The sequence below is a fragment of the Zootoca vivipara genome, chromosome 5, assembly GCF_965207765.1.
Source record: "Zootoca vivipara chromosome 5, rZooViv2.hap1.1, whole genome shotgun sequence".
Taxonomy (NCBI): Eukaryota; Metazoa; Chordata; class Lepidosauria; order Squamata; family Lacertidae; genus Zootoca; species Zootoca vivipara.
The window spans coordinates 48506071-49082786 of NC_142588.1; the positions used below are offsets into that span (position 1 = coordinate 48506071).

General features: G+C 41.1%; 6 protein-coding genes and 1 pseudogene across 18 annotated transcripts; 3 read left to right on the plus strand and 4 right to left on the minus strand.

The window, feature by feature from the left end:
* Positions 1-73436: 73436 nt before the first annotated feature.
* On the minus strand, positions 73437-297301 carry VTI1A (vesicle transport through interaction with t-SNAREs 1A). 5 transcript variants are annotated; one of them, XM_035132410.3, is made up of 9 exons: positions 297035-297301; positions 294954-295012; positions 288436-288546; positions 252961-253038; positions 247019-247039; positions 242111-242195; positions 158380-158450; positions 156973-157034; positions 73437-76782 (listed from the first exon to the last, which is right to left on the minus strand). In XM_035132410.3, the coding sequence occupies exons 1-9, from the start codon at positions 297126-297128 to the stop codon at positions 76689-76691; spliced, it is 675 nt and encodes a 224-aa protein (XP_034988301.1). In that variant the 5' UTR covers positions 297129-297301; the 3' UTR covers positions 73437-76688. The 5 variants fall into 5 exon arrangements, with proteins under 5 accessions (XP_034988301.1, XP_034988303.1, XP_034988302.1 ...); XM_035132412.3 differs by having other exon boundaries at positions 156962-157034; XM_088670585.1 differs by lacking the exon at positions 73437-76782 and adding an exon at positions 109861-109987.
* LOC148685667 (uncharacterized) lies at positions 208645-209833 on the minus strand (annotated as a pseudogene).
* A 411-nt stretch (positions 297302-297712) lies between the features above and the next one.
* ZDHHC6 (zDHHC palmitoyltransferase 6) lies at positions 297713-308296 on the plus strand. Of its 2 annotated transcripts, none has more exons than XM_088670584.1 (11): positions 297713-297840; positions 300132-300898; positions 301389-301480; positions 301660-301819; positions 302516-302677; positions 304112-304165; positions 305477-305644; positions 305934-305975; positions 306705-306850; positions 306940-306980; positions 307590-308296. In XM_088670584.1, exons 2-11 carry the CDS (start codon positions 300830-300832, stop codon positions 307691-307693), a joined length of 1038 nt encoding a protein of 345 aa, XP_088526710.1. In that variant the 5' UTR covers positions 297713-297840; positions 300132-300829; the 3' UTR covers positions 307694-308296. The 2 variants fall into 2 exon arrangements, with proteins under 2 accessions (XP_088526710.1, XP_034988300.1); XM_035132409.3 differs by having other exon boundaries at positions 300132-300610.
* Positions 308297-310403: 2107 nt separating this feature from the next.
* ACSL5 (acyl-CoA synthetase long chain family member 5) lies at positions 310404-343137 on the minus strand. Of its 5 annotated transcripts, none has more exons than XM_035132407.3 (21): positions 343039-343137; positions 330586-330774; positions 328618-328726; positions 327234-327298; positions 327050-327151; positions 326213-326312; positions 322888-323066; positions 321275-321307; positions 321120-321171; positions 320146-320219; positions 319938-320015; positions 319463-319597; positions 318965-319099; positions 318776-318871; positions 317803-317875; positions 316938-317026; positions 316733-316849; positions 314557-314700; positions 313811-313912; positions 312364-312435; positions 310404-311224 (listed from the first exon to the last, which is right to left on the minus strand). In XM_035132407.3, the coding sequence occupies exons 2-21, from the start codon at positions 330739-330741 to the stop codon at positions 311087-311089; spliced, it is 2049 nt and encodes a 682-aa protein (XP_034988298.1). In that variant the 5' UTR covers positions 330742-330774; positions 343039-343137; the 3' UTR covers positions 310404-311086. The 5 variants fall into 5 exon arrangements, with proteins under 5 accessions (XP_034988298.1, XP_034988295.1, XP_034988296.1 ...); XM_035132404.3 differs by having other exon boundaries at positions 342955-343092; XM_035132405.3 differs by lacking the exon at positions 343039-343137 and adding an exon at positions 338406-338530.
* Positions 343138-347343: 4206 nt separating this feature from the next.
* LOC118093896 (guanylate cyclase 2G) lies at positions 347344-382212 on the plus strand. The gene is given in 23 exon segments (XM_088669873.1): positions 347344-347712; positions 351939-352287; positions 355720-355829; positions 356266-356481; positions 357874-358018; positions 359091-359226; positions 361986-362087; positions 362907-363066; positions 364327-364476; positions 364587-364646; positions 366013-366096; positions 366704-366808; positions 367431-367502; positions 369057-369222; positions 372751-372906; positions 376101-376278; positions 376752-376892; positions 377767-377959; positions 378550-378724; positions 379711-379809; positions 380566-380657; positions 381684-381791; positions 382099-382212. Coding segments are annotated over 23 exon segments (3480 nt in total).
* Positions 382213-388549: 6337 nt separating this feature from the next.
* TECTB (tectorin beta) lies at positions 388550-400112 on the minus strand. The gene is made up of 9 exons (XM_088669875.1): positions 400037-400112; positions 398577-398767; positions 397582-397724; positions 397406-397478; positions 394047-394150; positions 393877-393960; positions 392144-392306; positions 389872-389941; positions 388550-388692 (listed from the first exon to the last, which is right to left on the minus strand). The coding sequence occupies exons 1-9, from the start codon at positions 400110-400112 to the stop codon at positions 388550-388552; spliced, it is 1047 nt and encodes a 348-aa protein (XP_088526001.1).
* A 16808-nt stretch (positions 400113-416920) lies between these two features.
* GPAM (glycerol-3-phosphate acyltransferase, mitochondrial) lies at positions 416921-453006 on the plus strand. 4 transcript variants are annotated; one of them, XM_035133272.3, is made up of 21 exons: positions 416921-417249; positions 419933-420063; positions 421646-421768; positions 422666-422739; positions 425962-426075; positions 427165-427314; positions 427878-427974; positions 428593-428729; positions 431115-431214; positions 432709-432921; positions 433329-433442; positions 437334-437425; positions 439196-439311; positions 440418-440488; positions 442743-443007; positions 443351-443493; positions 444612-444689; positions 447371-447511; positions 448452-448641; positions 448760-448818; positions 450094-453006. In XM_035133272.3, exons 2-21 carry the CDS (start codon positions 419962-419964, stop codon positions 450208-450210), a joined length of 2496 nt encoding a protein of 831 aa, XP_034989163.1. In that variant the 5' UTR covers positions 416921-417249; positions 419933-419961; the 3' UTR covers positions 450211-453006. The 4 variants fall into 4 exon arrangements, with proteins under 4 accessions (XP_034989163.1, XP_034989164.1, XP_034989166.1 ...); XM_035133273.3 differs by having other exon boundaries at positions 447374-447511; XM_035133275.3 differs by lacking the exon at positions 448760-448818.
* The last annotated feature ends 123710 nt before the right edge of the window (positions 453007-576716 follow it).

Here is a 576716-nt window from a genome sequence, read left to right on the forward strand (position 1 = left end):
TCCAAATGCACACTGCATTCTCCAAAGGCTACTAACAAAAGATCAGAATTGTCGGTGCATATACACACATTGCACTATGCTCATTGGGTGTGCCTAACCTAATAGAAGGGGAAGAGTAGTAAAAGCATACACAAGCAGTTTGTGATGTCAGGGTCACTACAGGACAGAAGGAAACTTGGGAAAGACCAACCCATGTGTTTTTGAAAAATGTATTCCACCAAGTGAATTGGTTTTCAGTATTCTTCAGACATGTTTACATTGTGGTTGTGACTAGCACTGTGGGATAAGAATGACTTTTGTAAACATATTTTGAAAATAACCCTAAGGAAATAATCCGTACATATTAACGTCTGCAATGGGGACAAGTTTATAGAAGCAACCAAATCTTTAGTATTATATAAAACTATGTACATATGCTACGTATCTGACGGTTTCACAACTCTTATCTAACCACATTTACTTGGAAGCAAATGCCACTGGTTTCAGTAGGACTTACTTCCAAATAAATGCACTTAGGTTTGCAGCACTTTTTTAATACAAGGAAACAAAAACTTACCAAGATCAGAAACACCTGTTTGCTCAAAGTTCTCAGGTTGTATCCTAGATGAAAACAAATGCATAACTTGCTATAGCCAAAGTAATACAATATTCCAGGGGAAATTCAGACTAATCCATTTTGTGAGCAATGTGATATATGATTTGAAAAGCACATTCTAACCAGCAGCTGCTATGTCAAGCCCAAGTGCTTGGGGCCTGGACTTCAACAACTTCTTCCTATATATGGTAGACTGCTGCCTTTTAAAACTGATGAAGTGACCCTGTCTGGACCACCAAAGTGCTTTCGTAGTCAATTAATATAGCAGCCTGAAGTCCAGGTGGCATGATTGTTGCACCTTTGTGTAGCTCAGTAGTAGATGGGTAGCCAAGGCAGCTGTATTAACAATCGTGTCACATGTTGTTGGCCAGGCAGTTCCATCAACAGTCTGGCTTCTGCCTTCTGCATCAGCTGGAACTTCTGTTCCAGGCCCAAACATAGACATATTGAAGCATTGCATCTGTGATTATGAATGAACTGATTGATTTAAAGCATTAATATCTTGCTTTCCTTGCAATGCTTGAAGCAGCTTACAGTCTTCAAATAGATCATAAAACCAAGATTTAAAAAACAATAAAATATTGAACAACACATACTAAAAGGTAGAAGCAAAACAGCTATTTACAAACATTAACAAAAAGCACATGAGAGAATGAAATAGCATTCAGCAGGCACCTTAAATACAGCAAGTAGAGTGCCAATCAAATATCTCTGGGAAGGATTTCCCAAAGGTACGGTGCCAGCCCCCCCCAAAAAACCCCGCATGACACAAACTGATATGCAGTGTGCTGTTTAATTGCACAAATTCTGAGACAGGAAGTCTTAGGAGCAAATTGTGGTTCAGGGGCTAAACATAAGCCAAACGTGGCCCTCCTGGACTCTCCCCTCCCGCTTTGAGACTTCCCTTCTCATTGGTCCTTTTCCACATCCTTTGCCTGGCTGGACTACGTTATTCAACTGTGATAATGCTTCTTGCCATGGTCACTTCAGCAGCACATATACTATGCTTCTTGCCTGCCTGGATGGAGGATGAAGAGAGAGGGCATCCAGAGAGTGTCGAGAGCGTCATCTAGAGAGCGTCTAGAAAGCCTCCATACAAAGGAATGTGACATCACACATTAATGCTTTTGCTCACCCACACCCCTCGTTTTTGCCTCTAACCCAGTGTCATGCTCAGAAGGGAACATGGCTGTCAGGCTGAAAAGGACTCACCATACACCCAGCAAATCTGTAACCAGTGGAGCCACGAATGATGTTTGCATTATAGGGCTATCTTAAGGCTTACTAAGCGCTAATTTTCCCACAGAAAGCACAATTACTGAAGTTTTAAATGATGTCTGGCAGTGCAATGATGACACAAGCAGCACAACCAAGAGGCAAAGTCCTCATAGAGGACTGTACCTATTAAATTACTGCTGGAGGAATGCCATTTTTAAATGCTCTTCCCTGTAAAAACATACTTCCTGGCAGAAGGAAGCTAGCACTTTTCATTTATTTATTTGTGCATTTGTTTAGTTCTTTGTAAACTTCTGCAACTCACAGTCTGCCACTTGAAGTCGCAGCTGAAGCAACATGCGACATAATACATAATACATAAAAGTGGTGAAGCTATAAAAACTCCTAGCACATTTGCAAAGCTACCTAAGCAGGGTCCAGTATAGTTTTACATTGGATGGGGAACCACATGTTAAGATTCCTGCAGGGGGTTGGACTAGATGACCCTTGGGGACACTTCCAACTCTACAATTCTATGATTCTATGAAAATACAAACAATTACAATTTCATGACAGGGAGAAATGTTTTACGCTAACCTCCTTCCTGCAATGCTATTTTTCAAAAAGTCTTTTTATAAAAGGCAACTTTAAAAAGTATCTACTATCTACAGCTTCATCCAGGTATTATGAAATGCTAAAAAAAAAAAAATCAAGTGATGTGAATACTTTCCATAAGGCAGTGGTTTCCAAACTTCCCCCTCATGGACCACTTAAAAATCCTGTTGCATCAATTGTACTATGTGCTGTATGATTTTTATTTTTGTGGCTTCTTTTATTTCTAATATTGTGTTGCAATTTGACTCCTCCACAGAATTCAGACTGTGATGCTATAAAATACAAGAAACTAAAACAGCAATTAAAAATCAATATGATTATTTAATGCAGATTTACCATGGCTCACCTAAATCAAGTTTGTGAAACTGACTTAGGCTGCAATCCTTAACCCACTTACTTGGGAGTAAGCCACACTGAATTCATCAGGACTTACTTCTGAGTAGACATGGGTAGGATTTCAGCCTGTGACCTTTGACCACTCAGCCTAACCTACCTTACAAGTTACTGAGAGGTTTAAAAGGTGGATTCAATATTTGTGTCCCCGAGCTCCTTGCAGGAAAGGTGGCTATGCAGATAATAATAACTGATCTGAGATAAATGTATTTTGTATTAAAGCATCTACACCTATAATTTAGATTGGACTTCATTATAAGAAGGAGCCAAGCAAGGACGTTTGAACAATGGTACCAGTTTAAGCTCCCTCCAAATCCTATGAAAAGTAATATTGCTGGTAAATCTTGTCTCCTTTCAAATAGCTTGGAGTTTTGCCACTGACCTCAAGATAACTGGGATTTCTGCCAGAATTCTTTATGTATGCTTAAAATGGTCTGCTAAATTTGCTTTGGATCCCCTAGCATACCTGACCTTTGCTTTTTGCAGAACTGCTTGGGAAAATGCACACAAGCTAACTATCTCAGCAAGATAAGGAGCCTTGAGCTGATCCTGTAACTTGTTGTAAGGTGTTTTGTAAACCCATGATCAGTCACTTACTATTTTACATGGAAATAAGCCATATTTTCTGTCAACCCACTTTTGCATAAATGAGTTTAAGGTCATACCCTCACTGAGCTAGACAACATATGCTTTAGACTTCAAGCCATCTTATCCAAAGTAAGGTGGCTGAAGTCAATAGAACTTCTTTAGCTGTCTGAATCATTCATTCAAGAGTAGCCCCATTGTCTGTAGTGGGATTTTAGCGAGTGCATTCCAATTATGAGCCCTGTGTCTTGAAGATAAAGGTAAAGGTAAAGGGACCCCTTACCATTAGGTCCAGTCGTGACCGACTCTGGGGTTGCGCGCTCATCTCGCATTATTGGCCGAGGGAGCCGGCGTACAGCTTCCAGGTCATGTGGCCAGCATGACAAAGCCGCTTCTGGCAAACCAGAGCAGCACATGGAAACGCCGTTTACCTTCCCGCTGTAGCGGTTCCTATTTATCTACTTGCATTTTGACGTGCTTTCGAACTGCTAGGTTGGCAGGAGCTGGGACCGAGCAACGGGAGCTCACCCCGTCACAGGGATTCGAACCGCCGACCTTCTGATCAGCAAGCCCTAGGCTCAGTGGTTTAACCACAGCGCCACCTGGGTCTTGAAGATACCAGTCTTCAAAAATATATGATCAATGAGTAATATGTTTTCAGAAATAAGTCCATTTAGGTATGCCACTGAACAAACCAAAGCACCACCCCAATACAACAGAGTTCCTATCAAATGCTGCTGTTCCAATTTCCAAATGTTCCCATTTCTGTTCGCCAGACTGATGTCACGTTTTCAGTTAATCTCATATTAAGATAGCCAGTTGGTTCTTGACTAGAGCAACCAGTTTTGGGGACCCTTCAACAGATTTGTTTTATTTATGTCACCTTCATTTGAATTATTATTATTATTTAAAATGCTTTCATACAGGCACATATGAGCAATACAACTGACATGGAAAGGGTTTGGCTACTGTGCAAATGCAATCCCTCACACCATTAGCACAGTCTTCATAACAGCTGCTGGTGTTTGAGTGTCCTACCTCCAATTTCGGCATTATTTAGGCTAGGTTCCTATCTCCTGGCCTCTCAGCTTCACTTGGCCTGGCTTGGTGAAGCTGCATTGCCCGTTAACTGTGGTACCTCGGGCGTCTTGGCAGTGGGAGAATTCACAGTAGCATCAGGGAATGAAAGGAAGAAAATCCACGCTGTCCCCTCCCCAGAAACTGGACTTGTTCTCCCATCTTAGCCCACTCAAGATGACACCATTTTCAGGATGTGCGGCAGCACATCCAATAACAAGCCTTGTTGGGGCCTCAGGCCTTCCCTCAGAAAAAGGAGGGATGCTAGGAGAAGAGCTTCTGTTGACAACCCAGTTCTAAGTCCTCACCTTATCCACTATGCTACAGTGTCTATCTGCAACCCTGTTAGTTTAAACCTGTGTGCATTTCTGTGTCCCTATCTGAGCAAACAGAAATTACATTGCAATCGTGTTTCCCTACATTTTATGCATTTTTAAATTTTTGTGTGAAATCTGAGAATTGGGGATGGATGGATAAATACTCCCAAGAGTGTGCATCAAAAGTATTCTTTGTTTTTCTTTTATAAGCTTGAACACTGGAGTGTTTCTGTAAGAACGTTATTAAAAGGAATCCATTTTAAAAACAAAAACAAATCCCAGCCTTTTTGGTACTTAACTTCTTAAAAGCCAAGCTTCTTTTTACTAGCCATGCCTATGTAGACTACTAAATTCTTTGAACCTATTTTCTGCTATAATTCCAAGGTTTATTAATAAGTTTCACCAGACAACAAAAATATAATTAGTCTGAAAGAAAGGGGCAAGGATCGAAATGTAATCTCACACTATCACGAGGAAATATCAAGCTTTATACATGTATGTAACAAGGACCGAGGCTCTGAAAAGCCAAACCATCCATAAATTTACCATTTTTATTGACAGTGTGTCTTTTAACCCTAAACAGCAATGGAAGAAGACCAATAAGTGAAACATTTACTGAATAACTTGCCTTATTTTCAAGTGGTGTGTGATTCTTTTCTAGCTGTCTCCAGAAGATGTTTTTAGCCTAATTTGCTCCCTAGAAATTTCACTCACTAGAGTTCTACATCTATGACGTTTCATTGCCTGAAGCCAAGTCTGAATAAGAACTTTCTTAAGATATACTTATCCTAATGCCCGTCTATAAGCATTGGGCTCCTTTAGTTTGATTTATTTGTACTATACTGATATATAGTTTGCATGCATTCTGACATCCAGTTTCACAGGACAACTCTACGGGCTTCCATATATTTATCTTATTTAGATACAGTTCTTGAATTTATGTGCCACATTCCCTACCAATGAAAATGGTGCCTGAAGCAGTGCATAACCACGACGAAACAATAAAAAAATGTGACAAAACACAAATCTAAAAAAACAAAAACCTTACTGAAAACCCAGTAACATCTAAGAGAGTAATAACAGAGCCAGGTAAAATTCCCCATAGATAAACAAAAGGAGTTACTATTATCAGCAAGCAGGAGATACTTAGAAAAGAGCCAGAGAGAAAACATGCAAAGATGAGGTGCCATGTGTCTCACTTGGCAGCAAAGTGTTCCAGTTCATTTAAAACAGTTATACAGTAGGTGCTTTCAATCTCATGTTTATCACCACAATGGATAAGAGGAGAAGAAAGGGGATGTCAAGGATTTCTTTCTGCTGGATGCAATGTAGCAAATGTTAGCATCCTATCAGCTGAATTAGTGTGCAGCTAAATGTTTCAATGGGTCTTAAACATGAGCGACTTCCATTGGATTATGTCCTTTGCATTCAAAGACTGGGACACTTGCCAGACCGAAAATGGTAACCACACTTAGCTACGCCCAGTGAGCTTTCTTTCCTTCAAAAAATGTTTAGGGGTTACTCTCATTTTCCTACTCATATTGAAATACTGCCCCTCAATGAGTCCAAACTTAGATTCACAAAATGTTTAGATTCGCAAAATGCACCCCTCCGCCCCAGAAAAAAGCATTAACTACACCTGCAATAATAAAAATGCAATATAATAAAGGGAGGTATGTCTAGTAGGGGTGCAGCACATTGAAACGAACGGAACAAGTGAGCCACTACTATAGTTAAGTCCCATTATGTTGGATTCACCTATAGCACCCTGCCAGCGGCAGCCCTACACAAGGACTTCCACTTGTGGAACAGTGCTTTCCTCCTCTCCTCCTCCTCCTGTGCACCCACTGAAATTGGCCCCTTAGAGCCAGGAACCGCATGCAGCAGGAAGAGAGTGGGGGTGATTCCATATGAGAAGCTGAAATGCTTGCAACAAATGGACTGTTGGGAAGAAGATAAAGTTGAACTCCACCCGTTGTTTTTGGTGGGACTCATTCACAACTTACTATACTTGGACAAAGGCATAAGGATGAGATACAGTGCAGTCGCAGCAGATGTTCACCAGTGCCACAGAGCTGGTCTACCCTCCTTTTACCCACTCCACAACATTCCCCGCAAAAATCTTCTCTAGAGAGTTTGGGAACCACGAGGTGTCCTACTGTGCTAGGCAAAGATCCTTTTGCACAACTGAATCTCTCTCTCTCTAAATGTTTAATGTCTGACCAGATCCTTTATCATGAAAGTGATTAATGCCCTAAGCTACCCACCCTTTCCCCCTACACTGCTTAAAAATAAAATAAAATATAATATAAAAATAAAAGATAATATGTGTGTGTGCACGTGCGCACATTATCTGCTCTTTAGTGCATCCACGAACACAAGTCAAATGAGCAGCTTCTTGCTTTTTTTAAAGCAGACTGTCACTAGTATGCTCAGATACATGATTCTCTTTGCAGCTGAGAAATGAAGCTCCTGCATACAAAAAAGAAGTGGCAAGGGAGACGTTTCTGGTTTCGGCTGTTGTCTCAGGCACATTCAGTATGTGTGTAGCCTAAGGGCATAAGTAAGCAGAGGAGATAGAATGGACAGGCCTTCCTGTAGTACAGTTAAGTGTCAATCTGCTATCCAAGTAATATGTACAGTAACAACATCTAGAGTATTCCCAGAGAGATCAATATCAAGAGTACCTTTGAGAATTTCTATTATTTTATATTTATCTATCTTGGGAGAATACAGAAGCCTGAATCAGAAGCAGTGCTCTGGTTGTCATTCGTTAGGCTATATAGATAGACCCTACCATAAAGAAAACAAAGTCCTTGTGTCAGAAAAGCTGCAAACTATATAAATTTAGGCTGCAATTCTAAACCCACTTACCTGTGAATAAGGTCCATTGAATTCAATAGGATTTACTTCTAAGCAGTCATGGCTAGGATTGGGCTGCTGTCCGTCCAGCTTGAATCGGAAGAAAATGATGACCCCAGAGCACCAATCTGTAAACACTCTTGTAATTTTAATATTTGAAGTTTTATTGCATCTAATATTTTGTCAAGAGCCGCTCAGAGTGGCTGGGGCAGTCAGATGGATGGCATATAATAAAGGTAAAGGTAAAGGACCCCTGACAGCTAAGTCCAGTCGTGAACAGCTCAGGGGTTGCGGCACTCATCTCGCTTTACTGGCCAAGGGAGCCGACGTACAGCTTCCAGGTCATGTGACCAGCATGACAAAGCCACTTCTGGCAAACCAGAGCAGTGCACGGAAACGCCGTTTACCTTCCCGCTGTAGTGGTACCTATTTATCTACTTGCACTTTGACATGCTTTCAAACTGCTAGGTGGGCAGGAGCAGGGACAGAGCAACAGGAACTCACCCTGTCGCAGGGATTCGAACCGCCGACTTTCTGATCAGCAAGTCCTAGGCTCAGTGGTTTAGACCACAGCACTACCTGCACTCCTGGCATATAATAATAATAATAATAATAATAATAATAATAATAATAATAATCATCATCATCATCATCATCATCATCATTATACAGCAGAACTTTGGTTTTCGACCATCTCGGAGGCTCAACGATTCAGAACCCAAATCTCTGCAGTTTTCTTGGCTAGTAAAGCAAGGATGAGACACTCTCCAGACAATAGCAATTTGAAATTTATGAAGTATAATGACTCCATGAAATGTAAGCTTTTCCAGTCCATGACTGTATTTATATGAAATGTGTTGTAGAACACATTGCACAAAATGTGATGCACAAAAACCCATTGTTCTTCTGCAATTTGTGGAATTGCAGACCAAGACACATAAACCACCGACACCCTCAGAAATTATTTGCTGGCTCAGTCTGTTAAAGGTGCACCACATAAGGAAAAAATATATAAATAAAACAATCAGGTTTTGCATTGTTGCCTTGCAGTGAAGGTTAAAAAGAAACACTGTGCTTTTAGAAAACATTTGATTTTGAGGCCTGGTATATGTTTATTAGAATATTTTAAGTAATATGCTTTAAGTGGGGGAGGGAGTCTTGTCTAGACATATTACTAAACGTGCACAGTAAATTAAAGGCGAGGCTCTTAAAACTTATACAAAGATCTCATTTGCAACTGAGCATGACTAAAATGGTACAGTATTTTAATAGGTGTGATGATTCCATTAGGACAATGGCAGACTAACAGTGCAAGACAGGTCTACTCAGAAGTCAATCCAATTGAGTTTAACAGGGCATACTCCCAAGTAAGTGTACTTTAGGCTAAGCAACAGAATGCTAAAACTCTTGATCTACAATATTTAAAAATACAAAATATTTCTCATTTAATACTTCTCAGAATTGCTTGAAACACTTTCTGAATTTGGGATACAAATATATTCATATATGTCTGAAGTTCCCATCATCTTCTCTTGCCTATATTTATGCTAGTAAAAGCTGCGGCCAGAGCTTCTGCAGATCTCAAGGCACTCATGATTGTGCAATGTCACTTCTCTATATAGTTGTGGCAAAAGCTCACAATGACTACTGTATTTTAAATTGTATGAAGTTCCACTCAAAGCACATGTTTGCACTAGAAGGGGAACTTCAGAATATGGAACATCACAAATTAAAAAAAAAGCTGTTGTGGTACAGAATTTGTTTGGATTTCATAGGTTCTCAGATATTATTCTAGATTCCATAAAGACTAAATAGTGGGCAGAATTTGACTTTTATACGGGGTCCTGTGTAGTGGGGTTAAATTGTGGTGCAACTTGTGCAGATAAGTGGGAAGAAGAAGAGGATTGCAGTTCGTTGCTTCATACTTTTTAGTGTTCTGATCAATAGCAAAGAAGACAAAACCCCTCCTTTTTTTTTTTTAAAAAAAAAGGTTGCTGTGTTACCCTGTTTCTCATATTTTAAGACATACCCATAAAATAAGCCATAGCAGGATTTTTAAGCATTCAAGGAATATAAGCCATACCCCGAAAATAAGACATAGTGATAGGCGCAGCAGCAATGCCGGCCGCGGCAGGAGGAGGAGGAAAAAATAAGACATCCCTTGAAAATAAGCCATAGTGTGTTTTTTTGAGGAAAAAATAAATATAAGACATGTCTTATAATATGAGAAACACGGTATTGGCCCATACAGTGGAGCATTAGGCAATGGGATAGGCAATCCTCCCTGTGCAAACATTGTTTGTATATGAAGTGAGAAGTGGTTAGTCAACTTTGTCCCACTGACATTCCCATTGTTGTGCTATGAATTGTTCTCTTCTCTAGGCTTTCAGCTAGCAAGGAGTATTTTATGGTCTTTGCAGCATATTCCTGTGAACTTCTTTTATTAATTGTGCCCACGATACCCAAATTCAAAACTGAAAGCCTGTTTTACACAATATGCTGAACCTGGAGAAGTAGCTCCAGTTGTCACGGAGGCCCCACTATAGACATGTACAGTATAGCTCATCTGAATACATGTATTAAAAGATATTGCACTGATGTAATTTAGCCCCAAGTGTAAACTTTCTCTCACTGACTGTAAATTTGATAAAACTAAAAATAAATCACTTCGTTGCTTGTCCTGTGCAAAGGCAGAAATAATCTTATCGTAGGGCCTGAGGGCTTGGGTGTGTGAATGTTTTTTTGTGAGTGTGTTCATTGGGAAAGTGGGGGAGGGAGGGGAATAACAGTGTTCTCATATATCAGCAAAATACTGGAGATAGAAATCTCTGCTGTTGCTGAGCTTTTCTGTTCCGGGCCTAGGAGACCTGAATATTATTAAGGGATCTGTCGCAAAGAGCATCAATCTGGCATGTAGTTGAGCCAGATATCTCTTTGCCAGGAACTGGGAAGGGGAGGGGAGAAAAGCTATAACAGCAGGCTTGCAGTCAAGGAATGGCAGGCTTTGCTTTGATTCAAGAAAGTCTGGGCACAAATATCTTCCTGGACAAGGATAACATCATGGTCTTTAGGGAGCATATTAAGTCACCCCCTGCCTGAGCCTTGGTAGCAAACCTACTTGTGAAAGATCCAGTTTTGGATTCATTTGTTAAGGGCTTGAATGATGACTCTCTTTACTTTTCGGCATCCAGATAATGTGGTTATGATAGCAGGTTTTGCTGCGATACTTAGGGAAAATATCTAATTAATTTCAAATAAAGCAATAAGGCACAAATATACAGAAACACAAAGTGAATACCAGGCAGGATGGCTTAGATTTTTGTGCCTTTCCTCAATAATACTTTAATTCCTAGATTATTCTTGCTTATTTGTAAAAACCTACCTTCATTTATTGATGTAGCAGGGTTGACAGTGGTCTTTAAACTGTGTGCTAAAAGAGAAATAAATAAGAGTTGAATTAACTCCTAGGAAGCTTTCCTGTTTACATAACTTCCAACAATGGCTTCAGCTAATATGGTAGGTCAATCATTTACGGTTGTCAATGTGGTACCCTCAAGATGTTTTGGGCTACAACTTCCATAATTCCTAGTCTAGGTTTTGTACTTAGACTGGTGATACCCAGGCTTTTGACATCAATTTGTTTTCAAGGAAACCCCAAACTATCTACTATGTATCCCCTAGACCAGGGGTTCCCAACAAAATTTTCTCGAGGACCCCTCATCGAGCCACTATTGTGACAAGGACCCCCATTAATTCCTAATCCTAAATCTAATTCCTAATTCCTAATCTAATTTTTCCAGTAAGCTTAACACTGATCTTGGAAGGGTTAGGTTCAAGGGACGCCGACGATTTAGGTTCAATGGACACTGACAAAATCGGTTTGAGAGTCACTGACTTACTTGCTTGAACATCAAATGCATTATCTTCCTCTTCATCTGTAGGCCTTTGTCGTTTTAACGAACCACTTTTTAACCAACAGTCCATTTTTAACTACGCGAACTGTAGCTTTCGCGAAAAACAACGCTTTGTTTACAAACACTACTGTTTTGCAAAGAGGCAGCGCGCGCCAGGGAGGAGGGAGGGGAATGGAGAAGACAGGGTACCTGTGCAGTAGCGCACAAATGAAGCCGACGCACGCAAAGCATCTTGGGGAGGTGAGCGTTAGTAGAATGCGCGCGCTGCCTCTTTGCAAAACAGTAGTGTTTGTAAAGCGCCACCTAACGGCATACAGCAGAACTACTGCCTCTATCTAATTCTAGTTTTGCGCTAGACTCTGCTCATGCAGGAAGCGGCCAAAACAAAAAATCTGTTATCATACGAAATATATTTAATATATTTTTTATTCTAATAGCATCTTGCGGACCCCTCTGGCATAGCTCGCGGACCCCTGGGGGTCCCCGGACCACCTGTTGGGAACCACTGCCCTAGACACTACAAATAAATTATTATGAAACAGCTGGTAGAATCCACACTTCGTTCACTGTTCAGGTGTTCTGAAACTCATTGTGGCTCTATGTAATCTGAGAATGCACCCTAAAATGTACTCAACACTCCCCTGAAGCGTCACACTGTAGCTGTAGCTTCCCCTGAAGCTTCACACTTGCTTTCTTTTACAGTGGAACCTCTGTTTATGAACACCTCGGTTTACGAATTTTCGGTTTACGAACACCGCAGACCCATCTGGAACGGATTAATTCACTTGCCATTACTTTCAATGGGAAAGTTCACTTCAGTTTATGAACGCTTCAGTTTAAGTACTCTGCAGACCATCTGGAACAGATTAATCCACTTTCCATTACTTTCAATGGGAAAGTTCGCTTCAGTTTATGAATGCTTCAGTTTATGAACAGACTTCCGGAACCAATTACACCCATGCTTCGGGTTAAGTACGCTTCAAGTTGAGTACTCCGCGGACCCGTCTGGAATGGATTAATCCACTTTCCATTACTTTCAATGGGAAAGTTCACTTCAGTTTATGAACGCTTCAGTTTAAGTACTCCGCGGACCGTCTGGAACAGATTAATCCACTTTCCATTTCTTTCAATGGGAAAGTTCGCTTCAGTTTATGAACGCTTCAGTTTATGAACAGACTTCTGGAACCAATTGTGTTCACAAACCGAGGTACCACTGTACGTATCCTCCCCACTGATAAATTCCAGTGACCACAGCGCTCAGCAGAATAGTTTGAAGGCCACTAACCTAGGGTGAAAGCAGGGAGGGAAATATTAAGGTGTCATATAATACAAGTGTTGCTATCACACCTTCTTTAAAAGGCAAATTCTCTATATTAACTTATATAGGCCTTTAATCCTATGGTGTAACTTGATGTAACTTTAAGTATATACAGTATATTCCTTTGCTGATAAATTTTATATTTTCAGAAAGAGCAGATATCCCTGTGCAGTATCCCAGTCCTAGCTAAAGATGTCTTGGTGGAATAGCAAGGCTGGCCCCCCTGGTCTTTACAGTTATGCTCTGATGTGTGAATTCAAAATTATCTATCTTTCTTAGTTGGGAGGTGGTGGAGGAGGAGGAGGAGGAGGAGGAGGAGAAGAAGAAGAAGAAGAAGAAGAAGAAGAAGAAGAAGAAGAAGAAGAAGAAGAAGAAGAAGAAGAAGAATCCACGTTTTGACCTGCTTTCAGTCTGGCTATATGGAAAGGAAGAAACACATAATTATATTATCAGTCCATGGATAGATCTTTCACATGAAGTGTAGGATTTATATCCAGATAGCAAAGCTCTTTCCTGTAGCATGATATGCATAGCAGGAAAAAATATTAGCAAAGAATATGCTAATGGATGGTAATTCGTACACTATGATCAGTGTAGAATACTGTTTACAAGTTCTTTTGTTCGGTATTTTATTCTTGGCAAAGGGGAAAAAATAACAGATCAAGAGAATCACTGCAACCTAATTTCATATTTTGCTGATTTTTGGAACAAAGGAAGAGGAACTGAATCTATGTAACTCCAGCACAATGGATGTACTTCTGACAGAAAATACTTGTTTTGTAAAGCTTTTTCCCTCAGATAATTTTTCATGTCCCCTCCTCAGCATTTGTTAATTTCTCCACTCTAGCCAGACTGTCAGCTCCTTGGGAAACAGGAGCCAATCGTTGGAGATTACCATTCTGAAATCTCTTTGTTGGCACTGTTTGCGAAGTGTTATTCCTTTAAATGAATATGACCTGAAAATTAGATGCATAAATAGAGATGTCGATCTTCAGCTATCAGACCAATTCCTTTAAAGGAGTAAAAGAATGTGACTAAGAACTAGCTGAAGCTCAACAGCAGCATTGAAGATAGAGCATTTATTTGAGTGCTTAAATAGATACTTAAGAGCCTAGCTTTGCACAATTATTAATAGACTAGAATGTAATCAAGTTAACACAAGGGATTTTAGAGCTGTTCTGCACTTTTCCTATCAAAGTGTACAGAAGCAACCTAACTGATGAATTTTATTCTGGTCCATAATATATTGGTTATCTACCAATGCTTGAAGCAGTAATAAAACAATTACACTAACATTAACACCTTTTGATAAATACTTCTCACGTCTCTCAACACTCAGCTCATAGCTGATATATGGCTCCTTGTGCTGAGGAATATTAATCTATGAAATCTATCTTATCAAGTGGATTTGGCCATATTTGAAAGAAACATTTAACAACAAAGGCTTGTGAGGATGAGTTTTCTGACCACAGCTGCTAACACTACATCAGAGAGTTGACTCCTGATTATCCTCCCTTATCGTTTTGGACACAGGTTGTTGGGCAGCGGTGGCAATTAGAAGGAATAGAATCTCCACCACCCAGTTAGGTTGCTGCATAAAACTTTGAATACTAGCCATAAACTGGGAAGGAAGGGGAAAGTGGCATGGAACAGGAATGGCACTACACATCTGGGGTCATCAGGCTCCACAAGTCTGAGGACGACAGCTGTAGCAATCAGCTGTAAAGTGTTTGGAGAAGGGGATTATTAAAAGCTAAGGAAAACCTGCCAGATCATAAAAAAGGCTAAAGAAGACATGTTGTCTTTTCCTGCCCTGGGAATAAGGAAGTTTGTGAAGAACAGCTGAGAATACAGAAGAATCAATTTTTGTGCTGAGTTCCTTTGATTAACAAACTGCCTGGTGGATATGAATGGCGGGAACAGGGAAAATGAGATCAGGAGCCAGGGGGAAGAAATATCAGTATTATTTCCATCCTGTTATGACAATGTAGTAAATGAAATGGAACCAAATGGTTTGAATCCAACATCTGGAGAGACACAGATTTCCCACCCACTTGGGCACTGCCCTCAGTCTGCCCCAAACTGCCTGCCTTCTTATTTACAATGTCCAGAGGCAAGAGGCAGTACTGCCTGTCAAGTTATTCTTCCATAGTCTCAATGTTGCCTTCATAGAACCCATAAAGGAAGAAGATGGGGACAAAAGTAGAATTAGTTGGTCCTGCCTGTCATTGGCTATGCCTTTACCTACTGCTGGGCTCCCTGCATTTCCGCTTACCAATCCAAATGGGCAGCTGCCACTACTGTTCCCCACCATTGCCCAATTGCAACCAGTTGTGCCACGGCTTCCAACATTTTGGTCCATCCTCCCTCTCAAACTACCATTTTGTTTCACTTTGCCTCCAAATTGCTGCCGCCAATTACTGCTGTTGTCTTAACTTTTTCTTCTCCAACTCCAAGGTCTTTACAACAATGTCAATAAAAGTTTCGATATTTTAGCTCATCAAAGCCCTTTACTCAGAAATGACAAGGATACATTCTGCAGAATCTTTTAGTCAGAAGAAATGATGATTGAAATTTATTTGTATTCCATGGTTGTTTTGCATGTTTTGGCTAACACCAAATATATGGACCAAACAGTTGAGATGGGACTTCTGGAAACTGCAATTATATGAACATCTGTAGTAGGAAAATGTTAATAAAGGGCTGTGCATGGAACTGAGGTTAAGTATTTTCATACTTCTCAGCTAACCCAGGAATGTCCCTGAATTCTCATTAAAAATGATCTCCATAATCTTGCTTTACCTCATTAAGAAAAGTGCAACTTGAGGAACAAGAAATAGAACTTCAGCAGAGAGAAAAGGTCTGCAATTTCATTTCCAAATCTTCAGTCTTAGCTTTCTGAAAGTAGTATCCGTGAAACCCAAGTACAAATTTTATTTGTAAAGTTTGTAAACAATGACATGTTCAAAAAAGATTGGATCTTTATTTTTATTAAATTTTCCTCTACTAATGCTTCCTTATTTTTATATAGGATGATCTATGTGTACATTACCTAACAGGGTTGGTGTGGTGTAATGGTTAGAGCATTGGACTAGGACCTGGGAGACCAGGGTTCAAATCCCCACTGAGCCATCAAGCTCACTGGGTGACCTTGGGCTAGTTGCCATCTCTCAATCTAACCTACCTCACAGGGTTGTTCTGATGAGAACATGGGGAAAAGAGGAGCTCCTCAGAGGCAAGTAGTATACAGTGGTACCTCGGTTTAAGTACACAATTGGTTCCGGAAGTCTGTACTTAACCTGAAGCGTACTTAACCTGAAGCAAACTTTCCCATTGAAAGTAATGGAAAGTGGATTAATCCGTTCCAGACGGGTCCGCGGAGTACTTAAACTGAAAGTACTCAAACCGAGGCGCACTTAAACAGAGGTATGACTGTATAAGGATAATAAATGAATGAATAAATACAGAATCACACGCATACCCCACACCCCTTATAATCCAATATACAACATAGGTGGAATACCCTCAAATACTACTAGACTACGACTCCAATCATCCCTTTCCATTGGACATAGTTGTTGGGACTGATGGTACTTGGAGTCCAATAACATCTAGAAGGCCACAGGTTCAGCACCCCTGCCACATAGGAAGAACAACGCAAGAGGTAGGACTAAGGAATAAGCAACAAATCAGAATGAAATGAAAAGTCAGGACTGGAGAACAAACCAGATAGCATAAAGAACATACTAGGATACAGTAACACACCAGAGCTAAAGAAGACCTTGTTGCTCAAGCAAAGCTCATCAAGAAAAAGGAAGCCCCTTATACTCCTCCTTTCTTAGAAAGATTCAGCCAGGGTGTGTGGAATCAGTTCAGAAGGGTCTTCACTAAAAAAAGGGGGGGGAAGAGGATCTTCCAAATGAGGACAGCCATCGCCTGTTCTACTAACCCTGATAACTATGTTCTAATGCCACTGTCAGGGGCAGAATAATAATAATAATAATAATAATAATAATAATAATAATAATAATAATATTCTTTGTACCCCGCCCATCCACTCTGGGCGGTTTCCAGCAAAGATTAAAATACAATAAAATGTCACAGATTAAAAACTTCCCTAAACAGGGCTGCCTTCAGATGTTTTCTAAATGTCAGGTAGTTGTTTATCTCTTTGACCTCTGATGGGAGGGCATTCCACAGGGCGGGCGCCACTACAGAGAAGGCCCTCTGCCTGGTTCCCTGTAGCTTTGCTTCTCGCAGTGAGGGAACCGGCAGAAGGCCCTCGGCGCTGGACCTCAGTGTCCGGGCACTGGGGGGGTGTGTGGAGATGCTCCTTCAGGTATACTGGGCCGAGGTCCTTTAGGGCTTTAAAGGTCAGCACCAACACTGATGATTCTGAACACCAATTGCTGAAACCCACAGGAGGGGAGACTGCTGCTGCACTCAATTCCTGCTTACATCCTTTCCACCTTCAACTGGTTGACCACTGTGGCAACAGGATGGGCCACTGGCCTGATCCACCAGACTCTTCCTGTGTTTTCAATGGTTCGCCACAGACAGATTCCAACAGCTCTGATACATGGATGGTCCTAACACAGTGGTTTTTGATACCATGGACTATATCCTCCTTCTGGACTGCCTGTAAGGGTTGGAGTTTGGTGGTATCTGAAAGGCACCTCACTCCATCTTGTAGATGTTTCACATACAACCTGGAACAGATAGATACTATGATTGTGAGCACCCTGTCTAAACCATACTACATCTACAAGGCAGGATGCACAAAGGAAACTTTAAAAACCCCAAATCCCCTTTGAATAGACTCTTTCACTGCTGTTTCACTACATCTGCTCTGATGCTGGCATCTATTAACATTCCACTGAAGCAATTGGACGGGCTGTACCTGGTACACTCGAAAGAACAAGAGGTGCTTTCTACATGGTCTCATCAGGACCATTCAAGCAAAAGACAAGCAGTCAAGAAAGACAGAATGCCCATTAAGAGGGAACAATTTGTGGAATACAAATTCTCATATAGTCACATGATATTTTCAGGAGCAACAATATATTTAGAACTAGATCCAGTCACAGTTAAGCACTTTTAAGTCCCATTGATTCCAGTAGAAGGGAGTTAAACTCATAGAAGGGTTAATCATGAGCTGAACTCTTTTTCCAACAAAATAATTTGATGAAAGTTAAGTATATATGCAATGAAACCACTGAAATAAATTGGACTTAAAATGTCTCAATTTTGACTGGAGCAGATCCAATAATTATTCCTTAACTGTCTTATATAGTGCCTTTATTAAGCAAGATCTTAGAATTTTGAATAAACACTCATAAACTAATAGGACATTTTGCACTGCTGTATTTTGCTGTGCAGATTTAAATATTTCTCTTCCCTCTGTATAATCAAAGCATAAACATATGGGAATTCTAAGAAACCTAGAAATCAATTTTGAAATCAGTACACTTTTGAAAGATTCAGCCCACCATCTTGGTTCATAATGGCATACAACTATATTCAAACAGAGAAAAACTTGTTCCTTGATCTCAGGAACCACCATGTAAAATGTGGTTAAAATACACTCGTATTGGAGTGCTCTGTAGACTGATAGCTGTGGTCTTATATATACAAGCCTTTTTTGCTCTTTCACTCTTGTCTTCTTTTAGACTTTTTAAAAAGACATTATATCTGTTTCAACACCTTTTAGTTTTAGTTTTTTTTTAAGTGGGTTGTTTTTAGATTTTTAAAGATTTTAAATTATTGTACCCCTCCCTCCTTGTGCTGGTCTACGACTGTAATAAAGTGTTGTTGTTGTTGTTGTTTGTTGTTGTTCACACACACCACACACGAATGGATAACGTGATTTGTTGGCTTTAGGGCTCTGCACAGTCCCTCCCACTCAGGTTCCTAACCTGACCTGATTCTGGCCCAGTTTGCGGGAGGTACTGTAGGGCTGCTGTACATGCCTGGCTGCCGTGTCAGACCAGCTTAGCCTCCTCATTCTGCACACCACCACCACCCCCGATCAAGTAAAACAATAGAAATACTTAACTAACTGACCAATCACGTCAGTTCATGCCCCCCTCCCGCATTTCCTGGCTCAGCATGGTTCAGGCCCCACTTGTTGCCACCCGCAAACATTCCCAAGCATAGACCAAAACCTGCGCCTCAGTCTCAGGAACGGTCATGTCAAATTGGGCAATGTTCTCTTCAGAGGCATCCATGTTGGTGCACTTTAAGAACTGAGCCAGTTGGGCAATGCCATACCAAACTGGGTGATGATATCTTCAGAGGCATCCAAATCAGTGGTTTGTTTGTCTCCATGTTTTGCATCTTCATTGCAGTTTGCTGCCACTATCATGGCTTTGTTTACTGCTGCTGCTGCACCCACGCCCTTCTGCTATCTGATCTTGCAGCCAAAATCAAAGGGGAGTAAAGCAACCCAACCAATAGGATTGTGAATATTCATTCATCATGACCGCCATTGTTTATAGGTATCTTTTGAAAAGGGGATTATTTTCCCACTGTGGAGAAACTAATTCAAAATCCCAGCAAGATGAGCTTGCCCCAGACATAAGGCAGAGGAACAGCAGCTGCTAGGAGCCCGCTCCCCTTTGCTTCCAGAATGAACTTGGCTGCGCTAGTTGATCAGTTGTCCTGTGATTGTAAAGGTGAGGGGATGGGCATTTGGCCATTAGCCAAAAATGGAGGGCTACAGACAGGTTGTGTCTGTCTTTCATAAATAGAAATTAAGAACGCAAGAAGAGCTCTTTTGTTGATCAGAACAAAAGCCATCTACTTAGGGCCCTCTCGTCCAGGAAGGAGATCGAGGCAGTTGCATCAGGTGATGGAATCCAATGTACAGCGGCACAGGTGCGGCTTCCTGCTGCTGCCAAAAAAGTGTGGAGAAGCGGCTGCAGCATCTTTCAGGCTCCAGCAAGATCCCTACGAGATTTGCTCGAAGCCTCAACCATGTGCAGGGGTGGCAAGGGAACCTGGGTGGTGAGCAACAGGTGGCGCATGTGCAGTGCAGGGCAGCACCTTCCCGTTTCACCTCAGGTGGCAAAACAGGACAGGCCGCCCCTCTACTACCCCAGCAACTTATTCTTACAGTGGTCAACCTATGGGAATCCTGTGAACAGGACCTGAGTGCAAAAGCACTGCCCCCATCTGTGAGTCTCAGCAACTGGTATATGTGGTTGTCTCTTTTCATTGCAGTACTTTAAAATATTAACAGATATTATTGTGGGATACTTGAAGCAGGGAATAAAATATAGTCTACCACAGGGGTCAGCAAGCTTTTTCAGCAGAGGGCCAGTTCAATAGTCCCTCAGACCTTGTGGGGGGGGGCAGACTATATTGGGTGTGTGTGAACGAATTCCTATGCCCCACAAATAACCCAGAGATGCATTTTAGATAAAAACACACATTCTACTCATGTATAAACACCAGGCAGGCCCCACAAATAACCCAGAGATGCATTTTAAATAAAGGGACACATTCTACTCATGTAAAAACACGCTGATTCCCGGACCATCCGCGGGCCAGATTTAGAAACCGATTGGGCCGTATCTGGCCCCCAGGCCTTAGTTTGCCTACCCATGGTCTACCACTTTGAAACCTTACTTCTTGAGCCAGTGGCAGCAGACAAACTTTGGGGGGAAGCAAGGCAATGGGGCCAGAGCTCCATGGCAGATTAGCTGCTATGCACACAAATCGTGTCCTCCCTTAAAGAGGGCATGTGTTGCGGGTGGGTACAATTGGATAGCCACAACACCCTATTGGTAGGTCTCTTGATGGTGGGTTTAATCAGGCCAATGGGATGCTAGCCAAACCAATCAAGGGACCTATATATACCCATGCACATGACCCAGAGCTTCCTCTTTTGGTCAGTGCATTGGAACACCTGCCCACCTCTCCCTATTTTTAGGGCTTGTGCGTTTGACCTTGTTATGCCGTCGTGTGTTGTCTGTCGTTGGGACAGGGGCACGGCAGGAATTTTCCCCACTTGGCTGATTGGCTAGTGCCACTTGGGTTCCGCCTGCCGCATAGCAAATTGTCACAACTTGTAAGGTTGCGGATAGGCTCTGGGTCAGGTGATAGGGATGGGGGTGTTCACCCTTGGCTGACCTGTGCTGGTGCCCTGGGTCAGTGCTACCTGCAACAGCGCAGAGAGCTAGTTGAACCGGAGCCTATACAACCACTCACTTGCTGTAATCAATAAAGTTGTGGCCTAAATTCTGCCAAAAAAGCAAACCAAAATTTGAGTCTTGTCTGAATTTATTTAAGGGGGGAGGTTTAAAGGTCTAAACACGCAAAAGATCCCAGTCCAATCATCGGCTTCTCCACATAGGTCTTGGAGAAACCCCCAGGCTGAAATCTTGGACAGACACTGCAATTCAGTGTGGGCAATACTGTGCTGGTCTGATTCACAGCAGCTTCCTGTGTTCCTATGATCTATCTGTGCACACACACCTTTTAAAACCATAGTTAACTAAAGCAAAGAAATTTGTCCCACTCCAGGCAAGCATAATTTCCAGCAAGGAAACTCTGAACCAAAAGAGTCTTCAGACGTTTACAGGGCACACAAGTGTTTGTGGGTTGTCAATCAGGCTTGCCTCAAATAGGCACTTTGCGTAGGGCAAAGGCCACAAAACAGAGCCCACTGTGAGCCAGATATTTTAGGTACAGTTCTCCTAGCACTTGGGACTCAGTCTTTTCCTGGTTCTAAATAGCAAGAAGGAAGTTCCAATTATGCATACAGATTTGATCTGCAGGATTGTGCCTGAGGTATAAACGGCTTTTGCTATTCAAATATAAATGCAACTATGCTAGCCTGAGAAAGTTTGCTCTAGTTGTCCATTAGTCCAGTGCAAGTGGTGTGTGTGTGTGTGTGTGTGTGTAGTTAATTCTAGCTTTTGTTAATTGCTGGATTCAGATCTGACTAGACTCCCTACCTCAACCCCAAAGCACAGTATGTTGAAGTTAACCCAGGCACTGGACAACAAATACAGCTGCCTCTTTGCTTCTCCTATTGTCTGAACTTATCTTCAGACAGCTATTAAAACACAACATGACCTTCCTTTCAAGGCCTCTCCCAATACCAAGAACTCTCCCAATACCAATATCAGCGTGAACTTTTACCTAGACAGTTGGGAGTGGTTGGGAACAGAGATTCTGCTGAACTTCTCTAGAGAATATAAGAGATATGATATTAATACAGAGAAAAAATTGTACAGGGAAAAAATTGTTTGATGCATTACTAGAACTTCCTCCCCACTTAAATTGTTATTTTTGTTTATTATATGTCTTAATAAAAGATGTACAGCTTATTTAGCCCTCTTAAAAGTTACCTGTGCATGATTGTGGTTGTTTTCTAAAGCACATTCTGTACTTGCATTGCAAGATTTTGTGTGTGCGCATGTCCCCCACCCTTCCCTCGATGGTGGATTATAAACCTCAATCTTAGAAGCAGCTGAGTCTGAGCACTCTTGCTGAATCAGCAGAGCTGTAAGAGAACACAAACACCCTAATGGAGTTACTGAGATAACTAATTTGCTCAACTGAGTCCACAATAATTGGTAGTTTGCAAGATTGTGCCTATAGAGAATGCAATACCTGAAGGAATACATAGTATTTCTGTTGTGACATAGACCCAAATGGACATTTTTCTCCACTAATGGTAAAATCATAAATGGGTCAACACCAATAAGCTAGTGTCTAAAAAAAACTTTTCTCAAATGTTAGGACTAAAAAAAACCCCAGCATTACCAACAAAGGGATATTACTGCTCTTCAACTAATACTTTGAGGGCATCTCATGCAATAACTACAGTAGTTATAATCCAGGCATCCCCAAACTGCAGCCCTCCAGATGTTCTGGCCTACAACTCCCATGATCCCTAGCTAACAGGACCAGTGGTCGGGGAAGATGGGAATTGTAGTCCAAAACATATGGAGGGCCAAAGTTTGGGGATGCCTGTTATAATCCTTCCAACAACCCTGTAAGGCAGGGATGGAGAATGCTAACCCTCTGGATATTGTTGGACTCCACCTCCCATCAGCCCCAGGCAGCACAGTCAATGGTCAGTGATGATGGGAACTGTAGTGTAACAACATTTGGAGGGCTGTAGATTCCCCCTCCCTGCTGTAAGGACAGTCTTTTTTATTATCCCCCACCCAGACTCTTGAAGAAAATAAAAATCAGTTCAATATCTGTTTTAAGTCCAGTTGGTGTCACTGGCCTTTGCTATTAGACTAGGGTGGACTATGAATCTCAATAAAAGGAACCGTGCATCATCATAGAACCAGCTGAAAAGAATAAAAGGGCTATCTAACCTAGTACAGTAGACTAGAAAATCCTTATAGTCTGTGATGTGGACCAAGCAGGGAGAGAAAGCATTGCAGGAAGGCTCTTGCAGAGCAAATAGCTGAGAATGAGTTCTGTGAAGGAGCCAAGCTACCCACTAAAAGTTGTTCCAGTTAAAGATGCCACAACACCAGCCTCAATAATTTAGAAGATGTGATTGCCTGTGACAGGAACATTTTCCTCCCAGATGAGTGCATAGTGGTTTAAATAAATTTAGATGAGGGGAAATGTTCTATCATGTCTCTCCTTCACCCAAACCTCAAACTAGTTTGGAGACAGGAGAGGAAGAAGCCGCTTTACACCAGATCAGACTCCCCTCTCCCCCACCTGATCCACTATTGTCTGCTTTGTGTTTCCCTGCTTCTTCAGAGCCTTGTAGTCTCCAGAGACTTTCCCACAATCTGCTACCAGTTCCATTTTACCTGGAGATACCATGGAGTGGGACTGGGACCTTTTGCAAGCATTTATGTGCTCTGCTGCTGAGCTTTGATCCATCCCTAAAAGGACCGACTTTTAGATGTAGCTTCATTTTGGCTCAGTTAGCTTGGGTAGCCCTACACAATGCAGAGGGGTCATCTCAAGAACAAATACAGACTCAATACAGATGTCAGGATAATCTAAATCTCACATATTTCAGTGGGAAAATTAAAGATGTGCTTAACTCTCCCCCACTGAAATTGAAGGGTTCCTGTAGATGAGGCCAAGGCTTCTTATTGCAGACGTGGAAGTCCGTTCCTCATCTAACTAACATTACTTTTGAATACTTTTAGTGTTTGCATTAAGCAAGCAAGTAGACAGTATGGAAGGAAACTTATTCAAAAGCACTCAGAAGATGATAGATAAGTGGACTGGCTGGTGTATGAATCAAAGGTGAATAAACTGTTGGACTGCAGTGCCTCCAAAACTGTACTACTAATTATAATTTAGCAATCATGCCTCAACAACAACATCTCCAGCAAACACAGTTCTGAAATTATTACATGCAAGTACAGTATCCCTGCCGAAATCAAATGAATCACACAATGAGTTGATTCAAAATTGCAGCTACAAATATCAGGTGCATACAGATAGATATACCTTATCAAGTGTGGGAACAACTAATATTTTTGCCACATGACTAGATGGAGCACCACAATGATGAGCAATTTAGTTCTGTGGTATTAGAATATCTATAACATTCTTTGAATAATGGTGCTGGAGGAGAGTCTTGAGAGTCCCATGGACTGCAAGAAGATCAAACCTATCCGTTCTGAAGGAAATCAGCCCTGAGTGCTCACTGGAAGGACAGATCCTGAAGCTGAGGCTCCAATACTTTGGCCACCTCATGAGAAGAGAAGACTCCCTGGAAAAGGCCCTGATGTTGGGAAAGATGCAGGGCACAAGGAGAAGGGGACGACAGAGGACAAGATGGTTGGACAGTGTTCTCGGAGCCACCAACATGAGTCTGACCAAACTGCGGGAGTGCAAGACAGGAGTGCATGGCATGCTCTGGTCCATAGGATCACGAAGAGTCAGACACGACTAAATGACTAAACAACAAACATTCTTTTGTGCAATATGTGTGTGTGTGTGTGTGTGTGTGTTTACTTGTTAAGGTTTCAGTTTGTTTTAAGAGTATTTGTTGCTTTTATGTTTTAAACTGTTTTTTAATTATTTTCTGTATCACCTTGATACAGTGCATTAGAAAGTGATTTAGTAAGTCAGAAGGTAAACGGCGTTTCTGTGTGCTGCTCTGGTTCGCCAGAAGCGGCTTTGTCATGTTGGCCACATGACCTGGAAGCTGTACGCCAGCTCCCTCGGCCAATAACACGAGATGAGTGCCGCAACCCCAGAGTCGGTCAGAGCTGGACCTAATGGTCAGGGGTCCCTTTACTGTTAATACAAATAATAATATACTACTTTGCATCACAAAAGCTCACAAAGGGGTTTACAGAGTGAAAGCAAAAATAAAATAAAATATGCAAAACAATGCCAAAAAATTACCTGCAGTATGGAAAACATCAAAACAATATACATCAAACTCCATGGCATAGAATTGCACTCAATGCACTGATACTCAGAGCTCACCCATATTTCCGTTTGCCCCTCCCCTTTCCTCTGGCAGGTTCCTAGAGCCCTCCCACCTCCTCCCCAAAGCTGGGAAAATGCTAACTAGGCTTTGGGAAGGAGGCGGGAGGACTCTGGGAAGTAAAACACCTTTCTTGCCAGGCTTTGGGAAGACAGTTGTAAAGGCTGAGGGATGCATTAAATGTTGCCAGGGGACACACAAAAAAGGCCTTGAGGGCTACATGTGGCCCTCGGGCCATGTGTTGAACCACCCTGTTCTAGGAACCACCAGTGAGAGGTGATTGCAGGGTAGGGACTAAAGATGGACAAACAACCTGAGAAGGAGCATCATGTATCAGAGCTACCACTCCACCCCTAACACCTCATACACCCCATAATATGATCTAGAAATGGATATGGTTGTGATATATAGCAATACAGTCATACCTCGGGTTAAGTACACCTCGGTTTGAGTATTTTCAGTTTAAGTACTCTGCGGACCCGTCTGGAACGGATTAATCCACGTTGCATTACTTTCAATGGGAAAGTTCGCTTCAGGTTAAGTACGCTTCAGGTTAAGTACAGACTTCCGGAACCAATTGCACTCATACCTCGGGTTAAGTACGCTTCAGGTTGAGTACTTTCAATTTAAGTACTCCGCGGACCCGTCTGGAACGGATTAATCCACTTTCCATTACTTTCAATAGGAAAGTTCGCTTCAGGTTAAGTACGCTTCAGGTTAAGTACGGACTTCCGGAACCAATTGTGCTTGTAAACCGAGGTACCACTGTACATCCCATTCCCACTCAGAAATAAGTCCCATTGAGTTCAATGAGGTTTGTTGTTGTTTAGTCGTGTCCGACTCTTCGTGACCCCATGGACCAGAGCACGCCAGGCACTCCTGTCTTGCACCGCCTCCCGCAGTTTGGTCAGACTCATGTTGGTAGCTTCGAGAACACTGTCCAACCATCTCGTCCTCTGTCGTCCCCTTCTCCTTGTGCCCTCAATCTTTCCCAACATCAGGGTCTTTTCCAGGGAGACTTCTCTTCTCATGATGTGGCCAGAGTATTGGAGCCTCAGCTTCACGATCTGGTTTACCAAGAGGTAAATGGGTATAGGATCACTATAATATTTTACTATGCCTACCAAGCACAACTATTAGTAGGTATTCATCAGTAGCCAAGAAATACATTTCCAAGGGAGTTTTTTTAACGATAACATTTCCCCTCCTAATCTAGCAATGGTAATTGAATTGTGAACTGCATATTTAAACGGGTGCTGCACATGTGATGTTGATTCACAACTAGATGTGCAGACTCACTTCATGCTATCAGCTCTTCATAGCTGGTAGGGCTAATGAAGAATAAATATTCCCCTGTGCAATGCTCATTGCTAACCTAAATTGATTCAAATTAAATAAGCATGTCTAAGCTTGATGACATTGAGTTGTTTAATATATATTTTAATATATTTTACAAAAAGATTTTTAAAACTCAGGATCATGAACGTGGTCACGGAGATAAATCCTGCCAACATTAGCAAATTGTCTTGATTTGATGTTTGAAAGCAGTCCTTTGCAGATTTTGATTTTAATTCCCGCTATTCCATGCTTGGCTCTGCTTAGCTGTCATTCAGTGCCCCAGTTCATTCAGACACTTTCAACCCTTTGCAATGAATTCTGGTAGCCACAGGATAGACCTCACCTGCCTCCTCCCACCTATAGAATGGGGTTTGGTTTGCCTTATCCTACATTTCAGCAATGTCTGATCAAGCTGTTACAGAAAGGACAGAATTGATTCTATGGGGTATATGATACATGGACCATATCTTGGGTCTGATGTGCAACAGCAAAGGAAATCTGAGGCATCTCTTACTCTTTGGTGAAACTTCACATCCTTGAAGTGTTATTAACACATTGGGTCATATCCCTTAGGTAAATTATTAATAGTAATAATGTTATTTTTGTTAAAATTGACATTTCCTTTCATCTCAGCCCATTTACCTTAGTAGCAACCACCACACACACTCACACAAAGGGAAGTTGCATCCCCCCATTTCCCCTCTCATCACTCCACATGTGCGCTTTGGGGAATGTACAGTAATCTGCAAAAAAGCTTTCATGCTCTCAGACTTACCAAAGCATGCAATATTAATTGGGATTATTAATTGTATTTACTGCGCTGGCAAAGTCTAACCTCGTTAAAGGCCAGTGGAAAGACATGGGATGAGATCTGTCATTTGGAACATCCCGCCTGCTGCCTCTTCTCTTAAATCAAAGAGGGAGAGGGAGAGAAATCCCCTCAATTTCATTAATCAGCCGTTTTCTTACAAGGTTTTGCCTTTTGTTTTGCTGCACTTCACAAGGAGAAGGTGTGTTTTCCGGGCTGCTTTGAGATCTTGGCAGTTAATGGAGCTCTTTTGATTTTTAAATAAGACTTATTCCTCCGAGTGTACAGTATAAACCTAGCAGGCAAGGGATTGCGCCTTTAAGTTCATCACTTTCCCCCCAGTGCTCTAAGTGGAAGGATTGGACTGAAACTTTAAACATTTCTAGCCATACCTAGGATATGTATAATTTATAAGCCACACACCGTTTGCTGTCAAATAGGCGATTGATCTGACTCGGATCTCGTTAATTATCCTCCACATACATTATACGTTAACAGATCTTCAGTATACTGTGTATCAATATTAATAAGATTATAAAACACTATTGATAATTAGGAAGAGAAATAGACCAGGCCTTTGATTCACTCTGTTACTAACGCCCCTGCATCTCTAGATTAAAAAGGGACCACTTTTCATTTAATAATATCAGATCAGTACATCCATCTTCTAAAATGCTTTATTAAGAGAAAGCCAAGATTTGCATCCTTGTGCAAAGGGCTATTTGAAATTGATTACGGAGGTATCATTGATGTGTGAGAAATTTGTTTCTGAGCCTCATCTAAAGGGGGGTCTTAATAGGGTGGGAGGGATTTAAGGTGGAGCACTATACACTTTGATCTTTGATCTGCAAATTTCTATCCCCCCCCCTCTCTGTCAAGCTGTATTTGGAGAGTCATATTGTCTTGTTTGGGAGGAAATTAAATAGGACATCATCTTCCACACTTTAAAAATAAAACAACATCTGTTTTATTGCATCTCAAAGGAGGAGAATGGCAAATGAAAAAGCAGAAATAAATAAAAATATTAATATATGTTATCTACATATTTGGTAGCATTTAATAAGATTTTTTTCTTATTCCCTGGCCTTTTCTGCATGTCGCCTGGAATCTGTAGTTAATATGACCTGGCATTCCTATTTTCAAAAGACATCAATTTATTAACTTCAAACAGAAATCTTGCCACTAACTAGAACCCTTGCAAATGTTTCGCATATAAATTAAAACATGTGCATGTTGCTATTCCTAAAATTTCATTATAAAGGGGAAAACATACTCTAACAGACTTCAGGGGAACTTAAAATTTGGGATTTTAATTTCAGTTTTTGCAGTCTATATGCAAACAAAATCAGGTGTGCAGATAATAAAATCAATACTGATAAGACTAATTGTTTAGGAAACAGATGCTACATATTGAGAGCTATCAGTACTGTGGCTTGGATCATCTTGGGAGCTGGGTATGTTTAGCCTGGAGAAGAGAAGTTTAAGGGGTGATAAGATAGCCATGTTCAAATATATGAAAGGATGTCATATGGAGGAGGGAGAAAGATTGTTTTCTGCTGCTCCAGAGAAGCGGACATGGAGCAATGGATTCAAACTTCAAGAAAGAAGATTCCACCTAAACATTAGGAAGAACTTCCTGACAGTAAGAGCTGTTCAACAGTGGAATTTGCTACCAAGGAGTGTGGTGGAGTCTCCTCCTTTGGAGGTCTTTAAGCAGAGGCTTGACAGCCACATGTCAAGAATGCTTTGATGGTGTTTCCTGCTTGGCAGGGGGTTGGACTGGATGGCCCTTGTGGTCTCTTCCAACTCTATGATTCTATGATCTTCCTGGCAGTATATTCTCAGGCTCTGAAGAGGTTCTGCCCATCCAGACTAGCTATTGGGAACTCCTAGATCAAAACAGCTATGATTGGCTTCCTGTTTGGGCTGGGTCTTTACTCCTAGCTTGTTCTGTGGCACTGACTCTATGTCTCCTCACATCCCTGATTCCTGGCACACACCTGAGACTGCTTTTGAAGGGCAGGAGACTGCTATGCAGGGTTTAAAAAAAACCATAGACGGGCATAGCCTTTGCCAACCTCATGCCATCCAGATTCTATGGGCAATTACTGGACCATTGGTTCCACTGCCTGGAGCTGATGAGAGTTGCTGTGCAAAGCATATGGAGGGCAGGAGACTGGCAAATTCTGGACTAACTGAACCAGTGTGAGGAGCAGGTTTGATTCTTGATAGTTGGGATTACCAGAGGCAGAGGGTCCCCACCCAAAAAGATGCCTGGCTGTCAGTCAGTCCTAAGAAGAAAAGGAAAGCATGGAACCTGGAGACGATTCAGAGATACCAGTAAAGCTTGCTGGACTTGAACCTAGGGTTGCCAGACTCAATAGTGGACAGGACTTCTGTGCCTTTAATTGCCCTGCTCTCTTTTGAGTCTGGAAACCTTAAAGAGAAACCAGCAGACCCTTTGTTTAATTTCCAAGCAAAGGCACAGAAGTCCTGTCCACTATTGAGTCTGGCACCCCTACTCATAGCTGCCAAGTTTTCCCTTTTCTCGCGAGGAAGCCTATTCAGCAGAAGGGAAAATCCCTTAAAAAAGGGGATAACTTGGGAGCTATGCCCCTACTTGAACCTAGATATGAACAACCTAGATACTGTATGAACATCGGGTGGCTCTTAATGTTCACCTTAAAGAAAAGGCAAGCATTGCCGATTCCAAACTGCTCCAGAACAGATTAAAAAGTTGTATTTGAAGCGTAAATGAAATAAACACACCCTGATTATTTTTCATGAAGAGAAAACAAGAAGACACTTTAAAAACCGTTATTCCCCAAAGGTTTTCCAGGTTATGGTTTAATGCAGTAGGTTGACACGCAAACTCGATCTCACCCTTGATATATTCTGCCCAACATTGCTCTCTGTAGAATGGCAACTGGCAGAAATTGTAATGGTTAAAAGAGAGACAATTTGTATCACAACCAGGGCTGTAGCCCTCATTTCCCCAGAGTTCCACTTGCTTTGATCCCCTGGTGCTCTGGAGAGCATTGTGAGAGAAATTGTGAACCTCCTGTTTCTGCCTGTCTTCTTTTTACACCACACTGGTTTCACAAGGAAATAAAGGGTTTTAACATTTTGCCAAGCCTTCACCAGGAATTAAACCTTCTTCATTAATCCAGTCTTCGATAACTGCTGGTTAAAAGCTGTAATAAATATTTCATACTTGATTGTGTTGCGTTCCTTGCTGTGTTTATTAAATGGAGGTTTCTCATAATTCCAGTTATTCATTTTAATAGGTCAGGACTTGGCTGTGATTTAAACAGACCACTGAGGAAATAGCCGTGGTTAAACATTGTAACAATATGGATTATTAATTTAATTGGCTAGCTATTACTTGTTTTGACTCTGTGCTAACATATTTAGCTCAGTCTCTAGTGGCCTATAAACCACAAAGGTCATGACTCCAACATTCACAAGAACGGGAAAAAGAGAATCAGGACTGAGATTATGAGGGAAAATAGAGGAACTGTGTGGGGAAGCAAGAGTGGGAAAGGCTAAGGGCTTGCTGGAGGCAGTGCAGGGCAAAAGGGGATTTATTTAGTAGCTTAGCAATAGAATATCCCTCTAAACCATCGTCCGAACTGGCAGCTGCTTTCAGCCAGTATCTCTCAAAGGTGATTTCAGGCAGGGTTTTTTTTTAAAAATCTTTAGATATAATGATGTTAACCCCACACATTTAATAACACATTTTCTTTATTTCTAGCTTTCCTCTCTGATGATGCTAAAAGATAATATGCCATGCTAAATATCCCTTTAATCAAGTGCATTATTTGTAGGTGAACAAAGAAGTCGGTCCTCATTCTATTCCCCACCTCCTTGCAGCACCTTTGTTGAAACCACTTCGGGATGCTAGTTAGATGCAGTGGGGTGAAAAGGGTACCTTCCAAAGGGCATGCTGGCGGAAGCAATCAAAATAAGAGGTACAGCATGGAAAATGGTAAGGTTTTTTTTAAAAATAAAAATAAAAATCTCCTGAGCACAACAGAAGCAAGCCAGACTGCTCTGCATGAAAGAAGCCAGGGTTTTGTTGTCAATGCTGCTGCTGTTGGTTTTCTTTAATGCAAAACCCACCCGTTGCCACTAGGTGAAATTGCCACACCAAACAGAAGCAAAATATGACCTTGGCAGCTGTGGAGCCACATTTAGATGATGGGAAGAAAAGCCCTGTTGGATCATACCGGGGGCTCACGTAGTTCTGTTTCTCACAACGGCCCACCAGACACTTCTGGGAAGCCCACAAGCAGCACAATAGTACTCACTCCTTCACGATCTCCAGCAAACAGTCCTCAAAGGTATGCCATCAAGACCGCGCAGTTCAAATGGGTTTGGTACTCTTGCGCAACAAAGCTGCTTCCAGAAAACAAACAGACATCTAGGACTTTTTGCAGTTAGTAAAGTAATGGGGAAATGAAGTGGAAATTGTGGAATAACACTTGCTTGACAGAACGTTTTATGCTTTTCCCGCAAACAAATCAGGACAAATACTCAATAAGCAGCAAACACTGTACAGCGGAACCTCGGTTTATGAACACCTCGGTTTATGAATTTTCGGTTTATGAACGCCGCGGACCCATCTGGAACGGATTAATTCCTTTTCCATTACTTTCAATGGGAAAGTTCGCTTCAGTTTATGAACGCTTCAGTTTATGAACAGACTTCCGGAACCAATTACACCCATGCTTCAGTTTATGAACGCTTCAGTTTAAGTACTCCGCGAACCCGCCTGGAACGGATTAATCCACCTTCCATTACTTTCAATGGGAAAGTTCGCTTCAGTTTATGAACGCTTCAGTTTATGAACAGACTTCTGGAACCAATTGTGTTCATAAACCGAGGTACCACTGTATAACCTCAACATAAACATTTGTGCAAACAAATCAGGTTGCACACCCCCCCCCCCAAAAAAAAATTGGGTCATGTGGAAAAGGCCTCTGTGGAACTTTGCCATCTGAAATGGGGCATGAACACTGGAATCTTTAGACCTGGAGATGAAAACCTCAAACAGTTCCAGTCATAAGCAGTCAACAGCAAAATGAGAATTCCTTGCCTCTTTCTACCTACCAGATTCTCTTCCATAGCCCTCAACTGCTGTCCCTCATAACTGTGCCTTGTGCTAGCACAAAACTCATTCTCCAGATATTAGCTTCTGCTTACCTTTAACTGACCACAGTACTTACACTATCCTTGAATGTCAGCGTTAGGACCAAAACAGATGCTATGTTTGTTGCTGAAAACAAGCCATCCCTTTGGGGGACAACTATACCCATTTGATTTTATGAGATATTTGATAATGTGACCTCCACACTCTCCAACAGGGATCCTACAGCAACGCTTGAAGATGCAAACCTGGAATCTCCTCACTTTCTGAACCAAGCAGTGGTAGATCAGATAAGTAATGGATCATAAAAATTCCACACAATCTTCCCTGTTTACAACATTGGAAAGTATCACAGCCGTTATATTACACTGTGTTACATTATATTACGAGTGTTCAAATTCTCAGTTCACATTCCAGGTAGCTGCAGATGGGTTTGTGAAGACTCTCGATGGGATCCTGATCCACACAATAAGCATTTTCATACAGTATGACAGTAATCAATAACCAGAAAGGTTGTCCCTATGCTCTTCAGTTTGATGCCTAGAAAATAGGATGAGATGTCACAAGATAACATCACACAATCATTCCCACTAATTGGATCCTCCATTTCAGTATATTCTGCTTATAAGGATTTTGCCTGTGAGGTTTTATATCCAAATTTAAACTGGTTTGATGCTGCTTCTGGGTGAAACACATTACAGCAAGGTTGAGATTCTACGCCCCTTATAATATGCTGTTTGATATTAAAGGTAAAGGGACCCCTGACCATTAGGTCCAGTCGTGACCGACTCTGGGGTTGCGCGCTCATCTCACGTTATTGGCCGAGGGAGCCGGGGTACAGCTTCCAGGTCATGTGGCCAGCATGACAAACCCGCTTCTGGCGAACCAGAGCAGCGCATGGAAATGCCGTTTACCTTCCCGTTGTAGCAGTACCTATTTATCTACCTGCACTTTGACGTGCTTTCGAACTGCTAGGTTGGCAGGAGCTGGTACTGAGCAACAGAAGCTCACCCTTTCGCGGGGATTCAAACTGCCGACCTTCTGATCGGCAAGCCCAAGAGGCTCTGTAGTTTTACCCACAGCGCCACCCGTGTCCCCTTGATAGTAGAATGCATCATATTAGGCCTAACCTATATCTATTCAATAATAAAAACATTACTCTACTGATGTGTTGCAAATCCTGGAAACTCTAACCTAAATCAACATCTGTCTGCACTCAGCCATTTTTTATATATGTAAACAAGCATTTATCCACTTTCCACAATATGAAAAAATATATAAGCAAATCTTATTCCAAATTCTCCAGTCTCATGAGATGCTTGTTTTAACTATTTAACCAATCCTATTTATAGGTCTCCTATTTCCCCTCTTCTCTGAAGATACAAAATACCAGTGAAAGGACCATGAAATTTCAGCACATAGAAGAAGAAGAAGAAGATAAAAGAATATAAAAATACAGAATACATGAAGAATGAGAGGGAGAAAATTGAGATCTAGGCATATATCACCAAGTTTAATTGAACACAGAGAAGTATCTTGCAACTTGGAGGCTGGCAATGGTGATCTTAAATCTGGATAAGAACACCTAACAGATGTGCATGAAGGCACTCACTGCTCATTAGTGTGTTATGAAACCCCATCATAGATCTTATGTAAGTGCTGCTGGGACAGAATCCAGCAGAATATGACATGATTTACATCATCCACTCCCAGGAAGATTGGCCATGTTATATGGCTGTGGTGGGCTATTTTGAAAGCCAAGCAGTAAAAACAACAACACTGGTGGACAATGTGGGTGATAGGCACTTGTGGAAAGATGATTCAGTGTACATAAATGTAAGCAGTTCAGTTTAGATAAGGAGTGGAGGACCTGTGGCCCACTAGAGATGCTGCTGGACTCCAATTCCCAGCAGACCCTGCCAGCATGGCCAGCAGTCAGGCTGGATGGGAGCTGTAGTCCAACAACATGGAGGACCACAAGTCTTCCACCTGCTGATTTAGTACTTCCTTCATTCCTGATAATGTACAGTAAACAGTGGGACCTGCTAAAAAAATGTTGCTGTTTGGTGTGTTTGTGTTTAGGGCACCCGCAAACCATCCATGCTCTCTTCTAGAACGTTCAATTCCATACTCTTCCCCTATTTTTCCACACCCACAACAATCAACTTGTGGTTCTGAGCATGCCCAGTCTTTATTGTGATGTTTATTTTTCTGAAGTTTGTTCTTCTGCAAACCTTGGGGCTTCCTCAAGCCTCACAAAATTTCTCTCTTGTGCATATTGGCTACATAAGGACAGGCACTTGGAGAATTGAATTTGCTATTAGTATATGATGATATTGATGAATTCTGTAGCAACAATAGGTACTACAGATATACAAGTTTGAATACTGGAAATTTAAAAAACAACAACCTGGCATTTCCATAATTATTTCTGGTAAAATGGCTGACTAGCATGAAAAATATGTATTGGTGCTGGTATGCTGAAAATCAGTTTTCCTTCAGAGTTATTACCTTGTTTAAATCTCAGTAATCTTTCCTGTTCTACATTTTCTACAAATCTGTTAATAAAATACTAGTTTCTTTGTTGCTCTTAAGTTTTTTAATTGATTTCTGGAAATTCTTCTTGGACTGCATATACGTAGTCAATAATTAAATACACACACACACACACACACGTATACACTCCAGTGCAAAAAATGTTATCCAGATTCACACACATAAGTCACTCTTACCTGCCCTTCATTTCTGAAAGTACATTTAACATTCACAGTCTTTTATATTACTAAGTGAAATCAGAACAAAATATGGTAATTAATCCATTGTGCATTCAAGGATTCAGGTTTGAGCAGCAGATGGGAAAAGTTGTGGATCATAACCCCATGCAATATTTGACAGAATATCAGTCAAATATAGTTCACACATCTTCATGTTTCTGTCAGTCCCTCTTATCTAAAGTTAATTTAAAGTGACAAGAACTACATTAGCACTTTTCAAAGGCTAATGCAAAACTTTAGAATATTCACTTAGAATCAATACCTATTCAGGCTCACACAGTGGTCAGAGTAGTACTATTCTGAGAGTAATTTATCCCCACTCCCCTTCATGCTAAATTGCTTGTATATTCAAATAATTCAATGCATTCAAAGTTCAGATTAAATTAACAACAACAACATCAAATCAAGTGTGGTCTAAATGAGAATGTGCAAATTTACTTTTCAGATTATTTACACAAATACAAAAAAGAGGAAAGGCGAGGCTTTTTCAAAGGCATAGTCAGCATTATGATGAAAGTAAAAATAGCACCTCTAGAGTGTTCTGAGGTTCCTTAGCAACTTCACAAGCTAAGGGCCAATTGCAGGCAGGGAGAGTCTGCTTTCCAGGATTGGATTGGTGATGGCTGCCTGAGTAATTGGACTGTATGTATTTCTTGGGTCTGTTGTTCTTTTTAAAGCTTGAAACCGATCATTATCATAAAAAAGCCTGCTGGGTCAGACCAAAGGCCTATCTAGTCCAGGATCCTGTTCTCATTGTGGCCCACTAGAAGCCCCCGAGAAGCTCATGTTCCCCAACTACTGGTATTCGGAAACATACTGCCTGCAACGCTGGAAGCACGGCATAGTATGTACCCTGCCACAGTTGCAGTGACAATCCTTCTCAGGGTGAGAGAAACAACTATGTTCAGCCATTTGGATGCATGTGCTTGGGTGAGGAACCAATGGGATGAAGTTACCACCTGCATGATCATTGGCATTGCCACCCACCGTGATTCTGTAAAGAGGATTTCAAAATCCCCATGTGTGGGTGTCTATTTGCAAGTTGTCCATCCTCAGCATCCACAGACAATATATGAACAGATACCCTCCAACATTTCCCCAATAAAAATAGGCATGTCCCATTCCATAATGATAATTTTACAATTTATACCCCACACATCTTATTGGGTTGCCCCCGCACTCTGGGCAGCTTCCAACATATATACAAACATAATAAAATATTAAACATATTTAAAAACTTCCTTATACAGCACTGGTTTTCAACCAGTATGCCATGGCATCCTGGGATGCCTTGAATGATGGTCAGGGGTGCTGCGGGCAACATTGGCCTCTGTCCCTATTTCCTTCCCTACCTCCTCTGATGCCCTCCGAAGTCTCTGCTTCCCAAAGGCTTGCACAGCTGTTTGTTGCAGCAGCCTTGCCTACAAGCTCCCCAGGAAAATGGTGCCTCTGGGGTTGGCCAGGGGATGCTGGTTGCCAGGAATTGACGTGGCTTAGAGACCGCGGGGAGACCCTGTGGCAGTTTCCTGGAGGACTCCCAAGGAGAGGGGAGAGGAGAGGAGGCTGAGGGAACACTCCACCAGGGAGGGTGTTTGAAAAAGGGTGAGAGGCTGCCAGCTCAGCAGGCAAGGGGTGACATAACTGGGCTCCTGAGCCCCACAGGGGTGCTGCAGAAATAATGTAGTTGGTCAAGGGAGGCGTGGACTCAAAATGGTTGAAAACCTCTGCTATACAGGATTACCTTCATACGGCTCGGGAGTTGGATAACCCCATACCCGCCAACATTTCGCCAATGAAAATAGGGGCATTCTAAGGAAAAGGGGGACATTCCAGGTTCAAATCAGAAATGGGGACAGCTTCTCTAAATCAGGGATGTCCCTGGAAAATAGGGACACTTGGAGGGTCTGGACTCAGCATCATCAGAGACCAAGCATGTTTCTTGGTCAGCAAGAGAGTTCCTTTCTACTACTACAAGTGGTCTCAAAGAGTGACTATGGCCATGAAACTTTGGTGTGAGGCAAGCTTAAAATAACATATCTTGATATTTCATGGGTGGGGGGTTAAAAATAGTTTATTATCATTATTTGTTTTATCATCATCACCACTGCCATAATCATAATCATTTGTAACATTTGTATGCCACCCTATACCCCTAGAGTGGTTCACAACATAAGATTACAATTGAAGACACAAAATAAGTAATAAAAACAAAAACAAAAACAAACTATCAACCCCCACTCCAACAACACATTTAAAAGAGCATCGGATGCCAATTAGCCAAAGGCCTTGTTTAAGAGAAACATCTTTACCTGGTGCCTAAAGATGTGGCACTGTGGGTTAAACCACAGAGCCCAGGGCTTGCCGATCAGAAGGTCGGCAGTTCGAATCCCCGTGACGGGGTGAGCTTCCGTTGCTCAGTCCCAGCTCCTGCCAATGTAGCAGTTCGAAAGCACGTCAAAGTGCAAGTAAATAAATAGGTACCGCTACAGCGGAAAGGTAAATGGCGTTTCTGTGTGCTGCTCTGGTTCGCCAGAAGCGACTTAGTCATGCTGGCCACATGACCCGGAAGCTGTACGCCGGCTCCCTTGGCCAATAATGCAAGATGAGCGCTGCAACCCCAGAGTCGGTCATGACTGGACCTAATGGTCAGGGGTCCCTTTACCTTTAAAGGTGTATAATGAAAGCGCCGGCTAAACCTCCCTGATCAAGCCTGATCAAGTAAATTCTATCTAACTTAGAAAATCCAGTTCTCCCTTTTCCATTTAGCAGCTTGATCCAATGAATCCTCTGGTCCACTTGTTCAGTGGGACTAGCTTCCAACTAAGCGTGCATAAAAATGCAGCCTTAAAAATATTACTAACCTTTACTGATTGAGGATCAAGCTTGTTAAACCACCATTAAAGCTTTCCTAAAATTTCAGCTCTAGTTACCTTTCAGTGCTGTCCATAAATTATGCTGCACTTTTAAAGGCCTTTCCCACCCTCCCCTCTCTCCCTGTCACACTCTGTCCCTATTTCTTTTATATATAAAAAACTTACCATCCCTCCTTTGACCCAATTCTGCATATCCTTGATGTGTGACATATTTTATGGAATATCCCGAGAGGAAAGTGAAAAAACAGGGAAAGGGACAAAATCTCTTCATTCTCCCAAGTTTTATCTGGGAATATTGGGGTTCTGCAGAAGTGTTGCAACCACTCTAGACATCAGTATATTCCTGGATCCCAAAACCTGATGGTTTAAGACATACACACAATACTGGCAAACAGGAACCTAGTAGTCCTGTATTGCAGCTGCTGTTGGAATCAAGTCCATCACAGAAGCCTGTCAATATGCTTGGTACTGGCTGATGCTGAAGTGGGGCCCGAGCCCCTCCATCCCAAGTTTATGCCTATGATTAAAGCCTCTCCTTGTGGGGGACATAAACTAAATAAGAACTAATCAAAGATGTTCTGTAATGCTGTGTCAAATGGGAAGATGAGAGGCAGGAGGAAGGGCTGAAGCTCAGTGGTAGGGCATCTGCTTGCAGAAGTCCTAGGTTCAATCTTCAGCATCTCCAGGTGCTTGCCTGAAACCCTAGAGAGCCGCTGCCAGTCAGTGTAGACAACACTCAGCTACATGGACCAATGGCTCTGCCTCCGTAAAAGGCAGTTCCCTGTGTTTCTATAAGCAACACAGAGAAAACTTCTAATTAAAGGCACAGGAGCCTTCAAAAGCATTTGCCAGTCCATACTTGGCTGGCTGTCACTGTAATTGTGTTTCAAGGTGGGGGGGGGGACCACATATAGGCACAAAAGGAAGGGCAACATAGTAAACACTAGGAGGGTGTTAAAAAGGTAATTCCAACCTTTGGTTTCAGATTTGACTTGTGTTGTGTCTATTTAGGCTAGGCACAGGAACAGTTTTTCCCCTTGTGCCATCAAATTGTTAAATTCACAGTTGTGTAGCGGAAGGGGAGGCCAGTTATGGGTGGGGTTCCTTTGCTGTGCTATTGTATTGTGAGTGGAACAGTGTTTGTATAAGATACGTTTACATTGCAATGTAGCCGAAGCAAAATTCCAAGTATGTTGGTACTTGGCCAATAAATTATTCCAATTCCAATTCTAAATTATTCCAATTTAATAATAATAATAATGCCTTTATTGTCAATGTACAACCTGTGTACAATGAAATTAACCCAATGCAACTTGCATTTTATTCATTGATTCTGTTACTAATTAATTTTATGAAACTGTGCATATGGTAGTAACATTTCAGCAGAAAAAAGAAACCCCCCGTGTATCAGGATGCAGTGTGCCGAAACTGCTTAGAGATTCTTTACGTCACTTCTAGATCTTCCTGCTGGTGATGCCTTGAAGACTCATCACATGATAGGAGGGGTTCATTATAGCAAGCCACTTTACAATGTTCCAGGTAATGTCCATGGAAAGTCATAATGTGCAGAGTGGCCTTGAGTCTAAAACGAGCTATTTAAAATACTGCATTAGAATGAAATCCTATTTTTCATAATTATGTAATATATTTATATAACCGAAGTACAAAGCCCTTGAATAAATTGCTGCTGCATTACAGCGGAGAGGGGGCAGAGCAGGAAGGAGTCACATTAATTATCAGAAAGAAGGATGAATATGAACATGCAAGGTTTGTGGTATCTCTTGGAGCCAAGTTGTGGCATATGAGTAAACTGTAACTGCCCAGTGGAACTTAGTAACCTTATTTCAGAAAAAGGTGCCGAATGAAAGATAATTTCTGACAGCCAACAACAAAGCTGCAAAAATGTGATAGGTGAAGGAGGCTTCTGTGAGGTCCAATGACTGGCTGACTGACTGACAAAAGAGAGATGATACACTCCAGGATCTAAGATGGGCATTTCTACGACATCACTTAATGCTGAACCAAAATTCTTACAGTGTATCTTGTTCAGAGACATTGCACTGCTGGTTTTTCAGACTAGGCCACATCTGGACTGTGGGTCCTGGAAGACCTGCTCCCTGCTTTGTGGGCCTTTCCCCACCTGGCCTGGGAGTTTGTGGCAGTCACTGACTCCAACTGCAAAAGCTGAAGCTGCTGAACCTGGCCTGGGAGTTTGTGGCAGTCACTGACTCCAACTGCAAAAGCTGAAGCTGCTGAACAGACTCTTTGGCTGAGGGCTGTTTTTGTTTATGGTTTTTGTATCTTTATTTTAGATTTTTTTGCAATTTATGTGGAAATTGTTCAGTTTGGTTTCGTACTTTTTGTTTTATTCATGGTTTTCGGCTACTTTTTAATGTTGTAGTTACGTATTTTTTCCACATGTTGCAAGCCTCCCTGAACATGGTTTGAACTGCGGCAGATCCTGTAAGACTCATTCTTTTTAAATATATTCAAGATTCTGACATTGTACTCATCTTTTATCATTATCCCCCTCCCAGTGTGTGTTAATATGAATTTCTGAAGGGGCAGAGAAATACACTAATCATGGTCCCTGTGGAACCATCAAGTGATGCTTGATCCACAACCTCTTTTGTAAATTTAAAACCAAAATTATCAACTGTAAAAAATAAATAAAAAATGGGGGTGGGGTGTTAAGAGCTAGGAAAAAAGTGGTCCATCTATTTTAAAAAAGTTAAGCTTTGTATGTCCAAGGGGCAGCGCTTCAAATATAATTCAGGGACTTCCAGCTCTAGCTTCTGGGTTTCATTCATGTAGTGTATAATTTTGAACATGTGTTTTCAAAAACATTTATTTGTAATATTTAAAGTTATACTTATATTCTCTTAATTATTTGTTATCATATGCCACTTTAAATGGTTTTTAGATGATGACATAAAAACTTCTCATTTCACCTTTGTATTTGTTTATTAAAAACAACTTTAAAGAAGTAAAAGATCAGAGGATTAAGTAAATTAATGAGCAGGAGATGGAGACATAAAAGGCTTTCAAAGTGTTTTCATCGCAACACTAACATGCAGATATTTTAGCAACATCTATTCAGAACTCAAATTAGTCCTATCACGTATGTGGAGGCACACACCTCAAAGCTTCATATAAGCAGCCATTTCTACAGTATCCATGCCACCACTAGAATACTACCAGCTTTACAGTGCAACTATCATTAACCATAACAGCTATTCTTAAGGTGGAAGGAAAAGCACACTCATTGCCAAAGATAGTAGTAGTAGCAACAGCAGCAGTAGTTGTAGTAGTAGTAGCAGTAGTAATAATACTTTGATTTGAACCAAGAGCATTTGCACAATCAAAAAAAACCCAATTCCACTGGTAAATATTGATCTTAAAGCAGAGCGTAGATTTTGTGGATACAAGAGAAGCCCAGTGGAATGGGAAAAACCAGGGGCACATGGTTATTGCTGCATACAAACTCTACAGCAAGGTCAGGGAATTCTGTATTGAGTGCGGTGTCATTATGTACATTGAGGTAGATATAGGTGCAATAAGTTAGAAATCACAAAAAAGGGCTAACTTGTCCACATGATTTCTGTGAGTATTAATACTAGGCCCCCAAAGTAATTTAGTACTGAGGACGTATTACCATCTCCCCATTCAAAATTCCCAGGGTGATCTTGAGCTAGAGAATGCGATCAATGAAACATTCACAGAGACTGGGTGAAAATTGACGAAAAACATAGTTAGGGTTAGAATTACCAAGCACAGAAGAACAAGCCTTGTTGAAGCATGTTTTCTGCAATGGCCAATCCCATCTCACCACTCTTTTACAGTTCCTTGAGAGTGTCAACAAACCTATTGATAAGAGTGATCCACTTTGACAGTGTGCACTTCGAATTTCAAAAGTATTTGATAAGGTCTTTCACCAAAGACTCCTGATTAAGCTTTAGCAGTCATGGGATAAAAGAGCATATTCTCTAATAGATCAGCAGTATCAATATATGGGCGGTTCACTTAATGCAGTGACGTAGAAGGTAGAGCTCCCCAAGGATCAGCATCAGGACCTGTCATTTTTAACTTGTCCACTAATGATTTAGAGTTAGGAATGAGAAGGGAGGTAGCTAAGTTTGCTGGGGATACAGAATTGTTTCAGATGGTTAAAACAAAAAAGGGATTGTGAGGAGCTACGAAAGGATCTCTCCAAACTAGATAAATGGGAACACAAATGGCAAATGTAAGCAAGTGTAAAGTGATGTACAAGGGGAGAGCGATTCAAATTTCACATACTGTATACGCTTTTGGGGGCCTGAACTGTCAGAGACTGACCAGGGACAATACACCGAGGTAATAATGGATAGCTCTGTGATGATGTCGCCCCAGTGTGTGGCAGCTGTGAAAATGGCAAATTCCCTGCTAGGGATCATTGTTGTTGTTTAGTCGTTTAGTCGTGTTTGACTCTTCGTGACCCCATGGGCCAGAGCACGCCAGACACTCATGCCTTCCACTGCCTCCTGCAGTTTGGTCAGACTCATGTTCGTAGCTTCGAGAACACTGTACAACCATCTTGTCCTCTGTCGTCCCCTTCTCCTTGTGCCCTCAATCTTTCCCAACATCAGGGTCTTTTCCAAGGAGTCTTCTCTTCTCATGAGATAGTGATCAGCCTTCTTTATGGTCCACCAGCTCTCACTTCCATACACCACTACTGGGAAAACCATAACTTAACTATACAGACCTTTGTCGGCAAGGTGATGTCTCTGCTTTTTAAGATGCTAAAAAAAATTCTGTCCAGTAGCACCTTAGAGACCAACTAAGTTTGTCATTGGTATGAGTTTTCGTGTGCATGTACACTTCTTCAAATACACTGAAACAGAAGTCACCAGGCCCTTATATATAGTAAGAGGGGTATTACTCAGAAGGGTGGTGGAATTCATCGAATCCAGCCTTTCGCATGATAAATTCTGCATATAAGCAGGGAGAGAATATGCAGCCTTGTTGTACTCCTTTCCTGATTTTGAACCAATCAGTTGTTCCATATCCAGCTCTAATTGTAGCTTCTTGTCCCACATAGAGATTTCTCTGTCGCATTCCCTAAGCTGTGGAACAATAGTTTTCACTACAGTTTTCTCTGGATGCTGAAGATGCACCTCTTTACCCTGGCCTTTGATACCCGAGATGTGTTTTTAGGACTCACCCTATTTTTGTGATCATAATTTGCTTTAAATAGCTTTTATCGGGTATTTTTAATTGTTGTAACCCACCCTGGGACCTCAGGGTGAAGGTCAGGTAATTATAAAATTATAATTATTATTGATGTTTGTGGGCTTCCCATAGACCAGGCATGTCAAACCTGCGGCCCTCCAGATGTTTTGGCCTACAACTCCCATGATCCCTAGCTAGCAGGACCAGTGGTTGGGGATGATGGGAATTGTAGTCCAAAACATCTGGAGGGCCGCAGGTTTGACATGCCTGCCATAGACAGCTGGGTTGGCCACTGTGTAAATGGATGCTAGGCTAGATGATTCAGCAGGGTTCTTAGTCTCGTCTTAACCAACAACTATGGCTTGCCCTTATCCTCCAAGACTGTAGCAAACCTTTGTTTACAGTACTGGCAAGCACAAACCACAGCTTGCCACTCTGGATAGAATGATAAACTATGGCTTGCTGAAAACCAGAAAGGAATGGTGATCATAGCAGCATTTGAGGTGAAGAGGGAGAAAGCAGAATGAGCATGTGAGCCAAATTTTCATTTCAGGCATGCTTACAAAGCTCCAAACCATGGTTATCCACATTATTGAATATGACAAGCAAGAAACAGTCAAGTCAAATGGCCGCTATGCTTGAGTACAATTTATACAACTTGAGACCTGGCAAAATCTGATGTCAATTTCGCCCGCCCAACGTTAATACCAGATTTTTATAATACTGATATTCTCTTACCCTTCCTGCTGAAGGGTCAATATTAATTTTTTAAGGCATGCTATTGAACTCAGTCTCTGAATCCAAAGTGGTGCTCTACAGGGTTTTAATCTGGATGAAAAAAGTGAAGTGAAAGCCAATTTTCAAAAGCAAGTTTAGACACAGGGCATTGCTATTCCCTGAAACCTTTTAACCAATTTCAAATGAAGTACAAGCATGTACGTATGTCCCCCATTAATATTACAGGAACAACAACAGCAAAAAAAAGATCTTAACTAAAGCTTGAAAGATATAAAAGACTATAGAACACGTTTGTCTCATTGAAGACATTTGATACTTATTAAAATAATATTGCTTTCAGGCATATTTTGATTTGCTGTCTAAGAGAGTATGGAGAGCCTTGCTACTGAGATAATAACAAAGGAGCGTTAAACATAAAAAAAATACACAAAAGATAGTATGTTCACCATCAGTACCATTTTCCCAGGGATTACGTCTTTCTAAAATAGAGCAGGTTTGAAAATGAAAGCCTGTTTTGGCAAAAGGAGACCCTGAGAAGTACTTTGAACATTTGCACATTAAATACTGCTGGTATGATGCTTCATTAAGCACTTATCAAATAGGCTGCTTACTTCAAAAATAAAAAGTGTTTGCAACTCCAAGATCTCTACAACAGATAAAACAAGCAACCAAGCCACATGTACCAAACCATAGTGTTGCACGAAATCTATTAGCCATGCCCTAACAGGGCTTTTAAAATTTGAGGAAGCCACATATTTTCCCCAGCATAGATGAAAGCATTTGGGGGAGCCATAATGCAATCTTGTGCAATTTTAGAATGATTGAAACCTTTTAGAAACTTGTATATGCATTTGATGCATGTTCTTGCTCTCCCTTTCCTCTTCCCTCCACCCTCTTTTAAACATTTGATGTGGTGGTTTTTGTAGGGTTTTTTCTTTTTCTTTTGCATTGCTGTTTCTCCTTTCAGTTTACACTCCCCTATTTTATTCATACTGATCTTCCTGCAAGAGAAAGATTGAAACATTACCTTGGGCAGAATTTTCTTTTTTTTAAGAAGAAAAGAAAAGAAAGAGAAATGGAGGAGAAAACTTTAATCAATAGCACTGTGCGGCTGTAAATTTAAGCTCCTTTTATTTGCCAAACCATTAGTTGAGATGAGTAATTTATTTTTTATTGAAGATAATTAAAGTCCATTTTGAATTGATCTTCTTTGCATGAGATAACACTCTTTAGTCAAGGGAAAAGGAAAACAATTACTGTACATACAATGAATAAATAGCATGAAAGGAGGAGACAATTGCAGATTTACCGACCTACCTATTGGACTAGACTTTAAAACCATCTTAGCGGCCCCTGGAGAAGGGAGAAGATTATTGAAACATTTATGCACTATTTATTTTCCTCTGGATTGTTTGGCTATACCACACAGGCATCACTTAGGCTTAAAAACATGTTAATTGTCATTCACATATCTAACCCATCATTGTGGTATTGGGATAGGCAATTATACACAAAATAAATAATACACTGATTGTTTCCAATGCTGACAATGGACAGAAATTGTCTGACACAATGTTGAGAGGATTTATTTATTTTTTAATACTGATCAAGAAAAATTGTGTGGCGACAGATATAATCGCTCATACATTCAGTTATTCCTTTGTTTCACCCAGGACACAACACGTTAGAAAAGAGATACAGCCCTAGGACCAGAGTAACCCAAACCCCATTAAACATGCATGGGGAAGATTTCCCAGCCTGCGGTGCTGGGAGTTACATGCCAAGGCTCTGTTAACAACAGTAATTGTGCATATAATTTCCTTTGTGTCACACAGAAAACTCCCCCACCGCACAATTAAGTAACAACATTATTTCACTCACCATCCGTTATTATTTTATCTTAAAACCGGGAAAGGAAGATATCAGCGGACCAATCCTGCTTCCTTCCTATCTCAGTTATGTGGAATCATCATTGCAAGGTATTGGCACACTGCAAGGGAAATGGATGAAACCCAAAGGTCATTCAACATTCTGCAGGAGAGAGGCTATAGTGTGATTGACTCTCCTGGCACATGAGCCCAAGTATAACAGGCTCACAATCAGGAATCAAGCAGGTGTGACACAAGGCTCTTACACGACAAGAAAGCATTGTTGCTGGCAACTAACTTTCTTTGGGTGGGGTGTGCATGACTTTGGGCTCATCCAGACTTCCTTTTGCCCAGTGCTTTGCAGGGCACAAGTTCATGGCCTAAAGCTCCATGTCTGAATACTATTTGCTGAGATTCAGCACTAAAATATCCGTTTTTCTGGAGAAAGTGCCAGAACAAAAAGAAAGAAAGAAGAAGAAGCCTGGATGAGCCCTGAGTTGGATTGTCCCATTTACTCTTAAACTGTTTTCAAATGTCAATTTTCAAAGGATAAATGGACATAAATCTGACATCAGGAACCACAAGACAGAGAAACCAGTAGGAGAACACTTCAATCTCCCAGGACATTCTGTACAAGATCTCAAAGCAGCTGTTTTATTACAGAAAAATTTCAGGAACAGACTGGAAAGAGAAGTTGCTGAATTGGAACTCATTATCAAGCTTAAAACCATGGGCCCACCTGGGATGAACAAAGACATTGGATTCTTATCTCATTATGCATGATCAAGCTTTCTTTAGCGCCTCAGCCCTTGCTTTCCCCCCCGCAGGACCAATTGCAGTCATCAGCAGTCGTTAACAGCCATCTACAGGTTTACCACTCCCATCAGCCCATCACCCATTCCCACCCACCACCCTCTGTATATACATAAGGGTCTGACTTCTGTTCCAAGTGTATCTGAAGAAATGTGCATGCACACGAAAGCTCATACCAAAATAAAAACTTAGTTGGTCTTTAAGGTGCTACTGAAGGAATTTTTTTATTTTGTTTTCAAATGGTAAGTTGTCTTGAAAGGTCTTTTTCTACTCCAAATGGGGAATCTCTTTGGTTTTTTTAAGATAGTACAAGAGGGTTGTAGTCAACTAAGTCTTTCTCAGAGTAGACCAATTAAAATTAATGGTGCTAAGTTAGTCAGGTTTATTAACTTCTATGGGTCTACTCTGAGTGGAATTAACATTGACTACCACCCATAGCCTTGAATTGTTTCAGATCTAGGATCTGCTTTTAACAACCACCTAGCGTGGAACTGCAACACCTAAGAGAAGGGCAAAATATTGTTCAAATCTGCACATATGCTAACTTATACCTGTAGGTGCAAATTTAGAAATAATCACCATGAATTTAAATACGATATTTCTCACCATAGTGAGGAAGACTGTGACCAGTTCAACCTGCTTTGCACATCCTAACTCTTGATGGGTTACTTCAAAGATTTTGTTCTCCCTTCTTAGGCTATGTACACACAATAACTTTAAACCACATTTGAAGCACATTCTTCCCCTCAAAGAATTCTGGGCACTGTCACTTGCAAAGGGTTGCTGAATATTGTAACCCTGTGAGGTGTAGACTACAGTGCAAAGAATTATTTGAGAGAAAGAAGGTTGCGTCGAATGCAGTTTAAGGGGATAGATTAGGATTGGGCAAGGCAGCCCTTAAATTAGAGGACTGCCCTCTGTAAAGTAAGTCATATAGCTGCCCTACACCAACCTGCTGCTCAGTGGAAAAACATCTGTGTTGCATGCAGAAGGTCCCAGGTTCAGTCCCTTGCATCTTCAAACAGGACTGGAAGGAACCTGTTTGAAATCCTGGAGAGCCATTCCAAGCCAGTGTAGACAATACAGAGCTAAATGAACCAAAGTTCTGACTTGGTATGAGTCAGTTCCATATGCTCCTAACCCAGAATACACTTAACTGTTCCCCAATATGTCCCAAATCTCTCTCTCCTCTCTCTGTTTTCATCAGTCTTTTCATCCTCACATTTTCCTTTCTTGTCTTTGTATTTAGAATCATAGAATGGTATTGCTGGAAGGGACCTCCCGAGTCAAAGGAAGGAATCTTTTGCCTAATGTGGGGCTCAAACCAACGACCCGGAGATTAAGAGTCTTATGCTGTACCAAGTCGGCAAACAAATGTGCACAACAGAAGTGGGAAACCTGTGTCCCTCCAGATGCTCTAGGACTCAACCTCCCACCAGCATGGCCACTGGTCATGACTGGATGATGTAAGTTACAGTCCAACAACATCTGGAGGGACTCAGGCTCCCCAGTCCTGTTCCACAATGGTGGAGATGGTCCTAATACAACCAGGCTGGGTGGAGAATTGCTGCTGCTTACTGAGAAAGGTGAAGTGGCAGGGCAGTGAAGTTGTGGCTGGGCAGATCCAGTGGCAGGACAACAGCTCTTGAACAAGGCCAAGGGCCACCTGATGCCCTCAGGCCCAGCCCTGCTGTAAGGTAAGCAGTGTTTTTGTGTGCTCTGGCACTTGTCATGATGTCCCATTGCACTGGTAGCAGTTTAGTCATGCTGGCCACATTACCTGGAAGCTGTCCGTGAACAAATGCTGGCTCCCTCAGCCTGAAACGAGATGAGCACCCTATAGTCCAGCCTTTGACTGGACTATAGGGTGCTCATCTCTTTACCTTTTACCTTTTTACCTTGCAGCACTGAAGCCTAGCAACAATGTTCAGCAGTAGGAGGGCCAGATACAAAATAGGACAGTTTTAATAGCTGAATATTACAGGGTATTTCAGGAGATACAGCTGAGAGAGTGATTCATCCAAAGTAAGTTTCATGGCTGACCAGGGATTTGAACTTTTGCTTCCCATCGCCAAACTCAATACTCTAGAACAGAGTTTCCCAAACTTGGGTCTCCATCTGTTTTTGGACTACAGTTCCCATCATCCCTGACCGCTGGTCCTTCTAGCTAGGGATGATGGGAGTTGTAATCCTTGCTTTGGGAAACCCATTCTAGACTAGTCTTCTGCAACCCGACACCCTACAGATGTTGTTGGACTATGACCCCCATTACCCTTGACCTACTGATTGTGGCAGATGGAGATGGAGGCTAACAATTTCTGGAAGGCGCCAGTCCAGCCACTGCCTGGTTCTCGGTCTCAGTCGCCTGGAGTCTCTGGAGCTCCCCAAGTACATTCAGTGTAATAGTGCAAAGACCTTTTTGATCTTTCCCATCTCTGATGTCTCATGGTAGCTGAAAGTACTTGTAAGCGGGACAAGGGAGTGCACACTTTCCCTGACTACTTACTTGTTAGACACCAGATTTCTAAGCTCATAAAACTATGGTTCACATAAACCAATATAACTTTAAAAAAAATGCAAAATAACCTTGCGAAAAAGAATAACTGAAATCTAACAGTCACAGAGGTTTAAGATCTACAGGTATTTGGAAAGAGGCAGGTATGGGAGGGTAACAGTGCAATCAGAAGTAAGCCCCAATCATTGGAAGTTACTCCTAGGTAAGAATGATAGGATTTCAGTCTAGGCGGGCCCAGCAGTGACCTGAAATCCCACAATATGGTTTTACTAGATCCAGAAGAAGAAACCTTAGTCAAATTGGGAATGACAGAGTAAGGGAATAAAGGAAACAGGAAGCACAAATGACCCACTGTTTCCTCATGCTTCTCTGTGACTTTGGAATTGAAGGCATTTTACAACCCCCTCCCCAGCAAAAAAGAAACCATGAGATGGACAAGTTCTTGGTGAGACACATGTTGTATCCAAGTGTGAGGGAGGAAGAGAGTAACACAAAAGCTCATTTTTGAGGGTGCCAAACAAAGAAGCACAAGGCAAAAAACCACGCAGGTGCACTTTCTGTCCTCCCAATCCCCAAACACACTTCCAAAGCCACTTTGGTTTTCCTGTGTGATTGTGTTCTATGTGCATATTTTACCAACAGATGTATGAGCCTCTTTTTGATATCAAAACTGATACATATCAAATGTACGCATCCCAAATCTCTGTGTGTGTCACGCACACATACACCATAAACCCCGAATACAGTCACTGTGCTCAGCATTTTATTATATAAAATGCATCAAAAGGATTTCAGTTTCTTGGAAAGGTTTGAGAGGAGGATCACCGAAGAGCTGCATGACAATTTCCCCCCCTTAAAATTCAAAACTAGAACCCACATTCTGGATTCTCCCTCTTTGGTGTGGACTTTGAATAAGTGCTGTGCTTTTTTCCTGTGTAGTGCAGCATAAAAATACCGACCCAGTATAATTAGAATTTCAGTCATGGCCTGTGGGATCTAGTGATTTGGACATATTTTATTTAACCAGCTTAGTAAAAGGTAATATTCAGCAGCTGTGATCTATAGCAGAATTACAATTTTCAGGGTCAAGGAGGGATTTTGATATTAGGAGGTTGGGCAGAATTGCTGTAAAATCTCATGAGCTGTCGTTAAAAATAAATGAGAAAATAGGTTATCCAAGAGTCATTGTAAGGGAAAAATCAATAGGCAGTGTCTATTCACTTGGGCTATCAAAATCCTTGAAATTTGAACAAAAGTTTCACGTTTAGTGTGCTGTAGGTTTTGAAATGTAAGTGCCGAATGCTCAGCGGATACAAATTCATTGTGCTCTGCATTCAAACAAGATGGAGCAAACCTTCTGAAGTTTCTATGTTTCCTTCCTCTTGGCACTGGCTATTAGCCACCAAATTAGATATGTAAAATCGTTTCTAGTGAAGCTTCAGAAGCAATTTCAGTTCACGGATAACAATTTTTCTCTTGAAAATATTATTTTCTTTAGATCATCCTTGTCCTCAGGGATCTTCTCACTTGAAGATCTATCATCTATCTATCTATATCATCTCCATATATATATGGAACTGTCCTGTACACCATATGAAAACAGTAAATTTGTACATTTCCCTCTACTGAGAACCAATGAGACAGAAAGACAGGAAATGAAACACGCTTATAAAACTGGGGTTTGGAAAGCAAGTACAACAACACAGACGTACAAAGTAATAACTTTTTTTATAGAAAACAATGCAGATGAGTGTAAATGCACCTTCTACAAGTTTTAACTTTCACAACTTACAAAAAAAAAGGGGGAACAGGAATTATTTCTGAAGTGCTTACAGATTACCAATTTTTATGCATTGCAAAACAGCATATAATGGCCTGGTTTGCATGACGTGCTACAACTGTGGCTTACCACGACTGTGGAGGTTTCCAGAGCGGAGCTCACAGCTCCTTTGCTCCTTCCCATGCCTTTTTACTGCCATGCCATGCCGAACTAAACCAAAGTTTGGCTTAACATGCTGTTTGAAGCAGATTGGTGTTAATCTCTTTCCTCAGAGTTTGTACTAGGTTACAGTACAAACTGTAATGGTTTGATGGTTACCAAAGGGAGAGCTTAATCATGGCAGCACACACTAAACCAGACCTTGGCTTAGCTCAGTGTGGTATGGAAGTAAAAAGAACTAGTAACTGCAAGCTACTCTTCCGGAACCTGTACTGTCTCACATTCCTGGTAATCCATAGTTTGAATCCCTGGATCTGGTTATATGAAATGCCTTGGTATCTAAGGTCACACCCACACCATACATTGGAAATGCTCTTCCACCACTTTAAGAAGGATTTAAATGTATGGTGTTGATGTGACTTGAGTTCTGTGAGCTAGTTCCCACATTCTCATCCCCTCCCCCTTTAAAGCAGAGTTTGGACTTTTCTTGGTCAATGAACATTGAGGTTTTGCAAGCCACTTCCAATAGCCCCATAAAGAAGGGCTGGGACCACATCTGGAGAAGCAGAGCTCTGCTCATTGGGTAGTCCGCATCTGCAGTCTATGATGGATCAGGAGATAGGAATGCCTGAAGACACTGACTGTAGCATTTACATAGCCGCCAACATTGCTAGATGTGGGAAAACCTGGTTTTTAGGTCCATCACTCCACTAAAAATTCTGTGTAGGCATTAGGGCAGGCATAGGCAAACTTGGCCCTCCATATGTTTTGGGACTACAACTCCCATGATCCCTAGCTAAGAGGACCAGTGGTCAGGGATGATGGGAAACATAGTCCCAAAACATCTGGAGGGCTGAGTTTGCCTATGCCTGCATTTGGGAGCTGTGGTGAGGTGGGGCAGGAGACGCCTCTGTGCGCATACCCTGTGCGCAGGGTACTTCTTTAGCAACTGGCCATATGAAAATGTTTTTTAAATGCCCCAGGGACATTTGCATAAGTAATAATACACTAAGCTGTTTTCAATAGAACACATTTTATACAGATAAATAAAAATGAAAGGCAGTAGTTTATTTGATCCACTTAAAACAAAAAAAAACCCCACAGACTCTCTATCAATCCCATTTATTTCAAAGAGACTTCTAAAATTCATCACCTGTAGACATGGTATGAACAAGCAGATGTACGATATAATCTGACATTTGAAAAGAAATTCCTCTACCCAAGCCAAGCAGCAAAGCCTAGCAAGGAAAGCCATGGTGGCAACTGGGTAAATTATATAACCAATGGACACCCAGTTACAGGTAGGTAGCCGTGTTGGTCTGACGTAGTCGAAACAAACAAACAAAAATTCCTTCCAGTAGCACCTTAGAGACCAACTAAGTTTGTCATAGGTATGAGCTTTCGTGTGCATGCACACGAAAGCTCATACCTATGACAAACTTAAAGGTAAAGGCCCCTGACCATCAGGTCTAGTCGTGTCCAGCTCTGGGGTTGTGGCGCTCATCTCGCTCTATAGGCCGAGGGAGCCAGCGTTTGTCCGCAGCATGACAAAGCTGCTTCTGGCGCACCAGAGCAGCGCTCGGAAACGCCATTTACCTTCCCGCTGGAGTGGTCCCTATTTATCTACTTGCACTTTGATGTGCTTTTGAACTGCTAGGTGGGCAGGAGCTGGGACCGAGCAACGGGACCTCACCCCAATGCAGGGATTCGAACCGCCGACCGTCTGATCAGCAAGCCCTAGACTCTGTGGTTTAACCCACAGCAACACCTGGGTCCCTTTAGTTGATCTCTAAGGTGCTACTGGAAGCAATGGACACCCAGTTCTCCCAACTTCTCATTCTTATGCAAGTTCTGTCTCAGTTCCTCCTTTTTCATTTATTCCAACTCAATTTAATCTTGATACTGTTTGCTTTGTTCGTTTTTATTGTTTTAGACAACCAATGTGGTACCCTTCAGAGGTTTCTGGACTCCAGCTCCTATCAAGCCCCAGCCAAAATTGTCAATGATCAGGGATGATGTTAGGTTAGGGAGCCACGGCTTAGTGTACTGTCTCAACGTGCAGGAAAGGCCCAGATTCAATGCCCAGCATTTCCTTGTAGAGCTGGGAGGAACCTCTGCCTGAAGCCCTGGAGGGCCACTGCCAGTCAGTGTGAAATCCAAACTGAAGTATATGAACCGATGGCTTGCCTTGGTACAAGGCAGCTTCCTATGTTCCCATGAATTGTAGTCCATAAACATTTGGAGGATGCCGTGATGGCTACCCTTGTCTGTGTGCATGTGGCTGTTTCTGCACACACGGTTACTGGACAATAGGGTAGTAGTAATGCTCATTATTGCAAGCAGCAAAGGCACACACAATGCCATTTTCATTTATCACCATTATTGTTATTTTTACAATATTATTTTACTGTAAAATTATATTTTTATTAAATCCAGTGTGTACTGTGCTGAATCTTGACTAGTCTGTTTTAACTTTAATCAGTCTCAAGTGATTTGTTTTACTTATCATTCCTGGTATTCTGTCTCCTTTTGTCTGTCTTTGCATGTATGTAGTTGTTTCCACACTCAAACTGGGAAAATTGTGTTATCATTGAATGAAATTAAGGCAGGGAAGATTTTAAATGGGGTCTAAATGCCTTTTACTATTATACTTACAACACCCTCCCCCTTCTGTCCCTGCATTTATCCAGATAAATGTAATCTGCCCATCATTAGAAACCATGAAATTATAATTCCTCTGGGATGGATATTTATCTCTCTCTTACATCCAGAAAGGTGATTAATTAGTAGCTTTTTCAGCAGTTAAAATTACTGCGTACGAGAGCTGATTAAAATCTAACCACCGCACAGCTGATTTAGATCAGCCAATAATCCAAAGAAAGTGTAACTGGGGCCAAAAGAAGCAACTCCAAGGAAATCTATTGCTAAGTGGATTCTTTTATTTGCTGTGAACACAGATTTGCTCCAACCTCACATTCCAACACCCAAATTATAAGAATAACAGCTTTACGAGAACTGTGAGCAAAAGGAATTTTGGGAGAAACTCCAATCAAATACATAGTGGTTGATTTTGAGGCCAGTGAAGGCAAGATTTCATCAAATATCAGTATCTTCAGCAAGCTATTTTAATAGGGTCCGGGGTGCCACTGGGTTCCCCAAAGATTGTTGTACACCCCCCCACGACAACACATGCACACTTCCTGGTCAAATTCTTAACTCTTCAGTGTGGAATTATACTGGGAATGTTAATCCAGCAGCCTTTGCATGTATAGATGTATAGTTTACAGTATGATCAATTCACAACTTGAGCCCAGGATCCCACCAGGGGAAAAAGTGGGGGTATTGATAAATAAATATATAATAACAACATCAATAGTAACCATAATTATTGTGCTGAATGTGGGGTTTGTATTTTTTATATAATATATATTGATTTCAGTTCAGATGTAACCCCTTTGCAATTTCTTGAATTACAAATGCAAAATAACTCAATGATGCACGAATCATGTAATTTGCTCCTTTGGTTTGCAATGGAACCTGCAAGCACCAGGGCTCCTTGTTCAGTGCTGTATCAGAGGCAAATTCACTTTCTGCAGAAGGGAGGAATTCACAGAGCTATGCAGAAGTCTCATTGTATACATTAGAGCTCTTGCATCTGCAGTAGGCTTGATCCAGAGTCTAATGCTTCAAGCAAACATTATTATTTTTTTTAAAAAATTATCTGCCTAATTATTCTTGCAGCTTCCACAAAAGATACAAAGTAACTTGATTTGATTATGATCACGGAGCATCTCTCTCTCTCTGTCTTATGAATAAAACCTTTGTTGAATATTAGATTGGATTTAGCTAATTGTCAAGCAAATAAATATGAATGTTGCAGTTAAATGTGTGTATATGAAGAAAAGCAATGGCAATGCAAGAGAGACTCGGAACAATGGGCTATCATTTAATCATTCAACTCTTTTAACTCTCAAGTAAGTTGTATAATTCCCTCCCTACAGAGGTGCATATGGTACCTCCATCATGTTGCTTCCCTTGATTGCTGAAAAAATGCCTCTTTTTGATGGCATTTGATACCTGACACCATATTTTAGGACCCTGCGTATTTTCTTGTTTTTAACCCGTTTGGAACCGGGTAAGAAATGGGATAATAATAAAAGTAACAGCAATGGTAATAATACCTAACCAAATACTTGGAGAAGTGCTACTTTAGCCAACTAATACATTTACAAATTGATGTTGGATTTAGGGCCACTGAAAGCAGCAGTCAGATTCTTGCAGCACCATCCTAGAATCATAGAGTTGGAAGAGACCACAAGGGCCATCCAGTCCAACCCCCTGCCAAGCAGGAAACACCATCAAAGCATTCTTGACATATGGCTGTCAAGCCTCTGCTTAAAGACCTCCAAAGAAGGAGACTCCACCACACTCCTTGGTAGCAAATTCCACTGCCGAACAGCTCTTACTGTCAGGAAGTTCTTCCTAATGTTTAAGTGGAATCTTCTTTCTTGTAGTTTGAATCCATTGCTCCATGTCCGCTTCTCTGGAGCAGCAGAAAACAACCTTTCTCCCTCCTCTATATGACATCCTTTTATATATTTGAACATGGCTATCATATCACCCCTTAACCTTCTCTTCTCCAGGCTAAACATACCCAGCTCCCTAAGCCGTTCCTCATAAGGCATTGTTTCCAGGCCTTTGACCATTTTGGTTGCCCTCCTCTGGACACGTTCCAGCTTGTCAGTATCCTTCTTGAACTGGACACAGTACTCCAGGTGAGGTCTGACCAGAGCAGCATACAGTGCTACTATTACTTCCCTTGATCTAGATGCTATACTCCTATTGATGCAGCCCAGAATTGCATTGGCTTTTTTAGCTGCTGCATCACACTGTTGACTCATGTCAAGTTTGTGGTCTACCAGGACTCCTAGATCCTTTTCACATGTACTGCTCTCAAGCCAGGTGTCTCCCATCCTGTATTTGTGCCTTTCATTTTTTTTTTTTTTGCCCAAGTGTAGTACTTTACATTTCTCCTTGTTAAAATTCATCTTGTTTGCTTTGGCCCAGTTGTCTAATCTGTTAAGGTCATTTAGAAGTGTGATCCTGTCCTCTGGGATATTAGCCACCCCTCCCAATTTGGTGTTGTCTGCAAACTTGCTCAGGATGCCCTCAAGCCCATCATCCAAGTCATTGATAAAGATGTTGAATAAGACTGGGCCCAAGACAGAACCCTGTGGCACCCCACTAGTCACTACTCTCCAGGATGAGGAGGAGCCATTGATGAGGAGGACCCTTTGGGTTCGGTCAGTCAGCCAGTTACAAACCCTAGGCATGCCTACTCAGAAGGTGTGCTCAGTACAGCTTAAACCCAGGTAAATGGTTATAGGACAGGAGCCTTAAAGTAATGCATTTTAAAACGGAGTACAGTTTCTTTACAGTTTTTTACAGTTTTCCAAACCAAGATTTTGCTCCGACTGATCATACCAAGAACCCAACTTGAGACTGTGCCCAGCTCCAAAAAGTATCCCCAACCCTTTCAGTAATCTCTGCTTTCAAGGGGGTCAATTTTCTTCCCTGCGCAAATCCCTCAGAAAGAAAACATCAGAAGAAATTAAAAGTGAAGTTCTGCCAAAATGTCAGAACAGCTGGCTAACTGATCAAGCAGATATAATTTTTGGGAGCTTCCCATCCATCATGGCAGATATTTTAATCCAGCAGTGGACATATTTATTTAACGAGATTGCTGAACAGATCTCAGGCAGCCGCTCTACAGCGCTATACAAAATAGAGCGATAAAACATCTTCAGACCTAAAATTAATATAAAAACTAAAACAATAAAAAAGAAGAGCAAACTATCCAAACTGGGGAGTGGAAAAGCAGGAAGTCACATAAGCAGGGCTCATTCCCAGAAGCAGAATCCTCCATAACAGAGAAGCCAAAGCTCACAGAAGAGTTCAGACTTTTATGTATACCCCACAACTGCAGTCTCAAAGGAGCTTACATCAATTGAAAAAACGATTAATCTGATAATTTAAAAATTAAAGTGGGGGGGGGAGCCACACAGGTACAGCAGGTACAACCCCAACACACTTGGAGAGCATAGAAACAGAGAGGGAACCTCTCATTCTGAGGAATGCCAGGAATTCCATTCACAGGGTGTCTCCAAATTGCTCACCAAATTGATCTCAACAGGTTATTTTGATTCCATTCAGTGGCATCAATTTGCTACAGCTGAAGAGATCTTTGCCCCACATAAGATTGGTGGAAAGATTAAAAAACCATAGGTCACCACACATTTAAAGCACTCATATCATTTTAACAGTCACATACCACCCTTCCCCCCCCCAAAGAACCTGGAAATTGTGGTATGTTAAGGCTGCCGAATGTTATTAGGACACCCCTCAAAGAGTTACCGCTCCTGGCTTCCTTAATAAACTACAGGAGTGCTTTAAATACATGGTGTGGGTGTAAACTTAATAATAGGGAATTTTGGCCACCCACTATAAAGTCTAAGTTTGTGAATTAGACAGACTCCACTTAATGTGCACAATACTCCAAATTTTGCTTATGCCTTTTAGTAATTTCCTTTTATCTTTGTTTTTTTTTTAATACGACTCTTGCACCCAAGCAGGTGCTCAAAGAGATGTACGGCATAACCAACATAAAATAAATAACTAAACCAGCAACATACAATTAAAACCAGAACAGCGATCCGGTTAAATTCACAATACCATTTAAAATCGAGAAAAAACCTACTAGTGCTGCAATTCCACTGAATGTCAGATGCACTGCAATGCTTCACAGCACAAAGGAGAAGAAGAGGCTTAACGCTGGGTGGATGGAGAACAGCAGAAGTGGGGTAACATAGACAGTGTGCTGAAAAGCAGGAAGTGTGTATGTGTGGCATAGACAGAAAGGATAATGGAGGCAGGAACATGCAAGAGCTAGCAAGAAAATAGAACTAGAAGAGAATCAGAAGGGAAAACTGGCTACATTGCTGAAAGGAAGTGGGAAGGCAAAGGGAGAAGCAGCAGCTGGGGAATGGGTTCATTTGTCCCATGAAGCCACAAGGCTCAGCTAATTCCACTTAATTGGGCAACGGGCCTGCTTAAACCACACTTGTGAAATGGTGTTGCTTATTTCACAATAAAGGAACCGAGGACAGTGCTAGTGTCTGGTATCTTTGGGAAGCTGCCAGGACTGCAACACTAGCAACTACTATCCCTTAAAAAAATGTTCTCTCAGTCACAGTGGGACACTCAATCTAGCTGCCATTTTCAATCCCCTGTGGGAATGTCAACGGCTGCCTCCCTAGTCATGCAGCGCTGCTACCTACTGCTTCTGCTAGGCAAGCTCACCAGGGTCAACCTGACAGTGCTTTGCCAAGCCCCCATACCAGCCCCTGCCAGCCAAAAGTCATACTCCGCCTGTTTCATAAACCAACAAACTGCAGTTGCATCTCACAAAAAGTTACGTACGTTTTCTATAAAGAACCTCCAACTTTCAAGAAAACCTTGCAGGGGAGTGGGCTGGGGTTTTTTTTTTGTGTGTGTGTGTATAGGGGTGGGGGTTGTTGCAAAAGCAAGACGAATGTTTATTCACAGACTTTGGGCCCCTGTTCAGCAAATGTTTCAGACAGATTCCACCTCAACTATTTAGGAGGCATAAGCTGCTCTGAGCAGGTTGCCTGTGTGTGTTTAGGCCGAGTAGCTATTGCCCTAGACTAGGGAACCTTAAAACTAAATAATAAGGACAGAGCAAGAGAAAGGCTTCTTACCTGATTTTCTAATTTGAAAACAACTAACTCATTGATTTTTTAATCCTTTCTAGAGATGTATTGTGTATATGCTGCTCTCTTCTGGCTGCCTCTACAATCTTTAGTATGCAAAGTCTTGGTTTTTAAAGGTGGAAAGACAAGCTGTGTGGAATAAAGAAGAGACTCTAAAAAAACCCCTTGGCAATAGCAAGTCCATCTCTTGTGGTCACAATGTCCAGAATTGGACTTTGCTCTAGAGTTCTGCATCTCATTCTTGTATTTCGGCTGACATTTCAGGATGTTATGGAAGATGAACTAGAGAAAATTGCCTTTTTTTAAGACTATTTTTATGCACAAAACTCTCATCCAAACATATGAAGCAAAGAAAAGGGCTCTTTATATAATGTTTAACCAGAGATACCAGATAAGCAAAGCGGGGAAGCAGGCACAAGGCATCCCATGGGATCTGGGGGAGTGTACAACTGCCTCCTTTGAATCTCTGGCGTGCTCCCAAAGAATGTATTTAGGGATGGCCACAAAACATCTTCAGAGATGCTCCTGTAATCTTAGCATGGAAATGCTTGTGAAGGAAGAAAGGGGTGTATTTACCTGGGATCATGAAAGCCATGTTGGGTCAGTCCAAAAATCCACCAAGTCTCAGGGAGCTCAGAGACAGGGTAGGAAGCAGACAAACTTGTCCTATTGTTACACCCCTACCCTGCTTCCCAAGTAACTGGTGTTCAGTAACTACTGTAGCTAGCATTTCTAATATCCACTGAATGAATCGTTCTCTGTGAATTTGTCTTATCCCCTTTTAAAGCCATCTGAGCTGCGGCCCGTAACCACATCTTTTGGCTTTGAATTCCATACGCCTATTATATGTAAAGGCGTACTTGCTTTTGCCTATCTGCTTCCAATGAATCCATTTTTATTGGGTGCAGATTGGTCTACTAACAGCTTAAACACAGGCATTCCTTAACTTGCTCAAAGTTTGAAGCTTCTCTTTCCTCCCAATAAGGTTGGACTTCCAAAGGGCTCACTGCTGAACCAAAGGAGTGGGAGAATCTCTGCACTTGAAATGTCCTCAGGTGAGGATTCACCTCATCTCCATTGAAGCTGGAATGGGGATGCATGTTATCATTCCCCTGTCATGTGGAGCCCATTGGCCAATTGGCTTGGTTGCAGCACTCAACTATATAAGGCTGCCCGAGATGGTTAGAGTGTTCTCGAAGCCACCAACATGAGTCTGACCAAACTGCGGGAGGCAGTGGAAGACAGGAGTGCCTGGCGTGCTCTGGTCCATGGGGGTCACGAAGAGCCGGACACGACTGAACGACTAAACAACAACACCCAGCCTCTGCGGAGCTTCATACGGCTGCCAGGTGACCTGTCCTGCATTTACAGTTTAGGGTTAGCTATGAGTTGCTATGTTTATTTGGCTAATTGGGCTTGTTTTGCTTGGCAGCAAGTTCTGGCAGGAATTATGGATCAAGGGTGCCCCTGGCAAGCATCCTGAGGCACCTTGTATGGTGAAGGACCAGTCTCCAGCCTTCCCTTCATTGCCAACTGGCTTGAGGGGATGGCAAGGAGGCATGGCTCTTGGGAGACTATAAGCTCCCCCCCCCCAATGAGTACTGATCAATACTGGAGGGATTGGAGTATGTTGGCATGTTTTACCTCATGCAGGTGATGACAGGCATGAATCAAAGTTATGTCTGATCTAGAGCCAGGAGAGCAGGGTAGATTTGCCTATTAACATGGTAGGGGAAATTTCCTATCTCATAGGCTTGCTCAGGGGTCAGCAAACTTTTTCAGCAGGGGGGCAGTCCACTGTCCCTCAGACCTTGTGGGGGGCCAGACTATATTTTGAAAAAAAATAATGAACGAATTCCTATGCCCCACAAATAACCCAGAGATGCATTTTAAATAAAACGACACATTCTACTCATGTAAAAACACCAGGCAGGCCCCACAAATAACCCAGAGATGCACTTTAAATAAAAGGACACATTCTACTCATGTAAAAACATGTTGATTTCCAGACCGTCCACTGGCCGGATTTAGAAGGTGATTGGGCCGCATCCAGCCCCCGGGCCTTAGTTTGGGAACCCCTGGGCTTGCTTGTACTTAATTCCAATTGGTGTTGCTCACTGTTTGTTGCAGAGTGTTATAATTTAGTACTGGATTAAAGCTAACTTTATTATGTTTGTGTGTGAGGGGTGTATGTCTTCCTCACATTAAACTATTGATTCTGCTTGCAAAAGTAAGGGTGAGATATGAACACAGTTTTCAACAGCATGGTGGTGGTGTTTTAGTACAAGCCAACCCTGAAGGTGTAGAAAAGGCGAGTTAAAGAAATAATATGAAGAAAATCTGCACCCCAATATTACATATGTAGCACAATTACGTTGACAACAATCCAGGATTCAAGAAAGTTTCAAACATGCTTGCTTCCAATTATAGCAGTAGCAGAATAAAGGGAAATTTAAACCATTGGTTAAACAGGAGTTGTCTATGAGTATCCTTGGTAATTTCCAAGGCTGTTGATTTCAGTGAGAATTGTGCTGGGATAACACTAAAAAAGGACGCCTGGATTTGAGCTTGTGAAAATGGGAGCCATCTAGTGACATTTTCTTTGTAGCGGGGTCTCTTTTTATGTAGAGGAAAAAATAATTCTATGTGCAGAGAAGCAGCCTTAACAACATACTCTCCCAGTGTACTGTACCTATTTTGTGGGCATGGTACCTATTTTTAAGTGGTGTTTACAAATTGCTGATATATACTGAATTTGTACCTAAGATTGTAGGTTTACCTGCCAGATGCACCTATTTTGACTGGCACAATGCTGACATGTTTGAGAACAGAATGTCACAACTTGCTAATCGGAACTGATTTTTGAAATTCACAAAACCTATTTGAGAGCAAAATGTGTTGTGACAATTAAAATGCTCTAATGTCATATCTAAATGTGAAAATGAGGCTTGTTTATTATATTTATACCTTGTTTTTCAACCAAAATTGGCTCCCAAGGCACCTTCGAAATATTTGAAAACAGATTTAAACAGAACACTAAAACTTCATTAAAAAACAGACTATCTGCAGCAACTGAACGAGTGAAAAACAAACCAGTTCCAATAGGCGCCATCATCAGCAGTGCCAGATTAATCACCAAAAGCCTTTTTGGAGGAGTTTTTGAAGCCTTCTCCTAAAACCTTGAGGCTAGGCAGCTTCCTAGGATCAGAGCTTCAGAGGAGCTCTGAAATACTCACTTGCCAAATTTCAGATGCCAGGGACTTGCAACAGGGCAACTCCTGATGATCTCATGGTGTGGAGGCACATTTGATAAGATGTAGACAACCCACACAACTGGACGGCAGTTGGCGCTGCGTGATCCCCGAGGCCTAGGTCTGTCAACAAACCTCGCTGCTACATTCTGCACAAAAGGCAATTTCTGCATGCTCTTCAGAGGCAGTCCTTACATAAATGCATTACAGTAGTCCAGCCTAGAGGTTCCCAAAGCAAGTATCACAGTGGCACAGGAGCTCATATGTAAACATTTATGTAGGATGAACAACCAGATACGAAAGAGGTGGTTCACCAGGCTGGTTTCTTTACTATCACACTGTGATTAATCCAGGTCATTAACCCAGAATAAGTGCGCTTATTTTCCTATTTCAAATAGTGGTTATTTACTGTTTAATCCTTACGTTGAAGCATTTAAAAGTGATGCAGGTTATATTTTATTCTAGCCAAAGTGTGAGAGTCCACAGTGTTTTTTGATGTTGCATATCAGTTCAATGGGGTTCAGCCAGACTCCCACTAGGACCATGCATCTAAAAGAACTCCCTGAATGCAACATATTTTTGGGTCAAGAAATAGGATGCTGTTTAGTTTTCCAGAACTAAAATAAAACAAAACACCTGTGTTAGCCTTTCTGTAAATATATAGGATTGTGAGAAGGTCATGTTCATATGGCAGTGCTATGCTTCATGTCTGGTTATTAACTCTGTGTTACCTTGCTACCAAACCACATGGCCACCTCAGTCATCTTTCAGCATTTGGGGATAAGGGCTGTTTCATCCATGGTCATTTCTCCTGCAACATTGCCTTGCTGGTAACAGCTCTCTTCGCTGAAATGTACTGACCCTTACCAAACACACCCATACTTTATTCAGCTAAACAATTGCACTAGCTAGAATTGGAGCTACCAGAATGGGACTTCCCTCCTCTCCTCCTGTCCTGTCCCCAAATCTGCTCCAGCGGGTTGGGGAAAATCCCAGGATAGATTTAGGGGGCATGCAGGGGGAGGAGAGGAAGATAGCATGCTATCATGTGAGGAGAAATCCTTGTGCTAATGGAATGGCTTGCTTCACGCTATGCTCAATTTAGACAGTCTACATATATTACACATACATTAATACCCAAATAAACCACTCCATGTATTCTCTCTCCATGCATGCACTTGATTAAACATATCAAATCAAAATAGACATGATATGGGAGATTCAAGAAGAAAGGAGGAGGAGGAAGGTCCAGGTTCAAAGGTCATATGTCACTAAATACCAGTTGCTAAGGAGCAAGGAAGGAGAATTATTACCCTCACGTTCTCCTTCTGGGCTTTTCCGGAGGGTTGGCCGCTGCGGGAGACAGGTTGCTAGACTAGATAGGCCTGTGGTCAGATGCAGCAGAACTCTTCTTAGATTTGTAATCTCCCATGGTTTGTTTTTTAAAGTTCAAAGTAGCTATGGTGTGGCCTTTGGATTAGGAATGCTAAATTACTGTTTGCCCTGTGGGCACAAAACACACAGGTACTCACATTTACCAGCTCTTCCTTCTCCTTCTTCTCTCTCTTTTGCTTCTTCCTCCTCTTCTCCCTTGGCACTAGAAAATATGTGGAAATGGATGGTCACAGAACATGGCTGAGACAAGGTATCCAGAGGATATATGTCTGTATACCTTGGGTTACCTGTTAAAGAATAGTTATGGGGCACAAAAAATAACACAGGATCAACACAATTTATTATTTATCAAGCACCTAATATGCACTAGGGGCTGTCCAGAAATAAAAAGCAAGTCCCTGCCCACAGGCTCACAATCTGAAAAGAGCAAAACCAAATTCCGCTGCTCTTAAGTGTTGGACTCAAAGTTGACAGTTGAAAGGGCACAGGGAGTAACCTGAATCGAAGTGGCAAAATCAATTGGAGAGACTTTCCCCTTGCCCACTTTAAACAGCTCTGTGTAGTTTCCCATTTGATGGCCCCACACTTATTCTGCCATTTACGTCTCGGTACTTCTATGGGTTTGAAGTTTAAAATTTGAAGTGTAAATCGGCCTTAAGTAACAGAAAGAGAGAAATGTAGGGAGAAAGTTTGCTTGTTTGTGTGTGTGTGTGTGTGTGTGTGTGTGTGTGTGTTTAAGTGAGACTGAACAGTACAGATTGAGAGCAGACTGCCCTCTCTGGATCGGCTTCCTATTCAATTCATTTGGGATGAGCTAGAGATAGAAGCAGCAGATCCCTCTCGTGCTCAGCTGTTACAGCCATACCTCAGGAAAAGTCCAAAGAACTATCAATGGACTTTCTTGAGCAACAGATCAATACTGTGCTTCATATCAGCCAAGCTGTTATTCACGCCAAAGGCAGTTGTTTGGATGAAGGGAATGACTGAGTGCACAAGTTCACTGTATCATAGTCTACAGGTTTTTTAACTCCTCTAGATGCCTTCATTATTTATATGCAACAAATACAACAGCTTCAGCTACTGTAGTGGTTTTCTCTCAGCATTCGCGGTAAGAGATATACTTTGTTTAGCTCTGTAGGGCCTGGACACATTTAATCTGCTTGCACCTGTAAGTTAATATGCCATACATGTGTACAGAAATTACTTAACAAAAACATCAGCCAATTTAATCTCTCGGCATACAATGCAGTTTTATTATTTCTAGAGCTCCGAGAAGTTTCTGTATGTTTGCATGTACAGAGTGCATATGTGAATTCAACTTGGCAACACATGGATACAGATATCGCTTAGAAGAAACAGCTAACAGGGATATTAATGAGTGTTATATTTATTTGTTCATATATTTATAGGGCTTATTACAATCCCTTCATCAAAAAAATCCCAGGCTGGGTCAGATAAAAATTATATATAGCTTTGTAACCACAATGTTACAAAAAGCACAGTGGGATATCAAAGCAGCAGATACGACTAAGTCATCATCTCACCTGACCCTTCCAAAAATCTGGAGGAATAGATGCATCTTGACTGGCTGTATAATGTCAGTACAATAGGCACCTTGGAGGGGTGTTTGACAGGCTCGGGGCTACCATCGAAAAGGCCCTCCCACAGTGCAAAACATCTCCATTGCTGATCAAGAACAATAGTTGCGCAGTGACCATATCCTGCTTGACTGTGTGAGCCTTCCATTCACAAGAGAGCAGAACTGACAAGGTCATGATCCACATTAGCAAGAAATACAAACTAGTGCATGAGAGAAATTGGCTGGGGGGGGCAGGGGGCACAGGAAAGCTGTCTTTCTCCATATTCTGGTGCTCACCCTTTCGGCATGGCCGCTACCAACTTCCATGGGTGTGTCTGCAGGAAGAGCAATGGTGACAGTTCCCACCCCGGGGTGACCCCCAGATTCCCAGCGTGTTCATTTTCAAAAAGCCCATTTTTAGCATTTGTAGAACCCAAGATATGAGGCAAAACATGCTGTTAAGTAGTGCATGACAACTTTTGAGCCCAGTGTAGTCTAGTGTAGCGGCCTGTTGGCGAGCATGTTTTAGGGAACTGCAATATGGGAACTGTGAAGTTGTTTGCAGCACCACTGCAATTAATTAAAGATTGCAGGGGGTCAAGGGAAACACAGTCAGGACTGAGGGTTTCAGCAGCAGCAATAATAATAATAATAATAATAATAATAATAATAATAATAAATAAATAAATAAAATTTATACCCCGCCCATCTGGCTGGGTTTCCCCAGTCACTCTGGGCGGCTCCCAACAGAATATTAAAAACACATCGAACATTAAAAACTTCCCTAAACAGGGCTGCCTTCAGATGTCTTCTAAAAGTCAGGTAGTTGTTTATTTCTTTGACATCTGATGGGAGGGTGTTCCACAGAGCGGGCACCACTACCGAGAAGGCCCTCTGCTTGGTTCCCTGTAACTGCCAGAAGGCCTTGGTACCAGACTTAACAGCACGTGGGCAGCAGTCCTTGCCATTGAGAAACTATGAAGGCATAAGACTTGGAACACAACTTTCTCAGAAGATCTGCCTAGTGTTCTGAACCCCCAATGTACCTGGCAGCAAGTCTCCACTGGTGTATAAAGGGAAAGGGAAAGGGACCCCTGACCATTAGGTCCAGTCGTGACCGACTCTGGGGTTGCGCGCTCATCTCGCATTATTGGCCGAGGGAGCCGGCATATAGCATCCAGGTCATGTGGCCAGCATGACAAAGCCGCTTCTGGCAAACCAGAGCAGCACATGGAAACGCCGTTTACCTTCCCGCTGTAGCGGTTCCTAACCCACAGCGCCACCTGGGTCCTGGCAGCAAGTCTCCACTGGTGTATACTGTCCCGAAAAAGAACAGTCCCATAGAGCTCCTGGAGTAGTCAAGGCCCATCAAGGGAAGTTGAGCAGTCCCAGCACCTCAGCTCTGCTTCCCGTTTATGCCTTGCATGTTGATTGCAGCTTCTGGGCTTGACGAGGCAGGTAACCCTCACCAGCTGTGAGCTTACTGCAGCTGAGGAATCTCACGCCTTTTCCCAGAGCTAATGAGCCACAGCTGGTCATCTAGGTTGTGGGCCCTCGCCTGCCTCCTAAAGTGCCCTTCCCACTGCTCCCCATGCATCAGAGCCTGCCATGTTCAAGTACTGTAGTCTCAAAACATCTGGAGGGCTGAGGTTGAGGAAGCCTGTTCAAGTAGATGGAGGCCCCTCTGGCTCTGGGTCCTGCTCCTCTGCTCCTGTGCACTGACCCCCATCCTCTCGCTGCCCTCTGTCGCCCCATGAGTACTTTCTATGCTCCTAACCTCCCCTTCTCCATCACCAGCTTCCCTTGGTGTGTACCAGTTGTGGCTACATTCTTCACTTGGATCCTCTCCCCCCCAATTGTCCTGCCAGTTCATGACACCTAGATCTGCTACGATTCAGTCATGAGATCAACCAAAGTGGTAGAGCTGTCTTCCAATGCCAGGTATGTTTGTTTATTTAGAAAGCCCCTTTTTCCTAGACTACAGTATTTTATTTTATTTATTGCAGGGACCCATCTCTCCTCCTGACTCAATGTGTAGTAGTAAAACAAAATGTGTGATGCAACGTATTTGTATCCTGCCCCAATCCATGTAGCAGGCATCCCATTAAATGAAGGAAGGATGTGAAATGCTGAGCATACTGATGCCCTGTCATTTATTTATTACTTGTTGCTAAGGAAAGAGGAGGAAAAAGTTATTTTTCATGACACCCATGTATCTCCAGCAAAGTCTGTTTCCAGCCTGAAAGTTCACCAATGCAGAGGACAGATATGGCCTGGCCACTGTTATCAACGCACTGTCAACCTCTAGGTCAGGGGTATGGCCTCATGGGTAACATTTTAGGGGGCGCATGATGCGCAAGACCAAGAGTGAAGTGGGTGGAGCAACATTTGCAACTCTTCACCTTTATACATTTGGCGGAAGTCAGAGGTAGTTCTACATGCACACCTCTTCCTACAGGCAAGTGAGAGGTAGTTTTGCAGTTCAAGAATACATTTCAGAAGGCAAAACCACTCGAAGATTGTGTGGAGTGAGGCTGGTAAGGTATGGGGAGAGTACCAATGTCCAGACTGAGAAGCCAGAAGCATTCGGGCCCCAGGCCTGGGGTTCCCCACTAACACTGTAGGTCAAACTACTGCAATGTGTTGCATGTGCTGTTGCCTCTGGAGACTTCTTGGAAACTATACAACATAGTTTGCCAGTTCTTTGTTCCATAAATGACTTTGGGGGCTAGGTTACGAAACAACAGCTACTTGGCTCATGAGCCTGCCTGGACATTGGAATTCATCATTTGAGGTCTTCTTCTGGGTTCCTCCATCATCTCACTAGGTGGTCAGGGAAATACCCTTTTTATTCCGGCATCCCATGCTCCCCTGATAAAATAAATAAATAAATCCTGAAGCGGCAAGTATACATTTTGGCCCATAGAGCTGTGAAAAGCCACCATGACTTTGGGTCACTACACTCCATATGGCTGAACGGGGTGTGTGGTGGGTGGGGCGCTGTCCCGGGTGGTGGTGGTGAGATGTGGGACAGTTGGGGATTGGAAGACTAACCACTTCTCTGCTGCAGCGTAGGATTTGGTGGCTGATGACTAGGGTGAGAGGTTGATACCTTGGCCATAGTTAGTAACCCTATGGAATGAGTGTTTGGTTGAATAGCATGAGGTTTTTATTGGGGTTGATGGAGCCTAGATTAAATTTGGTCTCAGACTCCCAGTGTTGTAGTATATGGACCAAGAGAATTTTGGGAATTGGCAATTGTTGTTGTGTGTATAAGGGTAGGGGAATGTGTGTAGATGTAGGTTGATTGAGGTACATGTGTACATTGAGGTACCTGAAGGAGCGTCTCCACCCCATTGTTCTGCCTGGACACTGAGGTCCAGTGCCGAGGGCCTTCTGGCGGTTCCCTCACTGCGAGAAGCAAAGCTACAGGGAACCAGGCAGAGGGCCTTCTCGGTAGTGGCACCCGCCCTGTGGAACACCCTCCCATCAGAGGTCAGAGAGATAAACAACTACCTGACATTTAGAAAACATCTGAAGGCAGCCCTGTTTAGGGAAGTTTTTAATCTGTGACATTTTATTGTATTTTAATCTTTGCTGGAAGCCTCCCAGAGTGGCTGGGGAGACCCGGCTGGATGGGCAGGGTACAAATAATAAATTATTATTATTATTATTATTGGTGGATATGCCTTTTTGTGGATATTGAGTGAGCAGAACTCTGTTTTAGGGATTTTGATTTCTTTATGTTTTATATATGTTATTTAATCCTTATATCTCATATGTAATTTCATTGGTTTTATTTTGTAAACAGCTTTGAATTTTTTTTCTAATGAAAGGTAGAACATAGCTAACTAATTTCAACCAGATTTGTTCTCTTGTCTCCTCTGGGCACCTTTTAAAAATTCCTATGCCTTTTTAAAAGCCATAGGTGGAGGGGGTGTAAGATGGGGTCTGGTGTAAGATGCACCATAAGGGAAAAGAACCACGTACCCCCACTGTCCTATGCTAGAAGAATCCTGGCAAACACAGAAACTACTCCGTGTAAGCATTTAAAAACCATTTGAGGTTGGGCAAGGAGAGTGATGAAAGAGAAGACTTCATAGAAAGAAAAGGGTATGCGCAATGCAAAGTCTCATGGATTGCATCTCCCGGCCAAATCTAAAAAGTCATTCAATCGGCTGTACATGTCCAGGATGTTTTAGACTAGCGTTTCAGGAAGCACAACCTCCAAAGCTGCATGGCCAAACACTTTAAAAGTTCCACTGGGCAAGCAAGCCTCGGGTAGCTTGTTCGATTGGAGCCCCTAACTCCAAATATACTTTGAACTGAAATGGGTTTCCAAAGAGAATAGCCAAATTATTATGTGTGGAAGGGCTGTTTTTTTTACCATTAAACAGCTGAGTGGGACGGCACATTTTTGCCCCTTGCTCTCCCCTCATCACTGTGTTCCCTTCACCACAGCATCTTTTCCCAAATGCTTTCTACCGAAGCCTTGAAAAAGCTGTCTCAAACAGGGACAATCTTCACAGTTCTAGAGCATCTCAGCCGCCTCCCATGAAGAGCTGTGGAACTGGTGTGGTTGAATAGCTGGAGGGCACACGAGAGAGAGAGAAAAAACAGCAGTGTGTCACGAGGTACACATGACATATTTGCTAATTCCAGAAGGATGAAGGCTGATAATTATGAGTGATTCCCATGTCACCCACTGGTATATCTGCTGAAAGAACTGGGATTGGACCACTGGCACGTTCTACTGAAGTTTGGGAGACTTAGACCACAGAGAGCAATCTGCACAATGTCCTTCCTTCTCAAAGAATGTGAACAGAATTTTAGCTAGACCTGTCAAGTCATCCAGCTTAGATTGTTGTATCAAAATAGGATTAGAGTTCTACCATCAGCAGGCAATGCAAGAAGATACACAATTAAAAATAAATGTTTCCCTGCAACCCCCCCCCAAAAAGAGGCACTTATTTGCAGCTGCTTGAAACAAAACTCTCCTTGTTCAAAAACACATGCCGAGCAGTTAACAGGCCGTCGTGAATAACAGGATTTTATTACCGCAGCCACAAAGTTCTCAGGGATTCACATGTAACTCTTTCCATCATCAGAGTGCTCTCCAGATTTTTACTGGGTGGGTTTAAAAGAAAAGGGAGGGAAAGACAAGGTAGTTTATATTTCGGACGTGGTCCAAAGTGGGTAATTCAAGGGTAAGGACAAAAAGGTATAAATATTTATACTTCAAATTTTTTATTACAAAAAAAAATATTCTTTTTTTTTGCTCAAGTCTAGGATGAATGCCTACTGTACAGGTTGCAAATTAAGTACAATTATTTTTCTCTTCTGCACTTGAATATAACTCACAGCTAAAGTCATTTAAAGGGGTTAACATCAACCTTAATTAAATATTAAAGTGTGCCTGTACCTGCTGCTATTGTTGCCCTTAGAATAAGATATAACCTATTTTTGACAAGTTTTCATCTTTCTCTGTGGAAGACGCTACATGAAACCAAATCAGTGGCAAAGAGGAGGGTAATGAATAATCTATTTCATATTCCAACAGTACCCAGAGCTCTGAGTGGAAAAATATTCAGTCAGATGATAGCATGAAGCTGCTGAGGTACCACATGACGCAGCTAATGTTTAAATAATAATAATAATAATAAAAACCGCGATAAACAAATCATTAGCCCTTAACATTTGTTTAATGCAATTTGTTAATGAACGTAATGGTGGGGACTAATAATGAAAGAAAATAAAAACGTCTAAACAGGCGCCAAGCTGCCAGTGATGCTCAATTATTTCCTTGTCAAGTTTTTATGATTTAATGAGCTCCTCTGGGACTGACGGCTGTCAGTCAGTCGTGACTTTTTGACACCATTACAACTTCAAATACAGCAGCAGGCAGGCTGTTTTCCTCGGATTTGAAATACTGAAATGATCTGACAGGTTTAAAGAAAAGATGTGCAAAAGGGGGGGAAGAGAAAGAGAGGGGAGACACACACAGTTGCTTTTTTTTTGTGGGGCAGACAATCTCGGGATGCTGTTTGGTAATGAAAACCCAATCATTGAGGTCATTATCTGATGAGGTGTTTTTTTTTAGGAACTGGCAGGGTTTTTTCTTTCTTTATTTCTTTACTTAATGATAACCCTCAATGGGTTTGCCCCGCATGGGATGGTCAGAGCCGCACAATTTTGTTCACCATTAATTTCAGCCTTTGAAGCTCTGTGCTCTGAAGCAGCAGCAAAGAAAACCCCCCACCAAGCTGGCTGCAAAATAAGACAATCCAGCCTGCCTTAAACAGAATACCAAATGGCCTTCTATCCCAGAGATGGGAACTGACGTCAGTCAGGCTACATTTTTCTGATATTTTTCCCCAAAACGTAGAGCATTTAAAAACTCTTTAAAACTTAAGCGTCTTTAATTAAACTGTGTTTGATTCTGCATCAGTGCAGAATTAGTCTGGTGCTTCTGCATAGTGGAACTGTTTAGCAAATATGAATTTTACACACTGTAGAAGAGCATGTTAATGTGCGTGCCTTTAATTCGTCGTCATTCAATAAAGGCTTCTCAGCGTTAGAACATTTTGTTTTTTTGATGGTTACATTTGGATGCATTTGATTCATTCACCGACTTGCTACAGATGTGACAAATGAGTTCAGTGGCAGTCAGAACCTGTGTTGTGATGGGGATGGCAGTGGTAATTCGCCTACCTGTAGGCATCTAATTGTTCAGGTACTGCATTGTTGATTTGGCTGGTGTAAGCCTCATGCTAAGACTAAGGACTCCTTTGAGGTAGGTGGGTGGGAGAAGGAGCAGCATTCCATGTCAACAAATGGAAAACTACCACAGCCACCACGTGGTCATCTCAGCACCACAAGTCAACTAAACTGAGTCTTATTCTGAACATTGGAGTTCTTTTCCTGCTGCAAGATGGTTCCTATGGTTATTGCATGTCAAAGCAGCTAAATTCAGTGCCTAGCCAAACTATCTACTAGGTAAAGGTAAAGGGACCCCTGACCATTAGGTCCAGTTGTGACCGACTCTGGGTTTGCGGTGCTCATCTTGCGTTATTGGCCGAGGGAGCCGGCGTACAGCTTCCAGGTCATGTGGCCAGCATGACAAAGCCGCTTCTGGTGAACCAGAGCAGTGCACGGAAACGCCGTTTACCTTCCTACTGTACCACTTCCCGCTGTAGCGGTACCTATTCATCTACTTTCACTTTGATGTGCTTTCAAACTGCTAGGTTGGCAGGAGCTGGGACCAAGCAACGGGGGCTCAGCCCGTCGTGGGGATTCGAACCGCCTACCTTCTGATCGGCAAGCCCTAGGCTTTGTGGTTTAACCCACAGCGCCACCCGCATCCCCTGCTATCTACTACTAAGTCCATAGAAAGCAACCTAGGAGCTAGACCCTTCATGACTAAATAGGTTGCCACTAGTCTCGCCTCTGGCAGCTAGAGATAGGTCATGCAGAAACCCTGATGGCAGTGAGAATTTCTAAATGGACACTTTAGTGGGGAAATAGATACCCATGCATACACCAGTCCATCATCTATAAACCAGGTTGTGTGAACCACTGCCTGCATACATACTTGGACACATTACAAGCCTGGTAGAAACCCTACGTATTCTTCAGAATTGTTCCTGGAGTTGCTGTTTGTAAGAACTTCAGGAAAAGGACAGAGCATCGACTAAGTATTCTAAAGCATATGCAAAATACAGCAGCCCTATGAAGCTACACGCTGCATCATCAGATCATCAAAGTATGTGGATGTCATTGTGACAGACCCCTTTTATGTAGCCAGAAAGAAGAAACTGCAGTGTAGGAAAGAATGTGATATGGAAATCATTGTGGATTTTAGAATTAAGGCATACAGTGGTTCATCTGGCATCTTTCAGCAGGGCTTGCTGAGGTGAGACATTGTATTTCATAGTTGGATTTTTTGAATATTGGGGAAGAGAATCTCAGTATTACGGTGGCTAGGGAGGCTGGAACAGAAGGCAAGTTGGCATTATGCAGATTTTTACCATTGGCATTAACGGCAAATAAATGAAAAACAACAACAAAGAACCAGTAAACTAACAGAATTTAATTAATTTTTCCTTTGAGGTTTATATTTACAGTAGTTGTTAGAAGAAACAAAGTATTTATGAAAATGCACATCTTCTGACCTGCTTTGATACATACTTTTAACACTGGCAGTCTTCTCCCTCATCCCCATTTGCCCAGATCCCATGAACTCAGTCTCTCCGTATTATTATGATGGTAAAGGCTATAGTTCTGTTTACACAACTTAAATGATTTATCTGAAGACATGCATGCCTTAACCTTTTTCAATAAACAGCATTTCTCTTGTGAATCTCCTCATCATGAATTTCTTTACTACGCTATACAGGTCTGATTTGAGTCGGCTACATCAACTTGGATTTCATGCAGTTCTTTGTGTCTGGACAGTAAACAGGTCTAGGGCCAAATTCCATCCCTGGGTGTTTGAACAGGGATACCATGGAAGTCAATAAAGACTCAGTATCCAGGTAGGATAAAGCTACAAAATTCTTACAACCTTCAAGAGATTGCTTGTGCCCCTCAACTATTTTATGGTTTAGTCTATTCCCTAAGGGTTCAGAATTTCTGGTTTCATAATCTGTGCAAGTGACTCCAATTAACGCACTTCAAAAGGTCTTATGAAAATCTTTTGCTCTCATCTCCGGGCAAATGGATGATAAAATTGTAATAATTGTTATTATTAAGCAACTGCATCCTCCTCCTTTAGCATACACAGGTAATAGAAGGAGCCTGTTAGACACAATGTTTTACAGCTAAAAGTGGCTATGCTGTGGTTTCTAAGTGGCAAGCATTTAGTTATTGGTCTAGTGAAAGGGAATACCAGAAAATGGAATGGCATGGACATCAGATTTGACAGGCCTACCCCCAGATGCATTTAAGGATAGACCCAGACACCTCAAAGTCTAGGATTAGCTCCACTACCTAAGTCCAGCCTTCCTTGTCTCCCCACCCTTTCCTTTCTTTACCTAGATGCAATGGTGCAGAGACAGCTCACAGTGCGCTGCAGTATGGTCCTAGGAGATTCTGCAAGCTCATGGGTAGTTTTTAAGGGATTATAGGAACTATGGGAACTGTAATTTACAAGTTTCCCAACATTCAGGGACATTGGCAGGGCTCCTCCCCCCCCCCAGCCAGAGCTCAGCTCCGGCACCTCTCAAGTGGGCACCATTGCCATTCTAAGACAAGGGAGAAGTTCATGGTGAGCTCCAGCACCTATTTTCCCAGAAAAATAGCACTGGACATTGGGAACCATAATTCCTGTTGACTCTGGATGCTGCAATACAGCAGTTAGGGCCTAAGGGATGCTCTATGCAGCAGAGGCGGTTTCAGGGTGACAGGACTGGTGCAGCAGCACTGGGCACCACTCTGCAGGAGGCGCCACAACAATGCTGCAGAACGGAACCTGAGAGGCAGGGAGGCACCAAATTTTAGCGTCACACAGGGCACCCATGAAATTTGAGAGCCCAAAGTCTGCCACTGACTGCAGAGCCCACTTTAAGTCCTGCCACAGTCTACATGTGCAGGTAAAAAGGGACAGTGGTGGGGAAGTGTTTGTGTTGGGGTCCCACAATGAGGGTCAAACATACACCAGATCCAATTTGGGGCCCATATTATTTTGGCAAAAAGGTGGAGACAATTCCAATTGCGTCCAGTATGGACACGTGTCTACTCATCATGGAAGACTGCGTCATAAATTAAATTTTGAAGGGATAACCGTAAAAACCTTTCACGTAATGACACAGGAATGTGGGATTTGAGAGAAATACGTGTTTTCAAGTACAGTCATACCTCGGTTTAAGTATGCTTCGGTTTGAGTACTTTCAGTTTAAGTACTCCGCGGACCCATCTGGAATGGATTAATCCATTTTCTATTACTTTCAATGGGAAAGTTCGCTTCAGGTTAAGTACGCTTCAGGTTAAGTACAGACTTCCGGAACTAATTGAGTACTTAAACTGAGGTACCACTGTACCGGTAATTGTCTTAATACACATCTCAGGAGACCAAAATTGGGTAGAACTTTCTATAACCTGTTTACTATGCCATCAACCTCTATTTGCTGCACAAAGGAAGATGGTAGGAGGGATGACAAGAACTTGATTCATGGTGTCTAAATATATTACTATTACTATTATTATTATTAATGTGTGGTAAGCTGGGCCAGAGAAGAGAGAGCACAAGCAATAGCTGCTGAAACAACATCAAATTGAAGTGCATCCTTCTTCTCTTGGACATACAGAAAAAGGTCAACTGGCTGCTTTCTTGCCACTGTTTCAGCATTCCAGCTAAGACCAAATTTGTTTAAATGAAATGGAAGTATGTATGCAATTTGTTCTAGATATTTATTGCATACAGAATTCATTCAAAATATTACTTGCACACAATCTCATCATATTTATTCTTGCATGATACTTCAGATTTCAAATCTCATTATTGTGTTGAATCTAAATCCAGAAAACAGAGAAGTGACTCAGAAAGGATCTCTATGAATCTGCTAGCCAGTCTTTTCTTGCTTTGGAATCTGCATTCATTAAAAGCACAATATTGGAAAGCAACATTATCAGCATGACAACAACACAGTTATAGGACAACACTGCAAAATAAATTTATCTGACAATCCAGGACTTGGTGGAGATGTACATATATACATGGTCTGTAAATAAATTTTGAAAGAAATAAGAAAACCTATCACATTTGAATACTAGGTTCACAGTGGACATTACGCCATCCTGTCAAAAGGACAATATGTTTATTAGAAGCAATGACTCCTCTGGCTTTGTTGGGTTACATTTGTGATTGTTATTCAAGCCTGAGTATGTCACACTATGTTTTTTTAAAAAATTCTGTTTGCTCCCATTCCAAGATCCTAAGAGGGAATTTCTTGCCATAGATCTAATACCAACTCAAGCCAAGTCGAGTGTTTAAATGCTTGCAAGTGTCAGCATTAAAAATCTGGCATGGAATTTAATAAGTTGCTAACACATGTGGTCTTGTATACTAATAACAATATGTTCATTGCATATGCTAATATGGGAAAACCAGAAGAGTCATACTATGACATACCCCCTAAAACAAAGAAAAATATCAAATGCACATGCAGCCAGTAAGACAAAATATGCTTATGCTACTTGCACCAGAGTTGAACCGCAGGCTTTGAGAGGGAGAACCATTTCAGTGCAAGAGAATGATTCATGTGACCACTTTGTCTTAATTACTCTGAAGCAGTTTGTTGCTGGTCAGTGAAGAACAAAGATATCAGTGTTTCCTGACAGAGAAAAAAATAATCATCAGGACTGCAAAGATGACGATGATCCCCAAGATAACTAACAAAATCCGGTTTTGAATGATCCTAGGGGAATAAAAAGAAAAGAAAGCGGTGAAAGAGAATAAGACAATAAAAGCGTAATGTAAAGCACCTAACTTTTCTTTTCCATGTGAGTAACCCATGGAGTACAGCTACCTAGATTCTAAAACTATTGTCTGTACTGGTCTTGATTGTTATTTGTGTCACTGAGAGCCAAACTAGATGTGACTTTAGCATTGTGTGGCTGTTGTTTTTAAAGGTAGGTATGGGGGAAGCTTTAACCCTCTCACAGCATAGCTGCCAAGTTTTCCCTTTTCTCGCGAGGAAGCCTATTCAGCATAAGGGAAAATACCTTAAAATAAGGGATAACTTGGCAGCTATGTCACAGTCCAAATCTGAGATGTCCATATCTGCTTTTTTAAAAAGCTATGCAATGGCTGAACACATGAAATGATGTAATGTTTAGTTTGTCCCGCACTTCCTGTAGTTGAAAGCATTTGTTAAGGGGCTGGGCCTTCTAATATTTAAATTAATACCTGAATGTTTGTTTTTATTTTATAATTTAACGAAATGTCTAAAACCTGCTAAACGAAACATGTAAAACAAGCCTGATGGCGATTCATACTGGAAAGGGGCTCACCACATCAAGTTTTAACCAACTAAGTCATACTCAGAGTAGACTCCCTGGAACGAATGGATTTCATTTTCATTGCATCTACCCTGAGCATATTTTAGGCGGATACAACCCACAGTAACCCAAGCAAGCCACTATGGAGATTTTCAAATAATTTTATTTTGGTTTCTTAATTCCAGAGAGAAAGCAGTCTCTAATTTGTGCATTAAAGTAAAAGATTTCAAGGGTAGGGAACATGTTGGCAAGGTACTTACTTGAACCAAATACCAAGGGAGAAGTATAAAAGATAGTGATGAAGAAAAAGGATGCTATATAGAAGGACGTGTCAAACTATGACTCTTATGTTCTAAAACCTTTCTTTGCCTCACTTGCATAGATTCATTTATGGTAATCAGGCAAATGCTATGTTCCTGTGTACTGAACAGATAGAAATGAGTAATGGTAACACAACACTTGTGGAAATGAACCTCCTGTTTCATCAGCATACAAACGATCAGTCGTCAGAGTATGAATGACACCCATCTGTACAGAACTATTAAAAATGAGTATATTATTTTTTTTAAAGAAAACGCCTGAGCTTCATTCCAGGGAAGTATTTAACCAGGCTCTTGTGGAATATTGACCTTTACATGGTGGGAACATATTTGCAGAATAGCATCATTAAAATCAGATTGACAGCGCCCTCTCCACCAAAAAAACCCCAACAACGCCACCCCAAAAAACCAATTGAAATTTCAATCTTGTTTGTAGACAAAAGATGGAAAATAAAACCATAAACACTATTCAAACAATGCATGGCAGAAGGAAAAACAATAGGCTGAGCTCATAGTAAGGTGGGATGCTTGTTTGTCTTTGTACATATGAGAATTTCCTGGTTAAATAAATGATATCATACTAGATGTGTCTGGTTGCATAGGCAAGTGTAAGTGTGGAAGGATGCAGTTTTGAACCAACTTCAGATCCCTCCCTCCTTTTTTCACAATGCCAGCCACTGCTACAACATTCACCTTTAAAAAAAAAGAAAAGTAAATGGATGGATGAAAACTGTCACATCAGACAAACACACTCCCCTGTGACACTTTAAAAGGACTAGCTCTCTATCCTCCTGACAGGTTACAAAATGATCACATTTGCTGACACGTCTTCCGCAAAACTGCTTTAGTGCTTGTGTCCACTTTGCTAGCAGGAGATGAATGGCCTGCTTTGTCCTCATTTATCACTTAAAGCTGAACTAAGATCTGTCTCGTTTATTTTTCCCTTCCTCACTAGAAAGGATAAAGCGCAGCATTAATTCTCCCACGATGACAGCTAATTCAAACTTAACAGGCAATATTTACTCTGCCAAAGGGAGCGGACTACTCTGTCTCTCTTGGAGAGGAAAAATGTTTAATGGTCTAACAAACTAAAGCTAATTAAAGAGGCTTCTGCTTCTTATTAGTTTGCAGTGCAGATTAACACCTGAACTTTCAACCACTCTTTCTTTCTTTCTTTCTTTCTTTCTTTCTTTCTTTCTTTCTTTCTTTCTTTCTTTCTTTCTTTCTTTCTTTCCCTCTTCTTTTGGGGCATTTTCTAGCAAAACAACACCTGATAGCAAACTGTTTGCCCAAATGAATGCATGAAAAGGAGAGTGCATATTTATTCAGTCACCCTCATTGATCCTGAAAAGAAACTCAGGAAAATTGAAATTCAGCAGAGAAACAGATTAAAAAGCATGAAAACTCTTTAAAAATTCAGCCTTAAGTAACATACAGTAATATTCCTCTAATATGACTGTGCTGACAACCATTTTATTTGTGGGATGAAGGCCCCAAGGCATCCATGATGCTAATTTACAAAGGATTAACTGTGGATGGAACTTGCTCAGTCGAACACATAGTTAGGCAAATGCATACATCTAACACACTGAATCGTTAAGCCATCGCCTCGTATCTGACCTAGTTAGTGTCTCATCACACCCAAATTACAGTAAGAAAAAAAGAATAAATAAAACGAGTCCTCCAAATGTTTCATTTCTAATTCTCTGGCTGCACACTTGATTGGATGATTACTTAATCTGCAAACTCGTCTCTAAAATCCTCATCAGGAAAAGAGGGCGCAGTACAGACCCCCACCTGTATCTGCTAATTAAATGTTCCATTAAAGTGCGAATGTAGGCTATGCATATCAAAGTTCAAACTTCTAGGAATCTGAATTAGCTTGCCCACTGCAGCAAAAGAATACAATATTGAACAGAACAAATTAATCATGAAATAGGAAGGATGTTATCAACATGCTCCTCCGCAGAATTATTACCCTGTTTCATATTTAACCCTAAAACAAACATGCTCTTTAAATCTCAGCAAAAGTTATGTTGAGTCTACAGCTTTTCAAGCAGGGGAGCAGAGCAAGGGAAACTTCAGAATGAGTTTCTGAAGCAGCAGAGCTCCACTTTGAAGGGTGATAGGATGGAATGGTACATAAAGAACTTGGATTCTGGTGTCAGCACATTTCAGATCTCAAGTCAACAATCCAGGGCACTAAAAGAAAGAATGGAGAAAGAGGGCTGGGGGCTGGGGGGGATTTCAGCAATATTCTGTAATCAAACCAGCTCACAGTGGCAGAACAATGGTTGGCATTGGCAGGACCCATCTGTAAAGAGGCCTCTAGTACTGTCACAGCCAGACACTGCCAGTGGGTATTGCTCCAGGCAAAGCAGCAAGGAATTTCAAGCGGTGGGAGGGAAAGGAGGAAAGTGGGGTTCAGCATCTTCTGCAAAAAAGCCACATGGCTAACTCACCAACAAAAACACAAATGGTATTTGTAACTTTGGATTCTTTTTACCTAAAAAATTCAGTTAAATCTCCCAGAGAGGCAACCCAGAGCCTCCTTTGAAAATGCAAAGCATGTTTACAGGGTAAATAATTTAAGAAATAATATATACTTGAAAGGAGACACCCACTGAAACATCCATGGCTAAAGTGCCTGAAGGCAAAAACTTGTGCATTTGCATGCTGCATTTTATTAAGTTAGCACACTGTAGCTTTAAAAGAATGCATGGCCAAATTAAAAGGAATGTGTGACTAAAACATCAAGGATGCTTCCAGTTTGCATTATGAATCACAGAGTTGCTGATATTAAGACGAATTAACTGTTTATTCGATGCAGTCTGTGTACCGAATTTACAGAAGTTTTTGCCCACAAATCTATATGTTGTTGTAAAAATAAGATGGGGCTGGATGAGGCATTTAGAATCTCCCCTTCTCATTTTTCAGTGACTGTGGTAACAACTCTCTGTCCATGGAGGGCTGGAGATCATACATTAAGTTCTATGTGCAAATGTGTCACGAGAGATGGATGGAACACCTTGCACAGGGGGAAAAAGTGAGCTTCTGAACCAGCTCTTCTTTGTGAAAGTCTATTGTAAATAAATGCTGGATTTCTACCCTTCATCTAAAGAGGGATTCTCTAATGGACATCTTGATTTAAAGGATTCTGTGAATCTCTGAATCAACCACAGATCCACAGCCAGAATTACATGCAGTTCCATAAGGTTTATAAGTTCCACAGTACTACACATGATTGCACCACACAACATGAATAGTTATGGCTGAGCTATTACTCCTGAAAAAAATGTCTGCATAGAATCATATTCAAATTTGGTATTTACACAGGACTTTAATGCACAAAGGATTTTCCACTACATGTATTTAACGGATTGGAAAAGCTTAGACAGTAGTCTGCTCAAGATGACTTACTGGGGTGAAGTGAATGCTGAGATTTTACGTGTGGCCTCTTAGATACAGTTTCAACCCTCCATCCATTTCAACACACCAGTTCTCACTAATAACTCATACTTCTGTTCAGAAGCCTTGTAGGCTTACGTTCTGTTTGCTCTTAAAATACTAAAACCACCATATGAAGAAAGGCATACCAGGCTAGAAAAGTTTTGACCTGAAATTAGGTGGGGATTGCTGTTGGTGCACCGTATGAAATAGAAATGAAGGAAATGCAATTTACTGTATTAGCACACAGGATTCCAGGTGGTGCAAGCGGTTTCCCTGCACAGGGTGCTGATCCAAGGGGGCACAAAGTTGAGTACATAATTTGGGTGTGCCAAGTTTTGGCCTCACACAGGGCGCCATATTATGAAAGATTACCAAAGTCCGCCCCGATATAAAGCATCAGGTCTTGCGGTCAAGATTTGCTTTTCCTGTGTATTGCCATAGTGCCTCACTTTTCCTTAATAAACCTCCTAGTAGCTCCTCTCCAAAGTCAATGCCAATTTCATTCAGCGAGACAAGGAATGACAGGACCAGTTTTCCATCTTAGAGGTCAAGCAGATCATCTCTGCAATGATCTCAAGGCCAGCAGAAATCAAGCCTGCCCTTCAGAGCCATTCCCAAAACCATTGTTTGCATGACCTTGCTGCGTTAGAGCTACCTCTCCCGAAATCTGCGCGTACAATGGCTCTGATGAGATTTGTAGCATAGTTACAGAAGGTGTTTCAGAAGAGACGACTACTTACATTATAGCATGTTAGCTACTCTTGCACTAAGATTGCCAACTGCGTTAAAATTCTTTAGAAAACACCCCCCTCCCTAGCTGCATTCATTAGTGAGGAAAGTGAACGTTTAGAGTCCATCTTAATGTCTTGTACAAGCTTTAGCGCCTGACTGACCAGCGCTGGATAATGATTCCTTGACATTAAGCACTAATGGCTGCAATGACAATTGCCAAGAAAATTAGGAATTGAAGTAACATCATATAAATTAAGGTATCTGACGAAGTGTGCATGCACACGAAAGCTCATACCAAAATAAAAACTTAGTTGGTCTTTAAGGTGCTACTGAAGGATTTTGTTTATATAAATTAAGTGATTACCAATCCTCAACAAACTTGTTTTGTAAGTTTTTGCTTACAATAATGAAGAAAGTTCTAAGAAGCATTCTGCTCTGACACCAGTACAAATACAAGAAAAATAAGTGGCTATCATGAATCAGTTAACATGCTTTTATTACAACACAGGGCTTTATTTTCAAAGAACTGTACAGGGGGAAAGCAGTCTTCTCAAGAATACAGACAGATTAATGAAAAAATATTTCAAGTTTAATGATACACAATACAAAATGGCTTTCTGTAAACTTATGCATTCAGCATTAAACTAATTGAAGTTTTGGACGAAAGAATTGCAGCCCCGTAAGCAACACTAAATATTATCTTTGCAGATAGTCAAAGCCTAGAAGTTTTATATGTATGCACCCATACAAAATAAAACAAATGGTACATGCAAATGAAGCAGAAAAATGGCCGGACACAATAAGCACAGGAATATCAGACTCTTGAATATCCAGGGCAACGGCAAGGATTGAATTTGTGAGCCACACAATCCAAGCATCAAAAATTGGGATTCTGCTCTCCATTGTGGTGTACCTGAATGCCCATTCTGACATAGCTGCCAAGTCTCTCGTTTTTTGCAGGAAACCCCCGTATTTTAAACCGTTTCCCGCTGGCAGCCCGGATTGGAAAAAATCCTGTAAATCCCCCGGATTTCATACCTGCCAGGGGGGCTCCATTTTGGGTGCTGGTACCATGCCTGGGCACCAAAAATCAAGCAGAGCGGCACCGGAAGTTGTTTCTATGCATGTCCGGACATGCATAGAAGCGATTTCCAGTGCCGCGTTACCCATGTATGGGAACCGGAAATAGGGCGCCGCCGGCACTGGAGGTTGCTTCTACGCATGTCCAGACATGTGTAGAAGTGACTTCCGGTGCAGCGCCACTGCTGATCCCGCATTTTTCAGCGGGAGACTTGGCAGCTATGCATTCTGAACACACTAATTCTGTTGGAAATACAGTGTAAGTTGGGACTTACACCTGTGAGGCTCTGGAAAAGACAAAGTGCAGCCCTAATTCTGCCACAATGGCAGCTAATTCAGATGTAATAATAGTTAAAGGGGCAGTGTTCTCTGCCTCCCTTAGGAAAAAAGGCTATTTAGGCCTTTATACTACGCAAGTATACTGGCGCAAAGCATAGTCCTCAGGTAAAGGTTAGCTGGAGCACAACAGAAAACAGGATGACATGATTCAAGTATAAATGTAAATGTTGGCCTTGGGATAGAACATTGAAAGGTAAAGCTGGGGAGGGGGTATACAAGTAGCTTCTCTATGGCAAAAAGAGATCTAATACAGGTGCTTCATCTTGTCCAAAAGAACCACATGACAACTAGGATAAGCTAAACAGATAGCAAGGACCAATAGTTCTTTTTACATTACAGGTACTCACCTTCTCTTTTGGATATTGAGCATTTATGCTAGTCCAGTGATGGGCAACCTTTTGAGCTTGGTGTGTTAAAATTCGCCAAAAAACCGAGCATAACTCGGGTGGTGTGTCACTTCGAGGAAAACCCCATAATTTCACGATATTTATAGTTTAAATAACAAAAATGTATAATTGTAATATATAACTGTAATAAACCAAAAACTAATTATTTAACCAAACCAAACCCTCCCAAAAACCATTTTTTATGACAACGTGCCCAGAGTTGTTGAGCTTTTTTGGGGGAGCTGCTGACCAAAGTTTTGGAGGTTTTTTTGGGGGGGTGCAAAAGTTGCTTTGCTTTTTTTGGGGGGGCGCCCCAAAGCTGCTGCGCTTTTGGGGGGGGGAAGAGAACAGAAATAAATGACGAATAATACCTTCGCTGGAACTAACACGCAGCACCGACATAGTCTGCCAAAGCGCTAAAAAACCCAGCACAGAACGGGTTAAAAAACGACCACTGTTACACCCAATCATTGTCTGCCAAAGTGCCAGAAAAAACAGCACAAACCAGAGACAAGCTGTAATGTGAGGAGGAGCAGGAGAACAAATGGGGGAAAAAACAACAGCACGAATGGGCGTGCCAGCAGTGAGGGCTCTGCGTGTCACGTCTGACACGCGTGTCATAGGTTCACCATCACTGTGCTAGTCTGTCATTGTCTCCTATAAAAAGTACTTAAGAGTTCATTTGAATTACAAATATCACACACACACACACACACACAAAAGCAACCACAGTGGTACCTCCGGTTACAGACACTTCAGGTTACAGACTCCGCTAACCCAGAAATAGTACCTCGGGTTAAGAACTTTACTTCAGGATGAGAACAGAAATCGTGCGGCGGCAAGAGGCCCCATTAGCTAAAGAGGTGCTTCAGGTTAAGAACAGTTTCAGGTTAAGAAAGGACCTCCAGAACAAATTAAGTTCTTAACCCGAGGTACCACTGTATAGCTAAATGCAACATTGCTTAAATGACTAGTAGCCCAATATCTCCTAAGGAAATCATAGGTAGTCAAGTATTTTAAATACAGCTAATTTCACAATAATGGTGCATTAAAAATTGTTCTCTCCCTCCTTTCATTTGTCTTTTCAGAGACCAGGACAAACTTTGTAAATGGGCTACTGCTTGACAGACCTTCTGAAGCTCTGGGTCTTGTGCTGTAACTATGAGGATGCCTCCTGAGGTGTTTAGAACACAACACTTGTGTTCTATGTGAGCACAGATATTCAGAACCACTTGGCATCTCACTTAAATCACATATTGAACTTCAAGTCAACCTACCTAGTGAAGTGTCAAGAAGGACCAGCACAGGTAGGCTTGAAAGATGACCCCCTTAACAATATGCTAAAGAGTTGCTCCTTAGAAATAAGGAAGCTGATGGGCGGCTTTCCTTTATTTTCCTTTAGTCAACTCTGTAGAAAGTGTCTGGTTCTGGGATGTGTGTAAACACACGGGTTTCTGAACAAGTGATAAAGAAAAGCATTCATCTAGATAAAACAATTATTTCACTGGCAGTAGCATGTGCAGAAACAGCCAACAAGAAGAAACACGACGGAGGCTTAGCTACTGTAGTAACTATGGTTTCATTTACATTCCACAAATTTTAAGGAAACAAAAGGAACAGTTTCAGAGAAGCTTGATCTAAGCCAGAAGGGCAATCTTCCTCTATTAGCACAAATCCAAGAACTCCAATACAAAACCAAACTACTTCTGCTTTAATTGTGATTTCAAACTACGTGTGAACACCACTTTTAGGCTTATTTTCCCTTCTGTGTTTGCGTGTCTTCTTCCATAGGAGGCTACAATTGTCTTAAGTGTGTGGACCCTCTTATGAGCAAAAGAGAGGGGGGTGGAAATACCCCACTCCCTTTGCAGAGGTATCTGCAGCAACTGTTCCTGAAAATGTGCTATCCAAAATGTTAGTACTCAATGGCACTTTTTGAGTGATAGAAAAGCATTTTAGTATGTATCGTATATATTCATCCTCCACCCCCCTCCAATGAATGCTCTGAAGAAAAAGAAAACAATCATGGCTAAGGCCATTTGTGAAGATGGCATTAAAGGAGCCTACTCTGAGACAGATAAAAATAATGAGAATCTTTCTGTCAAGAAGGATTTAGAAAATATCACTAGCATTATTAAAATTTAATTTTTTTACTGTGCTTTTTGGTTCCCCCATTTTTCCAGGGATAATGAGCAGGACTGCACACCTCCACATTGCTAGGACTTGTTTTGTGCAATAAATTCAGCCTTCCCGTCTGAAGACATTTCAGACAACAATTTTGACTGCTATAGGCTCCCCCCCCCCAACCTGTGCTGTGTGCTTTGAGCCTCCCTGTAAAAAAAAAAAACAGTTCACAAGCTAATATTGCAGAAGGCCAGCGGAACAAATAAAAATCATTTTTTTTGACCAACTGATTCAGAGAAATCATGGGAATAGCAAATATGGGATTGGCACAAAAGAAATGAATAAAAAAGATCGATGTATTCACAAATGGTTTACGTGGCAGAATTAGCTGACAGGAGATACTTGCTACTATTAAAGTCATTCTCTCACTGCATATTGCTGTTAAAGAGACAGAAATACTAGAAATGTTCACTATAAACGCAGTGCTTTAATAAAATAACTAGCCTTCTGTATACATAGGGAAAAGTCACAGGGTGGGGAGTTGGAATTCAGGGGTAGTATAAGGAAGTTTCTGAATTATAGACCCCATGTCTCTGAGGGGCAGTGAGATCAGAGTCGAGAATTTGAGGAAGAAGTGATGGCTTATTCTTTCACTGTTTGCAGGAAACACTTAGTGTTAGTCCAATACACTCTGAAGGTACTTGGTTCCTCAAGAAAGGAATAAAATGTGAGGTATCTGCTCAATTAAATATTTTCCCACTGGAAAAGAAGTTCGGGGCTATACTGAAGATACTACACACACACACACACACACACACACACACACACACTTCTAAAAATTGAATAATCCATTAATATATGCGCAGGTTTCAACTGCTGAAATGCAAACCTGTGATTCCTTTGTGCTCATATCCAGGATTCTATCCAACACTGTTCATGAGAAGCTCACAAGCAGCACATGAAGCATTAGCCCTCTCCTGCTGTTGCTTCCCAGTAATTCCTATGTAGAGTCATAGTGCCTGCCTCTGATCCTGGATGTAGCAGTAGCCATCATAACTGGTAGTCATTGATAGTTGTATCCTCCATGAATTTGCCCAATCCTCTCTTAAAATCTGCTACGTCAGCGGTCCCCACCACAACTTGTAGTAGTGTATTCCAGAGTTTAACTATGCACAAGGTGAATAAATACAGTGGTACCTCAGGTTAAGTACTTAATTGGTTCGGGAAGTCCGTACTTAACCTGAAGCGTACTTAACCTGAAGCAAACTTTCCCATTGAAAGTAATGGAAAGTGGATTAATCCGTTCCAGACGGGTCCGCAGAGTACTTAACTTGAAAGTACTCAACCTGAAGTGTACTTAACCCGAGGTATGACTATACCTCTAAGAGCAGCCAGGACCAACGGTGGAGTCCCTGTTGCTTACTGGCAGTGCTTTTCCCCTAGAAAAAAACCCAGTGCTGGTACTCACCATGAACCTCTTACCCCATTTCTCCCTCTCTTCCCCCCAATCTCTCCTGTCCCCCCTCAATTAAAACCCCACCTTGTGCGCCCCTCTGCCTTCTTCAACCTCTCCCCCTACCTTGCCCCGCCTGCTCGTCACATGAACTTTGGAAGTGAGAAATGAAAAACAGGCTGCATTAATAGTTTTAGATGCGGAGAAAGCCTTTGATAATATTTCTTGGTCATTTTTGATTAAGGTATGAGAGAAAATGGAAATAGGTCATTCCCACAAAACCCCTTCTCCTTCATCTCTTTCCAGCCACCAGCTGCATAGTCTGTGCTCGCCTCTATGGTTTGCCCCAGCCACAAAATGGAGGGCGGTGGCACTGACAGCAGAAGCTTCCGCCTCCTTCCCCTTCTCTCTCCCTCCCCACCCCCTGCAGACATGGAAGCAGAGACAAAAGAGAAATGGCACTCATGCTCGCCCTGCTGCTCATGGCGCAGTGAGGCAGCGGTATAGCAGAGACCGAGTCCAGGGGGAGAGCATGCATTGCAGGGTGCCACCTGTTGACTGACAGCAGCAATTGCAGCCCCCAACAAAGACTTCCCTTTCCTTGCCGCCTCAGCCTCCTGCTTTTCACAATCCCCCTTTTAGCCATGGTTGCTTGCTTGCTCTCCCCACCCTCCATTTACCTTATCATAAGATTTGAGGTGGGGGGAAGGTGCTGGTACTGCATTCTGCTGAGTACGCTCAGGAAAAAAAGCACTGCGCCTTAGTGCAATGCTGAAGGGTGGGGCAAGGGAATTTCCCCCCCTACTAGTAGGGAGCTAAGCTTGGGCTATGTATATACGAGTAAGCTTTCTGCATCCCAAGGGACACACTGCATCAGAAATGGAAAACAATTTTTAGGCTCCAGGGTTTTTCTACCAAAGTCCAGGGCCTGAGGATTGCTATGAAACTCTGCTTTAGTGTCAAGCAAGATGAAGTTTATCATGAACATAACTAATAATCAATTTGAACCTCAGTCTGATTGCTGTTCAGTAGAGAGATAATCTGATAGCTTCAGATGGGCACAGTAACTTCTAAAAGGGTGTTAACGTGATCGTTAGACAGCTTAATTAGTACCATCAATATGCTATCTTTGTATTACAAATATGCCATCTTCCCAACTCAATACACACAAAAATATTTTTCCTTCCACACCGTTAATTGAATGGCATAGACCAAAAGTGTAATAGATATCGGTGAGCCACACAATTGCAGCCTATTATTTCTCTTGCTTTTCAACTATAAATACCATGCAAAAGTAGTTGTGAATGAGCCCCCTTATATTTCCCAACAGGCAGTTTACTGACCCAGACATAAATGTATAACAAGTAAAAATGCTATAGCAATACATTTTTAATTGATGATTTCATGTATGTTTACTGCAAGACTTGACTCACCCCACAAGGATGCCTGTCAGGTGTTTTATATAACAGATATACAAGGAATGTTGGAGAGAAAAAAAATATTTTCTTACCACGGCAAATACTTATAGGCAGTTATTAAATAATAAAAAAGTTATATTGTTTAATCCTTCTTTGGGTTTACTTTTTACCATTAGAGAACACAATGATCAGTGAACTGTGTATGTTTTTTTATATAAAAATAAAATAAAAAAGCCTTTCAATAGCCTTGTGGAAATATATAAAACAAGCAGCGATACAGTCCTTTGCCAAACACTGTCATAAATTTTTTATTTGGCAGCTAACATTCTCACTAGTTTTCTTGGCAGCAATTGGGACCTTTAGCAAGAAAGGTGCAGGAGAAAAATACCTTGTTTAGGGATGTTTTCAACACTTTCTGGGATTTTTCAGAACTTCTGCCTGCAGCACATTTTTACAACCTCAGTCTCCAACCACATGATGAGTAGGTGGTGGTTTTTAACTTCTTTTTTTAGAAAATATAGACAGCTTACTACTCCCACTCCCCTCTGGCCTCCAGCCTAGAATCCATCTCCCCCTCCTCTCTCATATGTGTGTTCCAGAGATACAAGTGGATGCTCTTCAATGTCTAGACAAAAAGAAAGAACCAAAAAAACCCACAGCCACAATATCAGGATGTGTCTTTCGTTGCTCCTGATGTTATCAGAATCAGATTCCCAGATGACAGAGATAAATGAAAGGCAAAAATGTACTGATTACTTTTGTATTTTTTCCCCCTTCTTCAGATATTGCTACAAAAACTGGTCACAGGTGCAGCTACCTGGGTCAGTCCGTGGACGGATGATAAACAGAATAGCAAAATAGATTTCTGCAACAAGATCAACTACTGAATCTATTGTTAAAAATACATAAAAACATCACATCTTGGAAAATCTGAAACCCCAAAAGCTTTAATCAAGGTTCTGATAACAAACTGTTTGGCTAAACAGAAAAGCTATTTACAAAGATATGAATTATCCATACGGTTGAAATTCTTTCTCCACAGCCTATTTCCCCTTCTCAGTAGCCAATCATCATTCCATAGCATTTCCCTACTGAATAATTTTTGGGCTCTTCTGCTCCTTATTTTCTGCCCTATAAGGGAGTTTGTACTTCTACAAACCTTGGGGTTTCCCCCGAGTCTGCAAATACCTTTGTTTTGTGCATGGATGAGGCTGTTTTGTTACAGAAGGTTCTGCTCTTGTACAATAAGTTCTTTATTAGTACTGTATATAGAGTGTTGCGAACACCTTCAGACATGTTTTCCATTGCTTCAGAGATAAACTAAACTCAGATAAGGGAAATTTGACACAAAGTAAAAATAGATACAGTATCTGGTCTCCTCCTATGGATACTGTGTATCTGTATCTGATACTATGTATGTATCTGATACACTATGTAGAGGCTTCATGAGATCAAACAAAATACAGAACTAAATATATATTTGTAGCTATATTAGATGAACTTAATGTAGCTTCAATGTAGCATACCTGTTCCCAAAGAGACATGGAGTTTTTTTAATACAGCTGGAAGCACAAAGGGTACGTTTTCACCAGGACAGAGATAAAAGCAGCTGGTGAACCCTGTTTTTTCATTCTAGGTGGTTTATAAGATGAGATCCCTAAAATGGATCTTACTCACACTTTTCTGAGAGGAAGCATTTCTGTACAATGTCGGCATGCCTTGGAGCTGCAACAAAATGTCATAGTTTGCAGTGGTCAGTGTGATCCCTACCCACCACCCCATTGAGTCAGCCTTTTATTACACTGTCAGTCCTCAATGGGCCGTTTGGGAGGTTTTTCTGACCATTCTTTTTCCTCCCTGATTTTTGTTTTGTTCTGAGTCTGCTGATACCTTTCTTTTGTGTGTGAGTGATGCTGTTTTGGCTACATAAGGAGCCATATTTATAGAATAAACTCTTTATCAGTATGTAGAATACTGTGAGCAGCCATGTTTTCAAGCCTTTTCACGTAGCTAAAGGGCCATGAGATTTTCGTGATATAAGCTTTAGCCACCCAAAAGCCATAAACAGCAAGACTTACTAAAATGTTCCTACTTGCAAAAGAGAGATCAGTGTGGCAATAGGGATGCTACTGTGGTATTGCAGTGGTCAGGAAATGAAAACAGGAATGGCGGACCTGTTTTCCATCTCTCTGACCTTCGTAAGGAATTTGGCGGTTGCTAGGGGAGTAAATGGCAACCCCCTACCCTCTCCGGGGGTTACGGAGAGGGGCCGCTGGCCCGCGATGCCCCCAGACCCACTCCGACTGTTTTTGGAGTGGGGGGAGCTTGGGCTGAGCACTTACGAGGGCCAGGACTCCCGGACGCTAATCTGCATGGCGGGGATTTCCATGGTTAAAGAAGATAATTAGGCTTAAATCTATGGACATACTTCAGAAGGAGGGGAAGAAGCGCTGTTTACTGCTGAGAAATTTATGCTGCTGAAAGGAGAGGAGTCAAAGATTGTACTGCATCTGGAAGAAGGATTGATGGGGACGGAGCGATAAGGGAAGTGAGTTTTTATTTTATTTTTCCTTCATATTGCTGCATCGTACCTTCCCGGACGCGATGTCCTGGCTTGTTTGGAGTGAAAGAGAAGCAAAAGACTGTGTGAGTTGAACTATTTAACTGTTGTTACTGAGCATATTTTTTTAAAGATGTGGAGTTGCCGATGAGAAAAGCCTCCCCCTAGTCGGGCGGAAGGAGTTCTGGACGCGCTCGGAGGATTTATGAGTTGTGACGCACTTTAAATTGGAGCAGCGACCTGAAGCTAAGTTCAGCTATAGGGCAAGGAGATCCATTAATTTACCAAGAGTTTATGGTTTGATGTTTGGGTCTCCTGCCTGAAAAAGCTGTAAATTCTATAATGATCGTGAATCTTCATGGCTATGAGAGAAAGCGAAAGTGATTTGAGCTTTTTGAGATGGCGCTGCTTCGGGCTGCTTCGACGCAACAAGGAGCTCTATTAAGAAGATTTATGGGGAGACTGGACTGATTAACTCACACAGGAGAAAGAACATCTGTGAAACTTTGTTTGATATTTATCTCAGCGGCTGGGAAACAATCGGATGAAAGTGGAAAACATCTATGTGACTGTAAGGGGAAGATCTGGATTATTATGAACTTGGAGGACGATTTGAACTTTAGAAAAAAGACGGCAGTGGACAGTTGCGAGGAATTCCCAATTTCTTGAAGCATGGGAACCCAAATAAAAAATTCTTTAGATGATTTGGCATAACATTCGGTTTGATTGATATATATATGTGTATAATTTGAAATATTGAATGTGATATAATTGGTTTTAATTGGAAAATTAATAAAAAAAATATTTTTTTTTTAAAAAAAGAAAACAGGGGGAAGGAGTAGCCCTGGGCTGTCTGCAAAAGGGGAACAGCTTCCCTCTCTTTTCCCCCCCTTCCCCCCCTTTTTAAAAACATAATCTTTATTAACTTTATGAAATAAACACTATTACAATCCATTCATAGCAGCTTCCCTCTCCTAGAGTAAGAACACCTGGCTCCAGCAAAAGAACAACCAGGAGCTCACTTTAAACTTCTGTTGGTTTCTTTGCAGTATCTATGGTTTTGGGGGAACATCCTTGCAGGCTAAATTGGGACTCCTGGTGGGATGAGTTTGGCCTGAGGACCAGAGGTTCCCTACCCCTTTTATATAGCGAAGTGGGGTGGCTCATATGTCAGCACAATGGAGATGCTTGCAAGCCACACAGAAACATGGCACATACAAAGGCCTCGCTGTCTCCCCTGTGCCCAATTTGCTGCCTTCTAGGCTAGGCAGCTGCAAAAAGGCTGAGCTTCACTCCGAGGTTCAGAGACGCCCACAGTTAGATCCCTACTCAGCCATGAAACTTACTGGGTAACTTCTCTAGACCAATAATGCCTTCCAACTAGCTGTCCTAACATGACTGTGTGATGGACCATCTGAGCACTAGAGCAATACTTAGATAATCTTCTCTCTCTCTCTCTCTCTCTCTCTCTCTCTCTCTCTCTCTCTCTCTCTCTCCCAGTTACTGTCATCTGGTTTATTGTATTCTAAATATATTACAGTCATACCTTGGATCCTGAACACCCTAGAACTCGGACGTTTTGGCTCCCGAATGCCGCAAGCCCGAAAATGATTGTTCTGGTTTGCAAACGTTCATTCGGAACCTGAACATCCGGTGGGGCTTGCACAGCTTCTGATTGGCTGCAAGAGTTTGCTGCAGCCAATCAGAAGCCGCAATTTGGTTTTTGAACATTTTGGAAGTCAAACATACTTCCAGAACGGATTCTGTTCAACTTTCAAGGTACGACTGTATAAGCCATCTTGAAAATGTCAGTTATTAGGTGGAGTGCAAACAGTTCAAATGGGAGACAGCCAATCATGTATGGTGCCTTCAGCTCCCTGGCAGAAGGGTAGGGTCAAAATTAACAAAGAAAGGCACCTAGGCTCTGCTCACACTGACCCGGGGGGAGGGTAGGTTTTTCTATCATAAAATACACTTGTTTTGGGTCTTACTATGACCACAACAGAGGAAGGAAAATAAAAAATCAAGCCAGAATACTTGAATAGTACTTTTCTAGTTACTTTTAAGGAAAATATAAAGTCTCTTTAGTATAAGGTGCCTCATTATTTTGTGCATCATCAGTTAAGGAAATAAAAGTGAAGATAATTTGTTTTAAATGATCTGAGGTAAGTGTGGATAATTTAGGATTTGAAGTCAGCTCTCCCTGATCTTGTTCCAACAGTCTTCACTGGAATCATGAACATAACATACTATTCATATATTAGTAGCAGGTGAAAAACGTATCTGCCTGTAGATACCTATAGACAAAGTTTATGCTGAATAATTATGCTATAAAAAGTCATTATTTTCACAAAGTCATCAAATTAATTTCCATCAATTCAACCCAGTACTAAAATTCACCTTGTCTCTAAAGCCTGCTGGATATAATATTACCAAAGCTGTTGAAAGGGTGTAACACTAACCATGAAACCAAAGCCCAATAAAAGTATGCAATGCATACATTTTTATTGTTTGCTCAGTATTGAAATCTCATTAGAACTCATAAGTCAAACTTTTACATCTGCTGATCATGAGAACAAAACATGGTATGTTTCAGATGAGAATGGGATTTGCTTTTTATTTTTCATTTTTAAACAAAACCCTTATACAGCTGTTACTTAAATGTCCACTTATGAAACAAAATACCTAAAACATTAATTTAAAATAACTTTCTCAAGGTTGTTCTATTTCTAACAATGTCTATGATCATTATGTACAAAAGCATTACTTGACAGTATTCAGAATAATAATTGTTTGAAATTCTTTGCCCCATAGAGCATTTTCCTTCATTTATCCTTCACATTTTATACAGTCACATTTTAATTAGACTAGAATTTGTCCTCCAATTAGCTTTCATTAAACTCTACAGATTATAGCAAAATATCTACTTCAAAACTGTACCTTAAGTTTAAAATAAAAAGTAACTATGCAGCTGAAGTGATTATGGAAATTATTACAATGTTAAAATGCTCACTCATTTCCTGGTTTACCTCTACATTGTATTCTGCAATTTAACGTTTTGCTGACTTCAATCCCTTTGGTTGCTCTAGACAGATAATCATAATCATACCTTACAGTAAAATCATTCCTTTTATTCTCAAGGATCCCTTTAGAGATTGATTCAGATTGGCTTCAGATGATGCATCCTGTCCCTGAACTTGTTCCTTTTACTATAATGTCAAATTTGATGGCAGCCCGCGGGGAAGGTAGAGAGAGACAATGCAAACAGGGACAAATTGTTTGCCTCATTCACTGCAACTGCAAACTTACCATCCACTGCTGGTGGACACCATTTAAAGCATTTTTACTCACAAGATGCCAGAGTGAGAAGCCCAAGTTGGCTTCAGATACCGTGTTTCTCATATTATAAGACATGTCTTATATTTATTTTTTCCTCAAAAAAACACACTATGGCTTATTTTCAAGGGATGTCTTATTTTTTTCCTCCTCCTCCTGCTGCGGCCGGCATTGCTGCTGTGCCTATCACTATGTCTTATTTTCGGGGTATGGCTTATATTCCTTGAATGCTTAAAAATCCTGCTATGGCTTATTTTATGGGTATGTCTTAAAATATGAGAAACAGGGTACCACATAGGCATATTTCATCAGTTAATCAAAGTGAGGGCAGTTCTTCTGGTCCTCATTCTGATTTAGCTTGATGACAGTGCCGCACAGCCCATGAAATTTGGTTTCATGATGACAAGAGAAGCCAAATCAAAATGAAGGAACAGTTCCTGTCCTGGTTTTGTTTTTGTTTTTAAAAAATAATATTTTAAAAATGGTACCCACAGTAGGGAGTATGAATTCTGCGACCACAAAAGGCCATAAACTGGTGGCAGAAAAGTTGAAGGGGGACTTTCATGAAAATGTTGGTCTCTCCCCAATCCACCTTCTGAGTCAAAAAAGTTTCCAAGCAAAGTTTTTGCTCGGCCTTAGCTAACTCAGGGTCTGGGAAGGATAAGAGCTGGTTGATGTAAATGCACATTGAAGATGGGAAAGAGCAACTGACTTGCACTTTTCTTTCTTTCCTCATTTCTTTTGTAATGTGCAATGTGGTGATGAAAAGGTGACAAGCTCTCTTCACCCATTATAGATGAATGATACATGCTTCTTCCTTCCCTGCTTCCATCTGAGTGCTATAGAAGAACATTGTTGCTGCTTAACACTTTCACTGATACCAGCAACTCCTTGGGAAGTTGGGAAGTGAGAAATAAATTCCTTTTCAAAATGAATAAATGACAAATGCAGATCTATATTCAGCACATAGTATTGCTTTCAGTAGATTTTTTTTAAAAAGGGCATAACCATGTTTTTGCTTTTTAATAGCAGCAAGTCCACTCCCCTTTCCTGGGGAGCAGCATTGTGGGAGGGCATCCAGGACCTCCCAGTGACCCGGCTGTGGGCAGAGGGATGCAGCCCGCATCATAGGGACTCCCGGCAGCATCATGTCCCCCGGCTGACCAATCGGGATCGCTGGAGTGTGTGGCTGCTAGTTTTTAAACTGTGGTGTGCCCGGGGGACTGACCTCCTTTTGCCTCCTTGCTTTTTAATAGCAGCAATTGAAACCTTAATGCATGCCAGCTTTCAACTGCCATTCTGAAGATGTGATGATGCTTCACAACCACAATTGCAACTAGACAGTTCCAGGTTAATGAGAACGAGAACTCATTTGGCTTAATTATGCCCCCCCCCGGCCTGTGTAGTCTGTGCTGCTCTCATGTGTTAGCACCTTAGTACCTGGGGACCTCGGGGACAGCCTCTTTCCACATTAATGTGCCTATAAAGTTCTGCCTTGGAGTGCCTTCAACCAGCTTCTACTGCCTTCAGAGGTGAGGTGGGTTGTGGATAAAGGCAGGGCCTTATAGGTAATGGTGCCTCACCTTTAGAACCCTTCCCAGAGGTTTGCCTGGCATTGTGATTTCTTTACAGTGTCAGGTAATTTTTTTCATTTATTTTGACATGAATTTTTGCACTTTGTCTTTAAATGAGTATTTCCCCTGGTCAGGCTATTACTGCTTTGTTATATAATTTCCTGCCATAATTATCTGATTTATTGCAATGCACTCTGTGGGGGTTGCCTTTGCAAACAGTAGGGGAAGCTGTAGTGTGTGTGGAATGCTGCTGCCCAGCTACTAAACTGGGTGGCAAAATGGGAGCATATGTCTGCAATCTTAAAAGCACTGCACTGGCTGCCAGTGAGCTTCTGGGCCCAATTCAAGGTTTTGGCATTGAAACTGAAAATGGCTTGGGGCCCTAGAACCTCCAGATAATGCCTTGAGTATCTCCTGGGGAAGCCCTGTTCATGGTGCTTCCTAAGATTCATTGTTAAATGGATGAGAAGTAGGGCCTTCTTGGCTATGGTGTCTAGACTGTGGAACTCTCTCCCCTTGGAATGTTAAGAGTTATATCCAAGGGATAAGTAAGCCTTCTGTCAGCACAAGGATTTCCACTAGCACAATGGGAATCCCCTGTCCCTGTCCTAAATCTGTTCTGAAGTTTCCTCATCCTCTGGAGCAGATATGGGTAGGCCATGGGGTGCACCTGGGCAGAGGAGAGGGAGGAAAATCCTGTTGCAGAAGTGAAAATCCTTGTGCCGATAGAAGACGTTAGTTGGATACTATGCCTAGATTGTATATACACTATTGAGTTGGCTAAACATATTATTGTTTCTTCAGGTTAGAGAGGTAGAGCGTGGGATGAGAGATGTTGCTTCAGCAATAAAGCACTTCAGACTGGCAGCTTATATAGGAGCTGGAGAGCTCCAACCCCTTACTAGCTCTCCATCAGGCCCTGATCTGAGCTATTGCTTTCAGGCACTTCCTCTCCCTCCAATATAACCTCATGTGCAGCTAGCTGGGCACTTTGGTGATGCTCTCAAGTTCCTGCATGGCTCACTGCTTCCTTTGAGAGAGCGCTAAGAACCCAGACAGCTAGTCCTCTGGAAGGTTTAAGTAAAAAAAAAGTTATTTTGTGTAACTAAATGCTTTTATAAGAGAAATAAACTTTTGGGACAACTCCAAAATGTAGCCCTCCAATCAAATAATTTACAAAACTAATGACTTTTATGATAATAGTGGTATCTTCGAAAAAGACAATTCATTGGCATTTCTCTCTCACAGCCAACTCCTCCACAGAAAAAAACATGTAGGGAAGCAGTGGGGAAAAATACGAATCAATGTGCATGAAAAAATGCAATACTGTCTAACATTTTAAGTAATATGCTTCCAACTGTAGTAAGTGCTAATATTCTGATTCAATGTTAACATGAAGGCATATACGTATTATAGAAACACTCAAAGCATGATTTTGGACACTGATATCCCCAATCTAAATCAAATTTGTGTATCATTTAAATATGTTTAATATGGGTGGAAACATTACAAAAAGCAGCAGGGTTCCTGCACTGCAGCTGTGTAGATGATGTTTCAGCAGGTGTAGATCTGAGGCCAAGTTTCATCTGCGAAATCACCTCTTCTGCACAACCATAAATGCTGCAGTAGCTATGCATAGCTGCCAAGTTCTCCCTTTTTTAAGGGAAATTCCCTTATGCTGAATAGGCTTCCTCGTGAGAAAAGGGAAAACTTGGCAGCTATGTAGCTATGTCTGCTTTTGCATCTAGCCATCCTCTTCCTCACAACCAGTTCCTGATTCTATTTCAGCCCTCCTCCTCTTCCTAAGGCTGCAATCCAGTAAATGCTCACATGGGAGTATTTGTTAAATTCTCAAAAGTAACACCTCTGTAATTATCAATAATTTCACAATTAAAAAAGATTGCTAATTATTCAGCACAAAACAATCCTAGTTTATATTGGATGTTCAAGGAACCTTGCTATATAATTAAAAGAAGGCCACACACAGGCCAGCAAAGTCAACTTACAAGGCATTTGCCTTTTAAAAAAATGTTGACAAGAAGAACATAAAAGATCACAAAGGTCAAAATGCATTCTTGTATGCATTGTTCAGTTCCCACAGCAAACATCGGGAGAAAGAGGAGGAGGAATAGCAGGGAGGAGAGAAAGGAAAATACTCATAAAAGCAGGGGAGAAACATGGCAGGGAGAAGTAAGGAGAGAACGAGAACGAGAACGAGAACGAGAACGAGACTGTAATTCAATCATTACATTTTATCAGCTACTGTACTCTGAGGGCAATACTTAGTTTAGCAGGTTGCACAGGTGTGCATGTGCACACACACACACACACACACACACACACACACACACACCACTCCTTCCACTTGCTTCCCTTCAATACTTGCCCCGAAGCACCTGCTTCACTCTGCTTCATGGTAGGGCCAGCCCTGCTTATGCCACACCAGGCTATTGTTTTCAGTGAAAATTGCTTCCTTCGTTTAAATGGGATTCTCTCCCCCAAGTAATAAAGATCAGCCATTATGCTATATTCACATCCAAAACAGACTTCAAACTAAGAAAGGGAGAGCATATAGCATGGAAATAGGCTGGGTTGTGGGTAGAGTGAACTTGGACTTTTGGTGGATGGTATCCCATTGGCTCCTAATGAACTGCCCTCCACATGTTGTTGGACTCCAACTCCCAGCCAGCTTGGCCAATAGCTGGGGGCAGGGGCGAAGCTAGTTGCTCCGGCACCCGGAGCAGTGGGGGCAGGGTGATCTGGCCAGGGGGAGCCGCGGCGAGTTTCCCACGGAGTCCGCCACCCCCACACTGCTGTTTTGGGCAGTGCGGGGCCCCGAGCCACTGCGTCACTCCCAGGAGAGACACGTGGTTCGGGTGCGCTGCAGGCCAGGCCCCGCTGTAAGTACCGCCCCCCGCAATGTGCCATTTTGTCACCCCCCTCAAGGATGACACCCAAGGATGGCACCCCCCCCTTCCTATGCCCTTAGCTAGGGGTAGTTAAGGGGGCACAGGTTGTTTTAAGGCAAGGCGAGGAGTAACTTGGTGAAAATTACTCCTTCTGAATTGTAAGCTGCTCTACAAAAAAAAAAACACAATACAACAACAACAACAACAACAACAACAACAACAACAACATGAAATTGACTGCTTTATTTGCTGGTGACAAAATTGGGAGGATAATGTTAGAGCTTATTTCAAAACATGACATTGGGCCTCCAAGAAAGTCTTAGGGCAGAACGGTGGCAATTCCAGGAGCCAAAACTACTTTCCCCAGACATGTCAGTGCAGGATGCAAGCATTCTAAGAAGCCTTTTCTGTGGAATAAGGAACTGCTTAGAACAATCACTGGAAAGTAGTTTTTTTTGGGGGGGAAATCATCCTTGTTAACGAATCAGGAAGAATAAAACTATGCAGCCTCAAATTTAGTTGAGCGATGTGCAAAATGTCTGGAATATGCCCTCTGCTTTAGCTTTCCCCTCCTGCACACCATTGTACAGGCAAAGGTGGGCAGGAAACTGGCAGAGAGGACTGGCACTGAACAAGCTGAGACACCATTTAGAGGAGGATTGGGTTTGGCTTACAAGGGCTGCAGGATCTCTGGACGGGGGAGTTTGTTTATAAATGCAGCCTCCCATTTCTAAAAGCATTCTCCCTTCCTACATTGTACATTGGAAAGTAAAGCTTAAACGTAAGTCTTTATATGGTTTCCAACTCACCTAATTCTAAGGGAGGAAGGTGCTCAAAACAAATGCTGATTTGCATATTTTGAAAGTGTCTTTCTCTCCCCCCCCCCAGCTGAGTTTTTAAAACGGGCTCCAATATAATAATCATTTGCATACATTAAAATTATCCCCAAAATCAACTTTAAAAAATGAAAACATGTCAGACTGCAGAAGAATCTCTCCTACATATTTGCATCTTATGTCAGAGCTAATTAAGCTGTAGGTTGGTTTGATATGTCAAAGTTTGCTTGGATCACAAAAACGAACCTATGTAGATTAGACAGAATACCTTCATTCAAACTACATTAACCTGACAGAAAATTGCTCCTGTGACTGTGTGCCAAGTAGGAGTGGGCACAGTTTCTCTTCATATTTATTTCTATATAAATTTACTATTTATTAAAATTTTCTAATGCGATGTAAAGTATTTCTTTTCCTTTCCTTGCTCTGATATAGATAATTAGTGTTGCTCAATTACTATTAAATAAATGTAAAGGCAAATAAAACTTCCTACAGCCATCTAAATATTTTTGGAGCTCAAAAGTGAGGCAGGTCACTTTGACGTGCTTTCGAACTGCTAGGTTGGCAGGAGCTGGGACCGAGCAACAGGAGCTCACCCTGTCGCAGGGATTCGAAGCGCTGACCTTCTGATCGGCAAGCCCTAGGCTCAGTGGTTTAACCCACAGCGCCACCCGCGTCCCTTGATTTACTCCTACAGTACTTGGTTTTTAATACTGCTGTGCCACACTGACCTAAGCCAAAGCTAGACTTTGTGTGTCATCTGAACCAGGATGTATGGTTAAGCTCTCTCCTCACTAACCATGAGCTGTAGTCAAGGTTTGTTCTTCTTTGGGCATAATGAATAATGCCAAAAACATGCAAGTAGCCAACATGCTGTACCCTTCTCAGACACATGTTTAACAACTGCACTCTTACAGCAGAACTTATTTATACTTTTTTGCATCTCTCTCTCTTTTTTTTGTACAACAGGGAAGATTTTTGTGATATTCCAGTTGGAACTAAGTATTAATAAAATTAGTTAGAAATCAGCACTCCCATCCCCTGTTTTGTGTTTCCTCTTTCCCTTTTCTGTTGTATGGTCAACAGGTTAAAGAAAACACAAAACCATAAGCAGAGTGCATATTACTACACTGTGCAATCACAGTAACTTGAGGGGGTGAGGGAGAGCCGTTCCATTGTAGATTTGATCATCAAATGCGTTTAGCATGGCTTACACTGCAACAGCATGGTATTTTCTTTAGTTGTTCACTGTTAAAAGCAAAGCTGAAACCTTTTAGCTGTAATGAAGGATTTTACAAGGTTCCTAATCCCTGTACCCCACCCTGATTCTCCAGTGATCCTGCTGAAAGCTTTAAAACAAGCCACAGCACTAACATGGTGCAGAGCCTGTCGAACATGCTGATCTGCTTATGATTACTCTTGGCCACTGTAAAACAATCACACTCCTCAAGTGAATCGAGTCTGTAGCAACAATGGTGTTATTGACTTGTTGCTCCAGCTCTATTTAGTTATTACCCTTGAGGCCACAATCAATAGACTTTGCACCAAGTCAGCTTAATAAGTCCCAGGCTTTCACTGGAGCTTTGCCAGAAAGGGGAAGAAAATCTATGGCAGTCAAACACTTCAAGTATGAATAACAGAGGAGTTGTAACGACAGCTGTATAAATTAATTAACAACAAATGTTCTGATTCTTAAGATGATGATAATGATCATTTAGCTTTATTAAGGAAACCGCAGCCAGAACAAAAACTTAAGCTTTGTATTTTAATTTTAAAATATTATTGGCCTGATGTAAAGCAAAATGAACAAGTTCCCTTTGCCATAGAATGCTTTGTTGAAATGTTTCAATGGCTGGATTTCTTTCTTTTTTTAAAAAACCAACCCCCACACAGTTATTCTTTAATTGTGATTATTTATTATGATTTCAGGCTTGGATTTTGAAAGCAGACAACTTGTAAACATCTGGGACTATTTTGGGGACTGATAAATGTTTCAATTTACGTAGTTTATGTTTATCCTTATATATTTGCTTTCCAAATTTTCCAGGACCGAATCTTGCATGTCTTATAATAATTAAAACAAAAACTAAAGAGGTTAAAAACTCGTGTCTTGTAGAATTAAAGAAACACTACTGGCTAGTGTTTTGTAGACACTTCTTTGTGTACTAACTAAGTCTGCAGATTCATCTCTATGAGGTATGAATGTTCTGAGTTAAAATGCCCAGCAAACTCTTCTTACTGTGTTACTGTACCTCAGCTCATAAATGTGGGCTGCATTATGGCTATCAAACAATGAAATCCTATAACCATAGGAAGTGACCTGCTGGATCAGATCAAGTTCCATTTACTTCATTGTCCTGTTTCCAACACTTAGTTACTCAGATATTGCTAGGAAGCTCGAAAGCATGGCAGGATGCAATGGCCCTCCAGCAACTGGCATCCTGAGGCATAATGCCTGTGAAGCTTCCATTTATATAATGGCTTTAATAAGTGCACCTCCTGCTTATGATCATTGGAAATAGTAGTTGAATGCTCAGCACACATTTGGTGCTTAATTAATATAAAATAGTAGCAGTTGTAGCTGTGAAAAGAAATTGATGGAGAGTAATATTATTAACAGTGGTTGGGCATTATTTTTTTTGTTATTGTTAATTTTAGTTTGCTACTATTTGGGGGAACTACAAAATTTCTGATTGCTATCAAGTTACAATGCTTCTCAATAATTTTAATTCATTGGGTCTTCCATTTGTTTTTCTTAATGAGACAATGATGATAACCTAAATGCTATATTTTCTGCTGCCATGATGGTTTGTTAGATGGGGCAGAGTGAGGGGTCTAATCCAGGATGTTCTTTTTTGGTAAGTATTTCTATACAGCCAGGGACATGTATCTATGCCTACGTAATACTAGAACGTAACATTGGTATTACAATACAATGGCAGGGAAATGCCAAATTATTAATCTCTTCTGCGTCTGCTGGCCAAAGACAGGAGTGAACAGCTGTGATGGTTCCTGAAGCCCAACCCACTGACCACTGAAAATCTCTCTCAGAACACCCACTCCATGGGCATTACCATTTTATCAGGCATTGATCACGCACAATTTCAAGTTTACCTTACCAGCCCTAGAGCTAAACAATTATTTTATTTAACGTGTAGAGATGCACATTTACACAGCCTTAATTTTCATTTCCATTGGGGAAGTTTTATTCTGAAAAATCCTCATCAAAGAGTGCTTCTTGTTTCAGCACCAGCATCCTATCCGGGTATTAGGAAGTATTAGAGATACTAGAGTTCTTGGTGCCCCTATTTAAGTATCTGGCTGTTTGCTCTCCAACTGTGGTAGGGCTAGATACTACATAATCCAGAGGGGGAAAAACTACCCTCTAGCACTATTGGGACATTCATGAAGTGGATATACTTAGAATGCCCTGTTTAACAATAAGCAGTCTCAGAACTCTATTATGCAAAAGGTGAATGGACAAATCAAAGGTGACAGAAGACACGTACCGTACTAATAGGTTATAATTTAGAGACATTCCTTGATTTCAGGGATGTCCAACCGGTTGACCATGATCAATAGGTCGACCCCTGGTTGATATAAGTCGATCACGGGCACATTTTCCTCGCTATTTCCTGTATTCACGCATTATTTGAAGAACGGAAAATGGAGTTACCACTGTTGGGATTTCCTCGTTATTTGATTAAAAGCTGTCTCCCCTAAAAAAAAGCCCAACAACTTTGCCTCCCCCCCCCCAAAATGGGTAGATCACTGCTAGTCCCCCCCCCCCCCGGAGTAGATCACAGTCTCTTGGGAGTTGGACGTCCCTGCTTTATTTGGTTAACCTTTTCATAAAAGTTGGTATTTTGCAGACTTGCCCTAAGATCACACTGGGATGCTAAAACAGAGAAAAGCCAGAGGCTGCTGTACAAAATGTTGGTGGACTCTATGTTTGTTTCCGAATCTCATTACAGTTACGTACTCTACTACGGGCTTTTTGGAGACAAAGGAAATGTTACTTGCACTTCTCAGGTAGCAACACAACTTTCAGTGCAGGAACACTATTAGCTGCTGAAGGTCCAAATGAATAGGTAAACCATGATACAAACACTATACTAACAACCCTCATTACTTGAGGGTTTATATTTTTCAGCATATATTGGATGAAACATAGTAAGTTACAGAAATGTTGTCAGGAGAAGGTGAGGGTGCAGATGCCAGTGAAGTCTATCACTCTTTAAGATCACCAATGTATTTTTCTCCTGTACTATTCCTGGAAATGTTGGCTTTTGTAACGGAGCTTTGGAACACTGAAATAATGGTACTAGCTGCAGGGGACATGCAATGGGAGCCAACTATCCAGAAAGCCCAGGTTTGCCAAAACTTTATAATCAACGTCATATGAATTTGTTGGATTTCACCTCTTCATCATTTCTCAGATGAAAATAGGGACTATCTATTCTACTTTGGGAAGCTTCTCCCATGTTTGATCTCCTGCACACGTGTATCTCATATACATTCATACTCCTGTCACCTTGAGCCAATTACAACATCTCAGCCTAACCTCCCTCACAGGATTGTTGTAAAGAAAAAATGTGCAAGGGATTGTTACATTTTCCTTCAAAATTATAGAAAAATGTCAGCAGCATCATGTACTTCATTTGGTGCTGGCATTTTATTTTCAGTACAAACAGGATTCCATTTCCTTCCTTTTCCTTCTCCTCCCCTCAAAGTTTTGCTTCTTACCTTTTCTTCGCTGGCTTTGTCATCTTAAATCAAAAGGAGGCTGGCTTGAGAGAGGGAGGAGGGAAGCAACAAAATAACAATAACAGCAATAATAATGAACTTGGCCTCAGCCAGTGCAAAATTCCAGTCAAACAGAAGGAACGACCCAGCAACAGGCTCGCACCATCCTGCCTCCTAAGAAGACAGTGGCCTGACCAATCAACGCACTGTTTCAGGGGCCGTAGGCATAGCAACACAGTAGAGAAGAAGCCAATGAGGAAGAAGGATGTTTCATTTGCTCCCTGATAAAAACTCTTCTGTACACCCCTTGTAGCTCATGGAGGAAGGATGGCTGTGCGAGCAAAGCACTGATTGACTCTATGTCCAACGTCATCCTAAAAGTGAATCAGCGTCATCCTAAAAGCGTCATCTTTAAAGTGTCATCCTAAAAGCGAAGGGGAAGCTGCTGTTAATGCTGCGTAGCTGAAGATGGCGACATAAAGAGACACAGAAACCTGATTGGTGGAAGGTGATGCCACTCATGTTTCCTTGGGTAAACATGAGTCACCTCTTCCTCCTCCCTCTGCCTCCCCACTGGTGTAGCCCGTGATGCAACAGCTGCTACTCCTTGGTGTCCCAAGAGCTCACGGCTGGCGAAGGACCGAGGAGAGGAGCCCACTAATGTGGAGTGGCAGCTGCTTTGGCTGCTGCTGCTGCTACACCCAGGCACATAAACAACAAATCTATCACATATATTGAATCCATTGGCAAGAACCCATTTCATGTGGCTACCCTATGTGTTATGATTGGGGAAAGTCACATTGCAGCGGGGGGAAATTGTGAGGTCATTCTACTCAGAGACTTCACTGAAGCATTAATCTCCATCAAGCATTTCTGCGGCTAATTAATTTTTACAAACTTCCATTGAAAAGTCATGTGCCTTGCTCGCTTGATTAGAGTGATGGTAGATGTGGTACCTATCAACAAGTCTTTGGATTCTTTGAGAAGTCATCTATTCTCCCGCTATGTCAGCTCTTTACGTAGTTTGCTCCAAACCTCCTTCATCATGATAGAGTGGCTCAACCTAATCTAAATGTTTTGATCTATTACAAATGTGGAAAATTAGATACTGGCACAAAAAGGCAGCTGCTTTCAAGCACTGTGTTTAAATGACCTCTGTTGCACAGCATGGGGGCAAATGAATCAGACTCTTCCAATGGAAATTGCTTTACCTTCGGGTCTTTGGGTAATATGGGATGAGAAACTCAAAGCTTGCTTTAAATGACAGAATTAAGCTAGATGTTACTTGCAAATTGATTAATTTCCTCAACAGTAGTGTTATCTAATGAGTCCCCCCCCCTTTTCTACAATGTATATGCCACATGAAAACCCTTTACTAAAATAAACATGACAGTATCAGGAATATAGTATAAGGGACACTGATAAATTTTATTCAAAAGACAGAGTTGTGTTTTATTATTTAATGAAGATATCCAAACATGTTAGATATACGGTTTTTAAAAGCTACTGTTTCTTGGTTATACCACTTGAACTAAAGTTCCATCCAGAATCCAAACAATATATTTGTTTGTTTTTTTGATAAATGTTAAGCTGTTCTTTACGTTTACATTGACGGAAGTGTTGTGAGTGTGAAATGTTAATGAAAACTAGATGGAATGCGTTTTTTGTAGCATTCTATCAACCAGCTAGCTAATAACTAAATATAATCATAACAATGTTTGTGCTGCTCAGGCAGGATGTAAAAAGGCAGAGCTGGATGTGCTGCCTGTCATCACCACCACGTTGAGCAACAATTCTGCAAACAACGTAAAAACGTGTGATGCTGAAACTGCTGTTGTCCTGGACTAGGATATAGTATTTTTGGAATATAAAAAAAAGAGAGGCCTCAACCAGCCAGCCAACTTGCAAGGCCTGGAAAGTATGAATATCTTCTCTCTCTCTCTCATTTTTAAATCTTGCCATTGCTACAGTTTATAACGTGCAATGCAAAACATTTGTGAATTAAGATTGCATCTTAAACCATGAAAAAGGAAAATGAGGATGGCTTTATCCATCTTCTGAGAGCACCCTTTTTACATGTCTTAAGCTATGTGCAGAATGAAGTGCTGGAGGGGAATTTGTGTGCTGAAGAGTTGCTTGGGCAGTTCACATGGGCATGAATGAATGAATGAATATCTCATTAAAAAGAAGATTTGTATTAACTGTTTAGAAGAAACTATTCAAACAGAATGGTGTGTGTGTGTGTTAGTGACACATCACATCAAGACCTCAAAATTTTGGCTACATCAACATGCTTCCCAGGATATGAATGTAACTCACTGATTTTCTGTAGCAACATACCAGGAAGGTTTGATGGAATGGAAAGGGAGTGCTGTTAAGGAAGGCTACCATTGTCTCCAAACCATATAGACATCAGGATAAAACAGCACTGTATGATGACACACACACACCTTTCACTGTAGTATTCAGAACACACGTTTAAACAAGTCTGCTGTATTCAATGTGAACATTTCTAGAACAATGCGAGTTAAATAAGGCTTGAGAGCTTTAGATGGGTATTATGGGATTTTTGAGGAAGGCAATATCTAAAGATGAATTGTGGCAAGAAAGCCTCAAAGGTTGGCGGATAATACATGTATGCAACTACTCAGAAATATCAGTAGTTTGACACACCCTTCCTCACACCCCAGTTTAAGTGTTTCTAATTTGGCACCAAGTAGACTCCCTTCTCTCTCCCCCCCCAAGCCCTACATACTCTCACCTTTCTCTAATTTGCTGCTAATCTGTAACTCCTGTGGACTGCTGTATGTCTCATTCATAAAATGAGGTACAATGCTGTTTTTCCTGGACTGGAGCTGATTTCTTCTACAACATCACTGCTTAGCTACAACTTAGAGCAGCCGTAAACAACAGCTTTTGTTGGGTTACAAGACCCACCACCCCTGACCACTGGTCATCCAGGAATCAGGCTTTCTTGGTTGTGGATCCACTATTGTGGAACACAACTAGGTAAGTACTATCCTTCAGGCATTTTAAACAGGCATTAAAAGTCTCATCTTTTTACAGTGACTTTCAGTGACTAAAATGTGTTGTAGAAACAGTGCTGTGTTTTTGTAGGGTTATATTATGTTGTGAGTTTTGCACTTTTTAGTTTTGTTCTGAAATGAAATGGTTGTTTTTTGCAGGTTATTATATTATATTACTTTTTTGCTTTTAATTTGGGTGTATATATATTTTTCATAAACAGCTTTGAGAAGAGGTCCCCCCCCTGGAACAGCATTTAAATTTAAATTTGAACCATCCTGAGACCTCCGGGTATAGGGCAGTATATAATTTCAAATAAATAAATAAATAAGTCAAAACAATAATATGGGAGGCACTACATTATCTCATTGATCAAAAGAAACCTACAATACAGGTGGGTACCCATGATAGGGAAAGCAACAAAGTCATCATTTACTTCAGGCCTGCACAATCTGCAACATGCCATGCTGAATGCTGTCTACCAGCCACATATGATTAGGGTTTAATAAAACATTTCTTCCTTCTGCCTGCCTGGGAATGCCAAGGCCACAAAAGGTCACAGGTTGTCAATAATTCGGCCGTCCCGGGGGCCAGCTGTTAGACTAGTCCCACAGGCCAAATATGCGATTGCTCTCACAAACGTGATGAACAACACACAAGTCAGTAAGTAAGGCTTAACTGCTTTATTTACATATATACAAACTGGGAGCTCTACATCATGGCTCCCTTTCTCTGGCATCACAGCCAGTAAAGAGAAAGAAAAAAGGAAAACAACAGTCCCATGTAGGAACACAGTAAGACAAACATCCTGTCTACGTCACTTCCACTCTGTGGGAATGAAAACACATACAAGTCATATGATACACAATAACCCTATGACTGCAGATGGGGAATGAATCCCAACACAGGTTTCCCACCTGATCTAGTAATATGCATGTTAGCCTACATGGGTTGTGCTCACACTCAGCACAATATTTGTAAGATATATGTAATCAAAACAAGAATTTTAGTGAAAAAAGCTTCTGACAATGGATATACTTTTTAAATCAGGTTCACACACTAACGAACTGATTTACAGTCTTGCAGTAACAGCCTATATGCTTTGCTAATGGCCCTGCAACAAGCACTCCTTACTGATAGTTCATCCAATATTCCTTTCCTTTCTTTGAATTGCAACTTAAAATTATTTTTTTAACAAGAAAGAGAGAGAATGCATTATTAATTAAATGTAGAGAAGGAATAATTGAGTATGTGCTAAAGCAAAAATTATTCAAAAACAAACAAGTACGCAACCACACACCAATAGGCAAATATTGACAACAGAGTAAAACAAAGGGGAGAAACTAAGATCCATTGCTAATTAATTCTAGAAACTTCTGAAGGTAAAAATGCATTTTATAACTATAAGGCAGGGGTGAGAAACCTTTTTCAGATTTGGACCATGTTTTCCCATGGGTAACCCTCTGCGGGCCCCTTGCCACTGGTGGGTGGGGCTGGAAGAAAAAAAGTAGGTTTGACTTTTATCTTGCACAGTTTGCTACATTCCAGCCATGCAAAAGGCAGAAGTTAACAACTCTGCTATAAAGGTATAAATACAGACCTTAGGATTTATGTAGAGAGGGAGGCTAACATGGAGTGTGGAATCTTGGAAATTCCAAGACATGAAAACCATTTTATGTCATGTTTAGATATACCCCCCCCCCAAAAAAAACACATTTTGATGAACCACACATTTGATAGACATTATGTAAAGCGGTGATGGGAACCCCAGGCCCAGAGGCCAAATGCAGCCTTCTGGGCCTCTCTATTTGGCCCTTTGGACTCTCACCAGGCTATGCCCCTCAGAAGCCTTGCCCCATGCCCTCTTCAAATGCCCTTGCTGGGCAGCACTGGGCCCTAGAATTGTGATAATGCCATTTGCCTGCCTAGACAGAGAGTTGGGTGTGGTGTCAGAAAGTTCCCACAGAAGTCAGAAATGTTTGACTTTTGCGTAAGTTGACTATTGTCTACTGTGAATGGTAAGGTTTGCAGTTCTTGCTCTATCCACCTTTGCCTCTGGTAAATACTGAGCCAATCATAGCCTAGCCTACCTCTGGTCCTTCCCACCCATCACTGGCAAGTGGACCCCTGAAAGTTGCCCATGAAAAACTGCTGTCCTCAGGCTGAAAAGGTTTCCTCACCCCTGTGGCAAAGACTGCAGCCCGCATGTATACAGAACTCCATCCGCCATAACTAGCAATAGGTCATTGTTTACTTTGCTCCTCTTGCTATTAAGCTCCAAAAGGACTCTGATGTGAACTGTCTTCTGCCAAGTTATGAATGGTAAAACCTTGGGCTAGAGAGAAAGGGAGAGTGGTAAATGTGGGTGAGTTTGAATGTCTCAGGTACACAAGTTATTATGTCATGTATTACTACTCCTCAAGCAAACCCACCCCACCCCCCATTTCTAGTAAGCTGAGGAGGCAGCCTAGTTGCTTTCCTAAATCACTGATACCAATGAAGATCATAATTCATGCAGATGTTGAGGAAAGAGGAAACTCTAACAATCTATGCCACCTTGCCCACAGGTTGGGAAAGCCTTAGAAGTCTTGACCTGATAGACATCTGTGGTGAGAACAAAAACGGGAGATTGCAAAGAGGTGCAAGCTCGAGAAAGGCAGGAAGATATCAGCAGATGTAAAGCAAAACCATACTGACCACGGTTTGCTCTATCTACTACTTTCCTTTCATAGAAACAGTAATGAGCTACCACTAACACGTTCTCCAGTGCAGAAGGCAGTTAAGTCAAATAATCAAGTGTGCTGTTGCTAGTTTGGGTGTATCATTCTGCGGTGCAAAAAAAAAGGAGGCCAAATAGATAGTTATGCCTCCTTATCTCTAATAGCTGCTGAGCTTGAGCATACTCTCACTCTACCTTCTTTGATAAGCAAAATGATGATGCTTTAATGAGCTTAATTGTACATTCCTGATGTTCATGCTTTGTTGCCAGCCAGCTTCTTCAACATTCAGCAGTTTACTTCCCCTTCCCTCTCTCTCCCAATCTTTAACTTGAGCAGCATAATTATTCTCTTGTAAATCTCCCCCACCTCCTTTCTGTATTACTGTAAATGGGCATCTTTGAAAAGGGGGTGGTAGGCAGCTTTTGGTACAGTGGTTACCAAGGATCCCTTCATCAAAGGAGCCTTTGTGAGCATGCTCTGGAATGAAGCCAATCAGATCATCTTGCTGTCTGTCTGAGGAAAATTCGCCCCTGGTATGCAAGCCAAGTCAAGCTCTGTAGACAGGGTGACTGCACTCCTAGTTTAACCTGTCTTAGCTGAATGAGAAAAAAGAAGGGGGAAAATGCTACTAAGAAAATTACCTGTTTGGCTCCAGACTGAATTAACTTGTTAATATATAAGTATGTTTATTATTTCCCTCTACAAATGCCCCCATCTACATCCTATTCATTAATGTTATCTGGTCAGCTTGCTTGAAATATGAAAAAATGTGGAAATGTAATAAGGCTAAACAGCCAGCAGGCAGGCCATAATGTATTTTCTAATTGTATGACAGAAAAATACAGTGTTATTAAGAAATGACAGGGCAGCACATCATTTTCTTCTGCTGAGTTAGATGATGCGGAGAAGAGGTTCATCTTTGGTACAGAATTTGGTGGTACAGGACTTGGCCATTCAGAGGAAAATCCCTGAATTCAGATCAAGCCTTGATATCCTCTTAGAAAGAGCTATGTGTACTTCATATATTCAGGTATCAAATGTGGAAAGGCTTGTCTAATTAAGCTGAAAAGTTCACATATAATTGGCTTTAAGAAGCAAATTGCTAATCTATGTGGCTGTGTAGAACAGTTGGGAAGTGTGTGAATGGTATAGCTTTTGAAGGCGGACAAGCTAAAGGGAAGGTTTTCAGTAATCTGGGGGAGGGTGGGGTTACTGTTTCTCACCCAGCAATCCCTTCTATCTTCAGTTCATTCTTCATTGATTGACATCTCTTTTTTGTCTCTTTGCCTTTTGCAAGTCAGTTCTTAAACTTTATAAACATTATACTGAGAACAGTGTAAACTGCCTGCTTGGCATATTGCATTATGAGTAATTAATGTCAGCTGCAATCCTAAAAATAGGCAATTGATTCCCGAAGTTTTAGGATTAGTTCCAATTATCTAATGCAGAATGTTTCATATCAAATAATATTATTAAGTCCAAGGCATTGCTTTCATCTGAATTTGGCATTCATTACATTAGAGCGGTGGAGATACAGCACTGCAATATGTCCTGGATGGGAACAAAATTCCATTTGCTTTTCTCATCCCAGTGGAATAAATCACTTTTGACAGTTGTAAGTTCTATGAGAGTCATTCCTCTAACCTGCTAATTTGAGTTTAGAACGTGAGATGGTACACAGCTGACTGCTTTTGTTCCAAAACTTGTTTTCTTCTTTATCCAACGCTAGCAGTAATCCCTTTTGCCAGCCCACCCTATCTCTGCAACTTTCTCAAGTTTCTCTTAAATACTTCTCCCCCTTCGTGGTTTCCTTCTGCTCTCTGCATCCTCTTGACTTTTGCTTTTCTCTTTTTAAAAACACCTTGTAAGTGCCAGACAGGAATTTCCCAACACTTTGTCTTGCATTAGGCAAGTGATAATAGGAACAATAGAGAATTATGTTGGGGAAGCTTTGACAAAATGGTAGAATTTAAATGAGTATGTGGCTTTTGCTGTTTGGAATGTGTCCACTATATATGTTTCCAATTATTCCTCTTCTTCTCATTTTAGACAACCAAGTAGGTGAGACTGTAGTTTAAAATTAATAATGATAAGGGATAGCCTTATCATGTAACAAATTGGCACCAGGTGCACAAGCAGCTATAGTATTTACTGTCTGGAACTACTGTTTTGATGGGAAATATTAAAGAAGAGTAAGAATACTCTCATGTGTACCATGTTGGATGGCCGATGCAAGCATGTGAAGTGTTGTTCAGGTCAAGAGTTCCCTGAGACCACTATTATTGCTGTTGTGGTTAAGAGTGTTCCACTGGGACTTGAGGAACCAGATTTTACTGGGTGACCTTGGGCCAGTTACTGTCTCTCAGTCTAACCCACATCACATAATTGTTGTGATGATAAAGTAGAACACGGGGATCCATGTACGTCACCTTGAGCTATTTGGGAAAAATGGTGGGATACAAATGTAATCATCAGCATCATAATAAATAAATACATCAGTGCAGCTAGCTGACATGCATCTACTGCAGACTGGATGGAAACTTTTGTCTCTGGCCAGCAAACTCTTGGCTGCATATGCAAGGGCTGCATATTTACATCAATCTACAAAAAGGTAGCTTTGGCATTGCAAAAAGATGTGTGTAGGAAACTCCCACTCTTTGCCACTAGGCTGAAAGCAGGAGAACTGAACATTCAGGAGATCCAGATACATAGCATAGTATTTTCAGGGTGCTGCAATAGATATCTAGAGTAGGGGAGGATGGATTTTTGCACGTGGCCTTAAATATTTGGATAAGCTAACAGAGTGAGCAAGCCAAACTAAAATCAAGAGCTACTTGGGCATCTGCAAAGCTTGCCCCCCTTTACTTAACAGCGGAATCAGTAGACTCCTTAGTGTGCTGCACTGGGATAGCACAGCAGGCAAAGCTCTTCTTGTGTCCACTATCCAAATTGAGAAGAAAAAGTGAGGAATTAAACAGGGTTACATGTAACTGCTGTGGTTGGCACAGAGCTGGTGTGGAGTTATGGAAATCAGATATACTGTCTAGAAACACCATTTTAGGAAACAAAGATGTGCTTTGTGTGTTCACCAGAACATATTTTTTTCCCCAAGGCCCTTATTCAGTGAAGTAACTGTAGCTGTGTTTTGCTACTGTCCCACAGAAAGATGAAAACAGGGACAGGCAAGCAGCTTTGCATTAGACACACATGTTCCAGATGTCAAAGTATTATGCTTTTTTTCCTCACAGGTACAGATATTCATCTTTTATTGCCTGATTATATATATCTTAAAGTAAAAACATCAGGAGATTCGAAAAGAGATAGTAGAAACATACTACTTCAGGGGAAAATTATAAAGGGATATGTTTTTCTTTAATAGCCTGTATAAAAGCACAATCTGATGTGCTAGTCTCTAAAAAAACAAAGGAGTTCTTTCTCCACAGCTTAGTTTATACTCACTATACTGCCATTACCATGCTATATACAGTATTTACTTTTTACCAAGTTACGCTGCCCAAGCACCTGAATAAAATTAGACTTGACAAAACAGAATTTCTGGCTGCCCCACACAAATCCTAATTTAACCAACTAAAAGTAAAATACTATGCAGCTCTACTTGGACATGAAATCCACTGAATTCAATAAGGCTTACTTTCTGATAAGTAGGTAGACTGCAGCCTTAATAACATACACACTTTCTTACAACCTGTTCCTTTAATTCCATGATAATAATCTGACTGAAAGGGGAAGGAGAATTTCCTAATTTGGTCCTTGCCAATCAATATTTTAGCATTTAGGCTGCACTGGCCCTGAAAATCAAGCTTAAAGTTTGTTTCTGGAAAGGTCCACACTAGGGTGATTACTTTTTAATTTTTTTTCTCAAAAAATATTTCCTGTAGCACAAATGGATGAACATTTGCCTATTAATGACTAAAATGAGGTATATTCCATTGAAATATTTAAAAAGGTTACGCACAAACCATTTTTAATTATTTTGTATGCCGTTTTACCATTTCATAAAATTGTATTAACAATTCTATATATATTTTGTATCAAATTTGGACACAACACCACATTCCACAATGGAGAGTGTTCTTAGAAACATAGGGTATACAAATGTCACACCTGCACAAGGTAAAAGCCCCTTTTTAGATCCTCAAAACTCAGCCAGCAGACCCTGCCAGACATGTTGGGAAAAGAACCTACAGGAGAGGTAGCAAAACATCGTCCTCTAGCGGAGTCTATACTGTTACTGCAGCTAAAAAAAGCTTCCTTGTGTGTTTGATGACCCTATATAATGTTGTATATATGTGACTCTAAAGCTTGGGTTCAATTTTATATCTGCTTACAGTGACTTCAAAAATGGTCAAAAAACTGATGAATAATTTTTTTAAAATCATTTTGTGCGTGAGGTTTTTTTAAATCAAAAGTAAGATTTTATCTAATCTTTAATGAAAGCTCATCAAATTATGATACAGGGAAATGAGGTTGTAAAAAAGTCATCACCCTAGTGCACACTTCTACTTTGGCTTTTCACCGAACAATGAAGTTGTTTGTGCCAAAAGTTATGAGGAATGCTTGTTCTGTCCTTCTGCCCCTATGCACCACTTTGGTTACTTTTGTTGTTTGGTTGAATGAAGTGGCACCGAAATACAGACAGCTTACCATTTCAACCTAGCTTCAGTATGTTTCAGGGACTTATGCCTGTTTGTGAAGAAGGCTCTGAAATATATTCTTATCAAAACCAAGAAGGAAAAGAAAGCCTTCTGACCACAAAAGGAATGCCAAGCATCCCAAAGTCAATACAGGAGGGGCTTCTCTTTCCTTCAGTCATACAAACAGCATTTTCATCTAGTCTCAAGCCCAGTTCCCTTCATGGTATCAGTCCTCGTCCTCCAAGTGAGGCTCTGCCTCTCAGCCCCCCAAAGGAGGGCAACAGTCTTTATGATAGAAGCATTCCAAACAGAGTAGGGCATCTGCAGGCAATTCTAGCAGCATGGAAAACTTCCACATACACTGAAACATATTCCACTGACTTCCACTCTCAGCCAAGCTGCCTCTAAGTCTCCTCTCCAAACAACTGCTCGTCTGATTGTGATCAGAGTGATAGAGAACATACTGACTCACAGCACACCCCTTGGAACCTTCCCTATCTTCATCGCCATCCTCAAAATGTAGGAGCTTTGAGATCTAGTTGGAACATGTATCACAGGTTTAAGGTGGAAACCTTGGTGCCAACTGGGGAAGCAGTATGCCCCAGTGACTTCCTTACAGTCTTCCCCACAGGAGGTATTTGAGATTGGCTTACAAAGGACATTATTATCAGTTTCAGTGTGCCCTTCTGCCTCACCTCAACACCCAGGATCTCCTTTATATATAAAAGAACACTCTATTTTCCCAGGCCTCTGTCTTCCATGCCACTTAACTGTGTATTTCACTAACCCTTTAGGATATTGTCAAAGTGCAAGTTCATGGTTTTTTTTTTTAATGAGTGTTCTGCATTCCCCCCTTTTTTGCTCATCATATACTTTAAAAAACCAAAACCAAAACCAATTGTGCTGCAGTATAAATGAACATTCAGTTATTCCTGTTTCCACATTCTGCATGATGCAGGGATAAGGGTACACAGTAAGAATCTGCCTTGGTGTACAAGACCAGTTCGCCCACTGAGTAACCTCTGTACAACTCTGTAAAATGTGGTTGTACAACACAGCTTATTGGTTCTACTCAGCTGTATTAGAAAATGTACTCACTCGAAATTAAGCTCTCAGAGTACGAGAGGCTATTCAGGTAGCTATTTTCTTCTTGGAAAAGGAAGGTAAATAAGGTTTCTTCCCCCACTATTCCTACCCTACCTCTCTAGATAGCACAATTAAATCTGACCTGATAAATGCACTTAGGGCTCAAACATCTCTGATACCAGTCCAGCATATCAGCTTGCACTTGTTAATACCAAAACCTCTTTTTCTATTTTTCCTTCTGCCATTTTCATTGTCCTGCCTCTCGGCTGAAAAAAAAAGAAGGGATTTGCTGGGCACTTCACTAGTCATTTTAGCAAAAACATTTATTCGGCTGAAGATAGTTATTCACAGGTACTGTACATACAAACAACGGAAGATTCCAGTGTCATGCTTAGCAATAAGGAAAGGACAAATCATCCTGCTGTACTGAGTGTTGTATCACACAAGAATCTCTGCTCAGCTGCTTCCCTTCTGGAGGTAATAGGCAGCGTTTAAACTGCATTCTTTACAGAAATGTTTTGTTCAAGCTAACGTTCACTGGAAAATAAAACCACTCGCCTTTGATCTTGGAAAACTTAGCAACAGTAATTTTGGCTCACTGGTAGATGCTCCTCAGAGCTGACACAAAGTGGAATGACCTGAATAGCAAAGTTCGTGGTAGCCACAATGACTACCTTGCTCACAACCCCCAGGGCAGAACACACTAAACAAGGAAATTCTTTCAGAGAGGGACTTTGGAAATAAAGTGGTACCTCGAGTTACAAATGCCTCAGGTTACAAACGCTTCAGGTTACAAACTCCGCTAACTTGAAAGAGTTACCTCGAGTTGAGAACTTTGTCCCAGGATGAGAACGGAAATCGTTTGCCGGCGGCACAGCGGCAGCAAGAGGCCCCATTAGCGAAAGCACCCCTCCAGCTGAGAACAGTTTCAGGTTAAGAACAGACCTCCGGAACGAATTAAGTGCTAACTAGAGGTACCACTGTAAATCCACCAGATGGATTGAAAGTTTCACTTTCATTCCTGGACAATTTTTTCCACCGTGAAGTAGCTCCCAGGTATGAGGAAGGGGTGTATACTTTCCAAGAGTTCATAGCCACTAAATCAGTGGTAGCTAATGTGGCACTGTCCAGATGTTGTTGGGCTACAAGTCTCAGCAGCTCCACCCAGCATGGCCAAAGGCCAGGGACAATGGGAGTTGTTGTCCAACAACATATGGAGGATACCACACTGGCTACTAAAGGAGTTAGGGCAACTTGAAAAAGAATAATGTCAGATTTGCTTGATAACTCGAGACTAGTAAAGTACTTTTTCCAAGTTAATAGATGTAGAAAGAAACCCTGAGTGTAAGATCAACACAAGAAACTAATCTCACAAGGTTGTGGTGTGGGAACAGTGAGGTTGTACTCCTTTACATAACTCTGAATAACTTGGATGGATGGAATAAAAATAGGGTATGTATGTCAAGGTTTTCACAGAAAACACTGAAGATAACATGGAAAAGATAGGTAGAAGTCATAGCAAAAAACAACAACACTGTGCACTTTACCAGATTCTCCTTTGTCAATATTAAAATATATTGAACTCCACAGAGTAGAAAGTCAGATGTGGTTCCCAATGAAACTAACAGCTTTGACAAAGGCAAGGTGGGACTTTATGTGAGCCCATCCTTCCAACAAATCTTTAGGCTTGAATTATTTCCTTTCATCAGTCAGCCACATTTTAATCACTATGCAAACAAATGTCACATTCTCTTGCAGTCCTTTATGTGTTTACTTGATGAACCAGCAAGGATGAAAAAGATCTAGAAAGTGTTTTATCTGAAACTGACACCAGTTCAGGGATCTAGAGCCCTGAATTTTGTTATTGACTAGTTTGCAATAAGGGATATTCTCCCACACAACTTTTCCTCACCCCTGTGGTGCGGCCATATTTATGAAATGTGATGCCTGTAGGAAATTTGTGGCCATTTTTTACTTGTAGTTGTAAAGGATTTTTTTTTAAATAGAAAAATAGTTTACATTGCCTGTTTGTGCAGCATGTCTAGAATTTGTTTCTGTGGTCTTTTCCTCATATACCTGTTTTTAAAAAGTAGTAGATCTCAACAGGGGATAAAAATACCCCATCTCAGGTTAGAGGAAAGCTTTTTTTCTCTACTCCTGAATGTGTATCATAAGGCCAAATTGATTAAGTTGAATGTAAAGGCTCATTGCTTACCCAGCAAGACACCTCTTGTTTTCCAAATAAAGGAACACCAGCCATTACACACTGTTGTAGACTTCCGGGGGATGACGGTGCCGGGTCAAGTCTCTACTGAGTTTCTGCTGCATGAGTAGGAGCTCTAACTGATAAAAAGGCTCAACCTATGAAAATAACTACCAACTCTTATCAGTAAAAGACTCTGGGAGCTGTCAGGTGGTCTTTCAAATCTCCCCTCCCTTTTGAAGCTACTTAAATCAACTTTGAACTCTCCCCCTGACAACCCTTGCAAAGCCCTTAATATTGTGGGCCTTATTTTCGAGTCTGAGCATGGTACTTACAAGACAATGCTGCAAAGAACAGGGAATTTCACTAACACAACCTGTAACAACTCCCCCAAAGAAAAAAACAGGCCAAAATTTCAACCTACTTTCAGCCCAAGGCTGATGAAGCAAATAATCCAGGAAACCTCCATTCTCATGAGTGGTCCGTTGACCACACCTGGACTAGAAGGGAGGAAAAAACTATCCATGGAGGAGAAGGAGTGGACCTGGCAACTGAATTAAAACAAGCTGAGCTAGCCAAAGAGGTCCCTGAGGCAAGTTTGGAACAGGAGTTATTCCTGTAAAACCTAGAAACCAGGTTAAACGAGCTTCCCCTACCCTCCCTATCAGGAGCATAGCTGTCAAGTTTTCCCTTTTCTCGCAAGGAAGCCTATTCAGCATAAGGGAATTTCCCTTTTAAAAAGGGAGAACTTGACAGCTATGATCAGGAGAGAAATTAAGGCGCTCTCCCCCGACTGAGCCAACTGAGACAGAGGAATGGCCAAAGAGCCCAAGGTTACAGCACCTGACAGCTTTATCTTCTACCTGTCAGGGATGTATGAAGAGTTACTCAAAAGCCATTATCTACACAGATAAGCAAAGAACTCGGCTTCTACAACCCAAAAGAAAATCACAAACTCATGTGCACCAATGAAGCACTCTGAGGAAAAGCCCCACGCCCTAGTAGAACACACACCGCCCTCTAGTGGGGTAACGGGAAAGCTGAAGGAAATCTCGGCTCCCAAGCAATCAACCCTTCTCACAGCGCCACAAGGAAATCCTGATTATCCTAACTCAACAAAAAAGGTTCAAGACAAAACAACACAGATTTGCTGGAAGCTAACGTTAAATAATCACAAACTTGCCTTCTCAATTCTACCCACAAATAGAGGTCACCCATCATATGCTCAAAGAAAAGTAAATTTTCCCGAACAATATCATGAATGTAAAATTCCTCCCACATGAAACGGCCAAAATAGGTCTGTAGTGACTTTTAAGGATGTGCTCTCAACTAAACGGACCCTTTCAAATAAAGACAATTTCCCGAAGGCTGGTTTGCTTGTGCACCGTTTCTTCGAAAATATCGAAGACCCTTTAGTGCTTCTAGGAGCACATAGGTCAGCCAGACAAGGCCAAAACTTTGGTACAGCTCCTTTTTGGATCCTTTCCAAATGCATGGGTCAGACTAGAAACGGGGATGATGAGAGTGGAGGCTTATATCTGCCTAACATCGATCTACAAATGGCTGACATTGAATATGCTCTCCCGAGGAATAGCCCCACCCTTCAGAAACTGGGTTTTGCCCCTCAAGCCCTTCTAAGTCTGGCGTTGGGCCAAGTAAAAGTTACGGTTAGGCAAAGAATCAGAGACACCGAGAGACAACAAGACTGCTCAAGGTGCCCCAACTACAAAATTGGAGAAATCGAAAGAGATATAGTCGCACCGGCAGCTTATCTCCTCTTTCTTGTATCCAAAAATGCAAGAAGGGCTTTTACTCTTGCCAGAAGCTCGGCTCTGCCCTCGCCGGTCCTGGAAGGATCCTTTAAAAAAGTCCCATACGCTCAGAGAATTTGCGGCTGTTCATTGGGGGAGATAGGAAGCCCAGAGCACTTATTTTTTAGATGTCCTTCTTATGAAGAGGCATGTAGAGAGACCATTGATCCCCTGCTGGTGAGGCTCACTAACCTCCTGGAAAAGCAAAAATTCGATCTTCTCCTGTTCAAAAGATGACCTGGATGGTCGCCAGATTCTGTGTACAGATCTGTAGGTGCAGACCACCCCCCGAGCCAAACTAGTTTGTTAAGAAAATCCCCAAACTCGGTTCCTTGGGTGATTCTGGGGATTTCTCTGCGGTAGCTTATCTCAAAGTTTTTTAAGTGTCTATATGCTTATCACATTTATAAATTTAAAATTTACTGTTGTACAATGTTTTAAATGTTTGTTTTTCTTCTGGGATTGTACCCCCAAGTGTGTTTTATAAGCTGGTCTCTGACCGTAATAAATTACCTATCTATCTATCTATCTATCTATCTATCTATCTATCTATCTATCTACCACTGTTGTATACTTTGAAAACTGATAAAGAAAAGAATTGTAAGAGGACCCAAATCTAACTACCTGGGGCTATTAGAAGCTGTTCAAATTTCCTTACAAACATCTATGAATACTTTATGCGGAGAAGCTTTAATGTCTTCTTTCACACCTCCTTGGCATCCTCAAGCTGAGCAAGAAACAACATTTGCTCCATGGTTTGTGTGCACTAACAGCAAAGAAAAGTGCTCTTAGCTTTTCCTTGTAGGACTACAAGAAATTCTGGGAAGGTGGATTTATAAAAAGGTTGCATTAGCATGTGGAATATTTTATGATTTTTGATCATCTGGCAGATCAGAAATTTGATCAGGCTTTTACTTCATAAATTCCCCAACCACCAGTTGGCTATTTGGACCATAACACATGCTACGTTTAAGTCAAACTTCTTTTAGGTAAACAGGCAAATAATTTGCAAGTACGCATTTAAGAGGGCAGAAGTCACAGAAAATGTGTATGTTGCTTGTCAGTTTATTTGAAGGAAATTGTGTAATCACCTTTAACATCGCTGTTAGCCTTTACCTTGAAGGTTAAGCTCACAGTTCCTGTATTTTGCCTCACTTAACTATTAATCACTCAAGAGAAAATTCAACATTTTTCCTCCTTAAATTAAATTGTTCACAGTAGAGTTAAAGCTGAATCTGAATACCATTAAAATTGCAGTTGCCAGTTTTAGCTCAATTTAAAATTTTCTACAAGCATTTTCTAATAAAGAACAGGTAGTTCCTGGATTAAAAAAAAATGGTATTACACAATATAATTCAGCAAGAAACAGCGAGCAAGAAAAATAAATAAAAATAAAGCAAAATAAAATATGTAACTAGCGCTTTCAACTTATTGCCATAGTACAGTACTCTGTATTTTGAAAAAAAACTGGTCAGAACAGATAGCTCTCTCTATAGGAAATTAGCAGCCACCACCTATCTTTTTCCATATAAAATACATGTACATTGTATCTGAACTATATAGACGACTTAACCAAACTGGGCAATTAATGGTCACTTTGCTGATAAAAATAAGAGAAAATAAATCACACCACTCTTAAGAAACTGTATGTGAAAGCTATCTTACACTTCATTGTTATCAAGAAACATATTCTTCAAAATCATGTCATAAAATCATGTATTTGGGGAGGAGACATATACCATCCTAAAATTGCAAGCAACAATTTGCAAACAATTGTTTATAAACTCTATCTTCTTCTTAAGAAGCACCAGGCTTCTTAAGGACAAATCTAAGCTTTACAAGGCACTCAAAACTCTGATCTCCACCTGGGATCAACCTGTATATACCAAAATGGTAAAATATAAATACCCTAAATTATAGTCATTATTGATTACATTTATATACTATCATTTCTTTGGGGAGCTCAAGACAGTGTATGTGGTTCTCCCCTCACAACAAATGTTTAAGAAAAACTAGGCTAAAAGATGGGTTCCTGGCTAGGTTTGTGGTGTCCATCCAGTCTTTGTTGAAAATTGGTTGGACTACTGCACGACAAACTACTCCACAAGGTATCTGAAGAAGTGTGCATGCACACGAAAGCTCATACCTATGACAAACTTAGTTGGTCTCTAAGGTGCTACTGGAAGGAATTTTTTTTAATTTTTTGTTTCGACTACGTCAGACCAACACAGCTACCTGCCTGTAACTACTCCACAAGGGAATGACGAGAGTATGCTAATTCAGTCAGAAAACGGGTCCATGTAGAAAAGACAGCACTATCCAAATCCTCACCAACAAGGGGTAAGACTTTTTCAAGCATTCTCTGTTTTGGCACTTTGGAAACCTTCAATAAAGAGGTCCATCTGAACTCTTTACCCATTTTTAGACATCAAGTATGAACAGTTGTTGTTGTTGTTGTTGTTGTTGTTGTTGTTTACTTGGTTTAACAGGCTTCTTCAATTTTTTATGCTCTGGTTTGTTTTAATCGAAGAAGGCATAATTTAGTATTAACAGTTATAGTTGTTGTTGTTGTTTATTGTGAACTCTTTATTTGAAAGGTAGTCAATGAACTTTAAAATAAAATGAACCAGCAAAACAAAACCCATCTAATTGAACAGTAGTATTTATTTGTACCCACATTATGCCAGAGTTCAATGGGAAAATAAAAGTTTTGCTGCAGAAAGCTAGTAGCGAATGTTCCTGGACTACTGAGCATTATGCCTGCTGTGGAGGGCTTATCAACTGTGATGGTTTTGCTAGAGATTTTGCACTTCATGCCTTTAGTACTTAGTGATGTCAGCAAGAATATCCATATGTTTGTACCATGCCCTCTTTTTGTGGGGGAAAAGGTATCATTATTTTATTGGATCTTTTTCAACCTACTTTTGTGAAATTATCAAATTGATCAAATGCAAACTAAACAAAATTTCTTCCCCATCTCTTTTTATAGTGATGCTAAAAGATATTCCAATATGTAATACTAAATTGGTGCTAGCTTTTTGGATACTAAGTTTTGCTTGGTGCTTTGCAAATGCTCAGCAAAGTCAAGTCTGGAATAAGGTATTCATGAGTTTGTGAAATGGTATAGCAATCTGGCCCCTTTGGGCTTTCTTGGTCTGCCTTAAACTGTGCCTATTTAGCCTTTAGAAGTGAAATCTTGCAGGGTTATAAGATTGCTGGGAGTTCATTATGAAAACTCTTCAATTCCAGCACACCCACCTCCTCGGCATTGGTTGCCTCAATGGCTTTCACTTTTCCACTTTTTAAAAGGGCTTGGAAATGGCAACAAAAGAGATAATCCTTCTTTGTGGGTATTCCCACAGTTAGCAACACACACATCTGGATGGATTTTCAATAGGCCACTGTTATTCAAACAATCTGTAATCACACAGACTGTGTAGTGAACCAGCAGACCAGAGCATATAGCTTTTCATTATTATGTAGCCTACAGTACACATAATGTACAAATAAACTCAAAACCTGCAACAGCAACAATGGCACATTCTGTTTGGCTTCATTCATTGAGTAGCTCTCTAAAGAAGTCTTTATCGAAGGATACCACACATCAACTGCTTTTTTTTTTAATAAATGGGAAAGTAATGTAGGAAAATTTTGCTGCATCTGTTCAATATTCTGAAAAGAACCAAGTGGTACAGCATTTAATAGTTATTTATTTATTTATTTAAAAACACACACCCAGACTATAAAAGAAAAACAGAACAGTTCTGAGCTAAGAGGGTGAACCAGTGTCACATGACTTGTAACAGTAGCTGATTTTATGAGATATGTAACAATATGTACCAGCACACCCCAAGGCAGGATCAAGCCCTTAAAATTTTATATTGTGATTCGTACTAAAAGATCTTTTTCAGTCTGAAAAAAATGACTCATACTCTCCATTCCCTCAGTGCTTTAACCCCTATACTCGACCTCCCTGGTGATCCATATTAACTTTTTATGAAAATACCCTGGATGCATTTTTTTAGTTCAATATTTATAGATCTCATCTTGTAACTCTTATACACAGGAGCACTCTCAGATGCATGAAAGACAAACTTCCTATGCAAGATGTTATGATGCATTAGTTTGCTGATTTACTGTTTTTTCCTGGCACTGTTTTCACAATACTGTATCAATGTATTAAGCATCTTCCTCTACCATCCCTACTGTATACAGAATACACTCTCTTTTGTGTGCATTTCAGATAACTTCATAATGTGTACATAACTACGGTCATCGCTGGTCAAACGTCAAACAGCCAGAGCATTCATACTACCCTCCATCAAACAAGGACATCCTGAGAAAAAACATGGACAATTATCCATCACTACGCTCTAGGACTTCCTAGTCAAGGAGAAAAAATTAAACCAGTTTCAACAATGCCCACAAAGTCCAACAGATACCACAACCCCACAATGCTTCCAGAGGATCTGCCAGAACAAGAAATTGCAAGTGATCCTTTTGTTTTCTAAGAGAAGAAATTGAAATGGAATTAAATGTACAGTTGTAACCAAGGCTAAAAACCAATGTGGTAGGGATCCTAAATTCTAGCGCTATCCAAGTGTACCTGAAGCTGCAGAGCAATGACTTTCTTAGAAAGATTTCCTACAAAAAAATTGGAGAGAACTATTAACTATTTTGGAAGGTAGCACCACTATATATATATGTATTGAGCAGAGGCCAAACAGGACCTTCTATCACATTGCTATCCCTTTACACCAATTAACTCCACTTTTCTCAGTTGATCCTCAAGAGTCAGGATATCTGCAGATTAAATTCATACGCACTTGCCCGAACACACCCTCAGCCTCCTGAGGATGAAGCTGAAATTGAACTAGATTTCCAAACTGAACTCTCATCCTCCGTGACCATCGGGCATGCTGGCTAAGGTAGATTGAACTGGAGTCTAACAACAGCTGGAGGGTTCCTCAGTCCTGTCACCAGTTAAGCCACAATTTTGCATCATATATTAGCTTTATTAGATACTTTTGTACAGAGATCTTCCTAAATGCTGATGATTTCTTACTTTGCTTTTGTACCGTCCTGAACTGTACACACAAACTCTCCACAGACCAAGAGTTTAATTGAGAAACAAATTTTAGCATTGTGAGGCAATATTTTCCCCCAAATCTATTTACTTTCACAAAAAGCCAGATCAATATGCATGTTCACTACTCATGGAACAAAGCACGTTGTGGTGATTTTCATAGTGACTCAGACATTGCAGATTAATTACCAGAAGTCGCATCTCCTCTAATGTCAGTTCAAAAAATACTTTCTTCTTGAACTGAGTGTGGTTGAGTGTTAACAAGTGCTGACCATAAATATGTGAATCAGTGCAAGATCTCAAATCTACATTTAACTAGAGGTTACATCAACAGCACTTAAGCAATGTGGCTAATCCCTTAATTGTTTTCTAACTATTACAAATTTAATAAGTTGGTCACACACACACACACACACACACACACACACACACACACACACACCCCACCACCAGCACCACCACCAGCAGCAGCAGCACCCATCTTCCAAAGATCACAGGATGGTTCACAAGATAAAAATACAAAATAACACAAAATACATAATAAAACAAGATAAAAAAACCAGTAACTCCCTCTGACAAACACATTTAGAAGGACATAGAATGTTAATCAGCCAAAGGCCTGAAGAGGAAGGTTTTTGCCTGACACATATATGTACAGTAGTGAAGACACCAGATGAACCTCCCTGGGGAGAGCATTCCACAAATGGGGAGCCACCACAGAAAAGGCCAGTTCTTGGGTTGACAACCTTCAGAATTCTTGTAGAGGAGGCACACAAAGAAGGGCCTCAGATGTTGATTTCATGGTTCAGGTTGGTTCATGTAGGGAGAAACGATTCTTGAGGTATTGCAGCCCTGAGCTGTTTAAAGCTTTATAAGTCAAAACCAACATTTTGAATTGTGCCTGGAAACTAATTGTCAGCCAATAAAGTTGGGCCAGGATTAGTGTAATATGCTCAAACTGCCTTGTCCCAGTGAGCAACCTCGTCACTAAATTCCGCATCAGCTGAACTCCGAACCATCTTCAGAGGCAGCCCTAGGTATAATACATTGCAGTAATCTAACCTAGAGGTTACCATAGCAGAGACAACAGAAATTAGGATATCCCTGTCCAGATAGTTATGTAGTGGGGCCACCAGCTGAAGCTGATCAAAGGCACTCTGCACCACGGAAGCCATGTGAGCTTCAAGTGACAGTAAAGGAGATAAAATAGAACCCTGAGGAATCTCACACTGAAGGCTGCACAGGGCTGAAGAACACCACCTTCTGGAAATGTCCATCCATCCCCAACTTGGCCAGCCTTTCCAGAATGACACCATGGTTGATGGTCCTGAAAGCCGCTGAGATGTTGAGGAGAATTAATTAGGACACATTTCCTCTGTGTCTCTCCCAACATAGGGCAACCAAAGCAGTTTCTGTGCCAAAACTGGGCTTAAACCCGAAGTGAAATGGATCTAGAAAATTGAGATAATCAGTTTCCCTCCAAGAGTGCCTAGATCTCACCCACAACCAGCTGCTCCAGAACCTTGCCCCAGAAGGGGAGATCGGCAATGGGCCAGTAGGTACTTAGATTTTCCAAATTAAGGGAGGGTTTCTTGATGAGTGTTTTTTCCATCAACATACTGCACAAGTCATCATAAAGTTCAGTATATTTACATAAAGGTAAAAGTAAAAGGTAAAGAACCCCTGGACAGTTAAGTCCAGTCAAAGGCGACTATGGGGTTGTGGAGCTCATCTCGCTTTCAGGCTAAAGGAGCTGGCGTTTGTCCACAGACAGCTTTCCGGGACATGTGGCCAGCATGACTAAACCACTTCTGGCACAACAGAACACTGAGACGGAAACCAGAGTGCACAGAAATGCCGTTTCTGCTGGAGCAGTACCTATTTATCTACTCGCACTGGTGTGCTTTTGAACTGCTAGGTTAGCAGGAGCTGGGACAGAGCAATGGGAGCTCACCCCATCACAGGGATTCAAACCGCCAACCTACTGATCAGCCATCCAAGAGGCCCAGTAGTTTAGACTACAGCGCCACCCGTCTCCCTTTTTGTACAAAATATATTGATTTTATTGCAACCACTAAACAAGCTCAGAGTTGATGTTATTTTAATTACCTTGAAAAAAATAATTTGGAAGACACTGTTCATTATTACTGTTACTTCTGTCAAATAATTTTTAATTGTGTGACAAGGTGCCTGAGTAAGGCATTGTTTTTTGTCTTTTTAAAACAGCTTATGCCACTCGAAAAGGATTACAGTCTTTGTGAGTTGCCGTTTCAACTGAAGGGTACCAATTAATTAAGTCATTTACATAAAACTACCTTGGATCAACTCCCTACAGAGATAAAAACTGAAATCTAACTTCTAAATAGAATAAAAATATAGTTTTAAGAAAAATATATATATTGGTAATTATCTATAATAATACACATTAGAATATTTAGCAGATAGCTTGATAATGCAATAAATTAATACTTTGTTATTACTCAAGATGGACGTGAAACAATATACAAAGAAGGCATAGTCTTTTAATTTATATTTAATTTTTCATGCACGATTCTATCATTGATGTCTGCCTTTGGCACCTGATATGATAGAATAAGTTTCTATATTTCATAAAAGCATGATTACTGCAGATTGGACTTACTTTTCTTCACTCTGGAAATAATTCCAATATGTATTGCAGGAGTAACTGGCATGCAATGAGAACTGGATGTATATGAAGAAAAAAGTTGGTGTATTTTCCTTAACTGTAATATTAACTTTGATTGATTACTTGGAATTAGTTAAAAAGTGAATTCTATGTATTCTCACTTTAGACAAGTGTAGCACCTTCTACCACAAGGATGTGTGGTTATCTTGGTTGGCATACACATACATGCTCACATCCGCTATATATTTTGGAAAGTTGCTTGTCTGTTTGTTATGCCTTGGACACCTCTTAAGATATAATCAAATTTTGCATGATAGTTCCCAAGATCAAGAAGCAGCTTTTCTAATATTCAATATAGGCTTTGCAAGGGAGTAAAGAACAAAACTTCACCCTACAAATGCAACATGGGACCATGGAAACCCATTATAATATCTTTCCCCCTTGTTGAACTGCTGCAGACCCAAGTCTGCCACAACACCCAAGTAATTCATGACAAGTGGAGACACTCCTGAACTGTAGTTAGGATTGTCTAGTAAACTTGCAGCTCACTTCTGCTGAAATAAACCTCAGCGTTGGAAGCTTGCATAAGAACGAACGCCTAGAACAAGTGCTCCAAGTTCAAATACGAAACAGTATCTGGTTGCTGTGAATGATAACATGTTTAGTGTAATGGCAGTGAATTCAGTGCAACAGCATTCCCTCTATCTATCATTTCCCACTGCCATTCCCCCCCTCATAGTAAATTAGTATCCCATGTTTAATTTTTATTAGGTTGTTTGGCAAATCTCTCCCCTCCCCAGCATTTTTTTAAAGCAAACTGTACTTCAAACCTTGGGGCTTTCTAAGTCTGATGATACAAATACTTCTTGTGTTTGTATGGATGGTACTGTTTTGGCCAAATAAAGAAGGCAGATCCCCAGAGTTTTCTCTGGTAGATAGGACAGGTAGTTTGGAGCAGCAGCAAATAGCAGACTTGTAGCAGATCCACCTCATGAGAAGAGAAGACTCCCTGGAAAAGACCCTGATGTTGGGAAAGATTGAGGGCACAAGGAATCATAGAATCATAGAGTTGGAAGAGACCACAAGGGCCATCCAGTCCAATCCCCTGCCAAGCAGGAAACACCATCAAAGCATTATTGACATATGGCTGTCAAGCCTCTGCTTAAAGACCTCCTTCTCATTAGTCAAGGAGAAGGGATGACAGAGGATGAGATGGTTGGACAGGGGTCTTGAAGCTACAAACATGAGTTTGACCAAACTGCGGGAGGCAGTGGAAGACAGGAGTGCCTGGCGTGCTCTGGTCCATGGGGTCACGAAGAGTCGGACACGACTAAACGACTAAACATCATCATCATCAACAACAACAACAACAACAACAAGAACAACGCAGATACTAAACCACAATGTCAAGTGATTATTTCCCCTGTCCTCTCAGCACTTTTCTACATGGGCAACTGCCTCTTGTTCATGCAAACTTGGAAGGACAATGAACATTAGAGCGTCGCTACCTAGATTTAGATTCCACAAACAATATGGACTCTCTCGTTAGATGAATATACATTAACATATCTACAGAGAGAAAAAGCCAGCTCTGTGCAGGAAAAACTGGTATTTGTGTAAGGTGGAGGCTGTTATAATTAGGGAGCAAACACAGTTGATATAATTGAGTGTGAAGAAATGAGCCGCCAAAGGCAACAGATCACATATCAAAACAGCTCAATGTATTAGTCAATTAGCAAGCAATGATAATACTGTGAAATCTACTGATTTTATGTCAATCTGAAGACTACATCTTCTTCAGTAATATCCGGTTACTTAATATAATGGCACATGTTTCCAAGTGTGCAAGTATGATCATACACACTTTTTTACATGCATTAACCAGATCAGATATTCAGTAGTAAGATCAGCAGTAAAATATTATGTAGAGATTGGTATACGCAAACTTTTTTGTTAAACACCAGGTCCCATGCTAAATTCTTTAAACATTCCCACCATGCGCGCGCGCGCGCGCGCACACACACACACACACAAAATACACATGCACAATACAAATGTTATGGGTTTGTGGGTGCAAGACATCCTAAATTCAGAATCAAGCTAGTGTTGGAATTTAATTAAGGCTTGTGTGATAAAACCAGACATAGGCAAACTCAGCCCTCCAGATGTTTTGGGACTACAACTCCCACCATCCTTAGCTAACAGGACCAGTGGTTTAGGATGATGGGAGTTGTAGTCACAAAACATCTGGAGAGCCGAGTTTGCCTATGATTGGTTAAAACTGTGTGTCAGACTCCCATGTTAGAATCTAATCAAGACCTGTGTGCATTAAGCTGTGTGTCAGACACTTCTTTAATCCCAGAGAATCACCAAGTGTTAAAAGCTAATTAAGTCTGGCTAATTTCCTTTTGAGGTGATAACCTGGGGATAAGCCATTAAGAAAACACAAAGGATCAATGGCAAATCTCATTTGCAAATGATTGGACTGGTTCCCCCTCAACTGAGAGTTAGTTTTAAAGACAAAGGCAGCATTTCAGGGGAGAGAGTTTAGGGAATGCAGCTAGGAGTTATGCAACAGAGTTAGTAAGCAACAGGCTGGAGAGAGAGTCAGGGACCAACATTTGAGAGTAGTGGTTGAGGTCTGCTTAAATCCAAGGCTGGTGTGGCCATGGGACAAGTTAAAATCTCTTGAGGGTGTGTGAATGCTGTCATGGGCTCAGGTTGCATATAAACCATATATCATAAAGACACAGTGGTCTCCTCCCCCCCCCCCAAAAGGTCTCCACCGTGCCTTATTTTCCAAAAGGAAACACAGTCCCTGGTCTGGAGCCCATATAATCTTTCACCCCAAAAAGCACGCCCCTCCATTGTTTCCCAGACAGACAGATGCTAAGCAACCAAAAGATATACCACCAAATACAGGAAAATTGCTACCCTCCAATTCACAGAGATAACGAAATTCCCTTGACCAAATTCTACAGGTATTGATGTATTTTCTAGGTAACAAGCTTAAAGGTCTAACTTAAGATATAACTTATGATCAATTTCAATTTTTAAAGGTACTTTAAAAGTAAGGAGGCAGCCATTCTGTTTCTACAACTTGAATACAGTATGCTAAATTTGAGGTGTGTGTGTCTGTGTATTCTCTACTAAAGGTGGATAGGAAGTTATTACAAGTAGTTAGAGAAGCATCTTTTTCATCACTTCTGGACTTGCAATAAGCAATAGTATTTAATAAAGTTTAATTTTTCACAGTATGTGCCCATGTTTCTTTTAGAGTAAACATGTTCTGCAGGTTTTTGAATGGCAAAAATAGGACTCATATTCACAACATACTGGTAAGTGGCGATCTGGCAAGCATCATTCTTCTTTCCCAAGTCTTACCAGCAATCATTTAGAATTCTAAATTATTGTGCAAAAAGAATTATTTTGAAGTTTTTTTAAAATTAAGCAAACTCATTTTCTATTGATGCACATTTTGGAATTCTGCAATTTGAGAACACACTCAGCAGTGAATATATTCGAATCCCCACGATGGGATGAGCTCCCGTTGCTCGGTCCCAGCTCCTGCCAACCTAGCAGTTCGAAAGCACGTCAAAGTGCAAGTAGAATAGTAGATAAATAGGGACTGCTCCGGCGGGAAGGTAAATGGTGTTTCCGTGCGCTGCTCTGGTTCGCCAGAAGCGGCTTAGTCATGCTGGCCACATGACCCGGAAGCTGTCTGCAGACAAACACCTGTTCCCTTGGCCTATAGTGCGAGATGAGCACCGCAACCCCAGAATCGTTCGCGACTGGACTTAACAGTCAGGGGTCCCTTTACCTTTACCACAATTATTTATACCTCACCTTTCAGGATACAAAATGTTTTGTCCGAAGCCCTCAAAGACAAAATGCGGTTTCCTCTCTGTGAACCTGTGTGTTCATGCTAAGACGTGGTTTGGTTTAGGGTGATATGTGAGCCATGCCTTACACCAAATCTCGGAAACCCTGAAATAGTGCTTGGCATGATGATGCTGTGCCACTCACCTGATCTTCATCCACCTGAATTGCTGCAGCATACAGGTACAGTGGTGGGAGGGGTAGGGTGGCAGTAAGATAGGCACAGTGCCAAAGTGCCAGCCAAACCGCCAATCCTGCCAGCCTGTTTGCAGAGCCCCAACCTCACAACTGTTGCACATCTCCACCTCTTCATCCTGGTATGTTGCAGTGGGTCAGCCAGGTGGAGGTCACGTGAGCAGCAAAACCCCACCATGCTGCCCGCTGCTGCCAATACAACTCTCATCTCCTTTAGAACTACGCCATGGCTTATTTATGATTTCTTTACAATCTTTCAAGCCCAGAAGGGATAGCTCCAATCAGCAATTACATAGGTAAGAAACCAGTAAATTTTGTGCATTCCTTTCTCAAACTATGCTTAAGGAAGAGATTAAACTGCTTTGTTTGTTTACAAATTCGCAATACAGAGAAAGCTGCATTCCCAGTGAATATATATTGTAGATTTTCTTATCAGATACAGATTTCCTATGGATGCTAAACTGTAAAACATTCTGTTTGCCCCTTGGTAGTTTTTAACTTCATGAAAATAAAAACTGCAAGAGACACTTAGCCCATCCCAGGATTCTGTTAGTTTTAAAGTCTACACTGATTCTATGTTTATTTCCCCCTTTCTCTATTTCACACAAGCATTGAACAAAAACAATCTTGAGCTCCTGGGTTCTCTCTTAAAAAAATAATTACTCCCTCTAGTGTAAAGGTTTTATACATTCCACATGTTGTTGACTTAATATATCCCAATATTTTGCATGAAATATCAGCTCATCATTGCCTATATATAAAGCCTAACCCCAACATACTACCCAACACACTTTGAAAAGCAGTTTGCCCCATCTGAGGATACCAAAAAACAGTACCAATGAAGGAGAGCTATTCAGTTAGCACCATGGCTGGGATCATGAAGGGCAGGGAGCAGATTGAGCACTCTCCTTGGTGGTGTACCTGAGTGAATCCCTTTAGTCTTTCCTGCAAAGTAAATGGTTTCCATTTACTCCTATGGGGGAAAGTAAAGTGCCACACTTTCAGTGAAGGCAAATCTTGCCTTCCAGCTCTGACAGCTAGCTTTGATGAAAACCACCTTGAGTATAATACATATAGAAAGGCAGTATATAAATAAAATTGACATTGACATCAACACTGGCTGGCCTAGCTCTAACAGAGACCTTGCAGGGTTAGGTCTCCGTACACAGCACACACCGATGTGCTCCTCCTGATGTAGCTGTAATATGAAAGCTGTTGTTTTTTAATCACGGCGACACACACTTTGCTGTTAATAAACTCCCAAAATGTAGCAGTGTGCATTCCATCCGGGATCAAAATGTGCAATTGGGGGGGGGGCATCATTGATGTTTGAACTTTCATTTCCTGAAAAATGTCTCTTATGTCTCCTCCCCCAGCTTAGTTTCATTTGCTCCAAAGAAATCTAAATGATGGGAAACACCATCCATTGTAGAGCACCTCCAGAAGGATAATGTGGTCTACAGTACTGAAAGCCACCAAGAGGTCAATGAGACTCAACAAGGAAGCACTCTCCTGATTCTCTCCTGATAAAGTAATCAATCAGCGCAACCAAGTTGAGCATGGGCTGAGAAGGCAAGTGGTTGACTGAGCACCTGCAAATGTTCTGTCCACATCCTCAGGCTGCAGCAACTCGAATGGATCCTACAAAGTCCAACTAGAGTGTTCTGAGGATCTCACAGGGATTTGCTTCAACTGTGGCCTCAAGTTCAGGGTGAATTGGAATTTTTTTTGTTCCTGTAGGCCACAGAGTTAACAATGTTTTCAATTTGTAAGTTGGACTTAACCAGCCCATTCACCACCTGAAACACTTTGGCTGGGCAATTCATGAAGTTCTGCAATCCATTTTAGCATTCCCAACAAATCAAAAGTGGTGGATTCCAAACTGGGTAGTCACTTTGTTGCACTATGGGAGTAATATAGCTTTCTACACGGAAGAAGCATTGAACAGCTCATGTAAAATAGTATCAGCATGTGTCACAAGGGAAAACTTAAAACTGAAAAAAATAATTCTACAATTACAATATTCTATGTACAGCATTTCAAATGCTATTATAAACGAAAATGTTCTAATGAACTCTGTCACAAGAGGGGATTGGGGCTGAAGCAACAATACTATATTTGATATGAGAATAAATCTGTGGGGACCTTTAGCAGCCATGCGTCAGGTTTTTTCAATTAGCTGACCACAGTTAGCAAACAATGAACATGGTGACTGCCTTAGATTTAGAGCTATGCAGAGTCTGCAATGGTGAACCACAAATATTTTAAAAGAAAAATGACATTGAGGGGTGATGGTGGGATATTTTTCACCCTAAATTGGTTCCTCAGACAATGAACTTATTCAGCCCGTACAATCTTTTGTACTGCTTTACAGGAATATTCCACCTTGTAAAATTAAAACTCATGGTTACTTAATAGAATGTTTGTGTTAAGTGGACTAAAATGGGCCAATTTAATAAGAATCATAGCCCCCTATTTATATCATATTTCAGCCATATCCAAAAATTCTAAAGCAATCTTTCCACTAAATATTGTAACAAGGTCATTTTGCCACCTGACCATTCCTTTTACAACACATTTCTTACTAGCAGGTCTAAGGTGTGTGAACCTGATTCATTCTCTCAACCAATGGCAAGGATTTTCATCTGAAACGTGCCACTTCTAATGTGGAACAAAATAGATACATATACTTTAAGTATCTTCTAGTCAATCTAGCCTTTTATTCATTTTATTTATGTGAAAAAATGTAGGAAAAAATACATGAGTATTACAAATTGAGGCTATTATGGACTTGCTCTGGTTTGATTTTGTAATTTCTAAAAGCATATGATAATGGATTAAAAGTGGATCTGGATAATGTAACTAGAACATTTTCTCTCAATGGAATAGCTACTAATCACCTTAGAAAAAATGTACTTTTTTTAATAACATTTGTTTCATAAATGTATCTAAGATTATAGGTACTGTATAACCAAACAGCCGATGATTAGAAACACTATGCTTAATTTATTAGTTAATAGAAGAGATTTTGTCTTAATTCATGATTCTCCGAGTCTGCAGTACACCTGTCTGTGCAATATGACAAGATTTGTCACACTAATATATTTCTTTGTTTATTACTTTTATTTTAAACATTCAAGCATGCCTTCAAATGTCTTCTATATTGTCTCATTTCATGGGCTATGTCTGTATATAGGAATGTTCTGGGGGCGGGGGAATATGGTAAAGACTTTTAAAATGTCAATTTCAAGGTCAAAAGTTATGCAAGCTAATACTCTTGACCAAGATGTTAAATGCAAAGCCAGACATTCCATGAAGCTAAATAAATTGAAATAATGCCACACACAAAAAGGTATTCATTTATTTACCCCATTTTCTATTGTCAACGCTAATAATACATTTCTACATATTGAAATTGTTAGATAATTCTTTTGTGACTTTTATGCCAGATATTGTTATTTAAATGAACCCACAGGCAGTGTAATGAAGAAATGCATGTTTTGCTTAACTCACTTATCAACTCACATTCTAGCAAAATGAGAATTTGTGCCTACATTCATTCACAGAGAAAACTGGAGGTCACTGTATTCATTGTAGACCGTTTAAAGGCTTTTCAACAGTGAATAATTATGAGCTGCTGGCTTCTGAAATTACCTGTATTCATTGTGAGAAAGGAGAAACTTTTATCTTTTGTAATGAAGTACACTTACTTCAACAAACTTTATAAGACTTGCTTAAAATGGTAGTTTTATTATGACATCTTGCTATTTGCTAAAGAAAGAAAAAGGACCCCCATTTAAAAATAAACAGATATCCTTTATTTAATTTTACTTTTACTGAATTTGAGTTCCATCTGCAAGCATAATACAGATGCAAGTATTCTGTGGATACTCTCTGTATATGTTCTGCTTGCTAAGGGGAAAAATGAATTTCTTTTCTTGCAGTTTCAAATTTATTTTGTACTTCGTTTGGAGGATAAGGTTTGACAGAGTCTGGACATGCTATGGTTCTACATTTCTGCTTTAAAACAACCTTTAAAATTACAACCCAAAACTGTAAAAACAACAACTTGGCAGTTAAATATACAGTATAGTTTTACTTTATTTTATTTGCAATATTTATAGACTTCTTTTCAGCGAAGATGATCACAAAGTGATTTACACAACAATCAACAAAACAATGTATCCATCAAATAATATGGCATATTCAAAGGAAAACCAGATAAGAAACGGTAGGGGAAAGAGGAGAGTTCATTCCTGCACTACCAGATCTAATCTACAGGGATATTTATAAAACACACATCATCCACAAAATGTGTTCCTTTGTCTCACCAAGTCTCTGAGAGTTGTGTGTGTGTGTGTGTGTGTGTGTGTGTGTGTGTGTGTGTGTGTATGTCTTTCAGTGCAAAGCAGCATAGACTTAGGACAGGGGTAGGCAACATAAGGCCCAGGGGCCGGATGCAGCCCAATCGCCTTCTCAATCTGGCCTGCAGATGGTCCGGGAATCAGCGTGTTTTTACATGAGTAGAATGTGCGCTTTTATTTAAAATGCATCTCTGGGTTATTTGTGGGGCATAGGAATTTGTTCACCCCCCCCCCCCAAATATAGTCCGGCCCACCACATGGTCTGAGGGACAGTGGACCAGCCCATGGCTGAAAAAGGTTGCTGACCCCTTACTTAGAAGGAACTCAATGGATCTGGTCCCACTACGTACCTATCCATCAATGCCAGGCTGTTATGTTTAGACAAGTCGCTTGGCATTTCACAACAGCAAAGCATTATCTGTAGGAACAGGATGAATGAGCTACATTATACATTGGTTGTAAATAGTATGGGAGATTCCGGTGATATTGTTTGTATAAATTTACTGCCTCTCAAGCCAGACAGATGTCAACAAATGACAATGAATATCGTTGAGAGAGAAAACACAGGAAAGGAGCCTCTTACACAGGTCCCTTCTACTTTTGTAACACTGGGGGAAACACCAATTCAGGCCTCGGTTGCCTGGTTGCATAGAAGAGACAGGGAAAATCACATAACTTCTAGGAAAATTGGATATACTTGCCGTAAAATATTAATCTGTGGCACAAAAATGTAATGAAACACACAGGGACTTTTCCTAGACTGGAACATGTGGCTGCTAAATGGGGTTGCTTTATCTGTTAATCCAGCTTCAAGGGGGTTAGCTATGAATCTTTTTGTGCTCAATAAACTCTACAATCTCTAAGTAGGCCTGAATAAAATTGTAGTCAGATCAAAACAAGGAACAAGTGCTATAGTTTAACTATCTTTGCTTTTCTAATTGGCTAATTTTGAATGACTAACAGACAAGGTAGTAATTTAAAACTGCTAAAAAAAATTACTATGCTGTTGTAATTTTATAATCAGCCAGAGGCTAAAAGGTTATATTTGACCAAAAGTAATTGTGGAACTTCTTGCAAATATCAATCCACAACCGCAAGGAGAAATGACATAGTATGCCATGCCTTTCTTCCTGTACCTTATTAGCAAACAAATGTAATGTGGTATGTGATTCCAAACACCAACTAAAATACAGTGCATTAAGGTGTTCCTGTAGCACAAAGTGGAAGTCAAATGACATTCTTCAGGTTGGTTCAATCCATCATCCCCTAAATATTAACCTTTTCAGTCCAGACCACAGTATAAAGAGAGGATCTCTATGAAGAAATGTTGCATCAGAATTGAAACTGGTATACTTAAAATTTGAGCTAAGGTGTTTTCACATATAGCACTGAAATATCTGATTGCCTAATAATGCCCCAAAGTAAAGAAATGGACTTGGATCCTAATGTGCTCCTACACAAGAGGAATGTTCATACGGGGTGGTAGTGGTTTTCTGTTTAATGCAAAACCAATCCTGCAGCACATGGCATCCTCTTCAGATGCAAATTTTGGGGATGTTCAGTGAGCTGCCGAAGGAAAAGGAAGGAAGGCTGGGAAGTCCCACTTTGTGATTGGAACTCTCCTCTCTGCACATCGTTCAGCAAACAATCATATTACTGAACTCTGTATGGTGTGTCCATGCTTGGGGGGGGGATGCGCCCTATCCACTATCATGGCAGCAGATGTGGCAGGACTCTCCTTCCCACTCTCTGACCCATTGCAGCCTGATACCCCCTCCCAAATCTGCTCCAAAGGGTGCTCCAACCATCTAGTACAGATTTTGAGCGCTGCAGGGGAAGTCAAGGAAAGGGAAGTCCTGCTATGAAAGCAGAAGTCTGTTGGGCAAGCACAACGACACTGCTGGCTATCAGTTGCATATATGTAATTATTATTATTATTATTATTATTATTATTATTATTATTATTATATTTGTACCCCGCCCAGCTGGCTGGGTTTCCCCAGCCACTTTGGGCTGCTTCCAACAAAGATTTAAAATACATTAAAATGTCACACCTTAAAAACTTCCCTGAACAGGGCTGCCTTCAGGATGTCTTCTAAATGCCAAGTAGTTATTTATCTCTTGGACATCTGATGGAAGGGCGTTCCACAGGGCGGGTGCAACTACCGAGAAGGCCCTCTGCCTGGTTCCCTGTAGCTTTGCTTCTCGCAGTGAGGGAACCGCCAGATGGCCCTCAGCACTGGACCTCAGTGTCCGGGCAGAACGATGGGGGTGGAGATGCTCCTTCAGGTATACTGGGCCGAGGCCGTTTAGGGATTTAAAGGTCAACACCAACACTTTTAATTGTGCTCGGAAACGTACTGTAGGTATGTATTTCTCTTCTTCAATTGTTCTCAGCATTGCTTAGTGACATTGCTTTGCTGCAACGCCCCACTGTTCCCTTAGTCCGTGCCTGGGCTTATTTGCTTGAGCTATTCAAAATGCAGTAAATGAAAGAGGAGAAACCTTGCTTTTATCCCTTCTCTTTGTAGCACACACTGGAGTAAATTATGAGGGAGAAGGAAATTTGGGATTGGTATGGATTGAGTGAGAAGAATTTAGATCCCTTCCAGCCCTAGCCTAGGAGTTGAATTTTTGGGGGGAGGTGTGTGTGCATGGGCCTTAATGAAATCCATAAGCCCCACCATCTGATATACCAGTTTTCACTAAGACTTTGCCCAGTGTTAGCCAAACCATGCCTATGTTAGTCTTCTAAGATAGCAGCTAAGGGGGCTATCACAAAAAGGGGGCACCCCCTCTACCCTTTTATAACTGGAGAACTGCCCCAGACTCTAATAAACTAATGTGCATTTCCAGGACCAGACTTCAAACCCAAGTTAAAATAATTTGGAAGATCAGCGCCCTCTGGTGATGCTAAATAACTTGAGAACTCATAGTGTTGTATACAGTACAGCACAAGTTTTATAATGGGAAAAAAAACCATGGCCTGAATTCAGCTTTCACAACTGAATTGTACGTACACCATGTCCTAAAATCTTTCAAATACACTTGGTGGACATTAGCCATTTGGCTTACGTTTGACATCATTAGTACAAGGAGCATAACTAGTTATTTCAATCCAAAACTTGGGACAGAGGAAGGGAGGGAGCAAGCAAGCAAGCAAGTCTTCAGCAACCTGTGAATTATGCCTTCTTTACTGCCGTTTGAGAGCAGCTGAGATAGCAAGCCAAGGGGCAACTAAAAAAACCAAACTCACAAATGTCACCAAAGACATAAATATGTGTTACTTGCATTTTAGATCTGATCTAGGCGTCACAAGCTTTCTGCTATGTGGCACAAGCGATGCCACTAGCCACAGATATTTTCATGAAATTAGTTAGGGCTCTACTGCTATTGCCTGTTAGAGAACAGAAAAGTATATGCAAGGTTTGATGGACATTAATCCCTGAGCTAATCCTGTCACACACTGTATTAATTAAATTAAAAAAAAACACTTAGACTTGTGCAAGAGGGATCATCCCAACTTCCTGCTCCCATACCTCTTGAGCCAGTTTTCACTGGATTTTTTTGGGGTGGGGAGGGGCTGTTTTACAGACAAGGTAAAAATTAGATTCACTCACACAGCAGGAATCTTTGTCTACAAGCCTGTGCTAGACACATGCAGCAAACAGAGCAAAGAAAGAAAAATACTCATATACGGTACATAAAGTTATGTACATATGTACAGATGCAAAGGTATTAATTGTACATACTGTAATTATGTAAGCAAAACTATTTTATAAATAAATGTATATCTTAAATTATTAAAATGTTAAAGTAATATAATGGTGTGCTTACATAGGATGAAGATGGCACATTTATGTATCTAAAACTACACAGTTAAATGTTAAGTTATTTACAATGGGCCTCTGTAGTATTCCTGTCTTGTCTGAAACCTAAAGAGGTGGATATTATCCTGCAAACGAAATACCCAGTGAACAGAATAGAATAGAAACTGAGGCTGGCGACAGAAGATCTGGATTCTAGCACTTATCTCTGACTCTCTAGTTGACCGCAAGCTGCTTGTTCAAAGAGGTTTCACCTTAGTAACATTAGAGGAATAATAATTGATGTCCTTTGAGCATTGTGGATAAAAGTAATAAGACAAGGACTATCACCTAAGTTACCAAGAAGTAAATAAAGGCTAGGATGTATATTTTTATAACGCAATTTAAGAGAAAATGATAAAAATGCTTTAACATCTGAGTTATCTTTTGAGAAGAAATTGTTTTGAAAAAGAATTGATAGCATTATACCATTCTATTGTTTCAAGAAGGGAATTTTAAATATTACAAATTGGACAGAAAATATTAATTCACACTTTTAATTTTTTTTTATTGTTGATTTTTGTGTGTCCTGTTGACTGTTTCGGTCTCTTCCCTCGGCTCAAAACACCATTTATCTGAAAAATAAGCTACAATCTGGATTCAGCAGTATTTTGGAAAGCTGGTGGTGTGCAGGCATGCAACCCGTCAGCCATTTTGTGCACCTTTTTGGGAAATTCAACATAAAGTTAGTGCAAAAAGTGCTAGCAGCAAAAAGGCAGTAGAAGATCTGAGTGGGAAACTTATTTACACCATGGCCCTATCCCGGCAACTCTTGTCTGTCTTGGTGTATTTTAAACACTCTGTAAGCTGTCTCGAGAACTTTGGTTAGCAGGTAGGGTATAAATACTGCACACACAAACAAAACAAAGAAACAAATTTAGAATAGATGAACCCTCAGACTGATCCACGGGGCTCTCCTTATGTTCGTATGTAACTGAAGAAGTTGAGAAAAAAACCATTTAAAGCCGAACACACTAACTTGGGTACACAAAGGGTTTAGTGAAACTTATACGGAGGGAATGAAGAGGTCCTAAAGCTTTCCTTGGAGGTATCTCATATTTCACTATTGTAAGAGTGTGCAAATGCATACCATAACTAGGCCTCTAATAGCCCTTCAAGATGCATTCTGATCCTGATTATATGCGACATATAACCCTTTGCAAAAGAAATGATAGTATCTGAAACAAATATTCAAGAGCAGCTGTAAGCATTTCAACTACCAAGGGCTCTAAGACTGTAAGTGGTTTCACAGCTTCCTCTCTGGAGCATTCATGTTACATCCTCTCCAAAGGCCATAGATGGGAAGAGAAAGACTATAATATTTCAGCAAACTTTTCATTTCTTTTCTTTGCATTCAGCATTAACAGGAATATAATGATGCTTCTGATTTTGGAAGAGAAGTAACAGCAAAGAAAGTGATAGGAATGGCTCGATTAAAAGTACACCCTTTCACTGTAAGGGAGGTTTTTTTTACAGAGAAGGCAGAAGAAAAGAAAAGTATCTGAATTTAAGAACTGAATAAAGAAAAAGAATGAATCTTATGGTACCTTGAATACTAAACAACTATAATCACTATCTGCTGATTTGCAAGTTTGTTCTTCTGCACCTTAAAGAAAATGAGATACAGGCCATTATAAATTAAAAACCATTAATATTGTGAAAGGAAAATACCTCTCTAACACAATAGTATTTAAGCAGACTTAACATTCTTGTCACTTCCTTATGGGCAAAAGGTTCACACACTGCTCATTTCCGCTGTACACCAAATCTTCTTGGCAAGGGCACTACTGACCTGAACTTCGTAGTCCTTGGATACTTTCTACAGTATGAAACTAAGCATCTTTCAGAAATCTTGTAAATTTGCTTTGGTTGGCTAATGTTCAGCTTCCAATAATCCAAATGTCTAAATCAAGTTTCTAAAACTTTCGGGTAAGTATTTTTGAACTCTACCAGAACTTGTCCATCAAGGTCCATTTGTATGGAAACCTCACTGATAGTGGTGCCACCACTTGACCCAGTTAATGGGAAGATTGCAATACAAGCACACCCAATAGAGGTTCTCAAAGCTGATTGGAAAATGGCTTGGATCAATGGAGAAGTTGAGGAAGAGGTAAAATAAATCAGATATAAAGTAGAAGGAAAGTTGGCTTTAGCTAATTATGAAATTAAAGTCATTCAATTATTTAAGTTTATAATTAGGGCACTGTAGTTCTACACTATGTTATTAATCCACAAAAGAAATTTAAATTGTAGGCTATTTAAAAATTAAAACTTGATTTAAAAGGTATTTCATTTCTCTATGCACTCATTTCAATTTCTATACATGGTTAAAATGTAGACAAAGGGGTCAAATTAAAAGCTTAAATATTTAAACTGGTCAATGACAGTCAAATAGTCAAGGAATTATCTCAAGTTTATTGTTAAATATGGATAGCCTTTGAGATAACCTCAAGTACATGCCATGGCTTTCTAATGAGTTATTCTGTTATTAACCTGTGAAATATTTCTGAATTTTAAGCAACAAAAGCAGGCCTGCTTTAAGCAAATTAAAAGGACTGTAATTATGTTACATCATGAGATGTACCAGGCAGTCACATTCTGCATATATCAAAAATACATTAATAAACTGAACATATTAATAAAAAGCCAAGACTGGACCTTCAAGACCTCAGCACTAATTGGAAATGATCTAGACTGCACATCTTGAATAACTTTTGCCTGCATCTGTACTGGAATTATTTTAAATATGCTTTTTATTTTTTTATCACTTGTTGGCTTGCTGGGCTTCTTTGGGAGGAAGGGTGAGATATAAATGTAACATATAGATAGATAGATAGATAGATAATATTTCATTGACAAATTTAGTATGTTTTGCCCCAGCCCAATTAAGTAAAAATCCAGTAAATTATTCCCAAGTAGGCGACTCTACTATCTTTTTGTCAAATGTAAGTGAAACATCATTAGGCAGGATTAGTAGCAATGTCAACTTGAATATAATTTTTGATTAACTTAAATGATTAATGCTGAGATGGTGTCCAGTATCATAGTTCAATTAAAGGCCATTGATAAATATCATTACTGGGATCATTTATCTGAACTCTGAAAAACTCTTTTGGGAAGGGTGATGCCTTGTTTTATTTTATTTTAAATTAACACAGTCTGTAGAACCAAGAGATGACTCGCATGTAATACTAACTACTTTGTTAAACAGCCCATATAATCTATCAACAGCCTAGTGAACTGGAATCATAGACCAGTGGTAACTAGTGAAATGCTATCATGTCCCACAGAAAAAGCATATGAGAGATAGTATTTAATCAGCAAAACAACCTCTAAATGTTATTTGCTACAATTCCTATTTTCACCATGGCTGATAGTGGTTGTAGTCCAACATATCTGGAAGACACCATGTTGGCTATCCCTGATCTACATGTTTAACTCAAAGCCAATGTTTAAAACTAATTGAAGACAATGGATCTTCCCTTGTAACTGCAGCTAAGCAAAGTGATCTGCTTGAACAATGGCCAACTTTCTTTCCATACTGGGACAGCTATTATTTTAACTCTATAAAACTGTTGGAGCGATAGTACACTGCCATAGTTCATGCACTGCAGTTGTACTTTGTTGACTAGAGGAGCATGACTTTTCGGGTTAAGTCAAACCATTGGAAGGCTGCAGTGCCTGCAGTGGCTGCAGAGGCTGATATTGGAGAGACATGTTTTGTTGCAGCTGGGGCAGATGAAGGCATCTGGCTGTGCCACAGTGCCTCGAGGCAGACAGTAAGATTATGCATCCTTTGGATTAAGCACTATTAAACTCAGTAGGATTTGCTTCTCAGTAAACCTACATAGGATTATACTCCACTGTTGCAATCCTGTGAATGCTGACTTGGGACTTACATCCAAGAAAGCTTGCAGTTCTGTCAGGGCTGCTATACTGTTTCCCCATAATAACTCAAAATAAGATTTAAAAATTGAAAATTAGCTCCTCATGCTTTTTAATTAGAGGCATATTTTAAATTGTGTAACTTAAACAAGCATACTTTTCCAACTCAGAGAGAATTCACTGAGTATTTGTCAGCAATACGATCAGTTCATGAAGAAGACATTTCTATAACATCTATAAGAAGCTCATGTAAACAAGGCATTAACATACCATGACCACTATGTTATTTTTACTTCTGACCCATGATATTTTTGAGTAGTTATCTCTAGAGAGTAACCAGGGGGAAAATAAGGTCCAATGTCCTAATGTTGGCTAGTTTTAAAAACAATATTTTTTCCTGCTAATCAGGTTTTTTTTTGAGATTTCCCATGATGGCTTTTTTAAAAAATTAAAAAAACCAACAGAATAATATAATAGGAACAGGTAGGAGGAGGAATGAAACACACCTAGTAAAATGACCTGTACTAAGGCATGATCTTCCATAAATATCCCACCAGATCTGCCCATACAAGAAAAGAGAAGAAAACTCAAATGGTTAACAGAAAAGAGGAAAGAACAAAATGCACCTGGCCGCAACAGAACAAGCAATATGCCATGCTCAGGTTTGATCATGAAAAGCATGCTACAACTTGTAGAAAAAGGTCTAAATTTGCCAAAGTCACATGCCAGTTTAGAAGGTGAAAATATATGCCCAGAGGTTCCTTCCTTCTCTCAAATATGGTGACAAACCATTACTGTGGAGCTGATATCTACAAAGAAAACTTGTTCCTTTTGAAGTGATTATTGAGAAATCATGGCTTGAGAGTTACAGCCCTGGTTCAAACCTAGTGGTATGCATAGTCGGGGAGAGTGAGAAGGAAAGGTAACTAAATAGAAGAATTCTCAGACTTCTACGTGAGACCAGACCAGAAAATGTAATATAGCTTTAAATAAAAACTATGAAACATGACTGAACTCACAATGGTAGGAGAAAAGTTAAATGGATTACAGCACTAAATGAACTTATCTTCTAATTTCTGGAGCAGAGGACCGGGAAAGAAGAAGCTAGAATGCTCAGTGCCTCTCTACTATCCCTGTTGCTGAAAGCCTTTTAAATATGTCAGTTGCCTGATCCAGACCCAACACTCACAATGCCACTTTTCTGGGTTAAAGCACAGCAGGAGATGAGACACATGTTCAGAGCATGCATCCTTGTTTACAACACTCAGCAATGGATTGACAATGACAAAATTATTCTGCTTCTATAAGGCAAGGCAAGAATATTCCTCTGTCAAACTTGCACAACTTCAGCGATGATTCAGGCTGAACAGCCTTGTATCTAAGATTATCCATGGATTCCTATTAATTTTCAGTGAACTAATCCTTTGGTTATGGACTCTCTTATATATCACTTCATGGAATGAATGGCCTAACTCCTTCAGCTTGAAGACTTCAAGTTTTGGTCTCAATAGGAATCCTTGTCTTCTCACACGGCTCACAGATTTTACCTCATGAAAAGGAATATTTAAGCATACCATTTGCTTGAGCTATTTCAATTACATTTTTTCTGCACTTCTACAATAGGGCAACATACTGCAGTAGATCGGCCCCTTCTGCTCTTTCAGGATATAGTGATCCCCCCAAATGTAAACCCAAGTTGTGCAAGCTCCGAATGTTCACTCTGAATGTTCATTCAGACTAGGGCTCTTAAGATTGCCAATTGTGTCAAATGACGGAAGAGACAGCAAACATTAAAAGAAGAAAAGAAAAACAGTTCTGAAGTACCAAGCTAGGCCTTTCCTCCTTTTCTTTAAATGAACATGAGAACTTTCACAATATCTTGAAACTGTACTGAGCAATTACCTCTTCAAATGGCATCGCTTCTAACTTTATGAGCAAAACAACCCCAGCTATTACAGGGGTGAAAAAACAAAGTGACACCACTAACTGAACGAAGCTTTTTATCACTCGACAAGGGTTTTCCTACAGGCTTGGGTGGGTGGGGAAGCATTAGGCATCATTTAAAGGCAGGAATGTCTGTGGCCTCATTCAACTTGTTTGTGGCCTTGTTCAATGAATTTCTTACTAGTTATTCTAGTATTAATGGAATCAACCCAAGAATTTCCAATACTGGACCTTTTAATTGCTTCAACAGCTATACACTAATGCATCAACCATTCATAACAACACTGAGTGCCTCACACATAGATAATGCAAGCAGTGTATCAAAACAAATGCTCTTTGCAGGTTCCAACCTTTTCAGCCTCCAAAAGCAGACACACAGAATTCTAGTAAATGTTGCCTTGATTGTGCAGTTCAGTCACTAAAAATACAATAAGGATGAGCAAGCCAACAATTCCACCCTTTTAACCTATTTGCCTTCAATATAGCTTTTGCCTCCTGTCTTATTCAAAGTGTTTGCTCAAAACAGAACAGCTTATCTCAGCGGAGGGCTTTCTTAGAAACTTCTACTTTGAGAAACTGCTTTTCTCCCTTTTCATAAAGCTCGAACAGAAAGTAAATATTGATAGCAGGTATGGGATCTGATGCACAGATTTACCGGGGAATAGAAAGTTACTGGAGTCTCAGCTACGCTCTATTAAAATAAGTGGAGGGTGCCCTTTAAGGGCTGTGGACTGCAGCTGAGTGGCAAAAGTGCCCTTGCTCCTTCCCTAACAGGACCCAGGTAAGGCAGTTTAGGGGAGAAGGTAGGGAGGCCTCCTGGTCACTCTCAAGGACCAGCCAATGTGGCTTTCCAGACCTTCAAACTCAGGCCCACTGGGTTCCTGCCAGGTTGAGAGGAAACATGCATGTGCGCACAAGTTGTGCATCAATCAGATGTGTGTAAATTGGTCATCACCTGTACAGCAAATTAAAACTAACTAAAGTAGCAATAGCCTAATCAAATATGGTAAAATCAAAGTGTTTTAAATGTTAAAAATGTTCACAGTTAAAAATGCTCACAGTCCTTGAAAGCCTAGGAAAACATAAATGTTTTAGCATGGCACCTAAATGATTGTAAAGAGGAGAACATCCTCAGGTAGGTTATCCCTAAATCAAGCAGCCATCTCTTATAATATGTGTCATGCAAACATTATGATCATGATAACAGTATTATTTATTATTATTATTATTATCATCATCATCATCATTATTTAGCAGTAGCAGCAGCACAGCAGCAGCAGGTACACCCCCACCCCTAACACTTACTGTACATTCCTGGCCTTGCATAACTAATGACCATTTCCAACCTCTAGCAACCTCATTTTAAAATAAGTAGAAAAAATTATTTTGTTGCTGGCACATGGTTAAGTGGGTTGCAGTCATAGCTGCCAAGTTATCCCTTTTTTTAAGGGATTTCCCCTTATGCTGAATAGGCTTCCTCGCGAGAAAAGGGAAAACTTGGCAGCTATGGTTGCAGTTAGCTGGCTAGTGGACCATATGCAGTGAAAGCAAGGCATGTTGACACTTGGTCATGTTGCCTCCATCCTTTACAAACCTGTTTCTGGGCAAGGGTACTGTCAGGGGGACTCCCTACAGGGAGCCTCCCCCCATCATCCTGACCAGCACTTCGCCCAGCGACAGCGCTAGTAGTGGGTCAGGGGGAAGCGGAATGGAGGAGGGAAGGCTCAGTGAGGCATCAGAGCCCTGGCAACGCTCTGGGGAACAGACAGTGGAGGAAGGGCTCAGCAAGGCATCAGAGCCCCTGGCACCACTCAGACCAACAAGTGGAGGAGGGATGGCTCAGGGAGGCGTCGGAGCCCAGGCACTGCCCCAGCTAGCAAGGGGAAGATGGGGCACAGCTCCTTCCGGCGTCCGAATTGAGGCACGCGCCCAAACGCAGGGCTAGGGGGTGGCATTTCGGGGTGCCCAGGTGATTATGCTGCCCCCAAAGCAGAAGGGCGCCATTGCTGGATTCTGAAAGTGACTAGGAGGCCATGTTTTCTGCTGTCTCTGCACTGTAAATAGTACGCACAAGAAAACCTTTAAAGACACAATGGACTGGAGCGTCTTTACTTGGGAGTAGCTGCAACAACTCCCTGACAGGTACTAATACCAGCTTCAGGAAGAAAAAGGTTTACCAGTTCAGCCCTTCCACATTACGAAGTCATATAACTCACAGTGTCAGATAATGGGGCTACAGTACAATTTAGAGTGGTCGTCCCCTCTTTCTGCCCAGTGACTTCACTATGAAGAGAAACAACTTCCTGTCTAATCAAGGACTTTATATCACTGATTCTTTCAGTGATAGAGATGCTATCTCATATGTAATAACTAAAATATTTATTTAGCTCTACCCCATGTAATAGGACAGTGTGCATATTCCGAGGATGTGTTCAGAAATTCCAGCAGTACTGATGCTGTACGATTATGAAATAGCCCTTTGTTCCCAGAAATTCATGATGGATATCTATAACTCTTTTTGTTGTGGAGATAAGATCAGCCTTGTCTCACTAACTGCCATTTCAAAGGAAGATTCACAGTAGTTTGACTTTTGATCTGTGAGGCAACTAGCTCGACCACCTGCATGAGATACGAGCTGTTACTGAGCTTGCTTTGTACCATCTTATGAACACAGCAGGCATTTTAAACAAGAAACAAGTTGATATGTGAATGCACCAATTTACAGAGCAAATGTTCAATCAAAAATATAGGCTCCTTTAATAGTCAAGCATGTAACATGTATATTTTGTTTACTGATTATATCATTAAACAGAAAAGATGGCCAAAGGTCTTCACCCTCCTGCATAAAGTGTAATAGTTTGTGCTAAAAAGGATTGATGTGAATAATCATGTGGTACAATGGCAGGATTGGTATTTTAAATTGTTCATCAAGTATTTACTCTGAAAGGCCACTTATTGCAGGACTCGTTTGCTTAAGGCTAACGTACAAATGATCTAATGTTATAAATACCCAAACACATATGACATTTCGTCTTTAAAGCTATAATGAAAAAAAAATCAGTAAGGAAAAGTAAAGTATAATTGCATACAGAAAGTATAATGCATTAAGAAATAGATGGGATTCTCTCAGGATCAGAATGCCAGTACAGTGGTGCCTCGCTAGACGAATTTAATTCGTTCCACAGGTCTTTTCTTATAACGAAAAATTCGTCTAGCGAATCCCATAGGAATGCATTGAATTTTTTTTGAATTTTTTTTTTGCCCATAGGAACACATTAATTGAATTTCAATGCATTCCTATGGGAAACTGCGATTCGCCAGACGAATTTTTCGTAAAACAAATTCGTCTAGCGAGGCAACCTCCGCTCAAAACATCCTTTCGTTAAGCGGAAATTTCGTTAAGCAGGGCATTCGTTAAGCGAGGCACCACTGTACTCATGTTTTGATAAAAATTGTGAATGATAGCACATATGGGTAAGTACTTTCACAAAAAACTTGCTTTGTATGGATGAGTACTGTGTTCTAGGGGTTTTTCTGACACTCCAGAGTGAATTTGGTGATGACATGGGGGGCATATGGGGGCAGGAGAGGGGGAAAGCTCTGTTGTAGTAGTGAGACACCTTGCCCAGGTTTCTACTAGAGTGGCAGGTTAGTTGAATCTGGTTCTTAACGTTTAAATCAGGGATGGGGAACCTCAAGCCTGGGAGCCACATGTAGTCTTCCAGGTCCATCTATCTGGCCCTCAAATCTCTCCCCCCCCCAGGTCAGGCTCTCTCTACCAAGGCCGTACTCCTTGCCTGGCATAGCAGCAAAAAAAGAAAAGAAAAAAGAGAGTGTTCATTTTGCCTTTCATCCTTGAAGCCTTCTTTCAGTCCAGTGCTTGATTAGTCTTAAATTAGTCATCTGTCCACATGCATCCTTATCCAGACCAAAATGCAAGTTCTGAAATGGTAGACTATGTCTACAGAGACATAGATTACTGTTCTAATCGTAGCCAGCTAAAGTTAGATATATTGCAGCCCTTCTTCCAAGACATTTAGCAAGACATTACATATAATTCATGGTTGATTTGGCTTGGCAAAACTTAATGAAGACACTGCAATTGATTGCTCTTCAGCTCAGTTTAGTATCACCATGTAAAGCACTAACTATTGGACAAATCCTGCTATGCTGAAATTCCTTCTTCAAATTGCAAACCATTTTTAGCACCTATTTCCACATTGTTATGAAGCATGCAGATGTGCATTAGGATGTTCATTTCTACTTTGGCATATTGCTGTGCATTTTGACATGTTGAGGCTGCAAACTGCAATCTTCTTGAAGGCTCTAACCTTTTAATGATACTAAGCATGTCTCAATGAACAGTGCAACCACAGGGGTTAGAGGATATTTAACCCAGTGTGATGTATCACATTCTTTCTACATGTTGTCTGAATGAACTAGCACAGGAAAGTATCCACTGGGACCCTACTCTTTTTGTAGGAGCATAACTGTGATTTGGATAATGGTATTTCCAGCTGTACAGATGGTCAAGGTTGATGGAGGAGGGCAAATAATTCCAGACGATATAGAAAGGAAAAATAATGAAAACAAGTATATTGTACACTCTTAGAACAAGGTAAAAACAGATGAAGAGATGTACTTAGATCATAAACATGTGTGCACACAAAAACAAAACTTCAGGAATAAACCAAGCATGCGGTCCAAACAAACATCAGGTTTCACACCTTGTTATGAATGTAATATGAATTCAGCAGAATCACTAAATAGCTATTTACATACCTTATTTTTTTTAAAAAAAAATATAACACTACAGGTTTATTTATTTGAAAGCACTTATAAGGTTTGAATCAAAAGAAGTGTGACTGAATGTTATGGGGCATTCCTTCTTCTTCCCTCTCTGTCAGAAATATACAGTTGAGAGCAGCAAATGATAGGATGCAAGGGGCACAACAGAGGGAAGAGGAATCAGCAGAATTCACAGGGGCCATGACCATAAGTTCCTTTTTATTCCTGCAAGGAAGGCACCTTTAGAACTACAGTATCCCTCAAGTTGCAATTATTACTGTATGAACATGACAGCCTAACACAGTCCAGTGCTAAGATCCTACCTGAGGTCCACTATCAATACCCAGAAATGTGCAGATAAAGCTAGCACTGCTATTTCACACATATTTGTCTTGCTGTTTTTAAAGCCTGCACCTAAGTGTTTTGAAGTATGCACCAAAAATTGTAATTGATGAATGAACGCTATTTGGAACAAACATACAGACACCTGGCACCTTCACTATGTCAAGGCTCCCATCCCAAATGGCTCTTATGTGTAAGAAATAAAGCTTTATTCAAGGATTACAATGGTACGGTCAGGCTATGGGTACAGATCGCCAAAGGCATAGCTAGAGAATCTGAGAACATCATTGGGCGTCTGAGACCTGATGAAAACTACTAAATATGTCTCAGCAAACAATCATGCCCCTCATACCAGTTTTTAAAGGCAAGACTTTGCCTGTTCACTCGTAAGACTCTTTTGCCCTGCAAGATAGGTGCCCCTGGAGGTGAATGTTTCTCTGAGGGGTATGAATGTGTTACCAACAGTGGAAGTGGTGCTGAGTTCTTGGCCAAGGGGTGGGGGGCTCAGCTCTTCTGGATCCTTCTCTTCTAGATGTCCAGCCTTCCCTCCTGGTTGGTCAATGCCCTCCCCATGAATGGAGCAGGATAGGGAGTCAGACAGGCCTTCTTCCCTCCCTCTGGGGTTTCTCCCCACTGATGGTGGTCTCTGTGTGCTCCTCCTCTTCCTCATCCTCCAGCAACTGCCACCCCAGACCCAATCCAGTCATAACACACAATGCAGTTCACCTGGCACCTTCACTATACACTTTCATCATATGCTGAAGATGCACACCTTTTCTCTGGCCTTTGCCACCTGAAATGTATGTTTTCAGGACCCACCCCATCCCCGTGACTGTAATTTGTCTTAAGCGATTTTTAAAATTAAATCTTTAGTTGTCGTAATCTGCCCTGATGGTGAAAGCCAGTTAAGTGTTTAAAAACAGTCTCAAACCTGGATGTGCAACCATAAAATGTAAGGAACTGTGCTCAATTACATTAAAACAATATTGTCTGTTCTGCATATATAAAGGAGGCAAAGTTATTTGTTCCACTTTACAAAACTACTTTATGTTTTACAAAATAGAATTTTTAAAAATATTTTAAAAATAATTTTATGTCTTTAAAGAGGAAATCTGAGATCCAGTATATGAGATCCATTTTTAAAGAAATTCATCCTCTTAAATGCAATTGATATATTCCTTTATCCCCAAGATAACTATATTCTTTTATTTGAACTTTATCAAAGGTTTACTTGTTGGAATGACAAATAATGAAATATGTTTACCCTTAGGAATGGTACTGAGATTGCATTTAAGTTTTCCAGATGTTTTGTCCATCACTTCAGAAAAAGGAAATAAAATATTTTTCCAAACTGCAGCATAAATTTTCTATTTTTCCTAATTATAGCACAAATATTCAGCTTTTTATGCTGAAAAACTTCTGATCTTTTAGATAATTAATGTATTGTTTTTGATGCCTCTTCCTAAATAATTTTCCAACATAAATGTTCCTGTTTTGTCAAAACTTTTTATAGAATATCATGTTTTCTGTGTTTATTTGTAACCCCAATCATACTGTCTCTGCCGTGTGTGTTTGTGTGTGTGTGTGAATAAAAATAAAAATAAAAATAACAGTGACGGAGAAAAGCTAAGTATATGTAAAAAAAATAAAATGGTTGGAAGCCTAGACAGGAATGGAACTCATTCCAATCACTGGCAATAAGGATTTTAACCAGCTAGACTGCTGGATAAAGCAGGCTTTATTCTTACATATATTAGTGGTTGTTATGAAGGTGTTGGCAAATCACCCAATTTATCACCAGCGTGTTGAATGTACATTGCCCTATTTTCATCAGCCAGAGCTCTAAGCCCTATCCTGTTTAAAATTAAATTTGAAAAGGGGTCTTTTTATACAGGCAAATGCATTCATCAGTCTCCTAACACCTCATGTGTAACAATTTTCAAGATTATTTTTTTCAAAAGCTAGGGGTATTTCCAAAGTGGGATGCTCTGCTATGGGGAAACATCATTTAGCTGAGATGTAGTTGTTTTTCATCTTGCTTCTTGGACTTTGCAAATTCTCCCAAATAAAGTTAGTTGAGATCATAAGCCATTGGGCATATTAGGGTGTGTGATGATATACACCTAACAAACATAAAGCTTTGTTTTCTTTTATTATCTATTCCTTGGAAACTCACTGAACATATTAAGTTCTTTTCATGATTACTGAATGGAAATTTGATGGGTTCCCTCAAAACATGGATTTAATCCGATATTGTATTTTCTGATGGTCTTTCATAACTGTAAATGGGGGTTGGAGAGTGAGGAAATAAATTTAAATGTGATGTTTCAGAATTTCTTACCAGGTAGAATTTTATTATCTTGAGTGGGAGACATTTGTAAATGTCGCTGAGCCTTACATTAACTACTTTGTATTTTATTGTATTACATTTTGGAAAGATGTCAAAATTCTCATTATGTAACAGTAACAGTAACGGTGGGTGAAAAAAAAATTATTGCTCCCAAAGCCCTGAAGAGTTGACTTTATTCTACCAATTGGCCTTGGTAGGAAGCTATGACAACAAAAATTACAATGAAAATGGTCATATAGTAATAATTGATAGGTCTTGTAACCCATGCAGTATAGAGATCCTTATGTTATATGGCAGCACACTTCCCTCCCATGTAACTACACAAACAAGATCAAGACTCTCTAGACCACATTTTGATCTTAAGAAATAGGAATGGGGGGGGGGAATGATATTGTTTTAAATGATGCAGTGCCAAATATGTATAGGCACATAATATATTATTGCTCAAACTCAACGGGATAGACTTAGCCTTTCTCCAAATACCTAAATGATTACCAAACGATGTGTTGTGACTTCAGCAGAGGGTCACAAGGAGACTGAGGATGTGTCATAAACTGGATGGCTACATTAGTAACTAGCATGCACAGATTAGGTGATGATTGCACACAACTGATCTAGTGCATATTGATGCATCACACACATAAACATGGAAAAAATAATAATGCAAAGTTATAATATGAAGCTCTGTAACACCACCTTCCCCAAAAACCCAAGCCTGTTTTCAAGCAAGCTCCTTTAAAAAACTTATTCTTGTCAGTTTCACAGCGGGTTTTGCGGACAGAGGGAAAGAAGTAATTGCTGAGATATGGAATTTCAGGACAGAAGGTAAACCCCAAACAAAGGCACCATGCTTTTGATAAATATTTTCAGTAATTAGAATGGAAAATCACTGCAGAATATCATGCCTTAACCAAGATGGTAAATACTGCATATGCCTTTTTTTAAAAAAAAATTCAGCAGATTCAATATGCGGCAAGGAAGTGTTCTCCACTTTAACCTAGTGACATTATTTTCACATAGTAATTAGATGGAATAAAGCCACTCTATTCAGCAATTAAATGCTTATTTGCATGGTATCTGGAAATGAGCAATATCAGGAAACCAAACTCACTGATAATTATTGTTTTGCAGAAATTGTACTTGATCTAGATCTTTGCTGAAAGTTATTTTTATCCCTTCTGGCTTGCTTTCTGAACAATTCTCATTTGAAACTGCTGACTCTTGAAAATTGCTACTCAACTTTTTCCTTACATATGTAAAACAAATGTAAATTACTCCTTGTATTTACCTGTCCAGGAGAGGGAATTATTTTTCTGGAATGTGACCAAGCACTCCACTTTTAATATAAAACATGTGAACCCAAGGACAGAAACATGCAAATCTATAGGACTCCGCACCAATCAATCATTTGCTGAATTGAAACGTTAATTTCTCTATATCCTGATGGGTAAATCTTCCTAAGTGTGTGTTTGAGGGAAGGGTGTATAAGAAAAAGAAAAGCAATGCCCTTCTCAAATACAAAAGCACACACACAATACATGTCCTTTTAAACATATGACTACATAATTCATTTGTCTGAGAATAAATGATTATTTCACAAAGGTCACTTTTTTATTTGGCTTACAGAACACTTATAAACTAGGAAGTCTAACTGCTACTCCAAAGCACACAGCAATGTCAAAGGTTATAATGTGTTTCTGTTTCACCCTCAGTAAATTACTTGCAAATGTATTCAAACACAATATGATATTTTATTTTACTGAAAATAACAGACTGCACTCGCCTGAAATAAAAACTGAGGTACATCAAGCATAAACATGGGGAAGAAATACATTGGTTTAGAAACCCATAAATCCTTATTTGAATCTGCCAACCTGAAAGCGAAGTAAAGCCTGAAAAAACTATTTTTCTTAAATGCTATGTCTGATTAAGCCATACTATTAAATGACAGCTGAACTTTAACATTAATATGATATTATTTAAATAACTGCATGACTTTTTTTACACTAAAAATGATGAATGATTTTTGGACAGCTCAATTGACATAAAGCAAGGAAACCCTTTAATGAGATTTGACAAAACGGAGACATATGCAGAATATTCGTTACAGCTCATGTCGCAGGGCCCTTCCTGGGGAGGATATAGGTTTGGTCATGGAGTTTTTATTATTATTATTTTGATTGTCTACAGGCGCTGAACCATCTCTTTCAATTGCTGCCTCCTTTCTCTATGGATTTTGAATTTAGCTGGTGTCATTTACATATTACTCTTAATCAGAAAATTTTGTATGCTACGGTTCAGAGTCTGAATTGTGAGAAGTTTGTGAAATGGAAGCAAGAGGTGCCGTTATCTTACCCTTTGTCAGCTGGATATACAAGGAAGGGGGGGGGGGGAAAGCAAAACAAACCCAAGCTATTTTCATGAGGAGATTAAGGACTGGTGTATAGTTTAAATCACTTCACGTGCAGCCGTTTCCACATGGGAAGTTGCTCATGTGCAGTAATTTGCCATATGGCTCAGGCAATTTTTCTCCATGTCACAGCAGACCTTTGCCCATTTGTGGGAGCATGAAAACGACCGTCTGATCTGCATGGCAAGCGGCTGCACGCAAATAACTTTAAGCAGCCTTCCCCAACCTGGTGCCCTCCACTTGTTGTGGACTACAGTTCCCTTAAGCTTTGACCACTGGCCATCTTTCATGGTCCAAAAAGTTTGCACATACGACGCCAACAGTTTCTCAGTGTCAAGCATGTTGTCCATCCAGCCTCTCCTTCATAAAAGCTTGACTAATGTCAAAAAAATAGAACTTGAAAATGCTTCCTCTTGTGTGGTTTTTCATGTAATCATACTAAATAAAGATCTGACAGACCCAAATGATAAGAATCCTGCTAAAAGTTATCCTTGGAATTGGATGAAATAATTATTTAGGTCCCTGCGTTTCGGAGGGGTGGGTGGTTCTAGCTAATGGAAGAAACGTGCGTATTTGATTTTCCTCACACATGTCATACACAGATATGGTAGGATCTCCTTATCACATAACAGAGCTCTGCACGTGTATATATGTGAAGAATTGCAGGCAGTATCTCAGGTCATTAAGGTGAATAGGAAATCTCCCGATCAAGTCTGCCATTCCTTGCTCAGTCAGGGCACGGGAGCTTGAAGCCTGTTTCCCTGATCAGAGAGGGGAAAGACAGTGGGTGATCGTTCATGTACAGGTGGCTGTTGTGTTGCAAAGAAGGTTGGCCATCCATATAAACAAGCAGCAGTAAAAAAAAAAGTTTCAACTATAGGCCTATATCTCAGGCTGGAGGTGGGGGGATAAAGAAATCTACAGCAACCAAAATAATTTTAATTGTCAGAGGAACTGCCCTTAGCAAAACTACACCAAGCTGGCTGATTTCCAAATGATTCAAAATTATGACAAACGTCAATAGATTTTATCTAACTTACAATTTATATGAAGCAAGGAAAAGAGAGAGGGTCCCTACCTTGCCCTTACCTTCGTAACATTCCTGTAAGGATCCTTGAACTCTTGCCCAGGTTTGCATCTGTTTCTCTGAGCTGTGAGGGGAAATGTTGTAAAATTGTATATAATCCAATAGGTAGAGAGACCTTTGTGGGTTTTTTTAAAAAAAGAAAGCAATCTATTTACATGTTAATGAAATATGCTGGTGCTTCAAACTTCACATTTTTCAAAAACAATTGAGTTTCAAGAGAGTAGTGTGTGTGTGTGTGGGGGGGGTTATTCTTTTTGCTTCTTACTGTGGTTTGCATTTTTGTGTATCTCAAAGAACAGAACATGGGAAAGGGCCACAAAATTGTGCCAGCATGCTTTCCCTATCAACGGGGGAAAGGGAACAGGGCCGTCTTGAGTCTTGAGCAGATCACGCGCCCTGGTGCTGAGGGGCGGAGATCGCTCCGCCGCCCGCCCCGCCCGGCGCAATTGGTTTCCGCGCGGCGCGCCCTCCTTGCCAGGCCGGTGCCCAGCTTACCAGCCCCGCGCCATGGTGCACTGCGCCACCGGGGGTCTATGAAGAGCCGGCTCTGAAAGGGAACTACAGTAACAGCTATGCTTGCTTGCTTGCTTACTGAGAGAAGTTATTTCCACCTCTTCTCTGTTCAGAACAGAAGGATGGGAGGCTGCCTGATTGTAGCATCCAATCAAATATGGTCATGTTTAAGGGAACATGTTCAAAGAAGCACAGGCTGAGATAATAGGAACTGAGCAGGGAGAGTAAGCAGTCTCTCATCCATTGTGGATGATGAAGGAATATTTACTGAGACTTTTCACAAATAACATATGAGTATTGGTGGGCACAGTGGTGCCCACAGTCTCTGCATTGGGAACCCCTAATTCTTACTGGTTTGCCTTTAATATGGTGAAACTATAAAATGACTTGGTAGACTTTTAGGTAAATGTAGGAATCTGTTTTATATCTAGTCAGGGCATCTGCTCAGTATTGTGAACAGTGGCTGGCAGTAGATCTCTGGGGCTTCACACCTGAATCCTTCTCACGCCTGTCTGGTGATTCTGTCTGGTGAACCAGGAACCTACAGTGGGCTTTATCAATAAATAATTTTAAAAAAATGTAAGAAGAGAAGCTACAGCAGAACAAACACTGTGGATTCAGAAGACCCCAGGTGAACCAGAGCTTCTCGAGTTGAAAGGATCTCAGGTAGCATGGCTGGGAAAGAATACTACCTGAAAACTTGGATTTAAATAGTTGAACGCAGCATGGTCTGATAAGGGAGGCATGAAACATTTGAGAACTTCCATCTTTATCCAGCTTTGTAGAAAGAGCAGTAACACTCACTCCCTTCCTCAAAATATCCATAATAAACTTATTCTGGTGATGATCCTAAATACATCTGGAGCAGCAAATTTGTTTGTCATTATCAAACTTACTCTTTCTCGAGCACGCTGAATCTTCTCTCTGTCATGGCTGAGGTTTTCCAATATGTCCTGGCCAATCTGTTCTGCATGGAGAAAATAAAAAAGGAGGGTGGGAACGTCACAAACCATGAAAAATAGAGAATATCACTTTAAACGGCAAGGGAAGGATAAAATCTAGCAAATACTTTATGAAACTTAAGTCTCCAAATGTGATAATCAGGGTTGTATTCAACCACCTTTTACTCAGAGTAGACTCATTAACATTAGTCAGTGTTAGTCAGTGTTGAATTTCAATGGGTCTTCTCTGGGTATGTTAGTTGAATAAAATCCTAAGAACAATCTTAAGCCACAGAAATGAAAAACATGCAGTCCATATACCACTGAAAACCGATGCAGAACTGATATACTGTATTGGGCAAAACACATACCACAGTAGTCAGGATCCCAAGTATCATGGATGGAATTCTGCATAAACATAGGCATTTTTGTTTTGTTTTGTTTTTAAGCTCCCTCTTCTGGCAACAGGCCATACACATGGAAAGCATCCATGAAGCTGGAGCTTCCCCACAGGAGTAGGCCCCTCCAAGGTGTGAGAGCTGATATCCAGTAAAAAACAAAATATCCATTGTCTCACATGATCACTTACGGGCCACTATGGACCACACCCATTTGATGGGAGACGGGATTATTCCAGTAACAGCATACTACAGTGATTTATATCTACTGAATTTATACATCAAAACTGATGAGGTGTGCATAGATGCATATTACCCAGATAGTTCTTTTAGCTATTATTAGTTAAATTGACATATTTCACCTTAATATGGTATACATTTTATAAGTTACTGGAGTTTATATTTTGGTAGCAGTCCCTGATAGAATAATATAAACATGAATACTTCCTCAGAGAGCTAACCATGAATTTATACAGCCATAGTGTTCTCAGTTTCTTTCTGGCTTGACTTAATTTTTAGCTGCATATATAATGCCTCCCAGAGGTGAAAGGTGGTACAATATATGCTACAAGGACAGATTATAGTATATAGATGGAAGAACAGTATAAGTATTTCTGAAACTCTTTAATCTTTTGTACCATTATTGTGTTAGTCTATTGTTTGTGGAAATGAGCATTAATATTTGAAGACATATCTATTCCTCATCCTCTTTCAACGTCTTATATGACATAAACCAATACTGAATCATTTGAAGCTCATGATTAAGCTGAAAAAGGAGAGAAAATTCAGTGAATATGAGTCAATTCAATTTCCTTCTAGTTTTGTTGCTGTTTGTACTTGCCATAAGCTTTCAAGGCTATACATCTAATAAATATTATTCTTCAACCTACCCAGGTTCAAAGGAATGGGTGGTATTCAACTAAGGTTTACTCATAGTAGATTCACTGAAATGAACGAACATGGCTAAATTAGGTCTATTGCTTTCAATAGGTCTTCTCTGAGTAAAACTCAGTTGAGTACCACACTATGAAATCTCACTTGTATACAATGCAAACCAATCCTTAAAACAGGGGGGAACGGGACCCTTTCCTTTAAAAAACTAAATAAAGATGCTGAAGTATGATGTTTTGCAAACAGAGCTAAAAAAAATCACTTTTTATCACATTTTTGAAAAGAAATATACTTTGCCAATGGTCATCAAGTTTATTGTCCACTGATCAAGACAACAGTGTCATCAACCAAGAGTAGAACGCTGTCAGCTTTGACAAATAGTGTATTTTCCTCTCATTGCCAATGACTGAAGATATCAATAAATAAAGGATGGAGACCATGTCAGTTGGAATACCAGAAAATGAATTGCTGATACGTCACTTAGGGCCAATACTTTCAGCCATGAATTTCAACCTGGCAGAAAACTCAAAGAACTGAAATAGCTGCATTGCCTCCTAGCAAACATATACAACTAAAGAGAAGGCTCAGTATTTTATGAAGAGAATATAGCTAGTAGTAACCATTTTAGCCCAAAGGTGTTAAGAGCTTCAAACACCTTTGGGCTGAAATGGTTACTACTAGCTATATTCTCATCCAAAAACAATTTCAGAGATGCCACCAAAGTAAACCAAAGTTAAATTAACAGTGTTAATTATGCAGCACTTGAAACACAGGCTTAAATCCAAAGAGTTTGGGCAATAGAGGTTTGGAGGTCTCCTTCCTTCTGCAGTTCTTTGAAAAGCCACTCCTGAGGGTCATGCTGATATAGTAGCACTATGGTGCAGGAGGCTGCAGCCAAAGATGGAGGGTGGATGGGATTCAGCAGAAATTAACGACTCTCTTCTCATAGCAAATTCCTTTCAATCACAGTTTTATGGAATTTCATTTTAGAAAAAAGAAATCTACAAAAAGCAACACTCATAAAATACTAAAACACCATTAAAGGAATAAAGAAACTCACTGATTACAATCCTTAGACTATCCTGTACATGCCTATAGGGCAACTACAGTAAAACAGCCTAAGGAGAAGCTCACTAACTATTGAAAGATGGGATCTATGTTTCATATAAACGAGAAAGAGAGATTATAGTCAGGGAAAAAATATATAGACATCTGTCCTTGATTGGAATTTGATGAGAAGCCTCAAGAGCTTTCCCACAGGAAATAAAAGGAAACTAGGATGCCATAACATCATTTGCTTGCTGTACTTGCTGAATTAGTTTGTACATAATCATAATCTCTCAAATTTGATCAATCAACCACTGTTTACATGGTTGCTTACATTGAGACTTCGAGTTTTGTAGTATGTACGATAATGTATACAACTGCTTAAAAATATATTTATGCAGGATTCCACGGTCATCAGGTCCAAAATGATGAAGTAGCACAGGAATCACCAACATGATGCCCTCCAAACGTTGGACTGAGATTCTTATAATTCCTGATCATTGGCTATTTTGGCAGGAACTGATGGGAATTTATTTCCTTACATTTATATTCCACCTTTCTTCTATCATGGAACCCGAGGAAACATACGCTTGGTCCCTAATCAGTCATCCATCCAGGCACTGAACAGATGTAGACCTGCTTAGCTTTAGCAGATGGCTAAAGCTCCTATGCCTTCAGAGCATCCTATGAGAGCTGTAATCCAACAGCATCTGGAGGGCATCATGTTGGCTAACCCTGATTTGCTACCTGCAGTCGAATTTGAATAAATTCCTGGCAGTAAACGGCCATCTTCCAGAACTCCAGCAATGATCCTTCTAATCATTCAAACAGCATTTGGGAGATAAACTGTAATGTTCACCCCAGCAAACAATTCACCCCAGCAAACAATATTGGTGGTTGGGAACTTTGGAGCAGGTTTACAAAATGTATGGTGAACTTCACAATTAGAGTTCAGGGCAAAATTCAGAGAGCTGAAGAATAGAATTATGCTTATGATTAAAGTAGCTGAACAGCTACATCCTCCCCCTACCACTAGATCATACACCGTTTTCCATGCAGCATGGTGACCTGCTGTAAAAAGAAAAAGAAAAGAAAAACAAAGACACACTGGGCATACCAAACCCTTTACAAAATCCAGACATATTCTAAACTCTAGGGGCATTTAGAAACAAATGAAAGCATTTGTTTATCATAATGAGCCCTAATACACAAAGGCTCCATCCATCTATTTCTTCACTACAATTAAACAATGATATAATTAAACATTGCTGTGTAGAATTCCAAAAAGGGACTAAGATTTTATTGTAATAAGATACATAAAATATCCAGAATTGCAAAGTTCAAATACTTTCACAGCCACCAGTATAATTTATGTGCTGCCTGAAAAAAGCATGAACATTCAACAGACAAATTATCTCATTCTTGAGTTACGCTGCAATGAAATGATAACACATCAGCAAGTGTAAATTTATCATCTAGTACAAGCCTTAGAGGGACAATGAATCAAGCTTCTTAAAATCCAGAATTGTCTTGTCCTCACATTGTTAGATAACTTGGGAAGTTGAACAGCTAAGCAAAGAAGAGTGTCATACTAAATGTAATACTTAAACCACAGTTTAGGGTTATAAGAATGAGCCCCAGCAAGATATAGGCTCACATGCCTTCCCCTTCCCATTTCTTTTCTGTTGTGGATATAGGAAACTTTCACATTAGATTAACTAGCTGGAGGCCTTTCTACATTTACCATTTATAGTGGCATAGTTGCTGTCCAATCCTAAAAATTTAAGAGTGAATTTGTAGCTGGCTGACTGCACCTTTGGTACATCCCCACTATAGATAATTTACTGAGGTAGAGACTGAGTATCCTTTCCACAATTCACAATCCTACATTGCACAATTTACTACATTTATACTCTGAGTTGCATACTTCTCCTGGATTAAATGATTTTATTTTCAAAGAATGGTCAGGTGGATGAGAAACAAATTCTTAGAATTATTCTATATAATTTCTGACATGAAAGCAATGGACTGGATCCAGAGGTTGCCTTCAGGACCGTCTCGAGCAGGTCGGGCACCCTGGTGCTGAGGCGCGGAGATCCTAGCACCCCCGCACTACCGGGACTACACCTAGAGCCGGGCCTGGTTGCCTTTGTTCAGCAGCAGGAGTTCTGACATAAGTGGACACCCCTTCTCCTCTGTCAGAGTAACGGAAGCTTTGTTACTAAACCAGTGTCCCAAAACATGGCAGAGTAAGGTTTTATAGCTATGCTACATCAACACCACAAGCAAATGAAATGCCTGCTCAAATGTATAGAATCAGGATTTAAGAGTCTCAGGGATAGCTCAATTGGTAGAGCATGAGACTCTTAATCTCAGTCATGGTTCAAGTTCCACATTAGGCAAAAGATTCCTGCATTGCAGGAAGTTGGACTAGATGACCCTCATGGCCCCTTCCAACTCAACAATTCAAAGATTCGAAGAAGTAATGCAACATGGTTAAGCTTTGAGGGGTTTTTAAAATAAAAAAATAAGTGGTATATGCATTTTATGAAATAAATAAAAGTCAGTCTCACAGTAGGTCTTTTTCTCTCTAGCAACTTTCTTTAGTCTGATTGAATCTTTGTCACTGGGTATTATAATGTTTTTATTTGCAATGAGAATAAGACAGCAAAGGATAGAAACAGATGTTTTTATAAGATCTATCTATTCAGCTGACAAATTAATAAGAAATGAGTTAAAACATTTGAGCGACTTATGCTTGAAAGTTAAGTAAAGGATCTTTTTTGTCAATGAGATTTTGTCTTTCAGCTGAAGTTAAACTACTCTATTGTAAGAGGCTAAATTTGGTAACAGATGAATTTTTTAAAAAGCTGATCACATCAGTGAGAGATTAGAAAGGTGGGGGTAAAAGAGGGAGTGGTGCTTTTAGGAAAGGACTGAATGTAAAGTATTACTGAAGTGACAACTTGGATTTATAGACTTGGGAATACACAGTTTGAAGCAAAAAAGTTCAGGTTTGAGCCAAATTATTAGGTTTCTGACAACAGCATGTTAATTAAAGGAAGTGCTGACATATCTTAAGTGTTGGGGCACAAGTGAAACTGCTGTAATTTATAGCTTTTCAGTTGACATATTTAGATATGGAAACTAGTGCTAACAGATAGAAGTATTTAGATCATGAGGTTCTTAGATGACAAGGGGTGGTTATATGGCTAAAAAGAATAATAGTTAATGACTACATGCCAATACACAGCAAACTTTAGAATGTTGAGTAAAATAGTTGTTATCATAACTCACTAAACTTTACTATCGAGCTTGTGCAATAAATAAGCAGTTGAGAAATTGCACAAAATAAAACAGATATGTAGTGGGTTTCCAAAACGGAGCATATTATCCACCATTCATTGCACAGAAAATGACAGCTTAACAACATTCAACACAAAATGAATTACATGGCTGTGCTAAAAGCTTCAATTAAAGAATAGGTTAAAATGTAGGATTGAAAGCAGCTAATGCTTTTATCTTAAATTACAAAAATGAAGAAATCCAGTGTTGTGCTGGACTAGGATTTCAGAAACCAGGAATCAAATTCTCACTCAACCATGAAGCCCAGTGGGTGATCTTGGGCCAGTCACAGATTTTAAGCCTAGGTTATTGTGAGGATAAACTGGGGAATTGGAAAGCCGTGTGTCACCTTGAGCTCTTTGGAGGAAAGGTGGGATAGAAATGCATCAATCAATCAATCAATCAATCATAGAATTGTAGAGTTGGAAGGGACTCCAAGGATCACTTAGTCCAACCCCTGAAATTCAGAAATCTTTTGCCAAACAATCCTGAGATTAAGAGTCTCAGGATCTACCGACTGAGCAATACATACTGAGCGATACACCTGTGTCCCCCCCCCACACCCACATTATTTAGTAACCATTGTCATGCTCCAGTCTGGACCACAGCCAATCATGTGGATACTTCAAACTATATGGACACTCAGCACCAGCTACCAACAGGAATGTTCAAATTAGAGCTACACAGTACAACACATGTGCTGACCATTATAGCTGCTACATTGAAAAACCATCATGCATATATGATTTGCAATAACCTACCCTGGAAACTGCAAGTTGTAGATAATCCCAAGGCTATGTCCAAAGTTCATGGTGGGACAAGTGTGGTGAATCTATTAACCCAGAGGTAGGGAACTTGTGGCTCTCCAGATGTTACTGGACTACAACTCCCATTATCCCCGGCTATTTGCCACGCTTACTGTGTAGAGGATCAACTGTTCCCCACCCCTGATTTAACCAGGCAGAAGAATCAGAAACTGTTGCTCTCAGTCTAAAACCAGTGCAGGAAGATGAAGATTAAAGTATTCAGTTGATGTCCTTCAACTGTTCACTCCTGGAGTAGTCTGTCCCACTGACAACAATTTAAGGAAAGCCATTTCAGAGGCTTAGAGGAAACAAGTTAAGTGAGGTAGTTTGAACAATATGTAAACTTATTTGGATGTTCATTAGTAGGCTATCAGTCACTAAAATTGGCTAAAATCTGCACAGTATGCATTTCATGTCAGTCACACATGAACTATTCATTCATTTTCAATCTCAATTTCCTCTATACAAATATAAATATGGTAACAGTGATTATGTCTTTCCCACATGTTTTTCTGCTCCAGATGATGCCAACACATTTGCGTTAGGGTAGTTTGGCTATGCATCTCTCCCTCTCCCCCCCCCCCTCTCTCTCTCTGAGAGAACTAGCTTGGGCAGACAATTGGACTAATAAAATTTGTAAATAAATACATAAGGCTGACCATCTTGAGAAACCTTTACAATTCTGCAGTTATCATCTCTCTGCTCTCTATTCAGAGGCTCTAAAAGAGTGGGAATTTGAAAAGGAGTAGCAGCAGTTGACAATAATGGCTCAGTGAAAAGAGAGGACTCACTAAGAGCCAGTGGGAAGCTCCTGGAGGTGATCTTGCCCAAGGACCTACAAAACCTGGAGCTCCTTTGTGCCCTACTCCAAGCTGCACTAACCCCCAAGATCCACATACTTCCAAAGGGACTTGACCACCAAGTACCCAACAATCCAAACTGCACAAAGTTTTAACTTTAGGTAACTACACTTAGGCATCTGATTAGATATTCAAAAATGTGGGGAAAGATAGGTAACTACTTTTTCTGTTTTATTCTACATTCTTTCAAGGTAGTAAAGAGAACTTTGTAACAAAACATCCAGGCTTTAGAAATACATGCAAAATGGGAAAGGGCAGCACATTCCCTGTTGCACCAATACTCATACTAAATAACAATATACAGAAGTTATTGAAATTGAGAGCAATAAAGAGGGGGGGGGATATAATAATTGAGGCTTCAAATCAGCAACCACAAACGACATTAATCCAATACAATGAGAGCTGCATCGAACATGATACTTATAGAAAATATGCTAAAGTTTTCATAAGACCAGAGGACCCGGGGGAAAAACACACCACAGCACAGGTTAACTGCTCAGAAACCTAGGAGCTGGCTTCAATGCCACTCATTCTTTGAATATGAATTAGCACTGGGTAATCACAGCATATTTATGAAGCCTTTTGCCTGGTCCTTCTCTCCTGTGAATGCTGTATTATTCATTGCATGTGCCCTGACCTCAACGCGCTCCTGTTCTGACAAATCATACTTGATTAAGACAAATCTTTATTAGTTAGCTAGTCAACTTCCCCATTTATCATTTACAAATCCCATTCTCCTTTTCGGATACAGTAGAAGTGACTGAGACCATTTTTCTCCTGTATAAAAACAAAATGCTTGTTACAACCAATAAGTGCAAACAGAAGCCTAGGAATCAGTAATAGATGATAAAACATCAATTTAATGGGTATAAATTACAAACACTGCAAGTCAACAGAACAGCATGTTTCTGTTGTCCTGAGAAAAATGATAATTAGCCAATCCTTTCACTAGCTTCGATTTCTTCCTTCCAGAATGAACTCTTGCTTGAAAACAAAATGTCACGTATAAAAAATGTATTGCAAAGTTGGAGACACAGAGTTCTAAGGTTAAAAAAAGAGAGAAAACAAAATGTGGAAGACTGCTGAGTAAAGAGATTGTTCAAGGTTCTTAGCACACATAAAAAAGATGTCTTAAAAGTGGAAACATAAAAGAATGAAAATGAATTCAAAATTATTCATGAGCCTTCAGCACTGTATGAAAATGTAATACTTCTTCCTAAAAAAGTACTTTGTGTCAAAAAAAAATCAACAGGATGTTGTTTATTTCAGAAGTAAATTTACAGTAAAACAGGGGAAAGTTTTTTTTTTTATAATCAGAATTAATATTTAGGCCTGATCATGATTTTTAATTATGCTTATACCTGAATTATGCAGTATTATGAAGAATTATGCAGGGAGTGGAGCGTCTCCACCCCCAACGCTTAGCATGGACACTGAGGTCCTCCTCCAAGGGTCTTCTGCTGGTTCCCTCACTGCAAGAAGCAAAGTTACAGGGAACTAGGCAGATGGCCTTCTTAGTAGTGGAACATCCTCCCTTCAGATGTCAAGGAGATAAAGAACTACATAACATTTAGAAGACATCTGAAGGCTGCCCTGTATTGGGAGGTTTTTTAATGCTTGATGTTTTTATTATGGTTTTAGATATACAGTACTGTAAGGGCTGGGGAAACCCAGCCAGATGGGTGGGGTATAAAAATACAATTATTATTATTATTATTATGATTCTTCCATTCATATTTTGACTACCTTTGACAAATATTTGTATATTTATCACTTCAGCAACAATACCAGAACTACAGTTTAATTATGCAGCATTGAAAATGATCAGACTCATTGATATTCAGAAGCCTTTGACCACAGAGGCAAAGAATAGCCATTGTGGATAGTAAGCATTGATAACCTCATCCTCCATGTATTTGTTCAATCCTCTTTTAGTGCTTTCCAAGATGGTGGCGACCACTGCCTCATGTGAGAGCAAATTTCATACTTTAACCATGAGCCACATTTAAAAAGCATTTTCTTTTATCTAGGGTTGCCATATTCTCCAAAGTGAAAATCCAGACAAAGTTGCAGAGCTTTCTTCTTCTTCTTCTTCTTCTTCTTCTTCTTCTTCTTCTTCTTCTTCTTCTTCTTCTTCTTCTTCTTCTTCTTCTTCTTCCCCAAAAATGTATTTTGTTTCTGCTAATCCTCAGGCAAAGAACTTTACAAATAATTGAAGTAGTACTATTATACTATTATATGCCCTGATCACTTCATTTCCCATCCATTCTTCCATCTGCACCCTCAAGGTCCAGATATTTCTCTAGATCATTCACATATTTCCAAGCCTGAAGCTTATTTTCTTAAACAGAAAAGAAAATCAAAGTTCTCAGCATACTTAATTTCTGTACCCAGTACCAACTGCACCTATGGTGCATAATGACAGAATCTATACAGCCAGTCTTCAAGAAAACATAGCCTGTATTGTAACAGTTCTTACACTAACAATCTGTTCTTCGTTTTTCCTTCATTTTTCCTTATGAAGGGGTGATTCAAAATGTAAGATTTCACCCTGTACTTCCACATACAAAACCTTGCACATGGCTGTGCTTCACACACACAAACAGTAGAATCAGCAAGCCTTTATATATAGTCCAACTGCAAATCTTACAAAATTTAGTGAATGATATTCTCATCAAATACAATGAACCTTCCTTTATTGTTTAGATGTATTTTTAAAACACAAAATTATTTGTTCATCATATTATAATTATGCACGTACACTATACATTGGAAAATCACAACACTCTGACACTGGGGGCCACTCAGCAGACATATTAATATAAACCAAGAGTTTACCAACACAACTTTGCTGCAAATGTTCAAAATGTGTTAAACTGATGTCAGCATCTCAGTAATTTCACAGTTTTAAAACAGTTAGAAATGTAATGACTACACTGCACTTGATTAAAGCATTTACAGCTCTAATCAAAACCTGACAGCAAGATCAAAGATGTTAACTTAAAACTCTCTTCTAATTATGTTTAAAATGCCACACCTCAGGCCTGTCTCTCCTCTTCTTTTTCAAACCAAATTCTGCTTAAGAAAGATCTAACACTTCTTAACAGTTCATTATCCAATAAAACTATTCAAAGCTTAAAAGCAATCTACACAATTAGTCAGGACCTCAGGGAGTCCACCGGTAGTCTTTATTACAGGCCTTCATATTAAAACACCTTAATTATATTTGTCAAATGGATTTCATTAAAACCCATCGTCATTTTAATTTTCATATTTTGACAGCGCTGGCATAGACATTATTACCACCTGCCATGCAATGAACTACAACAAAATTATCAAATTCCTTCAAATATAATGGCTTTTTCTTCCCCCCCACCTTAAGATGGATTTTTTTTTTACATCTGCAGAACAAATGGTAGAAATTAAGAACAGTTTACAACCATAACATTTGAACAAAAAACATAGGCGCTACGTGCCTATAGCAAGCATGTAGATAAGAAGAGAAATTAAGACTTGATTGCCAGAAACACTTTATAGAAAGGTGAGACATATACAACGAAGCCCCTCTGAATTATAAAAAGACAAGATCAAACGGAATTCACATATATTTAATCAAATGACAACCATCAAGACTCTAGACATTCTTACTTGTATTTTATATTACTGCCACATTCAGTTGCTGGCATGGCTCCTGCGGGCAGTAACAATAGCTTAAGTCATGATTACAATGCCAGGCTAGATTTTTTTAAAAAAAGTTTACACAAATACATATGCATCTATGTTCATAATTGCAGACACATAATGAGCAGCAGATAAAGACTGTACATCCCAGGTTTCAGGTTTTCTTTAGCAATTAGCAAAATTAATGACTATCAGTAGTGAAAATAGTGCTTTGTAAAATGTTTTCATAGGAGTTACCAAACACTTCATAAAAGGATGAATAACCAAAGTAGTATTTAGTCAGGTTTATGGCAACATTTTTGCCACATTAAGGTGTAAAACACAAATTCTTAAAATTAACTGGAAGGCAAAGAGGAATTTCCAGTAAATTATGATAATAACATAAAATAGAAATGTACTAGTGTGATTCATACACACATAAACAAAATGCAATATTTATGCACTATTCAACTCATTTCGTATTACACACCATCAGGGATCAGATTAGTCCATGATACATAGTAAGACAGTTTGGACTGCAATTGGCACAACAACAGTTACTTGCTTTCATTCACTCATTTAAAAAAAAAGAAATGAAGAGGTTTCTGTCATTTGTCTAACACATATTACTGCTTTGTATAACAGTCTCAGGAGTAACAATCTCCTTGTGTTATGAATATTTTACATCTCATTAAATAATCTTTGATTATTCCAGAAAAGTGGGGAAGAATTTCATGCATCAGTTTAAAATAACGAGTCTTCTTCCCTTTAGCAAAACAAAATGCACATATTTACAAGACTGATCCTGTAAGCTGCTGAGTAAGCATAGGCCATAATTAGAGTTTCTGTTCTAGTGCTCAGACAGACTGGACCTCAGCCCAGATGCTAGTGGCGAGAAGACAAGCTCAGTCTTCCTGCTCAGTTCATGTTTGCATTGGCTCAGAGCTTCCTATACTAAGCATGCTCACATTTCATTGTATGCCAAGACTGGACAGCCTCCCTCCCTCTTGTTCTAAAAAGAGGAGAGGTGCAAAGAGCCTTTCTCCATGAACAAGTGCAGTGGCAGCTGATAAAGGAATACGCCCACAACATTTGTTTTGTTTTGTTTTCTGTTTATTTATATGTTGCAGCCATTTTGCATTAGTCACCCCCTATAGTCATTTTGTGATAGGACCCCACAGAACTTTCTCAAAAATTCACATGTCCCCAAGTCTATTCTAGAAAAAAGGCAGACTGGCAAATAACTGGTCAAACTTGCAGGCTGCTGCCTGTACCAGAATGTTTGAGCAAACCGTAATAGGCACTGGTCATTAGGAATCTTTTGACTCAGCAACCCAGAAGCTCTTGATATGTCTCCAGATAATCTCAATTCATGCCACACTCAGCATACGGATGCTACCAAAATCCAATATTCACACAACCCCCATTATGTTGGAATTCTGACAGATCCCTGTCAGAGGTTGCCATAATTTCCAGAGAGACAGAAGAATTTTAATACGTAGCTGGAGTCAGTCAGGGCCATGCCCTCCCAGGCCATGTGGAAAAAGGTCTGCAAGGCAGGAAGCAGGACTCACAGCCAATGTTTTTTGTCCAAAGAATAAAGAATGTTTTTTTTAAAAAAAATTGCCTTTATTTGTTATTAGATCTCAATCAGACACAAATTCTTGGTCATAATTTGTTATCATCTATTGATTTACTTTTGGATGAATGATGGGAGCAGAAATTCTTCTGAGAATATTGAATATATCTCAGAATTAGGCATGATTTGAAAAAAACAATTGTGCTGTTGTTTAAAAATTTATGCATGAAATAAATGATGATGATGATGATAAGCTATTCTTAGGCAAATAGGAGCAAGAGTACTTCTATATTAGTTTTGAAACAGTGATAAGATGTCATAAGAAACACAAATTACTTAACGTTGCTATGCTTATTAACACAGCATACGTGCAGTATGTATATAATCATACATATTCACTGTACGATTGTATTAGTGTCACATTTTTGCCTTTTTATGAGCAAGTACTATCCCCTGGAAGCTCATCAACAAATAATAAATCCTGCTGTCACAGGTAAATAATTTATTAAGTTTTATTACTAATAATGATGGGAAATGAAATTGTTTGCCATTTTTGTCAAACAAAGTCAACCATGGTTTCCATCCTAGGAAGGAGATACAAAACCAATTCACATATCAGTTCTGTACTTTGCTGACACCTATTCTTTACCATCTGAAGTCTACCTGATACAAATGAGAGCCTACAGAATCCCCGCTGACAGTAGATGCACATAGATACATTGATTAATGCCACAGCCTGTATGCCGCTTTTTCAGGTTCTGATGTCGCAGCTGGGTGGGACAGCCTGATCCTACGAATGCATACAGCCATTTTTCATCAGAATTATTTTTATTTATAAATTGCCATCAATGTACACCATCAGTGGTGCTTTATATAAGCATACAAGAGAGGCCACTGTCCTAGCCTCAAACTTGACCTGCAACACCTACAGTTGAGTCCTATGTGGGACAGGTTAGTCAGTGCTGGCAGGTTAGACACTTGCCTCTCAAAGTCCCTTTTCTGCATACCCTCTTGAAGATATACGGTAGCTATGCACCAGGAAAGGGCCACTCTCCCAGAAGGCTCTTCAGTTGTCTGCCTGATTTTCTGGACGCCTGCCACCAGCAGTGCACCAAACTACGGTAGCTACTATTTCTTCTACACCACAGAGAAGATGGCTGGCATTGGACCAAGGAAACAAGAAATCACCTTGTGCTACACCAGAGACATGAATTCAGTTGTATGCTCTGATGGCACTATAGGATTGAACTCTGCGCCATTAAGGATATGTTCTGAACTATCTTTAAACAATTTAATAAGGAAACAACTTGTATTTAAAACATGCCCTGGAAAGGGCTTTCCAAGAGTAAATAATATCTGGTACAGTATTTGATACCTGTATGCGATCCATATCATCAGACTAGATCACAGATCATCAGAGACTGAGCTTTCAGAGGTTCCTCATGTCTCAGAAATCAAACGTCTCTACACTCAGAAGAGAGAAATCAGTGCAGTAGTCCTGTATTGTGGAACACATCCAAGTAGAGATGAGGCAGATGCCAGCATTGCATGGTGTTGACATGAAAACACTTTCTCCCCCCAGCAAGCATTTCCAAAATATTAATTTCATCTGATCACTCTTAAGGATGCATGCTAATCCATATTTCATTCCATTGTAAATTGTTTAGAGATCTGTGATTTTAGGCAATATTTTAAGCAACGCCAACAACAATAAAGAAAGTGAGAATTGCAGTGGTTGACCTCAAACTATGTAAGCGAAGGAAATGTTTCCCTGCAGGGTTTATTGTAAGTGCTAATTGCTTGCCAAGGAACAATCAGGAGTGCACGTTAAGGATCCTGAGAGTTCCACTGCAGTTCCACTGCCCTACACCTGATGTCACACACAATGTCAGGTGTAGGCTACATGGACAGGGTTTGGGGAAAACGGCCTCATGGGCTAAATTAGGGATGTGTTGGGCCTAATTTGGCCCATGGGCTGGTGGTTACCCACTGATGGTTAACAATGCCTTTACAGATTGTGTAACAATGCCTTTACTGAGAGCCAGTGTGGTGTAGTGGTTAAGAGCGGTAGACTCGTAATCTGGGGAACCGGGTTCCTGTCTCTGCTTCTCCACATGCAGCTGCTGGGTGACCTTGGGCTAGTCACACTTCTTTGAAGTCTCTCAGCCCCACCCACTTCACAGGGTGTTTGTTGTGGGGGAGGAAGGGAAAGGAGAATGTTAGCCGCTTTGAGACTCCTTCGGGTAGTGATAAAGCAGGATATCAAATCCAAACTCTTCTTCTTCTTCTTCTTTACAGATTATGTAACAATCAGTCAACCCTTGTGGCAATTCAGTTGTTCCTGAGGCAATGCTAAAAATGTGATCTTCTTAGCAGTAGCTGTCAACATTAAGGATGTGGAAGGAAAGTACCGAGATATAGCTGTGCTATGGGTCTGAAGCCATGTGAGACCTCCACCTTGGAGAAGCTAAGCAAGTTGGGAGTCTGATCAGTGCCTTGATCGGAGGCCTCCTGGGAACCACGTTGGGTTCCATGGTGGAAGAAATAAAATATGTGAAAGAAAATAAATAAGCCAAAAGGAAAAAATTTAATCCACTATAAAACAACATATTTCAAAAGGTATTCTTAATACTTAAGCAAACTATGATATCAATATAATAAGCAGATACTGACTCCTGCCTTTTTCTAAACTTAATCAAGCACTGCAGTTAGAGAGATCAGCTTGCCCCAGACAAACAGAAAGAATGCATCAATTCCAATTCTTCCTTCATTAAAATATCATCTGTTGATTTAGTCAGAAATTCTCTGTCGTACAATGTACTGATTTGATAGTCACAATTAGACCAGGAGAGTTCCTAGAAACAGAAGAGCAGCAGCTGGAGTTCTACAGGTCATTTAAAAAAATGGATATAAAGAGATGCTTATTTGTTAATTCTAGATACATTATATGTACTGTATAGTACATTATATGGGAAGAAATATGGGTCAGATTTCAAAGCAATCACCTCACTTTTGAGAACTACAGAATGACAATGATATTACACTTTTTTCCAGAAGTAGCTGAAGCTAGACCATGAAATTTAACAATTCTCATGAAAAGATTTTGTTCAGTATCTATAGTTTTAAATTTGAAGTATGAAACCACCCATCCTTTCAAAATCTCATAAATACAGGGTTGTTATCTAATCACCAAACACATTACTGTAAAGGACTGATGTTCAAAGCAGTTTGAATTCACCCCCAGAGGCACACTCCATTGGCTCTGCAGTCAGATGGATGCCAACGACTATGGATTTTGAGCAACTCCGTGTGGAACAGAGCACAGCCTATCCTCTCTGTCCACTTTTGATCCCTGATGTCCACTCTGAGTCACGTCTCAGGCTCATCTGCCCCTGAAATTCCCCCTCATTTCACAAGTATGTTTTTGCTTCAATTCCCCAGAGGGAGTGGTCTGTGAGAAACATTGCCACAGGAATGCCTGTGACGCATTTGGCTGTGCCCATTGTCAAACAGCTTCGTGACAATAGATGCTGACGCTGCCAGCCCCAATTGCCTAGTTATTCACTTATGTTTGAAATCCACCGTAATTAACATTAAAGCTGCATGAAAATAAATCTGGGTGGCAGAGAAAATATTTGATTTGAATAGTTTAAAACATACCAAGTAGAATTCTCACACCATCATGGCACCTCTAAATTAACTGAGAGGTGTATACTGATTCTGAGGGTAACTTGAAAGTGGTATAAATTGCAGCCCATGTAAGAAGTTTCAAGCACTGGAAGGGAGAGAAGCTAGGCCTTAGGGAAAAAATCTCTCTCCATTCTATGCCTATCTGATTGACAATATACAGTGAAGAAAGATCTGCCCCATTTTGAAGACATAGAATCACAGAATCATATACACTAGTCTCCTCAAATACTATTAATGAAGTGTGAAGACCAACATTAGCTTAGCAGCAACACATGACATTGGTATCAGTGGGGAAGTTTAAGAAAGTACAAAGAGCTAACTATAAAAACTTTAAAATATTCAAAATCAGTGGCCCAACCAGAGCCAGCATGGTCTCAGTCCCACTTCTTCTTGGGTGAGATGATGGATGGGTTACAGTAATTTCAAAGTGAAAATATTGGTGAAATTATTTAGAAATGGTGCCATTGTGGAAACAGTGTCTAAGATCCAACCAATAATATAGCATATCATTTATATCATGCAGTTTAATTCTATGTGACAATTTAAACCTTAAATCTATATTGTTATGTTATACTATACACAGGGTGGGGGAAACTTTTGGGTCTTCAGAGGTTGCTGAACTACAACTCCCATCAACCCTGGCCATTTGCCATGCTTGTTGGTGCTGATGTGAGTTATAGTTCAGCAACCCCACACCTGCTCTCCACAGTTTATGAACAGATGCTTGCTAGGACCTGCGAACAGTTTTGGTGAAAAAGAGAAGATGTAACTGAAATTTCTTTCAATTCTTCTTGCCTTAGAAATTAATGGGAGATGCTTTAATTAACAGAATCTTTCACTGTGTTCATATCGATCAACCATGTACTCAATAGCTTGCATGCCCACAGAGGATTTACGGTTTGAATATCTGAATTAGCAGCATTCTGGGTACAAAAAGACTGCTGTGAGTATACCAGAATGTTACCTGTAGGTTATGTATTATCTAAAAACAACAAAATGCCCACAATTAATTAAACATTTCTGTAGTCTACTTGCTTCAGAGTAGTCTTGCATAAAAGTGCAAATCAGAGCCATAGAAAACAATTACATCATACTTAATTCATAAGATTGGGATATTTACAAAAATCTTGTAGTGTTTCAGCTAATAATAATAAGAATAATAATAATAATAACTATACTACCCCTCACCTGTAGATCTCAGGGCAGTTCACAACATAAAAATACAAGATAATAACACAAAATACATAATAAAAACAACAAGAAGAACAACAAAAACACAAGCACACCATGAAGAACACGAGAAGGGCCTTCCTATAATATATGACTGAAGAACGAAAATGCAACAAATCAGAATAGAAAACTGTTAAGCAGTATACATTGGGATAAATCATTTTACATATACTGAGATGTTTCAAAAGGGCTGAATCCCTTCATACACACTGCTTAATGTGGTGACTGATTCCATGTGGTGGGATGCTAACAATGCTGAACCATCATATAAAGCATCATTTTAAACCAAAAATCAGGAGCTTCAAATGCCAACATATCTAACCAGTTTATAATACAATCTAAGAGGGAAATTGTTTTTCCAGACAAAGAGGCAAATTAAAACCTTAGGGTTCACAATGGTATTTCAAAAAAATGAAGTCAAAGGAGTTAAATACTATGGGCGGTATCCAGCTAAATGGGAATTAAATCTTGGTGCAACTCTACACATTTTTGTTTCACATAGCATGGTGTATGACAAGGTTTTAAAATGCACACGCAACTCCTCATTTACGCAGAAGCACCACGTTTAAGTGAAATCATGTATATTGGGCGCACCATTGAAACAGTTGGGAAATACCTGCTAAACCTCCGGAAACCCCTGAAAAACCCTTTAAAAACCAAAAATCCACCAAACTCCACCACAATCACTCCCTCCAATTCTCCTTGCTCAAATGCCAAGTTTCCACAGGCCTCAAAGGTCAGGGCAAGAGCTCGTGGGTTTGCACTTGCAAAGGCTTGTGGGATTGCTAGGCACTGTTTTTGCTCTTTCGGTGCTATTTTAGGACTGTTTTTGCCCTTCTACTATTAACATCATGGTTTGTGGCAATGCATGCATGTGCAATCATACACATATTGAGCACACGTAAAATGGTCATTGCCTGTATACACTGCTTTTTTTTTCTTAAAAAATGTTTAGGGGCACTCTCATTTTGACTCAAAAAAATTACTGGGAAAGGAAATGGAGCCGCCATTGGAGGTAGTAACAACGAAACTGACCAATCGCTGTCCTTGATTCCAACTCCTACTTCACACATTAAACGCTCGCTTCCGTCAGAGACTCAGGAAACACCGTGACAGGAAATGAGGCTGCCAATCGGTGGTAGCAGCGGAACTGACGATTCACCATGCTAGAGAAGAAGCTAAAAATGAATATATATTTTTAGTTTCTTCTTCCGTTCGATTCACAAAATGTATGCCTCCCTGTGCCTCCCCCGAGAAAAAAGCACTGCCTGTAATACAATGCTCTTCATTTCAGAGTCATCGTTACAGGTATGTAGAGTTTTGACAGGCACACCTGAGAAGTGAAGCATAAGTACTGACTGAAGAGCCATTTATAACAAGAGCAAACACATCCAAGAGGTAGAGTAGTGTAAGTAGAGTAGTGTTAAGAGAGCAGGGTTCTATGCAAAATTTCTGCCAAAGACTTTGGGTTGTCTTAGGCAAGTTTCTATCTTCAAGCCCCATCCAACTCCCAATACTTAAGAGGGATGTTGTAAGGATGGGTAGATCATACCAGTCATAGTATGTCGAACACTATGTTTATATTCAGGGGTGATGCGTCCCATTTCGCTGCTTGCGGTGAAACAGGAAGCGCTGCCCCACTCTGCTGCTGCACCGTCTTCCTCAGCCACCGTGCCACCTTGTATGGCCACTTGTGCCACCTCTGTTGTTGCCAGAGAAGCAGCGCCAGTACTGATTTTCACCAAGTCCTTGCTAAAAAATCTCACAAAGATTCCATGAGACTTCATGAGATTTTGGCGAGATCTTGCAAGATCCTGCCGGAAATCAACACCAGTTCTGGAGGCAGCGGGTCAGGCGTCATCTTGAGGGCTTCCACCTCAAGGCAGCTGCCTCACCCTGCTTTATAGATGGGACAGCCCTGCATATACTCAACAATGCAATAACAATTCAGATGGTGTCAAATAAATCACCAAAGTGAATTTGCGACCAAAGGCTTCATACTGCTTTCTTTCAGAGATACTATGTTTCTGAATACCATTTGCTGCAGATCATAATAAGTGTGGAGTCATGTCCCACAAGCAGGACCCAGGCATGATTTCCATAGGCATCTCGTTGGCCACTGTGAAAACAGGATGCTGGATTAGACATGCCTTTGGTACATATGCTTAAGTTGGAAATACATGCCCACTCTGTATTAGTTTTGCAACTGAAGATTTGCACATTTGGGAAAAAAATATCTATACAGTATAAGTATCTGAAGTGCCTTAGAGTTTAACAACTCCGCTCCCCCAGACACATACAGAAAAAAAAGATATTCTTCCGCTCTTTTGAACCCTTCAACATATTTGTTCTGCATTATTTTTTCATTCCCTGTTATCCTGGGGGCACTCAGTGTTTAAATAACTCTCTCACATGTAAAGCTTTGCACTAAGTATCGATCAACTTTGGCTGGAAGTTACTATGAGGCATTTTTAATAATCAGCCCAGCTGTTCTGAGAGCATCTGGAATATAACCTCAGGTAAACAGCACAGAACACAGAGAACTGTCCCTCCAGTAGCAACATCTCTTGCAACCTCAATACTACTGCTAATTCTTCTTCAAAGAGAAAACTCAATTCTTATTTCAACAAGGAAGATTAGAAGGCAATTTTATACCATCCATACATCTTCTGCATGAAAGAACATAACAATTGTATAGTTTAATATCTTACAAACTATGGGTATTTTAGAAGAGATTAAAGAGTTTCCCTGTTTGTTTATGAAGCTAGTGATTTTTTTTTAACAAAAAACAAGGTGAAATACAGTGTACTATGGGTTTGAGTCATACCTGTACATTCATCACACACAAACCTCAGAATGAGCCAACACAGATCAAATGTCACATCAACTCAAACGCAAATGTTTCCCCTGGATTCTGTTCTCATATAAAGCGGAGCACCATCAAGTGTAATCAAGTGATGTACATGATGTACATACCAGACTAAAAAAGCTGTGCGTACAATTCACCAGGACGTTCCCAAGCGAAAGTGTCTTTATGACCAGATAACTTATGACCAGATTCTGCTCCCCCACTACTGAAGAAGCATCATCTTCACAATGGCACTCAATGTTGCCAGTGAGAAATTAGCTATACATACTATTCTAAGAGATCCGTTAGTCATCTGAGAATTTCCTGTTATGCAAGGAAAAAACCTTCCACCAATGGAAGATTCCCCCTGAGTTGAATACAATCCCTGGAGACCTAGATATCAAAAATTGACCTCCTCTCATCCCAACTTTCTTATTTTTTTCCCCAGGAAGCAATAATGTGTGTGTGTGTGTGTCAAAGTGGTGTCTACTTGGAGACCTTGGTCATTACACACAATGTGGAACCATAAACATATGATGCAAAGCACCAACACATGAGTCCTTGTGATTAAATACAAATTGATCAAAAGGTTGGTCTGAGAAACAGGGATAAAGTGTGTGTGTGTGTGTGTGTGTGTGTGTGTGTGTGTGTGTGTGTGTGTGTGTGTTAACCAGAAGACTGGTGGACATGGCTCTGACTTCCACCAGCAAATGCAAGCTACAGGTCTTGTTTAATTTTTTCCAGATTTTACTGTAAGGGATAGCCAATGTTCTGCCTTCCTGATGCTGTTGAGACTCCAACTTCCATCAGCCCCAGCCAACATTGTCAATGAATGCAGTGTGTGAATTGCAAAGTGCAGAAAAAATGTACCAAGACTAAGGACTACATTTGCTAAGTACTGGTGCAAATGAAAGGAGGGAAAAAAGATGCTTAGTGTATTGAAAGATCCAAAAATACATTAACTAGGGCACAAAGCAAGTAGTAAGAATGAAGACCACTAGCCTATCCAAAGGTACAGTACTGAATTACATCTGATCAGTACTGGAATTTGATTCCCTGTTATAAGGCAGCTAAAAGCAGCTGTCTGTGATGAGCACATATGTCATATGTATGTAAAACCTTTCATTTACCCACACTTTCTCTCTAATACTATAGACTGTGGTCTTGGTTAATGTTTAATTCCAAGATGGTTGCTATAGATATATAATTCTGGGTAGCACTGAGTTGAGCTTCATTGTTTGTATGTTTTTTGGGATTACTTAAAGGAAAGCTTTGTGTAGTCTGAAAAAGAAATGCTCAACATAAAAATAGGTAACTGCTTTGGGGAGTGTAAAACCAGTAAGGTTCACACCCCTCAGTGGGCGATGGATAAACATCATAAAAGTAAATAGAGTTCCGAAATAAATGTCTCCTGCAAAATCTTGTGAACAGCCCACTCTTGTGTTGTCTTCTTTTGGAAAGTCATTCAGAAGAAATTGCATGTGGTGTTAATGATGATTTCAGAAAATAGCTACACATTAGCATTTATGCTAAATGTTTTAAACCAAACTGACTGGGTGTAGCCATTGAAGGATGTTGACTTGCCTCCCCTAGGATGTAGGATTATCTTAATTTCCTATTACATTTTATCCTTAATATAAATTGAATCGCAAGATTTCCCCCCACTTGTGAAGAAATGCAGTGAGTGGTGGCATCCTGCTACAAGGAAACTAATGCTATTCTTAGCATGCTATGGGGGGGGGAGAGAGAATATAGAAGTATGAAGAAATTAAGATGATTTTGAGGTTCTAAACACACACACACACACACACACACACACACACACACACACACAACTTGCTATATTTTCTAAATGCTCCTTTTTTGTTGTATTTTCTGCATTCTGAAATATGGAGCAAAAATGTAAGGACAAATCTTTTAGTTGTGGTTTTACCTTCACCATTAATTGAGATAACTGGCTGTTGAAAAGTTATTCAGTGCAGGTAGGCATAGGATAAGAAAATATACGAGGAAAGAATCAGTAAAAAGAAACAGACATTATGTAGAAGCATGCCATAGCATAATGATTGAAAAGAGATTTGACAGTCCTGCTTCAAAAAAGGCTCAAGCTAATGGATGAGAGGAGTTAGGAAGACAAACAGGAAGCTGTATTGGACACCTGCAGAACAAGTGGGGCAGATTTCAGACTAAATTATGCTATACAGGCTCCCTTCTTGCGTACTTCTGAACAGCAGAGCATCTGCTTTCATATGTGGGTGGGTGGGTCATTCTTCAATGCACGTGTGTGAGTGTGGTTGCAATTTAGAATATCATATGCATGGGTGAGGTCAAATTGCAAGGGCCTTTACTGCCGAATGGCACGCTCCCAAGTTCAAGGAAAACAATTGGATGGAAAATATTCATGTGGTCAGCCACATGGTTGGAATATTGAGCATGTGGCAAAGTGCTTCCACTAGCACAATGACTTCCAACTGTGTAATTGTACTTTCCTTCCCTGTCCTCTCCCTGGGGACCCCTTGTATCTGCTCTGGGTTTCCCCCTAACCCTCCAGAGCGGATTTGGGAAGGGCATGGGAGGCACTGGGGAGAGGAGAGAAGCAGAAGTTCTATTGCACAAGTGAAACTCCTTGTGGTAGTTGGAAACCGCCCAATGTCTCCAGAGCTTTACTCTGCAGAAATAGCTCTCACATTGTTTGGTGTGTGTACATGCATGCATGTGTGTGCGAGAGAGGCCTTACTCTCATGACATACCAAGATTGTAAGAATGTTTTCAAAGAACCACAATAAATTTAGTGCAACTGTTTTTGGAGGGTGGACCTTGTTAATATAAACCCTTATTGCAGCTGCTGAGAGCAGTTCTTTGCATAGTTCAGCAGAAACAGTCACAGCACAGTTTTGTGTTTGGTCTGGTGCATTTCATAATGCTTTTAAAATGGAGACAATACACACATGGTGGCATCAGGAGTTGCTGCAGCTCGTGTATATACAAAAGTCAAAGCCAAGCATTATTGAATGCAAGTGGCTACAACCCAAAAACAGCACCTTCCTCCTCTGAGCACCCCCCTCCTTTGAAAAGTGCGTTAAAGTTGTAATCATTGTGCTCGGAGTTTTACCATATCCATTCCACTTCATTGGCTGCTATTGCCTTGCATGCAGTGATATCACACGATATCTTTTTGTTTTATTACATGTTACAGGGAAAAAGAGAAAGAGAGGCTTATTTAACAGCCCAGCTTTCAGGAAGGAGGCAAACTAATGTAGAAGGTAATGACACCCAGTGGACTGGGCATAGAGGAGACATGGATGTAAGGCAAAGGAACTCACATAGTGGGTTCAAAAATAAAATATGGAACAAGTGTAGCAAATACTGTGATGGGAGCCAATGTGCTGCAGTTGTTACGGTGCTAAAGGGGAGCCGAAGGAAATTTACGTACTAAAGCATACCATAGAGAAGATAGAGACATCAAGATCCTGTTTTTCTGCTATACTACTAAATCTTAGAAACAAAAGTGTCATACTGGATAAAATATAAATATCACATCCTCTTGTTAGATGAAGTGAAGTTGCGTCCATGTTATGTATATGATAAATATCAGTAGCCAATGAATTTCTTATTCCAAGGGTATTTCATTCTCTCCTGTCACCCTAAATGTATCTGTTAATAAAGTTCTTATGAGGCATGGGCCTCCATAATTTCCATTTTCAAGCCAATATTCAATGGCCAGAAGCTCCCTGGAAATAGTTTAGCAGAAAGCTTTACAGAAATATTTGGAGGCCAAGAGGCAGAGATGAATCAGGCTGGTGAAGAAGCAAGGGCATCTTTCCCCTCATACTGCGACAAGCTCACCCCCACTGGTCTCCCAGGACCAGGAGAGGCATGAAGCAGGAGGAGCAAAGGCAAGCACACCAGCATAGTCTCAGGTTGCTTGGGAAAGACCTGGGCAGGGACTGCCTCATAGGGGCAAGACCTACTGAAAAAGAGTGGCTGTGGATCTGGTACTCCTGAGCAGATCCTGTTTCTTCTTTGTAAGAGTTAACTTCACTTACTCTGTGTGATTTATTGCTGGCTCACTCCTGACAGTTGTTCACACCCACAACAGAGTCAAATGTTTTCATTACATATTCAAAAAGTATGTGGCTGTTGGTCAATACTGAGGCGTATGCACTGATAAATACATGCAAAAGTTTCCCCCAAAACTGTCCTCCCTGCTCAGTTTTGTATCTCTCTAAAACTGTATTCTTTGCTATCACTTCTCACAAATTATATATCTAAAAATAAAGTTTTAAAAAATCACTAGAAGGAATCCCCCACAGCCTATGCAGTAAAAGCAGTAAGAAGCAAGATTCTATCTCACCGTTTTAAGATCTTATCCCTCTAAGCCATCATGCTGACTAAACCTCTATCCTTTGATCAATAGGGAGCTAAGTGGGAATTTTTTTTAAAAAAACAACAACCTGAAACACCCTTTAAGCAAAAAAAAATAAAATAAAGTTGCTTCTTTATTACACAGAGGCCTCTCTCACTGGTACGTGAATAAAATAGATTCTTTTTTTACAGTTTTAACCTCACATGGCTCAGAATGGAAGATACAACAGATTCAGCAGGGACAAATAGTATCTCAGAATGGGAAAGTTCAGAACACAAATCTTGAGTCTAAGATTAAATGAAGTATCTGATTCCAATTGCTAATTGGGCATTGAAAATGTACATATCATCACCTGACCCAGCAGCATAATAAAAGGTGAATATGTTCAAAATATGTGGCTCAGAAGATAAGCCCTTAATACATTTGTCATCCTTACCTGTTATTGTAAACTTCGTTCATGATTGTAATGCGATTTATTATTCCTTTCTGATGCATCCTCACAACCACTCTGTAAGGATGATCAGCATTGGTCCATTTTATAGAAAGGATTCAGACAGAGTACTCTGGACAAAATGCCTTGGTGAGGCAAGAACTGAGCTGGTCTGAAGTCTGAGACAAGCGCATACTTTCGCTTATAGAGTGAATACAATTCCTGCTTCTTACACATTGGCTTCTGGAGATAACCAAAGGCACAGAATCCTACATAAGAGGCTTCATATTAAATTCTGAATGGAGTGGAAAGTATTGAGGGCACACAAGTCTCCCCCAATACCACAATTGTTCAATTGATGGAAAGGTGGCTTGCCAAAAGTACGGTACAGTATTTATCAGTTCTTCCAAAGCAAACTATGACTGAGCTGCACCCATAACACCTGCTTAAACAGAAAATGATCCTTGGTGTGAGAATAGAACATGCTTTGTATCCAAAGTACTGAATGGATTGTCTTAAGAACCAGTTAGCAAGCATGTTTATTTTGGAAAATGTATGAATTACAAAATAAGGAATCCATCTTTGACACAAACATAGGGTAGGAACTCATTTTTAATGTTGGTATAGTGGCAGAACTGTTGCAACAATCCACCTTAGGCAAGGCTGAACTTTCTACCTTCAAAAACATGGGAAACATTAAAAAGAAATGAAAAGGAATAATTGGGCAGTTTAGCATTTTACACACTTATATATATATATGGCTGTCCAGGTCATGCTAGTAAGGTGTTATTTATAATTGACTATATAAAATATAGAGAAATATATAGATTTTGCAATGAGGCAAAGGGCCAGATCCTTAATACTTTGAGAACCTTAGTCACAGTACACATTTCATATGTTTAAAATTGGCTGGTGGACTATTTGTGAAATACCACTGAAGATGTAGTGTGTGAACAAAGATTAAGCCTGTCCAAGGACTAAACAGTACATGTTTATTACAAGTGCTTAAAAAAAAACACTTGACACTCTCTCCTGAAAGTGTACTGGATTTACACAGTTAATAGGCAAACCCCCGGAACTATGAGTGTGTTTACTTGAGAAGGATAAACAGTGACCCCCAAACACAAAGATCTTTTTACACAAACTGGGAAGCAAATGGTTTAAAAGCATTAAGACCTCAATGTGTTCCATACCACTGTGTTTCAAGTCATCAATCTTATATAATCTTATATACATATGAAGCAAAGAAGTGCTAAAAAAGGTCCATTTAAAATGCAAGTCTTTCCAGGTGTACCACCCATTTGCTAGACCTAAATGAAGTGAAGAAACAGCCTCTGTGTATATACATAATGCCATTAGTAGCAATTTATCATCTCTTTTTAAAGAGCTATACAGCTCTTTATTAAATTGCCTATAAACTCTAAGAGCTATTAGCTCAGCATCACTATATACATTCAATTGTTACAACCGGCTTTTTAAGAGATCTTAGTTATAATTCTCACTTATTCCTTTGCTCATAACCAGCTTCTAATAACAGCATTTACTTAGTACTTTTAATCACTTTTGCTTTTCATGCTAGAAAACAATGATTTACTCCAACCAAAAATAGATCTAATGTTTGAACAACATTTTTATATAGCCTCCCAAAAGTGTTTCAAAACAGTTGATATCCTAACTTGCTGCTAAGAGCACAGAGATGAAAGGCAAAAGATGGAATTAGCTGTAAAGGTAACAATCAAACCAAATACTTTATCATTATCCCATCAACTTAAGCTAGTGATTATGTTTCTTCTTCCCCTAGATAACCAGCCATTCCAGCCTGAAATCTTATGTGATCTTTCTTCATCTCTGTTTCATAAATATTCCCTAATTTGTCCCATTTGCTTTTTTAAAAAAATGTTGTCTGGTGTGTTTATAAGCAGCCCCACGTTCAGTCTATGACCACTTTTATAATAGCTATAAATAAAACGAACTGTGCTAAAACAACATTAATAGTATGTATTTAGGGTCATGAATGCCAGACAACAACAGAACAAAACTGTCTCAGAAACAGGGAGCCATACCATTTCCTTAAATCACCTCACACTGTCTAATTAGACAAAGTATTTAGGACCACTTTATACTTAAATTAGTTTCCATGGTGGAAAAGTTGTGACGGAAGAATTATGCATGTTGTTACATATGAAGGAAGTGGCAAATGTTTTCCTTTGTGAGCACAAAGTGTGGGAGGCTGCTGTGTGCACCGACTGCTTGGCAATTGGATCCCCAGCTCAACACACACTTGTGGTGTCTTTCCATACATTAAATAAATGTGTGGGGTTTCTTTTCTTTTCCCCAACAATTAACCCTCTTGTTAGAAAATACAATGCTTGAAATGCTCAGAGGGCTTTCTTCAAAAAGGATTAATTTATTTGAAATATTTGTATCTCAGCCTTTTGTCCACCATCTACCCAGGTCTTGGTGATGCATGCCACTTACTGTATTTTTCCGTGTGTAAGACTAGGTTGTTGTTTTTTACCAAAAAATTAGGTTTAAAATTGGGACTTGTCTTATACATGGGTAGTGCTGAGGGGTGTTTTCTTAATCTGGAGTCCCCCCCCAAAAGGGGGTGTCTTACACATGGGGGCATCTTAAACACGGAAAAATACGGTATGTTTCTTCATCCAGGACTTAATCCAAGGCTTCTTGTTCGCCATACTAGCATGCACAAACAGCAATTTTAGATTAGATAATATTCTGGAAGAGAAACTAGAGACTGCTCTATCTTCTCCTACCAAGAAGACTCCCAATCTTATTTTTATTTATAAAATTTATATTCTTCCCTTCATTACAAAAAAGCAATCTTAGTGTAGGTTATAAGATACCAAAATATGCACAACACCAATCAATTAAAAACCTACAATTACAAACCACAATAAAGTATACAGATGTCTCTATCTGTCACAGACTGCTGAATGGCTGCTGCTTGCTAACTCAGAAGGCCTAGCAAAAACGATACAGAAAACTAAAAAGTGCCAGCCTGATGGGGGAGAGTCTGAAGTGTGCCACTGAACAAGACTTATTTCAGATTTCACAACACAGGATTATGCTTGGCAATTGTATAACCTAAATGGGAACAAAAGAAACATGTATATAGCCCAACCTCAAAAACAAAACAAAACAAAAAACCCACAGGAGCTAAATATTTCAAATGTTGTAAGCATAATGATTTAGAAACAAATGCCTTGACACATGGAGTATAGGCAACACAAACAAATGTTGATACATAGTAAGGATTGGTGTATAACAAAAAGCAAAGGGTGTTTTGACCAAATATATTTGAATCACTGGTTTTTGTCAGGAGTAGAACAAAGTTAAACACAAGTTCACACAGATACATATGAAGAAGGTAAATCAAAGTAAACCAAATCAGGAGCAGAACAGGACCTCTGTCAATTAAGAGCTTTATACATCAAAACCAGCACCTTGAAATGAGCCTGGTAGCCAATAGGCAACCAGTGCAGATCTTGAAGGACTGGTGTTATATGTTACACCAGTTAACAACATAGCAGCTGCATTTTGCACTGCCTACAATCTCTGAACTGTGATGAGTATCTATGGGATTCTGAAGAATAAGGAGACTGCTAAAATGGCCAAACCAGTTCTTTAGTTAAGTAAATAGCCCCTGCCGGGTCTGCTGAGGATTTACTTTGTAACATGAGGTACGGTAGTGGTGTGAAACCTCCAGTCTAGGTCTCACTGCATTTGGTCTGCAAAGACATTGCGATCAGACTATGCCCACCTGCCATTCACCTAACACCAGGCATGGGACAGTTATGGTTGTTCTAATGCTATGACTGGAAAGAATCTCTCTTTAAGAGAAAAGGGCAGGAGAGGGCTCTCTGATTGGAGACTACCCCTCTGCCTACTCTTTGACAGTAAAAGATGGGATTTCTCCTCACTCCCACTCCAGCATTGAGGTGGGAGTGGGTGAAAATGCTGTATGTTATTCTTAAGGAGCAGGTAGTCTTTATCTCTGGTCTTAGCTCTGTGGTGATTAGTGCTAAAATGGGAGATTAAAGATTTCTCTGCGTTCTAAAGAGCAGACAGAGAAAAGTGAGCAGAAGGGGACATGTCTCCCCCACTGGAAGTGATGTCATCAAGGTCTCTCTCTCTCTCTCTCTCTCTCTCTCTCTCTCTCTCTCTCTCTCTCTCTCTCTCTCAGGCCCGTCCTAGCCATAGAGGCTAGTGGCGCGGAGAACCACGGCGCCGGGCTCTGGAGGCGCTGGAAGGGCGCCAAGTGAGCGCAGGGTTCCGGCGATCTGGCCAGGACTGCGCTCCTTCTCCGAGGACTCTGCACTGCGCCTCCTTCTCGTTTCCCCAGCGCTGGGTTCTGCTCAGTCGAGCTTCGCCACCAGCGCGCGCACAGCGCCCAAGCAGCTCTTGCTGGTCCCGCGGTGTGCGCGCTGGTGGTGCAGCTTGACTGAGCAGAACCCAGCGCTGGGGAAACGAGAAGGAGGCGCAGCGCGGAGTCCTCAGAGGTGGCCTCCCGTTGCTGCCACGGTCCGCTTGGCACTCCCGGGCCCTTGCAGAGGCACTGGAGGGGGGGCGCTGGAGGGACCTAGCGCCAGGGCGCTGGGTGGGCTTAAGACGGCCCTGCTCTCTCTCTCTCTCTCTCTCTGTGTGTGTGTGTGTGTGAGAGAGAGAGAGAGAGAGAGAGAAGCAATTCAGGCAATTCGAACTGGGACTGAAAGAAACACAGAGGCCTGTCTTGCTTTCTGTGAGAATCCAAAGCTAGAATCTGACAGAATGTTGCTGCTGTGAGTCTGCCGTGACCTTCATTCCAAGAAAATGTCCTTGAATCGCTGAAACCTCACACCTCTCAGACTGGGGAACACGCACACACATGAGATACACACACACATGAGATATAATAGCATAATAATTCAGAAGTTTAATACTTTATCATTCTTCAAGTGAACTGCTGGATATACATCAAGCCTGCCATGTGGGAATCCCCTGCAGACGACCACAGTGCCTGGAGGCAGCCAGTCAGGTTCTGTATTCCCAGCAGTGACCAGCACTGGGAAGAGCGCAGAGAGCAGAAACACCATGGTGCACCTGTAGCATAAAAACCAGGTGCCTTCATCTGCCCCACCTGCAACAAAACCTGTCTCAGACAGGTTGCCTTAAAATATTAATGCAAACAGTTGCTCAATATTTTATCACTCTTCAAGTGACTTGCTAGATATACCCCCCAAAACACTGTAATATTTAGGGTATTTAGTTTAATATGCAGTATATGGTTAGATGTTTGGATATGCACTCAGAAATACTGTTTGTTTGGCTCTGTGACTCTATATGAAATTCTCTTGTGGAATATGGCTGGACCTATACCTTATACTTTTCACTCTTTTGATTTGGGCATATTACACATTCTGCTTCAACGCTGAGACTACTGTGGTACCTTCCATGTTTTCTCTTAATCTGACTCTTTCCCAATACTGACACTCTCAAGCCTCTTCCATAATGACAGATAGTGTATCTCTTCTAGAGAACTTTCAGCTGAATCCAAGACAAATTACCACTTCAAGATCCCTGAGCTACAGGTTGATCTTTCATTAGTTTCATACTGAGTCAGCAAACTCGCTTTTGTTCTAGGGCAGCAGTTATCAGTGCTTTTATAATTTGTTTATCCCGGACATGTTCAACTCTAAGGCAGCATCTGGTTTTCAGGGAGGTCCTGCTTTTGTTACCCAATTTTCCAGCTGGATTGAGAGAGGCACAAGAAAGTCAAGTGACTTGCCCGGGGTCATGTAGTGTCAGTGGCTTGGAACAGATTGTCACCCATGATCCTCCTGGCCTTCAATCCATATGGCCTCTACAGTAGAGTTCTGCACTGGAGACAAATGGTCTTGTCATACAAATCTTAAAGTGATATTAAACACTCTCAGTAGATTTGTACACAGGACCTGTACCTACTCACTGCCTATGCTTTTTATTGTAAATTGTTCTTCTTTGTTCATAATGTTACAAATTACCTAAGTGCATTTTTGCTAAGTATCTCTAGTCCCTCAACACTCCCTACCCACTCAACGAAAGATGGAAATCTGACAGCTTACTGGGTGTTTTCTTTAACTTTGTGTTCACTAAGGAATCAATCCTAAGCAAAAAAGTTCCTGTGAATTCAATGGAGCTTGTTCCCAATTAAATATCCTTAGGATTGCAGTCTAAGAATTTAAACTCAGTATGTTGAATATATGTTGCAGCTATGGGATGTAAAAGGTTCTGCAGGAAAGAACCCTTTTCTACAAGAACTCCAAAACCAAAGATCCATAGAGACCAAACAACAACATGTATTTAATATCATGGCGCCACCTCTCAAAGTTGTTTCACAATATACTTTGTTTTCTTTTGGGCATATGCAAAATATAAATCCACAAAACACTGTGTACAACATTAGGTCCTCTATGGGCTACAAACCACTGTCTGGAAATTAAATCTATATCCAGCACTTAGACATTTTGCATCTCTGTTTATGTTGTGCAACTATCACATAATTTAGTTGGTTTTGGCAATCTGTGGTACATAATCATGCACTGACAGGTGAAGGGCTAACAGATCATACAGATCCATTATTTATTTTATTTTTATCCTGTCCTTCCTTCTAAGAGATTCGAGTGGCATTTTAGCCTTACCACATCCCGATGTTAGGTTAGGCTGAGAGAGAAATAGCTGTCTAAACCCACTGTGAGCTTCATAGAGGAACATGACTTTGTACCTGAGCTTCTCATAAGCAGTGCTCTAGTTAGACTTTGCTTCATTAGAATACAGAGACACCTCCCCATTTTAATCTAAAACTCTTTGGGTGTACATTATGCCCCACCCATGGGCCTCCAGTTAGCTGCTGGCAGCTTGGAGATATTCAACAGTAGCTGGTGCAGCAATATTAACTGGAGATTTCTCTGAAGTACTAAGCTGTAACTAAAATGCCATGAGCAGTGTTTCAGTTCTCGTACATTTTATATAAGATTCTATTACAGTTGCTTCAAAACACCACAAACTATATCTCTTTAATGACTGTATGTATATCTGACTTTTCCAAAACAGGTATGATGTGGCATATGCGTGATTAGAGCTACCATTTTGTAAAGCCCTTAAAGGTATCCATGGAGTAGGGGCTGAATTGAGGATGTTGAGCCTCCTCCCCACATTTCCACTGCAGCTCCCATTTCCCGAGCTGAAATGACTGTTCAAGTTACTGAGGGGGTAATTTTGGGTGGTACTCAACTAACTTTTAATCAGAGTAAGGTAAAGTAAGTCAAGATTATTATTCTATCACTGCAAAGTGGGAGGAGGAGAGGCTAAGAGAAAGGCCATCCAGTGAGTTCATAGTGGAAGAGCAATTTTAATTGAATACTTCCTGAGTCATAGCTCATTCTCCTCATGCCAGCTCTCTCACCTGCAATGGCAACTAAATAAAAAGTGCTTTAGAGAAAATTAAATAACTTATTTTAAATGTGGGTAGTTAATTAAAAATGGCAGGCTTTCTGCAAATGTATGCATGATGATGACATCGGGAGCTCACCGTATGTCCTTAAGTATGGGAATCTTTAATTGCTTAAGCATTCAGGATGCTTACTTGAGCTCCCCTCGGCATCCGCCACAAAAATATATATTATATACCGGTAAAAAAAATCCCTGTGCCTGACAGGGTAGTGGTAGACTCCCTTGGAAGTTTTTAAGCAGAGGTTGGATGGCCACCTGCAATGTACAATCTAGTTGAGATTTCTGCACTGCAGGGGTTGGACTAGATGACCCTTGGGGTCCCTACCAATTCTACAATTCTATGATTCTATGACAAACGGGCTCCTGTTACTTCCGTATCATAGCAGGATTATCCTTAAAAATTGATCCAAGTGCCTCATGCTCCTAGACTTAGCCAAGCCATAGAATAATTATTTTTCAACAACTTCCAATAATAGATAAACAATTCCCATCTGCCCAAATGCTTTTTTCCTAAGTGAACAAAAGCCTCTGACCTTCTAAAAGCAAATCCATTAGCTACGTCCCCCCTTAAAGATTCAACAAACACTCAGGATGATAGCTCTAGACAATGTTTATCATATTCCTAAAGCTACCACCTGGTTAACCATTTGTTGTTGTTTAGTCGTTTAGTCGTGTCCGACTCTTCGTGACCCCATGGACCATAGCACGCCAGGCACTCCTGTCTTGCACTGCCTCCCACAGTTTGGTCAAACTCATGTTCGTAGCTTCGAGAACACTGTCCAACCATCTTGTCCTCTGTCGTCCCCTTCTCCTTGTGCCCTCCATCTTTCCCAGCATCAAGGTCTTTTCCAAGGATTCTTCTCGTCTCATGAGGTGGCCAAAGTATTGGAGCCTCAGCTTCACGATCTGTCCTTCCAGGGAGGACATTTGTATTGTCCCCATTTTAATAAAGGGGAAAGTCTGAATATTGTCCCCATTTTAATAAAGGGGAAAGTCTGAATTAGGTGCAACTCATTCTCATAGAAACTGAATTTTCATAGAAACAGGTAGGCAACCAAATGTTTTAGAATATTACATCCAGCAGAAGGATGTGATTAAGATGCAGTTGGACAGTTGAATGATCTTAGGTAAATTTTCCATTTTGTCCCCAAACCATCTATCTGCATGGCCAGACCTGCCAATGATAGAAGTTGTACCTATGACACTGACTTAAAAACAGAACTATACCGGGTTTTAAATTTGTGGGAATTAAACCCCTTCTTTATGAAAATTAATTGTGCCAAGCATTTATTAGTACAGTAGTTAAAAGTTATGTTCCAAGATGTTGAACAACTGTACGGTTCCTGCTAATGTATTCCTAGGGGAAGGTACTATGCACCAAAATCTACACAGTTATTACTAGGAAATCATTACACCCACAAATCTTTTTAACTCCTGATAATTATGGCTGCTTTCAAAAGTTGTGCAGTTAAACAGTTGCCTTCCTGTATTGTTTTGCCACATGCTATGGAAATCTGATGTACAATATCGACGCACTCCATCTGTTCTGCTGGATTGATCCACTGAGGAGATTCTTTATAGAAACCTGCTTACCCCTGCTGGCGCTGTATGCATGAAAGGGGAGAAAACACTTTATTCTCCTTGTTCTCTTGTGTGGTGGTCGACCCCGTCTTCCTCCCCATTAAAACACTTCCTGCTGCCACACATCTCACAGGATTTATATTGTTTTGATTCCTTTCAAACACTGACTTGTTACCAACATCTGACAACAGTCTCTTGGGCTGGCGTGATTTTACACACTGACCAGGTCCACAAGGCTCTATAAATCCCTCATGGATAGAGAGCTGTAAAAATGTCTCACTGTCCATTAAATTGCACAGTAGCCCCCTTTTTATTACATAAATAGTCATGTGTGTTCCACATTTGGAGCTTGGGGAGGCTGAAAAAGCTTCTACTACTTTTAATGAACTTTTCATATCAGCAAATCTTGCTTGGTCACCGTGTAACCTACTTCAGAGAACCCATGGTGGTGGTCTTATTATTCCCTACTACTGTCATACAGCGGTGCCTCGCTAGACGAATTTAATTCGTTCCATGGGTCAATTCGTATAACGAAAAATTCGTCTAGCGAATCCCATAGGAATGCATTGAAAAAAATTTAGAAATTTTTTTGCCCATAGGAACGCGTTAATTGAATTTCAATGCATTCCTATGGGAAACCGCGATTCGCTAGACGAATTTTTCGCAAAACAAATTTGTTTTGCAAGGCAACCTCAGCTAGAAAAATATCTTCGTTAAGCAAAAAATGCATCTTACAGGGCATTTGTCTAGCGAGGCACCACTGTATATGGGAAGACCTCACAATGAGGAGTTTGCTATACTGTACTGACCATAGCTGCCAAGTTATCCCTTTTTTAAAGGGATTTTCCCTTATGCTGAATAGGCTTCCTCGTGAGAAAAGGGAAAACTTGGCAGCTATGGTACTGCCCACAACTGTAAATTTTCTTATACGATTTAGTAATTTTTACCTGTGCTTAAAGAAAAGAGACATTTAAAACTACCATAACAATTCCTCATCAAACTGGAAGGAGGTTTCCAGTGAAGTACCATGGGACTCTGGTTTGAGCCCAGTATGCTTCACTGTCTTCGGTCAATGATGTAGGGATAGAGAGAATCCTTATCAAATCTACAGATGGCTTAAAACTGGGAGCAACAGTTAACATCTCAGGAGAATAAACTTAAAAATGACTTTGAGAGGATGGAAAACTGGGCTAAAGCAAATGAACAAAATGAAATCCAGGTACAAGATGGGGGACATCTGGCTTGGCAGCAGTGCATGCAAAAAAGATTTGGGGGTTGTAATTGATCAGAAGCTGGTTGTAACTGATAAGTCAGCTGGGTGATGCAGGTGCAAAAATGGCGAATGCAATTTTAACCTACACTAGAAGAACCATAATGTCCAAGTCATGAGAAGTAACAGTTCCATTTTACACTAGTCAGATATATGGAGGGTCTCCTTCTGTGCATCACACTTTAAGAGCAATGCAAACAAAATGGAATGAGTTCAGAGAAGAGCAATATGAGAAATAAGAACTATGTGGAAAGGCTGAACATAATGGGTGGTTAGTGGGTGGTTCCCTAGACCGGATAGGTGGGAGATCACCTGCTCTTGATGGAGTTACGGTACTCTTCCTTTGAAGGAGCAGGCTCGTAGCTTGGGCATACTCCTGCATCCTTTGCTGTTGCTCAAGGCTCAGGTGGCCTGGAGTGCTTTCCACCAGCTTCACCCCAGCTACCCCCTATCTGCACTGAACAGCAGGTTGCTCCTTCCAGTTCCCGGATTCTATAATGTTCAATGAGCACATTGACTAAGCAACAGTAAACCTAGGAGAAATTTACAGACCACCAACTGACGTAGACCCACTGAAGTGAACAGGATTCCTCAATATAATTTTTTTAAAAAAAACCACTTAAAATTGATTTTTGAGTCATGAATTATTTTTAAGTTACCCAATCCCAGTTTATCCCCCACCTGCCTGCCCCCATTGCTGATTCTGTGGTTATTTGGAAGAAGGTTACTTTCACTTGCTCAGAGCCCTTTATTTACTTACGTAAAGGTGCAGGCTGCTTTTCTGCATAAAGTATATTCAAAGCATTGAACAAAACAGAAGTAAAAATATGGTAAGAAAATCAATCCAAATGACAACCAATAAAATAGACTAATATTCCGTTCCATTCATTCCCAGGTATTGGCAGATTAAAGGTTTGGGACACTCTAAAGCTGCAGGATACATTGATCCACTCAGATGACAGCCAGTCTTTGCCATGTGGCAAAGTCATAAAGAAATATTTCCACTGAAGGAAGGAAGCACCACAGAGCATAGTGGGATTTTACAGATACTTCATTTTACTACACACTGTATTGCTATGACTATATTGCAGGAATTACCACAGGAATACTACTGTCAAATCCAAAACAGTTTGCAAAGACAGTTGAATGAAATAAGAAAATGAGAGTGACAGAGAGAACAAAAATGGTTAACAGTAGGGCTGTTGCTTTTCCCAAGCGCAGCAAACTGAGCCTAATTGAGGCTGACGCATGACAGACTCGTGTGTACGGTATTGCCCAGGCACTGACTGAAGCTGCTGACAGAGGGTAAATGGTGCATGGCAGCCGGTCTTGCCCTGGCCTGGCATGGCAACATCAGCGCACACTGCCTGTCAGGAGATATCATGAGGGCTAATGAAGGGCAGCCCATATTTTTAAAATTCTCCTCACTTAGTTTTGGTTCAGACTTTAACACCATGAAGCCTTCTCAACCTTGTAGTGCTTGGTTAAGGATATGTGACACTTATTTAAAAATTAATGTGTTCTAATCAATTTAAAGTTAGACAACTAAAAGCTGGTAGCTCTGTGGGTATGCATGTGTTAGAGGAGAACAATGTGAGGCACTGGGGGCGGGGGGAGAGCCCAGAATAGAGAATTAACCAACTATAGTTAAGAAATTCATAGCGCTATTCATTTATTAATTGCAAAGAAACAAGGAAGAATAAAAGTCAGCTAAAGAAAGACATCTATCAACATTATGTAGGGAAGATCCTTGATTTCAGGGGGAAAGGTTCATGCCATGCAATTTACCTGACATTATTTTTGAGACCCTGATTCATGCATATACATACTTATCTCCATTGAAGTTTAAAATTACTTATGGAAACTTTATCAAATCTTTTAACTGTTCAACAAGAATGCTGAAAGCCAAATCCACAAAATTTAATCTTGGAACAATTCACATTTCTTCTCTCATATAAACTAGGGTTACACTGCAATAGAGACAACTTTTTTGTATGGGGGAAATACGGTGGCAATGTACTTAACTAGGCATTAAGAAGGGAAGTATTTCTTAACAGTTGACAAATATCTACAACTACTGTTTATATGTTTATTTATTGGATTTATATACCACCCTTCATCAAAAGATCTCAGGGCAGTTCACAAGATAATTAAATGTTCTGCAATTAAATTTTCATTACAGATTAAGAATTTATTTCAAAAAATGATAGATGAAGGCTGTGTACGCACTATACCTTCAAAGCACATTTGAATCACATTCATTCCCAGAATTCTGGGTACTGCAGTTTGTTAAAGATAGCTGAGAATTGTAATACTGTGAGGGTTAAACTGCAGTGCCCAGAATTCTGTGAAAGAAAGAAACTAAAAAGCTATGAAGGAGTAAGGAAAAATGTGTGTGTTTCTAATCATAATTGTAAGAAGTGCTAAAATGCCCATCTCTCTCTTCAAGAGAGTGGGTAGCATAAATGAATAAAAACACACTTTAATGAAAAGAAGACTGTGTTCTAGACATTTATCATCAAACCACAAAAGAAATTCAGAACAAGAGCAATGCCAGGTTTCCCAAACTGCCCATCAAATTCCCTCAATGAATTTCACTTTTGGAGTAAAAACATTACTGAAACATGAACATATGTGCAAAGATTTCAAACTGAACAGTTGATAGGGGGTCAGTTTTCAGTATCTTGCTGAGAAATGGCCAACTAGTAGCTTGCTGGCAAGTGCCCATCACCATCTTTAGGACAATTGAGCTGAGGGAAAATTTAGCCTAGGGTCATGTTTTTAATCAGGTAATAACCCCACCCCCCTTACATTGGGGAATTCCAGCCAGTCGGAGAAAATCTGTTCCACCACTTTTATTTTCACTAGTTGGTTTAATTTCTGGGAGTCATAAAGAATATTGTGTTGAGGCAAAGGCAGTTGTCTCTAGACTCCAAGCTTGACTGGGAAGAATTCAGCCTCCCTGCTAAAGATGTTAGCCATCTAACTAGCCTAGGCATAGGCAAACTCGGCCCTCCAGATGTTTTAGGACTACAACTCCCACCATCCCTAGCTAACAGCACCAGTGGTCAGGGATGATGGGAATTGTAGTCCCAAAGCATCTGGAGGGCCGAGTTTGCCTATGCCTGATCTAGCCTGTCAATTTGCTCTACTTAAGATTCTAAGTGTCCAGGACACCATCAGTTAATTTTGTGCTATTAATATAATAATCACAAACAGAACAAAATAAAAATGAAGCAAGTTGTATTAAAAGGAAAATTCAGCACCATTTTACAACAACTTTTTATTCTTGTCCAAATTTTAGCTTAGATGGCTTCATTGTAAATGCAATTACTTGGACATGATAAAATATTCAGCTCTTTTTTGTGTGACTTTAGCTTATCTGGGATTTTTTTAAGTACCAATATAAAGTAATAAAGGCAGGAATATAGAGAATAAATGTTAAATGCTTTTAGGATTTTTTATTTTATACTTCAGCATGAATAAGTAGTAGTACCAGGTGCTCTGGTCTTTAACATTATGCCATATTGCTACTATTATTTTATTATTCTTAACATTTGTAATGTGCTTTCAAGTATTCAAAGTCATTCACATGCGTTATCAAGTTGTAATTCGCACAATAACCCTGTGTTTTAAGTCAGTATTATAATTTCCGATATTGCAATTGTTGAACCCCCAGAACAGATTTAGAGGGCTTACAGGGGGAGGAGAGTAGGAAACTTTTCACTTATAATAAACATAGATTTAATTTCAAGCATGTGCTTTTGTATTCGGCTAGCTGCATGAATAGGTATTTGTGTGTACCTCTTTAAAAAGAAAATGTTAACTCACCTTGCTTGCAAGCAACTCTGCAGGGAATATATTTAACAGTTTTAACCCTTGCATTAGGGGGTGGAAATTGCTGTATATTTTTGTAATCTCTATAAATGCTTAATAGATGTGGCCCCAGGTCTTAGTTTACTTAGTTTAAAAATGGTCCAGAATGTCTTTTTTGTAACTTGGGAGGAAGAGGTGAACACCTGCAGCCAATATAAAGGAAAAACAAATGGCATAAACTCATTTTATTAGCTCCAAAAATCTGCTTCTATGGCAGGTCTGTGATTTCAACTTATGGGGAATAGTCTGATTTCCTACATGCCCCACATTAACTCAATTCATGTAGTTTGTTACAGTTTCACAGGCCTGAAGGAGGAAATATCTAATCTCTAAGGAGATGGGTAACATACTATAAATGTTTGACACCTGATCTTGGCTTCTAAGATGGAATTTCCAAATTTAGCACTTGCAAGCTCACTTCTTGGAGTTGGCAGACTTCATAGTAGTCCTGTGATATAGAAGCTTGCAGTGAGCTAATGGACAAGGAATGTTTATTAGGAGCTACTATAAAGCTCAAACAGAAAGCTAGTATTGTTTATAATTATGGAAATATGAATATGAAAAGGTAGAGCAAAACTCCAAACAATGTCCAGATGGCACTTTGTATCTTAAGAGTCTCCACCCTCCCAGCATTCTCATCTTTCTGTACAGAGAAAGTAGCAAACAACTTGTGCTGTATTGTATTTATATTTCAAGATGGATAGATACTAAAAGGGAAATAGAAATGCAGCATATTTACTTATTAAACGAAATTGATTGTAAGAAAATATCTGAATGGCTTACAAAGATAAAGCAAAATATTAAGATTATGAAAACAGTTAGAAACAGGCATTTACAAACATTTAAAAGATTTTTTAAAATCACTAGTAGCTAAAAAGAGATAAAACACATTAACCTCTACATGTTTGGAGAGGTTTGCCAAAGAGGGGCCGACTTTGCTTTTGGAAATTTCAGTGGTGCCCTGTGTGAGGCCAAAATTTGGTGCCTCTCTGCCTCTTGCCTTCCGTTCCGCTCAATCCACTATATCACAATTGTGACGCCCTGGGGTGCCCCCTAAGCTCAGCACCTAGTGCAGCACAACCAGTTGTGCTGCCTTAAATCTGCATCTATGCCTAAACAGAAATGATTTAAGCAGGCACCAAAAATAATACAACTACTGTAAGGTCTAAGGTCAATAGGCAGGGAACTCTAAACTGTAGGTGCTACTGAACTATATCACTGGATATAAAAGCCGTGCTGGCTATAAAAGCCGTAACATGTGGTTGAGTGGATATATATGCGGCAAGGCAACCCCACAAGTAAACTAGATCTGAGCTCTTAAGTGTAGCATTGTGGATAGGACAGTGCCTTGTTGCATCCATCATGTAACTGCCAGGGGACAGAAAACACATTCTCCCAGTGCTATTCTCTGATCTCAGCCCCAAAGGTAGGACCAGAAAGAGCCACTTTAACACAGTGCTTCCAAATCCCTTTCCATGAAGCCATGCAACTGCTGATTAGAATACCATAGTCAATGGGGCAGAAAACTGCAGAGAGACAAGGAAGCAGGAGCAAGGCTTCACTCCCTTGTTACACTCTCTATAAACATCTCCCATCAGGGCAACATAATCCTATGGCCAGGTGTGAACTCGGACTGGAATGGAACTAAATAATCTTTGTCATCCAAGAATGTACAATTTGCTCACTACTTTCCTTGCATTGTAACATGGCATTGGAAGGGACTGGCACATGGAAGCTTGAATCTTCTTTTATAAGGTTGAGATTTGCACTGAAAAAGTGTTATCAGAACAGGACCTTATTTACATTGCCTTAAATCTGTTTAGCTCAGAGTGTCTCCTCACACAGGGTTTACTGTAATAATACTAGAATCTGTAAGGTCACTGCTATGTTTTAAGGTTCAGGACAGTTTTCTCTCTCATGACCCATTGTAAAGTTGTTGTGGTTGTTAATTTTTTTTTAGTAGGCAAATGTTATTGACATCAATAGGATTTGTATGTGCAGGACCAGTCATTTTAAGCGCCGGATATTATACTTCATGGTTTCTAATATCGCTATTTCCATGCTAGCTGGCAGAACCAGTCAGTAAATTGCTGTCAGGATTCCAAGACATTTACATACCTTAAGCATGAGCAACCAATTGGAACCTTTAATCTTTAACAAGTTACTGCTCAGTGACATAATAATGAATAAAATGAAGAGTAATGATGTTGGCCACAAAGCTTAGCAAATAAACATTTTACACAAATCTAACAATTCCTGACTAGCTCAGCACACAGAATTCATTTTCACGGGCCATTGGTGACTCTACTCGACTTGTGGTAAACCACTCTGACATTCTTCTACCATTGTTTTCTGTTCAGGGCAAGCACCTGTCATTGTTTCCGAGCTGAGGCCCATGCGTTACAAATAGCTAGGGTAAAGACAGCCTTCCCTTTCAGTATTCTTAAAAGAGAGGTTTTGAGAAAGATTCTTGGTATTCATGTCAAGGAAGTTTTAGAAAACCATCCCCAGAACTATTGACAGAAACTTTCATTTCTTTTAAATCTGATTGTATAGTTTGGCTTATCAGCACTGACAGGACAAGGTCCTAGACCACATTCTGTTGTTATTCCTGCTTTCACCAAGAACATACAATTAAGTCACCTAAAATAAAATTCTGTCAATGTCAAAAAAAAAAAACCCAACCCTAGCAGATCACTAACAACAATGGCAAAGAAGATTCACCACTCACAGAATGTTCTGGCAGTGGTAGTGCAAGAATATGTCTAACCTAGCAACCTAGTCTAACTCTTGGTGATAATAAAGATTGGCATGTCCATATCTTCTCTTGTTTTGTAAAAAACAAAGTATGCTTTAAAAAGTATCAAATTCTGTTTTAGGGAAGCTACTGAAATAATAGGTGTAAAGAGCACAAGATAATGCATGCTTCCCTTCACCTGATACAAAGAAGTCACAACAACAAAAAAAGTGATTAGGAAATAAAATAAGAGAAATAAAATAAGTGATTAGGTTGTTTATCAATTTGCTGACTAAGGCTACCATGTTCATTATGCTTCAGCATAATGGTAAACACAGCAAAACCTTCAGAGACAGAAAAGTTACTATAAAATTCATACTGCCCACTCCCTGGCATTCTGGTTCCCTTAACAAATTATTGTATGCCGCATCATTATCTCCTTCACATCATTTTCGGATTTCTGATCTAGCAGCCCCTGATCACTCATCCTACTTAGTTCTGTGGCTTCCACTTGTAATTAAATGCATTTTAATTCTCCTTCCTTGGATATGCTAAGCAGCTCACTCTTTTGGATTCCCCCCCCCCACCTGCCCTTATTAGAAATTAGCTCTGGGACCCAGATTCTGCTTGTCAAAGGAACTAGCCATCTGGGGTAGAATATAACTGTCACCCACATTTCTTCAAAAAACAAACAAACCCCAAACCCCTTGTTTTTCCAGTAAAAGAGGAATTTGGCAACTACATTTTAAAAAAAATCATATGCCCTTCCAGCCCTGTTCTGTTAAGACCAGTATTTTCACTTGTTTAAACTGTTCAGTAATTCAGACTGATTTACTCTCCAATGCTTCTGGTTCCTATATTCCTAAAGTAGGTAAATATCAATTAGGTGCTCTTAGGGTCAGAAATTTCTTTTTGATGCTTAGTTAGAATCTCCTTTCTTGTAACTTGAAATGATTGGTTCAGGTCCTAGCCTCCAGAGCAGGAGAAAACAAGCTCGCTCCATCTTCCAATGTGACAGCCCTCTAGATATCTGAAGATGGTTATCATATCTCCTCTCAGGGGTCAGCAAACTTTTTTAGCAGGGGGCCGGTCCACTGTCCCTCAGACCTGGGGGGAGGGGCTGGACTATATATTTTCGGGCGGGGGGAAAAAACAAATTCCTATGCCCCACAAATAACCCAGAGATGCATTTTAAATAAAAGGACACATTCTACTCATGTAAAAACATGCTGATTCCTGGATCGTCCGCGGGCCAGATTTAGAAGGCAATGGGCCTTAGTTTGCCTACCCATGCTACAGACCCTTCTGGTGTTAAGTGTGGTGGGTGGGGCTCTCTCTGCCATCAGAAGCTCAGGGGTGATGCAGTAAGAGAGGGCATTCTCTGTGGCAGCCCCCAAGTTGTAAACTCCTTCTGCACAGAGGTGTGTCTGTCAACTTTGCTATACAGTTTCTGGTGAATGTTGACTTAGGGTGAAGCACAGGTAAATAGATCAAAATAATTAAGTAAGTATTAGATTGAGAAGGGTTTAGATGCACCTCTCCAGCTCATTCATGTTTTATTTTAAATTTAGGAAAATTCCTTCCAGCAGCACCTTAGAGACCAACTAAGTTTGTCATTGGTATGAGCATTTGTGTGCATGCACACTTCTTCAGATACAGTGTGCATGCACACGAAAGCTCATACCAATGACCAACTTAGTTGGTCTCTAAGGTGCTGCTGGATGGAATTTTTTTTAAAAAAATTGACTACGTCAGACCAACATGGCTACCTACCTGTAACTTTAAATTTAGGGTGGGGACTCCAGCCCTCCAGATGTTGCTGGAGAACAACTGTCATCATCCCTGACCATTAGCCATGCTGGCTAGTCTGAGGGGAGTTGGACTTCAACAATGGTGGGAGAGCTACAGGTTCCACATCCGCAATATACTGTATATCCACTCTCACAGACCATATTTGCTTTATAGGGCATCAACATCAACTTGATTCGGACCCACACATCTGCTGAAATCATACCAGGTTTGGCCACAAGGCTCTTTTTGAGTGTCTAAAAATGGATAATCTGGCTAAGTGATGTGAAATGTACCTGCTAGGTAAATTTCCATCAATGGTACCACCATGCAAGCCCCGGAGATGAAGAAATACAAAGAGTTACAGCAATATCTCTCATTAGCCTGTTTTGACACCTACTTGCTAAATAGGCTAAGCTCTGTTAGTGCAGGAGGATTTCCCTTAACTGCTTAGGTCTGTAAAATGGTTTAGTTGTACAAGTGTTAATGAAACCCTTAGAAACATTTAGGGATCAGGGTTTTTTTTTATTAAAAAATCTCATTACCATATCAAGGGGCTACTTGTTAATCACTGTCCAAATTTATTTGGATTTATTCTGTCACACTTATGCTTACAATTAAAATGCCACAAGGTCCCAGTCAGATTAAACAAGTGGTTCCCCCCCTCCTTCTCTCGTATGTGTGAGCTTTCAGGACTGGTAATGACAAATCACATGGAGGAAAAATATATCATAATTAATTAGGTAGAGCCCCAAAGATAACCTCTTCTGCAGTATCCATGGGCTATTTTAATGGATTTCAAAAAAATTAACTTTACAATATAAAAAGAATGAACATGGTAAAATAACAGTTCACAGTATTTTAAGCACAACAACAATCCATTTGCATTTATTACATTATTTCTTCTTTAAAGAGACTACACCAGTTATTTTGTTGACTTTTCAAGGAATTTTAGATGTATTTATGGATGTGTTGTTTATGTATTATATATTTATGCCTGCATATCCCACCTATTTTCCAAAGAAGAAGAAGAGTTTGCATTTGATATCCCGCTTTATCACTACCCGAAGGAGTCTCAAAGCGGCTAACAATCTCCTTTCCCCTCCTCCCCCACAACAGACACCCTGTGAGGTGAGTGGGGCTGAGAGACTTCAGAGAAGTGTGACTAGCCCAAGGTCACCCAGCAGCTGCATGTGGAGGAGCGGAGACGCGAACCCGGTTCCCCAGATTACAAGTCTACCGCTCTTAACCACTACACCACACTGGCTCTCCCACTACACCACACTACACCCACTACACTCAAGGTGGCTAGCAAGCCACAGCACCAAACTCATATACTGAATAAAAGCAAACCCCAAATTAAACCCATTCATAAAACAACGAAATAGCACACAAGCATATATACTGGTAGTATTTACATGTGGGCATACATTGTATTTACAGAATGGTGCTAATTCAGAGAAGGCTAGTGTAATTGCACAGTGTGGCAACTGAGTTAAGAACTGTACCCCTGCCATTAGGGCCTGCATTGTAATGACAAACTGAACAAACACTATGCACATACATTTAGCTGTACAATCCCCTCGCATATTTTGCTGTGCAAGTCTTGTGCTAGTGGTTGTGCATATTTTAAACTAGAATGCCAAATAGAACTCAATTTTCCCAGAGTGTTATTTGAAAAGAAAGGGGGGATGGGATAAGAAAGCACCCAAACAATGTTAACTCAAAGTTTGATCATTATAATGAAATACATGCTTGCCTAATATTTCAGTAGCAGGTATATTCCTTTTGTATCCTTGCTGGAATTGGATGCCTTTTAAAAGGTGGTACACTGCAGTTACTTTTAGGTAGGTCAAGGTCCCACAGCCTGGCAGGTTTAAACCCCAGAGGTTGGAGTGAAAGAAGGTAGGTCAAAGAAGATGGATGTTTTCTACAGAGCTTGCCATTCTAGATAAGCACTATGAGCCATTCTCATTACACAAACATGTCTTGGACTCATTTCCCAAACAATACAAGCATGCAATGACCCTTAATCGCTCCTTGAGCCTTGGTCTGCCGAGGTTTTAGGAAGCAGGTTTAGTTGAGCATCTAGATAGCTGCAATATTAAACAGTTCTCACAGGAAATAAGAAATTATTTTCATCCACTGAGCTCACTTGCCTGCGTGCAAAAATATTGTTTAATAAATACTATAAATCTATGCATGAATAGCACACCAACAGTAAGGTTTTGCTCTTCAATCACTGTACACATTAAATCTATAAGAAGGAAGAAAAACATGAATCATTATCCTTTTTGAAGCACACTCTGCTCCCATAAAAGCAAATCCTGTCTCATTTCCTAATAAATAAGCACATGCACAAACAGACACAATTATGGGTCAGAGAAAGCTAAGTAGAAGTTGGCTTCTTATAAATTTAGCTTTATTATAGTTGATTAGATAAGATGGTAAAAAGTTCAACACAGGACAAACAGAAAAACATTTGCTATGTCAGCCCAAATGGTTTCAAACGTACCATATTTTAAGGCTGGGCTGAAAAAATTCTCCCCTTTCACAGGGCCATTCATTTCCTACCAAAGTAACAGAACATTGGGGGGGGGGTTAATTTCAGGACAAGATTTTAGGAGACTTATCTGAAAATACAAGGCAGTAGAGACTAGCAATTTAGTCCACATTTATTTTTACAGTAAAAAAACACAAAAATAAAGCCCAAATGATCCTGCTGTTGCTTCAAGCAGCAGGAGGTTTGAAATGTGAAGCACAATGACAATCCTCATTGAAAAAGAGTTCTTTTATTTTCGACTAGAGCATCCCTGACTCTCCTCATTAACCACACTGGCATCCTTTTAGATTTGTTTGTGGCTTTCCTAATCTGCGACATATATACGGTAGTCAGCCTCTTATTGTGCTTTCACTTACACACACACACACACACACACACACACACACACATTTACCCTTTTCTAAACATGTAAAGACATTCATAGTTCAACTGAGAGATTGGGGGAGATTTCACAATTTTCACCTGTGAGTGTTCCTTCTGCTGGATCCTCCACTAATTGTCCTACCAGTAGTAGTGGGACAACTTTATGTCTCACTCAGTGGAAGCAGAGTTAGAAGCTGATATCAAGGAGTACGTTTGCCTTGATACATTGATGCATTTGATAAATGTGATCCTACACTCCATAAATGTTATATCGCAATTGCCCGGAAAGGAACAATTAAAAACTCAAGGGGGTCATACAGCTGTTCATAACATCAACATACAATCCAACATAGAAAGCAAGTCAGCCCCGACTCTTTTCAAATTCCAGTCCCAAAACTAACTGTCCTTTGTTCTTTTTCAAACACCGACAACTTTCTGAACCACCTCCAGCTTGTGTGTGGGAGTCTGCCCTCTTCCTCTTTCCTTTCAGAAGGGGCTCCAGCTATTAGTTTATGAAACAACACATTGCCATAGCTTACACCACAAAGCAGATACTTAATGGATTGGGCTAGAAATTCAATTAAAGGAAGTTTTAGCAGCCTCTCTCTCTCTCTTTTTGGCAGAATCATATCCTACAGCTATAAAATCACCAGAGGGGTGGAAACAAAATCAAATTGGAGGGGACCCCCAAAATTAATTGTGTTTAATCCCAAACTCATTATAGCACAAGTTACCAAATGAATGGCTTCATTTCAAAACTGCATCCTGTTCTCACAGTGGCCAACCAAATGCCTATGGGAAGCTGAGTACAATCGCACTCTCCCCTCTTGTGGTTTTCAGTGACTGGCATTCAGAAGCATCCCTGCCTCCAACCATGGAACCAGTGCATAGTCATAATGGCTAGCAGCCACTGATAGTTTTAAGAGGATTAGTTGAATTGACAGAGGAGAGGACTATCTAAACCAGGCACCCCCAAATTTCGGCCCTCCAGATGATTTGGACTACAATTCCCATCATCCCTGACCGTTGGTCCTGTTAGCTAGGGATCATGGGAGTTGTAGGCCAAAACATCTGGAGGGCCGCAGTTTGGGGATGCCTGATCTAAACTCTCCTGTGTGAGCAAGTTTCATAGCTGAATTAGGCTCTGTGCGAAGAAGCACTTCCTTTTTTACATGTCCTGAAACTTCCAGCATTCAGCTTCACTGAATATCAACAAGTTCTAGCGTTATGAGAGAGAAAACTTTTTTCTAGCCACTTTTTCCATTCCATTAATATTTTGGGACCCAGGTGGCGCTGTGGTTAAACCACTGAGCCTAGGGCTTGCTGATCAGAAGGTCGGCGGTTCGAATCCCTGTGACGGGGTGAGCTCCCGTTGCTTGGTCACAGCTCCTGCCAACCTAGCAGTTCGAAAGCACGTCAAAATGCAAGTAGATAAATAGGAACCGCTACAGCGGGAAGGTAAACGGCGTTTCCATGTGCTGCTCTGGTTTGCCAGAAGCGGCTTTGTCATGCTGGCCACATGACCTGGAAGCTATACGTCGGCTCCCTCGGCCAATAATGCGAGATGAGCGCACAACCCCAGAGTCGGACACGACTGGACCTAATGGTCAGGGGTCCTTTACCTTTTAATATTTTGTTATATAAACTTCTATCATGTCACATCTTACTCATTATTTCTCTAAACTAAAAAGTCCCAAAGCTCCATCTCCTCGATCATTTTGGTTGTCCTTTCCTGAACCTCTTCCAACACTACAGTATCCTTTTACAGGTGAGGTGACCAGAACTGTACTCAGAATTCCAAATATAATCACACAATAGATTTGTATAGTAACATCGTGATATTGGCAGTTTTATTTCCTATTATTTTCAATTCCTTTCCTAGCATGCCTTGCCCTTGTTCATAGCGACCACACAATGGGTCGACGTTTTCATCAAGTTATCTACTATGATCCCCAGGTCTTGTTTCCGGTTAGGTACCATGAGCATGCATGTGAAATAAAGGACCCCACCCCCAATATGCATCACTGCACATATGGTTACACTGAATTGCAAATAGGCTTTTTGAAAAAACAAGCAAATGGAAGAGTGGGGTGGCCAATCCATACATGAAGTGTGACCCGGCTATCTTGAACTATTTATATTTAAGAACAAACTTATTCTCAGTTTATCTCCCATAATATCCGAGTACATAGTGACATGGATTAGAACAGAGCCATGGGATTTCTCACCCACTATTTCTGCAGTTAGCTTGGAAAGTTTATTTTTGAAGGATTTCATCTGGGAACAAGCCAAACCAACTGATCGAACAAATAAACAACCACCACCCATTTAATTATTTTAAAATGCACTGATAGAGTGATAAAGCTTGTATTTCTACAAAAAAAGAAAAGAAAAGAAGACTGGTTACGCCAAAAAAATAAGGATCTAGCTGCTACTTGATTTGTGAGGAGAGTAAAAGAAGATAAACAACTCAAAGGGTTCTCAATAAAAAGGCAATTTAGGAGAAACACAGTGCTTCCTTGAATGCTTTTTTGGCTTGGAGCAACACGTTGCCACAAAAATCTGTTTTGCATCATCTAAATGCTTGAAACAAGAACACATAATTTAGAAAAAATAATGATGGCTGCCACTTAGCCGTAAAGGGCAGCCGTAGTGTTAGAAATAGCTTCCCAACGATATTTTTGTGCACGGCCTGGGTCTATTTCAGCAATAGAAGTAATTACTGTGGTTTCTGAGGGCAGCATTTAACTCTATTACCCTTCAAATACTGTATACAAACACTGAGTCTGACTCCAGTAAGGCCTGGTGTGGCCACAAGCAGGTCTGTAGCCACATCCTTGCTTTCAAGTCCTTAGGAAACCTTGGCAAAGAAAGCTGAACTCCAGCTAAGGTGTTGTCAACTTTGATCCAGTTCCTTGTCCATTTGAGGGGGGAAACAAACCCCTTTTATCTGCAGTATTCCAAATCACCACACGCCTTTCTAAGATAGATGTAATACAGTATAGTACTGCACCAATTATTTCTTTATTGTAATAGTTTTGACAACTTTTGCTTCTTTAACACCTGGGCTATTTAACAATAAGAGTTAGCATGAATAATGTGTTACGCTGTCAACAAGAACTTATAAAGATGGATTGTAAACTGAAGCAGAGAGGAAGCAAATATAGTGATTGATTTAACAGTAGAAGTAACAGGGGCAAACTATCAGCAAAGTGTGCTGCTGATACTGTTCTGGTCCTGATGAGCCTTTGGGAAAGATAAAAAGTTTAAATAAGTTTTTTAAGACTGGAAGAGAAAAGAGGTGTTTTATATGATAGACATCAAAGAGATGGAGATCAGATCAACAGAGGAGGGTCTGGAGATGAGCAAGCAATACATTGAGCATGGATGGAGATTACACACACACACACACACACCACCCTATACCTGAAGTTCTCAGGGCAGTTCACATAACGGATCACATACATAAAATCAAAATACAAACAACCACCAATAAAACCCCACTAAAAAGAGCCAGCATTTTTAAAAGGGTATAGGATGTAGATCAGGTCAGGCAAAGGCCTGGTTAAAAAGGAACGTTTTTGCCTGGAGCCTAAAAGTGTATAGTGAAGGTGCCAGGCGAACATCCCTGGGGAGAACATTCCACAGAAGGGGAGTCACTGCAGAGAAGGCCCGTTCTCGTGTTGCCATCCCCCAGACATCTTGAGAAGGCACATGAAGAAGGGCCTCAGAAGATGTTATCAGGGTAGGTTCATATGGGAAGAGGCAATCCTTGAGGTATTGTGGTCCTGAGCCATTTAAGGCTTTATAGGTCAAAACCAGCACTTTGAATTGGGCCCGGAAACTAATTGGTACCCAGTGCAGTTGGACCAGGATTGGTGTAATATGCTCAAGCCGTCTTGCTCCCGTGAGCAACCTGGCCACTGAATTCTGCAGCAGCTGAAGTTTCAGAACCGTCTGCAGAGACAGCCCTACATATAACGCATTGCAGTAATCTAACCTTGAGGTTATCAGAGCATAGACAACAGTAGTTAGGCTATCCCTGTCCATATAAGGGTGTAGCTGGGCCACCAACCGAAGCTGATGGAAGGCACTCCAGGCCACTTAGGCCACCTGGGCCTCAAGCGACAGCGAAGGATCCAGGAGTACTCCCAAACTATGAACCTACTCCTTCAGGGGCAGCGTAACCCCATCAAAAGCAGGCGACCTCCCAACCATCTGGTCTGAGGAACCACCCACTAACAGTGCTTCAGTCTTATCTGGATTGAGCTTCAGTTTGTAGGCTCTCATCCAGTCCATTACTGAGACAAGACACTGGTCCAGCATTTCCGCTGCCTCACCTGCAGATGTAAAGGAGAAATAAAGCTGAGTGCCATCAGCATACTGCTGACAACACACTCCAAACCTGCGGATAATCCCTACCCAGTGGTAGATCTTAAACAACATGGGGGGATAGAATCAAGCCCTGCGGATATATTGAGTTCTTTGATTACTACTTATACGTGGGAAGGTAACCTATACAGGAAAACTCTGATCCTAAACCTCCGCTACCTTGCAGCTGCACTCATTCGTGAGAAAGGCTTTGTGAGTAAACCCTGATAAAAAAATCCATACCTGCTGCCTTCCGGGATATCTTTGGGAGAATAAACTAATGAGTAAACGCTACACAAATCTGGAGTGGAGTCCCTAAGGCGGTTGTGTGGCACCTTGTATGTGTCCTTCTGGCAACTCCCGCAGCCAAGCTGGCACCAAATGCATTGTTCTGCTTTCCTTTGGATCACACCAGCGAGGCCAAGAAGGGCCTTTGTCATCTGGGCAGCCCAGGACTTCTATACACACTGCCCCAGGGAGGTCACTTCAGTGCTGTTAATGCAGCAAAAACAATGTGGGAGGCAGCAGTTACAAGCTACTAGTCTCTGCAGCCACAGCAAGCTGCTGTTTGACTTCACCCCCGGAGGTGCACTCCATTGTCGTTCGAGACAGACAGGTCCCAACAACAACTTATGAAACTGTCTTTCAAGTTCAAAAACTAAAGGACTCAAAGTATATTTTTAGAAGGCACTTAAGAAAGAAAATGCAAATGTTCAAGTTGCAGTTGTTATATCTGCATTTCAAGCACTATGGCATCTGGAACATTGCTACGTAGAAGCAAAAAAAAGAGTAGAAGCCTAAAACTAAAAGCTCCCTTTAGATGTAACCCTCTTTGCATTCCATGAACACATGAAAGGGCGACATTGACTGGTCCCACCTACAGTTAGCGGCATCACCAGATGCTGGGTGAAACAGCTAAAGAGGGAACCTGTCCTCCACATGATCGGGAACCTTGATTTGGAACCAAAACATGCAAATATTTCTCCTTCACATTTTCCACCCAACATGAGAAGGTCTGGGGATTCAGTTGGTGGGAAAGAAATGTATGGGTGGGGTGGCTAATGCACGCAGCCCCCACCACACATTCTTGAAATGCATGGAGAGTGAGAAAGGGGATAGTTATGTTCCACGCTACGTGGTACTAACCACAATAAAATTTTCTGACACTGAGTTTTTTTAACTTATTGCATTTCACTTTCCTGTTATATAAAGCCTATCTTTTTCACTTAATACCACGTCTACCTCCCCCTACAAGTTTTGTTCTCTTTTCAGCTAGTTTTGCTTTTCCTCCCTTTTCTTTTTGTACAAATTACCATCTTGCCAAGCCCATACCTAATCGCCACTAAGCTACACCTACCGTCTATGTTTCGTACATTTCCTAAGGGTACCCTGCAATAAAGGAACTCTCAATTATCCTTTATTTCCCCCCCAGCAAGTTAAACAAATGTCAGCAAGGCTCATCAGCAAAAGATGTCTGTCACTTTAAGAAGTGAAACAGGAAAACCTGTACTTTTTTGCACATTTTTGTTCATTCTTTTCAACTCATTCTAAGTTGCCCCCTGGGAGTTTAGGCCTCCACCAACAGTCTCTTTCAGTACACAACTAGCTCTCTCTATTAAGCTTACCCACCCCTGCTCTGCCATAACACTAGTTTCTTTGTACTTGCCTGGTGAACTGACCAGCTATGCAGTACAATGGCTACAATTACTAAATTACACCGCCTGTCACTGCCTTTTGTATCACACCTCTAACAGGTGCTATTACCATGATAGGCAAATTGTAATCATCCATTCACAGCATCTGCAGCCTTAATAATGTTTTTTTAAAAAAAAAATAATTTATTTTTTTTACATAATCTATGTGTGAATACTGTGAGGCGTTGAATGGTTAGTAAATACATGGGTATGAAGGCTGAACTGCATGGAATGCAGTATGAACAAAAGCATTTAGGACAACAAAAGTGAATAGTACCACATTCCCAATACAGTGAACACATGCAAACACATTAAATAATAATATGAGAATGCTTAAAGAAAATACATATGGGTGTATCACCTGAGAAATCCGAACTATTCACAAGAGGAAGCTACTCACATAACTTTGCCTAGTTTTCCTCCTTCGTTATGAAGGATTGGATACTGTGAAGAAAATAACTCGAACAGTTGTAAAAGAAATGCTTGCCAATCTTTCCCAAGACTACAGCTACATTTACAGATTATTGCTGTTGTTGACCTCTGCAGGATCCTCCATTACAGCTGCTCGTGTCCAAGTTCTTAGAATTATAGAATTGTAGAGTTGGAAGGGACCCTGCAGATCATCTAGTCCAACCCCCTGTAATGAAGGAATATGCAGGTGTCTCATACCAGCTATGCACCAAGGTTGCAACCTTGGCATTATCACCACCATGATCAAAACTGAGCTATCCAGGTTTAATGAAGGCAAGTCAAAATCAGGTATGTTGGTAGCTTTTGGCTGAACTTTTGGCCTTTCCCTCAATGCTGGCTTCTTTGGGAGTGGGGAGGGAATACTCTTAAAAAACCCAGTGCTAAAAAACAAAACTCACATGTAGTCATATGTACTTGTAATATATATACAGTATGCACAGTGTACTTGTTGTTTTTCTTCCAATCCTTGCAATCATCCTGAAAGATGAATAGTTCTGGATTAGATTACGCTCCCTTGAGGGAACAGGTACATAGCCTGAGGGCTCTCCTGGATCCAGCTTTGTCACTAGAGGCCCACGTGACCCCAGTATTTAAAATCAAGAATAAGCAATAAAAAGCAACAAAACTTTTATTCAAACAGATGCAGCATAAGCAGTTTACAAATCAGACTGAAACCAACCTAAGCCACAACAGTCAAAGGTGAGGTTAAAATTAAATTAAGAAGTTTAAGTGAATCAAAAGCTTTTCATTTGGTGCCAAAAAGTAAAAGAGAACGCACCATGTGAACCTTTCTGGAGAGGCTATTTCAAAGGATGCCACCACCAAAAAAAGCCTTTCTTCTTGGTACCTATTCACGTCACTTCATTTGGCAGGGGTACTCAGAACTACAGAGTCTCAAGGTTCAGCTAGGCATGTGTGGGATCTTTCAGGCAAACTGGTCCCAAGCCCTATAGACCTTTTCAATTATAAAACCAGCAGCACAGCACTTTATATGTGAAGTCCAGCACTTTAAGATGGATCTGGAAATGGATCTGGAGTCAGTAAAGCAAAATATGATCAAAATGCTCAATCCTATTTAATAGACTTGCAGTTCTATTTTGAACCAACTGTAGTTACAGTAAACGGGTAGGAACAGGTTAGGTTAGGGCTTTTCAGATTAACTGGCAAACCTGGCCTTAAAAGGTTACCGTAGAAAAAGAGGAAATTCTGCAAACAAACCCCTTAAATCTCTCTCCCCCACCCCAAGTTATCTCCTGTGCCTTTAAAAGCTACCCACAATAAAACCAGCTGCTGGGTACCTCAGAGATGTTTTCCTTCCACACTTGCCTCTTTCTCTTGCTTTTGCTGATTTTGTGATTTCTTCTCCTTGTCTCCTTTCGTACCTAAAATCTAAATCTTTTGACCTACCTGAACTGTAAACACTTCAAGGTTTAGGCCAAGTTTGGGAATGTTTTCACCTATTTCCGCCCCCTCATTCGACTACTTTCACTCACAACAGTTTTATTTTGAGCATGTGCCAGGCCACCCTTATGAACTCCCACTGTTCATTTTGGCCACCAAAATACCTTTTTAAATTAAAACTAAAAACATATTACATAATTTATGGATAATGGCACATACAAAACATTCTCCTTGACCTAACACACTTTCCCAATAGGTGCAGTATAAATGGAAAAATAGTTCTCCCCCAAACCATCACATCAAATTCAATGGAAGAAAATGTATACCACCTGTCAACTTCCTAGTCACTTATCGCATGTTTAACGTGTTCAACCTAAGACATTTTTTATACTTTCTACGCCAAATTCAACATGGATCATCCTAAAACGTCCCTCTCATACACTGGCAAATATCAAATTGATGTTAATTATAAGCCACAACGCCTAACCCTTTCATCATTACAAGCTCACCCTTAACATCGCATCATAAATATAGCCCTATAAGAAGACATAAATTGGGCCTTGAATAAATTGTAAGTAATGTTTGAGGATATGTATATGGATCAAGAATGAAGGTGTTTTCAAATTCCAACTGAAGGCTATGTAGGCAGTATCTCCTTGGCCTAGCTACTCTAAGAAAGACACAGTTAAATACAGGAGACAAGACCTAAAGGTTCAGGACAACAGGTCTAGGTGAACAATCAGGTTTAAACAAGAAGCTTCAGACAAAGGGTGAAGACAGAAAACACAGCAATGTTCTTTGTTTTGTTTTTTTAAATCTTGGGTTATGTCCCTCATGTGTTACAGACCCTGCAATGACAAATTTCAGCGCAAGCAGTGAGGGTTGTTGAAAGGATTGTCTCCAAGTGAACAGCACTTTGAGAATTCAGTAAGTAGAGAACAGAAACACCAAGTGCAAGTTCAGCCATCTGAAACAAGCACCATCATTACATTGTCAGTGCCTGAGGGAGTATCTAGAGAATCTTGGAGGATTTTACAATGATGTGGGAAATCAACATGAGACTTTTCAAAGATTCAGGGGAGTGGGGAACACTTCCAAACTAAGCTGGAAGCTTCTTCACTGCCCTACAGATTACGCTTTCTACCTCTACAATTTATCCTCTTATTGCTTTTCCAATACTGACATAGGTACTCGGTTAAGACATGCTGTGAATTTACCATTACTTCTTTTGTGCTGTATTTATATATTTTAATGAACTATTTTCATTTAGTCATTACATTTATGCCTCACTTTTCCTCCAAGTGGCTTATGGTGGCACACGCAGCTCTCCCCTCATCATTTTATCCTTACAACAGTCCTGTGAGATGGGTAACACTGAGATACTATTTTTATATTGACCTCACTTGATTCCTGGGAGGTTCACATTATAACAACAAATTATGACCAGAGCCCTAATTTTAAAAACCCCATAAAACACTTGAGATAAAAGCAGCAGATATACTAGGTTTGCTTCCGTTTCTGGAAACCTCAATATTTCTAGGCAGATGAATTCCTGCACCATTGTAGGTCTGCCCTGTTCATTGATCTTGCTCATCCATCCAACCATCCTTCCTTCAGGAGTGGTACATTGTGCTCACCATGCTCCCTCTTCCCTGGCATGCTATGGTGCAGAACTGGAGACCCATTGGCCATAAAATGGGAAGGCAGAGAGACCACAGCAGCGCAACTGTTATAAGGTGGACTTGCTGATTGGTTAAGCCCCTCATCTCTCCAGTGGTGACTGACCAACAGTATGTGGCCAACTGTAAGTGGTCCTCACACAAGTTACAACTACGCACTGTAAAAAATCATACAGTGAACATGACTTCGTATACCATCTGACCACCACCATTCTTCTTTTTTTATCAGGTATACATATTTTATTAATTGTGAATATAGCTATCAGCCTTATTTGGAACACATCTTCGTCCGCTATCATGCCACACAGTCAAGTAAACTGGAGAAGTATTATCTTCCATTACTCTTGCAGATTTCAGGCAGTGCATGTACCAGGCTTCATGACAACTTCCTAAACACTAAAATGTGCATGGAAGATACAGATTCTAATCTGATCATCCGAATGTGTATATTGTTTACCAATGCTCTCATTCAATATAGCCGGGTTGATTGTTTCCTAGTGCCTTTTCCAAAGAGAACAAATTATTCTCTCTACTTTCTTATTTCTGTTTTTCTGCTTTTCAAAGACGTGCGCCTCCTACCCAAACTAAGCACATACATTATTTAGGTGACAGTGCATTTCCAGAATATATTATTATTTAAAGAAGTCCATCTCAAGTACAAAGCAACTTGTATTAATGGTCAAAGATCCTACTTGAATGTTTCAAATAAATTACATGACATTGTTATGGCATATTGAGCAAATATTCTTTTGGCAATGAATTTTAACCTTTATGAACTAGTGGCGGAAGCTGTTTCACTACACTTTAAAAATTACCCTGCGATATTTCCTTTTTCAATCTTTTTTTGGGGAAACTGACATTTAACTTTCTAAGCTATTGATAAGGAGTTCAATGAATGGGAAAGTGAAACTACCAAACACCCACATTAATTGAGCCCTTATTATCCCCAGCAACTTTTCAAAATAGGGTTTGTAACACAACTTAGATTTCCTGATTATTTTCTGCGTGCAAAAACACCAAAACATTACAATGAAATGCAGGGGTTTGTTGGACCCAGGACCTATTTATCCACAAGTTCTCCCATGCTTTCTGCTCCAAGTTGGATGCATCATGATACAGGAGTTAATACACTCATCTTCCAAACTTGGAACATTGTAGTCCTTTCTGAAATGTTCTTTGGGGGAGGGACCTCATTAAGCTATTGGGATATAGGGTATTGGGTCCTTTCTATTATCTACTATAAATTCAGTATTTCAACCAGGCATTTTAAGTTTGTTTTGCTTTCTTCTTCTCTTTTCTCACTTGGGACTATCAAATATGCAGCTGATAAATTAAAGTTAATATTATGGGGGTCAAATGCACGCCAACAATTTTAGTGTTTGATTTTATTAGTATTACATTCATCATACAAAGGCTATGTTAAACAGGAATGATCCAGTGATTTAAAATTAACTTTATTTCCAACTAGTTTTCTAAAGGGGGTGCACTGAGCCCCTATAGTACATTGGTATTATAATAAAGTAAATAAATGGTGTGCTAAATGTGCTCAGCCTATTTTACTTTCTTGTGTTATTATAATATCCAAATGAGATGGCTATTTCAAATATAACATACTCTTGCCTTTGCAGATGCATCACTAAATAGGTGGTTACATGTAAGACAGAATATACATGCTAAGATAATTTTTAAAGAAAAACTGCGCTAAAAAACACATCTGTATTCTTTCTGAAATGGCATTCATATTTTGTACACAGTTTATGCAAAAACAATATTTTATATAATCAAAAATAAAAGTAAATCTCTGTAACAAACAGCTTGGTAATCCATATGTAAAAAGTGAACATTCCAGAACATTAAAGTCTATTCCATGAATGGTAATTGCCTGAATGCATTATATTAAACATTACAATGTGTGGAAGCTGTCTACCTGTCCCATCATCACACGAACCAGTAACAGTTAAATTAAAAAGCATGTTCCTGATTTCTTCAGTTCATTAAATGAGTCAAAACTTTATGTGAACATTCTGCTATTTTACATGCAATATAACCTACTCATGACAGAGTCAAACTATCTAGCATTTATCAGAAAGAAACCAAAATACAGAATACCACAAAGCCACTAATTTAGAGACCCTGATATCAGATGTAGCTAGTGTTTATGCAAATATTGTACTAATGTGTATCACACATTAATCAGAACAAAAGGAGCTTTTCCCTAGACTTATAGAACATTTTATATCTTCCATTAGATGAACAGTAATAGTATTCACTTTGACTTCGACAAATCCCTTTCACAGATACAGAAGGTTAATTGGTTGTTACTGCACAGTAAAATTCAATACCAAAATTAAAGCACACTTTAAAAGAAAAATAATAATCTTGACATACTGCAACTTATTTTAAATACATTTACATATACTTTTTTCTAAATTAATCAAGTTTAAATCCTGTTCATCATACCACCTTTAAACTATATTTTGTAAGATTAACCACTTTATTCATAACTCTGTCAAATAATCCAGATGCTACTTTTTCTATAAAATGTATTATTAATATCCCCAGTATATGAATAAATGTTTAATACAAAATTGATATACATTTCAAAAAGAACAACTGTGTTATATTGTAGTAAAAAGTTACAATAGTATATTTACAGCTGGGGGGGGACTTAATAGGGTCAAACTTATAATACACTCACAAAAGTTACAATTAGGTACTTAAAACATGTGGCATTTCTTCCAAATTCCATTATGGTAACAAACACAAAAAGATGCTGATAGCCAGTTCCCTTAAGTGCATTTTCAACTTCATTCCTTATACAATGTTAAGAAGGAAAACATTTTATTTGACTGGTGGCTCAATGGCGCAGCCTATGTGTAGAAAAGCAGAACACACTCCAAATGTATAGTATTGCAAGGAGTCAAGGCATCTCACTATAGCATAACTACAGACAACTACAGAAAGCTTTTGCAAAGTTACCACAGGTACTGACAATAATTACATTGCTGTACTGTTTCAACATATAGTTTCCAGCTTAGTACCGTAATCAAAGCTCAACAGCAAATTACAAGCTATCTAAACTAAAATAGGACCAGTTTATACAAGTTATTGTAAACAACAATCAAGCACTGTGATTCTATTTTGCAAAACCATCGGAAAGTTCATCTATATTTTGTAGCATTTTCCTTCCAAGCGTTCTGCATTGTACTTTGCAAAAGCAAACAGACCCTTTTGTTTTCACTTGCATATGTCTGTGCTGCATGAAAGCTCTTTATGCTTCACTTCATATTAAAAATAAGTCAAAATATGATACATTCCTTTGAGGAGATATTAGTTAAGCCTGATGGTTATGAATGAATCAAACTTGCTTCCAGTATGGCACTCAGAGAAATATGAATTGCACACCACTGATATAAATCCAGAAGTTTTTGGGGTTTTTTAACATCATAAAGTTGAGCATTATAAAAAGAATAAATTAAGTATGGTGTTTCATTTTCTTAAAGCTTATCTAGTGCCCCAAGTACAGGTAAACCTACCTGGAAGTAGCTTCTAATGAAATCAATAGGAGTTACTTCCATGTTAATGGATTTAGGACTAAGGTACAAGAAATATATACTTATTAATTCAAGGGAGAGGAACAAATATTTCCCTATTTAATCACAACCTCATGAGATGTCAGTTAAAAATATTGAATGGCAAAATACATGCCCAATCCTCTTTAAAAGAAAAAAAAACGATTTCAACACTTTTATTCCTTTCTTTAGACATTGTCTTCTCAAGATGATGTTGTATTCTAAATTTCTCCATAAAGTTAACTTTGTATATTTTCTTTTATGAACTGAAGTAACACTAGCCTTTATAGAAGCTGAGAATACTAATATAAAAGAAGTCTCATTCTTTGTTATGCAGAGCAACATCCTAATCCAGACAGTGAAAAGAACAGTATTCAAAAATTGCTCTGAATTCCTTTTTTCTATTATTCCAGAAAAGTGACCCCCACAAATTTACTCAAGCTGAGTAAACATACAATATGGTTTAAACAGCATAATGTTATAACAGTCAATAAAACAGAATTAAAGTATATTGATATGGGTATATAAAAATGGAGATGCATTTTGTAATCTGTTTGGCAAGAGACTGTATTCATTTCTACAAGAAAATTCAGGGTGAGGTGGAAGATGCATATAATGCAAACCATATTGTTCTTTTTGTTGGGTTTGCCGGCTTAAAAACAAGAATTAGATCATCAAATGCTGTCTTCTCCAACAGTATCAGGAAACTTCATATTTTTTTACTTCTAGTCTTACAAAGCGCTTCCAAGTTTTATTTATAGGAAGGAATTGCTATATAAGCAAAGTGAACAAATCTGTCCAATGGGGATTTTTCAAGAGTTTATTCATATTTTGTTATGCAGATCTTTTTACAACAACTTAGCTTGAGGAGTGCTGTGAGCCATCTTTTCTATTCATTTTTAACCACTTTTATGGTTTATGAAACATTGAAATTATGTGCTATGCCATCAAATTTGCCAAGCCAGAATACAATGTTTAGAAACTGCATGACTGATATAGCACTAAATGCATTCATATTTTTGAAAAAATGATAGCTTGCAATATAATGCTAATTCAAATAAACACTTTTGTTTTGCTAAATACCTAGACATATCTGAATAGAAAGTTGAATGATTGCTCCAAAGGTGTTTTTACTTCAGCTTCTCATAGTTTTTATCATTGCAGTGGCCATGCATTTCCAGTGTGAGATTAATTCATTACCTCAAAGAAAATGTTCTAGTACTGCTTTGTGTGGCTTTTAAAAAAAATATTTGAAGATACATATATGCATTTTCCAATTTTAAATATATTTCCTATATTGCTTACTCCTTGTTAGTCACAAGATGTCAGTCACCTCCTCCAACTTACAAGCACACTAAACAAAGATAAAGAGAAAAGCTTATAAAATCAGAAAGTGATACTATTTGCAATCGAAGTATGACCTGTAATTGCATCTTATTAGAACACCAACACTCAAAATCTCTTGCATTTTCTGAAGAAACATTACATAATTTCCTGATGGCTAATTTATGTTTATCTTTTAGTGCTTGAACGTGAGCGCAAGACAATCTGGGAATTGCAGATGCATGTCCTGTAGAAAAATATAACTAATTCAAACAACATTTGGGAACTGAAATGGGGGGGGGGGACCAGGAACAGGTCTTTTAGACAAGAGCTATTGGTAATCTGTTGGAGGGTTCACATAGGAGAATGGTATTTACTTTCCCCCCTAAAAATTTCAGCAACCAAAACTCAGTCGGTCATTCATTTAAAGGGTTCTCCAGCAGTATTTGGTTTAGCATTCTAAACTGAAGGTGGTCTGCATGTTGAACTTAGCACTGTGCGGGTTATAGTCTTTGTTTGCAGTCTTAACTGGGGATTGCACCTTAGCTACCGTAGTTCAAGCGTAAAAATACTTTGTCTGCAGCACTATATGCTGCTGCCAGAGACCCTCTAAATCCTTGAACCAACTGTGTCCTCTGGTGTCACAGAAGATAATGCCAATTTATTGCAATCTGTGGCTTTTTTAACTGATTAAAATTAAGCCGTAAACATGTGACAATGGAATTAGCACATTTAGAGAGTCTCTTTTCCCACATCCCATTTTGCGCCAGTGTGGCTGATCCCTGCAACTCTACGCGGGTGCAATTTTAATGACTTAGCTGGGTTTTGATGTTCTTAGAAAAAGCAGCGCTTGGTGTTTGTGGAGAAGGTAGATATGGAAGCTGAGAAGCTGTGATTGGAGACACAGTGACATCGTCTCTGTTTTTCGATAGGATCGGTGTCATTTTCCTCCCAACGATAAGACACCTCACTGACAGAGCCCGATTAGGGGAAATTTTATAATAAAATTCACTTCTGTAGAATGAGGGTGGAGTGATAAACATTTCAGCCTCAGGGTAGAACGCAAAAAAGATGCTCATTCTATTTATTTATTTCTGAGGGGGGGTGTACTTCTACCAACCGTTGTGCCTCTTAAAGTCATTGTGTCTGTTAATATTGATGAGCAAAAAAGAATTCTACTGAAAACATCTGATTTGTAAGATAAAACCTTATGAATAAAAAACGATCCTTTAACGGGGTTACAATAGTGAAAGTACTTCACTATACTTTGCAAAATGATCATAACATTTTAAGAATAGTTGTGTTATATATATATGGAGTGTCACAGAAATCAAGAATAAAAGGAAAGCTAAGGTTAGACTAGCTTATTTTCCAATGTGCACTTATGCTTCCCTTTTGCTTAGAAAGCTAAAAAGCTGCAAAATAAACAGGGGAAAACAGCTGCTTGTGGCCCTCTAATGCTTGAAGATGTACTAATGCTCCAAGGAAGAACATAAAACAAATATTGATTTTCTTTTTTTTTATTACTAAAACATCTTTGCTTCTGTGTTTGGATAGTTCACAGAGGCTACCGTTAACCTGGCCTCTAGTGTCATGAGTGGTGCATTTTTGTATATTAATAGGCATTGGCCATTGTGTCTAGAAGTTATTTCACATAGAGGAGTTTGAACTCAGTGAATAAAACACTCAGAAGACAAAAAAATGAGAGCTAATTTGCCTCTGGAATGAGGATTACATCTTGATCATTTTTGAACTTGGTCAGGGGAGGGGAGAGAGATAGAGAGAGAGAGTTCTGTAACATACAATATACTCTGAAGGCTGGTAATACAAAATATTTTTTAATCATTTTTATCAGCTTTAAAACAAATCAAACACCATAATATGTATCTAGCATGGGGTATTCATATTAATCATGCAAGCTCTATATGACCACCTACATATAGAGCCATCTGAAGGCTGCATCTAGCAACATGCTATATTGTATTTCAATGGCAAAGGTTATATCACAAACAATCCTGTGCATATTTACTCAGAATAAAGTCCCAAGTGGAACTGTCTCCCACAAGGGAATTGCATGGGATTGAAGCATGAGGCCCCAGATTCCGCTTTCCCAGGGAAAAATCTGTTTGCAAATGTGAAATGAGTGCTGAACTTGTGCTATACTCTACTGTATTTCTGGAAGTGGCTTGTCTGTTGGGTGAAAGTTCAAACGTAATGCGGAAATTAACAGTTAGGGACTGTACTACAGAGTTCAGACATAGCTTGTTTGTCCCCACCTCTTTTCAAATATTTTTATTCATTTAATTTATATGTCACTTCATGTTTCAAGAGACATCCAGCTCCCATAAACTATTTTTACAGATGTAAATTCCATGTTTTCACTTAGCAGAATCTAATATGCTATTTTAAAAGGAATTTATATTCTATTATATGGCGACTTTCTCACATTACGAAATGCCATATTCAGTTCTTATAAAATGCCATATCTACTTCAGTTTTAAAATAAAAACTGAAAAAATTCATGAGCAAACTTCAAGAACCAAAATAAATTCATGATGTATACTTATTCACAGTTTGGAAAAATTTTCCAATAACATTTTAATTATTTAAGTTTTTTTAAAACATATTTTACGATTTCTAATCTGCACCATATTTAAGCACCATTGAAATTATATATTCTGCTATATTAACCAGCCTGCAATATTACTATAATCAATATTACTATTGATGATTACCACTTCTTGATACTCCTCATTCAGGTGTAATAAAATATTGTTAGTAGTAAGACATACTACAATACAAAGTCATAAGGCAACAAGATTACAGAGCCACTTAGAAGCAAAACCAGGAAGAGGAAAGTGAACCATTGAAAGCAGGGGTTATCAGTAAAAGGCAAGCCTAGTCCCAGCATAGCTGCCAAGTTATCCCTTTTTTAAAGGGATTTTCCCTTATGCTGAATAGGCTTCCTCGCGAGAAAAGGGAAAACTTGGCAGCTATGAGTCCCAGGGAAAGTTTTCATTTAGCCTTAGGTGTTGGAAACTTTTTAAAATAACTTAGTGGTTTCAGTATGTGAAATACCTTGAAGAAAAATATCACCATTTCATGAATTGTCAATTGTTTTTGATTTATTCCAAGTGCCAGATTGCACACAGCTAGCCAAGGAATAATGGTGGAAAATTCAAGCCTGTGAATACACTTATGAAAATCCAATAAGCTTAAAGGTGTCAGGTGCCTGCTACTACTTCCTCTCCACCCCACATCCCCAGCTAATTACTCAAGAGCAGCCATCAGAAGAAAAACCCACTGTTTACTACCAGCATGCAGGCAGAAAAAAATGTGCATCATGTATTGCATACTTCGCCAAAAGAACTAGGACATAGGATCTTTCACTGTAATACAACTGAATGGTACAACATAATAGCAAACTGAATAATTACAGAATTTACATTCTGAGACATGTTTGGAAATAAATATTGTAAAAATGTTGTGATTCAGCAAAGTCTATAGTGCCCATCCAAAGAGTTTTCACAGCCAGGAGTCTTCTGCACAAACCACTGTTTAAGATTCTCCAGCTTAGAAGGGGTGGAGCATAATAAAAGTGAATGAAATGCCTGAGATATGTGTGTACAGTTCTGGATTGCAACCAATGTGCTTATGGGAAAGGATGCAAGTTCTTTAAAAACTTGTTAGCACAGGGTGTAAGATTCTTCTCTAGGGCTGTCCAAAGAGAAAAGGGGGGATCTCCAAGGCAATTAGACAGGATAAGCAGCACCAGCATATGTAGTGAGGTACAAGACAGATGCATGTGCCTTTGTGCAATATAATATATTTATCTAGCTAAAATACAGTCTCCATTACCATTTCTCAGAAGGGAAGTGTCTGAGTGGTTAGTGGAAAAATTGATATAGTGGGATGAAGAATAGCTGGTAAAGAGATAATCCACTGTGGCTATGTAGTTCAGTAGCACTTTAGCTCCAGTCTTCATTGGGTGGTGAGTATAAGGCGACAGAAGAAAAGGATGGGCTTCTGTTGTTTGCATTTGATGTATGAGGGAGACATGGGGAGCGCAAAACCACAGATGTGAAGAACAAAAGCCCAGATTCGCCCCCCTCTCTCTGTACTTCTTTTACTAACTAGATGATGAAGACTACAGCGGAAATACTGCAGAACGTTTGAAATATCATGTTCTATTTCTCTAATGCTTCCTGTTAATAAGAAATGCAAATACCTGCGACTTACTACTTATCCCACACCCAAAAATGTATCTCCAGATGCTCAGTCACAGTTCATAAGTCATAAGTGACCTTTCCTTAAAATGAATCTTCCCAGATTATTGACTATAAACAGTCAGGGAAACGTTCACTGTGCAGTCACTGGGGGCAGCAGGAGTGGGGGGAGCTCAAGGGATGCCTCTATTTAATAAACACACATCTGTAAAGATTTAAAAAAATGCAAGCATGCTTTCACTTGACATAACTGAATAATTTGAACATAAGAATCATACCTAAGTTGATGGTGGATCAGAGTATGCCGGTTATGGGAACATTTCAGCGCCCATAGGCACAGTAAGACTCAAAGTCCCTGTAGGCTTCAAAGAAACACTTTTTCCCCCTTCTAGAACTCTTTGCTTTCTAGTAAAGCTGCAACCACAATGTTCTCTCTTAATGCCACCATAAAAAATCAAAACACTTTAAAAACAAATTGATGTACTCTTTAATATAGTCATCACATCATCACAGGACCCTTGCACCCTGCATGGTAACAACCATGGGGATGCAAGCCACATCTCTCTTTGTTGCCTGCTCCAATGCTCAAAAAGGCAGCGAGGGAGGGGGAGGGGGAGGGAGACTGACGGACTGACTCTCAATTGAGATATTGGCATCTTTGATTGACAAGGTCTAATCAGCTTATCTCCACACTAATAAAGTTAATAGCCTGTGGAGCTGGTATATGCTCAGGACAGAGTGAACTTTTAGTAGCCAAAGCCTTAAGAGCTGAAACTAAGACTCCGCTCATCCAAGCTAGCTTAAATCAGTTCCTAATGGGCTCTTTCAATATAATCAATCTGGGAAAAAATGGAAGTCTGCAGCCACTTGACTTTATTCCTGGAGGCGTTGTTGGAGATTTAGGAAAGACCACAGCAATGTGCTATTTATCTACAGTGAGAGCGCGTGTTAAGTTGCAGATTTCTGAACCCTTCTCGACTTCACATTGTATCAGTTTCAAAGGAGTTACTGTACACATATCATTTCTCTCTGTGGGCGTTTTGTGGGAAATTTCACCTGTGAACCTCCTGCTTATAGTGATGAAACTGGGATATAAAATCCCCTGTACAAGACAGCACAATTAGAGATCACCAAGAACATAATTTTAAATCAACAAATAAAGTTGGTACTCCACCAGCAGCAGAAAGCTTGAGAGACAGAAACAACTATGCGAATCTCAAGAGAATTTTTAAACAAGTTCAAAAGGCAGGAATCCCAATGAAACAAACATGTAAACTGAGTCCACTGAGATCCCATGGACAGACTGCTAGAGCTGGGTTTGAGTGATCAGGATTTAAGTACCAGGCTCACAGAGGTGCTGGGGGTTCAGCTGTAAAACAGAATATGGTTTCATGTGAATGTATGAGCCTGTTATGTGTGTGGATGTTAATTGCTCACAAGCCATGATTTGTGTGAGGTCAACAAACTAGGATGTGATACCAGTTTGAAATTGGGTTGCAAATTGTAGCATGCTAACTGTGGCTTCCTATTATATTTGAATTCACAAACCACAAAAAGTCATAGTTAGAGCCTGTTACCTGCCTCAAAAAGCTGTTGCACCATGGAGATAGAATGGGCCTACAAAAATTGAGTGATGAGCAGATGGCAGATAGGAGCAGCAGCTCAAAACAATGTTAGCCTATGGTACATCTGGAAACTCACAGTGTAAATAAAGGCAGGTGTGTCCAGCAGGTTAAGCACAAGATCAGGCATCCCCAAACTGCGGCCCTCCAGATGTTTTGGCCTACAACTCCCATGATCCCAGCTAGCAGGACCAGTAGTCGGGGAAGATGGGAATTGTAGTCCAAAACATCTGGAGGGCCGAAGGTTGGGGATGCCTGATCTTGTGCTTAACCTGCTGGACAGGTTATCTTTGCTATCTTTTGCTGATTCTGAGTGAACCAAGGGAGGCCACAGTTCCACTGAAACAGACTGCAGCCGTTTCATACTTTGAAAAGGTTAGATATGGACTGCTCTAAACTGGGTTATCATGCTACTGTGTATCTCCCAGTTGCAGAGCAGCACTGGTTGTTTCCTAACACTGACTTGGTGTCCCTGCCATGGAAGGTTTCTAAACCTGGGGGTATGACTTGGGCCAGCTTGGGGGGGGGGTGTAAATTTGGTCACATTCATTGTCTCATAAGAATAGAGCTATTAAGCTAGAGACATTTAAATTTAAGTTGGCTAGGTTGCGTGGCAGCCATTAAAATGAACCTTCTGCCCAAATTCCTATATCTCTTCCAGACCCTCCTTATCTTTATATCTGATCAGAGGCTCAACAAATGGCAGAGACTCCTTAATGAATTTATGAATAAAGGGAAGCATAGGCTTTGAAAGAATGGTAGTCTGGGAATGTCAAATTTAAAATGATAGCGTCTAACTCAAGCAGTCAATTCATACCAACAAATGCTTGAAGGTCATCCCATGAGTCTAGCTAGAACTTCAACTTTCTAATTGTGTCAAAATCTATGCAAGATTACTCTATTTGTCAGTACCACCAGCAAAGGCGTGGTTTTTCTGTTTATTTTTTGGGGGGAAATAACTAACTAACTATTGTTATTGATTCTTAACTATTGTTAACAAAACCACAGTTTCACCTTATGTGTGAACCCATCCAGAATAACGTTGAGATAGTCAAAAGGAGAGATGATGAATAAATGCAAAATCATTTAAATATATTTAGCATTATAATAATAACTATCAGAATTTTGAGATTATGCAAATTTACCATAGAATGCATCAATTTTTTTATTATTTTAAAAATACATTGTAATATGGGAACTGATAAGAAAGACTGAATACTTATATCTAAATGAGTTGATTTCCTTGTATTGCATATGCATCAGGTGAATAAATATCTTTCTAGTAATTCAAGACAAGTTTGGGTTGAAGTCATTCTTCATCGTTACATAAAACTTTCAAGTGTGTGTGTGTGTGTGTGTGAGAGAGAGAGAGAGAGAGAGAGAATAATCTTGCCTCACTAACGTTTTAAGATTATTTGAAGATGGGTCACCAGGCACCTAGACAGATATGATCCAATAAACATTTTATACTTGAATTGTCAGAAAAACTTTTGACGAACTGTAAATTCACATGACAATATATAGCAGCAGATTAAAATTCATTTCATGTCATTTTGGCTTCAAAATGAGCCAGCAGGTCTGAATAGAGACATTGGATTCTTATCTCATTATACAGTGATGCCTCGCAAGACGAAATTAATTCGTTCCGCGAGTCGCTTCGTCTTGCAAAAAAAATTGTCTTGCGAAGCATGGCCATAGAAAACCTCGTCTTGCGAGTCACCAAAACATCACAAAACGCTTTTGTTTTTTTGTTGCGCGAGGCATTCGTCTTGCGAGGCATCACTTTACATGATAAAGGTATTTTTAGCCATCTCACCCATTGCTTTTTCCTGTAAGACTAATTGCAGTCATTAACAGTCGTCAACAGGTTTACCACACCTATCAGCCAATCACCCATTCCCACCACCCTTCTGAGTAATACCCCTCCCCACCCTCTCACTATACATAAGGGTCTGGTCACTTCTGTTTCAGTGTATCTGAAGAAATGTGCATAGCTCATACCTATGACAAACTTAGTTGGTCTCTAAGGTGCTACTGGAAGCAATTTGTTGTTGTTTCGACTATGTCAGTCCAGTCATGCTGGCCACATGACCTGGAAGCTGTACGCCGGCTCCCTCGGCCAACAGAGCAAGATGAGCGCCACAACCCCAGAGTCGGTCACGACTGGACCTAATGGTCAGGGGTCCCTTTACCTTTACCTATGTCAGACCAACACAGCTACCTACCTGTAACTAATTTAGATGGTCGTGTGAATTTGCCAATATAGCTCATGAAAGGCAATTAAAGAAACTCAGATTATATGAACTACGGCTGGTCTTCCAACTGATAGGTAACTGAAGGTAAGGTAAAGGGGACCTCTGACCATTAGGTCCAGTAGCAGACGACTCTGTGGTTGCGGTGCTCATCTTGCTTTATTGGCCGAGGGAGCCAGCGTACAGCTTCCGGGTTATGTGGACAGCATGACTAAACTGCTTCTGGCGAACCAGAGCAGCACACGGAAACGCCGTTTACCTTCCCACCGGAGCGGTACCTATTTATCTACTTGCACTTTGACGTGCTTTCGAACTGCTAGGTTGGCAGGAGCTGGGACCGAGCAACGGGAGCTCACCCCGTCACAGGGATTCGAACCGCCGACCTTCCGATCGGCAAGCCCTAGGCTCTGTGGTTTTAACCCACAATGCCACCCACGCCCCAGTGAAGATAGGAGGGACCAATAACCATTGTGTAGGGAAGTACATTGCATACATTATGCCTAGTATTCCAATCTTTCAAATATGTTAACAAAGATGGAAAAGAAACAGTAAAGCAAATCAAAGTCATTCCAGAGAAGAAGCAACTTCCTTATCAAAAGACTAGTAAAGAATCGAGCATTGTTAACAAAATGCACAACTTAGAAGAGGTTCCCCATGAACTTCTGCAAAGATTTTGGAGCAATCACAGCTGACTCCCTAGGAAGTGCCAACCCTTAACCACACTTATTTTCACTCTTTTTATTATTATTTTTACACCAACAGGACATTCATAGCTTATGCAAAGAAAGACAATTTAATCAAGTTGTATTAGTTCATCCATTCTTCACCTTCCTCACCAGCAGCTCTTTGATCAATGAATACCTGACTAATTTCCTGATTTCTCCCACCCCCAGAGAATGGCAATTTTCATCCAAATTATTAATCAAAACAATTCAACCATTCCTCCCATCTTCATCAAAAGAACTTTTTTTTTCAAATTTGTTGTTAAATATCTAAGTGATTTGACAAAGAACTATTTCACACGCCAACTTTAGTGTCAGGTCCACTCAGTGTTCAAGCACATGCCTTACATTCACAAGATCCCGGGGTCAATTTCTCAAATCTCCATGTAGGGGTTGGGAAATTATCCTATCTGAAAACCTGGAGAGCTGCTGCTACCAGGATAGAAGCTCCATATAAGGAAGCTTAGGCTCACTTTTCTTTCACCCCTCCAAGTTTCCAAGTCAGGGAAGGTCATGAGGGTCGCAACTGATTAATGTCATTTAAGTAGCACATTGCACTGAAGTTAAATGGCTTTTACCATGTCAATGAGAACAAAGCAAGAAGACAACAATCCACTCAATTTTACACCTGCTTTTAGTAACACTTCCTTTGGTTTTATGCTGTTTTAACTGCTGCTGCTGATTTTTAAAGTTTTTTTTAATATTCTTTATTGTAGTTGAGTTTTCATGTTTTGTAGTGAGTCAATATATTTATTTAACGTATATCCTGCCTTGCCTCCAAAGAGCTCAAGACAAGATACAGGGCCATCCCCTACATTTTAACTTCACAACAGCCCTGTGAGGTAGGTTAGGCAGAGAGTTGGGGAATGGACCAAGGCCACTTTGTGGGCTTCATGGGTGAATGGACATTTCAGTCGAGTCCTAGTCGGACACTGTAACCACTGCCCTGCACAGTCTCTATTGGGTGGCACACAAACACTGTAAATAAGATTTGCATATGAGAGAGGGGGGGGAGAGAGGGAGAGAGGGAGAGAGAGAGAATAAGAATAGTTAATATTTGAACAGGAGCTTGAAGCTGCTGTGGGAGAAAAAGCCTTAGGAACTGAATTTGGGAACTAGAAACAGCCCAAATTAAAAAGGCATGACACTTTTATTCCTGCTCTGGATTGTGTCCATTGATTCCTTATTCTGTAGAGCAGGTATAGGCAAACTCGGCCCTCCAGATATTTTGGGACTACAACTCCCATCATCCCCCTGACCACTGGTCCTGTTAGCTAGGGATGATAGGAGTTGCAGTCCCAAAACATCTGGAGGGCCGAGTTTGCCTGTGCCTGCTGTAGAGCTTCAACAGCTAGACTAGAGAATAGCCATGAACTTCCTGACTCATTCAGTTAACACATAAGAGGCCTAGCACTATGTGTAAGAGCAGGAAGGACAGCCTGAGGCTTTGCTTGTACACGTGCTCCCCACTCCTCATCCCATGTAGCTGGAAGAAAAAATTGATTTCACACTTCCAAATCCCACTTCTCACTCACTTGTTGCATCATATGAACCAGATATCAAGCCAGCTTTATTACCACGGCTTGAAGTTGGCTTACTCTGAAGCCAACCAGTTTGTTTTAAACCACAGTTGGTTTATAAGACATAGTAAAGCCAGGATTAGTGGAGAGGTAACAAAACGGTAGCAAGCTCCTCTGGGCTACCATTCACTTGGGTTCCATTCTGTTTATACATGTATTGATGAACGAAAGGATGTTGCGTGCCATGTGAATGCAGGTGACGTTGTTGCCAGTTTGGGCCCTTTCCTCGCAAATGTGAATGCGGAGCTTTTAAGCAGCATAGGAGTCAACTATATCAGACCTTTGTAAGCACACAAGGTACAAGATCTGCACAGGATGGGTGTAGGATTCCCATTAGCTAATAGATTGTATTTATCTTAAGTGTGGCTCCTTCTCCCAAATTATTGCAATGTGTTTGACTAGAACTTTTAATAAAATAATATAAGAGGAACTTTGAGCAATATTTTTATTCAGAATGTGGTTTTATGTGATAATTCTTTTTATACAAAATCCACTCAACTGCTATCACTCAATATAATCTTCACTGCTGTACATCTGAAGATAATGTTGCAATAAACTTAATTTACACAGCTTATTTTTCACTAATCTCCCAGTGCAGAAGAAGGAAGAGAGTACTAAATTGCGCATTATAAACTATGACCCAAAAGGTACTGCTCATTTCTAGTTCAGTGAAACTTCACATCCATGTTTTATTATTCACATCTTTGAGAAAATTAATTGACTGGATTTTCCCCTCAAGAAGGAATGCAAAGGCAAAAGTGCCACTAATAATCTAAATTCTGAAGTAATTTCAAAAGTCTCTGAAGCATGTCATCATTTCCAGTATCATTGCTGTCAACATAAATACCTGACCTATTAAGCAAGCAAACCAATACCTTTATAAAGCCAGCTACTCTTGGTGAAATAGAATACAAACCTACAATCCCAAAAAGGATCTTCTTGAAGCAGCAATGAAAAGTACAAATGTACTTAAGCAATAAATTTCAGTGGTGTAAGCCTGACCTTGAATGCTAATTAGTTTCAGACTGAAAACAAATTATTTCAATCACTTTAGAGTATAGAAAGTGTAATGGAAGCCGTGTAGCTTTGCTCCTCTATCTTGAAAAGTTGAATAAATTGTTCAACTTAGCATGAAGAGACTGGGGGTGGGGATGATCTTTGTTAAAGGTGGACTATACCAGGGTATATTTTTCCTTCCTTCTTGGAGTAAGTGATCTTCAAAAGAAGAAACCTGTTCATCAACAGGGAATGCTTTGCTTTACCATCCTTTCTGTTTTTCATCTGCATTTATATATAGTAAAAGTGAAAGCAAAATTTCCCTATGACAAAATATGGAAGCCTAGATATTTAGGTGTCTACTGTACCTTATTTGCTGCCATTGCAGTACAATACTCTTGATGGGCCATAAAGATGACTAGGCAGTCTTGATCACAACTGGTTTCTACATTTATCGCATCCAGCATAGAGATAGTAGTTGGATGTCCTGCATTTTATAGACACCAAAATCGGTTCTAAGGCCACTAGGTACTTTTTCACAATACAAATATGGTGTCCATGGCGGGAGTGGCAATACAGCAAGCAAGCTGGGATAAGATGTTAGCAAGTGTTCAATCATCTAAAAAAGTTGAAGAATTACAGAGCTAAAACCCTAGTGATGATTCTCCCACTCCCCAATTCATAAAGCATTACCGTTTCTGACCTCACCCAACTCTCCATCCAAGCTTGTCAAATGTGCCAAGCAGAAAGCCGGTCAGGAGTATGGAGAAGCAGAATTTGGTACCAGGCCTTCTAAGATTACCCTTGCTTGGCCTCTGTAATGTGTCTGGAACTAATGGGTAGAGATGAGCTTGCTCCCCTTTCTCAATGCCTTTTGCATCTGCTTGTTTGCTAAAGAGGTTGGTGTAAGAAATCAGTATCTATGAAAAATCAACCTACATGGTGGAATTTAACAACGCAATGTTTGAGCTTTCTTAGTGTCATGTTAACAGATGAAAGGAATATTGTATAAAAGCAAAGTCTGTTCCCGCAAGACCCTTCACACAGGTTTATTACTTTATAAAGCAGAATCATTTTTGTTTGTCTTGTGTGCCAGTTAGAGTCTATCAAACAGGAAGTGGGATTAAGATTATATCTATCTAGAAATTAGCACTTTTGAAAACAACTCTCACTGAAATTGACAGCATTTGCTTCCAAGTAGCTGACTTTAGCATCAGCATATAAATCATTTATCAGAATTTAGAATTGAAATAGCAAACTGATAAATGTGAAATAATGTTGTTAGGGCATTTGAATACTGGAATAAAATTTAACATACATCAAGACATGCATGATTTAACATTTATGTTTGCATGTAACGAAACGAGACACAGCACTAAAACCAACCTAAGATATTGCAATTAAATACAATTTGAATCACAACATTCCCTTCAAACTTCTGTATAGTAACATCTTCATCTACACACCTGCCATTGTTATATAAACAGATAAAAATCTACTATTCAATAATGATTTAAATAATTGTTTCCAGTTAGTTCAGGATTAGCTCACTCATCCATTATAGTTTTATGAAGAAATGTGTGTTTTGGCAGCTGAAATATACTTTGTTCTAAATGGTATCAGAGAAAAAGTAACCGAACTCCCCTTAAAGAGGGAAAACACCATAGTGCTATAGAACTGGTATTATTTTCATGCTAGGGGGAACATGTTCTTCTCTTCTCTTGTTCCATATTATGCAATACAATTCTCTCTTCAACCCTTCTTGTAACTGGAATTGAAATGTTTCGACATTACACTCTCTAGGTGGTGAAAAAGATGATGTTAAAAACGCATATAAATAGGGTGATAATGAAGAAAATGTGTAGCATTTTGTTGCAGTTATACTTTGCAAATTAACAAGCAGTATTGACTTCCTTTGAGGTCAATAACAGCATTTATCGATCTGAAAAGTTAATACTGACTGAGGTCAATATTAGATCTCAAGGGTCAACAATTCTGGAATACTAGTGCCTATTTTGTATCCATACATAAATGTGACATAGGTAAAAAGAGGGCACATTTAATCTTCAGCGATCATTTAAAACCACAGGATTTCCATACGATACAAAAATAATAGACGGTGCAAAAGTCAAAATACTATGTTGGATCTATTTCCTAACAGTTTTTAAAGGAAGCTTAGTATTACTAAGCCAGAGATATACTTTCTAAACTGCAATTTGGAAACATGTATTTTTATATTTCATATAGGTTCATCATGGAGCCAGGATTGTCTACAGCTCTGTGTTGTATATATTTGGAGATAAACCTTGTTTTACTGCCATGCCTGTTTGTTTGATTTATATCCTCACTTCCTTCCATTATGAAACTCAAGGAAGGCAATATAGGATTGCAAGATGTGTTCCATCCACCTGAGTAAATCGTTTCAGTAGATGGCAAAATCAAGTTCCTTTATATCGAACCTTACAACATGAGGCTTGTTGTATATCAAACCTAACAACTTCAGACCTGGGGAATCAAATGCAGCCCTTGAGGCATCTCAAGTCCTTCACTGGTCCTGTTCCATCCAGTTGTGGATGTTTAAAAGCCTCTGGCTTTTGCGTTGCTGGAATGTCGACTACTGTACAATGAAAGAGTCACATCCATTGCTCTGTCCACTTGCCTCTGGCCCTGCACACCATTGACATGGAGACCTTGGAAGGCTGCTCATGATGCACTGATTTGCAATTGGTGGTCTGTGGACCCTAGGGCATCTGAACAACCCACTCAGGGGGTCCGTGGCACACACCCATCTATTGTCCGGGACATCCCATGGGGGGCATGTTCTCATGTGACAGCATGGTGCCCTAAAATGCATGAGATCTTGGCACCCAAAAACATGCATTAGGGGGTCCATGTCTTCATGTCTTGGCATTTGAGAAATTGGGGGTCTGTAGTATTTAGCTAATTGGGAACCACTGCCATGATGGAATGTAGTATTTGGGCTAAAAACACCCCCAACCCTGTTCTAGGTGATTAAATATGTGGGGCAGTTCTTTATTCTCCTGAAAATACCCATAACATATGCACAGTTTAAAGAAGCATTAACAGTTAGATGTTTACAACTACAGGAGTTTGAAATATGATAGCCATCTTCAAGTGTTAGTTGGAACCACATTAATGGAAGCAGCTGGATCTTAATCTCTTGGTCACCATAGGCACATGCAGGACTTCCCAGAGATTTTCTTGCAGAGGTAGGAAAACATGGCACAATATATGGTCATTGTCATGGAGTGAGATTCTTTTTTTAAAAGGGGGATTGCACAAATTTATAGTAGACATGCCCATGAATGGGTATTGATAGCTAAATATGACCTCCATGCTCAGAAACTGCATGGCAATTTTTGGAAGGAAAGCAAACAGCAGGGAAAGGATATTGCTATCGTAACAGAAATTGCAAATTGTACCACATGCCCCTTGGCAAGATCCAGTGGGAATCCATTTTATTCATTCTTTATTGATGTTCTTTCTTGCCTACAAACTTTCCTTGCACTTTCGCAAGTTTAAGAATTAGTGTGGAGATTTGGTGTGAGAGGTTTGATTTTAAGGGGTATTTTTAAGGGGTGGGGAGGTGGGAAGAGAGAATAGCCCTGCAGCCCTGTGAAGAAGCTTGTGCAACAAATCCTTCTGTATCACTTTCAGAAAAAAACATGGTTGCACACAGGATGGTATGTGCATGTCTATATGATGGTTCATTTCAACTATTACTTTAAAATTAAATATCTGCACTAGATAGACAAGATTATACCAGGAAAAACAAGGGAGACGTGACCAGAAATACTCTAATATGTTCCACCAAGGCTATATTATTCTCAAACATCCATTTTCTTGTGCTGTTCAGAGACAAGAGGGTTTTTTCATTGTTCTTTATTCATTAGGTACACAAGTAAGTATAACTTGAGATCTTCGAGTCTCCAAATGCAAAAGCATAACAAAGTACAGCACTTGAATGATGATCCACCATGACACAAGAATGCTTTTGAACCAGGCTTCACTTGGAAAAGGATGTGTTCCTATACAAATAATTTTTTAATGCTAAACTTTGTTCTTTTGTGCAAATGGAGGAAAACATTGTTAGCCCAACAGGAAACAGAGGTTAAAGGCTTCAAACATGAAGAACAGAAAAGCAAAATATATTTCCCCCCTCTAACCTAAGCCAGTCAAGTTTTCCACTTGATCTAAAGCGGTACACAAAGTCCTAGTCCAGCAAGAACTCATGCTGTGAATGTTCTGTGTACTCACCTAAGAAAATACATAAACACCAAGTAAAAGAAGAATTCCTCAATATTAAAAGTCTGACTCAAAAGAAAATCTGAAGCTGATTTTTTTTTAAAGAAAGTAAAGTGCAATGCAACAGGGTCGTGAGTTTGGTATCAGAAAGTAAATTGGAATGTTGTATTCTACTACCTGCTTTGACTGCTCACTATCTTTTTCTGTCATACAAATGCCAAAGAATGGATAAATATGTCCCAAATTTCAATCTCAAAAGTTGGTCGAACCAAATTCAAAACCTATTACAAGATGTACTATGAACGTTTAAAAAGGATAACCAGATCTTTCCCCTCTGGTGTACCAAAAGAATTCAGAGGCTGGTATTCCAAAAACTATATCTCTAAGTATTCAGTATCAATAATCCTAACAAAATCCTTTAGATGTTGCAACAGCCAACTTATAGGTCAAATATGCCCAAAGTACTATTGACAGCACATAAGACTAAGCCATACCATAGTGCTATGTCCACAGCAAACTGAGCCTATGCAAAGCCTGGACTTCTTTGGTCCTCCCCTGCCTGTCCTGCCCCCATCACATGTGGACAGGAAGAACAAACTAGGATTCAGCAGCACTTCAATTGATTTCTGCTTTCTCGTCTCGTATCAACCAGGAATCATGGTTGAAAATGATCACAACCCAGGAAATGGCTAAAGTAAACAAGCTGAAAAGCACCTGGCTTTTTCCTCCTCCTTATTACAGCTGTATGGGAGAAGAGGAGAGTATGCAAGCCTAAGGCTTGTGCACATAAAGCTAAAGCATGACTAGTGTTCTGTGTGAATGTGCCCATTGTATCACACACTTATTATCAAATAAAACTTTTAAAAGTTGACTTTTTAAGTCTGATGATTGCAATGTTTTTCCTTGTTATTTCAAATGATTTCTTAGGATATTTTTCCCATGGAGGAATATGCATAACAAGCATTTAGTAATCCAAAATGTAATAATTAAATTTCTTGGCTGAAGTCCAGACATATATGAGAGCTTGAGGGGCAAGTTTGGTGTGTACAGTATTTGCAGAAGAAAATGTGTGTTAAAACAGTTGCGGAACCTGTTAGCCCAACAGGAAGTTGTAAGGTTGTTTGCATAACCAAAGTATCCCACCTCTCCTTGCCACTGCAACCCCCTGAACTTCCCCCAAATATCCAGATACGCTTTGGGGGACATTCCAGAAAACTGCAGGTAGTGAGCGGGAACAATTGCCAAAAATAATTGGAGGCACCTCTGTGAGTGGAGCAATGTTTTCCCACTCTCACAAGCTTTAACACTTCTTAAAGTACCCCCACTTTGCCATAAGCAAACGGAGAAGGAAAAGTAGAGATTCCAAAGGAACAAAAATATGAGCCAATGCCTACTAACTAAAACACTGAAGGTGCTCCCTTCTCAAAAAATAGAAGAAAGGAAAGCTAAAACTCTTATTAATTTGTGGGCTGGTTCAGACAATGTTGTCTCAAGCAAATGTTATCCCACACTTTCTAATGCATTTCTCTGTCACCTTCCTTACTGCTAAAAACCAGCTCTTTGAAGGAAGCAGAGTTGTTGCACAAGGTCTCCCAACCAACTGTAATTGTGCAATCCAGAGTTTGCCAGTACAGGCAGTCCTCGTTTTGCATGGGAGTTCTGTTCCAGAGCCCAGTGCATGTTGGTGGAATGTGCATAAGCCCGCACTGACCCTACTCTGCCCCCTTTCATGACGTCTTTATGATGTTTTGGGACTAGTTCTGGGTTTGGCGCCATGTGCATGTGCACAATTGCGTGTCATTCGGACATGCCTAGATCGGTCATTGCCTGTAATGTGATCCCACTTGAAAATTTTGACAGTCTGTAAGCACCCATAGATCACTAAATAAAAGAAACTTGCAGCATAATCCCATTTGTAGCTACTCAAAAGTGAGTCTTATTGAGCTCAATAGGGTTTACTCCCAGTTAAGTAAATGAATACAGGATAGCAGTCTAAATTGCCCCTACCAAATAGGCTGGGTTTTTTTCAATAAAAAATATGAAACAGTGTTATTCTACTTTTCTTATTACTGTACATGAGAAGGCAAAAAAAGAGAGAGAGAGAAAGGTATAACTTATACCCCTCTCATATTGTGCTGCTATGGATTAAAAGGAAGCTGACAAATGCCATCTAGAACTTGACAATATGCATTTCTGAAACAAACCGGCTTTAAAATAAAACAGTAGCAGAGAAACATGGGTACAGACAGCAAAATATCTAACCTAGAATGGGAAATAGAACATTTTTTAAAAAAACTGACAGTGTCTGGCAGCTGCCTAACAACTGTTCTCCATGCAAAAAATTTGGATTAAGATTTTAGCAGAGATATCCCTTCTTTGGCATATCAAAGAAATACCCAAGGAAGAAATATCAGAATGTACCCCAATCTCAGAGGTCCCGTTTCACTAATGAAATGCTTCCTATATAGTATTCACACATGCATGCATGAATAATTCATTACAGATGAATCAAACAGGAATTAAGTGCAAATATAGGAGCAGCTTCCAAGCACTAGGCAATTGAAATATGGGCCCAGATTTTCAATAGCCAAATTGTGTTGCAGTGTGTTAAGCTGAACAGCAAGTATATGGAAGTTTAAGCAGCCTTAACAACCTTCTGAAAATGCAGGCTCAGATATGTAACTACTTCTAAATGCCATAATGTTTGAGCCCTCATTAGCAAACATTATGAAAGTCAACACAATATGAACAGCTTGCAAAATGGCTTGGTTCCCCCTTCCCCATGTTAATAATAACTTTCCCCAAGCTTCCCAATTAAGTCCCACTTGAAAAGGGTATTCTGTAACTAAGTACTGGGAATTTCTTTCCAAATTTTATATTTAGTTAATGGCATTGTTTAAATATTACTACGTTACTAATGACATACACTGACCCGTTATAGGCAGTGCATTAAAAAAAATGTATTTCCTCTGCTCCAACAGCTTATCGGTAGGACACATAGGATATAACAAGGGTTGTCCATTTTTAGGGCCTGTGAGCACACTTGGATTTTTCAGAGCATGCTGTGGGCACTTCTCTACTCCCTCAGTCAGAAGCCATATGCACAAATACTTAAACTTAATTGCCCATGTGTTGTTGCTTTGGTGTTCTCTAATGTTGGCATGAGAGTGGTGGGCCTTCACTGGGAAAGAACCTTAACATTCAAAGCTCAAACCCTATTGTACCACAAGAAATGTTAGCTTGTAATGGAGCTAACTAATGAAAGAGGCATTTCCTTAATATTTCAAATAATGAGTTGTCTCATACAGAGGCTTCCACGGACATGCTACTTATATATGATAACTAAGTACCCCTTTTTGAACTAACCTCCCAAAGCAGCTTACATTAAAAAATATTAAAACTATATAATAAAACAGCAAAGACAAGCCCAAAATGGGTGTGCTGAGACTTGTCTCAAGAAGGTTCTTGAGAAGCCCTGTGGTGGCAGTCGAGGGAGGCAGCTCCCCAAGTAGCTTTCCTTTCCTTCTCTTCCCACTCCACATAGGGCAAAGACAGTCCTTTGGTTAAACCCTCTAGTAGGATTTGGGGATGGGAGAGGCCACCTCTGCTGGAATACTAGGAACCAGATTGTGGGCTGCTCATCCATTCTTACTAAGTAAACTTCCAGCAGTAACCATAGCGGTCCTATTGATATTAATAAGTGCAACAAACAAGCTTTGACAAAGCTTCAGCTGCTGTACTTTCCAAATCTTAGCACAGCTATACTCCTTATAGTAAAATCCCAAGCATGTTTACCTGGAAGTAGGTCCTACTCTGTTCATTGAGACTCAACCCCTTACAAGGGTGTTTAAGACTGCAGCCTTAACCTGTGGAGGTTAATGTGTTGAGGATCTTGCCTTAAGAACATAGCCAGCTGTGGATGTTTGAACTTGCTGACCTTTGCATCCTTTTATCATCGAGGTTTTCTATTAAAACATGATAATGCAACAGACATCTTGAGGTGCCTATTTCTACTGGAATCTGTGCACACAGAAACAATGCTCCCATCACAGACAAAGAATGCTCTGGCACTTCAGAGACTAATTGGTTTCTTGTGTTATGAGATTTTGTAGGTAGAAGTCATGCATTGTAAAAATTTTAAAAAAAAATACATATGCTGCTATGCAGAATTAGCAAACATCAACTAAGAATGTGCCATAGGAGAGCACCATTCTGCATATCAGTGCAGTTTACAAATCCAGCATGAAAACGGTTTTTCTGGATGGCCCTTGTGGTCTCTTCCAACTCTATGATTCTATGAAACTTGGATCCCTTTAAAGTGCATTTAGACAAATACATGAAGGGTAAGGCTAGCAATATCTGCAAATCCTGATGACTATGTTCTACTTCTGCTGTTGTACCCAGGATGCTTCTGAATAGCAGCTCCTGGAAACCGCAGGGAGGGAGAATGCCGATAAACTCAGATCTTGCTTAAGGGTTTTCCATGGGCATCACTGTGGTTTGAGAAAAGGTTCCTGCGGCAAGTTCCAAATATCTCATGAGCCCTCTTTGCAGTAACTCAGAGCAGGGCTTTTAGTGCAGCCATTCTGTTCTGTGGAGTAACATTCCTGTTGAGATATGGCAGGCACACATTACCTTCACTTTCTGGATGCAATCAACAGTATGTTGGTTCCAATACACTTTCCCAGCTAAGTAAATGGGTCTTTGCAATAAGTGTCTATTGTTTTACTTATGTTTTGACTGCTTATTTAACAATGTATCCGATGGTTGTCAAACTTCAGGCCCGATAGTATTATAATGCTAAGAACTTAGCAGCATGCTGGATCAGGCCAAAGACCCATCTGTTTCAGCTTCCTGCTCTCACAGTGGCCACATGGGCACTGAAGCCACAAGAAGAACCTGAGATCAACAGCTACTTCTTGCGATTTCTAGCAACTGGTTTTCAGAGGCTTACTGCCTCTGACAGTGGAGGCAGAACGTAGCTATCATGGCTATCATGGCCACTGATAGCCTTACCATTCATGAATTTGCCCAATCATCTTTTAAAGCCACCCAGGTTGATGTCCATCACTGCCTGTTGTAACAGTGAATTCCACAGTGCTGTCTGAAGAAGTGCATTCTTTTGTTTGTCCTGAATTTATCTTTTCTGAGGTGAGAAAAACAGAACTATACACAGTATTTCAAGTCTGGTAGCACCATAAAATTGTCTTTGGTGAGGTGTGAAAAGTTTTTTTGAAAGTCCAAGTGCTTTCACTGGCAGAATGGTGAATTTTGCAATGCAGAGACTCACACTGACTAAAATCTGGCTACTGAAAGTGCTACGAACGTATGTCATACCATAATCCAGAAGGAATGCATATGCATCTGGGATGTGGTACAGCCATCTGCTACCACCAAGCGATCTGTCACATCCAGCGCTGGTTGAGAAGCAGCACTGCCATTGGTGCCAATTTTGGGCCTCAGCGCACTGATTTGGGGAAAGATCTCACTCAAAAGGGAAGCGATCTAGCTCAAAATTGGCACCATCGGTAGTGGCGCAGACAGCGTGGCTAGCAGGGCAGGCATGGCCCCAATAGACGTTTCACCTGGCAGGCTATTACCACTTGAAGCAGTGGCCTCACCCTGCCTAATGGTTGGGCCAGCTCTGGATACAGGTATGGGAGAGACTGGAAGCAAGCATCACTGTTCCAGCACCTTACCCATGGGGGAGGTGAAAGAAAGCACTTTAAGTTATCAGAGACCCTTTGTAATTTCCTATGAAAAAGTGAGAAGGAAACAGGTTGTCCAAGTACACAGTAATTTTGCACCAAGTCTATAATGAAAAGGCACCACAGTTAATGCTGATCTCTAAAGTGTTATATAGGCCTCTCTGGGATGGTATAACACCAGGTGTGTTCAACATGTCTGGCAGGTGCTATAAGTCTCTGTTCACTTTGTTAGAGCTTGCTTGCCTGGTCATAGCTTGAAGATTTGAATAAAAGTTAAGTTGGTCTCTTTGCATCCCAGCATTTGCTTCACTTTTAAGTACATAATACATGAAATGATACTAGACTTTGGGTAAACTTATATAAAGATACTGGAAATTTGACAGCTGTGCTTCCTCAGAAACATAAAATACATGTTCAAAAGTACTGACTGAGTTATCAATAATAATCAAACCTTTCAGGACTGAACTCTTTTCCTGTTCATTTGCTAAGTAGTTCCATTGCAGAAAGAATGATGCAGCAGAATGATGACTGGGAAAACTGATTATGCAAAAGGTTGAACAGGAAACCTTATAAAATTCAGAGGCTGTCTTTAGCAAATATAAATTTATTAAAATGTTAATTTTAGGTACACAACTAAAAGCAAAAGGAGCAAAATAACTGGAGTCTACAGTGTGTGTTACCAATCATTGCGGGTGGGTAAACTGACTACATGTAACTGCATATTAAGACAAATGTAGAATTTAGACAAAGTATTCCATCTCTTTTCAGATGTATACTTTTAAACCTCAGGAACTGTTTTCAGTAGATGTCATGCCTTTTAACTTGAAAAAAGATAAGCGCAAATAAGCTCCCAATTGTCTCCCCAATATGTAAACCACATCTCGGGCTGCTGTCTCTGCTTTGCCTTTGAAGTTTCCCTGAAATGTCATGTGTTGTGAAGACTGCTGTGCATAAGCAAGACAATTTGCTCACTCTCAGAATTCTTACCAGTTTCCACTGCTATTTGGTATCCAGCCTCTAGTCTCCGAGATGACCTTTCCAGCCTCTCTGTGTTATCGAGCAGATGCGCCCTCTGAAAAAGAAAACGGGAATGAAAAATCAGGCTTCCATCTACAGTATTTCCCCCCCCCCCCCACTACACATACAGTATCTTTTCTCTATTTTTACTTTTACAGTAAAGAAATAGCTCAAGAAAAGCACTTTAGGAAGCTGGTTATGTGATCATTCAAATTATTTATACCTAGCATTTGGATAATACAAAAAGTAAATGCTTCACTGATGTTATACGACCAATCAATGACAATAATATGGAGAACATATAAAAGGTATTTTAATACATGGATCCTCTAATTCTGCCATAACCAATGAGTTGTTTCCCTAGAACAATTTATTAGGGCACATCCCAGGTTTTGCAGGTGGTCAATGTTAATACTTTTATTTTTAGCAGCATATGGTATTATGCTAAAAGTGCTATATAAAGATATAATTCTGTCACCCTCATTTGAAGCTTAGCACCAAAATATTGATGCAATATAGATCCAAGATTTTAAGCAGAATACTACACAGTGTATAAGCACACTAGGTTTAAAGAAATATATTGTACTGCATAATTATGTCACCACGACCTGTGATAAGAACTGGGGGGGGGGATCATTTGTACTGATTTTCCTTCTGCATGTTGATCTCTTCAAATTACTTTTGAAATACTGAACTTATACTTCTAATCAAGCTGTCAAAATACAGAAACTGAACACAAGCACACATGTTCCCACCGCCTCCTTTTCACCCTGAAAAACAACCCAGTTTGGATGCATGTCAAAAAACAACTCCTGGAACTTTGTCTTGTTGACAGATGTCATTTAAAAATTGAAGGAATGCTTTCTAATAATAATATTAAAAAGTAGGTGCCATCCATATTATCTGAGTGGCTGTCTGCCGAAATGATCTACCTTGCTCTAATGAGCCCCTATGGATCTTGGGAGATGCAAGCTGTATTGACATGCACACTTAAGCTAATACACCTAGACCAGTGCCTCCAAGCTCTAGCAGCCAGGGATGCTGACAGAATATCTCGCTTCTATCTTCAAAGAAAGGAAGTGATTAGTATGTTATCATTACCATTCAAAACGTGATTTCCCTATTCCCTCCCGGCACAGGTGACACATCTCTGAGATGCGGCCAGACGATGGAGGCAGCTAAAGCCACATCAAAGCTTTCCTTGAATTTTTTTATTTTTTTTTAGAAATCATTAAAACAATGCATTTAGATCAGCACAGATAGAACCCAATGTGAAGGTCAGGAAAGCTGCAATAACAGTCTATAATAATTAATAGAGTCGTCTAATACACAGTGAATAGGTTAAGAGTAAAATGCAAAAAATAAAATAAAAATCATTCTATATTTGGAAGAGGAGGGGGAACAGTCATGGCACAAAGGGAAGAGCAGAAATAATTTTTAAAAATAGCGTTATATAATGTAAGTTACAGGACGTGTGTGATAAGACCAAGGAACAATTTTAAATCATTAGTACTAGTTATTAAATAACTTAAAAGAAAAAGAACATTTCACAATGACAGAATCCCTATATTTTAGAATAGAAGTATAAAAACGTCTTTGAAAGCAAGTCAAATAACATTTCTTATATAAGAAAATAATATTGTATATAGAAAAAATATTCAGATTAAGCTGACCATCTCAGCTTGTACAAAATGTTGAGTCTTATTGGCCTAACAAAAGTTGGACATCTTTCTTTCACTAGAACCAATAAGAAGATTGCTGGGTCAGTGGGGGTGGGAGTATGGTGGAGAAGAGAACCAAAAAACAAAAAACAAAACAGAAAATAAAAACTCTACTACTCCTGTGACACAGATCTTATGGACTCAGCGCAAATAATCGTACATTAAAAAGCCAGCCCAGTCACATAGAAATCACTTTAAAATGTTTTAAAACTAATAATTGTTTTTTTAAAAAAAATATTTTGCCCAAGACTACACAAGCACAACTACTAAATGGCATCTGTCATTACTAAGATCACAATTGACAAAATTGAATTTAAAAACCACCACAGAACATCCAAAGTTCAGGTTAGCTTTCCTGTTAGCAATCAGATGCCCTGCTTCTCCAGAGCACAGCACGGAAGGATTTGATTATACTATGCTGTTCCGTACTACTGATTTCAGGTCCTTTTCACTCAAGTCATTCTACAGTAAACCTCTCCCCCCCCCCCCCTGTAAGTGGTTGTGTCATTTACTTTTCCGTTTCGGAGAAATATTGTTCCTTCGGTCACGAAAAGCAATGACCTAACATCAGCGGCTGGTGCTTTCAACACTTCCACTACACACACACCCCCGCCACATTCATTTCCCCACCCTATCCCCTGCCTTTTGTATATGAAGTAGTGCGGGGTGACTCAGGCTGTCTTTTAGCTTCACAAAGAGCTTCTCCACGGAGTTACAGACGGAAGTTTTGCAAAGTGGCAAGCTACAGCTAGAGATTTAGTCGTTCCATGTGGGCTGGATTCAAACTGAGATCTCAGAAACTAAAAGAAAACAGAGCAGCACAGCCTCCATAGAATTCTGTCTAAGACATCTGCGCTGGAACACAGCTTTGTAATGAGAGGAACTGTACATTTTATTAACAAACAGTATGGGGAAAATCACAATTGCTTTTAAGATCATACCTCCTTAGGAGAACTGTAATTGGGAAAGCCTTGATGTTTTACTATTTGACTAGTTTAGAACCTTGGTGAATCACTGCAATAGCCATCATTTGGGCTTTAATGTGCATTTTATACTCTATATAAAACACCACTCCTTTTACAGCTTATCCTACAGCTAATATGGTAACTAGAAATTGCAGTAGTGAAGCTTGCACTGCATTTCCCATTCTACTCTTTGATCTTGACTTCTACTCCCTTTATTAGCTATGCATTTAATATGCTCCCCAAAATATTGTAGCAAGAAAATGATAAAATGATAGGACTTACAAAGTGAGCCAACAGCAAGGAAATACAATCCAGAATACATGTAATTGGCAGGCATTTTTTAAAAAACTGACAAAAAAGTAGTCCAGATATTCAGTAAAAGTTACTTTTTCCCCTTGAGTCTGCTAAAATTTAAAATGGATTATTGTCTATATCTAATTAACCACTTTAATAATAAGATCTATTAATAAACCTTGATTTTCCCTTTACAATTAGCTTTGTCACATATATTTCCATGAATGCTTTATATTACAACAACTTATAATTATATATTATAAAAAATATGCATACATACTCAGGAAAAAGTTTAGATTTTTATTTATAGAATGTATGTCTTCTATGAAAGTTGAACCTCTAGTCTGAAATGGCCAAGTAAGAAATCATGACATTCATATGCTTGCTTACCATGTTAAGTGTTTTTTTCAAAATAGAACTGTGCAAATACTACGGTCTACGGACTATTCCACAGCTGAAACAAAACCCATTATATATTTCCTATTACCATACCTCTCCCTTCTCTGCCTCTGCTATCTTTTTCCTTCCTTCTTTTCTCTCTCCATGAAAATTTTAACTGTACGTTCCTCGGGGCAGAAGCCTATCTTTTGCTTATGTTATTCTGCAAAGCACTGTGTACACTGATGATGCTACATTAATATTAAGAAGTTAGAAAAGAACTCAAGGACGTGCTTGTTTGGCTGCATTTTACAGTGATACTTTCGTCATCCCATCCAACCTTTATACTGCAAGTTGTATAACAATCAGGAATTAAAAGTGAATGACTGATCAAATAATCTTAATCTAATAAGAAAATCTTTAGACCAAAAATTCCCCTGAATTTTGCTTGCGCTACATCCCACATTCTCGCCAAGTATGAGCATCAGCACTTGAAAGTGCCCCTTGCTTCTGACCTCTTTTGAATTAAACACATTTAGATTGTATCAACCGTGTCACCCACCATAACCGCAAGACTAAACAAGCAGAGTTTGCTGTGTCCCCTCGTTCGCTGCTAGGAAATCTGAGGTGTCACTACACAGCCACCTAAGAAAACTGGTTCCCTAGCAACGTTTACTATACCAAACCTCTAAGAGAAAGTAATTTGATTTTTTTAAAACACAAATAATAGTGTAAGCATTTGCTGTACTATAAAATAAGACTGAGGGGGGACCTTAAAAAAAATAAATACTAATGGCTGTCAGGAAATGACCATCAGGTGCTTTTTATATCTGCTTAGACATATTGCTGCCACTTCAGGTCATTTCATAGGGCGCAAGCAAAAGGAACTCTGATCTGCATTCTCTACACAGCATATGCACAAATAAATAATAAATACTGAGACACAACTGAGTGTACATCTACCTGGCTTCTATTTTCAACATGCATGCAGTATTTTCATACTGTTTGGTATGCTGGCAGGTATACATACTGCTGTATTGCTGGTATCTGCTTCAAGCAGAGATTTTCCCCCCACCCCTAACACAGTACCTTCTATAGTAATGCTGGGATATAAAGGTATTTACTCCATCAAAGATTGTGTGATGCAGATATCATTACAGGATCTGATTAGATCATGGTATTCTAATAGAGATCAAATAGTAGTTTTTCTTCTTTTTTCCAGTGTCTATAAATTATCCCCTTTCTCTGTGCTATCAAAGAACGTTAATTTTAAAGGTTTGATCTAGGGATTCCCATGTAAGTGTATAGTTATTATAGGAGGAAAAAGAAAAGGAAGAAAGAAAGAAAAAAGAAAAAAGAAAAAGAGAGAGAGTGTGTGCTGGAACATTTTTAAGCAGTGTAATCAATATCTTTTGCTTTGTACTTATTTCCCTGTAACAATGACCAAAAAGATCTACTTCAGATTTGGAAAACCAGCTTTAAAGGAAAAGCTAGACAACAAAAAGCAGGGAAGTACTCACCTCTTCACGTAATTTTATCAACTGCAACATGAACGCACAAAAAAAGATAAAAAGGAAAGAAATGGCAGGAAAGAAAGATCAGTTGTGTGACAGGATACAGAATTAACATTGACAATTTATCTGTTTACATGTTTAGCATTTAAAAATCACAGACAAACACATTAAAAGAACCTAAACATAGACTACATGCAGAGTTTTTTGAACGAATAAAGATCACTTTCTCACACTGTCACATTAAACAAAGAGAATAGTGTGAAATTCTCTTTTAAACCACATCTAAGACACCATCATGAAATAAAGGGGAATGACTTCATAGAAGTCTATAATATAAAGGGGGAAAACAAGTTTACTATTCCTCTCTTCTAAGATAGTACAGTAGAAGTGATTTTGTATATACAAGTTTTCAGAATGTTTTTCTATTTTTTAGTACTGACACCTGCCTTTTTATTTCTCTCATATATTATCTTGATCAGAATAACTATAGTAAGTGGCTACTGAGGCATCAGTTAGATTGTGTATATCTTGCAAATGCCTGCTCTACTTTAACACAGCTACTTTTAAAAATAATAATATGCCTATGCAATTTAGTATAGCATATTACTTGTGTACCTAAGTTAAAAAATGAATGGATGAGCAAATTTACTAATGTAATGGGACAGAATTATGTACATAACATAATTTTGACCACACTATCTTTTACAGAATATCTCCAAAAGTTATTATCACTGCTAACCCCACCCCCCTTTTAGTTGCCTACTTTTACCAAAACTACAGTAGCAAGAATCCTTTCAACTGATTTAGGCAGTTATACTTCAAAATATTCTTCATTTAGAACATTAGCCAGTTGTGCTGGGGTACAAAGAAGCACACCTATTCATTTGCAACAAATGCAGAAGGAATGATGGCTAGCCACTAAACAAGGGTGAATATTCTCTCATTGTGGCTACCTTATTTTGGCAATTAAGGTGGCCACTTCTGCACTGACCACACCAATTTATGCACTAGTTTTAAATAGATAACATTTTTTTCCCTACAGTCAGGAAGTTTCCAATTAAAGAAGAAACGGAAGATGCCCCCTTAGGTGTCACTCTAAAACTAAAAGATGTATCGCTGCCAAACAAATCAAGAGATGGTGCTTCTTGATCACTAGGAAAGGAAGCTGCTGTAGTTAATAGCTCTTTAGAAAAGAAGCTTACCAAGGACCTGCTATCAAGTAAACACACAGGCATTCTCCATCCCCATCCCACCTGCCCTAAAATTTAAAGCCCTTTGCTAGGAATCACTCTTTCATTTGCTTTCTTGCTTCCCCCTCACTTCTCACAGCACTATTCCCACCCACCCCCCACACCCTTGAGGTCACTATTCCTCAGCTGGCTGTGATACTTTAAGGGCCAAAGTTTAAAACTACTTTCTTGCAATAGAGACCATTTGGGGCATGACACTCTGCCACAGTCAATGAGAGTTTTAAAATGCTCCACATTTGTTTTTTCAATAGGTCCCAAACAAAACAAAAATGTTCTATCTTGTTTGTGCTGCATGGCTGAATTTAAGCTCTGCATAGAATTTGCAACTAAGCTAAGTAATGGCAGATTTTCTTTTTTAAATGATGACTGAAAGAAATTCATTCAAATTAACAAAAGATTTTCCCCCATTTAACAATGATGGCACTCGATGAAATTCTGCAACTGCTATTTTAAAAATGTACTATATAAAGCTTGTCAAATTCAAACAGCATTAAAATGTGTGTAGCCACCATTTTAGGTTATGATAATCAGCATATTTTCTGAAACAAAGATTCTCCTTTTTTCCAATTTGATACAAGCGGTAATCTGTTCCTTTGTAGACTAAAAAAAAAATCTGGTTTACGCTGGTTTGAACCAGTGGAATCTCTTGTGGCTAAGCCTTCTGCTGTGAGTAGAATCAAAACTGCGTCGCAGAGTGTGTGCACGTCTGTGAGGCATGTCACGTGACATGGAGAACTACCGAATTCCCCCCCGCCCAAGAAGCTGATAACGCTACTGCCGTCTCTGCCCGCATACAGATAACGAATAAATGCTGAACTCTATTAAACGCCCTTTACACATTATCGTGGGTCGAACACACAATTTTCTGAACTTGTGATGACAGTCTATTTATTTTGCTATAAACTCTCGGCATGTAACGAACAGATTTGTGACTGGTAATGATCTGCTCTGCCAGGGCTATATGAAGTGATACAGACCTCCTTTAGATCTTGGGGAATTAAATTGACCAACTTCACCCCCTGGTCTGTTTCTGGAGTTTTGACACACTTTATGCACAGCAAGTCCAAATCTTACATTATCAGAGCTTAGTTGTCAAAAATTAGGTAACCATATCACCACAAAATATTTATGTTCTATAGGTAGCATATATGCTGCCTTGATGTACTTTTTTTTTCATTTTAGACCCACTGGAAAAGTCTAATTAAGAATTTTCTCACATTAGCCCAACAAATCTAATTTCAGAAAGAAAACAGTGTTTCATATCAAATGGTGGAATTTGTAAATACCAAATATATACCCAATATATTTTTGCAAGCAAACGATTTATTAATGAATGATATGCTTCTTTTTCTGAACAACGGACCCACCACCCTCTCCAGTAACCGCAAAATATTAAGTGGAAGGTAAAACTTAGTACTGTATTGCTGCATTGAAGCAACTGGGCCTTTCAAGCAATTTGATGAATGCAGCCAGACATAATTACAAAGACCAGCTGAAAATACTAGAGTGCTTAAAACATTACACTACACTACACTGTGTGTGTGTGTGTGTGTGTGTGTGTGTGTGTGTGTGTATTCTCATTCTGTGATGTGTAATGGACAACATTTAATTGTTTACTATAAATTAGTAAAGTGTGCTCCTGGAGGGAAAAGATAACCCAACTATGAACCATCCGGTTTTTCCCTCCTGCCTTTGTACTGCAAAATGTGCTACATCTGATTATGTTTCACTCGATTTAAATTGGAAGAAAATTAATCAACACAAAGCCAAGAAATTAACTAAATCCAGAATATAGTGAGCCCAAAGCCATTTATCCCTATCAAGGATGTTTCTTTTTACAGAGAAGAAGCATAGATTGGGAATAGCAACTTTTACATACATTAATACCTATACCTATCTTGGGTCTGCCATTGCCTTAAAGTAGGCAACGAATCATGAAAATCATCTTAGACAATGTTGTCAACAGCACAGAACCAAAATGCCACAATATAGAATTCACATTCTTTATTGTTTCCAACTAAGAGTCGTGCGCAAATTATTTGAGATCCAATTCTGTATACATACTAGAATAAAAAAGTTATACCAGTATACCTCTGTAACTCAACTGGGCGGAGTGAATCAACAGGTAACATATTCCTCACTATCACATATGCTGAAATGTATTACACACAAAGTTCACATTCTCAAAAACTGAATATGTTTAATATTACTGACACTGATCTAGAGCTCCCTGACTTTAGAAGTTTCTAGTTCTCTTGGCTAAGTCTCTACTCAGATATTTATCACGTAGTGTGAAGAGGTCAATACTCTTACTTTGCCAAAACCCAAGACAGTTATTTTTATGCAGCATCTGCTTTTCAGTGATTTATGTATTGATTTATGTTACATTTGGGGATTAGAGTGGTGGACAAACCACTTTCATTTCTGCAATTTAACCTTAACCTGATTAAACGGTCAAACAGCAGCAAATGAATTTGACAGATCCACGACTTTTAATATATAAATCAAGGTGTTCTACACTAGTGTTACAGAAATGAATCTGAGCATTGGGCATATTGAAATTCTTCACACTTTACACTCAGCTCTTTTGGGGCCTAGATTTAGAAAATCTTATAGCTTTAGCACCCAAAGGATATATTCTTTGGGTGCTAAAGCTATAAGGCTTTCTAAATCTAGACCCCCAAAAAGCTGAGTTATACAGATTAATAATTGTGCTTTCTCATTATGGATAGTCTTACTAGTACAGTAACATGAAACAAGAAATAAAGTATTATAGAACATTTGTTCAATATCCCTGACAGGAAAGACAACCAGGGCTTTTATTTAGCCGGAACTTGCCAAACTCAGTTCCAGCACCTCTCAGGTGGGCGCCATTGCCATTATAAGAGAACAAGAGAGGCATGGTTAGTTCCAGCACCTCTTTTTCTAGAAAAATAGCACCAAAAAAGACAATTCTGTCAATTTTGGCAAACTAGGATATACATATAATGTTAATATTTAGGAAAATGAAGAAACAATATTTTCTTGCGTATATATTTTGACCAGCGTTTGCCACAGAATGATATTTCTTGAATTAATTTCAATTAGTTTCTTACTCCTTTCATAAATACACAATCTACAAATATATTGCTGACATATGTAAAAAGTATCAGCCAGTAGTTTTCAGGAGATAAAATTTGTTTCTGCTTAAAGGTTGAGATCAAAGGTAAAAAAAGTATTCTACAAAATAATAAACTCTGTTTTAAACTAGAGTTTTTATCATAACTTTTCTTTCAAGGCTGGTGTCACATGTACTGTAATTTACTGTGCAATCTGAAAACAAGCAATGGAATTTGAATCCAGGAGCCTAAACCTTCTTTTTTGAGGTTTGAACTTTGTCCATGTTATCTGAATGTCCAATGTTTTTTTGTCTGAAAATGATGCCCACTTTTAGAATATCTTTCAAACTTATGGGGAGTTTGGACAATACCCTTATTAAGTAATTGCACATTAAGAAGCTGTAGGCTATAAAGGCAGGATCACAATCTAGCCAAAGTTATATGCTTTATAGTCCCAATGATTTCAATAGAATGAAGCATAACTCCGTCACAATACAATAAAACTTAATTAGCAGTAGCTGGGTCCTTAATTAGACTATATCCTAAGTATACGAGCTAATTTTAATGTATTATGCAACATATGGCAAGTATAGAACTTTGCTAACACCACATGTTAAAAGAAACAATAATTTAATACATACAAATATATTAAAGCATTACCAAGTTTTTAGAATTAGAAACATTATGAAAGGAAAGTTCAAATTGAAATCAGTAAGAAACTTTCTTTATTATTAGACTTTCTTCTAACTTCACACACCATTTCTTTGTTATTAGGCATTTAAAACTTCAATCTAATTCTGTCAAGTTTGAATTAACTTCTTCATGTAGGAAGGTCTCAAAGTAGGCAAACCCGGGAACAGGTCTTAAAAAAAACTATAGATAAAGCTTTATATAGATACAATAATGTGTTAAGCTGTGAAAATACTTGTTCTTTAATAATGGGGGGGGGATTCTACTACCGTAGGACATTGGTTACAGTGTAATGAACACTGATCATAATAAGATTAATTAACAGGCATATAGTTCTTCCCTTAAAACACTAGTATTTTATACTGTATCTATTCGAATGGTATACTTTTGGGCATAATTTGCAGCTTTACTCAAGAGAAGAATATCCAATTCAGAAAAGACAACCTACATAGAAACAGAGAAACTGTCAGATTCTGAAAGCTCATTTTCATTTGTTTTGCCTGCCAGTGTTGATTTAATTATGCTTCATTCTTATCAAAGCTGCATTATGTAATTTTTTATTCCTTTTACATGTGTTTGAGGTGAAGACCTTGGCTTTGTCGGCAAACATTGTGTTTCAAGTTATTCCTTAAGTACCAAATAATAAAGAAGAAGAGAAGAAAAGATTCCCCCCGCTTTTTTTTTTAAAAAAAGAAAAGACAGCAGACAGCGATCACCAGGTAAAGGGTTAAATTGTAAGATCTCCAAGAAACATTTTGAAGTTGATTAAGACCCCAGCTTTGCATTAAACAGTATCACTTCCACATGAGTTGTTACTAATGCTGTTAAGGAGCAGCTTGAGAAGCCCAGTGTGCCAATGACCTCCTTCACCCTCCAGCCACCCACTAGGGCTTCTTGATTAGCATCCTACCTGGATCTCTGAGGAATTCCCATCATCCCCTAGGAGCTCATTCCGCACCTCGTCACTGTAGGCAATCCGTGACCTTTTCTGTAAAACAAAAAGAGAAAGGGGGAAAAAATGTGAGCAAGCAAGGCTCCGGAGTCATCACTATCAAGGCTGATCATCTCAAAACCTCGAGAGCCCTCTAATGGATACCCATTTGATGAAAAAATCTCTAAAGAAAGTTATCACAAAGTAGTTTTGACAACAGGGTGTCAAATGCAATATAGAAATTACCAGCACTTTTGGCGGGATATTTAAATTTAAATCCCTTCCCCAAAATGAAGCTCGCAAAGCACAGCATACACAGAAAAAGTTTTTCTCATTAAGTTCAATAGGAGCAAGCCCCAAATCCTGATTTTCATTCACTGAATTCCCTCCCTCAAACCAACTGAGCCCTATGTCATTTCACACTTCCCTAACACTGTTTAACCAAATGTCTGATTATGTGAACCTCTTGGATATACGCCAGGTCACAGAGAAGTGATCTTATATTGGAGAGCAAGCAGGAATTACAATCTAATCTTTATATTTGGTATGGATATACCAAGAATGGAAGTGCAAATATCAAAACAACAAATCAATAAGACCAGGGGAGATTTTTTTTTTATCCTATTCAGTTTCCTTCCTATACTGTATTAGAAACTTTTAAACAAAGAACTGTTACGTCTCAAAAGGCCAAACACAAAGCCTGAAATCCAGTTGATTATAATCACATAGTGAACTCAGTGCTCCAAAAGGGAAGAAAGCATGCAGACAAACAAGGGTTAGCTTTTTTGGGGGGGGGGGTTCAGCTAAACTGGATTGTAAGAGATCTTCATGAGCTGCTGCTTTGGGGAGAACTGATGCACTGCCTTTTCCTCAATTGGAGGCAGGCATCCATGATTAAACAATCTCCTTCCTGCACCGGGATACTAACACAGATTAGATTGCAAGGCATCATACCGGGCAATTCTTATTGGATTAAACTAGATGTGATAAAAATTGCAGCTTTGTTCAAAATCCTTTTGATGTATTTGGTCTTTTCCCATGGTGTGTGAGGCAACCGGGGAATCCTAACATTGAGCTTTCCATGCAAGACACCTAGCTAGCTTCTGGGAATGTGCCAAATGAAAGTTGAGCATGTAACAGCATTCAGTAGTCAAGCATATGAAAAACCTATTACTTAAAAACTGAAAAATTATAACATGACTGGGGGGAAAGCTAGCTTTAAAATAAACTTTCAAGCACAATATTTGAAAGGTCTCACTCTTTCCTGGCCCTCATGTGAACCGGTCTGTGCTCAAGCTACCACACTGCATTAATTGTTACAATTTGGTGCCCCCCACCCCACCCTTGGAAGCAAGATTAAAGCTGAGGCTTGAATTCAAAATGCAGAATGTAATCCTGAACATGTAAACTAATTTTATTTCCAATGTTTTACATTTTTCTCCCTTATTTGAAAACAGGTTTGCAAATTTAGCTGGCAATTCAATTTATTGAATTTAAATCTGATACAGTATATCAATTTTCAACTTTCAAGACAAAAGAAAAACTTTCAAGCCGATCAATTTACAAACAAAATGCCAAATGAGAAAGCAGTTAATATTTCACCTAGCAAGCAAACTGTAAGTTTTAGATTTCTTTTAATTTCAATGGTTAATTATTTGTGGCACCCTTAACATTATGAAACCCCTAGTATTCAACAGAGTATATATACTAAAGCCTCAGTCATACAAACCATAGAACTTGTATAATGGACATAGCATATCCTACCCCCTTTTTTTACTATTTGGATATCTCAGACACAGCAGTTTCATATTAACCAAGTAAAAGCAGTCTCTACAGCATTAAAGGAAATGGGAACCTTTAAAGAGGCTGTGGTATCAGAGCTGCCTGTTTAAATTATTCATTTCATCACTATGGGGGACTAAAACACTCTGCAGTATGCAAGAATATCATATGGAGATGGGTTTTGTTTTTCTCTTTTTTCACCAAAAAGCCAACAAATTGGCATAGATTGCTCAATTATGATATTATCCTATTTTTTGTTTGATATACATCAGACAAGGAAAGAAGTTACAAATGCATGTCAATACATGATCCAATCTTTCTTTTCCATTTAAGATTTTCAGTTTAAGATTAAGTTTAACCATAGACGGTCAATAGCTACCAATAGTAATGGTATTTGTGCCGTTACAGATATGCAACCACAATGATATGAAAATAGCCTGCATTGCCCATTAAGCAAGTGGACTAATTGTGTGTGCTCTTTCAAGCCTGCACCAGAGTATACTCATCACACACACACACACACACACACACACACACACACACACACAGCTGGGAAAGATTTTAGTTTAACTTCCTCTTAATTCACTGTCCAGGTTTGGAAAGGAACAAGTGCTTTTTGCATCAAGGAAAATGAGGTGTGCATGTGTGCACAAGGCTTACAGCCTAAATACACATTACATTGATCACAGCAAGTCACATATAAAACAGGCTCTGTCTCTTGAGAATTCAAAAGCTCCCTCAGAGAAAAGTAGTAAAGGCCAGAGGGGATAACAGGCAAACACACAGGGAAGCAGAAGCCACTAACTGCCCCCTGTCTATTTTATTATTTCTTCTTGAGTAGCTAATTGTCTCTAGGGACTGAGAAGATGATGAGTAAACATAATTACACACGAGATAATTTTTAAAAAACAACCCCAGACAGATTGAGAAAAGCAGGCAGTGTGCTCTTCTCTGTGCATCCCCCCACAATTTCCTCCCAGCATCCTCTTTGTCTCAAGAAGAGCTCAAGAATTTGTAATTCCTAATAAAGGGTTGGTGAAGTAAGTAAGAGCTCAAGAATTCCAAGCCAGACCCTGGCTTACATTGTGGCTGCTTTGGACATGTAAGCAGGCTCTTTAAAAAAACAACCATGTAGCTTGGGTTCAGTATTGTGACTGGGTAGCTCATGGAAATTCAATTGTGACTAATGGGGATTTGACCAAGTCTATGAACCTGGTTGTCAGAGGCACTGCCATTCCACCATAAAAGGGAGGGAGCTGTAGCTCAGTGATAAAGCATGTGGTTTGCATAGACAAGGTCTCAGATTCAATTTCCCACATATCCAGCTTAAAGAATCTTAGGATGTAGGTTTAGAAAGGACACAGCTTGATACCTTGCATAGCAACTGTTAGTCAGAGTAGATGGTATTGAACTAGAATCTAGCCACTTGATGAATCAGTAGTCTGAATAGGCTTAAAGCAGCTTCATATGTTCACACACCTCCCAGCATTAGCAGGAGAAAACTCAGACAGGTGTATATTTTACTGTGACATGAAATAATAACCCAGCCCTCTTCAAGTTCCTGTGAGAAGAGTTGGGGGATATTTCATCATGCTGGGCTTTGGAGAAGGTTGAAACAGTACTTATTTCATCTCATGAGATTACCACTGCATGAAAGGGGATATTACCATCTACATGAAGCCATTAGGAATTTTGGAGCAAAGTGTCATAAATAGGGGGATGATACCCAACTCTATTTCTTTGTTACATCTGAAGCAGGAATGCCCTTGAGTATCTGGATGCAGTTGGGGACTGGTTCCAATAAATTAGTAAAAATTTCCTGCCCTCGATGTGGTCTTACTCTCCCTGAAGCAACAAGTGTGTAGTTTGGGGGCACTCCTGAAACCACCTCTGTCACTCAATGATGTAACCTCAGTGGCTAGGACTGCCTTTTGCCAACCTCTGCCTCAGTGGCTCTGAGGGCCTTTTGCTAAAGCATTTATGGCTGTTCGTGGATGGGATAGCTTGACCACTGTTGTTTATGCACTGGCAACCTCACAGCTGGATTACTGTAATGTGTTCTTTGTGGGACTCTAGGCTAGAGGCTGCAGCTGATGCAAAATGCAGCAGCTAGGTTGATTGGGGGGGACAAACTGTCACCAATGTATCACACCTTGCTTGTAAGATTTGAACGCCCAGTCTGCAACCAGACCAAGGTGTTGGTGCTAACATATGGGTATTAACATTCCTATACAGTTCAGGAACAGGTTATTTGAGAGACCACCATATCTCTTATATATCCAGTAGATCACTGCAGTCGGTTGGAAAGTTTCTGCTGCAAGCTCTAAAGTTCTCAGAGGCCTACTCCACAATAACTTGGCACGGGGCTTTTAGTCAGGCCATTGTGTTCTGTGGAACAGCATTCCTGTTGAGATATGACAGGCTCCCACTACCTGCACTTTCTGGAAACAGCTGAAGACAAGTTTGTTCCAAAATGTTTGCTTAGCTGGATTTGTTTAGTCATTTAGTCGTGTCCGACTCTTTGTGACCCCATGGACCAGAGCGCGCCAGGCACTCCTGTCTTCCATTGCCTCCCGCAGCTTGGTCAAACTCATGTTTGTAGCTTCAAGAACACTGTCCAACCATCTCGTCCTGCATCGTCCCCTTCTCCTAGTGCCCTCAATCTTTCCAAACATCAGGGTCTTTGCCAGGGAGTCTTCTCTTCTCATGAGGTGGCCAAAGTATTGGAGCCTCAGCTTTAGGATCTGTCTTTCCAGTGGGTCTATTTTGTATTGTTTTAGTTGCATTGGCTGTTTTCCCCCCAGTTTTTGGCTGTTTCCCCCCAGTTTTTATGGTACATTGCCTTGAGTAGATTGTGTAGAAAGCAATTAATAAATTAAAGATATCATCAATAAAAAATATCAGTCCTCCCTCATCTGCAAACAGGGAGCCTTTTCTACTCAGGTTCACTCCATGTGCAATTTGAAACCCTGACCAGGATTCTACAAAAGTAGAGCAGGATTCCAAGTGCAAAAGTTCACACAGACATATGGGAGCAGCAATGGTGATTCAACAGAGATCATGAAGTCATGGAGCTCCTCTGTGAGTGCCAACAAAATATGCAGCTATGAACAGTAACGTTGGCTGCTAAACCAGAATATATTGACCCCTGGATTTGAAATATACTTTTTGCAATACAGATAAGAACACATAGCACTAGCAATAAGTAATGTAATTTTTTTTAAAAAAATGTATGTGGTAATTCTCCAGGCATCTTTTGGCACTTGTCTGCCTTATCCCAAGTTTCTAAAACCTAGAGGTGGTCACTGGGTCTATAAAACAGCATCTATCCAAATAGAAATCTGTTCACTTTGAAAAAAAAATACATTGTTTTGACAGAGCTTTGTGTTCTGTGGAGATTTTGTTGTAAATTTGTTTTAGTTCAATATAATCTACATCAATAGCTCAGCTAACATTTATTGTCACGGTCCCTTTATTATCATGATCTCTCTCAATTATAAAAGAAGCAGTTTTATAGAACAACTAAACCTTTTGACTACAATTAGGTCCAACTCTGCCATATTCATTAATAAATAATTTGATACTACTTTTGATCACAATTTCATCCCAAAATGAATTGATCACATAAAAGACCAGGCCTTTGAACTAAAGTGCCCATTTGTTCTCTCAGAATCTAGCTAAAATATCAATACAGTACTCTCATTTGTCTTTAAAATAATAACTTCAAATAATCTTACTAGCATCCCTAAATGAAACAGATCATCACTAGAAATAGCAGCAGAACACATTCTACAGTGCAATTCTATACCCACTTACCTGCGAGTAAGCCAGATAAACTCAATTAGACTTACTTCTGTGTAGATGTGTATAGGATTTCACTTTTATTGTAACAATTATAAAAGGTGCCTTATGCTCCTAATTTCACCATTCTGTATTTAGTGTAAATTTGTACTGTAGCCAAATTCAGGCATAATAGTTTGTGCTGGAAAATGTCACACACACTGCTACAGTTTGAAGGAACCCAATTCATAATGCATTTTATAAATAGTTAATGACTTCTATACATAAGCTAACCAGGCAAATCAAGAAATTGTCAACATTTTTAGTCTTAGTTGTCAGTTACCACTGTCTACTGCTACTTTATATGTATGTTTCTGGAAGAGACAGAAGCTTTACAGATTCTGTAATCCAATGCCTTTTCTGGGCAGCTCGATATGAGCTTAAAAGTTCCTATATACAGATTCTGCCCAGCAAAGGGCTGTCAAACATAGGTCCCATCCCAGCACTCTCTCTCTCTCTCTCTCTCTCTCTCTCTCTCTCTCTGTGTGTGTGTGTGTGTGTGTGTGTGTGTATGTGCATGCGCAAGATGCATTGTGCTCACAAAAGTGCTGCTTAATTCTACTAGCCACAGAAATACACATACGATTTGCTTATAGTTCAAGAGAAAGGTACAGTATAGTTTTGCACAGCAATGGGGCAAGGTTATCACAATTCATCTTAACAAGAGTGCTGCATTTTAAAAGCATTAAGAAAACCAAGCAGATACCTGCTAAATGAGCCAAGTCTCTAGGACAACTCTCTGGAACTGCAAATTCAAATGCCTACCAAATGTACAGTGTCATCTAGACGATACGAAATATTATTCACTGCCCTTCCAAAGAAAAGAAATCAACCTAGAAGTAGGCATGCTCTCTCTCCTCAAGTGAATAGATTGGTCAATTGGCTGAGTTTTGTAGTTCTAGGCATAGTTTAGTTTGGTGAACATAAAAGTTTACAAGCATTACCATGGTGTGCGTGCAATAGCTTATAAGGTCAGTTATTGCACCCATCCTACCAAATGGTGAAGAAAATTTACACCAAGTTCATATTCCGAATAGAAGTGGGCTAAAATCTGGTGAGATGTGACCTAAAAACTGGAAGTAAAATGGTTCTTGAGTTAACAAGCCTAATGCAGTTGAGTGAGTTGGCTTCATAATTCTGGATACTAAACCTACTATACCTTTTATGAGGTTCAGAACACAGAGCAAAGAAGCCACAAAGTCTGGTTTATAATCATCCATAACCTTAAAAGTCCACACAAACACAGATAGCAGGCTCAGACTGCTCAAAGACTGTTCCAGTAGCTACTTTAAATGTACCACAATACACAGACCTTACACCAAGGAACAATTTGATTCCAGGCAGACATCACTTGGTAAAGGAACAGGATTTTTGCATACTGATTCTCTTAAAGCCCTGTTCAAACAGATACACTTGCTCAGTTCTGTCTGGCAATTTGGCTTTAAACAATCTGTCTGCTTGACCCAAGTCTTAACATTTCCCAACTGAACTGAATATATTCACAGGCAAACACAGTTAAATTAGAAATGAAATGAATTAATTCAGCTTAAACTAATTAAGAACTGTGATCTGCAGCACCACCCCAGTGTGTAATTTTACATGTGTAGCAGAGTACATGTAGCCACAACTATAAGAATTCTGCTAAACTACTAATCTGAGCATAACAATGAAGTTAGCGTATTACTAAATCATACGAGAAGTTAATTTCCATGGGCCACACATGGCAAAGCAATTGCTTAAATTGCTTCACCTGGGAATTTAATACAATGTTATCATCAGACCAGCCACATGGTAAATAGATTTATAATACTTTCCATGTGCTAGGTTATGTTCCATATGAATTAAGCAGCAATCTGGTATTACAATACAATCAGCTCTTTCCCACACCTGGTGGACAGTATTTTGTTAAATTACTAGCTATACAGCTACATCAACAACATAAAGCTGGGAAGAGCAATGGGAAGAGAAAACAATCTTCATGGCACATGACCAGTTCCACATAGTAAGTAAATGAGATGTAGATGGGGAAAGGTGCCCAAAATTATCAGCCACCCACATCTGTACAGCAAATTTCAGACTTGTTCATTTCTATTCAGTTTTGGTTCTAGGTTTCCATATTACATGCTTTAAATTAATCACTGGTATTCTGCAGTGTTCATAATAGTAAGACAGAGCATTAGCCCGTTCATCTTGGTTCAATATATTTTCAGCAGTCAGCCAAATAACTGAGGAATGGTATACTTTCATGACATCTCAACTTAAGTTGGCTAATACAATTCACACAATGACTATTCAAAGAAGGGGACATATACAAAAAAAGCAGGCATATTTCAAAATATAGTATTCCATAACTCACCTATGGTTTCTTCACAAATTATTTTCTATATAGATGAGATGCAATTCTAACAGATTGAATTGATCAGCTGTATGTTTTTGTCAAAATGAAGTTGTATTCAACAGGTTTGGTTTAAAAACAAAACAAAACCCGTAGCATTTTTAGTTGAAGTTCTAAATGCTTGAAGAATATGTCAGATTGACTTTTTCTACCCAATCATTTACTTACAGCACATCCTATGTGTATCTGCTCAGAATAAAATTCCACAGAGTTCAATGGGGCTTACTCTCAAGAAAGCATACATAGGATTAAGACCATCATTATTTTTCAGTACATATTTCTTGTGAGCCCAGCACCATGGCAGAGCAGCACAACGAAACAATTCTGCATCAGTTGTGCATTGGCACTATAATTGTTAACACCTATTTTCTATTATCATATTGTCTAGGGCAGGGATAGAGAACATGTGGACCTCCAGATGTTGCAGTTCTCCCATTATCCCTCACCACCGGCCATGCTGGGTTGTTGGAAGGGTTCCGCCAGCTACATACATACACACATACACACACACGCCACCAACTAATATGAGAAGAGAGGGAGAGGGCAGAACAGGAAATCCTGTGTTGCAGGACCAAAGAAAACGGCATTCCCATTCTGTGTTGATTATGGGAACCATTGAGCTCCATGCCCTTGAGAGTCTTCATCATTTCTACAAAATCAGGCCAATCATAGGAGTCAACCTGACCCTCTCCCCGACAGTACTGAGAGCAAAAGTATTGAGAAAGACTTACAGAAAAAGGCCAAAAAAACACCCCAACCCACCACCTAATAAAAGGTTTGTTTTTGTTTGTTTTCTTTTAAGAGACAAGCACAGGAAAGGAGGGGAAAAGAGGAAAACTGACAGGAAAACCACTACCACCCCAGCTAGTCCCAAGTACTATGCCATCCCAATTGTACGTTTTACAAAAACTGCAGAATTATGAAAAAAGTGTTTTTAAATTTATGGTTCCTCTTGCCAAACAGATTAGCGAGCTTTAACTTAGGCATCTGAATTTCATCAGTGTGAACATGCTTACAAGCAGGCATTCCAACAACAGGTTTTCCTCTCACATAGCCAAATGAAGATATGAGGGCACAGACAAGTTTCACAGAAGCCATTTCACCTGGGACAAAGACTTTAAATGATTAAATATTTCATCCACGGTGCTTTGCATTGAAATGAGGAAATTCCTCTTCCACAGCACTTCACCTCAGGCTGTGGGACGGTCCACTGGCCATGCATCATGCTCACAACCTATATACTCCTGAATGGTGATAATGCCCCTTGCTTTCCTGAATGAAGAAATGTGGGTGTATTTAGAAATTTCTCACTTTTGCATGGCTGGGATGAAGTGTACTGTACCCCTATTGCTCTAATAACAACCATTTTTGCCTCTGGTCCCACCCACCAATTACATGCAATCTGGAAAGTTGCCCAACATGGACAGCAACATTCAGCCTGAAAAAAAGTTATTGCACCTACCAACCAGATGGAAATGCCCCTGTCCAGGAAAGCACAGGAAATAGAGCAGGCATCCCCAAACTTCGGCCCTCCAGATGTTTTGGACTACAATTCCCATCATCCCTGACCACTGGTCCTCTTAGCTAGGGATCATGGGAGTTGTAGGCCAAAACATCTGGAGGGCCGCAGTTTGGGGATGCCTGAAATAGAGCACCTTCTGAATGCACAATTCCTTTATACAGCAGAAGGGTCTTTGCCAGAAGTATCTCACTTTTTGGATTAGAAATATGTGCAAAATAAACAGGGCAATATAAACCTACCTTATGGAATATTGAGGCTTCATATCCAGAAAGAGTGGAGGGGAACCTTCTTAAAATGTTATATGACTAGTAGAGTTAACATTTTTCCAATCCTACATTCAGCTGGGAGGGGGGCTTTTTTTTAGTCCTAACTGCAGTGGTGAGAACCTTAAAACTCCCCATCTCAGCTGTGACCTTCAATGAAAACACACACACGACTACAATTACACTTGAAAGCAGCCTTCTGTGGGAGCCAATAAAAAACTTAACTGATGTGGAGGATGGGTGGGTGGTTTTCTTTTGAGAAAGAAGTGAGCTTGGGAGGGGAAGGTGAACTTCCTCTCCTTAGCTGTGACTCACCTGAAAATCACCCATCTTCCGCTGTGACTCCCTTCCCCTCCGCCCTGCCCCCGCACTCCCAAAGCTGCTTGTCACCCATTGCAATTAGATTTTAACAAGCAATCTATTGGCTTCAAAAGAAAGCTTCTTACAAGGCAAAGTTAACTCTTGAGCCAGTATAATCTACCATTATCCACTGTGTTTCACTAGTGTGTTTTACATACTGTCTACAACATTATTTCAGGCGTAAATAGAAATATTTGTGATCCTCAGATGAAGGGAGGTATAGAAATTCTATAAATAACTAAATAGAAAATATTGAGATATATTGCTACATAATACAGGGGGGGGGGGAAATCCACAGCACATAGAAAGACACCACCCAAGTCATAATAAATCACTGATGAGGGACAGAAATGCAAAATGCAACATTACGTAGTTAAAACATTTTCACACAAGCATTAGTTTCTTGATAGCGACCTTGAGCACTAGCATGCTGCTTAATGGATAATATGGGGATTTTTTTAAAAAAATAAACTTTATGTAACAATCATACATTCATCAACATGCTCGTGTACAAGGTCAAAAATCAAGCTATTTTGTAATGTGATTTTTTCTGCTTCCATTACAGAAATAAAATAATTTTCTCTTAACAGAAGTTGTACCATTTTTTTTCAAAGAAATAGAAGGCACTGCATTTTCCACCTCCAATAAAATTATTTAATATCTTAATAGTAAGTAATGTATAAGGCTTGATAACTATAATCACATTATTGGATTTCACCTCTCCACAGCATTCTTTTTTAGAGTGGTAGAGATTAACAAAGACAGCAAGTCACACTTCCCATTCCATATATTCTACAATATTCTGTCTCTCCTCTTCCAGCCTCCATATGGCACTTGAAAAATATATGCTCCAGAGGGTTTCTTTTGTAACTGTAAAATAATACAACCACCCCTCTTCTTGACAAACTGGGGAACACAAGAAGATGAGAGAAGTTATTCAACAAGCAAGTATATAAAGGATGTCAGGAGGGGCCCCATGAATAAGAAAAGAGAGGTATGGGAAACACGATGAAGGTGTCAAGGGTGAATTTAAGAGGTTCAAAAACCTTTACTACCCAGAAGACACAATAGCTGCCTGTTCGCAATCTACCGTGTTTCTCCTAAAATAAGACGGTCCTCAAAAATAAGCCATGTCAGGCTTTTCATTGGTAGACTAAATATAAGACATCCCCCGAAAATAAGCCGGGGGTGGGAGCCGCTTCGGGGAGCGCAGCGCAGCGCGAAGAGCCTGGCGAGAGGCAGCTGTGGCTGCAGGTGAAGCCCGGGACCTGCGTGGGCGACTGGGGATGAGCGCCCTGAGTGCTACGGCGGTGGCGAAGAGGTGCCCAATCAGCTGAGAAGCGGGCTGATCGGGCGCCTCTTCACTACCGTCGCAGCGCTCAGGGCGCTCGTCCCCAGTCGCCCACGCAGATCCCGGGCTTCACCTGCAGCCACAGCTGCCTCTCGCCAGGCTCTTCACACTGCGCTGCGCTCCCCGAAGCGGCTCCCGTGCAGCTGCCTCTTGCCGGTTCCTCCGCCGCCGCTTCTCTCGCTGCTGCTGGCTCTCAACGGGTCGGGGCTCAGCGCAGCATGCTGTTGCCAGCTCCCACTCGAAAAAATAAGACATCCCCCGAAAATAAGCCGTGGTGTGTTTTTTGGAGGAAAAATAAATATAAGACATGTCTTATTTAAGGAGAAACACGGTACTACCATGCTTGATGCTTTGTCTGAATTATGCAAAGGCCAAAATATCACCTGTTCTCTGGCCAATCAGCTCTCTACACTGCTCATCCAATCCTAATCCAAAACGATTGTAATAGTCAGAGGTTCCTCCCATCTGTCCTCCAAACAGAGTAACTACGTGAAAAACCAGCATTTTACTAGTATTAGCCATAGCTGTTCCACAAGTTCCTGCCCCCTCCTGTTACCATGAAGACATTCCAACCAATCAGGACACAGGAATTAGCATACAGCTATAGTACAACATTGGTAGGTCTGCCTTAGGGTAGACCTAGTAGTGGGGTAGACCTATCCAAAATAATCTCAGATCATGCTCAGTGCTGTTTCCTTGAAAGCCACACCTAAACAGCTGGGCCTCAGAAGTGGGTCTGATTCCCGAGCAGTCCTGCTGTTTTATTTGCTATGGCTTCACTGACCTCCAGCCTTTTTGTATGAGCAAGCACCATTGGACAAATTGTGACTCTTGTTTTTACAAAATAGATCCGGATTGACAGAATTTATGTTAAGCCAGGCATCCCCAAACTGCAGATGTTTTGGCCTACAACTCCCATGATCCCTAGCTAACAGGACCAGTGATAGGGGAAGATGGGGATTGTAGTCCAAAACATCTGGAGGGCCACAGTTTGGGGATGCCTGTGTTAAGCTGTTAGGATAACATGGGAATCATGAATGTCACATCCTCCAAACAGCTCAAGGTGAGATTCATGGTTCTCTGTTCCCTCACATCTTCACAGGAAGTTTATACAGGCTGAAGTTACTGGTTGGTTGTGGATTCATCTTACATACTAGATAACAAAAAAGAGGTTCCTGATTCAGTAGACAGGCATGTCAAACTCTTGCTGAAGCCCTTTATTTTTGAGGATCAGTGTTTCTCATCATGATTCCTCCTGCTCAAACATGTGAAAAAAGACTGTGGTGGCCATGAAGATTTGGTTGTGGTAACAGTTTACTCCACTGCTCATTTTCCTTCTCTGAAGTCAATTATCAAGAATCTTGTCTTTACACACACTTGATTGATTGATTGATTGATTGACTGACTGACTGACTGCAGTTATATCCCACCTTTTTCTCAAAGGAGGTCTAGGTTGGGTACATGGCTTTGAGAGGCAGTGACTGGTCCAAGGTCACCCAATTAGCTCCAAGGCCAAGTGAGGATTTGAACCCTGTTTTCCCAGATCCCAGGTCCAACACTCTAACCACTACACCACACTTGTGCTCTCTTCAGTCTCTCAAACCTGTCTAGCCAAGGAGCTTGAAACCTGATTTAAAATCCATCCTCTCTGCAACAAGCTTATTGTATGCTGATGGCTACATTCCTCTGATACGCTTTCAATCAGAGGGTAGCCAATTTTCCATGGTTTAGAGTAAAAATGAAACAATAGTCTAAAAACACTTTAAAGGCTAGTAAACATATCAATAAATAAACTCAAGAAAGCGCAAGAAAGCTTATGCCATCTTTTTATTCCCATCTTTAAGATGTTAGTACTGTTGTTATTGGTTTCATAGCACTTCATATGCTACTACAAAATGTAGAGTGGTTAAGGGGATGGGTTAGGGCAGGCATCCCCAAACTGCGGCCCTCCAGATGTTTTGGCCTACAACTCCCATGATCCCTAGCTAAGAGGACCAGTGGTCAGGGATGATGGGAATTGTAGTCCAAAACTTCTGGAGGGCCGAAGTTTGGGGACGCCTGGGTTAGGGTGAGGTACGTTAGATACAGAGGCTAGCCCAAGGTCATACAGTGAGCTTGGTGGCTATGTTTTGAACTTAACCCTGATATCCCATGTCCTAATTCACTTGATATCCCTCCCCTGTATTCCATACTATGGAAATAAGTAGATAAGGTATGGGAGGGAGGGATATTTTCCCATCAGCCTGCAAATTTAGGTTTTTGGACCTATGCAGCAGCTTTAAGAGTAACCAATTCATACTGCAATCCTGTATATACTGATCACGGAACAATCCCCATTGTATTCAATGGGGCTTATTTCTGACTAATGTATGGTTGTTGCAGTGTGGACCCACACTAGAAATTGTGACAGCAGTTCTGAAGTAAGGTAAGGCACCTAGTTAGATGCAGTGATTAAATGTCTGCTGTTCCTTTGCAAAGGAGGATAGTGAGAGAACCAGGACAGGTAGACACACATTTCTCCCAGCAGAAAGGCAACTGTGACAGCAGTGACCACTTCTGAACCAAAGGTAATATACTTAGCACCTTCCTAAACTGAAAAGTATATGTACAACAGAAATGCTTGTGTTATAGTATCTCTGCTTGCCAGCTTCCCATGGAAGTCAGAAAAGCAGCCTCCTTGCTTTCTCTGCAACATTTAACAGTCCTGATATTTACAGATAAATACCAAAGCAAATAAGGAAAAGCTTTGGCAAGGCTGATAAATAACAACAAGCAGAAAGTACTCTAGTATGAGCAGTTTCACAAGTTTGGTGTCTGAACAACCAACCATCTCTAGCCTACCTCACAGGGCTATTAAGAAGATAAAAAGGGGAAGGGGAAGACAATGTACACAGCCTTGAGCTCCTGAGAGGAAAATCAAGATAAAAATGTTAGGAAACAACTAATAGCTGTAGTTTCACAACTCTCAGCACATTTTGTCAACCTCGATAAACAAACAAAAAAATCAGAGGCAGGGGGCCTTTTCAGTAATGGTGCCGCCCTGTGGAAAGCCCTCCCAGCAGATGTCAAACAGATAAACAGTTATGTGGTTTTAAAAAGTTTTTAGTGTGTGATGTTGTACATATTGTGCTTTTACTATTTTTTGTTGGGAGCTGTCCAGAGTAGCTGGGTCAACCCAATCAGATGAGTGGCATCATCATCATCATCACAATAATAATACAGTCTATGGGAATTTTAACTTGCTGCAGCTGTGAGATATTAATTTTATTATTGTGTTTGCTGGTTCATTTTGTATTTTATAGTTATTAATATACAGTAACCATAAAACAAAAATAATAGCCCAGTGTTCAGTCAAACAGACGCTATAATGATCTCTCCAGCATTGCTGAGAGCAGGAGCTTTTGACTAGTATTACAGTTAGCAACCAGTTTAAAGCTATTTCACTCCCCCACACCACTTGAAACCAAATCCATATGAATGCATGGATGAATGTTACTTTAAAAAGAACCTTTGCTGACACCTAGCAGATAGATCATTAATTGCAATTTTTGCTACATTTTGGCAGGCCAACAACCATATAATTAACAAGTGAGCTTAAATATAGGAACTATTGTAGAATGAAATAGAACAACTCTTTTTCTTACAAATATTCCTTTTTATGCTGTATACTGGGGAATCTGATGCATTGGCTGTCTTGGCACCCCTATTTATAATGATGCGACAGAAGTGAAATCTTTAGCAAGTTGCAACACTTGTAACAGACCTGGGGGTCTAATGGCCAATTGCACTTGGGGGCTGCAGAGAAACTCAATCCTATAAAATGCAACAGCCGAGCAAACACCAACTAAATTGTCCTATATTTACATGTTTTTAGGCTATCAATGATAGTTAGATATTATGCATAATACAAACACAATGCATTCCAGTTGGATTTACACATACTTTTCGTACACGGAAAGGCACGGGTTTTTGTAGATGTATGATGCTCTGCCCAAACCATACATCAAGTCACAGGTCCAAAATGTTTTCTCAAAAGTAAAATACATATATAGATACAATACACTACTAAAAAGCACTATTAAAAGTTTTATGGTACTGGTAAATGTGCTACCTACGTGTGGGATAGAAAGTACCAAATCTACAAAAAGCCACAGACTTCTACTAAGTAAATGTACATGTGAATTTACCATGCTATTTGAATTTTACATAACAATAGTCTTCCTTCTATGTTTTCAATAATTTTGTCACATAGTAATTCCTGCATCCCCTGCCCCCAACCAGGACAAAATCTGCTTACTAAATGTGGGACATATACTTCTTAAAACTCTCTTGACAATGGTGCAGCTCAGATGCAACTTGGAGCAGGAGTAAGCAAGCTTAATATGCCTAGCTTAGTTTCAGAGTTTTATCCCCGTTTACAATGCCATTTTGGATGTTACGGTTTAACACACAAGGAGATATCCTGTGAAACCAGGTGTGTGAGAGGGGGAAATTGTTGGCACAATAATATTTTATATCAACACGGATATTGATCTGCTTCCAGGCCAAGTTCAATATTTTGGTACTAACATATCAGCCTCTATGCATCTCAGAAACAAGTTGCCTGAGGGACTGCCTTACTTTGCATACCCAGTAGGTCACTGTTCTGCAGGAGAATAAAGTCTCCAAAATATCAGTAGCCCACTCCACAGCAACTCAGAGCAGGGCTTTCAGTATGGCTGACGCTGTTTTGAGGGAAAACGTACCTGTAGAAATGTGGCCATGTGACTCCTTTACAACTTAAAATATTGATTACAAAGAGTCTGTAATCCAATATTTGTTGATGGACGATTCTCCTGAAACTACCAAGATGGTTTCGGGGTATTTAGCTGAGATTTTTAAAGCTAAATCTAAAGTTGCCTGTTTTATTCAATGGTGGTTATCTACCAGCAGTCTTTTATATATTGTATGTTTGTTGTATTTGGATGACTTTGTACGGTTTTATGAATTCATTGTTTAAATTTATGCCAATAAAGGCCAGTAACTAACAACTAACTAAGATGGTCTGTAATTTCTGGAAACAATTGAAGACATTTGTTTCAACAAGCTTTTCTAGGTGGGTGAAAGGGTCTCTCTGTATCTTAGATGTTCATTTTGTGTTGTTTTAAAACTTTCAGCTATTTTTGTACTGTTTAAAACCTATTTTTAACTAATTTTATAATACAGTTGTAAGTTGTCTTGACACACAGGTAAAAAGGAGGAAATTCTGTGCTCTCTTCTCAAGACAACCTCCCTGGACTCAGAAGTGTTAGCAAACTATTGCCCAGAGATAAATAACTCCTTTCTGGGTAAGGTGCATGAGACAGTGGAGGTAGCACAGCTTCAGGCATGTTTGGAGGAAGCTGATAACAGTGGAACCTTGGTTCTTGAACGGCTTAGTTGATGAACAAATCGGCTCCTGAATGCCAAAAACCCGGAAGTGTTCTGGTTTCCGGATGTTTTTTGGAAGTCGAACGTCTGATGCAGCTGTTGACTATTGTTTCCAGGGCACCTGTGCCAATTGGAAACCGCACCTTGGTTTTTGAATGTTTTGGGAGTCGAACGGACTTCCGGAATGGATTAAGTTCGAGAACCAAGGTTCCACTGTACATACTTGAATCCATTCTTGTCTGGCTTCAGGTCTGGACATGGGACTGAAACTGCCTTGGTCACCCTGGCTAATGCCATTTATTGGGGGGGGGGAAGAGTGCCACCATCTCTCTCTGTACAAGCAACAACCAATTGACACACATCCAACTGACACGTAACTGCAAGTGCATGCAACTTTGCAATTCGGAAGTGGCCGGAAAAGGGGGCACAGTATAACGGGACAGAGTGGGATTACGTAAGGTTCACCAGCATGTGCAAGGGTCAGGAATGCAACCCGTGTGCAAAATGGTCATTGTCTGTATAAGACTTAAGGAAACATCTTTATACATTTATAAGTTAATACCACACAGTTGATATAAAATACATGAAAAATACACTAACTTACCTAAGTCTATTTATGACAATGAAATAAATGTGTAATGAACATAATTCAATAAAATATCCAAATGTAAACTTTGAATCACAATTGCTCTGTTGTAGATTATTTTCCATAATCTATATATAATATATAGTTCTCTCCTACCTATTACTTGTGGGACTTCTAATGCTTTCAGCTTCAACCAGGGGTACTGGGTTCAAGTTCACACTGAAACCATGGAACTTGGGCCTGCCACTGCCTTTCAGCCTATGCTATCTTATAATATTATTCTGATGATAAATGGGGAGGGGGGGATCTTGAGCACCCTGAAGTAAGATTGAGATACAAATGCAATAAATGAATTGTCTATCCATTGAGTTTGATTGACCTCAAACTGAAAACAGTGCTGAGTCCTACCATTTCATTGACCAAGGCCTTTCATTTTTCATAGTAGCCAACTAAGATCTAGTATTCCTGTCGTTTTTATCTTGCACCCTGACAATTCAGTATTTGAGAAGTAAATTATAGTTCAATCTTCATAGTTATAGAATTAGTTCAGCAATGATACCTTTTTACAACAATCAAATCATGTGGCAATATTTGTATCAAAGGAAAAAATGAACCTGCATAAACAGTATATTATTGATGCATAAATATCTGAAACAGTAGCAGATGCCAAGCAATACCCAGATTCTCTTGAGTATGGATGCCTTTAATGAAAGGTTACCTGTCCTAAACCTTACATTAGATGATGAAACCCCATGCTTAACACACACGCACACACCCCGACTATATTAAAAAATGTCTCATGCCTAATGCATTTCTCTTCAAATACTCCCCCATGAGTTTAGCAATCTTATACCATCTAAGCAAAAACAGTCATAAATTGTCCAATGTAACATGCTTAGAGTGACAAAATTGTGGCTCTGATCTTAGAGCCCTCCTGGCCATATGACTTGGATGGAGGAAAATGGTGGAATCACAATGCAGGCAACAGTCGACAGCCTTCTTTTAGCAACCATCCCCTCTTGATGAAAATGCAGTAGCTAAATAGCTTTCTCCTTCCATTCAGCCATCTGCTATAGATGTAATAAGGTACATAGCTCTGCACCAGCCATTATTATTGATAAAACAAAACCAGTCTCTCCTAATCTTTAGATCAGGATGTTTAATCTTACTAGTCTACAGAGAAAGTTATTCTCTTTCACGGGACTGCTAACTAAAGGCATTGTAGTTTTTCTTCCCCCCTCTCTTCTGTGATGTGTACAGCACACTTTGTGCCAGCAGCCTCCCTTGAGTTCAGTGCTACGTTCCAGATTATCAACCAGCGTGTTGTGTGTTTGGTTTTGATCAAAAAAAGAATATATATATATATATATATATATATATATATATATATATATTCATATATTCATTCACCAAATACATCTATCAATTCACCAGAAAAGGCTATATGTCAAAAGACGTTGGCACAAAAAGCACTGCACAAAAATAAAATTAAGGGAAATAAATGTGAGTGGAGGACAACAATGGATATAATACTTTGTATTTCTATTTTAAATGCCTCTCTCTATGCTATATGCATAGTAGCTAAAGGCAAGCTGGAAACCAGCCAGGTCCTGGCTGCCAGCAAAAATTTTGTCACCTCCTTTGAACATCTGAAGTATGTTTACCCAATAGATTTCATTAAATTACACTTCCATTAGGAAGCATACAATGTTGATACGCATCTCAAAGATAAAAGGGATTGCTAAGAGGCATGTCATCCTGCTCCCCAGCTGATTGCTATTTCTGGGCCAATCAAGGAAAGGAGCCAGAACAATACTTAGTTAAAAAAAATGCAGCATCTCCCCAAGGACTCCATGCTAAGAGACTGCAGCTCCATTATCAAAATGAGCATATCATTAATGACAATACAAATACTGTGCGTTATTTTAATACAACTCGTACACAACAAAACAAGCTGTATTTGGGTCATTAGTTGAATTTGTAAAGCAGTATTTCCAGGGTTAGCAACTCTTTACTAAGGCAAGAAGTTTTTTCAGGTTGGTAAGGACAAAGTGAAGATTTCAACCCAAAATTCAAGACATCCTCTCAAAATACAGCATCCATTAGCAGGAGAGATTTTTGAGAACTTTATAGTACCTACAAGCAAGTTAAGCAGAAGCCATTGATTTACATAAAACAAGAAACCATTTCACCATTACAATCTGTGTGATTAAATATTATGCAGGGAGGTTTAATGCAAAACACCAGAAGCATAATTTAAACTGTCACAGGTATGAATTTTCAAATCATTTATTTGAAAAATTGCATACTGTTTGCCAACTGGCACAACCACCCAAGGGTAGGGGGAAATGTCAAATTCATTGGGTGGGGGGGGGGAGAAAGCATACTTATACAGTGGTACCTCGGGTTACAAATGCTTCGGGTTACAAACTCTGCTAACCCGGAAGTAGTTACCTCGGGTTGCGAATTTTGCCTCAGGATGAGAAAGGAAATCATGCAGCAGCAGCAGGATGAGGCCCCATTAGCAAAAGCGCGCCTCAGGTTAAGAATGGTTTTGGGTTAAGAACGGACCTCCGGAACTAATTAAGTTCATAACCTGAGGTGCCACGGTATTTGGAAATGAGAGAGCATGCTATAATTTTTATTTTATTTTTTGAGTGAGCCATACTTAAGTACAAAGACTTGGACTGCTGAATTGATATTGCATTCAAGCCGCCACCGTCCTGCAATAAAAATTGATTGTAATCCTAATTCCAGTTACCCTAGAGTAAACCCCACTGAATTCAAAAAGACAGACATCTGAGTAGAAATGGCTAGGATTGGGCTGTTAACCTGTGAGTATTACTAGCCCTGGCTATGTGTACTTTCTTAGGAAAGATGCCTTACATCAGGTCAGATCATTGGTTCATCTCAATCAGTAGTGTCCACACTGGCTAGCAGCACATCTCCATGGTTTCGGACGAGGGTGTTCCCCCACCTGACTCAAAGATGCAAGACTCAACTTGACTCAACAAGGCATGTACTGTAACACTGATTATGGCCCTTCCCCATTATATTTCACAACGTGTCTTAAGCAATGGTCTGGCAAGTTATTGACCTAAAAGGAAATGGTACTCATTCTGGAGTAATTTATAGCAAACTGAGGCTTCCGGTGCATTTTTAAAAAAAGAAACAACAAATAAAATGTGATGGATTCCTCATTTAAACTAAGACTTCAGAACAAAAAGTTGGGGAATTTACAGCTCATCCTCATTGACACCAACCTTATTGAGATCAACCAACTGGCACATATCCATCTCAACAAATGTTCTTACACAATATTATGCAACTTCAATTTCAGCTGATTTCTTTCAACAGGGAGACAAGCTTTTGGTTGAGCTATATTTGACATACCATATGAACTCTAATTATCTGTCTTTTTGCAATTAATCTTCTCACAATTACATTTCCTGCACCTATAAGCATCCAGCTGGGAACAGAGTTTTAATCTAGGAAATAAAAAAAGACGACTCAGGTTTCTAACAAATTGCTTCTAATTAACCAGAACCCTTCCTAGTCATTCCAACCTAAAGATGCCTACAGCAAGTTAAACATTTTTTTGTTTGTGTTCTTAATTATATTTTTACAATTTCATTAAAATTTCCCTGATGAATAAGTAGCTTGCCCGAAATGCAAACCTCTTATCATTTAACTAAACAAATATTCTGCTGAGAAATAGACATGCAATAAAAAGCTAAGTAACCACATTTTTTAAATAATGTAACAATGGAATAATGAAAACAATGATATCCAGCAAATTTAGAAGACAAAGCCTCATTAATCAATGGGGGGAAAGTACATAAGGCTGAATTGAGGAACACCAGTGATATACTTTGAATAGTTAAGGTTTAGGATGATTTGGAGAAATCTGTTGGCACATAGGCCTACTGTGTTCATCTGCCCATGGCACCACTTATTCCTCCTGTCTTCCCACTAGTATTTCTTCCACACTCCTTTCCATCAACTCTGGAGTGTCTTCTAGAACAACAGGCTAAGCTACCATGTTTCCTTGTTCTTTGCAATATGCTCTTACCATAAGGAACTCACACCCAGAACTGAAATGGAAGTGACACACACAATTTCACAAATGAAATTGCATCACAATATTATAATTATTCCACAATAAAGTCCAAAAAAGAATATATGCAGCAAAATGTTGAATTATTATTATTATTATTATTATTATTATTATTATTATTATTATTATTACTCTTGAGAGTCCCATGGACTGCAAGAAGATCAAACCTATCCATTCTGAAGGAAATCAGCCCTGAGTGCTCACTGGAAGGACAGATCGTGAAGCTGAGGCTCCAATACTTTGGCCACCTCATGAGAAGAGAAGAATTCTTGGAAAAGACCCTGATGTTGGGAAAGATTGAGGGCACTAGGAGAAGGGCACGACAGAGGACAAGATGGTTGGACAGTGTTCTCGAAGCTACCAACATGAGTTTGACCAAACTTCGGGAGGCAGTGGAAGACAGGAGTGCCTGGCGTGCTCTGGTCCATGGGGTCACGAAGAGTCGGACATGACTAAATGACTAAACAACTACTACTAGTAGTAGTACTACTACTACCCTGCCCATCTGGCTGAGTTTCCCCAGCCACTCTGGGCGGCTCCCAATAGAATTTAAAAAACACGATAAAACATCAAACATTAAAAACTTCCCTAAACAGGGCTGCCTTCAGATGTTTTCTAAAAGTCAGGTAGTTGTTTATTTCCTTGACATCTGATGGGAGGGTGTTCCACAAGGCGGTCGCCACTACCGAAAAGGCCCTCTGCCTGGTTTTCCTGCCTAAGGTGATCCTTTTCCATGTTCCAGTCAGTTAGGTGTGCCCTCCTCCATGACATTCCATATCATTCCCTCTCACCCCAAACACACGTAGAAGAGAACAGCTTGCAATGTGATCAGGCTTCCGCTTCAGCCCAGGCTGCTAGATATGATTGCAATTATGCACCCCCACAGCCTGATATTGTGCACATCTACTCAAACTGAAGCAAACATAGTGAGCTGCAGGATACTGTAGATGGAACATCTTGTATGGAACATCTTGGTTTACGACAAGCACACAGGATCAGTCATAGCATCAGTGCTTGTTAATAGCAGTGACCATCTGCTTCAGATGAACCTGAATTGAAGTTGCCTGCTTCAGAGAGATTTGAACCTTGACCAAAGTGAAACTGGTCTTCTACTGCTTCTTCATCTAGTGGTGCAGCAATAAAACTGCCAGCACATATGCAAAGCTAAGCAGGTACGGTTTCAAACTGGATGGGGGAACCATGCCTGGAGATTCCTGAATTGCAGGGGGTTGGACTAGATAACCCCCGTGGTCCCTTCCAACTCTACAATTCTATGATTCTAAGTAACTGAAAGCTAATCAGGCTGTCCACAAAACAGGGTGTCTCAGGCACAGACACTGAATACTAATCAAGTTTACCTCAAACCCTTCATAAAAGGGAAACACCAGGCAGAGGGGAGGGAAAGGGAGAGAAGAAGGGATGTAGTTTTGTAACTGACAGCGTTATCTTCCAAACAGCTAAGGACTTTTCCAGGGCTCTCCTTTTTCTTCCTATTATACAACTTTGGGAAGGAATGCTGAACCTGTTCCGAAACTGTTCCAGCATTTTCAGTGCAATTTGTGATTACGTGCCCATAAGAGCAGCTCGGAGGGCTTTTGAGAATGGCCTGAGATTGGGGTACACAGTATCCCTCTGCCCATTGCTTTCTGTTCAATAGGTGCCTGTTCAATAGGTGCTCTCACTGATTTTTTCAGTGAAGAGACAAGGAAGGGGATTCCTTAAAACGCACATACACACATACACATACACACACACACACACACACACACACACACACAGCCAAACTTTAGAGGCTCCCTTCCACTATACAGTGGAACCTCGGTTTATGAACACCTCGGTTTATGAATTTTCGGTTAACGAACGCCGCGGACCCATCTGGAACGGATTAATTCACTTTCCATTACTTTCAATGGGAAAGTTCGCTTCAGTTTATGAACGCTTCAGTTTATGAACAAACTTCCAGAACCAATTACACCCAGGCTTCGGGTTAAGTACGCTTCAGGTTGAGTACTCCACGGACCCATCTGGAACGGATTAATTCACTTTCCATTACTTTCAATGGGAAAGTTTGCTTCAGTTTATGAATGCTTCAGTTTATGAACAGACTTCCGGAAACAATTGTGTTCATAAACCGAGGTACCACTGTATTAACATACCGGTAGTACACTTTTACATACCGGTACTACTTTCTAGTAGTTTCATCTATCTACTCCATCAGAGTGAAGCCCCTTCTGGGACTTTGGTGCCAAGTAAACAGCATAAATAGCAACACCTTAAATTGTTTTTCATTTGTAACTCAAACCCCTGGACCTTGCGATCTGAAATTGTACAGTGAACTTACCAAGGATTGGACTAGATTACCCCCCCCAACTCTACAGTTCTATGATTCCATGAGTCCATAATGTCGACAAAATAACAGGAAGGAAACAAATCCATTTTTAAAACAACAACACAACAACAACAACAAAATTTGCTCTTGCTCAAAACCACTTGTACCCATCTATGTGAAATTTGGCAGGATTACTTTCTCAGAAGGCACTACTATATCTTTCGCATCCAGTTCTGTCAAAAATATTACAGTTGTTTGATTTCCTCATTGTACTCCATGGGGAGATAGTAAAAGCATTCAATTTTCTGAAGCAAAGTTCCATTTTGGACCCAATGTGACTCATGTTTAAAGTGGCTGAAGGCAAAGTGGCCCACAATCAGAACCAACTATGGTTAATGGCATTCAACTAAGCCAAGCTATGAAGCTATGGTTTAAGCTTCACTTAATATTCTGGCTTGTTGGGAAGCCATTAATCCTATTTTCCTGGTTCAGGTATAATAGTAGGCCATAGCTGGCTGACAATCTCTTGGCTTGTTTCCTGACTTGCGTGAAGGGAGAAGCCAAGCAGCTATGTGATGGTGTACAATATTCATTCACGTCTCAACTTACGATGGGATACAATGGTACCTTGGTTTACGAACTTAATCCATTCCGGACATCTGTTCTCAAACCAAAGCATTCTTAAACCAAGGCGTGCTTTCCCATAGCGGCGGGGAACTCAATTTACAGTCAACAGGAAGCGGAATATGTTCTTATTCCAAGGCAAAGTTCATAAACCAAAACACCTACTTCCAGGTTTGCAGTGTTCTTCATCCAAGTTGTTCATAAACTAAGCTGTTCTTAAACCAAGGTACCACTGTACTACTGTTCTAACACAGCCAAAATCACAGATGTGGGTACGTGTCAAATGTAGCAATGAAATGAAGAATCAAACCAGCTACAAAAAATATGCATAAAAAAGATCAGCTTGTTTTTATGCAGCTGTTAAAATTACAGACACCGTATCATGTTAGTGGGTTCACCAGCAGTATGTCTAAATCACTATTTACATTTAGTGTAAACAAGCAGTTATTACTTGGTCAAGGAAACATGCCTAGCATTAAGTGATCTTAATGTAGGACACTGCATGCATTTTTAAAAAGACAACCCTTGTTTTATGCAACCCACGAGCATACTTTCCCAGGAACTGCACATTCGTTGAGTCAAGCAAAAGAAGATTTCTCAGATAAGAAATAAAAAGAATTATAAGGAGGAGGGAAACTACATTTGGGGGGATAGAATCATTTGAGTAGAAGCACTAGAGAGATGCTCTTAAGTGCAAATCTTTCTTGTTTCTGCATTATTTTCAGCGCACATCAAAAAAGGAGTGATAACAGATTTTTTTAAAAAAAAAACTTTGAAAAGTTTTTAAAAAAACATGTAACTTAAAACTAACATCTCTTCCAACACAGAAAGGTTAAGTTGTGGGGTTGACATTTGCATTTGTTACGATGTCAGTGCTTCCTGCCTATCAGCCTATGTACAAACAATATCTAAAGATGTCATCTACATATTTATACCAAAGGAGCTTATGAACAAGACCTGTCAGTATATTTTAGCACCTCTCCAAAACGTCAGCTTTCATCATGTATAAACACAACATGTATAATTTATTAGTTTGGTTTAATATAAAAAGTTGACAATCAGATGTCACCACAACTATTGATAAGGTAAATAAGGACTACAGGAAAATGTCAAAAAGTTATTAAAATGTTTTGCAGCTTCCTGAGTGAAATTGGATTTATTGGCTTATTTGTCAATAGACACATTGCAGGTTTTCTTTTCTTTATTATATATGCAGTCAATACTTTAGTTAACATAGTAAAGAATAATGGTCAATGAATAGCCAAGGCCCTTTAAAACAAAAATGGAAAGGCATGCAACATCCTTGAAGATATAAAAACAATTAACAAGTGAGGCATTCATTTTCACCAATATTCATCATGGGTGAGTATACATCTAAAATCCCATATTCTTCAATTCACACATTTACTATCGTACCACAAATTAACATTTCTACTTTGGCCTAAGTTTGGGTTCCTAGACAAGACTTTGGTTCCTGAATGGTTCCATTTTCGAACATTTCGGCTCCCGAATGCCAAAAACCCGGAAGTAAATGCTCCGGTTTCCGAATGTTTTTTGGAAGCCGAACATCCGACACGGCTTCCACTTGAGTGCAACCAATCAAAAGCCATACCTCGATTGTCAAATGTTTCGGAAGCCGAACAGGCTTCCAGAATGGATTGCGTTCAACAACTGATGTTTGACTATATTCATCTGCAAATGGAATTTCTGTTCTAATGACTTGTGCATCCCATCCTGAGATAATTCGCTATAAGGTATATTGTAATAGACAAACAAACCTATGTTGCTGATTCCTCTCTATATATACTTTCAAGAGTAACACGGAAGTTATGCACACTCAAGTAGTATTCCAGCAAAATAGCAGTTTCAATAAATGAGCCAGGCTACAAACTACAGGATGAAGTAATAAATGATAATATGCAAAAAGAGAGAACAGAATTAAATATTCCTACAGTGCCAAAGGCAGGACCAACTGGGTTTTCTTAATCCATCTAGCTAAACAGGTAAATCCTTATCAGTCAGTACAGAGAAAATAGTTGGACAAAATATCAGAGTCAACCAAGCAGCGTAGAATCTCTTCTTTAAGCTTAATTAATTAAAACTAGTGCTGGACAAGAATGGAAGCAAAGAATTTTGGGAACAGTTTTGGCTGTCTCCTACCCTGCAAAATACCTCTTCCCAGATTGCATACCCAAATGTGGATGCTGACCACCAGCACTTAATTTTCAACAGGATGCAATGTAAATACATATCTGCAACCCATGTTCTGCATGTAAAAATGCAACTAGAGCCTGATTGGTGGGACAGTCTAACCATACTGTTATAGGACAACAAAACCACATGCAGGGCAGAAACATAGAGAATACTGATCCAGCTATCAAGCTGGAAAGAATGTCTTTCCCCCTAATTCTTCAAAGTGTCAGCAATAGGACAACTTCATTCATCCTATGTGATGCCATTACACCAAACTGATTGGCTAGATGTAACACCCAACAAAAAGAGTATGTTCCAAGTTGGCACCAAAGCAGCAGTACACTGGGCAAACATTGGCAATGTCACCCCCCCCCCATTGGTGCTGGGGGGGGGGGTCAAACTTTACTCACACAAAAAATAAATTACTTAAGATTCAACATAAAAATACCCCAGCCGCTGAGCTTTATGGCACAAGATCAATTGATTCGTCAGCTCAAAGAGCTGACTCAGATTACACTTTAATAATAAGTACACATAATAATAATAATAATAATAATAATAATAATAATAATAATAAGTACACAATGCAATTACAATAAAAAGTATAATGGGGGATTTCTTTAACAAAAGGTTTTGAAACATTATTTAGCTGTGAATATATAGCTGTTTCTTAAACAATACTGGAAGATGTATTAAAGGTGGTTGAAAATAGTTTAACTGTTCCTTTTCCAAAATAATTTGTCATAGGACACTTTATCAGCCCCCAGTACGAAGTCCATTTCCTGCACACAACTTCACCTTAAAAGAAACACTATTTTTGACCATGGCAATTAGACTTTTCATGTTCCAAACACTAAATTCTATTTTCCCCATTAATTTTTAAACCTATGTGGATCTAACTTAAAATAAACTGTACATCAAAAGAATGGAAAATAAACAGCCAGGAACACAATTTGACGAATTGGATTTATTTAGCTAAACAGGGTCCATTGGATCTCTTTAATAGGCTGACAGTTGCACTGGGCTGGTTAATAAAACATTCAACACAGTGTCTTCAGCCAATATAGAAATGCAAATCCCACCAGAAATATTTTATTCATGAAACAGTAATTTCAGTTACACCAAAGCTTTTTTTTAAAAAAAAAAAACACCCACAAAATCCACAAACCTAACTTTCTTTGCAAACAAACAGTGCCATCTAGTGCCAATATTAAAGGAAAGCAAGATGAATTGGTCTGAAAATGCTCAATAATTATTTCCAGCATCTTTGCTTTTAAGAGTTTTCTTGTTCTATCTCCCCTTTTACACATTTGAATCATGGTCACTGGTGAAAGAGGGGACAAAAAGGGAAAGAAGAGACCAGTTACCAGGTACCATAAAAGAATAAGGCAGGTTTTCCTCTTTCTAGGCACCCTGTAATGACTGACATTCAACTTCCAAATACACAGACGTGCATTTCAACACTTAGACAGGAAGACCACAGCTAGGTACATTTTTAGGTGAGCTAGCTAGATTTTTTCCCCCTTTGGTTATCAAAACAGTCCCAGCCTTGCGAATCTGATTAATTTCTATAGAGGCAGATCCAACATAATTCTCTGTGGCCTCTGCTCTTTTGAGTATGTTACACAGAGAAGTTCAGAAACAATATTCCATTCTACCACAGAGCCTTTGTATCATCAACTGGGAACGTACAGAATGGAGCCAAAGAAACTTTTATCAAATGTTCATCTGTGTCTCAAAGGGTAATGTCAAAAAAGAGTTTTCCTGTGGAATGTTTGCAAACCTGAAGACAGGAAAGGTGGATGGGGGGAGAGGAAGAGAAAGAAAGGGAATGAGTAAGCTTCCCCTCAGCATGTGGCATGAGTTGTTGGGTTGAACCACCATGCATTTTATTACAAATATTTTCTTCTGGTGAAAGACAGAAACCTCCCCCCCCCCCCGCAAAAAAAAGAAAAGACTTAAGAAAAAGATCAGACTATGTCCAAATGTCACATGGAAGGAAGTTGGGCAAAGGATTAGAAATGAAGGGGGACAGGAAGGATGCAGTTTATGGTGCAAAGAAAGCAATATGACAAGAAAGCAAAAAATGCTCACTATAGATACAAACTATGGATACACGCACAATTATTGCTGAAATACAAAATGTGCATCTTTGTTTAGCCTCAGGTCTTTTGCTTTCTACTTTTTAACTGTCCAGGGACAATATATGGACAATATATAAGTCATGGCAGGGATGGGGAATTAACTGATGCCCAGATCTATATCTTCCCTTCACTTCACAAGCCAACTTGGCAGGTGGACAGGACCACCCACTTGTCAGTCATCAAATCTCATAATATTGTCAGCTGATTGACAAGTGGGTGGTCCCACCCATCAACATTGGTCTGCAGAGGTGGAGCAAGATAGTGAGTCACTAAGCCAGATTTTTTTTGGGGGGGGTCACCTACTTTCTACAGAAAATGTTAAATCCTGCTTTCTGCAGAAAACAGCTGCTTATGCAACTGTATATGTACCTGCGCCACATATATTAGGTGTGGGGCAGGTGGGCATGGTTTTTGGACAGCAGCTTGGCTGAACAAATAGAAAGACCTGGCGGGCCAAATCTGGTTTCTGGGCTGGAAGTGCCCCACTTCTGAGATATGGGTCATAGTTTGGTATCCCTAACTTACAGCCTTGGAGCACTGGATTTATTGCTCGAGTAAGGTTCTTTGTTTATTTTGTTTCCTTGTAGCTTCAAATAGACAAGCAACAATTATGAATAAACTACAACAGTAATCAATCCAACACTAGGGCGAGAGCATCTTTAGAGATAAGAAAATGTGTTCCATGCCTGTATTAAGCTAAAACAGTATCTACTGTAGTTTGTATCTCACAGATAGAAATGAAAATATTGGTTTCTTTCTGTGTCAATTTCAGGTGCGATCAAAAGTCTGTTCCATTCCCTCCTATCTGTCTTTTAAAAAACCATACAAATATTTCTACTAAAAAATGAAATAAAAGTCATATTTTATTTCAATGTCTGCATTTCTAAATATATTTATTTAATGCATTTTGGAATATTTTTAAGCTAAAAACTATTATAAAATTCAGACATATGTGACATCTAAAAGATAATGATGTTTCAATCCATGTATTAGTCCGGGAGTTACAAATTAGGTCAGTTCAATTAAAAATGAGAACTGAATGCAATCCTTCATCAACCCTAACCATAGATGATAGAATTACCAATATACAGTCAATGAAAGAACCTTATATCTTTAATCTATCCCTTCTCAGATAGCATAACAATCCAAACAAAAAACTTCTATGCTAGTAAAGTGCCCTGAGAATTGTCCTATCACAACCAAGAGATTTGGAATTTTATAAAAATAAAATTTTATAAAATTTTATAAAAAAATTATAAAAATTTCAAGCCACTGGGAAATACAGTCCGCCCGCCCTCATTTTTTTCACTATTGCCTTTTGCGCCTACTCATCTATCATCTGTAAAAGCCAATGGACCTCCACACAAAGGAACAAAAGGGGTAAAGGAACCAGTAGAGGAACAGTATAGGAAGGGGAAGTCTAAGTCATCACTTGCCACCTCTGAATTTTTAATAGCACTGAAAATCCAGATTGTGTTATTGAAAACTTCAATTTACTTATCTGCTTATTAAATACATCTGAATAAAAGTGACAGTAGCCTAAATTAATTAGAGAGGAATGCTATTACTTAATCAACCTATCCACCCTTCTCTTTTAACTTGCTATTCCAACCCTTTCTCAAAATCCTTCTTGATGCAGCTCACTAACCATGCATAGTACAAGATTCTGTAAGCAGAACCCTAAAGGCTCAGGAGAGAAAAAAATAAAGTGAGCTTAACTTGGTATGTTCCCTAAGGAATCTCAATTAAGTCATCCATAGCCTTGGAGGTTAATTATAAATTTAAATTGTTAAATTGTCTTTCACACTTCCTTCTACGATATCACTTAATCACTGGTAAGTTTAATAAAGATATAATTCTGTCATGTATACAAGCCACAGAAGAAAATTTAATATGCCCTTCTCAATTGAAGAAGGATTGAGCTTGCCAGAAACTTGGGATACCACTGAGTTTCAGCCAGCTGTCTTATAATGCTTAGTTTCTCCTAAAAACTACATATCATTATTTATTCACAGGTTGTGAGAAGTACTCTCCAGAGTGACAGTACACTTTTTATAGACAATCAGAGCCCCTTTAAGTTGCAAATTGTTATACACCTGCAATAAGTTTATTATTGCTTTCTGTGACATAATGGCAGACAGAGCTGCTGGCACCAAGTGCCATATAATGCACAATTACATGGTACATTTGTATATTGCAAATATACTCCTAAAATAAACAGGCAGGTTTGGGGGAGGATGTAAAAAAAAATACTCAGTCAAATAATTGCCCAGTCAAATAATGAACATGACTAAGTTAGGTGCATCAATTTCTATGAGTCTACTCTGAATAAAACTAGTTCAATGCCACCTTAGGTAAAATAAAAAAAATTCCTTCAGTAGCACCTTAAAGACCAACTAAGATATCTGAAGAAGTGTGCATGCACACGAAAGCTCATACCAAAATAAAAACTTAGTTGGTCTTTAAGGTGCTACTGAAGGAATTTTTTTTATTTTACTTCGATCCAGACCAACACGGCTACCTACCTGCCACCTTAGGTGTTTGGCTATTTTGAAAGACCCTTATAGCAGTAACATCGTGGAGGGGTGTTTCCAGCTACCCCACAACCTACTCTTGGAAGAGTTGCAAGTGGCTGCAGGAGAGGGACACTGAGCAGCATGTTTCTAGGACTAAGGTGAAATTGTGAAGCTCCCTGATTATTTTTGCTATTGGATGCTACATGTTGTTTAAGTAATCTTGTTATATTTATAGTATTGAAATGTGGTTTTTAAAAATGCTATTATGTTTGCTATTGTTTCCCTATGTTACTACGAAATTGTTACTATGTTATTGATTTGCTGTGTTATTCTGAATTGTTTTTGTGGTTGTTTGAAATGTATCCCTGTTTTCTTTCTTGTCAGCCGCTTTGGGCATGATTTGTTTTGTGGGAAAGCAGCATACCAAGAAAATGAATGAATGAATGACTCTCACTTCTGGAGAATCCATACTTTGCTGGACTGTAGTTTCCATTAGCCTTGAATTTGCTCTGCTGGCTGGTGCTGATGGGAGATGCAGCCCAATAAAATCTAGAGAGCCAGAGATTCCCTGTGCCTTTCGTACAGTCACTCTCCCCTGGAATAGTCCTTTTCTGCTGGAGTGCTTGGGGGCGGAGGGAAGGGGGGGACCTCCAGGCACATGGGTGGGCCTGCATAAAAGAATAACCCCTTTGGTTCCAGCTTCACCTAGAGACTATACAGGAAAATCAGTATGTAAAAAGAGGAATGTACACAAACACCAGCTGCTTTTAACAATAAGGCCAAATGTCTCAATATGCACTGGTGAGGTCTCTTAGGCCTACCTGGATATACTGAGGACTGAACCTGGGACCTTCTTCATGAAAAGCTATGAGATGTTGTGGATAGGGATTGATATGTTACTCTATTCCTGTCCCATGCCAATTTCACATGTGTTCATTCCATCCCATTTTCATATTAACCTGCAATTAATTTGATTTGTTACCTGCCCTTCATCCTGAAGTCCCAGGGCAGGTCACAACAGCTTAAAACAGAATGTTAAAACAGTTTAAAACAAATTACAATCACAAAAATAAGATGGGTCCTAAAAATATTCACCACAAAAATCAGGATAAAGAGAAGCATATTCAGTATTCAATTAAAACTGTCTTGTGAAACTACCAGACATGGGAACTCTGGGAAGGGACTTCCACAACTTTCAAGCTGCCACAGAGAACAACCTCTGCCAGGCTGCCAACCCAATTTTCTGTGCGTGGTGTAACTACCAAAAGGGTCCCCCTGAGCTGAACTGAGAGAGTGTGTAGGCAGTATTTCATAGATTTGAGGCCTAAGTTGGAAATGAACTAGCAACCAATACAGTTGCTTTAAAACAGATGTTATATGAGTTCTAAATGGAACCTCAGCCAGTAATCTGGCTGCTGCACTTTGGACCAACTAAAATTTCACTTGTTTTTAAGGGCAGTTCCATGTATAGCACATCACAGCAATTCAGTCTATATGTCAATACAGCAGCGGTATTATCATCATCATCATCATTATCATCATTGCCATTTATGTTCAAAAGGAGCCATAGCTGGCAAACCAGCCAGAGCTGGGGAAAGGCACTCCTAGCTGGTAACGTAATCTGAGCCTCCTCTGACAGTGATGAATCCCCAAGATATGGACATGTTCCTTCCAGGGGAGTGTAGCCATGTCTAGAACATGCCATCTCCACACCTCCTGGACTTGAGATCTCAGGACACCTTTCTCATTTCAGGATTCAGCTGCAGTTTATTGGTCCACATCCAATCAAAAACCTTTACTACTACTGCTGAACCAACGGAGAGCCAGAGCTTGGTTTAATCTGCATATTGATGATTCTATTGATGACAGCTCCTAGTGGCTTTATGTCGTTGTTACATAGATGTCAAACAGCAAGGGGGAGGGCAAGATGGACCCTGTGGAACAAAATTGGGAAAAGTGTGGAATCCGAAAAAAGAACTATGTTCCATTCCTCACAATAGTTGAGAAGCACAGATCAGGTTAATTTGTATCAGAATTCATAGAAATCTCTATCCCTTAATCACCCCCAGTTTTGTGCAGAGCATCATCTGCTATCTTTCTGTTAAAATATGAGACTATATCCCCTGTACTAACTGGAACCTGATGTTTTTACTAGGCAATGTCCTCAAGGGAGAAAAATTGTATTGTCTATAGTTTTCATTATGGAACAAATAGTAATACAATTAAGTTATATCCAGTTCCATCCATACAAATGCTTTATAATATGAAAAATACATTGGTTTTTGAATGGCAAAACGGTGATGTTTTCTCCACAGCATTATTAGAAGAGGATGCTCATTTATATACCTGCAATACTGAAATAAGAATCACTGGTTTCCCAAAAAGCAGCCAAGTTAGCAAAAACTGTTATGAACTTGTTTCAGTCTGTCAATTTCCCTTTAAAACAATACAGTACTTGGAAGACTTCGGCAAATAGCAAATTGCAACTCCACATTTGGCCACAAGATAGCACTAACTGCACAACACTCAACAAGAAACAATTTTAAAACACACATTTGTATTTTTTGAGCCTCCAAAGTAGATAAAAAAAACCTGACCAATAATAAACTCCATAAGGCTTTCTAAACTGCAATCAGTGAAAACAGCTCTAAAGATTTTATATCATGTTAGCTGCAGCTTCCTACTTGCATCTCAGCAGACTATATAAGCCAGGCAAAACACAAAACAAGTTTATTTTCCTTTCATTTTTGTCTGGTCCCCCCCCCCCCGCAATATGTACATGCTATCTTTTAAAAACTAGTAAGTACAGAGTATTTTCTTGTGTGCTTTGTGCTTTTTATTCTGTGGGATCAATGCAACTACAGTACTAAAATAGTTATTTCATGACTGTTCAAAGGGAGCACTTATAAACTCTGTTTTACTCATCCACACAGAAGTGGCATCTAAGCCTTCTAGGGGGAACTTTAGATGTTGTACCTTAAATAGTTCCTTATTTTGCAACAGGAACTAATAGAGCTGTTTCTCCTACACAACTATTCTAGAATATGGAAATGCCAAATAATCTGTTTGACTCCCCTAATTATAACTGTGGCACATTAACAACTTAATTTGTTATTACTGTATCTCGGGAAGGCTCATTATCTCTTGGAATACATGGGCAGATCTCAAGAACAAGTAAGGAAGAACCTGTAGCTTGAATTGAAGCTACATTATAGCATATGGCTATTCTGAAGTCCAGTTTTGCTTCTGTCAGTATGTTATTGCTGTGTAATAAAAGGCAAGGCAAACCAAAATACATATGGTACTAAATAACACCTTCTTTAATACCTCTTGCCTGGAATACAGGAACAATGTATTAGCCAAAATGAAGAAAATAGATCACCATTGTAGAGCTAATTATTGGGAGATGCAGTGCATTTTTTATGGGGGGGGGATGAAGGGGTACGCATACCGCTAAACATTTTGTGAATCTTTGTACTTTTGTCCATTTACTGTATTTATTTTTCCTTATTTGAACTATAAAATGGTGATTTTCTTGAGTCAAAATGAGAGAACGCCTAAACATTTTTCGGGGGGGGGGGGAGCACTGGGGAGGTGTATCTGTACCATGAATAGACTTATGTCATTCATATAGTGGAATGAATGACAAAAGATTAAAACATGGTAATTACTGCCTAAGAAAGCCCCCCCCAGAATGGCCATGATGAATGAAGGGTGTGTGTGTGTGTGTGTGTGTGTGTGTGTGTGTGTGTGTGTGTGTGTAGAAACATCTGACACTGGCAAGGCCGGAATGTAACCTATATAAAAATCACATCTTTTGCTCAGCCTATTTTTGTATCTGTTCCTGCCCAAGCCTAGCATACAGCCTACAGAAGGTTGCCTACAGCAGAATGTAGCTCTTTGGCTAAAAAAAGGTCCCCCACCTCAGCACTACAGCAGCTGAATGCTAACTGAAGATAAGGCTTGTTTGCAGCAGGTGCAACATGTTTCCGCTCACAAAACACCGTACGTGAATCAACTCACAAAATCTGCTTCAAGTTTTTCCATTTCTTGCTTGTAGCTCCTCATTCTACTGCTGTACATGCCTCGGCTCTGTGGAGGGATTTCTCGAACTTCAAGCTCCATTTGTTCCAGCTAATAATTAAAAACAAGAAGGGGAAGGGTGTATGAGAGAAAAGACAAGCTGAATTAAGTCAGGAAGGGTCATGTGGCAGTTATGTACTACATTGTTGACAGGAGGGAAGTGGCACTGCTTTCCTATTTAGCGATAACCTGACAACAACTTTTCTCCCTGCACCGAGGGCCTTCTAGGTGGCTGCTCCCAGACTTTGGAAGTCCCTCCCCAGAGAAGCTAGACTGGCTCCCTCCTTGTTGTCCTTCCGCTGGCAAGTGAAGGCTTGTTTGTTCCAACAGGCTTAGGTGGACTGGCAGCTTTTAATGAAAGGGCTGCTGCCATGCTATTTTTACAGTAATTATTGGTGTGGCTTTAATAGCTTTTATATATGTGTATAGTTTTATTTCTATTGATGTTTAATAGCTTTTTAATGAGCCTTTTCCTATGTTTTTAGAGGTTCTTATATTTATATGTAAGTTGCCTTGAGTCCCATCAGGGGAAAAGGCAGGGTATAAATAAATATAATAATATTAATAATGTCTCAAACTCCATTGGGCTATAACAGCTTGAACTGTTACTCTCAAACATGTGATCCTGTGAAATAGCCACTTGCACACCATTTTTCCTTTGCTTCAGAGCCCTCCATTTAACTGTTGTTCCTGAGCTTCATATTCACACTGCTTTCTCCAAATTTCTTCTCCCTGTCCCATTCATTTAGCTGCTTTAACTACACAGCAGTTTTGCAAAAACTGCTCTCCAGCAGTTCTAAAAATGCCTGTTAAAATAAAAGAAATGGGGAAAGGATGAGAAAAAATATGCAGTTAACTACACTCCTTTACTGTGTCATTTCAGGTGATACTGTCCTCAGTTATGAGTTTCAATACACAGAAAAGTTGTGGCAGTGGACGTTTGGGGAGGATGTATCTATGTGTATGCTTTACAAACAAAAGCTCCCTGATAACAGGGGTGAGTAAGCTGCTCCTAGAGACCATGACGAGCTTTTGGGGGTTGAAGTAAACAGTTCCAGGTTAGGTGGCTCATGCGGGTGACTCAATATAAGGCACCTTCACACAAACGTCTTTTATACATCTTTCCCCAGAGGTGAAAAAACACAGGTTGCAGTAAGTTAGGAGACAACAAAATCCCTGGAAAGATCAAAGACACTGGAAATCGCCTCTTTCCTCTAAGGATAAGGCATCATATAAAAATTTCACATTCTTTGTGTCAGATGAGCAATGTGCAGAGTTTACTAATTTACTGATAGCTGAACAACCTAAAAATAAGGGATTGAGGCTGAAACAGTGTATGTTCCTCCTTTGTGCAGATAGTAAGATACAGAAAGTACCGGTAAGATCCTGAGAGTATAAGCAAGTCAAGTACTTCAATATCAGTTTATAAAACTGCTATTTGTCTCATTTACAAATTCACTGGACCCATTAACCCACATTTGGTGATTTGTGCACATAGATGCCCTTTCCACAAATTCCTTGTAAAATGTTAGCAGATATGGAGAAAGCATAGACAATAAAAATTAATTAGATTTACATCCCACACCTTCTTCCAAAGGATCCCACACTGGCAATATTACATATGTGTAGCTCCTGACAATGACAAGAATCATGAATCTGTCCAAGAAGAACAAATGAACTGAAGCAATTAAAATGATTAACTAGTTTAACTTTGAAGAAACAAACGATCACCAACCTGATTTGAGCAGAGTTAGATTGCCTAGACCCAACCCCACCATAGGACTGCTATGTAAAAACTGCATGCTTTGGGTGGCAATGTTTCAAGTTTGATTTTTACTTCAACCTGTTCAGAAGACCTTTTAATGAGTTGTATTCCTTAGCCAGTTTTGTTAAAATTGATTTTTATATGCAAGCCTTGACATTAATCACCAACACGTTAAGTAATTGCTGAAAGTCAATAATTGCTTTAAGCACCTGTCTAAAAGTGTTAGCAACAAGATCGGAAAACAAAAGTATGAACAAAAAATGAAGTACATTAAATGAAGATCATCATTAGGATGGAAATGTTAAAACAGGATATTCTTTTTAATCTTAGAGAAAAGTCAGCCAATTTTGTTCGTATTATGACACAAGGAGGAAAATAATGAGCTGTTAGCTCAACTTCTACTCATTCCAACATTAAAAAAGACAGAGAACTATTTTGCAGAAAGAAGTAGACTGAGTGATTGGTTACCACAAAGAGACAGTGTCCTTAAAAAAAAACATGAACAGGAGCTTTTCTTTCTTTCTTTCTTAAAGAGCTATGGTGAAGGAGAGATTGTCCTATGGTTATTTAGTTATCAATGCCTTTTGTAATTAATAATTTACCTTTATCACTTACGTGAGGTAGGAAATTTCCTTGTCATCCTTACATGTTGATCAAAGAAGCTAAAGCATAGATTAAATGATCTGTCAAAGGTCAGAGTACCTTATGCGGATTGCTTTAACCATTTCATAAAATGTGATAGATAAACATTCCCTTATACAGCTCATGAGCTGAAGGATACATCAGTTCTCCTTTAATTAGCCTTGACCTATTTTTCTATGTGAAATATAGTAAATATGAGAACCAGAATCTAAGCTATGGTACAAAATCCAATTTGGACTGCTATTGGATTACTGGTCATTCATTGCTCTTAAAAATAGGTTGCAATCAGACTTTCAGCATTTATCACCACCCTTTGAAGCTTCACCCTACATACCTCTGAAATTAAAGGTAAATCATGAAATAGGGAGAGCTCTTTAAGGAATGATAAAATGAATGCTCAGAAAACTTCAAGAAAATACACTTCTGGATGAGACTGAAAATGTAAAGGGAGCTACAGTATATCCTGAAGTAAAGTTCATTGTGGAGGTTTGGACAGGTCCTGTACACCATTAATGATGATGCTTTAGCTTATTTCTCTATACAGGTATGAAACAGATATATATGTCTTGTAGAGGTCCAGCTTTCCAGCATAAGAATATAAAAATGCTATTTGGACACATTGTATTATCTACGACGTACCAAAATATAGGCTATAAACTTAGATTCCTTTTTGAAGTGCATGGAAATAATTCTACATGGTTATGGAATTTCCTCCCCACATTGAGACTAACCTGGTACTATATATATACAATGTCCCTCTAGTAACAACTGAAGGGTTTTTTATTCATTTGTCAGGCTTTTCAACAGTTTCTGATTGTTTTGATGCCAAATCACTAGCTGCTATGTATTCTTGTACTATTTATTCTTGTATATCTTATATTTTTAAACTGCCAGTGACCTTTTTTCATCTGATTACCTCCACTGCCCCACTGAAAATCCTTATACAGATGAAAAAGAGTCTTGTGCACAAAACATGATGGAAGTTAGTGAACATTCCTTTTGGAACTATATAAAAGTGGTTATAGCTTTTTCTGAATGCCTAGGACAGAAATTCTCAAATGTGCTACCCCAAGGGCTTACTTGAGATAATTCAAATTTACTGAAGCCCATCAGTCACAAAAATGGTAGGAGATGGAAGCAGAGTTTGGTATCTTAACATTTAATCCATCTTTGGAAATTGCCAAGTTCTTTGTCAAAGCATTTTTTCATGTGGCAAGGAGTACCATAGCTCAGCTTTCCTAACACTAAGTACAGGTATTTGTTTTAGAGGTATTGTGATTTAGCATCCACATTTAAGGCAAGTTTGCTGATCCAGAAGCTCTCAGTCAGTAGAGCATGAGACTCATCTTGTTTCGACTTTGGCAGACCAACACGGCTACCTACCCGTAATAAATTTAAACTCTATCTATCTATCGCTGTCTGTCTGTCTGTCTATCTATCTATCTAAGTCATGGGTAGGCAAACTAAGGCCCAATCGCCTTCTAAATCCAGGCTGTGGACAGTCTGGGAATCAGCGTGTTTTTACATGAGTAGAATGTGTGCTTTTATTTAAAATGCATCTGTGGGCTATTTGTGGGGCATAGGAATTCATTCATTTCCCACCCACCCACACCCACACAAATATAGTCGGGGGCCCCCACAAGGTCTGAGTGACAGTGGACCAGCCCCCTGCTGAAAGTTTGCTGCCCCAATAAGTGATAGCATACCAGATGGTTAAAAGGAAAAGTGGTACCAGAGATGCCTGCAACCAGGGCCAATTGACATATTACAATCCCTGCATAGAAGCTATTGAAAAGAGGATCTGCATGTCTACGGCATCTCATTCACCAGCAAGAACATACAGTGTTCCTTACAGTATGGGTGCTGTGCAAGAATGCATGGCATTTTCATGGTGACTCTCCACAAGAGAACAGCCCACACACATTACGCTGCCAAGTGGATGTGTAGCAAACTCCAAACAGAGGCTAGTATACTTTCAAAAGTCACTAGCTCATCTGACCCAGAAGATGTTATTTACAGCCCAAGTACCACACAAATCCATTCACTGAGCACCTCCAAGAACAGATGCAATACTCTGTGGTATTCATCATTCTGCCAGCAACTGAAGTAGCCCTACAAAACTGAAGGTTATGGGAAGAAAGTGAGGAGATTCATTCTCTTTCACACCCACAAACTGAACCCACCATTTCATGCACATGTTTGTATAAACAAAGCCATTCAGATACATACAGGCACAGATCCCACTCCTTCAGTTACTCTTAGCCTCCTTTTGCTCACCATAACAAGTATGCCAATGCCCTTTGACAAGTGTGGCAAGCCCAATCTTTGGGCTCCAGAGGTGTGTGGGAAGGACAATGGTTTGTCCACTCCACAGCCACATGCTCCATACAGAGAAGCTGTGCTGCGGTAAAGGAAGCTGCCAGCACTCACTCCGGAGTCAAAAAGCTGGGATGGGGGAGCTTCCTAGGCTGGATCTACAGAGATATTTAAAAAATATATGAAAACCCAATGCAAATTACTGTTGACTTTGGGTTGCAGCTCTATAGCACCATCTGGTGTCACATTTTTATAACACACTTATAACGTTATCATTGACCTGTGTAGCTGAGACCCTTGACTAGCCTCTGCGCACCTCAACCATTGGCATAGCCAGGATTTATTTGGGGGGGGGTAGGCTTTATGTTAGGGGGTGGCAGAACCGAGTTATCTGCAATGCAATTGGTCAGTTAGTTGAGTATGTTTAGTTATTTACTACGCCCATGACCTCAACAATGCAGCAGGCATATACACACTGCTTTGCTCCCTGATTCAAGGTTGCAGCCAAACCAGTGACCACCACCTCCTACCTTTTCTAATGTAAAGCAATTAAATCAGAAAACCCAGCACCTGCTCCAGCTTCAAAGTTGGAGCTGGGATGGAGACCAGAGAATTGTTCCGGATCTTGCATAGAGGCACAGTATGATGTCAGTGACAAGGCAATAAAGCATGTCAAGAGAAACAAACATTGTGTGACCCCTGATTACATGGAAACACAAACAGCAGGTACCAAAAAAAAAAAAAGAACAGTCATGCTTTACATAGCTACTGAGTTTTGATGTAAAGTCAGTGGCACACAGATTTCCAGTTAGATCTGTGTGCTCCAAAGTCTGTCAGGAAGCAGATTTGACTAGGGAGAGATCTGTGAACCAGTAGTTCATTATCAGAAGTGAAGCAAAGGGCCAGGTGCATGAACTGCAACTATAATACGCACAAAACATGCACAGTTCACACAAAAAGAGCATCCACAGCTGATCACATACCCATCATTGCTTTCTCCCTACAATTATCTCTTAACCACTCCTCATTCTAGCCAAGCTATGACGAGATGCAGACAAGTTGCTTGTTCTAGCACAGCCTGCACAATGTTAAACACCTTCCCTGGGTTTTTGTTGTTGTTTTTTTGTCACCCTCTGGGGAAAATTTTAAGGTTTGTAGCCCTTTCCCACATTTGTGGGACAATCTACGCTTACCCAAACCCCTCAAAATTAAGAACAGGATAATGAGAAATCCCCATATCATTATGCCTCTATTGTTCTTTTCCCTAGATACAAAGTTCTGCTGTATAGTCAGTGCTAGTTTTTCCAGCAGATGCAACCTGTATGACTCAATGTGTGAACTGCTGAGAAAGCAGAAAGCCTGGTGCACTGGTGCCATCAAACTCAGCAAAGAGTTCGAATTCACTCCCATCTCTCAGCATGGGATTAACTGTTTACAAAAACTATATTCCAACACTCTTTCATTTTAGGATCTTTTCATTTTCTTGTTGCCTCTTCCAGTAAGCTTCTTGGATAATTTACCTCCTCTCAGCCTTCCGCAGCTACTTTTGTTGTCTTTCATCTGCTTGCCCATACCTTGACATTTGGAACATTCCATGAGCTGCTCCCCACCTCTAATAAAAGATGGACATTATATGATAAATAGGCAATGAATATCCAAAGCAAGGACCTCTACACAGCACTGTAGCCTGCTCCCACTCTCATATGGCAGCACTTCTGCAGAAGTGAGAACTTACCAGCTCTCTTGCTTCTTCCAGCTGCTTCTCCACATTTGAAACCATTTGCTTCTTCTCATCTGAAAACAAAGGGGGTGGAGAGGGAGCACCAGTGAAAACAGTTCTGTTAATGTGAACTTCTATACCAATTTCATCTTCCTCTGTCATTTGGAGAGCAACAGACTCTTGCAGCTTAACTCGTGTGAAAGGTGGGTGTCTCTTTTGGGTACATTTGTGCTACTCAAGTTTTTGTTTGTGTGTGCCTGGAGAAAAGTGTGGTGTTTATTTTCTGGGACTCTGTACTATTATCAACCATGGATTTTTGAGTTAATGATCATATCTTTGGAGTCTTTTATAAGGTGAGAGTCTGGCCAATACTACACAACTGTGGGGGTTTTTAAAGCCTTTAATCCACACACCCAAGTTCTTGTGCTTTCCAGATGTTTTGGATTACAACTCCAATCAGTTCCAGAATACACAGCCAATATGCAGGGAATATGCAATTTGTAATCTAACAAGTAGGGAGAGTGATGTTGCACTCAGGTCTTGTTTGCAGGCTTCTCATAGGCATATGGTTGGCCACTGGGGGAATGGGATTTTGGACTACCAGCAGGCCTGGTAGAGGTTGGGAAAGTCTACTTTAACCCAACATTGTTTATTTTCATTCAGCAGTGTGGTGGTACATTTTGAAGTACATGAGCTCATCACAGTACAGTAGTCCCAAGGAGAGTCCAAATATATTGACCCATTATTATATACATACCAAAAAGCAGCAGTACATATCATAATACCTAATTTGATAAAACTAGCCAGACTGCAATCCTGGACATAGTTTCCTGGGATAAACATGGTTGAAGCAACAGAGCCTTTTTGCTTTATTTTCTTTTTTCCAAATTATTTTTATTAATTTTCCAAATTATTACAAATCAAACCAAATTAAATTAATTTAGGTTTTTTGCTTTATTTTTTAAAATTAATTTTTTATTATTATTCTTTCCCATACTGACCAATAGCATTCCTAATTCATGCAAATGGTAACATCTCTCTGCAAGATTGTCTGCATTTCTAATTAAAATCTAATGGTTGCATTTCAGCTGGCTGAAGATCTTTTGTCAAAGCTCTGGTTAAGCCTTTGCAGTCAGAAGTCAGCACCACTAAGTTCACTGGAGCTTACTACCAGGAGACCATGTATAGGATTCCAATCATGCTGAGCCTAATAAATTGCATGACTTCTCCCATGCTAATGTGTCACAATCAAACCTAAAAGCTGCTCTGGCAGAGGATGCCATCAGGTCTCCTCTGGAAAAAGTCCCAGAAGTAGTTAAATGGGCACTTGGGCTGCAATTCTTTGCACACTTACTTGGTAAGTAAGTCAGAAGGCCTTACTTCAAAACAGGTGTACAAAGGGCATTATGCGGTTTTCTATAATAGTGCGTTCAACTAGCAACAACCGGACGGGCTACAGATCTGAAAAAGAACTTGATTTTAAGGACTGTACACTGATGAAACGCAGCAAAATGGATCAAGAACTAGAACCAGGGCCAGATTTAGGTTTGATGAGGCCCTAAGCTACTGAAGGTAATGGGGCCCTTTATATGTCCAGCTGTCCTTTGTCAACAACAAATTGTTGCTGTTTTTTGTGTTGAATATATGCTATATGGTAATTTACGGACCTAATAGGTATCTAAAGCCATTTGCACATAACAAAATATGTATTTTATCAAAGTAATTGTTGAACTGAAATACAATTAAGAAGAAGTATATTAATAGTGATGGGGGGGGGGACAAGTGACTGGGGCACTAAGCTATAGCTTGTTTAGCTTATACGTAAACCAGGCACTGATAGGACTCAAGAGAAAGAGAGCACCTTGTCTGGACTCTGGAGTAGCCCACCCACCCAGCCTATGAGAGATGGGAGCTATTCTGCTGATGTCCTGCTTGTGGGCTTCCCGTAGATGTGGGTCAGCCGCTGGGGGAAACAGGCTGCTGGACTAAAACGGGGCCACCGGCCTGATCCCACGGGGCTCTTCTTTTGGCCTCACACCCGAGACCAAGAGGTGCCACAGCCGGGAGGCGAACCCTCTTCAGCCGCCACCGCTCACCTCCGAGCAACTTGGGCACCTTCCCGATGCGGTTCGTGATCTCCGCGGTGAGAACCGAGAAGTCCTGCTCGTAGCCCTCGAAGTCGGAGGACATTGTGGCAGCGGAGAAGTCTGGGTTGGAAGGGGGGAAAAAACAACCAAGCGAAACGGCCCTTTGAGGAACAGAGGCGAGTTGGCGGGACCCTCTTCCTCCTCCTTCACCACCACCGCCGGCAGCCGAGGAAACCAAACTCGGCTCAGCCGCTCGCCGCTGCTCCTGTCAGCGCTAGACTTCCGGGTTGCGCTCCATAAACAACATTCCCCCGCGGAGCCGCCGGGAAAGGTTCCGCTCGCCCACCGCTCGCTGGACCGCCCGACCGCCTTTCGCCGGTTCCCAACCTCTCCTGGCAAGGCAAGCTGCTCGGCTTCTAAAATTAGAAGCCTGTTAAATCAGGCGGCGGGCTACGAGCTGAATCGGACTCGAAAGTTAGTCCGAGCATGGACAGAGAGCTACACTTGCTCGCTCTCCGCCACAAAACGGTGGCCTCTTCGGATCCCGTTTATCTCGACGGCACGGGCAATGTGCGCTTGTTGTGTTTGAGGGACGTAATTCCGAGCGCACCTGCCAGGTTAGTGAGGGCGCAGCGGAGTGAGGGCGGAACCGGAGGGTTATTCGTCCGGGTCCTACCAAGGTGCCCCGGGGAAGTGGCCGCGCGGAGCAGCAGGCGAGGGAGCAATCGGAGGTGGCGCGCGGTGCAGGGCTGGTGGGCGCCGTCTCGGGAGGACGCGGCGGAGCCTGTGGCTGGAGTGACTCTCGCCCTGCGCGGGTAAGGCGCCTTGTTCTACCCCGGGCGGGAAGGGCGGCCGCGGAGCCACTGGAGCCTCCTCGTTCTCTTCTGCAAAGGAATCCCGGAGCCCCTTTCAGCCCCTGGGGAGGGCGGGACGGAGGGGCTGCCTCGCGATCTGCCTTCGCCCCGCTCTCCTGGCTGCCTTTAGCCCCTTCTTCCTCTCCTGCTTTGGCCATGAGGTTTTCGCCTCTTTCTTTCTGGGTCTTTGATTGCTGCCAGGCAGGCAGGCACCCAACAGGTGGCGCTTTTCCTCTGCAAGAGGATGCGGTGCCGTTTCACCTGTGGAACTGCTGCCTGTTGCGCAGCCGGTAAGAGACCCGAATGCCGAGAGGCCCTAGTTAGCGGGTACAAGACCTGCTCCCTTTTTTCTCTGACCGCGTACAGGGATGCATTTAATTATTATCCGGTTATCTGGGTTTTATTAAAGAATTCCCATGGGGAGACCAACGCCATGGCAACAAGCCCTGGTGGGGGGGGAGCCTCTGGCGGCTTAAAGAAACCTTCCAGTGGCTTTCTTAAGTAGAATTTCCTTTTTAAATTATTTGCAGAAAGTTTTATGTTTGTGCTCCTCACATCAAATTGCTTGATCTGAAGGAGTTTTCAATGTTTGATGTTTTATTGTGTTTCTAATTTTCTGTTGGGAGCCACCCAGACTCCAGAGTGGGCGGGGTCTAAGTAATAATTTCTCCTTCTCCTCCTCCTCTCCAGCATTTTACAGGCTTCTCTCCTTCACTGTGCAGTTCAGTGCTAGTAAGCTAGAATGGAGGCAGCTCTGTCACATTTCCCTTTATTTTGTGTTCCAGCCCTTGGCCTGAAACTAAGTAGCTTCTCCTTTAGTGTTTTCATACTGCCAAGTGGAACGGTGAAATTGACTCTTGGAAGCCAAAAATTCTGCAAGCTTCTAAGGGTGGATTTGATGCTTGTATGAAATGACCAAGTAGATAGTCCTGAGGCCAAGCAGAATGTGGGAGCATAGTAGCAGCAAGTTATGATGACATTTTCCACAACAGGGTCCACAATAAGTATTTTCCAAATTTCTCATAGCTCATATGTTCTCATATGTTGTCGTGGGAAAATTGTAAGAACTGCCTGCTCTGGGCAAACCTCACCCTCTCTGTTCTGGAAGCTCCACCTAAAGTTGAGTAAATCCCTGAAGTAGATTATGTGATTCAGATGTAACTGATGTAGAGTTGTGATAGTTTCTTGGTCTCTTCTGTTGCCTGACTGGAAGTTGGCAATATCCTGTAACAAAATACAACAATATATTTCCCAGTAGGCATTTGGGGCTTAAAAGAAGTTTAACTTTCACAATTTTTCTGCAAAGGCCACAAATAAATAAATCACTCTGTTTGGATATTTATTTTATAATTTGTGCAAAAGAAATAGTTTGTGTTCCGTCCATTGATTATATTTAATGGCAGGCTGAATGTTGCCTCTGCTGTTTCTCTCTCATCTGTTATAATGCAAAATCACTTTAAATGTACGGGTGCTTGATGGACACCTTATTCTTTCTTTGTACATTACCAAGAGGGAAACATAGCTGGCTGAATGGACTGGAAGAAGTGGCTGAAATCCAAATAGCTGCTTAAGCACCTTCAAGGGGTGTGTGCTACCAAGTCTCATTTTCTTTGAAAAGCTGAACTCACAGTCACATCACAAACTACCAGAGTCTCAAAATCCCTTTGAAGAAAGATAGCCCCATTGGACACATGATTCTAGTTTCACGTTTCTTGGAATCCTTGCCAAGAAGTACTGAGGATACAGAATTATGAGTTCCTTATGCTTTCAAGAATGGGCTGAGATGAGTAACTCAAAAACAGGAAGATTGTTCTGTCTGCTTAGTGAAATAATTGTGCTTCATTTCCTTAAATAGCTGTTTTTGTGTATAGCAGATAGGTCAGAATAGACAGGAGGGCTATTGTCTGGTTTGGTTTTCTACCCCCCCCCCCCAACCAAAAGAAGTATCATAGTTTGTTACTGTTCTTATTCCATAGATGAATCAGATTTCATGTTAAATGGTGCTTTTTAACAATCTGAGAGCTGGGCAATAAGCAGAAGAGGGAATGAAGGGCATAAGGACGAAGTCTGAAGGACACTTGGCTCATTTTAAAGCCAATAAACTGGGGGTTATTGGTCTGGTGTTGTTACGTCTGAACTGGGCCTGTGTGAGAAGCAGCGCTACATTTGTCAAGCTGTTTTTCCAATCCAAATAATTTCTCTTTGAAAGTATTGTTATTACTATTGTTTACTATTGTTCTCTCTCTGTTTAGGTGTGTGGTAGAGGCAGCCTTTCCTTCAGACACTCATGCTGAAGAACTTCTACACCTGATGAGTCTACCAGATACCGCAAAAGGCTTAACTCCAGCTACGTTGCACATGCTATTTGGACATGTAACCATTGCTATAGAGATGAAAACTTACGACAAGTGGAAACATATACCTGAAAGGAACCACCTGAAATAGGAATTCACGTTGTTGCAAAATGGGAATGCTTTGTTCAGTTATCAGGTTTGAAAATCTCCATGAACTGAAGCGACTGTGCCACTGGGGCCCCATCATAGCTCTCAGTGTGATAGCAATATGTTCTGCCATGGCTATGATCGATGCTGTTCTGTGGTACTGGCCCTTGGATACAACAGGAGGAAGTATCAATTTCATCATGCTCATCAATTGGACTGTTATGATTCTCTACAATTACTTCAATGCCATGTTTATTGGGCCTGGATACGTTCCCTTTGGATGGAAACCAGTAAGCAAATGAAATATGTTTTTAACCCATCACCATCTCTCTCTTTTTTACTTTTTTGGGGTGATCACAGCCTCCTTCCCAAACCTACCAGATCCTAGCCTAGGACAGGATCTCTGGACCTAGTTTTATCATGATCTGTAGAATCGGATCAAGATGGGAGCTGAATTTTCCCAGAGCACAATAGGAAACTCACTGATAACTCAGTCACCATCTTGAGCAATGTTTGTTGAGTATGAAATCAGCACCACATGTGTGAAGTCAAATTCAGTGATCACCTGGTGGCCTCTGGTGAGTAAAAAGTGCCTCCAGGTGACAAGGTGTACTGACCGTGCATCAGCTGCCAGTCAAATTATTCTCTTCTAAGGGGAACTTTCAAAATCTTCCTTCCTTGGAAAAAGATGGTTTAGAAACAGGTTCGTTTCTGGTGACTTCCTTGTAAATAAGTCCTGTTGACCAAAGTGGGGCATACAGCCTAATTTAATGTGTATTTACTTACTAGGAATTTCAGTTTTATCTTCTGTTAGTTTCTGGTGCCCCATAGTGGAAATGTTAATACTTGTGGGTATTGGTGCTTAATTATGCAAATGAATATAATATACTGAATTATCCTGCAAAGTTCGTAGTGCAGGGGTTTTTTACGAGTGAAGGTTGAGATTGCCATCTCATGACTGCTCAACCCAATTAGAGAGGAAGCTACACCCAGACAGAATAGCAAAAGAAAGTATCGACTGCATATTAGACTTGCTCCTTACTTGCCTTCTTTTTTTCTGTTTTTGAGGAAAACTCTCAGGACTGCATGTATCTACAGTACTGTAAAATATGCCAGTCTTACAAGGCTCCCCGCTCTCATCACTGCCGAAAATGTAACAGGTACAACTGCTTATGTCTGTATATTGTTCAAGTGCCCGATTGATAATCGTATAATACCCGGAACTGCTGAAAATGGGGTTGGAAGTGGCCACTAATTAAGCTTTAGTGATTGGGAGTGAGAAGGACTGGCTGGTGGTATGTTTGTTGAACAGGACTATTAAACTTGGATTGCTTCTTAGGTGTGTGATGAAGATGGACCACCACTGTCCCTGGATCAATAACTGCTGTGGGTTTCAGAATCATGCCTCCTTCACTCTCTTTCTTCTGCTAGCCCCTCTTGGATGTATCCATGCTGCTTTCATTTTTGTCATGACCATGTACACTCAGCTTTATAACAGGGTAAGAAAAAGCTCTTGACATCTACAGAATTGAGTTAATTAACGTCTGGAAATATAGGTGCTCCATCCCTCTTTAACCCTACCGTGTTTTACATCTGCAGATATAACAGGTGTCATTTGTTGTGTGATCAAACGCATGCCATCCTGGCACCAATACGGCTGCTGTCTCTTCGGAAACATGTGACTTTCGCTTTGTCCCGTGTCTAGACGGTGTCCTCTTTGTTATTTTTTCCTCTACCTGACCACAAGTTGCCTTTTCTGCTTATCTGCAAATAATCTCACAGGCACAGCTTAATACTGTTTTAAAGCAATTAAGAAATTAAGCTTTAGTAGAAAAGGAGAGCAAACCAAAGCATATTAATAAGAGAGAGAGACTTTTTAATTTAATCAATGCATTCAAAAGTTATTTCTGAGTTTGGGAGATCAGATTCCCCCAGTGGTACTTAGCACAAAACAGTGTGTGTGTGCCATCTGTGCAAGCTTGGGTTATCTTTTTTAAAAAATGGGGACCGCACCAAATATGTTCTTCAGGCAAGACATAATTTCTGAGATGCTCAACTTGCTTAGGTGTATGGTAAAATTTCTCAGTGAGTTTTGAGGCGCTGCCAAAATACTGTCATGCAGAAGCAAGATTCCTACCCGTTGCCTCTTCAGTCAGCAATTTGCCTGAATTGCTGCTCCTGGTTTCCTTTCATAGGTATCCTTTGGCTGGAGTTCTGTCAAGATTGATATGAGTGTCGCCAGAAGAGACCCCCGCCCAATCATTCCATTTGGGTTGTCTGCATTTGCTGCATCTTTATTTGCTTTGGGGCTGGCATTGGGAACAACTATAGCTGTTGGTATGTTGTTTGTTATCCAGGTGAGTCTGATGGTTTTTCTTACAAACTGGCTAAAATCTGTGAGATTTTGGTAGGACGCCAACCCTTGATGTTAAGGGGGACGACGACAATTCTTTGAGCCTTGTTATATTGCAAATCATTGTGTCTTCTGGGTCTTCTTTTGGTGCTGAGATGAGTTCATTTGAAGGTGCACCGTCATTCCCAATCAGCTGATCAATGCGGACAGCACTCATTCAGCAAGCGAGTTCTCAGCACTCATCAGATGATAGGCTTCATCAGTCGCACTCGGGAATTCTAGAGGGGCAGCTAAGTGGTGCAGCCCATCCCAGTCGCCTCGGTCCAGTGTACCTGAAGGAGCATCTCCACCCCCCATCGTTCTGCCCGGACACCGAGGTCCAGTGCCGAGGGCCTTCTGGCGGTTCCCTCGTTGCGAGAAGCCAAGTTGCAGGGAACCAGGCAGAGGGCCTTCTTGGTAGTGGCAGCCGCCCTGTGGAACGCCCTCCCATCAGATGTCAAAGAGAAAAACAGCTACCAGATTTTTAGAAGACATCTGAAGGCAGCCCTGTTTAGGGCTTTTAATAGATTGTTTAATAGATTATTTATTATTTAATAGATTATGTTTAATAGATTATTTTATTTCATTTTTCTGTTGTAAGCCGCCCAGAGTGGCTGGGGAAACCAAGCCAGATGGGCGGGGTATAAATAATAAATTATTATTATTATTTTATTACAATCCCCACAAGTGTTGGGCAGGTCAGAGTGGTTTGGGGGAAATGGTCACATGCCTGATTCAGACCCCTCCTGGGCCTAATTAGACCCATGTGGTAGGGGTTCCCCACCATGGCTATAGAGGTGAACAATACAGAGAGTAGTCTAACTGCTTGAGCTTTTACAAAGTTGCTTTTTCTCCATGGCTATTCTGATGATAAAATATTTCTTCCTTAAAATCAAGCAGGGGGTGGGAGACTCAACTCGTGATTCCCCCATGATTTAGTTGGTAAGCCCCAACTCTGGAATAATCTCACCCGAATTGTTTGTTTGTTTGTTTGTTTGTCTGTCTCTCACCCGAATTGTTTGTTTGTTTGTTTGTTTGTCTGTCTCCCTCATTGATGGTTTTCAGATGTCACCTGACAATTTTTTTATTTGCACAGGTTTTTGTAATCTGGTAATAGAATGTTTACTCCTCAGCAGCAATGTAGGTATGGCAAATCACTCTAGCCAGCATACCTACATATATGGCAATGTTACATTATATATACTCTTATATTCCTTGTATTATTTTGCTGTACATCACTCTGAGCTTTTTTGAAGAAAGAGCAATCTAGAGATATCCCACATCAATGAAGGAATATAATTCCCAAAAATGTTTCTCTGTAGGGTTCTGAATGCAGACCCTGTTAAGTGATTTTGGTTTGATATACTTCTGCGGATAAATCTCTCCTTTTCTTTTTTAGATGAAAGTCATTTTAAGAAACAAAACTTCAATAGAATCATGGATTGAAGAAAAGGTAGGATTTCGTTCTGATGCATCTTAAAAATATATTTTGCGTTAGAGCTGCTCGGTCAGCTGAGAAACACCCCCCCCCTTTCATTCAATGGAGGGGAGCCTTTGCAGATGCTTCCCTCCATAAAGATCCATAAAGACAAGGCTACCTCTTTCATTGAATTGACGAGTGTTTCCCATACTTAAGCAATATATGTGTTGTGTATCCAGGCAATAAAGTGAGCAGAAACGGGAAATAGTCTTTTAATCCTCACTGTGACTGTATCACTAGGGGTCAGTATAATATAAAGAATTCAATGCTTACTTGTATTAGATAATATTTGTTCAAGATGTACAAATGTGAAACATTTGCAGTATACAAAATCAGCTCAAGATAGTAAAACCAAAGTTAGTGTGATTCTGAAATGGAAGCAGTTTTGAAGTGGAAATTTTCTTATTATTGCATCTTTTAAAAATGCCGGGTTTTGATATTTCACATAAAATTCCACAGCCATCTCTCTGGGCAAAAGTCGATTCATTTAATCTCTACATCATTATATAAAGAACCTCAACCTATAACAATAATAATAATTATTATTATAGGTTGAGGTTCTTTATATTATTTATTATTATTATTATTATTATTATTATTGGTCTGAAATACAAAGTCTTAAAAAGCATGGTGTTCAAAAGCAACAATAAAATGGGTAACAATAAAAATGTTTTAAAGTAACTTTTAAATATATATAGAGAGAGAGAACTCTTTTTTAAAGCACCCTTTTAAAACTTAATTTGTAATGTTTTGCTGTATTGTGGAGGCTTAGGCCTTAGAAAGCAATATCTAAGTATGTAGGCCAATAAGCTACAGTATATAATAGCTCCTTCCCTCTGCTTCTTAAATACGCCAGGGTCTTCCCCTAGGACCCTGCAAATTGTAGTGATGCTTCTGACTCCTCATAGGTTCCTTTTGCTACAGGAGTAGCAAACCACATGTTACTACTGGACTATAATTTACATCATCCCAGAACATTGGCCATGATATTTTAGGCTGTAAGAGTTCACAATATGTGGAAGGCTATCCATGTCCTGGCATGTACTTTTGAGTGCTGGGTTTCTCTCTTTTTTTTTCCCTCCACCTGACAAGTACACTGGGTACTAGCTCCTTTTAATTCTATTTCTGGTCACTGTCCATTTCATTGGGAGTTGTGCATGATTTCTTCTGAGGCAAATGAGCCACCGTTCACTCTCCCCTGCTTCTTATATATTAAGGTACATATAGTCCCTAGGCTGTGCCTACAACTAGCTTTAGGATTTTCTTGTCGCATTGTACTTGCAGGCCAAAGACCGCATCCAATATTACCAAACGAGAGAAACCTTTATTTTTCCGTATGACCTGGGAAGCAAGTGGAACAACTTCAAGCAAGTGTTCACATGGTCTGGAAACCCAGAGGGTGATGGCTTGGAGTGGCCCACAAAGGAAGGCTGCCATCAGTACAGTTTGACTGTAAGCTACTATTCTTCACCTCCTTGCCCCCACCTCACTATGAGATTAACTTAACTATATTGAAAGCTGGGAAATTGTGCTCCAGTGATATGCTATTTCCCCAAAGACACTCAAATCAGCTAACAGTAACAACAGAAAAAAAGAAAATGTAATCCCCTAAAGAAAACCCCAAATGCCTCAATATACATTCAGAGCAGGAAGTTAACAATCTCCAACCCATTTAATGATTCCAGCAAAAATACCACAGAACTGAGCCAATCTTAATTCTCCTATATGTTTCCTTTTGCAGATAGAGCAACTGAAACAAAAAGCAGACAAGCGAGTGAGAAGTGTAAGTATGTCTGCACTGCTGGTGTTTTAGCATATTGCACTGAAATCTGCCTGGGCTGAATGAACTTATTAATATAATTTATTTTTTAAAATGTAAAATTTTGAAGTTAATTTTCAGTGATATTTTGGGGAAGCATTTCTGCTAGGCATGTGATAGTCTCATTACAAAATAAAGCATGTGTATAGTGCAGGCATGTCCAACAGGTAGATCGTGATCTACCGGTAGATCACTAGACGTCTGTGGTAGATCACTGGTGCCCTGCACCCCTAAAATGACCTGAACCACCAAAACAGGGCTTTCCTTCCCTAAAGAAGCTCAACAGCTTTTACATGAACCCCCCCCCCCCCCAACATGGGCCTTCCTCCTTCCTAAAAAAAGCTCAACAACTTTGACCTGAACCACCCAAAAAGGGGGTAGATCACTCCCAGTTTTTAACTCTGTGAGTAGATCACAGTCTCTTGGAAGTTGGCCACCCCTGGTATAGTGTATAGCAGGGGTAACTAACTCATAGACTTACCAGGCCCCCCCAAAAAAAAATTGTGGCCCCCAAGTCTTCCACATTTAATTTTTTTTTTAAGTTGACGACTCCTGTGGGTCTCTGGTAGGAACAACACCAGTCGGAAACAGAAGTCTGAGCTTGTGTCTCATTTTCAGCATGGATAAAGCACTTTGTAGTCAGCAAGTAGCATCAAGAAATGCATTTTTAACAGAATCTGACAAAACCTTCAGGTGCGGTACCAAGCAATAGAAGACTACAGTGGTGCCTGTTGCCCTCTTACAAAAGGCTTGAGGACATTCATCACAACTCCATGCACTGAAGAACCAAGAATTTCGCTTCGCAAAGGGGACCAGATTTTAGCCACCAGAGGCTTGAAGTTAGTACTCACTTTGTTATTCAAAGTTCCATTGAAATATAAACCTGGGGCAAACAGTCTTACCAATTAATTTATTCATTATCTTTCAGACACTGGATGTACGGAGACAAAATTGACTCGGCAACTGATGGTAATTTTGCATTTGTGTGCATTACACTTTTTAAACTATAGTGTTTCATTTCAGTCTTATAATTTAATCCAAAACTGATTCCCCAAACTCATTACTTTTCAATGCTTCCGCACACAGAAAGTGTGAAACAGAATCAGGTCCTGGTCGGCGAAATAGGTGTAGGGGTCTGATACAATAAAAAAATTAAAGATTTATATAAACATGGGGCTTTCGCCAGCCCCAGCGATCTCGAGTTCTAAGGGCAAGGCCTTCCGAAGATAACCTAAGAGTAGCTTGCAAACAGCATGTAAAACCTGCAGAAAAGGTGAATCAGATCAACACAGCATCTACTAGCGACCCAAACAAGAGCAATGTGCTCACCATCCATCTGCTGAGACTTATCTAGGCTAGATTTCACCAGAATATTAACTGCTTGTCCATAAACTGACAAGTGTTGTGTTGTTTTGGTTAGCGATTGCTGGACCTCTGTTAGAGAACAGCCAACATCACCTGGAGAGTACCCCATTTGGCTCCCCCTGTTCTACAATGATTTGGGGAGGGAGGGAAGTAAAGGTGCCTGGGAAATGCTATGTTTTATGGCTAATTTCTGCTGTTTTCTCTCACTGCTAGATGCCAACAGAATCAGAGGCTGGTTTCCAAGGAGGTGCGTAGAGAAATGCCTGTATGATTCTGAAACAGATCAGCCAATGGCCAAGGAGAAGAAAACAAGATAGCCCTTTCCCTGCTTTGCTTTTGGAAACGGAAAGGTTCCTTTTGGACCACTGTCCTTTTACTTGAAATATTCTGTACATTGTTCAGTGCATAAATCTATAGCAAAGTGTTTTCGTATGTGTGAGTGCTCACAAGGATGGCTCCCCTAGTGCCATAATCTTAAATACTTTTTGCCATTTCTAAAATGGAGAAAGCCATTCCATTAATGCCTTTTGATATTAAAACTTTGCAGGACAGAACATTTGACCTGTTTTCCTTTGTATTTAATTTTAGTAGCTTGTTTTATATTCTGCTTTCTCTGCCTATAATTGTTACATTCCATTGGCCTTTCACCCCCCCACCTTGGAAGCTGGGAAAAAACAGTTGGTTTAATGAATGCCAATGCTGGTGAAAGATTTGATACCTAGGATTATTTTAAATTTTGAAATCATGTGCATTCCCCCCCCCAGAATCACACACACACACGTATTATGTATGTATTATTATTCTATGGTGCATAGTAGCAGGTGAACTTACTGCTAAATTGCTGGATAATTTTTGCAGTAAATTTTTGTAGTAAAGTTGTATTATATTTGTCGTGAGCCTAAAAAGACAATATCACATTGCATGTGTAGTACCTTCATTAAGTTATTCCTGTTTGCACTGAGGGCTGAATGACGTGAAAATTGACTTCAATAGGTTGTATGTTGATGAGAAGTAATTAACAATGGGTCATTTGTTCATCTATGTTAAAGCAGGCAGTCGTAACTCAGGACCTCCTTTTCTTCTCTTCCCTATGCCAAATCCTCTGGTTGTCTGAACTTCTTCCTCATAGGCCACGGGTGTTATTTTTTTTTCACTAAATTTGTTAGCTGCCCCTCAGCATAGGACAGGTTACAGTTAAAATATAATCAAAGCAATAAAATGCATGGAGAAACATCAACGCCAATAAAAGCCAACTGAACAACAATGACAGCCATTTATATAAGATGTTGTAATGTTTGGACAACTAAACAATTCTCTGGTGTCAAAAAGACAAAGTTTATACTAGTGGCGCTTTTCGGGGGGGGGGGGCATTCTAAGCACAGGTTGCAACAACTGAAAAAGCCCTCAGTGCCCCTCCTAACATCAGATGGTGGGAGAAACAGGAGGACCTCCGGTGAAGGTTGTAAAGTCCCAGCAGATTCACATGGGTGTATCTACACACAAAACGTTCTGGAAATCCTTAAAAAAAAAGTTTTAAAAAATACATTGTCTTTTCCATAAGGAAGGCTCACCATCACCATCTAGTGTCACATTGTATATTGCACTTAAAACACACTTAAAACTTTGTATTTGCAACCATGGTAGAGGTGGTCCTGCAAGCAGCCAAATTCTGAGAGCCACTAAGGACTTCGAAGACAACACCCAGCACTTTTCTGTAATATTCACATTCTAAAGTTGCCTCTGTAAATATAAATTATCCCGTGCAAACTTGCAGTTAGAGGGTTTTGTTCCTCATCTGAAGTACTTGGCATTTCTCTTTCAAACCACCCCAGATATATCATCCAAACCAGCTCCTTAGTTTCATTTCCCAACAGTTCCTGCTCCAAATTGGTTCAACCCCCTCCCCTCAATAATTTTAATGGCAGGTTGGATTTTATGGCAACCCCCCCCCCCGGCAAATTAAATATCCTACCCAGATCACCCGCTAACTAATATGACCCAACCAAGCATTGAGACATCTGAATAGCATATTTCTCATTGCCCATTTCTCACGTCATACTTGTAGGACTTCTCGATGCCGCTGGACTAAATTTGGTTGACATCAGTTCAGGTTCTGAAAGCCCTGCTTAGTCATGTGGTCTAAGCATGGAGAATCATGATAGCTGCTAGTTGTACAGCTGTAGACACTAGTTTTCTCAGTTTTATTTTGGTCTTCAGGTTAAATGAGCGATTTAATGCAATGAGCAGCATCTACTAAGAATATAGACAAATAGCTCCGATTTGATGGGAAAGAGGTGCTTTGATAGCAAAAGTTGCAAAACATCCCTGACAGATCTCCCCTCTATATCCCCCAGCCCCCATTTGTAGGCTGTGTTTAACATGCCTGTATTTCTCCTCACCACAGGCTACCGTTACTAGTCTATGCTACAACAGATCAAAGGTACTCTAAACAAAAAAAAATCCTTCCAGTAGCACCTTAGAGACCAACTAAGTCTGTCATAGGTATGAGCTTTCGTGTGCATGCACACTTCAGATACACTGTATCTGAAGAAGTGTGCATGCACACGAAAGCTCATACCTATGACAAACTTAATTGGTCTCCAAGGTGCTACTGGAAGGAATTTTTTGTTTTATTTTGTATTGACTATGTCAGACCAACACGGCTACCTATAACAAAGGTACTCTAGTTACTCATCTGCAGTCCTGTCCCTGTAATCATCTTTGAGCACTTTGCTTTTGGGAGTTGCAAAGAGAGCTGGAGCACTTGTAACCAGCAAGAGCAAAGGTCCCATTAATAACCATGCACCTTGACATTAAGGGCACCTTAAATCTGTACAGGAAATGAGGCACCAATCTTGGTGATCCCCAAGATGTCCCCCTCCCTAAAAAAACAACCCCACAACCCTTAAATTTTGAATAGATTTTATACATGCTTGAGGGAAGTATCCTTCCACGTACTTAGAAATGGGACATTTACCTTCATGGAATTCAGAGAACTGCAAGATGTACGAAGTCAAAAGACGCAAATTTCAGAAAGTGCTATCAGTTTATTTTTTCACATACACTTTCAGCCAGCAGGGATAGTTTGCACCTTAGTGGAATTTGGATACCCAGACGTTAAAAAATAGGCATTAGGTACATTTATTGCCAGTGATGCATTTGAGTACCCATCACATAAGGATGACATTCATGGCTTTTTCTCCAAAAGCATATACAAAGCTAGAGTAAATGACTGTACAAATCAAGACTATATTACATGGGGCAGAACCTTTCAGTAAGATTAGATTAAGTTAGTGTTTAAGCATACTGGTCCTATACAATCTCATTATGGCAGTTAGAACCATCGATAGTTTTAAGAGATGTTTTCAATACTTTCCTATACTATCTTCCAAATACGGCAACTATCATCAAGTTCTTCCCATTTCATTTAGATTTATACAAATCACAAGGGACAACGGTAGTCAATGAGGCAGGAAGGCAGCTTCCACCATTTGCTCTGAATACAAGTCTGGCATGTTCCATTTGAACAACATAGTATATTACATAAGATTCACCACAGCTGGTTGCCACCTTAGCCAAACATGTTTTTTCTTTAAAGAGGAAAGGACACTTAGTTGATTCAGGTCCTTCATTTTTCGGCTGTTCAGGGCCTACCAAGTGCTTTCACAGTTCACTGTAAATACAATTAGCTGAGGCTCCCCGCCCCCTTACTACATATTAGCAGCATAGATGGCATCAATTTGACTTCTGAAGAATTTGGATACTTCTGCTCTCTTTGCCTTCAGTGTTGGGGTCAACAGTCCATTTTCAACTGTGAGCATCTCTGGATGGAGGTAGAGATCTTTCACCTGGTTGTGGAGACAATATTTCTGTCATAATTGTGCCTCATGCATTTGTCTGAGGTAGGACAGTTTGCCTTATACCCAGGTTCCCTCTTTACCTTTGAGAAGCTATACTCTCTAGCCCTTGGGATCAAGGAAATCTATAGTGCTTCCTCAAACAGGCCCCACCCCTATTTTGTTTTTGTATCAAAAGAGCTAGTTGTTGACAGCCACCATTTCACAACACAGCAAGTGCCCCGGTAAAGGTAAAGGGACCCCTGACCATTAGGTCCAGTCGTGACCGACTCTGGGGTTGCGCGCTCATCTCGCATTATTGGCCAAGGGAGCCAGCGTACAGCTTCCAGGTCATGTGGCCATCATGACTAAGCCGCTTCTGGCGAACCAGAGCGGCACACGGAAACGCCGTTTACCTTCCCGCTGTAGCGGTTCCTATTTATCTACTTGCATTTTGACATGCTTTCGAACTGCTAGGTTGGCAGGAACTGGGACTAAGCAACGGGAGCTCACCCCGTCACAGGGATTTGAACCGCCGACCTTCTGATCAGCAAGCCCTAGGCTCAGTGGTTTAACCCACAGCGCCTCCCATGTCCTTACATGTCCCATGTACTTGGGAGCAAAGTGCTAGAACCGTTTGTTACTGTATGGAGTGTATCATGCAGATTTCTGGTGTGATAATCTTGGCTGTTGGATGCCTGCCCCACATCAATAGAGGCATTGCAGGAGATCTCTGGACTTGTCAGAGATCAAAGTTTGAGATAGAAATCTGAACTCCATGTCCCAGGATGACAAGATACCTTTGAAACCTCTTGGAAGTCCAGAGATTTATTTATTTATAATTTTCACTTTTACAAATTTCCATGTTTACTGAAGTCCAAAGATTTAAGACCAACTACTTTCCCTGTAATTCCTCCAGTATCTATGACAGACACTCAATGCCTTTTGTAAAGGGTTAAGGGCAGAGCACTATGGAAACATTATGGTGCTGATTTAAATCTTTTTATAAGCCCTTTTATGCATCCAAGCTTCTTTCCAACACAGTCGGAGTATGCACAAACCCATCCCTCTACTTCTGGAGTTTTGCGTTAAGAGTTCATTCTCTTAGAAGCCATTTAACAGCAATAGCCTTGAACAAACTACATACTCACTTGTTCAAATGACTTGAGGCCAGCTTCTTTCCCCAACCTGATTATGTCTGTCAGGATAGCTTTTTTCACTGCCTAGAAACAAAAAATATATTGTTAGGATTTAAACCAGGGTGTTTGAAAAACTTTTAAGTTTATCTTAATGCCTTTAGAGACCAAGACTACATAAATGAAAACCCATTTCAGACCTGGAAATGATGCAAGTAGTCCCATAATATCTTAACAGATTAATGTTTACCAGTAACTAACCTATATATGGTAGCAACAAGGTGAAAAACAGAGACTTCCAGAAGCAGGTTACTGGTGTAAGTCACCCCTCTATCCCAGTCAGCATGGTTGTGGAATCTTTTTAGCCAATGGTTTTCCCTTTCTACGAATCTTAACTTTATGGAATGAATTCACATTTGTTCTGCAGGAGTATTTTTCAGGAGTCAAATCTCACATTGTGCTAGAAAGTGTTTCTTGGAACTTTTTAATGAGTTCAGTTCTCTGCATTTCAATGTATGCAGTACCATTTCAAGGATTGTTTTCAGGCTAAGGAAGGCACTAGATTCTAGAAATCTGAGAGGAATGTACAGACCCCAAACACACATTCTTTCTCACCCACAGCTGCCCAATCCGCTACCAGTAGTTGTTAAAGCCTGACACCATGAAGCAGTTTAATTCTTAAGGGATTTGTGTGGCTTGGTGGTGGAGTGGGAAGAGATCCTCATAAAGCCATGTACTTGGCTTTCTTTCTTTTGTGAGCAAAAGAAAGAAAGGACCATTGCCTCTAAAACCTTTTTTAAAAAACACCAAAGGGAGGTTATATGCAAATTAAATACTGCACTCACAAAATTCCACTTCCAAGATTGCTGCCTATTTCTTAACACACAGTTGTTCGCACCTCGGCAAATGTGTGGGTTAAGCTTGAACATGGGGAGTTTTACTAGCACAACTTTCTAATCAAACGACACGCTCAAGATACATATGAAGTTAACATGCAAGTTCAGACATGAAAATGCTGCTAAAGTAATGACTTTCACTGCAGTGACAATTATAATAATTGCCTGCTCCTCTCGCTTAACCCACTATACCAGCCTAGGTTGCCAAAACACAATTTAGAATAACTGTTCTAATCGCATATCCAATTTCCTCCCATCTTGGTTTAAAAGCTACCTTGCTTGAATCTAGTTTAGTAGACCGTATTGTAGGATTGGGTATACATGAATAATTTTAGCATGAAGCAGCTATTTACAAGTTTATGTAATATGGCACAAAAGACTCCCATATCGCCTCATGCAAAACTACATATCCAAATACCACATGAGAGTCAAGAGGCAAACAGGCCCTTTCATTATCGAACTCTGAAATCCAGTTTGCAATCAGACAATTTCCCCTTAAAAGTTCACCAAATGAACTTTTATCTTCAGTAACTTGGATCTTCACAAAGTGAGAGAAAGGCACTTACTGTATTTTTGCAGAGTTCCTCGAACGAACCTTTAACTCCCAACTTTGCCGCAAACTCTGGAAGGGTCTCTGGATCTGGAACCACCACACTCACCAAGAACGACTGTAGGAAGAATGAACATTCAGACTCCAGGAAAAAATGGGTGTGGGTGTGTTGTAGGTAAAGGGACCCCTCTGGGGTTGCGGCACTCATCTCGTGCTATTGGCCAAGGGAGCTGACATACAGCTTCTGGGTCATGTGGCCAGCATGAGAAAGCCACTTCTGGCGAACCAGAGCAGCACAAGGAAACGCTGTTTACCTTCCCGCCAGAGCGGTACCTATTTATCTACTTGCACTTTGCTATGCTTTCGAACTGCTAGGTTGGCAGGAGCAGGGACCGAGCAACGGGAGCTCGCCCCATCGCGGTGATTCGAACCACCAACCTCCTGATTGGCAAGCCCTAGGCTCAGTGGTTTAACCCACAGTGCCACCCGTGTGGCGGGTGTTGTATGTACTCGTTCCCAAAGATTTCCACTTGGGCACATTGAGTTCCTTTGGATCTTTGGGCCAAAGTGCCAACATGTCGTGTCATACTATAAAGAAGTCAGCTTTTATGATCATGCAATCCATTAAGGTCTTCATTATGTCCCCGCAAGTCCCCCATCTCAGCAGCAGTGTGTGTCTTGACCATTCTGATAGAACTGCCTGGCCCTAGAAACTAGTTAGCACAGTGGCTGAAGACACAGCTCTGAACAGGGCACCCTTACCTGTAGGCTATCTCCATGCACAAACACCTGTGCTACAGGAGCACTTCTGGTGTAGATGTTTTCAATCTTTTCAGGTGCAATATATTCTCCTTGAGCTAGCTTGAAGATGTTCTTTTTTCTGTCAATTATCTTCAATGCACCACTCTGAGGAGAGTACAAAAACACGTGTGGAGACAGGAATAGAAATCTATCTATATCCCACATGTTTCTCCCAAGAGCTCAAAGTCGTGTACATGGTTCTCCCACTCTTTATTTAATCTCCACAACAACCCTGTGAGGTAGGTTAGGCTGAGAGGCAGTGATTGGCCCAGCAAGCTTCATGTCAGAGTGGCGATTTGGACTCTGGTCTCCCAGCTCCTAGTCCCACACTCCAACCACTACACCATACAGGCCTAGAATTCCCAGAGTGGTTTAATGATCAATCCTTCTTCACAGGGAACTCTGGGAATTGCAGCTATGTGAGGGGAATTGGGATCTAACAACTTTTCGCCCCCTTAACAAACCACCGCTCCCAGAATTCTTTGTGGAAACCCACGATACCATAGGGTTTTAAATGCATTATGTAAATATAGGCCAAGTAGAATGCTTTAAGAATAAGGCACCAGTGCCATATTCAGCAATTCAATCTTTGAATGGTGCATTGATAACAAACCCAATCAGTGGCTTTGGGGAGAGTTCTTAGTGCCTCATCTCTCCTAATCTACAGTGCACTATATGCAAGAAAGCATGCCCTTGGGCTGTATTCTTCATCACCAATTTCACAACTTGTAATAGAGTGCACACTTTGGGGTACATTAATTTATCTTGCTATTTGAAGGACACATGGGGAATGCTTACTGCTGCAACATACCGAGAGTCGCAGTGAAGTTTTATCTTATTTTATACATCAGATTTGTGTTTGGGTGCCAATCTTTGCAGGAATAGCTTCCTTCCTTGCAAGGGAATAATGATTGCAAATCTCATTTTGAACATTTTCAAGTATCCTTTCTAGGAGCCATTTTCTACAGCCAGATGCAGAAAAGTTTGGAGACAAAAATGGAGGCCACTGCTAGATAATCTGTTTGGGAATTCGTCCATGTACTGTATGTTTGTGGGGAGGTTATAGGATATCATGTTAAGCAATTGTTATCTCACATTCCAGCATATTTTAGTCCACAATTTTATTTTGTTGGAAGTGGGTTAGTTGCATCAGAATTCCAAATGGTGCAACCTGGAATTAGCCAGCATACTGTTCTGTTCAAATAATAATAATAATAATAATAATAATAATAATAATAATAATAATTTATTATTCATACCCCGTCCATCTGGCCGGGTTCCCCCAACCACTCTGGGCGGCTTCCAACAAAATATTAAAATACAGAAATCCATCAAACATTAAAAGCTTCCCTAAACAGGGCTGCCTTAAGATACCTTCTAAAGGTCTGGTAATTGTTATTCTCTTTGATCTCTGGTGGGAGGGCATTCCACAGGGTGGGTGCCACTACCGAGAAGACCCTCAGCCTGGTTCCCTGTAACTTGGCTTCTCGAAGCGAGGGAACCGCCAGAAGGCCCTCGGCGCTGGACCTCAGTGTCCAGGCAGAACGATGGGGGTGGAGACGCTCCTTCAGGTATACTGGACCGAGGCCGTTTAGGGCTTTAAAGGTCAGCACCAACACTTTGAACTGTGCTCGGAAACGTACTGGGAGCCAATGTAGGTCTTTCAGGACCGGTGTTATGTGGTCTCGGTGGCCGCTCCCAGTCACCCGTCTAGCTGCTGCATTCTGGATTAGTTGTAGTTTCCGGGTCACCTTCAAAGGTAGCCCCACATAGAGCGCATTGCAGTAGTCCAAGCGGGAGATAACTAGAGCATGCACCACTCTGGAGAGACAGTCAGTGGGCAGGTAGGGTCTCAGCCTGCGTACCAGATGGAGCTGATAAACAGCTGCCCTGGACACAGAGTTGACCTGCGCCTCCATGGACAGCTGTGAGTCCAAAAGACTCCCAGGCTGCGCACCTGGTCCTTCAGGGGCACAGTTACCCCATTCAGGACCAGGGAATCCTCCACACCTGCCCGCCTCCTGTCCCCCACAAACAGTACTTCTGTCTTGTCAGGATTCAATCTCAATCTGTTAGCCGCCACCCATCCTCCAAACGCAATGTAGTCAGGAAGCTGCCTCAGTGACCACCAACTTACCGGCATCCATTTCCCAATGTCTCCAGTATGAAGCCACCCATCCCGGTCAATAGCTTCACTAGTTTTCTCAGGATCCTTCAAGTAACCCTTGAATACATTTGGCCCCTTAATGCAAATCTATAGAAGGCACACAAAAATAGGTGTTAGACCCCATCTATTTTAAACTTCAGCTCACAGAATGCCACTTCACAAAAAAGGAGCTTACCTCTCCTTCACCGTTAGCTGCAAAGTAGTTCATTTCAGCAACATCGTCAAGTTTTACAACGTTGCAAGCTAGGGGGGGTCCGACGTGACCTAAAGAAGAACACCCATGCAGTTTTTTCTTGGTACAATCTTACCTTCTTTACCTGTCTTGGCAGCTGTTTCAAATCGCCAAAATTCCATTGAGGTGCGTATGAAGAAGGGCCAAAAGTGGCTGTTGTATCAACCCATTTCTTATTGCTACCACTTACATATCGAAGTAACTGTTAACTTCCATAAGCCTAAACGGTTAAAAAAAAGTCTCTCCCACCTCCACAGCAGAAAAGCAAACTCTGAATAATCAGATTAGAAGTTGTCTTAAGTCTAACTCATCTTGCCAGTATAGCCCATTCTGCTAGTAAACGGAAGGATAAGTCACATTTAAATGCAGGAGAAGCAAAAATCTGTTGCCCTCCCCACCCACCACCCCCACAATATTTATGTGCTCAGTTACATAGAAAGAAGAAAGCAGCCGGGTAAACTGCAAAGCATCCAGAGCAGGCATCCCAAAACTGCGCCCCTCCAGATGTTTTGGCCTACATCTCCCATGATCCCTAGCTAAGAGGACCAGTGGTCAGGGGTGATGTGAATTGTAGTCCAAAACATCTGGAGGGCCGAAGTTTGGGGATGCCTGATCCAGAGAAGCCAAAGGAAAGCTCTCATCTCCCCCTGGCCCACACAAACACAGAAGATACAACTCGTCCAATACTACCTTGCCCATCATAAGATGTTTCTTTAACTCATGCTGATCATCTATTATATGCGAATATAAGCCAACTGAAGCCCAAATCATAGTTATCAGCCTCACTTAGAATTTTAAGAAAGCATACCAGTTGTCCAATCTCCCGGTAATGAAAACGTACAACCCGCTGTGCATTCTGTTTGGCCATATGCTTCGAAGATCTGATTTGGAAGACAAATATTTAATTAGATGGCGCCCTTTAGTTCCAGTTCCAGTTTGGATGGGTTTGTTTTTTGACAACGTGGAGTCTACATGAACAATTCAATGAACTTAAGCCCAGTCCTAGGCAGGTTCTGTCATGACAGAGATCCACTGAGGTCGGTGGTACTTCCTAGTGGCGTTGCTCAGAAGTGGAGCCTATAGGACTGGATTATTTGTGAAGTGGTTCCACAATCTCCCCCCCCCCCAGTTTAAATACTTTATTGAAATTCGTAGATAACATACACAATATACCAAGATGAAAACAATCATGTACTAATAATCTTATATATGTTTACAAAAATTAAATTTAAATTAAATTTATGCAATCTCTTTTTTCCTATCTTTTTGCTGACATAGAATAGACTTCCTATCATTTTCCTTTCTGGTGATGAATGTAAAGGTAAAGGGACCCCTGACAGTTAAGTCCAGTCGCAAACGACTCTGGGGTTGCGGCGCTCATCTCACTTTACAGGCCGAGGGAGCCGCCGTTTGTCCGCAGTCAGTTTTTCCGGGTCATGTGGCCAGCATGACTAAGCCACTTCTGGCACAACGGAACACCAAAACCAGAGCAGCACACGGAAAAGCCGTTTACCTTCCCACCGGAGAGATACCTATTTATCTAATTGCACTTCATGCTTTCAAACTGCTATGTTGGCAAGAGCTGGGACTGAACAACGGGAGCTCACCCCATTGCGGGGCCTCGAACCGCCGACCTTCCGATCGGCAAGTCCAAGCGGCACAATGGTTTAAACCACAGCTCCACCTGTGGCTTCCTATCATTTCCCGATGCATATACAGTAACCTTTCTGGTGATGAATGTACTTCTCATTATTATCATTATATGGGGGCTTTGCCCTTACCTGACACCCAAAGGCTACTCTGAGGAACGTTAGGACAGGTGAAGATATGGGGGCAGCTCCAGTGACTACTATTCGCACCTTCCCACCCAAGATTTCCTGTGGAGAAGGGAAGAGAAGAATGTAAGTACAGGCACCCCCGTGAAAGGTATTGTGGCATTGGTTCTGAAGTTTGAAAAGGGGAGCACGTACCTGGACTTTATTGAACACTAGCTTGTCCCAGATGCTGGTGTTTCGGATAATGCCTTGCTTCACTTCAGCATGCTTCCTGGCTACAGCAACTCTGAGCAATAACTGCTTGAAGTTTGTTTGGGCACCGCTTTGAATCTGCAAGAGATCAGGGCACTGTACTACTAAAGGCGCACAGTAACTCCAGAGATAACCTCTTCATTTCTGGCGACACCATTTCTCTGCCCTTCCCAAACATCCAGCCATTATGCCCCCTAACCTTAAGATGGATTTTAAAGCCATGATGTGACATGGGAGAGTTTAGGAGAAAGCCCTATGGCATGTTGGGGTGAGCTTGCCATTTCTGTTTTCAAAATTTGGTGGGGTGGGAACTTGGGAGGGTACAAGGATTCTAATCGAACTATTCTATGGAAAAATTAAATACCAGCGTAATATACCCAGTTGCAATTGTGCTTAACAGGATTCAAGTGGAGGCAGCTTTCTGTTAGGTACAATGTTTACCTTGTCATAGATCCTGTTGAGCAGTCTTGGCACCACTGGGAAGATAGTTGGCTTCAAAGTTTTCATGTCGTCAGTTAGAAATCTAATATCTCCTTGGAAGAACCCCACTTTTGCTCCATTGCTGTACATTATGGTCTAAAAAGTAACCATGGAAGACTTTGACTATAATGCAAAAGGTATTAGGATTGAGACCCCACTCCCTATATATATATATATATATATATATATATATATATATATATATATATACACACACACACACACACACACACTCCACATCTCAAGATCTTGCTTGCAACATTTATCATGATATACAAGCACACCTTGTTGTCACATTAAGCAGGAAGGACCACACTCCTATTGCCAGATGGGATGCTTACAGAGCCACTCACATGCCACTGCTTAACCTTTTGAAGAGACCCAAGAAGCACCACACAGTTGCTCCGAGCGGCAAGAACTTAGAAAGGGGTTTTACCTGCACTACTCTCTCAAACATGTGCGCCAGAGGAAGGTATGACAGCGATACATCCGATGGCACACAAGGACTTGTCATCTGCAAGAAAAGAAGCAGGCGGTGTCACAAGGATGCTCCAGTTCTACAAACATTCAAAAATGTAGAGTTCGATTGTTGACAGCCTGACCAACCTAAACAGTCAGTTTGGCCTATGCATATGGTCACTTACTTCTATAGTCTTCATGAAAGCAGCAGCATTGGCAACAATACTTCCATGTGTTAGCATGGCTCCTTTAGGGTTACCTACACACATAAAAACAAATTTGTAGCTCAAGCCAGGAATTTAAGAGCTGAACTACACACTGTTTCAGCCAACATGAACACCATTAAATAAGAACACTCCTTTCATTTTCTTTTCTTTTTTTAAGTATGGGCTGCCCTTTTTCACTAAGTGTGAACTCAAAGCAGCTTTTAAAAAAAAACACAACTTCATGGTTTAAAAACCATAAAATGCAGCATAAAAATCTACCCATAGACGGTAGATTTCTTTTTGAGGCAGGCATGCAATACTGCTAACCAGGCCAGTTTTAGCTATTACAGACAGCGTGCAATCTTTCTTTTAGAACAAGTGGTGTAGAGTCAAGTGCCCCCTGAATTTCTGCATTAAATAACCATTTTTGAAGGCCCAGTGGGAAATCTTCAAAATGATGTTAAGCGCTACTTCTTTTTCCTTGCTTTCCCCCAAGTTGTGTGGCAGTCTTATTCTATGAAGAGCTGTCAACAGTTTCACATCAAAACCATCAGTTTTAATAGGATTTGTGTCTCTTCCTCCCTATAAAAGTATCAAGGGGACACAGAAATTGAACGTTGCCCCCTCTCCACATTCCTTGAGAAGAGTCCAAATTTCACCCTGTGAAATTGAAGTTCCCGCTCAGGCAGCATAAAGCAATACAAAGAAAATCCAACAGTTCCTTGCATACTAAAACACATCAGGAACATATTACATTGCATAAATGCAAGGATTTGTATGAAAACCCCTCAAATGCTTCCAGCATGGGTGGTTATGACTGGAGCTTTTTTTCGTTTCAGTAATTGGATGGGCTCTATTATCTCCAACATTTGAGGCAAGTCTTAAAATCTAAAAATAGGATTAGCGCTTGTCCCAAAAGATGCTGCCTATTGGTGTTCTACCAAGATATTTACCTGTTGTTCCACTGGTGAAACAGACCAAGGCAAGATCCCCTGGTTTGGGAAGCTGAAATAAGATAACAATTGAGTCCAAAATGGGTTCAAGCTCTTAAAATCACACATGGTAAATAGACCTCATTGGTTGAGTAAAATAGAGGGTGAGTACTTACAACTGGTCTGCTGAAGTTGTGTTTTCCTAGCATCTGTAGGGAAGCAAGCAAGAGCAATTAAGCAGTGCCACTAAGGAATGGGGCAGTTGTGGGGGGGTGATAACTATTACTGTACAGGGTAGCTCAAGAAGTAGATGTTCTGAAGTGGTTTGTTGGGGGGGGGGAGTATGAAGTGAAGGTCTGAATTTAAATTGAGATTAATCTAGATAGACAAGAGCCATTTGGAGCATTTATAATTGCAGAAAGAAATCCCAACAATAGCACTTTACATATTAAGACAAGGCTTGAGAGTGAGCAGAGGGAGAGAGTGTGTGTATATAGCTGAAAAATCATTTTTTAATTCCCTCAAGATGCAGGTGTGTGTGTGTGTGTGTGTGTGTGTGTGTGTGTGTTAAAAAAAACAAATTTACATACACACACAAAATCTCCCATCTTTTGTCTGTCCTAAGACCCCAGGACACAGATCAATCAATTTATGTTATGAATAATTCCACTGTTTTTTTCTGTTTAAGTTTGGTGACTGGTTTTTCAAGGTTTACAAAAATGTATTTAGAGAAAGAAAAAAGAATTCCACCCTGGAATGCTGTGCAATATATAGGTGTATAGGCACTGCTATTTATTGATATACCCTTATAGCAGCTTTTAAAAATGGCATGGAAAAGGGCAAGAATAGAAGGATCAGCATGAGTATTAAGGATAAAACACTGAAAGAGGAATGTAGTGTATAGACCACACTGGAAGTTGTGTAAGGCCAGAATCACTGGTGAAACTGAAATATTAATATTGTGGCAAAGATAACCTGCCCAACACATACACTGCCGTCCAGCCAAGCCACAGTCCCAAACATTGTCAATGACCAAGTTCTCATGGCACATTAAACCAAGGTTGGGGAGCCTTTTGCATCCCAAGGACCACATAGGTAGCATATGAAGTGTGTAATCTCACCTAGTTTATTCACTCACACACATACCTCTCAACCCAAGCAAGCAAGAAGTGTTGGAGTTAAAGGACACATTCCCTCCAGGCAAAAATATTCAAGCAGAATGCAAAGCAGGACAGTTCTAAGGGAGAGTCCTGAGGACAGTTCTAAGGAGAGTCCTGAGGACTAGATGGAAAGGCCTGGATGGCCATATCTGGCCCCTGTGCCTGAGGTTTCCCATCACTGCATTGAACCATAGTTTATTTTGCACTACTCAAAGTCCCTGCTGTGCTTCTCCCCCTTTATCCTTTGGCATGCTGGGGAACAAACCAACCGAAGGTTAATTTCATGTTATTTGCCTACCAGCACTCATGGTTTGTTGCTCTCCAAACAAACCATATGTGGAAACTGAAGGGCAAGATACCAAGTAATTTGATTAGAATCTGCAGCTTTGGGAGGAATACCATGGCCATGCTTTAATATCCACCCAGTCAAGTTGCTCAACACTTTTCAGAAGCTTCAGTTCCCACATGGAAAGGGAGATTGATAAATTTACTCAAAGGGATACTATTTAAGCATGTACTCAAAGCCAAATCCCAAAAGATGTCATATTGATGAAACATACATGCTTGCAGTTTCTAGAAGGTTTAACCTCTCTCAAGAGCAGACTTGTCAAGCAAAAGGGATCCTGTACCTCAATTTCTTGTAATGAAAGAATTTCAACTCCCAGGGAAGCTGCTTTTTCCTTTAATGTGCCATCAAAAGGATCCATCAGAATTATCATCTTCAGTCCTGGTGTCTTCTTTTGTTCACAATTCTCAAGTACCACTTGTGCCTTCTCGGGTTTGTCACATATCACTGTAGCAATGTCAGCTAAAGGAACACACATAACACTTGACAAGCTCCATCATTGGACTCAGGTTACGCAGAACACACAAGCAGCACCAGCTTGCTGAAGCAGACATCTCCTCATACCCATTTCATGCGGCAACAGGGGCGTTGCTAGCCCCTAGGACACCCGAGGCGGCAGCGCGGAGGCACCTCTGGGGCGGGGTCGTGACGTCATGACGTGTACGTCGTGATGTCACGGCCCCGCCCCCAGTGAGCAGGGCAGGCCAGCAGACTGGACATATAGAAGGTGGGCCAGCGAGCCGGGGCGTCACGGCGCCTCTCTGGCCTGCCCCCTCGCCTCTCTGCCCAGGGCTCAGCACACCCGAAAACAACAAAAAAGGATGAGCCAGCAGAGCGAGAACTCGCTCAGTGCACGGCAGCAGTGGCTCGGCTGACTTGCTCGCTCAGCACCTGCTTGCTTTTTTTTTAAAAAAAGCCTTTTTCTCGGCACTGGGCAGGGGCAGAGCAAGGGAGGGACAGGCCAGCGAGGAGGGGCGTCACGCCACAAGCATGACACCTCACTGGCCCGCCCCTGCCGCCCAGGGCCCAGCGCTGCCGCCGAGAAAAATGCTTTAAAAAAAGAAAGAAAGAAAGAAAGCAGGTGCCAGCAGGCCGAGCAAGCAGGCAAGCAAGTCAGCCGCCACGCACTGAGCTAGTTCTCGGCCTGCCGGCTTTGGAGTTGTGATCGCGGGGGTGGGGCCTGGGGCCCGGCGTGTCACCCCCTCCAGGGTGGTACCCGGGGCGGCCCGCCCCCCGCCCCCCTCTTGCTCTGCCCCTGTGTGGCAATCATTTAAGAAGTGGAAAGTGGAAATAATGCATTGAGTGCAAGCATTCTGTGTGCCAGAAGCTTCTGGGAGCTGCAAGAAATGCTAGGTGTGCCTGCCAGGTGTGGCTTGCAATTAGGCTATCAAGACACAGACACTTAAATTTACTGTGAGGAGTATAGGCCTCTCAATTGGGCTTCAGAGCCTGTTAAGTATGCTACACAATTATTATTATTATTATTCCAGCCACTCGTACTAGCTTGTAAAAACACTTTAAGCATGTTGCATGCAAATGCCAAATGTCTCTTTACCCTAAACAGTTGCTTTGGGAGGGAGCATTTGGGGATTCTAGGGGAATTTAGGGAATTTACTCCTTTATCCATCATGTCTGTTTGACGTTACGCCACCAAGCAAGCTTTTGTCTACAGGTTTCATTAGCTACAACATCATGCATTTCACTGAAACGAAAGAGCTGTTGGGGGGGGGGAGAAAAGGGAAACACCTTCCACTGTTGTTTCCGATTGAGGCCAACCAACTTAATTAAGTAAGGCTACCATTGCATGGTTTGTGTAGCTTGGATCATAGCTGCTATAATTGGAAGTTGTGCCATACTAATGGAGTACAATTAAATGAGCACCCAACTTGTCCAGACTAGTACCAAAAGTCCACTACTATTCTGCTACCCAAGAGACATTACTTCTCCGAGAATTAATCTCAACAACGTTTCCTGTTAGGATTTTAAGCTTGTGGCTTTCTCTCTCATGAAATGCATTGGGGGCTTTATAACAATTGCAGTAAAATCACTGGCTAGCTGTATTTCATTCCATTCGTGATTTTAACACTGACAGATTTTATCTCCAGACATTTCCAAGAGTTTCATTCAAAGAAGCTGCAACTCCTTGCATTCAAAAAGTTGGTTTCAAAGAAGTGGGCAAAATAAACTTTGAGGAAGTTCAAAGCTTAATAACTGAAATACTAGCAATGGAGTGTATGATCCTCACCTGTATTTTTTTTGGTCTGCAAATCGAGTTTAATGGCCACGATTTTCATTTCAATAATGCCTTTTTTCGTCCAGGATAGCATAAGTGTAACTATAAAAAGGGGGGTGTCTTCTATTTTAGCATTTTGAAGCCAAGATGAGACTAGTTGCAAATAATTGCATTGTTTCATTTCTTTACAGAAATAAATACCCTGTTACCACCCCTGTGTAGTCTTCTGAAGACAGATTATGTTCAACACTGTCACAAGTATCTTGCTAAGAAGCAAACTCTTTGACTATTTGCCAAACAGCCTGAAATAGTTCTCCAAAGCCAGGCTCAGAAAACCCACCTCAAGATGGAGCAGGACCGAAAATTTGATCAGGGACTTAAGTTGGTTGAGAAATGCTTTGCTCCTCTACTTAAGCAAGGTCTTTGTCTTATGGGGATTCTGGGGCTTTCTGCAGTCAAAGGTCCAGCATACCGACAGCTGTACTGACATAAGAGAGCTTCAGCTACCAAAGCTCTTTCATTTGGCTCTATTCAAAGCAACATTGTTATGTCACATTGCAACAGGACTGGAATTACAGAGGTGGAGGAGAGGTCATTTCCATTAATGACACACAGGGATACCTGCTCCCCCATCCTCAGATTTTACACCTGTCTTTTACTTACCCCTCTCCAGACTAATGAAGCAGGGGATAATTTTTCTGAGTCATTTCTGCCTTTTAAGAAGAATTTGGGTCATATTAACTCAAATAGCTTGTTCAATCTGCTCCAAGAAACCCAGCACGAGCTCTTTGGGACTGCACAGTGATGTATGGAAGTGAGAGCTGGACCATAAAGAAGGCTGATTGCCCAAGAATTGATGCTTTTGAATTATGGTGCTGGAGGAGACTCTTGAGAGTCCTATAGACTGCAAGAAGATCAAACCTATCCCTTCTTAAGGAAATCAGCCCTGAGTGCTCACTGGAAGGACAGATCGTGAAGCTGAGGCTCCAATACTTTGGCCACCTCATGAGAAGAGAAGACTCCTTGGAAAAGACCCTGATGTTGGGAAAGATGGAGGACACAAGGAGAAGGGGACGACAGAGGACGAGATGGTTGGACAGTGTTCTCGAAGCCACCAACATGAGTCTGACCAAACTGTGGGAGGCAGTGGAAGACAGGGGTGCCTGGCGTGCTCTGGTCCATGGGGTCACGAAGAGTCGGACACGACTAAACAACCAAACAACAACAACTCAAATATGAGGGGAATTCTTGGACCTTTTGTCCCTCTGAGGACCAAATTTCACTTTATAGTAGTCACTTGTCAAGAAAATAACTTCCCCCCTAATATAAAGAAAGAGCAGAACGATGTATTTCATGGCCAGAGAAAACAGCTTACCTTTGTTAATAACATACACAATAGCATCAGGTCCCAGAGTGTCATAAAGGGGAACTGCAACCATTGAGTAAGTGTAGCAGGCAAGCTCAGAGATCACCCACTACAGGAGATAAGAATGAAAAACACATAAGTCTTTTGTGGCAATATATAGAACAGCATCTTTAAGGATCAGGTATATTCTAGTAATCCTCCCATTAGAGCTTCAGGTGTTAATTGGGTTGAGCTTGTGAACTTGCAGGCTTGCACCTGGCAGGAACTACCGTGTTTCTCATATTATAAGACATGTCTTATATTTATTTTTTTCTCAAAAATACACACTATGGCTTATTTTCAAGGGATGTCTTATTTTTTTCCTCCTCCTCCTGCCGCGGCCGGCATTGCTGCTGTGCCTATCACTATGTCTTATTTTCGGGGTATGGCTTATATTCCTTGAATGCTTAAAAATCCTGCTATGGCTTATTTTATGGGTATGTCTTAAAATATGAGAAACAGGGTATATATGACACATCTATTGCAATGAGCACAATAAGTTAAGGAAGCTTGATTTTATCAGCCCAACTGCAGAAGCAATTGTGGTAGATATGCAAGCCATCGTGCAAATTGGGGGGGGGGGACTCATTAGGAAATTGTGAACACATCACGTCTTAATTCCAGCAAGACAGGCAACATGCCAAAACTGCTCCCAGCACCAGACCAGAACATGGATACAACAACATGAACTGGCAGCAGGTCCATTCACTTCCTCTGCTGCTTCCAAACATTAATATCAAAACAGTGTACACATTTAGGAATGGTTTTACCAGAATACTACGGCCAGCTAGGATTCTCACAAGTTACCTCTGGTCTATTCTGCGCAAAGATGCCAATGAATTGATCCGCTGAGGGTTTACATCCTTTGTGTAGAAGACCTGATCCCAGGTATTCAGCTCTGTCCAGCACCTAGAGATATCAAGGATAGTTAACTTGACATTATTGGCAAGGGATTTAGGTCAATTTTTCAGCTCCGTGTGTTTTAACCAACCTGTTGGTAAGACAGCCACTGATAAGGTTGCTTTGGTTTTCTGTATCCTAAGCAAGGACCATTTTCTGCAAGAAAAAAAATGAGATTATGAATATGCCAGAATACTGTAATAGAAGGGTCTTCAAGTGAACTGAAGGATACTGAACAAGAATCCACAGCTTTAAGGCCTCCCTAATTTGCTGACATTGCCTGCCAGATTCAATGCCTAGATGCTAAATTTTGTCTTTAGTTTAAAATATCTTGAGCAACTGAACACTTTTCTACGTTAGAGGACTTTAGACAGCTTTGTGCAGAGATGCCCTCCCATTCATTGTATTTACCTTCCTTTAATATTAGGTATGGTTTACAGTTAAAAAAAAATACTACTCGAGCAGAAAATCAAGCAAATTTCAAGAAGCATTAGAATGCCTTCTTACGGGAAAGTTTGAAATACTTTTCTTATACAGCATTCACATAAATTACTGTGATATGTAGACCCCCCTCATCAAAATAGCATCAGAAGCTGGCCAAGGACCAAACCACATGTGATGCAAGAGATTCAGACTGGATCTCTAATTTGGACAACACAGGTTCATAGGCTCCAAGTCTGAAATTGATCAGTGTCAGCAGTAGAATTATACAAATACAAGAATCTATACCCGTCTAGCTCCCTTTCTTACAACAGGTCCAAACAAGGGGTGCTGGGCAGTTCAGATCAAGAATTGGTAGCGTTGCTGCTCTGACAAAGTTTGGATGCCTTACACTGCCTTCTTTTTAAAGAAGTGTTCTCTCCTTAATTCAGGATATCGAGTCATTGATCTACCACATTATTTGGTTTGCCTCAAGCATTATGCTCCAACCTCATGAAAATGAAAGTCAGACTTTCTATTTCACACCATTCGTTTCCACAGCAATTATAAAGGAGCCCTGCAACCTTTGTGGTGTTAGAGGATTTGATTTTATATTCCAGCCATCTCTAAAGCAAGCCAGCCATTTTTGAAGAATATCCTCAGTAGGCAATCACGGTGTGTAGAAAAGGATGCTCATATCAAGGACCAGAAACACACAGAAAGACTGCCATGAATCCATATTCCCATATGGAAAGCCCAGTGTTATTTTTCTAGAAAAAGAAGTGGTGGAACTCACCACCAACATCTCCCTTGTTCTCTTATAATGGCGATGGCACTCACTTGAGTGGTACCAGAACTGAGTTCCTGCAAGTTCCACCTGAAAAAAGCCCTGGAAAAGCCTCTGCAAAAAAATCATTCTGTTAGCTTTTCCCTATTCAGCTTCATTAGCTTCCTCAGGTGAGAAGTACTATGGCAACACCCTCTCCATCCAAAACAGTGGTTTAAAGAAGCAATGCTAAAACAGGCCATCCAAGTTGTCCCAATTCCCTACTCACCTGAGACATAACGTCCTCTTCTGAAACTTTCATATAAGGTCTGTGCATCCTCATGGTAGTAAGAAAGAAGCTTGCCTTCAGGCACAAGAGCACTTCTTCTAGCACCTCCCTACATTCAGAAATTATTCAGGTTAGTTGGCAACGTGGATGATGCACCACAAGGCCCCACTCCCCACATTAGGCTTAACTCAGATTAAGGCTACCCAAGGTTCTTCTCCTCACAATCTGTACATAGGGTTTTCTCATCTCACAAAGTGCTAAGATAAATGGCTACACCAGTTTGAAAAAGAACCAGCAATGCATTTAATGATGCCCCTAAACCACCACCACCACTAGTAATAATAATTAATGGGAACAGCCTTTCCATGTTCCCTTGATCCAAGCCATGCCTTAAGGCCTAGAGAAGTCTCCACCTGCAATAGTCCTCTCCTAGATCTCCCTTTTTGCTTCTGGATGTTTCCTGCCTCCCACCACCTTAAAGTAAGCTTGGGGAAACCAGCAGCAGTGAAGGCTAGCTCCAAGAAAAGTTCATTCCATTTCAGAGGCAAGGGGAGAGTAAACTTGCCTTATTAACTGGCATGGGCTTCCTGGACCATGGATTTCCAACTCTCCTCCTCCCATTGTGGAATTGATACTATCCCTATAGCACTTTTCATAGTGCCCAGCAAATGATTTAAGAGCCACTGTTATAGCATTGAAGTCAAGCAAGTATGGAAGCCCCAATGTACTTCCTCTTCATCCATCTCAGGCCATTGGGGTAGCTATCAGATTTCCTTCAGAGGCCATCTGTTTCTAAGACAGTAGTAATTAGATGTCAAGAAGATCTGTAGCCGTTTCATTTGGCTGTCCTCATGAATTGAGCACCATTTCCTCAAGAGTTTATTAGTTGGCTCCATGTTAAGTGAGATGGTGCATGACACAAAAAGATGCTTTGTAGGCACACATACAGAAGCTGTTGTACTGATGGTTAACCAATGACTGCAGCAGGATCCGCTTGACTGCTGTCAGCTGTGTGACAATACTGTCCCAACCAAGCAGCCTTTGGAGAGAACAATTAACCTGACAAGAGTGTTCACCTTTTATCTGGTGTACGGCATTGCAGCCAGTCAGCCGAACCTCAACAGTTTTCCAGCATAGGGGGAGGTATGCTGCCTTCTCCCCTGCATCACAGCCGGCCGCGTCATCTGTACCGGGGACAGCCCCAGCCAATGTGCGGCCAGGATGGGTATGGCCACAGGTCATTTAATTTTGGCATGACCAGCCGGCTCCCTCTTCCTTGCCTCTTCTCCTGGAAACTTTGTTGCTTGGGTGCCTTGGCATGCAATGGAATCGAACATTTACAAGAATCAAGGAAATTGTGCAGCTGCTGCTCTCTATTTAGATCTAAACTCTTCCTGATCCCAGGTATGTTTCTGGGGGTTAGTGTGTCAGTTTTCCCTGTAATGTTCATGGCTAGCACTCAAGTAGAATCCCAGAACAAAAGAATGCAGATGTGCACAGCACAATCAGCATACAGTGGTACCTCTACTTACGAATTTAATGTGTTCCAAACGCACATTCGTAAGTCGAAAAAAATTGTAAGTTGAATCCCATAGGAATGCATTGGGAGAAAAAAATCGTAAGTCGAAGCAATCCTATCTAAAAATTCGTAAATCCTATCTAAACAGCATCCAAGATGGCAGACGGAGCTCCATTCGTAAGTAGAAACATTCGTAAGTCGAGTCATTCGTAAGTAGAGGTACCACTGTACATGCCAACAATATCGGCTGTTGGAGAATGTAGATTCCCACCATCCCCTACCTACCACACAATACTCACTGAGAAAGGTCATAAATCTCAAGCAGTTTCCATAGCAAGTCAAGTGCATTTCACACAACAGCATCCAATGAAGGGTAAGCTAAGCAAATCATACATTTAACCTAGCCCATTCATTTGCCAACAGTGGCTGATGACCTTTCTTTCTTTTACCTCAGTGCCAACCGACTGCTTCTTCAAGTCCACAGGAGCCGCAATTGGTTTTGGTTTGGTTATCAGCCATAGGAAGACTGTTGTTCCGAAAGTAACAAGACCAATCAAAGCAGGAGTCGGGAGTGGTGAAAACAAGAACTGAAGTATCCAAATCATCCTGTTGGATCAGTGCAGCCAAAGTGGTGAAGCCTAAAGCAAAAGGCAGACAGCAATTAGAACACAATTAACTTTTCATACATATATATGAAGGCATTATGTGTGCAGAGGTCACAGCCTTTCTCCGTAACTGCAGAACCGTAATGTAACAAATTTGGCCACAACGTTCCATGCCCATCAGGGAGGGATCTGGCATCATTTCCCCCCCAAAAAACCATACCTTTCACACCTAAAATAATGATTAAACACAAAAAAGTGGTGCCCAAATTAGACGTCACCACCAGAAGCTCTGAAGACTCCAGCAGCATCCAATAGAAAGGCAGATCGCACGCTGCTGCCTCCAAAGCTGCACTGCCAGATGACATCACAAAATTCCACAGCAACCAACTGAAAACAGTCCTTTTGCAGCAACAAGGCCCAGCTTTTTCAATAGGCCACAGCATTTCCAAGCAGGGAAAAACAAACAGAATAGGGCCTTTCACAACTGGGCACAGGGATGAGGCACAACAAAGGGAGGGGGAAAACACATAGCAATGGGGGGGGGAGGACCCTGAGTCAGCCAAAGCAGTGGGGGGTGGGGACATTTTCAGGAACACGCGTGGGTGGGGGAGTCTTATTTTTGAAACTTACAGTGTGGGAGTCAGGGTTGGGACAGGGTAGATGAGGGGACTCTATAGGGAGACTCTGAAGGTCCATTTAACATGAAAAGGTCCATTTAACACAAAAACCCACAGCAACACGTGGCCGGGCCAGCTAGTAGCTTAATAAAGTTGTTATCTAGTAGCATGGCAACAAAATGTTCCCAAGATAGTTATTATCAAAGGCTTAATTTAAACTGAAGACAAACAATCCACCATCTAGGTTAACCTAGGTTAAGTACATCAGATAACTAACTTTTGTTGTGGCAGATTCTGCAACATCTCCAAGAAGAACAACATATTCTACTTTGTAGTCATGTTTTTAGTCCCAAGAATAGGCTGTTCATTCTTAACTCCATATCCTCCTACAGAGTCTATAGAGCTCATTTCCAAGTACACATAAGTAGCTCAGTGGTGCAACACCTGCTTTGAATATTTAATCCTTTCATCGGCAGTTCAAATAATTAGATGCAAAAGTCTCCTACCCTGGAGATCCACTGTCTGTCAGAGCATGCAGTACTTGTCTAGAGGGACCAATGGTCTTGCCTACAAGGCAACTTCATATGTTCATGTAACTTACGTTTCCTTGTATGGTTTTGTTCCCCACTTCCACAGCCCCTGCCCAAGAGACGGGCAGTTGTCATTCTGGGCACATCACTATCGGAAAGCTTAGCGAGAAAATTAGTTTAAAGAGTTCCCAGCTCCAAGACAACTCTATCAAACATTGGCAAGGACTTTTCTGGCATTTTCAAGAGATATGGAAGGAGACTCTGCACTTTCACAAATTGCGTAACATACTACAGCTACTGACTTTTGCCCTTGGATGTGTGGTTTGCTGACTTCTAAGTGTATTCAAGAGTTGCTCACACCCAAGAGTACAGGAAGCCCTTTTCACCCATTTATCAAGAGAGGTCATTATACTACGAACTATGCTAAAGTTTACACAGCGATGAAGTGAGCTGACAACGTCTGTTTCTCACTGAAGTCTTGAATCTGACCCAAGAACAGTTCCATTTCTTGTAGCTAACCAAATACCAATGCACCTCTAAGCTCACTCTCTATCCCACCCCCCAAACACACAAAAGCAGATTTACAAAGTAAGTGCTGCTAGACAAAAAACTGTCCCATACTTTGATATCTATTGATATCGACTGGGGGCAATAGATCTGGATTTGTTGGTAAATCTATGGATGATTTGCAGTTGATTGTCAAGGACTGTTCAGCAACAGCAATAAAATAACCCTTCCTGCTCTAAATTACATTACTGAAATGAAGAAAGCTTGGAGAAAACAGGAAAGGGGGTTGTATGTAGATGGACTCTTGCCTCCGTTCACTTGTGCCTACTGAAAACAAATTCCTGAGCTCAGAATTATTGAAATCAAAGTTCTAGTTCTAGTTTATAAGTTTATTTTTCTAAGCAAAGGCCATAACAAATTCAACAAATTTGTAACAATAGTATTGATAAAACAGAACATCCATCCGTAATATAAGGAAATATCCATGATGTGTGTGAGAGAAAATGCCAGACACCACCACCACCAACAATAATAATTTATTATTTATACCACGCCCATCTGGCTGGGTTTCCCCAGCCACTCTGGGCGGCTTCCAACAGAAATATTAGAATACACTAATTTATTAAACATTAAAAGCTTCCCTAAACAAGCTTAAATCTAATTTTATTTCAAATTAAACCTCCAAATCACCACCACAACATAGTGATTTTATGGAACTCATTTGTTCCTGATTTTTCTTGCATAGAGGGTCCAGCGTTATTAGCTGGCAGGTACAGCAAGACTCCCTTTGATAAAAGACTATGCCCACGTAACAACAAAGAGGTTGAAACAATTGGGCACGTTTTGCTCCACTGCCCATTATACCGAGAGATGAGAAAAGAGCTAATTGAACCGCTCCTAGCCAATCAACCCGGCCAAGCAGGAGAAGCTTACATTAAATATCTGCTAGCTGACTCAGATACAGAGATCACTAGTGCTGTAGCTAAATATTGCTATTTGGTGGTGAGAACAAGACAAGCCATGATGAAAGCAACCCCCAAAGATAAAGACCCTAGTTAACCCATAGAAGATGGAGAGGCGATAGAGGTTCTGTTTTTAAAGCAGCCATGTTATATGTTACATGTTATAAAATTTTAAAATTGTGTAGTTTTCAATAATATTATAAGTTATAGGAAGATAACTTATGAATTGAGTTGTATTATTCTTTTGCTGGTCTTTGACCGTATTAAAGTTTTACTTACTTACTTGCATAGAGGGTCTAAATCTAATTAAGTTCTGGTTCTGGCTGGTGCATTTTGCAAGTGTGAATCTGGCCATTCTAGATTTAGATCAGCTATGAAGAGAAATTAGAAGTTTGCTTCGTTTTCAGAATAGTCCTAGATCAAAAGGACTCTATCTTTTGAGTTCAGGAACATCCATATAATCAGAGCTTTCATTTCTTTTTTAATTTGAACTGAACAAAACAGGTTTTAGAACTAGTAGATGTATAGAGACTATGGGCTATATTCAGACGACTCTCAACTTATTCTGGGGATAGCATATAAAATCAAAATTGTGTATAGTCAAAACACATTGGATACCAGGGCAGGTGGGATTGCCAAAGTCTCTTCCCCCCTCAATGTCTACCCCCTCACTCTGCTCCCTTTTTATTTTTTTAAAAAATCCTAGCTTGTAAAGCTGAATGCACAGTTAAATGTGCATAACTTGAGAGTTACCTATATTACTAAAATTTAAAAACAAAATCTACCCTGCCTAATTTTCCAGAAGTACCCAGGGTGACTAACAAATGAGATAAAGGATAAAACAAAAAGTAACTACCCCGCAATTAAACCCCATCATAAAATCAAAATATAAGCATGAAAACTACAACAAATATCACAGCGTTCAGAACTGCAGGGTGGCCACCGACATACTTGGCTATGTCAGCAAATGATATATTATTTCAATGAATGAACATTTATTATCTATATGCCACCCATCTGACCGAGTTGCCACTCTGGGCGGCTTCCAACAAATTAAAACATGAACCACAGTAAAACATCAAGTATTAAAAACTTCCCTATACAGGAGTCAGGTCTTTACCAACTACCTGTAGCAATACAACAAAAGGGCTCTGAGGCACTTGACTCAACAATTTGTCATTATTTATCATTCTTTATTCAATGTCAAATGTCCATTCACAGGGCAGTTTACAACAATTCATTCCACAAAGTGTCTACCATGGCGGATATCATCCTCATCCTGGCTGACAACAGCCTTGTCAGGGCAAGGGATTTGGAGCAGAGCCTCCGATTATCAGAGGACATTGGGGCAGGGGGAGCCATATACAGAGAAGGGCCTTTAAGCATTTATTAAGAGATTCCTGCCCAAGAGTCCTTTAAAGATAGGAGGGTCTACCATAACATCCCTCCATCCCATTTCCTATGCTACTACTGCATCAATCCCTGGCAAGGCCCAGGAAGCAGGCAGATATCACGGTCTCCCAACACTGCTTCAGTCACCGCTGCTGCTGCTGGGAAGAGTCAGGAGACACAGATTATTTACCCAGCTGCCGAAGAAGACGACACATTTGGCTGCTATCTGAAATGGGTTGCCAAGTTGGGCACAATAGCAGAGGGGCTAGTTTCCCCTGTCGCCATTGCGGAACCTCAGAAGACCAGCAGTTGGAACAGCCAACAGTAACATCTGCAGCCTAGAGTGGACAGTTAACGGCATCATCTTCCAACGATGCCGGGAGGAGGCGGGAACAGCAGCCTATCCAGCTACTCCAAATGAAGTGCTCTACACCCAGGGGGGCTTGTTTTCTTCCATGTACCCATGGGCCTTTATCTTGTTAAACAATCTATGGCCTTTTAAACTGTTGTTGTTTTGATTTGTTATTCTGGTGCTGCATTGTTTTGCTTTAATAATGTGAAGCGCCCTGTGAGCTTCAGGTGGAGGGCAGTTTTGAAATTTAATAAATAATAAAATGGGAACACTTTAAAACAGGCACCCCAAACTGCGGCCCTCCAGATGTTTTGGCCTACACCTCCCATGATCCCTAGCTAAGAGGACCAGTGGTCAGGGATGATGGGAATTGTAGTCCAAAACATCTGGAGGGCCAAAGTTTGGGGATGCCTGCTTTAAAAAAAGAGAAAAGATGGCTGAAATATATTGCTCTTTTAAGGGAAAAAGTGCTACTTTTTTAATTAAAAAAAACCTTGTGTGTTAATTTTCATTTTGGAGGCTACCTTAGATAGCTGTTATCAGGCAGAATCTTGTTCACACTCAACACACCCTGATTAAAGCGGCCTTTGACAGCCTGGTACCCTCCAAATGCTTTAGACTAGAACTCCAATCAACCCCAGCCAGAACCCCAGTGCGTGTGTGTATGTTGCAATAGAGCATGATCCTCAAACCTGCTGCTCTCCAAATGTTTTGGACTATGTGGAGGGCAAATCTTTAAAAAAACTCTAGAGTCCATGGGTAGGCAAACTAAGGCCCATGGGCCAGATCTAGCCCAATCGCCTTCTCAATCTGGCCCACAGACGGTCCAGGAATCAGCGTGTTTTTACACGAGTAGAATATGTCCTTTTATTTAAAATGCATCTCTGGGTTATTTGTGGGGCATAGGAATCCATTAATTTTTTTCCAAAATATACTCCGCCCCCCCCCCAACAAGGTCTGAGGGACAGTGGACCAGCCCCCTGCTGAAAAAGTTTGCTGACCCCTGCGATCTAAGCAGACAAGTCTCTGACTCTTGCCTCCCAAATCCCATAACACACATGTATTATGCAAAAAAGTATCTCATACATTACTATTCCAGTTGGTGTATAATGAAGAGAAGCTTATTAAAGTTGTTGCTGATTATTAGAGCATTGCTTAGTTGGCCAACTATTCAGTTCTGGTCATTTTTATACTGGTCTGATTACATTGTTGCGTGTTTGTATGTTGCCTAGCAAGGACCTTGTCCTATAAACACAGCCTAAATATGTAAATAAATAGACAAGTATACTATTCAATCTACTTCCGGTAACTCCTGCAGCCCAGCTGGTGCCAAATGTGCTCCTCTGCTTTCCTTTGGACCACATTAGTGAGGCCGAGGGAGGGGGCTTGTTGTCTGCGCAGCCCAGACCCTCCATACACACTGCCCAAAAGTGCATCCCACAGAGGTCACTTCAGTGCTGCTAACATAGCAAAAGTAACAGGAAGTGAGATTCTTCAGCAGTTTGACTTCAGCCCAGGAGGCGCAGTCCATTGTCTCAAGACAGATGGATATCAACAACAATATTCAGTAATCTATTAAACCAGCTACTGCTAGTTCTTCCCATGCTTCCTGTCCCCACCTATATGGAGAACAGTCTTATATGGATTGAAATGCTCTCTTTAATGAACTATTATTTAATGGAAAAACCCTGTAAGTTTAAAATGGAGTTAAGGTTCCCTCGTGATGGCTCAAACGCTACAAAGCCAAGAAACTAGATGCCAAAGACTATGGCTTAACAAGCATGTCATGATGTTTTGCAGCACCACAAATTGTGCTTGCTTGCAACATGTACCTACACTTTTTCTTAATCTTTCTGGCGCAAATCCTGATGGGAGGAATGAATTATCTGGAACGAGCAAAGTTGCCCCACATTGTCCTGGTCCAGTATTGCCTTATGAAACACCTGAACATTGCTGTGTTGCCCAAGAAATCATCCTGCAAATTGGCCCATGCCTCTTTCTTGCTTGCATCAATATCTAGTAGGTTGGGCTAAACAAAGAGATGGGGATTGTCTCCAATTCAGTGGGGCAAGAATAACACTCCTGGTTGTGAGATGTGGAGTAGGAATTGCAGTGAAGAGCAGGGGGTGTGTGGGTGTGCTCACCCACAAAACACTTCCAAGTTTCCAAACATGCTCGTGGGTGCAAAAATGTTGATGAGCCACTTTAACTGTTGCAACCCACTTCATATTCCATAGGCATTGCACGTAGTACTCTTACTTTCCCAATTCTGCTCTCATGAACATGCATTCAGCATGCCTCCATTATATAAGACTTCTAGAAGGTATTCAAACCTCCTTTTGATCAAGCATGTCTCTCACACAGTACTTGTATATTACAAGTGTTTTCATTGCTCACTAGAAAGGCCACTTATCTGAAGTCTGATAAGGACAAAGATTGTCCAAGATTCAGTAACTTTACTCAGTTTTTATTTAACTAGACAAGCCATAGTTCAATGGCAGAGAGCATGCAGCAATTACCAGCCTCAATCCCTGCCATCTCCAGGTAAAACTCCTATCTGAAATACTAAAGAGCTACTTTCAGGCCGTGTAGCAGATAATAGTGAGCTAGAGGGACATGTGGCCCAACTTGACATGAGACATTTTTTATGTTCCTCAGCAAAGCAAGGTTAACACTAAACTATAAAGATTTCAAGCAAACACCTAGAAGTTATTCATCTTATGTACAGCAGCAACCAGACCATTCTTATTCCCCAGAACAAAACATAAAAAACAGCGGAAGCTTTCACTCAGCTTCAATTGCATTTTTTAGTCAGTCAAAACCAAACCAAAACCCCAGAGCTACACTACTATTTATATCAGCATGTCTGTGCTGCATAACAGGATAACTTAAGCCTTGACCTTTGAACCTCTGCCATAGAAACTGAATAAGCAACTGATACTATACCTTTGAGTTTGATTCTCATCTAGATACATAAATCTATGCAACAAAGGCCACGTTTCGAAGCATAAAGGGGTCTTGAGCAAATTACTGTTGCTAACCCACTACTGCAGAGTTGTAATATTACCACCCTCGACCTTTTTAACATCCTCTCAAGATACAAATACAACTGACTGAGTAAAAACAATAGCAATCGAGATTCCCCGCCAACAAAAAGAACCATATTCACACATCTGGTGAGCCCTTTGCTATCAAGCCACCATTAAAGGTATCAACAGTATGCGCAAGAGGAGGACAAAAACCAGGCACGCTTTAGAACAGAAATGTAACATATACTAAATCTGACAATGCTTCTCCCACTTACCAGCTAGAAGCCTCCCACCACACGCTTGCAACAAACTCAGACTCACAGCCTTAAATAACAGCCACTTCCAGGAAGTGCTGGGAACAGCTCGCATGAGAGGGAGGCCTCTCCAGCAGGAAGTGACTAATTATTCTCAGGCTATGCACATTTGCTTAGAAGGAAATCGCTCTGCACTCAGAGGGACTTGCTTGTATGTGCCTTACGTAGCTCCAGATAGCTGCCTGCAACAGGAAGGGAAGTGGGCAACCGCATTTAGGCTAAAGGCACCAGAAAATAAGCTAAGTTGTACAAAGGTCACTTTTATTTCCAGTTTAAGACATTCATCTCCATTTAAAAACAAACGAAAATAATTGCCTAGAATTGTGACAAGGGAATACAGAGTTCCCGCACAGGATAAAGAACTATTCTGAACTCGCTTACATATAATTTTTAAATTCACTGCAAAGAGGATTGGGTTTGTATGTAAAAGTCCAAGCGGCTCACCCCCTAACCTATGCATATTTATTCAGAAGTTCTACTGAGTTCAATGGAGCTTAATCCCAGCTGCACGGGATGGATCATGAATCGTATAACTCAGCCCCCGTCATCTGCATCTGCTTCTGCCCTCTTTGTCCCAGCTATGTTATGGTTTGAATATGATGCTAAACAATGACTGAGCACTGCCTTCCCCAACCTGATGCCCTCCAGTTGTTTTGGACTGCAATTTTACCACCTTTGACCATTAGTCTTGGTGCCTGGGGCTGATGGGAGCCCAAGTCCAGCAATGCTGGGAGGGCATCGGGTTGGGAAAGGTTGATTTAGCATTATGTGAAGGAGCCTCAGGCAGCTCACGGCAGCAGCGATGAGAAAGAGACTGCAAGCTTTGAGTTCAGTGATTTTTCATTAACTGTGGACTGTTGGAACCTGGTCAAACTCCAATTAGTTTTAGGGTTTAGGGAAACAAGCCAACCATGGTTTATCAAGCAGGCTTGTTTCCTTAAACCATATCTAAGATTTACCACTTATAGTTGTAAGTTGTAATAATAAGCTGCAATTACCTGAAATCAAAAGCTTTTGATCTCTTCCCTGCAGGCATAGTGGGAGAAGACAGGAAAGAAGGAGTCCCCAAAACAGATACATGCATGTAATACTAAACTCTGGTTGTATCCAAACTTGCCTGTCTGTTATTATGTCATTTTTGTCTCTTCATTGGAACTTGTATTCCAAGTTGCCAGCTCGTTTGTTGTCTCTGCTACTTTAAGAGTAACCTACAATGTAGCAGGTGAAACTTTTCTATCCCTGTTATCTCCACATCTGGAAACACCTGCTTAATTATAGATAGCCTATCAGGCTGTTAATGACATAGGTTCTCTTCATCAGCTTTGGCTGATACAGCAGCTACGGTTATTCCTGGAGCAAGATATATTGTTTGACCATAGCAGTTCAGGCAATGGTAACTTCAAGGCTGGATAAATGCACTGCACTCTATGTAGGGCTTCCCTTGTTCAGTCCATGAACTTTAGTTACTGCACAGGGTTTCTGGCTCCTTTAAAATAAAAGTTGTGAAGCAAAATATGCAAGTACCATTTAAAGGAACTGCTTTGCTAGCTATGAATCTGCCCCTGCCTTTCAGTGCTTTTAGTCAATAAGTGAAGTCAGATCTGTGAGTGCTAGAATGAAATGCAGAGGGTTCCCAAAAGAATACTTAAAAGGGGGGTTCTGAACGGAGCAGGAAGAGCTTCCTATTTCCTTTTTAGTCAGATTTTGGGTCTTCCTTGATGCACGTATCAGCCCAATGTGTTTCCCCCTCTCTTTTGTATATACTGTACATTTTTTGTTCTAGTTTTAAACACTCTGCAAATGCATATACAACAAAAATTCATCATTAGTATATCCGTATTGTAGGGATGCGGGTGGCGCTGTGGGTTAAACCAAAGAGCCTAGGGCTTGCTGATCAGAAGGTCGGCGGTTCGAATCCCCACGACGGGGTGAGCTCCCGTTGCTCGGTCCCAGCTCCTGCCAACCTAGCAGTTCGAAAGCACGTCAAACTGCAAGTACATAAATAGGTACCACTACAGCAGGAAGGTAAACAGTGTTTCCGTGTGCTGCTCTGGTTCGCCAGAAGCAGCTTTGTCATTCTGGCCACATGACCTGGAAGCTGTATGCCGGCTCCCTCGGCCAATAACGCGAGATGAGCACCGCAACCCCAGAGTCAGTCGCGACTGGACCTAATGGTCAGGGGTCCGTTTACCTTATATCCATACTGTAGGGAGGTTGGTATTCTGGTTGAGAAAGGATAGGTTAAATCAGCCCTACAAAGTGGTGCAGTATTATTATACTAATGTCATAGAACAGGGGGGCTGAGAGAGGGTAGCATAGCTGCCAAGTTCTCCCTTTTTTAAGGGAAATTCCTTTATGCTGAATAGGCTTCCTCGCGAGAAAAGGGAAAACTTGGCAGCTATGGAGGGTAGTGAATTACCACTCTGTATTCAGTGTTGTTATACAGCTCTAAGGAAACACAAACAGAGGAGGAGTCTGTCAAATTGATTTTAGCAGCAACATGGGGAGGAGGGGGAATATTTGCCTTCTCAACCATGAGGGGGGAATAGGATAATGGTGGAAGAGGTTGCTGTTGGTTTAAACTCTAAAATCATGAGTATATTCATGTCAAAGGCTCAACCCACCCTTTTTTCTCAAAGTAAAATAAAAGGGTGACTGACCCGTGTTGATAGCATTGCTGCAGTTACTGTGAGGTCTAAATCGCAAAGAAGCACATCAAATGTTCTGTAACGGTTTAATATTGAACTGATCCACATATGGTCACCTGAACTTGGGTTGCTGATAAACTTAAATCTCTTTTGATGCATGCATACACACCTGCTACCTGAAACGCCATCACTGAATACAGTATTGCCAGCCAGAGGCAAAGTGATGAAGACATTACAGTAATGTAACTGGTTTACAGCTCAGGAAACTTGAATTCTTTGCATTGTTCAGGGTTGGCACTGGGGGAAGGCAGGCATCTTGTGCTTTTCACAGCTGTGTGGCAGGCAGAAATTCAATTTCCGTTATGGGAAATGCTTCACCTGTTGACATTCTGCCTGTCAAACATCTAATAGTTTGTTGTGTGGTCTCTGATGGATATTTTGGGGGCCCTCCACCCCACCCACTAAAATGGCATACAATTTTGCGTACAACACCAAACGTATGCCAGTTGGTATTCCCTTTTGCATGTTAATTGGAGGGTCCAGTCGACATAATGAGGCCAGAAAATTCTGTTGAAGCTCTTGGTAGTGACCCTGAATACCATCATTTTCCTAGCAGTAGTACATTGACTCAGGCTAACACATCAAAATCAGAGCAGAAAAGTGGTTCTGCTTCCCATTATTCTAAGCATTCTGTTCACTATCCTTTTTTATCTTGTTGTGACATCATACAGCATGTGCTTTTGCAAACAGCTGTGGGAACTACTCTTTGCTCCTTGCTGGCAGTAAATAAGACTGCAATGAGTTTTCATTTCATTCATCATCGTGTGAAAGCATAAGGTTCCTTGGGGCAAGGCAGGATTTGAAATTGTACAAAAGAACTTTTTTTAAAAAAAAACCTAACTTCCCCAGTAAAACAACAATAAGCAGTTGTACTTCCATAATTAAATTTGTTGCCTGTGAGCCTGTGATTCTCACAGCTTTTCCAGACTGACACCTTTATGTCAATAATGCTGTGCAAGAGATTCAGAAGGATCGGGCAAAAAGTGAAGAATGTACCATACCCAATGTTACCTGAAGGTTACAACATCAGCGCAACACATGGGAGGAGAATCAAAGAGTTGGTAAAGTGACATAGGACAGAATTTTCCTGTTTAACCGATTGTATATGACCTGCATATTTGTATAACATTGTTAACTGGTACCATTTAACGCTGTACAAAGAGAAAGCTGTGTACGATTTGTATTTTGATCTATATCTCTAATTGCTATGTGTAGCTTTGGTTTAATTTTAATAATAATAATAATAATAATAATAATAATAATAATAATAAACAGTCACTGAAAGGTACAAGTGGAACAACTCTTCCTCTCACTCTCGAGAAAAGGACACAGTGAGGTTTTAAAAAAGGAATTAATTACCGTCGAGATTGGCTCACAAAGCAGATATAAACCATTGATCATTCAATAATGAATAATTCCTGGGGGATTATTACAGGAAATGAGAGGCAGACAGTCTCATGGCATCTTAAAAACTAATAGAGTTGTTATACCCTCTTAGAAGTCTTTAAAAAAAAACTTATGTCATGATACAGAAATGAAATTTTGGGTTCAGTGCGGTCTACAATCAGGTTTTTCATTTATGATTGCAGTCTTGTTTGTTAGATCACCTGCTCGTCATCAGATTGCTTTGTATTCACCCGACACTAGCAGTATTTTTATTATTTAGATATACCAATTCTTAATCCACTACAAGTGTTTAACAGCTATCAGCTATTTTGTTCCCCCATAATCTTTAAACAGCAAAAACTAGCTATTTAGCATCACTGGATGTTGACTGGGAGAGAGTTAATTTCAAGGCTTACCTTCTTCCTGTTGATCAACCACAAAAGTGAGTGAAAGCTTGCCCCCCCCCCCCACCGAGCCACACACTGAAGTTTAGCACATACTCCTCTCACAAGTAGTTCCTGGAGCTGATCTGCTTCAGTCATCCATGCTCAGAGGGCTCTAATAAAGTGACAGCATTGCACTCGGCAATCTTTGAACCTACCTTGTGGTAGGTTCAAGGGCGGGGCTTGACGTGATCAAACAGATGGAATAATTTGAGCTGGTGAAAAATGCCTGTTTAGCAAAAGGCTAAGCAGTTAATGTTTACGCAACAGCTCTACAAATTCGTAGGATGTCTGAAGTTGAAAAACCAGCGCTGGCTTTTGCCAGTTGCTCATCAGAGCACCTAAAGCAGAAGTATGTAACCCAGCATGCTTTTACTGGTGAATTTTGTATCTTTCTCATCAGAAAGCAGGGGAAGTTGTGTGAGGAGAGCCTCATCCAAACTATGTAGCAATGGCTGTACGCTGTTGCAATATGCTATGAACAATGTAGCATCACAGCCAATATTCTGAGGAAGGATGAGTGCCATGGTGATGTGAGTGAAAGATGTAACTGCACATGAAGAGAAACTTTTTGAAATACTGTACTGTATGGCAATCCTAGGCAGTAGGTACTTGCAGCTGGTTTCACCCTCAAGGCACCATTCTGTGACTAATTCTGGCTGGTGGATCATAAGGGTCTGGTGAACAAAAAAAGTCTATTCTGCAAGCCAGAAGTCTGCCCAATCCTGATCATAGAACAAACAAATAGGTTAAAAGGGGTCACAGCCTCAATGTAACAGCAAGAGGATAATTATATAACTGAAACCATCTCACACCAAAAAAACACCCTCTTTGACAAGCCAGATTGTCTAAAATAATAATCGTTCAGTGTTGGGTTTAGGTGGGCCTTTTGAGGGTGGCAAGGATTCGCAAATGTTGCTACAACAGCCAAAAATGTCCAGCTCCTTATGGACGCCCACCATATTTTAATTATGTAACTGGGATAGCGCAATCAGTAGAGCATGAGATTCTTAATCTCAGGGTTGTGAGTTCGAGCCCCATGTAGGCCAAAAGATTCCTGAATTGCAGGGGGTTTGGACTTAGATGACTTTTGTGGTCCCTTCCAACTCTACAATTGTATGGTGTACGTATGGAAATGGTCTTTTCCTGAAGCATAGAGCAATCCTATGCGTATTTACTCACAGCTATCATATTAGTATTAGTTTCTCATTAACACGTAGACAAGTTGAGCAAGTCTGTTCAGTCACCCTGTTATCTGTTCAGTCCCACCATAAAAGGCAGCAAAGAGATGCTGAGTGTACAGGATTCTACCAACACGGTGGCAAAACTTAAGTGAGTCATGCAAGTATGCCCCCTTTCCGCCTGGTTCTGTTTCATTCATTGATAGCAGTACAATACCAGGGGAAGGAGTCACTGAGCCTTGTGAGATATTTCATTGCTGATACAGTATATTACAGAATTCACCAGATATATTACTACTGAACATTTGTATGTGTGTGTACACACAGTGTGCCCCACATAAATTAGCTCAGCAATCTTTAAATATTCCCTTGAAAGTAGGTCAATATTATTTCAGTTGGAGTGTCTATGTGAGTTATGCTTGAGGGGTGGGATAAAGGTTCCTTCATTAATCAACTGATGGGGCAAGATTTCAACTGGGATTTCCTAGTCATTATGCTCCTATTAGTTTGATCTAAGTTATTTATATAATGCCTTCCATCTGAATTTTGCAAAGCAGTTTACATAAAAGAATGAAATTAATAAGCTTCCACTAAATATATATATACAATAAAGCTCCATAGATAAGCAAAAGCAAAGACACAAAACCTTTTTCGAAAGGTAGATCTAGACCACCAAATTCAAGTTTATCATTGGCTATTAGTCATGATCAGTATCAGAAGCTGCTTCTGGAACGTTTACTGTGGCTGCATATAAGTTTTTTGCAGCAACTGCACATTTTTGCTACAAAATAATAATAAAAATTCCTTCCAGTAGCTCCTTAGAGACCAACTAAGTTCGTCATCGGTTTGAGCTTTCGTGTGCATGCACACTTCTTTGGATACCTTTTAGTAGCACCTTAGAGACCAAGTTTGTCATTGGTGTGAGCTTTCATGTGCATGCATGCTACTGGAAGGATTTTCTTAAAAAAAAATGTTTCGACTATGGCAGACCAACACGGCTACTTAACGGTAACATTTTTGCTATTTAGTCCAGATTTACACTTTTGAAGAAAAATCCCATAATTAAAAAAAAACACCTGTTGCCAGTGTCCAAATCGTGATATCTCAATGACCTGTTTGCAATATTAACCCCCCCCCAAAAATATAAGGAATCTCTGTTGCTAGGAAACATAATCAGGAAAGTGCTAGTGTCTTCATGCCCTTCTTGTGGGCTTCTCAGATAGTAATTTCCCAGGGGTTGCATACTACTGCTGCTTACCCAGGAGGAAGGGGCGGGGGGGGGAGCTTGCTGCTGGTGCAGTGGCAGAGACAATCCGACATCGTACTCGCACCACACCAAGCTCAGCTCCTCCCACCCCTTTCAGAACACGCAGCACTGGGAAGTCAGGTCAGCAGTGCATCCTTGTCTGCACTACCAATCACTACTCTCCCCAGAGGCAACTGGTTGGCCACTGGGTGGGTTTCTGGTCTGATCAATCAGGGCTTTGCCTCCATTTTTATGTTCTTAACACTCCAGCCCTCAGAACAGGGTGGCCCTTTAGTAGCCCTGTGGTGGCGGTTTGGAGAAGAAAAGGCCACCTCACCGGGAGCTATGTGCTGGGAAGCTCGTGAGCTGTTCTGACTTATCTTTCTCGCCCCCTCAGGACAAAGTGGTCCTCAGGTAGCCCATTGGTGGCAGTCAAAGCATGTGGCCCTCAAGCTAAAAACATGTCCCCACCTATGTTTGGAAAGCATGTGTAAGGTAGTGTCAGCAACAGGAAGTGACAAGTGTTCCCTAAGAGATTTTAAATATCAGAGACTCAACAGGGACATTAAAGCGGAACCCAAGCATCTGCCTTAGTGGACTTGGACTTTAGGACTATTCATTGATTAAAAAAAACTGGTTCAAAGGGAACAAATATTGGACATGTAACAGCCAGACACAAATAGTTTAAAGATCATTCGGAAGGCTTCTAAGTCAGCATGTTGTTATCACCAGTAAAAGGCAATAAAAATGTAGCATTCCTTCCCCCCTCCAGTAAAGCTGCTTAGAAACTTTGCCACAAGTGCCCACCAAATACCGAACCTTTCTGTGGATAGTTAAATGATACTAATCGCACGTATTTCAAAATGAGCTTACATATAAAAAATCTACACATTTGAGAAGGCTTAACATTTCCGAGGTCCACCAATTGCAAAATAGCAGCAGCCTCCATAGAACCGCCACCAGGCTCACCATTCAGGGACTGTGGCAATGAGAACAACATACTGTGGATGCTACAACACATTCACGAGCTACACTGAGTTCAAACTAAGCTGCAATGCAGAAGTGTCATTTGTGAGAAGATTCCACATCATTATATTTTTGAAATGGAAGGCGCTGCTTTGACATCTCAGTTTTGAAAACTTTCTACCAAAACATTTTGTCACAGTGTGAAAACCGCTCTTTGTCAACCATGACCATGGGATCAGTTTCAACCATGTGAAGAGTGCAATAAACGGATTGGCTGAGCGCTGGCACTTATTTAAATCCCTGAATGTTCTGTTAACACCAAGGTTGCAGGTTCAATCCCCATTCATATTCCTGCCTTGAGATGATCCTTAGAGTCCCTTCCAACTCAACGATTCTATGATTCTATGAATATCCAGTAAGCTGTAGGGTACTATTTTCCATTCTTTGGATTACTCATGACGGGGAACCTCACAGAGGTTTGCACTCAACTCTTATTTAAGTCACAAGGGACATTATTATTTGCAAGCACATAATTGCATTCTTCTAGATTGTACTTGCCGTTAACAACAGAACACAAATAATACCTGACACTTCGCCAGATCCTGACATTTTGTAAACAAGGTGTTCCGTAAACACTCGTTTTACAGAAAGGAGTATACACACCAACATTTCCCTTGGATGTTTCCTGTTGGCTCAGTTAATTTCAGCAAGGTTTAGCAAAGTCAGCAGCAGCAACAACAACAAAAAACCTCTTCAAAAGTTTTAAACTGACCTTTTGACACATCAAGTAGTACTGCAAGGAAGCTGTTTTGGTGATCAAGGATTCTGTTAATTAGAACTGTTGATGAAATGTCATGCTACAGGCAGAGGTGTTGATATAATCATTTCAAGCAGTGGTATAAGTAACACAGAGAAAAGGATGACATAAGCTTTGCAAATTGGGAGAGCAGCTTAGTATTTCGTCCAGTGATGCAGTGGCACATGAGCAAATGCCCACAGAATTTCTTCCGCATTTACTATGGGTCAGTGGTCTCATTTGCTACTGCAGTTTATTCCACTAACACTGCTAGTGGTCTTGGGATGTCCAAGCTTGTAATAGCCTTTCAGGCTCCTTGGAATATCTCCCATCCCCTGAGTGGCCAAATGTTAAGCTCTGCTATCGAGATTGCCATCGATAAGGTCAATGCGGATCCATCTTACCTAGGCAATTACAGCTTGGAGTTTATTTATGCCGACTCCGGGTGTGAAGCAAAGAAGTCTCTAAATGCTTTCATCAACCAGTTTCAAAAAGAACACATTTCTGCCTTGTTTGGACCAGTTTGCTCCGAGGCAGCGGAGGTTGAGTATGAATTCATCCTGCTTTTTTTGTTTTGTTAATTTGTTATAGTGTGCAGCCAACCAGGACACATCCACACCATGCATTTAAAGCACATTCAATGCTCATTTAAAGTCCAAGGCTTCCCCCAGAGCATCCTGGGAACTGTATTTTGTTAACAGTTCTCGGAATTGTAGCTCTGTGAGGAGTAAACTATAGTTCCAGGGTTCCTTGGGGAAAAGCCATGTGTGTTATATGTGTGTTAAATGTACTTTAAATGCATGCAATCGGGCTTTACATTCCTCTCTTCTCCTCTGCAGATCTCTCTGCACCCCTAAAATCTTCACTGGAGTGTCCCCCAATCTTTCAGGGCAGATTTTGAGGATGTATACAGAGCTGTGAGGTATGGGGGCAGGGAAGAAAAGAAGGTGAATTCCTGTTGTGTGAGCAGATTCCACTTGTGCATAGTCCTGTTTACAAACCTCTCTCACCTTTCTAGAATAGCCCGTAGGTTGTATTTAAAGACTGGAGTTCACTAATCTATTTTATCTAAAAGAGGTGCTCTCCTATGCAGTTGTGGAGCTGCAGGGACCATAGCCAAGATGTTGCGGGTGGGAGGCTGTGTGCCTCCACTGTATTTTAGGACACAGTTTGATTATATCTCAGACCTATCTTAATTTCTAGTCTTTCCATTAGTTCTGTGTACTTGGTGCTCCGCACTCATTGTGTCTGCAAAAAAAATAATCACAAAAACATTTGTTGTTGTTTTAAAAAAGCAAGGTGACTGATAATATCGCTATAATTATTGCTTGCCCACACAGCCACATGTAAACTAATATGGCATGAGGAGCAAAACTGTGCTGAGAAGCTTGCCTCTCTCTTTGAAATATTGTTGGCTTTGAAATATTGTTGGATTAAATATGTCATGGCACCTGTGGTTGTTATGCAAGAGGTGGTTTTTGGAATCTTGATTTTGATGGGAACTTAACCTTGGCAACTTAAAAAGGAAATTAACAAACATTATGTGCCACTTAAGCAATAATAAAACTTCAACAAAAAACCAAAATATGAAAGCTTCTCAATAAAAGACAATTAAAATGGGTATTTAATAAGATTCACAATGAGTTAGAATGAACAATTAACTAAAAACATGTAATTTCTGTCTGTCTGTATAGGCTTGCCTGAACATAAATGTTTTATGCGGCTTCCGAAAAGAGTGCAGCAAAAGTGATGATTATAGGAGGGTACTTGCAAAGTGTGGATGCTGCCACACAAAGTGGTTGTGGGCATTTGATCTACTTTTGTCCTCAGCTAAGGAAAATCCCAGTCAGGAGGCTCAGGACCTCACCATGAGCATACCCTCCAACATTTCTGGCACTGAAATAGGGATGCTCAGTTTTTGGTCCCGAGCTCTCTTGCCTGTACCCCATCTTTCCACCAGGTGGTGCACAAACAAACTAACAGCTGGAAAAGAAACTCGGATCCTGGAGGAGGAGGAGGAGGAGGAGGAATTGGCTTGCTTGAATTCCCTGCAGCAGAGGTGGAGAAACTGTGGTTCTCCATACATAACCAGACCACAGCTTTCAACATCCCCAACTCCTAGCCATGCTGACTGGAGCTGATGAGAGTAGATGGGGAGTTCAAAAAATAAATAAAAAGAGCCCTAGTATTAGGCTGGGGAGGGGAGATGCTGCAGCTGGGAGAGCAAAGCTTTTCTCTGCAACCTTACTCTGTTTTACAGTACTATGCTCCAGCTCATACCCACCAACATTCCTCCAATGAAAATAGGGGTGTCCTATTCAATAACAATAATTTTACTATTTATATCTCACCCATCTTCCTGGAATGCCTCAGCCACTCCAGGAGGCTTCCAACATATATAAAAGCATAATAAAACATTAAGCATTTTAAAAACCCTTCCCTATACAGGGCTGCCTCCAGATGGCTCGGGGGGTCAGAAAACTCCATAACCTCCAACATTTCTCTGATGAAAATAGGGATGTTCTAAGGAAAAGCAGGACATACCGGTATCAAATCAGAAACTGGGACTGCTTCTGTAAATCTGGGAATGTCCCTGAAAAACAGGGACACTTGGAGGGTCTGTGTTAAATGTGCAACCATTTGTACATATTATTAGAGCTCATGGAGATCTTTAAATTAGAGCCTATCTATGACAAAAGGCCCAACCTGCATTCATTTCAGATGGGCTTGGAAGCAAACCAAACGTAGAGTGCATGGTGGCATAGCTGCCAAGTTATCCCTTTTTTACAGGGATTTTCCCTTATGCTGAATAGGCTTCCTCGCGAGAAAAGGGAAAACTTGGCAGCTATGGCATGGTGGATATGCATGAATAGAGACAGTACAACTCAATTGTGATTTAAGTATTCATGCATATAATTCTAGTAAATGGTTCACAGTGGTCTCGATAACTGGTCTCACAATTGATTTGGGAGAAATATTGGTGTATCAACAACCTCAGATATGCAGATGACACAACCTTGATGGCAGAAAGCGAGGAGGAATTAAAGAACCTTTTAATGAGGGTGAAAGAGGAGAGCGCAAAATATGGTCTGAAGCTCAACATCAAAAAAACCAAGATCATGGCCACCGGTCCCATCACCTCCTGGCAAATAGAAGGGGAAGAAATGGAGGCAGTGAGAGATTTTACTTTCTTGGGCTCCTTGATCACTGCAGATGGTGACAGCAGTCACGAAATTAAAAGACGCCTGCTTCTTGGGAGAAAAGCAATGACAAACCTAGACAGCATCTTAAAAAGCAGAGACATCACCTTGCCGACAAAGGTCCGTATAGTTAAAGCTATGGTTTTCCCAGTAGTGATGTATGGAAGTGAGAGCTGGACCATAAAGAAGGCTGATCGCCGAAGAATTGATGCTTTTGAATTATGGTGCTGGAGGAGACTCTTGAGAGTCCCATGGACTGCTAGAAGATCAAACCTATCCATTCTTAAGGAAATCAGCCCTGAGTGCTCCCTGGAAGGACAGATCGTGAAGCTGAGGCTCCAATACTTTGGCCACCTCATGAGAAGAGAAGAATCCTTGGAAAAGACCCTGATGTTGGGAAAGATTGAGGGCACTAGGAGAAGGGGACGACAGAGGACAAGATGGTTGGACAGTGTTCTCGAAGCTACGAACATGAGTTTGACCAAACTGCGGGAGGCAGTGGAAGACAGGAGTGCCTGGCGTGCTATGGTCCATGGGGTCACGAAGAGTCGGACACGACTAAACGACTAAACAACAACAACATTGGTGTTAGGATCTCACCACAATGCTGAGTTTAGCTCGTGTTTACTTATGCATTAATATATAACAACTTCACATCTGAGTGTGGTGGAGTCTCCTTCTTTGGAGGTCTTTAAGCAGAGGCTTGACAGGCATATGTCAAGAATGCTTTGATGGTGTTTCCTGCTTGTCAGGGGGTTGGGCTGGATGGCCCTTGTGGTCTCTTCCAACTCTATGATTCTAGGATTCTATGATTACGTTATGTTGTGTTATTCTCTTCTTTTCTGTGTCTAATTAAAGCCCCTTTGTTTAGGCAAGTTTATCCAGGCATGTGGATGTGGACGTGTTTGAATCTCTTTTTTGTTTGCCACTGTTTTTAATTACCTTTTGATTGATAATTTTGATATTTCTTGTAAACCAGAGGGTTTTCATTGGTTTTTTTTTTTACAGTCAAGTGGTATATAAGTTCTGTTAAATAAATAAATACACTGAAATCCTATTGCATTGAAATCCTATTCACTGAAACCCTATTGTGATTACTTATGGGCACCATTATTGCAGGCAGTGGAATAGAGAAAAATGATTAACAGCTGGTTTTTGTATTTCCAGAAATGGGAAATCAGGCATTATGTGTTTCAGTTTCATACCCCCCCCCCAAAGGCCTTGATGCAATCTGAAACCTATAGAGCACCTAAAAGATCTTCATTTGAATGCATGCAACTTTTTGAATGTCTGCCAACTTTTTCTTCTCCCCCACCCCTTGCCTCATTTCCCACCTTGCCTAGTGACATATTCTCGAGAATTCCAAAGCTTGCACACTATTCTGTGACATTGTGTTTAGTCTGATAAAGATATTTCCTGGCATGGATTGTGGGGTTTTTCCTATGGGCCAACACAAATGCCTTCACTTTTTGTAGAACAAAATGCTATGAGCGACAGTCAACCAAGTTTACTTATTGCCTCTTGAATGTTACTATTAAATCCAGTTCTTTTTATTATTCTCCACCTAGGTTACTGGTTTGCTAGCTTCTCAGTGGAACATCCCAATGTTTGGGTTTGTTGGCCATACGGCCAAGCTGGAAGACTCCTTTGTTTATGACACTTATATCAACCTTGTCACCCCTCTGCAAATGATCGGGGAAGTCCTTTATAGAACTCTCCAGTATTTTGGGTGGAGGTACGTTGGCCTCTTTGGAAGCTCAAGTGATGTTTTCACTTGGGCTGAAACAGAGGAGTTGTGGGCTTCTGTAGAAAATCAACTCAAAAGCAACATCACCATCACTGCTAAGGTGAGATACAACACAAAAGATCAAAGCCTCCATCAAGACAAGCTCAACTATATATCATCAGTTGCCAGAAGTAAGTTTTTTGTTTTGTTTTCATGACAGGTTTCTGAGCTCTGGAGGTAAAGAGACAATTCTCCATGTGAGTTCATAAGTCTCTCAGCACCATGAACTCTGTGCATGAAGGGAGGTGACCAAAACACTTTATTTGGAACAAACTCAAACCAACATTGGACATCAGAAAAGCCTGGCAGAAATCTATGTCTTCAGCTGCCTCACGGCCTGGTACTTAAAGTGCCAGACCCTAGTGAACTGAAACACACATAAAAACATGGATTGGACTTACAAAAGGGATTTTACTTCCCAATCCATTTCCCATGGCTTGGTGAGCTGTATCTGGCCCATGGTCCACTACTAGTTACCCACCTCTTACTCTTACTGTCCTCTGCAAAATATGACACACTGCCACTCGACTTATCAGAAATTGAAGCTCAATACAGTTCTTTTTTCTCCCTGTATGTGCCTGTGTGTACCTTTGAGTAGATCCAACTAGTGGTGCCTTCCCACTAGATATGCTCTCCAGCCAAAGATGCCTTGCTGCCATCTGTGCTGTCTACTGGTAGAGAAAACTGTATTAAACTTGTGTGATTACCTGTCCCTCATCTCTCTGGTGTTCCTGGCTCCTGTGTTCAAAAAGATGTCACACTTTAACTTCTTCTGGGAATGGACATTGCATTCCTAGGGTTGCCATATTTCAAAAAGTGAAAATCTGGAAAGAAAAGTTGTTGAGCTTTAATTGCGTTTTTGAGCTAAAGGTAAAGGGACCCCTGACCATTAGGTCCAGTCGTGACCGACTCTGGGGTTGCTCACTCATCTTGCATTATTGGCCAAGGGAGCCGGCGTACAGCTTCCAGGTCATGTGGCCAGCATGACAAAGCCGCATCTGGCGAACCAGAGCAGCACACGGAAATGTAGTTTATCTTCCCGCTGTTGCGGTCCCTATTTATCTACTTGCACTTTGACATGCTTTCGAACTGCTAGGTTGGCAGGAGCTGGGACTGAGCAATGGGAGCTCACCCCATTGTGGGGATTCGAACTGCTGACCTTCTGATCAGCAAGCCCTAGGCTCAGTGGTTTAACCCACAGCACCACCTGCATCCCTCGTTTTTGAGCTACTTTTGAGGGAAATCGGCAAAAACAATACTGCCAGCATGGGGTGCCATACATCCAGCTTCACCCCCCCCCCCCAGACATTTTACCAATTTCCACCCAGCCACTGACTGCTTGCAACTTCAGTATTCCAGATATGTCCAGGGAATTCTGGTTGTATGGCAACCCTACATTCTCCTGAAGGCATTAAGTCACAATCCACAGACTGCTTCTCAGTAGCTATTTTATAACGCTTCACATCTCTAGATATTTCCCCCTACCTCCTCCTTATATGTGCTGAGAGGTCAAGATGACGCCTTTCTCTCCAACCTACCAAGCTTGTGCTAGCAACACTCCTCAATATCCACTTGTCAGTGTCCTGTTTAAATATGGTTGCGGTGATTTGGGGATTCTTACCGTAGACGAAAAGCAAGGAAGAGGTGGAATGGTAGAAGTTTATAAAATTCCACAGGATGCAGTGATGGCCACCAATTTGGATGGCTTTAGAAAAGGAACTGAACAAATTAATGGAAGATAAGTCTGCTACAGGCTACTCACCATGCTGGGTTTGCTGTGCCTCCTTGTTCGGTTGCTAATAAACACAGGAAGGAAGAGTGCTCTTGTGTTCAGGACCCTCCTAAGGGTTTTCCATGTGGCTGGCCACTGTGAGAACAAGGTGTCGGACTAGATGGGTCATTGGCCTGATCCAGCAGGCTCTTATGTTCTTACGCCACATAGGTTTAAGTCATGCAACCACTTGCAGGATTTGGGCTGATGGAAGATCAGATTTGAGGGGCAATTTGGCCACATTGTTTGGGTTTACGCCTATTGACTCATCTTATACATATTACCCAGATATGCCCTAATTAAATGTTGCATGCGTACATGGAAGTCCAGGACGCATGCCTGGCAGGCAGAGCAGAAAGGCAAGGTCTTGCTCTTCTACCACGTATAGGGAAAAGGTAAATATTACTAAAAAGATTGTGGATTTTTTTTGTCCTATGTGAAAATTCTTACGGGCTTCTCTGTGTAAAACTGTTTCAACCAAGAAACTCGTTTAATGAGCAGAGCTAAGGACATGCTGAAAGATTTCCCCAAGGTTATTTATTTATTAAAATTGGTATACCACCCTTCATCTGAAGATCAAAAATCAGAACGCAAAATACATAATGAAAAACAAACCACACCCAAACACATTTAAAAGGCCACAGATTGTTTAATCAGCCAAAGGCCTGGTTATAGAGAAATGGTTTTTGCCTGTTGCCTCAAGATACGTAATGAAGCCACCAGGCGGGTCTCCCTGAGGAGAACATTCCATATTTATATATTGCTAAACCTTTGTAATGTTCACAACTCTCGCCTTTCCATAACATTCTGTTTCACAGACAAGAAAGGAGTGGAGGTGTCTAAATCTGGGTGATGGGTGTGTAAGTCACATGGTTACACAAGGCCAAGAGCTCTACTTAATGCCCGCTTGTAACAAGAACTATTTATACAATACTTGGTATAAATGGAGGCAGCATTCTCATACTTTTTTAAAAAAAAGTACCACTAACAACTGGAGTTGGGAATACTTCTTTGCTTAAGGAGTATTCATATGTACAGCTTCTGGTTACATTCAGGTGTTCTGGTCAGGGACTTCCAAAGACCAAATAAATGACTTTCCCCCCTCTCTCTGTGAAATATGATACACTTCTCTGGACTGCAATACTTTAATCTTTTGTTATGTGCACTGATTTCAATGGGATCCGATGGTCATTTGTGTGTCTGAGGGCCTGGGAGTTTATTAAATGATTTGGGTGATGAGGAAATGATCGAAAGTTACATTGGTTTTAAATACCCAAGATATTTTGTATTGCCTCATAGTGATGCACCCAGAATTACGCACAATCATTTTCCATTTTCACAATCAGTCATTTACCAATACTTACAACGACTTTGTTCACCACATTATCCAATGTGCATTTATCAATACATTGTTTTGGCTTTTCTTTTCCTTTTGAGTTTTGTACCACTGTGTTTGCTGTTGTACCAACTATTTAGTTAGGGTTGCCATATTTCAAAAAGTAAAAACCAGGACAAACCCTAAAGTTGCTTTGAAAAAAGAAGAACCCCAAAACGGCCACACACAAAAAAACCCTTGGTTTTCGGTTGACTTGCCTAAGATCCAGCACAATGCGCTGCATTTTGGAAATTCCCTGCAGACGTCATTTCTGCCTTTGAAATCCTGGTAATGTCAGGGAAAATCTGGACATATGGCAGCTCTAATTTAGTTGCTGCTACTGGCTCAGTTGGTGGGTAAACTTGACTTCTTAGATGCGCTGGGAACTGATCTCTACTGCCGGTATTTCTTTTGCAGTTATTGTTATAATCTGCAGTGCTTTGGATGCAAGATCTATTTTGTTAGAGGCCAAGAAACTAGGTATGACAAATGGACCATATGTGTTCTTTGTGCTGCAGCAGTTTGAGGTCAGTAAATAGCTGCAATGTGGTGAGTATTTCTTCATGACCTTGCTAAAAGCATGGTTTTTAAGCATTCCTGTCCTCAGACTTACAACTAAAAAGACACAACACAACAGGAAAATGGATTGTGAGGGAAAGGAGGGGGGAAAGCAAACTCAGGTTCAAGTTCTCATTTACAAGTTGTATGTATGGTGGGTCAGAAAAGCAATGGGTATCTCCAAATTTGCATGCTGTAGTATTTAGAATTCAAGACTATGGCTGGGAAGAGTTGGGTTCAAATTTTGCAGCATCCATTGCCTTAGACACTATCTCTCATCTAACCTACCTTGAAGATAAAACCAAGCATCTATATTGTTCTATTCCTATTACTAAGCATTATGGGAATGGGGTAAGCTGCGTATTTATTACCAACAGTGCTATCAATCACTCTTTTGTCTTCTAGGACAATTTTTTGAAAGAGACTTGGAGTAATGAGAACAGCAGCGACCTAGATGCCTATCAGCCTGTGCTTCTCATAGCTCTCACATCTTACAGAGAATACAAGACCTATTCTGATTTTGTGAAGGAGGTCCACAGCAAACTGAAGGAGAAGCAGCCTTCGGACAGTTTGTTTTCTTCACACAGAGAGGTCATATTCACAGCCACAACTTAGATACTTGTTCCAAGGAGGCATAACAAAAAAACGAGAGGAAACCAGGTTGAATTTTGCCTAACTTGGATTATCCTAAAGGGCACTGTGATGCCACATAGAAAAAAAGGGCCAAATATGTCAAATTTTCTAAAGGCACGATCATCTGATCCAATATTTTGAATAAGGATCTTGTATTGATTGTTGACTTTATGTTAAAAGTGTAGGAAATAGATGGTTGGTTTTTATGGTAGACAACATCAAAACATTCCTCGAGAGATTTTCTTCACTCTAAAGCCATGCTGATTAGTTTTAGGAGCTGAGGCTTTCAACTCATTTACTAACATGTGTAGTCTCATTTGACCTGCAACCAGGCCCATGCAGAGCTTGTCAGTGAGGCCCAAGGCAGGAGTCGTGGTAAAATAAAGTTATAAACTCACACAAGAAAGTAGCCAATCCCTGACAGTGCCCCCCCCACCAGCTTAGCCCTCCAAGGCAAGTGTGCCCAGCTGCCCCCCACCACACTCTGCATGGGCCAGCCTGCATCCATATCAGATAACACATACCTTCCAAGCGTCCCGATTTTCCAGGGACAGTCTTGGAATGATGAAAGCTATCCCAACTTCTGATTTGATCCCAGAGTGTTCCTATTTTCTCTGTCAGTGCCAGCACCACCGAGCTCAGGGAGGAGTATGAGCCAGCATTTGTTCTGAGCAGAGTTGGCAGTGGCAGTTGTGACTGCAAGCGGATATCCCGTTGCCCCTCCATGGCCTCTCTGTGGTCTCTCCATGGCCGCCACAGCCAGCCTCCTCCCTTGGGCAGCTCACAGCGACTGCTGGAGTGTGGGCGAGGAGAAGAGGCTGCCACCGCCCAGGCCCAGCCCTATATAAGTTGCAATTTCAGCTGTATAGTGGTACCTCGGTTTACGAACTTAATCTGTTCCGGAAGTCCGTTCTTAAACCAAAACTGTTCTTGAACTGAGGTGCGCTTTTCCTAATGAGGCCTCCTACCGCCGGTGCCCTTCCACCGTTTGGATTCCATTCTTAGACCAAGGTAAAATTCTCAAACCAAGAACTATTTCCGGTATTGCAGTTTGTAAACTAAATCGTTCTTAAACCGGACTGTTCTCAAACTGAGGTATCACTGTATTTGAGGGAATCACTTGAAGGATGCCTTGTGTCGAACTACTTCAATTGCTTTTGTTTGATTTTCTCATTGCAAACAGCGGAAAGTCTGTAAATTTTGATAAGAAACCTGATTTGCAATGGGGGTTGAATAATTTCGATTGCAACTGGATTTTGAGTTTGGAACAAATGATTCCACTGCTAAATATGCGGTCAGACAACTTCTGAAAGAATAGTTTAAGAAACTTCTTCCGTTAGAAGCCAAAACTCTTACTGTTCTATATTAACTGTTTTCCAGGTAAGTTCTTATGCTGCTTACCTACACGATGCTGTTTTGCTTTATGCATTATCCATAAAAGAAATGTTAGAAGGGAAAAAGGACTTCCGTGATGGAAAGGCCCTTGTCAACAGTTTGAAAGGTTACAACAAAACTCCAATGTATGGTAAGTTTGTGGATTCAGACTGCAAAAACAGTCACTTGAGAGAGGGAGGGAAGCCACACTTCTGTAGTTGAGCAGATACTCTGAATGTTGATGCCCCTCCCATGTATCTTTGGGTAAAGCATCTCAAGTAGCAGGGCTGAGACAACAGAGAAGCTTTCATTCACTTGGTACTATCCAAATGTTTTGGACTACAACTCTTTTGTCCCAGCCTCCATGGACATTCTGGCTGAGGCTGATGGGTGTTAAAGTCCAAGATATCAGGTCGGTGAAGAGTACAGAGCATCTGCTAGCCTAGTACCAAGTCAGAAGGACCATCCTGCGTACTTCATGAAGCAGCACATATCTGGAGTAGATCCATTGATCTTCTAAATAAATGTGCAAAGGAAGCTGCTTTAACTATTGTCAAGTGAGCCTTAGGAACTTTTTCCACGTGACTCTTAGGATCTCATGCGATGCCAACAGAGAATGCTTGGGTGCAACTCTGAGATTGCCTGTTGCCCTTAAAAGTATTGTCTCTCCACGTTGGTTGCATGTTCAGTCAAAATAACATTGATAGATATAACAGAATGAACCATTTATTCAACTTTGGCATTCACAGAAACTTCCCCCTGATTAAAAGTGGCCACCTATAAGCCATCTTCAAACAGCACGTAGCTGAGCTATGGAGTTCACCAACAGCCACTAATCATGATGGCTATGTCCTGCTTCCAGGATCAAAGGCAGTATTCCTCTGAATACCAGTCACTTGAGCACAATAGCAGGCGAGGGCTCAGTCATGTTCCTATTGCAGGCTACAAATAGGCATGTGATTAGCCACTGTGAGAACAGGCTGGGTTTGATGAGCCTATGGCCTGATTCAACAGGGCTCTTGTGTTCTGGCTATCCTGGAAATCTTTGCAATTTAGCCAGTGGGCTTTTGACTAATGCAAAATGGACGGGATACATAAATATGTAGTGCATTGTGTCTTCCTATGCTGAGGAAGAGGCAGAAAAATAACCTCAGTCAAAATGGGACAGGTGCGCTGAAGTGTGGGGAATGTGCTAAAGCTCTTATTTTTAATATTTTGTTTAGGCATTACTGGGCCAGTCAACATTGACGAATTAGGTGAGAGGAACATGGATTACTCTGTCTATGATCTCCAGGAATTTGGCAACTCAGTTCATTTCATTCCAGTTCTTAACTTTGATAGTGTCAGGAAAACGATCAGGTATTATTTGTGTGTGTGGTTCATGGGTACTTTGCAATTTAATCTTTTGTACAGTAGATTTACCTTGTAAACTACCATATAATCTTCTTTGTATTCATTCTTTGAAGGTACAGGTAGGTAGCCATGTTGGTCTGAGTCGAAGCAAAATAAAAAAAATTCCTTCAGTAGCACCTTAAAGACCAACTAAGTTTTTATTTTGGTATGAGCTTTCGTGTGAAGGAATATCTTTTCCTTTTTGCCCGTTTTATGAAGGGAAGAGCTGAGACCAAGAGTCAGTGACTCACCCAAAGCCATTTGAATGAGTTCTACAGTATGGCGATATTTGAACCCAGGACCCATGTTCAGCTGCCATGTATCCATGCATTATTGTGGTTGTCTGCAAAAAGAGAGCAAGCAGCTGCTCACACATAGACCTCCATGTAATTGAGACACCCAGTTACTCTGATGTCCTGATCCCATGGAAGTCTACTCTCCAGCATCTGCTCATGTCTAGACTTTGTGGGGCAGCCCTGTTCCCTACTGTGATGCCTCCACCTGCAACTTTAAATTCTATATTGTAAAAGCAAACTGAATTCAGCTTTACAAAATCATTTTTAATTCTCCTGCTTGCCTTGCAAAGATAACCACTTTGCATGTGATCTATTTTTCTGGTTAGCAAGTCAGCAGAAGTCAGCCTGGTTTCCTCCAGATATTTTGAACTACAATTTCCTATAGTCCCACTCAGCATAAATGGGCAGCACCAGGTTAGGAGGGACAAGACACCTACTTACATGCAAAGAGTAACATATGCTAGCTGTGTGGAAAGCTGCCATCTTCCTCCTTCTTAAATCAATTCAATGCTTCCTTCTTTATGATAATCTTGAAATTCTATTTTCATTGAATATCTCTGAAATGAAAAGTGTGGATTTAAAACTACTAGGTTTCTTGCCTTCGATGCCACTCAGGAACAAAATGGTGGCAGGACTAGAAAGTCCATTGTCAGTGTTAAATTCATTCTGTTATCATGATCGCTGTGTCATTGATTGCATAAGCATTGCATGGCTTCCTTTGAACTAATTTGAACTTGTGTTAATTAAAGATGAGTGGTATTCTGATACCAGCAGATATAATGATTATGGGTTGTATGCACTGTGGCATTGAGGAGAAAGTTCTGTCAGCGCAAGGATTTCTTCATGTGCAATGGAATGTTCTCTCACTCTCCTTCTTTGTGACCCCTCCCTAAATCTATTCTAGGTTTCTCGACAACCCTCCAGGCTGATTTGGGGATGGCACATGTGGTGAGATAAGAGTGGAGGAAATCCCATTGTGCCAGTACCAATCCTTGTCCTAGGGCAAATTTTAAGTTGAATGCCGCCCATCATTATTTTTTGGGCAGACTTCTAAAGAACAACTGATCAAATGTTCCACTTTAACATATTGCAAAAACATTTCATCATATTAAACAAACTTTTAAAAGAACTTATCAGTGATATCAGCAATGACCTGGTTGGCCGGATTAAACCAAATGGTGGGCTGGATTAGGCCCCCGAAATGGACTTTGTACATGCCTGCATTAGGGGATTAAGAAACCACAGCTAAGAAAAAGGAGGATCACACTTGGGATTGGCCTCAGAGCAGTTGCATGATAGCTTCAGTTGCATAGGCTCCATGTATCTATTCCAGTGAACAGACAAATCTAGGACTTAGGTTTGCCCCTCTGTTATTGACAGCCATCCAGGTCCAAGGTCGTGCTGAAGCCTGAGCTACCCACAACGTAGGATACCAGAGCATGACCATATGCTGCCCAATCAGCAATTTTTTTTCTGAGCGTACCCTTTTTAATAAATACAGATATGCTACACACAGCTCATGGGTAAAAACGCATACCTTGACCTAACACAACAACCCATTTCCCAAAAGATAGCAAAGGCTGAGCGAAGTCCATGGAAGAAAAACACACACCAACAGTCAACTTCAGTAAGTCACTTACTGGACTTGTTCGAAATAAGCCATTCTTAACCTTTACACCCCAAATTTGGCATAGGCCATCCTCAAACATAACAGATCAGTTTGTTGAACCATTTTGTAATTTTTCTTCTTTGGCGATCACTCTTAGCGGAGTAAGATTGTTTTCCATGAACATGGTCTTAATAGTGAGTCTGTAAGTGACTGTGGAGGCCAATTCTGGATCCACACATTTTGTATTTATAAGCCGCAGAACCTACTGTCCCCAGTTTCTAGTTATGATGGCAGAACGCAATCCAATCAACTCACCCTTAAAACTGGGAGGAAAATGGAAGCCAAGATGATGTGAAGAGCTTTCCTGACCTAAGAGCCAGGGGAACTCTAATGAAGGGTTTTCCAAACTTGGGTCTCCAGCAGTTTTTGGACCACAACTCCCATCATTCCTGACCACTGGACCTGGTAGCTAGGGATGATGGGATTTGTAGTCCAACAGCAGCTAGAGAGACAGGTTTGGGAGACACTGCTCTAGTGAAAGAACCTGAATGTGCTACCTGAAATCCCTCTATATACTTTCATTCATATGTTTGTAGTTTATGTCTAACTTAGATAACAATGCACTTTTAGTTTCAGGTCAGAACTTAAAACCAATTTCCTATTCATTTTCACATGGGAAATTATGGCTGTTTATACATTCATCTTTTGTAGTATGGGTACATTTATCACAAAGTATGTGTGTTAATGAGTTTTGGAAATAAAGATCCTCCGGCTTTATAACTGATGCAAGATACTGACATACTTATTGTCTCTGTCCATAGCCCAACCAGAGAGATTGACTATATCGGTTGGACAGATGGAGAAATACCTAAGGACAAACCACTGTGTGGGTTTCAAAATGAACACTGCAAAACTCCAGTTACCAGTAAGTGTGATTATGTTATGCCGGCCGGTGAAATGTGGGTTATAAATTTATTATTACTACTAACATGAGAGTCCCATGGACTGCAAGAAGATCAAACCTATCCATTCTGAAGGAAATCAGCCCTGATTTCCTTCACTTCCTCACTGGAAGGACAGATCCTGAAGCTGAGTCTCCAATACTTGGGCCACCTTATGAGAAGAGAAGACTCCCTGGAAAAGACCCTGATGTTGGGAAAGATGGAGGGCACAAGGAGAAGGGGACGACAGAGGACGAGATGGTTGGACAGTGTTCTCGATGGTTAGACAGCCACCAACATCAGTCTGACCAAACTGTGGGAGGCAATGGAAGACAGGAGTGCCTGGAGTGCTCTGGTCCATGGGGTCAAGAAGAGTCGGACACGACTAAATGACTAAACAACAACAAAACATGCAAGTAGGACATACTGCAGTATCATGTATCTTCTATGCCTTTTGCTGTATCAAAGCTGCTCTGTTCTTGTCTGACACAACTAGCTGTGCAGTTCTGACCATTTTCATTCCACCAAGTCAAACCTGGATGTTCTTGTTAAAAATAAACAAATAAATCAGTTTTCTTCATAAGTTACAGTTGTGGCGGGGACCGTGATCACATGTCCCATTGTATGATTGCATGATAATGAATAGCCGTGTGATTTCTAGCTCCTTTATATTCTTTTCGCACTGGTGCGATGGATTTGCTGCCTTGAATTTGGCCCTTTTTTGCTTTGTTTTGCTTTTGGATGTGTTCCCAAGATTCAGCTTCATTTCTATGTTCCTTAATGAACTGTTCTTTTGTTGTTAAAAGGTTCAGCCCTGATTGTTATGATAATTCTGCTGATAATATCGGTATCGGGGGCCATTGGTGTGGCAATGTATATGAAGAACCACAAGGGAAACCTTCGAAATGATACATGGTGGAGAATTAATTATGAGGATATCATCATTTTAAATGATAATAAGGTAAAGGATGAGCTGTTGTGTACTGAAACTCAAATTTTTATCCCAAGGATACAGTTCTCCAGGGGCTTATTTGAGGGGATCAATTGCATTCATGTAGCACTTGGTGGATGTGGAATCATAATGATCTAATACAGATCTGAAGCCAAGTCTTTTCAATAGCCTTCATTAGACATTCTGCCCCCTTGTTCCCCTTTCTCAGGACCCCTCACAGGTTGGTAGCTGACTGCATGAAGCAGAAAATCTCCCATATTTTTCTGCACTTTTTAGAAACCCTGGAAAACGTATGGGGAGGCTCCTCACTTGGCGTAGTCGCCCTTCAGCTTAAGAAGGGGGACAGTAGAAACATCTCTGGTTTGCCCTGTTAACTTTATAATTTTATTTCATTTACAATATCACTCAATAATAAAGGTTTTCTGGGTGGTTAACAATAAGATCAAAACCACAAGAAGTTCTCTTTTTCTGACAAGATGAACAAGGTCTCTTTATCCCATATGACTACAATACATTATTTCATAATTCATTAGTATCAGCAAAAAGAAAAGCAGATGTCAGGGTGGAAGGTTGAGGCCCAGCCTTCTCCTTAACGTGCTAGTTTCCTGTATATAGGAGTATTTCCCCCTCCTATGATGTGAAGTGGTGCAGTTGAGACATATTTCCTCTTGTACTCTTTGTACAAGAACTATGGCTGTGTTTCATACTTACTGTAGGTACTTGCTTTGTTGCAACTGAACTTCATGTTAACTACTTGCCACCACTATTACAAATAATGCTAATAACAATGGCAGGTTTTGAGTATTTCAGTAATGGGGCTAAAATTAACGTGGCCATTTGGAATAAACTTTTGCATCTCGGCATTAATGAACTTAAATAATTAAATCAAAACTGAAATACAAAGTTGCTGAGTTGAGCACTGTAGCATGTTCAATATTTGTTTGTCCCTCATAAAGGCATAGGTCTCCAAAAAGAACCATATATTCAAAAATCTTGTAAACAAACAAATAGCATATCAAAAATGCCAAGCTGCTTATTTAGTTTTTCTCATGGCATTGACAATGACATTTTTGCCTTCACCAGTTTTGGAAATTTTAAATGTTCAATAGATTATTGTATTCTAATATTCTGTTCGAAGCTGCCCAGAGTGGCTGGGGAAACCCAGTCAGATGGGCGGGGTATAAATAATAATAAATTGTTATTAATTATTATTATTATTCAGGTCAATATATCAGCTTGTAACATTGCACCTTATATTATCTTTCAAAGGAAAACTTCTGTCTGTCTCAAGCAAGCACACCAGTGTCCAAAGGAACAGAGAGCTTTGGCTCCCATTTGTTTATTTCTAATAATGATGATTCTGGACCGAAGAACAAGCAAGGGAAAAAAGTATTTTACACCACTGTAGGACTTTATCAGGTGCATATGTGAACACCCAGAATATATTATGCCAAACGGAATTGTGTTCCGTTCACTTCTGTTAATGGTGCATTTTTTGTGTTTTTTTGTGTTATTTCTATTATGTACAGGAGAACAGGGCACAAACTGCCCAACAGAATAAAAGCCAGAATAAGACACAGGGTTCACAGGTAGGATTGTAAAATATGACAGTGTTAAGTTTCTTCAGGTTTTCCATAATATGTTTTAGCATTGCACAATGGACAGTACCTGTCTTTATAAAGTTCTTAGAATAACGTAGGCATGGTGTAAAGTAATAGATTGTGAACGTTTTCCAAGGTTGTGAATGTTCAGGTGCTAAACCAGACCCATTGGTTCCTATCAGTAGCATCACATGGTATAGTACAGCAACAGTAGGCACTATAATATATCTGCAAGTGATATTTCTAAAAGTATTAATCATTATATTACACTTGACTTATCACAAATTAGCTTGGGCTTTTGCCAGTACAAGCTGTACTTGTACTGTTGACACTTTTCTCAATTTAAATACAGAACGTTTCTCATTATGATGTAGGTTGTAATGTTGATCTGTTCCACATTAATATTTTAACTTTTATTGCTAAACAAGTGCACATTTGTTTCCTTTAAATGGCACAGTCACCCCCTGAGGCCAGTATTTAATTGTGGGGAAACAGAATTTTCTCAATTATTGCATTTGCTACTGTTGTCAGGAAAATAAACACATGAACACCATAGGACCTTACTGGATATTATTTGTGTTGCTATAATTCATAAAACACCCACTTGCACCGCTCACCATTTTATTTTATTTTTAAATGTATCTTTTTAAAAATATATATATATATAAAAATTGTGCTTTACAGCTGTGCTAGAATGGAGAAAAGGGGAGGAGAGAGATGCAAAGTTCTGCTGCATTGGCAGAGGTTATTCCACCTGTGGGATAACTTCATTTGATTCAGCCCATCCATCTTACCCTCTAGTGGACTTATTAGGGTTTTTATAATTCTTGAACTTGCAAAAGATGGAACCTATTAAGACGTTTATGAATCTGAGCTCATGATTCATTTTGCCTCAGACAAAAGCCATCAGCTGTAATGATTGTTCTACAGTTTACCACTCATGGTTTGTCATGAGCACAGGTTTGGGCGACAGACTAAGACAAACCATGTTTAACTCACAGTGACACACCAGCGACAGGAGTGGGGGAGCAGGAAAGCGGCCACAGTTTCCTCTCTGGCAGCCCACACCATGCAAGCCATAGTTGGGCTTAACATTCCATATGACCCGGGCCTATGTATCATTACGATTATGTAATATATTCCTCTTATTTGTCTGCCCATTATTTCTACCAATATGTACCCAGAGCAGCTAACCAAGTCCTCTGTAAATTCCTAGAGTGGCATACCGTAATTGATGCAGTCACACAGAAAGATCTTCAATGTATCCCTGAAGATGCCTACCAGACTACGTTGTTCATTTCCCTCCAACAGTTTCCATCTTAGTGTATTGTGCCTCTTACAATTTCTGTTTCAGGGAATTGTTGTTGCTCTCAAATTCATTGATAATCAAACAGATGCCTGGATCCGGAAACGATCAGTTCTCCAGGAGGTTCGGGTGGTATGTTTCACTCTTAAATAGTTTAACATCCTGTACGGTGGTGCCTCGGGTTACAAACACTTCGGGTTACAGACTCCGCTAACCTGGAAGTAGTACCTCGGGTTAAGAACTTTACCTCAGGATGAGAAAAGAAATCGGGCGGCGGCACGGCAGCAGCGGGACGCCCCATTAGCTAAAGTGGTACCTCAGGTTAAGAACGGTTTCAAGTTAAGAACAAATTAAGTTCGTAACCAGAGGTACCACTGTATTGCAAATTTCCATTTGAAGGGTAAACTAACTGTAGCTATTTCTGAAACAGGCAGGTGATCTAAAATTCACAACCGAAATCTGGAAGCTTATCGAGTAATGCAGAAAAACCATGAACTGACTGAAATTTCTAAATGAGGCTATAGGTCAATATGCTTTGGAAAACAGATTTAATTAGCGAGGTCACCAGCACAGGGCATTGTCTTGCTCTGACCAGATATCTCAGAGTGGTCCCATAGCTTATTTCTTATTCAATGCCAGTAAGAAGAAGCAGAGTAGGGTGAAAAAGATAGTACAGTATTTGCTTTGCTGTATGGTGTCAAATCTGGATACCACACTTCCCAACATTCCTTTGCTTTAGATGAGAGACTTGAGACATGAGAATCTGGTGGCCTTCTATGGGATATGTCCTGAAGCTCCAAACATGTGCATTGTGATGCATTACTGCAAGAAAGGTAGCCTAAAGGTATTGTACATCAAAGTTTAGAACAATTATTACATTAAAGTAGATTGTACTTATTGCCCTAGAAAGGATTACTAAAGCAATGTGTTGCCAAATCATATTATGCTATTTTTGGCTCTCTTCAATATTATATTGATCATCTATCTATCTATCTATCTATCATCTATCTATCTATCTATCTATCTTCTATCCTCCAATCTATCTATCTTCTATCCTCCAATGGAGGTGCCCTCCAGATATGCTCCTGACCAGTGGTAGCCAACATGGTTAATGTTCAGGAATAATGGGATGTGGTCCAGCACATCTGGAAGGCACATGGGGGGAGGAGGGGGGAGTCCTCATGCAGAAGTGGGAATACTTGCTCTAATGGGATGTAGTACGGTAGTTGAATACCACCTTAAATGTGGGGTTTGCCCCATAAAAGTCATGTGTACCTCAGTAATGTTTCCACAATACTTATAGTTTTGCCTTTTCAGTCATTTCAAAGAGGTTTGTCTTCTTTCCATCAGTATGAGTTAAGCATGGCTTCAGACAGCTGATATGTACTTACATGCCTACTTTGAGTGGTCAGGCAGCAAGTGCAATTGTATCTCAAAATAAATATTTCTACATGTGTATTTTCCAGGATGTTTTGATGCATTCTGATATTGAACTGGACTGGATATTCAAAATCTCCTTTGCCTATGACATAGTCAACGTAAGTATGGAGTAATGGAATTGCTGTCGGCTACTAGGATGCGGGTGGCGCTGTGGGTTAAACCACAGAGCCTAGGGCTTGCCGATCAGAAGGTAGGTGGTTCGAATCCCTGCAACGGGGTGAGCTCCCGTTGCTCGGTGGTCCCAGCTCCTGCCAACCTAGCAGTTCGAAAGCATGTCAAAGTGCAAGTAGATAAATAGGTACCGCTACAGCGGGAAGGTAAACGACATTTCCGTGCGCTGCTCTGGTTCGCCAGAAGTGGCTTTGTCATGCTGGCCACATGACTTGGAAGCTGTACGCTGGGTCCCTTGGCCAATAACGCGAGATGAGCGCCGCAACCCCAGAGTCGTCCGGGACTGGACCTAATGGTCAGGGGTCCCTTTACCTTTACCTTACTAGGACAATCATTAAAAAATGCTGTTATTGTAGTGACTGACTGCTGAAAAGAAGCCAGAAAGATTCATATCCATCACAAGCATCTGTTGTTTTTGTAGCTAAAGCATTGATGTTTATTAGAGAGAGAGTGTGTGTAAACTGCATGAAGTTTGCAACCTAATTCTAAATCTAAGGGATCTTCAGATGGTGCCGAAGCTGGATGCTCATTATCTGATGAAGTGGCTTGTTTGGAGCGTATCACACCAGTGTTTCAATATCAGAAGCGGCACTTTGAACAGTGTTGTTTTTAATGAGAATGTTTACAATGACCTAATAACATGCTTAGTCTTTGCATGTTACATGATCTTACCGGTAATAGCCACACACTTTTGATTATGCCATTTCTGTACCATGTTTAGACATCAGTGGCAAATGAAGAGGGTTTTCCATGGTTAGCAACAGTTGTAGAATTAACTTCCCTTTTACCAGGGCTGCCAACCCGACCTCAGTATTGTGGGTGCCCACCACTGCAATGCAGACGTGTGACATCACACGCACACTCTCCTCCTCTCCACATCCAGCGACACGCCCTTTTCCATGTCCGAGCTCCCCTCTACTGATAAAGGGTGCCTCGCTCACTGACTGCGGAGGGTGGAGCTGAACTGTTTCTCTCTCAGAGGCAGCCATGTAGCTGCCTTCCAGCTTTTCTCATTGACTTTGTGTGTGCCTGGCCCTCCACAATTATATTATTGTGGGTTCCCAAGAAGCCACGCTCCCTCTGGGCTTGCATTTTGTGCTAGGTTTTCAGTAGATGACATGTTCTGTTTTTCTTGTCTTATTTTTATTTGGATGTATGTATGTGTGTATATTTTTTCAACTGTGACCTCTCCCAAAGTAGAATGTATAAGATGAGTTTATGACCTCCAGAAAAGCCTACAGGTGGCAACAACTAGGAAACTCTGATCTAGAGACAAAAGCCGCAATCCAGAACATTGAAATCAAGTTGAAGTAAAAAAATTAAAGTGTTACCTATGTAACCTGCTAAAATAAATCTATGCAATGAATGGAATACAAAGCTAAAAAGTTCTTGTTTGTGGAAACTGCAAAATCCCAAGCTAACTTTCTTTGTTTGGTACATGTATTTCATGTCTTTGTCTACACTGTGTGTTTGAATTTTAGGGTATGGTGTTCATTCACAACAGCCCCCTGAATTCTCATGGAAACTTAAAGCCCACCAACTGCCTGGTAGACAGTCGCATGCAGGTGAAGCTGTGTGGCTTTGGGTTGTGGGAATTTAAGTATGGAAGGAAATATCAGGTAATGGCAGAAGAGAGCAATTATGCAGGTAAGAACATTAAGCACTTTCCATTCCAAGAAAAAGGCACCACCCACCAGAGCATTTTACATCCAAATGTTTTAGTAGAGGTTTATCTTTATTTTTATTTATTAAATTTATATACCACCCTTTATCCAAAGATCATAGGGTGGTTCACAGAATAAAGATACAAAATGAAAACACAAAAACAAACAAACTAATAACTCCCCTCCCACAAACACATTTAAAAGACTGTTGTTGTTGTTGTTTAGTCGTTTAGTCGTGTCCGACTCTTCGTGACCCCATAGACCAGAGCACGCCAGGCACTCCTGTCTTCCACTGCCTCCCACAGTTTAGTCAGACTCATGTTCGTAGCTTCGAGAACACTGTCCAACCATCTTGTCCTCTGTCGTCTCCTTCTCCTAGTGCCCTCAATCTTTCCCAACATCAGGGTCTTTTCCAGGGAGTCTTCTCTTCTCATGAGGTGGCCAAAGTATTGGAGCCTCAGCTTCACGATCTGTCCTTCCAGTGAGCACTCAGGGCTGATTTAAAAGACTGTAGATTATTTAATTAGTCCAAAGCCTAGTGATAGAGGAATGTTTTTGCCTGGTGCCAAAAGATATGTAATGAAGGCACCAGGTGAATCTCCCCAGAGAAAGCATTCCACAAATTGGGAGCCACAGCAGAAAAGGCCCTTTCTCATGTTGCCACACTCAGACCTCTCATGAAGGAGCTATGGGCCTCAGATGATGATCGCAGGGTTGGGTCCAGTTCATATGGGGAGAGGCGGTTCTTGCAGTCCTGAGCCATTTAAGGCTTTATAGGTCAAAAATAGCACTTTGTAATAAGCCAAGAAACTGACTGGCAGCCAGTGCAGTTGGGCCAGGGTTGGTGTATGCGCAAACCTTCTTCTCCCAGTATGTAACCTGGATGCTGAATTCAGCACCAGCTGAGGTTTCCAAGCCATCTTCGGAGGCAGCCCCACGTAAAATGTGTTGCAGTAAGCTAATGTTTAACATTGCTTGAAGGCATGTTCATTGCGCTAAGGGCCTATCTTTGGGCTGAATGGCGAGTTATACATTTTAATAAGAATATCCAGTCAGCAGATACCTGCATTTCACATTGCAGAGTACTGGAAATACAAAATCTTGTCATTATATGATTCTCTACCCAGCTGTTTAATGTATGTAATACAAGAGTCTCCACTCATGCTAGAAGGACTGGGAAATAGAAAAGAAAACAATTTGAAAATGCAACTGATTTGAATAGCATTCAGATATTGTGAAATATCAGGGGGTGGGTGCAGAGAGAATATCTCTGAGAATGCTGAATGCTGTGATTGTGAGGTTTATGACTTTCCCACAGCAAAGTTGTGTCTTTCCATGTTGCAATTACCGTATTTTTCCATGTATACAACAGTTTTTTTAATTATAAAAAGTGTCAAAAATTGGGGGTCGTCTTATACACGGATAGTGCAGGGGGGGGGGAAGGGCGATTGGTGTCAGTCGCGAGCAGGAGATTGTCAGCGGCGATTTGGCGGGTGATTGGTGGCTGCTGGCAGCGAGCAGATTGATGATTGGTGGCTTCAGCAGGTGTGCGATTGTCAGCGGCGGTCAGGCAGGTGAGCAATTGTCGGTAATTCCGCCCCCCAAAAAAGCTTGACAACTCTGGGCAATCCTCCCCCAGAAAAGCTTAACAACTGTGGGCAATCTCCCCCAATCTCCTTAATTTGGTGTCCCCAAAAATAGGGGTCACGGGAGAGTGTTATACACACACAAAAAATGGTATGTCTCCAACTGGCAAAGTCTCCTGGCAGGAGAGCAAATTGGGCAGGATGTTAGTTAGTGAGGTTTTGAGGGGTGGTGTAGTATCTTGGAAGCATTATGTGCAGGCAGTTGGTAACATGAACAGTTGTTATTAATTACAGATGGGTTATGAAATAATAATTAATTGTGGTTATCTGCTGGTTCACAGAGTAAGCTTCTGTGGAAACCCCAGAGGGAGAAACTAGGATTGACAGTTACAGAAATCTCCTGGTGCTTGTTTTCATACATTGTATCATGGCACATGATAAAAGATGGCACCTTCATGCCTTGGTGGCTGGCTCTGGGGAGTGGGTGTGGGGCAAGTTTCCATGTCCTCAAGTTGTTAGCAGTGCCCACAAGAAGTGGTCTGCATAATGGTGGGGTCGAAGCTGGCAATTACCTATTAGCAGGTGGGCAGCGCTTGGCCATGCCAAATTCTAATATACAAATAATCAATTAGACCAATGAACGATAAAGGCATAAATGCAATGAACAAAGTGAACTTCAACAATGAACAAAGTGAACTTCTAAGGAGCAGTGGTCATAAACCTATGTAACCACTGCTACCTGTACTAGAAAACCTGAGGTGTGCATTTGTTTGGTTTAATTTAATGGAATTTGTTCAATTTTATCATGTATGTTTTGTAAATGATTTTGGTCATCAGGACTCATGTTCATGTGGGTTCTCGTCCCTGACATCATTATTTTTTTGTAGCTAACGCTGAGGAAGATTGAGTTGAAACAGTGTTATTATCCGGATCATTGTCCTTATGATCACCTTGGCACCAGTTCACCTGTATTGACGTGCATCAACAGGCATTGACAGGCATTTCAAAGACTGCATTGCCAGATGAACATTATTTCAGTTACTATTAAGAGACTATAGTACTCACTTTGTTTATGTCAGGAACCTTATTCTAAATAATACATTGTGGTTTTGCATCATACTTTGTTGTTATGCTTTATGAATTTATGCCTCTATCGTTCATTGGTCTACGTGTTGCCTTTTTTTGTCACAAATTCTAATATACAGTCATACCTTGGTTCTCGAATGGCTTAGTTGTAAAACAAATCAGCTCCCAAACGCTGCAAAACCAGAAGTAAGTGTTTTGGTTTGCGAACGTTTTTCAGAAGCCGAACATCTGACGTGGCTTCCACTTGAGTGCAGGAAGCTCCTCCAGCCAATTAGAAGCCATGCCTTGATTTTTTGAGAACCAAGGTACCACTGTATACAAAGCTGTGGTATTCATTGCTGCCATGCAACATAACTGGATGTGTCTGGGACACAACTATCTACATGGACTTCCCTGTGATGTAGCATATGCTATGGCCTAAACGGAGAGGAATAAGCATCTGTAGAGAATGCAAAAAGGAAACAGGGATAGTTGAGGATTTCTGCCTTTGTGGATTCCTGTGTGAAATAATCTGTTCTGCACCTCTTGGAGTAAAGATTGAGATGCAGTGACACAGTTTGTTGGCATTTTGAACGAGTAAAGTTTCATAATGAATAGCTATTTTATTTATTTATTTATTTATTTTAAAAGTACAAATTAATGCGGAACAGAATGAAACAATAGGTTAACTTGTGATGAGACGGACCAGAAATGGATAGCTTTGTCCCCCTTTGGAAATGGGCAAAACTCGTAATTACTCACCTGGGGTAAAACTACAGCATAGCAGTAATTTTAACAGACTGTTGAGTCTTTTAAATACATGTTTCATCCTTCCAATATTTTCTCTCTTCTTATTTTAGAGCTTTACTGGACAGCACCTGAATTGCTAAGAATGGCAGAATATCCATTCCATGGCACCCAGAAGGGGGATGTGTACAGCTTTGCTATTATTATGAGAGAACTGATATACAATCATGAAGATGGTCCATTCCATGATCTAAGCCAGAATGCAGAAGGTTGTTCTGACCTGTGCTTTATTTTTTCTTCCAGCTGTGTAGGAAAAGCAACAAAGTCCTCTGCACGTGTGTGTGTGTGTGTGTGTGTGTGTGTGTGTGTGTGTACATCTAACATGTCCTCTTCCTCAAAATTATGCAGTCCACTAACAGAGAAACAATACAAACAATATACAGTATAATTATAGAGCAATGGAAGAAGAGGAAGATGAGATCAAAAAACATTAGGAAATTCTATACCTGTGGTTTGTTTATTCAAATAGTAAAAGGTAAAGGGACCGCTGACCGTTAGGTCCAGTCGTGACTGACTCTGGGGTTGCGGCGCTCATCTTGCTTTACTGGCCGAGGGAGCCAGCGTACAGCTTCCGGGTCATGTGGCCAGCATGACAAAGCCGCTTCTGGCAAACCAGAGCAGCACATGGAAACGCCGTTTACCTTCCCGCTGTAGCGGTACCTATTTATCTACTTGTACTTCGTGCTTTCGAACTGCTAGGTTGGCAGGAGCAGGGACCAAACAACAGGAGCTCATCCCGTCGCAGAGATTCGAACCGGCAGCGTTCTGATGGGCAAGCCCTAGGTTCTGTGGTTTAACCCACAGCACCACCCACTTCCCTTTATTCAGATAGTAGTAACCCTGAAATTAAAACTGCTACTAAAGAAAACATATGCATTATGCAACTCCCTTTGAAAAGCAATTCATCTAACAAATGATTCTCAAACTCTTGTTAGTAGAAAGACTGGGCCTGATTCAGTTTTACCTTAAGGAGTCACTCATGTTTTCTATCAATAGCGAATTATATTCCATACAATTTCTAGATATTAGCAATTTCCATACAATTTCCATACAATTGCTAATATTCTAGAGCAGGCATCCCCAAACTTTGGCCCTCCAGATGTTTTGGACTACAATTTCCATCATCCCTGACCACTGGTCCACTTAGCTAGGGGTCATGGGAGTTGTAGGCCAAACATCTGGAGGGCCGCAGTTTGGGCCTGTTCTAGAACCTTGGTTTCTTTTCTATTTTTTTAATTTCATTTTTTAATTGTTTCTCAAGAAATATCTCAAAGCCATTTCACAGTAAAAGCATCAACAATACAAACAATAACAGGTAGGAATACTAATATTTTCATCAAAATTGCAAAGTTTAAAATAGCGCTCGTGGTCAACAAGGTGAAAGTGTTCCAAAACAGGGTGCATATCTAAAAAGTTACCGAGCTTTGCTCAGAATCCAAATTTAAATAACTGTTTACTGCAAATACAGGCTATGGAAATTCATCCTATATTTAGCAAGAGTTTCACAAGTTAATCGGCTAACTCAGGGTCCTAAATAATGTCTACAAGATTAAGTTGCACAGTCCCAAAACCAACATTCCCATAAATAATTTCATAATGCCTAGTAGACCAAATATACTCCATATTTATTTGAATAAATTACTGTACTATATTGCAGATCTATTTCCAATTAGTTATGGCTGCAAGCAATATGCATTTAGATTGCTATGACATATCTCAGTCTCAAGACAGGAGTGCCTGGCGTGCTGTGGTCCATGGGGTCACGAAGAGTCGGACACGACTAAATGACTAAACAACAACAACAATCTCAGTCTAGCTCATGTTCGAAAGGAACTGGCTGAAAAGAACATATATTGCCATTTCTTTAACAACTACATGGCTTGTTGGGTCATTTCTGGGTAAAATTCAAAGCCCTACAGTGCTTGAGAAGAGCATTGTTTTCTTCCATATGAAGTTGTCCATACACAAAGACTCTATGGGCCTTCTCCTCATCTCTGCTTTTGAGCAAGGTTGCGAAGTGACTTCCAGAGACAGGAGAGATGTATTTTGGGCTTTTTCCCTTCTCTTGGGGAGAGTGGCTGTGCACACCAGGGGTTCCCAGAGTTATCTGAGGAATGGGGTTCACCACCTTTATTGTGACATTTAGGAAGCTGCTTTATACTGTGCCAGACCATGGGCCATTCAGAAGCATCAGCTCTCCAGTTTGCGCGGTCAGTAGACCAAATATACTCCATATTTATTTGAATAAATTACTGTACTATATTGCAGATCTATTTCCAATTGGTTATGGCTGCAAGCAATATGCATTTAGATTACTATGACATATCTCATGTTCGAAACCCCAGGCAGCCCCCGAGCGGAATAACAACACCAGACAACATTCTATGGGATTAAAATTGGCCAAAACTTTATTAAGATTCAGATGTAGGTAGATCTTGGCACAGGCATTGGGTGTTTATCCTTCCCAGCCCCGCAGCCGGGGGTCTGGGTAATTTCCGGGTTATCCAGCATATGTGGGGGTTGGGCTAGCTCTGGAGAACATATTTTCAAGCAGATAGTCCGCCCCCCTTTTCGCTGCCGCTGGAGGGGGGGGCAATGATGGCCCCTGGGCGAATGGTCAATGCCTCCCCCCTAGACCCCTTTAACGGGAATCCTGGTATCGCCGCTGCAATGGGGGCGGGGGGCACCTCTTCCACGGCCCCCCCAATTTTGGTGAATGTCTAAAGGATTCCGCCCAAGGCCTGCACCCGCCAAAGTTGTGACGAATTGCTACAGGAAAGGCGAAACCTGCCAATGCAGGGAAAGTCCTTTCCGGCCCTTCAACAGCGGCCTTGTCGTAGCAGCGCCTGCGTGCGTGTTTGCCTGCGGAAGAAAAAAAGGTTAACCTGCAATGTAAGCATTAATTTTTTGGAGTGGAAGGTGGGAAAGCTCTGGAGCCATCGACTGCTTCCCAGGTATGTCTCTCCTTCTGCCGTGGGCACTGGATGGTTACCTCCTCCTACCTGGCCAATCCCACCCTGGCAACACCTCCCCTGGCTAGATTGGATGGATGGCTGTGTGGGCGGAGACCACAGGTATCCAGCCTGGGAAGGTGGTGCCAGCCTCCGAACTGCTGGGGGCTGCCTGAGGTTCCCAGGGTGCCACGTGTGACTGCGCAAAATGTGCACCCCTTTTATATGGGGAGCGGTCATTATCAGACAAGGTTCTCTCCCAAACCTTGCTGGAGAGGCCAGAGATTGAACCTCAGACATTCTGTATGCAAAGCAGATTCTCTACCACTGAACAATGGTCCTTCCTCAAATGTTGAAAGCATATAAAATTAAAGGAACTGAAAGCAAAAAAAAGGGGGGGAATTAATATTCTGAAATCTGACTAATACTGTTTGTTTGGTTTTTTGTTCCAGAGATAATAAAAAGAATCCAGAACCCTAATTCTCCTGTTCCACTGCGCCCTTCTGTTTCGACACAGAAATGTAACGAAAGGATCATTGCACTTTTGAAGGCATGTTGGGATGAATATCCAGAGAGGAGGCCAGCATTCTTCAACATCAAGAGAGCACTGAGAGATGCCAGTCCAGAAGGGTGATTATTTTCCTTCCTGAGAAACCAAGTATGTGTGGTTATTATTCAGGACGGAAAGCTAACCTTCATGTTGGGTTCTGTTCCTGAAGATAAAAAAATAAACCACACATAAATTGTGTGGTTTCCAAATCTCAGTATTCTCATCTCTTTGCCTCCATTTGCTAAGCCAGAAAACTGTACAGTAATTGGATAGCAAGAGTTTCTGGGTGAGGGCAAATGCCCAAGGTAAGGATCACATCTGTTGCTCTGCCTATTATTATTATTATTTTTTGCCTCTTACCATGCCCACTGCTGGCATGTGGGCCCTGAAAGGTTGCCCATGTGGGAGTGTGAAAAGATTCTCTACACATGCATCAAAACAGTTCCAGAGACAACGATCTTACAAACAATGGAAAGAAGTTTGGTAGAAATGGATACGCACCTGTTCCTTCAAATGTTTATATATATATATATATTTTTAACATTTCCAGAAGTCATTTTGGTATCTTGGACAACATGGTGAATAAACTGGAAAAATATGCAAATCATCTGGAGGAAGTGGTTGAATCAAGGACAACTCAGCTGATGGCAGAGAAGAAGAAGACAGAAAAGCTTTTATCTGCTATGCTACCTGGGTAACGGAAAGCCTTCACTGCTTCTAAGTCATTCTCCAATAGAAGATGCATTGAAACACTTTCACCTTTGGAATAAGTCCTTTCCAAGAATGTGTTGGCAGTTATGTGCATTAGTGTAACCTATAGACCTTTGCTTGAACCCCAGTTTTCTTACATTTCATCTAGCTTAAAAAAGAAAGAACATGTCTCTATTGCATATAGTTATGGATATAGGTTTGGAAATATTAAAATATGATTACTCAGATTGAATTGGGCCACCACACACACACACACACACACACACACACGGTGGGAAACCAAACAATATGTACAAAAGATTCGTATATTAGTAGATATATGTATAACATGCAGTATATTATAATGTTATATAGGTATTACATGCAGTATATTAGAAGACGTTGTTTCAAAAATGTGTATATTAGTCAAAGCTATGCATAAAGGTGTGTATTAGGAGAAATTAACACTAAAATCCTGAATAAGATTCACCTTCTGTTGTGTGGGCAGGGCAGTCCCTCCCCTTACCTGGCCGATCCCCTGGCAACGCCTCCCCAGGCGGGATTGGACAATTAGCTGAGGTAGGCGGAGACCTCCAGGTATCCAGCCTGGGGAGGATGAAGCCAGCCTGAACTACTAGGAGACGCACTGGGATCCGAGGGGCTGTGCATGACCATGCACAAGGCGCCCCCTATTTGATGTGGGGAGCGGTCATTAGGAGAAATTAACACTAAAATACTGAATAATTTTCATGGGGAATTAAAAAATAAATATTTCCCAGATTGCTGCAGAAATGTGAACTGAATTTAAAACAGAAAAATGAGAAACCAAAACATATGGATTCCTTCCTCTCCGCCCTTTACCTGTGTTCTTCTTCCAGTTTCATTGGAGAACAACTTGTTGCTGGGAAATCAGTGGAACCCGAGAGCTTTGATTCAGTCTCCGTCTTCTTCTCAGACATTGTTGGCTTCACCAAGCTATGCTCTCTCAGCTCTCCATTACAGGTTGTGAATCTCCTCAATGACCTGTACAGTCTGTTTGATAACATCATTAAAAACTACGATGTCTACAAGGTAGGCAGACAGCATTCCCTGGGAGTGAGTGAGTGGGTTGATTTAAAGGGCATTCTTCTCTTTTTGTTGATGTTAATCTCTGCCTAGTTCTGGCCACATACACTTACTTGGCTCCCTTTCACCCAGAGGAAAGAACTAGCCATTGGGGAGTTCTGAAGTGCCTCGGGGCAGGCATTCTCAACTGGCCTTCTCAATTGACCTTCTCAATTGGAAGCCAGGCTAGCATGGATACAATGCACTGTGGGATGAGCTCACTCCAAAACTTAAAATTTTAAAATAAAACAATGAAGTTCCCCTCAAGGAAGGGCATGTCAAGTTATTCCTCTCGGTACCAATGGGGACACATCAATAATGGCCCATGTTTTGACACTTGCCATCAGTAGAGTATCTCTGAAGATAATAACGAGAAATGAATGAGGGATTACTGTCACCTAGCGCTGTGTGTGTGTGTGTGTGTGTGTGTGTGTCATATGTGGGTTCTGAATTGGGTATAACCATTTTAAGCAATTGAACTCTTAAGGCTTCCTTCATTTTCCCGTGTCTCACTTTTCAATTTAAAAAGCGCTAATGATTCCTTTGATTGCTTACAGGTTGAAACTATCGGAGATGCCTATATGGTTGCTAGCGGCCTCCCCATTCGCAACGGGAAGAAACATGTTGAGGAAATTGCTACCATGTCTTTGCACTTTCTCAATGCAATCATTTCCTTCAAGATTAGGCACATGCCGAAGGAGAAACTGAGCCTGCGTATTGGTATCCATACAGGTGAAAGGCAGTGGTTTCCTCTAAGCATGATTTTAAAGCTTTTGCTACATTGTTTGTTAAGTAAGGGTTCTGAGAGTTGCTATGAGACCCTCCCCCCCTCAGAGAACTACAAGTCCCAGAGTTCCTTGGAAAGAGGAATTGATTGTTAAACCACTCTGGGAATTGCAGCCATGTGAGAGAATAGGAATCTTATAACAATCTCCTCACCCTTAACAAACAGCAGGTTGCAGGATTCTTTGGGGGAAGCCACAACCGGGATTGCTTTAAATGGGTAGTTCAGTTGAATGCCACTCACAACTATGTTCCAGATTTTGACTGAGGGATAGCAACTAGTAAAACAAATTGAGACTCGTAGCTGCAAGTAAGATTGCAGTGAAATTACAGGGTCAAATCCTGTCATTGTGCCAATTAAATAGTATAACGAAGGGACTATTCATATTCAGCTTCAGTTTGTGTGCAGCTCTGTTCCAAGGACTTTGGGGGAGGCAGTGACACATTTTAAAGGAAATACAAACACGTTGAGACAAAAATTATCTTGTCGCGTGATATTGCAAACACAACACTTGATATTTGGTGCTGAAATATCAAGTATGGCTACAGATTGATGAACCATAAAAATAGGGATGTGTTGAGATAGTTTCTATTATAGCCCTTTGCTCTAATACCAAGTTAAAGCAATAAGTGTATTTTTGAATGTGGTCTATGTCACATTCTCATTTGTGTGTATCTATGAAAATGGCTGCAGAAATGTCTGACGTTAGTACACTTCAGAGTAACTCATTCTACTTGACTACTTCTCCCCCCCCCAAAAAAAACCCAAAAAAACATGACTGCTCTGTGGGAAGCAGAAAAGACTACTGGTAAATGGGGTCACATTGCTGTAAAATCCAAACATTGATTCATAACTCTCAAAAGCAGCATTGCATATGGGATTCTGCCTTTCTTTTCTCCGTGGCTAATGCCTTTCCTGGTGTTTGTTTTTCTAGGCCCTGTTGTTGCAGGTGTGGTGGGGATCACAAGGCCACGCTACTGCCTGTTTGGAGACACAGTGAATGTGGCTTCAAGGATGGAAAGTACCAGCTTACGTACGTTGCATGTATTTGTTATGTTATGAAGGTAACAGAAAGGTTGGTGTAAACTGCAAAAGGCGAGAGAACATGTTGTGCTTCAAAAGCCAATGAATGAAAGCTTAGAGCAGGGAGAGAAGCAGAACCTTCAGCAATCTATAATGAAGGCAGGTATTCTGGCCAGTTTCTGGGAAGCAACAAGAGAATCACATAGCTATTATGCCCTCCTTGTGTGCTTCCCCAAGGCAGGTGGTTGCTCATTATTGGCAATAGGTTAATGGACTTTGTTCAGTCTGAGTAGGAATTTTCTTCTTCTTTTTTTAGAGTATTACAAGGGGAAGAAAAATGAAAAGTTGGTGGGCACATTTCATGTCAAGAAATGTCATCATTCCCATACACCACACTTGCCTTTGAATTCACAGTTGAGACAGTGGTACTCAACACTGGGAGATGCTGCCCCCATTCTACTGCTTTTTACGCACCATGTCCCCTATGTTCTATAGTGGGTGGTCCTTAACAACCAGCTTCCAACCAATGCTCAGGCAGGTGTAAGGCCACTTGAGTTGTTAGTTGAAATCAGCTGCAGTTTCCTTGTGCCCACCTGTTTCTCTTACCTCATAGCCAGGTCCTAACACTGAAAGAGTTAGTTGGTATAAATATAAGCAACTGTCCATATTTGTTTTTTACCAGAACATTTTTAGAGTTTTGCTTCCCAATATAGGCAATCAATATGCAATATGCTAAATTCTTCTCTCTCTCTTTCTCTCTCTCTAGCTCTTCAAATCCATGTCTCTATGATCACAGCAAATGTTCTCCAAATGATTGGAGGTTATGATTTGCAGGAAAGAGGGACCATAAGAATAAAGGTATAGTTCTCATGGAAATAGGGGTTCATAGAGCTGGGAAGAACCCAGTGGTGATCTAGTCCAAGCTTCAGCACAAACACGAGGCCACAGGCTTCTGGTCATATGAATTTTTAAAATTCCAAGTCAGACAACAGTCCTCGACCACAAGCAAGGAGCAGATGCACTGGAGAAAGGTGTACCTTGTGAATACATCTGCCCGTAGCTTAATATTATGTGAAGTTGTGCATGTTGAGTTTTCAATTTCATGGTACCTTGGCCTCAGAACTAGGTGATGGATTGTCAGTAGGGTTGCCAGACTCAACAGAGGACAGGACTTTTGTGCCTTTAATTGCCCTGCTCTCTTTTGAGTCTGGAAACCTTAAAGAGAAACCAACAGACCCTTTGTTTAATTTCCAAGCAAAGGGTCTGCTGGTTTCTCTTTAAGGTTTCCAGACTCAAAAGAGAGCAGGGCAATTAAAGGCACAGATGTCCTGTCCTCTGTTGAGTCTGGCAACCCTAATTGTCAGGCACTTTGACTAGTAACAAATTTAGGTCAATCACTGAACTATGAGACGGGGGTGGTCATCTTAAGATGTTGGACAATACTATTTATTTATAATATATCCGTAAGCAGCCATTCCTGTTGGTTAGGTTCTAATATACATACAGTGTTCTGGGCCCAGAAAATCCTGTTGCATCCCATGATTCTGAGTAAGTCTTGACAGCAAGAGCCAGAGTTCTCCACCCCCTAAAAATGTCAGTCTAAATATGCATCTATACATATATATTAGGAACCAGAAATCTATGTCATGGACCTGTGCCCTGAGTCTAAATACCTAGCAATCTCCCTGATGTGGATACTGGAAGAAAGAATGGAAAATTCCAAGAATCCATCTTCCCTGTTTTTTTTCCACACCACCTTTACCTTTTACCTTGATTTTTCAAAGCACTAACTATTCCCAAGGTGTGTGCAATCATTTGGAGGATATGTTTTGTTGTGGTTATGTGAGGCAACTTTGCTTTCATGTTATTTCTCTTGGCTGACAGGGCAAAGGACAGCTAAGAACGTTTTGGCTGAAAGGAAAGGTTGGATTCCATCTGCCCCTACCAGAGTTTGGCAGTGATGTAGAAAGCCGCCCAAAGGGAAATGCTGAGGTAAACATGTAGCTATTAGACCCGGCAAGCAATAACATACATCGGACAATATTATATGTGATAAGTGCAGCGTTTGCATGGGAAAGGATTTGCGCTTGGGTGTAGGCCAAGCACACCCATCCCAAGGGGCACAAATGGGTGGTAGCTGAATTCCTGGTTGGTAAAGCATTCCGTTGCAGAATCTCCCAGGGTACACCGCTTCTGCTACATAGCTAGCTAGGCATTTACTCCCTAGCCTTGTGTCCTGAATGTTGGAGCAACAACATGACCACGTCTCTTTGTGAATGCAAATCCCCTCCCTTGACAGGGCACGCACAAGCAACCTGAAACTTTCCCTGAACCTGGCACTTTAAGCCCCTCCTTGACCTTGGAGACAGAGGAGGAGGGGATGGAAGAGATCCTAACGACCCAAGTCTTCTAGGGACTGCCTCTTCCTCCCAATCCTGCCTGCAACTCCTCCTGCACCTCTGACAGCTCCATCTCTTCCTCTTCCTTCTGCCCCAATTCCTGCCTCGCAGTAGCAGAGAACCCCACAAGTCACTGGCTCCTTCTTTTAGATCCTCCTCCAGCTCCCTTGCCTCCTCAACACGCCTTTTGGAATCTTGCCAGCCATTGACATCTACCATTGGGGGAAATAGAGCCATACGAAAGGCTGAAATTGTTTTGGTAATTTTAATTGATTTGACGGCTGGGAATCTTCACAATTTATCCTGTCACAATAAGTCCTCTTCTTATCCCCATCTGCCAGTGGGTGTGCAAGTATTCCATTAGTTCTGGCTTTGCCAGCCTGGTGCCCCACCCCCGATGATTTGGGCTACAACTCCCATTAGTCATGTTAACATGGGTGTTTTGGCTAGGGCCAACGAGAACTGTAGGCCCAAACTTTTGGAGGGGAGGGCACCAACTTTGCTAAATCTTCTTTAGTCTAACCATCCTTTAGCTTGGCTTTTCTGGGGCCTTATGCTCATTGAGTTTAACCTTAACATTCATAGTTCCTCCTACTCTCTCTCTCTCCCCCCCCCCCAAGTTCTGGAGATACAAAAGGTGTGTGTGGGGGGGGGAATCAAATCCCTTAAGCTAGGTTAGGCAATATGCTCCAGGCAGCATGTCTAGAACAGATTTTGTGTTTGTGTATGTGCAGGGGGTGCAGAGCAGGGAGGAGAGAGGGAAAGGCCTGTTGAGCAGAAATGCTTGTGCCAACGGGACCCTAACTGAGTGCTGAACTGGATACCGTACAACCCATATTGTGCAAGTACTTAGTTGTGTCAGTTATTCTTTGCAGTGGCACTGTAGTATTTTGGAAACTGTTTCCAAATAGTTCCTCACAGTACCTAGCCCAAGGCCCAAATACAAATTATATCCTAACAGTGAATAAATGGGACTCATTTATGGTCATAACCATCAACAAGATCTTAATCCAGAGTAGTGTAATCGGTTGCCTTCTGCATTTTCAAATGGAGTGTGGGAGCTGACAAATGCATTCCAGTCCTGGGGACAAGTGTTTGTAAGAAGATTGTTTCTCTACAGTGATAGCCACAGTGAGAATAGCAAGTGGGATTAATGAACAAACTCTCAAACAGCCCCCCTTTCAATATTATTTATTAAATTAAAATCCCCGTTTATTATTTCCACTATACAGGGCTGCCTTCAGATGGCTCAGGAGTTGGATAACTCCATATCCTCCAACATTTCTCAGAAGAAGAAATAAGGATGTCCTAAGGAAAAGTGGGACATTCCGGTATCAAATCAGAAACCGAGACAGCGTCTCTAAATTCGGGACTGTCCCTGGAAAACAGGGACACTTGGAGAGTCTGCAAAGGTGTAGCTAGTTGGCTACAGTATTATGTTTCCAAAAGTTATCAGACACTTTGTTTTATGAACTTGGCCTAGATGTATAGCCTAGATCAACAACTTTGGGGTAAAATTGTAAAAAAAAAAAAAGGTGAACAAATTCTATCCTAACACAACTGAGTAAAAATTAGTTAAAACAGTTGAATCAAAGAGTTTCATCATAACAGAGTTTAACTTTCCCCTATTCATTTTCTCCATATTCCATAAAAGTGTGTGTAGCATGTATGTTCAAGGTTGAAAAATCAAGTTCTGAAGTGAGGAGGAACCTACATTAAAACATATAATTACTTCTTCTACTATGTCCTGAAATGTGCTTTTTCTTTCATGAACGATACTATCCAATAAAGACAGGCTGTGGTTTGACTATATCAGGGGTGCCCAATCTGTGGCCCTCCAGGCGCTACTGGACCCCAACTCCCATCAACCCCAATCAGCATGGCCAATGGTCAGGGATGATGGGAGCTATAGCTCAACAAGATCTGGCGTGTCACAGGTTACTCAGCCTGCTGGGAGCCTGAGGGCCCCGTTCTTGCCTCTCTCCACCTGGCCCAGGGTGAGGCCTGACAGGCTTCATAAGAACTGCTCAGCAAGGACTGCGGTATTTGGGGAAAGGTTTTGTCGGGAGTTTATTCTGGTTTGATATAATTTTTTTGTATCTTTATTTTTATGTGGAAATTGTTCAGTTTGGTTATGTAGTTTTTGATGTGTTTTATTTATTTGTATGACTACTTTGCTATGTTTGTAATTATGTAATTCTCTTCATATTGTAAGCCACCTTGAGCATTGTATTAACTGTGGAAAGGCAGCATACAAATAAAAGGATGATGATGATAGTCAAAGGGACACCTGTTACACAGTGAGAACAGGTGCTAAGGAAGCCTCTGATGCTATGTCACAGCACAGAGATCAGCTGTAATTCAAACACTTTCTTGGATTGTGGCTCTCACAGGCTGGCAAACTTTAGTCTTCAAAGACATACCGCCATAGATTGGCATGCAACATCCACGCAAACACAAATTTACTAAACACAATGCATTCTGTGGCTGCTCCCAAACTGTATGCAATACCGGCATTCATCATGTGGGTGGATGTTGTGCTTATTCACCTGCAGCAACCTTTGCTAGCCATCGTGAGTTCCTTGATTCGGAAAAATAGATATCCTGTTCCAATACTGTACATGGAATCAACACTGCTGCTCACTCAAGCACCAAGCAACAGCACACACAGTCTTCCCGCTAACAGATGCTGTGACCTAATTCATGTGACTTTCATTCTAGCAAATTCTGCATCATTTATGCTTGATGTAACATATTCTTGTGCTAAGCTACCATATGGAAAACTGCATGCTAGAATTGCTATGGTATCAAAGAAGTAGGAACAGCTATGCTCTAGGGCAGGGGTGGCCAACTCCCAAGAGACTGTGATCTACTCACAGAGTTAAAAACTGGCAGTGATCTACCCCCTTTTGGGGGGTTCAGGCCAAAGTCGTTTCTTCTTTTAGGAAGGAGGAAGGCCCATTTTTGGAGGGTTCGGGTCAAAGTTGTTGAGTTTTTTCAGGAAGGAGGTAAAATGCTGAGCTTTTTAAAGGGAAGCCACAGTTGTTCAGTTTCTTTGTGGGGAGCCAATGATCTACCAGTGAGCTACTGCAGACGTCCAGTGATCTACCAGTAGATCACCATCTACCTGTTGGACATGCCTGCTCTAGGGAAAAGAACTGCCCATCGACCAAATAGTGCTGTATTGTTTTTGAGTTTGATGGGGGTAGAATGCATGCCTGAGATCGCTTCTAATTCCTGGATCCAGCACAGATTCAATTCCTGGAATAGCCAGGCTAACTTCTTGGTGAGGTAATGGCCCTCTAAGCATAGGCCATTAAGGTAACAAAGGAAGTGGCTCTGTGCCTGACAACAAACGGGTGGGAGCCCCTCAAGTCGCTGGTAGTTAGAAAGAGAAAGGCCAGAGATGAGAGTTGGTGTGTGAGGTAGAAGCTTGGAGCATTATTCCTAGAATCCAAGCCTATGGCTATGGGCGAAACAAGACCCTCTTGGCGTGTTAATGCTGTGAGCCCATCCTAGGCTCAAGTTGTAATTATCTGCAAATAAACCATATATCATAAAGATACCACAATCTGCACTGGCCTTTCTTCTGAAGGAAACCAAACTCTGGGACCTCTGGAATTCACACCACTCAGAGCCTGGGGTGGTGTGTAACAGTATTGTACTTTTTAAAAACACCACCGCCATGAGAGTGAAGCCAGCAGTCTTCTGCTAAGACTGCTCCCAGAATCCCAAGAATGATTTAGCTCCTTAATGCAAACAGCCAGGAAGTGAGGACTTCCTTGTCTTTCAACTAACACTTGGAAGCAAGCGGACTTCCCTCTAGCGCTCTCAAACTTTGTTTGAAAAATGTGCACACAGCTGGTAAAAATCACCATTGCTATTCTCAGCTGCCACAGAAATAAAAGAAGTAAGCCAAGTGAAATTTATTTGTCATGTAAAACAAGGCAGCAGGTAAAACAAGCATCTCTTCATAGCAGCAAAGGACCATGGGGGTGATCAGCAGCAGCTGATGTTGGGTTGAGTATTATAAAAGAACTGCGCGAACTCCGAGAAAGAGGAATAAATGGCAAAGGATAGCTGCAAAGAAGAGAGAAAAAAGAAGAATGTGAGTAGTCTTGCTCAGCGAATTTCTGTTACATTGCCCTGTTTGAGATTTTATATAGCCACAGTTTTGACACCATTTAAAAAGGCCCATGCCATGATTTATCATTCCATCTTTCCATGGGGATTAAGTTATTGGATCATGCTGAGTTCAGTTTTTATACAGAGCCTTGTGGTGGAACTGTTCCAGATGAGGAGCATCGTGGAATCTGCCTGGGTTGGCCATCTGCCATGATCAGAAATGTTTTAGTTAGGATACAGGCTGGGCTGTGCAGTTGTATAGCCCACTCCCCACACAATGCCAGTAAGGCCACAAGTGGAGCTGGATCCCCATTGATTTCAAGGGGTTTACTGTGTGTAAAACTCAGTTGAATAACACCCTGTATGTATTAAGCCAAAAAAGTTGGTGATTCTGGGTGAAGTTGGAACTTTTATTATTTCATATTTTTCTTGCTGTCACCTTTTTTTACCTCAAGGGCCACAGTCCCATGGGGGAGGGGAGGAGCACATTTCAGGGGCTTTGCGCCGGTGATGAGTGGAGCCAAAAGCAAAAGCAGGCAGAGCAATGGATGCACATTCTAGCCATGCGAAAATTAGACACCTCTCTCTGTCCTCCAGACAGGCAAGCAAGAAGGAGGCATTAAATAACCATACCCTCCAACATGTTGAGACTGAAAACGGGGACGTGCATGTTCCCGGATATGCTTCTGTGTGAGTCATGTGACCTGTGTGAGAGCGTGGAGGCAAGAAAACGAGCACTTTGGGGTTCTGTGCTTTCACGTGAGGTTCCGATCCCACACTTTTTGGGGCTCCGTGATTTTGTGTGAGAGAATGGCACCCCAAAACAGGATGTCCCAATTTAATTGGGGCAGTTGAGAGGTATGCATTATCATAGTTCAAGGTAGGACACATTCCAGTTAGGGAAAAACACTTGCAAAGGATGTGCAGCAGGGTCGGGGGGGGGGGTTGTGGCCTTGGGACAGTTTTAAGGGCCAGATAAGGCCGCCTAGTGGCTACAGAGTAGTGGCCCGTGAAATATGTGGCCTGGGGAGGGGAAAGGGCATGTGATGTCCCAATGATCAAATAAGGGGCTGGGGCCGCATTTGGCCTCCAGGCCTAAGGTCCCCCACCTCTGTTGCAATTGTTTTTATATTAGCTTTTTCTACATTTATGGTGTTTGTAAGCTTCCTTGATTTACCTTTTTATAATTTTATTTCTGAATTTCAGAAGTTTAGAAATTGATACATACTTTCCCGATTCATATTCATTTCACATTCTACTTCCTCACCAGCTTTCCATGGTATCCCTCATCATAATTTCTGAAATTGGTTTACATTGATTTCCTTGATTTATCATAAACAAGGACATGGCAGCAAATTCCATCCAGGAAAGCATTTGATTTAATATTATTATAATTCTGACATCCTTCAACTATAATGAAGTTTATTATATGGCATTTTCATTCATGCTGATAAATTTCCATTGACTGACATGTTAGATAGTTTAATATTTGTAATTTTTACCTGAAAGGTTGTAATTCCTGGTTAATCCTCTGTCTGTGAGAAATGAGAAAAGTTAGAATGCTCACAGGAAATGACTTATAAGTAAAAAGATAAATCAATGCAATAATGTGATTAACATTACACTGCCACATACTACATGCTAAAGTAATGATCCATTCAGCAAGGTGGAATAGCTTGATTTTATTACTTCTTTATGTGCTTTAAAATGTTTATATCTTGCATTAGCCTTTAATCTATCAGTGTCTGAAAGTGGGCCCTCCTAACAGGCCCTGTATCTGTGGATGTGTTCTCCTATTTCTATGTTAAAATAATAAAGTGGTCTGGAATGGGGTCTAAACTCAAGGCCATTTCAGCTCAACAAAACACTGGGCAATGCAAAATTATAAATCGAAAGTGTGCCCTGCAACATGTGTAGGTCCCCTCAAAACTTGGAGACTATAAAGTCTTGAGGCACACCAGGAGTTACTGAAATCTCAGAGTTAGCCTCCAACCCTACTGTTGCTGAAAGGACCACAGCTCAGAGGTAAAGCATCTGTTTTGAATGCCGAAGGTTCAATCCCCAGCATCTCCAGGTAGAACTCGGAGACCTGCTGTCAGTTTGTGTAGACAGTTCTGAGCTAGATGGACATAGGAACTACCTATGTCATTATATGTTCCATACACCTTGTATGGCTGCTTTGGAACACCCTTCTTTGTGATCTCAGTGTCCTTAGGTCAAATGACTCTACTGAATTTCTTCTGAACTGATTAATGAGACAAAGAAAGCTACAAATCCCCGGTCATCCTTGACCACAATTTCTCGCTGCAGAGAAGTATAATCTTCTCCATCTCCATTTGCAGGGAATCTACAAATTGCATAATCCCTGGCTGGAAATAACATACCAGAACGTGCCCAGAAGTATCGTTTCCAACTAAGGATAAAACCTGCAAGGTATCGCCTGTGTCTAGTAATACCTCTCCTCCTACTTTTGCAAGTTTAATACAGTGCAGGATTTAGGGTGGTTCAGGCAGCTCCCCCATACAGGGCGCTGAGCTGAGAGGGTCCCAAATTGAGAAGATCCATCATTGAGAAGATTCATTTGGGGGCACCAGATTTTGGCCTCATTCAGGGTGCCATTCTACCAAAGATTACCAAAGTCCACCGCGATTAATATATATTTGCTTTTGGCTTGGCAGGGGAGTAATGGTTAGTGGAAGGGGACAAACTTCATTTGGAGCAGGACTCCCAAGAGTTCTGCATCCAACCAGTGGCATAGCAAGGTCAGGTGGTACCCGGTGCAGAAATGTCCCCCCCCACACACACATTGAAATCTATTTGGACTCACAAGAGACTGCAATCTACTCACAGTATAAAAAGATTGGCTCTGATCTACCCATTGTCATTGCCAGGAGTTGTTCAGCTTTTTTTAAGGGAAGGGTTGGCCAAAACTGTTGAGCTTCTTTGGGGGAGGGTTGACCATAGTTGTTGAGCTTTCTTTGGGGTTATAGGGTTTGGGTCCTGAGCTGAGGGAGCTTCTATCCTTCCCTCCAACCTCCACTTGTTTGCCTCTTCCCGTCCTCTCCCTGCCTGCCTGCCTGCCTCCTCCAGCAGCCCAGGAGCACGGGGCTCTCAAAACAGCAAAGTGGCACAGCTCCCCACTTCCCCTGACAGGTCGCAGTAGACGGGAATAATGAGTGGGCGGCGCACAGAATGTCACCCCCCTCAGTGATGACACCTGGGGCAGAATGGATCGACCCCACCTCCTGGGTCCAACTTAAAAAGAGTTGATATTTCATCCCCACATTTGAAGAATTTCCCTAGTAATAGATGTAATCTATTAGGAGGATATTGGAAACCAGCCCACACCAGTTAATCCGAAACACCTGCATCAGAAATCAGGCCCAGTAAGTTTTTGCATTTCTACTGAAGAGGTGGATTAATTATCCTACCTTTTCATCTAAGGGCAGCATTAATATAGTGGTGCCTCCTCCCATTTTCAGGTAAAGAATAAACTGTTTCACAACGTAGCACCCTAATTATAAATCAAAATATCCTTCTGCACTTACTGTTCACAGTGAGTTCGGCCATTAAAACACCACCTGTTGGCTCCATTCGTTGTCTCCGATTTGTACATATCTTAAAAGTAACAAAGAAAACGATTTGCTTGATCAATATTTATTTCTAAAATCCTGAACTGTGCCCAGTGCCTTCAAATGAAGACAGCAGGGGTGGCCTGGGGTCCAATGGATCATGGGGCCAGCTTATTTTTCACTCCCAAACCTATTTGCAGTTTTTTGTAGGCTACTGTCAATGGGAGTCCCGCTGATGGTACTTCCACTTGCCTACACTTTTAGTAGATGGAACTAGGAGTTCCATGCCAGCATGATGTCAGCATCATACCATGGGATGAGGCCAGTAGATCTGTTTTGGGCAGGGCGGAGGAAGACCTTTCAACCAGCCTCTTGCTAGTGCTGCAGATCAGGGGTTGGAATTGCGGTCCAACCAAGCCCCATGTTGTTCAATAGAGCTCACTTCCAGGAAAATGTAGAGAGGTTTCAGCCTAAATCACAAGTTCTTGGAGACAGAAGGAAGAGTCACCACAGGGCTAAGGGTGGGATCTCCAGACCAGCAGTCTCATTTGCCTCATTTCAGTTCAGTTTTGTCAGAAAAGATCAAGGGTAACTGCTCAAAACAGGGTTTAAACATACAGCGCTGAGGGGGGTGTATGACTCCAGTTCAAGGTAAATAGTTCTTAAGAACAAATAGTTCCTAAGAACAAAGCACTGCAGGGTACTTAATGGAACATCAGAGTATTCTTCCCTGCATGGTTTATTCAAATTCATTGTAATAAAAGAAAATACCATCCAAATATATTTTCTGGCCTGAGATAAGTTGGTGATTTCTGGGCAATGAGTAGTGTCTTAATTCAGTTTCCAATGTCACATGGTTTAACACTGAAGGCAGCCCTGTTTAGGAAAGTTTTTAATGCTTGATGTTCTATCACCCAGCCACATGGGTGGGGTATAAATACCGGTAATGAAGTATTATTATTATTACATGTTTCATGCTCTAAATTCTCCCAGAGATGTGCTGCAACGTGATACCTCCATCCATCACTTTTCCAGCAGGTTAGCCAGCTGCCAGATGGTAGCGATAGCAATCAGACAAGATTTGGCTGTTCTGCTTTTGTTTCAAGTTGACCCAAAACGAAGAATCAAAGAAAACTGTTGGCAGTTCCTTTCCAAAATCAAAAAGGTGTGTGCTGATTATCTGCTATTTAGCCACATGTATCCATGGGTATACGGAGGAATGAAGTTGCATATGCAGGTATCGTAATGGCCAGGATTTTTTCCTGCCGCTCCCTCGCGCAACACCAAAGTTTGCTACCTCCCCCCTTTTGCTTTCCATTCTACATTGTAGTTGCAGTGCCCAGGGTTACCGAACTGGACTCGTGCTCCCCTAAATCCACCTCCAAGAGGAGCCCTGGGTAGGTTTGGAATCTAGAAACAATTTATTCACAAACAAACATTGTCCTGTGTGTTGCCCTAGCTCCTCCTAGTGAGAAGAACCATAATTTTCTAATTTCCATTTATTGAAGTTGTCCTCCTCTAAGGCAAGGATATAGAATTTATGGACATCCAGATATTTCTAGACTGTAATTTCCATAATCCCTGAGTACTGGCAATACTGGCTGGAGAAGATGGGAGTTGGAGTCTAACATCTGGATGACCGCAAGGTTGGATTCAATGAAACTGATGTGCTAGCAGGACAATGAATCCTGCTAGCACAGTGGAACTTCCCTCTCCTCTCCCCCCCCCCAGTCCATCCCCAAATATTTGGGGACAACCCCAGAAGAGCATTGCACTGGACAAGCAGAAATGCTTGTGCTAATAGAATGACCATAGTAGTGCAATGTTAAATTCCTCTCAAAGGTTCTAAACCCCTGCCCTAAGGAGATCGGGGAAGCATGGTGACGTCTACTCTATATTACTTTTCCAATAACACCGTGAAGTGGGCTAGGCTGAGAGACAGTGACTGTTTGGCCCAAGGACCTTTAAGGCAGGGAAGGGGTTGGAACCATGGGATTGCGCCAAAACTTGCAGTCTACCCAGTCCAGCAAAATCTTAAGTTGTTGTAACAAAAAGAGAAATATCTTCTTCTTCTTCTTCTTCTTCTTCTTCTTCTTCTTCTTCTTCTTCTTCTTCTTCTTCTTCTTCTTCTTCTTCTTCTTCTTCTAGGTTCAATCAAAATTCCTTATCACCACTTTAATAGGCCCTCGGAAATGTGGTTTTTTGCAGGCTAGACTTCATTCTTAATTGTGACGCACAAAAAACTTACCACAGGGCACGATAACTTCTCACTGTCACATACATGCGTCTCACAGTGCAGCCACACCTTGGAGAGTTTGGGAATATTCCGGAACCGAAATGCATTAAACTGGAAGGTCGCTCGGCTGTCTTTCCCATTTTCATGCACTATGATGGTGTCATCTGTTGGGCACCTGAGTCACATGATAACAGGCACTCTTAGAATGAGAAGAACAATAAGGCACTCCTTCTTCTACTATCTCTAATACTACCACTGTATTTATTGCGGCTATTGCAAGAACATAGCATGGTTTCTATGACAAACTGAGTACCTCTGAATGTTAGATTCAGTTGTGTAAAAAGAAGCTGTGATTGGACAAAAATGAGAGAGTGAACTGTCTGTCCTATATATTTCTGGTCGATTAAAAACAGTAGTAATGTTGCAGAGAACAGGGTAGCCAAAACAGTGTCCTTGTCCTATAAATGTTGTTGGTCTGAAACTCCCATCATCTTTGACCAATGTCTGTGTTGGCTGGGGCTGATGGGAATGGTAGTCCAACATCTGGAGAGCATCAACTTGGCCATCACTTGGTGTAAAAAAAATCACCACTACAGGAAGTGAAACCTTGGATCAAAACCCCTAATGATTTGCTCAAACTACATCATATACTAACTGGCAAACACTATGTACTATTTTTTACCTGCCCTTCACCCTAAGGTCCAAGGGTGGGTTACAACATTAAAGCACAATATTATTATTATTATTATTATTATTATTATTATTATTATTATTATTATTAAAACAACCTACAATAATAACAATAAGGTGGGTCCTAAAACCATGCACCTCAAATGTCAAAAGTCAGAGGTATGTCTTCAGCATTCTCCAGAAACTGGATAATGAAGCTGCCAGTTGTGCCTCTGTGGGGAGGGAATTCCACAACTTAGGGGCCACCACAGACAATGCCCTCTCCCGGGCTGCCATCCTCCAAGCCCCTGAGGACAGAGAAACTACCAAGAGGCCCCCTCTTCCGATCTCAGCACCCAAGAGTGAAGGAGGTGGTCTTTGATATATTTGGGGCCTGAGTTGTATAATATTACTAGAAAAGTACTTCAGGTGACAATAAGTCTAGCCTAAATTTTATTCTATTAACTTAAGGATAAAAGGAATGTATTCCTGTACGCAACCGCAGCAGCCAGAATCCTATTGGCAAAAAGTTGGAAATCTGATAAAACACCTGAAGTAGTAGAATGGAGCATTAAAATGTCTGAGTTTGCAGAGATGGCAAAACTAACAGCATCAATTAGAGGGTGCTCTAATCAAGAAAATAAGAAAGAGTGGGAATGTGTAAAGGAATATATGGAAAAAGTTGGTGCTGGAGTTTGAAATTTAATATGCTATAATTAAAATATGCTGCAAGGAGATAGAAAATACAATAGAAGAGTAATGACATGGTAAATAAGATAGTGGGCACCGCAACAATAACAAAAAGAATAATAGGCAAAGAAGATCATACATGGGTGAAGGGAAGCATGGGGAGGGGGGAGGGGGAGAGGAAGGTATTGAAACTGTAAAATGATTTATGATTTCTATGTTCGAATATGTACTGAACTGTTTTTAATTGTTGTTTTCTTTTTTAAAAAATTAAATAAAGCAATAAAAACAACTTCAGGGTGGCATTGGTTTCTTAAGATATGCTTACCCACAACAGTTCCATTTCATGTGAGTAATGTTTATGTCGACCTTCTCACAAATTTACCTACCCCTTAGTTATCAGAGGCCACTGGACTGGAAAGAAATATTCTGATGAGGGGGTTGCCCAACAGTTAGTCAGAACTACTTTAAATCTGAGGAGACAAAGAGATGTGAGTACCAGACGAGTGAAAATTTCAATGATAATTTCACATTGGAGTTGACTGATGAAAAGTTGCACCTGCTACTTAATCCCTTTGCTTCTACGCCAGCAAATATGTCTGAACCAATTTCTGAAGTTTCAACTACGAAGGGGGCTTCCTTCTTGATTGTAAACTTGGCATTCTGAGAGGGAAAATGGAGGAATGGGTTAGTAATGCAAAGGAGGGACAGCAAAAGCTTAACAATTAGATATAATGTCAGCAAAGTTACTCTGTCACCAGCAATTTCCACTTCGTTTCCCCCTTTTTTTGTATCTGTGTTTCATTTGTTTTTCTTAACATTCTTCTGATGTTTGCCCTAAGTTGGCTCAACAACAGGATGCCTTGAAGTCGAGGGTGTAATGCTTCAATGAAAGCTCAAGAAATGTGGCTTAGAAGGAACTATTCCATGCAAATCACAGCCACATAAAAAGGACAGCAACAAGCTTATCAATATCAGAGGGGGGGGAAACCATTTATTGGCAACGTCCAACTACCAGTTCGCCATAGCCAGCCATGCAGCATTGAATGAGGAAAACCACACATTTCTCAGATGAGCAAGGCACAAATTCTCCATCAAGCATCAAATCACACGTCTTCTCAAATTCCAATGCTAAAAGTGCTGGGTGAGATGACAAAAGTACAAAATTGATTCAGGGATGCATGCTATGCAAGATATTTGTGATGTGGAAAATTGTCAGAAAGAAAGATAGTGAAATGACTTTGCAACTGAACTCTCCCCCCTCCCCCCAGGTTCTCTCTCACGATAATTACATTGAATTAGGAATAGAAGAAGCTGCCTTATACCAAGTCGGACCATTTAGCTCAGTATTGTGGGCGGTTTGCAGGCAAAGTATGTGTTCTGACACTGAGCTATGTTAGTTATTTCAGTGCTCAAAAAGGCTCCATCGGTCAGTGTCAAACCACTTGTTGGGTTCCAGCCGATTCTTAATAGTATAACAGTTTTTCAGAAGAACAGAAAAAACTCAGGCACAACAAATTTAATTCTGAAAAAAGAAGTTGATAAATAGCCAAGCCACACAAGCTTGTGAAATATGCATAAATCCATAAGAACACAAAGTAAGGCTGCTGGATCAGGCCAATGGCTCAACTAGTCCTGCACCCTATTCTCACAGTGGCCAGGCACATGCCTGTAGGAAACCCACAAACACAACAGCATTCTCCTCTCCTGTTTAGCACAATTCATCCCCAAGCCACAGCTAGTTAAGTAACTGTTATAGACAAATTTCCAACAGTCTTTTATTCTAGGTGTGCTGAAACAAGGATTATAAACACCAACACAGTGCAGTTTCCGTGACATTCTATTACTTTAGGGTCATGGGAAAACGTCAGTCACCTGACCCCATGGAGAGAATCTCTGCTAGAGTATCTTGAGGTCTGGCCTCTTCAGTTATTCATGGCAAAATCTGGGCCACCCTCTGTCTGAAATTTGACAGAAAGAGATTTGGAGTTGATTTCTATTCAGGCACTGAGTGTGCTCACACATACTGTACCAAAATGCTGAAAGGGGGTTAGAACTTTCAGTTAAAAGCCTTATAACCTGGAACAAACACAAGGAACCAAACACAAAGCGGAATAAAGATCCCAGGAGAACAATGAGCATCTTCTCGATTCAGAGGATAGCTAGGCAAATTTCAGGGGGAATGAAAGGAACTTCTATGCGTAGCGAGACCTAAAAGACAAGATAGTCATTGCCCTTTGTTTGTGGCTTTCGGGAGGGTTTAATGGCGTCAGTTACAGCACTAGTGCTGAGAGTACAGTACTTGGACTGGGGTTTGGAACTGCAAATATATACAGATGATGTAGAAAGCAGTCTGCATAGTACATTGTTACATGATCAGTTCAATAAACAATCGGATCCTAAGGGCATGTGTGGTGTCATGTAGGGAAGAATCTCAATGCTGGGTTCGTTTGCTACAAAATTTGAATTAACATAATTCAAGCCCATAGAATAATTGAGTGGTACCAGACCAGCCTATAATACAGCAGATGCTTACATAAGTAATGAATTGTTTTGCTGCAAGGCATATGTTCACCATGCCAGCCAAGGGGCCCATAAATTAAAAATCTTAAATCTACATGGTTACAGTCAAATTGTGGCTCTGGCCTCTGGTGCAAAAACTAAGTGAGTTGATACATGCGTGCCCATTATCACCCAGTGACTACAACATCAAGCGATGATTTATATAAGTGAAACTTCTTGTCACACTATGAATAGTACAGAGCCCACACCACACTACAGTGGTGCCTCGCTAGACAAATTTAATTCGTTCCACGGGTCTTTTCTTATAACGAAAAATTCATCTAGCGAATCCCATAGGAATGCATTGAATTTTTTTTTTGCCCATAGGAACGCATTAATTGAATTTCAATGCATTCCTATGGGAAACCGCGATTCGTTAGACGAATTTTTTGTAAAACGAATTCGTCTAGCGAGGCAACCTCTGCTCGAAAAATCCTTTCGTTAAGCGGAAATTTCATTAAGCAAGGCATTCGTTAAGCAAGGCACCACTGTACCAGAAACACAATGCAAAGCTGCCATTCTGTGAATGGGAGAAGTTCTTCCATTTGCAGAATGAGTTTGGATACAGGTGAAGCTCCATTGACCAGAAGTGGAGAAGAGGGGAGTTTCACCATTTCTACCTACATCCCCCAGGCCCTCTAAAGGGACTCCAAACCACCTCGGGCAGATTTGGGGGGCACAGGGAGAGCCAAGGCCTGAAATCATGCCATTCCACAAGCAGAACTCCATTGAATTATTGATTTAACCCAAATATACAAGCTGTTTATAATATTGCATAAGAAATGCTTAAGTGATGAATGCACATGCACACATCCTATTATACAGACTAATAGGAAACCCTTGTGCTTGTAGCCTGTTATGCATACTAATAGCAAACTACATTTTCGGAATGCCACATAGCCGAAACAGCATTAACCACACACCGGTGAGAAGGTATCCATAGGCTTGGAGGAAGCACAAGAAATAATAATAATGGTTTAGGGGGAAACTAAGGGATGGGAAGTCCAGTGAGGATGAGCATGCTTAAGGCCATGGAATGCTGGAGAGGGTTAAAAAAGGGGGGGGAATGTGGGAGGAAGGGAAATGGAATGGAAGAATGCATGACTGGATTGATGGCAAAAATTTGCTGCAATCTCACTAAAAACCATTGTTACGGCTCGCTAGTTTGTGTAGCCTATGGTACCCCCAAAGAGTAATATTTCTAACAGATTGTCTACAATCAAATTTTTCATTTACATTTGGTAAAATGGAGGCAGTCACCTATGCATTTGCATATTTTTGGCCTCTTCACTTCACCATTGCACCCATTGAAAAATTTACAGTGGAAATCAGCAGACAGACACAGAGGGTACTTACAGAATAGAAGTTGAGGGACAGCTGGCTTTCAAATGAACCGGAGCTGCCATTCTTCACATGAATAGTTGCCACTCTAAAAGAGGCAGGAAATGTCACATGACTGAATCATACACTGTTGAATGCAGAGTGAGGCATATGCTAGAAGACGAAGGCCAATTGAATCAAGGCAGAGTTACCTTTGGTCAAAGGCAGCGTGGTTCACCAGATAGTTTGCATGGTATGTGCATGTAAATGAGTAGTTTACAGGCTGGCTCTTCACAATCACGGAGGTGTCATTGGAGACGATGGAGTTGTAGAAATGATAGATGGGGCTTTTGAACTGCAACCATGAAAAGATCAAGATGTAAACAGTGACACTGCATACACCATTTTTGTTTTGCACAGTCACGTCAAGAGTTCACTTCTACATTATCTCAAGTTTCCGAAAGTGTAAACACGCATGAGAGAGCATGCGGGAAGCACACTGTGACTGATCTGGTGAAATAGACTTCTGCCAACAAAAAGTCATGGCCTGTAAATAAGTTGGTCATTGAAGTCTGTGGGTTTTTCGGCTCCAAACTTCATATTTTTAGGCTGGGTAATAAATATCACCTCTGTAATCTAGAGTCCCTCTGCAACTGTGAAATAGATTTGCAGTGCTTTATTTTATTTTTTGAAATGTCTTGTACAGTAGTTATCAGATGGATTAGACATAAACACACACCCAAATCTCCATTCAGATCTTCCCCACATGTACAAGGGAATGTGTAAAGTAGGAGTTGAGCTGCACTGTTAGCCCTAGGTATACACATATTTAGTACAGGGTCTGCATAGGGGTGTGTGGTGTGGGACCCATGATTGCGCATGTGCCGCAACTGTGAAAATCTCCCTAGTGCACAGAGCTGTACAGATGTCATTTTAAATGCTTGTACACTGAATGGATAGGGCCAGCAGTGTGTGTTCTATCAGGGTGAAGCTATCAGGGATCAAATATAAATTTTAACAATGGACCTATATAAAACAATATTGAAAAGGTATAAGAGATATTGTGAATCTATTGTTTTCCAAATTATAAATAAAAAAGTTGTAAAACTGGTGAAAGTCTCAGGAAGGCATGGAGAGCTTCAGACATTTATTGGACACAGTCACCATCCAACTTAGGGAAGAAAGCGTTTATACTTTGGCTACTTACATCAGATTGAGTTCCACAGTATGACTTATTTTTGGGTGACAAATCTGGGATTGTAAACTGGTAATATCCTGACTCGTGGACCCCGTTGTAGCAAATTCCTCCAAGAGCCAATTGATTAACTTCCCATCCATAAGGACATTCGGGGATTCTTGCAATTATGGTTTTAGGATAACAGTACACCAAAATGGCATCTAGAAGTAAAAAAAAAATAAAAAATAAAGGGGGGGGAGGAAGCACTACTAGAGCATGGTTAAGTGATTACAAAATGCGCCTCTATCATTATTTTGCAAATGCCAGCCTGGCCTCATCAGTGAAAACACAAGTTCTAAGGCTTAGCTCTGGTAAGCCTGGACACAAATCATGTTTTCAGCTTGGCAGCTAGTAGTTTCTCCAGACGTTCGCACTACATTCAATACAGTAAATGCATGTGGTAGAAGGCAGCAGGCTCCAACCCTAATGTTCATTAGGATGCCTGCCAGGTATGTCCATGCCACATAATGTTCAGCTGGGTGAATCTGTCACTTTCAGTTTCACTCAATTTCTCATTTCCCGTATTCAATTTTCCACATTTACACATCAGTTTGCAATTAAAGCAGTGCTTCCCCCCCCTCAAAAAGATGTTTAGGGGTACTGTCATTTTCCTACTCATATTGAAATACTGTACTGCCCCTCAATGAGGGCAAAATTAGATTCACAAAATGTTTAGGGGTATGATTCCCTCTGTGTCCCTCCAGGAAAAAAAAAGCACTGAATTAAAGAGGAAAATAATAATCAGTTAAACATTTCAGTTTAACTACTGCCGTTACCAGTTTAACAGGCACCCTTAACAGGGGCTAGGGACAGTGATTCAGATAAGTTCTTTCCTTTATCTAGACAAAGGCACTATTGCAGGTACTATTATGTGTGACACACTCCAAAGAAGCTGGGAAAGATATTAGCCTCTTTCAACTATTTCCCCGCAATCTCCAAATTACACTTCCAAAGCAAGAACAGGGATACCATCTCACATTAAGCCACCATTTATGAAAGCAACAGGCCCTTAAATCCAACAATTTGTGTTCCACTACTGGGTTTCAGTGATGAGGTGACCAATGGCAATGGAAAAGCCAATACACGGTCCAAACAATCTAATCACAATCTCATGAGATCTCATGGAGCACACAGCACATTCTCGTTTTGCCTCAAGCGGTGAAACAAGGCTTGCCACCTCTGTGTTGCACCATCTATTGTGCCACCTGATGTGTGACCATTTTTCACTAGGTTCATACTGCAACAACCAATATTATGCTAATGCAACAGTCCTTGCACTGGCAGTCAGAGAACTTGCAATCCAAGCCCATATATACATTGTAATAAACAGGTTGTAATGAATGGATCTCTTGATAAATAAAACTAAGCAGTTTGAAGCGTATTTAACTGCAAAAGGTTAAGATAGCTGGAATAGTATGCAGCTATTTTACCTGCTTTGTTTGGACTGCAACGTGCCACAATGCCTCGAGCCAAGATGACCCACAGAAGGAAAGCCACCATCATCATCTTTCCAAAGATATGCAAATACTAAGAAAACCAGGACTTGATTTTCCGAAATGCTGCTGGATGTTGAGAAGGATTCACATGTATCAAACTTCTTTGAAGTGCCTGTGAATTACCAGAAGCATGAAATGTAAACTCTTCTATCTAAAATGAGTTAAGTGCAATTCCCAACACAAACTAATAAAATCTACTGGATTTTGAATCTTCCCTTCCATGTTCTTACAGCACAACCTTATCCCTATCAACTCAATAGATAGATCATATTGAGATCAATGGGTTTGAGGGTCCTGGATTGCAACCTTTATCGTCTATCTAAGAAGAGATCTGTGTCATAAGAAATTAATTACTAATAACTTCTTTCATTTTATTTTTTAAACAAAGGTGCTGTTGTTTTTTAAAAAAACAGAGGTGAAATGGGATCTGGAGGAGAAATACTAAATCTGACAGTGAATGGGATTGGAGAGAAAGCATATACTGGAGAAAAGAAAAGATCTCATTAGAAGGCAAGAGAAAAGTCAAAGTAACAAAAATATTTTACATATTCATTGATTTGGCAGTTGTAATTTCTATTGTTAACTGGATGATTTTGTGCCTTGTATCCAAACATTCTTTCACATGAGTGTAATTATTGCTATTCTACCTCACAAATTATAATTGTAATCTAAAACAATGTATTCTGAAGCTTAATATTTCTGTGAGAACACCTGTTATAAACCCACCCATAATACATTACTCATAATGCTATGTATTTCAAACTAAAAAAAAATTAGGTCACTGATATTACACAAATCATACCCTGGACACTGAAAGCCATTTTAGCATTACCATTTTTTATTTTAACATTGTAGTCCATCTAGGCATCTATCTGATGTTTTCAATCAATCTCATCATTTATTTCAAAATATATTACACAATATTTTCAAACACACATTTTACTAGTATTACATTTCCGTTTCAATCGCCTATCTATGTCCAGGAAAATGTTTAGAGCATCATACATACAGCATTGGAACAAGGTTGTAGATCAAGCTGTTCATTATCTCTGTTTAAAGTGAGATATTTGCTTTTCCCAAGGTGTCCTTTCAAACAGCACCAGCTGGCATTATCTTTGCTTTATATAGGCCATCTTGTAAAAGGAGCCCCTGCGTATTCAGCCTCGATTAGCCCTTGTGGGGAAACAGGCTTGGATGGATAACAGGTTAGATCACTCACTTTTCCAATACAAGCGGTCCAAGTTTTTCAGTATTCAGTACAGTATTCTACTGTCAAGTTGTGTCACATACAGGACTCTTTACCAAAAGTATGACTCATTTTTCAATGACTAAAGAGAAATCTGATTATTGCGACTGACATGGTTTTACGAAAATGTGCATATTTTTTCATGCAGTGTTTAAAGAAAATTGCAACTAGCACAGATCTAGTTTCATCAACTGAGCTATTAAAATGTGTGTTTTATATTATAAGCACCTGGTTGGTCCATAATTATAAAGGATTTTAAAACAATCTGAAACTCTCCTATAGTCATCATGTCCAACTAAGTCTTCAGAGTAAACCCACAGAAATCAAATAAGTCAATTGGTTTAAATGGGTCTACTCTGAGTATTTTAGTTGGATATTGCCCCTAATGTTTATGATAAGTCTAAGTATTTTTTTCTTTTTGAAGGGATGCCTAAAATCTCATCATGGGATAATCCCGACAGAGCAGTTTTTAAATAAAAATTCACCACTTTTTTCAGATAATAAACTACTTTAATTTTATAATTGTCAAAGGAAATAAAATTCCCAAAGTTTCATTACAAGCAAGTAGTTTTTAAGTACATAATACTCTCTTAGGCAAAAGGCACTAATCAGAGCAATTTCTGCTACACTGAAGAGTTGTCTTTAGATGTTTTTATTTGCATAAGAAACAAGAACTGAACAAAACTTTCTTAGGTGAAACAACATTTGATATCTGCACTGATAAAAGGTGAGGGCTCGGGGGAGGTTTGTATTTCTCTGAGTAGTTGCAAATTTTAAAAAAGAGCATTCACTAAATAGCAAATTATACTGTGGATGCTAATTACCCGCCCCAAGAGCCCCCTTTAGATTAAGCAGATTGCAAAAACCTTAACTACGTATTTGAGTATCTCTAGAATCATCTACAAAAAGCGCATAAATGGCTTCTTGTGATCTTGGCTTCAAAATGCTGTTTAAGAAATGGCTTTTCAATTTCTCCTTGTTGTCTCGACTATTACTTAGAATGTTTGCCGTTCACCTGTTGTATGGTTCATGCAAAAAGTGGCACTTTGTGAGATAATATAATCAGTATTTTACAGCAAGAAAACACCTCTTCTCACAGAAAACACACTCGTGTCGGAGCAACCTAGCAACAATATATCTTACAGTGTTCTTCTAATGACTTTACACTACTTTTTTCTAGCTGTTTTGAAGCTTTGTTTATAATGTGCGGAAACCAAGATAGGGTTGCAGATTGCTGAAGCAGTTAAATGAGCAATGGATTGCAATGTGGGTCTGCCTATAATACTGTAGTGAACTGGGTGTGCACATAGTTTCAAGCAGTTTCCACTAGGTGGCTGCATCATTGCTTATCTGTTTGTTTATTAATATGCATGGCTCTTTTCAGAGCAGAAGAGGACACCACTGGCTTATGATTACCACTTTGCTCATGTCATGAATTTTGTGCCCAATCTGCTCACCACTTCCCTGTCTGCTACCCATTCTGAATTTTATAATTCCATTCACTAAATGGTGACCATAAAGAAGGCTGATCGCCGAAGAATTGATGCTTTTGAATTATGGTGCTGGAGGAGACTCTTGAGAATCCCATGGACTGCAAGAAGATCAAACCTATCCATTCTTAAGGAAATCAGCCCTGAGTGAGTGCTCCCTGGAAGGACAGATCGTGAAGCTGAGGCTCCAATACTTTGGCCACCTCATGAGAAGAGAAGAATCCTTGGAAAAGACCCTGATGTTGGGAAAGATTGAGGGCACTAGGAGAAGGGGACGACAGAGGACGAGATGGTTGGACAGTGTCCTCGAAGCTACGAACATGAGTTTGACCAAACTGCGGGAGGCAGTGCAGGACAGGAGTGCCTGGCGTGCTATGGTCCATGGGGTCACGAAGAGTCGGACACGACTAAATGACTAAACAACAACAAATGGTGATCAGGTGGAAAAGGTTGTCTGATGTGGGTCAATAAATGAGTCTTTCTTTCCCACTTATTCCAGATGCACACGAAGGTTGGTTCTGGCTACTCACAAGTGAGGAGGAAATGCACTTTGTACTTTGCACATGCTCAGTGTCTCTTTCATCTTATATTTATTTCTTATCATATCTCAGGGAAGAGATCTGATCTTCCAGGTTGATGCCATGTTCCAATTTTGTCCTGGCAATGCAGTTTTTTGCCCCCCCCCAATCTACAAAAACCAAGTGGCTGGCTCTTAGTATTTTCAGTTATACTCTGTACTGTGGTCTTGTATTCTCATTCCCATAGAACATGGCACAGCATTTCTTTACTTAAAAGCCATGGAACAGGGACAATTTGGCTGGCTTTGAGTTGCCAGAATAAAGAGACGCTGTTATGAAGCTGCTGCCATGGCCATATCTGTGGCAGCCTTCCAGTGCTACTGGGACCATGTCCAGCAACGAAATACACCAAGAACAATGGCTTTGATACAAGGGCTGACTGCCAATCTTAGGAAATCTGACAGACTAATGAATAGCACAAAGGACCCATTTTCCCTTCTTTTTTCCTTTGCTAAAAAAAAAGGAGGGGGAATCTTTTTCACTGGTGGAAGAAAGAGAAAAATGCAGAGAAAGCACAGCAGGAGTGAAACAGCTTATAAGTATCTGAGCAATAAGATGGAGCTAGCTGGTGGCAGTGTTGGGTCTACCTGACAAATACCACTTCATGATACAGATATACTCTTGAGCCTGAGGTCATCCTGTTTAGGGCAGAACTATTTCAAGATGGTCACTTGCCCACCAACACATACTCACATTCCTGCTTGTCCTCATCCACATCCCAACTCTGTAATAATGATGATGATAATATTTATACCCTGCCCATCTGGCTGGGTTTCCCCAGCCACTCTGGGTAGCTTCCAACAAAAGATTAACAATATATTAAAACATCAGTCATTAAAAACCTCCCTAAACAGGGTTGCCTTCAGATGTCTTCTAAATGTCAGATGTCTTCTAAATGTATCTGAAGAAGTGAGCATGCACCCAAAAGCTCATACCAATGACAAACTTAGTTGGTCTCTAAGGTGCTGCGGGAAGGAATGTTTTTAATTTTGCTTCTAAATGTCAGATAGTTGTTTATTTCCTTGACATCTGGTGGGAGGGCGTTCCACAGGGCGGGCGCCACTCTGCCTGGTTCCCTGTAGCTTCACTTCTCGCAGTGAGGGAACCGCCAGAAGGCCCTCAGAGCTGGACCTCAGTGTTTGGGTTGAACGATGGGGATGGAGACGCTCCTTCAGGTATACTGGACCGAGGCCGTTGAGGGCTTTAAAGGTCAGCACCAACACTTTGAATTGTGCTCGGAAACATACTGGGAGCCGAGACTGGTGTTATGTGGTCTTGGCAGCGCTCCCAGTCACCAGTCCAGCTGCCGCTAATACCCAGAAAGCCTTTGAATATGCTGGGTAGCCCATTCTGGGAGTGCCATTCTGGGAATAAGTCATTTCTGATATATAGGTTGATAAAGCGTAGGGGTGAGCAAACTTTTTCAGCGGGGGGGGGGGGGGTCAGTCTACTGTCCCTCAGACCTTGTGGGAGGGCGGACTATATTTTGAGGGGGGGGGGAAATGAACGAATTCCTATGCTCCACAAATAACCCAGAGATGCATTTTAAATAAAAGGACACATTCTACTCATGTAGACTGTCCACGGGCCAGATTTGGAAGGCGATTGGGCATATGTCAAGGGAACTGGAACAACCTTAAAAAACAAAACAAAACAAACCCTAATCCATAATAGGGAAAAAATGTTACCCCCTCTGTGAGAATGGGCTCTAAATAGGCAAATCGGGATTATCTCAACATAATCTAAAGAGATTTTTCAGCTTTCCCAGGAACCCAGGTCCCCTGGCTGCTCCTGCTACAATATAACTTTTATTAGAAACTTATAAAACCAGCACATTTTACGCTATACTCCTAAAAACACACACACAACAGTTCTTAAATCTTAAGTAATTCAGTGTTTAGGATTGGGCGGTACGACAACCAATGTAGCTGCATATGCTTCAGACTCAGGAATAGATTAGAGGTAAGATTTATTAGGGAATCAGAACAGGGCACAATACTATGTGCAAGGCAGGTCTCTTCCTCCTCCTCCCCACCTGACAGCCCATAGCTGCCAAGTTTTCCCTTTTCTCGTGAGGAAGCCTATTCAGCACAAGGGAATTTCCCTTTAAAAAAGGGAGAACTTGGCAGCTATGCTGACAGCTGTAGTGCATCCAAACCACACCCAAGATTTGTGAGCCTTTCCTGGAAAAGCAGGGCGTGCCAGCAAAATGGGCACAAATCCCAAGGAAGTTACTACGGTATATCACAAGGGCAGCCTAGTTGTCTTTATAAGGTCCTTCTGCTCAACACTGGGAGGCAGCAGCAGCTCAGGAGCTCTCTGAAGGAGAAGCAGTAAGAAGAACAAAGAGCTTAAATTCATTAGAAATCTGTAGCTTGTGGCTTCCCTTTTCCAATACTCCTCCTAGAGGTCAACAGTAATCTTTCAGGCAGGATTAAATCCCAGCCTCTAACCCCCCTGGACTAAGCAGGCATAGGCAACCTTGGCCCTCCAGATGTTTTGGTACTACAACTCCCATGATTCCTAGCTAACAGGACCAGCGGTCAGGGATGGTGGGAATTGTAGTCCCAAAACATCTGGAAGGCCGAGGTTGCCTGTGGGGTATAGCTGAGCTGTTGACATAGGTATAGAACTGGTGTAATGTAACAACCCTCTCTTTCACTTAACTACGTGTAACTCTAGAAGGTGGGAGGAGACTTGGCTTGGCTTTTAGCAAATAAATTAAAAAAAACACAATCACATTTCTAGTTTGTTCTATGTCCAGGTAACAATCTACATATATGTGTATTTTGGTTTTTCCCCCTTCTTGCTTTGAGCTCTGTGGGATAGTGAGCAGCCTATACCTAGAGTAAAATAAATAAAACTCCAATTACGGATTTTTAAATAAAATAAAATAAAATGAACTTGAGGACTGGCAGAAGAATTGTGTGAAACTGTACTGAGAACAGCAGCAGCAACTGAAGATGTTGTCATGGGGGGAGGGTTGCCCTCTTCCCATCTCTATGGTGTATCTGCTGTACTTTTCTACACCGTGCTAGAGTGATGCAGCGGCCCTTAAGGGGTGGAAAAGACAGCTTGAAGAGCACTGGGAGTCTTCAAGTAACTTCCCGAAATTCCAAATATCAAGTGGATTTGTTCATGCATACAAAGTGGAATTCAGAATAAAGAAGAATCCAGCAATGTTATAATGCTTCCCCTCAGTCGTTTTAAATATCATAGTTATTCAATGCTTTGGAAATGGCATTTCCTCCGCCTCCTACAAACTTCCATCTTCTGTTAGTTTTCCTATGAAATATGAACAGCAACTTTCACACTCGTTCCAAGAATGGCTACAGATGAGAGAAAAAAAGGTGTCTAGTTTTCCCAAGTCACAAAATTCTACTGAATTTTTCTCTCTACTTTCATTGGCACACTAGAATCAGGATCCTTCTCTTGCCCCAGGTTTTGTGTGTGTGTGTGTGTGTGTGTGTGATTTTCAGCTTGTTGATAACAGTTAGAATGGGACAGCTCCTCACTGTATGGTCACCTTCTGCCATGAAATTGCACAAAGTAGGGTTTGTTCTGTTTGCTTTGCGCTCCTTTTCCCTCCCTTTTTAGTAGCCCTTACCTTTCGGCGCTGTGGGTTAAACCACTGAGCCTAGGGCTTGCTGATCAGAAGGTCGGCGGTTCGAATCCCTGTGACGGGGTGAGCTCCCGTTGCTCGGTCCCAGCTCCTGCCAACCTAGCAGTTCGAAAGCACGTCAAAATGCAAGTAGATAAATAGGTACCGCTACAGCGGGAAGGTAAACGGCGTTTCCATGTGCTGCTCTGGTTTGCCAGAAGCGGCTTTGTCATGATGGCCACATGACCTGGAAGCTATACGCCGGCTCCCTCGGCCAATAATGCGAGATGAGCGCGCAACCCCAGAGTCGGTCACAACTGGACCTAATGGTCAGGGGTCCCTTTACCTTACCTTTCGAAAAGGATATATTTTCATGTTGTTGTTGTTGTTGTTGTTGTTGTTGTTTCTGATAAAGGAAGCACTTAGACTGTGAACCTATACACCAAGGCTGGGAAACCTTTTTTTTCAGCTTGAAAATAAAATAATAATAATAACAATAATTTATTATTTATACCCCGCCCATCTGGCTGGGTTTCCCCAGCCAGTCTGGGCGGCTTCCAACTGAATATTAAAAACAGTACAGCATCAAACATTAAAAACTTCCCTAAACAGGGAAGTTTGTCTTCTGAAAGTAAAATAGTTACTTATTGCCTTGGCATCTGCTGGAAGGGCGTTCCACAGGGCGGGTGCCACTACCGAGAAGGCCCTCTGTCTGGTTCCCTGTAACCTCACTTCTCGCAATGAGGGAACCGCCAGAAGGCCCTTGGTGCTGGATCTCAGTATCCAGGCTGAATGGTGGGGGTGGAGACGCTCCTTCAGGTATACAGGACCGAGGCCGCTTGAAGACCACTTCTCCTCATGAACAACTTGCCAGGGGCTTCTCGCCAGCGATGAGCAGAGCCAGAGGCGGAAGTGGGTGGAGCAACAGGTGTAATTCTTACCTTTGTACAGGAGGCTACATTCCAGCCACACAAAAGCCAGAGGTTTCCACACACAAATATCTTTCCATCCGCCACCCATCCAAGTAAGCAAAAGGCATCACTACAGTTCAATGATACATTTCAGAAATGTGAAAGCACTCAAGGAGATGATGGAGCAGGGCCATTGAGTAGCAGCAATGTGTGGTCAAGGTTGGGGCAAGACCTGGGAAGAGTAAATGGAGAGGCTTGGCAGACTGTACTTGACCTCCAGGCCCGAGGATCCTGATTCTGCTATATAATAAGTCCCATTGAAAAGCAACACAGCTTTCTTTTGGGTGGACATGGAATGCACTAGTCAGAGTCTTTATTTTATGGGTTCTTCATTCTCAGACAGAACCCTTTAGCTTTTTTCTAACAGACATGGCCATTTAAAATAAATTTATCTTTTTGAAATTGAAGTAAATTGACCTACACATATACCAAACACATTTAATGATAGTTATGATGGGGAAAACCATAGATTTCAGATTAAATCACAATATTTAATGATGTTATATCTGCCTTCTTTTTGTTATGAATTTGCTAAGAAGAATTATGCTTTCCATTATAATTCCTATATGACACAAGATATAAAAGATATAAAATGTTTTTAGGGTTTGTTTTAGGGTTTGTTTCTGTATCTGAAGAAGTGTGCATGCACACGAAAGCTCATACCAAACTTAGTTGGTCTCTAAGGTGCTGCTGGAAGGACTTTTTTATTTTGTTTTGAAATGAAAAACAAGTCATATTCTTGTAAACAAAGACTCAGAGTTGTAATTTAACAGTATCTAAAATGAGAATCTGAATTTAAGGTTGAATTGGGATCCCGTTTAACACTGTGAATGTGAAACAGTCAGCATGGGGTAATGCAATTTAGTAAATTTGAAGGGACAGAAAAATGAATAGAAAGTGGAGCTAGTAATTAGATATCTACATTTGAGCTGCATGTGCTGTTAAGATCCAAACAATGCCAAGATATTTTCTTTTTTCCCTTTGCTAAATTGAAATGACTGTAGTAATGTATTCAAGAAGCTTAGCAGATTCAGAGGATTAATCAATTTGATTGTTCCCTCCAGTGTCATTTAAATCTGTGCCTAAACAAGCATTAAAAGCAATTAATTGAGTGCTATGAAATCAGTGCCAGAAGCCTTCCAAGTGCCATGGAGATAATCACATGCATTCTATTGCCTGGTTTAGAGAAGCACCACCAATGTTGTGTGGGACAGAAAAGCGAAAATATATAGAAAATAAAGCTCAACTCAATACTGTCTGTGAAAACATTGGCTGTATAAGGTTATATCATGGATGTAGCAGTGGCAAGGGAAGGGTGTAAGAAGCAATTTTAGTTAGTTAGTTCAGGTGGTTACACAGAATAGCAATATATATATTATATGTGTATGCAGGGCTTTTTTCTCTTCTCACTGGAACTCAGTTCTGGCACCTTTCAGGTAGGTAGAATTGTCATTATAAGAGAACAAGGGAGGTGTTCTTGGTGAGTTCTGGCAACTCTTTTTCTAGAACAATAGCACTGGGAAGAGGATAATATATTCTCAAAATAAAAATAATAAAATGAACATCTGTAACCATGTACATGTCTGGCAGACCAATCCATGAGTATAAAATGTGTTTTTGAAAAAAGGATCATAATGATGCTGTAATGACCAGTGCCCCGGGATGTGCATCCCAGCACAGGGGCTGATGCAGGGCCTGTTTGCCATGCTATACCCTCCCCCCTCCACAATTATCTGTTGTTCTCCAAATGGTCATCTAGGCAGCCCCTGGATTGTTGGCTCCTAGGCATCAGCCGCAAGGTCCAGCTCTAGCTGTACCACTGTGGTTACAAACCTGAGTGTTTGTTTCCCAACATTACTGTTGCTTTTGCCTGCTTCCTTATTTATGTGCGCCTCTCGTTTTCTACAGCACGGTGGCAGCTGTGAGAAGTGCTGTTCAGGAAGACAAAGTGGAAAGACAGCCAACAGCAGATGCCCTCACTCAGATTTCCTAAGCAAACAGACGTTTCGCAAGTGGCAATTCTGCGGCATGGCATGGCAGACTGGCGGTGGTGGTTAGTTCCCTTCCCTCCATGCAATGGTCCCCATTCCCTGAATGGTGGCCTCTGTGTTGCCATTTTAACTTTTTTATTATTATTATTATTAAAAAGATACATGAAGTGCATCGACACATTTCATATATCATCTATTCATGAGATTACAGGATTTGCTGATCATTACTAATCCAGATGCATGGCTGGCAGTGGAAGGGCTAGTAGCCACTACTGTTGATGTTGTTGTTGTTTAGTCGTTTAGTCGTGTCCGACTCTTTGTGACCCCATGGACCAGAGCACGCCAGGCACTCCTGTCTTCCACTGCCTCCCGCAGTTTGGTCAGACTCATATTGGTAGCTTCGAGAACACTTTCCAACCATCTCGTCCTCTGCCGTCCCCTTCTCCTTGTGCCCTCCATCTTTCCCAACATTAAGGTCTTTTCCAGGGAGTCTTCTCTCCTCATGAAGTGGCCAACATATTGGAGCCTCAGCTTCAGGATCTGTCCTTCCAGTGAGCACTCGGGGCTGATTTCCTTCAGAATGGATAGGTTTGATCTTCTTGCAGTCCATGGGACTCTCAAGAGTCTCCTCCAGCACCATAATTCAAAAGCATCAATTCTTCGGCGATCAGCCTTCTTTATGATCCAGCTCTCACTTCCATACATCGCTACTGGGAAAACCATAGCTTTAACTATATGGACCTTTGTTAGCAAGGTGATGTCTTTGCTTTTTAAGATGCTGTCTAGGTTTGTCATTGCTTTTCTCCCAAGCAGCAGGCATCTTATAATTTCGTGACTGCTGTCACCATCTGCAGTGATGATGGAACCCAAGAAAGTAAAATCTCTCACTGCCTCCATTTCTTCCCCTTCTGTTTGCTAGGAGGTGATGGGACCAGTGGCCATGAGCTTAGTTGTTTTTTTGATGTTGAGCTCCAGACCATATTTTGCGCTCTCCTCTTTCACCCTCATTAAAAGGTTATTTAATTCCTCCTCACTTTCTGCCATCAAGGTTGTGTCATCTGCATACCTGAGGTTGTTGATATTTCTTCCGGCAATCTTAATTCCGGCTAGGGATCCATCCAGTCCAGCCTTTCGCATGATGAATTCTGCATATAAGTTAATTAAGCAGGGGGACGGTATACAGCCTTGTCATACTCCTTTCCCAATTTTGAACAGTATCTAGCCCATCCAAAACCCCTCCAACATCTAGTATCTAGAATGGAAAGCTTCAGTGGTTTCATGAGTTTGACAGTAACCATAACAACCTCAAGTCCTGGCTCAGTTTGGATTTAGCATTATCATGGCATTCTATCTCCTCTTGATGGACTTGTTTCCAACTTGGGTGTGATGGCATGGGTCACTGTATGATTTTGGATACTCTTGGCAGAGCCCTGGCTTGCCATTGGATGGTCTGAGGTTCTGATGATTCACTATTCAATTGGAGTAGGGTGTCCTTCAGTAATGAGACCCATCATTTGCCCAATTTACCTGGAAAAGTAGCATAGAAATATATTTTTTAAAAATTAAAAGAAAGCTCTTGTCTCAGATAAGGCTTCAGTTTCTTTAGGGCTTTGCGTACTCTGATTCCAAATCCATGACTTTGCCTTGGTCACAATCCACAGCTGGGAAATTGCAGTCTTTGTATCATTGACTGGAGCCAGGAAGTAATTAGAAGGTGTTTGATTACTTCCCTGTTGCTTGGACTGAGCTCTCTACAATTCCAACTACCATATCTATGTAGGCTATGCCATGAAGTTTCATCTGTCAACAAAGTTGAGTTTGGGTATGTGGAAATCCAAAATGCCTTGCATACTTCTGAGTTTGACTTGGAATTAACGATGTGTGGATCCCCGCTAGGCTTGTCTTGAAAAACATTTGGTTTTTTCCAAGTGTTTCTGTCAGTCAGAAAACATAGGGTTTTTTTTTAAAAAAAGGAAGATCAGTATACAGTGGAACCTCGGTTTATGAACACCTCGGTTTATGAATTTTCGGTTTATGAACGCCGCGGACCCATCTGGAACGGATTAATTCATTTTCCATTACTTTCAATGGGAAAGTTCGCTTCAGTTTATGAACGCTTCAGTTTATGAACAGACTTCCGGAACCAATTACACCCATGCTTCAGTTTTTGAACGCTTCAGTTTATGTACTCCGCAGACCCATCTGGAACGGATTAATCCACTTTCCATTACTTTCAATGGGAAAGTTCGCTTCAGTTTATGAACGCTTCAGTTTAAGTACCCCGTGGACCATCTGGAACGGATTAATCCACTTTCCATTACTTTCAATGGGAAATTTCGCTTCAGTTTATGAATGCTTCAGTTTATGAACAGACTTCCGGAACCAATTGTGTTCATAAACCGAGGTACCACTGTACTGGAAAATCTCAAATGGGTGGTAGGGTCCCCATCTCGTACCAATCCTGCTATATTCCAAGCAACCACCTCCCAGCAGTAACTATGGAGAAGTCTGCAGTCCTGGACTTTGTAAATGTGCTTTAGTAGTAATGAATTAACAGGCAGACAATGGTGTGATTGCAAGTTTGAATAGCTGTTAAATCCGAAAACCCAGTAATATTGAATCCCTTTTGTACTAATGCAAAATAAGCAGCAAATAAAAGCATTTAGAACATAACCTGAATGAGCTCTCTGTTCCCATCATTATTGAGCTGAGATAATGTTTGGACTTCTTCCACCTCTAAACCATGACAAAATGAATATGGTCTTCATAATTGTTCTATTTTTTTCAAGTAGAAAGGAAATAATTTATCTAAGAGGTTACAACAGATAGCTGAACTATTACTGTCATGGAGCCTTATCAGGCCATAGATTAGCTCTCTAAATCTGCAAATGTCCCTAATATAAAAGATACAAAATGCAATAATATTGCTATTGGAGCTTTCTACTGCCAAATAGACTGGATTGTTTGTATTCTTGGGAGGGCAAACTTGGTCAAAGGAAACAAAACATCCTTTGTGGATTTGACTCCTTCCTTCACTTGCCTTCTCTGTAGGGTTTTTGGTTTCTGAACAGTGCTTAAACATTTCTTTTAACTTTCATTTTTAAAACAAACAAACAAACAAACAAACATACAGTATTCTTCTTTAAATGTGTCTTTGTTTTTTCTTGTGAAAGTAGTTACATGGAAATTGCTAGAAACAGAGTAGGTGGCAGATTTTAGGTGTAATAATTTATTTGCAAGAGACAGATCAGTTGCAATTTTATGCTTACATTAGCTCTTATATATAGCCTGTCACCATGCAAACACATGGCCACCACATGACCACAGAAAAGATTGCAATCTTTCTACAAAACTCAAAATATACCAACTGAACACTGAAAACATATTCAATTTAAAAGACAGGTGAAGGGGGAAATGGCTTCTACCAAGGCTAATGTCAAAAAGTGTATCTGAAGAAGTGTGCATGCACACGAAAGCTCATAACAAAATAAAAACTTAGTTGGTCTTTAAGGTGCTACTGAAGGAATTTTTTTTTATTTTGCTTCGACCCAGACCAACACGGCTACCTACCTGTGTCAAAAATCTAAATCACTTCAATAAAAACAGAATACAGCTTCAAGTGGCATCAAAAGACTATGCTGATTTTTCTTTTTTAAAAAACATGTGGTCCTAGAAGCCAATGCCTTTAGGCACATTCTAAAACTATTCTCATTTCCTCAACTCCATAGCAACATTGTGTGTGTGTGTGTGTGTGTGTGTGTGCGCGCGCGCACACACACACACACACACTCATGCTCTGAATACAAAATGGAGAGCTTTTTACATACACCGAGGGATTTCTTGTCCAAAGCTTTTAATGGATTTCGTCTTTTGTAAGTACACTATTGCTGGCAACCATTCACTTCAAAGGAAATTCATTCAAGAATAAAGCTGCCAAAAAGGAAAACAACAACAACAAGAATGCTCCCCCCCCCCAGAGAGTAAACATAAAAAATTAATTCACAGAAATTAATTCACAGACTAGAACATTGCTGAATGTAGCATATTATACAGAAAAGAACATTTTCATACCTTTAACTGGCATTGTTATCAAAATCTGCTATCTAATCAAATCCTCCCAATTGAAAAGCTACTTCCAGTTAAAATATAGTTGGTGGGTGTGTTCACACACAGGCACATCAGGAAAATAAAAGCATTTTGTTTAACTTACATTCATGATTCTTAACGATGGCAGGATAACTTATCATCTCTCTGCCTTTAATTATTTGTCACTTATATACCCTGAGTGCTCACTGGAAGGACAGATCGTGAAGCTGAGGCTCCAATACTTTGGCCACCTCATGGGAAGAGAAGACTCCCTGGAAAAGACCCTGATGTTGGGAAAGATTGAGGGCACTAGGAGAAGGGGACGACAGAGGACGAGATGGTTGGACAGTGTTCTCGAAGCTACGAACATGAGTTTGACCAAACTGCGGGAGGCAGTGGAAGACAGGAGCGCCTGGTGTGCTCTGATCCATGGGGTCACGAAGAGTCAGACACGACTAAACAAAACCAAAATAGTGCCACCAACGTGCTTTACAGAGCAGAAAAGAGATCCTTGCTCCAAGTAGCTTACAATTTAATTTGAAATAGGGGACAGAAGAGCAGGCAGTGGTAAACAGGGAGAATATATTGTTGTTTCAGTTACAGAAAGAGTGGCTGCTTTAATACTGCCAAAGAGGGAAAAAAGAGGGTGCGGATTTGCCCAAAATGTTTGTGTGCAAATTTATATGCAGAGATGCAAATTTACAAGTAAATGTCAATTGAATTTCATAGACTGTGGCCAAGTGATCTATGTACTGTACTTTGCTATTGTCCGGGTGTTCACTGTTGATGGGCAACTTCAAGGTCACTGCTTGCCCTTCCTATGGTCCTTTATCTTTAAACCTGACTTCAATCAAATCTAGGCCATCTTCTAATTAGAATGTGATCCTTTGACATCTCTTCAAATGGGTGACTGTCCTTGCTTTTGTACAATAGTGGAATTGTCCTAACCATGTATTACTGGATGATTTGGGTGTACCATTAACCCAGCATTCATGTAAACATGAAACCACAGCATAGTTTACTTGTTATTTGTGCATACAGTTTTATAAAAATTAAACACCCCCCCCCCCCGGGATACCCAGAGTTGGATCACCAGTACAGGTGCCATTGGGCAAAGTTTCGTTTAGAAACTGGTGAAAAACATAATTGAAATAGTATAGGCATTTGGCAGCTGAATATATTGAGTTGAAATTTTGCTCAGCCGTTAAACTGTAATTATTCTGCCAGTAAAATGTAATTGCAAATGTTATCATTATCTTCATATTGCATTTTAATAACTTTTAATGTGTAAGATGATTTCTTAAAACAAGGCAGATTGGGGGGGGGGGTTTGAATATCCTGAGCATGCTTATTAAATACTCAAATATTTAAGTACTGGTCCTATGATTTTTAGGCACACATATTATTTTTAGGGTGCTGGATCACTTTGCTCTGGAGATTTTTTTCCCAAGGGCACATACAGTTTTATGTTGTTTTCTCAGTAACTTTGTTGATAAAAGTGTGAAAAAATGAAGAAAAAGATAATGTAGCTAACTCAATGTGCCATTTGTGCTTGGGTAACTCCCCAGTAGAATTTGTTATAAGAAACAACACTATCTCCACAAACACATATTGCATCCTTCGCAGTAACATTCCTCTGGCACTCACAGTAAAGGCTATCTTCTATATGATCATTTCCCTTTGGATACCATTGCTTTTATATATGAAAAAAAACACACATGGAAAAATGTATATGATGTCTCATGAGATGATGTCCCATCTTGGGGATACCCCACATGGTGCTTTCCAGAAGTTGTTGGACTACAATTCCCATCAGTCCCACCCATCATGGGTCAAGGACGATGATGGAAGCTGTTGTCCAACAACATTGGGTAGCCGTGGTCTGCATGTTGTTTTCCTGCATGGATATGCTAGACATGTAGAAAAGTGTGCCTTGAGTAAAGTAAGCTGACACCTAACACAATGACAAATCAGTGTCATTCTATAGCTCCTTTTAGAAGAAATAAGAGATGCTGGCAGATTTGATCACAAAACTGCCAAGACACATGAAGTGGTTGTAATGCATGGGAATTACAGTGGTGGTGGCTAGTAGCTGGAAACAATGCTGGCAAGGGCAGTGGGGGCCTGGAAGGTGTTGGTAACCCAGACTGTTGTCAGTAGGCCATTAGAGCAGCTGCTGTCTCCACACAATTGCTTGGCATTTCTTTCTCTCAGCAGCAAGGGATTGAGCAAAGTGATAGCTGTCCACAAGAACAGGTTGCTGGATCAGGCCAATTGCTCCCCTAGTCCAGCATCCCATTCTCACTGTGGCCAGCCAGATGTCTATGTGAAACTTATTCCTCCATTGGAGGGGGTTGGACTAGCTCCCTGCGGTGCCCCCAGTATATTCCAAGGGGGCCACAGGTGAAAATCGAGTAAATCGCATAACATGAGGCTAGGGGACCACAGAGGAAAGTAAGACGCGAAGGGTAAAAAACATTTTTTAAATTAAAAAACCCTGATTAGCAGGCTACCTGCTTGACCAATCACGAGCGAGTAAGAGGGATGCCCACCAGTAGCCAGGATTTTTGTTAGGGGGTAGGTTTTTGTTAGGAGGGCAGAACCTCAGATTTGTATTGATTTTTTACTTATTTTTTTGGGGGGGGGGCAGTTGCCCCACTGCCTACATCCATGGGGGGCACAGGAAGGAAACAAGGTCAGAAGGGGGCCAAGGTCGGAAACACTGGACTAGATTAACCTTGGGGTTCTTCCAACTCTACGATTCCCTCTTTCCTGCTTGATCTCCTCACCACCAGCAGCTGCTGATCCCGCCCCACCCCCTTTCTTAAAACAGCAGGGCACGATTCCCCCAAAGCTCCCACGATCAGCTCAGCCGGGCGCCTCTGCTGCCTCCCCGCGAGCACGGCCCGGGAGAGGCGGGTCGGCGTGTCCCCGGCGCCATGGCGACGGGCGCTCCGGAAATCGCGTCAGCATCCGCCCTCCCCTGCCGGTGCCGCTTTAGCGAGGCAGCCAGTCCAGCCGGGCAGTCCGCCAGAGCGATTGCCGGCAAGCCTGCGCCTGCGGCCCGATTAGGCAGCCCTGGGTGCCGCCGCCGCCGCCGCCGCCAAGGACGGGTCCCCTCCGCAAACGGCTCTGAGCCTGGAAGTAGCGGGTTGAAGGCAACGTGTTGAAGGGGCGCTGCTGGGTAAGGCGAGCCTGGCGCTGCAGGAGGAGGGGAGTCGCGCGGGAGCCTTGGACCAATGCAGTGCTGCCTCCGCCTGGGATGCTGCCCGGGGCTTGTGTCGGGCGAGGTCGCGGTTTGAGCGGCTTGTGGCTCGGGGCAAGAGAAGGGCAACGAGGCAGCATCACCTCCTGCCACTCTCTGTGCTGCGCGCCCCAAGCCGGTGACAACACAGCAAGGAACAATACGAATTGCATTGCTTAGGAACTTGGAGGAAAAGGAGCCCGCTGCGCTCAAGGAAAGGGCAGTGCCTTGAAATAAGGAACAGGTGGGCAAGGGTCAGAGGCAGCAGCACATGAGCCCAGCATGCATGGGCTCATGTGCGGATGAGCTGCGCCCAGTGATTCAGCACCGGGAGGGGGTGGGAATATGGAGATGGACCTCTTTCTGGCCAGCCTAAGAGCTGTGGGAGGAAGGAAGCAAGAGTACTAGAAACGGAGCATGGTAGTGCCATTGTAAAATGTGTCCTCTGTAGTCATATAGCTGAGCTCTTTAGAATGTTCAAAAGTTATGAGTAATGGGCTTCTGGCAAAAGTATGCATGTTGCTTTGGTTACTAGCAAAGTGTGTGTGGTGGGGAGAGTGGTCCTTGCAAAAGCCTAGCAGCTTGAGGCCCGTTTGCACCAGTGCATCTCTGCGTTTTTATGTTGGTGCCTTTTGTCTCAAACATAAAAGTGGACGGAAACAAAAAGTGGATGAAAGGTGTTCTTTCAGCTGTGAGAACCAGCTTAGTGCATTTGGACTCTGGTTCAGAGTAGATGCTGGAAGGAAAGCCAATTTCCTTTTTAATATGGGCTGCTTCTCCTTCTTTCCTTTTCTTTTGACCCTGCAGTTGTCCGTCACTGGTGTACTTGAGTAACCCTGTGTGAAAGTCCTTTCAACCATCTTGCCAACTTGGCTAAGATGGGTGCCGTTCCCCTGGTGATTACATAGCTTGAGTGAAATCCCTTGGCAGTAGCCTTCTGCTACTCAGAGATATTCAACACCTGATACTACCGTCTGGCAGTTGTGCTTTATTTATAGCAGAGCTTTTGACCCTGCTGTGTATCCTTACTCGACGCTGCTTCAAATTAGGCTAAAGTACCTGGTTTTAACTGTCCATAATTTATAAGCTACTCAAAGAGCAGGTCTGAAAGAGGAACCTTTTGTTTATCTAGAGATCATCTGAATTTCCCCTTTCAAAATTAATGTGCACTCAGTCCCTATCCTTGATTACTTGGGAATAAGTCCTAATGGGTTCAGTGTGACTTAGTTCCAGGTGAGCCTGGAAATGGCCTTAGAACTCTTTTTCATTGGCCATGGAGCCTCATGTTCCTAATGATGATGATAATTGCTGTTGGTGAGTTCCAGCATACCTTTTTCCATACTAATTAACAGTGTGCGGTAGCTGTGAAAAAGGCAAGTTCAATGCTAGGGATCATTAGGAAAGGAATTGAAAATAAACAGTTTGAAATTATACACCCTTGGATCATGGGAATTAACATGTTCACTAGTTTGCTTTTTGCAGAATAGTATATTGCATTGTGAATGTTTAAGAATAGAAATGCAGTGTCAGTGTTGGCATACTAAAATGGCATGCTTCTTGAGTACTGAAGTCTTGAGATTTCCTCTTCATATCCTAGTTTCTATGACAATTGTTATTTAGTTTTATCTCAACATTTATATACCACTTGTTTGTAATGAAACGTCAAAGCAGTTTGAAAAAAGAATGAAACAACAAAATGATAAGTAACCCCCTTGTTAAAAACAGGTTTTTAAAACATTAAAATATTTAAAATCTGAAATCATATTTACAACATATGACAGTTTGTACATGTCTGGATAAAAAGTAAAGGGCCCCTGACAGTTAAGTCCAGTCGCAGACGACTGGGGTTGCGGCACTCATCTCGCTTTACTGGCAGAGGGAGCCAGTGTTTGTCTGCAGACAGTTTTTCCGGGTCATGTGTTCAGCATGACTAAGGTGCTTCTGGTGTATCCAGAGCAGTGCACTGAAACACCGTTTACTTTCCCACCAATTTATCTACTTGCACTTCATGCTTTTGAACTGCTTGGTTGGCCGAAGCTGCGACCGAGCAACGGGAGCTCACCCTGTTGCGGGGATTTGAACCGCTGACCTTCTGATCAGCAAGCCCTAGGCTCAGTGGTTTAGACCACAGCGCTACGCGTGTCCCACATGTCTGGATAGACTTGCCTAAAGAAAAATGTTTTCAGCAAGTGACAAAAAGTGAAGGCGCTGACCTGATGCCAATAGCCAGGGGGTTCCAAAGTGTGGGATATGGCTGCAGGGATGCAGGTTAGAGAAGGGTGTGGGTTTTCAGCTCTGCTCACTCATGTTCACTTCTCTTGTAGTAATTTGCACTCCCCTCTTCATATGTGAATGGAGAGGATATGAAGACCAAATGTGACTTCCAAAATGAGTTGAGGCTACTGAAAGGGAACAAGTTTATATTTCGACCACAAAGCCTCATGGTGAACATGTTTAATTGGAAGTGAATACCAGAGTGTGTACATGGGATTGTAGCTTCAGGGGAAAAAGAGGAGAAGCAAGTGTTCTTTGGAAAGAGGAACAAACTATGTCACTTATGAGAAAAATTTCTCAGGCATGCTGCATAGTTGTTTTCTTTAACACTGACTCTTTTCTTTTCTAGCTCATGATATTGAATATAAGTTCTGTGTCATGGATGACGCTGCTTTGTCACTTGGAGCAATAGATGTTTCCTATTCTTCTTCCTTGGCGGAATGCACTGTGACTAGATGTAAACACTCCAATGAAGAATGGGTATGTAAGATATAGCTTTCAGTTTTGTCATAAGCACCTTGTTGCTTAAGTGTAGAATTATTCTCCCAGTGTTACGAAAATCAGCTTACACTTCAGCTTATTTCAGAAAATTAGGAATGCACCTCAATACATTTATGAGGAAGGGTAGTAAGTTTTTCTATTGGTGATAATCTCTGCTGTGGTGATAATCTTTGCTTGAAATGCAAAAGATTCTCTATTTGTAACTGTTAAATATGAAACGGGGAAAATCAAGAGTTTAAAATAATGCATAAAGAGATGGGTTTACACCATGACTAATGGTCTTCGTGGTCTTAATAATACTGTAATAGATATGAGGAGGGGATTTCTGGGCGATCTAATGCAGATTTTAAAAAATCGGAAAATGCACACTCTGGACTTGAAATGGGCATGAGGAGTAGTGAACAGATATGTCTGAGTGGAGCATAAAGATACTCATGAAATGAAGGAGATGATGAGAATTGTAGGGTAGGAAAAATACCTATTATGTAATATTGATGGGTGAGGAGAAGCTTGAACCTGAAACTCAGAGATTTGGAGACGTGGTCAGAGCAAACAAAAGAGAAGGCTGGAAAGATGAGCTAAAAGTTTGTTTAGTGTTGCAGACTGTCCCTGGTGAAATCATAGTAAGAAAAGAAATGACTAGGATTGTTAGAGGGTCTTCACTTTGCTTATTTTAATAAATCTGGGTGAATATTAGTCAAATGCTACTAATAAAGGTGTGGAATGATTACTTTTTTCTGGTTAAGCTTTACCTTTTATTTGGCTTTCTGACTTTTGTGTCTACTAAAACCTCTTCAATTTAGATCTAGTCTTTTTTGTGTCCCCCTATTACTTGTAATTCTTGCTGTATTTAGAGGCCAGCCCTAGACATGTGTACTCAGAAATAAGCCCATGGGATTGTCATGGGACTCCCAAGCAAGTATACATAGGATTGCAGAGCTTGTATGTTTTTATGCATTTCCCCATCGCACTATTTGTTAAAAAAAAAACTTACCATATGTGGTAACTTCTCCCCTGCAAATCCTACATGCAATCTTAACAAAAAAGCACCCAAGCAAGTGTCAGGAAGATAAATTGATAGATATAGTAAATGGAATATTTAAGCACAAGATTAACAGCAATCATCAATTTTTACAATTCACTTTTAATCTTATACTTCCCATTTTGTCATCATGCAATGCTGTCCAAATGGAGCTTACAGTATTTAATAAATGTGCAATAGGGTTGTAACATGTTAGGACATTTGGCATTTTACAAGTGTATATATACCTCTTGCACAGTGGTTAGAAATTTGGGATTTTATAGGCACGGAAGTTTTGGCCTTGGATCACCTCTTGTTATTAAAAGATTAACCTTTAGTCGTGTAATTGGGTAATAAACTTTGGCTAGGTCAAGACTTAAGAGTCTGATCTGTTTCAGCAAGAGGATTATGCTTGCACAGGAATCTCTGTTGAAGTCGGTGTGTCTTTTAAAGGGTTCGGCATGCTCTGTTTCATATATAGGAAAGAGTGTATAGACTTTAATGTGCTATTTTCACTTACTGTATTTTACTGTTTTCTAGGGAGAGTGCAATTCTAGGCCTACTGTCTTCCGATCAGCCACTCTGAAATGGAAAGAGACCCTACTTGGTCGGAATCGGCCCTTTGTGGGGCGCTGTTGCTACGTATGCACTCCTCAAAGCCGGGTAAATTAGATTACATTGGTAACTAATTGAAACACACTTTCCATGTAATAACATTCACAGTAAAGGTAAAGGGACCCCTGACCATTAGGTCCAGTCGTAACCGACTGGGTTTGCAGCGCTCATCTCGCATTATTGGCCGAGGGAGCCGGCGTATAGCTTCCAGGTCATGTGGCCAGCATGACAAAGCCGCTTCTGGCAAACCAGAGCAGCACATGGAAACGCCGTTTACCTTCCTGCTGTAGCGGTTCCTATTTATCTACAGTGGTGCCTCGCTTAACGAATGCCCTGCTTAACGAAATTTCCGCTTAACGAAAGGTTTTTTTCTAGTGGAGGTTGCCTCGCTAGACAAATTCGTTTTATGAAAAATTAGTCTAGTGAATCGCGGTTTCCCATAGGAATGCATTGAAATTCAATTAATGTGTTCCTATGGGCAAATAATAATAATAATAATAATAATAATAATAATAATAATAATAATAATAAATCAATGCATTCCTATGAGATTTGCTAGACTAATTTTTTGTTATAAGAAAAGACCCGTGGAACGAATTAAATTCGTCTAGCGAGGCACCACTGTACTTGCATTTTGACGTGCTTTCGAACTGCTAGGTTGGCAGGAGCTGGGACCAAGCAACGGGAGTTCACCCAGTCACAGGGATTCGAACCGCTGACCTTCTGATCAGCAAGCCCTAGGCTCAGTGGTTTAACCCACAGCGCCACCTGGGTCAACATTCACAGTAGCTGGCATCTAATTGTTTCAGTTCAGATTCTACCTTGTCACAGTTGGTTTGTGTTCCATGTCCCTGTTTTAAAGAAAGGCACCATAATATATAAACTCTGCTGTACTTATGGAGCCATGACTGGAAATGGAAGACATGTTTCTCTGTTAACTTTCAGGACAAGCTTTTTAATGCTAGTATCCCTTCTTTGGGCCTTCGAAATGTCATCTATATTAATGAAACACACACAAGGTAACTCTTCTTCTTTTTGTATACTTAATGTTACTGTTCACAACCCAGTTGCCCAGTTTGCATGTCACATTAAGCCATAGCATAAAAGAAACTATGTTGGTTCATATCACTGTTCATTCATATTAAGCCCAGGATGGAGAACCTCCTACTCATCACAAGTATCAAGGGTCCTGAAATGGCCGGTGAGGCTGTTCTCTCCACTTCCCCAGCCATGCTCACGTGCTGCTTACCTGACATATTGCAACTGTACTTTCAATTGTTCAATTGTTCCTTGGCAAGCACAGGCTGTATTTGGTGCCTTTTAAATTGGCAAGTTGAGCTGATCCCTGCAGAAAGTGGGTCTTATTAGTTGGCTCTAAATTTAAATTCCAGGCAGATTGCAAGCCCTGCTTTCAGTAGGAATCCTTGCTTTCAGTAGGAATCCCTGCTTCAGTCCAGATTTTTAAATGAAAAAATGTGCTTCCGGTTCTGCATTTGAAGTTGAATTGCCTGACGTCATGTACCATCTGGTGACTGACGTCACTCAAAAGTGGATATGGTATGCAACTTGGATTCTGTTCCTCACACCTGCATTACACCATAGGTTGTTTTAAACATAGCTAAATGTGATGTGTGAGCCAAGCCAATATGTATTGTATTATTGTTGGGGATAAGCAAGAAGAATGAAAACCAAGATGTGTTAACACTGTTCTTTCACTGAATTGACTTCCAGAATAGGCTACGTATTGGCTTGCAGCTCATGCACACATACGTGAGAGTGACTTAGAGCGGAGCTTTCCAAACTGTGTGTCACAACACATTAGTGTGTCGACTGCAATGTGTAGGTGTGCCGCACAATCGCTCCCTCCCAGGGCTGGAAAGGAGTTAGTTTAACCTCCGGTTTGCTAATAAAACTGAATTGCCATGTCACAAAATGATGCATGTCTAAAAAGTGTTGCACCAACATGAAAAGTTTGGAAAGCTCTGGCTTACAGTAATGAGAAAATATGAGTTCACTTGCGGTACTCATTGCGGAATCACAAATGTACAGGTTGAGCTTGCACTACTAACATAAGTAGATGTTGCTGTCAACTAAAAAGCAGGATCCACAAAATGTAACTGGATTTTTTGCCAGCCAAATTTTCTACCAGCCAGTTGTGAAGTCCACTCCTACCACGGTACTGCAACAATATTGGGTACAGTTTTTGTAACAGATGCTGCTTTCATCAGACTTGATGAAATTGCACATTAGTAAATCCGAATAGTAAATCTGATTCATTATGTGGCTTTTGACTTTCATCTACACATTTTAAAGACTTTCATCTCTGAATATATGGTGATTATTAAAAAAGGAACCTAAAATGCTGCACAAAAAATGCATTTTTCTGGTACAAAACCTGGAGTGTTGGAAAGAATAGATTTTGATGAGTAAGATGTATATCTCATTCTCTGACCAAGAAAACACGTAACAGAAGTGAGGAAAGAATTACAAGTTTTAGCAAGCATCAGGTTGGCAAAGGATGGCCTATAGCATTTTTCTTTCAAGCTGGAACTTGATCCTCCCAAAGGGCATAATAAAGCTACTCGTGTCTTTCTAATCAAATCTTATGGTAAAACCAGATATCGGTTGGATTGTAAGAATATAGACATACAGTACTTTTGAATTAATAAATTGCTGAATACCTAATTTAAGTAGCTTTGAAAATTCCAGCCATTTATTAAACAACAGCAGCAGCAAAATGCAGTGTTAGCACAACTGAGATTTTTCTTTTGTTCTCTTTAGTAGACAGTTAGTCATATAAAAATGGATTTATGTACTCGGGACACTATTCACAGAGAAAGTCTGTTAAATAGTACATTTAAAAATAGTACATGCAAAATCAATACATTGTTGTTGTTGTTTAGTCGTGTCCGACTCTTCGTGACCCCATGGACCATAGCACGCCAGGCACTCCTGTCTTCCACTGCCTCCCGCAGTTTGGTCAAACTCATTTTGGCCATTAACGGGCTGTAAAACATTTGTTGGTTGCAAATGCAATGCATTTGATCCTCAGAATTTCATCACATTTTAAGGCAGCCATCCATATGATTTTCACATTGTAATGGCTTTGAAGGCCATTTAGATTCGAAGACATTGTCCTCATTTTATTCTTAAAGGAACCTTAGCCATGCATTAAAGCAAGGGTGACAGACATGTGACTCTCCGACTTTCAGCACGGCCAAGGCTCAGGAATGATAGGAGCGATATGTGAGAGGCCACAAGTGCCCCATACCTGGATTAAAGGATAGAGGATTGTTTCTAGTGGTACCTATGGATGAGTGGAAAGGCACTTCCAACCATGCAGTGTGGCTTCCCTACATTCCACCCCCACAACCACTGCAGTCCCGCCCTCTTCATCATTGCTCACAATTCTGTAAGATTTCCTTATGCTCAAGCAGTTACTGGGATATGCTGCCATCAGCAGGAGAAGTGGGTAAAATCCATTGCAGGAGCAGAACTTTGCTTGCATATCTCTGAATTAATTACATAATCTGAAAGAACTCCTAGACCTTTAAATGAAAAAGTCTGCTAACTGGAAAGTTCAAACCCCATAAGACTTGTTCATAATCATTTACATGTGTACAGTGGTACCTCGACTTACGAAGATGATCCGTTCTGCGGCGCTCTTCGTAAGTCGAGGTTTTCGGATGTCGAAGTGCCTGTTCTGCGCATGTGCGAAGTGCGAATTTGTGCTTCTGCGCAGGCAGAAGCCACGAAAAGACTTCCAGGGTTGTCGACTTCGTAAGTCGAAACCTTCGTAAGTTGAAGCATTCGTATGTCAAGGTACCACTGCACATGATTTTTATTGAGGTGCAATGATGTCCAAGTTGAGAATTTGTGTTTGCTTGGATTAGTTAATAGAATGTGTGGCTTTGGGGTCAATATGTAAACTGCACAGTGAGAAGTATCTGTGGATAATTTTAACAAGTTTAATAAACAAAAGCTTGAAAGGAAGATTGCTTTAATATTTTCTTTTTCATGCTGTGTAATACATACACACTTTGACCAAACTAGCCTTAAAACAAAAAAGTGTTTGCTTTAAATCTTAGCCTCACCAATTTAAGATTTACCCTTTCTGATTGACCCCTACGTATTTAATCAATTAACCAATTAAAGTTAGTTCTGATAGGGACATGATTGACAATATTGAATGCAATATTTCTCATTGTTGTGTTTTGCTAAGTTATTGTGTTTTGTTGTAGGCACAGAGGTTGGCTTGCCAGGCGTCTCTGTTATGTTCTTTTCGTGCAAGAACGGGATGTTCATAAGGGTATGTTTGCAAATAATGTGACAGAAAATGTGCTGAAAAGCAACAGGTAAGAAATTAAAATACCGTTGTTTTTTGTAAAGTTCCATTGTCATGACAATTTATTGGGTTTCTTTGAAAAAGAACTGTCCTTTTTGAGAAATCCCATTTTTAAATCAACGAAGTCAAGTTTCTACTATTTATGCCCAGTGCCTGATATCTTAGATACTTGTTTCCACAATTTTGGAATCTGCAGGCATCCATTATGAAGGCATCTATGTATAATGTGTCAAATTGTCTGACATGTAAAGTTAATTTGAGTTGTACGCCAGCTTTTCTATCCAGCCTTCCCCAACCTGTTGCCGTCCAGAAGTTCTAGACTACAACTCCTATCAGCTCCAGTTAACATGGTCAATGGTCAAGGATAATAAGAGTTATAGTTCAACAACATCTACAGGTATCAGGTTGAGGAAGGCTGTTTCCAGTGACTAGTTACTGCTCTCCAGATGTTGAAAACTTCTAAAATCTTTATAGGCTTTATACAGGCTTTATAGTGAGATATTTTACCTTGTGCATTTGAGGTATGTGTATGTGTGTGTGCTTTTCTACTTGGAAGGTGTCACTGTACTGGAACCTTAATTTAAAAAGTAAAGGGACCCCTGACCATTAGGTCCAGTCGTGACCGACTCTGGGGTTGCGCGCTCATCTCGCATTATTGGCCGAGGGAGCCGGCGTATAGCTTCCAGGTCATGTGGCCAGCATGACAAAGCCGCTTCTGGCAAACCAGAGCAGCACATGGAAACGCCGTTTAGCTTCCCGCTGTAGCGGTTCCTATTTATCTACTTGCATTTTGACGTGCTTTCGAACTGCTAGGTTGGCAGGAGCTGGGACCAAGCAACGGGAGCTCACCCCGTCACAGGGATTCGAACCGCCAACCTTCTGATCAGCAAGCTCTAGACTCAGTGGTTTAACCCACAGCGCCACCTGGGTCCCTCCAATTTAAAAAGTACTCATGAGTAAATATAATTGCACGACAAGTTCCCCTACATTCTGTAGATGTACCTTCTATCTGTCTGTCTGTCTATGAGAGATGCATCTCAAAAACAGGTGAAATATCAAGCTTATTTAATAATCATCTTACTTTATTTGTAACACCTAGAGTGCAGAATGCTATTGCACAGGAAGCTTCAGAAATGTCTGCTGTGAGTGGCTCTGGTCAGCCAGACCCCAGAAACGTCAACAAAGTCAAGAAGCAAGCTAGAAAAATTCTGCAGGAAATGGTAGCAAATGTATCGCCTGCTTTGATCAGGTAATGAAACTAGATCATGGTTGCTGGTGTCAGGGGGTGCTGAAATACAACCTGTGTTCACATGGAGATAACTGTTTCTAGTTGCCTCAGATTTCTGCTTCTCTTATCTGTGGTGTAAGCTGAACTCAAAGCCCTGGTAGAATATATAGTGTGTGTGTGTCTTGCTTCATATTCTAATACAGACTTTTCCATGAAACAAAATAACATTTTGTTATAAATGAATTTCATGTTATCATCCAGAAGTTACTCTCTGCATTTTCAAACTGGATGTAAACTTTTTGCTACATTTACTAAGGCTACAACAACTGTTGCCTAACTGATTTTTTTTTAAAAAAGAAACAACCTGTTTGTTTCATATAGAATTTTTGCAACAGTTATCCTTTTTTCATGACTGCTGATTTGGTTGCTTGTGTTCTGTGGTTCTAACAGTAGCGTGGGTTTTAAAGGCAGTGTGTTTCTGTGTGTATGTTTCTGTTATATTGTTTCATTCTGCTTGAAACTAAAAATGCATATAAAACACGAATACTATTATATGGTGGCTCAACTTTTATTGCCCCTTTTAGGTTAACGGGATGGGTGTTGCTGAAATTATTTAACAGCTTTTTTTGGAATATCCAGATTCACAAAGGCCAACTGGAGATGGTGAAAGCAGCAACAGAGGTAATAAAATCCCCCAGGCAAAAAACAACAACACACACTTCAGAGGAGAAATATGACATTGTTCCATTTCCAATATTGTTTGGGGCTTACAGGACCCTTTTAACAATTTGGCAAAATAAATCAATCTTAGCACACTGGAATTCAATCTGAAAAGAGTCAATATGGGCCAAATTCACTTATATCTAATTACTTGGGTTAACTGTGCTCATTTTGGAATGAAATCCATTTGTCAAGAGTTGTGAAATACATATGTGCGTTTATTATTTACTAAAACCAGCTACTCTGTAGCCATAGATAATATCCTTAAAAGCACTTTTCTCAACTATGCAATGTTACGTAGTGTTTGCATACAACTGTATTCAGTGAAAATAAAAGCTTGCACATAATCAGAATGATTTGGGGGATGCTTAATAACTTTTTATAATGCAAATGCCACCTGCTCCCCACCTCTACTCACCCCATGCTGGCAATTCAGATGCTTTGCATAAAGAGTAGAAAGTTAACCTACCTGGCCTGCATTACTTGTCAAAAACACATTTAAACTTTTAAAAATGCAGTTTTTAAAACCAGATTGTTTGGGTTTTTATATGATTGCTTCTTTTCTTCTTTTTCTTACAGCTGAATTTGCCGCTTATATTTCTACCTGTTCACAAATCTCATATTGACTACCTGCTTCTCACGTTCATTCTTTTCTGTCATAACATCAAAGCACCGTACATTGCTGCAGGGAATAATTTGAATATCCCCATTTTCAGGTAATGTTCTATTCATGTATACTTTCACTTTGTTGATTTCGGCCATGTGGATTACTGTATCAAAATCCTAGCTAAATGTACCTCCATATCCTGACAAATAAATTTTGCGCTTACTTTGCGGTGCCCCAGTTTTAACACTTGGCCTGCAATTGTTGGAATAATTTTATACTGGCAAAGGAATCCAATTAATATGCCAGTAGTGGTCATATTCTTGCATTCTCATGCTGTTATTAGCATACCAAAAAACTCTGCACTCAAACCAGTGAAGGCTTTGGCCCCAATCTGTAGCTGCACATGACACTTGGCGCCTGGTACATTTCCCCAAGGTCATCAAAAGAAGCATTAAGTTATTTTTGTGGTTGTTGTTAAGTCGTTTAGTCGTGTCCGACTCTTTGTGACCCCATGGACCATAGCACGCCAGGCACTCCTGTCTTCCACTGCCTCCCGCAGTTTGGTCAAACTCATGTTCGTAGCTTCGAGAACACTGTCCAACCATCTCGTCCTCTGTCGTCCCCTTCTCCTTGTGCCCTCAATCTTTCCCAACATCAGGGTCTTTTCCAGGGAGTCTTCTCTTCTCATGAGGTGGCCAAAGTATTGAAGCCTCAGCTTCAGGATCTGTCCTTCCAGTGAGCACTCAGGGCTGATTTCCTTAAGAATGGATAGGTTTGATCTTCTTGCAGTCCATGGGACTCTCAAGAGTCTCCTCCAGCACCATAATTCAAAAGCATCAATTCTTCGGCGATCAGCCTTCTTTATGGTCCAGCTCTCACTTCCATACATCACTACTGGGAAAACCATAGCTTTAACTATACAGACCTTTTCGGCAAGGTGATGTCTCTGCTTTTTAAGATGCTGTCTAGGTTTGTCATTGCTTTTCTCCCAAAAAGCAGGCGTCTTTTAATTTCGTGACTGCTGTCACCATCTACAGTGACGATGGAACCCAGTTATTTAGTGAGCTTCAAAGAGTGTAATTCTTGACTGTGCTTACGGAAGCATTACTTCTCCACTTGTATTGTCCTTGCTGGATCAGTGTGCATGTGTCAGTTCATATGCTTCAGCATGGTGTGATCACATGCTGCAGGGGCAGTGAGGCCATGCGGCAGCAACACAAGTCCAGTTGTGTAAAAATGGCACCTCAGGAGTTCAAATGCATCATGATCAAGCTGCTCCTATTCTGCAATGCATGTGAAGACGCCTGTGCCGAGCATTATTAATGGGAAGAAGGTTTATCACAAAACACAGTTAATGGAGCAGAATGTTTTCAGCCATAGAAGGTGAGGCAAATGTAACTTCCTTGATAAAAGCTGTATCAGCAGAGAGTCACACGCCACGTTTAGATATGCTGTAGGCTGCTTCATGTTGGTATATTCATAAAACACAAGATAATGTATGTGGCACCTTCTAAATACAATTGCGAGTCCTGGTGGTGATACTATCTCTAATATTATGCATGCTTATTTGGAAATATGTTTCAGTGAGTTGAGGGACCCAAGAAAGTGTTAATAGGATTTTAATCTCTGAAATGGTAGATGATATAGTCAGTAGAACAATACTGTAGTTTTACTAAATTCTATAGTAGCCTTTTATTCAATGTTATATGCTGTTATTAGGTATAAATAATAGGGAGTCACAATTTTAAGTCACAAAATGCTAGGCCACAATTTTTTGGCTAGATGGGAGGGCCTTTATACAAATACTTGTGTGACTTGATCATTTTCTTTCCCCTTTTTCATTGATCTGACCAGAATAATTGGTTAGAGTTGCAAACCCTGTAAGAATTTTATGTGAAATTTTTCTGTTATCCCAATGCATACCATACTGACATTTTTGTTTGTTACTTCCTTAAATTTTCACCTTGTTTATATTCTAAGGCATAGGAGGGACTTCAGGCTTGTTTTATTTCTATATACGTAATATTGCAATCTTCGCCAGGCCAAATAAGTCTTGTCTGGCTGAACCAGTAAAGATCTCTAGTACAAGGCAATTTTAATAACGAAATTGTAGTGTCAAAACTTTTCCTAATTTAGCCTTTAAGAACAAGTGTCATAGGAAATAATTAGTAAATTGTGTTCTGAAAGTAAAGTTGTTTAAAAACAGCTGGAGCCAAAATTATACCGCTTTGAAAAACGTAAATATTAGTAGTCACCATAAAAGGATTTCTACGAAGCCTGTTGTCCCTAATTTTTGTGTACAGGAGAGCTTGTGCTCATATATGGACAACCGACATTTGTCTGCGGTACCACATAACTTAATGTGTAGCTTTCTCATGTAGAGAGACCAATCACTGAGTTGTACGGTTATTATATCACACTGTGGACACAACAGCCTGTGCTAGTGTTAATATTCTTAGCCTTTTAATAAAAATGGGTATTTCTTTACCCGTAGCACTTTGATCCACAAGCTTGGAGGGTTTTTTATACGGAGAAAATTGGATGAGAGGCCCGATGGCCGTAAAGATATTTTGTACAGAACCTTGTTGTATGTGGTATGTATCTTTTTCTTAATTCAAGGTTTATCTCTGCAAAGTATTTGAAGAGCCAGGGCACCAGATCAGGCTTGATTGTGGGGTGTGCAGGTTTGCGCAAGGTTCAACGGTTAAATAGCAAAAAAGAAGAACATGTAGCATTTTAAACATCTTAATAGTTAGGAATTAGTTGCATCTAAACGTGTGTGGTGTAAGATACAGTTGAACAGATGGGGAGTCTCTGGCCTTCCATATGCTATTGGAGTCCAACACCCATCAAGGATGATGGAAGTTGTGGTCCAGGGGCATCTGTAAGACTGCAGGTTCCAATATAATCAGAAGGGTGTTCTTTATATTGGCAGTAGGTGGTGGGATATACCCCTCTGAAGAAAAAGAATTGGGAATTACTCTGTATATTGTTGTTTATTAATTGCCTTCCACATACTGTATATGTCTTAAGGCAATGTACAAAATAAAATAAAACCAGTTAAAAACAGAGCAGAAAATAACAACAAATAACCTCTTTAAAAACAATACAATACAAAGCAAACACATTTAACACAAGTTTGTGACGCTGTTGTTAGTATTGTTGTGTGTTGTATGGAACGTCTGCAGAAATGCCTGTACAGTCAAACCTTGGTTGTCGAACGTAATCCGTTCCAGAAGACCATTCGACTTCCAAAACATTAGACAACTGAGGTGCGGCTTCCGATTGGTTGCGAGAGCTTCTTGCACTCGAGTGGAAGCCGTGTTGGATGTTCGGGTTCCGAAAATTGTTCGAAAACTGGAGCATTTACTTCTGGGTTTTCGGCGTTTGGGAGCCACGTTTGAAAACGGAGCCGTTCAAGAACCGAGGTTTGACTGTACCTCAGATACTGAAGCTGTCTCACCCATTTGGATACCCTTAATTGGTAGTCCTTTCAGCGGATGTCAAGGACACCTATGAACTTGCAGCACTCATTGTCCTTCTATGTTACTGTGTAATCCCAATAAAACTAATGGGATCACTGCGCATGGACTAGAATTATATTGTGCAATGCTGGGCTTGGTGCCATCTACTTTGCTAGAAATCCTGTGTAGGTTCTCCAGTGTCTCAAGTCTCAGAAACTGGTTTCAAGAGGCGGGGGGTGTTTTATACTATTTCTTCTGTTCCTTGGAAAAAAGTGACTTTCAAAGAAAATGAGGATTGAAAACCGGCTAGTGAGTTTGGATGCTCCTGTGAAAAAGCACTCACACCCCTACTTTTAAGACAGGAAGTGATTTCTGAATATTTGGGAGATTCTTTAGGTATGCAGCAATATAATAGTTTGCAATTACAAAACAACAATATAGTTGTTTTACAAATACTTATTGGATTGGAGGATTAATGGAATTCTGGTGGCTATTGAGTACAATGAGGGTGTCAGCAGGAAGAAATAAAAAAAATGCAGTAAGGGAGGATATTATTACAGATATAAAAGAGGAACGTAAATAACTTGTGTCTGATTTTTTGGTTGTTGTTCATTCTTCATTTAGCATATCCAAGAGTTGCTTCGGCAGCAACAGTTCTTAGAGATATTCCTGGAGGGCACGCGGTCCCGGAGTGGAAAGACATCCTGTGGAAGGGCAGGCCTTTTATCAGTAGTGGTGGACGCTCTGTATTCAAATGCTACTCCAGACATCCTAATCATACCCGTGGGAATATCCTATGATAGAATCATTGAAGGCCACTACAACAGTGAACAACTGGTAAAAGTGTTTGGAATGCTGTTGTTTGCTCAGCAGATTTTTAGATCACTGTCAGTTGTAACCATTTTGGTGATAAAAATGTGTCCCTTTTGGTCAGAAAACAGGGCATTGGAAACATAAATTGCATGCTGATCTGCACAAATACTTATTTGTAGCAAGTTGAGATACAGTACAAGGAAAAATGACATCTGAATAATGATTTTCATAAACAGCATTTGAAATATCCAAATAGATGTCTGGCTTAGAGGAAATGGCCCAAGTGACCACAATGCTTTTTACGATGCTTGAGCTGTTGCCCAAATTTATTTCTGAGCATACTTAGGTGGTTTGGGTTTATGAACTTATTTAATATTAAGTAGCTTTTAGATGCAATTGTTGAACTCCCTTGCTCTCCCAACGTTTCACAGGGGAAGCCCAAGAAGAACGAAAGCCTTTGGAGCGTGGCCAGAGGAGTCTTCCGAATGCTGCGGAAGAATTACGGCTGTGTTAGGGTAGATTTCGCTCAACCGTTTTCTCTGAAAGTAAGTTCATATAATATGAACATAATTTCTTATTGCAGAATTACACCTATGGTGATAGAATATTCTTAAGACTATATGTCACTAGGCAAGAAAGAAAAATTGGACTTCATGTGAACCTCCGTTCTGTCTTAGTCAGCCTGGCCCAGCGGTCTGTTCAGCTGGGGATCCTAGTTCATTCAGCGATACCTGTCCCGTTTTCTTGCATGCCTTGTTGGTTCCTTCTTCCAGAGCTACCTGTGGATGTATTTTCCCACATCACCCCTTTCTTACTTATACTGTTTAATTGCGCTTTGGTATCTCACCATAAAGTTGCTTCAATGGAGCAGTTTTACCGACCCACAGATTGAAGCTAATTGTCTCAGTGTGGGGAAGAGAAATGATTGCTTGCCTCCTGATTTCAGAAGAGCTTAAGTCTTCTTACCTATGAGCACAGGAGAACTCATTTCTCTCCGTCACTAGGACAGAATGGAAACTCGTGATCAGTCCAATTTTATACTTTAAATTTTGTCAGGATATATAGCAGGCAGTTTTTTTAAAAAGGTTTGTAATTGCATGCATAGGATCTAAAACTGTTGAGTTGTTTATACTGGTTGTGTTTGTCACACCCCTACCACAGATTCCATCATACGTGTAACTGTTAGAAGTTTTTAATAGCAATAAAGCTGCTGAAGAATGCAGAGATAAATCTTTGATTCTACAGTTAAAATATAATTCACTTACAGCTGAAGGATAACAGCACTTAAGATGTACCAACTCTAATAGTACAGAAGAAGATGTCCAAAAAGGTGCTATTATTACCAGTTCTGCACATCTAGTATTGTAGTCTTTAGCAAGTTTCCAACAGAGAGATTCCACAGAAGCCGTTGGTCTTACTTCTCCGCTTCCAGCCGTATACCAATTTTGTGTGCATTGTTGAATTGTACAAATATAACGGTGGACTGGATTTCCAGGGAGCTAATAATAAACAAATTAGAATTCTTAAGTAAAAGGAAATCAGTGGGATGCCCGTCAGGCCATCATGTACTTTTGCTGCCTGAGAAATGTTGGCTCACCAAGGAATGTGGTATGAGCTAAGAAAAACCTTGCTTCTTGTCACTGTTTCAGCTGGTGGAAATAGGCAGGGCACTTCTAATTAAGTTTTATTGCAGCGGTGTTCCTGACAGGTAGCTTTGTATGCATAATTCAGCAAGCCAGTAGAACATAATCCCCTTCTGTGTTCAGAAATTTGAAATAAGTGCATATTGCTTTAATTCCAGTACCTCCTATCATTTACACAGGGGTAGCTTCAGGATTTATTTCCTTGATGAGTTCATAAATAAGTCAATTTCACTGAGATAGCAAGGTCTCATATCCTATAATATTATTATATATTTATTCTTTTCTATTCTTTATTCATATAAAGGTGTTCTCATAACTTGTTCTGCACTTTAGAAAGCCTTAATTATATCACAACTCCTCCATGCCTAAAATTGGCTTCATCAGCACACCCAGCAAGCTGTACGTATGTTTGAACATGTGTGTAGTTGGATATAATGGATGTTATCCAAATGTGTGTAGTTGGATATAATGGATGTTATCCAATGAAGTCCTTCCACTAGTTTTTTCTTATGCAACAGAGCTTCCCTTCCCTCTCCTCTGCCTGCACATCCTTGTGCCCTCCCCAAATCTGTTCTGGAGGACTGGCTGAAACCCCAGAAGAGATTCTGAGGGACACAGGGGGGAGGAGAGGGAGGGGAAGTTCTGATGCAAAGCCCAAAAGTCCTTGCAGTAGCAGAACTACTTCATAAAATACTGCCCAATATCATATTATGTTTGAAAATACTTAGTTCTGCAGGTGATATGCTTTGTAACTGTTGCTTCATATCCATGTCCACTTTTCTTGGATTTACTTGTCTTTTTGCAGTTTGCTTGCCTTTCAGTGTAACCTGTAAACTTTTATACGGTAGCCTCTTCTTATAGCTGTCCCTGGCCCAAAATCTGCCAAAATAGCCTGGCGTGCTATGGTCCATGGGGTCACGAAGAGTCGGACACGACTAAACGACTAAACAAGCAACAAGCAGGCCCCAAATCTTAACTCTTTCTTTGATCACTTCCAGATATGTTCCACTCCCAATTCTGTATCCCTGTTTTCATCCTTGGTAGGTTTAATAAATTTTGCAGAAGGGTTATGGCTAGCACATCAGTTGACTGACTTGTTAAATATTGTCAGTTAACCAGTTAGTTTACTGCCTATTATTTGACTGTGGTCAGATTCTCCATGAAGCCAAAGATGCCACAGTCTGGGTGGCTTCGCTATTTGTAGTGTCATTTGCTAGCAGGGACAGGACTGAGGGCTGTGTTCCCCCTTGTATTGCAGTGATTGAGGACAAAGCTTTCCCAGCTAACCACCAGCTGTAACTACAGGCTTCTCTGATCAGAAATGGGAACTTTAGCAGTCATTAGTGGCAAACCTCTTTGCCTTGGGCAGCTCACAACTCAGTCTAGCTTGCTGCAGGAACCAGGAAATGCCCCTTTGCCCCGTCAGCTCTGCAAAGATCCTGTGGCAGATTGGACTCGGATCTGGAAACTATTTAACTTCTGAAACTGCTTAACGTCTTTAAAAGTTAATCATCATTGTGAAATTAAACTAGGATGTATATCAAAGCTGTTGATGTTTAAAGTGTGCAAACTCTCCAATAAAGGTTAATGCTTTAGAAATATTTGACAGTGTTTTCACCAATACTTCAAATGCCCAAGACTTGGATGAAGCTATGGAGCCTTATCTGGAGTAAGATTATATGGCCTTGAATGTGTATCTTCAGTACGTGCAGTGTTGTGCGAACAAATCTAAATAAGCTATTTAGTAAAGGCAGCAATAATAGAGGCATTTTGGTTGTTAGAAACTGTGCTTGCATACATAGTGAGAGAACCACTAAGAGAGAACAGAACTGTAGTTCTGTTACCACAGGTGTGGATCACCGTAGCACTTCCCTTCCATCTTTTCAAAGAAGTGTGATTCTGGTGTGTGCAGTGACTTAATACAAACATAATGATCATTTGGAGCATCTTGACTACTATCGTTCCAGTGGGAGTCCTTTTATTACCAGGTTGTTGTTCTTCATCCTATCACCATGTTGTTTCTAATCAACCTTTTAATCAGCACAACAATGCCTCGGGGCTACTCATACAGTTTAGAATATTCATGCAATATTATTCAAATTAAAGACCACTAATTTTAAAGATTTTTTTTTTTAAAATAGCTTGTCTTTCGGCTGTCATTTTAGCATCCTCCTCCTCCTCTTCCTTGCCACCTACAGATTTACTCCCAAACACTTCCTATAATATTTAGACTTTAATGAGTTTTTATTTTATTTTATTTTAAAAAAACACCTCGTGATTGTACTTAAATGCTTTAGTGCTAATGACAATGATTTTTTAAAGAGTTCGGGTTTTTTTCAAAAATGGTGCACTCGGTTGCATAGCCGTCAAGTTTTCCCTTTTCTCGCGAGGAAGCCTATTCAGCATAAGGGAATTTCCCTTTAAAAAAAGGGAGAACTTGACAGCTATGCTCGGGTGAATTGTCCCATCGGCTACTTGTGCTTATTAACGTAGATAGAACATAGGGAAGCATGTATACCCAAAAGTTGTTATATCCCTCAAAGTGCGTAAACGTCAATCTCAATTCTGCTTGCTGCTTACAGCAGAATAGCATTGATTAGTTAATGCTAAGGACATCACAGAGGGCCAAAGTATATTACAGAAATGTTGCAGCTTCAGCATCTGTTTCCTTGAAATCTCAAATATGTTTTCTTTATCCTACTTTCCAAAGCTACTTTCAGTGGTGAGTCAGATGGCTCTTCGAATGCTACATTTTTCTGGGAGAAATACATGAATAACGTTGTGTATTTGCAGGAATATTTGGATGGCCAAAGCCAGAAGCCTATGCCTATGCCTATCCCTCTTTCTTTGGAGCAAACTCTCTTGCCAGCTGTACTCCCCTCAAGGTAGGACTGAGCTGCGGAGTTTGAGCAGTACTGAACAAGTTTATATTTTATAAACTCCCCCCCCCCTGTTTAGGGAGGCTTTTTAATGTTTAATAAATTATTGTATTTTAATACTTCTGTTGGAAGGTGCCCAGAGTGGCTGGGGAAACCCAGCCAGATGGGCGGGGTATAAAATAATAATAATAATAATTATATCAGCCAATGATTATAAGTCTTTGAAATGTTCTCTTGTAGGCTTTGTTGAACTGTAGCAGGTTGAATTTAAACAGATATTATCACAAGATCGTAGTGGCCTGGTTCACATGTCATGCTAAGCCTGGCTTAGCAAATGCTAAGGCTTACTGCAAAGAAACCACAAGTTGTCCCACAGGCAATCAAACAATAGCTTGTTTCATTAAAGAAGTTTCTTCCCAGCCCACCCACTTTCTTGAGTGCCTCTGTGAGAACTAGTACTGTCATCAGTGTGTTGCTTTGCCATTGCCTGCCTGCACAAACAGAGCAGGAGATCTCAGAGCTCTTTGGTAAATCTCAGCAGCAGCTGAGCCAAACCAGCTTCCTTTCCTTTTCCCTACTTAAAGGAACGCCAAGAGTTGATGTTGTAAAGCTCCTTAGTCATTTCTGTGCACTGTTCTGTTGAAAGAGGTTTCTTCTCCTCCTACACTCAACACTGGAGCTAGTGTAGTAATTTCCCTCCCTTAAGAGTCAATGGAAGGGATGTTTTTTAAAAATGAAAAAAAGGCATAGAAAGCCTCCATCATTGCCTGCTTTGGCCTTAGCTAGTCAGCAGGGTTTGGGATGTGGAATCTCCCACCACCACTGGAATGCTCCTTGTAGTGTTAATCCTAGAATTTCTACTTAGAAGTAAGTCCTGTGGAGTTCAATCGGGCTTTTCCTCAGATAAGTGGGCATAGGATTGCAGACTTGGGTTTTAGCCAACAAAGTTGGCCTGTTAGTGACTGGACTTCAGCTTGTGCAACTTGAGTGCCTGTCCCGCATGCTGTCCAAAATCTGTACTGGGGATTCGTCCAATCCTCCAGAGCAGTTTGGGGAGCCTGAGAGGAAAGGGAGAAGAAGTCCAGTTGCACAAGAGGAGAAGCCTTTGCACTAAGGAGATGATTTTGTTGGAAGCAATTCCAAGTCATTAATCTTCAGTAATTCATGCCTGTTAGGTACTGGATTATAATAGGCAAAGTTGATGGACTGAAAGCTTCTTTCTTGATTTTTTGCAGCACCTGTTGCAAAAATACACTCGTGTATTAAAAGACGACAAGCTTGTGCAGACTTGCTGATATGAGAGAAAAGATGTGTATAAATAAATTTTGGTGCGTAGCTGTCATCCCACCCTTAATGTTGCATCATGATGCCTTTGAGTTGTGATACAATCTTGGAGCTGCTGTAAGAGTCTAGAATGTCTCTAGGCTAACATGCAACGGCTTAAAGATGCGAGTAGTTGTCGAAAGATTCACCTGTATGTGTGTGTGTGAGAACTGGGAGAGCACTAGTGGCAGACAGTAGTGGACATATCCTGTGGCTTGTTTTTACCTGTTAATGCTTCTTGGAGCCTAAAGCAGCTTTCAGGTAGTTTTACAGGTGTCTCCCTTCTAAGCATCTTACAAACATGATCTTTAGCAGTCAAATAGTATGAGGAATTGTAGCCTACACTCAAAGACACAAGACGTCATTACTGAAATGATTTTGTGCTTTGAGCCTACGAGATGTAATACTTATAACTGTAAACATAAATCATCTTTGTATGTTTACTTTCTTTAGACCTAATTATGTGGTAGAAGAAGGTACAGGAGGTGCACTTCCTGATTCCAGGGATTTATCCTGTGAACCATTGAGAAGACAGTTAATCGCTAACTTGGCAGAGCACGTAATGTTCAGTAAGTAGCTGTTAAAGTTCAGATATGACTCTCTGCTTCCATTATGTTTTTATATATGGCAGGGCATTCCTCTTTCAGTACCCTGTGCACTTGTTATCCTCAAAAACAATTTACATTTTATCTTTTTCTCCTTTTTGAAGGGTCTTATTTTGAATGGCCCTTTTGGTCAGGCTTCTATTTCATCTGCTAGTCCTGAGGCAAATAGTGACCTCCTTTTGCTATGGTGGTTTACTTTGCACCTGCAATACTTCACTATAGGAAGCAACCCAGATGTTGTGGGAACACCACATCTGAATTACTTGTGAATGGGTAATGGGTAACTAGAGTAACCCTGAAGATAATTATCTACTTCAGATACCTTTAAAAAAGAAAAGAAATTGAGTTCATGTGTGCATTGCAACCCTGTTGCAGATCCATTCAATTAAGTGGGGCTCACTGCCAGGTAAGTGGGTATAGGATTGTTTAAAAAACCAAACACATTGGTTCTGCCTGATGTCTATCAGTGCTGGAAAAAGTAAATTATACAAATGTCCACAGTGAAGTTTATATCAGTGCGGAAAGGAGCTGTCAGTGGAGCCAATTGTATATAGCAGGGTTGGGGAGCCTGTGACATAGCCCTTTGCCTAATTTCATTTGGTAAGAAGGGGAGAAATGGAGTGTGGGGTGGAGTTGAAAAAAGAACTAGAGGAAGAGGAATTGAGAAAAGCCCTCTGCAAGTAATCGGTTCAGGCCTGGCAAGAGCAATAGGCCCCTTTTTTGGCACCCCACCAGAAGAGTGGGGGGCATAGAGTATTAGGGAGAGTGGAGTGGTCCCATCTCTTCTGGCCCTGCCCACCTCCAGCAGATTAGCTCTGAGGGAATGCAGCCCTTGACAAAGAAAATGCTGCCTGCTCCTAGCTTTGAAACATTTAAGTCACAGTTGACGTTCAGTTGGCTTTCTTTCTGACCAGTCTCGTGCACTGCGCTGTCGAACATGTGAAGTCTTTCGATATAAAATCACAATTTTTTGCTGTTCGTGGTTCATTTTGTTCCAGGTTGCCTTCAGCGCACTTCAGTTGCATGACAAAAGTGCCTGTATAGCTTTATTTTGTTTTGTTTGCTTTTAGCTGCTAACAAGTCATGTGCTGTGATGTCAACACACATTGTTGCCTGTTTGCTGCTCTACCGACACAGGCAGGTAAGGCTGCTGTGCTTCTGCATATCTGAACATCTCTCTTGACTACAGCTTTTAAATGTCAGGGATGCTTAGCATATCCTGTATCCTTATAATCCACGCTGTACCCTGCTCACCTCTAGGGTTGGAGGTGTCAAAACGTTCACCCGAGTCCCATGCAAACTGGCCATTTAGTTAGGCTGTGGAATCCCATTCTGTTGTTGTTGTTGTTTGAATGTTCTGAATTGGTCATAGTCATCTCATGAAGATCAAACTTGTTAGTAGTTCCTAGATGCCAGCATTATGTCAGCAGCACTATGTGCAAAGGTTCCTTTCTAGATCCTCGTGCATTTAGTGCAAAGGTCTGCAGGGGGTTTCTAAACCTGAAGTTTCTAAGTCTTCCACAGAATTTGTTTAGAACCCCCCTGTAGACCTTTTCAAGAAACATGCAATGACGGAGGGGCTTTCAAGTGCATCCTGCCCCAATCCACAACTTTAGCCCTCAGAGCTTAAGTATCCTGTAAAAAGGTAAAGGTAAAGGACCCCTGAAAGTTAAGTCCAGTCGCGAACGACTCTGGGGTTGCGGTACTCATCTCGCTTTACAAGACGAGGAAGCCAATGTTTGCCCGCAGACATTTTTCTGGGTCATGTGGCCAACATGACGAAGCCGTTTCTGGCGAAACCAGAGCAGCGCACGGAAATGCCGTTTACCTTCCTGCCAGAACAGTAATCTACTTGCACTTTGATGTGCTTTTGAAGTTCTATGTTGACAGGACCAAGCAACGGGTGCTCACCCCGTTGCAGGGATTCGAACCGCCGACTTTCCGATTGGCAGGCCCTAGGCTCAGTGGTTTAGACCACAGCGCCACCCTAATGTTAAATTTTGTGCTACTCTGATTTCTTTCACTTCTTACCCCGTCTTGCATAGTATAACATGTAATCTGCTCATCCTACCTTTCCCTTAGACATTGTGAAGGAGAATGCAATGCATATTCAGGGGCAATAACTGTGTGTTTTGGTGACCCAATGGAAAGGAGCAATTCTCATAGGAGAAAATGCTATTTGAATAGTTTAAGATTACGCAAAAGGTCAGCTTGCTGGCATTTGTAACAATGGCTCGGATATTTAAGGCTAACAAGTGAATGTTACTTCTGTGGAGGCCATTACAAAAATGATGAGTTGCTTATGACCGGGGTGGAACACACCATATTGGTTCAGGGCAGTGGTTCTTAAGCATTTCAGAAGGTGTATCATTGGTGCTGTGGAATCTATCTGTAACTTCTTCATTAAGCATCGTTGCTGCAGTGTTTCTTGGAAATTACTTTAAGCCAGGTGTGAAGAACCTTTGGCCTGCCAGATGTTGCTGCGCTACAGCTCCAATCATCACTAGGCCAAATGTTCCCCATTCCTACTCTATGGAGCCTTAAAGGTTTCTTTAACATGGTGACACAGACTGGGTGTGACTGTAGTTTCTTGTAGTAAAGAGGTGACCAGAAAAAAAAATGCAGACATGAAGTATGTACTAGAATTGAGTCCAGTTCATACATAATGTTGAGCTGAGAACTATTTTGACCTTTTATTTATATTTATGATAAGGATATGCTACAGTAGTATAGAATAGCCCAGCCTGAAAAAGGTTTGGAAACACCTCAAAGTGTCTAGACCAGGGCTCACTGATACCTTGTCATTCATAAAGGCTGTCACTGGTGCCTCTGGGCAGATGTGCCAGACTCCAGCCCTCCCTGAAAGAAAGTTATAGAGTAGGTGTCTCCTTAGAGATTTCTGTAAAATGAGAGTGAGTGTGGTGTTGCCATTTTGTGTATATTTTTCCTGGCACTGAGGAATGCTCCCTGCTGCTATTACACAGGAAAAGTGTGTGTGTGTGTGTGTGTGTGTGTGTGCAAGCACAAAATCAATATTGTGTGATCTCCACAATCGGGAGCACAGCTGACTTCCGATGGTAAGCATAAGGTTCTCTGGGAAGATTGTGTTTCTAACTATGTGTTACACCTGCCCTTCTATGGGAAGCATTTTGTGTGGTGCCACAACCCCCCACTAGCAACTATTTTGTGACTGGATCCCCCGGCACACTCTCAAAATTTGAAATGTGCTCCCAAATCCATAAAAGGTTGGGGAAACCCAATCCTGGAAGGTTGGAGCCAATTAGTAATTCAAATACATGGATTTTGAAAACTTGAGGTATAGATAATGGAGTTTTCCATATTCTTAAAAGGTATTTTATAAAAAGATCTTGGATCTTTTGGTTGATTTTCTGCAGGGAATTGATCTTTCCAAGCTGGTTGAAGATTTTTTTTCCATGAAGGAGGAGGTTCTGGCTCGGGACTATGACTTGGGATTTTCAGGAAATTCTGAAGATGTTGTCATGCATGCCATCCATTTGCTGGGGAACTGTATAACTATCACAAACACCAGCCGAAACAACGAGTTCTTCATCACGCCCAGCACATCCATTCCTACTGTCTTTGAACTCAACTTCTACAGCAACGGGGTACTGCATGTCTTCTTCAAAGAGGCCATTGTTGGTATGTTCCAAAGCCAAACTAAGAAATTATGAGTTCTGCACTTGATAGAGCAATACCAACATTTCATATACTTGTAGTGATTGCTGCTGCAAGGATTATTAATCTATCTGTCATTTGAAAGGCAGTGTAGTGTCTTCTCAAGGCAATGAATAATTTTAAAGGCATGAATAGCCATTTTCTTCCTAGTTTCCTTCCCTCGTCTGCACATTGTCCTAATTTCAAAATCTATTGTATTTTGATCTTACTTTGCAAGAATTGTTTTGTTTTGTTTATTTAAAAATTACCATTTTACTAATTGTTTGAAGCCGATTTTGAGTTGATTTGTTTTTTCTTTTCCCTTCAGCTTGTAGTCTCCATGCTATACAGAATAAAAGGCATAAAAATGGCATCAACGGAATCCCACCAAACATGATCAGTCAGGAACAACTGGTCCGAAAAGCTGCCAGCCTGTGTTACTTGCTTTCCAATGAAGGCACTATTGCACTGGTAGGTTTGGGGTGTAGGAGTGTGTGTGTGTGTGTGTCAGAAACCAAGTGCCACATACCGTTCATACTGTGTTAAGGTGTTCAGTGGCAATTAGAGGTATATCTGAATTCTTAAAACTCTTTGAAAACCTGAAAGGGAAAATGAAAGCAGGAAAAATCTAATGCTCCTTGTAGTAAACAAAGATAGTTTGACACGTGTTGCACAAGGAGGCAAGCAGAATTCTGAAAACAGCTGCATATGGTGGAATATATACAATGGTACCTCTACTTATGAATGTTTCTACTTACGAATAGAGCTCCGTCCGCCATCTTGGATGCGGTTTAGATAGGATTTTTTCTACTTACGAATTTTTAGGTAGGGTTGCTTCGACTTACAAATTTTTTCTCCCAATGCATTCCTATGGGATTCTACTTACAATTTTTTTCGACTTACGAATGTGCGTTCAGAACGCATTAAATTCGTAAGTAGAGGTACCACTGTACATTGCTTTTTTTCTAGAAAGATAGGTGCCGGTACTCACCATACACTTTTTAACAACAACTAAAAGGGGTGCCGGTACTATGTACCCTTGAGTACCCCCTACCCCCCGGGGGGGAAGCCCTGAGTATATATGTGAAATGTTAAGCTGAATAGAAGAAACTGGGAAGTGCAGTATGGAAAAATAGGAGATTGCATTAACCATGAACTCGTCTACTTGATGAACATTATACCTGTTTGGGGGTAAAAAGTGGCAGGGAATGAGGACTTGAGAATAAAGACTGTGTTTGGGTTAGAATGGATATCATAGCAGCATTTTATTGTTGTTGTGGCTTTGATTCCATGAAATAGGAAAATGCCAGAGAAAATATAAAAGCAAGACAGTCCTTGTAAAAATATTCACAACTCCCGCCTCCCCCCAGCCCCCTCACCTCTTAATTATTTGGGGTACTTGGAGAGCTTGGGGTAAAAATGGGAGAGAGAACTCTTCTAGAAGTAGAAGGGTCACCCAGGGGCAAGTCCTGCTGTCCACAGGCAAGCAAGGGGCAATTTGGAACACTGCATTTAATGCCAGGGGCAGGGAGGGGGAAGATAGAGTGGATGAGTTTCTATGAATAATTAACCTGATTTGTTTTCCTTAGCCCTGCCAGCTGTTATGCCAAGTGTGTCATGAAGCAATTGAACAGTTCATACAGTATGGCATTCTTTTGGTAGCGGAGGTAAGTTGCTGATGGTTCGCTTTATTCCAATAGTTAATATCCTGCCTCTTGCCTCTGAGGACTTGATAACACAGAAGGAGGCAGCCTAGTGTTCCTGCACACTGAATTTTAGCATCCTAAGCAGCTTGCTGGACCAAGGCCACAGTTAAACAGATCCTAATTTCACATCTTCCTGGGTATTTATTGATTCTTCAACTTGGAATACAAAAGGGGGGAGGTTCTGCACACCCATGTATGCACAGGGTGCTTTTTAACTTAAATTTATTTTTAGTTCATGAACCAGGCAGACATTAATGAAATCTAGTGGGGAAGTCAAATGAATTTTCCAATCCTTCGGTGGGGTGGGTGAATCTTCAATTTCAGATCTTAATCAGGATTTGAGGGGGGCGGGAAATAAGCTTTTAAACCAATATAATACAGTGCAAACATGTAACATCATCATCATCATCATTTATTACAATCTATAGCCCACCTCCCACCATCTCAATTTGGAACTTTTTGGTGAAGAAGTAGTAATTGTTCTCACTATTTTTCAAAAGCAAAACTCAAAATCATTAATCCTATTATTAGAATAAGTTCTTCTCAACCTTGGCATATGTCAGCAATGACACTAGATTGCAGTTCTTGATCCTGGAGAGTAAGCCTCCTTGTATGTAATGGGACCTCTTTCTGAGCAGATGTGCATAGGGTCACATTGTTAGTGGGTTCCCCCACCCCACCCCCAAGAAAATTGTGAAATGTGTCTTGTTACCTTTTGGTTTGGGTCAGAATCCTATCAAATCATTTGCCTGATTCACTTCATTTAAGTTTCACACTGATTCTTTTCCTCTTATTATGTGGCATTGCCTTATTATAGAATGTTCATATTTTTTCATTGTGGCAGCTTTGTTAATTTTCATTACAAGCCATTGATGAAAACATTTACAATTTGGCCCTCTAGAAGGCACTGTTCCCTTTGGTATTGGTTCATAGTTTTTTCCCCTTTCTGTTTTACTATCTACGTTTGTGTGTCTGTATCTGTGGTGGGAAATCTTGAAAAAAATGGGGGAAGTGTTACAATATATTTTTGTTCTGTTATTTGTTATGATTAGTGGGGAACAGTCTTATAAAACAATATTCTCTTTTGTTGTGATTAGTGAACTTGTTATACTACGAGATATTTACTTTTGGGCTTTTAAAAGTGCTATAAGATAATTGAGGTTTGCTGTGTATACTGTTTCTAACACCAAACAATGTACCTTAATGTGCTACAGTATATCTTAAAACCTCCCAAAGATAGCACATGGGGAAGTGGCTGTTTAGATTTTGAAGAGGTGATTGCATTTTGCTCCATTAAAAAAGAGGCTGATTTTAATCGTAATAATCCAGTGTTGTATGAATGGAACAGACTTCCAGTTGCACAACAGAATTATACCTTCCCGGTGTCTTGACTTCTCAAATATGAGGGCAACTTGTTCATTTTATAAATGTGTTCAATTGTCTTTTCTTTAATAAACCGGACGAATGAAGGAAAAAAAAAAGGATTATACTTTCCCTTGCCTCATGTACACCTCTAAAATCTGCTCGAGAGTACTCCCTATTCCCTGCAGTGAATTCTGAGAGTATGCAAGAGAGGGGAAGATTAAATCCCATGGTGCAAACTGAACTCTGTTCCACTGGCATACAGAAAGGACAGTGGTGCCTCAGTTTTCGAGTGTCTCGGAAACCGAACATTTCGGTTTTCGAATGCTGAAAACCCAGAAGTAATTCCGTTTTTCTAACGCTTTTCGAATGTCGAACAGTCTTTCGACAACCGAGGTACCACTGTATTGAATACAACTCATGCTTGCCTGTGTTTCTCTTATGTGAAAATGGCCATTTCAGTGTGATTTACTTTTATTTATTTATTTTGCCAATGTAAACAATAGAAAATTAACTCTGAGATCAACTTACTGGTAGATTCATTTAGGTGTGTGTGTGTGTGTGTGTGTGTGTGTGTGTGTGTGTGTGTGTGGTACAAGTCTGAACGTACATTCATGAAAATGACAATTTATATCAGGTCTTTGGGCTCATGCATTCTATATGTTTGTGTTATTGTTCCTCTTTACTAAATGATTAATATTTTTCTGCCAAAAAGGTCCTTCAAAGGCAGCTAACAATGTAATAGCTAAATTTAGCAAACTAGAAAAACCAAGTAAGCAGTTTAGCTAAAACCGGTAGAAGCAACAAGAGGAGAGCTCTCTCTTCTACAGTCTGAGGGCTCCTAAATGCCCTTTGAAGCGGCACTGCCATTGCTTGTTGCAGGAAAACGAGAATTGCTTCCTCCCACAGGCAATATTATGAACATCTTTGCTTATAGTATTTTAGTGCTTACTCAGTGGTTAAAGTATCCAGAGTTCCTTGGGGTCTGATACAGAAGTCTCTGGGAGCTGTAATTCTACAAGTTGTGTGGACTTGCTTTTGTGAAAACTATTGTTAAGGGAATTAATTTGAAGACTGTCGTCTTGGGCACCTTTTTTGGAAATGGAGATCGCTTTATAGGGGAAATAAAGGCTTGCCTTCCCTTTGCTCCTTTGCCACGGTATGGGCTCTAAAAATCCACACAGTAGCTGCTCCAGGGCCATCAAAGTGAAAAAAAATGGTTAAAATGCAGTAGTTTTAGTAGGTGCCTGATGTTTACTGCTTTGCGTTCCTTTATTAAGCAGGATGAGCAGGAGGATATTAGTCCTAGCCTTGCAGAGCAGCACTGGGAAAAGAAACTCCCAGAGCCATTATCTTGGAGGAGTGACGGGGAGGATGAAGACAGTGACTTTGGCGAAGAACAACGAGATTGCTACTTGAAGGTACTGCATAAGCCGTAAGAGCACATACTGTTCTTAGTGCTTCATATTCATAGCTGCGCTGCACAGAATGAATGAGGGAGTTTGAAACTCAGGTTTTGAAAAGGACCTAGGGGATTTATTACGCCACCTGTTTCTGTGGTCTGCAGTCCATCATCAGAGCATGCTCAACCCTCATTTGGTTGTTCTAGAGCAGGAATCCCCAAACTGCGGCCCTCCAGATGTTTTGGCCTACAACTCCCATGATCCCTAGCTAACAGGACCAGTGGTCAGGGAAGATGGGAATTGTAGTCCAAAACATCTGGAGGGCCACAGTTTGGGGATGCCTGTTCTAGAGCCTTGTTGAGCTTTTTGGCCTCTTGGGATTTTCCCTACTTCTGCAAGCCTTTTGGGTTCCTCTAACCATCTCTCCGTCTTCTTTCTCATTGCTTTATTGTTGTTACATAGCCACCATAATCGAGCACATTAGTTCACTAATATGTATATAGATAATGTGCACCCCTTGCTATATTGGATATGGAATGGGAAATAGATCCGTTACCGCTTTGCTGCAATATTGCATAATGCTTCAGTAATAATGGTATCAGAAATGGGGCAGAGCAATCCAAACCTCTATGACCTGCCCTGCTGTGGAGGGGGTTTGGATGAACTCAAGGTGTCCCTCCTCCCAACTCTACTGGCAAGGAAGCCCCACCTACAAGAAATGCCCCAGTGCAGGCAGAAGCTACCACTGGAAAACCCTGAAACAGAGCAGGGCTGGCAAAGACCTGCTGGCTCTTGAGCAGGCTCAGCTGTTATCGCAGGCCTAATCCAGGCCTCTTGGCTGCAGCACAAAGCCATTGCTTTTCTTGCCGCCTCCTGCCTGGGCTAGTGCGAGAGACGGGACTGGATGTTGGTTGCTTGAGTGACATTTATTTTTCCTTTCCTTTCTTACTTTGCACAGGTGAGCCAGTCTCAGGAGCACCAGCAGTATATCACCTTCCTTCAGAAGCTTCTGGGACCATTACTGGAAGCCTACAGTTCTGCTGCCATCTTCATACATAACTTCAGCGGTCCTGTCAGGGAATCGGAATATCTCCAAAAATTACACAGATACTTAATAACACGAACAGAAAAGAACGTTGCAGTATATGGTATGTCAATCAGCTGCTTTCTGTGAAGCAGCCTTCCTTGTCTTTCAACATATTCTTATCAAAGTTTCCTGTATTCAGCCTGATCTGTGTTTATCTGCCTGCCTTTCCATGTTTACAGCTGAGAGTGCCACCTATTGCCTTGCAAAAAACGCAGTGAAAGTCTTTAAGGACATGGGGGTAAGTGTTTTGTTAGCTTCAGGTGCCTTACAGCACAACTAAACTTACGTATTCCTGTTAATGAGACTTCCTTCAATAAGTGTATTGAGGGTTGTAACCTTTGTCCTTAAATGGATAATGTGATGTGAAATCGTAATTTAACCTTTATCTAGGCTAAAGGGCTGCACTAAGGCTCAAGAGATTAGCCCATCATATCCAAATTGTATTATCCCAATGTTCTCTGTGATATAAGCAAGGTGCACGGTGTTAAACATCACTCAACGTGAACAGCAGTACTAACTTCCTTGCTTGAGGAAAGTCTGTGCCCTATGCAAAAGGGTATACGTAAAAAGAAAACCCCTGTAATATTTTATTTTTTCATTAAATATTTTATTTGAGTTTTTAAATATCTATAACCAAGTCCTACAACAATCAAACTACACATCTCTACAGATGTCCACATCCCCATTTAAACATTGGATTTCTTCTTCCTTTATCATATCAATCATTTAGAAAAATGCTGCTACGGAGCTATTTGAAAATTAAAGTTTGACCTTCGCAGCCTCTTCCTGCATGTCCCACTTGTTGCTAGTACCCAAATACCATAACATCCTCCAGTGATATTCTATCTAGATGTCTGGTGATAGCCACTGTGTCTGCCTCAGGAAGAGTACTCTTGCCTGCTACACACCTTGCTACATTAATTAAAAAAACAACAACCTGAGCAGCTACTTTCTAATATCAGCACAAGAGTAAAGTATGTCATTTGAGGATGTAATTATATGACTTATCACAGTCCTGCATAAATCCATCCCCTGCAATCCTCTCTCCACCCCACAAAAAGTGTGTGTGGGTCATGGTGGTGGCAAGAATGTGTCATGTTCTAGATTGGTGTCCCCACATGTCCCTGGCCAGTGTGACATGCAATGTTAGAGGCGTGTACCAGCCTACTATCCACCTGCGAAGGGGTTCTGAGAAGGATGTGAATCAGTCCTGAAAGTCTTAATGACTGGGCCACTCTGGACTATGTGAGGGCTTTTTCATTTGTGAGAATCACTTGCAAGAGCTGTTACGTATGTTTATAGCCTTGCAGATCAGGAAAGTTGTTGCAGCTGATATCTGTCAGCTGCTAGGCAGCAGACTTTGTTGTTGCAGCAGTGGATTACTTTTCTGAATGGGAAAAGCAGCCCAAGATAACATGGTCGTAGGAGGGACAATTTTGCTGAACAGCTTTGGTGTGAACTTTGCTGCTGGAAGGTGTTAGTGATGAAACACACTTTTGCATTTCCCTTTTAGGTATTTAAGGAGACAAAGCAGAAGAGAGATTCTATTTTGGAGCTGAGCAGCACTTTTCTACCTCATTGTAATCGGCAAAAACTACTAGAATTCATTCTGGGATTTGTTGTACTGTAGAACATTTTGGGTTGACTTTGTCTGCCGACAAGAAGTTGGTAGACTTGGAGAATGTGACACAAAGCTTCGGGGCTTTTGCTGCTTCCATAATGTGTATAGTGCCATTTGTGGGTAAGGCTTTATCTGACCCAAACCACTGGAAGACAAGTGCCTTCATACATATGCATGCCTGGGACTACAAGATTTGGTAACCAAGTCAAACACAACATCTTGGGTGCAAGAGAAGAGTCATTAATGGGGAAAACACGCAAACACACAGACAGACACACACACACAAGTTTTTACATGTATCCAGTGTCACATTTGTTTAAAGACTAATGGCTGTGACGAATGCACAAACATATACCAGCAATCTGTCATGTTAATACATCAGTTCTGAATGTCATTTAAACTCCATGTAATGTGGGGAAAGCCTTGTCAACGAGACCTACCCATTGGTCTCATTATTTCAAACGGAGAGAATTTTAGGAGAATTGAATGCAGGTTGTCTTTTTTCTGTTGGGGGAGAGGTGTTTGATGTGTGTGGTTGATTACTATGGCAACATGCTAAATAAAATAAGACTAACTGCCGGTATCTCATTAAGGATCAGTTGAATAACTACCAATGACACAGTGGCAGAATGAACGAGTATTATTAAGATATATTATTAGAGAAGTTACACGTTAGAATAATAAATATCTGCATCACTAGCATTTTGCACCCAAATTGCAGAAACACTTGACTTTTCCTTTGAACCAGAAGGTTTGCATCATTTCGCTACTTGCTAGCATATTGATCTCTAAAATGATTATAGTCTAAGCTCTCTAAATTTCAAAAATAGCACTAAAGTTGTTTCATAAGTTAATTAGCTCATTGCTCAATCTTGACTAATTTTGAGTGGGAGAATGAGTATAGAACTTTAAAAGCATAGGCTACTCAAGCAGCTGCGTAACATGGGTGTGGAGGTCTAAATTATGATAGATTAAGATTGGAATCCTCTTGGGTAATATTATAGAAGGCTATGACATTTCACAGGGTGGGTTATCACCAAATTCACTCCTTTGATAAGCAATAAGCATGGCATTTTTATTAAGAGAAACTGGGTATCTCCCCCATTTCTCCTTGTAGTACAGTCCTTTCCTTTTCTCCCTTTCTGTTTAAAGTTGGGAGCTTGATCATGAAAATGCCTTTTAGCTGCCAGCTTTTTTTTTTTTTAAAAAAAAGCATGCCCAAGTGATAACAGCACTGCACATTAACTCCAGCACAGATTGCGTGTTTACTCCCCGTTTGTTAAAAGTAATGTTTTCTATAACTCTGTTTATGGATTAAAACAATTAATGGATCACAATATTTTTGTCAGTATTCCCACGCAATTTCCTGTGAGAGGAACTGCTATGCATGTTTCGACACTAAATAGGTGCTTTGAATTTTTTAAAAGATGAATTTCTGAACCAAAGTTGCATCATATCAGTGACAGCAGCAGGCAGCAAGTGTGAATAAATTAGTTTGTTCTTTTACCATTTCCAGTAGAACAGCAGCTGAAATGAACTCCATTTGTTCTAATAAAGCCAACAAGCTACTTAGGGCAATTACATCTCATCCTTGCTAATGTGCACTGTTTGTTTAAAATTGAATGTATTCTTCGAGTAGCAATTTTTAAAGAATTGTTGATGGCTTCCATTTTAAGGTCAGATAAGTAGGTGCTTGTAAATAAATAACTTTGTTTTTACCACACTTCAGTAAACATTTTGGTATATGCTAGAATGAAGATTGTGTATTTAAATAAATACAACCGAGCAATATATTGCAGATGATGCTTGGCTAATTTTAATGAGAATGTTCTGCCTAATTTTAAAGCAATGAGGGGCTGGGAATTAGTTTAAACACTAGAAAGTAAAATAGCTTGTTGTTGCTAATGATAATAACTTACTACATTATTAAAATGTTTCTGGGGTACAGCAGTGTGCATTTGAGTTGTGTTGGTATGTGCAGTACATTGTAATTGCTGGATGTGAGAGGGTGCTTTTCAGCGTAGGCTTCATCAGCAGAGAGACTTTGCATGTGCGGAAATGTCAAGCCGTGAATATTATGCCAGGAGGGGGGCGTGGCAATGCACCTACTTGCATGTGGGCTGGTTTTGCTTTTCCGCAAAGGTAAAGCACAAAGCTCTTTTACAATAAAGCTACTAAATAAAATTCTGCCTTTCTGGGGTTTAATCCTACAATCTTTCTTGCTGATAGGTGTAAGGCAAGGTTTTTAATTACGTTTTTAAAAGTTAAGATAATTTGATTCTGGATCTATAATAAAGCTAGTTACATTTTGTCGCAAGTACAATTGCAACTTGTACTTAGGGGAGTGTAGCTGTACAAGTTAGTATAAAGACCAACATTCCAATTTACATCACTGGACTCTTGCTTGTTGGCTAATATGTAGAATTTGTTCCCCATAGGGAAAAGGTAACATTACCTTTTATAATCCCATATGAATGATTTCTTAAGGGTATACAGCTTTCCTGCCACAGTAACTATTGCATTCTAATGCTTTACATTCTGAAGTGCAACACTTTCATTTTTTTAATCTATTGCCTTGCCTGTACAGGTTTTTATTTTAAGTATTTGCATGACATTTTCAGCCATAGAAGGCTTGAGGAGAAGAGTAAAATACTGTAGCTGCTCTATAATTTTGCTTTGTGAAGCCAGGCACTGTCTTGAAGAATGTTAACACATTTCTTTTTCTGTTTAACATTTCCTTCTGTACCTCTTGTAAGAAGCACAGAGCTGCAAAGTAATTTTATTTTAATAAACAGTTTGAAATTGTGTTGTTGTGATATCACTTAAGAGATTACAAAGAGAATCTCTGAAGGTTCTCTCTAAAGCATAGGTTTGCATACTCTCTCCCCAGTTGTGTCTAATAGGGGGAAAAATCAGTCCCCATTCAGTGGCTTGTAGACCACTCATTGCTACTCTGCTGCAAGGAAGAATTGCTGCAAGGAAGAATTAGGCCCATGGGCCAGAGAGAAAATGGTCGTGAATGACTCATGATTTTCTTCTTCTTTATCAACTGGTTTTGCTTTGGAAGGCTTTGGCTATGCCTGCACCCATCCACTATCCATCACAATAATTCTGGAATGATACAGAATGAAAATTCTACTATTGCCAATGGCTTACGTAGCCTCTCCCCCTTTTAACTGACAGTGAGTGCACATTCTCTTCTATGACAACATCTTGCACTTTCTAAATCTGCTTGCCTGCAAGATGTCAGATTAAGCAACTTCTAATCTTCCAGTCTTCGTGTAATTCAGTTTCGTTCTCCGTGATATTTTATTAAACGGGTTTGAGATCAGTCAGAAGAAGATGCTGTTCTTGGGTACCATTGTTGGTATGATGCTTCTTCTGGGAAGCATGGTGAATGGTATGGTACTGAGCCTTCTATCTACGACTGCAGTGATGTGAATATAGTGGCCGACACATAGCATACTGTTGGAATTTGCATAGATAAGGAGATTTAAAGCACTTATTAAAAGCATTATTAATCAGGTGGAATTTAAAAACATTCCTGTTTACCAAGCAATTCAGGGCTGGAAGACACCCTCCTTGGCAACCCTGAAATCACCGATTGAGAGACTATTTTAGCTTTAAAATAAATGATACTTGGATCACTGCCGACTGAAATGTGCTAGAGCCATTTCTTCACCTGTGTTGTAGAGTCATGGTTCTCAAAGTGTGAGATGGGTCTTCCTAAGGAAACAATAGTCACTGCAGCAGGGAACAATAAATGTTGGTGCTGATTCTTGGTGCGCTAATAGCATCTGGGCTCTTAGAGCAAACAAGACAGGTGAGATGAAAGACACAGAGGCTTTTCCAGGCAGAGCAATCCTGTGGGGTTTGGGAGGAGGTGGAGAGTCCATGGCTGAGAAATCAATGCTCTGCTGGGCTCACAGTAGCCTGAGCAGAGAAGGCTGTCATTACCCTTGCCCTCTCTTTTTGTACTTGGTCTTTTATCTTCTCTTCCTCTGCTTTCCATTGAAGGCTTTAGATCAGGCATCCCCAAACAGTGGCCCTCCAGATGTTTTGGCCTACAGCTCCCATGATCCCTAGCTAACAGGATCAGTGGTCAGGGATGATGGGAATTGTAGTCCAAAACATCAGGAGGGCTGAAGTTTGGGGATGCCTGCTTTAGATGCTGTGTCTCCACAGCTTCTGACTATGTGCTGATGGTGCCCTTGCCCACCCAAGAATATCTGGTTTTATCCCCTACCACTGGGGTGGGAATGATGGTGGAGAAGCTTTTCACTACAACAGGGAGACCTCTAGCCAGCAGCAGCAGCAGCAGAGAGAGGAATTTGCAACATCCACCAGCTCAGCCCACCCTTTTCATGTCTACAGTAGTACATTGAAAAATAAAGATACACATAAGCACGTAAAAGAAAACGCCCAGCAACTGTCATCAGTAAATGCCTTTAAAGGTGTATAAACCTATGTAGAAGGGAGGGTAGTTTTGCTGAAACAGGCCAGTGGTATTTGCTGCCTTGCTGTATGAATGAGCACAGAACACAGAATGTTGTGGAACATATGGAAGGGCAATGGCTGAGATTTTTCAAAGCCATTTGGAAAGGATTTAATTCTGCGCTTCTCATTAAGCTTAATGGCAACACTGTCTGTTTAAAGGATCTGCACAATTATCTTTTCCCTAAGGGACCTTCGATAGAAGGGATAGAAGGAAACAAGACAAGGGGAGTGGGTAGCAGGCAGAGGGGGAAGAGGAGAAACAACATTGTAGACATGTGCAAGTACGATATTGGAGGGAGTAGGCCGGTTGTGTTGTCTATAAAATAAGCAATGAGGGGGAAAGTGGGTGGATTGGAGAGCTTCCCTTGGTGCAAGACTGAGCATGTGAAACTGAAAGGGCAATCTTAAGCTTACCTATTGAGAAGCAAACCACATTCTATTCAATGGAGTGGACTTGCAGGAAAAATTGTATAGAAGGGATGGGGGACCTGTGGCTCCCTAGATCAATGTTTCCCAACCTTGTGCCTCCATTTGTTTTTGGACTACAATTCCCATCATTCCTGACCACTGATCTTGCTAGCTAGGGATGATGGGAGTTGTAGTCCCAAAACATCTGGAGGCACAAGGTTGGGAAACACTGCCCTAGATGATGTTGGGGTACAGTTTCCATCACAATTGCCCACTAGCTATGCCTGCTGAGGCTGAGCTGGAATTTGACAACATCTGAAGAGCAACTGATTCCCCATTAACACATGTTAATTTAGTTGGCTATTTAATTGTGCTCCATTGCATTATTATTATTATTTGGGTTATAGGTGGCACAAGACTTTGGTATTTTCAGCAGAAAGTACTAGTTGAATAACTCCTGAACTGACCTCTCAAATACATAGAATATTTGAAAACTGATTTGTTTCAAAACTATAAAGATATTGTTACATAACCCTTTTTTTGCGTTTGTCTTTGGTTTTTTCTTATCCATAGCATCTGTGAGTGGGTGGGATGTTTTATTTGTTTTTTAAAATAAAATTGTCTTTTTTGATTATTTTAAAAAGCTGGTTTAAATGTCTCGTGTGTGTGTGTGTGTGTGTGTGTGTGTGTGTGTGTTTAACATGCTTTGAATTGCTTTGTGGCAAAAAAGAGCGACTAATAAATTTAATTGTTGCTGTTTAGTTGTCCGACTCTTCATGACCCCATGGACCATAGCACGCCAGGCACTCCTGTCTTCTACTGCCTCCCGCAGTTTGGTCAGACTCATATTGGTAGCTTCGAGAACACTGTCCAACCATCTCATCCTCTGCTGTCCCCTTCTCCTTGTGCCCTCAATCTTTCCCAACATCAGGGTCTTTTCCAGGGAGTCTTCTCTTCTCATGAGGTGGCCAAAGTATTGGAGCCTCAGCTTCAGGATCTGTCCTTCCAGTGAGCACTCAGGGCTGATTTCCTTCAGAATGGATAGGTTTGCTCTTCTTGCAGTCCATGGGACTCTCAAGAGTCTCCTCCAGCACCATAATTCAAAAGCATCAATTCTTCGGCAGTCAGCCTTCTTTATGGCCCAGCTCTCATTGTTTATTATAATTATGTATTAAATAAAATAAATTTAATACATAATAATAAACAGCTGTAAAATATAAACAGTCCCTTGTTTTCTAATTTGGGACAGGCAGGAGTGATTTGCATGGGTGGCCGCTGGGGGGGAGGGGGAGCAATTGGAGAGCAAGCAGAGTTGTTTGTTTGCTTTTACAATTTATATGCCACACTTTATCAAAAGACCACAGGGGAGTTTACAGCATAGAATATAATAAACAATATATGCCCATACATAATGCAATGCCCATACAATACAAAAAGTTAATAACAGTTATATAAATACAATGCATAATAATAAGCGATGCATAGTAATAAATAATACATAAGAGTACATAATACATAATGAACGTATTTTAAGCAGCAATGTCAAATTGTACACACCACCACCCCAGCAATAAACTTCACAACCCCTCATAATGTAAGAGTCTCATAACGTAAGTTATTACCTACTTATCCTGAGTGCAAGAATAAAACATAATACATATTTAATAACAGCAACCTCCTGAAAAATATGGGAGGGGAGAATGAGAATCCGAATATCTAAAGTGCAGAAACAGTGTAAAAGAGCATATCCTTATCTCTGAACAAAACTACCTCTTAATTCCCTCTCCATCCCCACAGAGAATGACAGTTCAATCCCAGGGACAATTGGAGGGGCAAAGCCATGGGAAAAATTAAAATAAGGGGCATGCTCATGTGAGCAGGTTGAACCGCAGTGAGGCCATCTCTCTCCGCTGTGTTTCAAGCTGGTGTTCACATCAGAGAGGGGATGGAGATGACTTCATCTGAGGCACATGACCTTTGGGGTTTCCCCATCCCTGAAATCTCCCACCCTCCAGAACTCCTATTCATGGAGGTGTTAACTTCACACCCAGTTATCTAGTGGGAAGAATGTGTCCGACTACACAGGATAAATATGGATTGCAGCTAACCTCTTGGGAACGAGGTTTCAAATACTAGCAGTGCGGCCACAATGGATGTGGAGTAACCAGCAATGTGAACACCTCCCCCAGCTGCTCACTCCTTCATGCAAAGGATTCAAGTGTCTTGGGAAATGCTATCAATTTGAAAGTGCCAATTCCAGCACAAATTAAATGGTGCTCACTTTTGAAAACATCTCACGTGACTTTTTGAATATACAAGCACCAGGGTGCTTATGTGGTGTGAATTTACATTGTTTAGACATTTGACAAGTGGGTAGGTAAAGGTAAAGGACCCCTGGACAGTTAAGTCCAGTCAAAGGCAACTATGGGGTTGTGGTGCTCATCTCGCTTTCAGGCAGAGGGAGCCGGCGTTTGTCCACAGAGAGCTTTCTGGGTCATGTGGCCAGCATCACTAATCCGCTGCTGGCGCAACAGAACACTGTGGTGGAAACCGGAGCGCATGGAAACGCCGTTTACCTTCCTGCTGCAGCAGTACCTATTTATCTACTCACACTGACGTGCTTTTAAACTGCTAGGTTGGCAGGAGCTGGGACAGAGCAACGGGAGCTCACCTCCTCATGTGGATTCGAACCGCCAACCTTCTGATCAGCAAGCCCAAGAGGCTCAGTGGTTTAGAGCAGAGCGCCACCCACAAGTACAATGGGAGGGGAGGGATACCCTCACATGGCCTGAGTAGCTTGACCACCTCTCCCCAGAAAAATGCAATAGAAAGGCACAGTTCAGGGCTTTATAAAAGTGAGCCTAAAAACTTCATGGTTTTCCTACCTCATATGAAATATTACGTTGTGACAGCAGCACAGATCTATGTGCCAATTTAAACATCGAGGCTACGTGGTTGTAATTTAAAAATCACTTCTGTGTGGTCTGTGCTCCATGGAGGCAAAGTAACTTTTGAACTGGATTTTGATATGAGGTGGTCGAATTGTTTGATAAGTATCCAAAGCAGCTCTGGGCCTTCTTCAAGGCCATTGTTGCCATGGCAACATTTCTATCCTACCCTTCAGGGCTAAGTGGAGAACTGGATCCAGGTTTCCCCAGTCCTAGTGTGATACTGCCCTATGGTCATATCCAAAGCATATTTGGGCTTCCCCCAAAGAATTCTGGGAGCTGTAGTTTTGCAAAGGGTGCCGGGAACCAGAGCTCTGTAGAGGGGTAAACTACAGTTCCCAGGATTCTTTGGGAGAAGCCGTGGATGTTAATGGTATGGTGTACATGTCACCATTGCTGGTCATTTACTGCTCAAATCCAGTTAATTTAAGTGAGAAGCCAACACAAGAGACATCACCCTACCCACGCAGAGTTCTAACCATGTTAAGTGGATGTGATCATTAGTGGATGTGATAAAGCCTCAGTTGGTCCTGTGTAGGTGGAGCTGAAGTGGTGAATTAGGCACAAGGCGGCCATGATAGACTCATGGAGAGAACAAGTCCCCCCCGCCCCGCCCCCAGGGGTGGGAGACAGACATCCTTCAAGTGATGGTAGCAATGTGAGATTGACTATCCTCATTGCCAAGGCAGAGATACAACCAGGGGACAGGGAAAGTGATTTGTGATCTTTTTGTGTATTGGGCTCAGGTAGTTCATCTGCTATAGTAACTGAATTAAACACATACTGGCCATTAATATTTCAGAGCAAAAGATAAATGCTAGCGGAGGAGTTAAGAGTAATTTGTCCATCACTTTTAGTGCTTTAAAGATTAGTCGCAGCAATGCACTGCAAGATCTCCTGCTCTTTTATTAACACCTCCTTGCTTTGCTTTATTAAGAAATCTGATTGAAATTCCGCCGTTGATTTCATCATTAAGTTCCAACCTCGAAGGGCGAGAGAGCTACTGAAAATTCCTGCTAAGCCAGAAAAATGACTCACTCTGATACATTCGAATTGTCTAATGGTTCCCAAGGGGTCATTTCTGGCCCTCTCTTTTTTAATGGTAAAAGGATACAGAAACTTTTTGTGTAATTTATACAAAAGGCCACAGACTTTAACTGGACAACTGGGCAAGCCCTGCTGTGTTTTACTGTTTTGTTCTTGTCACTATCTATACAAAGAAAATGTATTATTCAGGTTGTCAAACATGTACCATGCCAGTGCTCACCGGATTGGATCACTTTGCTAGGTTAAGTACATCAAAGATTGTGTTCAGGGAAATGGTCCATTAGGAGGCAGCAGCAAATGCTTTCCTCGGTTGAATTCTCCTTCAGGTCAGCTCCCAAAACCTCATGTCAGTACATTGATATGGAGCCTCTTCATTCATGTCGGAGGCTGCAACAATGCCTAAGCCATCAAGCTTCTCTCCTGTTCCATCTCCTATTCTATTGTGGGTTTACTTTGAGTAAAACCTAGTCAAATGCAACCCTTTGTAAGTAATGTAGAATTTATCTTTATCAAGATGGTCCAGCACACAGCCCAAGGGCCACATGTAACACCGGTCCTGAAAGACCTATGTTGTCTCCCAGTACATTTCTGAGCAAAATTCAAAGGGTTGCTGTTGACTTTTAAAGCCCTAAACGGCCTCGGCCCAGTATAATCTGAAGGGACATCTCCACTCCCATCATTTTGCCTGGAGACTGAGGTCCAGCTCCCATCAGATGTCAAGGAAATAAACAACTATCTGACTTTTAGAAGACATCTGAAGGTAGCCGTGTTTAGGTAAGTTTTTGATGTTTGATGTTTTATCATGTTTTTAATACTCTGTTGGGAGTCGGCCAGAGTGGCTGGGGAAACCCACCCAGATGGGCGGGGTATAAATAATAAATTATTATCATTTGACCCTCATGTTAGGATTCATTCCCCGTCTTGCAGTCATGGGATTGTTTATATCACATGAGTGTGGGAAGTGACTGAGACAGGATGTTTTTATTACTGTGTTTCCGTGATGTAGGACATTTGTCTTTTGCTCTTTCCCTTTGCTGTCTGATGCTGAAGAGGAAGCAGCTGAGTTACGATGCTCCGAGTGTGTATAAGTAAATAAACGTAGTCTATCCAAATGCTGCGCTACTGAGTCTGAACGCTGACTGCCTATACTCTGCTGATCCTGAAGCGTGCTGGTGCCTCTGAGGTATCAGTCACTGTGATGTTCGGGCTGGAGAAAGATTTTGAATCTCCCGAACGAACGACCAGGAGGTCCTGGCACCTCATTGCCTTTTTTTGGGTGGCCCTCAGCAACAAATCCCCCCCCCCGGACCTTGCAGAGCCAGGTAGGTGGAGTGCTGGGCTTTGGAAAGGAGGTGTGAGAGTTAGCCTAGTTAGTGCTTTTTCAGCTTTGGGAAGGAGGTGGGAGGGCTCTAGAACCTGCCAGAACCTCATGCCTCCTTCCCAAAGCCCAGTGAGACATTTAGCTGGTAGCTTGAGGGCTGTGCGGGGCCAGGAGGTTACCATGGGGAAGCCTTGAGTACAAGGGGAAGTGCAGAAAAGGAGGGAAAAAGGAGGAGGGATGAGCATGGGGTGAAGGTGACAGAGGGGGGGACATGGGCGTAGGCAGGGGGGCAGGAGGGGGCAATTGCCCCCCCCTAGAAGCAGGGCCGCTGGCCAGCCTGCCCCGCTGCCCGCCCGGTGCCGTCTCCCTTCTCCCTGGCTGGCTGTGGAGCGGGCGGAGGGAAAGCCAGGCAACCGCTTTGCGCGGCTCTGGGGCTTTCCCTCCACCTGCCCCAGCGATTGCAGAGGGGGAGGAGGGGATCGGAGCAGCCAGATTTCGGGCTGATCCTGGCTCCCCCTCGCCCCTGCCGATCGCGGAGGGGGAGGAGGGGGTCGGAGCATCCCGATTTCGGGCTGATCCTGGCTCCCCCTCACCCCTGCTGATCGTGGAGGGGTAGGAGGGAGTTGGAGCAGCCCGAAATCGGGCTGATCCTGGCTCCCCCTCACCCCTGCCGATCGCGGAGGGGGGAGGAGGGAGTCGGAGCAGCCCGAAATCGGGCTGCTCCGATCCCCTCCTCCCCCTCCGCCATCGCCGGGGCAGGAGGAGGGAAAGCTGGCAAGGGAAAAGGAAGCTTTCCTTGCCCCGCTGTGGCCCCTCCCCTGCCCCTTGGCCCCGCCCCTTGGCCCGCCCCTTGGCCACCCCTGATTTTCATCCTGGCTACGCCCCTGGGGGGGGGAAGGCAAAGCAGGACTACAGAACAGAAGAGAGAAGTGGATTTGGAAATAGGGTTGTGAAGGTGAAAAGTGGGAAGATTAGGATTCTATGATTCTATGATTTGATTTATTATATCTCTACGCTGTTTTTCATTCAAATAAATCACGAAGCGGCTTGCAAACAGTGAGCAACAATAACATGGCAGAACATCAAAAACACAGCATAAATCACACAGAATAATTTAAAAATCGTCAGTGAACCAAGTACAGTCTATAAAAACTGTTAACAAAGTAGCTACTGAAAAATAAGCTAAGGAACACAATTAAAATGGGAATGGTGGAGGGGTGGGGATAGAAATGTGCAGGGGAGAAGCTCCTGGGGTCACAATTAACCTGTTAGTCATTTCAGATGCCACAAGATAGTGGTTTTGTGTGCGTATGCGCATTATTCATTAATACACAATATTTAGACAATATTGGCTTAATTTTAATTGTGTCCACTAGGTGGCATTGCAAGAACATACACAACCAGTCTCTCATTTATAAAGGCAGTATGAGCACATGACAAGATAAAGGCGGTATGATTGCCCCCATCCCAGCCCTTGGTTATCTCACAGGTGATACTTTTGCCTTATTCTGTATTTTCTTTTTTTCTGTCTGTTACTGTCTTTATTGATCTTGGCAGTGCCGCAATCAGGCATCCAGTCAGAGACCCTTGACGCCTTCTCAAATTCTTAAAAGTCTGACACTCCCCTCCCTGAGAACCACTGCAAAACCCACAATATAAATTAACGTGTTGATTTTTTTTTGCTGGCAATCACAACCAGAGCAGGTCAGAGCATGCGTGGAAAGAGTCCACAGAGATTTTCTCTGCCTGCCCCATTGAGTGTTCCACTGGTAGCTGTCCTTTGGCAAATGCCAAAGGGGATCACTGAAGGCAAGGCAGAGAGAAGGAAAGGTTGGGCCCCATGGATCAGGCAGGAGATACAAGGGGGAAAAATTGGGTTTTGTGTGTGTATGGAATAAAATAATTGAAGATCACAATTTGGGGAGCTTAAGAGATGAGTTTCAAATCCGATCTCTGCCTTGTACAGTCGTACCTTGGTAGTTGAACGGAATCCGTTCCGGAAGTCTGTTTGACTCCCAAAACGTTAAGAAACCAAAGCGCGGCTTCTGATTGGCTGCAGGAAGCTCCTGCATTGCTCATGCATGGTCTCCTCCGGCATGTACTCCAGCAGCAAATTAGAATAATAGGAGAGTTGGAAGGGAACCCAAAGAGTCATCTAGTCCAACCCCTGCAATTGTGGGAGCAGGGGTGGGCTTGGGGACTGTATGCCTTGGCACACCAGGTCACAATACACACAATGTGACTCAGAAGACCCATCACTTTCAAAAGAAACCTATAAAACAACCTCCCTACTCCAACAAACAAAGATGTGCCCACTGCTGCTAGCCTTGGTGGAGGAGTAAAATATGCATATAATAGAGGTACAGTGGAACCTCGGTTTATGAACACCTCGGTTTATGAATTTTCGGTTTATGAACGCCGCGGACCTATCTGGAACGGATTAATTCACTTTCCATTACTTTTAATGGGAAAGTTCGCTTCAGTTTATGAACGCTTCAGTTTATGAACAGACTTCCGGAACCAATTACACCCATGTTTCAGTTTATGAACGCTTCAGTTTAAGTACTCTGTGGACCCGTCTGGAACGGATTAATCCACTTTCCATTACTTTCAATGGAAAAGTTCGCTTCAGTTTATGAACGGTTACTCCGCGGACCGTCTGGAATGGATTAATCCACTTTCCATTACTTTCAATGGGAAAGTTCGCTTCAGTTTATGAACGCTTCAGTTTATGAACAGACTTCCGGAACCAATTGTGTTCATAAACCGAGGTACCACTGTATACAATACCTAAGTCTCCCTACTATTTGGTAAAAGGTAAAGGGGCCCCTGACGATCAGGTCCAGTTGTGACCGACTCTGGGGTTGCGCACTCATCTCGCATTATTGGCCGAGGGAGCCGGCGTACAGCTTCCAGGTCATGTGGCCAGCATGACAAAGCCGCTTCTGGCAAACCAGAGCAGCACATGGAAACGCCATTTACCTTCCCGCTGTAGCGGTTCCTATTTATCTACTTGCATTTTGACATGCTTTCGAACTGCTAGGTTGGCAGGAGCTGGGGCCGAGCAACGGGAGCTCACTCCGTCACAGGGATTCGAACCGCCGACCTTCTGATCAGCAAGCCCTAGGCTCAGTGGTTTAACCCACAGCACCACCTGGGTCCCTACTATTTGGTACTAATTGAATTTTTAGAGGGGATTTTGATAGGGGTTCCATTGAACTCCCCCCCCCCCCGTGTGCCATTGTTCTTTGATGTGCTTTTGTTTGTTTTTAAGATATGCATCCCATATAGTTTATCCTTCAGTTTGTGATCTTGCCAAAAGATTTGTTTCCTTTTGTTCCCAGCACTGCCCATCACCAGGGAAGGTTAGGGCATGAGTACCATAGTTGCATGTAGCTATTCTGACTGACAGGAAGGGCTTTCATACGCAGAAAGCACGGAGTACGTTTCTGAGCAAAATTCAAAGTGTTGGTGCTGACCTTTAAAGCCCTAAACGGCCTCGGCCCAATATACCTGAAGGAGCATCTCTGTTGGGAGCTGCCCAGAGTTGCTGGGAAAACCCAGCCATGTGGGTGGTGTATAAATTATTATTATTATTATTATTATTATTATTATTATTATTATTATTGGCAGAATGTGAGTCAAGCAGTCCAGCGGCGGAGCAAGCCGATCAGGTGCCTGGGGTGGCGTGCGGGACAAGCCGAGCCAGAGCAGGATGCTCCGTGGGGCCTCCGAGGAGTCTGCCTGCCTCCTCCCACTCTGCCGCCCTACAGCTGAGGGGGAGGCAGTGGGCGGATTGTTTGGGGCAGTGTGGAGCATGCAGGGGTGCCCAAGCCAATGCGTCACTCCCAGAAGAGATGCGTGGCTCTGGCGTGCTGCAGGCGCCGCAGTGAGCGCCACCGGGCATTTGTCACACACCCCTCAGTGGTGACACCCGGGGCAGCTTGCCCCCACTGCACCCCCTTCCTCCACCCCTGAAACAGTCAGGAGGAGCTTTGGGTGGGTCGAACCAAGGGCTGAAAAGCTTAGCAAGGTGTCCTGGTGGCATCTCAACTGTTTGGAGGTGTCAGAGTGTTGGTGGGATCCTAGTTGTTGGGACATTGGGTGGCTTCTGATTGGACAACAGGTGCCCCTCATGTCTCTCCCCCCCCGGAGTAACAATTTTGGAAAGACCAGATGGGCGGGGTATGAATAATAAATTATTATTATTATTATTATTATTATTATTATTATTATTATTATTCCACGACTGTGGCTGTAGCAGTGTGAACTTGTGGGCTCCTGAGAAGGTGAAAGTAGAACAACCAACTTTTATAAGCATCAATGGCATTTTGAAATTTGTGGTTAGAATTGGTAACCTGCAGGTTATTGGCGTTCTGTAACAAGGAATGCAAAAGAGTTTCCAGGAAGCAGCAAGTATTTCTCACTACCAGAGTCATATTATTGTTTTGGTGGCAGCAGTGTAGAAACCTTTTGCTATCGATTTGGTTTGGGAGATGGAAAAATGAGGTGTCAGTCGACAAAAACTGAGCCTTGGTGCCAAACATCATTTTAAAACGTTGTTTACTGTTTGGGTAGAGCCAGAGTTCAGAGTTCTCTTCAGCTGCCAATTTTACAAAATGGCCACTGCCCCCTAGAGAATATCAGTCTATTTCAGAATAAAAGAAAACAACGGCAACTGATGTTCTGGTTGCTTTTTTCTCCCCCTTCAGCCTGTGTAGGTAGGTAAAATGGACAACTTGTGCTCTTGGCCAGTGAGTCAGACATTAGCAGGGACTTGCCATGGCCTCAAGAAACAAGGTGACCATAAAACATATTGTTGTGGTGTCCGTCAATTCTCATTCTAAGTGACAGAATCGAGATGGGAACATTTGTTGTGGGCAGTAGCTGGTTCTTGAAAATCATGTGTTTCTGAGAAAATTATAAGGGCTGCCATCCTCCATACCTTTCATTGGTATGGTTCTTACGTCTTCTCTGGCAAGGCATGCAGTGAAAAGATTGTTTTAAAAGGAGATTGGATGAATTCACAATATTACCTCTTGGTTCAGAGGCTGTTTGGTTCCGAACATCAGTTTTTGGGGAACAACAATACAGAGAGGACTATTGGCCTTATGTCCTGATTGCGAGTTCCTAGCGATATCTGATTGGCCACTGTGTAACAAGATGTGGCACTATAAACCTGTGGTCTGATCCATTATGGCTATTATATGTTCATGTTGCTTTTCTGTTTTTGTTTTGCTTTTAAACATTGGTGATGGTTCTGTGAGCTAAGAAGAGGCTTTAAAGAGAGGTACCAGAACTGCATGTCTAAATGCAGCATCTGCTTTTACCAGAAAGCCTGGCAGGGAGCAGGCTGAAGTATCAAGAGCAGTTGCTAGGTAGTATTGACTGTGGCAAACCGAGAAATCTGCCCTGAATAATTAACAGGCTGGGTGACGTAAATGGAAGCTGAGTCAATTAGGGCTGGGCAAGCAGGCGACACCTTTGAAATTCATTATCTGGGCCTCTGGGAAGCAATACAGGTTACATAAGGCAGGGAAATGATGGACCGTAGAGAGCAGCCAACATGCTCAAACTTACCAGCATCCAGTAGCCCATTTGATAGAAAAGAAAAGAAAATATAATATTGTAAGTCTGTAGCAGACCAAAGGCATTCAGATTCACAGCCAAGTGTGTCCTTGTTCCCTTCCTCAAGGGGAGTTACTTGGGCTGCACCCTAACAGGAGTTCCTTCCAAGGGCAAGGATAGGGAAGCTTTGGTCTGGGTTTGCCTCAATCACTGAGGAGCAATCTTCACCCTGTATCCTGAGTTATGTCTTTGCTGTCAAACGGCTTCTATCTCATGTCAATGGGATTCCTAAGTTTTGGTTCCACAGCCAACTTGTCTTCCTCTTGGGCTAGGGCTCCTCTCTTTTCCCAGAGCAGGACGACGAGGAGGAGGATCCCAGTGAGGGGTGTAGCTGGGACTGGGACACACCAGCGCAAGCAGGGGATGGGGAAAGAGAGGTTGGTGTAGGACAGCCATCCCCAAACTTCGGCCCTCCAGATGTTTTGGACTACAATCCCCACCTTTCCCGACCCCTGGTCCTGTTAGCTAGGGGTCATGGGAGTTGTAGGCAAAAACATCTGGAGGGCCGCAGTTTGGGGATGCCTGGTGTAGGAAGTACTCACAGGGTGCATAGCTGTCAAGTTCTCCCTTTTTGAAAGGGAAATTCCCTTATGCTGAATAGGCTTCCTCACGAGAAAAGGGAAAACTTGAGAGCTATGACAAGGTGATGGAGGATGATGAGGGAATGGGGGCCAGCACATGAGAACCAGAGCATCAGGATTCATCGCCGAAGCCAGAGGAGCCCCCGTCTCCATGAACACAGCGGATTCTGAGGCATAGGGAGCAGCGATAAGGGTGCTCTAGGAGACTGAGACAGGCAAGGCAAGTGCCCACAGCCCAGCTCCCTGGCTGGCCAGGTGGGGCTCGCTAGCTCTGGGAGGAGGGCTGTGATTCCTCAGCTGGAGGAGGCTTGGAACAGGTGAGGGTCACCTGCCTCATCAAGCTCAGATGCTGCAATCAGACTCCAAAGTACCCAAGGGAAGCAGAGCTGAGGTGCTGTGTCTGGTCAACTGCCCATGTTGATGGACCTTGGCTTGGTTCCTCCTGGACCTCTGTGGGGTTGATTCTGGACTGTATCCTGACTGCTGTTCTTCAGACTTGGTTATGCCAATTGACTGTGTTTCCTGACCTTTGCGCTTGGCACACTAGCTTGCTGCCAGGTAGGCAGGGGCTCAGGACAGGTGCCCCTTCTGCTGATAGGTTTCTTTTTGGATCTAGGCTACTTTACTAGTTTTGGCATGCATACTTGCTTTCGGGAACCCATTGCGGTTCCAGGCTCCTTCTCCTTCTTTCTCCTTCTCCTTCTCCTTCTCCTTCTCCTTCTCCTTCTCCTTCTCCTTCTCCTTCTCCTCCTCCTTCTCCTTCTCCTCCTCCTTCTCCTTCTCCCCCTCCCCCTCCCCCTCCCCCTCCCCCTCTCCTTCTCCTTCTCCTTCTTCTTTGAAAACCAGCCTCTTGATGGCTATAGCTGGGTTTTGCAGTGGGGATTTTTATTTATACCAGAAGATATCAGCCCCAGATTCTGTTTTCTACAGATGTTAAACTGAGGCTTATGGAGGGTTTAGGTTTTGGTAAAGGCCATCTTGTGAGTTCAAAACTAATTTGTACAAGGAAGCTAGTGCTTTTATCCACTAAGATGTGCTTGTTCCCATTAATTCTTTGTTACTTGAGCGTGAAATATCCTGTCAGAATAACTTTTTGCCTAGATCTAGCAATGTTTACTAGACTTAGCCCACCATGGTAGAAGGGATTACGTTGGATCTGTGTATAAGCCAAAGCACTGGCACCGTCTTGTGCTGTTCGATGGCAGTCTGGTCACAGCTAAACTCAGCCATCTGCATATTGCTTATCTGACAAGAACTCTGGCAGCAAATGAGCGGCAAATCATGATCGTATCTGTGGGAAGCATGGCAAAGAGGAAATTGGATTTGGCAAGACCAAGCGAGAGACTGAATGCTTCGCCTTAAAGCCCAACGGCAACAACGTACAAAACAAAGTTCTAAGGGGCGGCAGGGAAAGAAAGAGGAGAGGATCTTTGGTTCCATTTTGAAGTATGGTTGGAGATCAGGAGTGTGTGAGAAATAATTGGGTTTGGACTCACTTCCCCGCCACAAATGTGAAGCAGTTGTTGCGTTCGCGGGAGTTTTGTGGGAACTGTGTGACACTATAGCAACAGAGGTTGTTTGTAACATTCCCTCCCACGCAGAGATATAACTGTCACCCTCCTCCTCCAGCTCCCTTCAAGCTCTTTCGCTTCTCGGCATCTTCCTCCAGCTTCTTGGTTTTGGCAAGCATCCCTAAAGGATGTGCTCACTCACAGATGCCTGTCAGCAGCTGCTCAGTGGCGCCATGTGGGGTGCCATATTATCTCTCTCAAAGATATGTATATCTCTCAAATTCTGCTGTGGGAGGGACTCTGTTTTAGCACCACTGAAGCTCAAATTTTCTGTGGCAGAACCCACCAGTTATCCATAGCCCTGACCCTTATTTGGATTAGAGCAGGCATCCCCAAACTGTGGCCCTCCAGATGTTTTGGCCTACAACTCCCATGATTCTTAGCTAAGAGGACCAGTGGTCAGGGATGATGGGAATTGTAGTCCAAAACATCTGGAGGGCCGAAGTCTGGGGATGTCTGGATTAGAGGGTTAGACTTTGAAGGTTTGGAGGCAGTTCTAAGGATAGTGAGGCTTCAGGAGAAGGTTTGTATTATGTTCAGGTACACTGTGAGATGCATAAGGATTTCAACATCCTTTGGATTAGGTTCAATCTACATATAATTGCCACTCTCCATGCCTTGGCTAAATCGAGTACAGATGGTCCTGTGGATCCACTCAATCAAATGGAAATACGTAAGCCAGGGTGTTTCTAGAGCAACCTGTCATTATGGGAGCCTCCCTGTTTTGGAGGACCCATGTGTCAGCTGCTCCAGTTAAGGGCATAAGAAGTTGCCCAGCCCTGGGGATTTCAGTGTGAAGGTGGCTAAGGAACCAGGCTGAGCTGTCAAGAACACTTTGCCCACTTTGCCCACTGTCTTTTCACCACACAGCGGCCTGCCTCAAGTCCTTTGGTGCACAAAGAAAGGGAGAAAGTGGCAAGCTGCACTGATAGAGGCAGCTGCTTCACACCCTCCGCTCTGCTCATTACAGCTGCTCAGCAGGAGGCCGGCTGCTTTGGAAAGCCTGGCCTCACACTTGACAAACCTGCCTCAGAGAATATTAGGGAGATGTGACACAGAGGCATTATCATCCATCTTGTGCTTGGAGGTTGCCTCAGGCTGATGGCTGAATTATACCGTATGCTTTTATATCATCTGCATTAGTCATAGCTGTGATCGGGATTGTTTCCTCTCTTCCTCCGTATGCAATATCCCTCTTCCCCTGTTTCTTCTACAGAGCAGATTTAAAGAGGCTAACGAGCCAGTGCCGCTGCGTGGAATTATTTTACACATATCCGTGCAGTCGGGTTTCGACATGAGGGAACCTTGAAACTTTCCACGAGAAAATTGCAGCTTAAATAGTCACAGACCAACTTTGTGATGATGGAGGAGGAACATCCTACCAAGTTGTTTATTCACACACACACACACACACACACACACACACACACACACACTGAAAGGAGGTTATTGAAATGGTTTAGGTACTTCTAAGATTGCAACAAACAAAACAGAAATTTGGTACATCTGACACACCTGGATTACTAGCGAGATATGAAAGGATAGCATTTCAAAGCTGTCCCTCAAAACTAAGGAGATGAAAGATGCTTCATAACAGCTGCCAGGATCCTTATTATAGAACAAACCAAAGTACAGTCCAGCAAAGGTTGGCCCATTTCGGCAGATGGGGCACCACTCCATCAACATCAGTATGTCTCCATCCAGCTTGCCTTCTTTCAAAAACTATACTGTACTTACCAGTATATTCCTTACTATAGTTAAGGAGAGTCAGAGAGTCAGGAAGTGATAGCAAACTTCGGTGTGCCCTCCATATTTAGGGGTAGTGGTGGTGTCCTGCTTATTGGTTCAGCAGATACAAATGCTAGAAATTTGAATCTCTAACCATAGCTTCCTGCTGTTCCAGTACAAAAAGTGATCCATTGCTGTCAAGTGGTAGGGCAAAGAGTCCATTTTTGTTTTAAATTTTTATGTATGCAATTCTTTTAACTTTTTATGTAATTGCTTTCAGATGCTCATAGGAAGTGACTCATAAATGTAATAAAAATAGTAATAATGTCAAGTTTATTAGTTCATTGCAAGCAAGATCCAAAACGAAGCCCACATTCTGCAAATTCATGGCAAGTGCAGTCAATTAGGCAGATTTTATAATAAGTTAATGAAATTTGATTTAAACTGCAGTGTGCACTGCTAAAGCTCTAAAAAGATGTATACACAGTTTTGTTTGATTGTGAGAAACCTTTTTTTCATTTGTAATTCCAGCTGTAAATAATCTCATTTCATGACTTTAAGAGATGACTTTGCAGCATATGAAATAAGGCAAGATGCTAATATGGCATTGATTGTATTTATCTTTTGTTCTGGAATGAACGCAGACAGCCATCCAATCAGTAAGTCTTGCTCCTGTAAACCTCCTTCATGGGCCAATCCAAGGCTGATTTCATGATGTTTGTAGTATTTAAGTATTTCAGTAGTTCTTCTGACATTTTGTTTAAAGAGAAGCTTCATGCCATTGCAACAAGGAACTGTTCAGAATATGAAACAGTCTGTCTCTGATCTGTGTCCATTTCACAGGTGTTCATTCATAAATCCATTCCTAAATCATTCCTTTGACCTATGGCCGCAATAATCTGTCAATTTTTTTTCTTTTAAAAAGTACAACATTCAGATTTAAATATGTATTTTATCTCAGGGTATGCACATCTAAACACAGAATCATAGAGTTGGAAGGTTCTTCTAGCAACCCCCCTGCAATGCAGGAATCTTTTGCCCAACATGGGACACAAACCCACAACCATGAAATTAAGGGTCTCATGCTCTGCCAAGTGAGCTAAAACTTTATTGTGACATACACATTTTTAATGCAGATTTAAATGGTGGTTATATATATATATATATATATATATCAGAAAACTGTCACACAACTCAGAGAAGTGAAAATTCTGAAGGAAAATTATGTTACGGTCCCTGAATTAGTCTGGGAGATGTGAATTAGGTTGGTTCACTAAAAATGTGGACTGAATAAAAGTGCCCTCCATTCATAGTTCAGTAGGGATCTCCTTAAATTGACTCCTTATCTTGACAGGAATAGTCCAATCATGCTCCCCTCATGCCCCCAATCTCTCATTCTGCTACATTAAGAAACCCAAGGTTGTGCCACTTTTAACCATCTATTTTCCAGGCTCATGCATTACGCAGTAGGCAAATACACAAAAGGTTGTTTCCGTAATAAAGCCTGTATTTCTCTCTCCCGACATTATAGCGGCACGCTTTCAAAACTGAGCGAACTGACAATCTTTCCCGTCTGCTGTGCGATGCATAATTGAACTCAATTAGATGTCAAAACTACCCAGGGATGCATTAGAATTCTCTCTCTGTCTCTCCTGGACTTGCTCTTTCTCTGTGTGGCAGAAGATTGCTCTTCCGAGTGTCTCGTCTCTTCTGCAGCAGTAACAGCAGAAATGTACTTGAATTAAACTTTGAATGGAATAATTTGAGCGCCACCCCTTGCCATTAACACAGTGGGGCTGTCAGCCCTCCTCCCTAGCTTGCCTGCTTAACATTGTGCAGTGTTCATAACAGGCTGACAGGAGAAAGGAAGGGCTGATCATAGCAGCGTGATGGTGGGAGAGACGGGGACGGTCTTGGCAATGGAAAGCACAAAGCCACGGGCGGAATACAAAGAGAGATATTAACTAAGTGGGAATCACGCATGACCAGTTGGCTTCACTTTATTCCGTGGCTCCCAAGGGACACCTGAAAAGTGAAACATGATTGTATTTTGTACTGCAAACAAAAAATGTGTATGGTTCAATGGTGAGCAATTGGCAAACCCTTGAATTTCACTTTGCCTTGGCATCGTCGCTTATTCAATCACTGCTGGAAAATTAGTGTATAGAATTGAATGCAGAACAGCTGGCTGCACTGATATGGGTGATGTTGCACCGAGAGAACAAGCTGGTTCCAGACACTTTGGCAATGCTATGGTAGCAGTATCTGCCACCATTATGACAGTGTCACAGGGGCAAAGCTCCATGCAACTGCTATACGGCACAAAAATAAGCAGTGTGAGAAGGCATAGTGGCAGGACCAGAGAAGACTCATTTGCCATTCTGACAGTGCAATCCTACACTGGTCAGTCAGTTTATTTCAGTGGGGCTTACTCGGTGCTTTTTTTTCTGGGGGGGGATGCAGGGGTACACATAGCCCTAAACATTTTGTGAATCTAAGTTTGGCCTCATTGAGGGGCAGTATTTCAATATGAGTAGGAAAATGAGAGTACGCCTAAACATTTTTTTAAAAGGAAAAAAAAGCACTGGGCTTACTTCAAGGTAACTGTTAAAGGATCGCAGTCTTAAGGACTTTTAGCCTTCGTTGGATGTGCTGCATTGGCACCATGCTATATATCAAATTCATTGTAGGGAAAATATAATGGGATTGGAACTGCCAGTGTTGCAAGCTGCACGAAACCTCCTTACCTCACAGACAAGGTGATTTACAATCTTTGGTCTAAGCTTCTCTGCATGGAACTCTTTGCACATTGATAATGGATGGCACCAACAAGTAACCAAGGAATGAACAAGTAACCACTGGCAAATTGCATTTTAATGAAACTTTTTTTATTTATTTATAAAAAGCTTCCTGAATTAAATAGGTTATGAATGTTTGTTTTAAAAAGGTCATTACAGTATTAAGAGAGAGAGAGAAATGTAAATAGTTATTGCCAGTGCTTTTTTCTAAAAAAATGTTTAGGGGTACTCTCATTTTGTCTGCTCCCCTCCCCCTCCTCCCCCCAACCCCTGGACGAGGGACTCAAGGCGATGGCGGCGTTGAGAGGACAGGAAGGGCGACGACGGGGTCAGCTTGAGCAAGGATGAGTGAGTGAGCACTCACCGGCTGGCAGGAGGAGGAGGATGCTTCACATAGGACAGCCTCGTGAAAATAACTTCCTTGTGGGCAAAATTGCATGTACACTACCATGTGTGATGGACTCATATGTGTGTTTTTCACCATGTTTATATGTGCTAGATACAAAGTTTTCACCCAAAATGGTTCAATGGGAATACAGTGGACCCTCCGGATATGAACTTAATTAGGAAGAACTTCCTGACAGTAAGAGCAGTTCGGCAGTGGAATTTGCTACCAAGGAGTGTGGTGGAGTTTCCTTCTTTGGAGGTCTTTAAGCAGAGGCTTGACAGCCATCTGTCAGGAATGATTTGATGGTGTTTCCTGCTTGGCAGGGGGTTGGACTGGATGGCCTTTGTGGTCTCTTCCAACTCTATGATTCTATGTTCCCAGGGTCCGTACATACCCTGAAAAGTCCACATTTAGAGGCGCCGCTTCTGCACACGCACGCGGCACGATAGAGTGCTTCTGCAACCCGAAAGTTACGTTACTCGAAGGTAACGTAACCCGAGGGTCCACTGTAGTAAATATGTACCTGGAATCCCATGGGAAGGAATTGCAGTGAAAAATAAAAGTAGCCAACATGGTGCCCTCCCCCAATGTTGTTATATAATTTGAGTCAGATTATGTCCAAAACAGAATGCTTAAAACACCAAATTAGAAAGCATTGTAGGGTATGTGCTGAGCCTGTGTAGAAGATGGAGATTTTGATGCCCACAATTTAATTTCCACAAAAGCTGCCTGTTGGAGATATAATTGCTCTGGGCATTATATCAGACATGCTCCAATAGTTATGGGTCATTGGCACTAATCCAATGAGTAACAGAGGGAAGTAAGAGCTCGAGGGAATTAATACTTTGTGTTCATGTGGCTGTCAGTCATGAACATTTTAGTCCTTGTGACAACCACGTCGGCAATCTGTCTTGGCCCAATTGCTCTTTGAGGGATGAGTGACCATGTAACAAAAACCGCTGTCATAATTGCTGCCAATTGACCTTTCCTTGCCGGTGATGATTTCAGAGTCTGACGGAGAGCTGCAAGTGGAAACAATGCCCACAGGTCAAAGCAGGGCTTAGAAATAAAAGTAAAAAATGAGGAACATCAATTTGGCAGCCGAATGGAACTCTTTGATAACATGGAGGAAATAAAATCCACTGCTGTGTAGCTGAAAGTAAAACTCAAGTATACAGATACTTTTCTTTCTCTTGTGGCTGATTTATTCACTCTCCTGATAGACCTCTGTTCATGTTCTCAGCAAGTGAGACAGATGTTCTGCCACACTACATAGCATACAATCTAGGTTTAGCTTTGACACCTTAATTTGCTCTGGGCAGGTGATAAAGCATAGAAGAAAATTGCATCATTGATCTATGCAATCTACTTCCTGCAAGCAAAGACCTTGAAAGAACTCAGCACATTTGGATCCTGTGTAGCAAAAAATGGTGTTGGTAGGATCTGGTATATAGAGGAATGTTAGCTCTCTCATCTTTCATCTTTCTGCTTTGGAACATAATTGCAGATTTGTGTGGGTGGATGGATGGGGGGGTTGTTTCCTTAAAAAACACCAACACCAACAACACTTCAGTAGAAACTGTAAAGGAGCAGATACCTGTATCCCCATAAAGCTGTAAAGGAGCAGATACCTGTATCCCCATAAAATACATACAGTGGGACAAGAAAAGTGAGCCACTGATAACCCAGGGAAGAATGTGACTCAAGTCTTCCTTCAGCTGTTGAATGCAAAAATGGGGCTGTGATCTCCAGATGGGGAGCCAGGTCAGGTTCAGGGCTCAGAGTTGACTGCTGAAGATAGAGAGACCATAACACTTGAGCTTGTTGCATAGGAGCCCCCAGAGGAACCTCTCAGACCACTGTGGCCTATGGGGCCAGAATCTAGACCAGGCATCCCCAAACTTCAGCCCTCCAGATGTTTTGGACTACAATTCCCACCATCCCTGACCACTGGTCCTCTTAGCTAGGGATCATGGGAGTTGTAGGCCAAAACATCTGGAGGGACGCAGTTTGGGGATGCCTGGTCTAGACCCTCACAGGCCCTTTTCACTGAGCCTGAAGAACCAGCTGCCTCCCACTTCACATCACCAATCCGGTAGTGCAGGGAGCACACTAGGAGGGAGACTACGTATGGGACAGAGGAGCCGTGGTGGAGCTTCATGCTTTGGCACTGGGGGCAGAGAGCAGGCGGGGGCGGGGCTGGCACATGTTCTGGGGGCGGGACATGCCACCCATAGGGGTGTGACATGCGTTCTGGGGGCGGGGTGTGCCGCCCGAAGGAGCAGGGCGTGCGTTCTGGGGGCGGGGGGCCCAGTGCAGGTGGGGGGACGACAGCCGCGATGGCGCCCTCGGGATCGCGCTGCCTGGGGCGGAGCGCCCCTATCGCCCCCCTTCCTACGCCCTTGCAGAGGAGCAGTTCCCATCTTCAGGCCAGGTGGTTGAACCTTTAAAGCTCTGAAGTTCTCTACAAAGTGGCACAGCCTGAAGCAAGTAGTCTGAAGTCAGAAGCTTACATAGCCCCAGCCTGCTCTCAATCCTTGCTGGGAGTTATCCGTGGTCCACAGACCTTCAGCCAGCCTTGCTTCTTCCTTCACGGTATCTAGCATCGGACCAGACCATGAAATATTCATGAGATTGGGGTTGTCAACATAGTTCCCATGGGCCCCAGTGTGCTGGTCAGATGCATCCACAAAAATGTCTCAGTAAATATCCCCACAAAAATCCACAATTCATGAGAGACAGTTCCTCCTGCTGAGTTTTATGTTTGTACTGATGTGGCGTCTCCTCCATCAGGAATGCTTTGATTGTGTTTCCTGCTTGGCAGGGGGTTGGACTGGATGGCCCTTGTGGTCTCTTCCAACTCTATGATTCTATGAAACATAACCACTTAAACATGCTTAAATTTCACTGGATGCCAGGATTGGAAACTCAATCTCTCTTCTCTTGTGAACAGAGAGAAAATGTGAAGGATTTCTCTCTGTGACTAAACACTGGTGTGCCTTTCTCACTGGTGGGTATGCTTGCCTCTTTCTGCTCTTTTCAGTGTGGCACCATTTTTATTTATGCTGAGCCCCCATGGCAACAATTTTCTGACATACACCCATAGCATTTTCTCAGTATGTCATTGACCCAAAAAGGTTGGCCTGAGGCATTGCTTGGAGGGGAAAAGACAGAATGGAAAATAGAAACAGCTTGTAGCCTATGTGGGATGAATGAGCTGTATCATAAGAAATATATTTTTAGTCTTTTTCAGCTGCTGATCAGCACTGACCCAATGGCAAGTACAGATCATTGATTGCAGAGATTCACCAAACCAAAAGCTTCTGGGAATAGCAGACAGTGCTTTATCAAAAGCAAAATTTGAATACACACAGTTCAAATCATGCTCAAGGTGGCTTATAACATGAAAAAATACATAGCAAAAGTAATCATAAACTATAAATAAAACATTAAAAAATTCACAAACAAACTAAACAATTTACACATAAATCACAAGATCTAAAATAAAGGTTAAAAAACAACATAAACAATACCAACAACCAGGGCCGGCTCTAGGTAGAGTCCCAGTGGTGTGGGGCGCCCGGCCGGTAGGTTGGGCGCTGCGCAGCAGAGCCGCGCGGAAGCCATGCTGCGCCCTGCGAGGGCGAGGGTGCCGGAGCGATCTCCGCCCCTCAGTGCCAGGGCGCGCGACCTGCTCGAGACTGCCCTGCCAACAACCCTCCCCAAACCTCTCATACAACCTGTTAGCCCAAGAGTCTTTTGTAGCTGGAATCAGGCTAGACCAGGTGGAAAAGGCCTGCAATGAAGGGAGTTGGTCCATAATCCATTTTCTACAGTTCCCATTGGGGGTATCAGTCCTAGCATCACCCCTAGGAGAGTTAACAATGTAATCTTAAAACTTGCATTCTTGCACTCCAGTGATGCCACACCGTCTATTCCAGTTCTGCCCTGTTTTTTTGGTGGTAGCTTACTAGGCAATGAAATGTCTTAGAATCATTCAGCTGCTACCAAGGCAGGGGGACGCTTGGGTTCAATACATGCATGAGTCATTGGTCTCATGTAGAGCATAACCAACCTTGGAAACTGGAAGAGTGGGAGATGTATTTCTTTGGACTAATCTTAATAACCTTTATTTGATAATGGAGGTTCTCTAGCACAGGTATAGAGAACTTGGGGCTCATGAACCAAGAAAGACTTGCCAGCAGTCCTAATTTGGCCCATGAGGCAACTTTCCCTAGTGACACTCGCCTGATTTCACAAGACATGTTAGACGAAGCTATGGCAACAATGGAACAATTAGAAGCCAGTGCACTCCTGCTAGTGCCTTTACAAGGGTGACTTGCATTCTGTGCCATTTAAATTTACATTTGGGTTGTTATCAGGGTCATATTGGGAGCTCTGATAATCAGCATGGCTTGAATTTGGTGCAAATTAAATTTGTTGCCCAAGGCAAGCCATACCGCCAGGGTCAGATCCACTTGGTAACTTGGTGGAGCTTCCAAGTGGATCTGTATCAAGGCTGCCATTTGACAGAAATGTCAAGGGTGCTCCAAGTGTGACTTGCATTGTGCTCTTTTTAAGTTTGGCACTGAATGAAAGCCACACTACTTTGCTCGGGGGTCAGAGCCACCTGACGTCATATAGTATCAGGTGACTGATAGATGTCGCCCCGTTGCATCTGGCCTGCTGGCAGAAGGAGCTTCCCCACTTCTCCTCAGAATGAAAATGAGCAGGAAATTTGAATATTCCTGCGGATAGATTGCAATTCTATGAAAATGTTCCTTTAACCCCTTTTTAGCTGAACTCCTGCTTTTCCAACAAAACTCTGCAGATAAAAAGTTTCTCATGGTAAAGCTTTCTAGTGACATGGTGATAAGAAAGTGTGTGTGTGTGTGTGTGTGTATCCTTAAAGGATTTATGGAATCCATATTGTGGTTGCTTGGAAAGATTTTTGTAACTGTAACCTACACGATTCTCACTCTCAACTTTGTAATTTCTCATTGTGATATGTGTGGAATACACCATGGAGTGTGATGCTGGGTTTATGGTCAAAAGTGCTTTAAAGAGAACCATCCTGGATCTCATATAATACCATTTCAGCTATAGATATGTGCTGAGCATTTTCGACCGAGTAATGTTTTCCTGTTAAGCTTTTGTATAGCAGAGACATCATGGGTTAAGGGAAGATTTGGAATCTTTTCTTAAAAACCAAGTTCTAAAGCTAGAGATTGGATGTTCTTCTACCTTTAAATCAGGCTCACCCAAACAGCCAGTCAAAGCCAAGGGATGTATATTGCATTACTCTTAGAAAACTGTATCAGTTCACTCTGAATTGCACAATTCAGATTGCTTTCCAGGAGGGCAAGAAGGGTGGAGAGGCAGCACAGTCATAACTATAGCTTTGTGGGGAACAATGACACAGAAGCCGCCAATTCATGGGACTATCCATTGTAACGAATGATTACCCATTCAAAAAAATGCATTAGATTTAGGGTGAAGTTTTTTAGGGACCCAGGTGGCTCTGTGGGTTAAACCACTGAGCCTAGGGCTTGCTGATCAGAAGGTCAGCGGTTCGAATCCCTGTGGCGGGGTGAGCTCCCGTTGCTCGGTCCCAGCTCCTGCCAACCTAGCAGTTCGAAAGCACATCAAAATGCAAGTAGATAAATAGGAACCGCTATAGCGGGAAGGTAAACGGCGTTTCCGTGTGCTGCTCTGGTTCGCCAGAAGTGGCTTTGTCATGCTGGCCACATGATCTGGAAACTATACGCCGGCTCCCTCGGCCAATAATGCGAGATGAGCGCGCAACCCCAGAGTCGGTCACGACTGGACCTAATGGTCAGGGGTCCCTTTACCTTTACCTTTAGACATGACTTTTACCTAGTAGATTCGTTATATGTGTTTTGTGCAGAAGGTAACGGTAAAGGACCCCTGGAAAGTTAAGTCCAGTCAAAGGCGACTATGGGGTTGTGGTGTTCATCTCGCTTTCAGGCCGAGGGAACCGGTGTTTGTCCACAGACAGCTTTCCGGGTCATGTGGCCAGCATGACTGAACTGCTTCTGGCGCAATGGAACACCATGACAGAAACCAGAGTGCATGGAAATGCCAGTTACCTTCCCGCTGCAGCGGTACCTATTTATCTATTTGCACTGGTGCACTTTTGAACTGCTAGGTCTGCAGGAGCTGGGACAGAGCAACAGGAGCTCACCCGATTGTGGGGATTCGAACCGCTAACCTTCTGATCAGCAAGCCCAAGAGGCTCAGTGGTTTAGACCACAGCACCACCTGCGTCCGTTTGTTTTCTGTAGAGTTGTGGTCTAGGAAAAGGAGAAATTCTCCAAGAGGCAGGGCTCACCATTAATAGTGGTAGTAACACAGCTTCTTCATTTCCCCCTAAGATCAAGTGACAGTGGGTGGTGTAGTGTAAATGCACCAGCACACATGCCAAATTGGTTTGTGGGGTACATTTGTACTGCACTGAACTTGCCACTGCCTTAATCCCAGCAGCAGTGACACAGCTACTGGGAGGCCGGTTCAATGCTTCCATCCCACTACCCACTATTGAACATAACTCAGTGGTAAAGCACATGCTTTCCCATGCAACAGGTTCTGGATTTAATCCCTGGTATCTGCAAGAAGAGTTAGTAACAGCCCCTGATGGAAGCCCTGAAGAACTGCTGCCAGTCAGGGTAGGCAATATACTGAGCTACACAGCATAGCTGCCAAGTTATCCCTTTTTTTAAGGGAAATTCCCTTATGCTGAATAGGCTTCCTCGTGAGAAAAGGGAAAACTTGGCAGCTACCGGTATGCTACACAGGCCAGTGGTCTGATGGTATAAGACTGGTTCATTTGTTCAAAATGGCTCCACTATACCCCACTCCTATCTTAACTGTAAATGAAACCTTTTCCAATCATAATAATTTATATTAATTTATGCAACAATTCAGTGTGTTCAGATATTCACGTGCATTATTTCATGGTCCACTGCACCTATCCTGTGCTGTCCCCCAGAATTGAAAATGTAGGGCTAACATGGCAAGACGTTGGCTTTTACTAACATCATCTGCTGAGGTTTTAATTGGGATATTTGTTTGGGGTTGTTTTTGAACCGCACTTTACTTCTTGCCACTTCACTGCACTAGCTCTAAGATGTCTGATTGATTTTCAGCTTGGTCAAGTTTCAAAATTTACGGTTTGATTTACAAACTCCAGAAAATCTGGTACGTAATTAGTGAAAACAGCAATATAAGACAACATGTAAACAGCCTGTGCAAAGATTGCCAATCTGGAAATATAAATTGGCTGTTGTAAACAAAAACGTAAGTACAACGCTTTCAATGCTGACCTTTTGGTCCTGGGGGAGAAAAAAAATCCAAATATTCTATCAGATGGGAGTTAAAATGTAGTCAACATTCATACTGCAATCCTCCCTCCGGCAGCATGATAATTTCAGATTATTGGCCTCTTCACCTTCTTTTCCTCATATGGTAGTGTATGAACATTAACTACAATTATCCTATGAAAAGTTTCTCGCTGTAAAGATATATTATTATGCATTTCAGAGCACAACAGAATGACTGGATCAGCATAACAATGCTTATAATGGCTCTGATGCATTTTTAAAGGCTTGAGGCCTGATATATACCCAGGAAGATGTGTGCATGAATACAAGGCTGAGAAACAGCATGGCACTTCCATCTCTCATTTTGTTTTTCTTCCTGTCTGTCCCTTGCAGGGCCATTTTAAGCATATCCCGGGTGCAGAGATCCCTCCGGTGCCACCCCCCATTTCCCAGAGTTGTCGACTTTTTAAGGGGGAGGGAACCCCAAAGTTGTTGACTTTTTAAGGAAAGGTTTCCCATAGTTGTTGACCTGAACTTGGGAATTCCACAGATTTCACTTCAGAGAAGAAGAGCTGGGGGTGGGGGGGAACCTACCCCTTCCTTTACTGGATGAAAAGAGAGAGAAAAAGTGGGACAGAGGAAAGCAGAGAGGGCATTTAACCACCGACGGAGAGGAGAGGAGGGTGGTGGTGGGGAAGCTGAGCTGGGGTAGATACAGCGTCGCTCCTCCCACCCACACAGGCTTCGCAGCCAAGAAGGAAGGACAGCAGGAGGGTGGTTTTTTAAATCACAAACACACACGCCAACCCCGGTTGCTCCATGATCCCCTCGAAGTGAGTGGGTGGGACCGCAGCAGATTGTCCTCGCCCACGACCACACACGCAGCATACGGGGTATGCGTGTGCAGCCTGCTGCATTCTGCAACGCTACTTAAAGGGAGAAATAAAAGTGCACTTGGGCACAGCTAAGGACGGGTCTGCTTTCCTTCTGCTGCTGCACTGAAAAGGGAGAGACGGGGTCCTAGCTTGCTGGTGGGGAGCTTTGACAGGGAGCTGCTGGGAGAGGCTCCGGCATCCCCGTCAAAAGCATTCCCACCAGCCTCTTCGGAGCTCCCCTCCCATGCTCCTGCCATGCACAGGAGACTTGGGAGGCAAACTGCATGCCCGGGCCACACCACTGAGCGAAGGAGAGCACAGCTAGGAAAGGGGGAGGAGCAGGAGGGCAAAAGCAAGCTGGCCACGTGACTGAGAGAGCAAGCGCAGCACAGGGGAAAGGGTGAGCAGATTCTAGGAAAACAGGAAGCCGCCGGCAAAGCCACGCAGCTCCCCTGAGAGGCTAGCGCCATGGCGCAACACGCCACTAAGCCCTATGGGAAAGACGGCTCTGGTCCCTTAGTGAGCTTGAATTTCAGATGCTTCTGAGAGAGGCTAGATTTGGGTTGACTATACAACTAGCTCCTTCGTAGCAAATTTTAAAAAAGTTTTTCCCAATACAGAATTGTTCATGCTCGTACTCAACATTCTGTTTTCAATCTAGATTGGTTGTAGATCCTGCCAGTCACAAAAATGGGTGTGGTTACTTGATACATGTTTTTTAAACCCTCCCCTTTGATTAGCTTATCTGCACCTTTTCCTCCCTGCACCTGCGCCAGGGAAATGAAGAAGGAAGTGGTGATTGCAATCTTAGTATATGTTTACCCACAATGTCATTGGTCAGGTGTGGATATATGGCTCCCTCCATTGTTGAAACGAGGAGGAATTAAAGAACCTTTTAATGAGGGTGAAAGAGGAGAGCGCAAAATATGGTCTGAAGCTCAACATCAAAAAAACCAAGATCATGGCCACTGGTCCCATCACCTCCTGGCAAATAGAAGGGGAAGAAATGGAGGCAGTGAGAGATTTTACTTTCTTGGGCTCCTTGATCACTGCAGATGGTGACAGCAGTCACGAAATTAAAAGACGCCTGCTTCTCAGGAGAAAAGCAATGACAAACCTAGACAGCATCTTAAAAAGCAGAGACATCACCTTGCCGACAAAGGTCCGTATAGTTAAAGCTATGGTTTCCCCAGTAGTGATGTATGGAAGTGAGAGCTGGACCATAAAGAAGGCTGATCGCCGAAGAATTGATGCTTTTGAATTATGGTGCTGGAGGAGACTCTTGAGAGTCCCATGGACTGCAAGAAGATCAAACCTATCCATTCTTAAGGAAATCAGCCCTGAGTGCTCCCTGGAAGGACAGATCGTGAAGCTGAGGCTCCAATACCTCATGAGAAGAGAAGACTCCTTGGAAAAGACCCTGATGTTGGGAAAGATTGAGGGCACTAGGAGAAGGGGACGACAGAGGACAAGATGGTTGGACAGTGTTCTCGAAGCTACGAACATGAGTTTGACCAAACTGCGGGAGGCAGTGGAAGACAGGAGTGCCTGGCGTGCTATGGTCCATGGGGTCACGAAGAGTCGGACACGACTAAACGACTAAACAACAACAATTGTTGAAACCACCTATGTCTTATTTCAAATGGACACACTGGGATAATGCAGAATTTATCTGCAACAATATTTTGTTTTTGGATTGAAACCAGTTTCTCAAGAAGTTATTTTCATGGGCAAAAGGTAGGCAGTAGAGCAGGAGTCCATGTGGACTACATACAGAAGTATTTCGTCTCAATTGATTCTACAATAAAATGTTCACAGCTTTTGGTTCAGATACCCTTAACTTTAGAGCAGTACTTTCCCCATTTTTCCTCTGTAAAGAAAATAATGTTCAAGGATATTATGCTCTTAAGACCTTCCCTCTTCTTTTTAAATAGGAATTTGTCCTATATAGAAGGAACAGAGGCATCTGGGAAGCCAACTCAGGATGAAGCGTACATGATTCAGGAGGAGCCCATGTTGGAATGGGCCCTGTACCCTACTTGGCAGAAAACAACCCACAGCTTGCAAGATGGTCAGGAGACGCACCTCTGAGTCTTCTGTATTTGAGGGCTAAGTCCTAGTTTAAAAATAAAGAAGTCTGTTTTTTTAAAAAAGAAAAAGAACAATAACATGAGAGAGGGTAGGGCTAGAAATTCCTGATCAGCAAAGTGTTGTATACACACTCAGGCAACTCAGGATGTGTTAGCACCTTAGTGACAGCAGATGGAACAGGCAGACATCTGGTCATAATCTTCCCCACTATAGGGAGTGTATTCCTATTTAATTTTTCTAAATCTGCATCTATCCACATAAATAAGCATGTGGAGATTTTAAACAAAATCTTGTGTGTGTTGTTCTAATTCTTCTTTAGTGATGCATAATTTCTATCCCCTTTAATGTCTCTCATGCAAGATCAATCGATAAGTTATAGCATTTTATGAGTTATTTAAACAAAGTGACAGTTCACAAGAACCTAAACTTCATGTGAAGTTTCCTCTTTTCCCCTTTGGCAGAAATTGCTTGATTGACACCACATATTACCTTTTCTATCTTAATAATACTGATGTCTTTGCTTCCTCTTCAATATCCCAACTCCAATAGCTTTGTAGCACTCTGAGAGGGTGGAAAATAGTCATTGAATGACCGTCTCATTCTTGTTACAGGTAGGTCAAGAATATCTACAGAAAATGTAAGATGTATATTAAACTAAATGTGACCCAGCTATATAACCATCTAATACCTGGAGAGAAAGATTTGATCATTCATGCAAATTATTTCAAATACTTAACAATTACGCTGTAAGATCCAATCCATTAAGATGCCTTTGTGAACAATAATTCAGTCAAATGGAGAACTAATTGCCCATTCACAGAGAGCACTGAAGGTTCCCTACTTACACGAGCTATTATTATTACCTCTGCCTCAATATACACCTCAAATCCTTGTCCTATGGCTAGTTTTACAAAGCAAAGCAAAAAAGTAATTGTGTCACCACAAGCATTTCTCTATATTTTAATTTCATTGGAAGGCTGCTGTTTATTGGAACTGTTTAACTGGGTTTCATTTCTCCCTTATATAGGATTTAAAGACTAAAATTGTCCTACTGATAACCTATGCATGAACCATTCTGCATGCTGTTTTACTAATCCTATTGCAGTCAATGGGACTGTGCTGAAGTAAGTGGGCCGTAGATTACAAACACCGTAGAAGATTAGGCTCACTGTAGAGCATATTACACTGTTCTTTCAAGCTGGACCAGGTAAAGAATAATAGCGAAAACAGGAGGAGAGAAATGAATAACCCCAGAAGTGCCAGCAAACGCTATTGATGAATATCTGCTCACTCCCACATCTTAAGGCAACATGGTGTCCAAGGATGTTGCAAGTGTGACGACGCTTTCACAGAATGATAGCTACTTTTTGATCTTCTCGTTACATTACACAACCAGGGCCTTTCACACATTTTCACAGTCCCCTTGCCATATTGCGTAGTAGTCAGTGTCTCTCAACTCTTTACATTTCTCGTTACATATTGTGCATGTGTAAATAATGTTTATATCCCACCTGTTCTCAGGTCCTGTGAGACAAATAGCCATTAACAAATGGAGAAGCTGATAATTAGCTAATGACACATACAACCCCTGCCCTCCCTTAGTCCAGCATTAATATTTTGCCCGGTAGATTACAGCAGCTCTCAACAGCTTCACTCCAGGCAGCTGGTTATGTTGAATTGAACCAGGGTTTTGTTGAATCCAGGCTTTTTTTCAACTGGAACTTGCCGGAACTCAGTTCGGGTACCTTTCAGGTGGGCGCCGCTGCCATTTATAAGAGAGCAAGGGAGGAGTTCGTGATGATTCCAGTACTTCTTATTCTAGAAAAATAGCAACACTACCCATTTTCTAACAAAAGTATCCACCAATGCAGGCTCAACATAAAAATGTGTTGCATAATCAGTAGTTGATCAATTGGGGGGGGGTGACTAACTGGTTCTTGAGTAGAGGCATTTAGTTCAGTTTTTATGACTGACTGGCTACACCCAGTCACGAGGACAATGTTGTTTTGTGGAGCACCAAACCAGTCTATGCTCCATGGCAACTTTACATTGGTCTGTTATCATATGTACAAGAAAATAGGTAAAGGTAAAGGGGCCCCTGACCATCAGGTCCAGTCGTGTCCGACTCTGGGGTTGCGGTGTTCATCTCGCTCTATAGGCCGAGGGAGCCGGCGTTTGTCTGCAGACAGCTTCCGGGCCATGTGGCCAGCATGACAAAGCTGCTTCTGGCGAACCCGCTTACCTTCCCGCCGGAGCGGTCCCTATTTATCTACTTGCACTTTGGTGTGCTTTCGAACTGCTAGGTGGGCAGGAGCTGGGACCAAACAACGGGAGCTCACCCCATTGCAGGGATTCAAACCGCCGAACTTCTCATCAGCAAGCCCTAGTCTCTGTGGTTTAACCTACGCAAATATCTGGTTTAAGAATGATGCAGTACAGCAGAACAATGGTCTGGTTTGGTTTCAAACCTTGTGTGGCGAGGGCCCTCCGAAATACACAAACACAAGTATCTTGGGTTAATGGGGTAAAAAAGGCCACAATTTTATTGATTACAGATGTGAGTGGGTTGGCTTAGGCAACTGGGTGAAATAAGCCTATAACCTGACTCCTGCTTGAGTGCAGGAAGTCTCTTTAAGGGTCAACCACCAGCAGGGGGGGAGCCCTATGATGTACATCAATTGAGCCCACCCCCAGGATCACTGTTGGGGTCGTGGCATGGCCATAGCCCATGCCTAAGCTTTGGACATGAACCATACACCCGGATCCCTTTAACAACCTCCCCTCCCGAAGCAAAAGGAGGCCACCTCCCTGGCCATGCCACAATTTAAACCAACACTGCCACGCCCCCAGGCAAACCCAATTGGCTGGTTGGGGGCATGACGTGGCCGGGGATGCTGTTGATGTGGGCAACATTCCTCCGCCCTCTGCCAGGTCGCTGCGGGCTCCGGATTCCCACCTGCCAAGCAGCCCTCCAAAAAAGGGAGAGCTAACTGATGAAACAATCCAGTTTCTGTGGCTATGCCAGCATTCCACCAGGACTTTTTGTGTGAAAGGGAGAATTGCCTCTCCAAATGTGCAGAGGCTATGTAGCGGAGACCTGTGGCCAGTTATAAGATCCTGAGTGTTCCCAAGCATCTGGAGAGACACATCTTCTTCACACGCGGCACCAAGCATCTGTATAATACTGTCGTGAGCTGCAGAAAACACAGTTGCTGTGGAAAGTGTAGCAGCTCTGGGATACTTAGCTTAATAGTCCAGAAGTACTAGTTAAATAAGAAAAAAGAATGATCCAAAGAACATATTACTGAAGAATAACAATAATAGTTTACAAGGAAATAACGTGGTTAATGAGTCATATATAATGCCAAACGAACAGTTCAGGCAAATTAGTTTTAAATTTAATTACACTGAATCTAATGCCAGCAGAACCAGTTTCAATTAATGCAAACTATACCAATGCAAAGGACAGCTTTGGCCCCATCTTGTAACAAATTACTAATTCCTTCCTTTAATCCTTCCACTCAACCTCCAACATTTATTCTCCTTGCTTCATTTGCAATGAAGTGTGAAATACCCCCCCCCCCCGCAAACCAATTAGCACCCTGTGAGGGGAGGAGGGATTAACAGAGGTCTTGGGTGAAGCAATTTACACCTCAAATTCATATTCTGCCAAGAAAACATATCCTGCCAAGAAAACAGTGAGTTGTAGGGTTATTTACAAAGCTGCCCACTTTTTGCATCATAATGCATTTCATTCAATTGCTCACTACGGCTGCAGCCGGAGTGTGAACTTTGCATTAGCTGTGAAGTGTTTGGTCCCATGGATGCATCTCCTGTAATTAAATGAAAAGGCAGAGAGTTAGGAGAAGCATGAAAGAACAAGTGCACTGTATATTAGGATTAGAAGAATGAACTTTAAATTGTAATGCCTTCAGTGATTCTCTACAGGACAGAAAGCAGACTGATAGGGCTGGCTCTACCATTAGGCAAAGTGAGGCAATCTCCTCATGTTGCATCAAGATGACTAGATACTGAGAACTCACAGCAGGGAGAATTCATTGATATGCCAATGGGGGACGGAGGGGGGTCAGTGTAGGGTAGTCATGTCTCCCACTTAACAGAGGACAATCATCATTTGATGGGGTGTCAGAGAACAGTGCTCTGTCAGAAGGTGTTCTGTATTGGAGGGTCTAATTTAGAGTCTAATTTAAAGATATGAAACCCATTATCTCTAGGTAGGATTCAGAATTCTGTCTCGAACCCTGGGCAGTTGCTACCATTCAGTGTGTAAAATATTGAACTAGATAGACCAAAGATCTGACTGCCTATAATGCAGCTTCCTAGATTCCCAATGCGTAAGCAGCAACCTTTAAATTAAGTACAGTACTCTTTACCTCTAAGGAAAGCTTTTCTTTTTCTCAAATGGCAAGTTTACTCTCAGCTATTCATGTTCCAGTTTACTGAGAACAGGTAAAAGTCCATTGTAATTAATGTATCCATTATAAAGCTCTGATCATTATTTTCATTTGTAAAATGTAAATTTCCTGTTAACAGCAACATATATCTCATCTAATGCTTTTATGAATGCTGTTTAGTACATGTTGCACAGTAATGGTTTGTGCTATTTAATATAAAAAAGTCAGATTCTGCTCAACCCACCCTGATATCTGCAGGTGTAGGGCGGCATATCATTTCAAACAACAACAACAACAACAAGATGAAAATGAATTCATGAAAAGGGTCAGGCATAAATCTGACAAGTAAATGAATGGAATGCTGCAAATGAATTAGAGTATGATGTAATGAAGTAAATGCCTTATAATAAACTTGCTGCAAGTTTGACCTAAAAATGATTTCTTATTTGTGAAAGAGCTGGTTGAGGAAACAAAAGCATGTTCTGGCTAGTCACAAACAGTTAAGATAGCCAGAAAGGGGTCTGGAGTCACTGGACAAATAAATTACAGTTGACATGTACAGCCAAGTGGTTGCCCTGACTGATCCGAGCACCTTGTCCACATCCTCTAGCCTTACCAACTGAAACTCATCCAAACCAAACCAAAGGACTACAGTGGTACCTCTACTTATGAATTTAATGCGTTCCGAACACACATTCGTAAGTCGAAAAAAATTGTAAGTCGAATCCCTTAGGAATGCATTGGGAGGAAAAATTCGTAAGTAGAAGCAACCCTATCTAAAAATTCGTAAGTAGAAAAAATCCTATCTAAACCGCATCCAAGATGGCGGATGAAGCTCCATTTGTAAGTAGAAACATTCGTAAGTAGAGTTATTCGTAAGTAGAGGTACCACTGTAGATCGTGCTCTGGAAGCCCCTTGAGATTCAACTGCTACAACAGGGGAGTCAAGATCCCGGTGATGCTTGTGAGGAGCAGTCTACTCATGCATATCAATTTCATCCTGTGCTGCTTTGGTTTCTGGAAGATGAAAGCTGATGGAGTCTGTATTTTTAGGCACCTGCATGCCCTTAGAGTCAAGGGCGGAAGCTTGACAACATTTCTGTGAAGTAGCTATCCATTTATTGAGGAATAAAGGTATCTCAACACTGTGATGGTTGGCTTAGGGAGCTCCAGGTCATCCCATGAAGATTTCTCCAGAAGGCACATCTGGGATTTTGAGAAAGTGCTGTGGGTGCCAGTCACAAAATGGCTGACATAAGGGGTGTGGCATAAAACTAAATGGCTTGCCCCATCTAAAAGAGCAGAAAAACATGTTCAGATAGTGTGAGCGTTGCACCACCCCTAGTTTGAATTTCTTAGTACAGAAAGTATTGATCTTATGTGTAGAGATCTTTCCTATTATACTTGGCTCAAGAGGGTTCTGGAAGGTTTCTTTCTGTGTGAAAGAAACAGGCAGAAGGTTTCTGATGTTTAGGTTATTCCTTCTGGGAAGCTGAGTACAGCTGGTTTAAACTGGTTCTGTTATCCTTTCTGTCAAGGTCATGCTGACTATAATAATCAGGCCAGGAAGAGCCTGAGTTACACTTTCTATCTATTTGTTTTGGTGTGGTGCTGCAACTGGATTTCTTATGGACTGTGCTAATCCTGGATGTATTGCATGTGTGGCCATTATGCTCATTTGCCCTCAGTAGCAGTAAAGCTCTGCTGGATGAAATACAATTGCCTCTGGTCTAATTTTTTGGGAATCCTGCAACGTGTTTAAGTTTTACACAAGCTACTGCTACACTCACTGACCTGTGCCTCTTCTCTGTTCAAAGCAAAAGGGATGGAGGGTGTCCAGTTCTGCCATGCAATGAAATGTAAACATATTTAAGGGTGCATGTTCAATGTAGGAGAGGCCAAGCTACTGAAAACAGGAATTGGATGGGAACAGCAAGCATTCCCCTATGCATTGTGGATTTTTAAGGGAATATTTACTGAAACCTTTTGTAGATGTCATAGGAGGAACTGGTGGGCACACTAATGGGTATCATGTTGCGAACCTCTGTCCTATTTCATTTGTCCTATAACGTTTGGTTCTGTGATGTATAATCCTGAAGCTTAATTTCCACATGAATTCAGTAAAAAAGAAGTCCCTGGAAAACCAGCATCCTGACTATGAGAGCAAGCAATATTTATTCCTCCCAGATGTGGATTCCATTGGTTTCTTGGCCTGTGGATCCAATCATTTCTGACCAACCTCCCAAACGCAATGTCAGCAGAGCAATATTCTTTAAATATTAATAAAACAAACACTTTACACATCTTATTGCTAGTGCTCACAGTTGTGTTTTTTTTTTTGCAATTATGCCATTAAACTACAGTATAATTGCAGTTAAAACTTTCTTCCAGATTGCCCATCATTTAGCAAGATGAACCAGTGTTAATTGCTGGGAAAATATTTCAGCTTCTATCACAGCAATGATCTTAAGCATATGCAATGTTGCCTTAAAAAAATATATGAATGGGGGATATCAGCATACATCAAAGAAGCCAAATTACTGGCTTTAAATGACTTAATTGAAATTGTGTTAGTAGAAAAGTAATTTTAAAAAGTTTAACAGCTGTGCATCATTATTACCTTAGTCAGAATAGAATGAGAATTTGGATAAAACATGGTAGCATCTTTGTGATTTTAGCACCCAATAATTTGCACAGGAAGTTGTGTGGCAACTAGCTAGAATTAAAAAACTCAACTAGAATTTAATCGCTCAGTTCAAGCAGGCTGACAAATAAAAAAAGTAGAGGAGGAAACAAAAAGTGTGTGTGATTTTCATTTGTGTATATTGTTATGAAGGTTGCGTGTCACCTCCAATATCTGCTGAGCAGGGGGTTCCAGGTGCTCACCCAGGGCTGTGTTTCCATTGGGGAAATCGAGGCACAATGGAGGCTAGTATCTTAAAGGAATATGGAGAAAGCTTGTTTTCTCCTGCTCTGAAGGCTAGGACCCAAACCAATAGATTCAAGTTACAAGAAATGTGATTCCCACTAACCATCAGGAAGAACTTTCTGACAGTAAGAGCTGTTTGACAGTGGAACAGACTCCCTTGGGAAGTGGTAGACTCATCTGCTTCGGAAGTGTTTAAGCAGAGGTTGGGTGGCCCTCTACCATGGATGCTTTAATCGATATCCCTGCACTGCAGGGAATTAGACTATGTGACCCTTGGGGTCCCTTCCACCTCTACAATTCCATGGTTCTAGGGCTTTTGTTTAAGAGATCTTTGCTCTCCCTTGAGGGTAGAGGCAGTCTTCAATAGTTATGAGGTTCTTATTTGACAGCAGTGTTCAAAACTAAGGGTGGTATTCAACTAAATCATACCCAGATTAAGTCCACTCAAATTAATGAACATGAGTGAGGGCCACTAATTTCAATACACCTGCTCTAAACAAACCTTGTCGAGCCACCCTAAAGGAACAACCCTAGTAAAAGTCAGCACACTGCTCTGTTATTCAGCGTATGGCTTATTTGTCCACTCTGAGCTAACCATACCATCTCAGTCCTGAATGTGCTCTAAATGGTTAACACAACCTGTTAAACGTAATGAGACTCACACAGAGTTCTTTGCATGCACAATTAGCAAACCACATCACTGCAAACTTTAACAGATGTAGCCTTAATTAGGCAGGGGCTCTTGGGAAACGAAGTGATTATTTCCCTCCAAAACAGAGAAATGACAGAGATACCCAGATCTAGCGTCATTACAGATGATCAGATCTTTTCTTAACACCTTATTCCTGTGAATTGACATGGGGGGTCCTTTGCCCCCCCCATAAGTTTTTGGACTTCAGGTTGCCATCAGCCCCAAGTCACATGCAATTGTAGTCTTAGCATTTCCCCCCCTTTATATAAAAAAGGTTTACTCTGTTTTTCAGCTTCCGTAACCCCCAATAAAAACAGATCAGCACCAAAAAATCTGACCTGAAGACAATTCATCATAGAGCTGCATAAAAATCAACAACTGAGTGTTTTAAAAATAATAATCCAACCCCGGTTAGCGGGCTAATAGTCAGGGGTGATGGGGTTGTAGTTTAGCAGCACCTGGGGGGCTATAGGCTCCCCATTCTTATGTTATGGCAATACATTTGTCTTTCAAAACAAACTACACTGAAAAGGAAGCTTGGAATATTTCAGAAAATGTATTCATATGCTGCAATGAGCACATGGAGGTGGGGTTGATGGGATCAGTGAAGTGTCTCTGCATATGGAATGCATCAGTTCAGTCAAGCATCTGCACAGATCCTACAGGTATACAATTCTCTGTGAGTAGGAGAACCTTTGCAGAATGGAAATCCTAGATCAGAATTCCTGTATGTAAAAGCTGAAAGCAGATATTCAGCATAATGAATACAGGTCAGCAGTGCATGTAACCCACACTCCGCACCATTCGTTGTAATACATGAAGAGGGGTAGATTTTAACTCCTTGATGGCAGCCTTGATAGAAAGATCTTTGGGAAAAGATGGAACAGCTCCAGCCCTATCACATCATATTAAGATGAACATATTAGAAAAATGATAATGGATGCAAATGAATGTCCCTGCAGTGTGTTAGGGCTAAAAGATGTATTTGCCAGAGTTCTCCCTTCCGTGAAATCTTAATTAAGAACAGTAAAGCTTTCTTAGGACTGTGCAACTCTGGTATTGCTTGTGCCTAATTTTGCTCAGCTATTGAAGATGCAGGCCCATTCTGAATTTCTTTTGAAGCATTTCCACATTTTCTTCTGTGCACCACATTTTAAATTATAATTCAACCCAACACCTCGAGCACTTCTGAGAGAATTATTTCAGAGACCATTACTCTGGTGAATTGAATGGGGTAATTAACACAAATGAGATAACATCCACTCAGCAAACCTGCTGAGATCTAGAGCAACATAAAGGCATCTAATTAACACCTACTTGTTCAATATACTAATAAATCAAGCTTTTCATGACAACTTCACTTGAGTAAATCCTCAGGACAGCTCATCTTTCTTCTTTCTCCTCAGCATTTCCTTCTAGATGTAATAATAATGTATGTTTGCATTCAGGCCTTATATCTCTTTATATGCTTTTAAAAAAAAACCTTTTTATTTGTAAAAAAAAAAAAGTTGAATATTTTTCTCACACATCCCCAAAGAACCCCACAACCATACCATAAATTGCAGCAAGAGAACACTTTTTACAGAAATAAATTAATTAGAGAGGCAACCTGTGTTTGAACCAGCAGTTGTTTGGTTAAAGCTATGGAGAGAGGGATGGTGACAAGGAAAGATGGGAAATTGGACGAGATGGAGCAGTGTACAAATGGTACAAAATGGCTAAGGAGGAAAGACCTAGGGCCAAAGGAGGAGAATGATATGTATATGAAGGGAGATAAAGTGTGTGTGTGAGAGAGATCAGGAAGTAAATAGCATTTACACCCAGGGATCCTGAGTGACTTGCCTGGCTGGTTAGACATCTGACATATGTGACCAATGCCATCTTGTCACAGGAGAGCAGTAAAAAAACAAAAGAGCAGCCATTATAAACAGGGTTGGCTATATGCAACTGTTCTAAGAGATGCTTCAGGCAGGAGAATGACACTTGGGTATAGTTGGGGCCTTAGGCAGCAAAGCACTTACCGTATTTTCAGGAGCTCACAGATGGAAAATTGTGTACAGCTGATGCAGAAAAAAATGTGGTACCACACCAAAGTGACAGTTTCTCCCAAATGTGTCTTTGGGTCTTTTTTCTTAAACCTTTGTTTCAATCCAAATGTGAAAAATAGATTTATTATGGTACCACACACCTCTAAAATGAGAACAAAGAATCTCTCTCTTCATCTGGGTGGGATATAAGGCAAAATGTTCTCTTGATACAATTGTTAGATGAGTAATTATCATTTAATAAGTGTGGCCTGTGACAAAAGGTTGTGCATACCCTCCATCATGTCTAGTCCAAAAACCGGGCTGCATGTTTTCTGAGCTGCACTCCTGGGCGAGTCAAATGATCCATGTGATATTTTGGCCCTTAAAAAAAGTGCATTTTGGGGTGCTGTGCAAGATCATGGCCCCTTCTGGGCATGGGCAAAGTTGGCCTTGCTAAAATTACAAGTTTCACTTCCATTAAATGGAAGCAAAGTTTTTACTGTGAAATGGAGTTCTGGCGGCAGCCAGCTGGCCAGGTAATGTCAGTTATACAGATGGTGGGGCAGAAAAACGGAGCTCTGTGCAAAAATCTGGGCTTCCAGCCAAAACACTGACATGGAGCAAAAGCCTCAGGTCCCTCAAAGATAAAAGATTAGCCGTCCACCTAATGATGCTTTCTACTTTTACATCACAAATGTGGTCCTGTATGGGCTCACCTCATGGCATGCTAGAACCAGTTATGTGATATGTTCATTAATTAAGGGAAGTAATGGGGCATCAGGTGGGTGATTATGGCTTGTTATGGATTTGTTTATTTGGACTTTTAGTCTTACCTGTCCCAAGTGGATTACATATATTCGATTTTGATACTGAATCCCACCTTTTCTCTGGCCACCAAAAACAAGGCTGAATAAGAACATCTAAGTCAGGCATCCCCAAACTGTGGCCCTCCAGATGTTTTGGCCTACAACTCCCATGATCCCTAGCTAACAGGACCAGTTGTCGGGGAAGATGGGAATTGTAGTCCAAAACATATGGAGGGCCGAAGTTTGGAGATCCCTGATCTAAGTACTTTGCTATTGCCGAGTCATCTAATCTCTCCACATGTGTGGAGAAATCTATAGTGGGTCAGACTGGACCTTTGTGTTAGGAGAGCGGAAAGACATAGCTGTGTGATAGACTAGGGCCACTTTATTAACTATAGGTTAACAACAACAGAACTCAATAACTTCTAAACTTCTAAGCTGCATAAGGGTAGAGAAACTGTATTGAATTTTTCAACTTTCCAATTCCAAAAATGGAAACTTTCCAATGACAAATTTAGTTGGTCTCTAAGGTGCTACTAGAAGGATTTTTATTATTATTTCATTCATTATATTATTATTTTTTAAATCAGAGCTGGTCTTATAATTGGACAGATTCCAGTGGTTTTTCCTCATACCCCCCCCCATTAATTTGAACAGAAAATGAAAATGTTTTGAGGAAATTCCTGCAAATAATGGATGTGGGAATGTTTGTGCCTGTCTTGTCTTCAAGCAATGATGACTTAACTTCTATAGCTGACAACCCTTCATATTCACTTTATCTGTATTAATCATGCAAAAAACAAACAAAACAGATGGCAAAACCATCAATGTCTTGGATGTGTTGATCTAGCAAGAATAAGGAAACTACAAAGCCTTCCGCCCTCATAGGACTAGCAAGGATCTCAGCTGAATATGAATAAGCATGTCAAAAATCTGGTAAATGACCAAGGTGAGGTTAGTTGGACGGAACTCAGTGTATGTGAGTTTGAGGATGGTCCAGGCTGCAGTTGGGATAGAAAGGGCAAGAAATGACTCATTTTGAATGAGTTAAACATTTGAGAGATTCTGTCATTTTAACTCGGGTTGTGTTTGGGCTAAGGGCATTTTCCCAGAAGATGTGTACTGACTCTTTTGAGGAACAGTGTGTTGTGCTAGTTTAAGGAGAATATCCAGTTATGTGCTTTTGTCTAACAGCAGTGTAACATGCTTGTAGTTTTTAAAAATAAAAAAGATTTTGCAAGCTCCCATATACACACATGCTCAGTATGAAGTTGGTGTGAGAGGTGGTTAACTGGAGGGTGGATGCTGAATGGAAAGTTCAGTAAAGAGGTTACTGCATTAGTTTTCCTGATGCTAACACTCCTTTTACACTGCCTGTTGCATTATGTAGAGCCGTGGCTATTGGAGTGGGGTGGGGGGCTAGCCAGTTTTCCCCCCTGGGTGAAGCCTCCAGAGGGGTACCATTGAGGCTCCCAGCTTGTGTGTGTGCGTGTGCAAATGCACATGGGTGTGCCAAACTGGGTCTTTGATCTGGGTGAAATAAAGCCTAGTTTCACCCCTGCATTATGGAACTGTAATTTTTTTATCAATATATCACCTTACAGCAACAAAATAAATGGATTGGGGAGGAAGTGGTAGGGAGGCGGTCGGGAGTTATTCTTTAGTAGCTCAGATTAAAATTTAAACAAGCGAAGAAACTCAGACTGGCAATGCTTACCCTCTTACTGAAAGTGAACAGTAGGAATTCGTATTCCGAGTCTCAACTTGGTAGCATCTCTACTAGTTTGCTACAATCATGTGTGCAATCATCCTTTCATCAAGGCAGGCAATTTCAATGGAGGACCATTGAGCTTGCTGCCACAGCTCTGTTTAATGATGGTATATCTCTTCTTTTTTGTGACTGTACTTTTTCTTTCATGTGTCAGAACTTTTTCCTGTGTCCTCTTTACAGAAAAAAATAGTTTTAGTTTTTTTAAAAAAAACTAACGCTATTCAGTTGAATAGAACCCCTCATTTCTAGTTTCTGGATCTGGAAAAATATGGTAGTTATTGCAAGAAGCCAGAAGGATTCTTAAGGTATCCTTATTTGAGAAAACCACTTGATGTGAGTGACTTGTCTGCCATGCAAAATCTACAAAAGAAGAAGAAGAAGAAGAAGAAGAAGAAGAAGAAGAAGAAGAAGAAGAAGAAGAAGAAGAAGAAGAAGAAGGAAGGTTTAAAAATTTACAAGAAAGGATTGGGAAATATCCATATATCTATTTGTTTTTCTACATCTTCATAAATTTGTTAAAAAGAAACCCTGGCAGTACAAAAGTGTCGGATGCAAAAAAAGCACAGCATGCTGTTTCAGACACTGCCACACAACATAACTTGTGCCTGCTGCAGAAATCCTGCAGAGCCCCGATGTTTGCTTTTGTTTCCATCCATTTTTTTTAATCAGAAGCATTTAGAAATGGGTATGAGATCTGAATAAAAATGGTACCGTGTCAAGCAATTATTTTTAATCTTATTATTGTCTTTCCCAGCCTATAATGGTGCTGATGAGCCTAAGCAGAGAGTGCTTCCTGGCCATTTATAACAATCAATTTGGTTTGAATGGTGCTTTCTAGTCAATAAATCAACAGAAAGCCTTTCACTTTCAAGGCCCTTACCCAAGGGAAAAGGCAGGATGAATATATCCACCCCCAGCTGTTCCACCACAAAGTTTTAACTCCAGTTTTCAAGGATACTTGAAGCACGGCTAAAGGAGTTGCTCCCACAACCCAGTTCAGCTGTTCAATACCAAACCATAATGTAAGGAAAAATCTCCAGAAAAATGCACCAATATAAAAAGGGCTTTACTGATTGATTGATTGATTGGATTGGGCTTGGTTTGGTTTCATAACCACCCTTCCTCAGAAAGTCCCAAACACACAAACACACATATATAAATCTACATCAGAAGAAGAGTGTGGGTCTTTTCAGAATGCTCCCTGCACAGCAAGGCAAACAGTTTGTTAATTTTAATTAAATGTCTTCAGATGGCTTTGCCCAGCAAAAATCAACTGTGTATTCTGTGGAGCACCTGGGGGTGGGGTGGGGGTGAGAGCCACAGCACTCTTTTTGAAATGAGAGATTTCAAGGCCATTCAGGGCAACAGTCGACTCAGGGACGTGAAGCGGGCGCTTATGCTGCAAGGCAAGCTGATGTATTATTATTATTTGTTTAGTTCTCAATTCATGTCTTCTTTGTTCACATTCCCATGTCTATAAAATTTTTTGGGAACAAAGTGAGATCAGACATTCAACCCTAACAGGAATCACAGAGAAGTGAACAAAAGGTTGTGGTTGAGCCTGAGAGTTATCATACAATGGCCAAAGGACCAGATGGATTACTGGTCTGGCCAATTATGGAAACCCTTGAAGCCATGTTCTCAAAAGCAGAGGTATTTAAACATTACTTCCAAACAAAGTACCGGTATTCCTTCAGGATGTGTGTTATGATTTCAGTGCTTACATAGATTTGCAATTTTAAAACTACAGTCAAATGTCTCTGCTTGTTAGCTTGCCCAGACGTCAGAGAACAAAAAATTGTCATAGATTATAACTTGAAAACCAGATTACTAGAACCTAGAAATGTGTTTTTACTAAGTGCTTTTGGCTATTTTATTCCTGGTACACATTCACAAGTATGGAGATTCTTTATGCTAACAAATGCATGGTTTAAAAGCAATTGGGTTTTTTGTTAACACATTTCTCTCTTCCTAGGTCTGTATATGGTTTTTTTTTTAAGGACACAGGAAATTGTGGAAGTGGTACTTGACACTCAAACTTGCATGATAAACAAATTACATAGAGACGTGGGCTGCAAATTGAAACTGAGTAGGTTTATTTCATGGGGCAGCAAAGCAGAAGACTCAACATTTTCCATTAGCACCATTCTGTTAGGTTAGAAACACAGATTGGCATTGACCTTGAAAAGATGATTTAGAATATGATGGGGTTTCATTCATTATTCAAAATCTGTTGTTCTTCCCTTTTAATGAAGGGCCATTTATTGGTAATTCATTTGCAAGTGTTTTCCCATGCAAGATAATTATTATCTAGGTATACAGAGAATATTATTTGTTCCAGGGGAGAGCATGGTGCTCAGAACAACTGAGATACAAATAAACAAAGGGCTGATAATAAAGTGGAGATTAGGCATCAACATCAGGTATTATCTTCAAATGCCTGGTAAGCTGAGGGTGTTGACACTGGGGGTGGAAGAATCTATCCATTTTGGTTCTTTCAGTTTCTCACATTTTCAGTTCTCCACATTTTGAAGGATGGCTCATTGTTGTGAAATGTGCAACTGTGATAGATTCACCTTTAAATGTGAACAGAATCAAATTTCTCCTCCATTCCTAGTTGATACACATCTTCATTACTTGGTGACTGCAATGTTGAGACCAGCAGGCATGACTGAGCCATGAGACTATAGCACCATAGATAGAGTTTTTATCCCGCCTCTCATCACCTTTGGCAGTGCTTTCCACGGGTGTCAGTTCAGACATGAACTTGCCGCTCTTCAGGTTTACACTAATAACATACAAGGTAAAGGGACCCCTGACCGTTAGGTCCAGTCGCAGACACCTCTGGGGTTGCAGTGCTCACCTCATTCTATACGCTGAGGAGCCGGCGTCTGTCCACAGACAGCTTCTGGGTCATGTGGCCAGCATGACTAAGCCGCTTCTGTCGAACCAGAGCAGCGCATGGAAATGCCAATTTGCCTTCCCACCTATTTATCTACTTGCACTTGATGTGCTTTTGAACTGCTAGGTTGGCAGGAGCTGGGACCGAGCAATGGGAGCTGACCCCATTGCAGGGATTCGAACTGCTGACCTTCTGATCTATGCTCTATGGTTTAGACCACAGCACCACCTGCGTCCTATAATAACGTATAGAGGTATCCAATTATGCATTTGCTTGTCTGTGCTAAGATGGCAAAATGGAAGAGGTGACTCTGTGTCTGGAGATACCCTTGTCTGGTCTACCAAGGATCCCTTAACGGAGTGCAGATTAAAATCCCCAAAGACTGAATGGACACACTCCCCTAAATTCTTTTATGGCTGCCATCTAGGCTTCTATCCTTTGCTGTTTGTTTCTTCAGGATTTTCACAATGTACTGTATCAAGATACACTTAACATGGATTTATTTATTGGCCCCAAACTGACTGTTTGGATCATCATGCTAGTGGGTGGCATATTTGCCCTCTACAACTCTAATTGTCCCTTTGTCCCCATTTTCTTCCTCAGTACATAGTGGGAGCTCGCATGACTTGGAAGGTTTATTGACCTGCACTTGTGCACATACTTTTATGTGATTACTTATACCAGCAATCTGTCACATAAAGAGGCAGGTGCTGGGATTGAAGTACAGATTCCATGTGGCCTCTTGACCCTTTCTCATTAGATTTGACCCTGCTGACTCCATCCATGGATGCTGCAGGCTTTTCGACCAGCTGCTTGCCGTTTCAGCTCATCTGCCACTCTAGAAATGTATTAAGCAAAGACACTGTGGAAACTTTGCCAGGAAACATTTGTTGATGGAAAGGGAACCATATTCCACGCACTAATGATGCATTTTGATAATGTTGTCTTGTTAGAAATGGCCTTGTGTCTAAAAGGGGTCACCGAGTGGAAATGTCTAGAACCATAAGCTTTGCTCTGCCACATTAAAGGAAGTGACATGCTATTGTGACCTAAAAATACTGCATATTTTGTTGTTTGTTTGGTGACATTGGTGGGAAAGCAAAACATATTTGACAGAGAGAGCAGTTGGGGCTTAAAGACCCAAGACCATGTTTCTTGTTGGATGTATAATCTGATAAATTGCTTAATACACCACTGGATAGCTCAGTTACTTTGAGTGTCGTGCTGATAATACCAAGGTTGCAGGTTCAATCCCCACATAGGACAGCTGCATATTCCTGCATTGTGGGGAGTTCAGTGATCCTGACATTTCAACTCTACAGTTCTATGATTCTATGATCTCCAAGGACTGAAATCAATATGTTTGGGCTAGGAAGCACTTTTGCAATCATATCACACTAAGAAAGGGAACAAGGCTGTGACATCCCATGAACATCTCATACAGTCTCACCCTTACTATGCCCACAGAAGATTTATTCTGTGAGCTGAAACAGCTGAACAAATTGCTTTGATTAGTTAGCAGTTGAGCAGAGATAATGCAATGGAAGGTGGCAATTCTTGTTTCTTGATATTTCCAGGATCTATCTAAATTTAAGGGAGTTTCTCTAGGACCATTTGTGACCAATCCATTAATTTGAAATTAAAGAAGCAGAACGAAGAGATGCCTTACCTTCAGAAAAAAGAGGGTGTTATCACTTTCCTGACTATATTTCTTCCAGTAAGCTTTTCACCTTTCTTTAAATTTCCTAAACAGAGTTATTGACAATTAAAGCGTATCTAGGAGCTAGGTTTTCTAAGTCAAAGCAAACTATTTCACTTGGGCCCTTTCAAAACACATTGCAATACAGTCAGGGCCTGGATTAGCTAATTAGCTCTTCCAATCAGACTGGCTTATTGTCCTTTCCACATTATTTATAACTTAATTATAAAACTATTCCTGTGCCACCATCTCATTAAACATCAGGGTGGTATATATAACAATACAAACACAATATAGATAATCATTCAGGTGATTGACTAATCAAAAATTAAACAGCTGTAAAGTCCTGTTGGCAAAAAGAAATCTTCAACTGATGCCTGAAAGTCAGAAATGAGGACACCTGCCAAATCTCTGCTGGGAGAGTGTTCCACACCATGGGACCAGCAACATTAAATACCCAACTTCTGTAACATGGCGGACATGTAAAACCAGCCCTTTCTGATGGCACACCCACTCTAAACATCCCATTGGTGCTCTTAAACTGTTCTTGTCTGCCCTCTTGAACCCTGCTCCCTTCTCAGTTAGTCTTACTGCGTTAGGCATAGTTCCTAACAACTTCTTTCAGAATTACGTTTGCTAAACTTTCCCTGATAATATCATGCTTCTTATATCATGTGAGACCCCCCCATGCACCTTGAATGCTCCAGTGGCAAGTGCCTTGAGCCCTGGAATGTGTAATTCCCCCAGGGTACCTGAGCCCTTAGTAGCTGTGTGACTCTGGAAATGACATGTCCCAAGGTTCTTTGCACCTGAGATGCTACTAAGTCCTGGCCCCCGAGACACTGCCTTTGCTCCTGATAAAATGGGTTCTACTCCATGAAACCTCATGCCATAATAAAATTTGTTTGTCTTTGGTGTGCCATATCCACATAAGCACATCTCACTCACAATAGAAAGAAGCAGTGTGTCAGCAAACCAATAGTAGAGACCAAATAAGAAAGAGGAAAAAAACAAGCAGAAATCACTTTGAGAATTTAATCAAGCTGCTCAGCAGTCCCCAACCATTTCATTATCATCTAGGGCAGGGGTCCCCAAACTAAGGCCCGGGGGCCGGATGCGGCCCAATCGCCTTCTCAATCCGGCCCGCGGACGGTCTGGGAATCAGCATGCTTTTACATGAGTAGAATGTGTTCTTTTATTTAAAATGCATCTCTGGGTTATTTGTGGGGCCTGCCTGGTGTTTTTACATGAGTAGAATGTGTCCTTATATTTAAAATGCATCTCTGGGTTATTTGTGGGGCATAGGAATTCATTCAATATTTTTTTCCAAAATATAGTCCGGCCCCCCACAAGGTCTGAGGGACAGTGGACCGGCCCCCTGCTGAAAAAGTTTGCTGACCCCTGATCTAGGGGTGGGCAACATGCCACCAGCCTAACATTTAGTTTGCCTTTGCTGGGGGACAGGAGGGAGAGGACTGTGATAGAATTTTCATAATCAGAGATTTATAAGGAAAATTAAAATATTAGTTCTTCTAGTAGTTGAATGGAGCAGACAAACTTCAGAAGCAATAATTAAAACAGAAGCTAAAGGAAAAGAACCAGCTGAGATTGTTGTCGTAGCTTTTAAAACTGAACCCAGCGGTTATTGTTGCTAAGAGGTTTCCTGAATTAATTTTATGACTATTGTTCTTACTTTACACAGCTATATGCTAGTATCCACCATATCCGTGTTGGTGAAACTAAATGTAGCTATTGTTGCACGTCTTGCTGGATAATGTCAAGGCCCAGCAGCTCCACCATCTTCTTTTTATGGTGACCAGCCAGAGGGCCGGAGGTTTCCCACACCTGAGTAAGACTGAAAGAGAAATGAATTTGAAAACACAACCCTATGACTGAAGTTGGATTTCCATGTCTGGATCCATAGAACTGGTATGGTACTTGACACAGGCTCCATCCTAGACATAGCTGCCAAGTTCTCCCTTTTTTAAAGGGAAATTCCCTTATGCTGAATAGGCTTCCTCGTGAGAAAAGGGAAAACTTGGCAGCTATGATCCTAGAGCAAATAAAGTACTTCTGCTAAGTATCGACTGTGCCACTGGAAGCCCAGGGAAGAATAGATAGCTGAATACTTTGATGCAGGGTATGATAGGCCTCATCATGAAGGGAACTGCCTGTTCTCTACACAGGTGTCCAGCATCCCACGCTTTATTCTCCCCATGCAGAGAAAGTGGAATTGGGCCCTTCATTACCCCTCCTGGGGCCAAGAAATGCAATTAACTACTGTTGTAGAAAGATGATACGTGAGCTGAAATATGAAAATAAAAGAATAATACTAAAAACAAAACAAAAAACACCCACGTAAATAGGACACAAATTTAGGATTGCTACTATTTTTTTGGTCCTGCTTTTCAAAAGTGCTGGTGACCAGGAGATGGGTCAAAATTTATGGGTATGATTCTACATCACTGAACTTGTACGGCACATTGACAGCCTCATGCTATTAAATGATTTATAGAATTGTTAAATAAATAGTGTTATTGCAAGAAGTTTGACTGTTGACATTGTTGCCCAAGAAGTACTGCAACTGATAGCGCAAGCGGTAACACACAAAGCTTAATGGTCACCATAGCTGCCAAGTCCGGATCGTAAAGATCCGGGATCGGCAGCGCGCGCATGACAGGAAGTTGCGTGACGCAACTTCCGGTGGCGCTTCGCCCTTCTATGGGCACCAGAAAATGGCGGCGCCAGCACCGGAAGTCGCTTCCGCGCATGACCGGAAACACGTAAAAGTGACTTCCGACGCCGGCGCCGTCATTTTCTGATGCCCATAGAAGGGCAAACCGCAACTGGAAGTCGCGTCACGCAACTTCCGGTCATGCGCGGAAGCAACTTCCGATGCCGGCGTCGCCATTTTCTGGTGCCCATAGAAGGGCAAAGCGGCACCAGAAAAATGGCCGCCGGGAAGAAGCAAATTAAAGGGACAATGCCGGGATTTTCCGCCAAATGGGAGACCGCCGGGAAACGGTAAGAAAAAAGGGGTTTTCCCGGCGGATACGGGATACTTGGCAGCTATGATGGTCACACAGTATAATATTGGCAGTTGTCCTAGCATGTGCTAGTGGAATTGCTTTTGTGCAAGCAGGGTGCCACAATTAGGTATCACCCTGTGCTTGGAAACTAAACTTATTCCCCACCTCAAACTAGTAAGAAAATCTGCTTCTCCCCCACATTATTTTTTAGTGATGCTATGCGAGATAGTGTTAAAAACGATTTACTTTCTATGCTTGTCAAAATTTTTTGTTCTATTCTGTGAAATTACCTCCCCAAGTGGTTATGCTAGACCATGAACTTTAACTACCATCCTCAGTTTCTGCAGAATTATGTATGCCCATTCTTTCACACACCTACAGCCCATAATAAATTTCTTTCTCCCTTTTCTCAACTTTCACAGGGCTCACAAAACTATATAACAAAATTACAGAGTCGCTTGAATTGGACAGCTCCAGGCATTTCATCTTCACTTTGTGGGGAGGGGGGAGTTGTACAATTGTACAACCAGCAAGGACAACAGTACATGAGTGGTGTGTATTTCAACTCTTCTCTTCTATAAGTGTCCTAGACCAATGTATGAATGGTTAAATTTGTCATTTTCCTTACAATAAGATGGGATAAGGGATACAAATCCAAAGTTCCAGAAAAACACCACACCCCTTTGTTCGCTGCTTGATTAAGAAAGGAAATAATGAAGCATGGCTGGCTGTTGCAATTATTGTTAGTACATCAAAAGAGTAAAATATACTGGATGAACAATATATGCAGCCAAATTGTTTTTCCCACAAAGAACACAAGGGCTTGCAATGCAAATGAACCCAGTGTAGGAGGGAGAGAGAGAGAGAGAGAGAGAACAGCATTTATTAGTTTTATTATTATGATTTTTCAGAAGGCTGGTTTAGAGGATGTTCTTAGCGGGTTATAGGTTATATTCTTTGGTTTGTTTGTTCTTTGCCTTAGATTGTAGCTCAAGTTTTGGTAGATTGATTAGATGGGCATATAGTCTTCCAAAAGTACAGCTATAGAATTCTGGTGAAATCATTTTGCTTCACTCCTTTATCCTAGAATAAAAATACAGGACAAACTAAGACCACAACTTTATTGGACAACTGATCTGCAAGCTAAGACCTTAGTTAACTGTCCTGCATACCAAATTACCAATGTGCATTAATCACCTCTTAGGTGACAATTTGGGAAACTATTGTTCCTTGTTGCCTTCCTGATTTGGGTGATACCACCCAATCCTATACATGGCTGGCATCTGTCTGTCTCAGGAGACAAGTGTGCCTTTGGAGGTGATGTCAAGCTGTTGGAAGGTTGCAGGACTTGCTGTGGCTGTAGAGACTGATGTGGGAGAGAGACATGTTTTGTTACAGCTGGGGGAGATGAAGGTGTCTAGTTGTGCTGCTGCAGATGCACCATGGCTTTTCTTCTCTCCGCACTCCTTCCTGGGAATAAGTTGAACTGGATTCAATAGATACATATTAAGATTGTACTCTTATGCTTATTACACTACAAGGGGATAGGGACTAAGGGTTTATTCATGGGAAAGGTTGGTTCTGTGGAAGGATTTGAAGGAACAGAAAGAGTTGACATCATGCAGTTCTGTTAGACTTTAGGAACAGTGAGGAACAATGGGTTTAGGCTTGGTAGGACTTTTACTTAGCCCCACCTGAGCCATGTGCCTGGTATATAGAACTATGATAAAACTTGTTGACATTTTTGGGGACTGCTTAAAACTAACTAAAAATGCAAGCACTTCTTGACAATAACTCAAGTGAGAAAAACTAAAACAGAGTGTTTCATCTCAACTCCATTATTTAGGTCAATTGTCTTGACTATTTCTTGCAAACATGTGGCTCCTGTCCCCTCCCATGGAGATTGAAAACCTTCTCCTATTCCCTGTTGCGTTGTGCTTTTTTTCGGGGAGAAGTGGTGGCTGGATTTCCAAATGTATCTCAGGAGGAAGAATATAATAAAGTATTATCAAGGAACATGCACGAGCTTTGTGAGCCAGAAAAGGAAACAGATGAGCTTTTTCAAAATGCTTGCCAAGAAATATACCAAGCTGATTCTGACAAGCTGGAGGGAATTTATTCATCACTAAAAACAGACCATCTTTTAATTAACTTTGTATAGCATCTTGTATAGTGGGGTACTTTGTCCCTAGATGCTATTTCTGTGCAAACAATACAAAGCATCAAAAATCAGGGAGAGTCACTAGATAAATTTCTTTTTAGATAATGCTTATTTTTCCTGTACATACATTCTGACTGCAAATCTTTGGAGTTTTTACTATTGACAAATGAAAACTCCCCCGCTAGAATAAAATGAGAGCCTGCAGTGAGTGGTTTGCACCTGGTATATTAGTACAGCAATATGGTAGCTTATTGTGGAATCATTGTGTATTGGAGTATTTGGGGAAGAGCAAGATGGATTGTTCACATTACTTCTATGGCTCCCCATAGTACAATTGGCATCAACTGTTCTTGAAAGTTGCTAAGGAAAGTGTGTTTTTTTCATTTGTAGCTTGTTCTAACAGTAGAACAACAAAAAGTGACCAAGAGTACATCTGAATTATAAACTATGTTGAGAAATGCATTTAAAGGAGGCGGGTGAAACACAGAAGGAAACTTTGAATAGTATTTGTGAACTTGTCAAACAACAACTCTGAAATTTGGCTGAAGCAGTAGCAACAACAAAATCAGCAGCTATTATTCAGAGCAGCTGTTGATCATCCCATCTGTCCCTTATCTTGAGAGATTCAACTCATCAAAAGATGAAATCAAGTTTGTAAACTACAGGGCTACTACTGAATATGGATTCACACAATTTTTCTCTTCATTAATATGGTATCCATAATCATGTTACCAGAACGGACTCCTATAAATGTGTAGTCTAAACCAGTCTTGTAAGGCCCACTGTGTTGTTTCTTTGGTAAGCCTTCCTTGAATATCTTTTCTAGTTGGGGAGCCCATTTGTCAGTCATTGGACACCACCATCATGTCAGGTGAAGTGTTTCTCTTTGCAGATTGGCTTGAACTCAATGCAAATTGCTCCCCAGGACAAATTAGGTCTGCTGTTAGGTCTAATTTGGCTTATGGGTCAACAGTTGACCACCATTGTTCTAAAGTAAAAGAAAAACCTCTTATTATTTCATTAATAAGCTAAAGCTATTCTCATATGTGTTGTAATCTTTACCCTCTTTGCAATATGTCATGACTAATTTTGTTGAGTTGCATGTTGCAAAAATTCTTCCATTTCAGTTGGGCCATTCTTTATCATGTAAACCCATGCAATGGCAAAGCAGGCCAAATAATCTTACTAATGGTCATGTGACATCAATATTTTATAGTAGCATCTTATGTCTTCAAGGTTACTCTAAGTCAGGCACCCCCAAACTTCAGCCCTCCAGATGTTTTGGACTACAATTCCCATCTTCCCCGACCACTGGTCCTGTTACCTAGGGATCATGGGAGTTGTAGGCCAAAACATCTGGAGGGCTGCAGTTTGGGGATTCCTGCTCTAAGTTCTCTGGAAGTTTGGAGAGCTGACTCATTTCCTAAGGTGTATAAGATTTTGTATTTCAGATTTTTTTTTTGCTTTATTTACAATTCAATAGCAGGAAACCAGGAGCTTGTAGGGGTGGGGTACTCTGCATCTATGTGAAGACTTCTTACTTTAGTGGAGTTGTACCTGCATAAAAATGACATATCTTCACAAGAAACCAACCCAATTGCACTTCAGGCTTGCTCCACTTTTAGTTTAGCTGAGAACAGCTGCTTTGCTATTCTGTAGTTTGAAGGCATTTCTACCTGAGAGTCTGCAATGTGTGTGTGTGTTTTGCAAAGTGCCACTGTCTGCTCTGATTACCAGGCAAGGCTTGTCGAGGAGGAATGATCCTGAGGGCAGAGAAGAGTGAAAAACAGCAGAGATGGACTAGTTGGCAAGCAATATCCCCCGAATACTAAGTAGTACCCAGAAACTGTTCCTGAATGAAAGGCAGTGAGAACTGCTGGCATATTTCATATTTTCCTACTGGATATTTTTGACTCTCTGAACACTTTGTTTACAAGTTAAATGAGTGCTAGGAAAAGTCCAAATAACTAGGATTGTTAACACTGCACAATACACTTAATCCATGACAATGTCTTATATTTGTCAAAATGAAGTTGTGTTTTACAGAGCACACTTTTCATATTATTTCCTGACCAATATGTGTTTTCATGGCAATATATGCAACTCTGAAAGTATGAAAATTGAACAGTGTTTATATACAGTAAGGGTCAGGGAGTGCCCATAGTCCAAGCACTGCGTATTCTTTGGTATAGAAGGTGCCCATTGACCAGGGTAAAACCAACCCTGCAAGGTAGAATCTGCCAGCATTCCTGTTGGCCCAGCCATCTCAAACTAGGAGAATCTCAGGCTGTACATTGTGAGTCCTTAGGATTCAAGAAAAGCAAGAATTAAACAGCCAGACTCTTGACTAGCAAGTTTCAACTTACTCTGAAGCAGGTAACAAAGTGGGTAGATACTGGATTCAGGGCCCAAGTTTAGCCTCAAGAATCCCCATAAGGACTACAGATTCATTAATAGTTATAAAAATGTAGCATAAAATATGAACTGGTTACCAGTAAAATAAGACAGTTAAGAAAACAATCAAAGTAAGTGAATGCATTTGAAAATGAGAGAACAAGACAAAACAAAAAGCTAACTTGCCTAACTCTAATTCTCAGCCATTGGAGCACTTGATTCCACTGAAATCCAGCATGCAGCATCCAGACACATATCAGTGCAACAATTCAGACCATTGTATTGGATGAAAAGACAATTTTGCAAACCCCCAGTTTATATTGGACAACAGCCAGATTTTGTTGACTTAGGCCAGAACTGTACCAGATATTTACCACACTATTATACCACTTTAAACAGTCCTGCCTTCCCCCAATAACTTTGGGAATTATGGGTCACTGTGGTGCAAACCACTGAGACTCTGGGCTTGTCGATCAGAAGGTTGGTGGTTCGAATCCCCACGACGGGGTGAGCCCTCTTAGCAGTTCGAAAGCATGTCAAAGTGCAAGTAAATAAATAGGTACCGCTCCAGCAGGAAGGTAAATGGCATTTCCATGCATTGTTATAGTTCGCCAGAAGTGGCTTAGTCATGCTGGCCACATGACCCGGAAAATGTCTGCAGACAAACGCCGGCTCCCTCAGCCAGTAAAGCGAAATGAGCGCACAACCCCAGAGTCGTCTGCGACTGGACCTAACTGTCAGGGGTCCTTTACCTTTACCTTTAAGGGTGCTAAGAGTTGGTAGGAGACCCCCCATTCCCTTCCTAGAGCCACAATTCCCAGAGTGGTTTAACAACCAATCCCTCTTCCCAGGGATCTCTAGGAATTATAGCTCTGGGAGGGGAATAGGAATATCTCAACAATTTTCAGCAACCTTAGCAAATTACAGTTGCCATGTTTCTTTGGGGGAAGGCAAGACTGTTAAAATGCATTAAAATGCTAACAGTGCTTTCAATCTATAGTGTGGATGTGGTCTTAGAGTCATTACTAGAGTTCTGCAGCCTTTATAAATGGTTTTCACTTTTCAACACTCTAATATTTGTGACTTGTAATGAGTCCTAATATTTATGAATATTTAGGTTGTTCTTCCATTGGCATTTTCTAACTGTAAATATAACCTGTATGATATGGAATAGTAAACATTCAGGCAAATGGATAATTTATAGCCCCTTCATGTACAATGGCCATCAAATGGTGTAAATTTATCTTAGAAGCATCACACAGGGAATGCTGAGGTATGGTCCAGAGCTCAAAACATGCAGAGAAACAGACTATATTAAGTGAAGAAAATCTCACTATAGATGGGATTGAGATGATAACAATAGAAGTGGATAGAGATGAAAGTATGAATATTTCTGCTTGTGGGGGGAAACATTAGATTGCCTCTAGATTGAGCAACATCACGAAATAGTTCTTAACAAAGGAGAACACTAAACCAGGTTGCCTAGAGATGCCACCTTTGTATTAGAACATTTTATCTTAAAAGGAACAAAAATAGGGTTCAGAATCATCAAAGCAAAATAACTTGTGTATTCAGCACAGGAAAAGCATCTAACAATTGTTTACTGTTTTGTAGTTTCTCTCTCTCTCCAAATCTAAGCTATCTTCAAAAGGTAGTTTTATGAATCGTTTCTGCTTTCTTTAGCGATGTGTCTGAACATTAAATTAGCTTCACGCATCATGTTAGGGGCTGGAGGTTTTGTAGAAATAAAACACAATGATGTGTTTGGTCCTGAAAGGATGGAGCATTGCAATGCAGTAAGTCAAATACCCAAAACAGAAATATGTCACTACAAAGATTGATATTTACACCTTAACAGCCTCTTCTCTTTATGTGAATATTTCTGCACTCGGGTAGGAAATAGCAGAAATGCCTATCAATCAAAATATAAAGTGCCTGAATTCCTGCAGGGTTTGCTATGAATGGATAAACAAATTAATATTTATGTTGCATAAATGGAACAGTACCATATTAGTTATTTAATGTTCAGAACAATGATGGAACCATAGATTTTACATTTTCAACACTTTTTTATTCATTTTTTATATAAACTGCCTTGATTTGTTTATTGGAGACATTCAGCAAGATATAATAGGGTCTGACCCCTATTATAGCATATCTATTTAGGAGCCATTTTTAGCTGCTGAAGCTCTCAGAACTGCTTTCCAACTTGCAACAATAAAAACTCTAATAAAATCACAATTTAACAAATCACAAAAGTTACCCTGTACTTAATAAAACTATGATACTAGCTCTGTCCTACCCACACACTAGCATATGGGGGAGGGGAAGCAATGGGTTGAAGGAAAGTCTGGGTCTCCAGGCCCACTGCATTCAGGTGTACGCATAGACATCATTCCTGATTGCTCATCAGTTGTACATTATTCAGGCTCTTTTCACCTTCAGCCAAGTGTGTGAAGATGAGAGATGTCAGTGGCTTGGTGGGGGGCAGAGTAGTGCCAGCTGATGTGATCATATGATATTCCATTCATTGATTGAACTTGTGGAGGAAATATGAGAAGGTCTTTTGCCTTCACAGTGCAGCTGGAGGGGCCCATGTGCTTGTAAATTTAACCACTCTGTCTAAAAGGGGAAAAGTTAAAGCTGGTTTTGGATTCCCCATTCTGGTGAACACAAAGCTTTGTTTTACACAGAGCAGTTTGGAGTGCTGGATAGAGCAGTTTGGAGCGCTTGGATAGAAGCGAAGTGAATACAGAGCAACTCAAACTAATAGGCATTTTTTTAAAAAAACAACAACCCCACAGATACAAATAGAAGGTGAATCTTGGTGGCCATGCACTCGCCTGATATATATGCCCTTTCCCACGCTTAACATTTTGCATGCTGTAGCTAATTGAGAGTAGTTGGGCATGGCCTTTTTTGCCTTACCTAGGACACTGCTATGGGAGGTGGCTGGGAAATGTACACTCCTTGAATTTCTGCCTGACATAAAGTACTGTCAAAGGTGCAAAGTGTCTAGTAGAGGAAACAGCTATGAGTGGAAATGATGAAAGCCAGGTGGTCATTTAATCAGTTCACTGGGTGAAATGAGCAAGACAGCTGCAAAAACAAAACAAAACAGAATGACACCAAAATAATTGTTGGGAACTGCAAAGGTTGCTTGACAAGGCTTTGTTTCCACGACTCTGTCATGGTGGCCTCATGGTAGGGATGGGTGACAATATCTGTTTGGAGCATGCCAATGTCTTGCTCCTTGCCTAAATACTCACTCTGCTCATCTTGTCTTGCCTGTGAACTTCTGTCTGAATAGGTTAGCTGCACCTTCCATAATATTTCTGATTGCTAAACTGAAAGAGATTACTTTGGGCCCTGAACTTACTGATAAGATGAATGATTTCTTTAAAAATAATTAATCTAATTTTATTACTTGCATGGGAGTGAAAAATCATCATGACGAAGACACTAAGGATAATTAGATGGCATGTCTCTGTATCTTCATTAAACTGTGTTCTCTGTGACATTCTTCCAGATTGTCAAAATATTCTTGCAAAGTAGGCTTGAATGAAAGTCATCATGCGTACATTTTGGGTACATCTTCTGGCTCTTGAGACAGAGCACAGTGTGGGTTGAGATGTGTGCATGATGTGTGAAGTGTGTTTTGCCCAAGTCCTCATTGCCTTTAACTTGGGAAGGTTTTTATGTAAACACTTCTGTCATTGGATCACTTTTCCTCAGAACTGGAAGAACAATTTCATGTGGTGAAATACTCCCCCCCCCACAAGCTACCCATCTATCTTCATATTGCATGATTGCTAAGCTCATTAACCAATAACCAAACTGGTTTGGTTTTTTTGCACCGGCTGTCCCTAAGCCTCAAGGTTAACCAGCCTTTCCCAGGCAAAATGATATTCAGAATTTAGACATTTAGTGAGATACTCAATAATCCAGAAACTAATGCCAGTCGTGCCCCTATTCATTGTATTTCTTCAGTAAGGCTTAACAAACTTTTGAGGAGACATGCTAAAGCATGGTGCATGGTGTATAAGGGCAGGCTCTCCATGTGACTTAGAAGCCAGGGTGGAATCAACACACATATAGAAACAGCTGTGAAAATCATTTTTTTAAACGTTTTGAAAAATATATTGAATTTGTCGTAGCTCACTTTCACCATCTAGTGTAACATTTGTATATTGCACTTTACAACACACTTAAAACATTTTATTTGCAGCTGTATAGCTGAGTCCCAGATGACACCGGGCTCTAAAACACAAAGGAAGCCTGTGTTTTTGCAGAGCAGGCTCCCCACTTCCAGTTTTCCCCCTCTAGAGGGTGGAGGGCAGTGGTGCTAGGTGACAGGGGTGAGATGGAGTGTGTGAGACCAACAAGCACAGCCCCACCCTCCCCTCATATGTTTACAGTTGTGTGTGGGGTTGACTGTCCAAATAGGGCACTGTGGGTTAAACCACAGAGCCTAGGGCTTGCCGATCAAAAGGTCAGCGGTTTGAATCCCCGTGACGGAGTGAGCTCCTGTTGTTCGGTCCCAGCTCCTGCCCACCTAGCAGTTCAAAAGCACATCAAAGTGCAAGTAGATAAATAGGTACCACTCTGGTGGGAAGGCAAAACAGCATTTCTGTGCGCTGGTCTGGTTCGCCAGAAGCGGCTTAATCAACATTACCCGGAAGCTATACGCAGGCTCCCTCGGCCAATAAAGCGAGTTGAGCACCGCAACCCCAGAGTCGTTCGTGACTGGACCTAATGGTCAAGGGTCCCTTTACCTAGCTAAAGGAAGTGGGGCCAAGTCTTGGGCCTGAAAAGCAGGATCCATACAGCTCCAGTTCCTTCCTTGGCTGAGAATAGGCTTCTTTTGTGAAGAAAAAAAACCCTGTATATTCTGGCTCTTCACAAAGTGAGATGAGATTGGTTGATTGATTGATTGATGGGCTTTTGATTCAAGAAACTGTCACAGAGAGCAAGAGAGAAAGCATGGAAAAAATCAAACGACCGGGCAGTTGCTGATATTTTTTGCTGTGCACAATTGTTCCGAAAGATGTGGTGGTGGTGATATATGCTGGCCATAAGAAGGCTCTGGTGTACTAAATGAGCAAACTGACACCCCAGATCTATGCTTAAAATAATATTGTACATCTACAGAAAGCATAACATGTGAAGCAACTCCCCCATGTTATTTTAAGTATGCATAATGAAAATAATTAACATATGTGAATAGGACTGCCAAAGGATTTTTTCACATGTACATTGTCTAATGCAGGGCTGTGGAATCTCAGGCCCAAGGGCCAAATGTGGCCCTCCAGATAGGCCCTCCTGTCTGGCCCTTGAAACTCCTTCCCGGACACACGCACCACCTAGCCACACCCCTCACCAACCTTGCTTCACATCTTCCTTGAATGTTTTTGCCTGGCTGGAATCTGTCCTTGAGCTCTGCCCATGAGCCTTCCTTGCCTGGATGGAGGCTAAATGTGGGTGTGTTGAAACTAGGCTATTTTAGACTCTGCTCACTTTTGCCTCTGGTGCTGCCCACCAAGGGCATATGCCCTCCCCCTGGAATGTGGCCCCCAGGCGGAAAAAAAGGTTTCTCATGTCTGGTCTAACTTATTTAAATCTGAATGAGTGCAGTCTCTAGAGATTTCAATTAGGACTTACTCTGCTAAACTCAAGAATGTCAGTGCCAAAATTACCTTGTGACTATTGATTACATATGAAAACAGAATTACAACCAGCTATTAGTTTTATAGCTTATTCTCTGTACTTCCTACTTTGGTTTGCTGGTTTCCTAGCAACAAAGCAGAAGAACATTAACGATCACTGACTAAAGTGAAAAGAGAAGAAGACACAAGTAAACCCCAAGATTTGCGTGTTGCAAGTTGAAAAATGTGGATTTGACTTAACAGGGGTAACATTATTGCCTTCTGCTACCAGCCAAGGCTAGGAACACGGTTGCACTCATCTGCTTATTGGCATTTATATCCCATCCAATCCCCTGAGCTCAGCCTACAGGCTCTCAGAAGGCTGGTTTGCCTTCAATGATTCTCTTTCAAGGTTGCATACAACAAGTGTGGTTCCCGCTTGACATTCAGCAGAGTGCTGTGCCAAGATTTTGTGATGTTCAATTTTCAGTGGGGAAATGACAGTTTCAAAGGTTGCAAGAAGGTCTGCGAAAGCCTTGGCACCTTCAATTCTTTTGCACTTTGCCCAGGCTTGTTCACAGTCATTTTTGCTCTTTCTGTAGCTGCCAGGGTGTCTCGAAAGATCGTTGTCTGCATCTTTCTTATCTTGTCACTGCTCAGCATCTGCATATTGCTGTACATATAGTTCACATGGGAGTGAGTTCCATTTAACTCAGCAGGGTTTACATCTGAGTATAGAATCATAGAATCATAGAGTTGGAAGAGACCACAAGGGCCATCCAGTCCAACCCCCTGCCAAGCAGGAAACACCATCAAAGTAATAATAATAGTAATAATAATTTATTATTTATACCCCGCCCATCTGGCCGGGTTCCCCCAGCCACTCTGGGCGGCTTCCAAAAAAAAAAACAAATTCTAAAATACAGAAATCCATCAAACATTAAAAGCTTCCCTAAACAGGGCTGCCTTGAGATGCCTTCTAAAGGTCTGGTAATTGTTCTCTTTGACCTCTAGTGGGAGGGCATTCCACAGGGTGGGTGCCACTACCGAGAAGGCCCTCTGCCTGGTTCCCTGTAACTTGGCTTCTCGTAATGAGGGAACCGCCAGAAGGCCCTCGGAGCTGGACCTCAGTGTCCGGGCAGAACGATGGGGGTGGAGACGCTCCTTCAGGTATACCGGACCGAGGCCGTTTAGGGCTTTAAAGGTCAACACCAACACTTTGAATTGTGCTCGGAAACGTACTGGGAGCCAATGTAGGTCTTTTAGGACCGGTGTTATGTGATCTCGGTAGACATGTAAAGCATTGCATTGCACTGTGAAATATATCTTTTTACAACCTGGTGCTTAATAATCTGATGTCACCATGACAGAAATATTTTCCTTTGCCCGTGTTGCTTGATTTCAAACCACATGGGCAAAGGAAGGGTTTCGCTGTTGGGCTTGGTGGTCAGCTTAGAGCTAGCCCCACTTTGCAAAGGGATAGGTTACATGATGGAGTTCCCAGATGGAAGTTCCGTGGTATAGAAGGTGATCCCTGTAGGGTTTGCTGTAAGTGCAAGTCAACTGGAGGAAGCCCTGTTTTAGGCAGAGATCAGCTGCTCTCTAGAGTTCCTAACTCTGTAGTGTAGCCAGTCACAGTGGGGCTTGTTGTCAGCTCTGGATGAATCAGGAGAACATTCTAAGGTGTACACAGTATTTAATACATGGCCATCTTGCCTACAGGGGAATCAGGACATTTGCCCTATCCTGCCATATCTCAGAGGCCTCTGCTCCTGGTCTCAGCATCTTGTGCTAAGGCCCAGGACATCAGTGGCTGTAGAGACCTGGGTGCAGTCAGTAAGGGGAATAAGTTGAATACATAGAGCCATGGCCCTATCACCTGCACTATCCACTTAGGCTAAGGTTGCACACCCTCCAAAATTCTTTAGGTGAAAATAGGGGCCTTCTATTCTACATGAAGAAGCTTCTCCTGCGTTTTATCTCGCCACACACATATATGTCATATACGTACATTTGCCACCTTCAGTCAATTACAACTTCTCAAACTAACCTGCCTCTCGTGATTGTTGCAAAGAAAAAATGTGTGAGGGAAGGGATCATGTACAACACCTTCAAAAGATAAATGGAATGGAATCGGGCGTAGGAAGATACGGGAGGTGGGGGCGGGCTGCCCCGAGCAGCGGGCTCCAAGGGGTGCCATCGCGGGCACCCGCCCTGCCCCCGTAACGTGTGTCACGCCCCTCTGGGAGGTGCGCCATGTCCCTGGAACGTGTGCCCTGCCCCCGGAACGCGCACCCCGCTCCTCCAGGAGGTACGCCCCACCCCCAGAATGGGCGCCAGCCCCACCCCCACCCTGGTGCCGGAGCATGAAGCTCCGCCACTGAATGGAATAAAATTTTAGCTGTAAACTGCCTTGAGTTCCTGTCAGGGGGGGGGGAAAGGTAGCATATAATAACAACATCAGCAGCAGCAGCAGCAGCAGCAGCAGCAGCAACAGCAACAGCAACAGCAACAGCAACAACATCAACAACAACCACTGTAGGAATGATCAGGAACATACCAGATAATAAATGCTATTGAACTGGGTGGGACTTACCTGCAGTGTAAGACTGCAGAATTTTAATAACCTTATTAAAGTAAACAGGAGTTTTGTCATTAAACTCAATCCTGATTGTGAGTACTTGTTTAAAATAAAACTTTTTAATGAGCAGCAAAATATAATTTAAAATAATGCATTAAACATGATGCTCTCATTCTGCCAGGCACTGGCAATCTTGACGTTGGTGCTTTGTGTGTTTCATAAATAGCAGCAAAATTCAGCCAAAAGGTAATAAGGTTCCAGTAACAAACGCTTCAATTATTATAACTTTAGGGGACGCTTTAATATTGTCATGTTTATTTATATGTGCAACTATACTGTACTACTTTCTGGGGCTAATATATTTTTTAATTCCACTGTCAGCACTTTGACTTTCACTTCAAGTATGATAAGTTTTTCAAAATGAGTTTTAAGGCTTAGGAAATACTTTAGAGGTTTAACATAAATCAAAAGGCAGATTAAGGCAAGAGTTTGGAATGTTACTGTACTTGAAGTAGGCAAATTGGAATGCAATGCAATGTTTGGAAACTTAACTTTCTGTACTATGTCTTGCATGCAATGCTTTAGGAACTTGCTGCTGCAAGAAACAGAGGTGTACTGCTATGATAAACATTTCCCGTTATGTAGGGATAGGGAAAAAAAATGGTTCACATTTTAATGGAAACCTACCTAATTCACACTTGCTGAAACAACATGTGAACCAAAGACACAGTAATCCATTGTAATTCATGGTAATAGCCCAGTCCTGCTGATTTTGTGTCTGTTCTCTTGAAACGAATTTTCCTTATACAGAGACACCCCCCTCCCCCCAATTCTAATAGTTCTTTTACATTATAAGTGTTCCAAAGAGGTCTTCACAACTGTAAAAGGGACATCTACCAGCATTAAGAAATACTAAAATTATTTTGTCAAATAAATTTTGGCCAGGTCTTGCAATCACAGCAACCAGATTGAAATCTCACACTAATACTTATTTCTTTGGTAGAACATTTTTGCATGTTGGATACCACAGCACAGGAGCTTGTGAATTGGACTTTCTGGTGTGTGTAGAAGTAATAAGGAGGAGGAGGACAGGTTTTACTTGTAACCGTGTAGATCAAGCCATTACAAATGCTTTAAAAATAACTTTCCCCAATCAAACACATTGCCTGACACTGCCTGTCTCGAGAGGTGCAAGAAATAAAATCAATCTTTCCTTAGCAGTTACAAAACAACTGTCAGAATTTACTGGTCATGGGACAATACATCTAGGTGCCTGATATTGGCATATTAAAAAGGGTGAATTGTTCTGTTGTGATAATCTCCAAACCCAACATGTGCCCATGTTTGCCAAATGCACATATGCTAGCCCAAGGCCCGAGTGACATTGAGTTCTTGGAGACTAAACTCAGCCTGAAGTAACAGATACACATTTTGTTCCTGCTGCACTCGCCACATCTTGAAAACCAGGCAAGGATTAGTAATATTTGAAATGTGTTATCCTAAATACAATTTTGCAGGGGCAGAGGTGATGGCGAATTGTTCTTGGAAAGAATATAGAAGATTTAAAGGTATTAGATCTAATAGCAATACAAATCCTCCCAAATGAATGCAGTTGCTGTTTTTTTGTCTGATGACTCATGACTTCAGGAGATTCATATGGCATCAGCTAGCTTTAGTTATCGTCTGCTAGTTCCTAGATATATTCATATCACCATCTCAGACATTCTTCCCTTTTATCTTAGTGTTCCTTCTGTTGGCCTTTCCCTACATTCTTTTTGATCACCCTGTTTTTTCCCAAACACGGATACAAATGTAGGAATGCACAAACGTTCCCCAGTACATCCTGACATTCATTTGCACATTTGTGCAGATTCTACAATTCCACTACAATTTGTTTATTTCCCAGTAATTACATAGTTGATGATAGAGAGTTTCTCCTTGTAGTGAATCAGAGAACTGTGGGGCTACTGTAGGAGAGACTTAGCCACTAACAAATGTTACATTTACGATAAAAGAAACCATGATTTGTTGGATTGTGTTTGTGCTTTGTTGCTGTATCTTCCCCCATCAGCTTTGCTACTCCCTTTATCCGCTCAGCTTCCTAGTGTGTCAAACCACAGTGTGCCATGAGTAAATCCATCGAAATTAATGGACCCAAGTTCTAATGTTCATTAATTTCAAAGGGTCTCCTCTGAGTATGACTAACATTGCATACAGCCCATAATTGATACCTGCAAAGATATTTTAAAAATAAAATAAAATCTGTTTGGTAACATTTCCTCCTGTTTAGCATCCCCCCTTTAATATTTATCGAATGAAGGCTTGACTAAAGTGTGCCAACTTCTGCCAGTGCCTTTGATAACACTAGAACTGATAAATATGATAGGAATTATAAATGGCTTCACGGAAGGCAAATGCTCATTTGTATTTTTTTTTCTATTGCTCCCAGCACTTGGAGTTTCTTTTATATATTTTTGCTGCATAATAAATGGGTGATAAAACAATCATTTTTTATGAGCGCTGCAAGCAAAAGTCTCTCAGCGAGTGTTATTTTAAAGGATGACCATTAACATTATTTTAATGTGCGACTTGCACAAAGCTCTCTTCAAGTCAACTTTGATGCAGATCCATTAATAGGTTCTGATTTGATAAAGGTCCATGAATGCCTTCTTTTGACTCAATACCGCCATCATCATCCTGGAGACATTTAAATGTTCCTCAAAATAAAACCTTGTGTATATCTGTCAGAGAATACCAAGTGGCACATCTACCTAACTGTCAATTTTTATAATCCATGTCTAAAATGTATGCCTACCCTTTCCAAAACCTTTTTTCAAACTCTAAAATGTATATAGTTTACACAGCTCTCTCCCCACCTCCAGCAATTAAAAGAAGTGAGGTGGGGGGGGGGGAGATGGAGAGGAATGCTCCAAAGCCACAAATATCCTATGCTGGTTAATAATGGTGGGAATTTGCAGCCAAAATAAGTTTGCATGCTTTGAAGGGGTTAAGAAACATAGAGTTCCTGATTACTAGAGCACTGTTTGATGTCACTTTATTTGAGTTCTCTGGTGGGAAAAAGACAAACGAGCTTAAACCTTTCTACTTCCTGCTGCTTCAGAACTTAGTTTCTTTTCCACCATGCTTCTCAGCCAGATAGACACCTGTCTGGTCTCCGCTTCAAGCAGAGACTTCCTTTTGAACTCAGCTATGTATTTCATAACCCAGAAGTAGAATTTGCCAGCTATGTTTTTGTTTCTGTTGCTAGAATCGAGTTAAAGACTTTATGTGAGTGAACACTATTTTAATGTTTAATTCACAGTCCGTTGCATGATTCTTTTAATTAAGCCGGAAAAAGGGAAAGGCAGGTGGCAGTCGGTACTGCATACTCTTTTGAGTAACCCCAGAAAAAAGCCCTGTCAGGAACCATTGTGCAAAATCTGCTTATAATATCTTAAGAGGTCTTTAAATACATAGCAAATAGAAGAAGAAAAAAGAAAAGAAATTCATAGCAAACAGCAAAACAACTTTCCAAAATACAAAGTAGGTTATGCTTTATTTTATAATATTTTGTAGTTTTGATTCTTAATATAAGTTGAGACACTTCATTTCTCTCCCCTCCCCACCCTCGCCCACAATACACACAGCTCTATTGAATTTTCTTGTTCTGACTTTTCTCTTCAGTAAGGCATGCCTGTTCCTTATTAAGTTATAAAGACCTGCGTGGGAGACAAATGGGAAGATGAGACTTTAAGGGAAAAGTAGGGAGTTGTTAAGAGTCAAACATCACAGCGAAGGGAACCCAGAGTGACAGGCTCAATGACCATTAAGAATAGTAATACTTATGTTTTATTATAGTCCCTTATAAAATAAAATAAAATAGGCTGATGTTTTCAAAGTTTGAGGCTAAAATTTGTAACTAGAGCAAGTTCTTTGTGGCCAGGGAGAGAATTTACAACAGTGGAGTTTGATTCCCTTGTTAATTTTCATTTAATGTGTGTCAGGATGAAGTGGCCTGAAAAATTTGTGCCTAGTTTTCAAAATGAATGATGTATGCCTCATCTGCCCTTTAATTTAAATATTTATTATACTTTTTCCCAGTATGATGTTTGAATCCCCTCTTTTTCATCCTCACTGAGGAAACATAATCAATGGCTCTTCAAAGGGTGTTGAATTAACTGAGTGAGTTTTAGGAAAAGAAAGACAAACAGAGGTGGGGGGAGGAAAAGAAAAAGGGGAAGAGGGAGGACTTGTGGGGTAAAGCGAGAAATGAGACAGGAGAGGCAGATTGTTGCAAAGAGAAGAAAGGAGCCCACTTCACGGTTATATTAGGTGGGCAAAAGGTTCAAGAACAAAGACTATGTTGTTCTGAAGTTTAAGATGTTTTTCTCCCTTTGATTGACCAGCACAGTAAATCCTCAGATCGTTTATACTGCTGTTCTACTCTGTTAGTGCTATAGTATTTCTGTCTCCCTTTCAGAGCTGAAGAATATCAAATGTTTAGCTATTAGCATTGCGGAGAATTCCTGGAGCAGGTAACTGTCCAGCAATTAAACTGCTGAATGGAAAGATTATGTTTGCAGATGGTTGTTATTTGTTTGTGAACCACTTTGGTATTCTGTCTTGACATGAAAAATGGTACAGAGACACCCCCCCCCCAAAAAATAATAATAATACTAGTAATAATGTTGTGTCAGGGAGACCTTTATGATGGCTACAGGCTTCTAATTGAACACAGAAGATCACTAGGTCATGTGCTTTAAATATGTATTGGATGTTCTTTAAATATTATGGTATGGATCTGCCTACAGTCTGGTCAGTTACACATGTATTTAGCTCTAGTTTCCTTCGTAAATTTCCCTCCAAAGCGCTATGAATGTATCGGGTGAGAGGAGACACTCCCATCACCATCATTGCTGGCCTTGTCCTCCAGACCTCACATATTCAGCAGAAAAGTCTAGAGGCAGTTGATGGACAGTAACTTCAAGGCTTGCCTCAGGGATTAGCTTTGTGATCAAGCACTCAGCTGGACAGTCAATCAATTGCATCTACCTGCTTCATATCTCGCATTATGACATGCAGTGTGGGGCAAGTGACTATGGTTAAAAGAAAACAAGTCTTGTGGGCCAAATTTGGTCCATAGGAGGGCGGTTCCCCACTCCGGGTCTCTGTGTATAATAAGTAGCATAATAAGTGAAGTGGTAGAAATTCCCTTTGGTTCCACGCACCCTTCCTACGAGGAACTGGAAGACTTCACAGGTGTCTCTTGAATGACAATTTCCCACTGGAGAAGGTGCTCAGAGGGAGTGGAGCAGAGAGCTTGGTGCCCCAAGAGGTTCAAAACAGTCGCTGCTCCATGACACTCAGGCGTCTCTCCAAATAGAAAATGGGAGATTTCTTCGGATGCCACTATGATAGCTCAGTTGGTTAGAATATGGTGCTGATAATGCTGAAGTTGCAGGTGTGATCCCCATATGGGGCATTGCAGGGGGTTGGACTAGATCAGGGGTCAGCAAACTTTTTCAGCAGGGGGCCGGGCCACTGTCCCTCAGACCTTGTGGGGGGCCAGACTATACTTTGAAAAAAATATATGAACAAATTCCTATGCCCCACAAATAACCCAGAGATGCATTTTAAATAAAAGCACACATTCTACTAATGTAAAAACACCAGGCAGGCCCCACAAATAACCCAGAGATGCATTTTAAGTAAAAGGGCACATTGTAAAAACACACTGATTCCCAGACCGTCTGCGAGCCAGATTTAGAAGGCGATTGGGCCGGATCTGGCCCCCGGGCCTTAGTTTGCCTACACATGATCCTCAGGGTCCCTTCCAACTGTACAATTCTATGATTCTATGACACAGGGGTCTTTGGGGCAAGCACCCAATTCCTAATGGGAGGAGCCTTTGTGCTCATTTTAGACCTACAAGCTCCAACAGGAATAAAAAGAGCTTGCAAGTGCTGCTGCTTTGCTTATTGCAGCCATGCCTCTCATCAGGAAGCTGATGACCCCAGAGGGCCTGTGCCACTGCAGGGAGCTCTGGGGCAACTTTCCCCTTCCTCTTGGGAGAAGTACTTGAATAGAATGGAGTAGTGCCTCTTCCATGCTTTGCTCCCTCAGAGTCCCAGTATGTGGGAACAAGGGATGGAGAAGAAAAGGGAAACAGTCCATAATGGGAGGAGAAAGAGAGGCAGCGGTACATAATGAGGAGACAGTAATGGGCATCCTGTGCTGGAAGGTCTGAAAAATCCTGCAGCCAGCCCTACTGGTCAGTGGAAATGTAACTGGGGCAATTTCAATACATTTGAGTTTTCCTCCTTGCCCCATTTACTGGGTCAGTTAAACTGGCATGATAATATCTCTGATATTATGCCGGCATCCCAATAGTAGCATATTTTCTAGATCTACTGCTACAAGGGTCTTTTGCCAATTCCTAAGGCATTCCAGCTGCTGTACATTTAGCAGAGGATGGCTTCCTGAATAATGGAAATGAGACATTCACTGGTATTGTTTAGGCTACATCCAAAAGCTCGACAGATTGATCCATATAAAACAGTAGGAGTTGTATTTTCATCCGCTGTTTTCTGTTGTGTGCTGTATGTCACAACCCCCCACATTCCTTATAACAGGATACAGAAAACAGTTCAGAAGTATTAAAAAAAACCATTAAAAGTATGTTTGGCATCCAATTACCAGCAGCAGTCCACTGTAATGCTTAAGAGCGGTGGACTCGTAAACTGGTGAACCGGGTTCATGTCTCCGCTCCTCCACATGCAGCTGCTGGGTGACCTTGGGCTAGTCACACTTCTCTGAAAGTCTCTCAGCCCCACTCACCTCACAGAGTGTTTGTTGTGGGGAAGGAAGGGAAAGGAGAATGTTAGCTGCTTTGAGACTCGGGTAGCGATAAAGTGGGATATCAAATCCAAACTCTTCTTCTTCTTCTTCTTCTTCTTCTTCTTCTTCTTCTTCTTCTTCTTCTTCTTCTTCTTCTTCTTCTTCGATTTTGTGAGAGTTGCTGTCTTCTGCCCAAAATATGCCCCCAAAACAAAGAAAGAAAGAAACCAAAGCCTAACACCCAAATGCCAAGCAGCCCCGGCGAAATCCTTTTATGACCCTTTCTGAACCAGAGTTCAAAGGGATGTTTCAACCAAGATTCAGCAGGATGTTTCAACCCAAAGCACAGGGGCAAACGATAGTGGGACATTTTTCATGGGCATTCTAGCCTGCCCCCTTCAGGAGCCAGTTAGGATTGGGAGGTGCTTCGCACAGCTGCTCCATGAAGCTGTCTGAGGCTTGCCTTTTCCAAAGTTAAAAAAACCAGAAGAAACACTTTGATGCATTGTTTAAGTAACATAAGCCAAACTTTTCCAACCTTCCCCAAGAATTTTGGTGAAATGTGCTCCCACCTCATCTTCGTTTCTCTTTTTGTACACCCTCCCCCCCTGCAAATGTCTGGAGGGAGCAAACGAAAGAGAAAATATTGGTTCAGCACTACTTTTAATGCTAGAAGTGGATATTTAACTTGTATATAATCTGGCCAAGTCTAAGTGTGAGCAGCAGATATTGGGAGGTGGGAAGCAACAGTGAAGTGCTGGAGGCCAGGATAGGGTAGATTGGGATCTACTGGCAGATCTCTGGCTGATTTGTAGTAGATTAGCAAGACTTTCCGACTCGTAATCGTTTAATGAAAGCAATAACAAGAGTACTTTCCTGAAATGAGAGGGTGGGTTAGAGAACACAATCAGGAGTGGACTTCTGAGTGCACAGACTTTAAGTTCATTTACTTTCCTTTAAAAGAGCTCATAGGCTTGAAACATGCTTGGAGGCACCCTGTTCTTTCATTTGAACTGTATCTTTTTTGCATCTCTTTGCACTTTTTTGTTTCAGGATAGTGTTAAACTAATTTCACAAGCATGCATCCTTGTAATGATGCCATCCATGATATCGGCACATAGTTCTTGTCTGAATTTTCCCAGATTGCACAGTGAACTGTTCAAAGCACTCCAAAAGCATAGCCTATAGCAATACTTAAAACAGCTCTGAAAGGTGAGTCAGTCTTATTATCCCCCATAATGCAGATAGGGGGATTGATGCTGAGCGAGATTGGCTTTTCTAAGGCCATGGCAGAGTTGAGATTTGAACCAAAAACTTCCTGTTGCACATGCTCCATGTTTTTGTGGGTTTTTTTTTTTGCCCTGAGATGTGAGATTATGAGTGGCATAGCACAGGGGGAAAGCGAACAGTAGAAAACTTCCATAATCTGATGATAAATGGGGACCTGGAAAAACTCTTGTTTACAACATGGGCAAATAGAAGCTGCTGATGGATTATGCGACACATGAATATTTTTAACAGTTAGAAGATATTGTAAATTGCTGAGACAGTGACAATGGGAAATAGCAAGTGAAAGAAAGATACTGTCTGATAGCTAAGGAAAAGCAATTTTAGTCAGGTTTCTTGCCACTTGCAAAATCGTCTTCTTGGTCTCAGCAGAAAGATAAGCATCAGCAAATGGTCTGTTGTAAAGGAAGGACAATAATGAGGTGATTAGTCTAGCTGAATAAATGGAGACATATTATCTGAAATGTCGTTTTCCTTAATCTGTATTATTATCTTGGAATGGAGTTCTTCTTAATATTTGAATTCTGCCTAAATTGCAAAGAATCAAATTTGTTCTTGCCTCGCGTGCCTCTATAACGTCAAAGCCAATGGCTTTCTGAATCATCCAGAACAGAGCACTTATTGTTTGGGTGTGGAGCTCCTGGATTCAGCCCTGAATCTGTGATGCCCCAGAGCTCTTTTGCATAACTAAGGCTACTGCACCAACTGCATCCAGTCCTGAAGACGTTAGATCTGGCCATGGTGGTGCACCCCTTATTCATTTGCACAGCTGTAACACACTCTACACGAATCCGTCTGCATTTGAAGAGTGGAAACTTTAGCTGGCTCTGAACATTGCAGCCGTACTATTGGCTGGGACCAGGTATAGTTAGCTTGTGACTCCCATGTTACCACAGTGGCAGTGGCCACCAATCCATTACTAGGCACAATTCAAAATGCTGGTTATGACCTACAAAGCCCTCCATTACTTTAGACCTGAAAGACTGTTTTCCAACATGAACTTGTATGGGGTTTAAGAACTACCGGAGAGGTCCTTCTTTCTGTCCCACCAAAACTTGAAGAATGTTTGGTGTGAAGTCAAGGGAGCCTTCTCAGTGGCTGTTCCTGGGCTGTCAAACACATTGGTTGTGTTAACTGCTAAGCACCTTTATATTGGAAGGGAGGGTATAAATATGATCGATACATAGTCAGACAGACATAGATAAGTTCCCCATCCTTGATTTAAAAATACACACCTGCTTTGTGTGGGTTCTCATCTTGATGTCACCGTTTTTTCTCCAAAAGGCAAGTGGCAGCTTTAAAACTCCTTGCTCGTGCTTTCAGCATTTGGATCTATTATTGTAAAGAAACCAGGTATGTTCACCTCACCTCATTTGTGTCTCCTAATAAGATCCACTCTAGCCATCTTGTTGGTGATAACATGAGCCAACTCCTCAGATGTCTAATTATTTTTCTACACCTGGGATCATATGGAACTGCTAAGTAATGTGCGGCTGGGAGGGAAGCAAGCACATAGCATCCAGAAGGTGGAACACTATAGGTTGTTCTGTCTGTTTGGTAGGCTGTTCCGAGCCCACTGCAGGTTCCTCATCTCTGGGATAAACAAGGGGGAAATGACAAATCTAGTTTCCTTCTGGAAGGAAAATAACAGCTGCTAAATGATAATTGCCACGCAGCTGCGAGGATAAACAAACCCACAAGCATGCACTGCTGTTGACCCCCTAGAAGGAAACATAATTTCCTACTGCTCCACACAGCAGCTATTTGCTAAAGAAAAACAAAGGAAGAAAGATTTTTAATTATTGAAAGGATTTCTGGTGGCTTTCCTTTTAATGAAGAATTCTGACGGTTTGCACTGGTTTTTAAGCAAGAGCCAGGGACGTAAAGCAAAGAATCGGCTCCAATGGCAGCTTGCAGAATGCAACAGCTTTTGCAGAGTTGACTGGTGAGGAAATAGACACAGCCTTGATATCATCCCCCCCCAACCCCACCCCCAAGGAATCCAGGACCGTAGTGGAATTGTAAAATGAGATATTTCGATTTTTTCCCCTTTTTGCTTCTTTCTATTCTGTGGGTCCCTGAAGAATACATTATGTATGTCTTGTACACACACCAATTGCTGTAGTGACTTGTATTCTGGATCAGAATAGGGGGATTCGGGGGACATTAATTGGATCCACATCCAGTTTTTCAAAGGTTCACATTCATTTGTGTGGCACCATTTTGTCCCCTCCTGTATTTACAACAAAAATGCCTAGTTTCACCCTGCCCTGTTTTTAAATCTGGCTTCCACCCCAGTCTTTTCTCATACAAGAACGCCTCTCAGTGCCCTCAGGCTGTGTTATTGATTATGTCCCTCTTTCTGCTTGGTTTCACCTGTTTCTTGTCCTTGTTTGTCAGATGCAATATGCCAGTCAATTCCATTAAGCATATGTGATGATTAATTGCAGAATAGCAGTGCATACTTTGCAGGACCTCCTGCAAAAATCTATACAAGAACAAAACCAAAAACGTTTTAATTTATGGCAACAGCATATTGTTTTCTTGATAGGGTAAATGTTAATTGTCTGTTTCTTTCTATTATTTTAATTTTTGTTTCGTTAATGTTACAAATCTTCTTATGGAATATATATTCCATAAGTCAAGAAGTTTTTAATATTTAATGCACAATTGTGTTTTTATCCTATGTTGGAAGCCACCCACAGTGGCTGGGGAAACCCAGTCAGATGGATGGGGTGTCCAATAGTCTGCTCAAACAGGGCTCTTATTTGTGATCCTTCCATCGGTAAACTGATGAGAGTCATTTATTTATTTTGCTAGTTATTGACCTTTATTCTTTTTCTTATGTTGTTTCTGTCTGTTCTCTTCAATCAGGAACTCAGCTGTCTCTCTGTGCTCAGGGAAGTCATACAATGGGGCTGTCTCATTTTATCACTATGAGGAAGATTAAATGGAGAGATGATGAATTGTCCCTGCCTCCTTCTTCCATGAATGTTCCCCACCACAATGTTTACTGTCATTATGGTGGCTCATTGTGGCTGAGCAATCCTTGCACTGCAGAGATCTTGAACATGCCTTCCTAGTATAACTGTTTCTCCCAAGCAAATATAACGGTAGTAAAGCACATCCACAGTTTGGGACAGATCATGCAATGTGCTATGTAATATTTTTAGCACTATCTGTAAAAAGTGAAATAATGCTCACTGCAGCATGTCATCATGACCAGTGCTACAAAATTTGGCAAGGCGCAAACACAGTGGTATTGATAGTAAAAATAAAAAGGAATATTGCTGACACTACTAAAGTTGGTGAGGTTTGCATTTTGTCACAACTATGGAACCAAAAGCTGCTGAAACAATGTAGGGATGTGCAGCTAATGGAAGAATGCTCCAATTCTGGGAGAATTCCTTTATCCCATCTTCAAACACTCTCCGCACAAGCACTAGCTTTGATTACAGGGAATGGGGAAAGGACCCTTCAGTCTTCATTAGTCTCAGCTTAATGTTCAAAAACTAACCTGGTAGACATAAAGGAAGTCTGGGTATGCAAAACTTTCATATCTGTCGTACCACCACTCGTTTGTTAGGACCTTCTTCCCTACCATGGTTACCATGGCAATGGCAATTGCTACTCCTAATGCTGCTTGATGCATTCCCCAATCCCCATGCCCCTGCAGCTGTGCCAGGATGAAGGAAGGAAGAATTTCCCTCACTCCAATGTGACATTGTCTTAAATGCCAAATCTGACTAAAGGAAATGCTTCTTACCTTCATTTTCGCATGGTGTCACATAGCCAAGCCAGGCTACATAGTGCAATCATAAAGCCAAATCAGAGGAAGAGTTTGAAGCATTACCTTCACTCTGATATGGCTTTTTGTCATCACATAGCTAGTCTGCTTTTTCAGTGTGATGGTGGCATGACATGATGACACCAAACTGAGTAGCTGTCAGGAGAGCGTGCAGGAGCCGGGCCCTGTGACTGGTAGGGCCTCGCGGGACTGGGGCCTTCCTGAGTTTGGCCTGGAAGGGCAAGGCACGGCCACACAGGTGAAGCTTGACAGAAGACTCGTAGCACCTGGTGGCAAGGGGCGGGAGGGGTATATAGGACTAGCATTTCCCTCTGGCTCTTTGCCACATCAAAACGCTACCCACCTAGCTGTGCTTCGACTTCCTGACTCCCGGTTTCCTGTCCCTTGGACCCTTGGCTTCCTGACCCCTGGACTGCTGGCCCTAGACTGCTGATTCCTGCTTCCTGACCCGATGTACCAAGATGGGACTCCGACTGCCTGTAACCCGGACCATGACAGTAGCTAGAGGGTAGGGGTGGGGGAAATGGCACAGGGCAGCTGCAGGGAGCATGGTCACCACCCAAGGAAGAGTGTTTTGCAGTACACATCTGAATAACTTGCCCTGTTTGGGTTCTCCTTCCCCAAAGAATCTGTAATGGTGTTTTAAAGCCTGTGAACAACACAAGGAAACTGAGGTTTGATTCAGTTCCGCCCCAGTTGTCATCCCTTCATGCATTATTTTCTTATACCACCTAGAGGAAAAACAGTGGTGGGCAGCTGATTTCAGACTGACAATCATCTCCTACTCCTGATCATGGTTGTTTTATTTATACCAGTTGCAGAAGACAAGAGAATTTTGTCCTGTCTCAGCATTTTCTAAGGAGAGTTTCAGTTTCTGTAAAATTGTGCCAACTATAGCAGCTGCTTGAACTCGAAGTTCTCAACAGATTTTAGCAGTATACAGAAAATGGATCTGTGCAACTTTTTTTTGCACTGATAAGAAGCCTCATTGCTTGTTTCCCATTGCCTTGCATGCTTTATTTTTAAAGAGACGTACTAAAATAGTCAGCACAATCCATCCCCCCATTTGCTCATTACATTTTGGATTCTAAATGTGTATGACAAGGAAAAAAATCTTACTCCAAAAGGAAGTACACAGAGAGAAACTGAATGTTCAGTTATTTGTCTCTCTGCCCATGTATCAATTTAGACTGTCAATTAATATTGTTGCTCTTGAAACCTTATCTATAAACAAAACCTTTGACAGCCGTGGGAAGTATAACATGTACTACAGATGCATTAGTAACAGCATTTCTATGACAAATGCAACCTTCCTTGTCTTTTGGGAAAGGGAAATGGTGGTGTCAGAGATGCTGATGCGGCTACTCTAGAGTAATGACTCCTCACAGCATAGTCCTTTCAGGCTTTTATTAAGTGCTGATTATTTACAGTGCTCAGAGCGATCTATATACATGTTGTCGGTCAGGTATCAGTACCTCCGAATGGAGGTTGGCGCGTTTTCCTCCAGCAAAGAAGCTTGGGGAGACCCAGCCTCTTCCCCCGACGTTTCTTGCGCAATTCCGGGGTCGGCGGGACTGGCCTTCCCCCCTTGCTCCCCCCTTCCTGTCCCACCTTGGTCAATGGCTCCGCTACCTTGCCTGAGCCTCGGACACCACTTCCTGAATCTCCGCTGGAGGCGGAACTCTCCCTGCTTTCCCCAGCGCTTGGGGATGGGCTGGAACTTAAGATGGGAGGGACCTCTCGGTATCCCCTGTCCCTCACAGGTGGCCATCAGCCAGTGGGAGAAGTTTTGAGGAGCAGCCAGGGTTGCCAGACTCAATAGAGGACAGGACTTCTGTGCCTTTAATTGCCCTGCTCTCTTTTGAGTCTGGAAACCTTAAAGAGAAACCAGCAGACCCTTCGTTTAATTTCCAAGCAAAGGGTCTGCTGGTTTCTCTTTCAGGTTTCCAGACTCAAAAGAGAGCAGGGCAATTAAAGGCACAGAAGTCCTGTCCTCTATTGAGTCTGGCAACCCTAGGAGCAGCTATGAGTTTCTTCCCCACCCTGTCTTTCTGTTTCTTCCTGTGAAATCTCCTGGCTAGGTTCACTGCTCTGTTTAACTCTCACACCCCTCCCCCTTCAAATTAGAGCCAAAATATATTGCCTAAGAACTTTAAGCTCAGGACTAAAATACCTTAATCAAATGCAGTAACAAAAACAGACAAACCAGAATGCCGTGTCTGTCTTTAAACTATAGTCTGAAGCCCTTTCTATCAGCAAGTGTTACTGCATGCATGTTGAACACTGAACACATATCTCTAGTCAATTTGCAAGCCAACAGAAACTTTTTTAGTGATGAGCAGTATGTAGCACATCAAAGGCACAATTGCTCAAAAACGGCAATAATGTATTCAAAGGACTTGGATATATTGCAGGCTCCAAAGCAGATGGGACAATCAAATGGAGAGAAAGAGAGAAATTGTGAAATGGGAAATGATGATATCACTGTCAGGTTGACAGATCTTACAGAATAAAAACCGTAAGAAAAAAATGATAGATCCGGCAATTTAAACAAGGTATTACTATCAAATGCTTGGCACATAAGAAATCTTACCTGATCTTGCAATGCCTGTGCGGGATGAAAAATATGGATACTGGCAAGTCTCGTTAGATGAATAATGCCACTATCTTGCTACAATGGAGATTTCAAAAGGCCATTACTGATGGCAAAGGATCCTCTCGAAATAAAACCAGTGGCAGACAGAGAAATATCAGCACCACCAATGAAATGTGTCTTTTAAAGCAAATCAGTGTCAAAAAAGCTGAATTTGTAATGTATGGCTATAGAGGCATGATAGAGAAAAGAGTAGCCTACTACTACTGCAATCTCATTTGTCTCCTACAAAGGGCCAGAAAAATAAATCTAAAATCCAGCAAAAATAAAGTGAGGCTCTGTCTTACAGCAGTACCTTACATGGCACATCCTGGGTCCTCACAATTTGCAACCAGACTTTGACAGGGCAATTCAACAAATTGCAGCGCACCCAACCTGGTAATCTTACATAATTTACTAAGAGATAATTACACTGCACACTTTCACAGGTTCATTCTTTAAAAGCTCTTAGATCCATCTGGACCCAGTGGCTCCTTAAATTCTTCATTGGTAAAACCAAGAAGTTAATCTTCCAAGTGCCCCCCCCGGCTGAGACACAAGTATCTGGTGGTCTATCTCTTTCATGGTGAAGGCAGATGCAAAGAATTAGCTCATCTCCTCTAGAAAATCCTTGTCCTCCTTTAACATTCTTTTGATATGCTCATCCAGGTTTTACAGAGGTCAGAATTCTGATCAGCGGCACAGCAAATATTGTGTGATGTACTAAGTAACAAGGCCTCTGTATCTGGGACAGTATTAAATGATCAGGGCACATGCTTTCTTAACCAACCAGCCTCAGCATCTTGAAAGCATAGCACAGAACTGTATGTGTTTCCTTAAAGATCAATAATATAGATTTTGCTCCCTTTCCAATGCAAACATTGCTGGAGTCAGTCGGTGTCTGTAGTGCATAATTAACTTTATTAACAGTTTGATGCATGGCTTCCTTTGCAAATATAAAATCATTTAATCAGTTTAGTTTACCAGGGCACAAGAGTAATGGATTATTGCTACAAGTACATGTTCAGTTGTTGTGAGCAGTACTGGACTAGGCTCTCTGACCCAAAACTCTCCCTCACTGTTTCTGGTTTTTCAGGAGCAGGTTTTAATGGTATACCTATTTGGTAAAAGCAACAACAATCCTCACAAAGAATTGTGCCTAATCAAACAGAATTTTGTGATCCTTTTCCCATGTTGGTCTTCAGAGCTTGACTCAAATTACTGATAGTCTACATTAAGATTTTGCTGAAGTCACTTGCACTTTTGTTTTATAAAATAGGGTCATAACATTTCTTGAGATATGTCCAGCACAACCATATATACATGTCTTGAGTTTAACGGGCCACACTCCCAAGTAAGTGTGTATAGCACTGTAGCCTAACACAATATAAAAACTTTCTAATATTTATTTAGTCACCTCACAAAATAATTTCCTTAGGTAACAAACGGGCATCAAAAATAAAAAAAGGTTACTGTGAAGATTTGCTGGACAGCGGCAGAGCTTCATGCTCCTCCACCGGGGGGCGGAGAGCAGGTGCGCTGCCCCCAGTGACGTGGCACGCGTTCTGGGGTGGGGTGCACCGTGCACAGTGACATGGCACATGTTTTGGGGCGGGGCACGCCATGGGCAGGGGCAGGGCACGCGTTTGGGGGGCGGGCAGCGGCGATGGCGCCCCTGGCATCACGTTGCTTGGGGCGCACCGCCCCTATCTTCCTACGCCCCTGCTGCTGGAGATCACTTCAGGTACAATAACTTTTGCTGTGACTGTCCCTTTAAGACGGCCCCAATCTGCCTCACCAAGAGCCAGGACTGCTGCTACTCAGCCTACACAGGGGGAAACAGGGCAAGATAGGAGCACCTGCTACCAGAAGGGCTGTTGAGGCTCGGGAGCTTAAATAGCCCAGAAGAAGCAATTGCCAGAGAGGTAGGAAATAGTTTCCTGGAGAAGGAGACAAGCTGAGCTGAGGGCCTCTCAGCTCTCTTGGCTTCACTACAGGTCCTTCTTCCACCTGCAATGGAACAAAGAAGGCCCTAACCCCATATGACAAGGATCATTGAATCTAAACAAAGTATAAAGGAATAACACAAATGCCAACCATAGCAACGAAACATTTAATACATAAGAATAATTCCAAGCCACATTATTGGCAGTTCTAATTTGGATCTTGTCAGGGCATGAATAGATGACAGTTTAAGGAGCTGGGTACATATTCCATGATGGAAGAAATGTGGGATATATTAATCTGATCTATTGATTTATGATCCATTTCTTTTATTGATGCGATTTTATTGTTGATTTTATGTTGCTTACCAGCATTATAGTTTTAAGTTTGGAGCTGGAGAAAATCTTGAAAATAAATAAATAAATAATAAAAAGTAAGAAAATAAAACAAGAATAGCAGAGGAAAATAAAACAGGATTTCAAAGTTATGCGTTTTGAGCTTCCAGTCTTCTGAAACAATAGGAGTATAGCATCTAGATCAAGGGAAGTAATAGTACCACTGTATTCTGCTCTGGTCAGACCTCACCTGGAGTACTATGTCCAGTTCTGGGCACCACAGTTTAAGAAGGATACTGAAAAGCTGGAACGTGTCCAGAAGAGGGCAACCAAAATGGTCAAAGGCCTGGAAACGATGCCTTATGAGGAACAGCTTAGGGAGCTGGGTATGTTTAGCCTGGAGAAGAGAAGGTTAAGGGGTGATATGATAGCCATGTTCAAATATATAAAAGGATGTCATATAGAGGAGGGAGAAAGGTTGTTTTCTGCTGCTCCAGAGAAGCGGACACGGAGCAATGGATTCAAACGACAAGAAAGAAGATTCCACCTAAACATTAGGAAGAACTTCCTGACAGTAAGAGCTGTTCGGCAGTGGAATTTGCTACCAAGGAGTGTGGTGGAGTCTCCTTCTTTGGAGGTCTTTAAGCAGAGGCTTGACAGGCATATGTCAAGAATGCTTTGATGGTGTTTCCTGCTTGGCAGGGGGTTGGACTGGATGGCCCTTGTGGTCTCTTCCAACTCTATGATTCTATGAAACAAGGGCCGGGTGGCCTATATTTCCTTCTATTCATCTGGTTAGCCATATGTAAGCATCATATGGATCTTTTGCAACTTTTTTAAAAATAATAATAATACGCATATAGTTTATCAGTGTTGTTGAATTAACAGTATCAAGGCTGATATAATAGCCAATATCAGTCAGACTAAATAATAAGGAAACTGCTTCCAGGCTCTTGAGCCTGATGCTTTTTCAATAGAATTGTCAGCCTCTTTTTAAATGCAAATTGTGACTCATCATCTGGGGATCATCACAAGCTCCAGAGAAGCACTAGAGGCAAGTGAATCCATCCAGTTCATTAAACTGCATCCCCTTGTAATGAAAAGTATCATTCTCTCAAGAGCGTTGACTAGCGAAGTTCGCTCTTGGCAGAGCCTGCTTTGCTAGGAGCATGTGATATTCTAGCTGCAGAAGAGAATGCAAGTTTCATTACTCAAATGCAAATTTAGCCCATGGGGAGAAAAAAAAACTTTGATCCTGAAAATGTGCTACTAGCAGGGTTCTGAAGATTCAAAAGTTAAACAAGATGGCGGACATCTGGGTATCCCTACAGACTGAAGGACATCGAGGACATCTGGTAAAACTAAGTGGGATTCTAGGAAAGCCTTCTTAATTTTGGTTGGATTTGCATCAAAGTAAAATATAATTATTGCTGCAGTCTTAGTTAAAATTTACAAGAGCAATTTAGGAAGCTGTTTGCTTGTTGATGTTTTTATTCATTTAGATTATAATATCTAGGTACTGCTAAAATGTATTTTTTCTGATTAGCATTCTGGTAGAGAGAAGTGTTTCAGATAAGCTCTTTAAAATGAATTATCCATGGTGTATATTGGCATCATAATACATCACTGAAGTATTTAAAAGTCACTCAGGAAGTAGCAGAATTGTCACACAAAGAGATAGACAGGCTCGGTCCTGGATATTAATCCAGTCATTTCACCCTAGCACAAGCACTCTATTGGGTACTCAGGCAAAAGCAGAGGTTTATTCTTTTCCAGTAGTTTACTGCATTCTTCACAAATCCATGCTGCAAAACACTACAACATTGGGTTTTCTACCTATCATAAAATAGTAAATAGCATTTTAAACCTGCCAAAAATAAAGTTGAGATCCTGGATCCCAATGTGGAATGTTCCACAGATTCTGCAATACTTAAAGAAACAGCTGAACAGATGGCTCATATGTGCGAGCCATTCCCATTCCTGAGAGCATGGGGTGAAGGGGGGATTTCTGGCAACACTGGACCCAAGAAATCCAGTACAGAAGACCTAAAGGACAGTAGTTGCACATGCATTGAAATACATGCACAATTAAATAAGTTACCTTCTAACTGGGATTGGATGTCATACAGTAAATATGCATGGGACCCATTTATTACCTCCTGTATACAAATGAATGCTGTTCCTACGGAGGGAAAGTAAAGCACTGCTCTTGGGCAGAGAGCAGGCATGAAGGGAAGTCACTAAGAAGGTCCCCAACCTGTCCTCCATCCCTGAGACCAGGAACTATGGCTTCCACTCAGCGGCGGAGCTTCATGCTCCACCACTGGGGGCGGAGAGCAGGCGTGCTGCCCCCAGGGACGTGGCGCGCGTTTTGGGGGTGGGGCGGAGGGTGCGTTTTGGGGTGAGGCCTGCCGTGCGTAGGGGCGGTACGCACGTTTTGGCTGGGTGGGGCATGCGTTTTGGGGCGGGGCGCGCTGCACGCAGGGACAGGGCACGCGTTTTGGGGGCGGGCAGCCGCGATGGCGCCCTTGGGATCGCGCTGCTCTGGGCGCCCCGCCCCCACCGCCCCTATCTTCCTATGCCCCTGCTTCCACTGGCCGTGATCCCATAGGCCTCTGTGTGCAGTGTGAACTAATAGGACAAGGAGGGAAGAGGGAAAAGGAAATCAAATCGAGGCACCTGTTCTTTAAAAATTGTTCTTATAATGCAGGGGTCGGCAAAAATTTTATCCGTGGGCCAGTCCACTGTCCCTCAGACCTTGTGGCAGGCCGGAGAAGTGGTACCGGGGGGGGGAGCTGGAAGAAGAGGCGAGGGGGCAAGTAGTCCTCCCCAGCCCCAGCCGCTGCGTCTTCCCTTCCCTGGGGCTGCCGCCGCCACCACCACCATTGCCGCTGCTGCTGCTTCTCGTGGATAAGCAGAGCAAGCTCGTCCACTCTGCTCTCTGGCCCACAGGAGCACCAGGGCAGCCGCAGCAGGAAGATGAGCAGCATGAAAGGGCTGGCTCTGAAGAGGGGCTGCTTAAAATGGCTTTCAGCCAGCTCAGCACAGCCACTTTCCTCCTCTAGGCAGGGCGGGGAGAAGCCAGGAGGAGGGAGGGAGGAGGTGCCACCGCGGTGTGTGTGAGTGAGGGGGGGGGGAATGGAATGGCGCAGGAAAAGAATGGCACAGCCCGAATGAACAGAATCCACACACCGATCCACAGACTGTCCACGGGCCGGATCCTGAAGGCAATTGGGCCTGATTCGGCCCGCAGTCCTTAGCTTGTCAACCTCTGTTATAATGATCAGCAGCCATTTTTCTCCCCAGAATGGTCCAGTTGGAGCTCAAGGGGTGGGGGTCCTTGCCCACTTTTGCCCCCAACAACACACTATATTCAGATTGTAGTAACATACTGGAGCTTTTTAGATGTTCATTCTTTGCAGTTGTTCAGTCTACTGACTTCATATGTACAAACATTACATGTGACAAAGAACTTGCCTGGGGAGGCACATTGGTTCCATCTCCAATTATGGTACAATATAAAAAGAAACCCACCCCTGATATGATATTATGCCTGTGGAGGAATAGACTATGTAGAATTTTTTCCAGCTATTTAGTTACAGAAAATGGATGCAGCTAAAAGGGTTTAAAGGGCGCAATGAGAACACTGAAGCGCCATGGTCCCTTGATGCAACAATTCTACATCCAATCACTGCATGTAAATTACCTGTCTGAAGTTATACAAGCTCTTCAGTTAGGCTAGCAGCGCCTATTGGTAATTTATTTAGAAGCAAAAAAAGGGGGGAGGGAGAAGGAAAAGTTTTGAAATTATTATTCTCCCCACCCCCACCCCCCAACATCCCATGGTCATGAATAAGTATGTCTCATTTGCTGCAATTTCAATCTGAAAGACTTTTTCCATTGGGGATGTGTTTACCTCTCGTGCCTTGCTACTGTGAAAATTGGTTTTCTAGCCATATTGGAGGAACAAGCAATTTATAGTGCTATATTAAATTGTTCAATTTCCCCACCCATTCTATGGTTTATGGCATTACTACATATGCCGCAATGCTATTGCTTAGGAAGGTGGGTAGGGTAATGTTTTAATGTGTTTTTTTTTTATCCAATGAACTCACCCCACCCCCCCACCCCCAGATTTGTACTGTAGTACAGGATACACTGAAGATTGAAGTGTAAATAAAGGAAAGCATTTCAGTAAAACAAAAATGGCGTTGGTAGCTACTGCAAAGGTTTAGCGTAAGGGAACAGTACCACAAATGCAAAGGATGAATTAATTTCTGCTTAAAGTGAAAAGGTGCTTTCAATATAAGTAACCTGAAGTGGGCAACATCTAAGGATTTGACTATATTCCTGTTCTTCAGGTTGGTTAGTTATGCTTTCATCTCCTGGCAAACAACGAGGGGTGTAACTACTCAGCGACAAAGAATTCATTGAGGGTACTTCCCAGTGTTCAGTTAGACTACTCCAGCCCATCTCCTTCCCCTACTTTCCTTAAATGATAAAATCACTACTGGCCTTTTGTCCGAGGCTGCAGTTCTAACCCCACTTACCTTGGAGTAAGCCCCTTTGAATTCAGTGGGACTTGCTTCTAAGTAGACATGCGTAAGGGGGAGGGATTACAGAGAACCCCCCCCCCCCTCATCAGAAGCAGCCCGTCTCCAAGCAGTCATGAGAGCGAGGGGCCTGAAGGGGTGAGTCAGGAAATGGAGAAGGAGTGCCAGGGCTCTGGCAGCACTGGAGAGCCCCTGCTCCACAGGCAGGAAGAGAGAGAGGCGAGAAGAGTGGACAGGAATAGGGCAGACCGTAGACCCTTCCCCTCCTGAGAAGGAGGAGAAAAGGGAGGAGATTCACTGTCCCGAGGCTTTTATGTTGGTCAAAATCGCGAAAGGGGGCAGTGCCGGATTCTGATTCGGAATGAGGAGACATGAAACCAGCAGCTCGTTACACTGTAAATAATATGCACTAATAAAGACTTTTGAAAGACAAGCATGTGGAAGGTCGTTACTCAGGAGTAGTCATAACAACCTTGACAACATGGTTAAGATTTCAGCTTCACTTTTGTGCTCTGTCCCCATCATATCCCCAGATACAGACCCCCGCATGGCTCCTGTGGCTTTCCACTGTGGGAAGTCATCCTGCTATGCTGTGAAAGAAGCACTTGTTTGGGCAAAACACTGGCAATGTGTTTACATGCTGCCAATCAGCCCAGCCAGTGAAGCAGCACCTCTGGGGGGGGGAGGTCTCCATTTTACTATCAGGATGGGCGTCTTAGCCTAGGTAAAGCTGAGGTGGCGTCAGCCTCAGTGCTGCTATCTTGAACTGTGAAGAAGACTTATGTGGGATGAGTTAGGACCATGTCAAAGGGCTATATGGAGGCCTCCACCCCAAGAAAACAGTGTTTTTTCAACAACTGTCAGGGTGTATATTGTTTGCAAAGTGGATTTGCAATTCCATATATATTAGCAAAAGTAACTTTTTTAAAGCTCCTGCACGTTTAAATTTATTCAAATGCCCTTGAGATAAGATTATAAGAATCACAAATGCCACTGTTGTTGATGTTTTTTTAATGCCCCTCCACTTTAAAGAGCAATCTTTTGAGGTTTCCATCCCTTCACTTCATTAAGAAGCTTTCATCCTTGCTTTCCCCTCCCCATTAAGAAATGTAACAAAATAAAATAGAAATCTTGTTTCAAAATGTGCTTTGGAATCAAGGCTACAATTTATGCCTTCTTATTAAAACTTAAGTGATTAATATTAAAGTTTGTAGTTCTTAAAAGATTAAGTATTCCAAGTGCTTCTCAGCAGTCCATGCTAATTGAGCCCCCCTCAGTGGCACTAAGAGATTCATAATGTATCGGGAGAGAATTTATACTGAATTACAAACAATTGGCCTGGGCTTTCAAAGTTCCAGTCTGGAAAAGAACAATTATTAGCAGATGCTAATGACTTAAAAAGAGAAGTCATAATAATGTCCAATGTTTTAGGGGTGTAAACAGAAAGAATGGCAGCATAATGTAGCTAATTATGTAGCAGAGCTGCACCACTCACAAGACCACCCTCTCACCGAGTCGCTGCTGCATTCTGGGATGGAGAGGGGAAGGGGCATGGTGGTGGCAAGGTTGACATAGTGCAAATATGTCAGTAGGAATGCCAGATTGCCTCTGCCAGCATGTTTGCACCACACCCACCTCACTGCTCTGTTGCCCCTTCAACCTGGTTTGCAGAAGCAACTCAGCTAGAGGGAAGTCAGGTGAGCATTGCATTCCCAGTGCATTTCTTGACTTCTGGCACAGCTGCCATGGTGAACTGCCGATCCCATGGTAGCGGATGCCAGCCGTGCAGTTAATTAAGGATAATTTGGTAGTATTTTCGCCAGGGTTGGTGGGGGTGGGGGAGAGCTTTCTCTCGTGGATCGTCTGATAACTGCTTCTCGCTCCAATGGAATGCGGGGTCAGGGGCGCAAAGGGCATAGCAATGCACGTATTGGAAACTCCCCAATGCGGTTGCCATGAGCGGAGGTATCTCTGTTTCTTTTAAGATGTATCTGAAGTTGTACTAAAGAAGAAAGGAGAAAGATAACCTGCGAAATGAATCAGCCACTGGGTGACAAGGACTTTTGTCATCATAATTAGAATGCTACGTAAGTGAAGGGAGCCCTTGTTCTCTTTGTACATTATTTTTGCTGTGCTATGAATTGGCAAGCCTTCACTGAAAAAGAATCAAATATTAATGGAAGGAAATTACTAATGGATTACAACTATATATGGAATGCAAGAGGGATTCAACAAGAACGTATAATTTTCTTGATGGGGTGCTTGAAAGAATAGATTGTGTGAAATACTGTGATGACTTGTAACATTGCCAACCAAAGAGAGCTCTAGTTCTGATTTATGATGGTTTTGGTGAGACACCAGCTTGTTAGAAGAAACAAGGAGGTAAACACTGAACGTAAGCTAGAAGTCGCGAACAGACTTGTTTCTGCTTTCGGTTTCAGAGAGGCAAAATTGAGCTGTGACGCACCTAGAAATGAGCTTTCGAAGGAGGGGCAATGTTGAAGAAAATTGACTGATTACAACATGAAGGAAATGAAGAAGGTAAACAAATATTTCACACAGCTACAGGATATAAATTCCCTCTGCAAGTTAATGGATTTGGATTTATTAAATACGATCGAAAGTCATCACATCAGTAGCTGCTAGAGCAAAGGATTAAGATCGGAATTGTGGAACTTGGAATAATTAAGAAAATTGGTGCAGGATCAAGGAATAACATCAACTCCTGATAGCTGGAACACAGGAAGTCATCCAAAAATGTTTAATTCGGAACTGTTTAATTGGCTCTTTTGATTTGGCATGATTTGGCATTGTATTAATGTGGCATCCATTGGATTGTTGTTAATGAAAAATTAATAAAAAATATTTCTTTTTAAAAAGAGTAGCATTTCTTCAGGTGTGATCAGTTTTAAAGTTTATCCAAAACCAGAGCAGCCTATTCAGAACTGGGGCAGAAATTAAATTTCACAAAATGTAAAAGTCAGTGAATGCTTAAATTTCAGCTTGTAATTTGGTGGAGAAATTCAGCCTTGGGGAATCCCAATTTGACAACCAAGTTAAAAAAACCCCACCTCCTTTGACTTCTTTGAATGACTAGTACAAAATTCAATAAATTATATTGCAACTTATTTATCAGATGGTGTCAAATATTGGTTGCTATTTGTCACCCACTTACTATTAGATATTACTGATTTCTCATCAAAACTGTCAAATTCTGTCATACACAAAATATGGGAACTGTCAACATAAGCAGAATACACCTGGATGATATTCACTGTGAAAATTCTCAGGGGAAAATTTTAAGGAAATTCTGGGCAGATTTGTTTCAGTTCTCATCATAATCACTGGAAACATCACAAGTGCAAAGCATGACTAATGAATATTTTTGGGACCTGCCCCAATTAATTATAGGATTGTTTTATATCAGCACATAAGAAGCTTGCAGTTGAGAGCCTTTCTGGTCTGTGAAAGCAAATTTTTCATGAAGATTTCATGTTGGTGAAAATTAATTTCATTTGCTCCATTTTTATAGATTAAAAAACTAAGACACTGAGAATCAGTGGGAATTCCCAGCAATATGTTAATTATTTTCCTCTCTAATCCAAAATGTCACCCTTTAAATGTGAACAATTGGACCATAACATGATGAGATCTGTATCCAAAACCATGATAACACACAGTTCTAAATGTGTTTGGCTGATATATCCCCACTGAGTGGAAGAAGTGATTGTGGGGAATGTGTCAGCAATCAAGTCAGTAGTTGCTTGTTAACCGTCAATGGGAATGCTAGCAATAGTAGGAGCGGTGCGAGAACCTGGAGAATGATGTCAAACTATTTGAAGTCAAAACTAAGGTTTTTCAGAAAGTTTACAAAGTATTATTTGCTTTGGAAAGAATGTGGCTCATTATACACACTTGGCTATTGTACTCCTTTTCAAACAATTTATGGAAATAAAATTTTACTAAAAGATTCAGATGCCAAGCTTAATCAGTCAACTGTAAACTGAGCTGCCTTTAAGATTTGCAATTTCAGTTTGAAATTGCAGTATCAAAACTGCAACAATGATTGAAACCAAGTTGCATGGGAATCGTCTAAGTCACAATTATTAAAAGGGGAATGAAGTCATGTGTGATTTGCTCTGGAATTGCTATGGTTTTACAAGGTTTTGTTGAATCCTATACTGTTTTCTCCACATTTTAAGGAAGGCTTTAAATAAAAGACGTTGCTACAGTCTCAGGATCCAAGGCAAAAAGTTGCTGCATAGTGTAACTTTTGCATTTCACAATAAATTCTATTTAGTCACTAACAAAAATCAAATATAGATAGGGGAAAAGGGTAAGCTACAAGATGTTCAAAAGATCATTTGTGTCGGTTGGCAGGTGACGTAGACTTGTGCTTTTACCCAAAATCATTCTTATTGTTTCTGTTTAGACCTCTCTGATAGAATACCTCTCAATATATCTCTGAATAACAATCACTTTGCATTTCTGGAACATTTCATTGTTAACTTCCTGTTGTTGTTGTTGTTGTTGCTGCTGCTGCTGCTGCTGCTGTTGTTTTTCAGTTATAAAGTGCCTAACATTTTCACACACTGACAAGGATTAAAAGACACACCATCTCCTCTTCGCAGACTCATGATCTGAAATGTTTGATATTAAAAGGAAATGGAATGGGGAGGGAAGCAAACAAATTCAGGTACCAAGTCACACCCCAGCATTATCATCTCATCTGGAGTATTACGGTAGGTCTCCTTGCCTCCAAGTGCATGTACAGAATCCAGCAAACCATTACCTCTAGGTAATGCTATTCCCTTGGTTCTGCAGTGCCAGGGCAACTCGGAGATGGAGCAGAGTGTTCTTTATGGGAGTAAGGAGACACAAGCTCTCAGCAGCTGTTTTCTGTACACCGCTTACATATATTTTTTATAGGGCTGACATATGTCCAGGTTTCCCCGGAAACGTCCAGGAATTGTTCAGAAAAATGGCGTCCGGGTGGGTTTTTGCTGAATCAGCAAAATGTCTTGGAAAACCCTGACATACGGCAAGTTGGTCTATTTTTATATAAATAAATTAAAAAATTCTTTAAAAAACCAAGAAAAGCCCCCAAACGAATGTCTTTGAAACCCTCAACAATTCTGTCTGGATATTTACTTTTGGGAATATGGCAACCCTATTTTTTAATATATATTAAGTGGTATAGAAATGGTGGAAATAATAAATAACAAATGGACACCTTTTCTAAGATTGGTAAAGGAGTCGAAATCCCTTTTGTTCTGGGCTTGGAGGAATTTGGACTCACCAGATGTTTCCCTCTACCAGTTTTTGTTAGCTTCCCATTGGTGGCCACCTGTGGAATGACATCATTGTTACGCTGCTGGCACAGCACTGTCCCTTTCAGCTGACAAATATGGATGGATGGGTGGATGGATGTGCAGCTGGTGGGATTGGGATCCCTGCTGGTAGAAACTAGCAGAACCTGTGAATCAGGGCTCTGCGTCAGCGGGTGAGGCTGAGCTGCCCTGGCTACAATGGTGTGTAGCTCCTGGTCTGATACAGACCCAATTGCTGCACCAGCTATAACAACAACAACAACAACAACAACAACAACAACTTATTATTTATACCCCGCCCATCTGGCCGGGTCTCCCCCGCCACTCTGGGTGGCTTCCAACACACATCAAATACATTAAAATATCACAGACTAAAAACGTCCCTAAACAGGGCTGCCTTTAGGTATTTTCTAAATGTCAGGTAGTTGTTTATCTCTCTGACCTCTGGTGGGAGGGCATTCCACAGGGTGGGTGCCACTACCAAGAAGGCCCTCTGCCTGGTTCCCTGTAGCTTTGCTTCTCGCAGTGAGGGAACCACCAGAAGGCCCTCGGCGCTGGACCTCAGTGTCCGGGCTGAACTATGGGGGTGGAGACGCTCCTTTGGGTATACAGGACCGAGGCCGTTTAGGGCTTTAAAGGTCAGCATCAACACTTTGAATAGTGCTTGGAAACATACTGGGAGCCAATGTAGATCTCTCAGGACCAGTGTTATGTGGTCCCGGCGGTCGCTCCCAGTCTGGCTGCCACATTCTGGATTAATTGCAGTTTCTGGGTCACGTCAAAGGCAGCCCCACATAGAGCACATTGCAGTAGTCCAAGCGGGAGATAACCAAAGCATGCACTACTCTGGTGAGACAGTCTGCAGGCAGGTAGGGTCTCAGCCTGCGTACCCGATGGAGCTGGTAGACAGCCACCCTGGACACAGAATTAACCTGTGCCTCCATGGACAGCTGTGAGTCCAAAATGACTCCCAGGCTGCGCACCTGGTCCCTCAGGGACACAGTTACCCCATTCAGGACCAGGGAGTCCCCCACCCCCTGCCCCCCAAAACAGTACTTCAGTCTTGTCAGAATTCAACCTCAATTTGTTAACCGCCATCCATCCTCCAACCGCCTCCAGGCACTCACACAGCTAGCAACTTCAACAAGAAGTTTGCTATTTTATAGTTCTTTATTTTATTTTTATTTTTTATCTTTATTTTATTTTATTATTTAAAAACCTTTTAGACTGTGCAGATGATGAACAAGTTATCTGTTGCAAGTTATATGTCCCTCAGTTGTTACCGTAGGAAGCCAGCAAGAAAAATGATAATAAGTGAATGTGTCTTATGTATTTTTTTAAAAATTTTTAAAAATAAACTTTATTGAAAATCTGATTAAAAAAATACAAACGTAAAAACTCATCCATACACTTGCAAAATACAACTCATAATAGAAAATAAATCTTAGATTAACAATATCCACAAATTAAATTAACTTAATTTCCATCCCTCCTAATTGACTTCCCCTCATCTCTCTCTCAGGTTCCTTAGATGCTATATACCATTACTGCTTCCCCATATATCCACCAATATATGCCTTAAAGTGATTTATAAATAGAAATACATCAATTATCATCCTTATCATATTTGAATCAATCTATGATATTCAGTACAAGAACTAAAAATGAAGTGTCTTATGTATTTTCAAAGCAGCTCTGGTTTATCGAACTTTAGAAGCTCTTCCTTCAAATTCCATTCTGGGAGAAAATCTCCCCTCACTACCATCAGCAAAAAATTACCATATGAACAGTGAGCATGATGAATCAAATACTCTTGCCCAGGTCGTAGAGTCAATTCCCTTTGTAGCGTAGGTCAGCTGTGTTAGTTCAGCACAGAATAATGGATAAAATCATGAATGGAATGTTTCCAAATTCCACTGGTGCTCCAGAGAAACTGTTAGTCTTTAATATAGGATATGAATTATAGGATTACAGTATATGAAACAGTCTTAGAGTGAAATCATTGTTTTCCATATCTTTATACAGAGAGATTATATAATGTATGCATATTAAATTTAATAGCACTATGGTCAATGCTCCCAAACTGGGTTGACTACACTTACATCTTGCACCAGATCCTTGGCACCACTCAGAAATAAGTCCAGCGTTACCGCCCCTCTGGTCCTTCTCCTTGGTTCCATGACCAACAGTTCTAGGGCGCAGTCATTTAAGGTATCTTTGTTGTGATTGGATCACATATGTAGTCTGCCTGTGTCATGATAGTGGAAGTCATCCGATACTACAACATTTCCTCTTTTGTCTGAGAGTGATAGTTCATCTCCAGTACTAAATTACGGTACGCTTAGGGCCCAATATTACAACCTATAGCAATTTTGCCCCTTTGGAGATTTCTGGATTGTTGGACTCAGAGCTTTCTTTGATATACTGTACCTAGCAACACCACCTCGGGTACATCCTTCTCTGTCTTTCCTATGTAGTTTATACCTGGAGATCACCAAGTCCCATTGATTCTCTCTGTTTTACCAGGTTTCTGTTATGCCCACTCTATCACTGCTTTCTTCTAAGAGCAAGCACTCCAATTTACCTAATCTAGTGTCAGTGTAATGCAATGCAAGTGCTACAGTCTCTCTCTCTTCAAGGGACTTTGGCATGTATTTTGACCTGTGGTGCTTTGGCCTCCCTTAATTGCTATTCCTTTGCAGATGCCAATGCTGAATGCGTGGATGTTTCAGGGGTGGAGATGGAATGGCATGAAATGTCAGGGATGGGGTTAGAAGGCATAGGGAAGACCCACTGGAAGACAGCTCATTGGTTTTATGAAGAAGACGGGTGGATAGAAGTGTTAACATACACCATGGGAGACTCCAGGGCTCTGTGCCGTGTCTCACCCTCCGGTGCAGCTTGAGATAATGACCTAGACTCCAAGAGCCTAGGCACGCTGTTGCAGAGTCCATGCAGTCAGAAATGGTGAGAGAGACGGTAGTGGCATTATTTACAATTAAGCATAATTCAGGAGAGAGAAAAACATGTCCTCTCCTTCTTCATCAGCTCAGCAGAGCAAAAGCAAAAGCTATACACAACGGAAGTGCAGACAGACATGTGACATACAACAGCTACATGCCTGTACCTTAAGGTGGAACTGAATTCCCAACAAGAAGAAGGAGACTTTGTGGGGGATTTGTTCAATGTGGTAACACCCAAGGGGTATAGGCCGGTATAGTAAAGATAACTTTAGACAGTAAGTCTATACATGGATATACAGTTTCTATGGATTTTTATAGAAACTAAGTTACTTCGAGGAATTAAAGCGAGGAGGAATTAAAGAACCTTTTAATGAGGGTGAAAGAGGAGAGCGCAAAATATGGTCTGAAGCTCAACATCAAAAAAACCAAGATCATGGCCACTGGTCCCATCACCTCCTGGCAAATAGAAGGGGAAGAAATGGAGGCAGTGAGAGATTTTACTTTCTTGGGCTCCTTGATCACTGCAGATGGTGACAGCAGTCACGAAATTAAAAGACGCCTGCTTCTTGGGAGAAAAGCAATGACAAACCTAGACAGCATCTTAAAAAGCAGAGACATCACCTTGCCGACAAAGGTCCATATAGTTAAAGCTATGGTTTTCCCAGTAGTGATGTATGGAAGTGAGAGCTGGACCATAAAGAAGGCTGATCGCCGAAGAATTGATGCTTTTGAATTATGGTGCTGGAGGAGACTCTTGAGAGTCCCATGGACTGCAAGAAGATCAAACCTATCCATTCTTAAGGAAATCAGCCCTGAGTGCTCCCTGGAAGGACAGATCGTGAAGCTGAGGCTCCAATACTTTGGCCACCTCATGAGAAGAGAAGAATCCTTGGAAAAGACCCTGATGTTGGGAAAGATTGAGGGCACTAGGAGAAGGGGACCTCAGAGGACAAGATGGTTGGACAGTGTTCTTGAAGCTACGAACATGAGTTTGACCAAACTGCGGGAGGCAGTGCAAGACAGGAGTGCCTGGCGTGTTATGGTCCATGGGGTCACGAAGAGTCGGACACGACTAAACGACTAAACAACAAGTTACTTCAAGCATACGGACAGTCAGCTGGTACCCAAATGGCTCTTTCTCAAACAAGTTGTGGGATAATTTGAGCAAGAGTTCACATAGCTACTGGTACCCAAACCTACTAGGCAGGTTTTATAGCAGTCCACATGCTTCCAGGGGCTGTGCAAATTCTTTGTGCAAGTGGAAGAATAGCTGACTTTTAGAAGACATCTGAAGGCAGCGCTGTTTAGGGAAGTTTTTAATGTCTGATGTTTTATTGTGCTTTTAATTCTGTTGGGAGCCCCTCAGAGTGACTGGGGAAACCCAGCCAATTGGGGGGGGTATATAAATTATTATTATTATTATTATTATTATTATTATTATGGACTTAAGTCCTCCTTTTCTCCTGCATTGAGGACTTTTGTGAGTGGATGACATCTCCTGAATGAAAATAGGGTTCTTTTGGATACATTCCAATGGAAACAGTGATCTGTTTGTGGCTTTATAAGTATGGTAAAGCTGAAAGTCAAACTTACTGCTAGGTATGTCCTTTAAGTCTGCAGTTCTTTAAGTAATTGCTATGCTTTTAAAATGAATGGATTCTCTGCTATCTCTATATTTTTTCTGGAGAGACAATCACTATCTCTTGGCCCATACGCTCATTACTATTCACAGTGAAGCGTCAGCATAATAAGGGCATCTGTAATTACCTTCAGATCCCGTGTTGTACATTTCCTTGCCAACAGCACATTCTCTAGGGAAGCTTCCACCTTCACTCATACATTGCTTAGAGCAGGGGTGTCAAACTCAAATTCATTGGGGGCCGCATCAGCAGTTTGGTCACCCTCAAAGGGCCGGCTGTATCTGTAGGACTATGTGTCCACTCTTTATTATAATAAATTATTGTCACTGCATTCAATTATTACTGTTTTTTGTAATAATGTAAGTAATAACTAGCTCTGAAAGCAGAAATATAGTCAGAATAATGGCAAGTAGATATTCAAATGTACAATTATTGTACAATTTATGTATTTATGTATTGAAAAGATCTATTAGAAATACAGATAATAGCAACAATAAAAATACCACAGCGCTAGCCCTTTCCTCAAAACCCAGTCAGTTCCCATCTGCCAGCAGGGAGGGAGCCCATCTAGCTTCCCTAGGCAGGGAGTTCCAAAGTTCTCTGGGAGGACTAGAGACCTTTTTTTAAAAAAATGAAAGCTCAGCGTCTGGGGTTGGGGAAGAGGTTGGGTTGGGGCAGCCATGGAAGGAGGCTCCTCTTCACGGGGGTCTGTCTGTGGCTGCTCAAGAGGGAGGCTTGGAGAGAGGGGATGTATTTGGACAGCAGGTTTCAGAGCTCCAGCAGGTGCCCCCAGCAAAAGGGTTGGCCTTTGGCTTGATGGGGAGGGCTTTCTCTTGCAGGGGATGAAAGACCCACAAGGTGCGCGCGCGCACACACACACACACACACACACAGCTGCATCGGTCATCTAACCCAAGCCCCTGCAATGCAGGAATCCTGGCAGCTTTTCCCTGGCAGCAACTCCAGGCAGGGCTGAAAGCTGGAGAGCTGTTGCTGCCAACCAGTGTTGGCTGCACTGAGGGAGATGGACTGTCCCAGGATCTGGCAGGCTCCTCTGTGCCTCATCTTTGGGAACAGACATGGCATGTCCTCTCTGGCCAGCTGACACCTAGAGCCTGCCTGTGGCGCTCTGGATCGCCTCCCTGGGCTCCCAGCCAGGTAGGGGCTGAAGGGCTCCTTGGGGGGGCTGAAGAGCTGAAGCAGGAGCCTTGGGGGTCCTGTTAGGGGCTGGGGTGGTGGGGCAAGTGTTTCCTTGCAAAGGTGGCCCTTCAAAGGTGCAGGGCAGAGGAGGGGCTGAGAGGGAAAGAGAGAGAGAGAGAGAGAGAGAGAGAGAGAGAGAGAGAGAGGGAGGGAGGGAGGGAGGGAGGGAGGGGGTGAGAGGGAACTAGCGAGCGAGAGGGAGGGAGGGAGGGAACTGTTAGCCAGCGGGGAAAGCGAACGGCAGGCACGGCACGCCCGATCAACTGCACAGGCACTTCACAGAAATTACTCGGAAGTCGCCCTCCTCCTGCACGTGCTTGCTTGTCCTGAGGACATGGGGCTTCCTGAGCATTGTCCCTGCACAAGTTGGCAGCGCCGAGCTCTGCCACGGGACAAATAAAGGGGGTGAGAGGCTGTGCCTTCTCTGTCGTGAGCCCCAAAGCCAACCAAGAGGACCTCGCCTGCCCTTTGCCGCTTCCTTCTTGAGGCAAACAGTTCCAGTTCCTCTCTCTGCCCTTCCCTTACTGCCGCCGCCCCGCACTCCGAGCGGCTTCCTCATGGCACTACCTCCCGCTGCCTCAGAGCAAGGCTCAGAGCCGGCTCCGAGCCGGGCGCGCTTGCTAACAGCAGATTAGCAGCGCCACTAGCCAATGGGGCCTCGGATTCAACTTTGTGTCCCGCCCTTTCCTCCGGAAGCGGCGCCCAGGCTGCCCATGTGACCGCGCGGGCGAGCGGCCGCCCAGCGGCGAGCGGCGGGCCACAGCACGAGGTCTGGCGGGCCGGATTAGGCCCCCGGGCCTTGTCTCTGACACCCGTGGCTTAGAGGTTGTTGGGGGCTGTTTTTTTTTGGTTACATGCAGAGATGCAGCAGTGACAGCATCCAATTGTTTTTCCTAGGCAACTCAGAAGAGTAATTCTGCAGAAGTTTATTACATCTTCTTGGCTTGGATCTTACCAGAGCAACCTTGGAAGGGTTGAGGAAGACGTTGTGCCATTAGGATGCATCCGTGGCACAGTTCCACCCCAAGTGTTATTAGTACCCTCTCCCCAACATTTTTTTCCATCTGACCCACTCATGCTCCTACAGCAGTGATGGCCAAACTTGGCCCTCCAGCTGTTTTGGGACTACAATTCCCATCATCCCTGACCACTGGTCCTGTTAGCTAAGGATGATGAGAGTTGTAGTCCCAAAACAGCTGGAGGGCCAAGTTTGGCCATCATTGTCCTACAGCATCACCTGCATTTTTTGTTAGGATCTTCTACTCTCTAGTAGGACCCTGGCAGAGACACATGCCCGACTGGCATGTTCCCTCCCTCCTGATCAATTGTTTGGGAGCTTCAAAATCTTTCTTCAGCCCAAACATCACAGCGACTGATGCCAACTGACACCAGCACACTCAGGGATCTGCAGAGTGTTTGCAATTGCGTAACAGACCTCAGCAACTCAGCATTTGGCTAATCTATGTTTATTTACATATAAACACACATGGAGCACTGTAACATGGCTCCCTCTCTCTCTCTGGCATCAGACAGCAAAGAGAAAGGACAAAGGACATCTCCTCCACTGTATCAGTGGAACTCACCTTTGTTAGCATCATCAGCAGACTCTGTATCAGAGCCTTCCGCAGTGGGGTAGCCTTGGAAAATACCCTTATTTCCCCCCCCCCCATTCTGCACTCAACAGCTTTAGTGAGCAAAATCAGCTTGGTATGAGGCCTTAGTACTCTGTACATGCCTCCATACCACAGGAATAATCTATGCTCCCTGCCTCATGACGTCTCAACCCACACGTCAGACCCATCCACTGGCATCCTGGCTTTTTCTGGGTTTATCTTGTCACAGTCCCTATCAGAAACTCTGTCTGAATCCAGGGAAAAACCTTGCAAACTATGTTTGCTGAGCGTATCGCTCTGTGACTTTGGAACCTACATGTCAGATCCAATCATTGGCATCTTGGCTTTTTCTGGGTTTGCCTTGTCACTGTCACTGTCATCATCACCATCTCCATTACCAAGATGTACCCATATTGCCTCCCCCTTATGCTTTGTCTTGAACACCCGACCATCTTCGTGTCAGACATCAGCAATCTGGAAGACCCATGCACACATCCTGCATGAAAAGAATGGTTATCAGATATGATATCACTTGTCTCTCTCTAACCTTTCCACCCCCCTCCCCATATTTACATCACAACATGGTAAGAACAGGCCATTCATAATGCCACTTTCGTTCTTCTGGATGGTTGCATTCTGTTTACAGCCTGAAACAGAACAGTCACGCTGCATCAGCTGGAATTCCATCAGCACGCTGCAATTCCAACCTGGAATGAAAAACACGTTAAACATCACAACGTTACTGCTTTTCAGTTCCATGATCCCGGTGCTATGCACCCCCAAGGAATCTCCACCTGACTGTTGGATCAGTTCCTTCTGTGGCGTACACGTGGTGAACAAGTTCCGTCTTCCACAAATGTGTGCCATCGCCTCAGAAAAGGGGAACATTTTTCCCCTTTTGGGAGGTGATGCATAAATGAACATCCTACTTGCTCATCAATATATTCTCATCATAGCAACAGCTCTTGGGAATTGCTTGGGGTTGTGTCGAAGGTACTGCTAAATAAACATTCTTTTGGTGCAAGCTTTGCTGCTTGTGCAACGGTCTACACTCCCCCTGCATGCTCCCTAAATCTGTTCTAGGGTTTCCCCCAAGCCTCTGTAGAAGATTTTGGAAGGGTGCAGGGTGCATGCAGGGGAAGGAAAAGGGGTAAAGTGTTGTTGCTCAAGCAGAAATTGAATTGAGTTAATAGCTGTGTAGGTATTAGGTTGCATCAAGGCCTGCTGGGGACAAGAAACATAACAATGACTTGTAACCCTCTGTGAAAACACAAGACCTGGCTGTTAATCAGGTCTGTCTCCATCCTCGGGTGAAACACACAGGCTCCTTTGTAGGTAGAAAACAGGAATCAAGAGAAACTAGTCAGTCGTTATATAAGCAAAGTTGGAAATCAGTTGAAAGTTGTGTGCTGGGCAAAAAGTCAATAGAAACCAAACTGGATAGCTTTAACTAGCTACACAGCAGGATGTTCTCTCAGATAATAAGGCCTCATCTTCTGGTGGCATGAAAACCTTTTCCTTCCATTTAGGTTCCCACTGCAGAATTACAGGATCCAGTATTTTCTATGCCACTCAAAAAAGTAAATGAAGCGATTTTGGCTCATAAGAAAATTTCAAAATCCATATTAGGGAAATACCACTATTAGGATCAACATATCACAAAATAGTATAAATGTTTGTCAGCATTTGAGGGGGCACTTAGGGATGCTTGAGTAATTTCATGCATATGGATTCCATGCCCAAACTACCCAATCTCCATCCTCATCTTGACTCAACCTTGCACCAATATTTTATTGTCCACTGGCTTTCATAGCTATTTGAATAAAGTAACACAGCTCCTTAATTTTGTCTCTTTAAAATGCACAAAAATGGGTTTTTGGCCAACATGAGCATTAAAAATATACTGTTTCTGTATAAAAGTAGATAGAAAAGCATTCAAGACAAAGCCCATTACATCTCATTCTCATCATAACTAGTCAAACCACATCTGTAAACAAGACAATAAACTTTTACTTAAAGTGCCGGATTTTAGCAAGGTAGGCTTTCAAATGCAAAATCATGTTTCTTTGAGGAGTCTAAATGAAGGGAAAAGTATCATGAAGATGGGTGCTACAGGATACATACTAGTTCAGGAAGGGGAAGAAACAAAGGAGACTGAAAATTTGAGAATGCAAAGAAAAGCATGAAAAGGGAAAAAATATGATAATACCCTGTTTCTCATATTTTAAGACATACCCATAAAATAAGCCATAGCAGGATTTTTAAGCATTCAAGGAATATAAGCCATACCCTGAAAATAAGACATAGTGATAGGCGCAGCAGCAATGCCGGCCGTGGCAGGAGGAGGAGGAAAAAAATAAGACATCCCTTGAAAATAAGCCATAGTGTTTTTTTTTTGAGGAAAAAATAAATATAAGACGTGTCTTATAATATGAGAAACACGGTATATGTAAATTATGGGGGAAATAGAATATGGAAGGAAAAGGTATAAAGAGAAGGGCAAAAACAATCTTTTTTTGCTCACATGTCAAGTGAAACTTAAAATGTCACAATATATACTTAACAATTCTTGTAGAGAGAAAAAAATACATATTTTGGTGTGTTGTTGTTGTTTTAATTCCCTGGATGCCTCTTCACTTCATCCTACATCTCAAGATCAAATTGAGCAAATTCCTCTTTCATCTTTCCAGGCTGTTCAGTGCCCACTTTTGGTGCTATTTAAAAACAAACAAAGCCCTGGAGCAGGGTGGCTCCACTTTTCATACCAAGTGGGCCACACTGAGTACTTTGACATGGAACTTGTGGGAACACTGCCTTGGGCTTCCAAAAAGGGTTGCACTTTGGGCCACACTTTGGACTGTCCTGCCCTGGAGATCCTTCTTTCTGGAAAATGATTCCAGCCAGGTAATGACAAATTAGGGCTAGTATGGTGATGCCACCACACTACATAGATTAATGAAGCAAATTTAGAGTGATGGCAAACTCTTCTTCAGTCTGAATGGCTAATCACTTCTCTCTCCTCCCGCCCAAAATACTTTTTGTTGAACAATAGATTTTATTTTATTAAAACTGTCTTGCTTGCCTCTCTGCATTTCCCTGACTCTCTGTAATATCTCATCACACACACAATTACTTCATGGGTAAAAAAAAAAAGAACCCTTCTTGAAAATATCCTGTTGCTTCTGTAGCTAAGTCATATTGTTTTAAAGAATGTTTATGGGGAGAATATGTCAAGAGAGAATAAGAAAAGCAGATGTGAGATATCTGGTCACATGGGGCTAAAATCTGGTCACATCTGATGAAGAAGGTACTTTCAAGTTTGGGCTTGTAGTTCAGTTAGGTCTATGGATGGGTGATTTCACTGTTTATGCACTTTGTATAATTTCCCAATTCACTCAAGCAAGGGTGATGTGATCATTTCACACCAGGAGCAAGCTAGCCAGGACTTGTTCACACAGTACTACATACCAAGTTGTTAACATTTTTGTCTTTACATGATCACTGAAGGTGCATTTATAATGGAGGTAGGTAGGGGGTCAATACAAATTTTCCAAGGGGAGGGAAACATCCTATGAACATAGTTGGTACATCAAGAAAAGTGAGATACAGTACATGAAGGATCAAAGATGTGGCACAAATGACCAGGGAATGTAACATTTAAGGCTTTCTGCTCAATATAGTATTGGTGACTGTAAAGTTCTGTGAATCTGCAATGAGCTCTCTTGTTACTACCAATTTACAAGTGAAGATGAAATGCAGAAGAAATCTGCACTAGTTCTTTCCAGAAGGCAGAGATTTAACCTGTTTGAGCCCTGATCTACAAGATAATCTTTCTCATTAAAACAGTGCTCATAAATCAGGAGCTCAGAAAGGGAATTAGTTTTTTTAATATCTAAAGTTGGCATGCGGAGCTTTTATAGAGTTCTAATGCTGAGAGGAGCTGAACAGGTGTTCAGGGGAGCCAGAGCTAAAAATGTTTTAGATTCCTCTGCATAGCTCATAATAACATCCACCACACTCATTTATTGCCGTCAGCTACTGTGTGCCTGTATGCAATTATCTCAGTTGCCAATAATGATGTACTGGTCCAAATGTTTCCATCCTCTTGCCGAACTAATCTATACCAGGTAAGCTGATAGAGCTGTGGAAAGTGAAAAGGGGCTTGCTCCTTTGTTCACATCTATCAATTGAGAAAGGAAAGATGGAGGGGAGTACGAAAGACAGTTGGCTATATTTTTCTTCTTTCTATCTCCTCTATCTCCAACTTTCTGGACTTATTTTTCACAGAAGATAAGTGATAATGTTAAAATGTTCCAAGGACACTTCTCCATGGCTTTACAGTTCAAGGCCTTAGATGACTTCTTTTTTTCAATTTTTTGAACAAAAGACAGTTAAGGTGAATTCTGCAAGATCATCTCCTCTGCTCAACAGCTATTAGCTACTTTCTGGAAATAGCCCTTAGGTAAGAGCAAAACCAGGGGGCAAACCCCACTCTCTGGAGCCATTTGAGGAGTATCAAAAGCCAAAAAGAGATCAAGGGGGTCACTCTCCCCCAACCTCTCCTGACAAATATCATCAATCAGAGTGACCAAGGCAGTTTCAGTGCTACAACCGGGCCCAAAACTGGAATGAAATGAGTCCAAATAATCAGTTTCCTCCAATTATGCCTGGGCTGCTAACATCCTCTTGAGCCCCTTTCTCCCAAAGAGGATACTCACTGCTAGGCAATAGTTGTTGTGCTTACTCTTTTGTGTGCAAGGAGGCCCCCTTAAAGAGTAGTACTGCCTGTGTTAAGCTAGATAGCACGCACCTCCCAAATGATGCTTTATTCAATAAGCCAAGGTGGGCAAGGGTCAAGAGGGTTGGTGGCCGCCCACATCCTGAATCTGCAAGAGTTGAAACTGATCCAGCGCAGATGAAACAGTCAGTGCTCTGGTCCCTCCATAGCAGGCATTCCCAAACTGCGGCCCTCCAGATGTTTTGGCCTACAACTCCCATGATCCCTAGCTAACAGGACCAGTGGTCGAGGAAGATGGGAATTGTAGTCCAAACATCTGGAGGGCCGAAGTTTGGGGATGCCTGCTCCACAGTCTACCTGTGTCATCCAATTAAAAATCTAGTGTTTGCCTATGAAGAGAGTGATGTAATCCCCAGTATGAATGGAAAGGGTTAAATGTAAAGCCAATGAGGACCCAGTGGGTGGAGTCAGCGAGAGTATAAGACAAGCCGGGGGGGGGGGGAGTTAGATGAGAGAGGAGATAAGAGATGAGAAGAGAGAGTTGTGGTTGTTGAGCTGCGGGGAGTCTGTGGGTTGGTTTAAGTTGTGTGAGAAAGTAAATCTGAGTCAGTGACAGTCAGCATCTGAAAGGAACAGCTAAGAACCTAGGCAGTTCTGGTTGAGAACTGGGAGGAGGTTGGTTGAATTGTGAACTTGAGAGTGGAAGGTATAGAAAGGTATAGGCCGGTATAGGAACTAAGTTAATATTGACTGAACACCATCTTTGAAACCATACGCTTGTTATACTTGTAAGAAATAAACTGAAGTTTATATTCACTTTAACAACCCTGACTGGACTCAACGATTACCAGGAAGTACCTGGTTTGTGGCAACGAGTCACCGTGGTGGCACAGGGATCAATTGACCGTGAAACGTCCGGGGGTCCCTGTGTGATCGCCACAACTTCATGACAGGATGTTGCTGTTTTCAACAGGATATAGTAAAAGCTCCTTATAACATAATAACAAATTCTGAGTACCTCTGGGCTTTTCTTTACAATTAAATGCTATATTAATTTTGTTACATGAAATAAATTCTAAATTTTCTGTGGCTACCATTTTAAATGACACAGAACAGCAAGCTTAAAAAAACAAAACCCAACCTTGTTCCCCCACTCTGAACAATGCAGCTCATGTACTGAGACTTGGGACTGCTTTTCTTGTGCCAGTTGAGATGCCCACATGCAGTCTCTCCAGTACAAATTTTACACTCCCATACAGAAGTAATAAACAGTCATCACATGCCCTCTTCATTTCAGTGAAGAGAATCTGTTCCAATTGGTCCTTCCAAATTGCTGCTTCCTAAGTGTAACAGGTCTTCTCATTAAAATGTTGGACTAAATCCTAATTTTCTGCGAAGTGTTACCTGCAGGGAGAAATTTATATTCATCATTAGCTTCTTATCTAAGTAAACATGAGTTGGTTGAGAGACAGGGAAAAAACCCATTGCATTTTACGGTATGTCAGGAGCTAAGCAGATCAGGTGAGCAACTGAGCCCAACTTGCTTCATGGTTAAAGCCGTTCTGGAGAGGAATATTATTGCTTTGGGGTGCTCTGATTCATTAAGATGTCAGTCAAAATTTGGCAGTTTAAGCTGCATGTTTGTTTGCCATCAGAAGTGTTAAGCACATCTTATTAGTTAGACAATGTATTTCTGGGACCAATATGAAGACAGTCAAGCACTATGTGCTCAAGAGAAACAGAATTCTTTTTGGGTAGGGCCTTAGAAAACACAGGTTTTCCAATTTGAATATATATATATCTCAGCAGGGCTTTTTTCAGCCAGAAACTCACTGGAACTTAGTTCCAGCACCTCTCAGGTAAGCACCATTGCCATGATAAGAGAACAATGGAGGTGTTCATGGTGAGTTCTGGCACCTCTTTTTCTAGAAAAATAGCACTGTTTCTCAGATTATTGAACTTTAGTTTGACGTGCTCTGAGAAGGCTGTTCAAAATAGTAAGTACAGTAGATTGGTGGTTAAACTAATTTTTTTGTCTGGAATTGGTTTAATATTTTCATTGGAATTGTTGGTTTGACTTTATATTTGGTTTCTTCTTCTTCTTCTTCTTCTTCTTCTTCTTCTTCTTCTTCTTCTTCTTCTTCTTCTTCTTCTTCTTCTTCTTCTCTTATAGCAGAGTAAGATTGTCTTCCATAAACACAGTTTTAAAAGTGAGTCCGTAAGTGACTGCAGAGGCCAATTCTGGATCAACACGTCCTTCCACAGTGGGGACATAGATTTCCAGGTGGGAGTTGATCATGGTGAGGGTTTGCCAAGTGTGCCTGTCTCTTAGCATGTCTCTCCCTTTTCTCCTGAATTTGAGCATCTTCAAAGCCCATAACACCTTTGATAAAGGCTGTTCTCCAATATAATTTCATATTTGGTGTACCATGCTCTGGGATGACTTATTTGATGAGGGTGGCACATTGAAAATAAAATGAAATTAATCTTTGTATCAATGACCACTTCTGGCCAGTAAGCAACCACACACCCGCATAGTGCTGACCCAGCCAGCTCCTATTTCCAGAGCCTTGCAATGTCCACAGGTAAGATCATGCCCCTTGCATCCTTTAGAGTTTAGAATGCTGACCAGCTGATCTGACCTTTTCTAACACTGTGGTGTAGTGGTTAAGAGCTGTAGACTCATAATCTGGTGAATGGGGTTTGTGTCCCCGCTCCTCCACATGCAGCTGCTGGGTGACCTTGGGCTAGTCACACTTCTCTGAAGTCTCTCAGCCCCACCCACCTCACAGGGTGTCTGTTATGGGGGAGGAGGGGAAAGGAGATTGTTAGCTGCTTTGAGACTCCTTCGGGTAGTGATAAAGCGGGATATCAAATCCAAACTCCTCCTCCTATTATTATTATTATTATTAGACACCACTGGATGCAGGTGAGGAACTGAAGCAACAAAATCCTATGCCTCACATCTTATCATTTTGACATCTCGTAGGATCGTGAAGGAAATGAATCAATGAATAGTCACCCAACACACTTAAGTCTCCGCCATTCTATGCTCTTTTGTGCTGTTTGTGGTACTGGTTACTAGATTCAGTAGTTAATGCAATTAATTAACTGAATTAAACTGTTCAGGGTCACAAACTACTGCAAAAGTGGTAAAAATGATTTAAGAGAACCCAAAGGGGGGGGGGCTCAAATACTGAGTCTCTTCTTCATTTCTTATATTTCAGCCAAGTTCTTTAGGAATCAAGAGTTCACTGCTGCTTTTCCAGCAAAACATAACTTTTCACCCACATTTGAATCAAGGTTAGTTGGGTTGAGAGTGTTTCTGTGATCCACAGCTAAAGATAGATTGTGGGTGCAGGTTAGCCAATTTAGTTGTGTGGAGTTAGTTGTATTATTGCATGATCAATAATTTCAATGCAGTGGAGGTGGTCAAAAGTGCTAGAGAGATTGCATAAGAGCAAAGTAAGAGTGCTATTAAAACTGATGCTCTGAAAAAGGCTGCTCATTCGATTTAGCCCATTAAATTTGTTCTGGAATCAATGATACAGCATGTTTTGTGCTAGCGCAGAATCTAACATGGTTTTCACATATAAATACTCTTTATTATCAGCTAAACATTCTATGAACTTAAACTCCTGCTTTCTTAATGGAAACTACCGGTATTTGCATTCATTGAGAGAAATACATGCCTGTGCCCTCTGACCGATGCTGTCAAATAGAGAATTGACTTTGGATTCTTGGAGAAGCATGCTAAGGCTGCCGTATTTAATGGATGACCTTATGCCACTTACTAGTCCTTAACTATTCTGCAAGGTTGTTCTTCTTAAAATACCTCTGTCTCATTCCTGAAAGTCTGATGGCTATGTAAAAAGAAAGAACAAAATTAGTCAAAGGTCATCTAGGCCTCCTGCTAGATATTTTTTTTTTTGTAAGCAATTGCAGTGCCGCATGTGGACATGATCTAGCTGCAAATAAATGTTCTCATTTAATATCAGACCTCATGAATGTGTTTTATTTAACAAAAAGTAGCAGTAAAATGAATACAAAGTATTAGAACAGCGGAGGGGGGAGGGAATAGCAGTGCCTGGAGTCAGCTTCCACCCAAAAAATGAGGAAGACCATTTCTTTTCAGACAATCATTCCAGATGAGCACATGTTCATGGGTGGAAGAGGAGGAACATGGATCATGGCATGTCCCCAATCCATATAGATTCATTTGAAGGTCAGAACAGATTTTACACTGAATCCCAAAGGAGGACAATTATTTAGAGAATAATCAACAAGAGTCAAAGTACAGATTAAGATCCACAGATAGAAAGCTTTTGTACCCATCATCCTCGTTACCTGATTGTATAGCTGCAACAAAGAGTCAAATAACATCCCAAGATAAGGGATGAGTAATATGGGAAGTTGGATGCTGATAAAAAAAATTCCCATTCTTTACATATCAAAGTATTTAGAATACCTGCTGCCCAAGTGTTCAGCAACCTGAATTCTGTTTTGCACCCAGCACAGTCTGATCCAGCCATACTCCCTTCCCCAGTGTTTGGGACTGCAGGCCCGGCTATCCATGGCTGATGTTAGCTGGAATCCCAGACATCTTTAGGGCTCCCGGTTGGGGAAGGCTGATCTAAGCCAATTAAAGCTGCAATCCTATGCACACGTTTTGCAGGGAATAAGCCCATGTACCCATTTGGACTTGCTGCTGAGTAAACATGTGTAGGATTGAGCTGTCAACTGCATAAAACCTCCTGTGCTTCATCTTAAGGCTGTTAGTAAAGACATTACCCTGCCTTTCAGACATTCTCTACTTGTGGAAGTATTACCAGTTTTATGTGCAGTCAATACTTCCATGAAGTAGCATTATTGGAGTGCCCCATTCTCTTATCGTTGCTGCTTTTTACAGCTGGTCTTCAGTGCTAATTCTCAAGGTAAATGTGTGGATATGGGTGATTAGCTTGATCTCGGCTGAAAAATGGAGCAATTTCAAGTTTGAATAAAGTTGTATGAGTTGGTGTGACTGATAGAGCAGCTTTGCTGATCTGACAATCCTGGTAAGAGGTCCCTGAAAATGTGGAGTACCTGTGGCTCTGCAGTTGTGTGAGCCCAACTCTAGTTGGGAAGCTACATGCTGAATGATGAAAATTGTAATCTATTGACACCTGGAAAGCCATAGATTTCCTATCCATGGTTTAGACAGAAAATCAATTTAATGTCCCTTGCCCCCACCTGCCATTGGCAGCTTTTATAAACATTTATGAGGCTTATGGAACACAGCAATATTCATGACGATCACATGACGAGCACATATCTATTTGTAATAAACAATATTTGCATCCCAGCAACAAGAACACAGAGGTATTAAACAAGAGTGGAGTTTACTACCCATCTATTCAATCTCATTAATGCCAACATGAGAGAGAGAGAGAGAGAGAGAGAGAGAGAGAGAGAGAGAGAGAGAGAGAGAGAGAGAATGAATAGGAAATATTTGCTTTGTGATTTAGTTTTTTATTCTATTGCATCTGCTGAGCCTGTATGGTGAGCATGCTAGTATGCAGACTTACAGCATGTGTACTGTTGCATCGCCAAATGCCACAACAACACAGGGAGCAGTGTTTATTTAGTTTCCCATTTTATCCCACTTGCGTTCTGAGCAGAGTTTTAAAAACTCAAGTCAATATAGTTTGGTGTCAACAGTTTTTAACAGTCTTTTTTTAAAAAATGAAGGAGATATATATGGGATCATGGATAATGCCCAAATAATGCAATCATTCCAGTTCTCCAAAGAACACTGTGTACTCCTGAGACCCCAGTGAGGGTCACCGAAATTAAATGGAAGACTTAATAAGAAATTAGGGGCAACCAAGGCCTGGGAGCACAGCTGTGTCTCGCCAATAGCTCTTGGGAAGCTGCCACACTTATATAACTACAAGGGCAAGCCAAAATTATGAGTTTAATACTTCTAAGCATCTTTGTGTAAGTGGGCACAAATGCTGGCATCAACTCATTACTAAGAGAGAAAGTTGTTCATAGGGTTGCATATTTTATACAAAGTTGTGTGCACAACCCTAAATATCCTTAAGCTTAATTCTTACATTTTACTTATAAAATATTATACTACAATAACACTTTAACAAAGCTGTTATTCTCTGGCCAGGGTTATTAAGCATCTATTATTTTACTAGTTTAATCATTATAACTGTATTCTGAAGCTGTTAAACTTCAATGTGCAGGGTAGGTGATGACACTACCTCCCCTCCCCAATATTCCAATGCCTAACTGCCAAACCTTACTAAGTTGTGACGATTTGCTACAAGGTACGGTAGGCGAAAACCAAGTGGCCGGTGCCAATTTGCCAAGTGGGAAAAGTTCTACCAGGCCTCTCAACGGCGACCAACCAAAGTCCATTGCAAGGTCAAGAGATGAAAAAACCTAAAGGGCAGGAGGGTAGGAAAACCGGAGCAGCTGGAAGCGTGAAAAGGGGTGATCTTCCCACTGCGTCCTGCTTAAATCAAGCAGGCCACACCCCCAGAGCAATCGGCTTGGTTGCCTGGGCAGTGACGCTGCTCAGAATCCTTCCCTATTGCGCAGGGGTGACCACACCTATGCACATGTGAAGGGGTTGTGAGTACCCGCAACTCCACCTCCTCCTAAGCGGAAGTGGCTTTCTCAGGAAAGGGAATTCCAGAAGTGAAGGGCTCCCACAGAAAAGGCCCCATCCCTGGTACCTGCTAACCTAATTGACCTTACTGGCAGGCCAGACAGCAAATCCTTTGGTGCTGATCTTAGGGCCCAGACATGTGCATATAGGCACTCCTCCAACCTGGTTTCAAACCATTCACTAGCACTTTATACTGAGCCCAGAAATGAATGCGTAACAAATGCAGCTGCAGCAAAATTGACCTGATATAATCAAACCACTTAACTACTACAATAAATCTGTCAATTGAATTTCCCCCCCACCCACCCTGAGAAAATTTGATCCCATAGCTAGGGCTTAACCACTGCTTCCTTTAGGGTGACAGGAACCAACCTTCCTCTGGAGAAGGACTGACAACCACAGAATGATAACAAGGATACTTTTAGAGGTCAGTCTTCCCTGGGCAACATGTGTGCATGTGAAAAGTTGTGATGACATTGGGGGCAGGGCCTGCATGCACATCTCTCTCTGCCAACCGCACTTCCAGAATTCATGAATTTAAGCAATCTCCTGAACATGCCTTATGTCTCAATGGAAGATGACCAACAATCTGCCGACTAGATGCTATTTGCACTGAATTACATAGGTTAATTCCCCCTGCCCATCTTGAAGAGGTGTGCTTCCTTTTACATTGTTCCCTTGGGTTGCTTCTTCAGCACTTTACTTATTGTAGCTGAGCATTCTTTCAGAAAGGTCAGTCAACTTGGTGTAGGAACTGCATATGAGAAGCCACAGTACTTCTGGGCTGCCTTGGGCCAGGTTGACCTCCAAAAGGACCTTTTTAGCTGTATCGCATAAATTAGACAAGGTGAAGAGTTTTGATACTGTATCTTCTGCAGTCAGCTTCAAGTGTTTAGGTCCAAACTAGTGCCTTGAATTTTAAACAACTCCCCCATTCCAACTTGGCAGTGTTCTAAGCCTTGGAAGGATACACAGCTTAACATTTAATTCCCAGTATCTAACCCACTTGTTTTATCATCGCATTGTCAACAAAAAATCCAGGATAAGGGAATTATGCAGCCCTTAATCTCAAAAATTCATGCATCTACCCTTATGCAATTCAAGTTTCGTCAGGTGGGAGAACACGACCACACTCACCAACCCCAACCAGTGTGATTAAGAATCCTGAGCAATTTGGGGTTATAAATCACAGGGGAAACTGAGTGGGTCTGATTCTGTGCTTTAGATATTCAGCCCTCTAATATATGAAAGGTAAAGCAGCTGGTGACAGGGACACAGTAGAGGGGGAGGAGCAAGCAAGTGCGATCATGCCAAATCTATGCATGAATAGGGCTTGTGCTACTCAATTCCAATTAGATCAACTCTCAAATGAATAATTCTAAAAGCTATCAGTTATTCATTCATTCTTTCCTGTTTGACATCAGTAAGGATCAGTGCTGCGTACAGAACAAACCTATTTCTCCAAAGCATCTTTTCTCTGAAGTGGCTTTTTCTCTGAAGGCCTAGTGATTTTGATGAAGGAAGTTTTCACCTCAGCATGTTTAGAACTGCAGCCTTCTTTTAATTTCCATTTTGTAATTCAGTTATATTATCCTTTGCATATGAAAAGTGCCTTTTGGTAGAGTAGCCACAGGGGTCCAGGAATGGGAGATAGGGTTAGGGAGTGAATTAGCTTGCTCATTATCTGGTGATGCATAACAAAATAAAAAAAATTCCTTCCAGTAGCACCTTAGAGACCAACTAAGTTTGTCATTGGTATGAGCTTTCATGTGCATGCACACTTCTTCAGATACCTGGCAGTGCTAATATGATGCATAGATATTAGCACTGCAGCCAGACTGATAAGAGAGGCCACACGAACCCTTCCGATTTTATGGACTACAGATCCCATACCTGTCAACAGCTCTGGAAAAACCTGGGCATTCTGGTTTTCCCCGCATGGACCGAGTGGCCATTTTGGGTGTCTTGTTCTTGCGCAATTTCAGGTCTGTGATCTCACCCCGAAAACAGCACTTTTTTGGGTCTGAAATCTCACACAGTGCCCCCATTTTCCAGGTCCGCAATCTCATGACTCATGCAGAAGTGTGGAACCGGAACATGGCACCCCAGATTTGGGCCATGTTGAGTTGAAGGATATTAAATCTTATCACCACCTGGAACTGATGGGAGTTGTAGTCCATGGCATTTAGTTACCACCCTGAAGTAGGCAATTCTAGTAATTCCAGACCTTAGGCTGCCTAGCTAAGGGGCAGCTTAGAATTAACCAGGTGTGTTTCAAAGCTATCTCCCTCTTAGCATTAGTTACACACAGTCTCTCTCCCCCTCCCTCCCCCTCAATTAGAAGTTATTATGATTTAGCTAAGAGTCCTTCATCACAGGGGGTTGGACTAGATGACCCTTGGGTTCATCCTAACTCTACAATTCTATGATTCTAATTTGCACTGGTCTCTCTCTCTTTCTCCCAGATTTGTGTGCCTGTACCTTAAGCTCCAGCCTCCTCCTCAAATCTGTTTTACAATCCAAAGGAAATGCTTTTGCAACAGCAGCAGAAGAAGATGAAGGTAGGGTGTAAAAGTTTAATTAACAGGTCTCCAGATTCCTCAGTACAACTGGTATCAACAGGCATGCGAAAGCACATGAAAAGCAGCAGAAGAGAAAGATAATGAAGGTAGAAATGTGATATGCATGTGGAAAGCATAATTTATAATGAGTGAAGAAAAATATCAGTAGGGTTGCTTGGATATGTGTAAAGAATACAAGAACGATTACCTTAGTACTATAGCAGACTTTGTAGGATTACCTGTGTGCCTGTATCTCACAATGAGTTTTAATTAGACAGTATTTAATTGCTTGGGGAGGGGAAAAAAATGAATGAAGACTCTGGGGGAAGGTGGAAGGGAGTTCCCCTAGCTGTAAAACTACCTCACTGCTCGCTGTAATGGGATTCCCCCCCCCAAAAAAAATGATCACAAGAAAGTCAAACAAGAGTCATGTTCTGTGATTTCATCCACAAGCAAATAGGGATTTTGATTTTATCTCAGTTAGAATTCTCAGTTCATCTGCAAGCTGACAATATGAAATAGCTCTTTGGCCAGCCTTTCATGCAGAATGAAAGGAACTAAATTAAAAAGAAACAAAAAAGAGAACAGTGAAAGAGAGAAAACTGGACTTCTAGTTCTCACCTCATGCCCATCAGACACTAATGACACATACTTACCAAGCACCAATCATCCTGAAAAAAATGCATAAATGATGTACAAAAGTGAAAAGCATTTCAACCCAATTGTAGCTTCTGCAGTGGGTGTGGGGCTGGTATTCTCTGGGGGGAAAGAATATAATATAACAACCTATAGTCCAGAAAATAACATTTTAGCTATAGAGTGCCAAGTCTTGAATTTATATAAGTTTCCCTGAAACTAAGACTCTTGTATCTGCACCTGCAGGAGGAGCCACTGCTCCCACCCCCTGCAAAATAAATAAAATAACCCTCCCCAGCCCACCAACTTCCCACTCCCATATGCCCCACTGTCTTTCTCACCTTGCTAAATCAGTCAAACCACCGGGCAGCCTCATACTTATGGGAGGCCTTCACAAAAGGTTTCTACATTTCCTCTACGGATGGATTTCAGAAGAGCATTTATTACAGCCAAAGTGTTTTCTTCCTCTTCCTCAGAATGTTGGATCAGATGCACAGCAAGCACCAATGTCACAGCATAAAAAACAGAGATAAAGTTTACATGACAATGCCATGTCATTAGGACCTAAATATTTATTGACACATAGGGAGGCAATGGAATAAGAAGCTATGCAAAGGATCAAGGAGCAGGCTGGATGGAATAAGTGCAAATCCACCGTCAGTGTTTCTGAGGGCTCAAAAGATTACCAAAATGTTTTGTTTATCATAATATCTTAATCCTGCAAAAAGACACTGCTGCCTATTTACCAGATTAAGGTTGAATGTGTTGTTAACTCCATTAAGCTGTGTCCTCTAGCAGTATTTTCTTGCCAACAAACTTTTTTGCCTGGCTTTAGATTGAGCCTTAGTAAACAACAGGCCTTCTAATGCAGTGGTGGTAGTAGGTCTAGTCACCAGAAATGAATCATGGAAACCTGTAAATAATGAATTAATATGACTCATTCAGAATAATAATAATAAAATACCAGATTGTTTTTCCTCCGGTTTAAAGATCTCTGGATGGCCTTTTTATTTTAACCTACCGGCAAAGTGAACTTTCAAATATCACTGGAGGCTGTGTGAAAGTCAAAGGATAATAAGAGTCTGATCTTCATAGCTTGGAATCTTGTCGTCCTATGAGGTAAGCATTTTCTCCCCATCACATATATTGCGTTCTAATCTCATTCTCAGAAGTGTTTGCCGAAAATTAGTAATGAATGAAATATGTTGTAGGATTTTGATTTCATCGTTTACTAGCAGCTTCATGCCCAGAATAACTTGAGACTTCTAAGGAACCCAGAAAAATTGGGTAGTTTTGATAGGTTCAGTCCACCCCCTTGATGCAAAATTGCACCCAATTGTATCCAACTATAGATTAACACTTGCTCCTTCAGCTCAGGAGCCAACATGCAAAATTTGGTTACAAGATCTGAAGAGGTATCCAAATGTGTAGTGAATAAACAACTTTCCAAAATATATAGTCGATTTTCCAGACTTCAAGAACTGGATTTCCACGTGAACACCACCTATATTTTCAAAGTTTTAGCCAGTTTTAAAGTTTTTTTTCATCAATGCAATAATTACATAATTCTTCACATTACTGAAACAGGCTTTATATTTTCAAAATATCTGCTCACAGGTCCCAAACAGGCTTGCCTGATGTGGTGGAGCTGCAGCAATAGCCTACTGGGAGGTGGAGGTTACGGCAAGGTTGGCACTGCATGGGGGGTCACTGGAGGGGGAACGCGGAATTGGCTCTGTTGGTGACCCCACCCCACTGGGAAAGCCACTCCCGGTGCCATGTATCCTAGATTGTGTAGCCTGCTGCATAAGAGAATGACATGTAATTTGCTATAAGCCACAGTGCACCACTGTGTCCTTGTATACTTTGAGCTTGTACCTGCCATCGTTGGATGGTTTTGACAATGCATGGGGTGGTATGGCAAAGTGTCAAAATATTGCAAGGAACAAATTAGCGAGACAATGTAAAATGTGGTTGATGTAAGTATGACAATAATGGAAATTTGCTTAAGGGTTAAGTTGTGGGAGCTTTGTTGAAGGTATTGCAGATTTTGGCGTGAATGACAGAGTTTGGGGGTAATATTGATAACTACCAAATTATTCTGTTCATTCTGAATGATGGGCTTTGATCCTGATGGTGTCTGGCTAAAATCCATCTCCTTCCAATTTGCTAATCCCTTGTGGCTATTTCAGGCATGATCTTCTCAGCATCCATGGTTCTGACACAAAAAAAACAGCCCTCTTGCTATAATCTGGATTGTTAGTCACCATTATTTCCACAGTCTGCCCATTGTCCCTTTGACAGAGAGCCCCAAACTTCATTAAAGGATTAATCAATGCTGCAAAAACAGCTTATCCCAACCCAGTTTATCTTCAGTGCCTCCCAGCCATTTGTCTAAATGTCATTTGACTCCACCATGGGTCAAAATATACACATTCCAGAAAAGTATATTCACATGGAAAACTAAAAACTTCTTGTCTAGCATTTTTATATGCTTTCGTATGGTTCTAAAAACCAAATTATTTGCTGTCAGCATTGTGAAGGCTCCCCACCTGCCCTTAGACCAAGCAAGGTAAATTAGCTGTTCTTTACTTCCACCAATGGGTGGAGCTGTAAATTTTACCAATGAGCAGTAGCAATAAAGAAAATAAAAGAAAATAAATAAAAAATAAAAAAATCCTTCTTGTAGCACCTTAGAGACCAACTAAGTTGGTCATAGGTATGAGCTTTCGTGTGCATGCACACTTCTTCAGATACACAGTTTATCTTCTTCAGTGTATCTGAAGAAGTGTGCATGCACACGAAAGCTCATACCTATGACAAACTTAGTTGGTCTCTAAGGTGATACTGGAAGGATTGTTTTAATTTTTTATTTATTTTGTTTTGACTACGTCAGAACAACACAGCTACCTACCTAACTAATAAAGAAAAGGTTTCTGCCCTTTTATTATTTTATATTTCAGGCTGCACCCATCTAACAAAAACAGATAATGCATTAACAATGTTCTTGCCCATTTTTCCAATCTTTTGTGAAAATATATTTCTTGAACTGTCGTCTCCTGTTGGCCTGCAGAAATATAGGAGGCTGTTTCTATGTTAATGCCCCTTTTATGACCCAAAATATCATTTAATAAATGCCTTTTACAGAACCTGCAGGAACTAGTCTGCATTTCATTTTTGACAGGGTAGATGGTAAAACCGAGGTAATTTATGTCCTGCTGTGTAAAGCATCTCTTCTGTACCTTTCAAAAAATAAAACATTTCATTGCAAGAGTGTTTGAGCCAGGAAGACTTTCTTTTTTTGAAGAAAAAAGAAAAGGTGAATTGACCCATATTGGACATAGATTGATGACATAGATTGATTTCCTGCTTTCCATTTTCAAACCGGTCCCAAATCTCGTTTTGGACTCAACAAAGGTTTATGAATAATTTCTTGTATTTCTAGCTCTCTCGTTCTACCTCCCTCTGAGTTGTTGTGCATCAAATTTCTTCCTAATTCCTGACATATTAGCCTTGGGTGTGAATTTGCCACTATATCCAGTCACCCAACACTTAACATGTATTTAATTCAAGTCACCTTTCCTTAATATACATAATGGCAACCTTATTTACTTTTCTGCTTACTCTTTCAGAGGCCTGCTTCGAGATAGTTTGAGAAATGACTCATTTCCAAGGTGGAATCTAGACATATATTTAAAAAACACTGTGAAAATGCTTTTTTTTAAAAAAATGTTTTTAAAATATATTGAATTTGCCAGAAGCTCACCATTGTCATCTAGTGTCATATCTGTATAATGCACTTAAAATGCACTTAACTTTATATATGCAGCTGTGTAGCTGAGTCCCAAAATTTCTAAGCGATAGGTTAAAAAGTATTAATTTTTAAAATTAGGAGTTGTGAAATAGGGATTAGTTGTACAACGAGGTGTCATTGAGCAGAGACTTTTGAGAGAAATGGGCACAGAATACACCCCCATGAAATAATATCCCTTTTTAATTTAGTTCCATCTTCTTCATTATCATCATCATTTTATGAATCAACTTTCACAGAAGTCTCAGGTTGATTTACATGCATGCAGAAAAATAGGCTAAAAAGCAATGCTTTTGAACATGGGTTTTAAATCAATACAAATAAGCACCTTAAAATTTCAAACAGTTGGAAAACTTTGCTGGAACAAAAATTTATTCAACTGCTTCCTGGAAACTACCAATAGCTGGGGCCTGTTGTATCTTCTCAACAGTGATGCTATTCCACAAAACAGGGGCAGCCACACTGAAAATCTTGCTCTGAGTTGTTGTGGAATGGGTCTGTGATATTTTAGGGGCCTATGGGCCACAACTCTCCCACAGAACTCAGTGACCTACTGAGTATGGAAGGGCAACGCAGTCTTCATTTGCTATTAGCAAAAGTCAGTCGCAAGTGAAGAGCAGCAATGGAAGATGGGGAATTGTCTCCCGCTCTCCTCAGAATACATTTCTCTATGCATTCAATGAACACATGGGGGTCGGGAGAGCAGGATGGTGACCAGTAGCCATGCTGCCTCCATGTCAACGTATTTTCCAGCCATGACTCAGGCCATATCTGAAAAGAACCCTACATGTGTACGGATATATATGGCCATTAAGCTGATCGAATGTACATACAGATATGCAAGCCAAGCTATTTCTCATTGGTTGTTGGGAAGAGGTGCTGGTAGGACAATTCTTAGCTAGAGTATGAAGGAAACAACTTGGATTTCCAAAATCAGCACTGTAGAAGCTTGCAGATGGCAAAGGCGGAAAGTGCTCTGCAGAGATAATGGCTTCAGTTCAGATTGGAAACATTTTTCTTTTTCTCATAATGGTGTTCTTCAGAAAGTCAGCATCAATCTTTGGTGTACTCTGTGAAGAAGTCTGACAAAATACTTGCTTCCAATTCATATATTGTCCAATCCCCATTGAAGGCCATGAAATAAATCTTACAGCTGGTTTACATCTGCATATTCAGGTAGCTGCAGGTTCTTTAAAATGTTGATTACAGCATCAGTTCATGTCTTGCATGCATCATCATCATCATCATCATTTATTATTTACACCCCGCTTATCTGGCTGGGTTTTCCTAGCCAATCTGGGTGGCTTCCAACTGAATATTAAAAACACAATACAGCATTAAACATTAAAAACATCCCTAAACAGGGCTGCCTTCAGATGTCTTTTAAAAGTAAGATAATGAACCATCACAATTCAGGCACTACTGGCAAAACTATTGATTATATTTTATTTAGTTTGTTTGTTTTAAACACTTTATTGAAATCTCTCTCTCTCTCTCTCTAACACACACACACACACACACAGAGAGAGAGAGAGATCACTATCTCTAACTTAGTTAATTTATACACCATCAACTAATACCATATACTGTACAGGGTGCATGCTTTGAGATTATTTTGCCTTATACATTGTCAAGCTCTCCATTTTGGCTGTGCTCCATCTTTTATTATGTCTTTCTAATTTAGAAGGTTTATCATTCTTCCATTCGTTCAATTTCACAGCAGCTAATTTTCTTGCTGCTAATGACAACTTATTAATAAACATTTGATTAAGCATATCCAAGTGTTCACAAGGAGTGGCATACAAGTTGGGGCGGAATGCCCCTTTCACGTGGCTTATTTAATTCTCCCTGATTTCAACAGGGCTTACAGCTAATCTGTTAAAAAAATTCCTTCAGTAGCACCTTAAAGACCAACTAAGTTTTTATTTTGGTATGAGCTTTCGTGTGCATGCACACTTCATCAGATACACTGAAACAGAAGTAGCTAAAAACTTAGTTGGTCTTTAAGGTGCTACTGAAGGAATTTTTTTATTTTGTTTTGACTCAGACCAACATGGCTACCTACCTGTAGCTAATCTGTTGTTGCTGTAATGCGCCACAAACGTACAAGAACTGGCAGTGCCAAATGCCCTTTTCCATATCTTGTTTCTTTGTACCTCTGCTGTTTCTGCCTCCATTTTAAGACTTTCAATTCCTGCCAAGGTCAACATTCTGAGTTGCATTCTGCATTTCAAATACTTTTTATTTTTTTATTCAATGAGCTATCTTGGCAGTTCTGTGCCTCTGCTCATGTCGATGCCAGCAGAGACAACTCTTCCCTTGCCATTCAGATATCCTACGATGAATTAGCAATTTAGCATGCTTAACCAACGTCTTTCACTTTTTCTGGGCACCTTAAACCAATGGAACTTTTTGATCTTCTCTTCAGGAATAGGCTAGAATCTAAACTCATACTTTCTGGTGCAACAGAAAAGTGGATATCTCATAACTGTTATTGTCTGCCATGGTGTTCCTCTCTTATGTTCTTGTATTGAGACCACCAGGGGGTGCTGCTTCCTCGGTACATATTCCAGGACCCGTTCTCTTACCTATTCCAAACTTACTAATTCAAGTGGCCTGATTCAAGTGGCTCATTCAAAACACTGGACCCAAGTGTGAATGAACAGCAGTCACTCAAATCCTTTGCTTACATGAATCCTTAAAATATACACACGTATGGAAGTTCACTCCTTGGAGCTTAATTGAACTTTCACATACCACAAGGTTAAAAACTGGCCCAGCCATGACAACTCTTTGTAAAAAGTGGCACAGATTTAAACGCTGATGTTCCTGAAGTGTATAGAGATAGTGAGCATCTTGCTGTGTTAAAGTTTTCCTTTTGTGTCCTAAACTGCTTAGTTGCATAATTCTATGCTCCTTTTAAAAAATAAAAAAAATAAAGGAGTGTTATCTAGAGATGGGGGGTGGGAATTAAATTTGGTGACATTCAAAGGCAAGCCCACCCAATTCACACTTTCTGAAACAATATGAGCTCACTGAAACATAACCATCCTTTATTTTTGAATTTTGCAATGTGGTGCTCCAGCCATGTAATTTATAGTGCACATAAAAATGCATGCATTTGTGAAAATGGTACACAAAATCGCATTGCATTAGGGGAGATTGCTCTGCAGTGGCCATGTTAGGTAAAATTCATGTGCATGTTAGGTAAAATTGCTTATAAGCATGTAGATTTTAGAGTTTCATGAGGATGGTGTAATTTTTATTTTTAAAAGAAAGATGGGGGGAAATGTGAAACGGAGAGAACCCACATAGTTAAACTGCAGAACTCACTCCCACGGGAAGCAGTGCAATTTGGATGGCTTTGAAAGAGAATTAGGCTAAAAAGGTCATCAACAGCCACTAGCAATGGTAGCTGTGTTTGACCTCTACTGTATGCTTCTGAATACCAGTTGCTGGAAATCACAGGCAGGGATTGTGCTGTGTGCTCTTGTGCTCACAACAGTCCTATGAGATAGGTTAGTCTGAGAGATCATGACTGACCCAAAGTCACCTCGTGGGTTTCATTCCTGAGTGGGGCTCTGAACTCGGATCTCACAGTCCAATGCACCAACCACAACACCACACTGCACCAACAACACCTGGAGATATTGTACACCTGAGATAGGAGATCTGTAAACAAACATAGGTAATGTCATTATCCATCCACCAGTTGGTTGCCATTTTAATGAACAGCCCAACACACAAGGACTGTCCAGTACTTGCTACTCAATGATCTTCAGTGGCAGAGTTGAGCCTTTCAGATTAAGGTTTGCAACAACCTCTTTCAGAGTGATCACAATCCTGCAAGAACTGTGATAAATTGCAAATAACATGTTACTGTGCTATCAGTTCTTTTATTATTATTATTATTACTATTATTATTATTATTATTATTATTATGCTGCCCATCTGGCTGGGTTGCCACTCTGGATGGCTCCCAAAATATTAAAAACACAATTAAGCACCAACCATTAATTTTTCCCCTGGATGTCCCCTGTCCCTTGGGAAAGCACTATCTATTGAGCAATGGATATGGGAAAACAGGAAAGTGAACTGGTGGACCAGTAAAAGGGGGGAGCCCTGAAAAGACTTTTGGGAAGACAGGACAATTCAGCAGAGCAGGCATTCCCCCAGCCTTGCTTCCAACAGGAGGAATGTACAAATTAATTTGAGTAAAAGATGGCATTGCAGATGCTATGTAGGTGGATGCTAGCCAGAGGATTCACTTCCCAAACAACTCGGCTGCACAGACAAACGGGCTTGTCAAATGCTGGCATCCGAGATCAGGAGTAGAAAGAACCAGGAGGCAGGTGGGGATGTTAGTGCTAAGAATTATTCATATAATAATTCTGTGCCAATGTATAAAATATAAGAAAAGTTCACAAATATAAAGTTTCAGCTGTTTCAAGATGCAGCGCAACCCTACACCTCCTAATAATCAGTAGTGCAATAGGACTAATTTGAGGTAAGTGGATATAGAATTGCAGCCTTAAGGAACTACCTAGCAGGGCAACTTTGTACTATTTGATGCTGCAAAATTAAACAGCGGGGTGTCGTGCTTGGATAAAACTTCTTGCACTGCATTTCAGGGGAAGTTAATATTAGAAATATGAGAAATCCAGAATCAGATTCTAATGTAAGCAGCTTGCATTACAAAGGGGAAATTTCACACCTAGTTATTGGGTGATAATGCATATGGTTTTCTATTTGTAAACTTGAAGAATAAGAGATACAGTTACACGGGAACTTGTCTGGAGCTCTTGGAACATAGCAGGAATAGAAAATATTTGGAAAAACTATATAGAAGACAGAAAAGGCTTTGTTTGGGTTTAGCTCTCCCAGTGAGGGCATCTAATAGCTTGCAGCATGGGTGAATATTGTATAATCACCTAAAATCCTCTACCCATCATTTCTTCAGAGATGTTCTGCCTTCACTGGTCTGCCACCATGAATGCTGGCATCCTATCAAAATGTTTGGTTCCTTTAAACTTTCCACATCACTCAGTATTTCCAGCCCCACCGGCAAAAGCAACTATGGCAACACTGTTAATTCTTATACAGTAAACTGCTGCCCTGCTACACTTGAGAGAATTCCTGTTAAAAGCAAGAAATTGCCTTTGAGCCTTTTATGTTTCACGGGCGGTGGTGGTAAATTTCCCCTCTCCTGGAAACATGTGTAGCAAGCATTAACCATATTAGGACTTTGTTTTCTGAACATTAAATCTGTCTTTCATTGGAATGGAATGTAGTTACCATAACTTTCCCCCATTTAGCACAGAATAATTGTGCATCGAGCATTTCCTGGTGCATACAATTATGCTATCCTTTCATCACCAAATTAAGTCAATAAGTTAGAAATATAGGCATCCATTGTATCACTGAATATATATTTCTTGCATTTTTCCTTAAATATTGGATCCCCCTACCCCATTTTTTTCCCCTTAAGCAGCGTGACAATATATGGCTTGTCTACATCTGTCCCTACTACACACTCTTCAGTGTTATCAAGGGGAAGTAGTATGTCTACAATTTTTCTTTTTCTTTGGGGGAGGGACATCATGCAAATCAGTCCTTTGCACACATGGAGGGCCTGGTTCAAGCTGGGAGCTATATGCGTATGTTTTGTGCCTGTCTTCTGACAATTGTTGAAATATATGACATTCTGCTCTGGTTACTCTGTGTGATAGCAATCCATTGAGTTGCATCTTTACATCTAGAAAAAGCAATTTGATATGATTTTCGTTAACTGTGTCACAGCTGTCAGAGAATTGTTGTTGTTGTTGTTTAGTCATTTAGTCGTGGACCACAGCACACCAGGCACTCCTGTCTTCCACTGCCTCCCGCAGTTTGGTCAAACTCATGTTGGTAGCTTCGAGAACACTGTCCAACCATCTTGTCCGCCAACCAACTAAAATGGAATAAGAGTGCAACCATATACCCACTTAAGTCAATGGGACTTATTTCTGAGTCAATGTGCATAGGATTGCTCTCAGGGCTGGATTTAGGTTTGATGAGGCCCTAAGCTACTGAAGGTAATGTCCAGCTGTCCTTTGTCAACAACAAATTTTCACTTTTTTTGTGTTGAATATATGCTATATGGTAATTTATGGACCTAATAGGTCCATACACAACACAAAACATTGTTGCTGTATGTAGGTTTTATTTTATTTGATTTTTATCTTATATTTTGGAAATGTACATCCAGGTTTTTTTTCCTTTAATTTTTTGGGGGCCCCCAAGAGAGTGGGGCCCTAAGCTATAGCTTGTTTAGCTTATACGTAAATCCGGCACTGATTGCTCTATGTTATCTATAAGGTGCCTAAATATAGGTACCCATGCTGCCGACCAAAAGCTGATATCTTTGCTTCATCGCTATTATATTCAAAACATATACGGTAGTTAAAGTGTACTTGAAAAGTACATCTCCTCAACTGTAGTACAACTACCTTTATAAATAGCATCCTCCTCCTCTTCCCCAGACAATTCATGCATGACGTAAACCAGATGAAAATTAATTATTTCCTTTCTTGAAGCTCTATCACTGACTGCATCAACTGAATATTTTTACTATTGAGCATAAGAAGGGTCTCTTTTATATTTACCCCCTCTATCTCCACGCAAAAGAGATTGGTGGACAGGAGCATTCCTAGAGCAGATTTCTTCTGAAGTGTACATGCAAATAGCCACATATTAGGCCATCAACAAGCCAACGGAAATATCCTTGTATAAATGATGGAACAGTGCCCTTTTTAAATGCAACAACCCTTTCCGAATTGCACATTCTGTCCAAACAATTTACGTCTTTTCTCTTGTATTTCAGCTGTGGCTCTGGCAAAATGCATATCTGCGACAATGTCCCAGCAGTTGTTTTTTCTTGATAACATTTATTTGGGAGCAACTCTACTGTACTTCTATCTGTACACACTATACTTTTAAATTCATTTGAAGCACATTATTTCCCTCAAAGAATTCTGGCACTGTAGTTTACCCTTCTCCCACAGAGTTAGAATCCCCAGCTAACTTTTACAAACTGAAGTAGTCACAGCCAGGCTTGTTCTCTAGCCAAACCAAACCAAAACCAAACAAAACAAAACCAAACCAAACCCAGCTCAATGTTGCTTAAAACCAAACCAGTATCTCTGAGACAGATTTTCTTGTGTTAAGCCATAAGAGGGGAGGAGGTGGGTACTGTCCTTATTTAAATCTAAGTATATAAAGTATTGTTGTTGTTGTTTAGTTGTTTAGTTATGTCCAACTCTTCGTGACCCCATGGACCAGAGCAGGCCAGGCACTCTTGTCTTCCACTGCCTCCCCCAAAAGTATATAAAGAAATGGAGGCAGTGAGAGATTTGACTTTCTTGGGTTCCATGATCACTGCAGATGGCGACAGCAGTCACAAAATTAAAAGACCCCTGTTTCTTGGGAGAAAAGCGATGACAAACCTAGACAGCATCTTAAAAAGCAGAGAAATCACCTTGCCAACAAAGGTCCGTATAGTTAAAGCTATGGTTTTCCCAGTAGTGATGTATGGAAGTGAGAGCTGGACCATAAAGAAGGCTGTTCGCCGAAGAATTGATGCTTTTGAATTATGGTGCTGGAGGAGACTCTTAAAAGTCTCATGGGGTCACGAAGAGTCGGACACGACTAAAC

Bases quoted from the DNA above. Each gene is read 5' to 3' on its own strand.
- VTI1A (XM_035132410.3), bottom strand. From the start codon at position 297,128: ATGTCCTCCGACTTCGAGGGCTACGAGCAGGACTTCTCGGTTCTCACC. The intron at 295,013-297,034 runs GTGAGCGGTGGC...CTTTGTTTTCAG, and splicing joins GGTGCCCAAGTTGCTCGGAG to ATGAGAAGAAGCAAATGGTT. The intron at 157,035-158,379 runs GTAAGTTTGATA...TTCCCCTCACAG, and splicing joins TTCAGCGTGCTCGAGAAAGA to CTCAGAGAAACAGATGCAAA.
- ZDHHC6 (XM_035132409.3), top strand. From the start codon at position 300,344: ATGGGAATGCTTTGTTCAGTTATCAGGTTTGAAAATCTCCATGAACTG. The intron at 300,611-301,388 runs GTAAGCAAATGA...TCTGTTTTTGAG, and splicing joins TTCCCTTTGGATGGAAACCA to GAAAACTCTCAGGACTGCAT. The intron at 301,481-301,659 runs GTACAACTGCTT...ATTGCTTCTTAG, and splicing joins CACTGCCGAAAATGTAACAG to GTGTGTGATGAAGATGGACC.
- ACSL5 (XM_035132407.3), bottom strand. From the start codon at position 330,741: ATGATTTGGATACTTCAGTTCTTGTTTTCACCACTCCCGACTCCTGCT. The intron at 313,913-314,556 runs GTAAGGGTGCCC...TTCTTCCTACAG, and splicing joins TGCATGGAGATAGCCTACAG to TCGTTCTTGGTGAGTGTGGT. The intron at 312,436-313,810 runs GTAAGTGCCTTT...TTTTGTTTCTAG, and splicing joins AGGAACTCTGCAAAAATACA to GCAGTGAAAAAAGCTATCCT.
- TECTB (XM_088669875.1), bottom strand. From the start codon at position 400,112: ATGATGATGGTGGCTTTCCTTCTGTGGGTCATCTTGGCTCGAGGCATT. The intron at 397,725-398,576 runs GTAAGTAGCCAA...TCATGGTTGCAG, and splicing joins ACTGTGGAACTCAATCTGAT to TTCAAAAGCCCCATCTATCA. The intron at 397,479-397,581 runs GTAACTCTGCCT...TGCCTCTTTTAG, and splicing joins CACGCTGCCTTTGACCAAAG to AGTGGCAACTATTCATGTGA.
- GPAM (XM_035133272.3), top strand. From the start codon at position 419,962: ATGGATGACGCTGCTTTGTCACTTGGAGCAATAGATGTTTCCTATTCT. The intron at 426,076-427,164 runs GTAAGAAATTAA...TGTAACACCTAG, and splicing joins AATGTGCTGAAAAGCAACAG to AGTGCAGAATGCTATTGCAC. The intron at 433,443-437,333 runs GTAAGTTCATAT...GTGTATTTGCAG, and splicing joins CTCAACCGTTTTCTCTGAAA to GAATATTTGGATGGCCAAAG.